The sequence below is a fragment of the Bactrocera neohumeralis genome, chromosome 4, assembly GCF_024586455.1.
Source record: "Bactrocera neohumeralis isolate Rockhampton chromosome 4, APGP_CSIRO_Bneo_wtdbg2-racon-allhic-juicebox.fasta_v2, whole genome shotgun sequence".
NCBI lineage: Eukaryota > Metazoa > Arthropoda > Insecta > Diptera > Tephritidae > Bactrocera > Bactrocera neohumeralis.
In genome coordinates this window covers 17,507,288-18,084,003 of record NC_065921.1, presented here as the reverse complement: position 1 = coordinate 18,084,003, position 576,716 = coordinate 17,507,288, and the positions used below count along the sequence as shown (strand labels likewise).

The following is a 576,716-nucleotide window of genomic DNA, read 5'->3' as shown; positions in this document are numbered from 1 at the left end:
TAAATTCCACTCACCTTGCGTTGCAACTGATAAGTCCACAGATGTAAAGCTTGTGGCCGAAAGTTCTTTATCCGAAGATTTAAGTTTCTTCCCTTTACGGAATGGACCAGCGCTTTTGCGTATACGCTTCTGTGACAGATGTTCACCCCACAAATTCGAGCCGCCATGTGTGTAAGGAATGTTTAGCAGGGCGACGCCTTGTAGGTGTGGGCCATTGGCTAAATTTAGTGAAACACCGTCGCACTGTAAAGAAATGAAGAAAAAATTCGTTATATGTATAAGTTAAGGCTATTTAAACCGAAACAATAGTCCATTGTTGGCCACTACGAAAAATGTTATTTTCCACTAGAAATCATAGTGAACAGCTGAAAATATGTTTGTTTTGTTGTAATCCTTTTTGTGTTTTGTTTTGCATTTATTTTTTTTTATATAAATATGTATATTTTTCCGCAACGCTATTTAAATTACTTTCCGTTTACGTTCTGCCTTCGTTCGTTTGTCACTGCTTGCTGGCAGTGTTTTCAAGCGGCTACCACAATTTGTAACATATTTATGCTAAAACGAGCGTGCTTTAAAAGCGCCACAAATGGTTAAGACCAACCAATATAATGGAGTCATAATTTTTGTAAAAAATTGTCATTCTGTTGTTTTGATTCTTTATTTTTTGCTCTTCTTTTGATATTTTATTTTTCTTACGTTAAAACTTCCTTCCGTTCACATTGGGGTATATTTGTTTAGGCTTTATTGGTCAACGAAATTTCCTGACGGAAATTGCTGAGGTTGCTTGTTTGCGACGTGCTGCCGTTCTGCATGTGTTAATACATATGGGTGTATTTATTAGGATGATACACATTTATGTATATTAAAACCCCTTAAGACAGTTTTGTGTAAAAAGAAAGTAAAATGCTACTAACACATCATTACGCAAATTATGCCCTTCTTGGCACTTTACACATGCAGTCGCCTTTTCTTATTTGGATCCCACATAAAAGGACATTCAAGCCATGCATATGTGGGCGTTAGCTGCTAAATGGTTATATTAGAATACAAATGCACATTAAGCACAGTTATTTAATGGATGAATGGCTCTCTGCCGCCAACCTCTTACGGATACATACATAATATATGTTTGTGTTTATAAATGTTTTCAATGTAATTTTGTGGCATACGCATTTTTTATGTAAATTCCTATTGCTTCCTTCCGTTTGATTGTCAGGTGTGCTTCTGTGTCTATATGTATACTTATACCGTGAAGAAGTTTCTGCGCTGGCTATGATTAGTCTATATATGTTTGTATATCAAGATGTTTGAGTACAAAGGTGCTGCAACTAAGCGCTTGGAAATGCCCGCTTTATTTGATGTATGTTTTGGCTGTTAATTTTATTGCCCGTAAAATGTTCACCGACAGCTGTTGCCAGTGGATCAACGTTTGGCAAGTAGTAGAGATTGAGCTGACATACATACGTGGAGAAGAATTTTGCAATTGAGCATTAAATTATACCGTTTTTATTTGATATCATTTTAATGCTCCATATACTCTGCATGTACTACCACTTTGGTCGGCACTTTAACTCAGGTTACGTAGCCATAGAAAACTATAAATACTATAATATAAATAAAAATATATGTATATACGTATGTTTCTACATTTTTTGCTTGGTATTTGCTTGAGTGTGTCTGGATTTTAGCAGCAGTTCAACGGCAGATGTACAGACATGTCTTAAGACGATCTTTAAACCTAGTGTTTGATGAGGGGAGAGTTTGAATAGTGTCAAAGTTTATGAAATATGACTCGGTACAAGGATAGGTCAATTTTATATTCTTTATTCCTTTGACATTTGTTTTAAGTATCAGGATATAGTAAGAATATGTTTGACGGCTATTTGTTTGTGATCAAGTTCAGGTTTCCTTTCTCATGGTCAGATTGTAGTTCAGTACAGAGTCTGGTAGAGTGTTTTTATAATTATTTAGGTTAGAAATTGTACGTGATCTAACTAGGAGATCACCATATATTACGTTAAGGTGAATTTTTGTCTATCCAATAAAATTATTGGCAAGAAATCATGGTCGACAGATCGTCTTTTATGGTACAATGTGTGCACACAACTTTTCAACGGTGATCACTCTAAAACGTAAAAAAAAGTATGTGTTGAAATCATCAATTCTGTCTTGAGTAAATAGCAAAACCTTCCAGTACCACTTCTGAATTAACTCAATTTATATTGGTAAGACTTTTGGGTGTTAAGGCTGCCTACTTACATATATAAATGCTGATCTTGCGTTAATCAAATGCTTTGTTGCTGTTGCCGGAAAGTAGTAAGTGCATGAATAAACCAAAAAAAAAACGTTAACTATTTATAACGCCCTTCACAGGTGTACTTTTCATAACATAAAAGTAAAAACATTCTTCTTCTTGATTCTGTTCGTTTGGTTTGTATGGCAACCATATGCGATCTGAACAATTTGTTCGAAGATCGTAGCGCTGCCTTTGATAATAATCTATGTCAAATTTCGAGACAGCAACTTATCAAATAAAAAAATGTTTTCTTATAAGGACATGATTTTCAACGATCAGTTTGAATGGCATCTATATACCTTAGTGATTCGATCTGAAAAACTTCTTCGAAATTTGTTGTGTTGTTCTCGAGAATAATCTATCTCAAATATCCTGACAGTAACTTACCAAAGAAAAGAGTTTTTCTTTCAAGAACATGATTTTCAGCGATCAGTTGTTCGATCTGAATAATTTAATCGATCATTGTTGGGTTGTGTTAGAGAATAATCTATAGCAAATTTTGAATATATCTAATCAAATAAAAAAGATTGCCATATAAGAACTAGATTTTGACTCATCAGCTATCAGCATCTAGCTATACTGATCCAATATATGTGTAAAATTTTCGATTTATAACTCAAAAACTGAGGGATTAGGATGCGTATATACAGACAGACTGCCATAGAGGCCTGACTTACTATGACTATTTTAAGCGGCTCAACTCGTCACATTGGTCATTTATGTATTATATATATATATACTTCATAGTATCTCCAATGTTTGCTTTAGGGTGTTGCAAATTCCGTGGCAAACTTAATATATTCTATTCAGGGCATAAAAAGTGGTTTTAGTGTTTGATCTCTCAAAATCACTATATTTTTAAATTTGATATCGGTGTTTCTTGAAAATTCTACAGTGGCCATACGCCTTAAACTCAATGTGACTTATAGTTTTATTTTTGCTGAATTCATCAAACTAAGTTTAAGAAGTAAAATTGACCAAAAAGTTATTCACAAATTATTTATTAGTCGTAATGGGAATCAATCAGCAATATGATACTCGCGATTTAAACTTTATAATATATTTAATGTGAAACGCACAACTTCGTCGTATAGAAATATGTACTTGTATTATACTAATTTACATTTATAGCACCGAAAGCAATTTTTCAATATATACATATATACATATATGATATATTTATCCAATTTTTCCACGACGTTAATTTAAAGAAAACCCCATTCACTCGAAACGCCTCTAAATATTGGCACTAATGAGGCGTAAGCAATGACGCTCGGTGATAAGCTCGTGTCACTACAGACTGCAAATTACCAAACTGCAAGGACACATAATTTACGGTTGAGCAAATTTTCAGCGTGTTCAATCGACATCAGCGCCAAGCTATGTGAGCACACATAAGCGAAAAGAACACACATATCAATGCTGAACTTTATGCGAAAATCTAAAACGAATGAGAAGTAGAGACGGCAAGCGAAAATGTCGAATTTCCGGCATATTTTCCGCAGCGATTTGCCACTATCGCAGCGGTAGCGGCAGCGATTAAAGTGCCGAACGTTAATGATGGATTTTTCGCGTTTTACCGGCGTTTGCACGAAACACTCACTCAGCGGGTAAAATATGCGACAACATGAAATGACATTGCGGCTGGATTGATAGCTTGATGAAAGCAGATTGCATAAGAATGAAAACCAAAAGGGGATCTTTAGTGTATCTACAAGACCAAGAGCTGGATTTTTGAAACAGACATAACTGTATATGTTGTTATGTAGTTGTGTGTCTCTGTGAATGAGTGCCACTCAAGGCAACTATTTACGGCTTACCCCGTTTTTACACGTATCCAGCTTGTGGGTTCTTGTGAAATGTGTCAGTACCGTTCTTGTTTTGCTTTACTTTCGTTCTGATATTTTTTGAAATTTTCAGGGTGATACTGGAAAAGTTTCGCCTGAAAGCTGGTAGCACTTCACACTCACTTGGCAGGTGCTTAACACTTACTTAGCTGACGCATATATGGAACAAATATAAATATACATATATACATATACTACCTTCTTATACACAAACTTTCAAGTGTAACGGTACTTTTTGCTCGTGTTACCTTTTCGTGTGGCTTTTGCAGCCAGTTAATTCATAATTTTATTTCATCTACACACACACATACAGTTTTTTCGCAGTGCGGATTTTCACCTGTCTTCTCCATGCCACTTACCACAATTTCGATATTCTCGTGCAGATTCTTGCATGACGCCGCAAATGTTTCTGAAGTAGCATATTCAAAGTACCATAGCTTGTTTTTCATGCGACTGTTGAATTTGTGCGGATTCTTCTCGCGCTCCAAGTGGAATTTAACGCAGATTGCAGCATCCTGCAAATGAATTAATTAAAAAATGTTTAAATTAAATATGATATCCACTTAATGCAACCACTTATCATTGACATTTTTCTTCAGCATGACGCTGCTTCTCTGGAGTCTTAAGAGTTATTAAGTAGATTTTTAACCAGTTTTCACGTTAATATAATAACTTAATAATGCAAATTCAATTATTTGATTTAACATAATTACAGAAAATAGCAGTAATTGTGTTATTTTTATGCCCGTGATATATTTTGTTTGCCCATGAACTATATTATATAAGTATACAGTCAGCGTGACGAGCTAGTCACACAGTTTTTGAGATATGGATCTAAAATTCGGCACACACTCTTTTCTCCCAAGGTGTTGCTCATTTGTCGGAATCATCAATAACGGATCATTATAGTACTTAGCTGCCACACAGACTGATCAGTCAATATCAAGTCTTTGTATGGCAAACTTTTTATTTGAAAAGATATCTTTACAAAATTTGGCATAGTTTATTGTCGAAATATATCATTTACATCGAAACATTATAGCTATAGGTGCCACATAAAGGGTGGTCCAGTTCCAGTTCAGTTTTAAATAAAAAACACAGAAGCCTCAAATTTAATGGGGAATGTTTATTATCATTCGAAAGAGCATTCTTTGGAATTTATTTTTTGAATATTATCTCTTTCAAATGTTGGCCGCGGCTACGTCTGAGGGGGTTCTTCCGTTAAGTATAATTTTCGATGACTCGTTCGAGCATTTTGACTGAAAACTGGCGAATGATACGCGTGATGTTTTGCTAAAAGGCCTGAATGAAATTATCGCCTCACCGAAGTATTCCCCCAATTAATCCATTGATTGATGCGATGTGTGGTAAAGGGCGCCGTCTTCTTGAAACCAAAACAATAGTCGGTTATTATGGCGCGATAACGGTCGCTATTGACGGTTACGTTCCCACCGGCATTATTTTTGAAGAAATATGGCCCGATTATTCCATCGTCCCACAAACGACACAAAAATTTTGATCTTTCTGGTTGAAATGGCTGCTCTTGAATCTCTTCAGATTGATATTCGTCCCAAATGCGGCAATTTTGCTTGTTTACATACCCATTAAGGCAGAAGTGGGTTTCATCGTTGAACAAAATTTGTCTCAAAAACGTCGGATCTTTTTGGAACTTATCAAGAGCGGCTTTAGTTCTTGCGCAAGCCGTATTTTGTACGCTTTCAATTTAAGCGTCAAGTCGTTCCAAACATCAGTTCGAGTTGCTTTACATTGTCAACTACGGCTACTATATTTTATTCACTGCGTGCTGGACGTGGTCTATTCGGTCGAATATTTTCCAATTAAGAATGCTGGGTCCCAAGATGGGTGATGGTGTTGCGAATAGTAGGCTCAGAAGACCGATTATGTTGTCATAAGTTGAACGAAGCGCGCGAAACACATTTTTCACCCAACGTCAATTTTTGTGATAAAGTTGAACAGTTTTTAAACGTTGTTCAGGCGTAAATCTTTCCATGATGAAATCCGAAACAATACTAAACAAAAATAACATGTAAGCTTGACACTACTCATGCATGAACTGTCAAAAAAGGCTATTAAAAACTTGAATCACCCGTTATAACTAGCTATATTTATAAATAGCTTAACATGCATTTCAAAGCCTGGCTATTCAACATGTTTCAGAGATTACATGAACATCTGAAACACAACAAAATAATGTTAAGCATCACACCTAGTGTGAAAGTAAAAATATACGATTTTTCTTTTTTCATATTCCGAGTGGTATCCCCATTTTAAAAATAATATACTCAAATTTTAAATCAATATCTAAATAAGTTTTTGATTTACAGCTTTCTAAAAAGTAAACGCTAAGTTCAGTCCGCTTAGTCGGTTTGTCTTTAAACGTTTTTTTTTAAACGCTAAGTTCAGTCCGCTTAGTCAGTTTGTCTTTAAACGTGTTTTTTTCGATATAACATTTTTTTAATTTGCTACAGTGAATACAGGAGACCTAAAACGACAATTGGGTAAATGCAACTTTTTTTAAAAGCGCTGCCATTTTGTCAATTTTTGCTGTTTTTGCCGACAATATCATATGAAAAATATTTTTTTTTAGTTTTCATAAAGCTGCGAAGGGCTGAACATTTTATTTGGTGTCGTCGGAGAACGTGTGTAAATTGAAAAGTATTTAATTTTTTCTTCGAAACTGTGTGTTCTTAAAATATCTTAAAATATAAATATGCTCTTAAAATTGTAAAGCAGTCCTTGTAGTTATTTTTATTTTTAATTCCTATAAATCGCTTTTATTCAGGCTGTCAGACGTGGTGTGCCCCTTTACCTTAAATTCTGTTCCTTTTTGTAACTTTTCCACTTCACTGAGTGAATTTTGCCACCTCACATTTAAGCCAAAACATAACGTAACATGGCATAACATTGCATTGTTGAATCACAAACAGAGATTCTCGTTAAAACTTATCACTTGTAAAAGTGTAATTTTGCGGTTTACAACTGACACCGAGTTTCAGCAAAAATTTGCATAAGCATTTTATAAACTACGATTTTCTCTCTCTCGTCTTTTATCGCTGCTATTTTACCATTTGGACATATGAAAACCCGAAATGGGAAAAATTAAATGTTTTCACAAACTTTGTTGTAATCACAATTTGGAAATCATAAAGCAGACGCACATCACAGGATGCAGGCACAAAAATGGGTAAGTTTGCAAACAAAGCAATAATTTCCACTTTGCAATGCGCACAAGTTTCGTACACAAGTGGCGGAAAAATTGCTGAGTAGCAGCATGAAACAATGCCAGAATCTCACAGTTCAGTTGTAAGTGCCTAAGGAGTCTAAGGAGCGCATGCATGTATGCATGCGTGTATTTGTTTGCGTGCAGCTATATAAATGATGATAAAATGAATGCATCGTACCCTTGGGCCAATTCACGCAACGAGCAAAGTGTACCGTTAACTTTTCAACTTTTACCGATTAGCAAAAAAATAGTTCATAGCAAATTGTAATGCATTTGCGTGCCCAGCTGGAAGTAGTCAGTTAGGCAAAATTTGTGTTTGAAAAAAGTTGGCTGGAGTTATGTTGCAATTGCTCATTCTAAAACTTACGAGGAACGGTGTTTATAATAAAGTTGGTAGTATCTAAGACTCTACGGTTTATCATAAGTACATGGGATGTTAAGGTGCACACCAAATGTAACAACTAAGAAAAACAATTTTTAGAAATTAAAGGAAACTACTAACAGTTTTAACATTTGGACGATATATCTACACATATTTTAAGAAAATACAGTAAAATCTTTTAGGAAAAAATTAAATATTGTTCGAATTATAAGCGATCTATGACGGCGGTAAAAAAGGTTTTCCACTGCCGCAATGGTTTCGGTCTGTTCCGCTAGAGGATATCGTTTGTAAAATGAAAGTGTTGGCGTTTTAAACAAAAGGCAAATTCTACCCAAAATTTTGGCAATTTTTGGATTGGCAAAAATTAGATTTTGGTCAGGTCAACAAACTGGTGGGTCATGGTATGGAGAGTTTATACATTGTGACAAAAAAGCACCCGCAAATTGCAATTAAATTCCCCGGGTAATTGATATTTAAAAAAAAAAAATTATTTTTCTAAGTTGGTAGGACTGTCCTTAATTACTATGCCTAATATAAGCGCGATCTGTCAACCAGTTTGTTTACAGCAAATGCTTAAGTGCTTAATGTATGGTGCTTGGAAATCGTCAGGAAATGGCAAGAGTGCTCGATATCTCTGGTGTGTCCGTTCGAATGATTTTAGAGGATATTTTGGGTATGAAACGCATTCTTACTCGACTCGTCCCGATATAGCTGAATTTTTTCCAAAAAGAATACCGTAATCAGGTTTCTTTGGACATACTCGATTGTGCGAATTCTGACCCCACATTCATGGAAAGCATTATAACTGAGGAAGAGACATGGGTTTTTGAGTTTTGATGCAAACAAATCAAGATGATGCTCACTTATTTTTTTGATATTCGTGTTTGGTGCATCATTAATTTGTTCCGGAGAGACAAACGGTCAATAAGGAGTTCTATTTGGCCGTAATGAGCCGTTTACGGGGGAACATCCGTCGAAAACGGTCGGAATTGTGGAAGAACAATTCATGGATTTTACACGATGATAATACACTATCGCATTAAGCCAATATTGTGACTGAAAGCCAGAAATGCAATGAATACCATCAATCAACCACCGTTTTCACCAAATTTGATTCCATGTGATTTTTTCTTGTTCCTCAAACTGAAATTTCCGCTCCGTAGAAAAAAAAGTGCTTGTGAAAAGTGTTTCGAGGACTGGAAAATTCGTTGGTACATATACCAAAAGTGTTTTAGATCTGGTGGGGATTACTTTGAAGGTGACAAAATAATTATTGAAGAATAATTAAATAGTTTGCGTTTTATTAACAATTTCTGGGTACTTTTTTGTCGCACAGTATATAACAATTAGTAGGTGTTGGACCCAACAACAGTTCTATGTCTATTATTTGGGAATAGAATTGTCAACTAATCATTGTATTTTATATTTGCTGCATTCTTTTGGGAAGTTTTAAGAAATACATAAAAAAATGGATTCAACGATAACACCATTTTACTTTAGCTTAAATGTAGAGTAGATAAGATGGCCAATATCGTAATAATAGCTAGGAAATAAGTTGTCTAATTCTAATTTTTCTTTTCCCATAGAATTAAATTGTGCTTTAAAATTGAGGAAGTATTATAGATAAGTTTCTTCGAACTTAAGAAAGTTTATGTTCGGAATGAAGTCTTCAAATCATATGCAGTGGTCTCAATAAATAATCTAAATGGTCAACCAACGAAAACGGCATGATGTTACAATGAAATAAAACACTCCAGAATGGGTTCCGTTTTTTTCGTTTTATGCCGTTTATGATTTCAACAAAATGTCGGCCAAGTGACCACCATGATTCCGTTTGCATATCCCCACCAGTGTACGCCAATTTTGTATAACCCGGTGCAGCATTTCAGCTGGAATTTCGGCTATAGTGCGCTGAATGCTGTCTTCTTGCTTCTCGAACATTGCTTGTTGATTGGCCTAAACCTTTGACTTAACATACCGTCAGAGAAAACAATCTAGAGGCGTTAAATCACGTAATCTTTGCGGCCATTTGACTGGGCCATTTCTCAAAATTAACGAGTCGCCAAACTTTGTACGCAATGTGTCCATGTCTAGACGTCTAGCATGAAGCGGCATACCTTCTTCTTGGAAATAGAGATTGTTCGTGTTGATTTCATTGAAATTCTACAATGAAGTTCGGCCAACGTTATGTTATATCGTTTGCTATTGACGTTAACGGTCTCATTTCGAAAAAATAAGCTCCGATGCTGCCGTCATATCAATATCCGCACCAAATGGTAAATTTTTGGGGATGCATTTGCGTTTCCTGAACAACACGAAGATTTGACTCACTCCAAAGACGACAATTTTGTTTGTTGATTCAGCCATTAAACCAGATATCTGAGAAGATAATTTTTCGAAGAATGTGAGTTTGTGATTTTTTCAGAGAACGCGAATTTGCGTAATAATCTTGGCCAATTTCCAAGCCTTGTATCATAGTGAAACGAGACATGATACAATGGCAAATATATTATTATTTGAAGTTTATCCATTGACAGATTAAGTAATGTTATGTTAGCTTGGGGTAGGTAAGGTAACTGTGGTAACTGTTCTTAGGTGTAATTTATGAAAATTTTAGTTCTCCGTTATTTTTGGATGAGCTAAAAGCTAAGTAATACAAGCATGTCTTTAGTTGCTTCAATTTCACATCGTTATGTTTAAATATTCCTAATTAGAATTGTGGTATACTAAAATTTCACAGCATCGTTCCCCATACAACTATACAGTCGAAAGTTTTAATTCTGCTAACTGTCATTCCATTGGTGATACGGTTTAATCATAGAATTTTCATTTTGTTGACCTTGAAATCTTATCCCAATGTTTGCTAAAAAACGGAAGTTAGAAGAATGCTATTTGACTAGAAACACCAGAGTGCTCATGAAGAAAGTTTCAAAATATGTTATTTGAAGTTTATCCATTGACATATTTAGTAAAGTGAGGTTAGCAATGTTAAGAAGCAGGCTCATGAAGTAAACATTTTGTATTTATTTTAATAGCATGAGAGTTTGGGAAATGCGAACTCTTCTAATGTTTATGAAAAGTGTAGGTAGGTGTCAGGTCTCAGTTAAACCTTTCGTTTGCTTCGAATACTTAGTGAAGAGTTACAACCAAAAATTGGTCCTTCCTTTTTCTTTTTAAAAAGTTTTTTAAAGAGCTTTAACAGCTTCTTGAGAGCTGATTTCGACAGCTATTACTGAGGCTAGCTAGAGGCATTTTGAGAATAATTCTAAATTGACTTTAGACTAGACCGTTCTGAGAAAACAAATTTCCTTATTATTGAAATTATCATCCATAAAATAAGTTTTCCCATATCTATACAAATATCTGTTATGTAGCGCTAAATATTATCACATCCACAATTTCCTACTGGGTATATACACATTCACTCATGTGCACGAGTATAAGATTCAGACTGCAGTAAGGTAGCTACATATTTTATGTGCACAAAGAAGGACTGCCGCATGAAATATGACAGTCTGAGGACTAAAGAACATAAGTTGACTCTTAACGAATAGGTGTAACACGCTTGAAGGACAAAAGCAAAGAAGGCAAATAAATAAAATGTTGTAAATATAAAATTTAATATATGCTCGGAAGATTTACGAGATATACAAAGAATTAAAGCAGTGATACAATGGGGCATGCGTTGCACAAAAGAAATGCGAAAATCGCTAAAAGCGACAGGGTGTAAAAGGGAGCAAGCGAATATTCACTTGGCGGAGAATGGAAGGTTTCAGCTTGACGCGTAAACTTACATGTTTGCACTTGGTTATGTGTGTATGTGCGAGCATTGACAAAATACCTTTTTATTATGCATGCGGTTGAATTGAGAAATCACTGAATAACGGTTTAACCGAGACGCATCAATAAGGCAGGCACACATAAGTAGCTTACTTATATCTTTTCATATAAATTGCATACGTACGCACACATACGCACTCGTAAATAAATCACGCCTGCCATTTTATAAAGTACTAATGAAGCCATCGATTTTGTGGCCTCACATGGCGGATTGGCGGTCTGCATTTTTCCGTCGATTGTGCCGATTGTGGTAAACTTTTCACCGCCAATCAATCGGTCATGTTGTAATACAACAAAAAAAACACATATGTGCGCATATACATATATATTTATCGTAGTCAAATTGTTGTAGTATTTGAGTGTTGTTGTGATAGTGAAACTAGATCACCAAGCAATGATTGCCTTTCGACCGCTATAAAATTGTTTTCCCCTCAATGTGTGTGTGTGTGTGCATACCCATCAAAAGCTCTACAGTTTACCGCTAGTCGATGTGTGACAACAGCACTTTGACGCAAAGCAGATGTTGTCATAATCTGGTAGTGCAATTTTATGTAAAGACTGTATATAAATGTGTATGTATATACATATGTATGTGTGTATGTTTCGCAAATATGTATGTACTATATATAGTAGGTATTGAAACAAAAATCGGATAAAAGCAAATAGCGGTTTTGTGATGGGATTCGTTTGCGCATTTTCTGTGCTCTTGTGAGTGGTTTGCCGTAAGGGATTTACAATTGAGTTGCTGTAGTGCAATGATGTAAGTGTGCTTGCAAAACTTTAAGCTATGACGCATTATTGAACTTTTATTAATATGACAACTATTTGTACCAAAAAGAAAAGGAGAACGAGTGATGTATTTGCTTGGAATATCATGGTATTAATCATAAACTAAGCTGGAAAATAACATTTTTTCACTCAATATTGTTTCAGACATGTATGCTCGTTATTGCTTTCGTGCTATTTTTATTCAATTTATAAGACTTAATCTAACAATAATATTTTTACAACTTTAGAAAATAATTTTTAACTATTTGTTTATTTTTAAAATTCATAAGTTAGGTTATACCGATCAATTATTTTTGCATGATCGTGAGAAAATTATATTATTTATTGTGTATATAGAATATAGTTCTTGCATGTATTTTTTTCAAAATTTCAACGATTATTTAATAGAAACATGTAGAAAAGTGTTATTTGTTTCATTGCCCATATGGTGGCGCATTCCATTCAATTTTAAAAATTTTGCATATTTTTGAGGTTCCGCACCTTTTCTATTGATCAATTCTGTTCTCTTCTGTTTGAGTGATTCACTTAATTTGTCTAGCTGATCACAATACATTTCACAATTCGTTCGGCAAAAGCTCAAAATAAACGAAGACAATATCGTCATTACCGTTTTTTTTTGTGACTAACGGCTTTCGAAGTGGTTGGCGATGGTTCAAAGCTTTTAAACCATGATCTCTTGCGCTTTACATTCTTGTAAATAACCCACTTTTCATCGCCTTCTACGCTTCAACAGTCGTTGCGGCGAAGCAAATTTCGTTCCATAAGGATATATGAACCGTTTCCATTGAAATTAAAACGTTTCAGTGAACTGCGCCACCCTGGGCAATTTGTGTTAACCAACGACTTTAATTTATTCACATCGGCTTCAAGAGTCATTCCAGGACGGAGTGCATCCTCAGACTCAAAATTGTCGGAACGAAAAATCGCAAAAGACCATAAATTTTCCGCAAAACCTTTTTCTTGAAAATTCGTAACGCCCTTATCAGATGTTATCATCGTCACGTAAGTCATTTGTAGAATTTGGCCTTTGTTGGTCAGCCAATGATATACATATATCTTATAGAAGATGGTACCTTCTCTATTTAGTTCTGCAGCTCGAATTATATTATCCAGCAGCAGATTGAAGAAGTCTCTCTATAGGGAGTCGCCTTGTCTGAAATCTTGTTTGGTATCGAACGGCTCGGAGTGGTCCTTCCCGATCCTGACAGAGCTTTTAGTATTGATCAACGTCAGTTTACACAGCCGTATTAGTTTTGCGGCTATACCAAATTCAGATATAGTCAGATCATGGGCTTTTTCCAAGATTTGTCACCGTAAATATCTGGTCAGTTGTTGATTTTTCCGGCCTGAAGCTACACTGTAAGACCCAATCAGTTTTTTAACGGTGGGCTGTTTTAACCCGTTTAACACGATTGTGGGATCTCTTTTTGGATTGAACAGATCACACTTAAAACATTTTATTTTTAAAGCTTTGTATTATCAGATGTTAAGATCTGAAGTTGGCCGCAAAAAAAGATTCAATTTCATCAACAAAATAACTCATGAACGACTTACATTGAGTTTAAACTTTATGATTGCCAAACTTTAATTATAAAACATATGTACCGATAATGGTTACGTTGAGTTTCACTTTATGTGCCCACTGTAATTAAAAACGCATTTACATATAAACAACCGAATACTTAAGTATTAACAAAAATCTTTTGATTAAATTTTCCTCCAAGCATTGCCGCAGGCAAAAACAACATTTTGGCTTATCCACTTGTATACTTTACGCTCTTTGTTTATTTTATGCGAATTTGATGGTGGGCCGTAAAAGTGTTGTGCTTAAACGGCAGAACAGGCATTTTCGTGACTATATATTTATATACATATATGTGTCTGTATGTATATATATGAATAGATAGAAAATATATACAGTTTTGCTTATGTGTAGTGCCAATGTGCCATTTTCAACTGTTAACTGCTGGCAAACACAACACACACACAAACACATATGTATCTGTGCACTCACACATATGTATATACAAGCATTTAGGCGCATTTGTATGCACATATCAGCCCAAATGAGATTGCTCATTTTGTAGTAGCTGTCGCTTTGATGCAAACGCACACACTCGCTCACACACACAAACGAATTCGTGTACATGTGCGAATCAGTGATTTTGCTGGCCATTTACTGCCGCGCACATTTGGCCACATAAATTCCTATTTGCCGCGAAATGTGTTGATTGTAATCTGGCGGATGGCAACGATGCCATTTTGGGTGCACAAAGGCGTTTGTGTGTGAGCGCGCCTAAAAGTATGCCACATCATTATGCGAACGTGCGTTTTTCTTCAGCTCAATGAGCGGGCGTGCGCGCTTGTGTGTGTGCCTGACAGAAACAAATGGCTTTGCTACTTCACTTTCTGCTTGCTTGATGTGAGTGTGTGCTAGTGTTTGTATGTATGGGTTATAGTGGTGGCATGTGAATTTATGCAGAAAGAGCGCGTTGTGGGGCAATGACTTCACTACACTGCTATTGCGCTCACTTTAATAGCTATTTTATTGGAGTTTATTGCAAGCGGAAATGGGAGGGAGAGAGCTTAGATATATGTATGTATGTATGTATGTATTTATCTAAGTAAGTTTGGGATTATAGCGGAATTAAAATTAAACTTAATGCTAGAATGTCAGCAATAGTTGACAGCTCGAAATGGGTTACGGTAGCTCAACGAAGTTACATACATATTATACCATATAGTATGTAAGTATATATAAGTAAAAGGTTTTCTTTGTATTTCGCTTAAATGGGATTTATTGCCAATTCGAGCAAAATGTCTCTTTAAGGAATAACCACTGCATGGTGTAAAACTTTTTGTTGACAGCATTGAAGTGGACAGGACGTAATTTCGGCAAGTAAAAAAATTAGGCTTTTTTTTTCTGACAACACTTTTTTATGTTAGCCAACAAACAAGCCACTAGAATGTATAGATATAAGAAAAGCTATTTTTTCGTTTATTTGTGTTTACACGTGTTTATTAATGCATAACGTAAGCAGAAACTTTTTCAATTTCAAATTTCAAAGGAAAACAACAAAAGCGTTAACTTCGGTTACGCCGAAGTTTTAATGCCCTTCACAAAAAAAATTTTCATACAAGATCTTGATTTTCATTGTTCAGTTTGTATGGCAGCTATATGCTATAGTGATCCGATCTGATTTCTTCGAATATTTTAGCGTTGCCTTAAAAAATACACCATGCCAAATTTCGTCTAGATATCTTGTCAAATAAAAAATTGTATATACAACAACTTGATTTTGATTGTTCAGTTTATATGGCAGCTTTAAGCAATTTTATCCGATATCGGCGATCCCCCAAAATCAACAGCTTCTTGAAGAGTAAAGAACGTGAGCAATATTTCGGAACGATATCTCAAAAACTGAGAGTCTAGTTCGGATATATACAGAGGGACATGGCTAAATCGACTAAACTCGTGCCGCTGATTATTTACATAGATACTTTATAGGTTAATCAACGTTTCCTTATGGTCGTACCGTGTATAAATATCAATGCAAATCTATTACAAAAACACTATGCGGTTTTTAAAGAACCTTCTCGCCACTCCACAATAAACTAAACGTTGAATTTGCATGCTGCGTGCTTCTCGATTTGCCGATTAATCTGATTTTGTCGTAATGAGCGGCATAACCGAAACATATTAACAACGTGTCGCCGAAAATTGAAAGCACAAGCGCGTTCAACGTTAATAAAATACTAACCTAATGGCAAGGGCAACAACAATACTGTGTTTATAATGGATATGCAAATGTATGGCAATGTTTGCGTGTGTGTGTTTGTAGGTGTTCTCGTAGGCCGCTAATACAATTTGGTCGCTCATAATATGCGCAACAAGGAAGAGCAACCGCGGCATGAATATTAAATGCGCCTAAAAGCATACTATGAAATTTATTACGACAGCATGAGGCGCACAGTGAACTTAATTTGTGATGGAGATTTTTTTAAGTTCTTATGAAGACTTCTGAAAGAAAGTAAGAAACTGAATTTATGAAAATTTTTTAATGTGTTCAGTGAAAATTTCCAAGATGCACTTAGTATCATAAGAATGCTATGAAAGTTTTATAATAAATAGGTCGTAGGACAACTTTACTTCTAAAGATTTGTTGTATCTTATTTGTTCTACAGCTGTCCAGGTTATGAAATATGGAAGCATAAATCCGATCGGATATCTGATCATATTTGGCTCGATGTGATCCATTTAAGTTGTACGCGAATCCGAATCGGTTTTTTTTTCTTGAAATGGTAGAACTTTTTTTAGTATCACAAAGCAATTAGTGAAGGTTCTGAGGTTATTCGAAACATGCTTCTTGTCATTCGTCAATCCACCTTTTTCAATTTCATAAATATAAGAAAAGTTTGCTAAGAAATCGATGTATCGGCATTAGAGAGATAGCAGAGGTTCATAAACATCTCTTACGGAACGATTCAAACGATTTTGGTAAACGTTTTAGTTATGTGTTCTAAACGTTTAGGTATATGAAGCGTGTCAATGCTGGAAACGTAGCTAATGGCGCTTCAAAAATGGCCTGAAAAAAATAATTCGTTGAAGGCACTCAACGATATTCCAGCCGGGCGGGAAAATTTTTAGAAGACTAAAATAAGCCTTGGCATTCGAAGCCTGTTATGAAAACGATTATAAAGATTTGTACCTGGAAATGTACGATTTTGGCCAGTCCGGGTCAAATTTGATCATGTTATGTATCCTATATTCGGTAGAAAACTGTGGTTATTAGCTTGTGAACATCACTCATGAATTATGAATTATGAATGAATTATGAACTATGAGTTATGGATTATGAATTATAGATTATGAATTATGGATTATGGATTATGAGTTATGAATTATGAATTATGAATTATGAATTATGAATTATGAATTAAGAATTAAAAATTAAGAATCAAGAATTGAGAATTAAGAATTATGAATTGAGAACTAAAAATTAGGAATTAGGAATTACGAATAAAGAATCAAATATCTAAGAATTAGGAATTGAGATATACTTTATCTTATCTTTCGTCTGCAACTTTTTTTTAATAAAAAATACTCATCACTCATATGACGTATGACATCAGTCATTAGCCAGATGTTTTATTAACATATTTTCCTTGTTTCGTCTCGTTATAAAAATTTTATCGTTTTTTCAATGTAGGATTTTTCAAAGCAGATTTTTTCACACTAAAGATTACCTTGAGATCGCAAATTTAATTAAATTTTTTATGAAAAAGAAGGCATTAGGGCATTTACTGCTTTATTAGAGAAAATTTATACTTTATAAAAACTTTATTTTTATTTTTCATATACTTATACTACTTTTGCCTTTTGCCTTTTGCCTTTTCATTTAATATTTATTTTTAATTAAAATTTTTTTACAACCTATTGCATTCTCAACAGTTAAAAATACTTTAAATTACAATTAGCACTCATTTTAATTTATGGATTCTAGAGCTAAAGGTAAATCTTTTTTCCATGGCAACATGCGCCACTCTTAAGTTACCGAGTACGTTCGTATTAATGTATGTATGTACTAATATATGAACGTGTTGGCATGAAGGTGTGTGGGCCATGACAAGAAGTTTAATCTAATGAAGGCATTTAATGATGCCTTCTGCTTAAAACGAAACCAACACAATTGCAAATACAAGTGAGTGTGCAACAAACCTTGTTGTTATTAAAGCGCGTCACGAAGTTGTGTGTGGCTCGTAGCCGCGTGTGTATATTTGTCTGGCTGTGTGCGCTTTGGCGCGGCGTTGGCAATCATAATTATTATATTAATAATAATCATAATCCAGCAAGTTTATTTTCTTCAATAAAAGACAATATGACTACATAAAATATGACCGAATGAGGGCAACACTAATAACAATAACAATAAAGACAATGTTAAAAGTGACGCCAAGGCAACGCTGGCGGTAACAGTGCTGCATGACAACCTTGACAATTGAGACTTACAAGCGTAATGATAACAATGCATAGTTAGAAGAAGTTGCGTACGCTTGCAACATACTTATTTGTGGCATAAATTAATTAATTTTGGTTCTAGTGCTACGAAAATCTTTAAGAAGTACCATTAATCAAGGAACGGAGTTGCGATTCATCATTTTAATATAATAATTTTTATGCCAAAAATTGGTTCAGTTTTTAATAATGGCTGTAGAGTGCTCTTGACAGCTTTAAATATGAAGATTTCAATAAATTCAAAGTTTTTGATATACATATATGTATGTATGTACGTAACTTGGTTATTTTTTTTTTCCTTGTGAGATTTCTTATATAAAAATGTTTGGCAGAATTTGGCAAAAAAGAGGAAAAGTTTTCACTCTCTCTCTAGATAGTTTTATGGTATATTAGAATGCCGCTGGCTTGGATAGTCTACAATTAGTCTTCATATACCGAATTGGATGGATGGTCTTCGTCCTTCAAATATATTCGTTTTGAAAATTTTGGTAGATATAGTGACAGTCTCTAAGTAAGTTAGTTCAGCTTATGATATTATAATTTAGTACCAAAAATGACTGTAAAAGGTCGATAATCTCAATTGACAAGAAGTACTGATGTTCGTAGGTTATTTTTTGTCGTACAGATGTTTTGCAGACATCTTACACTTTATCGGAGTATTATATCAAAATTTGAAAATCAAAAGTGCGACACATTAATAGAAAATCTCCCTCGAGGAGTCGAGCAAATTGTGTGGTACTACTCTATGAGCAAAAAATAGTAAGACTTGGTTTCTTATTTTAAAATTCTTAATTTATTCTTCATAATCTACGTCGTCCACCTCAAAGTAATCCGCCTTGGCATTCTTTTAGTATAAAGTAAGTCCCCGAAAAGGTTAAATTATTTCCTTCTGTTTTATAGATAAACTTGAAGGCTCTTAGAAAGCCATGAGAGACTTCATTATACTGCTTTTAGAAAATACTTTATAGATAATGTAAAATATGTCGCTATCGAATATCCAATTCAACTGTTTAATCTCTCGTAATTTCTATTAAAACTTTCACTTAAATCCATAACAATAATACACATCACCACTATATTCTTCCTTCTGGAAGCATTTCAAGCGAGAGGGATAACAGCACAACAGCGCGAAAAGAAACTAGCAGAAACAAATAAATCCGCTTAGTGAAAGCAAAAGTAATGGCGACGTAGAAACTCTCGCACAAAAAGTAAAAAAAAAACACGGAGCAAAAATAAAAATAAACAAACTGAAATGAAAGCAAGTAGTGGAGAAGCACTAAAAAGTCGGTGGGATTAGTGGCTTTGGCGTAAATTGTTGAGAAATAAATACGGTCGGCCTGTCGGTCGGTCGACAATTGTGTTGTCTGCTGTAAGGTTTCATAGCCTAGTGTCAGCGAGTATAAATCATGGGAAAAGGACAAGCCGTTACGGTTTATATGGTCGCAATATGCACAGCGACAAGTTGGCAATGCATGGGTGTATATTACATACATACATATGCAAAGTACTGTTATTAATATATAGGATCTATATATTATATTGTCGTACATTTGTTTGCTGGTGATAAAAAAATGTAATGTGTGCGAGAAAAATGTCACTGGAAACGAGTTGCCGGCAGACAGAAGGCATTTAATTTTACGCATAAATGCACCCTGTATAATCAAGCGGAAATTTGTAATATTTTTCCATAGTTGAGTGCGTTAAATGACTAAAAAATAGCGGATTAAAGTGTTTAAGCTGGAAAGATTTATTTGCGGTTATCATAAATACTCTTAAATGAATGGCATTGCTCAGCAATAAGAGAGTGATTTATTTACATGAATTATAAAGCAAGTCGCCGATTATAAAAGTGATGAGCTGACAGATGGAGAATAAATGAAATGTTTACATATGGAAGAGTGCAAGCTCAAAAGTGAAGACTTTGAATAGGCTGATACAGCTATCAGAAAAAATTCTTATCATTCCAAACTGTTTCCACACCAATCTATAATGTGATTGATTGCGAATAGAAACTAGTGAATTCTAACCTAAAAGTTGATAAGTGACTTAACAGTTTATATGGAGAGGGACATGGTTAGATCATGTCGTCCGTATGGATGAAAACACTCCAGCTCTGAAGGTATTCGACGTAGTACCCGCCAGGGGAAGCAGAGGAAGACCTCCACTCTATTGGAGAGATCAGCTGTTGTTAACTCGCATAAGCAGTGTCTGCGCCATTAAAGAAGGAAGGGGAGTTTTCTGCAGGGAGCTTTTAATCAACTATTCTTTCAGATTGTTGGAGGTATGCATCCACTCCCATAGTAGACTTGTTATAATGGCTGATCAAGTAGTGCATGACATCGCTATCTCCATATTAAACTTGTGGATGAATGTTCATTACAGAATCGTTGGAAATTGTACCCAAATCCCAATAAGATGAGAACAAGTCCCTTCGTTGTGCACTCCGGCGCTAGATCTATGAGCCTCGCGCGAGCTCAGCAATCGTTGGTCAGCAAACTGCACTTGTGACATTGCGAGAGACTTCTGAGCCAGCTTTCGCCAGACTAACGTAGAAGCATATATACTTTCTACGAACCCGACCAATTGGCTGGAGTAGAATTTAGCCAGCTCAATAAATTTCTGACTGGTTCTAGGCGCTTTGCAGATTTATGATGGTTCTTTTGCTCCGTACTTAAGAGTTCTGGATTACACAACAGAAAAGCGGCTCTAGTAGTTCAATTGAGATTATTCGTGGTTTTACGAATATCAGCCTACCACCTAACCTAACCTAATAGTTACCAGATTTTTTTTCGGATCTTTTGATGTCAGATATTACATGCCAGAGAGCAGAAAAGATTTTTCCAATGTACTTTGCCTGATACACTATTTATCCAAGAGGTTTTTAATGGCAACTAAATTCTTATAATTCTTTATGGGAACCCAGTAAAAATATCGTTTTAATAAAAAAGAAAATGATTGACTAATTTCTCGACTAATTGAAGATTTTTGATGCTTAACTAAATAACAAAATGTTAATTATTACTTTGTTGGTTGTCAACTCCGAACAAAAATATTTTCAAAACAGTTTCTTCGATTCTATTCAGTGGAAACGCAGTATTTTGGAATCAATTGTTATTTTATTTAACAAAGTTTTACTATTAGATTAAAAGGTGACAGCCCTATTGTAAGATATATTTTTGTTGGAGGCTCTGAGAAAATTGAAAAAAAGAATTTAGGTTTTAATTTTTTGAAAGGTGGCCACTCTATTACAAAATATTTCTAAATGAACGATTGTGATAACAATTTTTTTTATTATTTTGAAATCAATCGTCTTTTTAATTTAACTAAAGTTTTCTTATTAAATTAAAAGGTGGCAACCCTGTAAAATATATTTTTATTGAAAGCTCTGGGAACACTTCGCTGATATTTTCTTTGAAATGTATTTTCTATTAGTTTAAGTTCAAATTTTTTTGAAAGATGGCAACTCTATTCCAAAATACTTCTAAATTAATGATTGTGATTACAGTTTTTTCCATTTTAAACCCCTATAATGTATTAGTTTTTGTATTTCTCCTTAATCGTAAACGGTCCCTTGATGTTCCAAATGTAAGAGGTTCCAATGCTTAAGTTTCAAAATTAAGTGTATACATACATAAATGTGACCCAGTTAAAGGTTGGCCGTTAAATTTTCCGGAAATATTGTCCTTAATGAACACAGTCTTTGTCTGCTGTATTTCTAATACGAGTCAGATACTTAAATTCGACTGGTTTGTGACCTCGCTAATAACAGCTGATGGACTTAAGATTTTTTTCCTCTCAGTAGAAAGCGCTTTAGATCTATTACTTATAAAACAAAATGGTTCCGACCTTCCGCTTAAGCATTTCATGAGATATTTCTTGTTAACCCCTGTTCAATATAAACATTCATAATTTACAAAGATTAAACTTACCACACCGACTGAGAAGTAATTGTTGATGATATTATAGGGCACTGTGCAATCTTTTTCCGGCTGCACTTTAATCTGTTTGGGCAGAGATATGACAGTCTGACTTTTCGCTGCTGCACTGCCGGACGAAGTCAATGTGGACGGTGTTGTGGGTTCTGCATCTGCTGCTAATGTTTCCGGCTCTGGTGCGCCAACGGTGCCAGATGGTGTAGGGGAATATTTGGGCGATGCCGAAGAGATCGGTAATGGCGATGTCGGTGACAATGGCGTGTTTGGCACTGTCGAGCTGTCAGCGACAGTCGATACTTCCGCTGCTGTCACTGCTGCAGCTGCGAGCTCTACCTCGTTGCTAATGTGACTAATGGGTGCGGTGGGGGCAGTGGTGTCAGGAGTGGTGCTGATGGTTGCGGCGGTGGTCGCTTTCATCGATGCAGTGCTGAGTCCAATATTTTCCCTTTCTGTTGGTGTTGATATGCTTTTCGCGCTAGGAGGTGTCTGTAATTGTTCTGGCGCCAGCGTTGCTTCCACTTCGCTTTTCTGCTCAGTTGGCGGATTATTTGGAATGTCTGTTGCCACCGCAGGCGCGTGTATTGAATGGCGTTCGCTGCGATTCACAACACAATTGTTCGTTTTATCGTTGTCATTGTTGTTGTTGCTCTCATCATCAATTGCATCGCCATCGACGCTTTTAGCCATTTCCGGCTTTTGCGGTGTGCCAGGTGATTGCAAGTCTTCTGATTGCGTTCGTTCGCGTCGCTCCCTTTGGCGCTCCTGTTCCTCGTGCTGTTGTTGTTGCTTTTGTTGTCTAATAATTGTGCTCGTACTGCTGCAACTGCTGCTGCTATTGCTGAGTGTTGTGAGCGTGCGCTTCGTTTCGAATGTCGACATTGATATGCTTTTGGTTGCGCGACCCACGTTGCCACCTCCACTACCACCACCACCATTGCCCGCAATGCCACCTCCCGCACCGCCGACACTCGCACCTCGTATGCCACCGCCAACCGCATCGGTGGCGTATTCGGTTGCTGTGGTAATCGACGAACTCATCGATGACGTGGATGCCGTTGTGGTCATGTGCTCCTGTTTGCTGCTGCTACCGCTGCACATGTTCGTGCAAACGCTGGTGCTGCGGTGGAACTCCTCGAATTTCTCGAAAAGCGCCTTTTCGACCACAACACTCTGCGATAGCTCAATCACTTTCTGCATATTCGAGTGGAGCGTGACCTGTGTAGGAAGAAGTAAGTCGATTATATGCATGCTAAACGAGCGTTCATTGCAATGTGGTGCAGCATTGAGTGGAACTCAAAAACACATCGTGGCATGGTGTACGAGTTGTGCATAAATAAATACAGGCACGAGTGTGTTGTTATGCAATAATAAAGTAATGCAAACAAAAAGATTTTTGAAAGCCATAAATTTATATAAAATGGTTTTGCGCATATGAGGAGACTAAACTGTTTTAGATGGGATTAGACGGCTTCTTTGACTTTGAGGCTAGGATATCTTAAAAATAAGTGCATGGGAAATGCTTAAAGTAATTTTTTTTGTTTCTGGTTTTTTTTTTGTAAATTTCAATATATTTAGAATCTGTTTAATTATAATAAACTGTAACTAGATTTCATGAACACACAATGAGGATGAATTATTATATCAATTAAATGTAAAAAAACTTAAAAATAAAATAAATTAAAACAAAATGAAATAAAATAAAATAAAATAAAGTAAAATAAAAAAATAAAATAAAATTTAATTAAATTATGTAAATTAAATAAACAAAAATTATAAAATAATATAAAATAAAAAATAAAATAAAATAAAATAAAATAAAATAAAATAAAATAAAATAAAATAAAATAAAATAAAATAAAATAAAATAAAATAAAATAAAATAAAATAAAATAAAGCAAGCACGTTATTATAAATTAGTTAAAAATAATTTAATTTCATTTTTTTTAGAAATCTATTTTAGTGTATCTGAATTTTTAAGGGGTATTTTTTTGCAAAGAAATATTTTTTATTACCTTCTGTTTAATTTTTTTGAATGTAGTATGTTATATATATAAAGTAGTGTGTTATATACAAATGATCAGGATGGCGAGAAGTATTGAATTCCTAGTGCTTATCTGTCTGCCCGTCAGTTCGTCTGTGTTACCTCGATGAATTAATCGAAATTGTAGGAAGTACCATACTCCGTTTCAATACGTCATAAGGCCGTTTTTTAATGCAACAAAATTTCATTAAAAGGGGCATCTACGGTTGAAAAAAATTTAATATGTGGGCGGGGTTCTGCTTGTACTAAATAAATTAAATTTACATATCTCCTACACAACTCAAGTTGTAATAACCACATTCCCTCTTTTTGGCATCCTTAACCACCCTGAGAAAATGGGTAAATTCGATTTATAACTATGCACCCTACCAGGCTAAAAACTAATAAAAGTGCGATCTGTAATTAAATGAGTCATAGACTTATAATATTACATCCGAGCGGGTATAAGAGGCCTCGTTTTCATATAACCCAATTTTAAATTCTATCAAATTCTGTTACTTTCTAGTATACTAATCATGAACGAATCAAACAATGCAGATAAACCTTTGCATGAATAATCCCTTTTGATCAAAAATTGTCCACATCGGATCAAAATTGATTAAGTCCCCACATACCGAAAATCTGGACCCCATGTTTTTATTGCGAATTTTTTATTGAAAATAACGCTCAATATATGAGATATATTGTAGAAATGCGGAGAGAATCCTGTTCTGCTAACAGTCTGTGTGTCAAAAATGGGTTGAATCGGATTAATAATTCTCTTAGCCGCCATAGGTATATGGCAAAGAAAATTTTTTAACTATATACCGCATATATCGGTCAATATGTGAGCTATCTTAATATAACTGAAAAAACATGTTTTTAACTATAATAACCAGGTATCGTTGTGCATAAAGTATTTCCCCAGCTTTGATTCTGACAGATTTCAAGAGTATGATTAGGTTACAACCGAACTTAGCCCTTCCTTACTCATCTAATTTTCGTTTTTTTAATTAGAAAATTGAGCTTGTTTCGTTTTATTAATTTTTTATAATTCACATTTTGGTTTTGCGTTTTTGTTTTCATTATACAATATTAAAGTCGTGCCGGGCGTATAAGTAACACAATTTACTCTCTTTCTAATATTGAATTGTAATTTATGTGAAGAGTTGTTCTATTATAGGAAATATTTCAGATTAAAAAGACTGCAATTATTCATAATAAATCACTAACAAATTCTATTATCACATTTGTTGAGGTTTCAACCAAAATTCCGGTTTGAAGACCGATTAGCCTGATTAGTAATAATTTTAGCGCATATCAGTAAGTTACTTACATACAGTATTGGACAAAACTAAAGCATCCCCTACTATGGTTCAGCTCGAACTTAGCTGTTTTCAGACAATAAAAATAAATAAATCTAAAATTTTGACAATAGTTTCTTATTAATTTTTATTAAAATAAAGCTTTTCATTTTCAGTTTTCAAAATTAAATAAGTTAAAACAACAAAAAAATTTATGGTTTAAAAATGAACTGGACAAAACTAAAGCACCCCTTTCATCGCTTTGCAAATAATATCTGAAAATTAAAAAATAGTAGCAAATCCTTTATTTTGGCTGACTGAAACGCATATTTTAGGCATAGAAGAAATTAAATTATTTACTATGTTTCATGCGGTATGCCATTCAAAGCAATTTGTTCAGGTTCTACAAGCTGATTCTTCGTTTTACAGCTTTCCCTATTCGATCTCCCATATGTTCTTGATGGATTTGCCACCGAGTGATTACGCCTGCAAATCTAAAACATCAACTCTGTACATATACATAATTGATAACCTAGAATAATCGTCCATTTAGTCCTTTTATATTTTTCAAAAATTTAGACATAAAAAAACACAATAGGGGGTGCTTTAGTTTTGTCCAAAACTGTATATATTTTAATAAAGCTATAAATTTAATTATTTATCTATATGTAGAATTATAATATAACTTTTTTGCGTAATAAAATGTTATTTCAAACTTTTGTGAATTTATTTCGGGTTTTTATTTAATTTAGCTTATTATTTTTTATTTACTTAATTATAATTATTAATTTCAGTTTAATTTTTTAAATGTACTTAATTATATTTACTAATGTTGTGATTATATTATAATACTTAGTTTTTATAACCAGTGCGTATGAGTAACAAAGAACTTAGGGAACGTACCTTGCGTATGAGTGACATTTAATTGACTGCTTTTTTTGGCAAGACCATTGGCATATGAGTGATATGTAATCGAGTAATCTCTTTTACACTCATTGCCATTTAAGTAAATCGGAATTTGTCTTTTGCGAAATTGCAAAAAGATTAGCTCAATGCAATCGCTTATAATTGCTTGTGAGTTCGCAATCCATTTTAATCTATTTTCTAGTTATTTCTTCTGCTGGCAAAGGTTTGGGTCAACAGAGTGTATCATTTGTACACATGGGTAGAGCATAAATTGACTTAAAATTGCCCCAAGTTAGCTTTATGCACTAAAACGCAACGAATAAAAATATATGAAAGGAAAGGATACAAGAGAGCATTCGAATTGTACCATCGAATTGAATTTAATTTTTTCAGTTATTTTTTTTAGAGTTTTTGCGCTTTGCGTTACAAAACTTTTTACTGCAGCTTATGCTAGTTGAGCTGAAAGGGTTAAGGGGACAAACAATATTTGTAATAGCATTTAAACCGAACTTTTGAGGGGTGTAAAGCGATTACGAAAGGTGTGCGAACAAAGTGGCGAAGGTGAAGAGCGGACTGAAGAGAAAGCTAAAGTACGAAAGCAATTGAAAGCAGAGCTTACAGTTGACGCATGCCGGTCTGGGTTGCTGCTATCAAATCGCTTTCGTACTAATTGGATTTTGGCAAGTGGCAAGCAATCACTTCAGCTAAGTTCGAGCGATGTCGCAGTGAAAGTGTACACCAAAAGTCGATTGAGTCAAAGATGATTTCAATTAAAATGTCAGTAGGACATTGAAAAGTGCGAGCAAAGTGCAAAAAAGTAAAATAAATGTAAAAAGTGGGGACAAAAAAATGTTTTTAAACAGATTGCTTGTGTGTCTGCCATGGTGTATGAGATGATGATAGTTTGAGTTGCTGTTGAGAAGTGACAACCAATGGGTTGACGAAGTTGTTTTCTAATTATATTGCAATTAGAAATGTTTTTTTTTGTCTTGCACCACAGATTTGCTCCATTTTATTTCGATTTCACACACTTTTCCCCCACTCACCTTTGGTCGTAGTATTTCCGCCACAGGCGCTGCATTCGTCACCTCAATACTCCAACGATCCAACATTACAATGGACGAGCGCTTAATTTTGTCCATTAGCTTGGGTATATTTTCGCCCTCATAGCCGCCACCCCAACGCAGACAGCGCGCCAAATCGTTGCCAGTGCCAAGTGGTATGACGCCAATGGCCGGTTGTGTGGCGAGTTCAATGGAATCTAAGTGTATGGAGTAGAGGTGAGAAATTTTGCATGAAAAAAATGTGACGCAACTTTGTTTGCTTTTGTTTTGTCAAAAAGTCATTCAGTATGTAATTGTAGTGACACCATAATATCTTTATAATATTATTTAGAAAAAATTAGTATGCATATTTATATTTGTATACCCTATTACTTGTTACTATAATGAGTTCAAATTTCTCATCCCTTTTTCAATTAAAAAATTGTTTACTTACCCATCGCTTCGAGCACCCAACCAACCGTGCCGTCACCACCACAACAAATCACCTTAAAGTTCGGCATGTCTTTGAATAACGTCAAACCTAGAGAAAGAATAACGCAAAGAAAGCGATAGAGATAAAAATATATTTTATTTAATATTTTTTACTTCACTACTAAAACTTCTTGCTTACCTTCCTTTGGTCCACCTTTCGACAGATCATACACTTGCCTCGGATTGAGCATATATTGAAATTTTCGCAGTATACGATCACCTTGGCGACCGCCACTCTTTGGATTCACAAATACCAGCAACGGACAGCTGCTCTCGCTTGGCGGTGTAATTTGAAAATGTGTGGCCTGATGATTGATTTGCGATTTCTTATATTAGCAACACATTTTTTTTACAAATATTTATATATATTTATAAATAATTTTTCAAAACACAAATATTTTAATAATTTGCATATAATTAAGGACGAACACATGATAACACATTTGGTTGATTGATGTGTTAGGTGATATGCCAATTTGAGTGGTTTTATAAGCGTGATGAGTACACAGACACGTTGGCGTATGAGTAATTTTTGGAATTTGTGGTTGCCGATTAAAATTTTGCGGTGGAATGTAATTTAAAATATTGCGTGGGAAGAGGAATGGAAGAGACAAACAATGTGTATGAATTAATTTTAAATTTGGTGAGGTTTCGGTGAATACATAAATATTTGATTAACATATATTTTTTGTTAATTAATATATTATTAATAAATATTAATGAAACAAAATTGATTTCGAACGCAAAATAAAATATTTTTGGATAAGATTTCAAAATTAACTTAACTGAAGTTAACTTAACTTAACTTAGTTTAAGGGAACTTAACTTAACATTACATAATTTAAATTAAGTGTTCTTAACATAACTTAACTTAACTTCACTTATCTTAACTTAACTTAACTTAACTTAACTTAACTTAACTTAACCCAACTTAACTTAACTTAACTTGACTTAACCCAACTTAAATTAAATGGAAACAATTTGAATAAAATTAAATAAGTTTATGTTAACTTAATTTCAATTAATTTAACGGAGCTAAGTAAACTTACTTCACCTAAAAGAGTAAATACACTTAATTCAATTCCAATCAATAAAAATAAATCAATCAGGAAGAAATTAATTTAATATAACTTAATATAAATTAAATAGAAATTGTTGAAGTTTACTTATGATAATTTGACATTAATAGAAAAAATTAATTTAGTGAGATTATATTAATTAAACCTAAATAGACATAGTCTAACTTAACATAACATAACATGACTTAACTTAAGACAACTTAACTCAACATAATATAACTTATGATATAACTTAACAAGATAACATAATATGACTTAACTTAACTTAAACTCACTTTACATAACTTAACTTATCTTAACCGAACTTAACTTAAATTAAATTAATGTAACATAACACGACATATTTCAACTTAAGATAACATAATGTGATTTAACTTAACTTAACATAACTTAAATTCAATTTAATTTAGAGTAAAAAAGTTAGCTAATTAAATTAAACTAATCGAAATTTAAGTAATTAAACTGCTTTGGTCAATAAATTGTTAATGAATTTACTTTTTTTTTTCATCTTATCCAAAAATATAAAAATAACAAAGAACACACAAAAACATAAACAGAAACATAAACAAAAAATGCTTTACAACAAAACTTAACGCATAATTAACTCACTTTATTCGCTTGATTTACCGAGCGCTGGCGATCTAAGACCGCTGGACAGATGGCCGTCGGCGGTATAATTAAATCCGCATATTCGCCCAAAGTACATTCCTTTTTGACCGACGAGGCGCAGCGATTGTGTAGCTAAAAACAAATAGATTATGCAACGGCAAATTAGATAATTTCACGAATTTCAAAGCGGAGGGCGTGCAAGTGAAACGAAAATTAAATGCGTAAAATGCGAAATTGAAAAAGAAGCGACTTGAGAAAGAAAACTTTTGAGAATTTAAGGATAACAAGAGGACAAGAGAATACAGCGACGACATGTTTCTAACGACATTTTCAAATTAGCATAAGTGTCCACGCAGCTGTCGAAATGTGACACATTCGCTTAAGCAGCTGCACGAGCCAACTACAGTAGAGGGCGTCGTGCTTTTGTTTTCAACGTTCTTCTTTATGTCGCTTTTGCGTTTTTGGCGTTAAATATTGAACACGTGTCGTCTGCAACGTGAGCGTTGAATATACTTATATAGTACAATTTTACACACACGCACACAAAATGGTATTTATCTTTTAGTTAACAACTACAAAAGAATAACCACATCACTGGAGGAGGGAAGCAAGAGAATGTCACGAAGGAGCTAACTAGAGTTTCTATATGTACTAGCACAATTTTGTCATTTATCATTTATTTCTTTCTTCTGGCGCACAAAAACTAATTTAAATTACTTGAGGTCTATTGCTTTTATATTAGGCTCATAATTTCTCAGCTAATTAATTGGATTAGTAGCTCGTTAGTGTAAAATTTTCAAACACTCTACGCATCGACACTGTTTTAATTACGTTTAAATTGCAAGCTTGCTTTGAAATATATGCCTGCAAGCGGGTGTGGTTAGGCATTTTCGAGCTTAGTTGAGAAGCATCTTTTAAATTAAAATGGCATCTGCCTGGCAGTAAAATTAAGTTCAGACAAAGCGAATTTATTAAAAGAATTTTAATGTTTTTTCATCTTTTCATAATTAAGCTATTAACACTATTTATATTTATTCGTTTTTTTTCGTCAGGCATCACATTATTATTTGCTTGAATATGTGATCTATATATTATTATATGTATAAAATTGGAGGGGAATTAACCTTTACAGTTTAGCGCTACTGGTAGTCTTTGTAGGCTATAGTCCCATTGGGACTCATCCAAGACATCTTCCCATTAGCACAATGCCCTTTTTAAATACAAAAAAAATTTAAAATTTTTTCAGGAAAAGTTCGGACTTTAAGAAGATCAGTTTCAAGCATTTCAAGTTATGAACTATGCATTTCCATTTTTCGGGCAGGACCCGAATAACATTTACTCAGTTACAGTCTCCACATTATAGTTGGATGTTTGGTGGAAAAAGGAGGCGTAGCACATCTGAACTTCATCTGACCATCGGACCATCATTATATAAATCTTTGTTATTGCCTTCAAAATAGGCTCCTGAGTCCATACAAGTATGTCAACGCTCTGTACAATTTTCCATAAACTTATTAACCGCAGCTTGGCCTTACAAGCCTTCAGCGAATTATGGTTTTTTCGGTTTCGGTTAATTTTTTGAGCGTCACGGTTATACGCGGTTATAGTCGAGTTGACAACAGCGCGCCAGTCGTTTTTTATTTCCGCTATGAGGTGCCAATTGGAGATTCCAAGTGAAGCCAGGTCTTTCTCGATCTGGTTTTTCAACGAAATGGAGGTCTTCCTCTTCTCTTGGAGTTAATTATCTTGAAAAATTGTCTAGGCAAAAATGGTACGGTAGCACTAAAGTGAAAAGGCTATGGTAGTTGACGCTTTACGGATCTTTGAAGCCGTAGAAGGCAGCAGATCTATGCGAATTTGCTTTTTCATCTGCGGAAGTAAAATCGACTAATAGGGACACAGTTGAAGGGTTTTCTGAAAACCCTATTGTTTTATTTCTGAGTAGTAAGAAGGGTATTATCGAGGCCATTATCGAGACCTGCTGTACGGATTTTGAGATGTTATAGTCTGAGAATAGGGAAAATCGGACTACAGCCACGCCTACTTCCTATAAAAAACAATTTAGTTTTCATCTGATATTTTCATTTTCTATTTTGCAAATCGAGCACCAAAATTTATCGGGATAAAACTTTGTGCGAATAATGCCTCTAAAACATGTCACCTTGTAACCAAAAATTGTTCAAATCGGACCAAAATGATTCAATCCGCTTGGTACCAAATATGGGGACCCCTGTGCCTGTAGTTGACTTTTTTCCAAAAATATCTCTCAATATATGAGATATATGACTGAAATTTGGAGAGAATCCTTTCCCGATAATAGTTTGTCAAAAATAGATTGAATCAGGCCAATACTTCCATTAGCCCCGATATAGCTAATTTAAAGTTTTTCGAATTTCGGGGTGACTTTGTATCGCATATATCGGTCAATATGGGAGTTACATATATCAATGAAAATGAGAGGGCGTGTTTTACTCACACTCTTTTCCCCAGCCTCCATATAAATATTATCAGGAGTTTCGAACATCTGGCTGACCTTGCTCCATATGATTGGTGATGGTATGTGAGGTTCTTTAATGAAACCCTGGGCACATATTATTGGTGTGTGGCATATTAATAACATGTGTTATTGACAAAAAAGATAAACTCGGTTCGATACTACCTCGATCACCCATATTTGAATATAAAATTCTACTAGCATCTGAAGGAAATTCACGGACTTATGTATGTTCGGTTATATTCAAACATAGCTCTTCTTTACGTATTTTCTACTACGTAAAAGAGTAAAAATTTCCCACTTTTCGGCGTCCTGTATGGAAAATTAAAGCGCAAATCAATTAACAAGCAAAGCCACCAATGACGCCACAGGCAATTGCACAGCTTGAAATTCTAAATTTATGCCATTATGTTGTATTGTCATTCGCGTGGCATACGCTAATACCGAACACAAACCCAACAACAACAACAAAATAACATTTACTCATTTTGCCTCAGTGTTGCAATTTCGAAAATAAACAAATAACAAAAACAGCAGCAATCAAGTGACAGCAGATATAAGAGACAAGCGACAAGTGACACGACGCCGAGGGGAGCTTGAAGCGTAAGCGGAGGGGATTTGAAAATGCAAACGCATATTGCAAACTGCACAGCAAGTTAAGTGTGTTATTATTGTTGCAACATTGCATGTCAAATTAAAATTGCGAATTGCTGTCAATAAAGTTGGGGGAACACACACATTCACACATATAACTATATTTCTGAAAATGTGGTAGCGTTAACTGCGACAGCTCACCGCATAAATGCACTCACATACAAACAAACATATTTAAATCTGTGAGCGAGCGCATGAGCGCCATTATACCGTGAATAGATGCAAATTCCCGCATAAATATGTATGTAAATGCAATAAACAAATGCAAACATAAAAGAGGTGTCACAAAACGACTAACGAATTCCCAACCAAGCCAAGGCAAATGACTTTGATTGGCGGCGTGGGAACGCCGCAAGTGCTGCGCTGGCGTGAACGAAAGGCGGGAACAGAGTCTCTGCGCTTTAAGAGCAGAGCGAAGATACCGTCATTGAGTGGATTTTGCTGCAGCTAAGGTGTGCATTTGAGGCGACAAAGTACACGCACCCCAGTGCCACGCACGTGACAGGTGCTGCGTAACGACTTGAGTTGACAGCTGTGTGGCGGCTATATGTAAAAATTATGCAGACAGCACCGGTTGGTATTTGAATGGAAAATTCTCACGAAAATTGTGCATTTTATTTCCAGTTGCAATTGACGGGAGGGGCTAGATCGACAAAGTTTCCAAAGTGCGTGGCAAATAGAATAAAGCGTTTTATTTAAGTTGCGCAGCACTATCTTCTTACTAAATGTAAATGTATTCTTACCTACAGGTAGTAATATATCTTTAAGTTTTGGAAGCTTCTGGTAAATGTTTTCAGTTAACTTTATTTTCTGAGTCTGCAATTTTCTAGCTAGATATTTTATATAAATTAATATTCCAAAATATTAATATAAAATTCGGGCTTGTCTATACTACTATTAGCAAATATAGTAAGATTTTGTTTATAAGTTTTTTCAATTTCACTTTTCTTAGGCACATGTAATCCTTCAAAATGGTTTTCGAAGATCTTTTCGATATTCCAATGATACTAGTAAGAGATCTGACTGTTAATCGTCGATTCTTAAGCACAAATTCCTTTATTTTATTGACGTGTCGACCATCATAGTAGAGGATGTTGATGTGAAACACGTTTGGTTCCAACAAGAAACCGTTACATACCATATAGCCTACGAAGCATACAATTTTTTGAAGGGGGTTTTTGGTGAGTGCATTACTTCGCGTTTAGACCTCCAAGTTCATTCGATTTAACACCGCTGGACAATATTTGTTTGTTGTTTTGGGTTATATGAAGTCGTTTGTCTACGCAGATAAGCCAGACACGATTGCCACCTTGGAGGAGAATATTTGGTGCGTTATTTCTGTTATACGACCCAAAATTGCTGAAAAAAGTCGTGGAAAATTGGGTTCCTCGGCTGGAGCCAACCGCGACGATCACTTGCCTCAAAACATTTCGATATTATAAAGATAAATCCTTGGTCATAACATTAAATTTTATAAGTTTTGTTTCTTCTTGAATATCATTTGTCTAAGAAAACACCTTTATAACTATTTATTTAAATATTTATACTCTGAACAGAAAAACTGTCCGAACAAAATTAAGATAAAGATCTGATATGAGATATGCTTCGATTCTGCTGATTTCAGCTGATTGTTCAGCGCCAAATTGTCTTACTACTATTAAACGCCTTAATGTACAAAATTGCAATATTTCAAACATTATATATATCCTAATTAACTGCTCCAAACGCAATCCGCACTACTATTACTACTTCGGAAATGCACTGATTTTGATACAAATTCGTAAATGGCATACTTAATGATGGTAATTAACCTTTGTAGGCGCATAATGTTTATGTGTTGTTCACACAATTCGTACGCTAATAGGCAGACAGTGCCATAGGCGGAATTTGTTTGGGGAGGGGATAGAAGAATTTTAACTTTGTTTGTATTTTTTGTTTAAGAAAAATGATTGTACAAATAAAAAGCTTCTTGCTGTACGAGTATTCCGTTCATTTATACAAACGCGCTTTGTAATTAATTATGTGTGCCTAAAATTAGGAAGAAATTGAAGCTATATTCTACAGTTATTTGGATTTGTGTCGTGAAGGTATTTTATAGATTAAAATATGAGCCGAAGACACGAAATCGACATGACAATATAATTCAATGTAGATTAGTCGAGTTTTATTATTTATCTGCCGAAATTCTTTATTTATATTGTCTCATTATTTGATGCTTTCGATTCTCAGATATATGTAAATATAGAACAATATTGAGTCTAGAATAACTTGCTCCGATTAACACCAAACGACGCTAATTAACGTCAGTTGATTTAGAGGGTTATATTCACAAAATCGAATTACATATGTTTGAGAATATTTCGAAAATTTGAAGTTAGTCCGGCAAGCAGTTTTGGCATATTCGTAAGAATTTCCTTCACTTAGTGAAATCGGTTCCCAAAATTTTAAAGTTTTTCTTTAACTTTTTTCTGGAAACCCAGTTTTCAGGGTCGTTGAAAAAAATTTTGTCGAAATGACCTTATCGGTCGTCTTAACATTTTCACAGGATCTTCTAAGATATATTTTTTCGATTTTTAAGTCATTCTGAATTGTAAATTTTTCACAAAAACAAAAATTTTTTTCAGGCGCTGCCACTTTCTCCCATTTGACTAGCGCTTCAATTATTATCTGTAGTCGTCCTTTGAAATAATTGATATTGTGGGTTTTTGGATTTTTCTTTAAATTTACTTTATTGATTTTTATTTATCAAAAAAATGCCTGTTCAACAAAAAAAATGTTCACGAAATAATGCTCTTTTCTGACTTATAAGTGGATATAAGACCATAGCTTTATACATTTTATTAACGCGTGAGTGACAGCATTACCAAATGTCAAGACAAGATAATCATTAGTGTTTGGTATACACTTTCTTTCTGAAGTACATAACGCTCATTCGAAGATTTTTACGATGTGCGAAATTATTCAACAAAGAAATTCCATTAAAATTGTTTGTGCGGAATCAAATTTCTGGTGCAGAAATAATCAGATTGTTGGAAAAGACCTTCGGTGATAATTGTTTGTCGCGAGCAAGTGTTTGTGATTGATACAAAATATTTAAAGAGTGTCAAGGACGTGTTGACGACGAACCACGTCCAAGACGGCCATCAACATCAACTGTTGATCAACACGTCAATAAAATTAAGGAATTGGAGATTGAAAATCGACGATTAATAGTGAAAGATCTTACTGGTATTGTAGGAAGATCGGGAGGATCAGTAAAAAACATTTTGAAAGATCACTTGAACCTAAGAAAAACGAAAGTATAACTGATGCCAAAATAACTAAATTTTTTCCGAAAAAAAGTGTCGTGTTCTTCTATGAAACAATGCTTTCTCACTAACAGACTCTCATGAAGTGTATTATTTCCGACGATAAGTCTTCGCTCTATGCTTACGACCCGGATCCGACGATCAATCGATTGAAGACAATAGATATGAACCGCTCCGCGCATTGAAGACTATTCCGGAAATTGTCTTTAACAACTGTTTCGAGAATTGGCAAACACGTTGGCACAAGCGTATTGTGACCAAGGGTGTTTAGTTTGAGGGGACGACATAGATTTTGAAGAATTAATTAAGAATTTTAAAATTATGAACAAAGTCTTATTATTTTTTGCTCATAGTAGTGCTCTTATGCTATTTAAATGGACCAATTAATTTCACAGGTACTTGGACTACTTAGACATGAGTTAATATTGCATAATACAGACTGTAGAATTTTTCCTTCTCTTCCCTATATATCTGAGAAAACAGACAACTCCCGATTTCACTATGAGAGCATTGTCCATCGAAATCTGCTAAATTACCGCCCTTTGATAATACCATATGTAAATATTTTATATAAATTGAATTGTGTGTGAATATTTTTCCATGGACTAAGTTTCGTTCTGAGGAATCTTTTTTGACAAAAACAACACTCTGGAGGTGTTGAGTGACGCTGATGATTGTCTGATTTGTGGAGAGAGGGTATAACTGTCTGTCTGTACTTACAGCCCTTTTCGTTCCAAATGAGTATTCGTTGTGCAAAATGTTTCAATCAACAGCTTACTCTCAGAGAACAATATTCTTGTGTTGAATTTTGTGTTTAATTAGTAAAGAATTTCAAATCACCCGATAATATTATTTGTCGAAGAACAAATATATTAAAAAAAATTCAATTTTTTTAAGAAATGCGTTAAATTTTTTCCAGTTTTGGTAACACAAGCGAGAAATGTATAAACATATTTTTTAGACCCAGCCGACAGCAGGATTTAAAACGAACCTACATTATTTGTTTGAGCTTTACTAAGTGAATGCATACATCGCCCTTATCATGCCTCTGACTTCAAGCAGTGAACTGTACTGGAAACCGCTAAGTTTTCATTCAATCACTTCTGTTATCATGAAGGACTAGTGCAAAAGGTGCAAAATTTCTCGCAGATGCCTAATATACCCTCTTCTAAGCATTTGCACTTACAACTATGAATAATGCACCACTGAAAGTCAAGCCAAAGCCTCACTATTGCGTTTAACTGCCATGCACACATACCTACATAATTGAATTTGCAGTTCCACATGTGGAAATGTACGTTTGTGTTGCTTCACTTTCTGTGTGTTTGCCATCCGGGTGAAGCTACTTATACTTAACTGTGCATGAAATATCTACTCTTTCATACTTTCATCTTTATATGTGTGCTTGCAACTGGCTTTCCTAGTCTAATTTAAGGCTTAACACTCAGCTTCAGCAGCTTATGCGTATGTATGTGTGTGTGATTAAGTATTGCAAAATATATTTCCGAAGGGATGGGGGAACACACCTAAGAAGGTTACGGCTCGTTCAAGGAAGGCAAAGCCATAAACTACTTACAGCTCAATATATCTATGTCAATTTTGCTTCCCGCTACCTCCTCACCCACACACACATGCGTTTCAAATTGACTGTTATCAGTCACCACACAACAACAACAACGATAAATTTAATACACATGCAACATTTAGTAGGTACTACTTACCATCATGTGGCACCAGCGACACGTCAAGCCGGTGATGCCGTGATATGCCTTAATGCGTTTGCGACACTTGGAGCAGCGGCCATAGCAATTGCCATCGACCCAATGGTGCAACATGTCGCCGCCTCCCTTGGCTTTCTTTGTTTTTACATAGGTGGTGATGCAAGAGGGTGGTGCACGTTGCACGCAACGTTCGTGCACCGTATATTTGCATACTGTTGTTGTAATATATGTTATTGTTGTTGGTATTTGTTATTGTCGTTGGTCATAATCAGCAGTTGTCAGCACCGTTGACATCATCAGCACGGCGGTGAGTGCCCGTAATAATTTCGCGTTGTTGTTTTTATTTTTGTGTATTGCATTGGAAAGCGTGCGCAAAAATTTGCATTTAGCGGTGTGTGGAAGAGAAGAGAAAAATAAACACATGTCAGCAACATTTGTTAATTGCGAATTCGTGTCAACTCGTAAAGTTTTTCATTTCCACTTGGGTTTTTGCGAGTTTTCAGCTATCACTTGACGGCTGTTTGCGTGTTTGTGCTTGTGGGTGTGTGTGTGTGTGGACACCTACATGCGTTTACATAAGTACTTACGATTGACTTTAATGGCTAATTTATGCAAACGCACGCAATAGAATTTTATTGACTGGAAAATTTTCTTTACAAGTAGCTATTTACTTGTACTACTACATATGATATTATTATACCCTGAACAGGATATATTAAGTTTGCCACGAAGTTTGTAACACGCAGAAGGAAGCGTCGGAGACCCTATAAAGTATATACATATATAAATGATCAGTATGTTGAGCTGAGTCGTTTTAGCCATGTCCGTCTGTCTGTCCGTCTGTAAATATACGAACTAGTACCTCACGTTTTAAGATATCGTTTTGAATTTTTGCAAACGTCATTTTCTCTTCAAGAAGCTGCTCATTTATCAGATCTGTCGATATTGGACTACTATAAAATATAGCTGCTATACAAACTGAACGATCGAAACCAAGTTCTTGTATGGAAAGCTTTCATATTTGACAATGTATTTTCACCAAAGTTGGCGCAGGTTATTTTCTAGGGCAACAATGTAATCTCCGAAGAAATTGTTCAGATCGAATGACTGTAGCATATAGCTGCCATACAAACTGAACACATAGTTACTAAAAGAAATGCACCTGTGAAGGGTATATTAGCTTCAGTGCAGCCGAAATTAACGTTTTTTCTTGTTATACAAGGTCTGTCGCAAAAGAAAAAGAACAGAAATATAACTGTTTCTGGTGGCGCCACCTATTGGTGGGTATATGAACTAAAAAGTTTGATCTCTTGTTGACATTTCGTAAAAATTTTAAGACAATTGGTTAACTACAATCGATGTTATCGATCAAAAAGTGACAGCAGCTTTTGGTCATCGGTCGTAAAATGCAAAGAGCAAATATTAAATTTTGTTTTAAACTTGGAAAAACGTTTACTGAAACATTTAAAATGATGAAAAAAGTTTATGGTGATCAGTGCCTATCCCGCAGTAATGTGTATGAGTGGTTTAAGCGATTCCAAAAAGGTCGTGAGGACCTCTGTGACGATCAGAAGTCGGTCGTCTTTAGAAGTCAAAAATAAAGACAATGCTGATTTGTTTTTACGATTCCGAGGGTATTGTACACCTAGAGTTCGTCCCAGCTGGCCAAACGATTAATGCTGTGTTTTACCTTGGTGTTATGAAGCGTCTTTTGTCACGCATTCGTCGTGCTCGACCACAATACCGTGAGGCAGGGTCCTGGCGCCTGTTGCACGATAATGCGCCGTGTCATCGGTCGACGCTTGTCACTGATTTTTTGACAAGAAACTCCATATTAACCATTAATCACTCACCCTACTCACCTGATCTGGCACCCTGTGATTTTTACCTATTTGGAAAACTTCATTTGCCCATGAAAAGACACTGGTTTCAGGACATTTCAGCTATCGAAAAGGCGACGACCGGTATTCTCAAGAGCATTCCGAAAAATGACCTTAAACACTCTTTTGAAATGCTAATTGACCGAGCTAAACGCTGTATCGAAGCACAAGGAAACTACTTTGAATAAAGAAATATAACTTTTGAAAAATATTAATTTTTTGTTGTTTTTTTTAACAGTCCTGTTTCTTTTGCGACAGACCTTGTATATAATACTTTATGGAGATCTTCGTTTTTACTTATTTAATTTAATTTTTATTTTTTTAGATTTAATTGTTTTAAAGAAGTTTTAACAGGTCAATTGAAAGTTCCCGGCCTACCATATTAAACCCCATTTTTTTTGGCAACATTCGACTTTTTTCTTTCAATATAGTGCCCTTCAAGGCTTATATACTTATTATAGAGACCCTTCAACTTTTTGATACCATTTTCGTAGTATGATTTGTCCTTTTCTACAATATAGGCCTAGGTTCGGCGGTCAGCTCTTCATTCGAAAGAAATTCTTTCCAGCGAGTATTTTTTTGAGATTTGAGAACAGTAAATAGTCGCTGGGGGTCAGATCTGGGGAATACGGTGCATGTGGAAGCAATTAGCAGCCCAATTCGTGGATTTTTACCATTGTGTTCACTGACTTGTGACACGGTACATTGCCTTGGTGAAACAGCAGTTTATTTTTCTTCAAATACAGCTGTTTACGGAAATTTCGTCCTTCAAACGCCCCAATAACGCTGTATTATAGTCGCCGTTTCACCAGATCTTACCAGACGCCAGGGGTCGATCATATTCTCTCTAACAAAACTCTTCCGATACTCTTCTTTAATTTTGAGCAATATATTCGTATACTCGCTCCATCAACAACAAATATCCCTAAGCTGGGACGACCTGTCAGAATTGGACCGTCGGGCGCATTGAAACTTTCGCCACCTCTTGAAGAAAATAGGACAGATTGTTATCTCAAAAACTGGCAGATTAGTTTGCTTATATATAGACAGACGGTCAAGGCTAAATTGACTCAGGTCGTCACGTTTTCTTCTGGCTTTTACAAATTTAATATACTTTGGGCTGTAGTATTAAATAAATATTTCATAAGAAATTTTAAATATATGTATGGGAGGGAAATAAAATTAGTAGCTTTTATCGGTCAATAAACCGATGAAAATGCTGACTTCTTTCTAATAAATGGCTTGAGCTCTTTCTAGCGAGTTCCTCAATTTTTCTTGATAAATATATTGTACAATTTCGCTAAGATCCATAGAGTTCAGTTGCTAACTATTCGGCAATAATGGAATAATATGATTGATGCCTACAAAACATCTGCTTCGCCAAGATAAATGATGGCTTTCTCGTGCTAATGCTGCTAACTCCGAGCTGCATTAGAGTTTTGAAAAAGTTTTAAATTAAACCTCCTGTTACATTTTAGCATTTGTTAATCCGTCTATAAAGATGGCTTTGAAACATATTTTGTCCGCATTGATGTTACTGAATGCGAAAATCCTTCCCAATACTTCATTTGTCCATACTACTATCTTCTACATAGTCAAAAATGTGCGTTTAACTACTTTGTGATGATCTAAATCGCAGAAATTTAGAATTTGTGACCCGTGATTAACAAAAGTTTCCTAGCTCGATATTTTTTCCCAATTTTTTGTCTTTAAATTCTATTAAAACTTGTTTCGATCATCAAAATTTCCTGAAATATTTATTGGACTGTGCAGTAACCTCGTATCGCATGTTGGCCAGAAGGGTCTTGGGAAGCAGGGCAGCAATGGGAAGTGTTGACTGAAGCAACCAACTTCACTTCTACTGAGTGCCAGGCCACAAAGGCAACGCGGGCATAGAAATAGTGGACGAGATTGTCAAAAATGGTGTACGGCTAACACAAGAAAACGTGATTTACATTGGGAAACCCATGCATTGCCTATATGGTCTCGACAGAAGCATGGTAAAGAAAATCAAAACTCGATGGTGGAAATCTAGGTGGAAAACTGCAAAAGTCATGTGCAAAACGGTAGATCGGAAGTATACAAAATTCTTATTGGCACTCAATAGGAAAGACTGTTGGAACATGCTGAGGATACCAACTGATCACTGTTTGGTGGAAGGTTTGAGTTGACAGGTCGAGAAGGCTGCTGGAAATGTCTAGAGCAAGGCACCAGAGAAACAATGGATCATCTTTTGTGCACTTGTTTCGCATTGGCAAGACTACGCTATAAGCATCTGAGGTCCACAAGGTATGATACACTGGAAGAGAAATCGATAATGAGGCCGCATATTCTGCTGAAATTCGCGTTAAGCGCTGGCAACCTAAAGGATGACTAGTCTTCTTGGACCTATCAGCTAAACTCTATCTGGTATCGCAAAGGACCATAACTGGTTTATGCGTGACTTATTGGCCTCCCAGATTAACCTACCCTACCCTAAGCTATTGGATTGTCATATCAAGGAAACGTAAGGCTCCATTTAAGACAGTATTACTTAGTTTTCAAAGTAGCTTGTTAATTAAATTACAACGAAATTACCGTTCATTTATGATGATATGCGATGAGCACCAAGATGACTTTTGACAGACTTTGGCTAAAACTTAACTTAGTAGCCAAATAAATGATTCAATAAAACTATAAATAGTATTCAGTGTAATTTTCGGCATAGGCAAATAAACAGACTCTTAACTGAAACATTAAGATACTGTTATATTACATTTACCCTACATTTGATTTTAATTACATGTGTTTAAATGGGGAATAGTGGTATTTAAATCAAATTGTGTATGACTAACGAACTTATTTTGTTTATGCAAATTCGCTCCGATGTAAAATTCATTAGCCTAAATTTGAGTTATTTTCGCTCGCTTGTGTAGGCTTTTATGTAAATGCGTATGAAGCAATTTCTTGAAGCAATTTACGTGCCGAATGATTTCCGGCAAATGTAATGCACTCGACTGTGCAAACAAATAAGCACCAACAAACGCATGAACGCACCACACACACACACACATACGCCTACACATACACGTATGTGCTTGCAGTGGCGCATTTGGAAAATGTAAATTTAAATAAATACCCATCTATCCGTCGCTTCCCGTCAGCCAGCCAGTTGCAATTTAACTTTTCACTTACAGAGTTATTTGAATTTCCGGCGTTTAAAGTGAACTTCATCACGAACCGGAAATGCACTAAGGCACATGCAAGTGCAACACACACACACCCACTATTTTGTATATGGTATATGTTTGTGTCGAACTTGTACTTACACACACAGCAGAGACCCTTTTTGCCAAGGCCGACCAACATATTCAGGCAGAGATTACAATATGCCGGCTTGCTGAAATGTTTTAAGCGCCACACATGAATGCCATCCTCCTTCAGTGCCGTATTGTCAACGCCTGCAATGAGAGCATAAAGAAAAAAATATAGTTTTAGAGTATTGAATGTGGTAAGAGATGCACACACACATGTCTAAATGATTGAAAGCGTAAACGAGCGTAATGGCAATATGTAAGTAAAACATACAAGGGTGCGAAGCAGCGAGTGCAATCAAATTTAATTATATGTATGAGTATATTTCCGGCGGATATTTAAATTTAATTCATTTGCTGAAAAATATTTCATTTGGGACCCAGCTTAACTCCGTTCAGTCAGATTCGAGTTCTAGATGTCTTACTTGTGACTATTAAGGAAATTATACAGAAGAAACCCTTAACGAGATCTTTGAGGATCACTGTTGTGACATTTAACATTTTTTCCGCTTTACCTTAATGCACTTACATATGACTCGTGATATACACTAAGCTAAAAACAGTTTAAATATTGAACTTAAAAACAATGAATTCAGCATCGCGAAGGTAAACAGAACATATGATCAAATATTAACCGTACTAGTCTATAGCTATAAATATTTTTTTTCATTAATTGGTTGTCTTAATACGATTCAAAAAATTTGCCTATGACTTTTTGATTGAATTTTTATTCTGAAAAAAATGTTAGCTAGTTTCTTTGCAAATTTGTGTTTTCAATGGAAATACGATTACGAAATCCGTCAAAATGTTGAAGAAAAGATTTGGAGACTTCATCACGAACAAAGTATTTGAGTGGCACAAAGGATTCAGTGAAGATCGTGAAGTCATCGAAAACATACATGACTCCAGTTGTTCCTCCACTTCTGTTATTGAGTCTGCGGTCATTAAGGAGATACTAACATCTCTTATGGATCGACTCAATAAATTTTGGTTAATGTTTTGTATATGAAGCGTATCAATGTTAAACTCGTACCAAAAAACTGCATGTTTTTCAAAAATGAGTTTCAGTAAAGGTCGCGAAAGAGAGGCTTGATAACATAGCTGAGAATCCCACATTCATTAAGCTCATAATTACTAGTGACGAGACGTGGTTTTATAAATATGAAATTAATCGTAACCAATAAATCAAAATTAGCGGAAGGCTCTGAACGCCACCCGACCCGAGATTTATAACAAGAATATGGAAAATATGACGTTGGTATACTTGTATTGGCTCAGGAACATATTTTGAAGGTGATAATTGATTTGTGTTAAAAGTTTCCGTGAGAATATTTTTTTGGAAGTTCGGATCAAATGTGATTAGATCTTATTACTTGAAAATTTTGCTTCACTTATGTAAGATTTCCATTTTGATAAGATTTTCAGAGTTTAGAATACCTTATGTGCAACATGTGGCTTCTGAACAAACTAAAATATGGTTATATTTCTTCAAGAAAGGTCGTTCATATGTCTTCCAACGTAAAAGTTTTATATTGGAACGCAACGCTGTCACAAAAGTAATAAATGTAAAGTAGCGCTGGGTTTAGTGATGTGTCTGCAAAATGTGTTGCTGACTTCTTAAGAAATAAACGAATTCACCGAATTCATCACCGTTGATGACACGTTATGAATTATATTTGCCAACGAGTGCCGTACGTTTGATGATATCACAATGATTATGAAGGAACAGAAATATGCCACGCAGACAACTAATAGGTCAGGTTAGAATAGGTGAGGTTTGATGGGCTAAGGCGGTCTGCTATATGCAGTCCTTTGTGAAGCCATAGAAAAGAAAAACTTCTGTGTTCGAACTTATAAATTAACAAAGCGCTTAGGAGCCAATAAAAATTTGTACAGGCGTTTAATTTCCATTCCCGCCACTTCGGTGGGATGTCTGAAGGCACCCAAGTGTTTAAGTCTTCACCTTCCAGGGGGAAGGGAGGGAGAGGCTAACCTTACTGAGGGCAAAGAGATTACAAGATCTCTTGCAATTGATCTTGCGCCAAAAGGCTTTTTTGACAGCGTATGCACCGATGGTGGCTCAGCGCTGACCAATCTCCGGTGAAGCTCAGCTATTTGCTTTACAACTTCCTGCGATTTTGCTGTGTGTGTGTAATATGCTGTCACCCATACTAGTCTTATCACAAAGACACTCGATGCTATTGATAGCGAGGTTAGGCATTCCTTGATAAACCCTGAATGCACTGTTAATGAGTTCAAGGCTACTATCGCCGCCCTGCTATCTGAGTGAATGGTCATTTCTCTGAAGGAGGCAGCACTCCGGAACAGTAAATCTACTGCTACCTTAAAAGCTGCACCCTCGGCTTTGAAAACACTGCAATAGTTAGGAAATCTGAAGTTGGAGTTGATGGAGATCTGCTGACATTAAACCCCTCCAACAACCTTCCCCCAAGCTTTGACCGATCCGTTAAGAAGCTCGCTGCCCCTCTCTTCCAACGGCTTCTTCCCACCTACTACTTCCTCGTCGGTATGTAAGCAGAAAAAGAGCTGTAATAGATCGGTTTGTCGACTTCATGATCCAAGTGATCCCAGCATGAAGTCAAAGTAGGATTTCCAAGTGTTCGGACACTTGTTCTTTTAGGAACCCAGATTCTCTGAGTCTGATATCAGCTCACGCAGCCATATACCTTCCGACGATGTCTACGGGCACCATGTGCAAGATGACGGTAAGTGCCATGATTGGCATGAGTGGACCTTAGTGCAGCACACATGCTGATGAGTGCCGTCCGTTGGATAGTCTCGAGTGCTTTGCAAGTGGGTTTTTTCTAGAGCTCCCCACCACATAAAGACTTCATAGAATATGATGGGCTTGACTATGTTGTCGTAGAGCCAGAGGACCACTTTTGGTGATAGACCCCATCTTTTGCCAATGTCACTTCTACAGCAGTATTGGGAAATCGGTGCCTTTTTTGCTCTCTCTTCAATGCAAGCCTCCTATCCAGGATGCGCTCTAGATATTTCAATGTATCCGCTAGTTGCAGACGGATGTCTTCCAATCGGGGCAGCGGTGCCACCGGGATATTGTATCTTCTAGCAATAATAAAACCATGTCGGCTTTATTTGGGTTGATGGCGAGATCGCTTTCGACTGCCGAATTTGTTACGACGCTGAGCAACTGTTGGCAACTCTGCTCAGTGGTTAACAGCAAAGAGTATTTTCCCAAATATTTTCTTAAAAATTTGCCCTAAAATTTAAATCTTTAAAAGACATCACCAAAGTTGCATGTAATTATGTAAGGGCTCATTAAAAAATCTAGTTGATGAAAAGTTTAAATAAGGAAAATAGTTAGCAAATCAACGCGCACAATTGCCACAACGCAAAGCAAAGAAAGTTTGCTACAACTTAATTGTCGCTGTCTCAAGTTTGCTTAAAGCAAGTTAAGTAGTCATTTTACTTGAAGAAGTTGCCGGCACTTTTGTCTTTTGTTAAAGAAGAAACGGCCAAAGAACACGCCTGACACACCCTTTATAAACACACGCACTCATACATGCATGCACGCAAAGAAGATAATACTTACCCAAGAGCACGAGCAGTGGAATGGTTGTCAGGCCGCCACGCTGCCACTCTTCCAGTGAAACAGTTCCATCGGCATCATAGTCAATTTCCACCATCATATCTTGCAGAATCTGTGAAGTAAAAAGAAAGTAACAGAAAAAGATTAAGAAAGGTAATATAAGAGCAGAAAGTATGTGAGTGGAATGTGTGGGTGATAACACTTTATATGTAAATAAGTGCATATGTTTGAGTATGCGTGTGTAAATATGTATATGTGTCGTATGTATGCATGTGCACACATAGATTTACGCAAATATATATTTGCGTCTCCATATTCACTTGTATTAAAGCAGCTGAAGGCATACAGGGCGTATGAGTAACCTCGAGCCAAATATGCCCAAGCAGTTAAGCGGCGCTCGGAGTACTGTGAGTAGCAGCAATTCAAGTAACTACATATGTACGTTTCTTTAGTGTTGAATGCTGTGGGCATGATATAAGCCTGAAAAATGCTTTTTCTTCTTCTCCTTCTTATTGTTGCTCTTCTAGCGGGCTTTCGCTTTTGTTGCCACGTCGAAAAAGAGTTAATAGCGGTTGCCTGCCAGGGTTAACGCGCTTTGCTAGCGCAAATATATTAAGAATTTCCATTGAAATTTAATTCCGTATAAACCGTTCGCGGACAGGCAACAGCAAGGGAGGGTGGCGGGTCTCAAAGCCCTCGCAAAGGCATAAGGCAGGCTGTTGCAGATGAAAAGTTGATGAAAAATAGCAAAGCGGCAGCTAAGTAACTGCGATGAATTGCGATTGTGTGCGCAGTTGAACAGCTGGAAATGTAATTTTCAGCTCTATTGCGGCGCAATAAACAATATAAAAATATAATTTGTTGCATAAAAAACGCAATGATAAAAATGCTTTGATGTGCGCGAATGCGAATGCTCGGTTGGCGGAACTATATAACTTTTGTTACTTGTTTTATTACATTTCCTTGTGCTAAATTTGTTGTGAAAGAAATTGTGACGCTTTTGTAGCAAATTGGTGGTATTTCCTTGTGATGAAGTCGTATTTAAGTAAAGAGCATTTTTGACACGAACTTGTCGGAAATGATTTGTTCGGATAGTCTCTTTGAAATTTATTTACTTGGTTTTATTAAAGATAGATAGTATGCAACATGCGGTTGAATACACATATTTTAAATTATGTAGGGAATTATTTATTTTTTTGTTTTGAAAAACAGGTGATTGTAGCAACTCTGGTCTGATTTTATTATTATTCTTTGCCGTTAGATCCAATTATTAATAAATAATATTTAGCTTAGAAAGTAATTAGTTAGTTTGGGTTGCAGTTGTTTTCCTATATTCTATAGATGCTGATTTTTTTTGACACATCGTTTTCAAGAAGAAATAAATTGCATATGACCTAATGATAGGCCAAATTGTTGCAACAATTGTATCCGCATGTCAGAAATAATGCGCCAATTATTCTCTTTGAAGTCGTTAATAGTGTTGGGTTCTTTGCGTAATCAAGCAATTTCACTGTACCTCACAAAAAGTAGTTCAGCTATGTTAAATTGCACGATCTTGAAGGCCACGCTACAGGCCCACTACGCGGGATAGTGCGCTCACCAAAAGTTTCATTCAATACATTGATTGATTCGTTGTCTATATGGTATGAAGCGCGATCTTGTTCTAATTAAATTATTAAAGAACCATTCAACCGAAAGTGAGCTTCTTCGCGGAACATCGGGTTCGGTGGCTATCTCGTTTTGACATCATTCAACGAATGTACGACTCACTTGATGGCCGTTCTTCCTCAATTCTTGCACTATTTAGATTTTGTAAGCCCGCAAACCAAGATCTTTTCGTAAAATTTACTACAAAGTGGATGGGCACGAACTGTTGCTCGCGATGGCGAATGGCGGATATTTTGTAGTATGGCGTCACTGAAAATCTTCTGGAGTAAGTCCGTTCACTATGTACTGGCAAGAAAAGTATAAATCAAGTAACAACTGTAAAAAAAACCAACTCCGAAAAAAGCATTGCCTCATTGAAAACCATTCGTTAAAAAACAACCGTTATTTAGTTATTATTTGAAAGAGAAAAGGTTTGCCACGATGTTTGTAACACACCGAAGGAAACGTAGGAACCCTATAAAATATACATACAAGGTGCTTTCCAAAGTAAACAGGACTAAAACAAATGGTTTTTTCGGCAAAATCAATTTATTTTATTCAAAATGGTCTCCTTATGCTTCAATACAGCTTTTTGCATGGTCCAAAAGCATGTCGAACGAGTGTTTTAGCTCGTTGGCCGGTATGGCCGCCAGTATGCCGGTGCAAGCCTTTTGAATGGCCTCTATGTCTACATAACGCGCTTCCTTTCATGGGCAAATGCATTTTTCGAACGGTTCCATATCAGGTGAATACGGGGAGTGGTTAATGGTTAATGTGCGATTTTTGGTCAAATGATCGGTCACAAGCGTCGATCGATGAGACGGATTCTGAGCAATTTTTGGTCGTCAGTCAATTTGTGCGGAACAAACCGTGCACACACCTTTCGTAAGCCCAAATGTTCGGTCAAAATGCGATAAATCGATGTTTTGGAGATGTTCAATTCCATTTCCATGAATTTCTATGATGATTTCAGCGGATTTTTGATGAATTCATGCACAGTTTCGATGGAATTTCCGGTGATCACGGATTTTGATTGAACCACATGTTGATCGTCATTTATGTCCTCACGACCACTTTGAAAACTGCACTCTGCTACGGGATAGGTAATCATCGCCATAAACATGTTTCATCAATTCAAACGTTTCGCTAATAGTTTTACCAATTTTAAAACAAAGGTTTATGTTCGAAGCTCATTTTCGCACCTATAACACAAACACACTGACACCTAAAACGCAATAACTTCACTTCCAATCAATGAGTGTCATGAAATCACTGGACAATGGATGAAGATAGCAGATTCTAATGCACCAGTCGACATATAGAGGAACGCTAGATTCAAAAAGTCCTGTTTACTTTGGAACGCTCCTTGTATATCTAATTAATCAGCATAACGAGCTGAGACGGCTTAGGCTTGTCTGTCTGTTCATCTATCAATATATATGCGAACTAATTTTTCTGTTTTTGAGATAAAGATCTGAAAATTTATAGCTTATAGCTGTCATACAAAGTAGAAAGTTCAAGTTCAATTGAAATCAAGTTCTTTTATGAAATTTGTGTATTTGAGAAGAGTTATAATGCAACCGAAGTTAACGTTTTTTTCTTGTTTTGTTTGGAAATATTCAAAAATATGTTAATTGTTTTCCGTTTTAATTCAAACTACCATGTGGTTAATTAGGGTTGGATAACCAACTCTTAATTTTGACCGTAAGAGTTTTAAAGTAATGAAAAAAGGACTTTTTATTAGAACTCGCCTTTGAAGTTGACTTGTTTGAGTTTTTTTGGCGACATGATATATTTCTTCTCTTTCTGCTACCTTCTGCTGAGCAAATAGTGAAGATAATGCAAAGTGTAACAAATCGAGACACAAAATAGCCATCAGTTATTGGCGAATTTTTAATATAATTACAAGATTCAATCTGCACTATCTGCCACTGTAGACACAGCGTTGAATGAGTAAATAGCTCACAGCTTTAACTCAGTAAAAAAAATTACAAATTAAGCTTTATATCAAAATTAAACTCATAACCTTGAGTTTACTCAACTATTTATGTAAAAATATGCGCAAATATATTAAGTTTAAAGACATTTGCTTTAAGCTTCAATTTTTTTTTGCGTCCGCGCTCACCCGCCCACCAACATTTCAATTTATTTAATTTACTTTGATGCAGCCATATTTGCAGCCTGCGGCTGATTTCACCACAAACGATTGTTCATTATCATATCACCAAATGAGTGAAAGGGTCAAAGTGCACAAAAACACCTGTTCAAATACAAAAACAAGGAAATAGTTTGTAGCAAATCAAATAAAATAAATTAACATCCGTGTAACTAGCGAAATAATCAGCGATCAGCGTAAAAAGCGCACATTTGTATGCGTGCCTGCATGTGTGTGTGTGTGTGCGTGGCTGGGACCCTTTGCGGTGCTTTGTAAATGAGCGCGTCGAATTTTATGCTTATGTAAGCATTTGAGGCGGCAAGCAAAAGTAGCAATAATTGGAAAAGTTTTATTGAGTTTGACCGCAGGTTGCGGTTTGCGTGGGCAAAGCAATCACACCAGCTGTTGCAAGTAAATATGTGAGAGTATATGTAAATGTATCAGTAAGTGTATTTTTGTGTGTGTGTGCTTGCAACTTTTTGTTGTCGCAGCCGAGGGTGAGGGCAGAGTTGCCGAAAATGAGGTTTTTCATAGCTCTTAAAGTATTTCCGTCTGCGCCGCTTTACCATTATTAACACGTGTACCGTTATAATTTGCTTACTCAATGAAACAGTCAACAAGAAAAATCAGAAAAGTGAAACGGTATTTTAAAATACTGCTCGCAGCAGCACATTAAATGCATCTGCTCCATTTCTACTGAAAAGGACTTTTCTACTGAATGTATAACCATCCTCCCCGACAGTGACGTCCCAAAATTTACGACCGCCAAAAGTCACATTCGACTCATCGAATTTTATCGCAGTCCCCATTAACATCGTGTTTGATTTGTTATATGGTTTATATGATTATTTGACATGTATTCTCTTCAATTTGATTCTCGGTTGTGATCCGCACCAATTTTATGACGAATTAATGTGCAGAAATTTATGACAGACGCTGCTATAAAATATGCATATATGCAGTTATCTATTATGACTATGTCATATATGCACATCACGAGTAAAATTTCAGCTTTATGATAATGAGGAATCGAAAAGTTTAAACATTTTCATGTATATAATTTCCGTTAAGAATAAAGAGCTTGGTTTAAATTGATTTTTCACTTTGGAGAGTATGAAATAAAGACAGAAAAATAAAAAAAATTAAGGATTGAGTGACATTAAAAGGAACTGGTGAGCTGAGTACTACAGAATGGCGAGCTTTAGAGCATTTGAAATTAGTTACGGCTGAAATGCAGTGTAAAGTCAAGTCGATCTAACCACCGAAGATACGAATGATAGCAAGCACCCAAGCAAGGAAGCTGTTAGTCCTTATAATTCCTTCCATGTAATCATCTAAAGAACCAAAAAATTTGTCTCCAATGTGGCTAGTAAATTTTAGTGAAACAGAATTTCCGATAACTTCCGATAGGCAGTATGATCAAGTACGAGATCGCTACTATATGTAGAGCTTCATGATGCCATAAAAACAGAATTCCTGTATTCTATTTTACAAATAAGAAAAGCTCTTTATAGCAATATAAACTTGAGTTCAATTTCTATCCTCACCAGTTCGGTGGGATATCTGAAAGTGTTGAAGTCTCGATCTCGCAAACGCGGGAGAAATAGAAGAGAAATGCTGAGTTGATTCCACCTCATCTTCTTCCATACAGCTTCAGCCACTGGCCTTGGGTAAGATTCTTAACCTAACAGCATCAACGTCGATAGAGCAATGGCCAGTTAGAACTCCCGAAACTAGGGAGAAGCTCTTACAAGAGCAGAGAGCGCACTGATTCCTTTCGCTCGATCTCGGTCAAAAAAGATCTGGCGACAGCGCTTGACCACCATAAAGTTCCTGACAATAAAAAAAAATCGGGTATAAAGTCAAAGCAGGCGAAGATTTCTAAATGCTGAGACACCTGATCATTTAAAAATCTTTCGAAGCACTAGGAGAAGATGTTACGGCCGAACCTCCAGGCGTAGAAAGCATTTTTAATGCTTCATTAATAGAGCATAAGGAAGTTTGAGAGGAACTTAGTTAGCTCGTGAAAACAATTAATTACTGACGTACGACAGCAAGGAGTTGATAGTATGCGTTCATCAATATTTATGCAGAATATAGTTGGTTGAATTTAATTACACAGGCTTAACTCGATCGATATCATTGGCCATAACGACCGCGCTGTTTGTACTGATTTCTCCAGGTTGAACAAAGAAGCGAAGTAAATGGGTCTGGTTGAGCAGGAGGACCAGACGAAATATCTTGGCCGAGTACCGCAGTCGATGGAACGCTGATCTGTACGAGATATACGGCGACATTAATATAGTTCAGCGATTCTAGAGACAGCGGCTGAGAACACTCCAGCTTTGAAAGTATTCGATTCAGTACCGGCCGGTGCAAGCAGAGGAAGAGGAAGACCTCCACTCTGTTGGAAAGGTCAGATGTAGAAGGACCTAGATGCCCCTGGTATATCGAATTGGCGCCAAAATAGCGAAAAGAAGATACAACTGGAGCGCCGTTGTTAACTCCGCTATAACCGCGTAAGCGATGTCTACGCCAGTAAAGAAGGAGAAAACTTATCATGGAATTGCATATAACAATATTTTAACAATAGCATTTTAGGAAAGATGAACTCGGTTAAAGCTTTTATAAAAAAATACCGAAGAAAAATAAATTTACGACTTGTAAATATTTTTTAACTTTTACTCACGAGGAAGAGTTTTAATTTTAAACATCATAAGCTCAGACAGAAGGCAGAATCCTCCTAATCGGTTTGATAGCAAAGAAAATTTCAGATAGGGCTACTTATTATCAAATGATCTCGTTAACCCAATTGCAGGTTATTTCACCCATGAGGACTAAAGAAATGAGCTGCTTGCTTTGTTTGTGTTTTGAGCAAAGTTCATTAGCAGTCGACAATATTACAATATGCATGGAATAGATCTATTATTTATTAAGAATCAATAGAAAATGGATAGTCCAGTCATTTAAGCTTAAATTAGGTAAGAATCTCGGAATTCGATGTACCCATTTATATGTCTGTAAATACTTGTAGGTATACCCTATCATATGTAGGTTTTGAGACAACTTTAGGTTGTCAATATACAAGTATTTACAGACATATAAATGGGTATATCGAATTCCGAGGTGAACTTACTATAATGACTGGACTAGGAGTATTGTTCGGGTTGAGAAAAATAGTTATTTTGTAGAAATGTGCAATAGATATTATACGCCATCATCAGAATTTTAACTGCCCGAATATGTAGCCACACAGTGCTGTCGGCTCCACGCATTGTTTCGCCTTAATTAGTTATATGCATTCATTTGCTCCCACATGCACGTGCCGCAAAACTTTGCTCGGCTTAACAATAATAATATGTCTTACTGTATATCTTCTAATTTCTATAGGAACACAGAACGGACTGGGGGCTTTGTTAATACTTTAAGTATCTAACTAATGTCAACTGCAGAACCAAGCATTTCGCAACTCAATTCGAACACATAATTAAGTGTGTGCGTACTTGAGAAAGTCCATGCATACAAAGAGATGTGTAAGGTTTAGATATAGGGTGACGTTTTTAGGTTATACAAGTTTTTTGTTTATAATTTTTCAAACAAAATGAAGGAAATTTAAAGAAATTTGTCTAACAGAGTGAAATCCAATAATCTAGGTAGCTATTTGGTAGGTCTACTTACTAATAATGAACTGAAATTTCGGAAATCTTCTTTTCTCCCCACAAAGCCGCATATTTGTCGGTACTGCCGTTAATGGTTCACTATAGCTTATAGCTGCCATAGAAATTGAGCGCTCAATATCATGTTCTTTTATGGAAAACTTTTTTATTTGACGATATATCTTCACGAAATTTGGCAAGGATTGTTTTCTAAGGCCACGGTACAAAATCCGAAAGGATTATTCAAATCGGGTCACTATAGCAAATAGCTACCATACAAACTGATACTCTAGGAATATCTGTATAACTTAAAAAATCACCCTTTATCGATATACGAATGTCTTTGACAGCAAGAACGCACTTCATTAACTTAACCAACAATTAGTAGCTGGAACAAAATGCATAATAAAAAGGCGATTTGCTCATTTCGACAACGTCGTCATCATTAAACCGAAGACGATACGATAGTCGTAGAAGATTTAATTACATTTACTGTCTTTTTACCGTTAACTGCTATCCTTCAAAATGCCCGAAAGTAAACAGACGACCTGCAGCGTACTTACCGAGTAAAATTTACAGTGGAAAATTTTACGATTTCATTTTACGAGCATGGGGTGTCTAGTTAAAGACGCTAACGAAACGATGAAATGGGCGTAATGACAGCAATGACTTGACGACGATGACAATGATGGTGTTGAGTGGCTTAATGCATGGCAACCAGCTACGCACATAAACAAGCAAATAAAAATGCAAAATCGGAGACAAATTTATACAAAAGGCACGAAAGTACGGAATAATGTCGAGAAGATGGGTGAAGAGAGCACTCGAGAAAATATTTGGACATTTAATGGGCTGAAAAGAAGTGATTTCCAAATCAAATGATTTGTGTAGCAGTGTATTGGTGTGCTCATCTGTGTGGGTTATCTTTACTGCTAAATGAAGTCTTACTTACCGGCCGCAATTCGCTGACATCCCAGCCAAGATATTCGGCAACAGCCATCATTTGATTAACAATCGCATCCATTTCGGCCGTATCCAGGACACCATTGCCATCGGTATCGTATAGACGAAACATAACTGTGGCGGGGTAAGTGTGAGAAAACAAATAAGAAATCGTATAAAATATAGATATTAAAGTACAGTATCGAGTAAAAATATATATGATTGCCGAAAGTGTGCACAAAAGTGCAAGGAAATATGCACATTTTCATATCTTTGGGATATATGTATTGTGCATGGCAATCCTGTCTGCAAATATCTGTATTTTTTAAGGCTTTTTCGGAGCACAAAAATATGAGCAAACAACAAAAATATATCAGCTTTGATTTAAGCTCCTCTCTACTCTGTTTTACTGCAAAAAACCATATACGGCACCTTAAAATATGTTGCAATTTGCATTTTACTACCCGCTCTGCATGTCATTTAGCGTAGCATATATTCAGGCGTTCATTTAGTTTATTAGCACGTCTTTCAGCAAATTTTCTTCGCAAAGTTTTCTTTGTTATTCCATTAGGTTATAGTGAGTTGATGTGCATGCGGAATTTAAAGTTTTATTTTCCACTCGCTGTTGCAGTGAAAATTGGTTGTTTAAAGAAAGTTTGGAAATTTGCAGTCATTTTTCTTCCAAAACTATGTTGAGACATAAATAAATGTTGCATGGAAAAGATTTTTATTGGTATGCATCGGGAACTTCAATAGAATTGAATTTAATATAGAAAAGTCTAAAGAAAGTGATACCAATTTGTATTGTGACTAGAAAAATTGCAAATAAATTGATTGAATTGAATTTTTTATTAACAAGTAATACTACTAGGAATTCATCTCCGACTTTTCGTGGTTTTGGAAGAAATAAATTCGGGATCCCGAAATTTCGGGACCAGTTCGAGATTAAGTTTTTATTAAATTTTATTTAATATTTCATATATTAGGAATGTATTACTGAGTTTTCGGGATTTTCAAAAAAAAAATAATTGGGGTCTCCAAGTTCGCGATCAGTGCGGGATTTAATTATTATTAATAAAAATGAAGTAGATACATATGTATGTACATACATATGTACATACATAGTAACATATGTACATACATTAAAATTATCAAAACGTATCATTAGAAATGTATTGCCGGGATTTTGGAGTGAAAAGTTTTCGGGATCTCGATATTTCAGAACCATTTCACGATTTTTATGAATTATGATTTTATTTATATAATTCAGACCAAGTATTAATATTTTAATAAGGATGTGGTATTTATTCTCAAACGTTAGATATGTACATATGTATGTATGTACATATTCTTGAAAAAAAACCGGGATCCCGAAATTTTGGTCCACTTTGCGATTTTATTTGCTTTAAATTTTGTTTTAAAATAAATATCATATTGTCAAAACGTAGCACTAGGGGTGTATTCTCGGGGTTTGTGAAAGAAAAATTTTCGGGATCCCGAAATTTTGAGATCTAATTTAAGCGAAGTAGTAATATTCTATTATCAAATCGTACCACTGGGTTTGTATTGACAGGATTTTTGAAAGAAAAATATTCGGGATCCCGAAATTTCGGGACCAGTTCGGGATGTAATTCTAAATAATTTTTAAAATAATTGATTTAAATTAGAGAAACTCGTTATACACTTCGGTTGTATAAATATTTGTATATTCTGTATAATACTGTAATAAAATAATACTTTTTTTTATTATTTTAATTTTTTAAATATGTGCAATCTTTCTCCGAAATTCCGTCAACAAAAATCTTTCTAAAAACTTGTTAGGGTTGATATTCATATTGTAAAATTTCGTCTACTTTTTCTTAAAAAAATTTAAATAGGTGGTAACTCTGCTTAAAAACTGTTTCATTTTCTAACCTGTTAAGTTCTACGTCAGTTTGCTTAATTTTTTTTTTCAATTGACTAAAAATCTTTAAATAGATGGCAACCCTCTAAAAATATTTTTAAATGTAAACTTCCTCATTTTGATATTGTTCTTTTCAATTTAAAATAATTTTTGATTTAAAAGTTTCAAACAGGTGGCAATTTTCTAAAATTTTTTTAATAATCAGAAAGGATCTTTCACTTCAAAGATTGTTTTTGTTGCAGTATTTTCGTTATGAATATTTCCATCAATATAGAAAAGATACAGTTTCAGTCCGTTGAGAAAACTTTATATTTGTGAGTAGAGTTTAATGCCATTTTTCATTTTTCGAAAAGCTTCAGTCTTTGCATAAAGAAGAAAATTTATTAATATCCCTCCCTACCTATAATATTTTTCAGATTAAATCTCTTTATGTTACTCAAGTTAATCAATTTCAAAATTTCCCTATTTGCCATTTTCTTTCTCTTTCCATTACGTAACCACTCATTACATTGATTGATTTGGTGGTGGGTGGTGTTTATAAATCACTCTTGCTCATTGTCTCTTTTTCCTTTTTTCACTATCGTCACTACTCACATTCAAGCTTATCTTCCGGTCGTCCAGCTTCCAGCAATGACAAATAGCAGACGACATCCTTGAGCGGCACCTTCAGCGTCAACGGATCAAAGTGTGAAAGTTTGCGTGCCAAAAGTTTGATATCAGCTGCAAATGAAGAACAAAGCGTAACAATAAATATATAGTTTAGCAGAAAAAGTAAAAGAAGAAGAAGACGGAAATGCGAAAATGCCAGCGTGCTAAGTCTTAAACGCTGCGCAGTAAAATGATGTGATGAGCGCGCGTGAAACTTAAAACCAACCAAAGGATAAGCACTTTGAATGCTCCGAATGACTAGCATATTTCTTAGCTAGCTCACAGCGTTCCCTACAGTTATCCAGCAGGACGGAAGTAGTTACCCCAGCTACGCGCAGCAATCTTCAAAGTCACTTAGCTGTGTAAGAGTTGCTTTGATGAAAGGGGAATGATGCTATCATATTCCACTCTACCCACTCTCCACTATTTGGCATTAGCTTACATTTAGTACGTATATACATATGTATAATATATATTTGTATATATGAACTTTAGTATATAAGAGTTTGTAAGCTAAGCGCTGCCTTTCACTCCACACACAAAACTCATGCCATTAATTTGCTCAGTCAGTCTACTCTTTTGCCTCCCTCCACTCATTGACAAACGCACTCACTCCCAGCGCTGCAATTTCATCGTTTCATCAACGCTTCGCTTCCATATAAAATTACATTTCATTTCGCAATTTGTTAGTGTTTGCTTCAAATTGTAATTCATCATAGTCAACATTTAATTAAATTTATTTGCTTTCAAATGCCCACAAAAAGTCTATTGATACGGACGAAAAATGTTATGCGCCATTGAGCAATCGGAAAAAGTTTAGCCCTTTCATTGATTCGAAAGCGGAAAAAGTGCTTTTTCGTGCCGTAATACTCAATTAATGAACTGCTATTTTCTGAAATTTCAGTTGAGATATTTTGTTGCATGCGCTTTTGGCTAGAAAAAATATCTTCTGTGAAATTAACCAATTAATTAGCGCATAAATTATTTAAATCCTACAGAAAAAAGTATAAAGTGAAACCTTTGCCGATCAGTTGGCACACTAGTGTGGTTTCTAGTTATGAAAAAAAAAATATAATAAATTATCAAATCAAAATCATCATCAAGTTGCCATGCAGTTGAGTTTATAAACAAAACTAGTTTTTACGAATTTTTTTGAAGTATTAAATATATTACAACCAGGTCAAAAGCTATCTGTTATTCACTGCTTAATATACATCACTGAGCAAAAAATAGTAAGACTTTTTTCATAATTCTAAAATTCTTAGCTTATTTTTCTAAATCTATGTCCTCTCCCTCAAAGTAATCCTCCTTGGCCCCAATACACTTGTGCCAACGTTTTTTTCGATCTCCCAAACAGTTGTTGAAGCCAATTTCTTAGTTTCACATTTAATGTCTTCAATTGACTCAAAACGGTTTCCCCGGAGCGGTCGTTTGAATTTGCTGATTAGCCAGTAGTCACACGCAGCAAAATCAGGCGAATACGGTGGTTGTGGCACGATATTGGTTGAAAATTAGGCAGAAAACTGACTAATAATCAACGCAGTATGCGAAAGTGCATTACCGTCCTGCAGAAACCATTGGTTGTCGACCTTTTTTACAAATAACTTCGCGCAAACGATCCATAACACTCATATTGTATTCTTTGTTGACAGTCTGATCGGTCGGAAGGTGCACCACACCTCGATAATCAAAGAAAACTGTCAACATAACCCTGATTTTTGATCTGCTTTCACGTGGTTTTTCAGCTTCGGCTCTCTGACTGTTAATCGTTGATTATCAAGCACTAATTCCTTTATCTTTTGACGTGTTGATCATCAGTTGATGTTGATGGCAGTCTTAGACGTGGTTGCTTGTCAATGCGTTCTCGACACTCTTTGCAAAATTTTTACCAATCAAAAACACTTGCTCTCGAACAACAATTGTTCAAGAGCCGCCATTGGAGTTGTTCTTAAAGCTCCCATTATGCATAGCGCAGCGATCCTCTGAAGTCATGGATTTTGACACCAATCAACTTTTGGTAATTGGAAAGACTATAAGATGTACAAACTTCACGACATCATTTTGATATGTAAATATAACTTTTTCTCAATTAATTCATTTTTCAATCATCTTTATTGTGAAAAAGGCTATTTTAACTCTCTCATAAAATGTTGACTGAAAAGGCCTAAAAAGTAGCACATAGCTCCGAAAGGAGTATGTAGTAAGAATTATGATTTTAAAGAAAACTGTTTTATTAACAAAGATACATAGTGCTCTACTGGTATATAAAATCACATAAACATTTATATATGTTGTAAATAAATTCATGCTCATACTCTTAAGCACATCCTCCTAAGTAGAAAGCGCTGTTTTCCGCCACTATGCCATACTTATAGTCATATAAATACCTGCGTACATCCTTTATCGATTACGTTTGTTTTGGAAACATCCTCTTACAGGTAAATACTTCCTGTTATATTAGTAAATACATGTACTTCCTGCTTGCTTCCAAAAAACTTTGTGACTTATTTAGTGCGTGATGGCTTACATTCTTTTGAAGATGATGAGGCAACTTAAGAATAAAGTATTTTAGTGGAAGGGTCGAAGAATATGTGCTTGTGTGTTTGCTGTTAACTTTCTCTTTCTTATTCATGACTTTGTATATATTTATTGCTTAGCTTGCCTGCTGCTACGTTGGGGAAAATATACTTATTTTTCTCCCTAAAATATCGTTTTCCGATATGTTTTCCCATTATTCATTTATGCAACTTTTCTTCAAATATGTTCTTACACATGCATATAAATTTTGTTTCCAACTTAACACACATTTCTTACTTATTTATTTATTTATGTTTGTTGCTTTTATGTGCTCACACTCTCAAATAAAAATATGTTATATAAACTCTTCCATATTTATGGCGAGCATATTAACTTAATATTACTTCCGGCTGCGTATTACTGGGTTATCCTATGCGCGTATTTATTAACAGTCATCACAGAGTGAGGGTGTGGTGGCTACAAAGGTGAATGTCTAGGTGAAATGTCCGTAAGTGTATGAACTCTTTAAGTAAATGCCTGTAAGGCGTCTAAGTAAGGAGTAAGTAAACCTATTTTGACAAAGTAATTTCGTTGACTTGGCTCTCAGTCACATACATATACACATTGAGTAAATACGCACACACATTAGCAATTTTTTCATAGTGTGCTGAGGGAAAAGAGGTTTGAAAATAAATTTTGTAGGCATGAGAACTTCCTTGTGTCCATGCGTTACTAAGCTTTGAACATTCATTCTCAAATCTATGTATGCCGCTCAGACGCAAAAAAAAACCGGAGATGGGTGAAAATATTTATACCTATATCGGTATGAATATTGAAATTATGAATAGGCAACAAGGCTCATACATAAATATGTATGTATTATGATGTTCTTTACACAGTGCAGAACTAAATCGTGATTTTCTTATTAAATAGAGTAAAGTGTAATTAAAGTTTGAAGACTTCATAATGGAATATGATTAAAAAAAAACACATCTAAAGCATTGAATATATCCATGATATAAAATACCTAATTATTTAACACAATACCTGTTTGGAACACACTCATTGTTTATGCACCGAATCTTTTTCGTTTATGGTATATCTAATTGAATTTATATTGTCTAAAATTTTAGATTTAAATTTAGAAAAATATTTTCTTTATGTTATTAATATCCTAGCTCTCTAAGAATATGATTAGGTCTTTTGGTCTGTAAAGAATTTCCAGTAAAGAATAGGTTTATTATATTAACTTTGAAAAATAACTTTAGCAACGCTAAAATAAGACTTTAAGATTGAAAATGGGTATCGCTTAAGCGGATATTCTTGTATACCACGACAGAGGAACCAATTCACGAACTGTTTCCTTGAATAAATTTATTGTTTTACTGGCTCCACCGCTATTTAGTTTTAACTTAAGTTCGACCACATCAATATTCAGTAAACTCAAGCACGAAAAGTCATTAATCATAGCTCTTTAGTGTTCCTCATTGACTATAACATTGTGATCAGCACATTTTTGAAGAAATATTGAACAATGATTTTCTCTGTCTTTAAGGAATTAAATGGGTTTACGGGTTTCAAAAACTCGAAATCTTTTATTGTCTTATTAAATTCTGCAATATCTCTAGAATATTATCGTAAATTTTCCAGTTGATACGAGTAATAGTTTCAGTTTCACCTTGAGAACTTTTCCGCTCGAGGCTAGGCTAGGCTGTCTTTAAACGTGTTTTCCTCGAAACTATGTTTTTGAAGTCGGTTGGCAAGATTTCTCGAGAACTACTCAATCGATCTTTATGAAACTTTACACAGGTCTTTGAGATACATATCTTAAAGACTTGAACGGAAGATGTTTTTTCGATTACAATTATTTGAAAAAAAAAAATGTCGCGAAACTTTCACTAAAATTTTAATTTTTTTGTAAAAATGTCTGCCAAAAAACCATTTTTCAATTTTTTTCCCTATCTCTTGCTCATAGTAGTAAACACTCCAAATGTTAAATGTTTTTTTTATTATCGTATCATTCATTCAAAAGTGAACTTCCTCGGTAAACAATATTTTCTTGTCAAAATCAGGATCAGGAACTAACAACATCTAAAACATTCCGATCACGCTCTTCATCCGAACTATCTCATATTTATGACGAAATGGCTCTCCACATCTAATTAGTGTAATTTCAAGTTTATAGTTTTCCAGTAAAATTTTTCTAACAGCCCATTTCACTTTTGACCAGAAAAGAAGGGAGTGCTAACCAGAACATTCCAGAGTTTATAACAAAAAAATATACTTTACGACGCACTTGCCATATATTTTTACGCATTGTGGGTCATTAGAAACTTTGCAATGTTTTGGTGGTGTTTTTTGTTGCTAGTTCTGCTCCTACGGACATTTTGGAACGAAAATTTCGCATGCCACTTTGTGCCCACTATAATTAAAGTTGCAGCTAATTGTTGTTGCCAGTTTCGCTCCCACACGCATGAAAGGGATAATAAAATATTCAGTGGGCCAGCATCCACATGAGTTTGAGGCAACTAGTGTTTGTTATTGTTGGGCTTGGAAATTTGTGTTGCTTATTGTTTTTTTGAGGCAGTGAGTTTAAAGCGTGGAAGGGAGGCAACGAGCTAATGCGAGTTTTGTTTTGGCTAAGTTAACGCAAATTTACGATTAGCCAAATTAGAATTGCATGAAAATATACAACCACAAGTGCTGTGCTACTGTTAAGAGCGTAATGTGGGGGTCAGCACGAGTTTTAATGTAATTTTTTGGAGAATGGCAAGGTTATTCAAAACAAAATGATAATTTTTGTTTATTTTCCACAATAAATTTTTTTCGGTTCCATGCTTGAAAGCCACATTTAGTTTGATTCGAAAACTTAGCTCAGGGTTACCAATGCATATCAGTGGCTAACCCTGCTTAAAATATATTTTACAAAATGCGTTCCATTTCTTTTTCATTCATAATTACAGCTATGTACTTATTTTTAATTCCAATATTATATATTAATAAGTATTCTTCAAATATATGGCAACCCTAGACTATTTATTTTTATATTTTTTTATTTGCAATGTGATTTTCTAAATTTAGTTGTATTTACAATTTTGTGAAATTTATTTAAAACATAATTTGGCAGAAATGGCAAGGTGGCGCCAATTGGATATTCCAAGCGTAGCCAGGTCCTTCTCCACCTGGTCCTTCCAACGGAGTGGAGGTCTTCCTCTTCCTCTGCTTCCCCCGGCGGGTACTGCGTCAAATAATTTTAGAGCTGGAGCGTTTGCTTATATATCGGACGACATGATCTAGCCAACGTAGCCGCTGTCTCTTAATTCGCTGAACTATGTTAATGCCTCCGTATATCTCGTACAGCTCATCGTTCCATCGACTGCGGTATTCACCGTTGCCAATGCGCAAAGGACCATAAATCTTCCGCAGAACCTTTCTCTCGAAAACTCGTAACGCCGACTCATCAGCTGTTGTCATCGTCCATGCCGATGCATCATATAGTAGGACGGGGATGATGAGTAACTTCTAAAGATTGGACTTTCTTCGTCGAGGACCTTACTTCCTAATTGCCCAATCAGTCTGAAGTAGCACCTGTTGGCAAGAGTTATTCTGCGTTGGATTTCCAGGCTGACATTGTTAGTGGTGTCGTTTCTTCTGGTTCCAAGATAGACGAAATTATCTACGACTTCAAAGTTATGACTGTCAACAGTGACGTGAGAGCCAAGTCGTGAGTGCGACGACTGTTTGTTTGATGATAGGAGATATTTCGTCTTGGCCTCGTTCACTGCCAGACCCATTTTCTGTGCTTCCTTGCCCAGCCTGGTGAAAGCAGAACTAACCGCGCGGGTGTTGAGTCCGATGATATCAATATCATCGGCATACGCCAGCAGCTGCACACTCTTATAAAGAATTTTACCTGCGCGATTAAGTTCTGTAGCTCGAATTATTACCTCTAGTAGTAGATTGAGAAGTCGCACGATAACGACGCACGCCCATAGTACTAAATTTTTTTTTTTTTTTGTAGAAAAATTTTTGAATTTTTTTAAAATATGGCAACTTCAAGAATTTTTGCTATTAAAATTTTAGAATTTTAGCGGTTTAGAAAGCATTAGTGTTTTTTTTTGTAAATTAACTTTCTATATTTTTAATATATGGCAACCCTAAACAAGTTTTGAATTATTACTTCTATTAACACCGAACCATAGTTTGAATATCAAATTTTTTTTAAATAATTTCTTAATTTTTCAATGTAAGACAACCCTAAAACATTTAACAATTAGGAGAATATTGCTTTCGTCTGTGCAGACCTCAGTAGGAATATTTCACGTCAAAAAAAAAAAAAAATAAAGCAATATCCGCCATACCCTTTTCAAATTTAACTTAGATACTTAGATATAAGGTAATTTTTTTAATCTCCTTCATCTGCTTGGTGTGAGTTAAGTGCGTGTGGGTATAATTTTCCGAGCAGTTAACGCGAAAAGTGTAAAATTCATTAAGCACTTGCGAACTCTGTCGATCGTTTGTCAGCATAATCGCCTTCATTTGAAAATTACTTACACTTGCGCATACTTTTTCCCCAACTAATGGTAATTATTTTTTGAAACACCAACACTGCGATGCAACGCAGTGCTGTACCTTTGCTCTGATGCCCCACACATACATAACAGTTTCAAAGTTCGCACTGCGCTTTCAAACACCAGCATCAAAGTTGTCGATAAGATTTTTCCAGAATTTTTCTTTTGTAATTTTTCATTTTCCGCTCCGCACTTTCCTTGGAACTTTGCTTTTTTTACTCTTTGCCTGCTTTTTTTTCGGGTTTGCACCGGAGTTGACGTTTGCAGTTGCCTTTACCGCTTCCATTGACGGCTGCTGAGGTTGAAAAAGTGCCTGTCAACTGGCAGAAAGCGTACAGCATTACATTTATATGCGTGTGTGCGTGTGTACATCGTTGATGAATGGCATTCAAGTCAGCAGATAAGTCCTTCTTATGCGCCTCTTGACTCCAGTTTACTCTCGCGCTCGCTCGCTCGCATCACTTTGCGCTTAGTGTTTGCGTGTGAATTGGCATTAATGCGCAAGCCACACTAATTAGCTTATGGCTAAAACAATAACAACAAACAAACATCACTCACTTTTTCTGCAATTCAGCCAACTATCCGTTTTTGATACGCATAAATATACGAGCTGCGAAGGCAAACGGCCCGTGGCAATCAAGTCTCTTCAGCCCCAAAGGCAATGGCTAGTTGCCTCACTCACTCTGTTATTCACGCTGAACTAATTAATTGGCGGGATTAATTTTACGCTATATTTACCAACGCATAGCATTTCGAGTGTGGCTTATTAATGCAAAGAGCAAAAACAAAAAGTAAACGAAAACAGTGAAACACAAACCAAAATCAACTGCAACCAAAATTTATTTAAAGGCAAATAAAAGAAATATTTGCGCGGCTAGCGGTGCAAAAAGCGCAAATAATTAGCACTACTGAGCGGCTAGAGCAGCCTTGGCTTATCGGTTGGTTGCTGGGCGCAAAGGTTCATTTCGGCCGCCACTGTTAGCTGCCTTGCGTTGTTCATTAAAAATGTAGTTGAGATAGGACATTTGGCTTGCGTTTCGCTGACTTAATGTTGCCGCCGGTCGTGCTTGGCAGTAGGCTGGCTTTTAACGAATGGCTTTCTCGAGGGACAAGCAAAATAAATTGACGGCGCTGTAAATTATTCAAAGCGCGGCATGGCAAAAAATTATACGCTGATTGGCATGGCAGCGTAGTGATGAAAAGCAGATAAAAATGTTTGGTGTGTTTTGCACTCGTTTGTTCTATGAAATTTTTATGTTTTCCATCGACCTTCTTTGTTGGCTTACAGCGCTTGAAAGGCATTATTTAGCGGTGCACGGTGCTTTGTTGGTGAAACGAATATTTGTACCACGCTGAGAAATCCTATTTCTTTAATTATGGCATGTTTTTTTACAGTTTCTTTATACAGACAGTTTCAATGAGGTTTGTTCAGCTCAATATTTACTTCCGTAATTATAAATAGACGAAGCTATATAACTGCTGTCACAATGCAATGATTACTGTTTTACTCATAGGAGCTCATTAGTCTAAGCTAACTTATTCCGTCGTATATTATTTTGAATTCTTAGTTGTTTTTTGCAACCTTTCAACTGTCGAGCTTTCTTCCTAATATGCTAATACAATCTTTTCTCAGTCATATGTCATCTGTTCACTCTCATTCCGTTTATTTCGTGCCGCTCATTCGACAAATATCACCTCAAAACTTTGGTCTGGCATCTGTTAGCATTATCGATCATTATTTTCTTTCCATGTGTCAGTTCGCAGGCATCTGTCTCTGCCTATTACAGTGGGTGCTAAAAAGCGACTGTTACCGACGAAAACATCAAAAATTCCAAAAAATTATTTTAGATGATCGTAAAGTGAAGTTGTTCGAGATAGCAAGACAAGTAAGAATGGGCTAAGTTCACGTTGCAAAGGTTAAAGTGGGAGGAAGTACCTACAGGTACATAAGGCCTGTTAGTTATATTTAGTTACTGATTTATTGCACTTTTAGTAGTTTTCACCAATATCGTTTTATAAGGAGTGAGGGGAGTTATATTCTGATTTCTTCAATTTTCATACGCAAATGTTTTGAGTCAATCTATAAGAGATGCTTAGTTCATCTACTATCTCTCTGCTGCCAACAAGACGATTTTGAAGCACTACCTGTTTAACTTTTTCGATGTTATTGTTATTAACAGAGGCGGACGGGCCACTCCCATGAAGCAAATTTTCATTAACTTCACGACCTTTACTAAACGCTTTATGACAGTAAAATACTAGTGTTTGTGATAAAGTAGACTTCCCAAACCACTTCCGCAATATTTTTAACGTATCCCTAGCAGGGATTCCATTGAAAATGGAAAAAACTGCAACTAATTAATATAAGCGGACCAAACCTCACACGAACATAAAATAAGTTTGTAAGAAGTACGAAATAAATTTATATCATTTTGTTATACCTATCCAGTTTAAATGGAGCAGTCCGATTCAAATTTGATCATATGGTATATACTCCCAAATTTGATATCATATATCATTATATTCCATATAAGTAGAAAAACAGCTAAAAGCAAAAAAAACTTTATAAATAAATGTCTGAAATAAAAAGTCATAAACTTCTTTTGAATGATAATCAAAACGCGCCATTAGCGGCCAAAATCCATCCATATTTTCTTGTTCTTCACTTATTATGACAGACTAACACACAAAATTTAGCTAAAAATAGTTTCGCCAGCAAAATTAATAGAAAAATAAAACTATTTCGTTATTAATCAGTGTATATAAGTATATTTAGATTGAGCTGCGATTTATGTTGTTTGTCTACATCAGAGCTTTTAACGTTAATGCTTCAAGATTTTGACTGGCGTCAACTATCTAGCGACAGCTTCGATTTTTTGCTCACTTCAATAACTTGTCACAGCATTTATGTGACACGCCTACACGGGCAACATGCGGTACACAACGATAACGCGCTTGTATATAGCATGTACAAGTCAGATATTATGTCACAACAAAGCAGACATACATACATAAACATATGCTCACACATAAATATGCTTCAAATCGTTCATGCTTTAACGCCACTAATATTCTGAGAAGTCGCTGTGCTGGCGCCAAAGAAGTGTAGGCCGCTGCTTTTTGCCAAAAATATTATCAACCAAATATGTCTACGAAATTGAATTTCATCATAAACGTCCGTAGGAGCAAAAACATTATACAGTTATAAACAGGATTCCACTTTCTGTCTACGTGTCTCTCCAGAGAGTGCTATGCATTTGAAATTGATGTGCCGCACACACACACACGCAACACGCGTGCTACAAAGGCATCATGTCTGTGCGTGCTGCTTATCAAATTACCGCTGTTTGTCAAGCGCCTGTTTCCGTGCGTCTGGATGCGGGCATGTTGCGTACGACGTGTGTAGTGTGTCATTTTCATTTCCGCCTGACCGAGCCGACTAGGCGTATGAGTAACGCGCGCATCATATACTACCACTAGCGGCTTCATTCTCACACTATGCGCTTCAAGATATTGTGTGTTATATTATATGTACATATGATGTACTTGTACATAATATATATGTATAGAATAAATATTATAGCAAATTATTCGTATATACATACATGTTTTCATTTTTGTCTTACACCAGTACATTCGCTAGGGGCTCCATTGCTGGTCGGCGGTGTTCATTGGCAGCACGTGAATTATTTAGCCGACATTTTTATACTCTTGCAACATGTTGCTATATAGTATTATAGGTTTGTTCGCCTAACGGTTGTATGCATCACATAAAACTAAGCGAGATAGATATAGGGATATATATGACGAGATGAGTTGAAATCCAGGTGACATCGAGTAGAAATCGCAATTTAAATGCTTAACAACGTGGCTGAGGACCCTACATTCATCAAATTCTTCACTACTGGTGTGGTCCTGTGAATATGACGCTCGCTAAAGTCACTGAAAGCCATCCCAACCGAGGCTTATGACAAGTGTTGAGTGGGTTTAATCCTTGGTACGATTATATTGACTCAGAAGTGTAGTTGATAATAACTCTACATACATACATACTCCAATTAGATTTTTCTAGCTGGAGGCAAACACTGTCATAGTAATTTAGCGAATGTAATCACTATACAAATAAGCGAGTGTGCTTAGTGTGTCTCTCTAGTAAAATTACATTATAAATAAATTGCTGTGAAATAAAGTCAAGTTGAAAATCCTTGACCTTTTTTATAATGATATTCATGCCTCAAGTGAAGTTTTAATAACGTGGTGAGATATTGTAATGAGACTGCTTGATTGTCTCCGTACTTGAATATTACAAGTAAATGTCATTAAGCTGGCAAAGTAATTGGACATTACAATTCTGTAAACTCGTTTGTAATGATGTACTTACAACTCTGATGATACTACGTATAGTAAAATAAAGACTGAAAGATTAGTTTTGTCAAATGATAAATGTAATGTTGCCATTACTGTAAAATTGAATAAAAAACAACTACAGAAATTCATGCAATGATTACTAATACTTTACATTAAAAGCGTATATTTACGAAATTTTGAAATTTTGTAATTATGAGTCCTGTAAACATAATCATGAAAAAAAGTTTGTTTGAATTCTAATCCCAAAAATTTAAACTTATTAGAAATTAATATTTTAATATACAAAAGTTTTGGTAATGATTACTGCAATTGTAATCAAGAACACAAATTTAACAATTACGAAAACTGTAACTTATAATAAAAAGTTATTTTAATCTACCAAATTTTGTGGTAATTATCAAAGTAGTAATGGAAAATACGATTACAAGTACTTAAATTTTTGTCACGAAAATCAACAAGTACGAAAAATTTTAACAAATAGAAATTTTTAGTAGTAATCATTACTGTAATGGTAATTACGAGTAATGCCATTACCAGTACTTAAAATTTTGATTCAAAAAATAATAATTGCAGAGTGAAATTAAAAAATAAAAGGATATTCTTTGAAATCTTCGGCAATGTTTATAGTAATAGTAATCATGAGTAATTCCATTACGAATAACAAAAGTTTTCATTCCTAAAATTTACAATTACGTATACTGAAACATATAAAATAATGATATTTTAGTCTACGAGAATTTTGGTAATGATTACAGTAATCACAGTCATAAATATTACATTACAAGTATTTAAATCGCATACACACACATAAAGTGAAAGAAGCGCAAACTATTATAAGTATATGATGTTAATGTTAAATTATTTATTGATTACAATTGAGTAATTGAGTAATTGTAATCATTAAAATTTGAATTACCATTACTAAGATTGTGATTGTCAACAGTAATCGTTAAATTTTCAGTACAACCGAGAAATTGTGTAGATTTCTATTTAATTACAATTACAGTAAACGGTAATCATAATGTAATTATGTAATCAAGCAGTTAAAACAAAGCTTTTATGCAGTTTTCTTGTGAATTTTCCTATTTTAATAAAACTGGCATTGTTTGTCGAAAACTATTGACATACATAACAACTGAGACTCCATAAAATGACCTACACACCATAATAATGAATTTAGACTCAGTCATAATTTCACTAAAATTTGTGCAGCTTTCCAAGTCAACATTGACGGTACTTGTGGAAGTAAGTGTTAGTATGAGTAGACGAAAATTTCAAAATCAAATTTGAAATGGTGATCAATCAACCGCTCTAACTCTCATAACATCATTCAACTTACTTCTATCACTCTCACTCGTTTCTCTCTCTCTTCTTTAATCAAATAAAAACCTCATCAAATTGTATGAAATTCATTTCTCTTTATTCAACACATTCGCATAAGAAGTCGCATTACTGTTATCCAATATGGTAACACTCTCGTGCAGCGTACTACGCGGCGTCAGCCAATCGCGTGGCAATAAGCGTTGCAAGAATGGCACATAACCGCTAATTGTTGCCAAACGATTCACCCAACCGGGTATGCCCTTGCCACACAAAAATTGCGACATATAATCACAGAAGTGATTGCAATTATTGTGTATCAAATGATATGAATTGCCAGTGAATTTCTGACCCAGCTCCTCGACAATCTGATACACCTGCTCGTTGGTGAATTGTGTGCAGCCCAATTGCACCGTTTGGCGAAATTGAAAATTCGGACCCAGATCCGCATAATCACGTGGCAACATTTCAAAAATACCCGTGAACGGAAATTGATGGCCACCATAAGCGAATTCGGTGCCATACAATTCGACACCCGAATGAAAGACACCGAGGCCGATGTAAGAGGAGAGCTCATTGATTCGTAATATATCGTAGACATTCAGCTTGACCGGTTCACAAGAGAGCCCCAGTCGCGCATGATCACAATTACGTGGTTGACGCCGCCTCGATGTGCCTGTCGTGCTGGTGGCCGTTGTTGTGGTGGCCGTCGCTGTTTCGGCTCTTTCATCATGCCTACGCGTGAATGGTGATTCAAAACAGCTGCCGAAACTGAATTTGCTAAACCTCGTTTGATTCGTATGCATTTAAAATCGTCCCTTCGTTTTAGCAATATCTCATTCTATAAAATAAATGAATCAAAAATTGTGGAATGGAAATGTTGTGAAAATAAAAACTTAAGATTTTGAACTGAATTTTGAAACTTGTGACATTGTAAATAGCAGAGAGAAAGAGCTAGAAAAAAGCAAAGTTGCTCAGAGAGTATTAAATTTATTATATTTTCATTCATTTGTGGCACTCTGACTCTTGAGTTTGGGTTTCAAACGGATGGGCGAAGAGAAGAGGTGCTCTAGATAAAGCAAATAGCTTTAACTGCCGAAGAGACCACCCAAGCTTCTTGCTTCCAGTAAAGATTACATTGAATGACGGAAAATGGGGAATAGTATTTTTTTCAATTCCCGACATCTTTGCTCTTCACATTAATACCGAATGTCATAGTTCTAAAGGGTGCTTTTTTAGATATGTGATTTTCAAAAAGAAATAAAGCGCCAAAAATTTAGCATTAAGGATTTTATATTATGTTTTAAAAATTATTCTGTACATGTGACGTCCGAGGTTGGCTGAACTAAAATCCAGCCCACCACTTTTTGCAGCAATTTGGTTGTTGTTTGGTTTGAGATTTTTCATGTAGCGCTATCTTGCTTGAACCAAGTGTCAATATCCTCCAATTCAGGCACGAAAGTTTCATTACTCGTGGCTTTAAAGCGTTCCCCATGAACTGTAATATCGTGACTGGCTTAATTTTCGAAGAAATATGGACCAATGATTCCCACTGCCCATAGTAGACTACAAACAGTTACTTTTTGAGGATGCTAGAGCGTCTCAACAATGGCTTGAGAATTATACTACTCCGAAAGCGACAATTTGTTTATCAAAGTTTCCAAACAAAAGTGAGCTCAACAGAGCTTTCTTGTAAAAATTGGAATCGGTGGCCATCTCATTTTGGCCTCAGTTACTGAAGCTGTGACACCCTTGATGTCCGTTCTGCTTCAATTCATACACGAGTTGGATTTTGTAAGCCCGCAGAGCAGATCCTTCCCCAAAATATTATTTAAAATAGATTGGCTCAAATTGGATATAAAGTAAGCAACAGCTGCCAAAAAAGCGACTCCGAAAAAAGTATTACCTCTTTGAAAACTACATGTTAAAAAAATACCAGTGATATGGTCCCAGTAGAACGTGCCACAATCAAATCAATGGATCTCATGATAGTGTGATATCAGACTGTTAGAGTTTTTCCTGTGGGAATATGTAAAATCTAAAGTTTATGCGAACACTCCCGCTTCGATTCAGGTCTTTCAGCAAAACATCACGGGTGTCATTCAACAGGTAGCTGTCGAAATACTCGAACGAGTCATCGAAAATTGGACTCAACGGATAGACCATCTGAGACGTACCCGCGGCCAACATTTGAAAGAAATAATCTTTAAAACAGAGATGCCCAAGAATGTTTTTTCGAATAATAACTAAACATGGAGAATGGAGAATTAAATTTGAAGTACCTGTGTATTTTTTTTAAGTAGGTAACCTCTAAATAGATTACTCTTTAGAATAACTTATCAATGCGTTTTCCTCCTACGGACAATATTCACTAGAAGACAAATGTTCTAACTTTCATATCTGCAGAAGTATAGGCCTTTTTTAGAGCTCTCGGAGTTAGCCTGTAACTTTCTTTTATGACGTCACTCTAGGTGTACCCCCTTAATATTCTCGAAAACACACCTGAGTGAATGTGTTACACTTTTAAAAAGCCTTCACTCAATTTTATACGGTATTTCGGTCATATTTATTGCTTAAACATAACCAGTATTTCATTATTAGTTAAAGATGGTGGACGTGTAGTTTAGAATTTTCTGACCGCAGCGCCACCTATGGGACATATCTTGGTCAGAAAGCTTTCAAGGAAGATTTTTGACCAATTTCAGCTGTCAACTAACTAGATTGCGAGAATCATTTTAGATTAATGAATTGTCCAGTCACAAATGAGACACAATTTTCATAGGATCGTTGGGCCTTAATCGGATTTCAGTGGAAAAAATTATTATGCATTTTGTAAAATTGTTCAGTCAAGTTAGTTCTCTCCAACTAAATTGGTTGGGTACTCATTCAACAACATTTTAAAAAGTTAACGGTATTTATGCACATAAATTTATAACCTGTTAAGTGCATACATATGTAGATAAATATCTATACTCACTATCGATTTTGCAATTAACCGAATTGTTGCTCTTCTTTGATGAGTTACGTGACATCTGTGAATGATTCGCTTGCGAATGCGATGGACTCGAGTCGACGGAACGGCGCGCCGCAGCGCTGCTCTGGAATATGGACGGGCCACTCGCAAGCGGACTGGGCGTAACAGTTACCATCGGATGTACGCTGCCTGCAATGGCGAGAAAGTAACACCGAGAAAAAAGATTATTGAAATAAAGATGTGACAATAAGCGAAATTGAATTTCACGAAGAAAATATCATCAAAAAGTATAATATTTAAACAAAAATTGTTCATTCGTTGCAGTGACTCACCCGTCTTGCTGGGATCATGTGTCAAATGGCCGCTCAATGAGTGCAGCTTATCGGTGATGCCATGAATCTTCTCCACGAAGGTGTGACGCGCTTCGCTTGCCGCCGGCGCTGCAATTTCAGCAATACTGCTGATATTCGGTATGGAGCCTTGATTGACCAAACACAATAAAAAAAAAGAAACGGAAAGAGAGAATAGAAGAAAGCAAAAGGAATGGTATTAAATGCGGAATAGAAAATATATTTATTGCAGCCAATTTAAAGTGACACTTTTGCAATAGTCAGTGGCCATTGCTGCGCTTTCACTTTTCGTGCACACGCCTGCAGTGTGTTGCTGCCACTCCTACACTTTGACTCTGACTCACCCTTCGTGTGCGATGTGACGGCCGCACACGCCGTCGTACTGCTAATGGCTGCCATCTGATTGAGCGCCTTGCCATGCAGCTGCGACTGTGTGACGTTCGGCTTGAGGAAGGAAACGAATAGATGTTTGGCCAAGTCGACTGGTGTCTCGCAGTCGAGAAAGGCATCGAGAAAGCAGCGAAAGCCATCGTAGTCAATGTCCTGCGAAAGAAGCAAGAAAAAAAATAGCGTTATATATTGAAATGAAAACTTTGTGAAATTCAATTTAAAGTAATCAAGTTGCTTAAAAGCGTACCAAAAACCGAATTGCATTATTTTCAATTCTCGTTTCCATTTTACTTTCTGTAAGTGGGTCTTACCCGCTTATTATAGTAGATTGCGAAATTATATTTAGTGTAATTGCCCATTCGCGGGCGTTGGATTTGTAATACAGATTTGAGTGTTTCTACCGCATATTCTTTGTAGGTGTGTGCGGTTAAATTCTTTTCTCAAAGCTAATTTTTCAATGAGGAAAATATCGATAAGACAATGGAAATCATCGAGACCGAATTGCAATATGCGAATCGTTGCTCAATCGCAAGAAAATCGATCCATTGCTTAAGCGGTTGGTTACTGATGATGAAAAAGGTGTCACTTGCGACAACGTCAAGCGTAAATGATAGCGGTCAAATCGCCGTAGACCGGCCCAAACGGCAGCCAAGTCAGTGTTGATAGTCAGGAAGCTTTTGTTGTGTGCTTTGTGGGATTGGCAAGGAAACATCTAATATGAGATTCTCTTCTACAACCAAACACTTAAATTGAAATTGCGCTGAGAATTTTGAACGTCTAAAGGAGAGGAATTGGGTTGTATCAAGACAGCGCCAGATCATAGACATCGTAGCGGCTTGTCAGAAGCTTTGGGAGCTTGGCGACACGGTTCTTATAAATCCACATCTGTTATTATCATCTGATTTTGCCAAGCGTTTATAATTTAGGACTCAACAGTAGGTTGCGGAAATCGACTGTGTTAGTTTTTCTTCCAAAAATGACGAGGGTTTCTCTGAAACCTTTTCCACGATAGTCGGGTCTGCCTAACCGGAACGGAGCCTGATTTTTTTATCCAGTCAAGGGCTGTCAAGTCGGCAATAGGGTTTCTCTGAGAGTTATGAAATTTTCTCGGAAACTTAAACAATGCTAAGTAAAATGTTCCAAATATTGCAAAAACGATCGAATGGATTTCTTTTTGCTAAACTCTATTAATTTGCATTCCAGTCTCTTTATTTCGAAGATCTATTTATTCGTTTCACCTAAGTAATACTTAAAATTAGTTGTCTTTCGCCTTAATAAACCTTATAGCTTTTTAAAATGTTTTTAAAATATTGAAATGTGTATTTCTATAAAACAGGTCAATTGAAAAGTCCCCGGCCTACCATAGTAAAACAGATGTTTTGGCAATTATCTTGCGATCTGATAACAGGAAAAAGTCGATGGAGGCCAGATCTATAGAATACGGTGAGAGTGGAAGAAATCCGAAAGCCAATTTCTTAATGAAACAGCAGTTTCTTTTTCTTTAAATGCAGCCGTTTTTCGGCAGTTTCGTCCTTCGAATGGTCTAAAAATACTAAGTAATATTCAACAGATAGTGCTTTTTTAAAGGTAGTCAATAAAAATTATTCTATGGGAATCCCAAAATAGAGACACCATAAACTTTGCTGCCGACTGTTCTTTTTTTCTACGCTTTGGAGCGAGTTCATTGTATGCAGTCCACTCAAATGATTGTTGATTGGATTTCGGAGTTAAATGATGGAGCCATGTATCAGTCATTGTCACATATCGATGAAAAACTCGGGTCGTGCCGTATCCACTTTGAGCTTTCTCATATCAACTATTCGTGATGGATATGATGTACACGTTCAGTTGATATCTTTGTACTGTCTGCCACCTCGAACCACTTTAGTTTACGATCATCTAAAATTATTTTTTGGAATTTTCGTCGGTAACAATCTCTTTTGGGCATCCACTACGTTCACCGTCTACGGTGCTCATTTCAGCACGTCTAAACTTAAGATAGCAATCCTTGATGATTGATTTTCCTTGGGCAGTGACGGAAACTCATTATCAAGCCAAGTTTTTCCTTCAACCCGCAGTTATCGTAAACGAAATTATTTGTTTATGCATAATACTTTCACACGCAGATTTATAGTTTAAAAATAAAATATTTTTATGTCAAACATATCGTTATTAAGTAGTAGAGGATAAATATCTACTGATAACATTTTGTGCGGCTCTGTTTACTTTGAAAGCAGTGCACAGACTTTATTCGCTCTACAGTCAACTGCATTCTCAAAGTTTGCCTAAATATTAAAATATTTTAATTTGTATGTATGTATTCTACAATGTGAATATCAAATGAATGCCGAAATGGCCAGGTAATGGGTGATTTCAACTCAATTAACATTTCAAAGCTGCTGTAGGTTGCAACCTCTCTCACGGTTCCATACACTCAAGCGTATGCAAATGTTATCGAACAGTTTTGGCATGACAAAGGTTGCAATTATGTATATTTACCGCAATGCAGTTGCACAATTTGTGAATTTTGTGCGCAGCAATTGAGTTTTGAGTGTGGAATTTTGGCGCTTTTGTTACAACTAGATATGGAAACTATGACAATTTCATTACTATGACTCAGGTGGCAAAACAGGGAGCAGATATATACTATGCGTTTAAAATTGGAAAATAAAACTGAGGAGATATATTTACTATTTTTAAAACTTGCGGTATTTTTTAAGAGAATAAGAATGTGCTAGGGCCGCCTTGGAAAAATTTTTGACTTGACAACACATATTTCACTTAAGAAGTAAATTACCTAAATGTGCTATAACTGGAAAGAGTTCCTGATTAAATATTCATATTCGTGCTATAAGAAAGCTTTTTAATGAAGAAGCCTTTTAGACGTGGTAATAAGAGGATAGCACAAGTATATTGCCAACCGTACTTTTCTTTGCTTGTTTTGTCCTTTTTAATTCTCAGCTGGTTTATAATAAAAAGGCTATAAGGTTGCTTGAGCATTTTTATATGAAATGAATTATAATTTGTGTAACTGTAATTTAAAAACGTAAAAACATTACAGTCAAAAATATTTTGATGAAGAGTTGCCACCTGTTTCAAATTTAAATTCAAAAACTTGTGAAAGCTTTTTTAATGAAAAAACCCTTTAGACGAGTAATGAAACAATAGCACAAGTATATTGCCAACCATAGGTTTCTTTGCTTATTTTGTTATTTGCAATTCTCAGTTGGTTTATAACAAAAAAGCTATAAGGTTGCTCGAGCATTTTAATATAAAAAGAATTATAATTTGTGTAACTGTAACTTAAAAACATGAAAACGCATTACAGCGACAGATATTTTTATGAAATGTTGCCACCTGTTTAAAATTGAAATTCAAAAACTTAGTGGATTAACGATTTATTAAAACATGGTTATTAGAATAAATTGCATTTAACAACAGCTACTTATACGTATTATTTTTTAAAGAAGGGTTGCCACCTGTCTGACTAATTTCATTACAAAAATTAATAATTTAATAAATTCTATAAAAAAAATTCAAATATTGGTGTTGAGTTGGTGTGAGGAATTATAGCTAAGAGATGATCCATAAAGCAACCAAACCCTAAATACATATATACAAATAAGACGTTCTTGTAAATATGATGGATGTAGTAAGGATAATGAGGCTGCCAGGATCTTCTTATTCTTTCTTTATTGACGTAGACAGCGCTTACGCGGTTATAGCCGGGTCAAATGTAAAAAAATTGGAAGACGAGATGGCCAGAATTGAGATTCAGTATTTCTTCTCACGTCCATATCAACTTCTAATACTACTTTCAATATTTCTAAAATTCCATAAACTGAATTTAATGATTTTTTTGTGCATAAAATTTATTTGAAAACTGAGTATTTTATTTAAGATAAGAGCAAATGAAATAAGAACGGTGTCAGAAAACCAGCAAGCTCATGAGAAAATAGTTACATTGGCTTACAACACGAAATTGGCGAGCAACAATTTCAATTATTACATTATCAGGTAGCTGCCATACACGTAAATACCTTGTTAGCTTGTATGCCAATATCCACACATACACACATATATATGTACTTGCATATGTATATATTAACTCAGGTACATAAGAAATCATCAACGCTGTGGTTACGGAGTAACAAGCGAAATTATGCGAATGCTGGTTAAAGCAAAATAGAGAGAATATCACCGCCGTTAACTCTCAGCTTACAACTACAACTACAACAATAATCACACTTATACATGTGTAATTTCCATAAAGTCATTAATTAGAATATAAGCGAATGAAGTGGAAAATTCATTTTGCCACTTACCACTTTGCGACTTACTGCATATATCACTTACCACCTGCCACAGCGGTGAATACATAACGCAATCGCAGGTGGCATGTATTACTGAGAAGGTATGTACTACTTATAAATATGTAAGTAAGTGGTTGGAAACGTGCTATTATCAAATGAATGTGTGTATGAAAGTGCGGCTTAATTGCCGCTTTTTGTTTGTATGCTGGTTTGTTGCCACGTCCGAGTGTGCTGCTGCGGATGACCACAAAGATCATGACTAACAAGAAAATTTACTCACAACATTCTAACTATCGTAAGCAGTACTTAATTACTAATGTTTTTATGTTATGTGGTAAATCCCTAAATAAAGTAATACAAGTGTATGAACTTACGTAAATGTGAACTCAGGCTTAGCAAATATCATACAACCACCATCCTTTAAATAGAGTATAAAATAACGGAGTTTCTGGGAAATCATTACTCAAGCATCAGAAATCATAACTTCAGTTTCAGGTTCAGTTGTGTTCGGAAACCCAGCTCAGAAATACATAGTATTCCAACCGATTCAACCGAATTGAACTTAACGGAAATGATTTCGGATCATATCATAAAAATACGTGAATTCGTTGAAAACTGAACCACATTTAGTCTTAGTTCGAAAATTTCGGTTAAAAGAGTATTAAAATAAAGAAAACGTAACCTTTTTCTTCTTTTCGAAAATCGATTTTGACCCCTTATAGCATTCAGGAAGGAAAAATATAAAACATTCCTATAATGAGACGTAAATGGTGCCCATATTTTTTATGGCATACATGCTTTCAATAAGTTAAATTTCGAAGTTCGAAGTCAAATATTTCGAATTTGTTGGCCAACTCCGAAAAGTGGAGAAATTAATTTTTGCTTTAGTTCAAAAATTTCGGTTAGAGGAGTCTTCAATTAAAGAAAGAGTAACATTTTCCTGTTTTTCGAAGATCAATTTTGACCCCTTATAGCAGCTATTTGGACAAAAAATATATATAATAATTATATATATATTTCTAATAAATGGCATACCAAAAATTTTTTTTCAGTAAGTTCGAATACGAAGTCAAATATTTCGATTATGTTGGCTAGCTTCGAAAAATGAGGAAATTACTTTTTTTCAGTAAATGAAATACCGCAATAATGTTTTCAGTAAGTTCGAAATTCGAAGTCAAATATTTCGAATTTTTTGGCCAACTTAGAAAAACGGAGAAATTACTATTTCACTTAACTTACCTACCTACCTTACTTCGGTAGCGTTTGAAATGAATGGTTTTACCCGGTTTAGAAGCTCATAATGCAGCACACCTTTCTGAACCCACCGAACAGAACATTACAATTGAGCAATTCACAACCTGTCATAAAGCATCGTAAAATCGTAAAATTATAAAAAAACAAGTGTAAAAATTTATAATTTTACGATTTTACGATGCTTTACGAAAGGCTGTGAATTGAACAAATGACATCTTAGATATAAGTCTTTGCCGTTCATTTGGCCGATTGGACAGGTTTCATCTATGATTTCTTGCAGTTTGACATGTAAATTTTTCTTTCAATGTATATTGGTTTCCCAGCCCTTCAATGTATTCGGCTGTAAATTATTGAAATGGCTGTTTATGTGATTTCCAAGGATTCTCTGAACTCTTATTCAACGAGCTTCTGGAATCGAAATGCTTTCATATTCTTTGACATGAAAAATGATTTCAGTTCCGCAACTTCAGACGCTTTTGGTCGCTGAGAACGTTTCTCGGATTGAAGTTCGAACAATAGAGTAATAAGCAAGTTGCGCCATCTATAGATCCCATATGTTCTTCCGATAGGCAGCCTTGTTTTCGATAAAATTTACGCACTTCATGGCCAGCATCTCGTATTGCTAATACAATAATAAAAGCAACATTAAACCATTAGCAACCATTATAACATGAATTTACTCCAAACGAAAACCTCTCTATTTTCATACTTGCGGTCACTCTGGTGACGCTGAACGACAAATATTGAAACACTACAGGCTTGTAGGCATTTTCGTGTCGGACCAGCACTCGATTAAGTTTAGAGATTACGTTTGTTTTTTGTTATTTGTATTATTGAGTTATTGGAAGCATGAAACTGTTTGACAGTTGAAGAGAATGCAGTGAGCAAGTAAAGTTGAATTCAAATATGTTTTAATGAAAATCATGGTAATCGCTGATTTTTATTCAGTTCATTTAACTGGATGGAATTTTTATTGGCTTCGTAATTGGCTTAAAGTGGAGACGTGAATGAAAAGTGAATTTGTAGCTGTTGTTTTTTTTACATTTTCATTTTCAGCGAAAATATTTATCGTAAATAATGTTGAATCTTTCTTTATTTGAAAATACTTATTTTTAAAAAATTGTAGAGCTGCAAGGTGATGGTTTGTTACTTAAATTTGAGCAGAAGAATATGTGGATTTTATTAAACGTTAACGATCGGTTTTCCATAGTCTAGACCCAAACCTGCTACTACTCGAAATACAAACAGGTTTAGATTTACGATCTTTTCAGTTATAGTTGATTACTCTAGTTTCAGCTTTGGCTATAGTATAGACTCAAACACTTTATTCCTCGAAATATAATCAGCTTTGGATCTACTATCTTCAGATATATGTTATTCGTTCTCTGGTTTCAACTTTGGCTATAGCCTAGACTCAAACATCGATTGTCAGTCAAAGAAGCAAACCTAAAATTGGTTTTGTATCCCATATAAGGCTATGGAAGTAGTGAAAGTTAGTTAGTTATAACTGGCTGAAATACATGCAGAACTGAATTTACTTTTCCAAAATACCTTTCATATCTTTAGCTTATGTTTTTGCTGTAGGCTGGACTAAAACCTATTGTTAAACGATCGATCTTGCAATTATTTCAGTTCTTGCATTTTCTGCAGACCTCTTTCAAGTTCTAAATTTAAATTTAATTATTATTTTTTCAAAAATCCATCTTCCAATAAAAAAGGAGAAGACTATTAATTTCAAAAGGCTATGGCACCGTTAATCAGAGCAGATTTAATAATGAATCTATAGAAGATAATTTAGTGATATAAGTTTTTGTTGATCTTTGCAACTTGCTGAGATTTAAATTTTGTTCAAAATCAAATTAACTTCCATAATAAATTTTTATTATATTTAAAGCCGAAAAAGCTTCTTCTTACTCTGCAGTTACCGTAATTTTATTTTGTATAAAAATACGCGCTCCAGTCCTCGAATATATTTTTCTTATTCACTCAACGCTGTACTAACACAAATTCGTATCGACAGCTTTTCTAATGGATTTCGAATAATGAAAACGCCTTCTGGTTAGAATCTGTCAAGCCGAATAAAGTTACACTTCAATTACCTCCGCAGAGGGCGTAGTAGTTCGTAGATTTCACGAAAGTACGCCTGCCAGCCAAAGCTAGTACATATGCTCGTTGTGTTTGTTGTAGGTTTGTGTGAATGTACAATCTTGGACAAATATATAATATTGATTCTGCACTTTGAAGTACGCCCTTACAGTTGCCAAAGCAACACTGCTTGACACAAGAGAGATAGCAGAGTAGCGAGTGGGGCAGGTAAGTAGAGATTCTGCGAGATGCTTGCTGCTAAGGTTAAAACTAATCATTTTCGCCAATAAATCATGAAGTTTACAAATTTATGCCTCACTGCTAATCGTAAAGTTGATTGCGCAAAGCCTTTTGATTGAGCCGGTGGGCGTTGCCGGCGTTGGGTTGAGTGATGCGGCTAAAAGTGGTTGGGCGTTTATGGATCAGTTATGATTTATTGACAATAATTTTGTATTAAAGTTTCAGTTGAGTGGAGATTTGAAGTTAGCTAATTGAAAATTGTTGGTAAGAGGATTTAAATAAATTTTGAATTGTTGTGGATAGTTAGCGCAGATGATACTATGGCTGAGTCAGTGAAAGCTCAAAATTGAAGTGAGTTCTTGCTATTATAAATAACCTTTTTGACTTTTCGAATACTTCTTGCAGAATAACAGCCTTACGGAACTCAGTACAATAAATATCTATCAATTCATTTTCATTTGTCCTTTGGCGGTGAAATCGCAGAGACAAGTCCGCAGTGAAGTCTCCTAATAAATTTTATTTTGCTAAAAAATGTCTTGATTTGTACATCAATGGAAGCAATGCTCCCAAAGGACTCGAATAAAGCATCCTATGTGATTTCTAGGTACAATCTGTCTTTTATCTTGTATTACATTTTAAGATCTTGCGCAGAAATTATAGAAAATTACTAATTAGAAATCAAGAAATCATGTCACGGCCATTGTATATATCGACTAGATCAACGTCAAGACTTATTCAAGATGATCTCCACTTGAAAGCCTACCATCGGTCAACAGATCAGCTTTTGACAACGCGCTTGAAGTAACAGATGCAAACGGCTTCTTTAGTGGCAAGCGGTCAAAGGGTATGATGAAAAAATGTTCACTCTTCAAGAAATTCTTAAAAAGAAAAATCTATGCAAACACTTCCAAAGACGTTGAGAATATTATTACAAGAGTTCAACGTGGTTACCATCCAACTAGTTATTCTAATGGTTTGTTGGGGAGTCTCCTGAAACGATCTTGCACCTCATACTTCTGAGAAAAAAGCTGTTAAAACTGAAACAAGAGTTTACCAACAGGATACTTAGGAAGTTAATAGCATTGACAGACGGCAGCGTTAAACCAGATTAATTGCATTTTTCGGGATTAATTCAGGAGTTACCACAGCTAACTCCGTTGCTGAATTCAAAAATAACTCTCAAAATTTTAGGGAGTTTGTGAGATTTTCGTTGGCAACATTGTTAAAAATGGCCATTTTTCATCTATTGTGAATGAAATACAAGCAACCCTGACAGCTGTTTATCAAATTCTGTTCAATTTGGATCTGATTAAGTGCGCAGTTAATCCGGATTAACGCTGCCGTCTGTCAAGACTATAAGTTATACTATCTTCAATGGAACTCATTTGATCTGCCAATAAGATTTTGCTCCAGCACACAAGAGAAAAACCAGCCAGCAGTGTCTTAAAAACAGTATTCCTGGCTTTAAAACTACATGTGATTGACCTTCTGAAATTCCTGATTTGAATCCATTTGACTATAGTTTGCGATCTGAGTTAGAGAAAATGGCTTGTCGAATAACCCATAGATTTTTGAAGAGTATCAAAAAATCTGTAACAGAACATATGAGAGGACTAAAAGTATATGTATGTATCACGATAACATAAAAACGGTACAATAGCTCATACATGGTTTACGCAAACAGAGTCCTCAAATAACCTTCCTAATTTTTTTTATACCCTGAACAGGGTATATTACGTTTGCCACGAAGTTTGTAACACTCAAAAGGAAGCGTCGGAGACCCTATAAAGTATATATATAAATGATCAGTATGTTGAGCTGAGTCGATTTAGCCATGTCCGTCTGGCTGTCGTCCGTTTGTATATATACGAACTAGTCCCTCAGTTTTTAAGATATCGTTTTGAAACTTTGCAAACGTCATTTTCTCTTCAAGAAGCTGCTCATTTGTCGGAAATGCCAATATTGGACCACTATAACATATAGCTGCCATACAAACTGAACGATCGGAATCTAATGTTGGTATGGAAAACCTTTACATTTGACAAGATATATTCACGAATTTTGGTACAGATTATTTTCTAAGGCAACAATGTAATCTTCGAAGAAATTGTTCAGATCGGCTCACTATATCATATAGCTGCCATAAAAATCGAACGATCAGAATCAAGAGCTTGTTTGGAAAACTTTCGCATTTGACGAGGTATCTTCACTAAATTTGACATGGATGTTCAGATCAGATTGCTATAGCATATATATTCCATACAAAGTGAACACATAGTTACTAAAAGAAATGCACCTCTGAAGGGTATATTAGCTTCGCTGCAGCCAAAGTTAAATTTTTTTCTTGTTTTTTCAAAATTCCAGAAATATTAAGTTCCCTTTCTGGAGTCATAGGTTTTTGGTGAAATATGTTAGTTTTTCTAATATTCGTATGGGTTGTCACGAGTTTGTGAAGCCCATGAGGAAATCTCAGAGGTCTTCGGTGCAACCAAAGTTAGGAGGGCAATGGTCTGTTAAAAGCCCCACAACCATGGAGAGGTCAGCCTTACAGATGGTAAAGAGATCACTAGATCTCCTGCGATCGATCTTGGGCCAAAAGAAGGACCCATCAGAGTTCGGTTTGGCGACTCCATGATCCAAATGATCCGGTATAAAGTCGAAGTGTGTGAGGATATCCGAGTGTACAGATACGTGTTCTTTGAAGAATCCAAATTCTCTGACGTTGCGTGCCATGGTTGGAGTGGACTTTAGCGCACCACACATGCAGAGGAGAGCCGGCCGTTGAAAGCTCTCGATTTTCTTTGCAAGTGTGGTCATTTTAAGAGCCCTCCCCCGCGCAAAGACTACATAGAACATAATAAGCTTGACTATGGTGTCGTAGAGCCAGAGGACCACTTGCGATGAGAAACCCCACCTTTTGCCAATGGCTCCTCTACAGCGGTATAAGTCAATCGATGCCTTTTTTGCTCTCTCTTCAATATTCGGCTTCCATGAAAGCTTTCGATCCAGGACGACCCCTAGATATTTCACTGCATCCGCTGGTTGCAGACAGATGTCTCCCATTTGCGGCAGCGGTGCCACTGGGATCTTATATCTTCTATTCAATGAAACCATCTCAGTTTTACCTTGGTTGATGGCAAGACCACTTCCGACCGCACAATTTGTTATAACGCTGAGGTACCGCTGTGGCAGCTCGTACACGTTACTTAGGAACTTGTCTTTGACCATAAATGCTACATCATCTGCATAGGCACTCACCAGGCAGCCACGGTGCTCAAGTTTTGGAAGCAGCTCTTCAACAACCAGAATCCATAGAGAGCAAAGAGCATCCCACCTTGTGCGCGGGCAATGTCCCATTCCGTTTCAATCACACTATCATTATTTTCATGCAAAAAGTTGTACAACATTCATCTGGCAGATCTATTGACCATTAAATTGCTTAAATTCTCAATGAAAGTTAGTAGATACCAACACTATATTGAGAGGAAAAAGAAAATAATGTAAATTTTATTTGCTATTTTGGGAATTTCCATGCGAAAACCGCTTAGAAAATATTCCATAGAAAATTGCGGAGCAAAAAATTCCAGCTAGTTTGGAAACAAAATAGTTATACACTTGTTCACTTAACATAATCACAGTATATGTTTCGATGTATGCGTGTCCAGTTATTTATTTATCAACAGCATAGAGTTGTCTCCCAAAATCCGCTTAAAGTTTCCTTGCAAATGCTTGACGTTTCACTTCAACAAATTTCATTTAATCTCTTATTTAACACTTGTTAGCAGCGAGGGAATGTATTTTTGGCACACACTTGTTGGCTACACTCAGGCACACACATACAAATATATGTATGTATGTATATGGCACCTGCAAAGTTGTTTCATTGCCGGCAGCAGTTGAAATTGCTTGCCAAAAAGGTGTTGACTGCCGGTAACACTCACACACACACAAGTACACATACATATATATGTATGACGGTGAACTCACTTCGACATCACCACATTCACCGCAAACAACGGTACGAACATAGCAAATTGAAAAATCCTTCAACAAACTAATTTATCTTTTACGGTATTTCGTGACGAGCTTGAATCAGGTAAGCCAATATGTACGCCACATGACTGACTATATGAACATGTCAGCAGCAACAACACACACATACATACATACACGCGAGTATGTATATTGGCCTCTGTGTCAAAATTGAACTTTTGGCAAATCGATACAACATTGCAGTCAGCGCCGTAACGGCATTTTGTGTTAATGGAACGCTTCATTGGCACTCAACCTGGCACCCGTTCAGGTGGCTGTGGAGCTCTTGCCACTAGTTTTATTTTTAGTTGTGTGTATGAGTAATTGTGGCAGCTGCCCAACTTACGCTCCGTTTTCACCTTTCGCCTCATGGCTCATGGTGCTGGCCATGCTTCGCTAACCCGAACTGAAGCGCTCTAATCAAGCGTGTTAAATCTCTCAGCTCTTTTGGCTGCTAAAGTAAATAAACATATACAAGCATACCGTATATGTATATATATATATATGTGTGTACTTTAGGTATTTGTATGCATCTATGTGCGTGTGCTTATGCGTTGTGCTTTTCTCGTACAAGTTTTGTAGATTTATGCTTCGCTGCCTGACCGATTTTACTACAAGTGGTCACTTGTACTTGGGTTGTGGTCGTAAATGTGCTTTTTCTCGTAAGTGTACATGCGGTTATTTATATATACATACATAAGTAAGTATAAATGTTAAATGTATGAATGCATGTTATTATGTGCACTAATGTATCACTTTGCTTGTAGCTCGCAGAATAATTTATTAACTGAAACATGGTCAGGAATTTTGGGTTAGGTCATATGTTACAAAGTCAACATATTTTTGCAGAAAACAAGTCGGAAAAAAATTGAAAAAAAACCTAAGGCTAAATCAAGTCGAAAAATATTTGCGAGAGAAACACATAAATAAAGCAGGAATCGGTTGTAAATCAAAGCCAGGGTTGTCATTGATGGGTAAGAATGACATAAAAATATATTTCGAAATTTATCGAAATAAAAAAACGGAAACTTCAGTTGCTACAAAGCTATAATGTCTTTTGTAAATACAAAGGATTCCCTACAAGAACTTTGATCTGTCAGTTTGCATAGCAGCTATATGTAACAGTGACTCGATCTGAGCAATTTCTTTGAAGATTACATTGATATTTCACTAAAGTGGTCCGATATTCCTTTCATTGATGAATTTTTTTTACGTGGCGAGTCACAAATACTACGTACAACCTTGTGGAGGGGATGTTTCGCCTTCAAACGGATGTTTTTTGACTATCCAGAGCATAATTGGTCTCAGACCGGAGGCCGTAAAGTGCTTGAGCCATATGTAAAAGACTCGTGTGAATCCAAGTGAACGGCGCTCAGAGAACTTTCCTTACTTGCGTGAACTTCTAAATATGACTCTGTCCTCCAGCTCAAAGTGATATTCATCGTTCCGACAAATGAGCAGCTTATTAGTGAGAAATATACGGACGCAGATTTATATCTCAAAAATTGAGGGACTGGTTGGCATATATGTATGCAGACAGTTTGTCTTCAACTTGGTTAAATCAACTAAGCTCCTCACGCTTGTCATAGTATATAGTATGTATAATACAACTTGTCTCGTGATGATTCCTATAAGATTAGCTTTAGATCGGAGATCAATATTTGTGGCTTGAAAGGTTATAGGCCGAATTCGATCACTTTTAGTTGAGAGGAGCCACAATTTGAAGGCAAGGTTTCTTTCCAATATTTTCATTGCTGCTTAATTTATATATTGTAAGGTCAAAGAACCAGATATCACTCAGAAGGACTAGGCGTGGATATAGTTCGAGTTAATTTATTTTTACACTGAAGAAGTGTCACTAAATGAGTTAACTACCCTTAACTACTGTGATTCTCTTTATATATACGAGTTTACTGTAATCCATTTCCTTTTCCATAAACAGCCCAAATTTGACATCCGCATTATACAGTTATTAACTTCAAAAAGTTGATAAAATTTATTGAAAATATGTAGGTGGCAACCCTTGACTAACTTTATTTCAATTGCTTAAAATTCTTAAACCGCTTAAAATTGACTTCCATATATTAAAAGTCTTAACTTCAGAAAAATGATAAATTTATTGAACACAAGTGGCAACCCTTGGGTAAAATTTTTCCAATTGCAATAACTTCTTAAACCGTTTAAAATTGACATCGATTATTAACTTCAGAAAATTCGATATGTTTTTGATCACAGGTGGCAACGCTTGACAAATATTTTCCAATTGTAATAACTTCATAAACCGCTTAAAATTGACATCGACAAAATAAATTATTAACTTTAGAAAATTGATAAATTTTTTGAACACAGGTGGCAACGCTTGACAAAATTTTTCCAGTTGTAATAACTTCTTAAACCGCTTAAAATTGACATCGATAAATTAAAATTATTAACTTTAGAAAATTGATAAATTTTTTGAACACAGGTGGCAACGCTTGACAAAAAATTTTCCAATTGTAATAACTTCATAAACCGCTTAAATTTGGCATCTACAATATAGTAAGTTAGAATTAAAAAATTATGTTTTAAAAAAGGTGGCAACCCTGATAAAAGTATTTGCTTCAGACAACTTTTTTAAACTTTATTTGATATATATTTTATTTACCTGTATCTGCCTTGAAATCACTTCATTATAATTTTATCTTCCATACTTTCCTCTGCTGTTTTTCGCTTACTCTCATTGCCACCGAGGTCAAGTGAAATAGTAACTAAACTTCCTGTTAATCTTCGGAATATTTTCCACCCAGTTAAAGTAATTTTATTGAGCGCTTTGCTTGCTAACCATATGTTTGCTTAGTTTTATGTGCTAAACACTCGTAAAAACTGGAATCAGTGCGACGAAAAAGTATGTATGTATGTTCCATGAAGTGTAGTTTTTGTTTTAACCGTTCGCCCAAAGTGTTGCTTTTTCGGCTTAAAGTGTAACATAAACAAACAAACATAAAAACACAGGGTGATATGCATATGTGCACACACACTCATACACTGCAGTTTCAGTTAGTTTGTGTGGTTGTAAGCAGGTGAGCTTATGTAGTTTGCAGAGAAAACAAATAAACATGGGTGCCTGTGTGTGTGTGTTTGTTTATGTGCGCACCTCGTCTTTGCACCTTTCGCACAACAACTGAAAATGCGAAATAATAATTTCATGGTGCTGTTGCCTGCACGCCGGATATTTTTGATTGCACCAGCTGCAAACACACACACACATATATATGTATATACATATGTACGTATGTACTCACAGGCATGCATGCGCATACACATTCGGCTGCATATTTGAATAAATTTGCGTTTGGTGCAACATGGCGTATGATGAATGCATTCGGCAATGATGTGCATATGCTCGTTTGCTACGCTGTATAACAAAAATAACAACAACAACAACAACAACGCATAGCATTAATTCACTTAAATTTTCACAGTATTATTAGCACAATCTAGCATTTGGGTGCCGGAAGACAGATGACTGCCGTCATTGTGCGAACAATATACGCAAATTAACTTGTACACATTACTCATACGCCCCGTCATACGCGCGTGCTCTCCATACATCGCATACAGTAGTACAATGCGGCATCCACAAGTAATTGGCCAACAAGTTGAACAGCTGTAAGATGATAAGGCAGCGGGAAAATATGCGTTTGCATGAAAAATTGTCGGTTTGACATTGCAAATGAGAAATTATATGCGTTACGCATAACGGTAGAAAAGAAAAGACAGGCAACGTGGCCAAACGAAACGTGAAACGTCTAAAATTTCAACAATTCCAGTGTGCTGCATAGCTGTTTGCCGTTCGGTAGCGTGTGATTAATGGCACTGAGCGCAGCGCGACGGCTTGGCTTGCGAGCAACAGGCGCAAGGTGCAAGGCGAGCACCCGCATTGTTAGCTCGTTTGTTAAAAGTGGCGGCAAGGACTTGCGTGCCGCATGACTTGCTTCCGTTTTCACGCCAATGTGTGCAAGTGTCCGTCGCTGACGTAAAACAAAAGGAAAATGGTTGAAATAAAAATGAGCTGACAAATTTAACAAACTATGCTCCGATATCAGCTCAAATTATGTGCCGCCAGCAGCTCCAATGCCGTTTATTGTGCATTCGCGGGCGCGTGCCGCGTAAGAGTGAAACCTTGTGAGAAGCTGCTGCGCTAACTAGACGGTATGGCGTTCACAGAGATATTTTTCATTTAATTAGGCGAATACAACTACATATTTATGTGGCTTTCTTGCATTGGATGGACGTTTAAAATTGTTGTTGGTGCAATTTGCGGGTTTCCAAATTAAAAATTAAATTTAAATACTTCATTGCTTATTAGTTTGAGTTGTGTATGATAGCTGAACCAGTTAAAATAAATTGTTTAAGCAGCTGGCAGCATTGCCAAAATGTTAGACAATTTTTTGAATACATTTAATTTGAAACTGTAATATTGAACTACAGAAAATATATAAAATTTATTGAATGTATGTGGCAACCTTTGACTATTTTTTTTCAATTGTAATAACTTCTTAACCCGCTTAAATTTGACATCCACATTTTGCAGTTATTAACTACCAAAGTTTGATGAAATTTATTGAATATACATATACATACATATGTATATATGTATGTATATAGGTGGCAACCCTTGACCAAAATTTTTCCAATTGTAATAATTACTTAAACCGCTTAAATTTGACATTTATAAGTTAGAATTAATTGATTAAGTTTTAAAATAGGTGGCAACCCTTGACCAAAATTTTTCCAATTGTAATAATTTCTTAAACCTCTTAAGCTTGACATCTATTTCTAACTTATAATTAATTGATTAAATTTAAAAATAGGTGGCAACCCTTGTAAAAAGTAATTGCTTATGAAAAGTTTTCTTTTTTAAATTTATTTTGATATCCCTTTTTCAGCTTTTAAGTGTTTTACTTAACAATTTCAAATACATGGCAACCTTATCAGTGCCGAATACTTTAAAGAAAATAATGAGAGTGAATCGCAACGGTAGATGAAACAAATGATAAACTGAGGGGAGAAATAATACGATTTCTCTTATAATCGCTAAGTATCGTCTATTTATTTCAAAATTGAGTAATTAATAAAAATTTTTTAGCATCGAAAAAGATCTTGGTGGCATTTAGCAAACACATTTTTAAATAAATTTTTTCAATGTGGAGTTAACGTCACTAAACTGATATTTTCGTATGTCAAATTGTTTAATGTTTTAATGTCCATATTTTTGAAAAATATTACAGGGAAATTTTAAGTACAAAATTTCACCACTCAAAATTGTCTGTAGTTTGCTTCGAATATAAAAGTTTTTATGGTCGCTTGATGTGAGTTAACTAAATTTGAACAAATAATGTATTGCTATGAGATGATATAACAATTATATTGAAGTGTGGTATTTTGTAGAAATTTTTATGAAATTATCAACAGGCCTTGCCTTCATTTTTAAACTATGAACAACAGTTGCAATTGGTAGATCTGTCGAAAAAGTACTGCGACTTAAGAATAATCTAGATGCTAAAGGAAAGCCCCAAGAAATGCAAATGTCCAGCATTGTCAATAACCATCTGGGGCCCCACAGTATGATACAATGGTGGAGGTATCGACAGTGAGGCCACAGAGTCTGTTAAAATCCACGTCAAGCGCTGGCATCCTAAAGAATGACTACTGCTCATGAACCCAATAACTGATCTCCATCTCGTATCGTCAAGGACCAAAACTGGGTCATTGGCCTACCAGATTAATCTAACCTAACCTAAAAATAATCTGAACTTACTTAATACAAGTATTTATGACAAATTTCATCAAAAAGCTCTTAATTGCCGAAAATCAGTTTTCATGTCCCACAAAAGATTGTAATAGTGTGCTCTCTATATGAATGAGGGTATACTTCAGGAAACTACTACAATTTTTTCCCTCAAATTATTTATTTGTCTAAGCAAACTCAATGTCATCAAACCGATGTCAAATAATTGTTAGAATTAATCATTTTCAACTCACCACTGTTGCATAATTTTAGTTAAAGATTAATTACAGAGGAGCCTACAAATTTAAACAAACTCCTAAGCTTGTCTTAACTCATCAAAATATTCACATTAAACACATATTCGAAGCTTAGCAGCAAATACCTCAATCGCATCATCAATTATTCGCAACTGGCATTAGAACATTGCAGGAAATCATTGAAATACTTATGTAATGCATACATTTGAGCACCTCAACTAAGCACACTTAAGCTTCAGCGAAATATCACGCGTATTGACATAAGTGCATAGATATTTGCTGCATGATATGTTTAATCGGCATTGCTTATGCACAGAGATTTCACTCGAAACACACGTGGCAGACGGATTAAGGGATCAATGCAAAACATTACTAAGAGCATATTGTTTATTGTGTCGGTTGATGATTTGATTGCTGAAACAACTGAGTTACAAATAGCATAATCGGAGTAATACATGCGTATGTGTTGAGAAGTATTTATACGGATTTGTCGCAATTAAATGTGTATTGAATGTCACGCATGTCGAATCACGAAAGGAACATGCTTTAAATGCAGGGTGGCCCAAAAAAGAAATAAAATGTAATTTTAAAATAAGTCTCATTGAAATTTCTGAGCTTACAAAAATAATGGTTTATTTAAAAATAAAACAATGAATCTAATTTTTTTAGGGGTCAATCCAAACAAGAAATGCATTTTGAAATATGTCTGTTTGAAAGTTTAGTGGTTAAAAATAGGTTGGTTTATATAAAAATAAAATTTTGAATGAACAATTAACAATTTTATTTTTAATCCAGAAAATTTTCGGCATCCCGATTTTAAAAATCTTTCAATATTTTTGAAATTTTTGTAGCTATAAAAAAAATGGTGTTGATAAAAAAAATTATGAATAGATTTATTTCATTTCTAATCCCGAAAATTTTCGGGATCCCGAGTTCGAAAATTGTAAGTCGTTCCCAAATATATATAAAATAAATCAAACTGAAAATTGGTTATTACCTGCATTCCCGATCCCGAAATTAAATTCAAAATTTTCGGGATCCAATGAAAATTACTTGTGTTTATACTACTACTCACCCAAAATTTAAATTCAATGAAAATTCGATATACTTCATATTTCTGTTTAGTGTAGTTGCAATGCCTTTTGTTTAGAATCTTACTACCTCATCGGGATTAAGGAATAACGTAAAAAATACGTCAAGCATAAGATCATCCAATTTGCGAACAGACATGATTATATGTATTCATATTAAAACAGTACAATTTTCTACATTTCTTAATAAAATCGAGCTCGGTAATATTCCAATAAAAAAACCAAAATAAAATTTCGGAATACCGATAATGAAAATTCGAAATATCAACACATTTCTAAAAATATCAGAGTTTGATATATAGTAACAACTAATTTATAATTCTAGTAAGTTTCAGGATCCCGAAAATTTGTAATATTCTATTGTTCCACAAAAGGTCAAATAGGATTTCAAGATTGAATTTCAGAAAATCTACAAATTTTTCATTCATTCTATTTGATCTGCCATATAGTACATATGTACATATGTATATTGCAATTGTAAAGGTAAAACTACATAAAACTTGTAAAGTCGGTTCTAGAAGTGACATGAATATCAAAGGCGTGGGTTAAAATAATCAGTTAGATGCATATTTGTAACTTTTTTACAATTCTTTTACTGCTATAAATATTATTTGCATATATACCGAAATATTTCGGGATCCCGATAATTGGTCCCGATACGTAGTTCAACTAAAAAAAAATGTGTTTGAAGCTTATTTATGAAAGTTATACTCAGAATTTACTTCTATAAATATTATTTGCATAAATCCCGAAATGTTTCGGGATCCCGATATTTGAGCCAAAACGTGGTTAAACTAAGAAAATCTGTTTGAAGCTAGTTCATGAAAGTTATACTCAGATTAAAGGCATATAAATTATCACGAAGTATTTCGGTATCCCGAAAGGAAAACAAACAAATTTACTAATTTTTTTCTCTGAAAATGTTTTTAAATGCATATCGTTTCACCCTCTACCCACTTATATTTTTTTTACTATTTTTTGGCAATTTTATTTCTGAGCACGATAACATTATAATCAGTCATCTTGGCAATGTCAATGAAACGCACACAAATGTCAATTTCGGCTATAGAGAAAAATTATGGCTCTCATAGACGAAAACAAGAGCTGATATGGGTATAATTGTTCTTTCGTATGTATGTAGTTGTGTAGAAGGTTATGCGTGTACCATATACTGCAGATAACAAAATTACGAGCAACGCGTAAAGAGCGCACGTTTAAGCACTTAAGCGTCTCCGATTTGGCTCAATGCAGTAATAAAATATCACATGAGCCTTAAGCCTCGCGAGGGAGTGCCTTTGTGCCAGAAGGGGGAATGAGTGGTGACATGGAGAACATCGCTGTTTTAGTGTGAGCGTGACGTTTAGGGAATTGAAATTTAAGCATGAGCATGCTTAGGCATTTTATGCTTGGGGAATGATAAAAAAATTATTGTTTCAATATTTATTATATTAGAAAAGGGTGAGGCGATGTGTGGAAATTCAAAATAATTGAGTTGATTATTGCTAGTCGTATTCGCTGCTTTAAGAAAGTTTCAAATATTTATTTATTTATTTCATTTATCGATTGCGGACATTCAAAATCCTCATACTCATCAGTTGGGTATTTGCAACCTTCTTTTCTTCTTTCCTCCTTAGTAGAAATTGCAAAAGCTTAAACAAATAACTTCCTTGCACCATAAAATTTTCATTTTAATCAAGGCTTTTTACGCTTCATGCCTTATAAATAAGTAATTAAGCAACAAAACAAGTATCACAACTTCACTTACCCCATCGGGATTGAATTTGGGTGAGGCATGTGGTGCACAAAAATCCTGCAGCACATCCTGTAGCTTTCTCGTTGAATCTGCAAGTAAATAGGAAATAAAATACACATAATAAAATAATTCAATGTGTCAGCAAGAGTTTCAGAAAATTGTCAAAACTTGTAAATCGATTCATTTTAATCGAGTCAACCAATGTAAGCAACTGTTTATTAAGTAATTAAGCAATTACTTGTGTATGTATTTATTTGATTATTGCTTTTTGCTATTCACAACATATGTATGTATGCATGATGAATGAGCAGTCAAACCAAGTAACTAGAAATTATGGGGGAATTTCATTTTACCAGTTGTACTGCTTGTGCTTGGAAAATTTGTTTGCTTTTTGAAAGTAAATTATTGGAATATTGATGTGTAGTTTTATATGTATATGTTTTTATAAATTATTGGCGTAAACACCGCTTACCCGGTTATAGCCGAGTTTGCAACAGCGCGCCTGTCGTTCTTCCTTTTCCTTGTTTGCCGATAATTGGAGATTTCAAGGGTAGCCAGGTCTTTTTCCTCTTGATCTTTCCAACGGAGTGGAGAGTGTTCTTCTTCTGCTACCCCCGACGGGTGCTGTGGCGAATACTCTCAGAGCTGGAGTGTTCTCATCTATTCGGAGGACATGACCTGGCTTCAAGATATAATAGGTTGACTGCCTCAAAAATATAGTTTACAGCTTCTAGCTCATTTCCCTTTACATTCCTGCTAAAAACCAGCATATCTCTATTTCGTGTTATTCTCATTAACCTCCAGACCTATTTTAGCAGAATCACTCTCAATAACAACAAAAGCTTCGAAGACATCCTCCTAGACTTCTTTTCGTGACGAAGTTGAAGATGTCACAAGATATGGATTCGCCTCTGTTAGGAGAGGTCCGTATCTCCCTTTCTGGCGCTGCTATAATGCGGCATACAGATGATCCCAGAATGGCTATTGAAAGCTGGCTCTTAATCGTCGAAGAGATAGCGGTTGTCGATTTCATATTCTCGGGTCATTCAATGGTATCAACCTCTAAAAAACTGGGTATAGGGAGGGGTCCAAACAGGGTCATTCGGGATCCTCCTGTAATTGCAACTTGACCACTGCATGTCTGGACTAGGAAAAGTCGCTGCAGAAGAGGTGCAGTGAGCCATTTGCCATGCAGAAGTGGCTGTTACGTATATTACGGTAGCATTTTAGAGCAGCTACTTTAAGTGGCGGAGGTGAGCGTTCAATTCGACCGCAGAGCGGCGATATTAGCTCGTAAACTCTGCGCTTAAAGTTAGTGAAGGAGTGTATGTCCTCACTGGAGAACGATCAAGATACTTCATTACTAGACTCGATTGAGAGCCCAGTCGATGAGTTAGTAAGACGGTTCAGCCGTTCTCAATGGAACGAGTTAGATCTCCGTTATCATCTTGCGTTCTAGCACTGGACGAAACATGACTGGCGTTATAAACTATCCAAGTGGGATCCTTATTAGAATTGACCATTGAACCTAATCTAAACCAACAGATCTGTTAACAGCACCTCTTAGATTCATAGGGATTCATGACAAGCTCTCAACGACCGATTGTTGTTATCTGGAACGGAATCGGGGTTCTTAATCTTATATCACCTCTTAGTAAAAGCATCGCTTTGAAAGACCAGCCACTATTTCAAAGCTTCAATGAGGTCTAATCATCGATTTGCATCACTACTAATGGGTTGTCACATCAGTTATAGTAATTCTTATTTTCGTACAAGTTCAAAACAAACAAGAAGATGTCTTCTTTGCTTCGATAATGGAAAAAATATTTATGTATCAACACTATGGATTTCTTTCGAAACTTTGGGCAACTACTTGGAATAAGCTTACAGTCACTTTAGTTCTAATGGAAAGCAGCATTAGCGGAAATTTGCTAAATTAAAAATACACAGGCACTCATTCATCTTATACTGATAATTTAAAGGCGACTTGCCTGCATTCACCATGTAATGCAATCCAATTTATCTTGAGTACATTTTGGTGTTTAACGCTGCCCAATGAGCCATCATTTGCCAGCGCCGCCCCCCTTACACATGCAAATAAATAAGAAAAGTTTACGCCATCCACCATTTCTATTCATTTTTCATCGCATTTTATTTTATTTCTTCGCTTTTTTTACTTCTTTCACATATATTTTTCACCCTCGTTTCCCACTCATTTAAGTGGCACAGCAACATTTGCTTCCTTTTTCCATTAGTTAATTGTATCCTGTTTGTTGCAACTCAATACAGCGTTCACATACATATACATACGTACATGCATATACTACATATGTACAGCCATATTATAGTGTATAGTAGTTCATGCCTGGGTGTGTGTGTGTGTGTTGTAGGCGATTAGTTAGGTGTCGCCAGTCAGTCAGCTCGACAGCAGTCTACCAAATTGTAAGATGACCTGTGTAGACCAGAGCGGAAAATAAGTTCCTTTTTTGCCTCGCTTTCTATAAATACTTCTCAATGGCGAATGAATGAACTGTTTGTGCACAAAATTGCGAAAAATGTGTGGGCGTCAATATCCGCTTACATATACACATACATACATACGCTGTAATGTAAAGCGCGTCGAGGCGTTGGTCTATATTTCGTAAGGTATTTAAGAGAGTAGAATTTGTATATGTTTGAGACTTATTTTTATATATAAGCATATATATGTTTATCAGCATGCAAATCTACATATGTGATATCAACTCAATTATGTATGAAACCTTAGTATGTACGTGCTACATATGACACTGTTTTGTTGATAAATTTATGCATGAAAATGTCATGTGACTGCAAATGACAGGTCCAAGTATACGCAGTTGCCACCTTGACCATAATTTATGCATGCATCCGGTTTTGATGCACTCAAGGTATTTTTAGTTGAGTATTATTTAAGTAGATGTGTAGCTCTTGATAAACATAGAATAATCATGATAAATTACATTTTTTCATACTTTTGGTCCTGTGAAATTCCTTTGCTTGTAACTTCCGACAAACCTATATTAAAGACACACTAATTATATCCATTTGCTCGGTTTCCCATTCTTTTTTTGAACATCTTGGGTGGTATAGAAATGATTTAGCTAAGTATCTGATTGCTAAAGAATCTTTGCTCTTGAAATAAAGTCACAAGAAAGAAGTCAGGGTAAACCAAGTATGCACTTCTTGGTGGTTCTTCATTTTCACTGCTTTTTGACAAACTGTGAGCTTTACTGAAGAATCACCAGGTAATAAGATATTGCGCCGAAAAATTCAAGTGTTGGTTATTTAGATATGTAAGTAATAATTTCGAGAAACACTAAAAAAATCACACATACAAAAAAGTTTTAACAATTATGAGCTTTAAAACCACATCAATCCTGCATCATAATACTGTTTTTGAAATCACATGTATCTTTGTTAAAACAATTTCAGTTGCATTGTTCAGTTAGTAATTAGTTATTTCGAAGTCGAGATAACAAGCTCTCAAATCCCACATCACACTAAACCGAACTTTCGTTGAATATAAGTATCTTGTGATATCATAAGATCACATCATATTGCGTTATGTCGACTATACTCGCATTTGATTGCTCTGTTTGTAATGGAAACAAATTTTAAAGATGTCCTATGTTCTCATTTTGAGTTTATATATTGCGTTCCACAGTTATACATTTGTAGACATGGAGTTCACAGTTTAATGGTGTTTTGGGGGATGGTACTCTATCATTTCGAACGGCGGAGGAATGGTTTCGACAATTCAGAGCGGGTGAAAACGACACCATGGATAAGCCAGCCGGCGGAAGACCTGTGCTGACGAATACCGATCAAATCATGGAAAACATCGAGTTAGATCGGCATGTGGCATTTCGTGACATCGCCCAGAAGATGGGAGTTAGTCACTAAACCATTTTAAACTATCTGCAGAAGACTGGATACACAAAACAGCTTGATGTTGATATGCCGCATGATTCGACGCAAAAAACCGAATCAACGCCTGCGATATGCTGCTGAAACGGAACGAACTGGACCCATTTTTAAAGTGGATGGTGACTGGCGACGAAAAATGGATCACATACGACAATATTAAGCTAAAATGGACGTGTTCGATGGCCGGTGAATCGTTCCTAACAGTGTCCAAGCCGGGATTGACGGCCAGGAAGCCAGGAAGGTTCTGCTGTGTGTTTGGTGGGATTGGAAGGAAATCATTTACTATGAGCTGCTCCCATATTGCCAGACGCTTAATTCTACCATGTAATGCAAACAACTGGACCGCTTGAAGCAGGCGATCGACCAGAAGCATCCAGAATTGGCCAACAGGAAGGTTGTAGTGTTCCACCAGGACAACAACAAACCACACACTTCGTTGTTGACTCGTAAGAAGATACAAGAACTCGAATGGGAGGTTTTATCGCATAGCCCGGACTAAGCACCAAGTGATTACCACCTGTTCCTGTCATAGCGAATGCCCTTGTTGGTGTAAAGTTGAACTAAAAAGAGGTTTGTGAAAGTGGCTGTCCGAGTTCTTCGCAGATAAGGAGGGTGGCTTCTACGAGGGGGGTATTATGAAGTTGCCGTCCAGATGGAAACAGATTATCGAACGAAACGGCGCATATTTGAACTAAATCCGATCACTGTAACACATTTTATAAAGCATTGAATAAAGAGCAAAAAGAGCGGAAGGGAGATACGTATTTGGCAACCTACTTATTGTAGCTTATCAGTGTGGCTTCAGGCCTGGAAAATCAACAACTGACTAGATATTCACTATTCGCCAAATTTTGGAACGACACACAACACCTCTTCGTCGATTTTGAAGCTGCTTTTGACAGCACGAAGAGGAGCTGCCTTTATGTCGCAATGTCTGATTTTGGTATCCCCGAAAAACTAATGCGGCTGTGTAACTGACGTTGTTCAATACCAAAAGCTTCGTCAGGATCCGAAAGGACTACTCTGAGCCATTCAATATCAAACGAGATTTCAGACAAGGCGACTGCCTACCGTGCGGCTTCTTCAATCTACTCCTCGACAAAATAATATAAATGGTGCGATCTTCTTCAAGAGTGTACAACAGCTGGCGTACGCCGATGCAGTGATATCATTGGATTGGACCAAGAAGCGAAACAAATGGGTCTGGTAGTGAACAAGGGCAAGGCGAAACATCTCCTGTCATAAAACAAACAGTCGTTGCATTCGCGACCTGGTTCCCACGTCACTATTGACGGTCATAACTTTGAAGTCGTCGATAATTTCGTCTATCTTGGAACTAGCAACAACGTCAGCCTCGATGATCTGTACAAAATATGCGACGGCATTGACATAGTTCAGCGAATTATGAGACAGCGGCCTCACTCGCTATTTGTTTTCGAAATTCTTTAAGAAACTGATTCCATTTATTCTTTTTAATCATAGAATAGGCAAATTTAATCAAGCTACAAATATTTGCCTCTGTTTTATATTTTTTAATTTAAAATTGATTTGGTTTGTTTTCTTTTTCTTTTCAGTGTTGCAGCAAATTATCTGATATCAAACATTTTTGCCGCAAATCTTTCAATAAATGGTAAGTTTGAAATTACTATGCATTCTATAAAGTGTAAATTTGTAATACGACTTAATAATACTACATACTGTATGTAAATGGTGACTGCTTGAACCATGCAAGTCAATTTTATTCGCAATTAATAATATTAAAGCAAATGAAAATTCAAAAGTGATGAATTTATAGTTCAGAAAAACACAGTTTTTCCAACGGCTGAACTGCTGTTAGTTTGACCCATGAATTGTAAGCTTTGCTGATTAGAGCAACAAAATTTTAATAAATTAATTTAATAAAATGCTCAGCTGGGCATTAACACCGACAAATTGTGCATAAATTAATTCCATTAAAATGCCTGCCTATGAACGAATATACATATGTGTATAAAAGTATAGTATTAGAAAGTATATACCAGTATTGAGTAGATATATGTATATAAAAAATCACAGTAGTCAATGTGTATATAAAAAATCAGCATTTGCAGACAGAAGAAGAAAAGTTAAAGCTTGATATTGAAAATTCTACGAAAATCTTTTCAAGACCGGAGCATGACGGAAACTGACAAAAAGTTATGACGTTCCAAAATGTTTGCTCGAGCTATTGCTTATAGGGAGCATGCATTTCTTTTTCTTTGCCCAACGATTGTAATTTGCCCAATCCATTAACATTTGGCAACACATGTTGAAAAACACCGTCAACAAACTGAGCATTTTTCAAAACCGAGATTTAAAGTTCCTCGACACACACCACCTCTTCGTCGATTTCTTTGAAATATGTTGAAATCTTTTTCTGAACAACACGAAAAGCTCCGTCAGGATCGGGAAGGACCTCTGTTCGATAATGACGACTTCTTCAACTGGAGAAAATTTAAAATGTTAAAGACGACGATAGTATTTGACAGATGGGTCATGTTGACAGTCGAAGAGAGACTGTTGACAGTAGAGGATCTCAGCATATAATAATTCACTGGAAATCCAACGCGATTATCCACATTTCGGTTAATAAAGTCCTCTTCGACGAACAAAGCAAAACTCTATAATGAAATGAATCGAAACCGAAAAAGTTTTACAAGATTCTCTGCCATGGCACTCCGAAAAAGCCATGGACCCAGCAGTGTTTGAAGATGGTCATGTTGACATGAGAGAGATAGTAGAGGATCTCAATATTAATTACGAATCGATTCTCCACATTTCGGTTAATATTTTGGGTATGAAATGAATCGAAACCGAAAAATACAAGATTCTCTGATGGCACTAAAATCCATCCCAGCCGAGGCCTATAAGAAATGTGTGGTTACGTTGACCCGACTTTTGTAAGAGCGGCTAGTATGGAAAATTGCATTAATCCGCAGCATGCATGTATTGGCTCAAGAATATAATTGCATTTGGTTAATTTTTTTCATGTCCGGGTCAAATTTGATCATGCCTATAGTTCTACTTCTCACAAATTATCATTATCACTGACTATCTAGTAAAATCATTTGTACTTTGAATTTTTCCGAATTATTAGGAAGTCCTTACTTTTACATTCGGTGAGAGTAGTAGAGCTTTCATCAAAATCCTTAAAAGGACTGTGATCAGCCAGTAAAGCAACTACATATGTATATGCTATAGTGACTCGATCTGTACAATTTCATGGGAGTTTGCTGTCTTAGGTAATCTGGTGAAGTTTTCTAGTCAAATGCAAAAACTCTCCCTACATAGGTTCCCTTTTATATTTCGGTATTTGTCTGCAATCTGGCAACTCACAATTTTATTGTGAGGTTTGACATTTTAGTTGTTATACATACTCAGAACATTTTGACATATTAGCGGTATTTGTGTTGTTTACAGTAACTTAAAATATTCTTCTCCACCAAATATTGAATTTATATCGCAAAAACTTGTTTACTACTTTTGACTTGGATTAACTCGGCAACAATACATCGATGAACTTAATTCAACTTTTGACGATGAAGTTCTATCGGAGACCTGTGTTTATCTAAGGTATGGTGAATCCAATCGAGGCCGTAGATCAGTACAAAACAAATTTCGTAAAATTCATTCAAAATCAGTTGTTGGTCCGGAAAACAAAATTTTTGAATTTGGAACCCACACAAATTGTCAATCGCTGAAAAACAGGCTCGTATCGATTGTTCTAAAGAAAAAAAAAACGAAAACGGTGCTTAGAAACATGTCTATGGCATCATAAAATATAATGATTCGTGGATTTATGATCGTATGAGCCCGAAAGAAAATATCAGACGACTGCATGTGTGTTTCAAAATGATCCGAATCCAACAAAAAGTTGTTCGAGCACGACGCACTTCCAAGTAAATGGTTTTCTGTTTTTTTTATTTAACTGGGTTCAACGTTTTTCTTCACCTAAATAGAAGGTTGTTCAGAACGCATGTTTTGAAGATACCTCAATCAGAGTGCCAAAAGTGCTTCGATAATTGGTTCAAACGCATGCAAAAGTATTTAGATCTTAATGGAAAATATTTCAGAAAACAATAAAGCGACCTACATGCCAGCTCTTCATTCTGAACGTTGAGTTTGTATGGCAGATATATGCTATATAGTTCCGATATTGGCCGTTTCGAAAATGGAGCGGATTCTTGGTGAGAAAAGAACGGGTGCAAAATTTCAGATCGATTACTCAAAAACTGAGGGAATAGTTCGCATATACTGGTATACAGTAGGCGTACGGACCGATAGACATGGCTACATCGACTCAGCTTGTCACGCGATCAGTATATACATATATACAAATGTATTTTATAGGGTTGCTGATGTTTCCGTTTGGGTGTTACAATCTTCGTGGCAGACTTAATTTAACCCTGTTCAGGCTATAAAAATGCCTGAATAAGGCTGCCACTTATTTTTTTAGATATTTAAAGCGCTCAACAATTTAAAATATTGCATTTCAACAATTTTAAAAATACGATGCATTAATTTACATAAACAGCGTTGCCACATCGATAAATTTTAATTATGTACATGAAATTTATTAAATCATTTAAATTAATTGACGACACCAGGGACCACCGACGACTACTTGAATACCTACAACATGTAATTATGCGCATATACATATGTATGTATATATGCATATGTACATATGTATAAGTAGATGTTTATGTCGTAAATGCATATCCATTATTTAAATGGCATTAAGTGAGACCGCATTGTGGCCACAAGTGGATGCTTGGCCAATGACAAATACAAATGCCATTGACAGCGATAACGTAAAACAACAGCAATAAAAAGCATGACATGCTCAACGTCATGCACCATGAGAGTCGTCATCATTAGCATCAGCAACAGAAACATCTGCAATAACAACAACAACAACACAAGAGCAGTGGTAACAACAAATCGCCAACGTGTGACACTCAACGCTTCGACCAGCTGCCAAAAGCATGCCAAATTTGCGGGTTAAAGGAGCTGTAATAAGTACAACAGCAACAACAACAACATAACGACAATTGAAAGAAATGACAGCAGCTGCACCGGCAATGATGCTACAACAAAATGTGTGCATTGCATGCAACTGAAACATGAATGGGGACATAATGTTGAAAGTGTGAAGATGCACTCTTGCACACACACATACATATATAACAACCTGTGTATGTGTGTCTGTGCTGACCACATTTGTATGCATTTGTCGGTCATTGCGTTGTTGGTGCATTCTTCACAGAGCAATTAAAATGATCGCCAATCAACTTGAAACCACATGCAACAACAACACAACTACACTAGGAGTACAACAATAATTGTTCGTAGCTGCTTGCATTTGTGTGTGTGAGTGGGTGAGCAGTGTGTCATTCAAAAATGGTTTGTATTCGGCAACGCTTGAGGTGACGTACACGGAGAAGGGCGTTTAGGGTCCCCATTCTAAATCTGGCAGTTTCAAAAGAATCTAGCTGAAAGAAATTAGTAAGGAAGCACTAGTTTCGGGTGGAACGGAATATAAACAAAACAAGTTAACCTTTCACAGTTGCATTTTTTATAGAAAAAATGGATAATTCGTTTTCCTTGCAAATCTCATTGACATATGTACATATGCTTTTTAAATAGGTGGCTACTCTTTTAGAAACTTTTTTTTACTGTTAGTACCGTTAAACTTAATAAAATTGATACAGAAGTTGTATTTTCCCATTTTCATTTGTATTTGTTAACAGGTGGCAACACTTAAAAAAATTAGAATTCTTAAAATTTTGAATGTGGTGTTCAAATTGTAGCATATTGCGTCTTTTTGAATGCCTTTCAGTTTCATTTCGAATTCAGGTACTAATTAAAGAAGCAGGTGGCAACTTTCAACAAACTTTTTAACTTATAGCTCTCTTAAGCTTCTTCAGTTTATTTCAAAAGGAGGTGCTTCTGAGTATTATAAATTATTTTAATATAAAAATTTTTAACAGGTGGCAACACTTAAAAAAATGGTATACCTAAAATATTTATTGTAGTGCTCAAATTGTAATATGTTGAAATTTGAATAAATTTTCTTTTAAAAATTTTTAACAGGTGGCAACATTTTTAAAAGTTAGTATTCCTAAAATATTCAATATGGTGCATAAATTCTTTGGATAAGTTTCAAGAAAGATAGACAGAATAGTTTACTCGCCCGATTTTTAATATTCTGACTATTCTCCTCATCATGGAGCTCATGCTCCAAGTTACCTTTTTCCGATGATTAATTTTCAACCAAGTATCAAACCGTCGGTTATAAAAATCCTAAAACAAAGACTGTATAGCTTTGATGTCACAATGAACACCCTTGAAAGCATCCACACACTTCAGCAGTCCAACTGCTAACCGTCAGCTCTTTGGTTAAACACTCAATCATCATTCAGTCAGGGAGACGCACCGTCAACGAGTTTAACTGTCAGCTTCTCAGCCAAACACACAGCACTTTTCGTCGGACATCCAGTCATTTAGTCATTCATTTGAAACTCAGCAAACTGACAACGCTTGAGAGCACCAAACTTCCCCACCTGCTCTCTCCCTCTCACATCACCTCTAGCTAGCTAGCTAGCTGGAGATAGAGCTCCTTTTGAGCGGATTAACTTTGTCGTGTTGCTGACGTGACGATTTTGATTGAGTTTTGTTGTTCTTGCACTGTTTGCTGTTGCAGTTACGCTTAGTAGTTGTTTTTGTCGCCTTTGCCGTACCTCCAGCATAACTGTCATTGTCACTAATGTCGCCAACGCCACTTCGGTGAGCACGCTTGTCGCTATTCTTGTTTGTTTGGATGTAAGCCTTGAGTGCGGTTGGTGTTTTCAAACTTTCAGAAGTGCTTTGATTGCTTCGTTCAGTTTTGTTTAATGTTGCTTTTGTTGTCACTCTTCCTGGGCGTTAATATTGCCCTCAGGCAGGTTGTAGCACTGCGTGCTTCTCAAATGCGGGTAGCAAATTTTGAATTTGTCTGAAATGCAATTTGTACTGTGTAAGAAGGCGGTCTAATGTAGAACGACTAATTGACATTTGTTGGGTTCGAAGACCCCTGGGTATTTCGGTTGTTAGCATCGGTTTTGCGACATATGTTGAGGTAAGTTCAGTATGGAAAAGAGTAGAATTGAAATCATTTCAGGCGATTTTTTTGTTGTAGAAAAGAAAAAGAGGTTCAAGATTCTTAACGTTGGCCATACCCAAACTAATTCCCAATTCCAGTGTAAGTTAGGAAGAAACGAAGCCTTTCCAAAATATATGAGTTTAAGGAAAAATTTTAACCAGTACACCTGTGGATTATTGGCGAAGCCTTTCGTAAACAACGAGAGAAAATTGATGAAGAATCTTTAAACAGTACACGATTGGACGTAGGGTTGTTAGTCACCCAAAATATGTTTCATTGAACAAGGCTTGCTTAAAAGCTTCTAGACGATGAATCGACATACATTTGTCCCTAGATTTTAAACTCGGTTTAAAACGCAATTGAAGAAACTTTTTTTTAGACAAAGTTGAGTATTCTTGATGGGAGCTGAACTTGGTTTTTGTTCGGTTCATGTGTAATAAGTATTAGTTATGTTAGGTCAGGTTACCTTAGGTTAGGTTAAGAGATCGTTTATAGCAATGTGGTACCTAAAACTCAAATTAATTGGTCATAAGACCCTTACAAATCGACAAAGAACTTCAGCAAATTTTATTAAGACAGGTCATATGAGTTTCCGGTATTCTTCTGGTTCAACCTCAGCCTTGAAAAGGCTGAAAAATGGGAGAGAAAGTGGCTAGATGTTTCCACTTCAACTTCTTCCATATAACTTTGACAACTTGCGTCCGACATTGACAATGTCCAGTAAAAGCTACTACGATTGTGGCACGATGAACTTTGCTAGGAGCAAGACCTCGGGGTCTTGTGTTCTAATCAAGAATCTCGAAGCCCCACAGAAGCTGGTCGATGACCAACGATTGCTAACGCACGCGAGGATCAAAGGCGAGAACGCAAACAGAGAGATGTGAGCAGGGCAAGGATGCCATATCTTGCTTCCTAATCGGATTTACGGTTTCCAGCCATTCCGCATTGAACGGGCACCCAATGTGTGCACGAAGACCGTTGAGAGTCGCTTCGGCGCTCTTCGCAATGACTTATTGACATCGCTTCACTCTATGGGCTCTGAAAAAGTTCCAAGAAGATCCGACGTTTTCGTGCCAAATTTTGTCCTGCGATGAGGCTCATTTCTGGCTCAATGGGTATGCAAACGAGCAAAATTGCCTCAAAAGAGACGAAGAGACACCTAAAGAGATTCAAGGGTTGCCATGTTATCCAAAAAAAACAACGGTTTGGTGTGGTTTGTGGGCCTCTAAAATTATCGGTTCATAATTTTTCTAAAATGCCGATGACCATGATAACCGACTATTTAATGCCTATTCTAATGAAGCTCGAGATCTTGGCGACATTTGGTGTCACTTCCCATATACCGCATCAATCCATGGATTTATTAAGAGAACACTTCTGAGAGCAGATATTTCACGTTTATGGCCGGTCGATTTAAATATATTATAAAAAAAGAAAAATACGAAAATAAATGTTCTGCTTGGATCAAATTCAGTGAGTGCGCTCTATTGACCCGCCAACATGCAGACGTTCTATTTCAGTTGCGCATACTAGCTATGCTATATACTAACTATGTGGGCGTGAGTACAGGGCTTTGCAACATTTTGCACAGCACTCTTGCCAGTGAAAGTAAATTTAGAAAATATAAACAAAATAAAAAATGTATAAAAATTCCAAAAAATAAATGCATTATAGATTTTAGATACTCGAACAGTCGAAGAGTGCACTTGTAAATGCTTGTGCGTCTCTATGTGTGTGAGGTTATGCGAAAACTTTCCACCACCCAACTCAAGCGTCGAAAGATTTTTACGAGTGCAAATGCAAACAAATTGCTGTTGACATTTATGTGATGCGATTTATTTTTAGTTTTAGTTCTGATTTTGATTTTGCCGTTTTGTCATTTTGCCGCCGCGTTGCACGATGACGACAGTGATGATGCCACTGCAGCTCTGATAGTAGGCGTGTATGAGCGAGCAGACGCCTAGCAAATGAACGACTTCATCAAGTGCATTTTCCGTTGGTCGCGCATATTTAGTGCGTTAAAACGATGATTGCCATCAATGTGGCATGAGTACATCGGCCAGTGGACATCAGTGGTTTGCAAGTGACATTCGCGTTGATTTCGGCGGATTTTTCAAATGCCCCAGCGGCGCACTGATAAGTGGCAACAAAAAGTGCAATACGATTTTTTCTTTTTACTTTTCGCTAGAAGAGTGGGGTACCCTGTAGGAAAATTTTTGAAGTAAAAATTGTTGAGGAAATTTAATTACTTCGTAGCAACTCGGACTGATGTATGGAACCACTTTGAGGATTTTACGTCGAGATCTTAAATTGAAAGCGTACAAAACACAGGTTGTGCAAGAACTGAAGCCGCTTTACCTTCCCAAGCGACATCGCTTAGCTCTATGGGCTCTTGAAAAGTTCCAAGAAGATCCGACGTTGTCGAGCCAAATTTTATTCAACGATTAGGCCCATTTCTGGCTCAATGGATATGTAAACAAGCAAAATTGCCTCATTTGGGACGAAGAGCCACCTGAAAAGATTTAAGAGCTGCCATTTCATCCCGAAAGAAAAACGGTTTGGTATAGAATGGGGTCCGGTGGAGTGATTGGTCCATTCTTCTTCAAAAATTATTGGGGTGGTGTCATGATAACCGACTATTTGATGCCTGAAATTGAAGCTAGTGATCTCGGCGACATTTGGTTTCAACAAAACGGTGCCATTTCCCACACATCGCATCAATCAATTTTATTCATTAGAGAACACTTCGGTGGCCAGCATGATCGTTTAATATCACACTGTTAGAGTTTTGCTGGAGGAAAAGGGAAGTCTAAAGTCTATACGGACAATCTTGCTTGTATTCAGGGCTTGGAACAAAACATCATGCGTGTCATTTGCCAGTTAGCAGTTGAAATGCTCGAATGAAAATTGGACTCAATGAATGGACCATCTGAGACGTAGCCGTCGCCTTAAAAAAATAAATGCAAAATCATTCGAATGATAACAAACATTTGAAGTTTTTGTAGAAAGCAGAGAATCTCAAAATGAATCACCCTTTCTATTACCCATCAAAATGTGTCCTAATGATTTTCTAGAGAAAACTTTATGTTCGAAAATTAATCTAAGCCACGAATTGCAGACTTTTTCCCCTTTAGATATATTCTTCCACTACTTTCAGATTTCCTACAAGGCCCTTTTGACTTTTCGTTGCATATTCTCACTTTCACATACTCGTTATTTTGCCTTCGTCTCAGTTTGTGCGTCATAGTACTCATTCAAAATTTTGAGCTGACTAAAAATAGCATCACACAGACTCTATATATGCACATCTATATTTATGCTTTTAAAATTTTTTTCTATTTGGTAGTTTGAAAACTGCATAAACTTGTGATGAGACAGTTTGACGCTGTTGAACTGTAAATTCGATATGCGCTTGGTTGGAAAAAGTCGGCAAATTTGGTCAATAAATTTGTGGAAAATTGAATACCGAAATAAAATATTAAAAAAGTACAGCTTCAAGCGCTCTTCTGAAATACACTTTTTTGTTTCTCCTATATTCACATGAATAGTTTTTAAAAGTTTGCGATTTAGATGGAAGTTTCAAGTAATTTTGTAACATATACCATATATTCCATACATGATTTTTTTAAGTAAATAAGAATACATTTTCTACATAAAAGTATTATGATAATTTGCAAGGAGAGTATATCTGTTCAAAAGCAAACGATTCGGTAATAATACTTATAAACACATCTATGTAAGATGATTTCGAAAATAAAATTGCAAGCAATGGAGTTAATCAGGTCACTATTTTCCATATATCCACACAATTAATGTGCGAATACAACTAATTTGTATAATTAATTATTTACTTGAAAATAGTTTTTATGAAAATACTAGAAAGAAAACAATTTTTAACCGTAGTGTGAACACAAAGTCAGTTCACTATTGATTTGATTGAAATTGGAATAACATTTTCAGTAATTCCGGAAGCACTAAGCATTACATCAAACCACTAAGGAAGCGCTAAGTTCGGGTGCAACCGAACAACTTATACTCTTGCAACTTGCAGAAGTCAAAGTCAGGGAAATACCTTAAGTTGTAAAAAGTCAGCTAGAGGATCGGAATCTAAGTAATTCTATGTATACACATACTCTATTTAACTCATAGCCTAACCGACATATTTGGCATAAGGTTTTTTTAAAACAAGAAAAAAAAACGATAACTTCGGCTGCACGAAGCTGATATACGCTTCACACGTGCATTTCTTTTACTAACTATGTGTCCAGTTTGTATGGAAGCTAAATGATATAGATGGTAGTCCATGCCAAATTTCGTGAAGCCATTGATTCCGATCGTTCGGTTTGTATGCCAGCTATATGCTATAGTCGACCGACCTGAACAATTTCTTCGGAGATTACATTTTTGTCTTAGAAAATAGGCTGTATCAAATTTCGTGAATATATCTTGTCAAATGTATGGCAGCTATATGTTATAGTGGTCCGATATCGGCGGTTCCGACAATTTAACAGCTTCTTGAAGAGAAAATGACGTTTGCAAAATTTCAAACCGATATCTATTTTTCCCAATACCACCTACTATTAATATGTGCCACATAATAAAAAAATGTACCCTGTGTTTCATTAAGATACCTCACATATAATCACTAATCATATGGACCAAATTAAATCCTGATGTTCGAAAATGCTGTTATTAGTTATATGGGGATAAGTCAAGTTTTCTCAAAATTCCATTTATATAAGGCACAAAGATATACTGTTATGAGTGCAACATGTCCCGTAATTTTCATTGAGATAATTCACACATTCCCCGATATTATATTTCTGATACTCAGACACACCATTGTCAGGAAAACATTATCCTTGAATATCAATTATATGCATATGTATCTCACGCATTGACCGAAAATTGCGGTAAAAAATCAACTATAGATACTAAGGTACACATATTCGGTATCTAGGACTTGAACAGTTTTGGTTTATAATTTAGAATTGTGCTATATGGGAAGTAGGCGTGGTTATTGTCCGATTTCACCCGTTTTAATACTGTGACATAGGAAAATTAGCAGGCTGACACGTACTTAAGGGTATAAAATTATATTTAATTCTCGGCGGTTATTCTTTATGGATTATTTTTGGAGAATTGCTTTTGAGCGTTTATTTGGTAAGTGATAATATACCATCCAGCTTTTTTATACTTTTGCAATATGTTTCTGCACAGTATTATAGTGTTTTTTTGGTGGTATCTGCTAAAATTAACCGTGCTAGATATTGAGCATAGATATTTGTATATATATATATATATATATATAATCGGTCAAGATGTTGAGATAAACTCGGCCAATGCGACGCCATTTCCGGCGATCCCTCGGAAAAAAGATGCGCCCTCATTGATAGTATAACTCCTTACAGGATCATCTAAAGTGAAAAAATACAAGTTTTAGTTAAAACCTTAACTTAGAACTTGGACGGATGAAAAAAACTGAAAATTGGATTTTTGGCTGACATTTTTATAAAAAAATGAAAATTTCCATGAAAATTTTGTCTGAAATTGTTGTAATCGAAAAAAATCCTTCGTCCCAGTCTTTAAGAATTTTATCTCAAAGACTTGTGTAAAATTTCATGGAGATCGGTTCAGTAGTTCTCGAGAAATCTTGCCAACTGACTTCAGCTACACAGTTTCGAGAAAAACACGTTTAAGGACGTCGCACTTAGTCTAGCTAGCCTCAAGCGCACAAGTTTGCGAGGCTGTATTTCCGAAACTGTTACTCGGATCAAAATGAAAATTTAGGAAAATATTTTGGAGGTGTTATAGAAGTTAATAAAATAATAAACCCGTAATCCCATGTAACCTGGTCAAAAATTTGTACTATGGTTTTCGGTTTTAGAAACCCAAAATTAGCAAACAAACAAAAAAAAAACATTTCAACACCACGGTCGCAAAATAATTATACAGTAGTGTAAATGTAGAATTTTTTGTTTATGTATAACCTTTTAGCAAACTCTTAATAATGATTTTACTATTTGCTAGAACATGTGTTCCTATAAACTTTTTGACCATCCACTTTGCTATATCCAAATTTCTAATTCTAAGCAAGAACTTTAACAATTTCAACAGCCAACTTTGAAAATCAAGGCCAAAATAATTATTCTAATGTCTTAAGCGAAACAAATAAATCCTTTCTTAGAGACAAAATTAAAAAGTCACAGGAATATATTAAATCTACGCGCGCTGCAAGACTGTCAATTAAAATTTATTTGAAATCCTTTCACACCAAAGCCGTTACTCTCAGGCGCACAATTAAACGGCTGTACTAATTGATCAAAATCCATAGCCGTAGGTAAATCTCTCTGCACCATCTCCACTCAATTGATATATTTTTTACGCCGGCTTCATTGTAATTCACTGCATTTACTTCATGCGCGCACGGCAACTGCAATGACGACGCGTAAGGCAAAAAGTGTGGGATAAAATAGAATGAAAGGTGTCAATTAGTGCAACACTCGGGGTCATTCATTTGCCAGCACGGGCGCAAGAAGACAAAATGCGCCTTCTGGCACAGCAGCGATAAGCGAAAGTGCATAAAAGATGGAGAGAAACGCGCGCGATAGTTTTAACAATAGAATATTTATTTAAGTATTTCCTGCGATGGCGGCAATCGAGCGGCCACAACGACATTTAAAGCATGACCGAGTGCTTTACTCTAACACCCTGATGGTGCAAAAGCACAGAAGTTCATTTATGGGTTTGTGTGTGTGTGTTAGTGCACTGTACGCGCACTTCGAATACCTGTTGGCTTGCGCCTGTAGCATACACTAAGGCGCATTGGCGTCAGCGCGCTTTATTGGTTGGCAACAGTTAGCGGAAGTTTACCGTAGTAGCCGCAGCGGCACAACCGCACACCCGCTGCACGGCGCTGAGTCAACAAGACAGTGTTAATGCTCCTCTCACCACTGTCCTGCCACCGATTGGCGCGCATGTTGCAGGTGATGCACACTGTTGCATGAAATTTTCATTGCTTGCCTTTCTGCTTTGCGCTTTGTTTATTTATTTTCGCTTGCACTGCCACTGTTATTATTGCCAGGCGCTACTCAATGCTCCCAAGGACACTTTGGTGTACGACACATCCACTCTCTGTGTGTGTGTGTGTGTGGGTGTTATTAGGTGCGTTGTATGTCTTGCAGCGCTGCAATAACTGTCACAAACAGCTGTGCTTGTCCATTGCGCTTCGTCTACGCTTCTTCGCTCGTGTCTGACAAGGCGCTGTTTTCTTTGCGCTTTTATTTGTTTTTTTTTTTTCATTTCTCGTCATATTGGCCATTGTGATTCACTGCGGCTTGACAATGCTTAAGGCGACTACAATGTCATTGCCGGAGGTGTCTTTAAGAATACTATCATATATATAGTTGTTGTTGTTATATCGCGGATTTGCTAAATATAGCTTCTTTTAATTGGATAAATTGTTTGGCTCGTCATTTTTATATAGTATGGAGACATGAGTAATGGGCATTACAGGAAAATTAATACAAAATTTGAAAGTAAAAGATTTCTTTGTATGTGAAAAACAATAAATTTTTATTCCGGAGAAGTTCTTTGAAGGAATTTTTTCAGGACTTTAAAAGTTTTATAGTTTTTAGTTTCTTTTTTCCTTTCGTATGCTCATTTACTTGACAATAAGTTCACGGAGCTATTAATCAGGACACTTAATTGTGGTTTTCTCTAAGCTTATATGTTCCGTTCAACCTGCTATAGTAACAAAATCGTCATTGTGGTAAAGGTACTTCAATATCTCGTGAGAATTCGGACTTTAGTTTTCAAATGGTTAATGGTTTGACTTCTAGTACATCAGAGAGAGAGAAAGAGGAAGAGAGAGTCATGAAGTTGTAGATTGCTTCCATGGGAATGGTGTCTGGTGACTGTCGGTCTGTCCGTGCATCCGTCCGTCCGTCCGTCCATGCAAGCTCTAACTGGAATAAAAATTGAGATATCTTGATGAAACTTGTTGCACATGTTCCTGCGCAAAAAATGTACGAGTTCGTAGATGAGTCTAATCGGACCACTGTCACGCCCACAAATCGCCATTAACCGAAAAATTGTAAAGTGCTATAATTAAGCACTAAATTAAGATTTTAAACTCTTATTTGGCACAGAGGATCTCAGTGGCAAGGAGCACCTATCGGCAAAAAATTTTGAAAAAGTGGGAGTGACCGCGCCCTAATAATTCTACAGTTAATATCTCCACTTATAAGCCACTGAAGCCACAACAACAAATTTGCTAATGGGATGTACCTACCGAAAGTATGAAAATGGATTAAATTGAAGGATAACCCCCCTCACTCACCATACAACGATACCGTTAAAAAACTACAAAAAGCGCGAAAAATCAATAACGAAATACTCCAGAGGTATTAAATCTTACTCCCAAGATGGTATAAGAAGCTGTTAGTGGAGCCGGGATCAAAATTGCACGATGGGCGTGGCACCGCCCACTTTTAGGGGGATTCACATATCTCGAGATCCGCCCTATCGATTTCAACAAAAATTTGGTATGTGGAATTCCACTAAAATTTCTGTGTTTTAATGTGAAAATGAGTGAAATCGGTCTAGAGTCACGCCTACTTCCCATATAACACAATTTTAAATTTCATATGATTCTTTAACTTTCCGATATACAAACCAAGAATGAATTAATATAACGGGATGCAACTTTTCACGAATAACGTCTTTAGAGTATGCTACCTATGATCAAACATTTTTCAAACAAAAATGTTCAAGTCCCTTGGTACCGAATTTGTGGACCTCAATATCTATAGTTGACTTTTGACCGAAAATATCACTCAATGTATAGAGTATAAGTTAAAATTCAGAGAGACAGAGGACGCGTTTATGGTATACAGACAGACAGATGGACACTGCTCGTTACGTTTATTATTTATAAACATATACATGTTATAGGGTAAGCGATGGCTCCTTCTGGGTATTACAAACTTTGTGGCAAACTTAATATACCCTACTTAAGATATAACTATTCCAAATTCCATAATCGTACCATAGTTTTTATGTGAACATCTTTTCCCAGTAATAAAATAGCCTGATAGCCCATATAAAAGGTTGTCAAAAAAGTCTTGCGGTATTTTCGTAAGTGAATCGAACGATAATTGGCTTGAAAGAACGTAGTTCAAAGTTTTATTCGTCGCATTCGAAAAATCGGGTCATGCTATAGTTTTGGAAAGCTCAGCGCTAACACGTGTTTGATTGATTGTCGTTTCTTTTAAGTCGTTCGTGAGTTAGAAAGAGAAAATACGGCATATTTTACAGTACTACGATAAAGGCAAAAATGCATCTCAAGCCGCCAATAAAATTTGTGCAGTTTATGGACCCGATACAGTTTCTATTTCCACCGCACAACGATGGTTTCAACGTTTTCGTTCTGGTGTAGAGGTGGTCGAAGTTGCGCCATGCTCCGGAAGGCCTGTCGTCGAAAATTGCGATAAAATCGCTGACTTGGTCGAAAGAGACCGGCATAGTAACAGCCGTAGCATCGGTCAAGAGCTGGGCATGAGTCACCAAAAATTCATTTCAATTTCAATAAAAAAATTCAATAAAAATACCGCAAGACTTTGTCAAAGATAGACACCAGCAAAGTGAAAATACGTCATGTTTTAAAGTTTTTTTTTTCGATAAAACAAAACGCAACACAAGCGACTGAAAATGCGAATAATGTTTAGTGGTATGGTACTGTAAAAGCCAATCATGAGCAATTTTGATCTCATCGATTCCGTTCTGGTAATTTAATGATGCATCTATCACGCTCTGAAACGCCAATTATCGAAAATATTGAAATTGTCGTACCATTGCTCCGATTGCTCAGGAACAAAAAGTAATAAAAAAAAAACTCAAAGCTGGATTTCCATCCGCGACTGGCTGCTGAATCGCAATAGAATCAATCCAGTCCTCAAAACGATGGTTTCTTTTGATGAAAAGTGAGAAACTTACAACAACGTCAACTTAAGATGGCCGTGGTCAAATCACTGTGATCTGGCACAAATGATGGCCAAGCTCAAACTGCCGGTGAAGGTTTTGCTAGTTGTTTTCTGAGTCTTAGAGGTGATTATCGACAAAGAACTAAGACCAAACTCTTAATTTGAGCATGTACTATCTACACGTGGCCGCAATTTTATCAAAAGCACAAGCCTACGTGTGCTACAAAGACTGCAAAGACGGTCGATAGATCGTTGAAGACATGCCTCGTTCAGGACAAAGTTCGATATTAAAAAAGTGGAGGATATGCTGCTTGAAAATTGTCCGGCAAGTTTTAGAGAGAACTACATTTATTGCGAGTCTATTCGAATGATTTTGATGGATATTTTGGATACGAAACGCGTTCTTGCTCGACTTGTCCTGATAAAGCTGAGTTTTTTCTTCAAAGAGAGTAGGATTGTGATTGGATTCAAAGCCAAGAATGCATTGAATACCATTGATCAACTACCGTATTCACCAGATTTGGCTCCGTGTAAACGTTTCTTTTTTTCAATCGATCGAAAAGATACAACAAAATTTGCTGAAGGAGCTTAAGGTTATCCCAAAAAGTGCTTATTAAAAGTGGCTCAATGAAATATTGATGAATTATTAAATATTTTGCGTTTTATTTACAACTTCCGGGTACTTTTTTGTCACAATATATGTACAATATATTTGTAATAAAAGTTCAAAATGTATAGTATTAAAAGTGTTAGCAATATGTCCAATACATATGTATACCAAAGTCAACTAAATTATTCACTTACATGATGCCAATTCCTGCAGCTGTTGAAACTCGCGCGGCGACAGTTTGTCCCATTTATGTGATGTGGCGGTCATTGTGCCTGTAAATATGCAAAGAAAAAACAGAAGTTTTTTATTAGAACTAACAAGACAGCAGATACAGATGCGTAAAGACAAATGCGAGTGAGATAATTTCACTGAAAGTATTCACTGATTTATGACCAACTTATTAAAGGCCAACAAATGAAGCTGGCAAATATACAGCCAGAAGTAAAGGAAGGCGAAAGTCTACAAAATGAAAATTATACACTACACACATACATATAAACAAATGGAGACATAACAAGCAACTAACCTAGTGACAGCTGCTTGTCACATCATTTATCACGCCGCAAGTAATTGCGGCAAATTACAGTGTGTCAAAAGTGTTGAACATAGTCGAGTCGAGTTGAGTTGCGTTGAGTTGAGTGGCCAAGTAAGGCATCAGCTAAGCTGGTAATTGAAGTTTGCCTCTTGACTCTGTCACACACACACACACACACACATATACGCAAACAAATGCACAGAAAATGAAGTAAGCGAGTCGAGAATTGTGACAAATGTGAAATGTTGACGCTATTGGCGCCGCACTGTCAATAAGTGACGTTGGCAAGTGTCCCCTGCAACTACAAACACACACATGTATGTATGTGTGTGGTTTGTTAGTCAGTGACACACCGGAAGGCAAGTAGGCAGCCAGTCCGCAGCTGCAGTGTCACTCAAAACAGCCACAAAGTATGCATTGCTAATGACCAAAGGGAAATGAGACACAGCCAACACATACACACACATACACATACAGCCATCCTTACACACCCATTTTCTTATGTTCGTTTCCATTAAAGCAGCAGCAGTACACACACATGCGCTTTTACTTGTCAATTGTATTAGTGCTTGTTTACGGATGCTCCAAGGAATACCAACAACATGCTACATAGAGATGACAGCGTCATTTGTTGGCATTATGCCAGCAGCTATGCCAACACCGTTTCGCGTACTCAATTAAAATTGTCAACATTGTCATTATTGACGTTAAGCCGCCTAATGCTATGCTTTCAATTTGTGCAGTTGACTTTATGCTATAAAAACCCGTTGCCTGTGTTGGTATGCTGTACATATACATACTATACATTAGTTGTGTGTTGGTGAGTGTGGTGCAAGTGAGTGGTCGGCTAGCTTATACGAAGTACTAGTTACTGAACTGGTTACGTACTAGTTACGAACATTTTTAAAAAGTCCGTAATTAATTGTAACTAGTTAAGCAACTTGAAAAAAAGACTGCATTTTACATACTAGTTACCTAAGTGGTTAGTAAGTAGTTACGAACTAGTTACTCCAAATTATAAAAATTAGGTAATTAATTGTGTAAAACATATTTGTAACTAGGTATGCTACTTAAAAAATGCATGCTACACACTAGTTACAAAACTAGTTCCCAACTAGTTCTTTGAAATTTTACAAAGTACTTACTGAACTGTTTAAAACATATATATAATTAATAACGGCACTTGGAAAAACTGCTTGGTTACAAACTAGTTGTTAAACTAGACAAAATGTATTAAAAGCTTACTCCAATCGAAACAAAACTCCGCAAAGACCTTCAGCCTATTGATTTGAAATTTGTTTAAATTTCCATAAAATAGCGGCATTATGCTTGGAAGTTATGACATCATACGCAAAATTATTTATTTTGCTAAAGCTAACACTAGGTGGCGCTGCTTAACAATTTTGTATTTTTTGTGGCTTTTCAAAAAAAAGGAGTTGGGGTTATTAATGAGGAATAATGAAATATTTAATGATGGCAGCTCACCTTAGAGAATAATTTAGCTTTAAAATTAATAAAATTTATTAATACCATTTTTATGAACTTTTAACTATAAAATGGTGATATTTTAAAAGCTTCTTATTTCTCAAAGGCATTTTTTTATCCGAATTTACGATTATATAACCTTGTCGTGCTAGCGTAGCTCTAATCAATAAAGGACTAGTTTGTGAGCAGTACCATTAACCGATTTTTAATCCAGGTCTTTTATTATGTGCGCTTTTGTGGCTTTTTTTGCTGTTTTGTTGTCGTGACGAAGAGCAAACCTGAAGATATTCAAGAGCTGCAATTTCATTCAGAGAAAATAACGATTTGTGAGCCGGTAGAATCATCGGTTCATATTTATTCAAAAATGGTGCCCGTAAAAATGTAACTGTAAATAGCGACCGTAATCGCGCCATGATAACCAACTGTTTGATGCCTGAAATTAAGCTCTTGATCTCGGTGATTTTTGGTTTCAACAAGATGGCGCCACTTCCCAGACATCGCATCAATCAATGGATTTATTTACAGAACACTCCGGTGAGCAGATAATTTCACGTTTTGAAGCGCTCGATGGGCCTTCAAGATCATGGAATATCACACTGTTTGCCTTTTTGCTATGGGGATATGTAAAGTCTAAGGTCTATGCAGCTAATCCTGCTTAGATTCAGACCTTGGAACAAAACATCATGCGTGTCATCTGCAAGTTACCAGTTGAAATATTTGAACAAGTCACCGAAAATTGGACTCAACGAATGGGTCATCTGAGACCTAGTCGTGGCCAACATTTGAAAGAGATAGTCTTCAAAAAATAAAGCCAAATAATGTTCTTTCGAATGATAATAAACATTCGCCCATAAATTTGAAGTTTCTGTGTTTTTTCTTTAAACAAGTGGAGAGCCTCGAAAGGATCACCTTTTATAAGGCAAATGTTGTATATCTTGGTTGACATTTTTGTAGATACATAAAGATCTTGGTTTCCAGGAAACAATGAAAACACATCAAGCTTGAAGTATGAAGTTTTTGGTTTTTAATAAGTTTATGAATAGGGTCTACTAAGTTTGTCACAAAGTTTGTAACATCCCGAAGAAAACTTCTCAGACCTTATCTGTCGGCACGATTATATACGCGATCCTTCAGTTTTTGAGTTACTGGCTTAGAATGTTGCACATTTTCTTCTCCCTCCAAGAAGCTGCAGATTTGTCGGAACTTATATCGGATCACTATATGATACATAGTTGCAAACAAACTGATCGATGAAAATCAAGTCAGAATGTGGCAACCTTTTTTACTTGAGAAAATATTTTCACTAATATTAGTAAAGATTATTTTCTAAGAGAACGCTATAATCTCCGTAAAAATTTTTCTCGAAAAATATAGAAAGAATTATGGTTTCAAAGTCAAGTCCTGAAACCTTTTTTTCATTGTTTTATGAAATTTGACGTTATGCCCAAAATAAGAATGCAATAACTCTACAATCGCAAATGTTCCTGTATGTAAACTTTTTAATTTCATGATTTTGACGAAATTTCGCATGAATTATTGTTCCAGGCAACATTAACATCTGTGAATATATGATTTGGATGATTTGTTTGGAAAACTATTTTATTGGGCAGTCAAAAAAGTCTTTCCGTATTTCTAATCAAACTTCAGCTTATTTTTTTATATTTATTCTAATAAATAAATAAACAAATATGTACCATTCTTGTCGACCCCTTTTTTGACAATAATCCCAAAAATATTCCACAGTGTAATCGAAATCGAAATGAAGTTTAAGCGAAACCATTGTTTCGTCAATCTGATACAGCATAGTCTGTAAACCATAAATTTCAAGTTTGCATTCTTACTTTTTTATTGATTTCATTATTTTACTCATTTTTCTGATTTGTTCAACATACCCTGAATTGAATTTTTATTAAAGGGTTTAGTCAGATGTTTGAAAAAATGAGAATTTTCAGAATTTTTTTTGCTATTAAATTGTGTTATTTTACAAAAGTAGTAATATGACATTATTATAGAATGTGTTGACTTGAAGTCACGAAAATTTCAAAAAAAAAATTTTATTTCCCAAGTCATAGTTGTTTGAGTTGACCCAGTTCCAAGAAAAGGTATTTGCGGTGACAACCATAAGTCCTTGGAGATTCATAAATTTTATAAATAGATAAAATCGGGCCTGATCGAAGGATTTCTTTAGTAAAATATATTTCAAAAATTAACAACATGGCGGCCTTAGGAAATTTTTGTCTAAATTTTTGGGAAAAAATTGATTTTAAAAAATCGAAATTTTTGGGAAAACAAAAAATCCTTCGATCAGGCCCGAGTTTATTATGTATTCTAAAGGCTGTATGAATTTAATTAAAATCTACTGAGCGGTTTTCGAGTTACAGTTGTCATCAGTGCAAAAAACATAGTTTTGAGAAAACCGAGTTTAAAGTTTCACACTAGCACTCTCACTTTGTTATTTGACAATGTCAAAAATAATTATCGGATCCGTGGAATTTCCAGAGAATATTTTTAAGATATTATACTTAACGAAAATGCAAAAAAAAAAAATATTTTTTTTTTTTAATTCTGATTACCCCTAACCCCTTAAATGAAGCTTAAAATCTCACCCTTCCATGGTATGACACAATGGGATTGTTAGCACTGGAGATATATGACTGCAACGACATCTATTGAAAAAATACGAAAAGAGTTTTTCGACTACCCAATATTTGACATATTGTCTTGCAAAAATTCAGCATATGTTATTGTTTAAGTTAGCAATTCAATCTCTGAACATTTTGTTCAGATCGTAGCATTATATCATGTACCTGCAATATCAACAGGTCGAACAAAATGAAGATAATCTTATTTTTATACCTTTTTATGCTATAAGAAATGCCCCAGTGAAGGGTATTATGTCTTCGTTTTCTTGCTTCATGTCACGTTTCGATTAATTAATTTTAAATTAATTAATAAGTGAAACATTTCGTCTCAAACTTGACCAGACGGTTTTGAATTTTACTATCGGTGCCGATTTAATTTAACGTTTCTCTTGTTTCTTCTATACGAATAACAAATCATTATAAATTTTCATAATTATTATCAGTCACCACCCTGTATCTACCAGCTATTCACGCATTCCCGCTGACTATAAAGCATTATAAAATTACAAATTTGTACACACAAACTTTTGCGCCATTCTTTCCCACCCACTATTTGTTTACTCATACTTTATATATCTGTCACTGAAGATTTTCAGCCACCGCCCTCTTGCATATTAGTACGTCATCAGCGACTGTCATCAACAAAGTAATTACAAATGACGGATGCTGTTAGTCGTCGTCGTTCACGTTGTTGTTGTAGTCATTGTCGTCGTCCCTTTGAGTGAGTGACATGTCGAATTAGCCTATTTGTTTGACGACGATGAGTGCACCTTGGTACTTTCACTATATATGTATATGTTCACACAGGTGACATATCTGTGGACCCATGTGTGTGTGTGTGTGTGTTAATAAAATTTCTTCGTCTCTCTTTCTTCTTCTCTTGAGTTCACCTCACTCATACCACACACTGGCTTTGTTGTAATTTTTGTTGGTTGTCATTGGGGGACTGTTGTTTTTATGGACACTCCTCCACTTTGTCATTTAAAAATATATATTGATACATATAAAAATATATATTTTTTTTTTCTCCGCTCTAGTTGTCGTTGTTGTTGTTGTGTATCTCTTCACCGTTGCCCACGCATATACATATATACTATATACATATGCATGTAGTTATATGTAGATAGATATATTGGCGTTCTTTCTTGACACTCTGCCACTTTGCTGCGCTTCACTTGGAAAATTTATTATTTTCATTTTATTATATGTCGTTCTTTGTTTCTTTTTCCCCACCCTGTTCTTTGCTTATCTGCGCGAAATTTAATTTAGAAATTTCTTTTCTGATTTCATTGACGTGGCACGTTTTTTTTATATCTGCCCCTCCTCTTTAATTTATATCGTCGTTGTCTTTGCTGTTGTTGTTGTTGTTTATTTTTGTATGTGGGTTACGTGAGACGATGGCGTCCGAGTGGAATTTAAATATAGTATTTTTTACTATAAAAATCATATGATCAAAAATACTATGTGGCATGAAAATGAATATTCAAATATTTTTGTTTGTGTGAAGGTGTATGCGTGCGTTGTATGTGTGCACGTATGTGTGTATGAGTTTTTATTGAGTTTTGCTTTTTGACAGTTTTGTTTTTGCCGCAACGGTATACAAACAAAGGAATTTATGATATTAAAAGCATAATTTTTAAGTGACTTATTAACTCTCCTTAGATTTTTATATATTTTTTCAATTGTTTTTGGTTATTTTTTTTTTGAAATTTGGTCAAGTCTTAATAATTATTGTAAAATATATTTATATATTTTTTTTAATTAATCACTTTGTTCAAAAAAAAATTTTTTTGGATAAAGAAAAAATTCTAATAATATTTTCTTCAGTATTTTAAATGCTGCCGAAGCTCAAATATATCATCGAAGAGGTTACAAAAGGTATGAAGTTAGACCTAGAGCGTACCACAGATCTCTACAAAAAATATATATAAGGGTTTCATATAATCTCATAAAGTTAACTCATTTGTGTATGTAATCCAACAACAATTTTTTTAAACAAGTGTAAAAATTTACGATTTTATGATCCTATGGTCACGACGCATTATGACAGCTTGCGAGTTTCCTAATAATATTTAAGGTAGCGAATCATTCAAATAAACACGAATTTTTAAGCAATTTTATTGAATTTTAGGAACCAGATAGCCTTTATAGGCACATCACTTTAATTATTTGCACTTGTTATAGAAAAGTATAATTAAACTTCCTATTCAGGAGGTCTTGGGAAGTCTAAATAACAGTCGAAATCTCCGCAGTCCTTTTGAGAAAATTCGTTTGTTTTTATTCAATATCCCTCCCTTCAAGGGTGATGCACTGATTATACTCGTAGAGACCGTTGAACTTTTCCAAACAGTTTTCATACTCTTTCAACCTGTTGCTACAGCGTATAATAATTGTAGTACTATTCGTTCTTTGCTACAAAATAGGTCTCGTTTTCAGCGATCACCTCTTCCTTCGACGAAAATTTTTTCCCACAAAGCATTCTTTTGAAATCCAAGAACAGGAAATCTGGCACCCAGATGTGGAGAATACGGTTGCTACGGAACCAATTCAAAGCCCATTGTTTTCACTGACTTGTGACATGGTGCATTTTTTTGGTGAAACCGCACTTACTTTTCTTTCAAATGCGTCCGTTTTTCAATGATTTCGTCCTTCAAACGGCGACTTTGTATTAGTCGTTGTTGAGGACCTGCCTTTTTCAAGGTAGTCAATAAAAGTTATTCCATGCGCATCGTAAAATGCAGACGCTACGCCCTTGCCAGCGTTACATATTTAAGCAAAAACTCGGATTTGTTATGCTTGAACATCTTCAAACACTGCTGTGAGTCATCAATTCATCGCTGGTTTTGAACAAACGTAAGCTCGTGCGGCACCCACCTTGCTATAGACTACCCAAATATTTGTGAATGATACGATGAACACATTCAGTTGATATCTTTATAGTTACTGCTACATCGAACAATTTCACTTTACGGTCTTCCAAAATATTGTTTGGCCTTTCTTGATGTTTTCTTCGCTAACAACCTCTTTTGTCTTCATCTTCGTTCCTCATTTTATCAAGAATTGTTTTGATAGGTTTAAACAAAATAATTCTTGATACTTTATTTTCGAAAAACAGTCAAAACTCACCATTAAGCCTAGTTTCTGCTTCAACTGTACTTTTTTTTCTTCAAGCAGAAATATTCTATTAAAACAAAAAACTTATTTTTTTCATCATTGGGTCCAATTTTTGGTGACTCGTTCGAGCATTTCGATTGTCACGCGTGATTTTTTGCTCCAAGGATTGAATTATCTGAAATAATCTACTCACTGAAGTCTTCTCTCAATAAATCTATTAATTGATGCGGTATGTGGGAAGTGGCGCCGTGACAACTTTGCTTCTATACACACCCATTTGCGCATAAATGGGGTTCATCGTTGAACAAAATTTTGCTCGAAAACGTCGAATCTTCTTGGAACTTTTCAAAAGCCCATGGAGCGAAGCGATGTCGCTTGGGAATGTCGAGCTGTTTCAGTTCTTTCACAAGCTGTCTTTTGTATGCTTTCAATTTAAGATCTCGACGAAAAACGCTACAAGTCGTTCTATAAGTCAGTTAGAATTGATGCGAACGACGCCGAATCGACTCTCCATGGTCTTCGTGCACACTCCCAGCTAGGGTTGTTATATTTTCTTCACTGTGTGCTGGACGTTCGGACTATTTGGTCGAATATTATTTAATAATTAATGCTGGGTCTCAAGATGATGGGTGATGGTTTTGCGAATAGTACGCTCAGTAAGCCGATTATGTTGGCCATAAGTTTATCAAACCGCGCGAACTTGAAGTTTCCTAATAAAGTTGAACGATTTGTAAACCTTGCTCAGGCGTAAGTCTTTTTCATGATGGAATGCGTGAGGCCTTACACAACGATATTTACTCGTCAAGACCTGCCATCAAGTGATTACTACTTATATTGTCTAAGGTGAATGATTAGTGTCAGGAGAAGCTTATGAAAATCAACTATCCCAGTCGTTTGCCAATAGCGAACATGTTTTCTATAAGACATTGACATTATGTAACTACCTACAAAATATTAATAAGTTATCGAACAAAACGGTGAATGTTTCAAAAATGAAAGCATTCTAACTATACTAAATAAAATCCTCAATATCTTAAATATAAGAAAACGTTAATATTTAATAATAATTTTATTTTTATTTATTTTTTTTATTGGGTTATTTAATGGGGTTTTCGCCATTTGTTTTGGTTAAAATTTCTGCAATATGATTTTTAAGCAGAAATTTTCCATCAGAATATATAAATGTGTATAAAGCTCCAAGTAAACAAACACATGTATATATTTATATATTTAAGTATTCATATAAATATTTCTAGTATAAAAGATTAATGAATTAAAATGCCAGCAGACAATTTGCACCCGCTTTCATCAAGCACACATTTATATGTATGTAAGCGTGTGTAATTTCTCACTTGCCTGAGCATAATAAAATACAAATAATGAAGCTTAAATGAGCTACATTTTCGTAAAAGCATATAATTTCATTGCAATGAAGTGCGCTATATAAATTGTTGTTACTGTTATGGTTACTAAAGTCAAATATGAGACTATTTGACTGAATTGCCAACAGACAAGCGCATAACGGGATATGCATATGCGCCAGGAAACCAGGCACCAAAAACATTTATGTTGCGTAATCTCACAATTTTTCGCATAAAAATATGCTTTCAATCACTCGGACGCATTTACTAAAGCATATGCATATGTATATGTGTGTTTATATGTAGATAGTTACATACATATGTCTTTTATTGGCCATAAAAAAATTGCTTAACGTCATAACGCCAGCGTTATGGCTGTCGTCTTAAAGTGCATAACTCTGGCTTTTACGAGTCGAACAGCTGTAATTGGCGAAAATACTTTTTATCACTAAGTGCACGACTTTTTTCATAGGATTTCATACATGTGACGTACATACATGTATGTTGGTACGATATATGTGTGACATGTTTTGCTTGAAATTTACTTTTGTATCAAGCGCAGTACGGATAAAGCGTGATTAACTCATTTTTTTTACAAAATTGACAGTGAACTTTTAAGTTTAAAATTTATGGTTCATAATTGTGATTTTTTAATTTTGTATTCGATGGTATTATATTCGAGGATGGACCTTGAATGTATAGAACTACAAGGTCCGGCACTTGAATCGTATTGGAAAATTATTTTTATTCATTTTAAAGTACAAAATGTGTGAAAATAATAATAAATTCAGGACCAATTCACTTTTGCTCGATATGACCACCTTTTGCCTTAACTATGGCCTTGAGACTGTCAAAAAACGAATCGCAAGCTGCCCGAGTGTGACTTGCCGGTATTTTGGCCCACTCACAGCCAATGGCTTTCTTCAGCACTTCGAGACTGGCGTATTAGCGCTCGGAGTGCACCCCTCAAACTTTAAACGCGTTTTTCTCAAACACACACTTTTTTAAACTGGCGGACATGATTCAGGCGGAATTATTCAACCGATTTAATTTTTTTTAATGTTCAAACGCTTGGCTATCGTCCCCATTCAAATTCATAATTTTTTATAATTTATTGACAATGTTATGACACAATTTATGTAAAAAAAGACGGGGAAAAATTAGAAAAAAAACGTGAATTACTTTTTTTATTAATCAACATTTTTTCATGATTCTAGTAGGGACGATAACCATTCATGTACTTTTTAAGAATAAATTGGGTTTTTGTGTTTCAGATGATTCAAACATGAGAAATCGTGTCCGCCAGTGAAACAACACATCTCATTCACCCAGCCATTTCTCCGACAGATGTCATCAAAAAATTCCAAAAAATTTTGTTTATACACTCCACGATATACCTCATGATACTCGTATCTGAAAAAAATTTTATTGTAGAATAAAAATTTCTATAAAAAAATGTCAATAAAACAGGCCAGATTACCCTACTAACCTCTTAACGATGTTACTGCCTTCAAAATAGTCCCCATTCGATATTATGCACCTCAGCAATTTTCAGTAAAATTGAAATTTAAGTTTCTCTTTATTTTCGGAAAAAGAAAAAAAAGTGGCACGAAGCCACAAAAATTAAAATTTCTCTGAAACGAAGGCCTAAGCAGCCAGTTTCCTTAGTTTGCTAGTCTGTCTGTCAATTTATTTACAGATCATAAATAAATAAATAAAATCAAATTTTTTCCTATAATTTCAAAAACTTACAACATCGTCTATCCGTTACTTACATTATACTCAAAGATTTCTTTCCATTTCATTTTTCATTTAGTCCGTAGATCATCGCCTCGTACAAAGCGACATTTCGCAGCCGTTCAATTTTAATAAACCATAAGATTGCGTGTCAATTCATTGTTAGTGGCGCTAAAATCCATGAATTATTATTTATTGCTAATAAATGTTTATGTCGAACAAGCATAAATTACATAAGGAATTGATTGAATGGATGGCAAAATCGCATGCGCTTCAATAAATCGCACGAGTGATGAAGTGTTTGTGTGTGTGCGCATGTGTTCGTATTTAAGTCGTCACGATTAAATGTGGCCATTATATGCCAGTTGTTGCAAAATACAATTACAACAACAATTAAATAAAGCCAAGTAATAAATTGCGTGTTTATGGGTATTTATCGCAATCAAAACCTTTTGAAGAGAGAAGGGTATTTGGTCAGTGAGGGTGCTCTTGGTAGGAGTACATGTACATGTAGGTACATACCAATTTTCACATACACGGTGCTTTACAAAGTAAAATTGACTGCCGACCAAAAATTGCTCAGAATCCGTCTCATCGATCGATGCTTGTGACCGATTATTTGACCAAAAATCACATTTTAACCATTAACCACTCTCCGTATTCACCTGAATGACACCGTGCGACTTCTTCCTTTTCGGAAAAATGCATTTGCCCATGAAAGGAAAGCATTATGCAGACGTAGAGGCCATTCAAAAGGCTTGCACCGGCAAACTGGCACTCGTTTGACATGCTTTTGGACCGTGCAAAAAGCTGTATGGAAGCAGAAGGAGACTATTTTGAATAAAATAAATTGATTTTGCCGAAAAAACCATTTGTTCTGTTTTTTTTTTTTAAGTCCTGTTTACTTTGGAACGCACCTTGTACAATTGTAATCAGTAGTGATGCTTTTCCTCGCTGCTACAAGCGAACTAATAAAGAATCGTGCATATTTAGATATCCTTCCAAAAGTCGGTTTATTGGAATTTTCTACCAAGGAAAGATCCTTTTTAGCAAGACTTGTTTGTTTCTTTAAATGTAGGTTCGGCAACGTTATATACAAATCTGTAATTTAGTAAAGGCTATCGAAAAGTATGGTAAGGCATCTGTGATTTAAATCTTTTTAACGAGCGTGGCCCATCTCCATTTAACGTTATATTGAAAACCAGCAAAAATCTAATATCGTCATATATATGTGACATACTAGCGCGCAAGCTAAGTTGGTTCAAAAGGGCTTCATAGGAGTCTGACAATGCCCTCTTTATCACCTACATTAAAATGAAATCCTATATCTCAGGAATTACTCGATTAATTTGAACCAAATTTGTTACAAAACATTATTTATCATAAAGAATGGCCATAAGTCACGACTAAAAACTGTTGAAATCGAAATATAATTTTTGAAGCCGCCAGATATCGAATACGTGGACGCCAGTGCGTATGACAAACCTTTTTCCGAAACTATGGCTTGATTTGTGTGATATATTATTGAAATTCAAAGAGAATCTTTTCTTTATACAAAATTTGCATTTTTTGTCAAAAATTAGTAAAATCGGGTCAAAACTTCTCCCAGCTCCCATAAACCTCACATAGTTTTAAACTTTCTATTGGTTTAACGTAAAAATATAATAGAAATAGTATGCTGTTTTAATGCTGAAAATTTGTGAAATCGGTCCACGAATTACACCAACTCTCATATTTAATTTATATGTAATTATTTTCGTTATAACCGCAGCCAACCTCATATCTCTAATATGTATAATGACTTCAGACTATTTGGTTGACTTTTCCATTATATAAAAAGGTATGAAATCAGTCTTGAGTATGCAGTAATTAATTTTGCTATGGATTAATATTAAGATAAGATAAATAGATGGGGATTGCAACGCGACCTATTGTGCTCTTTCTGAAGTCAAAATGTCACTTAGCCCCAAAATGTTGATAATTTCCAATAAATTGCTAAGTGCTAGTAAGACAATGTGATCCCTGTTTGGAAACATGGATCCATGGGCTTTTAAAAATTAATTCTAACGTAAAAGTAAAGATATTTTACAGATTGGAAAGCAATTCTTTTGCAAGAAAATGGTTCCAAATGTACTATTGGATTGCCCAGTATTACTTTTTCCCATTCTGGCAAAATCGAATAACCAGTAAATCTAATCAACTTTATTCGAAAATCTTTCGAAGTCGGTGAATGGAACTGCTACTGAGCCAGACCTTGTGTCATCGAACAGAACAAATAATAATCGGACGGTGCAATATCTGGAGAAAGTAGTGCTTCCAGGTAGGTTTAAACGAGTTTGACTACGTGAGTCCGAGCGTTGTCATGCAGCGGAATCTCTTTTACGTGACTCTCCTGGTATTGAGGTCATAAGAAATGCAAGTTCCTTTTTTCTGAATCATTCTCAACGTATGTAGTCGCTTTGAAATGGATTGGTAGGGGATTGAAGCAAGCTCCTCTTGTATTTGACACTAAGCCTCATAGAGCAACGTCTCCAAAACTCCTTCTTTGAAGAATTTTAGCCTTCCTTAGCTGCCGTAAACTTTTTGAAATCCCGATTTGCTTCAGCCGCTGACTTATTTGACGGAAAGAAGAAACCAACACAGCAAAATGAATCTCTAAGTTTTTTTTAACATAAAATAGCCTATGTTCACTGGAGAGTAACGCTGAAAAAATTTTCCAATTCGTCAATCAAATCTTCCTCTTTGTAATATTTGTATAAATATAAATTAGTCAAACTCATACTACGCAGAAAATTGGTGTTAATTTCGTAATAAAAAGTGATGGTAGTGAAGTTTGTATAACATGATTCGGAATAAAAAGAGATTAACGAAAAAATGGAAAAATGACAGTAAATTTTTTTACAATCAGCATTGAAAATTGTCAATAAAACTCGGTATTTACATAACGGTTTAATCGAAATTTTATTCTCTTTCATGCCTCATCCCATTGGATGCAAAAAAAACTCGGTGGTATGCACCAAAATGTATTGCTGCACGCAAAAAAGTATGCAACACATTGTGTATTATTTTTAAAAGTTGTGGCATTTTTCAAAACTACTTTTATTTGAAAAAGTAATACCAATCAATTAAAATTTTTTAATTCTCATTAATTGGCGCCACACTCACACACAATCAGACCCATCACATTCTTAAATGCACAATAAAATTTCTAATGAATTAATTGCTGCCGTTCGGCAAAGTTGAAAAACAATAACGAAGCATGCTATTTCGTAGAAAATGAATTACGATAAAAATGTGGCGAAGCAAATTTGCCCAATACGCTTAAGTAGCTAAATTGCCAATTAAAATTATTTTGCAATTCAAGGTAATGCAACACTTTGATGCATCTCATCTCCTCGCCACTCTCCAACATTCATCCATCATTTGCACCGCTCGCCACTTGCCGATCCCCACTCGGCACTCGCCACTCGTCCGTTTGCCGCAATCATAACTTCGTCCTTCAGTTTTGCTTTTGTTGTTGCAATTGGCTTGCTGCTGCAACTTTGGCTATGATTTATAATACGTCTGATTTTTTACTCTATATTACTTCCTGTTTTTGTTGTTGTTTTCCATACTGTTCGAACTTTTATTGAGCGCACAAGCGCCGCAGCGCAACTTTAACTAAGAAAATTTCCAATTCTCAAGTGAAAGTATGCGGAAGTTTGCAGTAAAGCGATCGGCACAAGTGCAATATGTGTAAATAAATGCAAGTTGCGAGTGTGTGTGTTTGTTGTTCAAGCTGCCATAAGTGCAAGCATAAGTTTTTTATTGGCGAGAAGGTGTAAACTCCTGGAAAAAGCCAGACTTTGCATGAACATAAGATGCTGAGTTCCTTAGTTTTTTATCTGGTCTAATGTTTTGAAAGTGATTATTGGAGTAAATTGTTATTGTTGTTGTTAATAAATTAAATATTTATTTTGTAATACATAAACTTGTAAAGGGAAATATTTTAGATCTTTAAAAAAAAATTATATAGCAGTGTTTGTTGTAATGACAACAATAACAATAAATAACAAAACCGATTTTTTCTGGGTATTTGTATTGTCTAGCTATATTTTCCAATTGATCGATAACTAAAAAATATTTTTTTTTCGAAGATAGCCTCCAAATTCGAAATGTTTAACTTCGAATTTCGAAATTGAGAATATTTCATATCATTACTATCTAAGTTAAAATAATGTTAAATATTTCCAAATTCGAAATATTTAACTTCGAATTTCGAAGATGAGAATATTTCATATAATAAATATATATATATATTATATAAGCTAATATAATGTTAAATATTTTTTTCGAAGTTAGCCTCCAAATTTGAAATATTTAACTTCGAATTTCGAAATAGAGAATATTTCATATCATTACTAAATATATTATCTAAGTTAATATAATGTTAAATATTTTTTTCGAAGTTAGCTTCCAAATTCGAAAAATTTAATTTCGAATTTCGAAAATGAGAATATTTGATGCCATTATTAAATATAATATATAAGTTAATATAATGCAAAATTTCTACAAAAAGATGTGGAGATGTGGTATCATCTAAAAGCCTTTTATGAAGTATGTATATTCCTTTAATACTAAATTTACTGCATTAAGTTGCGAAAACAGGCAAAACTAGACTCTCAGTAAGCAACTCGGTTACTATCATCTGGATACCCAGTCATATAAGAATAAAAGAAAACAAAACAGCAGTCGTGTAGTCCCGTTGGGAACATAATTCCCCAAAGCTGCCCCAAACTAAGTTACATTGGAGTAGTGTTGAATGTGGACAGACAAGACATACATAGAATTTAGTAAGATAATACCTTTACACAATTGGAAAAGTCTTTGGGAATGCCCAGCATTCAGCCAGATTCGACGGCTCTCAATGCGCCAACTTAAAAGACATTGGCAGTAGAAGTAGAAAACGTCAAGTATTTCACCAAATCTATCGCGTTGTGGATAAGGATTAATTTGGTTACCACCCGTAAGCACAATATGACTAATAAAAGCTTAACTGCAGCCGCCTACGAACTGGCGCTTTTTTCCCCCTTTTCAACCAACCACCCAACTATATTTGATATAATCTACCTTGTCGCAAGTAGTTCCTCTATTAAAGATATTATCATCAACGTTATGAAACACGATCATCAAAAGATCAGCTCGTCAATTCTTTTCCAATTCTTTTCACGTTAAAGGTGTATAACATTCTGGAAGACCAATTGCCGAAAGCTTCAATATAATAGTGGAAATATTTGAAGTCCGACTGTCATGTTAGCAATTTTTCTATTGCCTAGGAATTAAGCATTACATAACAAATGCTTGTGGAACGAATAATAATAAATAAATAAATGAGGATTACACCGCGACCTAAGGTCTATTGTGCAACCATTCAAATAATACTCGATACAAAACGAAGCACGATGTATTGCTGCCACAAGAGCTAAAGCAAAACTTAGCTCTTGGACCGAATTTCCTCCTTTCAAAATCCAAATCGTTCCATCTTTGAGGCGGATCGCTACTCGTGATGAAAAGTAGGTCATGTACGACAATGTGAAGAAAAATTGGTGAGCCAGCGCAAACGATGGTCAAGTCATATAGGCGATCAAGAAAATTTTGCTATGCCTTTCGTGGGATTAGCTGGGAGTCATCTACTAAGAGCTGATCACCTACTACCAAACTCTTACTTTGGTCCTGTATTACCAACAATTGGACAGTCTGATGGCAGCAATTGCTCCGAAGTGGTTAGCTACGGCCAGTTGGAGAAGAACTGTGTTCCATCAGGATAACTCCACGTCACACACATAGATAGCGAGTCACCAGAAAATCAGAAAATCCGTAAGTGATTACTACCTGTCTGCCTAAGGCGAATAATTCTGCTGGTGAAAAATTCGCCTCAAGAAGGCACAACAATTTTTCAAGGTTTTTGCCAATAAAAAGGGGAGTTTCTGTAATAAGAGGAGCGGTTCATATTTTACTTCAATCGATTCATTTTAACAATGTTTAATATTACCTTCACTTTAAAGCAAAAATAATGGATTTGTGTTTACTAGATTTATATGAATATTTTCTATAAAATAAATTAATAAATTCTATAAAAGTTAACGATATAACGTGAACTGCTTCGCATGAAGCTCCACAGCGAGTCAACAGCATACCGACTTTTGTTCATCAAAAAGTTCGCGTTTTGACCTGTCAGCGCGGCAAATTCCCGAATTGTATGGCAGCAGCGGCCCAGCATAAGTCACAAACACTTTGTGAAGCTCCCATATATGTACATGTTACCAAATAGACACATACACACACTCACCCCCTCCAACGAAAATCACAAAAATTCTTTGTCATTCTTTTATTTGCTGGAATTTTCATTTCGTATGAATTTTTTCGTAACCATTTTAACCATTATTTCTGATCTGGCGCTCTGCATATTCTATGTAAATATGTAAACATGTGTATGTGTATGTAAATGTGTGTGTGTGTGTATTGCATATTTGCCACGGCTGTCAAGCAAAAATGTGTAAATTCCTATAAGGCGAAAGATTGAATGCACACATTCGCATGGAAATTGTTATTGCTGGTTCGTTGTTGTTGTTGTTTTTGGGGGTAGAGCTGAGCGCATATGTCGATGTGTTGACAACAACTGGTGTGTGATGATGTCTGCCGATGGAGTTGACGGGTATCGAAATGTTGCAAATAACTCACGGTTGACTATTGCACAGACACACTTTCATCTTTATATATGTATATATGTATATTATATAATATATATATGTATGTATATTTATATATACACATCCTCATATATACACACACATACTCATGTGTTGTAAGTAAATTTGCATTTTTGAGTGTATTTATTTAAAATTGCTTGTTTACATATTTAAGTAGTGTTTGTATGTAACTGTTCACCGCTGACAAGTTACAAATATTGGATTGAGCACACAGACACACCTACATACATATATATGTAATATATGAATATATGCTGGAATGTAGTTTGCGCGCTGGAATTGCAACAATTTTATTTCAATTCGTATTTCTGTACCCTACACAGTGTATATTAAGTCAGCCACGATGTTTCTAACACCCAGAAAAAAATGACAGAGACCTTATATAATATATAATATATGGTATATAAATTATCAGCGCTCGAACTGGGTCGATAAAGCCATATTTTTCTGTCTGTATAAACGCGAATTAGCCTGTCAGTTTTAGAAATATCAAACTGAAATTTTGCACAAGACTTTTTCTTTCTAAAAGGCTGCTCATTTATTAGAATCGCCGATATCGGCTCATTATAGAATATAAATGACATACAAAATGATCGATCAACATCAAACCCTTGTATGGAAAACGTTTTTATTTGAAAAGCTATCTTCAGATATATTGCTTGGCTCGTCCTTCTTCTTCGTCTTTACTGGCATAGATACCGCTTATCCAATTAGAGATACCAAGTGTAGCCAGTTCCTTTTCCAGGCTCTTTTCCATCTGATCTCTCCAAAAAAGTAGTGGTCTTCTTTTTCTCTGCTTCCCTCGGCGGGTACTTAATCGAAAACCTTTAAAGCTGCAGTGTTCTTATCCATCCGGACAGCATGACCTAGCGAGCACAGCAGCTGTCTCTGGATTCGCTGAACTGTGTCAATGTCGCCGTATACCTTGTACACCTCATCGCTCCGTCCACTACGGCACTCGCCGTTGCCAATGCGCAAAGAACCATAAATCTTCGGTGAAACTTTTCCCTCGAACACGCCCCAAGGTCGTTGATTAGATGATGTTATTGTAAATGCCTCCGCACCATATAGCAAATGGGATTGCAGAGTTTGGTCTTTGTTCGCCGAGAGAGGACTTTACTTTTCAATTTCATACTCAGTCCAAAGTAGCACCTGTTGGCAAAAGTGATTCTGCGTTGGATTTTAAGGTTGATATTATTGTTGGGGTTGATTATGGTTCCAATATGGACGAAATTATCTACGACTTCAAAGTTGACTGTCAACAGCGACGTGGGAGCCAAGTCGTGAGTGCCATGACTGTGTGTTTGATGACAGGCGATATCTCGTCTTGTGCTCGTTCATAACCAGACAAAAAAGCTTCGTTTAGTTATCCAGTCTGGGGAAAGCATAGCATTGTTGAGGCCATGCATGCACCTTGACAGTTATTCGTCACCTTATTTGAATAGGTCGGTCGGTAATCCAGCAGCCCCTGACGCTTTGTTCTTTTTCAGTCGGGTAATTGTTATTCGAACCTCATCATAATCGGGCAATTGGACACCTATTCCATCGTAATCCATTGGGGAATCGGGTTCGCCATCTCCAGATGTTATATTTTCACAGCCATTTAGCAAGCTGCAGAATTGTTCCCGCCATAACTTTAGTATGCTCTGAACATCAGCGACTAGATAACCACTTTGGGTCCTACAAGAGTATGCTCCGGTCTTGAAATCTTCGGTTAGTCGCCGCATCTTTTCGTAGAATTTTCGAGCTGTCGACCAGTTTCGTAAGCTCTTCATACTCATGCATTTCTGCTTCTTTCTTTGTTTGGTCTTCATTGTTCCCGCCATAACTTTAGTATGCTCTGAACATCAGCGACTAGATGATCACTTTGGTTCTACAAGAGTATGCTTCTTAAAATCTTTAGTCGCCGCATCTTTTCGCAGAATTTTCGAGCTGTCGACCAGTTTCGTAAGCTCTTCATACTCATGCATTTCTGCTTCTTTCTTTGTTTGGTCTTCATATGCGCCTTGCTTCCCTTTTCAACTCTCGGTATCAATCCAGCCATCTCGGGTTGTGGCCCACCGCAATATTGCGAGGTAGGCAGTCTGTTTTCTCTCCGCTACGACACGGCACTCCTCATCGTACCAGCTGCTTTTTTTTATCATTGGTTTCGCTTGTATGTGTAAGGAGCTTGAAATAACGTCCCACAATGCACTTATACCGAGTTGCTGTTGAGTGCTCTGAGAAAGCAGGAGTGCATGTCGAGTAGAAACCCGATTCGCTTTCGGTAGTGATAGTAGATTCTCGATGTCGCTCCTTCCCTGTGTTTGTTGACGGGAGTGCTTGGCTGTACAGAGGCGGGTGCGTGTCTCCGCTACAAGTTGGATGGGTCTACAATAGCATATAGTTGTCATGCAAACCGAACATTCTAATTTATTTCATTGCATGGAGATCTTTTTTATTAAACGAGATGACTTGACGAAATTTGAGATAAATTATTATCGAAGATAAAGTTTCAATAAGCTTTAAAAGCTTTCCTATAAACTGACCGATCAAAATCAAGTTTTTGTATGCAAAACTTTTTTATTTGACGAGATATTTTCATGAAATTTCGCATGAATTTTTGACCCTGGAAACTCTACCAACTTGTCATTTGGATTGGACCACTATAACATACATAGCTGCCATACAAACTGATCGGTCAAAATAAAATCAAAGATATTTGTTATACCTTTTATACTTTAAAAAATCCACCTGTGAAGGGTATTATAGCTTTGTTGCAGCCAAAGTTAACGTTTTTGCTTGTCTTTGTAGAATTTTTATTTGATTTGCATTTCTTATTTTGCAAATAACCCGCGCCACTGCGCAGCTTTCACCTTCGCACTTGGCTTTCAATACATTTATAGAGATGTGATTTTTTTCTCATACTCAAGTGCATTGATTATATGTGTGCACTCACTGGTATTTAATAATACTTTTTATATTATATTTTTTTTATAGTTTTTTGCAATTTTTCTTTTGTTGCTTTTTATGATTTATTCGTCAGTGTAAATACTGCCGATTTATTAAACCAAAAAAATAAAAAAATATGAAATAAAAAAATTCGAAAAAATTGCAAAAAAGTGTAAAAATAAATATAAAAATTCTGCAAATATTTCTCTTGTCATTTTCGTCTATTTTTTCAGCTGTGCGCATATAAAGCCAGCATTATTCCTTTTTTCTTTGCACATAAAATGCTCGCTTTATTGACCGTTTTAATCATATTGAGTGTTTTATTACAATATTTTTTTTGTTATTTTACGAATTTAAAATGTGTAAAAATTACTCTGAAAATTAATTGCAATTTTTATTAGCTTTATTGGAATTTATTTGGTCGAATATGATTGGGCTTATATGTCTGTGCATGTAAGAAAAAAAAACAGATAATTGTAAGTAAATGAATATGAAATACAGATGTATGAATATAAATTTTTATACTTTATTAACACATTCGAGTGAAATATTTATTACATTCGTAAAATATTTATGTGCATGCAAGGATATATATATATTTTCCGTTATTAACATACATACATACATACATGTAAAACACATTGAGCAAGTTGATTACACATGAAAACATGAGAAAAATTTTACTGCATTACTTCAGTTTCGGCAGGAAATTAAACGCATTTTTAAAAGATTTTCAATACCTTTAACTCTTAATTTATTCAATATTAAAAATGTTTTTCTCTAGTACTAATTTTAATCATATTACTATGGGCAAAAATTAGGAAGACTTTTTAATTTAAGTCCATTTGTGGAAATGTTTTTTTTCTAGGTTGGTATGACTGTCTGTATATATGTCTGTGCCAAACGTCACGTCAAAATACTCATTAGCGTTTAGTATAAGCTTATATATTTCTGAAGTACATAAATTGCTTTCGGCAATTTTTGCGATGAGTGAAATTATTCAAGAAAGAAATTGCATTAAATTTTATGTGCGAAATTAAATTTATGTTGAGTTTTTCGCCAAATTTTCAACCGAGATCATGCCGCAACTGCCGTATTCGCTTGATTTAACTCCCTGTGACTTCTGGCTATTCAGCAAACTCAAACGACGGCACCCGGAAAACGTTTTGAGTCAATTGAAAACAAAAAACGTGAATCGCTAAGTGAACTGAGTTGATTTGATTAGCTTCAGTTAGGTTCGGTTCGATTACAGATCCCCTATAGAGGCATTTAGGCTGCTGAAATATAGTGTGTGGCTCTTTAGGAAGTCTTAAAAAATACTTCAGAATCTGATGGACAAAAGTCTTTGGGACCAACACAAATCTGCTTAATTGTTTAATTCCTATCCCCACCAGCTCGATGGGGTGTCTGAAAGTGTGGACTCCTAAGTGTTTAAGCCTTGATCTCGAAAAAGCGCGCCAATGAAGAGGGAAGTTTAGAGATGAATTTACCCCATCTTCATCAAACTTCTACAGCTGAGTTTCGGTAAAACTCTCAGCCTTACAACATAGGCGCCGATAAGGCAATGACCGTCACAACTAGTACGGAGCTGATATTTCTGATTTTCTGATTTCTGAGGGCAAAAAGCTCACTTGACTTTTTTATCCTTTCTCCTTTTTTTTACAAAAATTAAAATTTTTATTTTATTCTCTTATATACTAAATCAAATTTTGAACCGCTAAATATTGCACTATTACCATTTTGTAGATAGGTTTCAAAATATTGTTGCATGTTAGGTTTATTGTGGACAATAAGAAATAGTATACCAAAAAGATTTGCAGAAGCAAGAATGAAATTCCACACAAAACTCTCTCCATATTTTTCATATATGTAGATCAGAGCCAATACTTCGAGCCTCAACACCAGCAAAAAACTATCTGTAACAAAGAACGAAAGAAGAGACACACAGCAAAAATCCTACAATACTCGTATCAACAACTAGGCCGCTTATGGCTAGTAGCGCGTTGCAGGAATCGGAATAAAGCCGAAACAAAATACAAAAAAACTGCGCCGCGTAAAACTGAATTCGAAATTTTGTATTTACTTTATTTTATAGTTTTCCTGTTTTGCTTTTTCTTACATTTGCCAATAGCGCACACTAGAGTACTAAGGCTCCTCGCATCCTTCGATTTAGTGGATCAGCTGGTAAAGCACTGAGGCACAGAGCTTCATATCCCGACCACAACAAATGCAGTGTATGCTGGCGGTTGGTGGTGGCATCAATGGACAAAGTGTTGAATAATTTGCATTTTACGTAAAACACAAAGGATTTGCGCGATTTCCTCTCATAATACAGTTGGATTCCCACTGGTGTTGGTAGCAAAACGCTGCGAGTTGTTTTTTGATGTTTTTGCAAGCGTGGCGTCGGTGTTGTTGCAAGGCTTTTATGTATTTCTTTTTGATTTGGACGGTGCGCGTATGTGTTTGTAGTGATTTTTTAGTATTTCCTCTATCTGTGACAATTATTTTTTTTGTTTGCGATACGATATTTGGTATCGTATTTATTCAGCTATAGTGGAGAGCAGGTGAGAGATAAAAAATGCAAACTTTTTTGGCATATTTCAATTCATGCATATTTGATGCGGTTACAAAGCGGCTTTTCTAGATTTCTAACAAAACCGTGTGAAGAGGATTTTTTTTTCAAATTCCTAATAATACTGGAAAGCGGATAGTTTAGATATGTATGTGTGGGTTTATAGGTTTTGATGAACCACTGAATAAATTTTTCTACGAAAAGAATGGATGGCTGGTCTATAAACGTTGCGGCTTTAGTGAAGCTTTGAAAATTCAAAATTTTATGCACAAACTGTTCTAATACCAGGAAATAGTAAAATCTAAAAATGGGTAAAAAAGCTTAAATATTTTGTTATTATAATTTATTACTCGTTTGATTCTATAATGCGATCTACTTAGTTCCTGCGTCTGAGGTAGTTTCCTATTTCTGTTATATACACATATGCTTATATATGTATAAACATATATATGTATATGTATATGTATATTTTTATATACTATACGTATGGAAGTATAGATTAGTACTTGAACACTTTGAGATCTGTACTTATAATGTATCTGTACAAAATTTGATGAAAGCAACAACATCTTACACAAACTTATTGAGTTCAAATCAATATAACTATTTCCTTCCGTTCAATCTTTATACGATTATACCAGTTTATTCAATTTATACCAGTTTTACAACTATACCAGTTAAATGGGTTAACAAAATTTTTTGGTAAGCAAAAGTTTATTAGATTTATACCAGTTTTTTGTTATACCAGTTAAGTTAGTTTAAAATTTTTTTCTGTGGTAAACATTTTTTTAGATTTATATTGTTTTTTATTTATACCAGTTTGTTTGAAAAATATGGTTTGAATTTATACCAGTTTTTATTTTTAGCATCTTATTTGAAATTAAGTTGGTTTACAAAACCATTTTATTTATAAACAAAATTTTATGAAGTTTATACCAGTTATGTTGGCTTACAGATTTTATTATTGACAAACAAAAATTTAATATATTTATACCAGTTTTTGTTACACCCTCTTGTTATTCATACCAGCTTTACAAGCACCTGTTGTTTTACTGGTTTGTCTTTCTGTATATTTTGGTGACATAAAGTCCGACATCATTAATGCTAACACAAAATATTGGGTAGTCGAAAAAGTCTTTTCGTATTCCAAATCAAACTTCAACTTATTTTTTTATTTATACCATTTTGGTCGACCATTTTTCCGCTGGAGACACTACTCCATCGGTGTTAATCGAAATTTCGAGATTTCCAGAACGGAAGCTAGCGAACCATTGTTGTGCTACGCGATTTGATACAGCGTCGTCTCCGTAAACTTCACTAATGTCATTGATGGCTGGCGTGGCATTCATCCATTTTTTATAAAAAAATTTCAAAATATAGTGAATTTCTTAATTATTTTCACTCATTATTGAAGAGCTGTAACTTTTTTTAACTTCCCCGAATTTAATTTTTTTTTGGTTAAATGAAACTTAGAATTTTACTTATCTAACACCATATGGTATGACACAATGTGATTGGTAGCACTGAAGATATACGACTGCAGCGAAATCTATTGACAAAATACGAGCAGACTTTTTCGACTACTATATAATAAGCGTTCTGAATATTCAGTTTTTTCCGCACATTTGAGAATAATATCAGCTTAAGTTTCCGAAGAACGTTCTGTATTTTTGTCATTGTTAAAATTTTAATAAAAAACACCTTTGTCACATTTTTGGTATACCAAAGAAGAGAAACAGAAATTTCTGTGACAAAAACTTTTCATTAATAATTATATACAAACAACTACAAAACAGCTTTGAAAGCAAAGCGAAGTGAAAAGAAGTGATAATAAAAATAACCACAATATAAATTTGTTGCCAGCGTGAGATCATAAAAAACGCGGTTCGACCAGGTGAACAGATTGGCAGGTGAACAGGAGGTTTTATGGGAACAAAGCAGAAGCACTGATATATACGAAATAAAAAAAATATAAAACGGCACAACGGCAATAAAATTTGTACATTTCACAGTTTGCTCGTTTTATGGAGAACAAAGTTTAAAAACAGGACCAGTAAACAAAGAGCCAAAGCGAGAATTGTGCATAAATCAAGGAATCAACACAACAAATTGAGCGAGTATAAATGGAAATAAAGTCCAGTAAACAGTAGGAAAATTAAAGCAAAACAAGAATAGAAAAACCAAACAAAAGTGTGGCTAAGTACCACTGTTGTTGTTAAAGTTATTTTGTTCAAATTAATGTGAATACACAAACATTTTCTCAACAAATTTCGTTCAAGTCATTTGCTCAGCTGGTTTTCGTTTGCTTTATGGCTATTATTTTCACCGTTAACCGTTAACAACTATCTTTAATGGTATGCAATAAAAAGTTCAACTGTTGGCTGCCAATAAATAGCTCATGCAAAGAGCGAGTGAACAACTTTTAAATGCTATCTGTTGTATTTAAAGTGGCTACCATGGCGTATACGTTACTTATAAACTGGCTTGCTATGTATCAAAAAATGGATAAGAATTTGTACAAAATCAAACTAGATATTAGTAATTTCGTCAAAGTAAAAGCATTTGTAGTTATTGCATAATTGAAGACAAAATATTTTTTGTAAAATTCGGTAGATAACTACAGTTTGGCGGCACTTGTTGTCAGCTTCTTTGTTGGAAACGCATTTATTTTTCTCAAATTAGGTGGTCAGCGACATCAGCAAGGCATTGTATGATTTTATCACTCTAAAACTTTATATGAGGAGTATGGAGGAAAGTTCATACAGAAAGGGTTTGAATTGAAATTTTTGGTTTTTTAACATTTTTTTTCTAAACTTCTATAAATTTTGTCGTGTTTTGTTGTGTAGTTTACCTAAACCTTGAAGAGCTCACATGATGGCTCTTATATCTCCCAATTTTATATAGAATTTTGCACATCGCTGACATCTTTTCTAAGTTCACTTATTTATTTTTGTTAAGTGTACATATATATTTGCAATATTCGTCTGGTTTCTCCAAAGAGTATCCCTCTTATTCTACGATTTTGAGTAAAAGAATATCCTCCTGATATTTTCCAAATTCCAAGTTAAGTGTTTCGTTTACTTAGCGACGCCTTACGATATTTTCGCTATATTTTTTAATGTGGTATATTTGTCGGCAGAAGGATATCGGTATCTATGTAAGTAACTGGCACAATCGAATTTTGTTTTAAGTTCTTGTGAGGTATTTGGGGCAAAATCATGAATATAGAAATTTCGGTTTGCGTGACATATCACGCGCTGCATCCAATACTCGGTAAATAAATAGCCTTGATTGATAACTTTTTACCGACTGAATTGAAGGATATTGATGTGGACGACCTTTGGTTTTAACAAGATGGCTATATGCCAATTAGTTCAATTTAATCAATTTACCTTAACGAACTTACTTTTGGTATAATCTATTTAAGTTAATTTAATTAAGATTAATTTAGTTTAATTTAAAAAATTTACTTTAACGAACCCAGTTTTATTATAACTTATTTAAGTTAATTTAATTAAGATTAATTTTTATTAATTTTTTAAACTTAATTTTATTTTTATTAAATTATATAGATGTGTTAATTAAACTTTGCTAAAATCTAATTTATTTAATCTAATTTAATGTGCTTTGAACAAATTTTTAGCTTAATTAAATTTAATGTGGTGTAATTGTTTTAACTTAATTTAATTACGGTTAATTCTATTTTATATAGTAAATTTAATTTAATATTATATAGTTATGCTGAATTAATCAAATTTTACCATTAACTTGCTTTCGTATAATTTATTTAAATTAATTTAATTAAGATTAATTTTATTTAATTACTTTATTTAAATTTTTATTTTATTTTAAAGCTACATATTTTAATTAAATCTTGCTTTAATATAAATTATGTAATATAATTTGGTTTGTTTGAAACAATTTTTAACTTAATTAACTTTGATTAAGTGTAATTTATTTAATTTAGTTTAAATAAGGCTAATATTATTTTATATAACTAATTTGATTAAATTTGATATAATTAAACTGAGTTAATTTAAATTTAAAGTTAATTTGCTTTCTGTTAATTAAATTTAATTAGGTTCAATGTACGATAATTTATTTGATTAATTGTAATGGAATTGTCATGAATTTAAATGATGTAGTGATTTAGTGTACTTTATACAACTTAATTAAAGTAAGGTTAGCATTTTTTATTATAAGTAATCCAATTAAATTTTATATAATTAAACTGAGTTAATTTAATATTACTGTTCATTTGCTCTTTGTGAATTAATTTTCTTTCGGGTAAATATAATATAATTTGTTCGATTTATTGTAAATAAGTAGAATTGCCATGAATTTAAATGATTAAGTGACTTGATATAATTTATTTAACTTAATTAAATTAAGAAAACCATTATTGAAACATATGCCAGTAATTCTTATTTAATGAACTCAGTTTTGTCAATTTATTTTAGTTTTTTAATTATAATTTATTTATTTTATATTTACTTCGACACGAGTTTTAATGACTTCAATGAATTGGATTTAATTCGACTCGGTTTGAATTAGATTAAGTCAGTTTAATTGAATTTAGTTAAATTAAATCAGTTTATATTTAATTTAATCTAATTATCGAATTAAATAAATTTGTTTGAATTCAATTATTTTTGTCTAATTAACTTAATTCATATTAATTTAAATGTAATTTATTTTACTTAATTTATTTTAATTTAATTTTCTTTAAATTAATTTGGCTTCATACAACTTCAAATAACTTATTTTATAATAATTTAATTTACTTTACTTTAATTTTACTTGTCACATCTTCAATTAACTTAATTTATATGAATTTATTATAATTTTTTTTAATAAATTTATTTTAATTTGATCTAATTAACTTAATTGATGTGAATTTAATATAATTTATTTTAATTTAATTTTCTTTAATTTAATTTGATTTGGCACATCTCTAATTAAATTGATTTATATAAAATTAATATAATTTATTTTACTTAATTTATTCAGTTTGATCTAATTAATTTAATTTATATGAATTTAATAATATTTTTTTTAATTTAATTTTTTTTTTTTACTAAATTTATTTTAATTTGATCTATTAGGTTAATTTAATTTACTTAAATTTAGTTTGATTTTATACATTATAAGTTTTTTTTTGTAATCCAAAAATATAAGTTTTTCTGACTGCTTCAAAAAAACTCGTAAAATCCACGTGCTAATTTCATTTCATTTAAACGCGCTTGATTTTCTCGAGAAAATTAAATTTCCTTCACAAGCACTCATATATTGGTGTAAGTCAGTATAACTGTTTGCATAAGTATTTTCATTTGCATCAAAAAGTAATCAATCACCACATCAACGCAGATGTTGAGATTTCCGAAACCGTTGCTGGAAACAACTGAAAGAAGAACAGCAGCTCCAGAAAGACAATGGAGGCAAACAAAAAATAAAATCATGAATATTCATAGTGTAGAGCGGCAGTCAAGAGATATTCCAAGAATATCTGCGGAAGACACGGTCTTTGAAAAATGACCGCCGCCAAGGCAGAAGTCGAAAGCAATTTCGAGATTTAATTTTTTACTTTTGTATACAACTTTCGAATGGCTGTACCTATGAGTGATTATGGGAATAAATACATACATACATACTTACAATTAAGATACAATGCATCGGCTGTAGCAATATGTAAACGAATCTACAATTTCGCCATTTATTACCGCACCGAAATTAAAGACAAGCATACATATACACACGCACCAGAATATTCGGAATAAACAATCGAAAAAATTCAAGCAAATGGAAGAGGCAAGCGAGGAAGTAGGGAAACTTGGGTCGGGGCACCATTAGGCGGAACAACCACCGGCCAGGAAGCCATTTGACCAGCTGGCCCATTTGATGATGTGATGCGAGACTGTCTGTGAAATAAGAAGAATTACAAACAAAGCCATACACATGCACACATATATATGCACACACACATACATATATTTACAGCTTTCAAATCCATGACCTTTCTTGTTAATTTTATTTATAAACACACGCAACACACACAGGCACACATACAGACACACTCAATGTGTTTACTTTAAACTAAAAGCCATAAACCGAATGCTTCGATTTCGACACGCCTCACCGCCAGCATAAACAAAAACAGCAATAAAACAACAGAAGTGAGTGATGTACAACACTGCGCCTACTTGTTGTTGTTGTTTGCGGTAGTAGTGTATGTGTATGAATCTCTGCTGTGTAAGGCCAACGTGCTGTTGTAAGGTTAAGGGGGTAAGCGCTTAGCCAAACACCGGCGCTACACTAGAAAGTGAAAACAACATCATCACTTCTACAAAAACAGCAAGAACAAAGCACATAGATGCACACACTCTTATATACATATACATATACATATGTATGTCGTATCTCTTCACCACTGTGTAGGCGCATGAACGTGTGCCTTTGACGTCAGAGCACGGCCAATTGTTCTTTGGGCCGTGGCAACATGCACCAAAAAAACCAAAAAAAAAAAAAGAAATTAAAAATACTAAAACAAAAACAACCAAAAATCATTTAAAACAATGAAATGCTAAATAACAATGAATTAGAAATGTTTGTGCGTGTTGTTCTTGTTAGTAATTTGGAAAATTTTATGAATCAAATTTGTTTTTGTAATTGGTTTAAAACTATAATTAGTCTTTATACTGTGATGGATTGTGAAATTTTCATGATTTTCTTTGGAATGTGTAAGATGAAGAAAAGTTGTGTATATGACTATCAAAATGTATAAAGAAATTGTGTGGTAGGTGCACAGAGTTTGTCTTTTGCATAATGCAAGGCAGACTGGAAAGTTTTTTTATGAGAAATTATTGGTACTTCTGGTGAAACGCCATTCTATTATACCACATTGAGGGTGGAATACAGTTTGCAGCAATCTTGTAGGTCTTCGATACCATATTCTAGCACTCTTTGCTTTTACTTCAATATAGGTCTAACTCTCGGTTGAATCCGCTTTACTGTCGTTAAATTTCTTTCCACCGAGAATTTTCCTCATGTATAAGAACAGAAAAGTCACTCTTAAATCTTCCTGTTGTAGATTTTCCAGTTTGGAAAAATAGATAAAAGTCAGGGAGTCGAAGGGTCTAAATCATTCGTTTACGATGAATTGCCTAGAGACCTAAAAACCAATAACCAGTATTCATATTGTTGGTTTGATGTTGAACGTATTCATGGTGAAGCACCCCACGCTAAGCAAATAAAATGATGAGCGCCTTTTGAATTTTTCCCTCCTTTGCTGTGATTTTTAATTTTTGGAGCGTCTAGATTATTGGACAATTTCTACGTTGGACAGCTTTTGCGAGTATCAATAACGGGTTTGATGAATGTAGGATCGCCAGCTACGTTGTCAAGCATCTGTTTTGTGGTCCCTATTTGACGTCATTTTTGAAAGAGACTTAAGTATTTTGGTACGAATCTAGTATTGTTACGCTTCATACAGACACAGTAACCAACATATTAACCAAAGCATAATCAACACATTAACCAAAATGTGTTGATATGATCCATAAGAGGTGTTGAGGTCCTCTGATATCTCTTTGATTTATGTGAACTTAAGAGAGGTGGTATCAATATAAGGACAATTGTCCATTCCGAACACTGTGCCTGGAAAATCATCCATCAAGGATAGGTATGCTAAGTTAAAACGTGGAAATGAGCCCAGAAGACGGTGAACACAGTGGAGGTTGTTGCCAAAGAAAACCTCAAAAATTTCAACAAAATATTCCTGGATGACCGAGAAGTTGTTCGAGATAACAGACATTAAAGATTTCAACGGGAGGTGTACATAATTTCATTCACGAATTTTTGAGTATGAAAAAGCTCTGTATAAAGTGGGTGCCGCGCGAGCTCACCTTTGACCAAAACCAACGACAAGCCGATAATTCGTAATAAACCCAAGTTTTTGCAAGAATATGTGACAATTGATGAAACGTGGCTTTACCATTTTACTTTGAAGTCCAACTGACATTCATCCGGGTGGATTGCAAATGATGAACCCGCTCCAAAACGTAGAAAAGAGTCGGTTGGTAATATTATGGCGTCTTGAAAAAAAGAACTATTAACAGGAGTGTCACTATAATCAGTGTTTCATCCTTGAAGAAAACTGTGTTGAATACAAAAAAAAAAACGATTTTTGCCAAAAGAATGTGTTGCACTATGGTAAGCCAGCGATTTCCAATTGACCTTCGAATTCTGTGTCAATTTGATTTCAAAAAATGCAATAGATGGATGCAATTCTTTCAAATTTTTATACTGATGGGATTTAGTCTATCGGAAGTCCAAAAAAAGTAACATCTTCATCATATAACCTGGTGATCTACAAGTCCCATCTTGCCATATGGCGCGGAGACCTGAATAATGACATCATCTGATGAGCCGGCCTTAGTAGTTTTGGAGAGAAAGGCCTTGCGGCAGATTTATGGCCCTTTGCGCATTGGCAGCGGTGAATACCGCAGTCGATGGACTGCGGCTCCGCTGGCTCGGTTATGTCGTCCGAATTAATGACAACACTCCAGCTCTGAAAATATTCGATTCAGAACCAGCCGATGAAGAGAGAGAGGAAGACGGAGATCAGGTGGAGAAGGACCTGGCTGCATTTGGTATCTCGAATTTGCGATTCATTCATGTATTCATACAAGCCTCACTGTCCACATATCCACATCTCCTTTGCCACGAAGTCAAAGCATCAGTTGAAGCCAATTTAAATGATGCTTTCCACTTCAAACAGCACAAAAAAATTACTGCTTTCGACATATAATTTTTTAGTTTTTTCTTTTTGATTTTCTTTTGGAAACCCCTGCAGTTTCGTCTTATTTTGTATATATGTGCGTGCAATTCCACGCAAAAAGACATTCAAGTATTTTAAATGAGAATTTATACAATAAAAAATTTTATCTTTGCTTTTTAAGCAAAATGCACAACAACAGGCAACAATTCAGTCACCAATACTAAAGCAGCGCCTGTCAAAGGGCGCGACTCTAAGAGCTCCCATTGTGATAATTTTCTCATGCTTTAGTACAAAATGAACGCAAACAAGTAGGGAAGTGTTGTGTTCGGCGGCAGCCGGAAATTATTTCTACTTAAATTTGTAAAAATTTGAGCGCGTGAGATATTTGGAATTCGGTGCAAAAAATAAGGACTTAATTTTTATAATTACTTAATTTTTATTAAGCACTTTTTTTTATAATTAATTACTTAATTATTACAGTAATTTTTTATTTACTTTAAATAAACGCTTTTAAATTTGTGACTTAATAATGCAAATAATTTCATTGTTACTTTAAATTAAATATTAAAAATAATAAATAACAGTTAATTAATTATGTACTTAATTGTAATTTCTTTTAATTAACTCCTCCGAATTTGCTTAAATAGTTATTTTGCAAGAATTTGGTAATTAATTAAATAACTTTAATTTAAATTTTAGTTTAATTAAGTATTTAAAATTAATTTTTGAATTGAATTTTTTATTTGTAAAATCTTAGTATTTAATCAAATAACATTAATTTTAGTTTTATTTAATTTTTGGTATTATAAAATTTTATTGTGACAGTAAGAAATAATTAATTAACTAATTTCAATACCTTTTTTTATTAAATTGAAATATATCAATTAGAATTTCTTTAATTAATCGGTAACTACTTTTAATTTGCTACATTTAATTAATTATTTTAAATTTATGTATTATAATTAATTAATTATATACTTAATTTTAATTTTGTATTTAATTAATAATTTCAAATTAATTTTCTGGTTGCAAAAAGAGTTGTTTTACAAGAATCGGGTAATTAAATAAATAATTTGAACTTGAATTTAATTAAATATTTAACATTAATTTTGTATTGCTTGTACTAATTTTTAGAAAAAACTTAGTATGTAATCAAGTAATTTTAATTTTGTTCGTAATTTATTGTGGAAATTATAAATTTTTTTTGTAACAATAACAAATAATTAATTAATTAATTTCAATGTATCGTTTTTTATTACGTAGAAATATATGAAATTTAGTTTATTAATTAATTAAGTAATTAATTTTACTTTGCTACATTTAATTAATTATTTAAAGTGTATGTATTACAATTAATTAATTATATACTTAATTTTAAATTTGGATTTAATTAATTAATTCAAATTTATTTTCGGATCGCATATATAATTTTGTTTAAAATTAAGTGATTCATCCAATAATTTTATTTTTTAATTTTTAATTAATTATGCAATTAATTTTTAATTAATTAAACACTTACTTTTACTTGTAGTTAAATATCTCAAATTTAACATTACATTTAATTAATTATTTTCAATTAAATTTATTTAAACACATTTTTTAATATTTTTTTTAATATTCTCGTCAACCTGATCATTGTTTAAAAATAAAACTCTATATTTAAATCGATTAGGTTTAGGTGTTACAAACAACCGTTAGGTGAAAAAATTTATAATACCCTGTGTCACATGTTGCGAGTGTATAGGAATAAAGAGCTTTAGGAAAATAAAAGTCCATGCAAAAGCACAACCGCAAACTCGACGATGACATAACAATAAATGCAGTAACTAAACAATAAACCCCAGCAAAAACAGCAAAAAATGCGCAGAAATTCGTAAAACTAAAAAATACGGAGAAGAAAGCAGAAGCAGCAGCATCTTAGGTATATTGTGTTGGCGCATGCTTTGTGAAGCGCTTTCAAGTACATAATTACCCGCAAACTCAATTTCTCCAAACGTCGCCTGCTCCACCTTCAAACCGCGCTGAATGCAGCAACTCACGCACAAATATGAAATTTGAACTCAACAACATGGAAAATGCACCGGCAATCGTGTCACTAAAGCTTTGTTGTTGTTGCCTGCTATAGCCATTTGTTTATTCACTATTTTTCTTTTACTGCTCTTGTTGTTGCTGCTGAGCACAATGTCAGCAGCGTACGAGCAAAGCTGACTGACAGACGGGATCAAAAGAGCAACGGTAAAATGCGAAAAAATGCAGAAAATAAGATTTCAAGTGAGAGTTTTTACTCAACGGTGTGTTCTTTTGTTAAGCGCATAGAGATAGTGGGTAGGGGAAGCACAGAAAATAAGGCAAATGATGGTGAAAAAAACTGTATGCTTCCAAAGGGGTTCAAATGATTTTCTTGCTAGACAATAGTTAAAAATTTGGTCGAGAGAGCCAAAAAATGCGTACAATTTTGAGTCTAACCTTACAGTTGAAGTGTAGAGTAGGAAATTGGTCTTATTATTACGGTACTTTATTGATCGATTCTTAGAAATTACCTCACAATTGATTCGAACCGCTGATAGATATTGGGCTTATAAATATGTATATAGTATTCTTGTGCTTTGCCAATATATTGTTTGAAGATAAGGTATAGAAAGCATTACTCGATGAAGATTGTTACCAAACATGAGAAGAGGTGTTGGTATTGGTATTGGTATTGATATTGGTATTGGTATTGGTACTGGTATTGGTATTGATATTGGTATTGATAATGTTATTGGTATTGGTACTGCTATTTCTATTGGTATTGGTGTTGGTATTGGTATTGTTATTGGTATTGGTGTTAGAAACGTGTTTGGTATTAGTATTGGTTAGTCTTGGTAATACATTAGTATTAGTATTGGCATCGACATTAGAATAGGTTCTGAATTTGGATTTGGTGTTGGAATTGGTTAGTATTGGTACTTTTATTGTAATTGGAATCGGATTGGGTATTGGTACTGGTATTGGTATTGGTTGGTACTGGTATTGGCATTGGTATTGGTAAAGGAATTGTTATTGGTATTTTTAATGGTATTGGTAATAGTATTGGTATTGGTAAAGGTATTGTTATTGGTATTGGTATTGCTATTGGTATTGGTATTGGTGTTGATATTGGTATTGTTATTGCTATTAGTATTGGTTAGTCTTGGTAATACATTAGTATTAGTATTGGCATTGATATTAGAATAGGTTTTGAATTTGAATTTGGTGTTGGAATTGGTTGGTATTAGTACTGTTATTATAATTGGAAATGGATTGGGTATTGGTACTGGTATTGGTATTGGTATTGGTATTGGTATTGGTATTGGTATTGGTATTGGTATTGGTAATGGTATTGGTAATGGTATTGGTATTGTTATTGGTATTGGTTGTAAGGGACTTTAATAGGATGTAAAATAATGACCCCACTCAACGAATATCGGATTTGTATAGAAGAATCAACTGATATAAGGCTTTAATTGCAATCTAGTTTTAGTTAGTTGCCATCCGTTTTTTCTTATTACCGATTTAAAATTTCATTATGCTTAGCTTATTATATGAAACTGGAACTTTAGTTGTTTGATTTGAAGTTTGGAATTCTCTTTTTTTTTGCCATTATTTTTATTAAAATTTCAGTTCCGCAGCTTTCTCTATCTACTCGCATTTCTCCGCAAACAATCAAGTCGGAAGCTAACCGTTATTATAACCAGAGGTCACACGCACAGGCACACTTCATTTTGCGCTCTTGATTGTGCGTTTCCTTTTGTCAACAAGAACTGCTCTTTATGCTGCTGCTTCTTCCTCACTCGTGCGCAGCGGCGAGACAAAGCAACTGCCAACGCAAGTGAATCTAATCTGCGGCGCTGTCGTTTGCGTGCGTTCTCCGTTGTTCTCAGCTTTGCTTCAACTCGTTTGCTTTTGTTTTTATCTTTATTATCTGCTTTTATGAGTTTAGCAGACATGGCTTGTGGTAACCGTAAACTGGTAGACCTATTTCCAAATGCAATTTGCTCCAGCTCACGTTTCGCTTTTGCTTTCTTCGTCATTTTTCTTTCACCAAATCTTTTCATTATGTTTTGAGCTGAGTATTCCCCCTGGGCACTCACAACCAAGCACCCCGCGCGCGCTGCTGACCAGCACACAGCCTTGATGGCAATTTATTTTTGAAACGTGACATTGTGTGTTTTTGTAGTTGTTGTCTTTATAAGCGTCCTTGTTTTCAAATGCGTACAATTTTCTTCACAATCTTTTTTTTCAGAATTTTTTCTATATTGTTTCACATGCTTTGCAAAACTCACGCTCGCCGCGCTTCATGTTCGTAATGCAGTTTGCTGAAACAATTGAAAGGAATTTATTGCTCATCCGCCATGGCGGCGCAATCACGAAATCCTAAGCTTGTTATAGCACGAAATGGTATGCCGCTTTTGGAACTGCTCGCTGGCCGTTACGCTGTTGCTTAACAGCTAGCGCTGTGTAGGAAGGCGTGAGTGTGTATGTGTGTGTGTAATGGTGTGGGTGCTGCGTGTCACGTTTCAATTTGACGTCACAAAGGATCAAGTACGAAGTGCAGGCTATGCGAAAAAAATCTACAAATACCCGTATATTCTGGGTGAGGGCAGTTCGTTTTCGTTAAAGTATTGGATTTATAAGAAATAGTGGAAACGTGCAGGCAACTGGCTATGGCTTACTCAAGAATATACTTGAGCTCCGTTTTTTATTTTATTTACTTTTATTTCGTGTCATGAAATTCGGCATTATATAGGCGCCAAGGCAATAAAATTAAATCATTTAAAATAAATTAAATGAATTATGTAATAATCTCGAGCGTTTCTTGTGTTTATAGCTGAAAGTGTTGGGTTATGTTATAAGTGTCTGTAGCAGGTAAGTAAAGTGCGAAACTTTACTGTACGTGTGGTATTACTAAAGCAGAGTGGAACAAGAGAAAACTTTTTTTTCTGAATGCTTCGAAAACACTGGTTGGACAAGCAGTAAAATGGGTTCCCCAGATTGAAACACGCCGCAGGAAGTCAAAAATTGCATTTTTTGTCAGAAAAATATAGAGTGCTGTGTTAAGAAAAATCCATTTATTTCATCAAAACTTATAAAATATGATTTGAATATTGATGTTGACCCATCAACTAACCGCAAAATACTTATTAAGGAAAATCTGAAGACCCGAAGCACGAGAAAAGGGCCTATGTTGTCAAAAAAGACCGTACAACAAAGGCTTAAGTTTGCTGAAGGACATGTTCTTTGGCCTAAATAACAATGACGTAACATTTTCGGGTTCGACGAAACAAAAGTCAACTTAATTAATTCTGATTGAGTATACGATAAAGACCGTTAAACATGTTGGCGGAAACATTATGGTTGGAGATCGTTTTCATACAATTGTCGGGGCTCACTACATAGGATACAGGTAACTATGAAGGCAACCGATCGTATGGCAATACTACAAGAAGAATTTATGCCACTTAGGTGGATATTTAGAACGACCCTAAAACTGAAGTGTACAAAAGATTGGTTTATTGTCAATAATGGTGTGGCCACCGCAGTCCCCAGATCAAAAATCCATTGAGAATTTGTGAAATACATTGAAAGCATCGTTAAGAGAAAAGTGCCCAAGTAATAATGAAGAGCTTTTTCAACATATTCAAAATTCATGCAATGCAACTCCAGTTTTCAGCTGCCTAAACCTAGTGGACTCTACGCCGAAGCGGTGTCAATAAGTTTTAAACAACCATGGATTTTCAACGAAACATTAAACTACTTAGAAATTGATATTATCACAATTGAACGAAAACCAGTTGCTTTTTTTTATTTAAAATGGTACTTTTTATAGTAAACTATGAAGTGTCCTTATAATATATAATATAATAAAATACGAGCATTTGCAAAATAATGGTAAAATTGAAAAAAAAACTTATTTTTAGTTTGTTCTCAATTAATTTGATTATTTAATTGCCGTTGATTCCCCCATATTTCTAGATAGACTTTTATTTCATTAACCGCATACCACTTTCCTGATTATTTTTCACATAACTGCATATATTGATATTGGTATATTATATAATATACATGATATGATCGAGGGACTTGTCAAAATTTTGAGTTTTGAGGAGATGGTGGCTTCTCAATTCATTTATAAAAAATCAAAATTGTTATCCAAATTCTTATTGCTTCCATTATTATCTGGGAAATATATTGCATGGTCTGAAAATTTCAGCCCTTTTGGAGAAGTTGTGTTGACCGTCTCTGAAAGTGATGTTCCGAGGCAAATGTGTTTCAAGTAATGGAAGCCGATTACTCTGAATACTAATATTCTTAAAAATACGCCCATAAGTCTATCTCGAAAACTATTACCGGGATTGACTTCAAATGTTCAGATCAATTGTTTAGTATTGGTTTTGGTTTAATTTTAGTATTACATATAGTATTGGTTTTCGTTTTGGAATAGGTTTGGATTTGGATTGGGTATTGGTATTGGTATATTGGTATTGGTATTGGTATTGATACTGGTTTTGATATAGGTATTGGTATTTATGTTAATATTGGTAATCTTATTGGTATTGGAATTGATATTTGTGCTGGTATTGGTTTTGGTGTTGGCATTGGTGTTGGTATTGGTTGTGGTTTTAGTACTGGTATTGGTATTGGTATTGGTATTGGTATTGATATTGGTGTTAATATTAGTAATGCTATTGGTATTGGAATTGATATTGGTTTTGGTATTGGTTGTGGTATTAGTACTGACAGTGGTTTTGGTGTTGGTATTGATATTGGTTGTGGTATTAGTACTGGTATTGGTATTGGTACTGGCATTGGTAATGGTATTGCTATTGGTTTTAGTATTGGCATTGCAGTTGGTATTGTGGTTTTAGTACTGGTATTGGCATTGGTAATGGTATTGATATTGGTTGTGGTATTAGTACTGATATTGGTATTGGTAATGGTATTGATATTGGTTTTGGAAGTTGTATTGGTATTAGTTGTGGTGTTAGTACTGTTATTGGTATTGGTATTGTTATTGGTATCGGTATTGATATTGGCATTGGTATTGATATTAGTTTTGGCCTATACCAAATGGTAATGGTATTAGTGTTGGTGTTGGTATAAGTTTTGGTATTGGAAGTGACTTTAGTTTTAATTTTGATTTTGGTTTCGGTTCTGATTTTGGATTTAGTACTTGAATTGATTTTTTTTTGGTATTGTTATAATTCTAGCTATTATAATAGTAGAATTGTGTCATGATATTGCTTCCTAAAAATTTGGAAACATAAACTTATAAGGTAATTGTATTGATAGCGTTTAAAGTGATGATCACTTTATTATTGATTGCAGTAGTAAATGAAAGAAGCTTGAAAAAATGCCTTATTGGTGGGACCGATTGCATTGATATTCAGAAAATAATTATTTTAATTTAATTTAGGGTAATGTCCCGCTTAATTAGCTGTTTATTGTAAACTGTAATTGAAATACCATGATATTGCTATGCTTCTGGCAATATTTATTACAATTTCAAATTTGAAAGAATTTGCCTATCGTAATCATATATTAATAAATTGAAAATCTTTCGATTTTCATCAATAACTACGAAATAAAATGTAATCAATTCATAATTGGTTGAATATGCAAATCCAGTGATGGTTTTTGCCGTTCATTAAGCCAGCATTTAGCAGCTGGATTAGTAGTGCTAATTCCCGTTGTAAAAGCACTTACAAACAAACAAACATATGTACATGTTCAAATTTGTACATACATATATATGCAAGTTTAGCGAGATATGCAAAGCAATTTTTTGCTAATTAATGAAATATATGCCTGTATATCAATGTGGGTACAATGTTGCACGTTCGAATGTTTACAAAACCATAAAGTCATAGTCCGAAATTATTCATTAACCAATAAATATTTACCTGCTTATTTATGCATAAAATTTTGCAATAATTGTAAATATTTATGCCATTTAAATATAGCCACGTTCGCATGATATCAAATGTCATAAGTTTTTATGGGCTTACATGTGCATGTGTGTGTATGTAGGAGTATTTTGCTGGCTCTTATGGATAAACGGTTTATGTTGTTGTTGTTGTGTTTTTACATTGGTGTATGTATATATTTACGTTTATTTATGTGTTTGCATAGAAATGCCAATTTTCATTAATTGTCGCATATTTAATAAAATATTTGCTCATTAGCCAAGTGGCGTAGGTCAATTTAAATATATGCGTAGGTCGATATATAGTATATACATATAGATATATGTTTTATGTGTATTTGTATGCATGTATAGCCAACAAAAAGTCAAATTAACTGGATTACTGCATGGCTGGCTGGCAAAATACCGCATAATGAACAAAACATATATTAGAGTGTATCGAATAACGTTACTGCTGTCGGTATATGCAGTAATTTACAATCAATAAATAATTTTTAATGAGTTTGATGAATTTTTTGATAGCCTACTGGGCAAAAATGGTTACTGTGTGGTGATAGAGCTTGAGCATTAAATTATAATTTCATATTGACCATTCGCTTTACGGTTTGGAGGGGTGAAGGTTAATGTGTTATAATTTTTATTAGCTGGCTAAGTATTAATGTTGGGTTAAAGATGGTCGTTGTAGCAGATAGGAAGGTTGAAACTATATATTTGATTAAGAATACAGACCCGTTTGTCTGTAATTGAAGGTTAGAAGAGATTCTCTTGTTGTGGTAAAAGTGGGAAAGCAAATAAAATACCTAAATCTTCCGCTGAAATGATCCTTTCTGGAAAGTGTACCATTATTACTTTTTTTTTTAAAGAACCAAACTTGAAATTTGGATTGCAGGATGGAGTCATTTCCGCATAGACATAGCCCCCCAACGGAAGAAAGGACGATGTGAAAAAGTTCTCTGAGCGCCGATTCAAAACTTGTTAAGTGGCCAAAACGATTATTTTACATGATGAACATCCCAGCTTAGGCTGAGTTCCGGTCTTTGATATATGATTATCTGTATCGAAAAGCCACCAATCAATCATCGTTTGAAAGCGAGCTAAAGTGAGAAGGCGAAACATCGACTCTACAGGGTTGTGCAACTGGGTTTGCAGCCAAGACCCGTCACAGTAAAAATATCCATCTGAACGCAAAAAGGAAACAACAGTCAACGGAATGAGACTTGCAACCTCTCTCTTTGATGACGACCAAGGCAAACGCATTAAAAATTTCAAGCACCCTACGATTAACTATTCTCTTAGTTTTCAGACAAAAGAATGCTAAAAAGATGATCTAGTGCAACGATAAAATCGACTACAACACGTGCGAGATGTAATCCCCGAAAATTCTACGAAAACATGCGGCGACTAACAGAAGGTTTCAACCTAGCTTCTGTGATTTAGTGACTGATACCCAGAGCATAATGAAATTGGAGGGTGTCTTGCTGAAATATTCTTTTGAGGTAATCTAATATAAAGTTTTGACGGTTTGAATTAGATATTTTCAGGGTGCATGTAAGAGGTGTTAATCTGTCAGCATTGACCCCTAATATTTTAGATTTTAAACAATATTTCGTGACATTTAACAGTAAAGTCTCAAATGGCAAAATATAATCCTAGTCTACGACGAATTTAGCAATCGAAAATGGTTCCAAAATGTTTTTAAAGTTCCCTAATCTGTTAATTATAACTCCGTTTGAACGACAAAAACCTCTGTTTAATATAACTAGCAAAAAATGGAATTCTTTGGATTGCGACATGGAGCTGTATTCGTCTATATAACTCTTGAAGTGAGATTCTACTTCAGGATTAAGATTTTATTGTTATATAGAAATGGTCCTTTGAACCTCTAACAAAAAATCCTAAAAATCATATATAGATATAAATTTATCAGAAAAATGGCTTAGGAATAAGCTAACTTCAATGAAATATTCACACTTTAAACATCTAACAATACATTCTAAGTCATATTCTGCATTGCATAGTTCACAAGTAACCAAAAAAATATATTTTCCAATCTTCACACTACAAAATCAAAAACAGCACATTTTCAAGGAAAAAGATTTGAGTGGTAATACAAGTACATCCGGCAGGTGCCGCCGTGCACTTGAAGGCTATCAAAAACGCAAAATGAAACTTCTGTCAGGTGTCGCATAACCAAATGGCCATCAAAATGACATTGAGACAAATGATTTGCGTGGGCAATACGTCAGGAACGACAGGACAGCACATGCACAAGGATACGTGCAGCCTTGTGCGCCTAAGCTGTCAAAGGCGTAAAGAGGAAAACGCAAAAATATTGAAACATCTGTTACGCAAATATGTGCTCGTTGTCAATGGCGCTGATTTCAACATGTGTTCATATATGTATGTATATGGACAAGCAGAAAGAGTTGTTGTGGCTGTGATTTGATGTCGAGAGAGAGTAGAAAGAAGGAAGATAAATATAAAGGTGCGATGGCGTAAACAAGGCTGGAGACTGAGAAATAATATATGATGTACTATGGGGATAAACATTTTTTGTTGTTACAGAGTGTTAATGGATTTATTAGTGATACTATGAGTGGCACTAAAAATTTTAAATGAAAATGTTTGTATATGATACTGGAAGGTCTGGTTAAGACATAGAAATGTAGATGAAGACAGATAGATGGATTAATAATATAGAAGAATCAAACAAATCTGTTTTTTGAAATTTCATTGTTTCCAATGGAATTACGACTATAAAATTGTTGAAAATCTTGCAAAAGTATTTTGTGGAGTCCAACTTTTCACAAATGCAAGCTTTTGAGCTGCTCAAAGCATTCAGCGAAGATAGTAAATTCGTCGAAAACTTTGCTCATCCGAGTCGCTCTGCTAATGAAGATAACAACAGAAAAGTTAAAGAATTGTGTTTGAAAATCGTCGTTCCGGCATCAGTGGTATACTGGATATGAATCATGTCAATGCTAGACTTTTACCAAAAGACCTGAATATTTTAAAGATCACAAAAGCGATGCTTCACAACGTAGCTGAGGACTTTAGATTCAGCTAACACATCATTACTGGTAAACAGATAGGCGAGTTGATGAATATGATGATGAAACTGTTCAATAAGTTAGCAAATAGCGCTTGAAAAACATATCCGAAACCGAAAAAAAACAAAATTAGCTGAAGATATGGAAGTCCAGCTCAGGAGAGGCTTATGAAAAGTGTATGAAAAATTGGATTGAACATTGGCATGCTTGTGCTGGCATAGGAACCTATTTGAAGGCGATAATTAAGATAGGCGAAAATTTAGTTTTTTTTTCTTTACGGGTCATGTTTGATCAGTTGGTATTTGGACAACTTAAAACTGTTTTGATATGGTAAAACTAAAAAAGAAGGGTTTTAGACGTGTTAGTTAGAGTTGGAATGTAAATGTATGCTAGACATTTCTTTGAGCCATAAACCTGCCTAGTTAACAGTGCTTGAGCGGATAAAAATTCGAATTAGATAATTATGTATCTACTGAGAAAATAGGGAAATGAAAATTTCCAGAATTCAAAAAATGAATACAATTTAGTCTTCTTTAAAAAAGATTTTTTTTTTTCAAACCTTTTGAATTTTCCTTTTTTATATTCCTTAAATCTAAATCATGAAGCAAGTCTTCTGTTTAAGCCATTATGGAACTGTCTGTTCACTTTATGCTGGCCTTCACTGCTTTGGCGTCTATCGACATTACATAACTTAATGTGCAAATAAGTTCTTGCAAACCTCTACAGGCAGAGCTTAGAGCATACAATTAACATATTTAACACAGCTACAAATATACTCATGTTCAAATACATATATATATTATATATGTATAGAAAAGGTATAACTGAATATGTAAGTTGTATATGTAAGTTTATCTTGCCTACACTAACATTTGTTGCTGACATTAAAACTGATTTTGATATACATATATGTAAATAATATTGTGGACTGAATGTCACAACAAAAGTTAACGAACCGGGCATAGCACGCAGCACCGCAGAGAATGCATGCCACCGACCGCTCCAACATAATAAATAATAAATAAATAAATAAATAAGTAAGCAAAGAAAATATGCAAAAGGTCTACAGCAAGATGGAAGCTGGCAAATGAGCAAGCAAAGTGAGGCCGCTGAGAAATAGAAAGTTGACAAATAAGAGAATGAGAGAGGAATGGTGCATAACTAAATAAAAAGAATATATAAATAAGCGAGCAAACGAACTGACAAATAACTGCGCATAACTGCACACACACATACACATGTGTACGTGTGATGTAATCTGTATGGAGTTGACTGGCAGCGGGCTAAAGACCTTCGACCATTAGGCAGTAGGCGTCAGCTTGGTGGCTGTTAGGCGCACTCAAGCATAGCAAACAGTTTATTGTAGTGTGTGTGCGAGGGTCATAATCCAGCAAAACAATGCTTAGACATACTTTTACTGGTATACGCTTACAAAGCACACGCATAATTTTATATATGCGTTTGTATGTATATTTTTGTATGTGTGCCTGTGTCCTAAAAATAGTGTATTTAAATTTTTTCTTGCAACAATGCTACAAAGCATACATAGATATGCAAAGTTTTCGTAATATTTGCAAAAAAATTCATTTTTAGCATAAAAAATATCCACTGCGGCAGCGTTGACAAACGATATGCGCCTTGTTTGCATATAATTACCGCAAAAGGCAAATACGCACACACACACATACACATACGCAGCAGCATAACGTTTCAATAAGTTTGTGCGCGCGAATCAAGCTATGAATGCCGACCAGCATATCAAAATTGTTGCGTGCTATCGCAGAAAACAAAGCGAAAGCACAGTTGGTGCCACGGGGCGTATGAGTAACGAATTTACTGTGTGTGTGCAGGCAATGCGGGATTGGCAAGTTGGACAATTGACTGTGTGAATGACGAAATCCCACAAGTTATGCTGAATGTTTTTCGACATTTACGCACACACATGCAAACATATATGTATACCCACATATATATATGTATGTATGTCTATCTTTTACATATACAAAAATTACAAACAAAAAGCGGCATATTTCAGCTCTGTTGTTGTTGTTGTATCGGCAAAGTTCTGCTTTATTCCAGCTCTCGCCGCTGCTACCTTTGCGCTATACAAATTTACAACAGTATTCATGCAAACAACTGATAAGCGCACCGCCATTGCTTCATATGGTAGCCTGTGTGTGTGTGTGTGTTCATCTGAATTTCTACGTTTTTATTGTTTGTATATCTGGGCTCGTTTTAAATGCCCGCTTTGCGGTTCAATTAGCGCACAAACGTTGAAATATTTGCGCGCAATCATGTGTGGCATATCGAAGTCGCAGCACACGCCGCCGCCCTCAACCACCCGCACCAACCGCTTAATGGCGGTGTTTGGGGGAAAAAAATTATTTTCTAGTTTTTGTAGCTTTGTTTTGGTGTGCCATTGCCATATGGTCAACAGTTTTAAAGCAATTAACCATTTGGGCGCGCATACAGTCGTTGCTAAAAGTAGACAGATCAATTATTTTAAACTTCAACACAGCAAACAGCCACTTTAGTTAACTCGTGCGCCCAAAAGTACTAAACATTAGGCCACCAATTTTTATTTTTACTTTCCCTCATATTTTTCTAAGCTTTTACATACCTTGCCTCAAGCATTTTTAACTATGTTTGTTTGCTTACTTGCCGTATGATTGATAGCTTAACTTTGTTGCGCAGGCGCGAGCATTTGTCGGCATGCATGTGCCATAATTGAGTGATGCGTTTTATCGTCTGCTGTCGCTGTTGGCATAATTATGATCTATGATGACTCATAACAATGTTTTCCTAATACATATACAAATTCATACAGCAGTGAGTGGCTGTCGTGTACACTCTTATTATTACTGGCTGAAGCCGACGGTCTGTAAATCACTCAAATGAATGTCAGGAAAACTAATTATTGACAGTTACTGATGCTATTATTTGCGTATATATTCATAACTGTACAAGAGTTAATCAATTAAAACAAGAAAAAACGTTAACTTCGGTTGCACCGAAGCCAAATACCCTTCACAGGTGCATTTCTGTTAGTAACTATGTGTTCAGTTTGTATGGAAGCTATATGCTATAGTTAAACGATCTGATCAATTTCTTCGGAGATTACATTGTTGCCTTAGAAAATAACATATATCAAGTTTCGTGAATATATTTTGTCAAATGTGAAAGTTGTCCATACAAGAACTTGATTCCGATCGTTCAGTTTGTATGGCAGCTATATGCTATAGTTAACCGATCTGAACAATTTCTTCGGAGATTACATTGTTGTCTTAGAAAATAATCTGTACCAAATTTCGTGAATATATCTTGTCAAATGTGAAAGTTTTCCATACAAGCATTTGATTCTGATCGTTCAGTTTGTATGGCAGCTATATGTTATAGTGGCCCGATATTGGCCGTTCCGAGAAATGAGCAGCTTCTTGAAAAGAAAATGACGTTTGCAAAATTTCAAAAAACGCTAAATGACTCAGATCGACATACTGATCATTTATATATATACTTTATAGGGTCTCCGACGATTTCTTCTGGGTGTTACAAACTTCGTGAATGTTCAGGGGTAAAAAGAATGAAGAGAAGAGTATTTTGGATATATTTGCTAGGAAGTTGGTATTTTAAAGAATTTTTTGTCAGTAATTTTTGTTTGTTTGGAATTCTTGCAATGTTTTTGTATATAAAATTGCTAGAAGACAAGTATAGCGTCTACCAATAGGGATGACGTGATTTTGACAGCTCGTGGTGGCCATGTTCTTTTAGCGATTTGTGTAAAATATTTCCAGTATTTTCAGTACGTTTTGCATTTTCACCATGCCACGTTTTACTTTGGTACAACGCTTGGAAATTGATGAGATTATTGAGAAAATTCACGTTAGTCGGAAAATTCACAAATTCATGTTCATCGAAAAATCATCTTATCAGTTGAGATCACCAGCTGGCTCGATGGCTTCGCCAACAAATAAAATTGTCGTTTTTGCGATGAGTCGAATTCTCGGGTGGTTCAGAAAACGCCTTTGTGCCACATTGTGGTATGACGGCATCATCGCTCCTTATCGCTTTAGAAATGAGAAAGGAAATGTCGTTACCATCAATAGTGAGCATTATGACATGATGTTGACTAACTTTTTTCCTGATAAAATCGAAAGATCTTTATTTCCAATAAGAGATTTTAACGCCTCATCTTTCACGTCTGATCAGGGACGTATTTTCTGCAAGGTTGGCCACTTGTTAATTTTGGGAAACTCTAACAGCCGCCATGATCATGCGATTTAACGCCTCTTGATTATGTTCTCTGGAGATATGTGAAGTCAAAGGCTTACGCCAATCGATCAGCAATATTCGACGAGCTCGAAGACTAAATTTAGCTACTATAGCCAAAATTGCAGCCGAAATGCTGTACCGGGTCATGGAAAATGTGCGTAGATATGCAAACAAAGTCATGGTGGCCATTTGTTCAAAATATTAAAGAAAACTATAGAAATTCTTGCTTTGTTAACCGCAATGTATTTTATTACCATTTAAAACCCTATAAAGTGATATTTTAACAAGTCAATTAAAAAGTCAACGGCCAACCCATATTAAAGCAGAGTTTTTTGGCAAAATTCGTTTCGAATATACAACAGCAAAAACAATGGAACTCTTTAAGGGAGAAACACTAATTTTAGCAACCTTCCACCTTTTGATGTCATTTTTGTAGTACGATTTGTTCTATGCTTCAAAATAGGTTTCAGTTTCGGCAATCATCTCTTCATTAGACGAAAACTTCTTCCTAACGTTCATTCTGTTGAGATCTGAGAAGAGCAAATAGTCGCTGTGAATTAGGTCTGAAGAATATGGTGGATAGATTTTTTCATCGTTTTCAATGCCTTGTCTTGGTGAAAAAGCACTTTCTTCTTCTTCACATACGGTCGTTTTTCGGTAATTTCTTCCTTCGAACGGTCCAATAACGCTATGTAGTAGTCGCTGGTGATGATCCTGCTTTTTTCAAGGTAGTCACAAAAAATTATGACATGAGTATCCCAAAATACTGACATCATTCCAAGCTTTCTGCTGCTTTTTCGAGCTTTCGAGCAGGCTCATCGTGTCCAGTCCACTAGGTTGACTGTCAATTGAACTTCGAAGTGAAATAATAAAGTCGCGTTTCATCCATTGTCACACATCTACCCACACATCGGGCTCATTACGCTAGAACATCTCCAAACACTGCTCCGAATCATCAACTCGTCATTATTTTTGGTCAAACGTGAGCTCGCGCGGCACCCACTCTGCACAGAGCTTACTTATATAAAAATACTCGTAAATGATACGTTACAAACGTTCAGTTAATATATTGAGAGTGCATGGTATCTCACTTTACGTTCATCAAAAACTGTTTTGTGAACTTTTTTAAACTTAGAATACCTATCATTGATGATTGATTTTCCTATGGCAGTGTCCGAGAACTCGTCATTAAGCCAAGTTTTTGCCTTCGAAAATAAATGTTTTATCACTACCCCAAACTCCTTTTTATTCATTGTTTGATAATGATTACTCAAAATGATATAATTAACAAACTAATTATTCAACGGCTATTTATACACGCGCCTTTTGAAGGCTAGGGCTAACTAATAACATGCATTCAATTCTAGTAGCGCCATTTATGTGTGAGACCGGGGACTTTTCAATTGATCTGTTATTGGCCCGAATGAAAAGTGTTTCACAGCCGTAAATTTTCTTATTTGTTTATAAAGACAACATAAGGTTTTTTCTGAAATCTCGTTAGTAATCCTATAGTTTTGTTGCCTTTTTGCTATTTTTCAATAAAAGAACTGTTGGAAAATTCGTATTTTCAGATTTGCGCCAAGATGTAGGCAACAGTTTTTACAGCGTTCTAAAATATCACTATTTGCCTTACATATAAATATATATTTATCAATTTTTTTTCCTTACCTTCTTCTGAATAAATCCTTTCGATTATGAAGAATTATTACGAGTTGAAATTGAAGCTCAAACTTAACACTTTAGGCACACTTAAAACTTACACTTAGAGCTTTAGTTAGTTACAGTTGCTGTTAAGATTTCTGCCATTATGGAAGGACAAATTAATAAATCTGAAAAAAAATGTAAGTTCTATTTATTTGTTTTTGTAATTATTGGGATATATTTTTAAATACGAGTATAATCATAATTCCAGCTTACAAGTTTGTTTACTTTAATTAGAGTTAGGATTTTTAGTTTATTTTGTAAATAATTTATGGCATAATTTTTTTTGTAATGACTTTGTATAGTACGCTTAAACTTTAGATAATGCGAAATAAAATTAGTAGGTTTTTAAATTTCATATTTTTTATTGTTTGCCACTGAAGCGATAAAATGGGAAAAAATTTAAAAATATCTAGAAACTTAGTATACGTCCTTCTGATACAATGGGAAAGTTGATATTCGTTGTGGATGTGTTCACAGTACCATTGAAGCTGAAAAATTTGGCATATTTCATATTTTTTTTAAATGACTGTGGACCAGCGCTCTTTTACCATATTAGCGCATATTATTTTATATATTTTTATATTTTCCCATATATTGTTAAATTTTTTTATTTGAATTACAATTATTTTTATACTTTTTAAACTTTTTCCCTAATACTGGTATAATATCAGTTGGTACCAGAAATTTATTTTTATCATTCCCCAACTCAAACATTCCAAATATTTTACTAAAAATCCGCTTGATTTTAAAGTAAATAATTCTTATGCCAAGTAAATCATATATCATACAACGTTTTCATAAAACAATTGCGCAGACTTTCCTTATTTATTTAAGCAACAAAATTACAACAACAACATATTATTCACAGCAACCACTAAGCGGCAATACTGTTACTTAATACTCGCAGTAACAGAGGCAAATACATATAACGGTGGTTCAACGAGCTGCGGCGTGTGGTATCACTGAATATTTTGTTAATGAAAATCATTCGCGGCAGATAAATCTGTTTGTTTGCTCATGATAAGATAAGCATTGGTTGTATTTGTTGTTTTATTCATATTGTAGCAATGTAACCCACACGCATCAACGCGATAATGGGTAGAAATATATGAATTTATTTTATATATTAACAATGGAGACCCTTTAAAATATATACATAAATGATCAGCAAAACAAGTTGAGGTGATATAGCCATGAAAAAGGTACCTCTTTCCATATGCCAGTATATTCCCGAACAGTTCTCTCAGTTTCAGATATCGCACGTCTTTTTCCCCCCAAGAAGCTGCTCATTTATCGTAACCATTGATATCGGACCATTATAATATATAGCATACATACAAAGTTATTGCTTGGAATCAAGTGATTGCAAAATTTCTCATTTGATGAGATATCTTCAGGAAAATTTCCACTAGTTATTGTTAAAGCCAACAGTGAATTTATCGAAAACATCAGTTCAAAATATAGCTGCTATAAAAACTGACTGATCAAAATAAAGTTCTTGTAAGAAGTTTTTTGTTCTACATATTTGTTTTAAACAAAGCTCACAGTTAACCTCTAAGATATCTGAACCAAGAAAATGAGTTCAATAAGGTAAAGGAGACTTTAACGCAATCATCAAAGGTAATTGAAGTCAACAATCCCTTGTTCCTATCCTTAACCTCGCTAAGGGTAAGAAACATTGTTCTTTTGAAAGGTTGGTGTCTTCGCTAATGTAAACGAAATGGTCATTGACGCCGTTAACGGTCGTTGATCTAGAAAATGGTTGTTGCCCTCATTAAAGGTAAACAATCGGTTCTTTGATCTAGCGAATGGTTGTTGTCAACACTATGGGTCAACAAAGCAGGAATGGTTTTTGACCTTACTTAAGGTAAACAAAAGGTAACTGACCTTACAAAACTGCATTGACCTCAGAAAGCCTACGCTAAAGGTAAACAAGAAGTACAGTGACACCATAGGTCTTGGATCTAGGGATTGGTTATTGCGACGCGCTATTGGTAAACCAAAGTGGCATTGGGCTCGATATGGGTTCTTGTGTACCATATTTTTGCTTTTTTTTCAGGTAATAATGTGCCGTTGTATCAAATTAAATGATTTTATTTGGGGAAATACTAGTACTAACAGTACTATAGTATAGTACCTATTTTTAAATTTTTTGTTGCAAAAATAAATTGTTTTCATGTACCTTATTTTTTTTTTTTTTTGATTTTTTTTTTTTCAAACAAAACCTTGACCAACACTGTCTTTTTTCTTCTTGCAGCCATGCGACATCATAGAGATAAGCACACGAGTAACCAAACAGAGTAAAAAAGTGATAGAGAAACATATCAAGAGATATGTAAAGGCCGTTTGTTGATAAAAAGTTCATAATTTTGTCTTCAAAATTTATGATGCAGGGTAAGTGTTGGCAAATAAGCGATATAATAAATTTTATATGATATAAAAAATACAAACAAATACACTTAATTTAAAATAATTAAAAGAAGGCTGAAGTATGAATAATTTTGATCATTTTGCGTCTCTGTGGAGTTGAATTGATTTCTCAGTATACCTGCATATTTAAGCCTTCAAGAGACGTAAAACAGATTGCTATTCTTTCATATATTATACTCCATATTTGTGAGGGAATATACTCAATATTTGAAATTTATTTAATTTATTTTTTGCATTTTCGAAAGTTTTGATCCGCAGGAAGTATAAAAATTATATTACAGTTTTAAACCCATATATTTTTAAAGGATTTTTTGTGCAGTGTTTTAAGGTTTATAAAAAGCTTCAAGTTTCCTTTATACTTATATTAAGAAAGTGCTTTTGCGAGAAGTTCTTCTTCGTTACTTAAATATAAAGAAAACATCATTCAAAAATCATCATATTTTGTTGGATGTTTTCTTCATATTTAAGTAGTAACATCCTCTGACTGTGCGAACGTGTCAAAACTGAGGAAACTGAGAGAAACTGAAAGCTTTACTCAATGAATACTCTGTCAAAACAAAAGAAGAGCTCCAGACTCTTAGTCACTGAAACAAGCATTTCAAAACGCTTAAAAGGGCCGGATATATTGTAAAACAAGGAAATCGGGTGTCATATATCAAAAAAGCTGCGTAAAAGCTCCACAAATAAGTCGTTTTTGTATCCGTTTTGTGGTGGCTGATTAAAAATGGATCCATTACGACAACCCTAGTGCAAAAATTATATGTGGAACTGGGCAAAGTAGTCAGCGGAAATGCAGAATATACATTTTAATGCTCTGTATTTATGGGATCAGAAGGTCGATCTATATTATGCCTTCATTATTGTCAAGAGCTAGCGGTAATCAAAGTTTATTAAATTATTAATAACTTTTTCATTTTGACATTGTACACCTCAGCCGAAAGATGAGAAGTACAGGGTGTCCCATTATATTCCAAATCTTAAATTTTTCACTAATAATATATATTCCCGTCGATCTAACAATCTACTTAAACAGTGGTAATCGAGTTATTATTTTAATAATTTTTTGGGTTTTATTGCAGCCGCAAAGATAAGTTCTTATAATATTTTTATTGACATATGTAATTAAAATGTATAGAAATTTTTGTTACGATTCTTAGTGGAAATTTTTAATGCAGCATGTAAAAATATTCAAAGTTTTATTTTACAAGTATATGATATTATAAATGTGTGGCTGAGTTCAGGATTCTCAAATAATATTAGCATACTTTCAAGCATGGAATGCCAAAGGAACATCAAGTAGGTTAGTAAGTTCAGAATTCCAAAATATTTCGTTTGTACTTTCACTTTTACTATGTTTCTTCATCATACATACTTTATGGTATGTCTTCCTCACTCTTCACACACACATAAATGCTTTACCGACACTGGCACCTGCGGCAGTTCGTTGTTAACACTACTTAGAAGGTTCTTATAAGCAAACTTATTGAATGAAAGTATTTTACGAAATATATAGCACACAAACGCAGTAAACCAAAAAGCTCCAACAAAGCCCAAATAACTGTATATAAAATAAGAATTGTTCAGTTACTAAAAACTGAATAGCTGAAATTGTTGCTGAAAGGTATGGAAAGCATGCGGAGGTATTTCTTTAAACACACATGTGCGCATTGTTATGTAATAGAAGGTAAACGGTACTATTTGGCCTCACACACTATTCCATACGCACACACACAGACATGTAGCTGAGACTAAGCAAGCAAGTGCTTTGGCGAAGGAAGGAAACTTGTTTTCGCAACGATTTCCGCTTTGGCCAGCGCACACGCACCTCTTCACACACATACATTTGTATGTATGTGTGTATCTACTTGTATACTTGTTAGCCAATGTACAAGTAGTTTACCTGCAAGGCAATTTGCTACAGCAACGGCATTAGCAGCAATTTCTCTGCGAAGGGAAAAATTTAGAAAAGCGCAACATACTTCAGAACCTAGAAAAAAACCGAACTATTTTTGAGCAACAGTAGGAACACGCAACTCAAGCAAATAAATAATGTATAACAACAACCCCGACTTTGTGTACTGAACTCTTGGAATTCCTAAGCCATTGTCGAAGTGGGAGTGGAAACAAAGAAAGAAAAAAGGAAATATTCACTCTTAAGTTGAGAGCCAACAACTTTGGTTACCTGTGCCATGTACTGTCTCCGACATTTTGTAACGAAAACCGCACCTGCCAGTGCAGGCTGGCCACTTCATGTGTTGTCATTATGTAACTATGTATGTGTGTGTGTTTACGTATGGCTATCTTGTTGCTTCAACACTTCATGTATCCGGTAGTAACTATGCGTGGCTCGTAAATGCGTTCGCGCACGTGAAGGTATGCCGGTGTTGTGAGTGTTTACAGTAATGGCCCTGTAGGAAAATTTGGAGCAAACAAAAAATTTTATAAACGGTTTTGTATACGTATACGCAATAGGTTTTGTTTGATCACTTCATAGCCATTCACTTGCTGTTTTTTTTAATAAAATTTTTTTATTAAAAATTTTAGTTTTTAATTTAAAGTTTTTTATATTTATTTTATTTTTTTTTCAAATATTTTGTTGATTCAAAATAGAAGTGAGTTCCTTTGGTTGTTGGATTTTAATTATACAATCAAAATATAATTAAAAAAAAATTAAGTGGCAACACTGTCGTATATTTTGCTATATAATTTAAAAAAACAAAAAAGGTGGCAATACTCCTTAATATTTTCATGAATATGCTCTTTTTAAGAACAAACTCTCAATAAAATTCTTTCATTGCAATGGAATAAAAAAATTATTGTTAGTAGATGGCAACCTTGTTTGATGCAATTTTCGATTTTATGTTAGAGATTTCAGTTTTATATACAACAAACAAATAGAAATTATATAAAATATTTTTAGAGGCAACTCCTCACAATTTTAGGAATTTTTTATAGTATTATTAACTCTTAGGGTATACTTTTTCTAAAATTTTCAAAACAAATTTATTTTTTTGAGCATATGTGTTAGATAAAAAAAAATTAATATCCAAAATAAATATTCCAAATTTTTATATTTAAAATAAATTATATTTATATAAAATAGAAATAGGTGGCAACGTTTATAATTTTTTGTGTGAATACGCTCATTTTAGTTCACCTAAGGTATATAATATACGCATTAACTAAATTTCAGTACAGTGAAAAATTTAAAAAAATTTTTTTTTGTGAGTAGGTGGCAACCTTGTTGTACAAAATTTTAAAAAGAATTTAAATGGTTTCAGTTTTATATTCAAAAAAAAGAAAAAATTAAAAAAATTTAAGCTGGAAACCCCACACAATTTAACAAAAACTTTAATTTGACATTCTTTTCAACTTTTTGGATTTATTTATTTCTGAAAATTTTAAGAACTAAATTAGTATGTCCTCCAGCTAACATTTAATGCGTTTTGTGCGATTAGCAACTAGCTACTCTTAACATCGAAATTGAAATTTTCGACTTCTCTTTTCTGACCAAAAAATTTCCAGCTGTTAGTTATTTTCTACTGGGCCTTAAGTGTTGCTGCTATTGTTTCTTTGTTGTTTGTTTGCTTTTGAACTCTTGTAACCAAAGCTGTTTGACATGCTCTCGCTCACATTCCTTATATGCTCACCCACACACATACACATATGCTGCCTCAAGTGTCACTGGCAGCATATTAGAAAACAGTTATTTTCATGTAAGTAAATTCTTCGCGTTAACTGTGTACCTATGCATGCCAAAGAAGTTTGCGAAATTCCCATGAAAATGCTATTACGCAGATATTCTAAAAAGTTTAGCTGTGCAGAGTGGCCATAAGCAAGAACTTTACGAAATGTTGTGTACACAGGTAGTATACATACTTATGTATGTATATATGTACATACATACATAATATAATTTAAGCGTAGAATGTAAATGATTTAATGGCAAAGACTTGAAATTTTCTCAGAAAGTACTATAAACGAAAACGTTAATTCTTAGTAGTCTCCTTATAAAAAAGTGGCAACTCTGTTTTTTTTTTAATTTCCAAGCAATAATTTATATTGAAAACTATCTAAATGCAATGCAACGGTTAGTTTAAAACTATTTTTTTTTTTGAAAATTTTGAAAAACAAAAATTTTTGTGTGGCAACACTATATTGAAAAAATGTATTACGTTTTTGTTTTTCAAAATTATTGTACAAGTTTTAAATGTACTAACAAATACCTTGAAGAATTTCATTACCCTAACATTTTAGTAATATCAATTAGATTAATATTTTAAAAATAAATGGCAACAATAAGGAAAGCTAATATTTCAAAAATCCCATAAATATAATGAGAATTAGAAAATATATGATTTTTTATTTATCGGTAAAAGTGAAAACTTTCTGGAACATTTTTATTGCGTTTGAGCATAAAATTTAAAACAAAATAATGTAGGCAACATTTTTCACCAACTCATATATGTATGTTGTTATTGAAGACACTACAATGAAAGGGTTCACTTTAGCTGATTGCTCAGCTTTTATATTAATTGAAGCACCTCTGCACATTACTTATTGTCAACTAATACCAAATGTTAAAATGAAAGTAAATTTATTAAAAATTAATTTCTGAGATTTTTTTTTTGCAAATTTGCATTTCAAAACTAGCAAGTCTTGTGTTTATTTTATTGCAATTATTTGAAATCTTTCAAACTTCTTTAATATATCTACTTCCTTTCTGTAATAATATCGCATTACTAATATACGCCTAAATATAGGCAATCTTACTTCTACTTACACACACATAAAAGCTGAGAAATTAATATATGTAAGTTACTTAAAAATACCTCAGGTGATAACTTTTCTTTACAGTGTGTAATAAAGAAAAAATGTATATAATATTTATAATGACCTTCACCTCTGGCTGCTTGGCTCTGCTGCAGTCGGGTGCCAAACACCGCTGTCAGCGCTTTATTAAAAGTTTCTGCTTTCATTAGCAGTGCTTTTGCAGCATATTTACATATATGAATATTATATATGTATATAAGAATATTTACTTAAGTAAATTGTGTGCTGATATGCTTTTATGAAACACCACTGCGTATGAGTAACAAGATTTCCGTGTATATTTCATATGCAAGCTTATTATAATATTTAGTTTCTTATTTATTTTCTAAAAAGTTTCGAACGCATTTATCAAAGGTTTCCACAACTTAAAGTTATGGAAATTTATGGAAAAATGTTTTCATTGTGATATTTGAGTTAGGAGAATCGAATGGTTTATATTAAAAAAAATTAAACAATGAGGAAGCGTGCTCTGCAGCTTTTTCAAAACTTTCCTGCTTTTCAATTTTAAAATTTTCTCAGTATAGAAAAATATTACAAACAAGCGGAAAGTTCCACAAATCAACTTTGTTTTGTAGATCTACAACTGCTTGTCTTCAGACGCTCAATTAATTTTTGCGAGCAACAAAATTTTATTTTTCTGCAAAGTCTACAACATTCTTGCAATCACTGATTGCTTGCTATTAACATTAAAAATATAATTAACGCTCCAAACAAGTCGTTGAGGCGTTTATTGAAGATAATGTATTTTATATGGGCCATACGAAATAAATGGCACAATCATTAGCTAGCAGTTTCAGGCAACTACAAGGAAATAAATAATAGAACTTTACTATTTTGAATAGATATTTGATTTTTCCAAAAAAATAAAAGGTTGTAACATTTATGCAGAAATAGAGAATATTATGAAATATATAAATTTTTCGTCGCGATAATCCCTTTATGTGTGCATACTTCAAAAGGAAGCGCTTTTAGATGTATAAAATTATATTATAAAAGCATTTGAAAAGTTATTGAATAAAGTTATAGTATAAAAATATTAGAAAAGTTGTATAAATCAAGCAAATTAACTAAAGATCTTCATACATTTTTTTTAACATTAATTTTTAACATTTCAGTTCAAGAGACTTTCAAATATTGTCATTAATGTGCCGGCCATCATCATTTACTGACAAATTTTTAAGCCTAAAAAATGTAAAAAACATTATTTATAATTGAGAAAACAATATTGAACACTAAAAAATAGTAAAACTAACTATTTCAATAAACGCATAGCTATTATTATGTATGCCTATCGATTTTTATGTGTAAGCATAAAATTACTCATACGCCATGTATTAATTGAATGGTGGAAAAATGTATGGTTTGCTATAATTTACCGGTACACTGTAGAATAGCTGATTAATAATGCAATAAGTAGATAACCAAATCAAGAATAACTGCCAATTATACAAATTAATTTTGGAAAAGGATATTAATAAAAAGTTATATGAAAAAAATTAATATTCGAAAAAATTAATATTCGAAAGAATTAATATTCGAAAAAAAAAACAAAATTAATGAAGAATATTCAAAAGTGTTTAAAATTAACGCGTGGCGTTCAAAAGTGTATAGCAGCCGTAGTCTGATACTGCCATCAAATTACACACACATAGCCAATTGACTGCCTAACTGCAAGTCATGCAGAAAAATTACGTATACGAAATGCCGCTCATATGAATTACATTTAGAGAGTTTAGGTAAAGTAACTAAATTAATTATGATTTTTTCATACATACTATAAGATTTTACAACATTTATATTCAATAAAGGATTATAAAAATATTTATATATTCAAAAAAGAAAAAAAAACAGTCAAAAAAATATTTAATTTTTTCAAAATTTTTTTTGGGGGCTAAAAGCTAATAAACTTTATAAAATAGCTTAAGCGGTTACACGGGTTTACGAGTTTCAAAATATCGTTTTTTTATTGTCTTATTAAATTCTACAACACCTCAAGAATATTGTTCTGTTCAAGTTAATCCGAATAATAGTTTCAGTCTTGAGAACTTGTGCGCTCGAGGTTTAGCTAGAATAAGTGCGCCGTATTTAAAGACGTTTTTCGTGAAACTTTGTTTTTGAAGCCGATTGCCAAGATTTCTCGAGAACTACTCAATCGATCTATATTAAATTTTACACAAGCCTGAGAGATACCATCTTTAAAGGCTTGGGCGAAGGATTTTTTTCGATTACAACTATTTAAAATAAAAAGATTGCGAAGTTTTCACTGAAATTTTCATTGTTATGTAAAAATGTCAGCGAAAAATGCAATTTTCAGTTTTTTTCCTTCGTCAAAGTTCTAAGTTAAGATTTTAACTAAAACTTGAATTTTTTCACCTTAGATCATCCTGCAGGGAGTTATCCTGAAAAACTTCAGAATTTCTTTGTTAATAGTGGAAGTTTGTAACAATAAAATATTTAATTTTTATATGAGAAAAAAATTGTTGTTGGTTTTACCCGAGGAAACCCATTTCACCCCCTAAGCTAATGTCAAAATTTAAGGCAATACTATAAATGCAATTTCAAAATATATATGCAAGCCCAGACACAAGTGAATTGTTATTTGCTTGCCGCACTCACTGGCTCCATATAAAATACAAAGAAAATTACTCATACGCCGTGTCCGCACACTTTGCATAGAAATGTTAATATTATTTAAGTTTATTTTATAAAATACATTACTGACTCTTTCAGCATCACGTATGACATTAACAATTAACAAAAAAATATTAATAACAATTTTCTTTTAAATCCAAACTGTCCACTGAAATTATTTAAATGGTCGGAGTATTCTAAAAAATTAAAAAATAAATTTAAAAAAAAATTAAAATCGGTTTAATAATACTGAAAAATCTTAAAATGTATTAAAATTTATACAAATAATTTCACATAGCTTATAAATGCTGACAGCCAACGCATACGCATTTATTAACTTATTTGAATGTCTATTAGAGCAAGTTATGCAAAAAAGTTACTCATACGCCGTGGAGCTGAGCATTAACTAGCTGCTTTATAGTTGTTACATCTTTTTTAGACTTTTTATAATAAGCTTTTTTTTTAAGTTTTCCTATGCCACAAAAAGTAATACATTTTATCAAAATATCATAAAAGTAATATACTTTTCTAAAGCTACTTTCCTAAAGCTTAATAAAAACAAATATAAAGTTTCACACAAAATCGTTACTATATACATATACATATATGAAAATGTATATGTATGTATATTACTAGATGCTAAAACGATTCACGTAATAATTTTAGCTGTTTGTACACAAATACTTTTTTATTATTTTTTTCTATTATTAGTCTCCAGTGCGTTTTGTAAATTGAAATCATAAAAAAAATAAATTTATGCAAAATTCGATTTAATGGAAATTTTTATATGCTTACATAATGATTCAGTGTATACAATGTTATTATTATAGCTTTAAAGTTACAGTAGAAAAAAACAGAGAAATGAGTTATGAGCGGACAAATCGAAAATTGATTTTAATAACAGAAGTAAAGAATTTTTTATTATTCTATACACAGATGCAGAACATTAATGTAGCAAAATATATAGAAACTAACTTAAAAAAAATTTTTTTGCGCGAATTATAGTTTACAAAATTGTTTAGTATCGTTACTCAATCATTTGATGGCACACTTTTGCATAATTTTAAATTTTCACATTATTTTAAGGTAATTGTCCCACTGTTCTTTGCAACTAAAGCTAATATGAAACAATACATTCATCAGCAGTAAATCATTACGCCTATAAATGTTGCCACCCGAAGCACACATTGTGTAAACAAATGAAAGGCAACAATTTTACACACACGGCGCGGTAAGTGTTAATAAGAACAACAAAAATGTTTGTACTGTAAGCGCCAAACTGGCGATTTGTCAGCATTTTAAAGCAAAGCTGGCAATAAAAGTTCAGAAATGCGCACGCCTGCACGCACACACACATGTACACACAAACATTCATGCGCGCAAAAGCTCACCTTGGCAGCGAGATTCGGAAATTGATTGATATTTTGCGCTGGAAGCAAATTGATCGATGACGTACAAGCGCTCGCTAATTCTAGCATACAACAAATTTAGATAGGTATGTACTGGCGGTTGCTGGCACATTTCAATTGCTGCATTATGACCGTTGAACAGCCAACGATCGTTTGTGTTACACAAATGCAGCAGCGAATGATGAAGCGGTGGCGTAATCGACTGCAAGCGAGCGAGCGCATGAATGATTGAGTGCTTGGCGCATTTTACCGCTAAACATATTTGAGTGCATATTTACGTGTACATAATCATGCATTTGCACAAATTGTAGCTTAGATGTACTACACTGCGTATACGTAACTAAATCTAAGCGCCAGCAATTGGCAGCATTATAGAGGGTTTTAATCCGAAATGCCTTGCTATTGCGACTTGACGCCATGCTGCGTTAAAATGTTAATTGTTTTTGAATGTCAATTCACCTGCGTTTCTTCTATGGCATATCACTGTTAGCCACTTATTGCTTTATTTAAGCGCCATGCAATTTCTTTTTTTTTGTTTTTTGAAATAGTTGTTTCCTATATTATGCAGACTAAAGCTTTATGTGTTCTTCAGTGCTTTAGTTTTACATAAATCATTAGCATTTAAGTTCACTGCTTTTAAAGCTGAATTTTAAAAACTTTTCTTTAATCCTTTTATAAATAAAATTCCTGGCAAAAATGAATAAGACAGCGTGCATCACACTTCTTAATAATATACGAATAATAAATATATATGAAAACAAGAAAACCCGTTAACTTAGGCGGCATCAAACCTATAACCTTGCACAGGTACACATATCATGCTATTGATGGGTATAAAGTGATTTGGATCTTGATCTTGATCTTTCAGTTTGTATGGCAGCTATATGCTATAGTGTTTTGATCTGAACAACTTTCTCGGATATTGAAGCGTTGCTTAGCGCAATTATCTGTGCTAAATATTTTGAACATACAAGTATCTTATAAAATAAAAAAGTTTTCTGTACAAGTACTTGTGTTTAGTCGGTCAGTTTGTATGGCAACTATATGCTATAGTGGTTCGATGTGCACGATTTCTTCCAAGCTTGTGGCAATATCTGGGATGGTAATGCTTGCCGAATCTCATGAAGATATTTTATCAAATAAAAAAGTTGTGCATACAAGCACCTGTAACCGATCGTTCACTCTGTATGTCAGCTGTACGCTATAGTAAGCCGATCTGAACAATTTGTTCGGAGATTACACTGTTATCTTAAAAAATAATCTATACTACATTTCGTGAATATATCTTGGCAAATGTGAAAGTTTTCCATACAAGCACCTGTAACCGATCGTTCACTTTATATGTCAGCTACATGCTATAGTGGTCCGATAGCAGCGATTTCGACAAATGAGCAGCTTCTTCGGTTGAAAAGAAGTGTTACGAAATTTCATATTGATCCCTCAAACGAAGGAACTAGTTCCCTTACAGACAGACAGCCAGTCACAGATACATGGACATAGCTGTCACGCTTATCATTTATATGCATATTGTATAAAATTATCAGTTAACAGTCAAAATACCCCAATTTTTTTACTGATTTAAGACTTCTTTTCTTGCTAAAACTAAAGTTTCATTGAACGTATTGTTCCTATGTTCTTGGTAAATTTTAATTGACTAGAAGAAGCAAACTGCTGCTAAAAGGATATAGACAACACAATACCAGTATATAGTTCTTTTTAAAGATCTCAGAAAATATGCTTTGAAAATTGGCTCCTTTAAAGTGAGCTCAAATTTCAAATTTTTTTTAAATTATTTTCGGCAATCACAAGACTGAGAAGAAATACTTTTGATGCCCTGGAAAAAACATTAAACAGCGTGTTCATTTTTACATATACACGACAACTTATTCGTTAGTAGAAAATGAAATTTTAAATGTTTTTAATATGTTTGAAAACAACATCAACTTCTGAATCCACGAAAATTCATTAAAATCTTAATCTTCTCATAGAATCTACAATGACAGTAAGCATACCAAAGCACTCAGCTAGTAAAATATTAATTTATGGTAAAATTTTCGCGGTTCCTGTTATCAAAATTTAGGCTTTCGAAACATATAATCAAGTCCGAAGGTTTGATTGCGACATACGAAGCTGGTGTTGCCAATTTTGCCGCCGTTTCGTTACAGATTGGTTAGCCAACTATAACTTCAGCACCGCACACCACACCACATCCAATGGTTTCAAGAATCTATTGGTTATTAATGGTGCCACCAAAGTGGATATAAAGGAAACTGCTAACATCAAGGAGTTCATCAAGAACACCAGCCAGTTCTTTGCTGGTGCTGCCTCTCCCCCAGCTGCTATTGCTGGCGCTGCTGTTGAAAGTAGGAAGAAGTCAAGAAGAAGGAGTCGTAGTGAGAAGAAGACGACGATATATAGTAGGTTTCGGTCTTTTAGACTAAACTGCTTAACACTAAAGTTGATCGCTTGATCGACATATTTCAATGATTCCAAAGATAAGCTCCTCTGATGAAATTTTGGTTTGACAGGAAAAGATCAATCAAAAAATGCTCGTGAAAGCATACCTAAAAGTTCTTCAACCTTAAACTCAAATCAAATTGATTTAAATCTAGTAAATAGTCTGATTGTCTAGATTTTTTATTAGAAAAATGTCATCGAATTTTGAGCAAACTATTTTCATTGTAACGAGACGTCTCAGAAAGAATAACTTAATATATAGTATATACATATGTATAGGCATATTTTTATATCAATGTACTACTCTTTTATATATTCCCTTACAGTTATTGCATATGCACATACTAGATGAACACTCACACTCTTACATATTTATATACATATATACTGCTTGTGCTTATCTGCATATTTGATTTACAAAATACATTATACGCCCACAAACATGTCTATGTACAAGCGTATATATATCTTTATCTTGCCAGCTGCATATACACATGTGCGTGTAAATTCGTTTTCTCTGTTTGTTTATCTGCTTGTGCAACGTGTGCTGGTATTCTCAGGTCAACACGTGAACACATAATTTCAATCAAAGTAGTCCGTGTCGAGTTTTTGATAAACAAACCATTATTATCAGGTAAATGTAACAATTACTCTGTTCTGTAGATGATTATACATATATGTTATTACTAGAAGATGATAACGTGATGCGGTATATGACATATATATTGTTCTGTGAATACAATAGTGTGCATATAATTGCTTGTTCAAACTAAACCAATTTTTGTGCCTTGGGCATTTGTTATGCACAAGACCATTCATACATAATCGATTTGATATTTGTACTAGAATATACGCAGAATTATATGTAAATAAAAGTTTTGTGATTAATCTTTTAGCCGTATTTATACAAAAATAAAAAGTAATAAAAAATATCGGTTAAAAAAATTTTGGACAAAATAAGTAAACAACTTCGTCACAGAACTTCTTACTGCGGAGGTGCACTCTTGTAATCCTTACCACTAATATTGTTTTTTTTTTTAGAATACGTCAGATTGAAGATATTACTGAATTTCTAACAAATTTAAATTATCAAAATCGACTAACCCCCATTTGTAACATTTTGAACCATTTAAATAATGTTGGCCATAAAAATAAGCTCGTTGTACATACAAGGTCTGTCGCAAAAGAAACAGGACTGTTAAAAAAAAAAACAAAAAATTAAAATTTTTCAAAAGTTATATTTTTTTATTCAAAGTAGTTTCCTTGTGCTTCGATACAGCCTTTAGCCCGGTCAATTAGCATTTCAAATGAGTGTTTAAGGTCATTTTTCGGAATGCTCTTGAGAATATCGTTCGTCGCCTTTTGGATAGCTGAAATGTCCTGAAACCAGTATTTTTCATGGGCAAATGAAGTTTTCCAAATAGGTAAAAATCACAGGGTGCCAGACCAGGTGAGCAGGGTGAGTGAGTAATGGTTAATATGGAGTTTGTTGTCAAAAAATCAGTGACAAGCGTCGACCGATGACACGGCGCATTATCGTGCAACAGGCGCCAGGACCATGCCTCACGGTATTGTGGTCGAGCACGACGAATGCGTGACAAAAGACGCTTCATAACACCAAGGTAAAATACAGCATTAATCGTTTGGCCAGGTGGGACGAACTCTCGGTGTACAATACCCTCGGAATCGTAGAAACAAATCAGCATTGTCTTTATTTTTGACTTCTGAAGACGACCGACTTCTGATCGTCACAGAGGTCCTCACGACCATCTTGGTATGGCTTAAACCACTCGTGCACATTACTACCGGATAGGCACTGATCACCATAAACTTTTTTCATCATTTGAAATGTTTCAGTAAACGTTTTTCCAAGTTTAAAACAAAATTTAATATTTGCTCTTTGCATTTGACGACCGATGACCAAAAGCTGCTGTCACTTTTTGATCGATAACATCGATTGTAGTTATCCAATTGTCTTAAAATTTTTACAAAATGTCAACAAGAGATCAAACTTTTTATTTCATATACCCACCAATAGGTGGCGCCACCAGAAACAGTTATATTTAAAAAGTTCTGTTTCTTTTGCGACAGACCTTGTATGAGCCAAACACGAGTTAAGGAGTCACATGGGTTTCCTTGTGTAAAAAAATTCCTTTTTTATAATTCTCTCATACAAGAAATGAATTTTATAATAATTTTCAACAATCTTTTTCTCATTTAAAAATTTAAATATTTTAGTAGAATTTTTTATTGCTACTATTAACAAAGAATTTCTGAAACTAAAAAAAAATATTTTAGACATTGCGACGCCATTTCCGGTGACCCTCAGAAAATCATCTAAAGTGAAAAAATACGTATTTTAGTAAAAACCTTAACTCATAACTTGGACGAAGAAAAAAACTGAAAATTGAATTTTTGGTTGAAATTTTTACAAAATAATTGAAATTTCAGTGAAAATTTTCCGGCATTTTTTTTTCAAATACATTATTACAACGATTGCAACGAAAAAAATTCTACGTCCAAGTCTTTAAGAATTGTATCTCAAAGAAATGTGTTTCATGAATTTCATAATCGGTTGGGTAGTTCTCGAGAAATCCGACTTCAAAAACATAGTTTCGAAAAAAACGCGTTTAAAGACGACGCACTTATAGAACGTATCTCCGAAATTCTCGGATCAAGCTGAAAATTTAAGACAATATTCTAGGATCTGTAGATTTAATAAGATAATAAAAAAACTAAATAACGTTCGAACAAAAATAAGTTCGATGTGTATATGAGTGTAACACGAGTTAATGCAAAAACAAATCTTTATAGACCGAATTCGCTGCTGGATCACAACAAAATCGATCCACTTCTAAACCGAGATAATGAAAGTGTGTTACTTACGACAACGATCATGGTTGAACCGCGATGAAACTGCGTAAACGGTGGAAAAGCCAGCATTTGCAGATTTACCTATGTGTTTTGTAAAATTGTAAGCGAAGCAGTTCGAAAGAGCTCTTCCTTTATGGTCAATCTTTTAAATTTGATCTATCAATTTGACTGTCTGATGTAAGCATTTTCCCAAAAGTACATTATATAGCGTCAGGACAACGCCATACCACGCACATCGCGAATGATTGGCTGGAATCTCCGGTAGTTCAGAAAAGTTTTTATACTCCCAACTTTTAGTCCAGACCTAACGCCAAATTACTACTAGCTGTTCCTGTCTATGAATGACTTTGCTGATGAAATTCGCCCCAAGAAAGTTTCTACTCATCAACTGTCTTATTTTTTTGGAATGAGGAATGGGTTTCTATGAGAGTAGCATTATGAAATTATCTACAAAATGACAATAATTTATCAGTTATAAAGGTGCATACTTCAGCTAAATCGGTTCATTCTGGCTACACCCCTTATTTTGATGCAAAAAAAAAAAAGTTTCCTTTTTACTATATATTCTATGTAAGTTGTGTTGTATTTATATTACATAATCGTTTTCTTAATATTTTACCACTCAAATATAACAATTTGGAACAGAACAGCAAAATATTTCCAGTTTCTTTGCAAATGATGATTCTTACTAAATTCTCACGAACTGCAAACAACATTTAATGTTATACCCTTATTAGTTCAAAATGCCACTCGATAACTGTAATTCCAACAAAGCTTCCACGAAATTTCAATTATAAACAAAATGTGACAACGAAATAACAGTTATTGAACAAGTGCTGTCACTTGAGGTGAAAATGTACCATATACTACTATAAGTATTCAATGGTAGACCATAGTGTATTCTATATGTGGAATATATGTATATATTTGTGCCCAACTTTGTGCTAGTGTCATTAGTTAAAGCGAGATTGCACGCCGATATGAGAGCTTATGAGACTTTCACGGAATCAATACCGACGCTTTTGTCGGCAGACAAAATAAAATGAGCACATGCATGAATGAATATATTTATGTACTGTATACTGTATGTATATAGATATTAGGGTGCTTCAAAAAAAATTTTTTAATTCTTTTTGTCAACTCTTACCCCCTCAAATCTTAATTGATTGACAAACCAAAAGTGGTCCCTCAAGCCAAGCGCTGTAGCTTAACTCTAAGGAGTCGCTATTTTTTTTTTTTAGATTCCCATACATTTAACATAGGAATTTTCGTTTTTTCATTCAAACTAAAATTTAACATACTAATTTTCGTTTCTCAAAAATAACCATCACATATTCATAAAGTTGGCTTTTCAAACTTTAAAAATTATGCGACAATTAGTTGGTGAAATTTTAGTTTGAATGAAAAAAACGAAAATTCCTACGAATACGTTAAATGTATGGGAATCTAAAAACAAAAAAAATAGCGGCCCCTTAGAGTTAAGCTACAGCGCCTGGCTTGAGGGAGGATTTTTGGTTTGTCAATCACTAAAATTTGCAGGGGTAAGAGTTGAAAAAAAAAATTCAACAAATTTTTTTGAAGCACCCTAATAGATATGAATATCCTCACCTAATATACAAAATAACGTAACATCACTTTTCATAGTTTACAGGCGCAGGAAAAGCGATATAAATGAAAACACTCATATTGAAACAAAATTTCAGTTTTGGTTATAGACTGGTTATATATTGGTTATCGTACACTCATATTGGTTATAAAATGGTTACATACTGGTTATCATACCTTTATGTATATTGAGATAAATTATTTTTTGGTTATAAAATGTTTATATATTGGTTATAATATCTGTTAGCGATTTTCGATTTTTTTTTGATCATACATAGTTTGCATTTTTGTGAAGATATATAGTATATTAGGGTGTTCGTTATTTCCCAATTTGACTTGTTTTTGCAAAGGCCACCTTAATTTTCAAGTTTTGTACCAAATTGAGATTTTCAATGTAAACAGTACACCATGTCGTATGAGCAACACAAAATGTATAATTCACTCGTATGGATGCTCAGTGCATTCGAAGCATAAGTTTAAATGCATGTAACTTTGAAATGAGTAGTGTTGTGGAAAAAATCATTAATACCTTTTTTGTAGAGCGGAAAATTTTGTATTTGAATACCATATCTTCAAAATTTTAAATTTTCTTAATTAATGCAAAATATCACAAAATCGTGTGATATACGGAAAAAGAAACAAATTTTAAGTTGAGAATTTAGAAGTTTTTGCGTTGGACAATTTTTTTTTACCAAAAATTGAAACTTATGGGCACGTTCGTAAAAATTAATTCAATTTCAGAAATAACGCATACCCTAATATACATAATAATGCATGTTTACAACAGCAAGATTGACATATATGTTCGTATATCTGTGTGTATTTATTATTATACGCGAATATTAAAAAAGAAAATCACACGCAAATCGCTTTATATATTAAGGTCAATCAGACTACGCTGCCGTGGTATATGTTAAACTCACACACACACTCATAAGTGTAATCCCATGTAGCGGCACTTATGACTATAAATAAAAAATAAGGGAAAATGAGCAACTGGTCGGCCATACGCGCCGCTCGTAGACAGTAATTATAATAAAAATAAAATTCAATATCCCCATATGTTCTTATGCATAAGTGTTTGTGGGGGTGTGTATGAGCGATTATTTTGTTAAAAACAATGACGACAGCACACACATACACGCTGGATATGTGGCTTTGCAGACAAAAGGGGCAAACGTGAGCGTTAGAACAGACGATTGGCAAATAGTGCGTATGAGCACAAATCACGCGCACCAAGGCAGAAATCACATACACATATATATACATAGGTATATGCTGATAGACATATACTTACAAAACCAGAGGGTTATTGTATTGTATATGCATATTGACATATTGAGATTAAGTGCAATATAAATTATAAGTTTGCTTGCGCAAAGTTGTCTACTTGCACATATATATGTGTGTGTGTGACGTTGTTTTGGCGCTGCTGAAATGCTGCTGGCGGAAGTGGATTAGAGCGAAATGCTGATTGAAATGATAAGATTTACGATTATTTTGGTTTAGTCGGAAAGGATGTGAACACACATACATATATATATGCTACCTATCACATATAAATGTATATAAACATACATATATACTAACAGACATATATATATATTTTTTTTCTTATGCATATACACATATTTAGCTAAACGTGTACATATATTTATGTATATATATTTACATGCATCATTATGCATTCGAACAAGTTTGTCAAGACATATTCTTTGTAATTGTTTGTTTTATTATTTCTACATTTACGGCAGCAATGATTTACTGTTGCCACTTTTTCTTTGCATGCATGACTTGTTGTTTTTGTAATTTTATTGTAGTTTTTTGCACTTTGTTGATTGCTTTGATTTGTCGATTTGCTTGTATTAAAGCGCTAGTGCAAGTCTTTGTTTTCCTGCCGCCAAATATTCATAGATTTTGATGTTTGCTTTGAAAATTCTGCAAATGAAGCAAATATTTGCACACATATACCCAGATTCTGATTAAAAGTAAATAAAAACTTAATTTATATTGATTGCAGTTGATAAAGAAAACAAGAAAAAATATTCATAAAAGGGTGTAAAAAGCAGTTTGTCGGCCAAATTGTATGGCAGCTATATGATACAGGGTCCGATCTGAACAATTTATTTGGAGATTGTACCATTGCTTTGGGCAATATTCCATTTTAATTTCCGTAAAGATAGCTTGGCAAATAAAAAAGTTTGCCATACTGAAACATGATTTTAGTCATTCTGTTTGTATTGCAACGATATCTTATATGTATATCCGATCTGAATAATTTCTTGGGAAATTAAAGCAATGTCTTCAGTCAAAATAAATGTCAAAATTTGTCAGGATATCTTGTCAAATAGAAAAGTTTTTCATACAGAAACTTGATTTTAATCTATCAATTTGTATGGCAGCTATGGTTTATAGCGGTCCGATCTGATTAATTGTTTGGGAAATTATAGAATTGCGACAACTAAAAATGTATGCCGAATTTCATAAAGATACCTTGTCACATAAAAAAGTTTTCCATACAAGAAATTGATTTTGATAGATCAGTTTGTATGGCAGTTACATATGTTATAGTGTTCCGTTAACCGCGGTTCCAATAAATGAGCAACTACTTTTAGAGAAAAGAATGTGTGCAAAATATATATTATATGGTCTCCCACATTTCCTTCTTGGGGTTAAAATTTTCGTACCACATTTTATTTACCTTCTTCACTGTATATATGTACAAGTATTAAATAAAAATATCTTATATTGATTGATTTGATAATGAAAATACGTGCAATGTGTACTTTGCGAATTTTGCAATAATTTTAATTCAGGGCATTAGATTGAGTGATTCTTTACTTTTCCCTTATGTATAAAAAATATTTGCTTAAAAACAGAATGCAAGAAAAAGTAAAAAAACGAAACCTCAGGGAGCATATGCGAGCCAGAAGACAATGAAGAATGCATATTTGAGTAGTTGGGAGGCAAAAATGTGCGCATTATTTATCATTTTAAGCAAGCAGACGATCAGATAAGAAAACTGTATGTAAGCAAATTCTGCTGTAAAGAGAACCGAAATGAATTTTTGAGAGCTGAACTATTGAACTTGAATAAATATTATTTTAAATTAAATTTTTCTGAGAATTTTAAAGTGTAATTTCGTTTAGCAAATATTCATGTGATTTGTTTCCTTTGATATTAATCAAATTTAGTTATACCGCATATGTCAACTCTATAAAATACATATACATATATGTTGAATATACAAGCTGTTTAATATACACAATTAATTTTCTAAAAATATTTGTTTTTAATTTTAGTGGTAACCTTTGTATGGAAAATATATATATTTAGTACCGTTATAACTAAAGCAAATTACTGATATATTATTTTCTTATTAATATTTGTATTTTTTTTTTTGTAAATTGGCAACCATATGATATTATTATATTAATATTTTTGTTTGTTATCTGCATTTTAAATATAGTTGTAAAAACTTGGCAACTCTATGTATTTTTTTCTAGAATAAAGCTTAAAATTCATATTTTGGAAAGTGAAAATTTTTTACTGCATATTATTTTTTTCAAAAATATTAGTTATAAATCATTTTTGTATAGTGAAGGCTTCTCGTTTACTTATTTGACCTTTTATTTCAACTCCTGTCATATTTTTGTCGATTTTTGTATAAACCAAACTGATGGTAACCCTATTGAATAATTTTCAGCTCTTAATTACCTACATAGTATATGATTCATATTACCTATGTTTGCAAATAATTTGTTTTATATTTCGAATGCTTTTATTTAAACATTATGAGAAATTAATTTGAATTTTTTAAAGCTTTGATCGATTTTTCAAAATTTAAAAGCCCACTTGTAATTTAAAAAATTATCTTTCTTGTGTATTTTTTGGAACTCCTTTGTAAGAGCATTTTTATTATAAATTCTAAAATAAAGATTACCATACCTTTCATTTGCGTTACCCAAATACTTGCAAATCCTATTCAAGGTTGTTCGAAAAAATATATTGTTTTTTAAATAATTGGTTAAGCTGTCTGAAAAATTACTTAATATGTTTTTTCTAAATAGCTAAAAATCACCAAGTGTTTCAAAAAATCCTTTTAAAATCTTTATTTGAAAATTGTTGGGAACTCTGTTTACAAAAAGTCGTAATTTAAAATTGTTAGCAACTCTGTCTAAAAAAGTGCAAATTGGTAAAATATTTTTTTAAATTTTTATCTGTAAATTGTTGGCAACTCTGTTTTTTACGCTTCTTAAATTTTTTCTTAGATTTCTTAAAAACTGTTTTCAAACATATGAAACAATTTTTTGTTATAATCATGAAAATTTTGAGTTTTGAATTTTTTAAATACTGTTGAATATGTTATTTTTAAAAATGATCCAAATAAGTATTTTTAAAACTTTTATTTGAAAATTGTTGGCAACTCTGTTTTATTAAAAGTCGTTAATTTAAAATTGTTGACAATTCTGTTTGCAAAAAGTGCGAAATATGAGTTTTTAAAATTTTCATTTGAAAATTGTTGGCAACTCTGTTTTATAAAAAGTCGTTAATTTAAAATCGTTGGCAATTCTGTCTGCAAAAAGTGCGAAATAGTTGTTTATCTCTCCCAACATTGTAAGTATTTTTTTAATTTTCATTTAAAAAATGTTGGCAACCCTGAATCTCGTGTTTCTTAATTAAATAATTGCTATCAAATATATAATATATGTATAAACAATTTGTATTATCTCCATGTTGAAAAAATTAAATTTTGAGTTATTAAAAAAATCTTGGCAAGTCAATCTGAAAAATTTTGAAATAAAAAATTTTTAATTTTTTAAATGAATACTTAATTATTTTTAAACTTAATTTTTAATATGAAAACTGTTGACAACTCTCTTTGATAAAGAGTTTTGATGAAAAACCGTTTGCAAATCTATCTAAGAAAACGAAATATGCTTTTTTTAAATAATTTTTTAAAATTTATATTTGAAAAAACTTGACAACTCTGTTTGATAAAAAGTTTTATGAAAAAATCTTTGGCAATCCTGTTTAAAAAATTAAAAATATACTATTTTTACATATTTTATCTTTTTAATTTTCATTTGATAAGTGTCGGCAACTCTGTTTTATAAAAAGTTTTTTTTTTTTGAAAAATCGTTGGCAATCCTGTCAAAAAATCCAAAATGTGCTATTTTTTAATAATTTTTTAAAATTTTAGATTTGAAAATCGTTGGCAATCCTTTTTAATAAGTTTTTTTGATTATATGTTGTTATAGAAAATTGTTGGCAACTCGATTTAATAAATTTTTTTTTTTTTCAAAAATTGTTGGCAATCCGAGATAAGCTAAGCCCAAATTTAGCGGTTAAGCTAATAGTTGCCACAATTTAATAACCGCATATACGAAAACCATTGCCAGCACCATTTAGCTACCTGCCACAAAATTTTACAACCAGCAAATGGCATAATATGGCATTAGCCCAGACTCATTTCAGCCACTTAAATTCGTCTGTCTGCGAAAAAGAAAATATAAATATTCCCGGCTGCGGTATCATAACTTTTAATTAGAACCTTTTAACGCCCCTAGATATTTTCCAATTACACCTCGTTAAAATTTTTATATTTGTTTGGAGTTATTTTTGTTTTTGTTTTCGCTTTCGCCTTGTTTATGTGCGCTTGTACGCCTTTCGTAGAAACCATTAAATGCTAATTTCGCTTTGTCGCGTTGCGACGCGTGTCAACCCATTTGTTTGCCTATTTATTCATATTTTTAGCGCACCTACAAGTGAGACGGTATGTAGTATGTGTGAGAATGTATGTGTTTGTGTGTGTGCTGGCTGACTCCTACATTCATTCTGTTGTTGTACGTCTGTCTACATGCCTATTGTTTTGTTGTTAGTTTGTTGGATAGACGTTCATTCGCCACTGCAGCAACAAACCGCAAGCACACACGCCCACACACACACACGCACATACATACGAGTACATAAAATGCTGATAATACAAATTGTTTCTGTCACTTGTTGTGGTTATGCCATTCGCATTAGTCGACCGGCCATTGTTTATACGCATCGGTATAGTATGCAAAAGCAAAATACACTCGAAAATTAAAAAAATAATTTGTAAATTATAAATTGCGCATGTGTGTAGGGTGTGTGTGTGTGCTCTTATGCAAATTTTTGCATTGTTCATGTGCGTATAAATTAGCATAAATAGTATTTAATGAGGCAGAAAGGGTGATGTTTTTCTTTTTTGTTTTTGCGTCAAGCAAAATGCTTTCTGGAGCGGCGCAGCCTATTTTAGCAGCTTTCAAATTTATTATATTGTCTATTTTCGTATTACTACTTGTATGAAGCTAAAGTGCTTAACAAGATAAATTTATAAAATATCAAAAAGTCGTACGAAATCGCAATATATAAATTGAGCACATATTTATACAAATTAATTATTTATTTCTCTCATTAGTAAACGAATATTCTCTTATATTACATTATATAAAAACATTTGTTGAATAATTACTTAGCTGAGATAACGTATACGCCCGGGTAGACTCACAAATAATGTATGGCTGAAAAACATTCGATTTCTTGACAATCCTTTGTTGTTTTGAACAGCTAATTTTCCATTAAAAATACTAAAATAAAATTAATTACAGATGCGTGCAACTTGTTAACAACGCTAGAAGGAAACATCCAAATCGGTTGATATTTTCATTTCCGAAAAAAGTTTTTTAACTATATGTCTTAAAGATAAATTGTGCAAATTTAGTTATTGTAAATTAGCCATTTTTTTATTATAAAAGAGCTTTTATAAAATAAAGGCATTTTATGACTGCAAAGTCAAAACTGGGTCGTGCAACTAATTAACCACGCTTTCTTTTTTTTTTTGGAAAAATTATTTTATTTCAAGTTTAAAGTTAATATTTGGTTGCAAACTCATTACTGTCAATCACGGCTTGACATCTAAGAGGCATTGACTCCACCAAACTTTGGCAAGATGTCTTTAGGAATATTATTTTATTATGGCTTAACCTTTTCATATAATTCCTGGAAATTTCCAACTTTATGGGAACGAACTCTTTTTTTCAAATGTGTCTAAAGATTTTCGATTAGAATTAAGCCCGGAATGCATGAATGTCAGTCTAATAGAGGCACCATGTTTTCGTGTATCCATTGCTTTGTACCTCGCGCAGTATGTTTCAAGTCGTTATCTTGCTGATAAATTCAAGTTACGGGCATATTGTCATCAGGATATGGTAACATTACTTTGTCCATGATTGAAACATATTTGAACTGGTCCATGAACGCATTTATTTTACAAATAGGCTCAACACCTTACCACGAAATGGCACCCCAAGTCATTATACAGTCGCCACAAGTTTTTTCAACTGAGCAAATCCTATTTGTCTCTGTTTCTTTAAAACCTCCAAGCGGCTCCTTCGATTGCCTTCAGAGAGTAATGGCTTCTTACTTGAAACTCTTCAAAAGCGTCCTGCCTCCCGGAATCGTCTTTTTACGGTATCTACCGTTAGTGCATCGGGGTTTTCTCCAAAAACCACAACTAGAATTTGATTTGCCGCCCTGTGGGGTTCCTTTTTTGACTCGCGTATAATTAACTCGTCCTCTTCAAGAGTGGATTTTCGACCTCTCTTCTTTCTTGAAATTTGTTTTGTCATTTTATTCTAGTTGAAATACCTGACTGCATTAATTAAAAGCCAGCCGCTTGGAGAAATTTAGGGTATTTGCCATGTCTCCGTAAGATTTACTATCCTTGTACATCTGGATAATAACAGCCTTAGTGTACTTATCACAAGACTTGTGCTTACTCATTTTTATTCACTAAAATGATTTAATTTCTTAATAGTAACATATTTCAATAAAAATACATTGATTTAGTTACCTGAACGCAACCAATTTCTAAGAAATCTTAAGAATTCAACACACCTTGCTAATTAAATGCACGACCATTTTACTCACTATTTCATAAAAGACCTTAAATATTTCAGAATATCGGGATTTTTTCAAAAAAAATTTACAGCTAAATCTGACCATGCTTTCATACATAGAAGAGAATTCCAAATAAAATTATATTTTTACCATTAAAAATTTTACAGAAATCGTCATTTAATTTTTAGGGACAAGTCGTTTTTAATTAGTTGCACGCATCTGTATAAGCGTATTTTTTTTGCATATCACATTTTACAAGCTTAATGAATGTTCTTTATATCTTGGCTAGCAGTAGCTTTTTAGCCTTTTTTTAGAATATATTATTGTTATTCTAATGATGAAGGGTATTTCAATAGAGGCAAAATTTGTAAATTCTTATTATAAGTGAAATTTTGTTGCTACTTGCATAAATATTTCTAAATTAAGCATGAATAATTTATTGGCGTAGGACTATATACACGAGATTTCAACGCTGTTGTTGCGGTAAATGAAATTACATACTTTGCATATTGTAACCATATGTTGGTGGAAGCTATTTAAAATTCTCGACAGTTATTCAAGCAATTATAATTTGCCTTTATTAGCAGAATAGTTACATAAATTTGTGATTGAAGAGTAATTAAAAAATGTTCCGTCATGAATTAACTACCTAATGATTACAATTATTATTTTAATTTAGGAAATAAATTGTTTTTTAATACTTAAAACGAGTAATTGCAATGTAATCATTACCAATAATTAATTATGTAATGCTTACAATTATTAGGAAATAAGAAATAAATTGTTTTTTAATACTTAAAGAAAGTAATTGCAATGTAATGATTACCCATAATTAATTATATAATGCTTACAATTATTATTTTCAATAACGAAATAAGAAATAAATTAATTTTTAGTTCTTAAAGGGAGTAATTTCATTGTAATCATTACCAATAATTAATTATAAAATGATTACAATTATTATTTTCAATTATGAAATAAAAAATAAATTAGTTTTTAGTACTTAAAGGTAGTAATTTCATTGTAATCATTACCTATAATTAATTATAAAATGATTACAATTATTTTTTGATTTACGAAAACAGAAAAAATCCGTTTTTAACAATTTTTAGTACTTAATGGGAGTAATTGTAATGTAATCATTACCAATAATTAACTATATTCATAATTTAATTCATGAAAACTGAAAAATAGATGTTAACATTTAAAGAAAGAAATTAATAATGTAGTCATTAACATTATTTCATTATATAACGATATTAATAATTTTACGGGTTTATGTAAACGGAAAAAACTCACATTTACAGCTCTAGAGTAGTAATTGTAAAGTCATCATTACAATCAATTAGTTATATAATGATTATATTTATTTTTTTTTAGCGAAGCATAGAAAAAAGTCACTTTTAATACTTAAAGATAGTAATTAGTAATGTAATCATTACCTCAAATTAGTTTTAAAATAGAAGTGAAGAATATAACTCCTAATACTTAACGACAGTATTTAATAATGTAATTATTACCATAAATTAATTAAATAATGATAATATTTACTTTTTGTTTTACGAAAGCATAAAAAATCACTTTTAATACCTAAAGATAGTAATTAGTAATGTAGTCATTACCTCAAATTAGTTTTAAAATAATTATATTTATTTTTTTATTAACGAAGTGAGAAGAAAATAACTCCTAATACTTAACGACAGTATTTAATAATGTAATTATTACCATAAATTAATTAAATAATGATTATATTTACTTTTTGTTTTACGAAAGCAGACAAAATTCACTTTTAATACTTAAAGGTAGTAAATAATAATGTCATGACTCAAATTACTTTTCGATTACATACTTCCATTACACTGTGTAGCTTTTTTAAAATAATTTTTAATAAAAATTTTGGCTATTTATATTATGGTGTTATGAGCTTTAAAGTTTTATAATTGATGAAAAGTTGTGTTTTTATAAAAGTTTGAAGATTTTGCATAAATCTTCTCTTAGTTTGTAAGGGAAAATAATTGCATTTCACTTTAAAAATTAAATTTTTATGCAGCAAACAACTCACTAGCAAAATATGTTCAATTAAATATTAAATTATCCGCCAAAGCGCCGAAACCTCTACACAAAAATATGTCTTGAGTGAAATACTCAGACTAACATACAATTCATTCATGCTGCAGGAACTCGTTAACTTGACCGTTCTTCCTAATAGATTCATAAACTTTGGTTATACAAACATTCTTTGTATTCATTCATACATTCTCAAAGTTATGACTCCAGATAACTTTGAATACCAAGAAATCTTTACAAATGCTAACTATAGAATTTTCACACATCTCCCACTAAACTTTTCGCAAATATTTCATAACATCTATTTACCAATTCGATTCGCATTCCTGTACGATATTTCATTATTTCTTGCAACAAAAATTGTTTTTGCCTAAACATGCAATCTGGCCAACCTTTGAACTTTGCAATTAACAAAATGCAATCTCTCTTAGTTATGCCAAAGGAAATGTATTTTATTCGCATAACTTTTCGCCTTTGTTATTTTAAGGAAAATGCTTGTAAAAATATCTTCAGAGCCTTCGCTTCGCGCATAAACTTTTACCACTCAAAGCTATCAAATTTGCGCTCATCAATCAAAAGCAGAAAAACAACAAAAAGAAACACTTACAAACACGGGAAATAAATAAAATGGAAAGTAAAGGAACTAGAGCGCACCTTAGATCATCAGCAGCGGGTCGCAGAGCTCAGCACACCACATCAGCAAGGCACAGCAATGCCGCGTCGCACGCCGCGCCGCCAGTGCTTACACTGCACTGCACTTTGTTCAGCCGACGGCTGTCTCCCTTTGGTGGTTTTATTTGGATGTGTGAGTGTTTGTAAACAGGCACATCGATACACACACACACGATCGCACACAGTCGCACAAATGTCAACCCACTCCAACTTCTTGTCGCAGTAAATTCTTTCGTTTGCAGTTTTTTATTGTTTTGTTTTTCGATTTTTTTGACTATTTTTATTTGTGTTTTTGTTTTCTTTTTTGTATTTCAATTTCTTTGCTATTTGTTTGTTTTCGCTTGTGTTTGTTGCGCTGCTGTGCACCGACTTCACGCTGCCACACACTTTTTAAATTTATTTGCAATTTTTTTCGCAAATATATAGATATATAAATATAGGATATATTTACAGAAATACATGCGATAAAAGCTTCGAACAAAGTCACCCACTCTTTTTTGCTTTTTGCTGCTGCTGCTCACCACTTCATTTGCCTTTTAATTTATTTCATATTTATTTTTGTATTCAAATATTTTATATTTATAAGCGCAGCAATCTTATATTTACTAGACATTTGTATTTGTATTTATAAATATTCTCAAAAATATTTTTGTTTTCTACACACTGCTATTGTGGCTGTTGTTGTTGCTGCTGCGACGGCTACTTCTTGGCTGCCACCAATACGTCAGCGTTTTTTATCACTTGCTCAAATCAGCGAAAACACAAACAAAAAATTATCTTTTCGTTTTTGTTGTTGTTATAGTGTGTTTGTGTTTTTGTTATATTCTTATTTTTTCTTATTTAAACATTATCTTATTTTATTTTATTTTATTTTATTTCGGTTTTCTTATTTATCTCGTTTTCCACGCGTTACCGCCGGCAGTTCCACTGAAACTGAGCCATTTCACGCTGTGCTGTTTGCTTTTATTCATTGTGGCCAACATTGCTGGCAGAGTTGTGTTCACCACGTCCTCCACCGCGTCCCCCACACCGGCGCGCACACCTGCTCTCTTGTTGTTTGCCTGATTTTCACAACTCACAACGTTCTACGCTCACGTGGCGTGCAAACAGAGAGTATTGCCAATTTGCTTTTGCTGTTTCAAAGCGCAGCAAGTGGTGGAAAATGTTGTTTGGCGCATTTCTCCACAGAGAGTGAGAGCGAAAATTGCGATAGTGATGGCATGTTGCCATAATTATTTTTTTTCAATTTATAGTTTTTAAGAACGCTTAAAATTTTTAATCAGAAAAACACCCAGATCAATTATTTTAGAAATAAATATTCACTCAAATTTAAGCTTGAGAATTGGGTAAACCCCTTTTTTTCTAATTACATTTAAGAAACTAAACAACGTTTTTGGAAATATAAATTATCGGGATTCTTTCTCGGGATCCCGAATTTTCAGGATTTTTATTGTATTAAAATTTAAGTTTTAAATTGTGTACACATATGAGTTTTTTTTTCAAATTACAGTTATTAATTAGAAAATGTATCTGAAATTTTATTTTTAAAAACTCTCCATTTTATTAAATATGGAAAATGTGTGTAAAAAATTGGTTGCTACATGTACATACTACATACAGTATATAATTTTGCTATATGGTACATATTTCAACTTTTCTAGAAATAAAAATTATCGGGATTATTTTTCGGGATCCCGAATTTTCGGAATTTTTTCTAAACTAAACTAAACAAAAAATAACCAGAAGAACTATTTTTAGAAATAAAAATTATCGGGATGCAATTTCGAAACCCCGAATTTTCGAGATTTTTACTAATCCTGAATTTAAGATTGAGTGCACATACACTTCTATTTTTGGAAAATTTATACTTTTTTAAATTTTTTTTATGAAATTTTGGTGTCCCGAATTTTCGGGATTTTTACGAAACTAAACTAAACAAAGAACAACCAGAAGAATCTTTTTTTTAGAAATAAAAATATAATACATATACACTTTTTTTTAGGAATTAAAAATATCGGGAAGCAATTTCGTTATCCAGAAGTTTCGAGATTTTTAATATTCCTAAATTTATGATTAAAAATGGCGTACACTTCTATTTTTAGCAAATTAATACGTAAAAGTTAAACATAAATCCCGAAAATTTTCGGATTCCCGAAGTTAAGAGTTTTAAATTTCCAGGTTTGAGTTACTATGAAAACCTATGAAACTTTCAATAATATCCATAAAAACAAAAATTAACATAAATCTTGAAAAATTTTTGAATTTATAATTAAATCTCAAAAATACTTGAATTGTCATAAATTTTAGTTTATATAGCATTTGACAACAAAGATAGCTTAATTATTTTCAGTATCCAAAAATACTTTTTTGGGACTATATTAAGATCCCGAAGTATAATTTTCGGGATGGTCAAAGTGGTGAAGGAGATAAGATCGAAAGAGATCGGATCTAGAAAATCTTGATGATGTTAAATGCTGTTTAAGTGAAAGAACTTGGAGCAATACGGCTATTTAGGCCAATGGGCCCTCCCCTTGGTCAACCGTCTTTCTTTTATTTTTGATATTTTATCTTCCTTTTCTAATGGGATTTATTCTACAGTTTATGGACCTTTGGCTATTTGTAGGTCATTTCTATACCAAAGTAATTAGCAATATGTCTGAAACAGTGAATAAAAATCACAAAACTTTATAAATCTTTAAAAGCAATTTATAGGCAACACTGCTAAAAAAGAGCAACCCACCATGCACTCTCATCTCTCACAGCAGCAACACTCTCCACACTTTCTCTTTACTTTCACTACCAAATTGACTGCCATCATGAGCTCTCTGTGGCTGCGTCTAACAAAACGTCATCACTTCAAACAAACCTACACACTTACACACCATTATGCAGAAGTGAAAAACGATGACGTCACACACGCTCTTGACACCAATGCTGCAAGCACTGCTAGTCGCTTGGCCGAGTGAAGGCTGCTGAGTTTGTACGAATGTGCATGTGTGTGTGTATGTGTGTTAGGCGGCTGCAGGAATCATTGAAACATTCGATCACTCACCGGAGTAATGCAATTTTGCACGTGCAATTTTTATGAATTACTTTTGCCTTTGCCTAGAAAGGAAAATCAATTTATATGAAATGTGAGAGGAGAGCATCTCTGCGGGCAGCAAAATTGTTTGTGAGAGTTTGTGTATCGCAGATAATCAGAAAACAGCTGAGTAATTTTCGACAATAAAGTGAGTTGGTGAACAAAAGTTCATTGTCACTAATCCTTCATTCTTCATCCGTTATCCTTCTTCAAGCTAAAAGTAGCTGCACGGTTTAAATTCCCTGACTAAAAGGAAAACAAACAGCCTCCACAAATTGAAGGTAAACATACACAGCAGTGACTCTCATTATTTTTAGATGGAGGAGTAAAACAGGGCGGCCAAACACTGTTTCGGCGTCGCGTTTCCGTGCGCGTACTTAGTCCTAGCGGCACAAGAAAAAAATTATGACGAAAATGTCAAATTCTGTTAGGAAAAAATGGAAAAAATGTACCAGAGTCGATGGTTGAGTGTTTATATTAATACCTATACATATATATGTATGTATATGGGGAATGAATTTGTTGACCGGATTGTCTAGAATCGAGCGTCAGTACCGATGATGTGGCAAATCGATTGAAATTGCTGTTGAGTTTGGTATTGTGTTGACGATAATCACGCTGATGATGCTGAGCTTCTTGCTTTTTATAATTTACCGCTCATTCAAATTCTCCTGAGTAGTTTTTGTTTTTTTAGATTTATTTATAGAAACTTTTCCTACTAAAAATTTTTTATATAAACCAAGCTCATTTTATTGAAGCTTTATAGCGAAAATTTTTAACTTGAAGCTTTGTATTTGAAGACAAATTTCTAGTTTACGAAACCTATTTTAAAATGTCAAAGATTTCATTCAAAATAAATCAACTCAGTATTATGTATCTGATTTTTTATCTACTGAAAAACTTTTAAGTAAAATTTCATGAAGATCGGTTGAGTAGTTCTCGAGAAATCTGGCCATCCGGATTCAAAAACACAGTTTCGAGCAAAACGCATTTAAAGAATACGCACTTAGCCTAGTTAGCCTAGAGCGAGCAAGTCCTCAAAGCTTTATCTCCGAAACTTAATAAGACAGTAAAAATATTGGTTTTTTTTTTTAACCCGAAACTCCATGTAACTCCTTGAGAAGAGCTCTATCAGTTTAATGGTTGAAAATATCGAAAATACGTAGAAATTGAATAGTGAATTATCAGTCACAGTCAGTTATCACAGAAGCCGCGACATCGATACAAAACATACATAAATAAAAGACTCAATTTTAGGCCCGACAGGGTTTTGTTTTCGAGCACTATCCGGATCTCTACTTCACTATCTTTTTCTCTTTACTCTTAAAAAAATATTGAATATTACATTTCTTTCTTAGCTGAAAACGGTCCCATGTGAGGTCCATTGGTCCAGTGCAAAAACCAAAGATACAAGATGTCCCTCTTGTTAGGAAAAAAGTTGCAATTCATAACAATACGTCTACGGCGATGATTCAAGCAGCTCAGGTAGCCAGAGATAAAGTCGACGGAGACCTCCATGTAGAAAAATCCATATATTTTATGAACTTCTAGCTTCGACCCATACGTAGAAAAGCTTGCTGCGCCTCTCCTCCAGCGACTTCTTCTCGTCCACATATCCTTTGTTGGTATGTAAGCTAAAAAAAAGCCAACACGAGTAGCTTCTGCGACGCAGAGTTGCAGCTGAAGGAGGAGAGAATTTCAGCGAGACTTGTTTGGACTCCTACTTATACCCAATTTCTTTCAGCTTTAGAGCCAGCAATTTTCCTACCCTTATAGCTCTTCTACATCACTATGCAATCCTTACTCTGTTCTCAATATTCCTTACTCTGTTCTCAATATTTGGATTTCATAAATGTTAAAAAAGCGTGTCACAACTCTCTAAGTGTGACTTAATTGTTCTGGTCACCAATTAAAGGTTCACTAGTCCCCATGTATTTAATATGATGATTTTATAACCTTTGATTTACCTTATGACGCATATTAGTGAATATATCTCAATGAAAGCATGTATGTATGTACCAAACGAGGATATCGTTCTATCTGAATAATTAAGGGCTTCTATCGCCATCAATATTTACATATACTAGATCTAGCAACGAGAATAACGGATCTTAAACTTGTCAAATAAATAAAATAGTCAAATTTGATCGAAAAGGAGACTTTGTTTTTTTTTTTTTAATTTTTTGTTTGTAAATAATTTCATGCCATTTACGATTCGAAGAAGATATCTGCCATATGACCATCTCGGCTCCGCTTACATATCTCCACCCATTTACGCTGACCCGGTGTTGCATTTAGGCTGTAATTTCAGCTATAGTATGCTAAATTTAGTCTTCGAGTTAGCCATTAGTATGGGCTTTTTATCCAAATTAATGAGTCCCCAAACTTTGCTGTAAATATGTTATTAGAGATGATCTTAAACGTGAAACATGAGGCGGCACACCATCTTACTTTTGTGTCGATTTCATCAATTTCCGAGAAAAAACAAGTCGGTCAACATCATGTTATAACGCTCGCTATTAATAGAAACGGCATTTTCAGCCGCATTTCGAAAGAAATAAGGCCCGTTTTGGCCCCAAATGGTGCATTTTTGGTGATGCAATTACGTTTCTTGAACCATGCGAGAACTTAACTCACCAGAATAGCGATAATTTTATTCATTGATGAAGCCATTAAGCCAGAAATTAGAAAAGATAGTTTTTCGGAGAACGAAAACAAGCGTGTTCCGTATTGGTAGATAATTTATATTTAAAAAACTTAGCCTATCCCTACTTGATCTCAATTATAAAAAATGAATATTATAAAATTTTTATAGTCTTTAAAACTTTTCCCTTCTAAAAGTATGTGTTCAAGGACAAAGGCTATACATTTTTAATTTATTTTCATTTTAAAATACATTTCTATGTTTACTTATTTTCTCACTATTTACATAATATTCTATGCCATGCCTATTTATATAACATACAATGGGCGTTTAAACTCCCTTAGCTAACAAACTGCAAACAAAAGACTCAACAAAGCAGCATAACTGTAATAAAATAACAGCATCGTCCAACAATTCCCAAACGAACGCTTTTGCTGCTTTCATTGATTTCTGCCTTGCCGTGTTGGTCCAATCGCATAAAGTTCAAATCGGCTATATTCCGCCCACTCGCGTAAACAAACCTTTGCTCCATGCGCACAGGCACTTTCACAAATACATACATACACATGATATATATACAAACTAATACTTGTATATATTTGTGCGCTATTATTGTTGTTGTTTGTTTTTTATTGTCAATATCGGCTTTTCGTCGCTTTTAATAGTATTTGTTGTATTTATAGCGTTTGTTTGCATAAAATGGCAACAAAGTGCGCGCACACAGACGCAGCAACAACCACATACATACATATTAATGCACCCTCTCACATACACCGGGCCTTACGCACGAACTCTTTCGTAACTTTTTGTCAACGAGCACTCATGCTGCCCACTTTTATCTTTCTTGTTATTGCTCAAATGTTGATTTGTGTTAATGACGTTTTCGCTTATCGTCACAAGCATGTAAACTCATGTACACACGCACACACATACGCATATAAACACACACATTTATGCACGTATTTGAGCTTAACTGAGCGGCTAAAGCCTTTCATTTTGCCCAGTTACTGGTAGCAACAATCCTTTCTCTTTTTTGTTGCGTTTTGATAACGTGATCCACCGCCCCGACATGTTTTGGTGAATTGGGGATTTGACCAAATTTATTTGTGTTATGGTGCTTTGGATGGAAATCGGTTCATTTCAGGTAATAAATATTTAAATTAACGACACTCCTCAATGGTTCAACTCACTTTTATTTATTCTATTAACCACACTTGTGTGACGTTAGCAATAAGACATACTCTTTCCAGTTGTATTTGTAAACATAGAAGCAACGAAATTTTCATCGATTGTAGGGTAAACCTCCGTTTGATACAAAATGTAAAAATTATAGCGACGTAAATAGACACCATTAAAATAGAAAGGCATTTTTCATACCTAAAAAAATACTTATCGGAAAATAGACTAGCCCAAACAAGTGGCCAAGAACATATTTAAAGCCAAAGAGTAGACTTATTGTGTTCAGATGTAGGGTCGAGTAGAAAGACATATATTTATTTTTTCAATAGATAACTTTAAAAGTCTTCTATATCGCGTTGTTTAAGTGCCATCGAGTTCCGCTAAATGGTAGAAGAAAACAAGTTTTTGTAAAAAAAAACAAAAACATTTCAAACAGTTTAGAGATTACTTGGCTTGGTATTATTTTAACAATCGTCAAAGGTTGACATCAGCAAAGGTCAAATACGCCATATTTCAAAATATTTCGTCTATTGAAATGAAAAGCAAGCCAAGCAGTTGAAAATGTGAATAATCTTTAGAGTATTGGCATTGGTAACAGCCAATCACAAGCAATTTTGGTCTAATCGATTCTGTTTTGGTAATTTCAAAGATGCCATCTGAAGCAAGCAGCCGCCCAGAAGCGTCCGCTTTGACAAATAGGAGAAAAATTGTGTTCCATCAGGACAACGATAGGTTGCACACATCAATATTGACTCGCCAGAAGCTCCGGAAGTTTTGTTAGAAGGTTTGATTGATAGGAAAGTTGACGCGTTTCACTGCGACCTGTGGTCTATTGTGCCCTCCTCCATATCACATGTGGTCACAAAGGTACAACACCCTGAACCATTCCAGCAGCCTGCTGTGCGCGAATGAAGTGATGTGATCCCTGTTCACGTAGATGGAACTTAGGGCCTTGAGCCTGCTTCTGCAAATTGCTGGGCAATCCAGAATCAGGTGTTCTAAAATTTCCTGTTCCATAACGCAGAACCGGCAGTTTGCGCAAGAGAATATGCCCATGTTGGACAAGTGCTTCTTGAGCCTGCAGTGCACTGTATAGAACGCGGCTATAAGGCGGAATTCGTCTCGAGGGTGGTTGATCATTTCTTTAAACCTTGCAAGGTTGTACTCTCCCAGAAGTAGCTTGGCATGGCGCACTCCTGTTGCCTCCTGCCAATGCTGTTCTATTTCCACTTTCTCCTCAGTGCAGAGCAGCTTCTTTATGGTGTGGGGCTCTACTGAAATGCATGGTTCTGGCCCTATCATCCTGGACGCTGCTGCAGAGCGGTCTAGTTTGTCGTTGTTGCGAGACCTGTTAAATATCTAAAGAAGAGAAAGTCTCTAAGAGGTATTCTATAATATCAACTAGTTCGAGAGTATACAAATTTTGGTTCACCTTATATAGAGGTTTATTACTGAAATATAAGTTACATGTTTCCTTTCCAACATAATATTCTTGCCTCCCGCACCTATTTCACATTTCACTCACTGTGGGTATTTGTTTCCAAAGTTCTACTTGGCAATATTTCTTTCATCCATTCAAATCAGTTTACTTTTGCATTAAATGGTGACGTCCGAGTTCTCCAATTAGAACATCTATGGTTTCTTTCTTTTTAATATTTGAGATTCTAAATTTATATGGTTTGGTAAGACACTTTATCATAATAGAAGCAATATGCATTTGTTACTCTTCTAGAGGTTTCTATGTGAAGCAGCTCGTCTCCTCTAACACACCAAATAGAGCTTTAAAAATGTTAAGTGACTAGCTAAAGTAATATCTTTCTGCGTTTACATTAGCCCAATTTTGTTTGCTCTTCTCTAGATATTAAAATTGAAGAAGTCAAAGGATATCTTCTAAATTATTTTAGTCAGCGAAATAATATATCATACATATTATCATCTTAATATTCGCCACAGCCTGTCTACATTTTATAAATAGTTTTCTTGAGGGTTCTTGAGGGCATACCTTAGGCTCCTTAAATAAAAACCAATTATTTTATTCAGCGAATTTGTTAGTTGCAAGCAATTCTCAAATGCTTAATAAAATTCAGTTATGATGAACTCATAACATTTCCTTAAGAATTAAGCTCTTAAACTATTTTTTCAAGAGCTTGTCGTACAAAAATATTATTTACAAACATAAATTCGACTACTTCACCAGAAATCTATGAATGATGAATTTATGAAACCTGCGCAGATATACAAGCTCAATTACATATGTAGCTCGGCCTGAAATTAAATCACTAACAGCATTTTTGTTAGTTGAAGAATTATGTGTGCGTACCAATTTGATACTCGAAAATACTATTGCACACAAAAGAACTTTTAAACTTATTATCGATTGCTTCCATTTGATTTACCTTAAAAGAGAAACTAAAATGAGTTTTCAGAAAATATACCTTTTCTTCCACTTTTATTTGAAGTGGAGCTTATCATATATTTATTTTCTCATTATATTTTTTATTATTGAAGCAAATACGTGTTATTGGCTCCAGTGACACTGTTGTGACAGTCCATCAAGTGTTAATAATTAAATATATTTGTAAAAACAATTGCAGAGTCTTGTAAATATGTCTTTATTAACCCGTTTATGGGCACCATTAACTCTGTAGACCAGCTTAAGGCTTTCAATAAAAATGAAATTTCAACTTCAACTACGAGGAAAGAGCAGAAAAACAATTTATATATACTTAATGAGTATTTGAGCTCAGCAGAAATTGAGCTGCTTGTGGAAATAAGTTGTGTGTTTCCATATATGGTATATATGTATACATATATATACCCATAAAGTATGTACATATGTATATAAGCGCATAAAAAACACTCTTAAATGTGCATCCTTTCGAGCTGACTTTTTAATTATAACTTTTTCATTACATTTTTATCATTTCATTTTATTTACAAACACGAGTATACATACACACACACATACATAGTTGTAGTATATAAATTTATTTTTATTTTCAGGTTTTTAATAGTATTCAGCAGGCAGTGGCGCGTGTGCTGCGGAAGCCGCTCATCATAATAACTCAAGCACATTGCAATGCATAAATTTCACTTGCTCTGCTTCTTCTTCTGCTTCTTTTTCTGCCATTGCTGCTATTGCTGCTCTTCCTGTCACTACATAAAGTCATGCTGCTGCTGCTTGCCTGTTTTGTGCAACTGTTGTGTTTATGTTTTGCATGCTACGACTTTGCTGTCTTCATAGTTGTTGTATATGCTGCCGACGCTTCTGTTGTTGTTGCTGTTGCTGTTGGTGTTGCTGGTAAGTCAAAGTTGAAATTTGCCCAACTCTTTTATGTGCCTTGTTTGTTCGACTATTTGTGCAGCTTGTTTCACTTGTGCAGTTTGGAGGCAACACAATATTTACGTGTATATTAGCATACAGTGCCAGTAACTTTTTGGGTGATGCTCTTATAAATCACAGTTTCCGCAAAACAGACTCTTCATTAAAGTTAAGATAAAAAGGGGTTACATAAAATTTAATTACGTGTGGCAATGCAGTGCAGAATGTGATATGGCGATGAAGATAACTCAAGCAGTGATTTTAAATTCAGAAAAAAATATTATTGACTCAGAAAATGTGATAGTTAATAGTAATTAAAGATGACGAAAATTCACTTTAATTTTGTTAAAATACTATGTACTTTATTTAATAATAATTTTAATAAATCCCGACTTCCAATTTTCGGGATCCCGAAATTCAAATTTTTTAAGGATTAATTATACGTACATATGTATGTATATGAAGCTGATGTTTTTTAAGTAGGTATAATTAAGAGACATTCGGGATCCCGATAATTCGTAATTTTCCTTAAGTTTATTACCACACTATGTACTTTATTTAATGATAATTGTAATAAATCCCGATTCCGATTTTCGGGATCCCGAAATTCAAATTTTTAAAAACTTAAGTTTATAAAAAGATGATAATTTTAAAATATAATTAGGAGTCATTCGGTATCCCAAATTTTAGGGATTCACTTCACATTAGTTAATGCACTATTTTATTTAACCGTGCAACCCCTAAACATTTTATACAAATAAATCACGAAATCAGATATTCGAGATTCCGAACCGCAGAATCATGTAAACTTATTCTATATATTACTAATGACTTTCTAAGCATAAGTCGATGTAAATTAATATAAATCTAGAAAAATTTCAGCTGTGTATAGTATAGTGAAGCTGCAATTCTTCTGGTTTTAAATTGAGGAGCTTAGAGAAAAAATAAATCCATTTTATGTATTATTTACTATTTATTTTTTTCTGCTATGCTTTGCGTATTATAACCAAGTTTCTGTCAACCTTTACAAGTTCGGGATCCCGAAATTTCGGTATTTTTTTTAATTTTTTATGTTTCTTGAAATACTTGCATAGCAAATAGCAATATAATTGTCTAATCAATAACACAGCGTGTTAAATCAACGTTTCGCTGGCTTCTGTCTAAAAAGGACAAGTCTACCATCGTAAAAACACCCTTCTTGGTTAATGAGAAGGATAAACTATTACTTAAGGTTGATATTAAAAGCAAAATTTCCATTAATTTAATAACAAAAGTGTCTTATAACTATCCTTAAGTATGCATGCCTTTAAAACCTCCTTAAATTGAAATCCCGAAATTTAGGGATTGAGAAAAATTCCTATTTGCACAAAATTTGAGATTTTGGAAAAAAAAGTACCGATATTTCGGGATTTTTGAACTGCCAAACTAAGTTACCAAAATTTTGGGATTGAAAAAAATCAAATTTTTGCGAATTTCGGAATTGAAACACATCCATAGTGAAATCCCGAAATTTCATGATTGAAATAGAACAAATTGCATACCGCAATACTTTCGGGATTTTAACAAACCCGAAATTCTAATATCGAAAAATTTACATACCTGCGCAACTTTCAGGAGTTTGACGCTGTAAAATTGAAATCCCGAAATTTCGGGATTAAATAATGCGTACTTGAACAATTTTCGGTGACGAAGTTTGGCAATTCAAAAATTCCAAAATTTCGGGATTGAAAAAAATTCAATTTTTGCAAGTTGCGGTGTTGAAACACAGTCAAAATCAAATCGCGAAATTTCCGAATTAAAAAAAAAAATAAACTTTTACGAAACGTCTGTGTTGATTTTGCGAAGTTTGTTATTTTTTACCATATTCAAATCTACGCAGGCAATTAATGAATTAATAAGAATAGGTGATAGGAGTATACACCCTGTCAAGAAAGTATCGGGAATTGATGATGATGATTGAAAAATTTTCGTTTTATTTATAAATTTCCGATACTATCTAGACAGGATGTATAACTAAATTAAAGATTAAGAATAGACTTTAGATTTTTTACGTACTAGATTATTTCTGAGTAAGCTAGTATTAAATGAATATTTTTTTATGTAGTAATTTTTGTGACGTTTCTAGCTCTTTTCCTTTGCTATCAGCTCATTTTATGTTTCAGTAGCACAAAGTATTGGTGAATGCTTGACATCTGGGAAGCAATATATAAATTGCTACCTACAAAAAACATCCGTACCACACTTTCCCTGAGCTTTGATCTCTCTGTGCAAAAATTCTTTCGCCCTTTTCATTTTCACTGCTATGTAATATTTATCCCTCGTAGACACGCTTTTGTTTTAAGGATTTCGCATGTCCAAAAACTGTTCCTTCTATAATCCCATTTCTTTTAAATCCAAGAATATCCATTCTTGTCAATATTTAATTCCGATTTAAATCTTTTCTTTGTTAGCATGCTGACTGCAATAGAAAAGAACTATAATTTACTAACTTACAGTATACTCATACAACTCATATATTACATATGTATGTATATATCACATTTATGTATTCACGTCTCTTTTTTATAAGCCCGAAGTTTTCTTGTCCTCTCTTCAATGTCACTCAATCTTAAAATAAATTTTTATTTTAAAAGCCGCTTACAAATTTTTTCCACGAATTTTTGAAGTTTTTATTACACACATACAAATTTATTACGCTATGACCCCAAAAAGCTGTACACAGTTTGCATTGCTTTGAGTATGATTCACCTCGTCCATTTTATTTGCTGCTAAAAGCGCAAAACAGCAAAAAAGCCACTTGCCACTGCTGCAATAATTGCTGCTTTCAACCGTAAAATGTACTCGAATTAACCAACTGATGCGCACCGCAGCATATAGTGGCATTTTGTGCAAGCAAAATGAGAAAGCACAACAAAAAATATAAAACAATTTGAATATGCGGAAGGGAGTTGTGGGAATATAAAGCTTTACACAAGCAAAGTATGCTTACTTTTTGCTTTTTCTGAGCTGCATACAAACACATGCATGCGCTTGCAGCATTTGGGTTATGGGCTTACAAGCGAACAAACGGTTTATTTTATTTCTTTGCACATTTGTAATTTTTCATGTGCAGTTATGTGCATACAAAGCTCGGGTGCAGGGTTTGGAAAACTATTTTTTATTTTTTTTCAAGTTTTTATTTTATTATTTTTTTTTTTTTTGGTTTTTTTGTCATTTTTATTTATTTTTTTTATTTTTTAAATTTTTTTTAATTTTTTCTCATTTCCTGCGCTGCCTCTGTTGACTATCCAGCGGCGAGCGCACCATGGCGTATACGCAACATGCATTTGCGGCTGCATAACATGCGAAAATTCGTGTGCAAGAAATGTAAATATGTGCAATTATATGTGTGTATGTGTGTGTTGTGTTTGTAGGAATGCAAACAAGCGTGTGTTTACGCAGCTATTTCGGGCCATATGCAGCATTCATGCCAACTTCCACTTCAATATTCACATACAATACATAATCAATGAAGCGCAAATAAATAGCAGAAAATACAAATGTAAATTCATAAATATATATTTGTACATGAGTACATTTACAAACACACTACGCTGGCATAAAAATAGCGCACCAAATAAAATGTACATTTGTGCAGCGTATGCCTGAGTGGGAAGCGTTCAAGCGTTGACCCTTGTTAAATACGAACTAAGCGCGTGTATAAAGATATTTGCGCTATTTTTACTTTTCCTGCAGCTTTTTTTCATTTTCATACTCAAACACATATCCCTAATATACGTACATACATATATATATATATATATATATACATATGTACACAAATGCGCGTTTTTTATTGCTTTGCCTGCTGTTATTAAATTAGTCTGTTTTCCAGTCTTTGTTTTACAACAAACCACACAAGTCGAAAAATAGCAAATAAAACAAATAAAAACAACAACAAACACAAATAAAGAAAAAATTCGCCAATTTACAACTCCACACAATTGAATCCCTAACTAACTAACTAACTTGGCTTGGTGAGCGTTACAGAATCACTGTGCTGAAAAAGTGTAGCATACTTTCAGGCAAAAAGGCAATCTATTTTTTAAATAGAGTTGTGTGCGCACATATAAGCATTCAAGTGGCTTTTATTTAATTGCACAAATACATTCACACACACACACACACACACGTATTCATACAACCTCCATCACCATCAATCACTCATTGTTTGGCTTGTGTAACTTTTCCGGTTTTACTTTTTCTCTTCTTTTCGTGGTGTGTTTCTATTTTTAACAGCTGTGCAAAGATGCTACTTTTTTATTGATTAAATTTCAACAACAAAAATGTCTGACCAGTAAATACAATATGTATGGAAAATAGTAAATAAATAAATAAAAAATGAGATTGAAAGAAAATCACTTCCTGTTGGCCCTAAGGGAAATTGTGTCTGCGTTATTAAATTAAAGAAAATGAAAAACAAGAAAAAATGTTAACTTAGGCTGCAGCGGAGCTATAATACCCTTCACGACTGCATTTCTTATAGTCAAGGAAGATAATTTGTCAAATAAAAAGTTTTCGATAGAAAGAGTTTATTTTGATTGGTCAACTTGTATGACAGTTATATGCTATAGTAATCCGATACATAGAACATATTCGGATATTGTCTCAGAAAATAATTTTCATAATTTTCATAAAGTTATCTTGACAAATAAAAAAGTTTTCCTTACAAAGACTTCATTGTGCTTAATCAGTTTGTATAGCAGCTTTATGCTATGGAAGTCCTATATTAATGGCTCCTACAAATGAGCAGCTTTTTGGAAGGAATTTGACGTGCGTAAAATTTAAGATCGATATCACCAAAACTGAGGTACCAGTTCGCGTATACGCAGACGGAAAGACAGACCATTAATCGCACACTCGAAAATATGAACTAATTAAATCCAAGACAATTCATATTTGCGAAATTTTCACGTTTTCAAATACCCAAAAATAATAAGTTAATATACAATTAAGCATTTTTACACATTTAAACTCAGAATTTTTTACTGTTTCGTATAAATAGTACATATAATTATGCTATTTAAAAAAATCAGTCATCTTTTTTTGTACTTTCTAATACTTCGAATAATTGAAATACAGCTTTCTCCTTTAGGCGTCTCAGTACATTTACATCGTTTTTTTTGGTATGGTTTTCTCCGGGATCTCTGAGGTGCAGTCTTCATCTGATTCGTCCTCTGGTTAAATATCGTCGTCCGCATTATCTACCTTAATATTTTCGTTCCATTCACGAATGGAACTTATATATCTTTGAGCATTTAAGCGGACAAACACAAACCTCAGGATTTGAACTGTGCAGGAGATCGATTGTGTTGCTCATCACGAAGCGAAGTTCAGCTTCCAATTTCTCTTTTAAACCGCCAACGGCATACTATCTTTGGGGTTATCATCGTTTTTTGCAAAATTAAAAATATTCATCTAGCAATTAGCTAGGGTTTCTTCACTGACACGACTACAAACACCTTCCAAAAGATTTATTGCAGTTGTTATTGTTAGCTTCTTCAATGACTGGAGAAATCCGATAAAAGGCTGTTTCGGTAGCGCAGCTTCGTGATTTTTGGCATAAACAATCCGCAAATGTTTCCATCTTTCGCTATCATTCGGCTTCATCTGTATGAGAAGGTGCGTTTACGTTTTTTCTGGCAGAACTTTCCAAAATAAACCAGACTCGTCTGCATTATATAGCTGATCCCTTACGAAGTGCAATTCGGTTATTTTAACTCTAAATCTTTCTATAAAATGATTAACTAGCTGAGGCTGTGAGGACAACTTTTTGCCTGATATTCTATCGCCAGCGTAAAAATCAGCTTCGTTTTCCTTTAATTTTGAGTACAGGATTTCTGCTTTTTTTAGCATTAAAGCACTTATTGACCAGTTCTTATTTTGCATATGGATAAACCAACCATAAAGAGCTTTTTCCAGTTTGGGCAGCTCCGAAGAATGCAGTCTATAATTATTCCTTAGACTGTTTATCAATGAACTATTTCGCAACTTAGTATACCTTAAATTGTGTAGTCAACTCGATCTGATATGCTTATTGAAGATAATCCATAGGGAACTTCAGCCAGTTAGGATTCTAATACTTAATTTTGATGAGGTTTTATTCAACGTAAAATAGTAATGTTCGTTCGAAATATTACATATCAAGATCTCATTAATTACAAGAAAATCAAATCCCAAATATATATTTTTCGAATCACCACCAGCTTTGCTTACTTTATTCGCATCTAAATCGTAAATCTCACTTATGAGTGTTAGATATTAAAGTTTATTACTTTTGGCTAAACAAATAAATAAACAAGAAAGCGTTTACAGCAACACGGAAACGACTGCATAAACTCATGACTTAACACACACACACAAACGAATGCATGTGAGTGCGCATAAATATATATTTGACCACAGTTTCCATGTTACTGTGAGGTTTTGCTGGCACGAAGCTAAGTGTCTGCACATGCAGCCAAGTGTATAAATATCTACACATGTACATATATATGCATGTGTAGACACCCTGCTAGAAAGGAAGGAAATATAGAAATTTTGCAATACCGAAAACTTAAATTTTTTTAGATAATATAAGCTCACAATAACAACACCTTGAATACAGATTTTCAAAATCCCGAAATTCACGGGATCCCAAAAACTTGATACAAATAAGTGAGTTCGATATAAACGTCGGCTTGAACACAAATTTTAATAATCCCGAAATGTTACGAGATCCCGAAAACTTCAATTTTGTAGTCCCGAAATTTCGGACCTTGTCGTTCTCAACTTCTTTTTATTATAACATAAATAAGTGCGTTCAATATAAAAATTATTGCATATTCATTTTAATAATCTAGAAGTTTTACGGCATCCCGAAATCTCAATTTTGTAGGTTAGATATTTCTTATCAAGGAATTTTCTTTTTTTTTTTACTTTTTATAATATTATAAATAAGATCAATATAAAAACTCCCTATAATACAAATTTCAATAATCCCGAAATATTACGGGATCCCGAAAACTTATTTGTGAAGTCCCGAAATTTGGGATCCTGAAATTCGCAACTTTTTTTAATATAACGTAAATAAGTGGGTTCAATATAAAAATCGGCTTCAATATAGTACGTTTTAATAGTCTTGAAATTTTACGGGATCCGACAACTTAGTTTCTTAGTACCGAAATTTCGGGTTTTGGAACTTATTTTATTTAATACATGTGACCTGGTCTACGAAAAGTGTGCTAGCGTGCGAAAACTAGTTTTCTGGGAAACAGCTGTTAAAAATATCGTCAGTTTCTCGTTATCTCATTAATTGTTCTCCTTTTTTTGACACCTAAGCCCCCTTTCCGTAGACCAGGTCACACATATAAATACATTCAATAAAAAAATCGATTTGAACAAAAATTTTAATAATCCCGAAATTTAACAGTATTCCTTACACTTAATATTGCGGTTCGGATCCGAGGATTTTATACTTTTTTGAATTAAAATTTTAATAATACCGAAATATTACGGGATCCCGATAATTTGTCCAAAATTATATACCGGTGGTAGTAATCTGATTATTGCTTTGATTATTTGGAAAATCAGTACAACTTCTTCTTGTTTCAATATTCATTGCCAAGCTAAATTTTCCCTAAAAGCATGCTACAAAGCAATCATAATTGTTGACTGTACTGGTGAAGTGAAAGCTTGAGGCGAATATACAATCTTATTAGACATGTCTTCACTCACGCATGCCACAAGCCTCTACGTACAATATTTGGTCACAAGCAAAAACATATACTCACACTTCTTGTTGTTGTAATGTTAATATGAGATTTTCTGTTACAACGCACAATGTTGGTTTTCACTGGAAAAAGTCAAAGTCGGTAAATATGTGTTTCTAAGTATGTGTGTGTGTGCTAGCACAAGGAAGCATTTTAGCTTTAGCACATCGGACCACATCAAAGCATTCAGTATATAGGAATTATCAATGTGATGTGGCAGAAGTTGATATTTCACTGTTATTGCCAAGTGGACAAGTTGTCACACTGACCGCTTGCCATGTGGTGTCATTGACCTCAGTACTGACCACATTTGTCAACAAAACACACACATAAAAAGTAGGAAATACATGACAGCAAAAATCGCTGAAAATAATAAATTCAAGTCTTTTATGGCGTTACATTTCTATGCATACTTCCAAAAGTGAAGGGAATGGAGAGTGTCTCCATCAAATCTGTATAAAAATTAGAATCAAACTTAGCTGTCACTCTTTGTTGGTATTAAATTACTTTTTTATATAGTTCACATGCATTGCTAGCTTCATAAAGAGATCCTACCAAGATTAATATATGGACTGGGATCACTTATTTTGAGCATAATATTCTGTCTGTATTTTTGTTGAGATGTGCCCCTTAGCAGCCTATATAATAAATTGGAAAAAAAGTGAGCTGAAAATAAACGAGCTCTCGTATTCGTTACCTGTTTACCCCTTTGTTTAAATTATGAGATCAGGATCATTGATGTTTGTTTACATTTTTCCAAAGTCAATGACCCCTTTGTTTCCATTTTAGGAGATCAGTTACCTTTTTGTTTATATTTAGCCAAGTCAACAACCTTTGTTTACATTTGGGGTCATTGACCCTATTGTTTACCTTTTATGGTGTCAATTATCCCTTTGTTTACATTTTGAAGTCAAAGACCTGTTTGTTTACATTTTTCTGATGTCAATGACCCATTTGTTCACATTTGAAGTCATTGCTTCATTGCTTATATTTCACGGAGTCAATGATCCTTTTGTAATTTGTTCAGATCGGACCACTATAGCTTACTACTTCTAGTTAGAAAACTTTTCTATTTCACCAGACTTCTTTATACAGTGTGATATGGGCCAAGACAATGCAACAATCTTTCAATTAATTGATCCGATTATGTTATGATAACAAGATGTCGATTTTATGTAATAATTCAATCGTCATTATTCGGCAAAATCCTGAATGGATTGTAATTGATTTGCTTTGTTTTACTTTGCGTCAGCTAAAATTATATTAAAATCATTTTCAACTAAGATATTTCTCGCATAAACTCATTCAAAGCGGCTAAATTTGATATATGTATTAAGAAGATGTGGAAAACGTCAACCACAGGATCGGTACTAACTATGTAAAGTTTCAACTCCATTCATTTTCAACTCTAAAGCATTAAAGACTTTTATAATTTCAAAGAAAACTTATCGACTTAAAGTCATGAAAATATTGTACATTTTGACCAACCTAACCGGGTTTATAACAGCTGGAAAGGGGGAAAATATTTTACAAGATATATTAGAAGCATTGCTGATTATAAATCAGACATATTTTTAAGCAACTTTATAAATAAATAACTCACATGCTACCCGAAATATATGTTCAAAGTATTCATAAGGACGAAAATCATTATACATCCTATACATATACATATATGTAGTATTAGGAAGTCGGGGTAACTATAGTATATATGAAATAGGCTCTCTATCTAACGCAATTTAATTTAATTTTGACATAAATAACATTGAATTAAGAAATGGCCGATATACTATCACAATATATAACAAATCAACTGAATTGAAAAAAAGCGGTATATCAAATGTAATATCTGTGCAAATATTGTCGGTGATATGAGCAAAAAAAGTTGGTTACCAATGATTTTTACGGCACTTGAGCTTTATTTTCGATGATTTCAAAACTATGAAAATGGGTATAATTTGTGGATTTTTTTCACGAACGCAGTTTTGTTTTCAAAATCGATTTTCTTAAAAATAAAATTCCTAAGCCCAAATTCTTTCTCAAAAAGCGAGAACTGCAAACGACCGGTCTTTGGCAATGCATGCTTCGGCGGCACTGCTTGAAATCACACGACTTTCTCAGATACTTTTGTAAATTAATGATCGAAAAAAACAGGCCATAACAAATTAAAAATGGCCGAAACGTCACTTAGAAAACAAATCAGCCCCATTGAAAAAAAAACGGTATATCAAATGTAATATCTTTGCAAATATTGTCGGTGATATGATCTTTAACTATAAATGGGCTTTTGAACGCTGTTTTCTCCTTGAAATCAGACGACTTTCTCAGATACTGTAAATTAATGATCGAAGGCAGTTGATCTTTAACAATAGCTGTCTCCTAGATCATTTCTCTCCTCTCTTGTGAAAAAATTTACTTGTGAGAGCAACAACAAAGTTATCGAGTTGAATTCGTGCGAGAGTATGCGTACACCACATTGACTTTTGTTTTGCATATTTTGAGCTCACTCTTACTATTGTTAATGGTTCAAATGACAAATGAAATTACAAATTCCTTCTTTTCTTGTATTTTTAAAACATAATACTAAAAGTTAAATATAATAATTTATAGAAAACCAAAATAAATGGTTACAGCAACGTCTTTAATGCGAAAAAAATAATTTCTCCATTAAGAAAAAATCACAACACCCTTGCGTATACGGTAAAAGACATGTTAGCACAAGGCTGCACCTCAAGTGCTGCCCGTTTGTTGGAGCTTCTGGTATAGCTTGTTCGATTCGCTCGAGAGTAATGTTTGACGAGTCAAAGACAGCTAATAATTTCAATTTTCAAGCCAATCTTTTTTCAAAAAAAATTACTTTTCTTTTTAGTCCTTCGGTTGTTATCTGTATTAATCTATGACAATAATGATTTGTTTTTTGCTCTTGGATCTCAAACAATTTTAATAGAAAAGTCTTCCTCACAGCCAGAGACTTTTTGCGCAATTCCTCCTTAGCTGATACGGAATCAAGGGAATCCAAAATTTTTCAAAACGTATCAATTATTATTGGAGTACATTGAATATTTTAAACACTACTTTTAATATAAAACAAAAAACAAAAAAAATCACCAAAACATGCGTTCTTTCTGGGTTGGAAGTGGATATATCCCCTTAATAAAACTAGTTCTAGCACCTCCAACGACTCATTGCAACCAGTTTATAAATATTTTGAGCAAATTATTATTATATACATAGATATTTTTTTTATTTGATTGCCATTGTAAGTGGTTAACATAAAAATAAACTAACGAACAACTTATTTTGCTTATTGTATACAGTCACTCGAAGTGTAACCAATTAAAAATCCATAAATTCGGTTTGGAAATTTATTTTTATTTAGTTTAAGTACAAAATGTGTGAAAATAATCATAAATTCAGAACCAATTCCCTTTTGCTCGATATTACCACCTTTTGCCTTAGCTATGGCCTTGAGACGGTCAAAAAACGCAAGCTGCCCGAATGTGACACGGACAATGGCTTTCTTCAGCATCTCAAGACTGGTGTATTTTTTACTTCGGACCTTGCTCTCCAAAATGGCTCAGAGAGAATAATCCATTGTATTCGCAGCTGGTGAATTCGAGGGCCATTGTTTGGTGGTAATGAAGTTCGGAACGTTGTTCTTCAGCCGTTCTTGGTTCACTCGCGCTTTGTGAGACGGTGCTGAGTCTTGTTGAAACGTCCATGGTTTGCGACCGAAATGTTTGTTTGCCCACGGCTTCAAAGCAGTCTCCAGAACACTTTCCCGATAATATGTCGCATTTACTTTGACGCCAGGCTCGATGAAAACAATTGGAGAGCGCCCATCTGCGGTGACAGCGGCCCAAACCTATCGTTTTGAGAGTTTACGAATTGAATTGATTGAGAAAACACAATGTTCGGAATTTTACCACTTTCGGCCAAGAGAAGCAACTGCTTCACTCTCTCAAGTCTTACTTGTTGCTGCTTCGGTGTGAGATCATGGGCCTTTTGGAACTTGTAAGGCTTGACCTTGAGCTCATTTTTCAATATGCGTCGGATGCTGCGGTCGGATATTTTCAGTTCTTTAGCCATTTGATTGGCACTTCGTCGTGAATTTCGCTCAAGTCGCTTCTTCACTTTCCGAACCATCTCACGTGACGTTGTAGTCTTTTGATGACCACCTCTATGGCGCTTTGCGATGCTACCAATATAATTGTAACGAGTGATGGTGCGATAAACAAAAACTTTATTCACATTAAGGCGTTTGAGCTCACGTACAATTGCTGGCTGTTATTTGAATTCCATCGCTGATCACTTTTTTTGCCTTCGAATGCTCCGAACTGTCATTCAGCAAATTTCTAAACAGCTGATGGTTGGTTACACTTCGAGTGCCGGATACAAAATAATAAATGGTGCTCTGCATATAAATTGCAGGAAGTCTAGCTACTGTATAAGGTGGTACGATTTTTTGCTCTTGAGCCTTTCTTTCCATTTACTTTGAGTGGCAAGAGCTTTGGTCATAAATTCTTTCTTTATGAAACTTTACAAATTTGTTAATTGAAGCGGCAACTGAATCAATTCCGAGATCGCGTTCAAGATCGTGACTGCGAACATGCTAAGGTACATTGACGGGCATATTAATTTTTTTTTTTTAATCGCTGGATTTGTACAGCAGTGCTAGGGCTTAGCGTTGTTTATGATAATTCCAAACTGGTCTGAACACCTGATCGGAAACAAGAGTTTTGTTAAATGTGGATAGGGGAAAGTTTCTACCCAGTAGCCAATACATTTTTTTGAATTTTATTTCTATTTTTTTTTTCATGTCAATAATAGAGTGTTTTTTCTTGGAAAACTAAGCTGTTTCACCGGTATCAGCTTCCTCTCTTTAGTTATTTTGCAAAGACCCACGGCAAGCAGTTTTTGCTTTGAAAGTATAGGCAGCACACATATGGGCCGATGCGAAGTAATGTCATGCGCTGACTTTCTAGTTTGATTGATAAACATTCAGATAAAAGCTGAAAGTTGTATAATTTAAGTAGCGTTATCTTATTCGTAAGTTTTTTTTTTTTACAAATTTTGTTAAGACATCTTTTGTCCGATAAATTAAATAGTAAAATTATATTCAAAATAATAAATCTTTTAGAAAAATTATATATGATTACCCACTCTCGTTCAACTGACTCCAAAAATGCATACAAAATTGCAAAAGTTACAAAATATTTCAAAACTACAAGAAGCGATGCAGCAGCACTTTTACCCCAATAACTCAGAGTAATGCAAAGCGCTAGTAAACAGAATATCGAAATATTTTGTTGTACCGTTATTCGATTCAATTTTGTTCGTTTCCTTTGATTTTGCATTTGCGTTGACGCGAAATTCGATTTTATTACACAATAAATTTGACAAACTTGAAATGATTGAGTGAGTTCAACAACTGTTTATTTTCCTCAATAGCAAATCACAACAATGCAAGTGGAAGGCTACGAAGACACTAACACACATCCGTGAGTGTCTTCGTCAGTATATGAGGAAGAAGTTTTTACAAATTCCTTTTGAAAACGCTTCATGTAATGGGAGGAAGGCGAGTGCGCTACAAATGTGATTTATAAATTTAAGTGTGTGGACCTGTAAATGTATTTCTTTATGTTTGTGTGTGGCTGTGTGTTGCCTGTAAGTGCTGTACAAATATGTTACAATGCTTATTGCTAGCACGCTTAACTGTAATACGCTTGCCATACCAGCCATATGGTCCGTATTTCGCTATCATGCCACTTTTCACTCCATATGGTAGCACCATAAATACCGCTGAGGCAGCAACATTTCGCCAGCTGTCGTGAGCAACGAACGACTCGCCGACACATATAAACATACAAATGTTTGTCTATAAATAGCGGAAATGCTCTTACAGCAGTTATCGGCAATATTTTCACGTGTGTAAGCCAAAACGCCAAAAAGTATGCAACGTTCACAAAAATTATATATTTGTGTGTAGTGTGTAGCATATATACAGGCGATTTAAGAGAACTGCGCAAAGTGAAGAGAAAACTATGTTACGCTCTTTGTTGAAATATATTGAGTGTGCGAAGTGAGTTCGCTTCCGCTTACTATTTGTCTTACATCAAATGGCTTATCATTTACAACATATGACATCACTCACTGTAAAATATCTGCAAGCTGACACGTACACAATATAACTGTATGTAGGTGAGCTAAACATGGTGAAATTTGTACATGCGCTCTCCTCAACTCAAAACTAGTTGTTTATATTTTTGACACTTGTACTTGTAGGTATGACAGTGTTATCTGTTCGGTTTAATGAAAGAAAATTGACAAGCCCAATTAAAAATTATTTCACATATTTTTTGCCTGAGGTGTTTTACTATATATATGTACATACCATATTCTTCATACTACACTCAGTGATAATCTAGGATGGTATTATTGGGTAGTCGAAAAAATCTTTTTGTATTTCTAATCAAACTTCAACTTACTTTTTATATTTATAATGAACTTTAATGAACCAAGTATGTACCACTTTGGTCGACCACTCTTTTCTATTAGTGTAAAACTTTTCAGGTTTCTCGGTGAAAAACTGCGACATGTAATTTTCACAGGCTTCTCTTGAAACCAATTTTACTGTCTTAAGGGAGTTCTGCATTGACCGAAACATATGGTAGTCCAATGGTGCAAGGTCAGGGCTATATGGTGGATGCAACAAAACTTCCTAGCCAAGCTCTCCCAGTTTTTGTGGAGTCACCAAAGATGTGTGTGGTCTAGCGTTGTCTTGATGGAAGACGAAGCCCTTTCTGTTGATCATTTCTGGCCGTTTTTTTTTTGTGATTGCTTGCTTATATGTAGAAGCAATCTTTCGACTAGGCTGGAGCAACTCATAATGGATGATTCCTTTCCAATTCCACCAAACTCTCAGCATAACCTTTCGAAGTGTTAATCCTGGCTTTGCGGGTTAGAAGGATCTTGCGGTCGCACTGGAGATAGTTGTTTACCAAGGAAGTTCAGAGAACGCAAAAAGACAAGGCAGAGCCAACTCGTTTTCCAATCCGATACTATCCGGAATTCAATTTCGAGTGATACCTCCATTGCAGACATCCAAACGAATCTACTAATAAAATTGCTTGATGCAGTCGAGAGTGAGGATACACACTCCTTGAATTGATAATAAATGATATAGGAGAGGGCACAATAGACCAAAGGCCGCAGTGAAAACCCTAAGTTATTTACTATTTCTTCACTCCTTGACTAACACACAGTAAGCGAGCTCGATGCTAGTATTGCCGCTCTGCTATCGGATTGTTCGCTCATCTTCCTAAAATGAGCTGCAGTTCGGAGCTATACATCCACAGCTACATTAATGGTACCCACCTTGCATTAAAAAACGTTTGAAAACTACCGTTATAAACTTCTCTCTAAGTTTTGACTCATCCGTGAAAGCGCTCACTGAGACTCTTCTCTAGCAATTTATGTGAGCAGAGAAAGAGCTATTAGGACTAGACTCTGCAACACAATGATTTAAGTTATCGGTGATGCAGTTGCAGTAGAAGAAAATTTGATAATGTCGCACTTTGGAGTCTTTCATGTACCAGCTTCCCTAAGTGTTACAGCGTCGAGAGCCTTATCGATGAGTTATATTTAGAGAATTACATTCAGCTTCGTTATTGCTGTTGTTCACAGCATACCAAAGATGCCAATGAGATTCAGCTTTTTAGCGAACGTCACTTTTCTGAGCGCCCTCCACCAAACGAATATTGCATAAAATATTATTGGCTTGACTACGGTTTCGTAGAGCCAAAATGTCGTCTTTGAGCTTACCTCTTCCTAATAGCTCCTCTATAACAGTATAAGACAACGGATAACTTTCTTACACTCTCCTTTATATTTGACCTTCATGAAAAACTCGATTGCTGGACCCTCTCTGCAGTAAATTGGAGAGCTCCTGATTTCTTCTAAGGCAACATGATAAATTGCGAATTTGAAAGGATTTTTTGGCACTTTCAAGCCCAGCGTCATTTATCGTAAGGAATCAGTGACAATATTTGTAAAATTTTCAACGATATAATTCGTGTTCTCGTACCGAAACTACGTTTTGAAAGTTCTTACTTCATTTAATATAAGTAAATTACAAACTTTCATAAATATATAGCATTATATTAGAAGAATAGGGCTCGGAGAGAATGATGCTTATGAAGAGAGTCCAATAATTAACCCAACTAAGGGTTCTTTCTATGGCATCCAGTTGCAGAAATACTCACATATTTTGTTAATTTAACTTATAATTTTTAAATTTCCGAAATAATTATTTTGTTTTATAAAATTCTAAAAATTTAAAGTTTGTACAAAGAATTTCTCATTTTCAAAATCTTAAAAAATATTTTTGCTATTCGTTCTACATTTTTTCTCTGCTGGGTTTGCAGACATTTTGTTCGTATTTGTTCAGATTAACTCACACACATCAAATGCAAATACTCACAAACATACGCACACTCACCTACTTACCATACACTTACTTTTATGCTGACGTCATCAAATGCCAGCAAACTGCGTAGCCTGAAGTCAACGCTGAGGTCAACGTCGCTGTTAGTAGGATTGTTTATATGTATATGTATGTGTGTATTTGCGCATTTCAGCGTTAATTGGCAGCATCGCGCTCGCTGTATTTGTTCCTGCAACGTCAACTTGTGTCCTGCCACTTAGTTCTCCCTTCGTCAGAAAATTTGTATTTGCCTTTGTGTGCCTGAAGCTGTATATGTGTGTGTGTGCATAGAAAACCCCTCTCTACAACTTTTTCTTTCCTTATTTTGGTGAAAATTTCGCGCAAGCTGTTGCTGCCTTTGCTCGCTAATGTGAGCGCGCTGGAGTGCGTTCAAGTCGGAAGCCCTGCCAATAAGGTGATGACATAATCGTCGCGACTTAAGACGTAAACTTAATTATGAACACTTGAACACATACAAACGCACCAGCAATTGTGTGGCGAGCAAGGGTGTGGGTGTGCGACGTGTGCTTTGTGGCGTGTCGCTTTCGTACAAATGCGTACATTCACTTTTATTTGGCACTCAAGAGCACAAGTATGTATGTTTGGTAGTATGTGCTTATGCACTTGAAAATGTGGATGTGTATGTGTGCGCATGCTTTTCTAAGTATATGATCCTTTCAAATAAAAAATTTAAGATAAGTGTGTGCGGCAAGGTCACTCACAAAGCATTCGCATTTTTGTTGCATACTTACCGGCGCAACGTCATCGGATATGCAAGCTAATTGACGAAGACTCCCACTTAATGCATTAAAATTTCATATTTTGCGTTATATTTAGCTGAATTTACGCAAACTTTTACTTATTTTTAAACACTTGAAGTATAAATAAAATTTCAGACGTTTATAAAACGGTTATAAATATAACGAATGTAAGGTTGTTTTATGAGAGCACTTATTTATAGGCAACTTCAGCCTTATGGTTTATTGTAATGTTTTAAAAATACGCCAGTGACGCAATAGCGTCTGGAAAATTAAAAAAAAAACAGAACATTAAAGTAGTAAAGTCCTTTTATAGGTAAAAGAAAGCCATGTAACTGCTTCTAACGGGGAGCTATTATGCCACAGAAGGTCGAAAAAAAAATATTCTCCTCTACGAAATTCATAAATTTGCTTAGAAGTGGTGCATAACTCAAAAATTTCTATTGCCAGTCTACTTTTTAACATCTTTTGATAATATGGTAGGCATTTTGCGAGAAGTTAATGCACGCAAAAAGACTCCTACATTTCATATATGAAAAATATTGTTATATATTGAAATTTTGGGAAGCTTTCCTACAACATCTACTATTGTAACAAATTTTCTTGTATTTGTAAACCATGTATCATAGGGAACACAAGCATAGGAATGTTATATACACTGACTTCAGCAAAACTTTCAATAAAGTAAATCTCACGACTCTCGTAGATAAATTTGATCTTCTGAGCTTTCAACAAAAATTTCCTAAATGTTTATCTTCTTATCTTTATAATAAATCACAATGAGTGATATTTGAAGATATTCTTTCAGATTCAATTAATATCTCTTAAGGTGTTCTGCAAGGTATCTGCAAGGTCATCTTGGCCCGATTCTGTTCTGGTTATTTATTAACAATATCTCTTCTCTCACAGAATTCTCAAATATTTTATTATATTCCAGTAAAGCTTAAATCATATACTTCAATTGATGAAAGTTGTGCGTTGCAAAGAGACTTAAGAGGGTATTCTGGTCTAGGATTTTGAAAAAATCGATTTTTTTTTTGCATATTTTGAAAGTTTAGACTTTCAAAAATTTGACCTTGGAAGAATTTTTAAAAATTCGACTTATTTTCGGAGATACAGTCGATTTTGTGACGTGGCGTCCGAGTTCACTAGAATTGTCTCCTAAACTTTAAACGCGTTTTTGTCGAACCTCCTTTTTCGAGGTGGTTGACGTGATATCTCAAGTTCTACTTAACCGATTCCTTTGAAATTTGGTACATATCTTCTTTATACAATGCTCTATCGTGTCTGCTTCGAATTTCCAAAAGCTTTGATTTGAAGTATTTTTAAAAACGGTCATACTAATTATGTCGAAAACATCGGGTCAAAAAAAAATGTTACAAATCGACGCCATTTTGGTATTTTTTTTTTTTTTTTTTTTTTGAAAATGGTCAACCCGATAACGACATTGTTACTAATGAAGAATCTTCTTGTTTTTTGTGTTTTGGATCTCTATCATTCGATGATATGGAACTCTAGTTATCAAGTACATTCAGAGATATCAGAGTCCATTCAAAAATATTTCTTACTTTAGGGAAATGATTGATGTAATATTTCTTGTAAAGCTTATGAATGAGTCAGTCGGTAGTCTATCCCTGTTATATGATATTAATTTAAAAGCTCCCGTTCGCTCAACCAGGCAGTTTAGACTTTCCGCCGTATATGTTTTAAGATCGCAACGCTTAAAGCTCTCTTGTATTTTATGACTCGTCTAATGCCGCTCGTTTGGAGATTGCGCACCTCGCGACGGTTGGGCGGGTGGAGTGTAATCGTTGGATATTATTGTTATTAACTGGTGTATGTTAAAATTCTTTGATCGAATTTTTAATAATTTTTTGGGGACTCCAAATACAGCTATAGCAAATCGTTTGTATAAGTATTTCTAATATTTTTCTTTAATGGAAATTTAGAGCTTTAGAGTTGATTATGTAAGAAGTTTAATAACACAAAGGAACCCCAAAATCTTGTATACATTGCTGCTTCCTCCTAATTATATTACCGATAAAAATACGCAATACATATATACGTATTTATTACATGCCTTTATACCATATACGTACCATGTGCATTGCAGTTTCATAGTCTTAGTTACACTTCCCATTATTTCATTACTTTTATGCAACGCCTTTATGTCAATTACTGTATTCCGTTATTTATTTCTTATATATATTTTTATTGTTGTACTTCTTTTCACTGTGACCCCATGACCCTTGTCAATGTCGTCCACGCCGAAAGCGGGCAATGAAATACTAGACATAGAAAAACAGGAAACAATTCAAAGTAAGCCGACTGATCTCTGCCGGCCACAGACAGAGACACAACCACAGCCATACCCTTCAAATGTCATTGCGGTCGTCAAAATAATAGAAATACCGAAGCGGCCAGAGCGTACAAGGCATGGAGGGTGAGCAAACTGCCTTTGTTGCCTATTTATAATTAAATTTGCCAGTGGATAACAGACGGCAGCGAAAGCGGCCAGCAAAACAGTCACCAATGCGACCGCAAGTCACTCGACTCTAACGTTTGGGTGCTCGCATAAGTTTATATGTGTGTTTTCGTGTCGGTATGTTTGGGTAGCACAGTTTTTGGCGCTAAACGGAATTTAATGATTTTTGCAGGCTTTGCATTTTGTCGCGCAATTTTATGAGCTTTTATAGCTGCGAGCATAGCGACCTCCATACTTGCGGAAGAGAATATATATATACGATACATATATATTTATGTATGTATATAATCGCTTAGGTATTTCGCTGAAAAAGATTTAGATACTATTTCTTATACACCTTATCCCTCTGATCTGTGAGTGTGGCTGGATGATTCATGTCGATTTTAGCCTTAGACTCAGCTCGGTTTCAAATTGTGTTTATATATTTCTTTATAACAACACTCGCGTTCCTTTGTTCGTAAGTTTTTATACTGAAAAGATATGTGAATACGAGTATTCAGTCTGCCACGGTGTAGATGTCTGTATATACGCGAATTACTTACTTAGTTTTCGAGATATCAGCCTGAAACTTTGTACGCGTCCTTTTCCCTCCAAGAAAATGTTCACTGGTGGGTAGCGCCGATATCACATCACTATAGGATATAGTTTTCATACAAAATGACCAATCATAATCTAGTCCTTGTATGGAAAACTTTTTTATTTGAGGAGATTTCTCCACAAAATTTTGAAAACATGTTTTCCCAAAGCAACTGTATAATCTCCGAAGAAATTGTTCAGATCAGACTACTATAGCATATAGCTGTCATACAAAGTAAAATTTAAAATTAAGTTCTTGTATGAGAAACTTTTTTATTTGACAAGTTATCTTCACGAAATTTGGCGTTTATTATTTTTAAAGACAACGCTATATTCTACGAGCATATTATGCAGATCGGTCCACTATAGCATATAGCTGTCATAGAAACTGATTGCTCGAAATCAAGAAAAAATATTTATTTTACACATGTATGCTGTAATAAATGCGCCTGTGGAGGGTATTATAGCTTTGGTGCAAAAGCAGTTAAATTGTTTTTGTTCTTTTGTTGTTGTTTCATATTTATTTCTTGCTATTTAAGGCTAACTTCTATCCTTTTCTTTGTGTTATTTAGACTTTTCATTTATTTGCTCTATTTTTTGCCGCTCTCCGGTTTATTACTTACATTTTATTTCCTATCCAAACATTTTCTCATTCCCTCTTAACACCGCATTCACAAAACTAAGCCCACAGCCGCTAGATATCCATCTGCACTCCATCTATTTCATACTTTCTGTGTCCTTGGTCGGCAATGCAATCTCAGAGCCGAGTTATTTGAAATTATATTTACTCACAAACACACACACACACACACACACAGCCAAACCTACACAATTAATATGACCTCTTTTGCTTGAACTGAAGCGCTTTCTCGAATTGAGTTATTTTTGCTTGCGGCCTCTTCTCGCCATCAAGTCAATGCCCCGCAGCACGCAGTGCTGCCCCTTCACCTTGCTACATATCTACAGCTTGCCACAAAATGTCCAGCTGCCTGTTGTGCTACTGTTGTTGCTTTGGGTGTTTTTGTTGTTGCCACCGCTGTGGCGAACAAATTTATGCAAAAATAATGGTGTCCACAGGCGGCCAAGTAAACGCAATACAATTTACTCGGCGCAAAATTATAATAATAATAACCGAATGAAAACAATAACAATCATACAACAACACTAGCAACAACTGCTGTAAGCCGGTCATTAATTTTATTTACAACACATGCATTTGTTTATGATGCGACATTAAATTGTTGACCAACAGTGTAATTATGGAAATTAATGTCATAAATGCATTGCATACTTATAGGCTACAATTTATAAACACACACATTTATAACCGAAATGAACAGCATGATCTATTTTTATACCGCACAAACACACACGCTGTGGTGGTTTGGTGTGCCTTCGTGCTTTTTCTAGCAAATGCGGCATTATTTATGTGCTTTCTAATTGAATGGAATTTACGGTATATTTATGGAGCGAATTTAATAGCGACGGATATTTTTGGAAATTTACTCGCAATTACGCTTGCTTCATATGCATATTTAATGCATGTTAAGCCAATTAGATCAATTTTGTCTGCCCAAAACGAAATTTTTGTCGTTAAATTCAGGATTAAAAGTGAAATTTAGAGAAAGTAAGAAAGCGTAACAGAATTTGGATTATGCGCGCAGATCATACACCTCAGCCTTGGATAACTCACCTAAGTTTGCACGAAATTGGTAACACCCACAAGAAAACATTGGATACCCTTTAAATTATGGTACATATTTGTATATACATAAAGCATCAAGCTGAGTTGTGTTAGCTATACACGCCTTTCTGTCTGTCTTTCTGTATATATGTATGTGAACTTGTCCCTGATTTTTTGAGACAACTGACCGTTTAACGTCAAGACCTTGTATGGAAATTTGTTTCTTTGACAAAATATATTAACGTAACTTGACTCAGATTACTATCCCAGACAATACGATAATTGTTTAGATTAGATTAATATCTTACCAGTCTTATCACAAAGAGACTTGATGCTATTGATAACGAGGTTAGGCACTCTTTGCCCAAACCTGAACGCACTGTTAATTAATTTAAGCCTAGTGTCGCCGCCCTACTATCTGAATGGATGGTCACTGCTCTGAAGGAGGCTACACTCCGGAGCAGTAAATCTACTGCTACCTTAATGGTTGCAACCTTGGCGTGGACAACACTGCAATAGGCAGGAAGTCTGGAGCTGGAGTTGGTAGAGAGCACCTTACAGTAAACCCTCCACTAATCTTTCCTCCAAGCTTTGACCCGGCAAGAAGCTCACTGGCCCTCTCATCCAAAAGCAATAGTCCAATATCCCAAAAAATTTTTCAGATCGAATTATTATAGCATATTATATTATATTATATATATAGCACCATACAAACTGAATGTTTAGAATCAAATTCTTGTAAGCAGCCTTTTGTATTTGAGAAAGGTATTATAGCTACGGCAAAGGCGCATAAACGGGTTTTCTTGTGTTTTCTTTACTTTGTATGTATTTTTCCGTATAACAATGCTCCACTTTACGATTCTGCACACAATGTAGTTTTAACGAGCTAAAAATATTTTTGTAGCAAAATTCGAATTTTTTTCAAAGTCTGGCATTTTGTTAAGTTTAACTTTTTTACAATCTGTGTGTACAATAATTTTATTAATTTTTTCAACCTTTTTCCATCATTGTTACAGTTTAGGGTCATGTTTTAGTTAGCAACTTAGAAAATACTAAATGACACTTTAAAAATAAAATTTTACTTTTTAAAGTTCTGTGTGTGTATGTGTTTTCACTAATTGAGTACAAAGATATCTTCAAAATTTCAAAACTTTTCTTGTTTTAGTATACTGTAATTGGGAGGGTTGCCAAACCAATTTTGCTTATTTCAAAACCTGTTCTTATTCAGTTTAATTTAAGTAATGTGATCGAAGCTCTGTCCTTCGCCGAGGAAAATAAGACGATAAGTCGCTGAACGAAGTGTCAACATTAATATTTGTGAAGTTGTAAACTTTTGCACAGCAGTAAAAGATTCACCTCACTCTTTAAACCACGCACTGATAAATGCCTTTCACCATGCATCTTAATTACCAAAAGACGGCCTCAAAATCAAAAAAAAGTCGTTTGCATAATTTAAAAGTGGTCATTTTGGCTTAGAAGACAAAAACCATTCCGATGACCAAGAAATTGTTAAGATGAGGGGCTGAAAGCAATACTTGATTCAGAATGTTGACAAGCAGAAAAGAAGTTATCTGAACGCTACAAAAGTCGGTTTTATACCGGATTGTGTCTGTTGGTAAAAACTGAATCCTTTATGAACGAACCAACGCCGATTATCCATGACTTGAAGCTCTGTATTTAGTGGGACCAGAAGAGCGTGGCATAGCATTGTGTGAGCTTTTAAAACCGGGTGAAACCATTAATGAGTTTCGCTACCGACAACAGCCTATCAGCGCTAGAAAGCTTTGCCACTTGGTCATTCTGACTATCTTTTTTTCCGGTCGACAATCCGGCGCAACTCTTTTGAGATGAAATTCACAAGTTGCTAGAAATAAGTGAAAATTTTATAGCTCCAGCTGACAATTTGTTGTCTTCCATAGCCCGACAAAAATTTGACATGCAGCGCCGACTTGTTGGAACCAAAAATCGTCCAAACCAACTTATTCCATTTTCGTGCCTGAAAGTCACTAATCCCAGCTCTATAGCGTTTCCCAGTGGCTGTAACATTGTAGCCGGTTTAATTTTTGAAGATATATGAACCAATGATACCCACTGCCTATAGATCACACCAAGCAGAGGTTTTTAGGACGTAACGGCGTTTTAATAATGGCTTAAGGGTTATCAGCACTTAGCAATTTCTTTGTAAGCTTCATCGCAGGACAAAATTTTCTCCTGACAATTGGGTTCGGTGGCCAACTTGTTTTGGGCTCAATGAAACTGATCTATGGTTACTCGAATTACGAGCTCTTCTGGGCGATTCTGTCGACCGAATATTGGACACAGCGCGCGATAAGTCACGCGAACCGGCGAATTATTTTCGTAATACTTGTAAATTCGCATCATTTTCAAACGTTGTCTCGGCGTTAGTCTGTTCATTATGAAATCGCAAAGCAAACTTAGTACCAATAACAGCTGTCAAAAATAATAACTTGGTATATTGGCTGTGACAACTGTGCCGAATGTCACATCAAAATAATTATTAGTGTTTAGTATACGCCTGGCTTTCTGTAATACGTAAAGTACAATCGGCGATTTTTACGATGAGTGAAATTATTCCACAACGATGTTCCATTAAATTTTGTTTTGGAAAAAGTCTTCAATGACAAGTTTTTGTGGCGAGCAAGTGTTTGTCATTGGTACAAATTATTCAAAGAGGGTCGATAACGCGTTGATAACGAATCACGTCTAGAACCGGCACTAACACCACGAACGTACGTACGATTGGTTCCAAAATTTTGAATTTCTTCGAAGAATAGTGTCTCGTTAACGTCTGTGAAACAATACTTTCCGCCTACCAGGATATAATAAAACGTATTATTACTGGCGATGATTGATGATGAATTTGGACCTAAGCTTACGACCCAGAAACAGACGATCGTTCGGTCGAATGACGTGGCAAAAGTTTGCCGAAGCCGAAGAAACGACGTCAAGACTGGTCAAAAACCATGATTATGCTGACAATTTTCTTCAATTATCGAGTTGTGGTGAACTCCAAATTCCTTCCAACCGGCCTAATCGTCAACATGGAATACTATAATATTTGAGTGTTATACGTCGTTTACGCGAAGCTAATCGAAAAAAGAGACCGGAATTGTGGGCCAACAACTCTTAGTTTTTGTACTACGATAATTCACCAACCAACTCCGCAAAAAGTCTTGCTTCATTGAAAGCCACAGACATAAAAAAAATTGCATTGAGATCTCTTCATTTTAAAAACACCGAAAAATTTGACTGCAATAAGGCTACAACTACACAAATTAGAACAAAATCAAACCGAATTTTCAGTTCTTTTCGGTCGAACGAAGCACAACTCAGAACTTCAGAAGTTCAAGCTTTAAATATTAATTATTAAATATAGTGTTTGCCTCAAGGTCCAGGGATAAACTTCCCTTATCTCGTTCAACACACCTTTGGGCTTTGCTAGGAGAAGAGCGTTATACATAGTACAAGTCCCCAAATGTGCGGTTGCGTTTGAAAGCATAACTTCCTTACTTGTCAATAATAGGTATAGTATACCTGGTATACACAGGTAGACTGTAGTGATCATTTAATTCTAATGTTACAATGCCAATTTAATACATAATTCAAACCTCATCATTCTTCTAACTGCTCTTTATAACAACCGCTTCCAATTAAACTGTATGTTTGCCATATATGTACATATATACAATATGTATGTATGTATACGTACCTATGTACCCATGACTTGCACACAAACCGGCAAAATTTCCTAGAATACCTGATCCATATATTCAAAGTGTTCAAATATAATTTCAACAAACAAATTTTGCCGAGTAATAACCTATAATTTGGTTATGCTCCAACTTTTCCGCTCAACGCCAAAATGCTAAGCTCCAATGCGAATTGCGCTACAACAAAACGACAATTAACAAATAGCATCAGCTACCAATAACAACAACAACAATATGCCAACAAAAGCACTATTATTATCACCTACAAGAGGTGAACTAAGAAGTTGGAACCAATGGGAAACTAAGAGCAAACAAACAAAAAATCCAACAACAATAACAATATATGAGTGTCGATAAACCGCCCGGTAATGCTTCCGTAAAAATTTCTATCAACTGCACAACAACAAAAAAGACGCTAAAAAAGTATGTGTAAACAAAGAAGTGTTAAGTGTGAGATGATGAAGGAAGTCAAGGTCGTCAAGGCAGATCGCACCGCGCGAGTGAAGACCGCAAATATTGCAGAGTCAGCGTGACGTGTGAAAATACAAAAACAACAGCAACAAATGTTGGAAAAACACTGTTATGCAAAGTGACAATTTGTGTGCAGACAAAAAGTTTGTGAAACACTGGCGCTTTGGCCGACAAACGCAACATGTTCGGACAACAACAACAGCAACACAATCAAAGGTAGTAAGGCAGGTGTGTACACTCAGCTGTTTAACTCGCTTTCGCTTGGCGCTCAACACCTTCACAACGCGCTTCAAACACAACCGAAATGTTGTTGGTTAAAGCACAACAACAGCAATAACAAACGAGGCTTACAGCTGAGCAAGCGCGCGAGTTTGTGAACGCACACAACAACAACAATAATGGCAAACAACAAAATCGGCCAGGTTGGAGCTTCTTTTATTTTTCCACATTTGGCGGTGGTGCTCGGCCGATCTTCGTCATCGTCATCGCCATCGCCATCGTCGTGGCAGCGAAGCTGAGCAGCGTTGTCAGGCGATCGCTGTGAGTTTAGTTCTTTTTCAGTGTTCGTGTCGATCGGGTCGACGAACGCGGATCCGGCAGTACAACTCCGCTTAACGTCTGTGTGAACGGGCTGCGCGCTAAGTCTCCAACGGCAGCGCCAAACTACTTGGAGCCGAGCGCTGAGGTAAATTTCAGCAATTTCGTGTGCTTTTCTTAAGGCAAATTATTTTTTTTCGTTTTATGTATTTTTCAATAAATAATATTCGATAAAGCAGAAAATAATAAAGCGTGTCAGAAACGAATTTAAAATCAATAAAACGAAGTGAGAGAAACGAATAAATGTTTTTTTTTGGTTTTGGTGCGTTGAAGCAAATAAGGTTAAGGAAATATTTCCACGATAAAACGAAGCGAATAAAGAAGATGATAAACGTTATGCGCTTGTGAACGAAATCGAAAGTGCGAACTTGTGTGTTGCAAATAAGGCAAAAAAGCGCAAGAAAAACACCACAATCAAAGCGAGCGACGAACAAAAGAAAAAACGCTGTAAACAAACACAACAAAAACAAATACAAAATTACATATAAAAAACGAATGGCAAAAACTCTCCGAAAGCCCAAAAAAATCAAAAAACAACAATAAATAAACAAAACAAAAACAGCAACATATGAAAAAAATAAAACAAAAACAACAATTTACCAAGTGTTTAAATGCATTTTCGTTGAAGATGCGCTCGAAAAGTGCAGAGTGCAAAGTGAAGTGTACGACGCTAAAGCGCAGCGCATAAGGGAAGAGGCAAATTGCCATTTTTTGGTTGTTGACATGTAGGAAATGCAAGCGAATTCGTCGTTGATTGCTGGGTGAAAAGCAAAGAAATAAGTAAAAATACAAAATGCAAACACTTTTCTCAGCTGTTTGTCAGCAAAGAGTAATTTGGTGGTGTTAAATATTTGCTGAAAGTAGAAAATTCATTGGAATTGCGTTTGTTTGTGATTTATGGTTTGCCTTTTGATTGCGCTTAGCAGAACTCTTGCTTTTAATTGACTGGTTTATTAAGTTGCGCATGCGTGTTGAAGGTTTTGTGATAAAAAGTTAATTCAAATTAGTTTTTGAAGATTTGTATTATGTGCTTATTCAAAATTATAATAACTGTTTTTTACTCTTTTTGGGAAAATTTTGGTAAATAAAAAAATCTAAATATTAAGCAATTTAATTTTTTCTTTTGTTTTTGGTGTTGAGACCTTAAAAACTTTTTTTATTAATACCAAAAAATTGAAAATTTAAAAAATTAAACAAAGAAAAATAATTTATATACATACTTTTTACTAATTAAATGTTTTTAATTTTTAAAACGAAAAAAGTTTAGACCTCATTTTCGAAAACAAATGAAATTGACATTTAACACAAAAATAATATGCAAGTGTGTGAATACAAAACACACTATTTTGCAGCATTCGAAAAAAAATAAATGAATGTAAAAAACAAAAACAATAAATTAAAATTAAATATATAAAATAAAAAACGCAAACTTTAAATATTTAAAATTTTTTTTTTTTGAATTTTTGGCACTATTTTTTTTTGTCATATTTTCATATATAAAATATTTAATACATAAAATAAAAAAATCAATATTTAAAAGTTTACAACTTTTTATTTCACTTTTTTGCAAAATATTTGCATTTTGTGCCAAATTTTTAAATATTTTAATGGCAATAATTGAAATTGAAGATATCTTAATGCAATAATTTCAGTGCAAAACATTTTTGAAATTCATTATAACATAAAAAAACAACTATTTCCATTCGCCTAGAAAAATTAAAAAAAAAAAAAAAATTTTATAAAAAAATGTTTTATAGAAATAGTGAAAACAACAACAAAATTTTTACAATCGTAACGAAACTCAAACACTTTAAAAATTTTTCTCGTGAAATATTGTGTAAAAACTAAATTCTTTCAAAACTCCTAACAAAATTTTATTACGTAAATATAATTTTTTTTATTTTAATACGCAAATTAAATTAAATAAAAAACTTGCTCTCGTTTTGTATTGTGTTTATTTATTTAAAATAAAATAATACACTTCCAAAAAACACAAAATAAAACAATGAAAATTTTTTTATTTACAAAATAATATTTGCATAATTTTTATAAACAAAAAAAATATATCTGAGTAATAAAAAAAAGAATATTATAAAAAAAATTTAAAAAGGTTTAAAATTATTTTTGAAACATTTTGAAATAAAAAAACAAACTTAAAATAAAAATACCCTGTTCAGGTATAATTGACTTAATAATTACAAACTTTTTTTTCGAGGCGTTTAAAATTTAATATTAATTTTTGTTTTAATATGACATTTAGATTAATATAAAAATCTTTACCAATGAAAAAATAGAAAGCCATTAAATAAAAAAAGTAAAATAAAAAATTAATATTTTATTAATTTTTCGAACTGCTTAATTTTTTCTATCTTAAAATAAAAAAATAAATCAATAATTATATTCCTTATTACTTTTATTAAAATATTTTTTTTTTTTAAGAATCTTAAATTTTTTTTTTATTATAATATTATCTTATTTATATTTAATTTTTGATTTAATATGGCATTTAAATTAATGAAAAAATCTTTACTGATGAAATAAAATAAAAAAGCTATTAAATAAACACAAGAAATAATTTAATAAACATTTTTTTTTAATATTTATTTTTTTAAGAATTTAAATTAATTACCTGTAAAAACAAATCAGTTACCTCTGGAAAAATTAACTACAATGTTCAAAAAATTTATATATTTTGGTTGAAATGTGGAGTTACTATAATAAATTAAATCTTAATTTGAATAATTGGCTTACTTAGTAAAAAAAATATATATAAATACACACTTTAATATCCAATTAAAATCTAAAAAAGTATTGTTATATTACAAAAAATATATACATAACAGAGTGCTCTAACAAAAAAAAATAAATAATAATTATATAAGCAAAACAAATTAATGCAATACAAAAAATAAAAAATATAATAATAAGATAAAATAAAAATATAAAAATGGAAAGAAAAATTATTAATTCATTAATATTTGCAACAATCTGCTTTTAATTTTTTTTTTTTTATAATTTTTTATTCAAAATTTTGCCAGTAATGCTGGGTACTAGTAGCAAAAAACATTTCTTTATTCCGTTTCACTTATTTTCAATTGCAATTTTTTTTTAATTTTCTCAATTGCTTTCAAGCCCAACAAGCAGAAAAAAGCAACTTAAGGCAATTAAATATCATTTATATATATATTTTTTTTTTCTTTTCACTTTTCACAAAACACTAAAAAATTTCCAATTTTCACCACAAATTGCATTTAAATTTCTTTTAGCATAATTAAGTGTTTCGTAAACAACAACTGCACAGCACAAATTGAACTTGAATTTGGGCATTTAATCGTGTTTTCCCCAAATGCACCATTTTTCTTTCATTCATTTTATTTTCTCATCTCATTTTCCACTGCTGCAAGCGCTTTTCACTTTGGCGAGTGAGTGGCGCTTGCGCATGCGCACGCGAATCTTGGTCAGCGGAGCACAGCGCCACAAAGCAGCCAAGCGACTTTTTACAAACATGCCTTTTAGTGGAAGCGAATGCGCAGACGGAAATCGCGCAACAATTAAGAGAGCATAGAAAATTGTGAAAATTTCTGCAAATAAACAGTGGTAAAAGCAATGAAACCGCAAAAATCAAAAACAAAAGAAAATCATCATTTTTTACCGCAAAATCGAAATGCACTTTGCAAAAATATCGGCGACCGCTTGCTAAGCTAGCCATGCACAAAGCAAACTCATAAACGCATAAAAAATATGAAAAAGCGACTTGACGCATGCGCCAACAGTTTGTGGAGGCAATGAGCAAAGAAGAGCTCGCAAAAAGAATTGCATAAGATCAGCCGCAGCCGACAGCAGTGGCAGCGGCGACGCCGTGCTCACTGATAAACGCCACTGAAGCGGTCAGCGCAACAAAACAACAACACGGCAAAAGCTTGCGAGCCATTTGTTGTTGTTTTCATTGCTGTAGTTGTTATTTTTCTTGCTGCCGCCGGCTCAGTTGTCCATCGCAGTCACGGCCGTCTGGCTACCGTTTTTGTTGCTTGCCTTAATATTTTTGACGTTATTGTTGTTGCTGTTGTTTTGCATTATTGAATATGCTCGTCTTCTGCCTTTGGCGTATGAATTTTATTTACTTACTTTTCTGCTTTGCTCCTAGTTATCGCATGCGTGTTCGTTGCATTTTTCGAAGTTTTCGAATTTTTTACTGTTTGCTTTTCATCACTTTTCAGCGTGTTTGTTGTTATGTTTGCTTCTGCGATTCATATTTTCGTAAAGAGCAGCAGCTATTCATTAGTTTTGGAGTTTTTGATTTTGTTGTTGTTGTAATTAAATAAAATAATTGTATAAACTTCTCAAAATTTCAGGTTTTTGAAAAACAACCGTTATGAAAAATTCAAAAAAAAAATATTTATAAATATTTAAGGGAATATATAGATACTCCAATAAACCGTTTTAATCGAAATTCCGAAAAAAATAATTCTTAAAGGATTTGCTTCAAGCCAAAAACCAAAAAATTTAATTAAAATGAAAAAATATTTTTGGTTTTATAAAAACTGAATATTTTCGGATTTTTCTTTATATTTGTGCATGCCTTTTTGTAGTTCATATAATTATTTTTTTACTTCAAACAATTTAACACCATTTCCTTAATTTCTTTTCTTTCTCTTAAAGGAACGGAAAGAATTCTGTGTGTGTGTGTGCCTCAACCTTCAATTACATAAGTGCAAAGTAAAATAAAAGAAAAAAACTTATTTTCAATCAGATTACGATTCTGTTTCAGTGTTAAAAAAAATAATAATATTTGTGTGCAACGATAAATAAATAATAACATTATATAAGCAGTTAACTTCCGGAAAACGGCGAATTAAGAAAGGAGAAAAAGGTAAGTGTTTTTGAATGACCATTAAAAATATAAATATTTGTTATATATGTATATATATATATATATAAAAATATATGGATGTATTATAAATAATTATCCACCAAATATCATTTAATAAGTGAATAGTTAGTATTCCTTTCTACTATGATCTATGTAGTGTTCAATAGTTTTGCGTACTAAAACTCAAACCTGAGTAACGTAATGTTAATCTTCATACCAGCATTGACTTGTCAATACTTGGATGAGCTGTTTATGTTATTTCAGCACTTTTTATTCTGTTCATCGAGTCCTGGACTACGTCAAAGTAACATTAAGTACTCGAAAATACAAAATAACTATAGTAACATTATGAGCAAAAAATAAACAAAAAATCTTAATTTAGTATTCTAAACCTATGTCATCCCCTTATCCATCTTAGCATCAATTTACTTGTGCCACGTTTTTTTACCCGTCGAAACAGTTGTTAAGGTCAATTTTCGAAATAGCATTTAATTTGTGAAACGATTCACGTCATTAATTGAGTCAAAACCAAGAGTTGTCGGCCCATAATTCCCGCCTCTCTTTATGAATAACTTCGCACAAAAGACGGATAACACTCAAATAGTATTACTTGTTGACGGTCGGAAGGCATTTGGATTGTACCAAATCTCGATAATTGAAGAAAACTGTCAACATAATTTTGACTTTTGACCTGCTTTGACTTGGTTTTTCAGCTTCGCCTCACTTTTGGCACGTTATTCGGCCGATTTATCGTCTGCTTTCGGGTTGTAAGCATATATTCAATACACATCGCCAGTAATAATACGTTTCATGACATCTTGAAAGTCGGAAAGCATTGTTTCACGGATTTTACGCCACGTTGTTTTTCGACAAAATTTAGTGATTTTGAAATCAATCGTGCCTTCATTTTTCTTGTGCTCGAAAGTTCTTTCAAAATGGTTTTGACTGTTCCTTTCGATATTCGAACAATGTCAGTAAGATCCCTGACTGTTAATTATCAGGCACCAATTTCTTTATTTTATTGACGTGTTGATCATTAGTTCTCGACCCTCTTTGAATAATTTGTACCAAACCAAAACACTTGTGTCTTTAAGTCCTTACGATTATTTTGATGTGACATTTGATAGTCATACAAAACTTGAAAAAAAAAATATTTTGGCGAATAGATTTTCGTTCGAAATTTAAATTAATAAGCCTTACTATTTTTTGGCCCACAGTAGGATATTATCTATACGGATTATAAATAAATCATCTACTATGTGCTAATTCTCAAAATCAATACTGCAATGAGTTAGAAAATTCATGCGTTCCTATATAGAAACAACTACACTCGTATCCTCAAAAAAAAATCCGATGAAAACGATCTAATGAAAAATTTTATATATTATAATTTGACAGATATGGCAGTTAACCTCGTGCACAGTTATTTAAGCGGCACACTTAGTAATAAATTTAATATTATTTTTTAATTCGATAGATTATACTTTTAAAAATAACATTCGTGCATTTTAAATCGAGATTTCGAATGTATTTTGAGTTACAGTCATTTCAATTGTATCCTCAAAACTAATTTTTTCAAATTTGCTTGGGTGACTACTCTGAAACAAACAATAGGTTGGGTTAGATGGCTCATCTAGAGAGATCGTACGTGGACTGCTATATGTATACCTCTGTGAAGCCATGGAAAAGAGAAACTCCTGTCCTGTCGAAGTTATAAATTACCAAAACGATAAGTGGCCAATACAAGTTTCCACAGACGTTTAATTTCTATTCGTGCCAGTTCGGTGGGATGTCTGGAAGGATGCGCTCCAAAATGTTTAAGTCTTGATCACCCAAACGCGGGACAGTCAAGGAAGAAGTTTTGAATTGTTTCCATTTAATCTGACAAGCAATCCGAACACTTATTTTGTACATGTTCTGTGTAGTTCTCCATGCAATGACCTAAAAGTTTTTTGATCTGATCAAAAATCGAATTTAGTGTCTTAAAAATTTTAATGAGAAAAGTTATAATTAAACGGAACCGATTGTACTAGATAATGGATAAAGAACGCTCGTCTGGGACTAAGTAGCTTTAACTGTGAAAAATTATCTTCTACTACTGGTAGTAGTAAACTTTCATAAAAAGCTGTACCATTCAAGTTCAGGAATAAGAAGTGGATCTCAAACTTCTTATTCCTGATGCTGAAACGATTGTTCCTTCTAAACAGACTTGTATTCATAATTTTTATTGATTATATTAGGCTAACTATTACTAATTTTAGCTTCAAATACCGATTTTTGCTCCCTCAACCTAAAAAAAAAGTGTTGGTTTGTTAAAAAGAGTGACGCAGAAGCAGTATACTTCATCATTAGGCCCATTGTGCTCTCGAGTGTTAACCAATTCAGCCTTATTTAGCAACTGCGTGGATTTGTAAAATACTTTCCTAAAAGTACTCGTAGAAAGGTTTTAGTCAATACTTCATCAACACTATCCTAAGATATTACCAGTGTTCCAAAAACTGAGTTCTTCCATCTAGAGTACATTGCTTCAAGAAACCCTTTAAGTTGCTAAATAGTCCAAGGTAGTTTAGAGGAATTATGCTTTTTCGATGCCTTCCATTCCAATATGACTGGGTACCCAGTTGAAATTTACTTAGTATATGTGCTTTAGATCAGCTTACAATGAGATAAAAAGTCAGCAGTTCATCCCACAGCTTATTATAATATTTACCATAGGTAACAAAAGACATCTCCGTTTCCCCAGTACCACTTTTCATGTGAATGAAACCACAAAGTAGACGCAGTAGCAATCAATTCAAGAGTATATATGAGTCTATGTGATTTATAACAGCAATATGTTCTATTCGCCATTATCGCGGTTTGGCGAACTGCAGACAGCTAAAATTATCAATATTTATTTATATTAAATTCGCCATGAAACTTCCGTCTTACCTGCTCAAAAAGCACTTGCCTCAACACATAAAATTTATTATGATGCCATTGTAATACACCCACATTTCTTATATGAAAAACCTGAAATTATTTCAAAATATAATGTGTGCCGCTATCTTTGATATCTGCGGCTCATATAAGCCCTGCAAATTTAGTAACCAATATTTTTTTTTTATTTATAAAAGCTGTATCCAGCCATATTTCATTCATAAAAAGATGTACGCTTGTATATACACATGTATGTATGTATGTGTGTATGTATGAAATTACGAAATCATGTTGACACAATTTGTATTATTTTTTTTTTTTAATATTTCTGCTTGCTCTAACAAAATGTAAATAAATTAAAAGGGAATATAAAAGAAATTATACAAAAGTAATAACAAAAGTTGAATTTCTTTGTAAATATAAAGAAGAAGAAGCGCATATGATGTTAAATTCACAAACTAACACCACCGGCGAAAAGCACAACAACAACAAAAAACTCCCACAATTGTTGGCAGGCAAGTATAAACAATTACATATACTCACATATATACATATGTATGTATGTATACGTGTGTATGAGTATCAAACTTATGCTTTATTGTTGTGCGCAGTCGCAGCCACCGACGCATTGAGACGTCACCTAAACTGGTGTCAGTCACAAAGAAATGCTGCGAATTGTAACTAAATACAAACGTACATGAATATAGCGTTTTTTGAGCGCTGATGCGCCGCTTGCTGAGTTAGACATTGCGGTGCGCGTTATCTAATCGACAGGTTGCTTGCGTTTTTATTGTAAAAAACATGTGTTTACACACATACAAATGCACAAAAACATATGCTTACATTAAATTGCAAGTGTGTGCGTGTATAAAGTTGTAGATATGTATTATTCATGCTTATGTTATGTAGGTGACACTATTTTTTAGCGCAGTTCAGCTGCTTGGCGACAATATGGGCTAACAGTGCGTCTGGTGTGTCTTCTTTTTTCAGCTTTTTCTGCTGCTTCTGTTCACCGCGGCATCTTACCAGCATGTGAATCTCATTATATTTGATTATTTCTGATTTTTCGGTCATTACTTTTTATTTTTTATTTGTTTTTTAATTTTGTTATTTTTAGACAATAACTTTTTTACATTACTTGAAGAAATACAATTGGAGATCTGTTTTTACGAAAAAAAATTTAACTTAAATCCAAAGAAATGGACAAAACACAAAAGAGTATAAAAATATTAAAATCATAACCAAATTAAAAAATAATAATAACTATAAAAAAATAATTAAAACTTTTTTTATTTTTTATATAACTAATATATTTATTTGCTTTTATAATGAATTGTTTTGCGTGTTTTTTATTACATTTTTTTTGGTTTTTGAAGAAATACAATTTGATATCAGTTTTTATTATAAAAAACATAAAAAAATCAAACTAAAAGCCAAAATGAAATGAACAGAAAAAAAATTTAAAAAATATAACTAAATTAAAATTATAATAAAAATAAGGAATAAAAATTAAAAAAATAATTAGAATCGAAATAATAAACTTTTTATTGAATATATTATTTATGTTTAAAATATTATTTATATTTTTTTATACTTTTTATATAATTAATATTTCTAAATAAATTCTTTATTAATTTCTTTATTTAATTAATTTATTTTTTGGTGTTGTTTGTATTTGAATTTTTGTTTTTTGAAGAAATACAATTGAAGATCTGTTTTTCTTATACAAAAACCTCGAAAATGAAAGTCAATAAACAAAACAAAATCATAAAAAAATATATGTATAACTAAAATTAAAATAATAAAAAAAATGAAAAAACAATTAAAATTTAAATAATAAAATAATTTAACTGAAAATATTATTTGCGTTTTAATCTACCAAAAAAATTACAAAAAATTTGATTAAAATTAAAATATTTAAAAAAGTTAAAGAAATGAAAAAATAATTAAAAGTAAAATATTAAAATAATTTAATCAAATATTTTATTTATGATTTGATTTTCTATTTATTAATTTTTTTACATTTTTTAAATAATTTCTTTATTTATTTTTGCTTCCTTAATAAGTATTAAGTATATGTTTTTTTCACTTCAGATCTCCTGTTTCATTCAAATTGAGCAATTTAATGAAAAAAAATCAAATGAAAAGAAAAAATAAAAAATTAGCATAAAAAATAAAAAAAATATTAAAAAAAATATTAAAAAAATTATTTATTTATTTTTTCTTATTTAATTTGGTTTTTTATTTATTTTTTATTTCAATTCTGTTTTTTTTTTGTGTTTATATTGACCTCATTTTCACTTCTGATCTCCTTTCTATTCAAATAGAGTATGAAAATTAAAAAAAAAAAACTAAAATTAAAAAATTAGCATAAAAAATAATAAATGTAATTAAATTTATTTTCCTTTCCTAATACTTTCTAAAATTTATTTGTTTACTATATATTATGTGTTATTTATTAATGTGATAACTTAATATACAAAAATATATTTTACATTTTTTTGTTTTAATTTTTTTATAATTTTATTTCATTATTTTCTGTTTATTTCAATTCAATTTTTTTATTGTACTATCAGCTCTAATTTACTACGGTATCTCTTCCTCATTTCAAAAAGAGCAATAGCATGAATTAAAAATGATTTAACAGTAAAGCGAAGACATGGGAAAAGCACTTAATTTTGTAGCATAAATTATAAAAAATAAAAGCAAATATTATAAAACTATATCAAACACCCACACACATACTACATACGTATGTGTATACGCTCAAAAAAGTCATAATCCAAATAATAACAATAAAAAGTAGCCAAAATCTAAGCTAAACTTGAACAGAAACGATCAAATGCTTGATTCACAAATTAGCACAAAGCAGTAGAGAAATAAAAAATGATACATAAAGCGAGCAAAAATTAACTTGAAAACGAAAAAAACACGAATAAAGCAGAGCAAACACGGATTTGCGAGTTAAACAAACCAGAAGTTGGTTGAGCAAAAAATAACAAAATATCAGTTCGTAAGAAATATATGGGATATATTAAAAAAGGAACACAAAAATTAAAAATTAAAATAAAAAAAAAAAAACAAAAAAAAGCAAAAAAAATTAATAAAAATACAAAATTATAAAAATTATGATAAAAATAAACAAACTTATTTAAACTCTGTGCTTAACCTGTAGCAGGCCACTCATACACATTTGCATATATTTATACACATTTACAAACATATCATGTACACACATATATGTATGTATGTGTCCATATTTGGTATAGAGAATTAATGCACAAGCCGCTAACGAAAATAAACCAGCTAATAGACAATTTATTTGATAGCCAAGCGTTCAAGCAAAAATTCATTTAAATTCACCCAAAAAAATATAAAATAAAAACTCACACATACACATAAATTTACAAGCATATGCAGATATACTTACATAAATATATTAGAAAAAAGTCAAAGCAGCGCTGTTTGTATAACAACTTGTAGCGACTTCTTAACGTATCTAGCTATATGCCAGTATGCATACATTCGCATGTACATACGAGGGCGGGTTGATAAATTTGTTACTTAAGTTATTAACTGCACAAATAAATATAAAATATGTCACCTTTACGGTAAATTAAAATATGACGTTACCGACTTTGTTAAATTACTAACGATCCCTAGAAGGAAAGTCGCAATTAATAATATTAAATAAAATGTTGATAAAAAAAAATAAAAATATTAAAATTAAATTTTGAGTATTTCAAGTGGAATCATACATATTTTATAAATTTCAGTTTCTTCAACTTTTTTTTTTATCAAATCTGAAAATAATGAAAAAGAGAAGCTGAAATGTTACAGCCTCAAAGTTTTTATTTTTAAATAATGCTCATGTAGTTATTTATGGCCACAGGTATACAGGTTTGACAATGACTTTATTAAATTAATTAAAAAATATACGGCAACCCTGCTTAAGTATGTAAACATAAATAATACATTTAAAATTGCACATTTATCTTTAATATAAAGTTAGTTATTAAAAACTAAATTTATTTAAAATATATGGCAACTCTCTTTTATTAAATTAAATAAAAAATATGTGGCAACCCTGCTTAAGTATGTAAATATAAATAATGAATTTAAAATTCAAATTTATATTTAATTTAAAGTCAAATTACATGGCAACCCTATTTAAGTATATAAACACAAATAATACATTTAAAATTGCACATTTATATTTAATATAAAGTCGAAGCGGAAAATCACCCGTTTATAAATATTATTTATATTCAATTTTTTTTAGTAAATGGCAGCCCTTGCGAAAAATAATTATTTATCCTCACTCACATTTATGTATGTATGTATGCATATGCAGCTTTTCAAAACTTCTTATTACTGCTCAAAGCGGACATAACTCACACTTTTTTGATTTGCTTCACATTATTTTAAATATCGTAAACATGTGGCAACTCCACTACGCAATTTTTTTTTTGCGATTTTAAAAATATTTGTAAAGATATATTTTAATGAATTTCAAGCCAAACTATGTTTAAAAAATTTTTTAAATATTATTTATTCACACATTTGGCAACCCTGGCTACAAATACGACAGCTTAGGTTTGACATTTGACCTAAAATGTTTAAAATGTACAGATTCGTCGTAATCAATAATTTAAAAAAGCATGATTTAAGTATTTTAACATTTTTGAGCTACATGGCAACGCTGCCTACTAGCAATACTGATTTGAATACCTTCAAATATACGAGTATTATACTGGATTTTTTTAATTTTTTTTTTTTTATTTTTTTTTTTATTTATTAAAATTGAAAAAGGTAATTAATTACAATTACAATTTATATATATATAGCACTAGCGGTTAAGCCATCAGCTTATATACTGGATTATAATATTCATGTTGCATTCGTTAGTAGGTATCTAAACTATAAATTATAATTATAATAATATGTAGGCGACAGTTCTGCATATTAGTATTAGTGTGTGTGTCATTGTCCACTTCTAAAGAAACAAACTTTAATTCAGATTTATTATCTACCCAGAACATAATCTCTTTGTCACGCCTCGCCAAGCCCTTATCGGTCATTAGCTCATTTCATATCAATTGCTAAACTTCAACCCACTGTTGAGAACCGGATGCCTACTGAATTCCTTTCTGAATGTCAGATGACTGGCGAGGTCATAAATATCAAACAAATTATGTTTTTTTGTTTCAATATGCAAATTCAAACATAAAATCCTGTTTGTTTGTTGTAGGGGATTTTACCATTTTTAGCAAAGTTTAATTCAGAGCATTGATGATTAGCTTTAGAATATTCCTATTATATTAGTATGTGCAAAGAAATTTGAAGTATGTGGGCCAGAAAGATATGTGTTATAAAAAGATGCATGGAAGCTGAGTTGAGACAGAGAGAATTATAATTATTCCTATATTATATCAAAGAGAGTCGATAGGATTGGTGCTAACGAAATCGACTCGTTTTATGGAAGTTATAGTAGTGGAATCATGGAATTCACAGCAGTAATGATAAATGGCATGCAAAATTCTTATATTAGTCACTTAGTGATAAAGTCGTATAAATACGCTCCATATACATACATATGACCCGGGAGTTGTTATATTACCAGAGTCTAAATTATTACAGTTCTTATACCTACTATATTAATTACTTGGGGTGATATACCTACTAACTAATAACCAGTTCTCATTATGTAAAATTCAAGAGACTTGAGGGACTCTTAATAACATTTCACATTAAATTTAAATATTTTTCCGCTATTGGACAATAAGTAAATTAGAAAGATGTTCCATAATTTTTTGTAAAAGAAACCAGAAAAAAAGTTAACTTTGGCTGCCCACTCTTCACCGATGCATTTTTAATAACATAAAAGAGTATAGAAATAGTTATCTTAATCAGTCAGTTTCAATATACATATACATATGTATATGCTACAGTGGTCCGATCAAAACAATATTTTCGGAAATTGTAGCAATATCTATGCCAAAACTCTTAAAGAGATCTTCCCAAATAAAAGACTTTTCATACAACTGGACGTGTACAAAATCACAGACTAATATCTTAAAGAGTAAGGATCTATTTAATATGCATATACAAAGTTAGAGAAATGCACCTAGCTAAGTCGACACAAAACGTCATGCTAATCATTTGAATATATACTTTATATTATCTTCATTGATTCCCCCAAACCTCGTGGCAAATATTATACGCCTTTCTCTGCGTATAATAAATTAATATATTTGAAGTTGAATTATGACATTGGAAACAATCAGCAACGACATTAATCTGACGGCAGTAATGACGGAATTACGCCACGTCAAATGCGAAAAATCTTATTAAAGCTGGAGCTTCTTGATTTATTATTGTAATTATATTTTCATTGTTCAAGATACACATGTCTTTGAAATCTATATAGGAGAATAGGTATTACTTGTGTACTGAAAATGCTTAAAGATGCTTTATTCAATCTTAAAAAGGATAGAAAAAAATCGGAAACATCGGAAGACTATCAAAAATTTCAAAACTTTTACCACACCGTCATCTAGCGGAACTTCTTTGTAAAAATGTGCGATGCGACAGACAACTATTATACACAGCTTCGGTCCAGTCACATGAGAAAGTTTGAAACAACAAATTTCTTATTTCATTTAGCAAGTACTAAATATGAGCATAAAACATTATTAAAATCTGATAGAAAATATTTATCAGTAATACCTGGATTGTGTTGGATTATTCAATCATTTATTGAAAAAATCGTTCAATGAAGATTGCAAGAAAGGCAAAAATTGCACATAGCGTTATCTATGGAAGCTTTTTATTTACAAAAATAAACATTCAAACGTATTTCTAGACTTATTTTTAAGTTATTGCCTTATTTTATATGAAAAAGTGTGAAAAATGCGCACTAACCTAAAAAGTAACCAATTCAATCGTTCGATGAAGATTACAAAAAGGACAAAAATTGCACATAGCCATCTATCGGGGCTTTTTGCCTATAAAAATGAACTTTCAAACTTGGTTCTTGACTAAAAATAACAAAATATTACAAATCTGCATTGATTTTATTCGAGTTTATCGCACTTTTTCCCATAAACTAAGTTACTAACTTAAAAAGTAACCGATTCGATGGGCTAAAAAAATTTTTGGCAGGTATGATTTACTTTTAGAAGCAAAAACAAATTTATTTTGGAAGAGAAGGTGAATAGGTTCATTGAAGGAAACTTAAAAGTAATAAAAAACTAAATTCGATGGGTTATTGAAAGCAAATTATTAATACTTTCTTATTTAAGGAAAATTTAGTGTATTATATTTAATTCTTTTGGTTAAATACAACCACAATAAAATATAAAAATATTTTCTTTTGGTAAAAGTTATAATATTTTTTTTAAGTAAAATAATTTTGTATACATTTTCAAACAATTAATCTCACACAACAACCACGAGCGAGCGTTACAACTCTATCGTCAGCTTATCTGATTGAAAATAACTTAATCCGCATACATAATTTAAAAATTCTTGAGCGTAGACATTTATTTCTTAGTAATTTTTTTCAGTCTAAAAGCTAAGCAATTACAACGCTGATCGCAAGCAATTACAAATACCGCTATTAATAATCAATAAATCATTATTCATTAACCCTCTGTCATTTAATAAGCAAAATGATCATCCCTACACAGGCACACACACACCAACAAATACATATATATACGAACAGCTAGCGCCGATCACTCACTTAGAATGCTAAACAGATGTGATTTTAATTTAATATTTTATTATTTTTTCGAATGCAATTCTATTGTAATTATTTTTCAATTAAAAATTTCTTTACACATTCAGTTGTATGTGTGTTGGTGTGTGTGCAACGAGTTGACAGCGCCGACGTATATACTTTATATGGCGATAATTCTATGGAATTTTAATGCAACAAAATTAATTAAGATAATCAATTTATGAGCGACTGCTAGTCAAGAGCAGCAATCAAATGCAGGTAGATCGTATGTACGTATGTGTATTTTTATGTGTGTGCAACCGACACCTACTTGAAATCGTACTGATCAGCGGCGCATTCGCCTTTTTTGCCTGCGCCGATCGTGACAGCTCAGCTGTGCGGTAATTGCATCTGTTATTCTATATGATTATTAGTGCTAATGTTTTTATTGTTTTTGTGTTTTTTTTACTTAATATTCGCAATCCTATTAAGCTGCAATCCATTGCTGTCCATCACGCCAACTCGCGTCACTATCGCTGTCATTATTTATGACTCTGATTTGATTGGTTATTTGTTATTTAATCGCCTTCTAATTTTGTTGGCTTCCTTTTGACTGCTGCTTCTTTTGTCTGGCTTCTTTTTGCCTTAAGGAAATGGTCAAACGTCGTTCTATACTGTAACTGCTTTTCGAATATTTTTCAAATTTATTTTTGGCATTTTCAAAAAACATAACCAGCTGTTGATCGCTTCCAATTGTCTGCAGTCGCTGTCATATCTTTGCGATTTATTTCTTTTTTTGTCTGCGTTTTTTATTTTTACTTTTTTTTCAAATACATTCTATTCTTCTGCAAAATTGATTGTTACGCTCATTTATCAACCCAAACAATGTCTGTCTTTCTGTCAAATATTTTAATATTCCAACAATTTATATAATTTTAAAAACAAACCACAACAAAAGCATAATCAGCTTCGCAGTCTTTCTGTCTATCATTATCATCCGCACATCCGCAAATTTGCTCATCTTTCAATTTTTTCGACTTCAAATAGGTTTCCTTTCATTCAATATTAATCTGGTGTATTTTCCGTTTAGCATTTTTGAAAGTTCTTTGCATCAGCGATTTATTTAGTTACCTTCCATTCACTGCCCACAAATCTCTGCTCAATTTTTGTTGTTGCTTTATAGCTAAAATTTGTTTGTCAATAAACAAATAATCAATATAATTGAAAGGCTGTATAAATTACCTAATTCAAATTGTATGGAATTACGTTTAGAATACAACAACCATAAACTGGCTTAAGCACTCCATATTCGCCCAAATCCGGTATATTAAATCGGCATTTCAGTTATAAATTTCATTTCACAAATTGTAAATTTGTAAAGCCAAATTAGCGCTGTCCACATTAATTTAAAGCTCTTAGTATTGACAAATAGAAATATTTGTAGCTGCTAAATTGATGGTTAGAAGCCTGTGGAGACCTAGCTTTTGGTACAAATATGCGACTGTTTTGACTTTATGTTCAATTTATGACAATAATAACACATGAAAGTATTGTTATATAAAATATTCTTTTATATATTTAGAATAATTTACTATAGCCATATATATAGCGAATTCAGAAGTACCATATATAGAACTTTATTCTGTTATACATTTTTATACATAATTTTTTTTAGGTTTTAAGTACTGTTGCTTTCAGTAAGCTCATCTACATATATTTAGAAATATTTTTTAGCATTTTGTATGCCATTAAATTTTTAGTCAACTTTCTTCTATTAACATGGTTTTCTAATGTTAACTACAACTATGTAGTTAAAAACACATTATAAAGTTGAGGAGATGAGAATTCTGTATAAAGTTATAACGAAATATTGGGTAGTCAAAAAAGTCTTTTCGTATTTCTAATCAAACTTCAAATTATTTTTTTATATTTATAATAATACCTATGTAAATAAACAAATATGTACCATTCGGGTGGACCGCTTTTTGCCATGGGTGTAAATCGAAATTGCTAAACGAACTGATACAGCATCGTTTCTGTAAGCTTCACAAATTTCATTGGTGGTTTGCGTAGCATTACTCCCGTTTTATACCCTGAACAGGGTATATATGTAAGTTTCTCACGAAGTTTGTAACACCGAGGAAGGCACATAAAGTTATATGTAAACGATCAGTATGTTGAGCTAAGTCGATTCATTATTTTCACTCATTTTTCCGTCCGTCCTGTCCGTCCGTTTCTGTCCGTCTGTCCGTCTGTATATACGAACTAGTCCCTCAGTTTTTAAGATATCGTATTGACATTTTGCAAACGTCATTTTCTCTTCAAGAAGCTGCTCATTTGTCGAAACGGCCGATATTGAACCACTATAACATATAGCTGCATACAAACTGAACGATCGGAATCAAGTTCTTGTATGGAAAGCTTTCACATTTGACAATGTATCTTCACAAAAGTTGGCACAGGTTATTTTCTAAGGCAACAATGTAATCTCTAAAAAACTTGTTTAGAACGGATTACTATAGCATATAGCTTCCATACAAACTGAACACATAGTTACTCACAGAAATGCACCTGTGAAGGGTATTTAGCTTCGGTGCAACCGAAGTTAACGTTTTTTCTTGTTTATACAAAAATTTCAAAATATATCGAATTTTTTCATTATTTTCACTCATTTTTCATTTTGTTTTTGGTTAAATGAATCCTAAAATCTCACCTTTCTAATACTTAATGGTAAAACACAATGTGATTGGTAGCACTGGAGATATACGACCTTTATTAACAAAATACGAAAAGACTTTTTCGACTACCAATATATTTAATCTGATTAGATTCATAAGTCGCAGGTTATCAGTATAATTTCATATAAATTTTTCGATTTGCAACTACCTAATAAAAGCGAATCGAACACACAAATGGCATAGAATTACAAACTTCCTTTGTTTTTGTACTTAAAATAGTTGTCGTTTCATTGATTTAGAGAGAAACGAAAATTTGTATATTGTATTTCTTGCTGAATCATTGAAAAGAATTTAGTCAATTTACATACTGTGATCAAATTGAAAGGTGAATTTTTAATTTATGCTTTTTTTTTGTAAGCTTGTACTACTGACATGTATGCTAAATTTCACGTCAAAATATTCATTGGTATTTGAGAAACGCGTCGTTTTGTGAGGCTCTAAAAGTGAATTCTTCGAATATTACTATGCCTGAATTTATTGAACAAAGAAGTGAGATAATGCACCATCTCATACTGTATTGGTTATTCGTGATCATTTGCCACATTTTCAACTAATATCTGCAACCATGCATTCTGATTTACCTTGTGTAACTTCTGTCTATTCAGCAAATCCACATGACCACTCCGAAGACATCGTTTTGACTCAATTGCAGATATAAAAGGTGAATCGAAGAAGGCTCTGATGGCCATCACGACGGAGGATTTTTCCAAGTGCTATGATGACTGGAAAATTAGTTGGCATATTTAAATGTATCGCAGAAGGAGGTGATTACTTTGAAGCAGATAAAATGGACGAAATTCACCTTTCAACTTGGTCACAGTAGTAAAACTCCATCATATACTTTACATTCAACCTCTGGACATTTATGTATTTACGGTAGTCCAACATATGAAATTTGTCTTTTTTATTTCAAAATTAGAAAACAACAACAGATATTAATAATCGAAAATCGCTTTATTGTTTTTTACAATATTTTCCATTAAGATCTTTTGAATGCGTTGGAACCAATACTCAAAGCACTTTTGTCACTCTGTTTGAAATATCTGTAAATCATGCGTTTTGAATGCATCAACATCTTATTCAGGTGTCGAAAAGCGTTGACCGGGAATAAAAAGAACTTATTCTGTGCCAATTCAGGACTATACGGCAAATGACTCTTTAAGTCGATGTTCTGAATGCTCAAAAATGTAGTTGACGATGTATGGAAGGTCGCATTGTTGTGATGAAAAGTGATTCGTCTTCATTGATTGCTGAAACACAACTGGCCAAGTACCAATCAGAATTTAATGCTCTGCGTTCTTTAGTTGTTTCAGACAATGCGACATGTCGTAATGAGAAGTAATCCGACCACCAAAGTTTTTCATGATTTCTTGAAAGATAACAAGCAAAAAACTGGCCGAGTACAACTCAGAACTTACTGTTCTGCGTTGTTCCAGTGCTATAGTTGCGATATATCCCAAAAAAAAACAGTCAATCTTTTGCTTGGTAGTGCTATGCTACCCATACAGTCGACTGTTCTTTACTTCATTTAATTTCCTTCAAGAAATTTGTCTTTGAGTGATCTACGAACTCGATTGAATTCGACATACCATCGATAAACACTGGTGCCCGGGCTTCCTCGTCGGGTTTCATCGTCAAAAATTCAGCTAAGTTCATCGGTGCACTGTTGCTGACTTAATCCACGTTCAAAATTGTAAAAAATAATCGCGAAAATGTTCCATTTTTTGGCCAAGATGAATATCTTAAACTAATGTAAACAACACAAATAGTGCGTATAATATAGTATGTTAAAATGTTCTGTGTGGTTATAACATCATTGACATGGAATAGTTTGATATTTCTTTTTATATTCCCGTTAGTAAAAAATTCCAGCAAAATTTTAATTATATTCTGCCTAGGTATATGATATTGGGAACATCCCACCAACGCCACAAATTTGTATACATGAGTCCGTCAATGAGAAAAAAATGTTGAAACCGATTTAACACCCTAATATTATGTTTAGAAATATATCTATGAATGTGTGTGTGTGTATATGTATATGTGAATATTGCTAAAAAATCTAAGCACCAAACACCGCTAAGCCAATAATAGTTAGTCCAATTAGCGAAATAGAACAGCACAATGAACTCGGCGAGGCGCCGAAATATGCGTGTTGTTAACTATTTTTCGTGTGATTTGAGATTTTTTGGCTTTTGACGTTTTTTAATTGTTATTTTTCATTTATTTTCGTGCTCGGATTAAATTTATAGATTAGCAGCGTGAATTCTCACACTTCCGCGAGTTTAGCTGGTGTGCTAATTAATGTACTAACTGTTGTTTTCATATTTCTTTTTTTTTGTGGTTTCAAAAAGCATAAACAATTTTTTATATTTTTTTGATTTCGTTTTGACTGTTGCGAAGACCGTTAATTGGTATCGGCAATTGTTGAAACAAAAAAATTTGTTGGACCAATATTTATTGCTAATTTTAGAAAATATAAAATTTAGTAGTCCAAGAAATCAAAAATTAATGAAAATATCACAATTATTTTGCTTCCAAAAAAGTATTTATTTAATTTTACAATGAGTATTTTCCTTTATCTTCCATACTTATCACACACTGCTGAAAACTAGTCGTCAAAAAAAAGAACAAAATATCAACTAACCAAGCTAAAGATAAAAAAACACAAATCGTAAGCTGCGCCCTACTCTTCTGGTGGTCCAACACTACGCCCGATCGTCCGAGTATTCATGGGAGCGTTCATTTGCTAGCACTCGATCAGCTGGCAAGCGATCAGTTACGCTTCATTATGAAAAACGAAATTTGCATAACACCGTGTGTGGCCACAATACAAAAACAAAATAAAAATTTGCACATAAATTCGATAAAATCCACATTTGACATGATCGATGATCTTTCACACTGAATGCCCACACCAGCACAGCAACACACCAACCAACAAAAACAACGGCATGCAACAGTCTAGAGGTCGCGCACCAAAATTGCAACGCTGCATGCAATTCGTTCGCAATTTCATTTGGGATTTCATTTCAGCTTGCACAGTTGTTATTGTTATTTTTTTATTGTTATATTTATTATATATTTTTTGTGTGTTATGCAATTCAAATGCTAATTTTGAAGCCTGCATCTACTCAAGTGCAACTAAAATAAATTACCTACAATAGGTGATTCGCATGTTCGTAAACGGTCGACTAATGTCTATAAAATATCGATTATTTGCTAGACAAAAAAGAAAACAAAACTTCAAATTGGCAACTCGTTATTGGCCGGGGAATTGCCATGCGCTGTAAATGGTGGCGCGCACTTGAGCTGTTGTTGTTGTTGCTGCATCGTGTATAGCGTGTTTGTGTGTGCGCGTGATCATGTCACGTCGTGTGGGCGTCAGTCAGTCAGTTGGTCAGCAGGTTGACTTGTTTGGCTTAATAGATTAATCGTTCGCTGTCGTGACACTCCCAAAAATGAATCCAATGAATTAATAAAATGGTGTAAATGTATATTGAAAATCAATTAAAGTGTTGTTAAATGTGTGTATATAAATACAAGCAAATTTAAATAATTAAAGATATTATTATATTTCAAAAATTTTAAAAGCTAATTTAAGTAAAATAGTTTACATAAAAAATTTAAATATAATATTAAAAAATTTAAAAAATAAAATACGTTTTATTAATTAAGATATAATTTTTAGAAAAAAAGCCAAACAAAAATTTATGTAATTCTTAAAAATAAATAAAAATTAATAATTTTAAATTAATTAATTAAAAAACTTTAGAATTTCTTAAAAACACTAAAAATTAATTATTTTTAAAAATTAAAAAATTAATTATGTTTAATTAATTAAGATAAATATTAGAAAAAACCAAAATAATAAAATTAAAAAAAACTTAAAATTTATAAATATATTAAAAATATATTTTTTTGATTGAAAATGAAATATTTTTTAAAAATTAAAAAAAAAATTAAAAGATAATTTAAGTAAAATAATTTACATAAAATAATCTAAAAGTAATTTTATAAAATTTAAAAAATAAAATATTTTTATTAATTAAGATATAATTTTTAGAAAAAAAGGCAAAAAAAATTTACGAAATTCTTAAAAAAAATAAAAATTAATAAATTTAAATTAATTAATTAAAAATATTTAAATTTTCTAAAAAAAACTAAAAATCAATTATTTTTAAAAATTAAAAAATTGATTTTATTTAATTAATTAAAATAAATATTAGATAAAACCCAAAATAATACTTAAAGAACTTAAAAGTATTTTAATTAATAAAAATAGATTTATTAATAATTGAAAAATTAAATATTTTTCAAAATTAAAAAAAAAAATTGTAAAAAATAATATAAGTAAAATAATTTACATAAAATAATTCAAAAGTAATTTTATAAAATTTAAGTAATAAAATATTTTTTATTAATTTAGATATAATTAATAGAAAAAAGAAAAAAAATGAAATTTTTGAAAAAAAATTTATAATTTTAAATTAATTAATTAAAAATATTAGAATTTCTTAAAAAAAATTAAAAGTTAATTTCTTTTAAAAATTAAAAAAATTGAATATTTTTAATTAAATAAGATAAATATTAGAAAAAATCCAAAATAATATTTAAAAATCCTTAAAGAACTTAAAAAATATTTTTAATTAATAAAAATATATTTATTAAAAATTGAAAAATTAAATATTTTGAAAAATTAAAAAAAAAGAATTTAAAAGATAATTTACATAAAATAAATTAAATGTAATTTTATAAAATTTAAAAAATAAAATATTTTTTATCAATTTAGATATAATTATAAGAAAAAGCCCAAAAAAAAATTTAAATAATTTTTAATTATTTTGTTGTTGTAGCTTCAGTAAACATTTCTGAAATAATTTTGAAGAATGCAGCCGAGTTGACAGTCATTAGCCGGAGAAAATCCGGGTCCATTGTGATTACATAGACCCAACTGCCTAAGGAAAAGAGAGAGAAACACTGATCAATAGATCTCGACTTAGCCATTAACCAACTTTCATGGGTCCGTTACGGCACATTGACTCCTTTTTTAATACATTCAAAGACCTGCAACTCATCTTTTGAATATTAACGCCCTTTTATTACGAATCTTGGTCGGTGGCTGCAAATTCGAGCTAAGTATTTGCTCATATATAAGCGATTTTATTATTAATATTTTTTTATTACAAATCTCTAGAAATGTTACGAAAGTATTCGCTCCTTTATAAGCGATTTTATTATTAATATTATTTTATTGAAATTTAGAAAAAAATAGTTTTGTTATTATTTCTTTTTTTTCTAAAAAGTGCGTTGAGTGCGCATGCATTCCCTCTTCGCCTAATATTTGTGCCATTTACTGCCTATTAAGCATGTCCAAGGCACATATTCACATTCATCTACATACATATATATAATCGTCAGTATGTGCAATGTGCACTGTCATTTAGTCACACCTCGCCTTCACCTTAACGTCACGCTTTTGCTCATTCTCCCACCGTGCTCAAAGCCATAAATTTGTCATTTTGTCACCGCCACTATATAAATTACTAAGTGCCTTACAATTACTACAATTGCAACATTTTGTACCGAAGTAATTGCTCCCGCGGCTAGTAAGTACCTGTAAACATGTTCATTTCAATCGCTTTTGATTCACTTTTTTCTTGTTTTGCATTTTGCTTTTGCGAATTGTTTTATTTCTGCACAGCCTTTAAGCGCATTTGTTTTACCCGCCTTTGTTGCTTAGTTTTGTATAAAATTAATCGATTATCCACACAAGCTGATTGCCGATATTCGACGAAATGTGACAGTTAGTTTTTGTGCAGTGACCGAGTGTTCCCTCGGGCTTCGAGCTCACTTATGAGGCATGAATAGTGTGAAAGCGCGAAAAAGAAAAATTAAAAAGCGTGAATTTTACTATTTATTTTTCTTTTTTTTAATTTTTTCTCTTTTTAATATTATAAGCGTTCACCTGTTGTCGTTGTTATTGAAATTTATAAACTCGTACATTGGTATTTCAAGTTCCCTCGACAATTTACATCTTATTTAGGCAGTAATCTCATTTCACTTTTCATTTCATTATCCGAATGTTGAGCTTGGCATATATACTGTGGAAAGTCAACTTGAAATAACAGCTCAATTGTGTTAAAAAGCTGGAAGCAAATTTTGTTGTTTTTTTTTTCAATTCATAGAAATTTCTGTATTTTTATAACTCTCAATGTTTGCGAGCAAAAAAAAGTAAAAAAAACTGTTTATAGCGAAATGAAAGTTAACAAATAAATTGAGCAAAAAATTTACGTAATGCAGATATTCAAACAATTAGTCATAAGTCTGTTTGTATAGTGCTTATTAAATATATATTTTTTATATTTTTAGTTTTATTTTCATTGTACGATTTCTGATTTAAGCACAAATAATATTTTTTTTATTTTTTTTTTTAAATAACCCTTAATCTTAAATATGAAAATAAAAATGATTTTTTTGTATGTCCGCGCATTACGCCCAAACCACAGCACGGAAAGAAGTGAAAATTTGCACGGGTGTTCCTTTAGTCCTGGGGAAAGTCCTAACAGCGGCCGTTTTTTGTAAAATCAACCTCGATTTCGCAATTTATGTCTATATTTATAACACAAGAACGGCTGAACCGATTTGCCTGAAAATTGGTGATGAGATAGCTTGGAACTTTTGGACGTGCATAGGCTATCGTTTTATGTTGAAAATCAGAACAATTCATAAATAAAAAAATTACATTTCAAAACATAAGCCTGTGTTCAAAATTCATGTATGGATAATTTGAATATTTTTTTCTTCAAAAATGCAAATTAAAACAAGAAAAAACGTTAACTTCGGATGCACCGAGGCTAATCGTATATCCTACACAAGTGTATTTTTTTGAGTAACTATGTGTCCAGTTTGTATGGAAGCTATATGCTATAGTAATCCGATCTGAGCAATTTTTTCGGAGATTACATTGTTGCTTTAGAAAATAACCTGTGTTAACTTTTGTGAAGTTACATTGTAAAATGCGAAAGTTTTCCATACAAGAACTTGATTCCGAACATTCAGTTTGTATGACAGCCATATGCTATAGTGAGCCGATCTGAACAATTTCTTTCTATATTACATTATTTCTATGAACAATGAGTCATACCAAATTTCGTGAAGATATATCGTCAAATCAGGAAGTTTCGATGCAAGCATTTGATTATCATTCAGTTTGTTGGAAAATAGTTAACCGATCTGAAATTTCTTCGTAAATTATTGACTTAGGAAATAACCTGTGCAAAATTTTATAAAGATACATTGTCAAATGTGAAAGTTTTCCATACAAGAACTTAATTCCGATCGTTCAGTTTGTATGGCAGCTATATGTTAGTAGTCCGATATCGGCAGTTCCGACAAATGTGCAGCTTCTTAAAGAGAAAATGACTTCAGCAAAATTTCAAAACGATGTCTTAAAAACTGAGTTCGTATATATACAGACAGAGAGACGGCCAGACGGACAGACAGACGGAAATGGCTAAATCGACTAAGCTCAACATACTGATCATTTATATATATACTTCATAGGGTCTCCGACGGTTCCTTCTGGGTGTTACAAACTTCGTGACAAACTTAATATACCCTGTTCAGGGTATAAATATCTTAATAGTTTTTCTATTTTTTTAGCTCAATTTATTTACCCAATATTCGAACCGATTTGCCGAAAACTTTCGAACCTAAACATATACATAAATGGTTACAATTTCTTCTTATAACGGTACAAAAAAGTGTTAAAATCTATCGCAAAAAATCGCGCTCTATAAATTCACTATCCTTTTTTAAAACAATGCCTACTGTTTTCTTAGAAAATTTTCAAATAATTTGAATCTAAATGAGAAGTACATCAAGTACATTCGCAGATTTTTACGATGAGTGAAATTATTCAACAAAGAAGTTCCATTAAATTTTAAGATAACGGTCAGAGATCTTACTGACATCTTTGGAATATCGGAAGAATCGGTGGAAACCATTTTGAAACATCATTTGGGTCAAAAAAAGTAAAAGCACGGTTGATTCCAAAATCGCTCAATTTTTTCAAACAACAGCGGCGACTTAACGTCTGTGAATTAATACTTTCCTACTACCAGGATGTCATGGCACGTATTACTACTGGCGATGAGTCTTGGATCTATGCATAAGACGCGGAAACAAGTGAATATCGGCCGAATATTATGAACAAAGTCATTCTATTTTTTCTCATAGTAGTAATTAGAGAAAACTTCAGTACACTGGGACAAAATATTTTTTTGCAACAAAATTATTTAGCAGAACTTGTAATTTTTTAAATTTCATAATTTTCAGAACGATTTTAGGTCTTTCTGATATCGCACAGTTTTGTTGCACAGTATAATCACTTTATTCCATATTCTTTAAGATTTTATTTCTTTTTAGCTAAATCTTTATTTGCACTAAACGGAAATACAACTTAGACAAACTCATTTCAGTTTCTATTCAAATATAAAAAATTCCTTGTTTCATAATTCGTCTAACTTTAATTTATCTTATTGCAAAAAACCGGTTATTTTAAACTCATTGAGTCTGGGAGTAAGTTTCTTAAATAATTTGCTTAATTATTGCAAAAGAAATGAAGTGTTACGAGAAATGTATGCATTTGAATACCAACAAATTATCTAAGAACCATTAGGTAACTCTTTAACTAGCTTATGTATTCTAGAAAGTTTCGATGAAGCAACAAGAAATGTAGACACTTTCATGTCTACAATTCTTTTTTGAATTTTTTTCTGTCATTGTTAATAAAAAATACTCAAAATATCACTTTAGACAAGTTGGCTAGACAATATACTTTCAATGTAGCAATATTTTTTAAGGTAGACACATAGCTGGGCCAAGCTTAATTCACTACTACACTGCTTTCTCTTTTTTCTTTCTGCTGCTCCTAATGCAAATTTGCTGAATTCTGCTTTATAACAGCGCCAAGACGGATATGAGCTTGAACTTAGTTCAGTACTTTAATATGATTAGGAACACAATATGAATTTTTCATTATTTTTTTTTCATATTATGCATCAATTGGCACATCAAGTGCTAATTGAGCCCGATAGGGCTGCACTCCTACCTACCTACATCCTTAGCCTTACTCAAGTTCACAATAAATTCTGATTTATTTACTATTTTTTTTTAATTTTATGCTTTTCGGGCCACTTTGTACACAACCTTAGTCATTTCCCTAATATTTACTGAAAAGAAGATGTTACCGTTTTTCTGCTTCTTGCTACTCTGGCATGACATATTTTTGTATATCTTAACTTCTTTTGCTCTTCACCTATGTGCACCTCCTTAGTCGGTTTGTTCAAAAAGTCTGTAGGTTAAGAAAACATAAATTCGAATTTTAGAAAGCAACTCTGATTTTTTCGGAAACTTGAATGATTCTACTGGAGGAAGAATAAGATTATTTGCACTAAGTTTAGGCGAAGTTAAAAATAATAATAATAACAAAAGCATCATAGTAAATGAAACGAAAAGCAAGTCTGTCGAAAAGGTGTTCAACTTCTTCATTTGCATAAGAGCTCATAAAGAAACCGCCGCGGATGCAATGATGAAAGGAAGTAATTCATTCGGCACATTACTATAGAAAGAAGTATAACAGTTTGCTTGTATGTATGTACATATATAGGTAAAGTCACACTTTTTGTGGTTATAAAATGTAGTTTCGGGTAGCTAGTAGTACCAAGGTCGTTTCTTGAACTCTCTTAGATAGAAGTAAAAGAAGTAGGAAAAATATATTAAAAAAGTATTTAAAACTATGTATTTATTGGAAAAACCATTAACAGTTTTAGCAGTTATTACTTGAAAAATAATATACTAAATTCAAAATTATATTTTTATTGTAAAATGTTTGTATACATAATAATTTAAAGTAAAATACTAAAAAACACTCTGTACATATTTGGGCAATATTTATTAAGAAAAATTGGGAATGTTAGTTAGTAAAAAACTTTTCTAATAACAAATGTTTTACTTCCTTAAAAGTTAAATAAACATTTAAAAACACAAAGAAAAATTATTTATAATTTTTTTGTAGAATTATTTTTATCTTTTGTATTTGTTTTTTTTTATAATTTATTTTTAAAAATATTTTATTACTTTTTTGTAATTTTTTATCTCTATAAAATTCCTTTCCTATCAGCTTTCCGTAAAGTCACATAAGGCTTCATGCACATTGAGCACATTCCACTACCCCGAATCAACTAGCACATACATACTGTTTATTTACATATATATGTACATAGTATATGCTAATACATTATGCCAGTATTTCCGTAAAATGCAAGCCAAAAATGTGAAATTTCGAATGCCATTTGACCAGTTTTGAAGCAGCTGCAAAAGCGCATGCGCATGCGCATATGTATACTTTTTATATATCCTGCTCTAATTATATTCAGCTAAACTCACAAAAATGCTAGATTTAATCGACTTTTTGACTCTTTAACTAGTTAGCTTAAATCGCATGCTAATGCATAAGTGTGATACTTTTTTATGACCAAAAATGTGTGGAAAGAACACCCACTACCAAAATTATAATTTCTAATTTTTAATGGATTTGGTTTGGTTTTGTCTTTTGTCTGTTTAACGGTTTCTTTTTTTTTAATTTTGCTTTTGAGCGAATGCACGCTGCAGACAAACGTCCTTAGCGCTCGAGATAGCCTTGTGGGCGTTCGAAAAATTTCAAGTGGTCATAAAAAAGTCAAAACGTGCACGACTTAAAAGACAAACAAAAGTGACAAAATAAATGTGAGTAAATAAAATAAATACAGACTAAGGTTAAATTACTACTATGAGCAAAAAATAGTAGGACTTTGTTCACATTTTAAAATTCTTTATTAATTCTTCAAAATCTTCCACAATCTAGGAACACTGTCAACATAATCATGACTTTTAACCTGCTCTGATGTGTTTGTTTCGTGTTCGGCTCACCCCTGCCACGATCTTCGGACGACTGTTCGTCTGTTTCCGTGTCGAAAGCATATATCCAAGACTCATCGTCAGTAATGATACATATGTTTCATGACTTCTTGCTACTCGGAAAACAAAGATTTCACTAACGTTAACGCGATGCTGCTTTTCGGAAAAATGTAGTGATTTTGGAACCAATCGTGCTTCCATTTTTCTTAGGTCAAAATGGTTTTCACTGATCCTTCCGATATTCCAACGATGACAGTATGATCTTTGACTCTTAATCGTCGATTCTCAAGCACCAATTCCTTTACTTTATTGACGTGTTGATCATCAGTTGATGTTGATGGCCGTCCGTTCGTGCGACGTGGTTCGTCGTCAACGCGATCTCGGCCATCTTTGTAGAATTTATGCCACTCAAAAACAAAAAATTTAAATTAAAAAGTCTTTCTAGTTTTTTCCCATAGTATAATAGGAAAATCAAAAATTGTTCAGTAATTTTATTTGTTGTTAAAAATGATAAGTCTCTTTGACTGCCTTCAAGTTATTTAGGACATATCTTGTTACTCCGAAAATCAATTTTATGTGTCGCTCTTAAATCTATCCTCTAGATAACGCTTTTCCAGCACTAACTGCTAATTTCAAGAAGCGTTTTAATCAATTTACCAAGAACTTTTAGTCGTGTCATACGTAAGGAGATATTTCATTTTCTTGTACCTAGAGTTTTTTGAGAAAAAATAGGAAGATTTTTATGAAATTATAATCCTCACTACTTCTGTAAGTACAACAACGAGCATTTGATTTTTACATCCTGAATAGGGTATATTTATTTCCCCACGAAGTTTGTAACACGCAGAAAGAAACGTAGAAGATCCTATATATCTACATATATATCTGTATATGTGTCTATAAAAATAGCATTACTAGCCAAATCGATTTATAAATGTCCGCCTTTCAGTCTGTATATAGACAAACTAGTTCCTCAGTTTTGAGAAGTCGATCTGAAATTTTTCACTGGTTCATTTCCTTCCAAGAAGCTTTTCATTTATTACTAGAAGCGCCGCTGTCAAACCACTACCATACAAACTGACCGACTAATGCCTAGCCCTTGTATGAAAAAATTGTTTCTTTGACGAAATATCTTAAGGGGGTATTCTGGTTTAGAAGCCAGAATTTTAGGTATTTTTTTGACGCGATAAAAAAAAATCAAAAATTATTTTGACTATCCATTTTTTACATGCTTTTTATTGATATTCTAAGAATACAAAACATAAATAATATAAGAAAAAAATTAAATTTAAAAAAACTGCAGGTCGGCGAAGTAGAGACTGATGAAACAATGGCTTGTCCTGGTGTGCAGGATATAAATCCTTTCCGTGACCTAAAATGAAAATTTATGCAAAATCCGTGAAGAGGAAAAGTGTAGTAAAAAAAAAAAAATTTTGCAAAATGGTGGAGGTTTGAAAAAAAGTTTCGTATTTTCCCTGTCTTTTTGTGGTTCGGAATTTTTTAAAAACAAGAAAAAAAATTCTTTCGAAAGCTCTTCGTAGTGCGATACTATAATATATAAGAAAGCTCTGTGTAAAATTTCATGTGAATCGGTTGAGTAGAACTTGAGATATCATGCACACCGTTTCTAGAAAAGTAGTTATGAGAAAAACGTGAGTTTAAAGTTTGAGAACTAGTCGCGCGCAGTCGGAGTCGGAGTCACAAAATGAGCTGTAACTCGGAAAATAATTTGAATTTCGAAAAATTCTCTTAGGGACATTTTCTTGAAGGGTTATACTATAAAAATATGCAAAAAAATCGATTTTTTCAAATTTCTAAACCAGTGTACCCCCTTAACGTAATTTGGCAGAGATTACTGTCCCAGACAATACTATTATTTCCGTATATATTTCTTAAATTATATCAATATTTTATATAGCTGTCATACAAATTCGCTGATCAAGGTCAAGTTCATGTATGGTAAACTGTTTTCGAATTTCGGCACAGATTATGGTGAAAAGCAAATGTCCAATTTCCCAATAAATAACTTAGATCGATTCACTATAGCATACAGCTGCCATACAAACTGCCCATTCAAAGTTCCTTAAAAAATATTTTGTATTTTAAAGGATATTATAGCTGCGGTACCCTAGGAATTAATGTTTTTCTTGTTTTTGTTCAATATTAATCGAATAAAATGTTTACAAAAACAAGTCTATCAAAAACAGTTTTACAAATAAGACATTTGAGTTACTTATCGCTTCATTAAGTCCACATCATGGTGTTTATTTTGCATTTTTCTTTTTTTTAATTTTCTCTGTATTTCGCTTTGTTTGGTTAATTGCACGACTTTATTTCTTCCGAATAGAAGTTCAAGCCATCAGTCATGCGAAGCGCATTAAAACACCATCAACGGTAGTTATCACCAAAGTTAACACCTTGCAATGGCCAAATGCGCAATGGAGCGTGAAGTGCATGCCTGCCTACATACGCATCGGTACAACTAAATATACATGTGCAGATGTAAATATACTTACATGTGTGTGTGTGCACATTTGCTGTATATGCATACATATGTTTGGCTGCTTCAATGGCAATGTGTACGTGTGGCTGTAGCCGGCTACGCTATGAGTGCTGTTGCTGCTATACTTGTATATTTAGTTTCTGTTGTTATTTTTGTTGTTGCTTTCCCGCTAAACACTAACTGCTCACAAGCACACTCACAAAATGCTGTTTTGCCACGAACTGCTAATTAATGTTTCGAAAACGTAGCAAAGCAGACTACCATATGAAATGCAAATATACACCAAAAAACAACAATAGTAACAAAAACAACAACAAAATCGACATGCAAATGAAATAGAGAAATAAATTACGCAAAAAAAGGCATTCAAATTCAAAAGCTTGCCTCATTTCGCAAATATAACTACACATTTGCATGCACGTATGTATGTATGTTTACTTGTGTGTTTGTTGTCATGTATATACATACTACATACATATGGCGTTAAGTGTGTCTAGCGAACATTTCTCTAAACTGGCTGCTTTGCTGCGCCTGCGCAATACCCAAACAGCTAATAGTCAAACAGCGGCTGACACATTTTTGTAACAGCTTTATTTGTTGTGCTTGTTATAGGCGTTTTTGTTTGCTTTTGTTGTTGTGGTGGCATTCACGTGTGCCATAGCCGGTTGCACACGTGCATGCGCCGCACTGCCACTGTCACTAGCGTTAATTAATAAACAAAATATTTAAATAGTTTAGCGATAAAGCTGTGGCAAAGCAACAACAACAACTACAACAACAAATTGCATTCCCATTCACCCGCAATAGTCATAAAAATTCGTTTAACTATTCTAAATGCGGCAGCTGGTGATCTTATATTTGCTGTCAATCAGCACAGCTGGAGAGCAAACACACACCCACACACACATGCACATGCATATACACATGCACACACAGGTGCCAATGCGTTGTATAATGCACTTTTGTGGCGGAAAAGCCGCTAACAAATGCAAATAATGCGAAATGTAACAAATTTGTAGCTTGTAATGCAGCAACGTCGGTCAGTGGCAGCGCAGTCAGTGCATGGAATTTGGTTACGTATACCACCTGTACGCCCTAACGACAGCCACCGGCAGCTGGCACGTTTTACACGTGTGTGAATTGGGACTGAAATGCAGCGCGTTGGCAGTTGTAACAGACTTCGAGCACCTGACAGTTGTTGTTGTTGTTTTTGTGCTAACTGCCGTCTAAGTTTGCTAAAGGGTTGCCAATAACAAAAATCGCCAAAATCTGCAATAGGCCTGGACGCTGGCTCAATTTTAGCAGCGTTGGTCAACAGTACGCCGAATATACTCACACATATACTTATACATACACACATACATCCATACACGCTTATAATTGTAGCGTTATTTGAGAAATTCAAATTCTCGCGCTGACACCTGGTGGTACGCCAGGCAATCGGCAAGCGGTTCTCGACACACTTGTAGATTTCCAGCAGCCCAAAACAGTTGCAAAGCAAACAAGCGAACGCCCATAAGCAGTTATATGTGTGTCTTTGTATGTATGTATGTATATCTAAAGCAAGCTAAGTATTAAATATGAAAGGCTGCCAGCTCAAGTGCTAACTATATATATACAGACATACATACATATCTTCGTATATACATTTAAATATACATATATGCATATATTTATGTGTGAGTTTTTATATGTATATGTATATGCATATGTCTGCTTGTGTCTCAGCGTCGACGTTCAGCAGCAGCTAGCGCAACAACGCTTGACGACCACACGTTCCGCAAAGTGAAAGGGCTGTCGAACCGGAATAATCTGTTCTTTAAACCAAGCGAGCAAAAAAAAAAAAAACAACAACAAAAAACACCAAAATAAAGCAAAATACAAGCATTCAAGCGACACATAAAAAATATAGAAGCAATTTCAAAAACAAGAAGATCAATTCGAAACAGAGCAGTTCATAGCGCAAATCGTCACAGCGTCTACATGTATTTGCATATACATACATACATATGTGTATGTTTACAACTGGACAACACGCTATACCACTTGAGTTGAAAAGCAAAAACAAAAACTGAAACACTCGCTATATTTTTGCATATCTACACATATATATGTATGTAGTGTTTAATGTATCTTTGGCGTTGTTTGTTAGTTTGCGAACTAGTTTGAGTTCACTGCAATTTTTCTGCCATTAAACATACATATTTTTTGTCAAATCATTCTTTGTATGATATATATGTGTTTAAGTGAATTGCTGCTACTAAACTGCAACAACAATCAGCTAATGTTGATGACGACAAGCAACATTAAATTGTGATTGCAGCAAATTGGAGGTTTTACTTGTTAGCGCGTTGCAATATAGCGCAAGATAAGCTCGATTACTCAGGGAGTAAAAATGCATAGGTATGGACAACTATAGGGACTTAAGAGTTGGTTCGTATTGGAGTTCTAGAAATGAAATTCAGTTATTTTGCGATTTTAATACTTAAATGATATTTTAGCTGATGAAACTTGTCCGAAAATATTTGAGATTAAAAAAGTTATACTTTATATGTACTTAAATTCTGCGAAAATTTGTAAATGCCACGTGCGGCATAGAAATTTACATCGTGATCTTCACATAAAAATGGTTCGGAAAGTCATACGCGAAACTGCATCGAAACACGCCACAAGTTTACAAAGTCATGTAAACGCTGAAGTCCGACAACGAGGAGAGACTTGAATTATCGCGGAAATATTCTTTTTTATTATTTCTCTTTACTAAAAAGTGTTTCAAAGTTATTTTGACTGATGGCCATAGTCTCAACCTCAATACTAATCGTATAAAAGGAAATACACTGATTAGTGTTTAGGTATCACTCAAATATTTTCATAACATTATGAAAAGATTTTATACTTTTTCTACAAACATTAAAGCTATGAGCTTTTAACATAAATTACTTAAGAACAACTTAATAAATTATTAAAAGAGTGTGTGGCAAATTTTGGATTCAATGGTTTAGTCTATCAACCCCATAAAAAAATATTGATTGGGTAGTCGAAAAAGTCTTTTCGTATTTTGTCAATAGATGTCGTTGAAGGTTGAATATCTCTAGTGCTACCAATCACATTGTGTTATACCACATATTGTGGGAAAGGTAGATTTTAAGCTTCATTTAAACAAAAAAAATTATATTCGAAAAAGTTGGAAAAACGTTACAGCTGTTCGAAAATGAGTTAAAATAATGAAGAAATTCGATATATTTTGAAAATTTTCAATAAAAAAGGGAAGAATGCCACGCAAGCCACCATTGAAATTTGTGAAGTTTACAGAAACGATGCTGTACCAGTTCGTCTAGCAGCGCTATGAGGGAGGTGAAGTAAAACTGCCCAGCTGCTGTCTTCTGAACAATTTTTAACCCGTCATATAACATAAAGCCACTCTTTATTGTAATGAAAAATTATGTTCTCGTGCCTATTCGAAATTCCCGTCATATCACAGCAATCGCTCGCTTGCCGACATCTTTTTAAATTGCATTAACAAATGTCATTCTTTCACAAAAATGTCGTTTAATTGACTTTCAAAGCATTATTCGAGTGGTGGTTCTATAAAATTTTTAACTATGCTGATCGATTCACTTAAAAATCTCATTTCTCTCGGCAATCGCTAGTCTCAATTTGTTAAGTTATTCTCGTTAGCATTCACCAGTAATGGTTCCGCCCGGCTTTAGAAGTTGATAATATAGCATACGCATCTGATACCAGCAAATACAGGTTGCCGTTGATTTGGCTTGTTAGCCAGATTACACATAAGATTTGTTGAGTTTAGGGTTGTTGTAATGGATTAATTTTTCATCACCAGTCACAATCCGATGCAAAAACGTTTTATTTTGCATTCAAGCCGCATTTTTAGTATTCAAAATTATATATTGTGTTCAAAATGATTTTTCAGCGTCTCTTCAATTCAAATGATGACCGACTTTATTGCTTTTCGATACATTCACTTGCTTATCTTTAAGTCTCATCTTCAAATCTTTTTAGCGTGTTATGAAATATAGGCATAAGGGATGTAGCTTTCTAGCGCGTATTAGGAATATTTGAATAATAATAATCAACTTCGGTAAACTTTGGTAAACCGCACGTTATGGTTACAAACCCAATATATTATACAATATTATTACTGAAAGTTTGCCAGTGATTTCATATCTGATGCTTTGCTCGTTTTTTGACTTTTACGCTATTGGTTCTTGGCAAGATAAAAGTTATTGTCTAGAGTCCTTAATCAAATAAAATAACATAAGCATAAATTGATCAAAAATAAGTCCTATAAATATAGCATTCGCAACAACTTTCCCTGATTATTAACTCTGGTGTGAACGCTAGTTTTATTATGATGTAATTTAGTTAAAAGGTAAAAAAGATTGCTTATAAAAAGAACAACACTAGAACATTAATCTTGACAAAATTCTGAATAGATTGCCACCCACATTCTGTTTTAGTTAAATAATTTCGTGGTTTGAATAAAAAGAACTACTGGAAATTGATTGTTGTTTTGAACTGTTATTTCATATGTTTTTCTAATTAGCTAGAATGTTTATTTTCCTATGATATATCACCTTCATTTAGGCAATCGAATATAATTTATAGTATTTGCATAAGCATAATCGTATGCAAAATGCTTCTCGCCTTGCTAATTATTATAAATAATACTCTAATACTCGACTATCATCTATACTAATACTCTCATACTCTACTACCATCATTCTTCAAGTCGCTTTGTTATTCGGCGTTTTAATTATCCACTAATACACTCTGATTTTGCTTAATTATCAACTAGCGCCATTAGAGACCCAAATAGTGAAGGGATCAAACGCTAAGAATACCACGAATTTAGCAATAACCATATTGTTGTGGTTCTGTGGATATAGGTTTAAACATATGTAGAGGAATATAAATATATGTATGTACACCTAGAAGCTCACTTAATTTCACTTACTTGTGGTTGTATAATATGCAAATCCAGCAGCGTAAAATTTCGCGATTAACGTTTCATGCTTTCGAAGGATAAGTTTTTGCTTATAATTCTGCCAGAAAAAAGTCGGAAACTAACCTGTTTTGCTACTGGTTTTGTTGACACTCTTCTTAATCGTAATTAATTGCTTGCCATTGTTGAAAATAATGAAGAGCTCAGTTGTAGGCGCGTGGTAGGTTTTTATCTCTTATAACATTTATATTTATTTGTGCTTATTATTGTTGTTATTATAACACTTAATTGCCATTCATTTCATATAATTAAATAATTTAAATAAATAATAATTTAATAAAAAATATAAATAGTTTGCTATAAATATTTATTACCTTGCAAAGATTTTATAATTTTTTCTTTCAATTTTTACTAAGTTTTTAAAAGTTTTAAAAAGAATTTTTAAATAAAATTTATTACAAATTAAACAACATGTATGTATTTGGTACTAATTTAACACAATTTCCTCTCGTAACAAAAAAATATAATATTAAAAATTGTTTAGCCATTTTTTTATAATTTTTGAAAATATAAATACTTTATGGCAAAAAGCAATCTCCCCAAGAAAACAAAGAAAAACATCAAAAAATATCGTCTGCTTTATTTATAAAACAATGCGGATGTAAATGTATGACAAAAACCGATATTTTTAAACAAATATAACAAAATAAATTTACATGCCAATTTGCGAAAATACAAAAGGCTTAGCTTAATTATGAGTTACAGTATTGAGTAGCGCTTTTATGTAAATATATTGACTGGAGATAAAGACTAACGTATGTCATTGAAAATAAACGGTTCAAGGTAGACAGAAAAGCGCCATAATATGTGTTTTTAGCATATATGCTATATATACATACATATATGAACTTGTAACTTCGAAACAGAAAAATATTTAGGTTACCTTTCAGAAGATCGAAATTTAATTTTACTTCCAGAGCATATGAGTGGCGTTTTCAGCGAATTTCAAATTGAGCTTGTCTTTAGATAAGAAAAAAATTACATTTTATCAACAACATCTCAGTCTTAAATATTTCCAAAGTGAGTTTTTTATTTTGCTTTATATTTTCAATCCCGAAATTTCGGGATATTAAAAGGACAGTTTCGATATTTGATAAATTACATTTTATCAACAACGCCTCAGTCTTAAATATTTCTAAAGTCAGCTTTTTTAGGTTGCTTTATATTTTCAATCCCGAAATTTCGGGACTTTGAAACCACACTTTCGGGGTCCCGAACTATATTCTCAAATACTTTAGTGATTTAAAAAAAAATTAAATTAATTTATTAAATTGACACTTGAGTCACTTTCACAGGAATATTTGAGTGGTCGTTCATCAAATTTTTAACCAAACTTATATTTCGCTTAAAAAATATATGTTATCTCACTTTAATTTGTTTTTAAAGTAATCTTTTTATTTTTATCATATTTGCAATTCCGAAATTTCGGGATTGTCATTCAACAAGCGAATCGCTAAAAAATTACGGTATTCTCTTCCCGGCTTTGGATGCTTCCCCCTACTATAAATACAAAAAAATGTTGGTAATCAAGCATATTTCTTTATTTTTTTCAATTTTGTTGCTTTTAGATTTTTTTCTTTTATTTCTAGCAAACATTTTGTAAAATCCCGAAACTTTCGGGATCCCGTAAATTTAATGACGTTTATTTTTGTGTTTGTCTTTAGAATTATTTTTCTTACTTTTTACACATATTTTCTAAATTTTCGGGATCCCGTAAATTTATTAATTTATATTTTTGTTAACTTTATTCTTTCTAGAATTTTATTTCTTACCTTTTCTATGCATATATTGTAAAAATCCCGAAATCTTTGATATCCCGTATATTCCATCACTTCATTTATGTTATAGAAAAAACAGGCTTCAGGATAACTGTAAGCTTTTTCTTAAAAGAAAAAGTATATAAAATATAACAGCAAATTTACTTCAGTACTTCCCTTTCATTCGAGCGGAAAATTCATACGAGTAGTTATAAGCTATATACCTCATGTATGTATGCGTAAATAAATAAGTGTTTGTGTATGTATGTATGTCAAAATGCGCTCTTTGCTCAATAAAAAAACGGGCACCGGACCATCTTTTTCTGACGTAAATATTTAATGACTTCGCAAAAATGTCGGCGTTTCAATGCTGAATCCGGGATGCTACAGAAGCACTCAGCGTGCTCCACATAGAATATAAAAAGAAAAGATATATTAGTGTCTGTAAAATATACTTATATAATGTATGCATATACCATATGTAAACTGTTGGACGTATTTACAGATATTTCTATATTTAAAAATTAAAAGAATTTTGTCGCTTCTTTCACTTGCTAAGAATTAATTTGTTAGAGTTATTTTGAGATGTGAAAGCCTATGACGTAAGTAAGTGTCTGGGATGGTACTTAAATCTTGAATTCTTGATTGACTGGAGGATAGTTCTGTGTAGAAATAAATATATATATATATTATTGTATATACATATATATAAATAAAGTTGCCTTGTACATCTGAGGCATACTTGAATAAATTTTGAAGGAAGTTGTTGTAAAGAGTGCCTTGAAACGCTTACATTTGAAGGTTTCGTCAATGCTATTGCATTACAAGCATTTTTGTAATAATAATAGGAATTCAAAATAATTACAACAACTTCTGTAAATAAATAGCTGCATTAATGCCCAATTACATTGATATGCATAACCATCAAATGAGTAAACAAAGGTGCTCAAGTGGTTATACTTACAAAGAAACAATATACATAAATTCCTTATGCAGAAATAGAATTATTCATATGAATAACAAAAAAACACACACACACATACTCACACTCACTCATACACACAGCTATTTATAGACTCATCAATCAAACAATAAGTGCTGAACAAATAAATGAAATGGACTGGAAGTTGAATTAAACTTTTATTTGTATAATCGTGCACGTCTACACATACACATACTTACAATTGCATATTATATACTAAGTGTGTATGTATGTATTGCACGTGTATGTAATTATACACCACGCAAGTTGGCTTTGGCAATGAAACCCTATAAGGGACCAAAACCACAAGCCTTAGTACATATTTGTAAGCCATTGAATTTAATTCGAGCACTTGTAACGAAATGATAGCCATTCATACATATGTTTGTATGTGTATATAGCCATGTAGATGCAAGTATATTTGCTTTTGTGTAGGGTGAGAACAAAACTTGCATACATCGCTTGCGTACAAACGAAGCGCTGCAAGGTGGTGATGTAGCTTAAAGGCCGAAAAGCTAGCGCTCCCATAGCGGTAAGCGGTAAGCGGCCTTTATGTCTGTTCGTATAACTGCATAAGGGTATCGAATGCTCACAAGTACTTTACACACTTGTGGGAGCGCATATATAATACATATGTACACACATAGATACAAACATACATACATACAAATGTGCGGCGGAATGCATGGGTAGCCAAAGCAAATGCCGGTACATTTTTGTGGTAAAGTCCTTCATCAATCAGACATTCTATATACATATGTTAAGTAGGAGCGCGTAGAAAAATACAGTATTTTTCATATGTATATATTAAAGCTATATGTACATTAGGGTGTTCATTAGCTGTCAAGTCATTTTTTTTCAATCTCCCCTAAATTTTTGGTATTTATCTTAAAAAAAGAGAGTTCTAACGCCAATGCATTTTATTTAAACCGTTTCAACAACAATAAATAAACCTACCTACAAAAATCAAGTTGCAAAATAACAGACACCCTAATGTTCATATTTGTCTTAAGAAATTGTTTCCTCTATGAACCAATTAAAGGAGTAATTAATTCAAATTAACAACTAACATTTTACCGCCAACATTTATCTAACATTGATTAACATTAATAATTATTAACATAACGTGACGTACACTAACATAACGAAAAAAAAACATAAACTACCATGACATAACATAACGTAAACGTATCTTAATTTAGGGTAACACGAAGTAACATTAACATTAACAAACATAATTTAACTTGACTTAACTTAACTTAACCCCACTTAACTTAACTTTACCTAACTTAACTTAACTAAACTTAACTTAACTTAACTTGACTTAACTTAACGTAACTTAACGTAACTTAACTTAACCCCACTTAACTTAACTTAACCTAACTTAACTTAACTTAACTAAACTTAACGTAACTTAACGTAAGTTAACTTAACGTAACTTGACTTGACTTAGCTTAACTTAACTTAACTTAACTTAACTTAACTTAACTTGACTTGACTTGACTAGACTTAGTTTAACTTCAATTAACTGAACTTAAGTTAACTTAACATTACATTACTTATGGTGGCAATAATCGTCCTTAACTTACTTAACTTAACTTTACTTAACTTGATTTGACTTAGCTTAACTTCAATTAACTTAACTTAATTAACTTAACATTGCATATGGTCGTAATAATCGTCCACTTATGCTCGCTATTCCTCAAAATGTTGAAAATTTCGAGCGTGCATTTTCTTTACATAATTTTCAAGTACCAATAAGACCGCTCGAAGTAATGAAAATATTGCTGCCGTTCAGGAAAGTGTTGCTGAAGACCGCAATTTGTCAAATTCAAGAATTTCCCAAGAATTGGGACTATATCCAATCAAAACCTGGCGAGATTTCAGAGTACAATTGGGTTTGCATCCATATAAAATTGTTCTCACTCAGGAACTGAGGTCTTTGAACCACCGTAAACGTCATGAATTTGCTGATCTTGCCTTGAAACAACTTGAAAACGATAACGATTGTTTTAAGAAAATCATCTTCTCCGATAAGGCTCACTTTCATCTGAGTGGTGCAGTAAATAAACAAAACTTTTGATTCTGGTGGGGAAAATATCAACAAATTATTTATACAGAACCATTACATTCACCCAAATTGACTGTTTGATGTGGTTTTTGGTCTGGTGGAATCATCGGTCTGCACTTCTTTCGAAATGTTGAGATCGATGATAACGAACTTTTTATGACCGCTATTGAAAGAAGTTCTTCTTAACAACATCTGGTTCCAAAAAGACGGGGCTCCGTGCCACACAGCACGTCCAAAAAACGAAATATTGCAAGAAAAGTTTTGAGATTCGATTATTTAAAAAAATGGTGACATTGAATGGCCTACAAGAACTTGTGATTGAACAACATGAGACTACTTCTAGTGGGTTTATTTGAAGTCATTGAACTTTAGTAAGAAAACAGACTTGTTCAAGCTTTAGAAGTCAATATTGAACGTGCTATTCAAGACTTACGACTTCATTTAGTGGAAAAAGTACTCGGAAAATTGAGTTCGTCGAATTCGTTCCTGCAAAAGAATTCGTGGAGGCCATTTAAATGATGTTATATTCCACTACATTTTATTGATTGTACTTCACATTAAGTAAAAAAAATTGAGTTTCCTTAACAATTTGTTTCTTTTCAAAGAAATCATAACAATCTTATTGAAAATCCCGGTATAATACACAAAATCTTTCACTGGTTAACCCAAAAAATTGTCTATCTTTCTAGACCTTGTCAAATCAATAATAGCTCTCACGTTTGGTGAAATATTTTGCAATAACTTGAATAGAAAATCGGGGTCCATCAAATAAATGAACGAAAACTAAAAACTAAGATGAGCTAAACCCATAAGTAGCAAATCAAGCATAAATATGAACATTAATCGTTATGGTGATAACTAATAATAATAATAGCGATGGTGTCAATCGAAACCTTTGCAAGGTCAACGTCAATGTTAAATCACTTTACGAATTCAAATCATGTCTGCGGCGTTGCCATTTTATTTTTCAACAAAAAAACTATTTTTAACAAATTTTGTATACAACAACAAAAACCATAAGCTCATGCGACTTGTAAAGTTGTTATAAGCAACCAAAGAAAATGGGTTTCTGACGCAACGGAAAGCTGAATAAAAATGGCATGGCATATGAACAAGAAAACCAAAACAAAAACAATACCAAAAACAATGCAAAATTAACAGCGCCTTGTGTATTGATGTCGTGAAGCGTGCCGCTCATAATTGAAAATGACAACAAAACGCAAGAATAACAAAAATATTAATGGCGCGATGTTGAAAGAAATATTGCGGCAGCGGCGGCGTCAATTTGTTGTCGCTGACAATGTTTGAGCGTGTGTTAGCACTGTTGATTTTATGTAAATTGTCCAAGCAGCATTGACATATTTGAGGCATATTTTGACAAAACGACGACAAAATGAGTGAATCACGCACACACATGCATATAAGCAGGCACAATAATTGCAGTTTTGTGTGATTGTTGTTGTAGGTGTATGTGTGCTTGTTGCAGCCGCTGCACTTTTATTGCAATGTTGTTGTAATTTCGTAATAATTGCTTACGTAATATTCTCCACTGGTTAGTTTTCTCTTCATTTTTTTTTTTTTTTTTCTTTTTTCATCACCACATTTTCCCGCTTTGCACCGCTCATACGGTTCACTGCACCGCGTGTGTCAATCACAGGCCCTCATCCAACCGCCAACACACACACGAGTCCGCTGCCGCTTTAAAGGCCATCACCGTGGCCGCCACCGCGTTGTTAATTAAGCAACAATTCACTGTAATAATTGGCCATCGTTTAAGGTTTTCTTCAGCCTCGACTGCTGCTTCTTCTTCTTCGTCGTCTTCTTTAGTTGTTGGTATTTGACTTTTCCTCTTATAATCACTATAATTAAATGCCAGCTGTAGATTTAATTGCTCTCGGTATTTAATGCCTCGCTGCTTGGGCAGCTGTGCTCGCCGTCCTCGTCTTCGTCGCTGTCGTTAGAAATCATTTTTCACCAACGCCGACTTTTGTGGTTACGCTTTTCTTATTATTTGTTTGGTTACATAATAATATAACTTTTTGTAAGTATAAATATATTTCTTCTGTGGCTGTGTGAAAATTGGCTCACACGACCCGCCAATTAAAGTCTCAAAGTCAGCCAGTCAGTCAGTGCTTGGTGCTGAGATAATTATAATAATTATTATAATGCGCTTTTTATGGGTGACACCAAGCCACCCAGTCAATGCGAAGAAATAAACAAAGCATTTAAAATTTCAAAAAAGATAATGAATTTATAAAAATGTGATATGCAAATGCAGTGGTGTGGCTTGCAAAGGTAAAAAGATGTTTAAATGAAAACCGAAAAAAATATAATTTTATTTTTTGAAAACTCATTCTTTGTGAAAAACTCAAAAGAAGATAGTGTATGCTGAAAATAAGGTCTACAAGTAGTTCACAATAGAAAAGTATTGGCTTACTTTTTTACACTTATGTACATACATACATTCAGTAGGCACATAAGTCTTCATTAAACAAAAGACTTAAGCAACGAACTTGTTTTCCTATATTAAGTAGATCGATTTAAGTAAATATATAGATTTATTAATATTAAAAATGAATGTTAAGAGTTTGGATTATTAAAAAAATATTAAAATATATTTAATTATAATGAAAACTTACCTTTGACAAAAATTACTCATTTGTATGTATTATATTTATACATTAGTTAGTTATTATATCAATTTCTATGATTCTCTGATTTTTTTTTAATATTTTTCTTTTTTCAGGTAAATGTTCAATCAATATTAATTTATAAATTAATCACATAAAATAGACGATTAATGGCTATGTAAGTAAAAAATATGATTTAAAAATATTATATTGTAAGAAATACAGAGATACATACATATATAGTAAAAGGATAAAGATAGAGATAGGGATTGATAGAGATAGACGGAAATAGAAATATTGATAGAGATAAAAATAAAGATAAAGATGAAGATAAAGATGAAAATAAAGATAAAGATAAACACAAAGATAAAGATAAAGATAAAGATAAAGATAAAGATAAAGATAAAGATAAAGATAAAGATAAAGATAAAGATAAAGATAAAGATAAAGATAAAGATAAAGATAAAGATAAAGATAAAGATAAAGATAAAGATAAAGATAAAGATAAAGATAAAGACAAAGATAAAGATAAAGATAAAGATAAAGATAAAGATAAAGATAAATATAAAGATAAAGATAAAGATAAAGATAAAGATAAAGATAAAGATAAAGATAAAGATAAAGATAAAGATAAAGATAAAGATAAAGATAAAGATAAAGATAAAGATAAAGATAAAGATAAAGATAAAGATAAAGATAAAGATAAAGATAAAGATAAAGATAAAGATAAAGATAAAGATAAAGATAAAGATAAAGATAAAGATAAAGATAAAGATAAAGATAAAGATAAAGATAAAGATAAAGATAAAGATAAAGATAAAGATAAAGATAAAGATAAAGATAAAGATAAAGAAAAAGATAAAGATATACAACTTACCAAAGAAATATATAATAAATTGCGGAAAAAATACAGTATGAGCCAAAAAGTGTGTCCTAAAAATAACCGAACTTTATATTTAACTGATACAAAATCTATAACAATTTGCTACATTAAAGGGTTACAAAGGTTTACGGGTTCCACAAAATCGATTTTTTTTATTGTCTTATTAAATTCAACAACACCCCTAAAATATTGTCCTAAATTTTCAATTTGATCCGAGTAATAGTTTCGGAGATACAGTGGAGAACTAGAGCGCTCAAAGCTAGCTAGGCTAAGTGTGCCGTCTTTAAACACGTTTTTCTCGAAACTGTGTCTTTGAAGTCGGTTGGCAAGAATTCTCGAGAACTACTCAACCGAGCTTCAAGAAATTTTACACAAGTCTTTGAGATACAATTCTGCAACACTTGAAAAAAGGATTTTTTTTCGATTATCAACTATTTTGAAAAAAAAATGTCGCAAAATTTCACTGAAATTTTAATTTTTTTGTAAAAATGTCTGCCGAAAATCCAATTTTTAGTTTTTTTTTCCTTCGTCCAAGTTCTAAGCAAAAGTTTTGGCTAAAATACGTATTTTTTCACTTTAGATGATCCTGTAAAGACTTATGCTGCCAACGCGGGCGCATTTTTTCCGAGGAGTGACCGGAAATGGCGTTGCAATGGCCGAGTTTAAAATATTTTTTTTCCAAAATATTTAAAATTTCTTTGCTAATAGTGTATGTTTGTAACAATAAAAAATTCTAATATAAAATTCCATTTTTTATATGAGAAAAAAATTGTTGAAAAAGTTTGTTTTTTAACAGAGGAAACCCATGTAACCTTGGATTTCTCTCATCAACCACCCTTCATGTTCGGCCGATCTATCACCATGTGACTTTTTTCTTTTTCCTCAACTGATATTCATGATGATATTTCAGACATACACGCAGCCGTAACTGAAGTGCTAAAGAACATTCCTATACATAATATAAAAAACTCTGCATACGCTTGTTGATACTTATGTTGTGTTGAGTCTATTAGAACCTAAGTACTATGTATATATTTAAAAGATAACATATGTGAATTTCATTCCATATTCATTATATATTTTTGGTTTTTTTAGAATACATTTTGTATTCACACCTTCTGCTAAAAATTAGATATAAAGCATTGTTTAAACAATTAGATTTAAAAACGAAGTTAATGAGTTTATAGAACTCATAACCTAACATTAGTTGGTCACTATATATATTTTTTCATCAAAAGTACAGCATAGGATTACATGTTCACTGTTAGTTGTATTTTTAATCTTTTATTTATAATTTAAATTTGGTATTATGTTAATCTTCCAGTATTTTTAAGATAATATCCATATAGCTTCCATATATATAGAACCTCGAATTTTTTAAATTTTTACAACACCGCTCATAAACCACAAATTAGCACATATCTTCTAGATATTAAAGCGCCTTAGCTTTAACCAATAATTAATTATATGTGAACTTGTAGGCAAGCCGAACGTAACATGTTGCAAAACGGATCTTGAAATGAATTAGCACCTAAAATTAAAAGCTTTAAACCATAAATACACGCTTAATAATTCGCTATCGTCAAATGACCTTCAGCTATTAGCACTTTCTGAAGTATATGGATCAAGTGCAATCAAGAGTCCGAATTTAACCTCGAATTATGTGCTTAAAATAAATGGAAATGAGTGTAAGAGCAACCAATATTGCGGCAACATATATTGCAAAAAATTCTTAAATTCTGCAAGCCTGAAGAAACTTTTTGTTTTAAAAGTTATGTTAATCACATTATTTATCTTATTTTAATATATTTCTGTGCATATAAAATACGAAATCAAAAATAATGTTGGTTTGTGTCTTGGATACAATTAATGCAAATGAAATACTAAATCGAAACTAATATTGGTGTGTGTCTTAGATTGATTATTTTCATTCACCGGTCACAATTAGACATAACTCGCGCATATTTAGTCTGAAGTTCAGCAGAGAAAGGGTTCTTTCATTAAAATTTTAGTATAAAAACGATGTAAATATGCAGGTGGACAAAACATTAGACTGCTCTCATAATTAAAAATGTGAGGTCAAGGAAGATTTATTTTTTGAGTTCATACATTTATAAGTAAATCAAGTGGTGGAAAATAGCTCAAATTATAATTTCGTCAGGTGTTCGTGATTCGAGCGAAAATATATGTATCTGTAAACCAGAGTGACATAAAATTACTCCAAAGCACTCAAGCACCACTGTAAAGAAATACGCATTACTTGGAAATTTTTTTTGTTGAGCTTCAAGAGAATGGTGTTGATAAAAATTATAAAAAAAACATAATTTGGAAGTTTTAACTGATTTTTAATTCATTTTTTTGTTTTTGAGAAAGCATTTTTATGAAAAAGTATTATAAATCTTGTTAACCATTCATCGTTGCCTACATTATGGCGCATTGGTCAAAAAAATATGGAAAATATTTTAGGAACAAAGTTATGACGTTTTTGTTTCAATCTTATGAGAAGCTAGATTTTTATTTTTTTGATTTTTTTTATTTCTATTTTTATTTATGAAAAAAAAAATTATAAATCTTGTTAAGCATTAATCGTTGCTCACATTTTGGCGCATTATTAAAATATATTAAATATTAGGTTGTCAAGAATTTGGAAAAAAAAGTCTTGCGGTATTTTCGCTAGTTGGCGCTGAAAGCGCGTAGTTCTAGTTTAATTCGTCGCATCGGGTCAAGCTATATCTTTTTGGAAAGCTCATTTCATGCGCTAACACGTTTCTTTAAAGTCGTTCGTGAGTTACAGCGTCGCAAACATGGAGCAAAATAAAGAGAAAATACGGCATATTTTACAGTACTACTACGATAAAGGCAAAAATGCATCTCAAGCCGCCAATAAAATTTGTGCAGTTTATGGTTTCAACGTTTTCGTTCTGGTGTAGAGGTGATCGAAGATGCGCCACGCTCTATCTCTGAAAGGCCTGTCATCGAAAATTGCGACAAAATCGCAAATTGGTCGAAAGAGACCGGCATAGTAGCAGCCGTAGCATCGGTCAAGAGCTGGGCATGAGTCATCAAAATTTCATTTTAATTTCAATAAAAAAAAAATCAATAAAAATACCGCCAGACGACAACCCACGATTTTTTTATATATATTAGGAACAAAAAAGAAGATTTCATTGTTTCAATAGTATGAGGTTTTTAGGGTTTTCCAAATTTTGCGCTTTAACCGACTGAGCGATTACTTATTATTAGATAATGTCTGTATTTTACTCGGGCTTAAGTCTATGAGTTTTCTATCTATAAACTCCTCCATTTGTAATGAATTTCTCTTTAACATAACCAACTGGTATTTCTCAATCGATAGAATGCATTCGTCGTAATTCAAGAAAACAATGAGCATCGAGTAAAATCATTTGATCTCTTGGTATGAGTTTAGTGACTCAGCTTTTTATGCTAAAAAATCTAACTACCATCGATTGAGTGGATTCACAAGAGCTCCTTAGTGTGTCTCCTATTTCTGAATATGAACAGGGTATTATTATCGAGCAGCACATTCTTTACTTTTATAAAATATTCATCGTTATTCGAGTGAACTCGCTTGAGGAAAGTTTTCTATTGCCCACTAAAGGATATGCTTCAACCGACGTATGTATGTATTATAATTAAAAAAATATAATTTATTGTTTATACACGTGAAGAAAATAATTTTTTCCGAATTTCGGCAAATGAACGGCTCTTCAAGTATGCAAATTTTAAATCATCTTCTCTGCTTCTACTTAAGCCGCTCACATGCCGCTTATCATGCGCTCAGCTGAGGAGAGCACACAAGAAATAATTGAAATGACATGTGAGTCAGTTGCAACACCTTGTATACTTGGGGGAATTCCTCGACTATCCTAAGTGTTACACATGCATAATGAGATGAAGTAATACCTCCACAAATCTCATATCTAACTATAATAACAAATATTTGTAAATAACATGCATACATATATACATATGTACATACAAATTAGCACATATGGCGCAAATGAGAATGCCATCACTTGCCTATTTGCATACATAATTCAAATGCCAACGACTCCATACGCAGTTGTGCAACTTATACATACATACATATATACACAGTATGTAAACATCATTTCAATATGTTGTGCGCCTATAGAGATAAATTTAAAATTTTAATTGCGCGCAAGTATGCAACTAATCAGCTGGCATCTCTGGCTGGTTTACGACGCTTTCTGTGAATTTGCTTATGAAAATTAAAAATCACTTGAAATCCATCAGCAATCAATGGTGATAATAAAAAACGCCCGGTTAACCGGTTTTACGCGCATAATCGGTGATAAAAGATGAAAACCGAAAATAAAAAACAACAGCAACAACAAGTTATGCAGTATTTGCCGGCCTCTCTAGAGTGCTTTAGTGCGATATCACATAACAATCGGCATCAATCAGCAACTCATGTGGCATACATATCAGTCTTATGAATATATGTATATATATGTATGTATTTTTGTACATATATAATAAGTAATGAATATATATAGTATATATTGACAACATATAAGCCGCCAAGCAGTATCGCTAGAGCCGCTGCTAATTTCGGCGAAATTTTATTGTTGCCTTCGAGCTGTTGGTGGCTTAGTGGGAGAGATTTGATGTCAGCCTCTGCGCATGTGTGGTATATGAGTGTGTTTGCGGTTGAGCGGCCGAGTGTTGGAAGTTTTGCGCTTACGCACTCAAAAAACGCACACACACTCATACAAATTTTGTATAAATGTAAACATCTAATGGATTTTGCGGCATTTCGCCAATGGATTGTTGATTTATCATTAATTCTGTTTGGCCGCTTTTGCAATTTCGCAACTTTCGCTTTCGTTTGACCGCAAAATGCATTGCGTTCGAGCTCGCGCCTTGAGTGCTATTTTTGTCTGACACTTAATATTTTTGTGTTTAGCCGATTTAGTGGCCGTTAAGCTGTGTGCATAGCTTAGCTTTGAGTGCGCTTAAATATTTTTGTTATATACTTGTGTATATAAGAAATTATCTTGTGTTGTTGTATTTCATTTCTTCTCGTTTTTCTTGTGGCTTTTTACACCCTCCAACCACTCAAGTGCCTGGATAATAGCGTGTGCGTGCAATGGCTCATCAACACTTGTGGCAAAACGAAGCAAACAATGCAGGCGCTTAATAAAGCCGGGAATATGTAGACTGTGTAGTGTGTATGTGTGTGTGTAACTTGCTGTGGTGCGAACAAACAAATTTTGTTGACATTCCCACTATTTATAAACACTTGGTTTTTGAGCGCTTAACAAATGAGCAGATATTTATGAAGTGCGTAAGAAAATTTATTAAATAATTGGTGGCGAAAAAAGAAAAAAATTTAGAAAAAAAGAAATGAAGGGTAAATGATAAAATGGAATAAGAAAATTTAAGTAAAAAATATGAGTAATATATATTAGGTTACATTGACACTATAATATCTTCACAAATACAAAATATTGCATACAAGAACTTGATTTATATCAGTCAGTTTTTACGACAGCTACATATATGTTGTATGTAGTAGTCCGATCTGAACACTTTTCTCGCATTTTCTATCATTATCTTAGACAATATTTAATGCCAAATTTCATGAAGATATCTCGTCAAATAAAAAAATTTTCCATACAAGTACTCCATTTTGATCGATCAGTCTATAAGGCAGCTATATTCTGTAGTGGTCCGATCTGAACAATTTCTTCAGTAATTATAGCGTTAGCTTTGGCAATAACTCATGTTAAATTTTGTGAAGATATCTCGTCAAATAAAAATGTTATCCATACGAGTACAGGACTTTGATTGTTCAGTTTGTATGGCAGCTATATCCTATAGTGAACCGATACGCAAATTTTTTTCAGAGTTAAAAACAATATCTTGGTTTATTATTTACACAAAAATTTCGTAAAGATGTCTTGTCAAATAAAAAAGTTTTCCATACAAGTACTGGATTTCGATCGTTCAGTTTGTATGGCAGCTATATGCTATAGTGATCCAATATGGATATTTTTTTCAGGGATTGCGGCACTATCTCAGTTTATTATTTATATAAAATTTCGAAAAGATATCTCTGCAAATGAAATTTTTCATACAATGTCTGGATTTTGGTCGCTCACTTTGTAAGTCTATATGGTATAGTGGACAGATCCACATCTCATAAATTGAAGAACTAGTTTGTGTACATACAGACAGACTTTAATGGCAAAATCGTATGAGTTCGTCACTGTTATCATTTATAGATATCTATAGTCACTAGCTCGGTATAAAAATAATATATTGTCACCTGAAATACAAAACAACGTATCATCAAAAAAGTTTAAATTTAGTTTTTATTGCTTACGATTCACTACATCATGTAGCATAAAATTTTCAGCTACCGCTGTTAGAAATAACCAGTGTACAACCACTTTATAACCAATATATAACCACTTTATAACCAATATATAACCCTTTTATAACCAATATGTAACCACTTTATAACCAAAACTCAAATTTTGTTTCAATATGAGTAGTTTCCATTATATCGTTTGTCTTTCGCCTGTCAACTTATGAAAAGTGATGTCACGTTATTTTGCATTTTAGGTGACGATATAAAAATAATAATAATCCTCAACTAAAAAGCAACGTATCATCAAAAAAACGAAATTGAGTTTTCTATTGCTTCCCATTCACTACATCATTTTACATATGTATATGTATGTATGTATGTAGCACAAAATTTTCAGCTATCGCTGTCAGAAATAACCGTTTTATAACCAATATATAACCACTTTATAACCGAAACTCAAATTTTGTCTCAATATGACTGGTTTCTGCTATATCATTTTCCCTTCGCCTGTAAACTTATGAAAAGTCATGTCACGTTATTTCGCATTTCAGGTGACGATATGTAAATAAAAGTTTATATTGCACCACAAAGTCGAGTTCAAGTGTGATTTTTGTGTTTGGTACTGATTACTACCCGAAACCTTTAAGCAAGTATTTGTAGCTCAAAAACTGAACTTTTTTATGAACTTGTTGATGATGATTGGCATGCTTTTATTTATCTTTCTCTAATTTACAATATTTTTTTGTAATTTTTCGCACTTTCTTTGGTTTTTTTTACTTCTCACTTTTACCAAAAACAATAACTTATTACATAAATAATTATGCTAAGCAACTAAATCTTTTAAGCCATATAACGCGTTACTTTTCCTAATTATCTCTCACTTGCCGCTGCCCCTTCCACACCTACCCTTCACTTTTAGCTTTCTTTACATAAAGAAAAAATGCCAAAAGCAAACAGAAAACGTAAATATGTCTAAAACTCGAGCTTTGCGTCGCTATCAGCGACTAAAAGTCTAAAATATGTTTGTTAATTTGAAAAGTTTCGCACTTAAAAATGTGTTAAGCTCCATTTCGTTTCGTTTCGCCGAGCCAAACACACGCGGTTCATTGTTGCAACATGCAATTATTATGTATATGTGTGTTTGTGTGTATGTTTAAACAATTTTAGTTTAGTACTATTATATGTTATAGACAGTTTTCAAATAACTATCGTAAAAAACTATTTTATTTATTTTTTTTTTGCTATTTTCTTTTCACTTTATTATTTTTACTTTTTTTTGCTTTTTATGTTTTCAAATATATTTTGCGGTGTTAAAAATTTAAGTTGCATTTTATGTACTTCACAACGCAGTTTATGGATTTTCCAACAACAATAAAAAAATAAAAAAATGTAAGTTTGTTTTTTGCATAAGCATCCGGACAGACAAACGGCGACGTAATGTGTTAAATGATATATAACGATTACTTGCCCGCTTACTAACCTCCTATACACATATACATACTATGTAAATATATACTTGTATGTATGTGGGTCTGCACTTACTGACACAATTAAAAATCATAAAGAAATTAACAGAAAAGTGTGAGTACAAACAAACATTACACTTTAGCCTATTTGCGAAAGCGAAAACTCTTTTAAATCCGCCATTGCATTATAGGGATTTCAGAAAAATATTATTATTATTTTTTTTTTGTAATTTTTAATTTTACTCATCTTGCCATCCAAGGTTAACGGTTGTGCATTGCAACTGTTAGCATTTTTTATGGAATTTTTGTTCGCACGTATCTGAGCTTTAATAAAAACCCGCGCTTACATTAAGATTTACCGAAAATGCCACAATAATATTTGCCTAAAATCGCTTGCGAACTTTTGATGGGTTTTTTTTGGTAGAAACTTTCGCACGTATTTGCCATTAAATTGCCACTTTTATGATATTATATAATTTTTTAACAAATACTCCTGTAATTATATATGTTGCCATTATTCAATGACAGCTTCATACAGAGTTTTGGAGTTTTGTTATAATTGACAGTAAAACACTGACATTTTAATGACAGTTATTATTTACGGCAATACATATTTGTATATATGCATATGTTAAGTCTAAACTTATATTCGTCTGCTTCCCCATATACAAGTACAATACTGTATGGTATTTTGTGCCCTAAATTTTAGAATTTCAATTAAAGCTCTTCAGGAATCTATTTTGGTGTCCAAACTAACAAAGGGTCATTTCGAGGTTCCCTATTTTTTTTAAGGAAAAAACACAACTTCAAACTTCAAATATCTCTTTTAAATGTTGGCTGCAGCTACGTCTCAGATGGTCCATTCGTTGAGCCCACTTTTTGATGACTCGTTCGAGCATTTCGACTGGTAACTGGCGGGTGCTGTTTTGCTTCAAAGCCTAATTCGAAGCGTGATTGTCTGCATAGACTTTAGACTTTACAGATCCCCACAGTAAAAATTCTAACGGTGTGATATCACACGATCTTGGTGACCAATCGACCGGCCTGAAACGTGAAATTGCCTGCTCACCGAAGTGTTCTCTTAATAAATCCATCATGATCCAGATCATGAGTTTCAATTTCAGACATAAAATAGTCGGTTATCATGGCGCGACAACGGTCGCCATTGACGGTTACGTTCTCATCGGCATCATTTTTTAAGAAATATGAACCGATGATTTCACAGACCCACAAACCAGAACAAGCCGTTGTTTTTTCTGGATGTAATGGCAGCTCTTGAATTTCTTCAGGTTGCTCTTCGCCCCAAATGTGGCAATTTTGTTGTTTACATACACATTGAGTCAGAAATGGGACTCAACGCTGAACAAAATTTGACTCGAAAACGTCGGATCTTCTTGGAACTTCTCAAGAGCCTTTCGAGCGGCTTCAATTCTTGTACAAGCCGTCGCAAATCATTCCATATGTCAGTCCGAGTTACTGTGAACGGCGCCGAATCGACTCTCCACGATATACGTGTACACTCTTAGCTACGGCTACTATATTTTCTTTACTGTGTGCTGGAAGTGGTCTGCTCCATCGAATATTTTCCAATAATGAATGCTGAGTCTCAAAACAGATGTTGGTGTTGCGAATAGTACGCTTAGTAGGCTGATTATGTAAACCATAAGTTGAGCAAAGCGCGTAAACACATTCTTTAGGGAACGTGAATTTTCGTAATAAAGTTGAACGATTTGTAAACGTTGTTCAGGCGTAAGGCTTTTCATGATGAAATGCCAAACAATGCTGAACAAAAATAACTTGAAAGCTTGACACGACTCACGCCTGATCTGGCAAGGAAAAACTTCAGTAGCTTGAAATATGTAAATATCGACAGATGGCGCTGGAGTTCGCAGCTTTTAGGTAGCATTTAAAATCGAAACCCCGTGAAAATATAATTGAAAGGAAAATTAATTTTCTTTATTGTCTTCCTTTCCTTCAAACTCATCTACTGAGCTTCGATTTACTATGCCATTTATTCTTTTTTACAATAATATTTACTGTCCGCATGTAAGCCACAGGAAAGCCATTCCGCCACGATTCCATGACAATTTATGATTTTCGAATAAAACCTGCAAAGTTACAAACATAAGTACTTACATGTGCATTGTAATAAATTTATTTATGTTGCAAACTTCATAATTATTAATTTTACTATTGTCATTGCATATTATTTATTGCTCATAGATTGTGCAAAATAAAAGTTAAATGAAAACACGAAGGAAATTACTTAACACACTATATTTATAGAAATATATGTGTATGTCAGTAATATTTGCACGATGCCAGTAGGGTAAGTTACAGCATAAATCGCTGTGTTAATTTGTAGGTAAATATGTTTATAAAAAATATATACTATATATATTTATGTATGTACGCTTATATATGCAGAGCCTACGCAAATTGCATTTATTTTTGTTGTACATGTTTTCTTCACGCATTCATCCGGCAATTAGCACAATCACGGCAAAGTGTGAAAATTGCCGCAATTAAACAATTAAATATTACACAAATGCAATGAAGCATGCACTAACATACTTACATATATTAAAATAGTACAAATTACGCAATGCCTATATAACATAATTTGCAATATTTCTTTAAGTGTATGTGTGTGTGTGTGTGAACCACTTCTGCTGTCCATTGCACTTCGGTTGCATAACACTAAGTATGAATGCATCAAAATGTGTCACAGTCGATGTTGACGTGCTCGGCAAAGTGAGAAATTAAAACAGTTGTTGTTTGCGTAATAATAGGGAATTTCAATATGTTGCATATTTATTTATGAATGTGTGTATTTGATATTAGTTTAAGTGTTTGCTTGAGCGGATTTCCCGCTGCAGACACTGTTAAGAGGTTATAACCACTGGCAGGTCAGAAAAAAACACGATTTTTGGGATATAACCAATATATGTATAACCAATATATAACCATTTTATAACCAAACTCAAATTTTGTTTCAATATCAGTGGTTTCTATTATAACGATTTTCCTTCATCTATAAACTAATGAAAAGTGGTGTTACGTTATTTTGCATTATAGGAGATGATATATATGCGAAACAAAAAATCGATTTCAGTACTATACTATATATAATATAAGATATAACTTCTCAAGTGTACAATGCTTTATGAAAAAAATATAAACTGTAACAAATATATTTTAGAAACTGTATTCATTTGCATAACTCTACATTGAATAGTATGTGGCCTATATGCTTGTATGTGTAAGCCTCTTCAAGCATAAGTCTCCTTTACATCATGTAACCGCTTGCTTACGCCGTTTACTTAGTAGTAATTTCACTATTTGCTCTGCTATGCGCCTGTTGGGCACCGATTTCATTGCTACAATACAGCACTATTATATATGCACATATATACATAAGGGTGGAACAAAAAAACATTTTTTGGGATATTGTTTTGTGAAACACTTACAAAAAATTAAAAAAAAAAAAAAATTATCAAAAAAATTAAAAATTATTTTTTATATGACCATACATATATAAATTAGGATGAACCAAAAATATATTAATTTTGAGATATTGCTTTGTGAAAAATTAAAAAAAAATTAAAAATTACAGTTTAAAAAGAAATTTAAAAATTTTTTTACAATTTTAGGTTGGGCATATTATATATTCATTAGGGTGGACCAAAAAAAAATTAAATTTAAGGTATTGTTTTGTGGAAAAAATTTAAAAAAGCTAAAAATTATTTTTTTATAATTTAAGGTTGACCATACATAATTTAGAAAGAACCGAAAAAAATTAATTTGGAGATATTGTTTTGTGAAAAAAATTTTAATTATTTTTGACAATTTAAGGTTGTGCTTTGATCTCGAATAATTTTTTAACTTAGTCGACTTAGCAACAAATAATTTCGAAACTTTTTTGAGTATTATTAAATTCCCTACATGAAGAAGTTTTCACTTTTACTGTACAATAAATTGTTCAAATGCCTTTAAATAAGAAAATAATTCTTTATTATTTGTATTTTTCCAAAAAATCAAAGCGCCACCTATTAATATTACGATCTCAAACTTTAGCAGAACTCTATTTTCGTCATCTAAGAATCTCTTTTTCAGAGTACCAAGCAAAAACCAAAATTTTTTTGGTTTTACGCACCATCCTAATGCATATAAATATATATATGTACTAAATTTGCTTGTTGCACCTGCTTTGCCCTCTTGTGATTAGCTTGTGGCTGAGCGTTGATTTGATTACTTACCTTAGCTTAAGCCCAGTAGCAGTATAACAGTATACAAATACATATTTACAAATATACAAATATGTATACATACAAACATCTGCATATTTAAGTTGCATCGTTAGCTATTCACGCATCAACAACGGCATTTATTCATCCATCACTTAGCCAGCAACTTCAGACAGATTTACATGTGTGCCAAATTAAAGCTACAATCATATTAATAAATGCATACAAACAACGTGAGATGCTTTACAAAATCAGCAAAAGCAAATTGCAGTGAATTGCTAAGAGAATGCAAGGCTTGAGGATACATATGTATGCATGTATGTATAAGTGAATTGCTGCGTGTTCGAAATTAAGCTCGGCTGCTGCAGAACACATACACATATGTATATATAAATGACATATTCGTTTTTATCAAAATAGATGCAGATACATTTTGTTATGTGGCAACCAGGAAGAGTCTCTGCACGTCACTCAAATATTAACATAAAAATTTTACAAAAACATAAAAATATGTTATAAAATATAAAGCAATAATGCTGCCGCTGAAAACTTCCATCAACACTTTGTCAGCTACAATACTTGAGATTTTCATAAGCAATAATATTTTTGTTTTTGTTTTATTTTTCATGTTAATTTAACGCTGTTAATGTACATTTGTAAAGCTGTTGGCATTTAAAAGGCGTTAAAATACATTTAATTTACATGCTGTTACATGGCTTTGCAACAGACATACATGTATAAATATAATTATAAACATATACATAGATATCTATATTAAAATATACATATATACACATTTTATATATTATATTGTGTAAACTACTGCATATTCATAACCGCTTCAGCTCATCAACGGATTTGTTGGCAGCTGGTGGGAACTGATTTGTAATTATCGACCAACTGCTGAATTACATTGCCGATTACATAAAAACACATATATCACACATAACACATCTGTCATTGTGTTTTGCATTTTAGGCTATAAAATGCAATAATACAACAATAGGAAAAGTAACTAAATTTTAAGCAAAATTGTTATTTTAAAAATGATTTTATGCAATTAATTTTATTTATTTTTCCTTCAAATTGTTAAAAACAAAAATTTTTGTTAAAAAACAATATCATTAGTTTTTAAATACATGCTTTTTTATACAAAACAGAAAATGTTGCATTAAAATAATTTAAAAAAATGAAAATTGAAAAACAAAATTATAATTATACAAAACAAAAAAATATTAAAATAATAAAAAAAAATTGTTTGGTTAAAAAAAAAGTGTTTTTAAATATAAAACTAATGTTATTTTATATTTAAAAAATTATGAAATAATAATTAAAAAAATATTTTTTTATACTAAACACAAAAATGTAATATATAACTAATAATTAAAAAAATATTTTTTTAATATAAAAATAATAATTAAATTAAAATTTAATTAAAAAAATAATAATTAAAAAAATTTAAAAAAAAAACTAAATATGTAATATTAAAATAATAAAAAAAAATTTTAATAAACAATTAAAAAATCACATTTCTTAAGCAAAAAAAATATATGATATTAAAATAAGTAAAAAGGAAAATATTTTTAATTTAATTCTAAGCTTACTAAATAGTTGTTACTACAACAAAAATGTTTTGCGTTTTCCTTTAAAAAATTAAATAAATTTAATTAATATTAAAATAAAAAAATAATATATATATATATGTATATAAAAATTCAATATATGTACATATATTTACATGTTTTCATGTTTTTTGAAATTTATTTCTTTAAAATTTTCACAGAGCTGCTAAAAACTTCAGCATTTTGCTATAAAAGTACATATTTTTTCTTTAAACATAATATATGTACATTTAAAAAATATTTTAATTCACAAAAACTGTTATACATATATGTACATATTTGTTAATTATATTTCGTTATTAATTTAACTTAAATTTTTTTTTTAATAAAATAATTTCAAATTTTAAACTTCAACTTTCGATTTCATGCCGCCACTAACTCAGTAGCCTTAAACAAAACTCATAAATTGCAATGTATGTATATCTAACAATATTTATCTGTAAGTATAACTGTTTACTAACGTTACCGCTCCTTATGCCCTAACAGATTCTTTTTCACCTCCACGCTACCTAATTTGCTACCTAATTCGCTATCCGTTATTAAAAAATCGGCTAATGCAAGGTTAATTAAAATGAAATCGATGCTGACGACAAAGCAAAGTCACTGGCTTCACCAGCAACCAAAAATCGCCACCAACAGCGGCAGCGATAGCGACAGCACACCCGAGGCTTATTGCCTACCGCCGAGCTGACAGCGAAGAGCGGGCAATTACGATAGACGACGGCCACCACCGTTCATCAACGGTTCATCGAATCGGTTAATCAGTTAGTAAGACATTCGAAAACAATAACAAACACCGAAATAAAACAGAAAAGCGCCTTTAGCTTTAACAACAACAAAGGAGTATAACCCCGCCAACGACATTTTTGATGGTCGCACAAATTAAAATCATATCAGGCGCAGTTTTTCAACGTTACTTTGCATACCGCTTCTGTTTTTGCTTTACTTTGGAATGTCTCTTACGTAGATAATGTTTGCATGTGTATGTGTATGTGTGCTTGCTCTTCAATTTACATTTGTTTCTATTTCTACTGAAATTTATGCGTTTCGCATTTTGCTCGCTTGTTTTATTTAATTTTTGTTTGTTGTTGCTTTTAATATTTAATTTTTACAACCGGTCACCCAAATAGCTTGGCCTTAACTCTGCTATTGACGGCAAACGACGACACGGTCAGTGTTCATTAGACTGCTTAGCAGCGGTATTTTTTTTCCAAAGCGTTGTGTTTTTCGTACCGTCTAACGTCTAATTTTTTCCATTTTTTATATTTTTTCTTTTTATTTTGTAGACTCTTAATTTTAATTTTTAATTGCTTTTTATTAATTTTTTTATATTTAATTTTATTTATTAGCGCTTTTTAATAATATTTTTGTTATTATTGTTTTTTAATGTTTCCTTAAGCTGCGCTTCACTTGATTTACTCTGCTTTACGCACCTTTATTATTTTATTCACACTTATTATGCACAGGTGTCGTCCGTCTTTGTGCGCGCTTAATCGATTCGTTCTTGCATTCGCTGTGGCATTGAATTAATTTTAATGCATTTTGTTTGGCATTACATTCCATTGAATTCTAAATCGCATGTACTTAGCAGTCCAAGCATCAAGTCGCACTTTATGCTCGTTTATACTCGTTTAAATGCAGCTAAGGCAGCTGAAGCAATAAAGGCACGTCATAAATTTATGGGTTCTGGTGGTGGGTTTTACTTCACATCGATCTGTAGTTACTTTCTGGGTGGAAGGCGTATTTTTAATGAAATTTACAACCTTTAACTATTTGCATACGTAAGGCTGAGCAAATACTACAGTAAAGCCTAAAGCAACTTGAAGTTGGAACTTGTTCGTTGGAAGCCCTTAATATGAAATCAAACATCCTTTGATATTTATTTTAAATTTTTTATACCCTGAACAGGCTATATTAAGTTTGTCACGAAGTTTGTAACATCCAGAAGGAAGCATCGAAGACTCTATAAAATATGTATGTAAATGATCAGTATGTTGAGCTGAGTCGATTTAGCCATGTCCGTCTGTCTGTCTATCTGTCTGTCTGTATATATATGAACTAGTCCCTCAGTTTTTAAGATATCGTTTTGAAAATTTGAAAACGTCATTTTCTCGTCATGAAGCTGTTCATTTGTCGGAACTGCTGATTGGGACCACTATGTATAACATATAGCTGCCATACAAACTGAACGATCAGAATCAAGTTCTTGTATTAAAACTTTCGCATTTGACGTGGTATCTTCACGAAATTCGACATGGATTACTTAAGGTAATATTATAAACTCCGAAAAAATTGTTCAGATCGGATTACTATAGCATATAGCTGCCATACAAACTGAACGGTAGGAATCTAATGCTGGTATGAAAAACTTTCGCATTTGACCTGGTATATTCACGAAATTTAACACGAAATATTGCTTAAGGTAATAATATAATCTCCGAAAAAATTTATCAAGTTGGATTACAATAGCATATAGCTTCCATACAAACTGAACTAAATAAATAATAAAAGAAATGTTTCTGTAAAGGCTATATTAGCTTCGGCGCAGCTTGTTTTAATATTTTTTTATATATTTTTTACTGGATCTCCAACCCTAATTAATACTTAAACTATTCCAAATGTGCCAAAGTACTCTAGTTTATCAACTGAAACTCTGATTTTTAAAAGGTACAGCCGTTACAAAGACTAGATCAATCTTGCACTTTTAAATGCGATATTTAAAGATTGAGTCATCTCTTACATCTAAAATATTTGGTTCCATAACAAGGAATTGAAGTTAACATCGCTTGCTATCATCATATATTTCAGTAAATTTAATAATTTCAAGATTCTAATTATACTTGATCGTATTTTAGTTTTATTTTTCATAATAAAAAAAGGTTCTGGAGCTTTTTCTAGGCTGGTTTATACCTAATGAAAACATTGAGATGATAGCACTTACGAACTTTGAGGGTTCAATACCACCTGTTAGGTTGTAAATAAGGATATTCTTTTTTTGTATTGGCATTGTTAAATTATTGGTTTTTATTTCGATAAATATAATCTATACCGACCAAAGTTAAGTGGAAGCTATTCGAATACCATTCGTCTTCTTCTTCTTTATTACCATTCACACCGCTAACGCGGTTATAGCCGAGTTTACCACAGCGCGGCAGTCGTTCTTCCTTTTTGCTATTTGACACCAATTCGATATTCCAAGTATAGCGAGATCCTTCTCCACCTGGTATTTTCAACGGAATGGAGATCTTCGTCTTCCTCTGCTTCCCCCGAGCAGTTCTGCGTCGAATACTTTCAGAGCTTGAGTGTTTTCGTCCATTCAGACGACATGACCTAGCCAGCGTAGCCCCTCTCTTTTAATTTGCTGAACTATGTCTATGTCGTCGTATCTCTCGTACAGCTCATCGTTCCATTGACTGGCGTATTTGCAGAACCTTTCTGTCGAAAACTCGTAACGCCGACGCATCAGATGTTGTTATCGTCCATGATATTTGTGAAAGAATCATTAAATATGTATAAACTTGTTCAGTTTGTGTGTACTTAATCCTGCCATACAAGTTTACTAAACATATGCATAGTAATATATGAGAACAATTTAAAAAAAAGTGCCGTTATTATTTATTATAATTTGTATGCAGTGTCTACACATATTGTCAAAGCGTCTTGTGGTCAATACAAATTTTCGTAGATGTTTAATTTGAGATATCTTCATCTCGCCTTCTTTCGCACAACTTATGCAGCTGGCATTCGATAAGATTAATGGAGCCGTTCTCATTTTTCTGATAGGGTGCCCTTCTTTGGTTGCTCGTCAACTCTTCAGTTACCTGTGGTTCCGCTGTAGCTTTGCGCTTATATAGAAATCTCCTTAGAAAACAGAAAAAGTCAAGGGAAATGCATATATCGACCAGATTAACGTCAAGACTTTTTCGAAACGATCTCCATATGCAAACCTACCGTCGGGTATCTTCTGACAACGCGCTAAAAGCACATTAGGCTCAACAGACACAAGCGGCGTCTATCCTTTTTACAGGTGAAAAAATTACTGTCGAAGATGTTCTCAGTACAAAAACGACAAAAATTACTCCAAAAAATTTCCAAGAAAAGCATTAGATCTTCCAACAAGATTCTCCTTCAGCATACAAGGCAAAAACTACCCAAGCAGTGGCCTAAAAGACGTATTTCTGGTTTCACAGCAAGAGATGTTTAGCCGTCTGAAAGTCCAGTTTTCAATCTATTGGAATGCACCTTCACAAAAAAGCAATATTTTTGTTCGTTAACACTTAAGCTAAGTAGAATATTAATAGGAAATATTGAAGGCTTGTTTATTTGCATTAATTTCAGAATTATTCAGCAAAGCGTAAAAAAAGTTAATTAATTTAATTACGACTTCAAGCCTAGAAAAATCTCAGCACATACAAATTTTTAAAGGTTTTTTATTAAATATTTTCCATCAATCTTTCTAATCGTTACTACAAGCATAAGCTCCTTTGTATTCTATTATATGTACTAACGCCCTTCTATGCTTAGACACTTTATTTGAGGCTAAAAAAATATATGTTTACATAACACTAGCGTAGAAAATACATCAAATTTATTAACATACAAGTCATCGTAAAAAAACTCCAACAATGTTGCTTCCAAGGGCAAGGTTCTTGTTATATAACCAACAAACATGTGCCAGCCTATCAAAGTAACAACGAAGCAGCCCACTTGCAATAAAGAAAATACTATAATACATGCCTACAACATTGTACACATGTAAATGAGGCTGTTAGGCAAACAGCTGATGGTTAAAAAACCAAAACATGAAAATAATTACAGTTACAAAGCGACGATGTTAGCATTCAAATATGCTTCCGCTATGAAAATTATTTAAAATTAAATAAATAGATAATAATATTTTGTTTTTCATTTTTAAATTTATTTTTCAATTAATATTTTTTTTTATTAAAAAAATTAGTTAATTAATTAAAACATAATAATTAATTTAATTTAAAAGAAAAATTTATAAATTTAAAAAAAATTTATTAATAATTTATTTATTTTAATTTAATTATTTAATTAAAAAATTTTAAAAATTAATTAATAATTTAATATAATTAAATAATTGAGTAATTGAAAAAATAATTAATAATTTAACACGATTAATAATTAATTTAATTTAAAAAAAAATTTAATTAATTTAATTAAAAAAAATTAAATAAATGAAAACAATAATTAAAAAAAGAAATATTATTATTTATTTAACATTTTTTAATCATTTTCATAGCAGAAGTTTATTTGAAATTAAAATTAAAATTATATTAAATTTTTCTTCAATTTCTTCCTTTAAACTTCTTTTTATTATTTTTTTGTATTTAGTTACGCTTTTTCAGTGCACAGGGAGTCTAACTATGTATGTGTGTCTGTTGACTAGTTAATTACATACTTTACAAATCGTTAATAGTTATTAGTTAACGATTCTTGTGATACTTAAAATGATTAGTTTACTGCACAAGCGTTTTCATATACAATACATTTTTACTTCATTCATTTTGTTGTTGCTGCTGATGAAGCACTTATTTACATAATTGATTTCACTTGGTGTGCCATTGATTAAGCTTATTGTGCGCCAACGGCTGCATACTCATACACATATACACAAACATACATATATACACACAATATAATATGTATATGTATGCACCGCTATTTGCTATATTTCAGTAGCAAAATGTTTATATGTACATATGTGTATAACTATGTATGAAATTCTCAATTCTACAATTCTTCTAACAACTACCGTTGATTATCCGTTCGTTTTTCCATAATTTTGCTTTGTGTTCGCCACTTTTGCGTTAAAAATTAAAAATGCAAACTAATATTTAAATGTGCTATTCATTATGTTGTTGAAGCTGTCGGTTAGCCCGTAATAACTGGTGCTGGCGTTAATTCAGCTGTTTTAAATTTAATTATAGAATGCAAACAGTTGAGTTATCAATCATTTTAATGCATAATTTTTAACGAAATTCCTACTGACATACAAAATCAATCGAGTTTTAAAAATTTTAATATTCAAAACTAGTTATTATTATTTTTTGTTAATAAAATAAGGCAAGCAAGGGTTCGATTTCAAAAGTTTGTTGATGCTCAAAAAGCTTTCGGAAAAGAACGCATTGAATTTTAGAATTATGAGAGGGAAATTATACCTAGATTATACCTGGTTTATAACTAAATTATATCTAGTCTGTACCTATATTATACCCAAAACCTACCTAAAAGTCTCATATAAAAAGAAGACTTTGAGCTGACATTTAAAATAAATAATAAGTATTTTGAAACTTTCAAAAGTAATTTTGTTGGCCACGATACTCAAAAATATAGAATTATTATAGGTTACTGTACACTTAATTCTAAAAGAGTCAGATATAGGGTTATATATATGAAAAACTCATTTGGTGACGATGGTTTTAGAGTTTTATGTCTGTCTGGTCCGTATCCTTATTTTTCTGTGCAAAATCCGCATCCAATTAATTAATTTAGCTGGCATGAAAAGAATTCGCAATCCAATCCAGTTTTTAAACTTTTAATAAGCATTTTTTCACAACGGGTTTGGTTTTCAATAGATACTTTAAATGAATTGGTGTCAAATCATTTGAAAAGTGGTTAAAAACAAGAAAAAACGTTAACTTCAGCTGCACCGAAGCTATAAATCCCTCCACAGGCACATTTTTCAAAATAATAATCCTTGACTAATAATCTCTGCCAAATTTTTTTGAACATACCTCGTCAAATGAAATAGTTTTTCCTATAAGCATGTTTTTGCGATCGTTCAGTTTTTATGACAGCTTTATGCTATAGTTGTCCATTATCGGCGGTTCCGATAAATGAACAGCTTCTTGCTGGGAAAGGACGTTTGTTAAGTTCCAGACCAATATTCTTACACTGAGAGATTGGTACACGTATATACAGAAGAACGTACAAACAGATGAACATGGCTAAATTGACTTAGCTTGTCGCGCTGATTATTTATATACTATATTTACTTTATAGGGTCTCCGACGTTTTCTTCTGGGTGTTACAGATATCGTAGTAAACTTAATACAAGGTGCGTCCCAAAGTAAACAGGAATCTAGCGCCCCCTAGTGGCGCCATCTATATGTCGACTAGAGCGTTAGAATTTGCTGTTCTTATCGATTGACCAGTGAGAATTTCATTACATTTCATTGATGAGGAAGTGAAGTTATTGCGTTTTAGGTGTCAGTATGTTTGTGTTATTATTGCGAAAATGAGCTTCGAACAAAGAGCCAACATTAAATTTTGTTTTAGAATTGGTAAAGCTTTAATCGAAACTTTTCAATTGATGAAACAAGTTTATGGCCATGATTTCCTATCCCGTAGCAGAGTACAAGAGTGGTTTCAACGTTTTTAAAGTGGTCATGAGGACAAAAATGACGATCAACATGTGAGCCAATCAAAATCCGTAACCACCGGAAATTCCATCGAAACTGTTTGTGAATTCAACAAAAATCAGCCGAAATCATCATTGAAATTCATTGAAATGGAATTGAACATCTCCAAAACATCGATTTATTGCATTTTGATCGAACATTTGGGCTTACGAAAGGTGTGTGCATGGTTTGTTCCGCACAAATTGACTGACGACCAAAAATTGCTCAGAATCCAACATTCGAAGGACATCTTGTGACCGATTATTTGACCAAAAATCACATTTTAACCATTAACCACTTCCCGTATTCACCTGATAAGGCACCGTGCGACTTCTTCCTTTTCGCAAAAATGCATTTGCCCATGAAAGGAAAACGTTATGCAGACGTAGAGGCCATTCAAAAGGCTTGCACCGGCATACTGGCGGCCACACCGGCCAACGAGCTAAAACACTCGTTCGACATGCTTTTGGACCGTGCAAAAAGCTGTATTGAAGCAGAAGGAGACTATTTTGAATAAAATAAATTGATTTTGCCGAAAAAACCATTTGTTCTGTTTTTTTAGTCCTGTTTACTTTGGAACGCACCTTGTATACCCTGTAAAAAAAAGTACCCAGGTCTTCGCAAAGAAAATACCAAAATCATGCCGTGAAAGGCTTGTTCGTTAAAAGCGAATTTCATAATATTTTTTACGCCGCTTGCTAAATTTAAGCTCTGCTGTTAGGCGAGGCAACTAATCTTATAGAAAATGGATGATGAGAATATACTGTCCAGAGTGTGGTATAAAGCAGCCTTTTAAGTCGCCGACCACTGCAGTATATTTCAGAGGTCTTTGCTACTGCGAAAGCCGCCGAGCTGGCCTCTAATGCACCAATATCTACATAGATAGTAATCAAGGCTGTAATCTCTTATCGCATATCGGCCGGAAGTGTTTTGAAAAGCAGGGTAGCAGTGAAAAGTGTTGCCAGAAGTAAGCAACTTCACTTATACTGGGCGTCAGGCCACAAAGGACATCGAGGACAATGAAATAGTGAACGAGTATTAACATGATGAAAGCCGTACATTGTCTATGCGACGATCTGAACAGAAGCATGGTAAAGAAAATCAAAACCCGCTGGAATGAGCTAACTGGATGCAAAAACTGCTAAAGTCACGTGCAAAATGTTAAATCGGTAGTGCACGAAATTCCTGTTGACACTCTATAGAAGAGACTGTAGGAACATGATCGGAATACTAACTGGTCACTGTCTGGTAGCAAAACACGCAGGATGGAGCTGGATGATCAAGAAGTCTGCAGGAATGTCTAGAGCAAGGCACATGGAAAACAATGGAGCTTCTCTTGTACACTTGTCTCGCATTGGCAAGACAACGCTGTAAGCAATTGGCTGACTACTTCTCATGGACCTAGAAACTGATCTTGCTTGAATATAATTATTTTATTATATTTTTTGCTTTTTATCTTTTCCGACACGTGAACTACATTTAGGATCATTGGCACGCCCAGATAATAAAAAGGTTAATTGTCATTCTAATGCATTTATTCATTTAACAATCTAAACCCATTAAACTATATTTGTGTTTATGCAAATAATTTTAATTATTGACAATTATTAAACGCTCAATATAAACTAATTCCCTCTCTCTTTTCTCCACCTTACAGAGATTTGCAGCTTTCGCAGCGAGCAGATGTTACAAGTAAGTTGAAATCAAACGCCTTACTCGCATAGAATTCTAAACTAGTAATAAAAAATATAAAGTCATTAAACATAGTAAAGACAAATAGCGCAAAACCGTAGTTTGAGTAATTAAGTGGTACTTAAGCGACACACAGAAGCTTGCATTTACATACGTACATACATGTGCTGCATTAATTTACTTATTCATTTATCTTATGATATTTGAAAATCATTGCATTGATATATACTCACTTACAGATGTACAAAGTATGTATTTGCACATAAATTTGCTTATTTGAAAGACACTTTGATTTTAAGTACGCGCTTGCATAAGCCAAACTGCCGGCAGCTGTCAAAGCGGCACATGTTCGCGCTTGTGAAAAAAATATTTGAAATTCCTCGCCATGCTCTAAGCGTTTACGTGTCGCGCCACGTGAGCCACTTGTCATAAATGATTGTTCATTCTTTAGTTTTTATTACTGTGAATTTTGTATTGTCGACAGTTATTAGTAGAAGCAAGTCATTTGGCTAACTTTTGAAATGATTTAATATCTAGCAATGCGCTCGTAATAAAAATGATGTTATATATTGAAAAGTATTATTTTAGTGGGCGCTTCCTATTGCTCTTTTATGAGAACAGTTTCCATAAAAGAAATTATTTTGCAAAAGTTGACTGATTTATTGTTAATTTGCGAAGCACAAAATGCATTGTCATGTTAAAGTCAGACTTATTAAATGTTGAATAGAAATTTGTTCAATATTTCTTACGTGACTCGAGGTTTCGACGACTTAAATGTTGCTTATTAAGCTAAAAAATGTTTTAAAAAAATTGCATTACCTAAAAAATGCATTTCTAATGGTTAAAAAGTTACATGGGAATCCTCGTGTAAAAACAGCCTTTTTCCAACAATTTTCTCTCATATAAAAAATGAAATATTTTATTAGTATTTTTTATTGTTGCAAACATGCACTATTAGTAAAGAAATTCTGATATATTTGGACAAAAAAATATTTTAAACTCAACCATTGCGACGCCATTTCCGGTGACCCCTCGGAAAAAAGATGCGCCCGCGTTGGCAGGATAACTCCTTACAGTATCATCTAAAATGAAAAACACGTGTTTTAGTAGAAACAGTAATTAAGAACTTGGAAAAGGGAAAAAATTGAAAATTGGATTTTTGGCAGACATTTTTACAGAAAAATTAAAATTTCGCGAATTTTTTTTTGAAGCAGTATTTTCATTCTTTTTCCACACAAGCTGCTGGCATTTTTATAGCACTGCATCCAACGAGTTGTCAACTAATAGATTTTGGTCAGACGTATACCAATACTACGCTAGTTTAAGGGATTAAACATTCAATAGTTGAATTATGAATCAAAACCTTCAGTCTTACTTGTATGAAACTTCAGAAATTCCAGCTAAAGGAAAGAAAGAAAGTATCCAATATCTAAATAAAAACAATCGCAATCAAGTACAATGCTATATAAAATATTAGAATATATAGAACAGCCTCAGATAAATAAATTCATTCCAATCAAATTCATCAAAAATCGATTTGCTGTTAGTAAAAATCTGCACCCTCTAGTTATTTCTTAGTCAAGAATATTAAATTCTAACTTTGTTAGTTTCTTAGTCAAGAATATTAAATTCTAAGCAGTTATAATTTCTGACCATTTCGACATTGAATTTGAATGATTTTATAGGCATAACTTAAACAACTCTCAAAAACGTACTCATGTAGCTTGATGATCAGTAGCTTTCAGAGTGCCTCTTGAGATACATTAACATTTGCGATGAGGAAACTGCATAGTTTGGGGTGAAAAATCTTAAGTATTGACACCTGCTGTTACACTTAACTGTCAAATAATAAAAATTAAAGATTTTTTTATTCCATTTGACTGATAGATTTTATAACAAAAGGTTCTTAAAAAACATTTCATACTTAAAATTTTATAGGAGTTGTTATGCCGTGACAACAAGTTCATTTTTAGTCCATTTTATTCTGAGCCTATTCAAGATCCACTTGTGAGAGACTGACAGCAACAAAATTTTATGTAGAAATATCAAGTTTAGGATTGGTATGTAAATATAATAATAGTATAAATTTTTTTTTTCGAACAATTTTATACACTTTTAAAGGCATAGGGAAGAAAACTTATATCGAACACAAAGCAGAATTTGTAAGACTTTCTTATATTACTAAAAATCATGACTATATCTTGCTTTTGATCAATTTGTGAAGCAAAATATTTTGGAAGAATATTTTTTAATCAGAAAAGTTGAAGAAATAGTGTTTTGAAATCGACAGGTTTCCATCAAAAAGCAGAGGGTCTCGACATCTCTTATGAATCGACTCAACACATTTTAGTTAATGTTTAGTGTATGAAGTTTGTCAATGATAGACTCATACCAAAAGACCTGAATCTTTTGCAAAAATGACATCTAGTAGAAAAAAAGCGATGCTTGACAAGGTAGCTGAGGGCTCATTCATCAAATATATCATTACACGTGATAAGACGTGGTTTTATGAATATTACGAGGAAACTGTCCAACAAGCTAACATATATCACTCCAAAAATTACCCGAAACCAAAAAAAAATTGGTTGAAAGTACTGAAGTCTTGCCCAGCCGAGTCTTATGTATAACAAAGTTTATGGTTTATATGTATATTACCTAAAGTGTACAATATCTAAAGTGAGGTTATGGTACTTTTTCATAAAAGGTGTTTTATAAGCTGCAGAAAAATATTTCCTACAGTAACACTATCAATTCAATATTGTAGTTCAAACAAAGTGTTTAAGCGTTCAGCGGAATATTACCAGATTTTTTCTCCTACTTCTTATTCGTATTCTTCTTTTTTTTATGCGTATTCTTCTCCTTCTATTCGTCTTTTTCCGCTTCTTAAGTATTTTCGGTCCGTTGTCCATATATTTTTGTTTGTTTATAAGGCTCAACCGCCTCAAGAACGATATATTTTAATTGATACACTAATAAATAATAAACGATTTTTAAATAAACTCTCAACTCATTAGAATTAGCCCCTCAAAAATTTTCCATGCTCTATATATTATAAATACTTATATGTCTACTAATGGTTAGCTATATGAAGCGAAACAAATCGACATTTTTACGCTCAAACTGAAGTGATTTGTTTACCTTAACGCTTTTAAGCTTCTGCATATCATGTTCTATTCAGCCACTGTCTTGAGACGCTCGCACTTGGCGCCGAAATTCTATATATTTCAAACAATAACAAACACCAGTCTATATTTTTTGTCAAACTTGAAACAAACTGGAAATCGTGGCAGATAGTTCTGAAACTGGTCAAAGCACTGCAAGGTTTAGACATACAGACACGAATACATATTACCTCCACCACAAAAAATTAAAGGTAGACTGAGATGTGAATATGAGCAATTGTTTATTTACTTAAAAATCGTAGACATTATTTGGTTTGCTGCTGTAAATTGCTGTTTCACTCGCAGTCTGCGCATAATGAGAGAAGCCATCACTAATTGCCAGCTAATGTCCAAAGTTCTTGACGCGCCACAGTGCTTGTGTGTCTCAGTGTGTTTACATAAACTCACACACATACACATAGTTGCTTATGAGTGTTGTATAACTCCTTTATTAAATTTATAAGTACAACATTAAGATTTTTTTTGCATTAATCATTATAAGCATTTTAACAATAGTTGTGAGTTTTCCATGGCCTTGCCGTGGCCCAGTTTCATGTGTGCTATGCTATGTGCTGTTGTGTTATGTCGTGTTATGTACAACCCCGGAAGGTGTTAGTTTTTGCCGTTTGATTGCCATTGTTTTATTCTAAGCGCATTTCTTAACATATTCAAATTTAGCCTTTGTCGAATACTTTTTTTTCAATTTATAAAAAATTTTTTTTTTGTTTCTTATAATATTTTTTATATTTTTCTCATATTTATTTTTGCCTAATTTTTTCATAAAAAACACATTTTCTTACATATAAAATATAACCAAAAATCTGGCACAAAGCATTTTTCGTTTTTTTTTTTTTGTTTCTGGTTTTTATTTGTTTTTGTTTTTATTGTTTGTTTTGTTTATACTTAATGTAATTTAAATTTAGTGTGTCATAAACTACAAGGTAAATGACATAGGAAGCGTTCTAGCTGCGCGCCATTCGTCTCTAGTTGTTTTCTTGTACTTGAAATTGTTGTTGCTGTTGGTTTTTTAACGCTTGATAGCGTTTCGGCAAAAGTTGTATTTAAAAATGTTTGTTGTTTCGCTTAATTGCATAAGGAATTTGCTTGTTTTGCCCGAAACTGGGTTAATGTGCGCACACCTATACACACATACATACAGCTAAACTTATCAGTCAACTAAATTTATGTTGCGTTTTTTAATTTTCTTTTTGTTGTTTTCAATTATAGTGCAATTAAAATGTGAAATCAGGCTTGTTTAGCGCAGACGCGCAATACCAACTCAAGTGCACTAAATTCAATTACAAAGCTGCATATGTTTGTATGTCTCTATGACAATGTTTTGTAGCAAATTATAATTTAAATCTAATTAAAGACATTTAAATAGCGGTGTGACTGTTTTTAATTAGATTTGAGATGCCAAAATTTTGATTTAGGCCAATGCCGAGATGTTTTAACGAAATAGCGGCCTTAATTTCCGGCGGAAGTAAACTTTTTATATACCGTAAAATATTTACAAAGCTAAATGAAGAAGAATTAAAATTTTAGTAATTTTTGGCAATTTTGAATGAATTTAAAGCCTTATTATTTGCTAGCTAGGGCTTACGCTCATTATAAGCGCTTTAGTACTCATAGGAACTTTATATTTTGCTATAAGTACCAAAGCGCTTATAATGCGCCTAAACTCTCACTAGTGTGAAAACATTTCATATTTTTACCATCAATTCAAAACTGACTCAGACTGGTCCATATGAACTGCGCTCCTGAACCAAATCGATTAAGAAATTACCGATTTTTAGTACAACCATTTTCAGCTTCCTGCGAAGTATGATCTCCATATGTCAATTAGTATTTGTTTGGCAGCTCTTTGTTTACGACGCGAAACGTTAGTCTGGAAATTTTATAAAAAAAAAAAATTGTTAATATTGGGTAGTCGAAAAAGTCTTTTCATATTTCTAATCAAATTTCAACTTATTTTTTTATATTTATACTAATAAATAAATAAACAAATATGTACCATTTTGGTCGACCACTTTTTGCCATTTTTCCGCTAGAGACATTATTCCATTAGTGTAAAACTTTCATTAGTGTAAATCGAAATTTCGAAATTTCCAAAACGGAAGAGAGCGAACCATTGCTATGCCACACGAACTGATACAGCATCGTCTAAGTAAATTTCACAAGTTTTATTGATGGATTGCATGGCATTCTTCCCTTATACAAAAATTTCAAAATATAGCGAATTTCTTCATTATTTTCACTCATTTTTGAACAGCTGTAACTTTTTTTCAACTTCCCCGAATTTGATTCTTTTACAGTTCAATGCAGCTTTGCAACACTACATGGTATGACACAATATGATTGGTAGCACTGGAGATATACGACTGCAACGACATCTCTTGACAAAATACGAAAAGACTTTTTCGACTACCAAATAGTTTGCTTAAAAATATGTGTGTTCCAATGTAATCACGGCTACAAAATCGTTGAAAATGTTGCGCAACTTTTTTGCTGATTATATTTTACCACGAACACAAACAAGTATTTAAGTGACACAAAGCATTCATTGAATAGCGTGAAGACATCGAAAACTTGTCTCATGCGAGTAACCCTTTCTCTGCTGTTAATGGCGATAACGTCGAAAAAGTTAGAGAATCAGTGCTGAAATCAGCAAGCGGATCTAAACATCTCTTATAGGTCAACTCAAGATATTTTTGGTTAATGTTTTGGGTATGCAGCGAGTCAAAGCTGGACTCGACACGATTTTTAGGTCGAGTTCGCAAAAGAGATGCTTGACAAGATAGCTGAGCACCCTAAGTTCAAAAAACGTATCATTACAGGCAATCTGGTATGGGTTTATGGATATGACGTCGATAAGTAGAAGTCGGTCAACGTTTTCTTTGCTTACCATGGTGTGGCTCACCGTGTTAAACGAGCAATAAGGATTACTACTTGAACATTTCAAGGCGTCTACATGAAGCAATTCATCGTAAATGGCCATTGCAGAATATTCATGGATTTTTCACCACTATATTGCACCGTCATATTCGAGTAAGATTGTGACTGACTTCTTGTCCAAATGAAATCCTCGCTCAGTCACAGTGTTCATCAGATTTTACTGCCAGTGATTTTTTTCTGTTTTTGAAACTGAAAAATGCACAATGAGTTCATTAAAGCCATTCAAAATACCGTGAAAATGTTCTTTTTTATTTTTTGTTGCCAATCCTTGTCAAATTTGACCGGCTGGTATGAACTGTAATAACTATATCAAATTTAATGATGCACGTTGTCCTATTAACGATATTCTTGAACAAAAATGCCAATTTAGTGGATATCCAAATTATACTATGGTTTGCAAAGAGGTGGCCAGTGTCATGAGGAAACTCATTGTACGCAGGACATACAAGTATATTAGGGGTCTGTTCAGGATAAGTAGGAGTTTATGGGGATATACCAGTGTGACGCATGAAAAATTAGGCGATTTTCGTGAATTTTTATAAGAGAAAGTAAGCGATTGAATATTTCGAACTTCTTTGAACGTAATGAGGTATATTTTCAACTATATTTTAAGACTTTTTTTTTACAAAAATGTTGAAAAATAACGGAGTAATGGGCTGTCTTCGGAGGTGCCAAAAAAAAGTGCCACAATTGCTGGCAAGATTCCGGCCAAATGAGTAGCTGAAACAGAAAAAATTGAAAATTTTATTAAACTTAAAGGTATTTCCTATACAATCACCTGCGATCTTTGAAAAATATCAATAATTAACAAAATGGCGTCACTTTGAAAAAAAAATCGTTTTCTTAGATAAAAAATCATCGTTTTTTTAATGCCAAATTGACTATTTTCAACCAATCAAAAGGATCGTAGGTCATTGTATAGTAAATGTACTGAAAAATACGCAGTTTTAATTTGAAGTCGATCAGTCAATTTTTCATAAGTTTCACTTATATATGTTTGCACCTCCGAGCGGTCGCTCTTTAGAACGCTGCCATCCAAAAACTATTCAAGATACGACCTTCCCGATTTCACAGGATATTTATCGAAAAAGCAAATAATTTTTTTTTTTATGAAAGTGTCACACTGGTATAGCCCCTTAAGCTGCTACATCACCAGCTATATTTACATAATCTAAGGCGAAGATAATAAGTTCTTCACCAAAGCAAATGTGGCTCTGTTAAATAGGTCGAAAACAACCATAATCAAGCGAGGTCTCCGACTTTCGAAGTACTGGTTGCTTAAGTATGTTAGAACCAGCAAGTAACTGCCATTATCAGACTTCTTTGAGAAAAAATTACTTCTCTCCGTCGGCGCGTGTACTCCGCTCCCTCCGCATATAAAGGTAAAAAACGCTCGTATGTTATTATGTGGCTAATTTGCAAGGTTATTGGAACACACTACAGCAAATTAAATCAGTTAGCCATTCTGCTCTGGCAAATATTTACATAATTCAGTATAGTTCTCAGACTCAGACTCAGACAAAATTAACTGAAAATAAAAAGCATAAAAAATAATAAAAGCTAACAAACCTTTTAATAAATAAAAACATGTCGCTAAAATCTAGGTGGAGACAATATTTATGGTGTTAAATTGTTAAATACACTCCAAAGCATAACAAAGTCATACATACATACATACAAACATAATAATCTGCTATTTATGTGCTCAAAGACCTCACAAATGTATGATTTAACGCTATTAAGTATCGGACACACCTTTCAAAGAGCAGTCAATACCTATAATAACTCAAGCAAACACATTAATATAAGACAAAAGCAACAACAAAAGAATTATGTCGCTTCAAATTAAACGCTTTCAACATGCGCATTAATTACTTTTCGTTGGGAGAAAAAAAAAATATTAATAATAATAATTAAAATAAGAAAGAGCGATAAAAATAGCGAAGAGTGTAGAGTTGCCACACGCAGCTCGGCTTTCGTTAATGACACTCACACATGCGTGTTTGCTATCCTGTTAGCAATATGCCGATATGCAAATTTTCTGATGGAAATAATATATATATTATATGCATATATGTTTACTAGTATATATGTATATAAAATTCTTATTTAGCTTCTGCTCATACTTTTTCTTCTTGGCTCTGCCTTTAGTACCCAGCACTTATAACAGCTGAGCTCATCGCTTAGAATGTACGAGAGGCATTCGTTTGGCGTCAATAGTTTATTCACCTTCAGTAGAACTATTTTCCACTACTAAAAGAAAGATGCAAACACACATACTTATACACAGCATATAGCATATAATTAACTAAATCGATACCGATAAAGAATTGAAAAATAAATACAAAGCTTCTGCATTCTTTGGCTTAGAAATTTGAACGCTTCGACGTTCTGCTTGACTACATGTTTATATGTTTATTTAAATACTGTATTTCATACATAGACAAATAGGTTGTTTTAGATTGTAGAAGTGAAGGTAGTCGATAAAATAAACTTCAACAATCAAATTTGCATAAAACAAACTTACTTACTTATATACATACATACTTTATACACAGAGTATATTTTTCGTTTCTTTGCCTTTCTATTAACGCGTGATATCTGCAAGCCACACGCTTCATCTCGATTGTTTTCTTAGTTTTATTATTGTGTCTCTTGTGCGATTGACTTAAATGATATTGAAATATACGAAGAGGAGAGCCTTAGTAATATATCACACCTATGCGAACACACCAACACATCTAAATATAGGCAAATGAGACATTTAGGGTTCAAAGTTGTTAAAAATATATTTGCAGCTAAAGTAGTTGCCATATGTTTAAAGATATGAAGACACAAAGAAAGACAAGAAAACAAAAACTCTACTCAAAGAGTAGTAGTACAAAGACTTATATAGTTGACAATACCAAATACTTTTGGAAAGGCTTGGTACCTGTTAAAATATTTGATTTCAATAGCTAAGGCTAAATCAAGAAGTTATATTTCATCGCTTATTTTAATTAAAACAAAAAATATAGCAAATAATGCAACAAAAGCTTTAAGCTTGTAACTATTTTTGAGATGGGTTGCCACCTGTTCGAAAAATGTTTATTCAAAATTTAAAAAATTATCAAATATATTACTTTTATGAAAGTTTTCGCTAAAAATTTTTTTCAATGGTTGCCACCTGTTCGAAAATTTTTAAGTCAAAAAACATTTGGAATGTAAAAAATAATCAAAGAGATTACTTTTATGAAATTTTTCGCTAAAACTATTTTTCAAGGGTTGCCACCTGCACGAAAATCTTTAAAGAAAAAAAAATTTGGAGTATGAAAAATTTTAATCAAACAGATTAATTTTACGAAAATTTTCGCTAAAAATATTTTTCAAGTGTTGCCACATGTTGAAAATTTGCGTAAACGAAATTGACCTAAAAAGTGAAATATTAAAATAAGAGCATTGAAACAAGTATTTCTAAACCGAATTTCTGCAGGCGCTGTGGTTAAGGAAAGTTGCCGTATATTTCAGAAATGTTAAATGCTTTTATTTGCTTTTTTGGAATTTTAAAAAACAAAAAAGCGTGGATGTTCATACAGATATGTATATTTTAATATGATCAGCAGCTTATTATTATTATAATTGATTATTAAAAGATATAAAGTAAAAATATTCAAAATGACTGACATTTTCAATTCAATACTACGCATGATTACATATACTTCTCTTTGAACTAGACTACAACTAGTTACATTTAATTATATGCTTAAACCCTTATTTTGTTATAGTCACAATTTAAATATTAAGGAGGACAACAATTACATGATATTATAATGAGCTTTGCCTAGAGTAATCTGAAATTGGTGACTGATGCCACATAAATTCATTAAAAAATCATAAAAATAAAGAAGCCTTTTGAAGCACACTCTCTCCAGAACATAAAGTTTGATTGATTTCCGAGTTAGTTGAAACTAGTTCAAAACGAACTAGACTGAAACTAACCATATTGAAATTAATAACAAAATAAACTTTATCCATTAAGATTTGTTGTTACGAAGTGCACATATGAAATAATATCAACACTAAATATATTTAAAGGGAGTAGTTACTAACTAGTAACAAAGTAATGAGTGACCAAAAAATAACTGAAAAATTTTCAACCGGAATCATATGTATAGCTGAAATAGCAACTGAAGTGGAGTAGTTACAAACTAGTGACAATGTAATGGGTTACGAAACAAGTTTTAAACTCCGAAAAGTTTTCAAATCGAATCACTATACTGCTATACACTAGCTATATGCTGCTATAGCAACTGAACTATCGAAATCGAGTTCCTGTATGAAACTTTGTATTTTGAAGGGTTCAACCGGTACGGATTTTTTCTTAATATCAATTTAATTTTTCTTCTTTCTTCTATTTATTTCATTTTATTTTAATAAAAGAAAGTTAAAAATACATTTTACAATACTTAATAAAATAATTAAATACGGGGCAGCAAACCCCTTAAAACTCACCAACAATTTATTAGTTTCCCACGAGCAAAAGTTTAATTCAGGCGCTTCTACCCTTGTATACTTAATACTAACAATTTATCGCAGCTTTCGCTGCCCAAAGTTATCTCATACTTATTTTACAAACAAAAATCTTCAACTACAATAACAACAAAACACGATTATTTATGCAATTTGCAACGCAAGTAATAATTTATATATCTGTGGTGACTTAACACGACATTTGATTTCTATTAATACCACTCATTTTTCTCATTTTAATCTTTTAACTTAAAACCGACACTCTACTATCTAAATAATTTGCAAAATGGCAATGAATAACAATAAAAGGTTTATATTTGCATGTCGCGCCATTCGCTAAGCTAAATCGTTTATAAAGTTGTTGCTTTTCAAACTGCAATTTTTGTTGTTACTAGTTCATTTGCTGTTTTTGTTGGCGGCTTACCTCTTCCTTCTTTGCACGCTCATTCATGTACACGCTTTGCGTTGCTGCACTTGATTACAACAACAACATTGGCGACTTGATTTTGCTCCAAAGCGAATTTGCTCGTCTTCAGCTGAAGCTGCCAGCTACCACTATCACTATTTGTGTTATTTCTTTAAGTATTTTCTTTCCACCATGTACTATATAAAAACAAACAAGCGATTTGCTGCCGGTTTGGTGAAATACCAGAAATCAAATGCGGTGAACCGCAGCCAATGTGTTAAGAGTCGTGCTCCCAGTTTGCCTTTATTTGTGATTAGTTGACTTCTCTGGTACTTTTCGGCTTTTATGCACTTCAATCAAAAGGCTTGGTAGCATGTTTTTGCCAGAAATTTCCTTAACTTAGCGTAAGCTGTTTACTGTTTTATGGTTCGTGACTTTCTAGTAGACTTTTTGGTATAAATTTGTTGGCGCATTTTATCTGCTGCTCATAAAATTAATTTCACCTAAGCACTCAGCAGCAATTTTATAACTATTTACTTATGTGAATCAATATAAAATGCGCTAAGTAATGATATCCGCGCATTAAAAAGCATTACTGGCCACGCATTACACTTAACGAACGAAAATACGAAAGACTTAAGCGACAAACTTGTTTTCTAGCTGAGCATATTAATGCTGATTAAACATGTTTAAATGAAGATTTCGCACACAAATGACGCACAAAGTAAAATAAAACAAATATTTGAGGTGTTTTCTACTATTTATTTACTATTTCATTAATTTTTAATTTTTTTTTATTTTTATGTTTTCTTTTTTTTTAATTTTACTTTTCGTTTTCTTCAATTAATGCTGATTAAAAACAAATGAACGAAAATAAAATAAATATTTGGTGTTTTCTACTTTATTTTATGTTTTTTTTTTATTTACTTTTTACCTAACCAACTACAAATGGGTGTGGGCACGTGCATGCGCTTTGTTGCACCATCGTCTGTTTTTTTCTTCGTCTTTCGCATAACCCTTATATTATCGCCAACCTGTAGCATAGCTGTGTCATGAGTTCATGTGTTACCATAACTGTGCGCCAAGACAAAGCGCAGACAAATTTGTGGTGTAAAATTTGAACGCCCACAAATTGCTGCTTGTCATTAGATGCAAGTTGCGATAAATTTTATTGTTGTTGTTATTGCTACGGTATCTTTGACAGCATGTCTATGGGATACATGAGTGTCGGTTATGCGAATTTTTAATTTTCGGCAAAAAATTAAGTTATTAAAGGAAATATTAAAGTTGTGATTTGATAGCAAGTTATGTCATGATATAAAAATGAGGATAGTTAATAGCAAGAGAGTTTTAAAAATTTAATAAATTAACACAATATTATTATAAAATATATTTTTTGACTTTACACGTATTTTCTGCTTAATCTAGTATGAGAAGTCGTAATCTTTAATGGATATATACATCTGTCATATATCGCAAATAACTAAAAAAAATATCCCCTTTAAGAATTATCCATGCATTTACAAGGATTTTTTGTTTGCCTGCAACAACAACTACGTTACACAATTTTACAGTGACAAGTCTTATGCAAGCAAAATTTTAGCATAAAGCAAAGTCCATGCTGCAATATGTGCAAAGCAATAGTCAATTTGTAATGCATGCTTTTTAAGTTATCTCAACTGAGTTTTCTTTAAAAGAAAATCATGTTTAGTAGCTGCAAATTGTCGTACATGACTGTAAAACGTTGTTATGTAACTGCACTGAGGCCACAAGTATTTGGTAATGGTTATAAAGGTTCGTGTTATCGATGAAGACTGCATTGCTTGAAGTCTCTCAAAGACGTGTTTGAATAGATAACACGACAGTAAGTTGAAAATTCCTTTTGTTATGAAGGAAAATAAATTTGTTTAAAAGCCAGGGATAAACTATGTGAAGGCTTTAATACTGGCATTTTGTTGATAATAAGTACCAAATTCACTATTTTAAGACCAGTTACGAAGAATTAAAATTAATTGCTTTAAATAGCTACGGTTACTTCAAATGCTTACAATTGAAGTAGTTATAAAGTGGTCTGCCAATACTTGCTTTTTACTAACTTTTTATGCATATTTCAAAATTATTGTTAACCTTTATTATATCAAGGGAGATTCATTTCGAGATTCCCTACTTTTTTAAAGAAAAAACAACGAAACTTCAAATTTAATGGGGAATGTTTGTTATCATTCAAGAATGTCCTTCTTTGGCATTTATTTTTTGAAAAGTATCTCTTTCATGGCCGCATCTACCTCTCAGATGGTCCATACGTTAAGTTCAATTTTCAACGACTCGTTTGAGCATTTCGACTGGTAACTTACGAATGACACGCGGGATCTTTTCTCCAAGGCCTGAATCAAAACGGAATTGTCCGCATAGACTTTAGGCTTTACATATCCTCACAGGAAAATATCTATCGATGCGATATCGTACGATCATGGTGGTCAATCGACCTGTACAAAACAAGAAATTATCTGCTTACTGAAGTGTTTTCTCCATAAATCCATTGATTGATGCGATTTATGAGAAGTGGCGCCATCATGTTGAAACCAAATGTCGCCGAAGCTCGCTTCAATTTCAGGCATCAAATATTCGGTTATCATGGCGCGATAACGGTTGTCATTGACGGTTACATTCTCACCGTCATCAGTTTTGAAGAAATATGTACCGATGATTCCACTGGCCCACAAACCACACCAAAACTTTGTTTTTTCTGGATGGACTGGCTTCTCTTGAATCTCTTGAGATTGCTCTTCGTCCCAAATGCGGCAATTTTGCTTGTTTACATACCCATTAAGCCAGAAGTGGGTTTCACTCTTCACTCCACTTGCACATATGCTTGATGATCCTGCATGTCTTTAATGCTTTCCATCTCATACCGATTAGTCTGTAGTCGTTTCTATAGTTTTTAGTGACATATACAATACCATTATTCAGAAGCTAGACGGATGACATGTTTATTGTATATAGATATATGGATTTGTATTATATATATGTTAGATATATTATATACATTTTAAGGCTTATTGAACAAATATTTTCTGGCCATATTCAAACTGGTTTCAAACAAAGCAGTTCCCGACTAGGTTCTACAAAAAGCTTTAAAGCAATTTTTCAAAATTATAAAATATGTAACTTAAAAAAATCCATCAGGCATTCATCCATTTTTATGCATTTAGGAGATAATGCACTTAATACACACCTCAAATGTAAAAACACGTCAATGGAAACTCTAAAATTGTTTTACTAAATTATTTTCACCTAATAACTACTAAAAATTTAACAAAAAATTTAAATCTGTTTATCAATAAAAAAAACTGAAAGACACACCTGCATTTGACTGCAATCAAGCATATAAATAATTATTGTGAAACTCTGTGAAAATATTATTTCCCAACAGTTTTTCACAACATTTTCGTTTCATTTTCAATATATTTTCAATTTAATTAACCGAATTCCGCAAGAAATGCGCGCGAGTAAAGCGATTTTCGAGTGGTTGCTAAGATTTTTCGCAAACACAAGCGTTAGCAGGCATTTACACATACAAATATACACGCACACACACACGCAGGCATTTATGTGCATAGCTTGCGCCATTGACAGCAAATAAACAAAACCATATATGTGTGTTTGCACATACCTATGCGTATGTATATAACTCATTCACTTGCATTTTTTGTGCGCTTATGGCATGTCTTCGCAGCGACTTCACGACGCACGCGTGCAGTCATTCACGTGCATCAATCTTAAGACCGCACCATACACACCAGCCAGCCAACAGCCGCACGTTGCAAGCTTCAATACAATGCAACCGAGCAACACAAATCATGCAGTTGCTGCCACTCGGCGGTCGCTCGTCGCAAGCCGTTGCCGTCGCCAGTTTTGCCAACGTCGTGTCGGTCGTGTCGTCTTCGCCAACTATTTAGGTCTGTGGGCCAACTGCACGCCAAGTGACATAATTAATACAAATGCTGCCTGTTGACGGACGGCCGCCGCTAACGCTTGCTAGGGTTTGGTGGTTTTCGTTTTTGTTGTTGCTTGTTGCTTGTTTCTAAGCATCACATTCATCATTTATTAAACAATCTAGCCTTTAATTAAAGCGCACACAACACTTTGCACACACATTGCCGCATGAAAAGTCAGCAATTTTGTTAAACAAAGTCATGCTTTTTGGCGCGCATGCGCATGTGCAACTATTTAAATGCCATTCATGGCGCTGTCGCTATTTCTGTTGTTGTTGTTGCCGTTTGGGCACACGCTTTAGCGGCGTAAACGTATTATTAAATTCTGATTTATGATTGCCGCAACCATCTATTAAGTGCTCGCTGCGGATGTGCACACACACACGCATACTCGCATGTGTGGAAGTAATGTGTGTGCGTGTGCATTTATTTAGCCATGCACTGTTAATTATAAGGAAAGCGAAATGCTGTATTATTTCTACATTTTCTCACAATTTTCTCAATCACAATACGTGCAAGATATTTCCGAGTGGAAATTGTGTGAATGTTTCTTTGTAATGTACTATCACTTTTAAACTAGAATACTCTAAGAAAATTTAGTTAAAAAAATAAAAATATACAGTCGAGTAAAAATTTTACATAAATTAAATGATTTTTTTTTAATAATACATTTGAATTTATTATTCCAAACAGGTGGCAACCCTTCCGGAAATATTTTCCGCTGTCAGCCTTTTTTAAAATGTTATAATACTTATGTAATAAATTTGATTGAATTAAAAGTAAAAAGTATAATTTTTTAACAAGTGGCATCTTTCATTCAAATATTTTCTACTGTTAGCTTTCTTAAAACTTTACTAGATCAATAGTTTATAGTAAAAAATTTTTCCTCAAAATTTTAAATTCAACAATGCTCACAGATGGCAACCTTTTTCAAAATTATCTTCTGCAGTTTACCTTCTTAAAACTTTATTAGCTCAATATATTATAAAAAATCTTTAGCTTATCAATTTCATTAAATACAAAATATTTAAGGGGTGGCAACTCTTCTCATAAATATTTTTTTCCTTTAAGTCTTCATAAAACTGTAAAATACTCATATTGTAAAAATATTTTCATTTATGAATTTTTAAATACAAAATTTTTGACATATGGCAACCCTTCCCGCAAATATTTTCTGCTGTTCGCCTCTTCAAACTGTATGGTTCCCATTGTAATAAATTTATCTTATTAATTTTATGTAATTCAACACTTTTAACAGATGGCAACACTTTCGAAAATATTTTATGCTGTTATGTTAGCTTACTTAAACTCATATTGTATTAACGCGTTTTGTAATAAGTTTTATTAAATTGAAAAATTTTAACAGTTGGCAGCCTTCCTCGCAAATAATTTCTCCTGTAAGCCTTTATAAAACTATAGAATATTCAAATTGTAATAATACTCTTACTTTTAATTTTTAATTTCAACATTTTAAACATGCGGCAACACTTCTCGCAAATAATTTAATCTTTTAGCCTTCTTAAAAATGTGTAGTTCTCATATTGCAATATATACATATATACTATATATTGTATATATCTTGTAAAAATTTTATGGAATCAAAAAAATTTTACCAGGTGGCAACCCTGCTTCTGCTATAAGTCTTCATAAAACTATAAAATATTCATATTGCAATAATATTTAAATTTGTGATTTTTTCAAAATTTTGAACATATGGCAACCCTTCTCGCTAATATTTTCTTCTGTGAGCCTTTTTAAAAATTGTGTAGCTCTTATTTTGCAATATTTATACATTATCTTGTATCAATCTTATACAATCAAAGAAAAAAATTACCAGGTGGCAACCCTTTTCGGATATATTTTGCTTTTGGCCTTCTAAAATCTCTTTAATTTAATATTTATTAAACTTTTTGTGGCTAAGCCATCAATGAATAATTAATGTTTTTAACAGTAAACGATTACGAGTAGACAATTTTATGGTTAAAGTTAATTTAAAAGTTTCGAATATAAATTTTACGACACTTGTAAAAGTATAATTTTTCATGTTTTTTCGAGTTTTGTTATATAAATTTAAAAAGAAAATTGTGGTGGTCCTAAAAAGCCTAAATTTTGCAATATATTCTGGGTATAGGAAAAAGGAATCGAATTTCTCTTCTTCATACTTTTTTAATTGGTCTTGAGTATACAAAAAATTATGTTGATATATATTATACATATAGTATATTGACGAAATGGCTGCTACTGAGGCGAGCTTCGGGATCATACTTTTTAAGCGGAGCTCTAAGAGCATCGTGCTCTCTGAGAGAAAATCAAAAAGTTTCGAGAACACCCTTTTAAAGATTTAGATACTTTGACTAAAGAGAATGGAAAAGAAAAGAAAAAAGTTCCTTTAAAATATAATACTATTATTTGAATTAAGACTTTAGGACCCCAAAGAGTTCTTTAAGCCAAAATGAAGTATAATCCTTTTTTTTTTACTCTTGGCTGACCTAATATCCCTACATACACCGGTGACATTTTCAACAATTTTCAGTTTTCTGTTGTTTTCCTTGAGAAAAATTGTTAAATAAAGTGAGTTTTCGAGGCATAGAGAGGTAGAATTCTTTGTTTTTGTTATCGTTTTTCATACTCTGACAGGATGCACTAAGTTTGCCACGAAGTTTATACACCCAGAAGGAAACTTCGAAAACCCTATAAAAAAAATATACAGATAATGGTGTCAATTTCGAGGTTCTCTACTTTTTTAAAATAAAAAGCACAAACACTTCAAAATTAATGGGGAATGTTTATTATCATTCGAAAGAAGATTCTTTGGCATTTAATTTTAGAAGATTATCTCATTCACATCGATCCATCGGTTGACTCCAATTTTCGATGACTCGTTCGAGCATTTCGACTTCTAACTGACAAATGACATTCCTGATGTTTTGCTCAAGGGCCTGAATGGAAGCGAGATTGCCCGCATAGACTTTAGACTTTACATACCCCCACATGAAAAAGTCTAACGGTATGATACCACACGTTCTTGGCGGCCGAATCGACCGGCCCAAAACGAGAAATTATCTGCTCACCGAAGCGTTCTCTCAATAAATCCATTGATTGATGCGATGTGTGGAAAATGACTCCATCTTGTTGAAACCAAATGTCGCCGAGATCATGAACCAATTTCAGGGATCAAATAGTCGGTTATCACGTTCGCTATTGGCGGTTGATGATTCCATTGTCAAACAATACTGAGCAAAAATTACATGACAGCTTGATACAACTTACGCGTGATCTGTAAAAAAAGGCTTTTTAAAAAAAATACTACTTGGGTGACCCGTTTTATATAAATTATCAATATGGCGTGGTAAATAGATTTAGCTTTCGTTTTGAGATATCAATCTGAAATTTTGCACACGTGTTTTTTTCTCAAGAAACCACTCATTTGTAAGAACCATCGATATTGGACCACTAAAGCGAGTAACTGCCAAATAAACTGAGAGAAAAAAATTGAGATATCAAACTTTTTATACCCTTTTATGTTATAAGAAATGTACCTGAGAAGGGTATTATAGCTTCTATGCAGCCGAAATTAACATTTTTTCTTATTTTTATTTTCTTATCGTAAATTTCTGAACACTCCACACATAACTGCGTAACAATTTCCACACCGACGAAAAAGTGGGTCAAGTTGAAGTTTTCGTTACTTTTATTTTCAGCGCCGTTGTCTTCCTACTTTTACTTACCTGTATGACATACACACACACACACCAAAACAATGTTTATCTCTTTTCGGTTGTTTTTGTTTTTTTGTCACAGTTTCGCATTATGCATTCTGGTGAAATTAGCCGCGCGCCAGACGTCAGCTGCCAGACGGCGAGCGTCAACATGCTTGCACATCGGCAATTCCACCAGTTACATAAGCGCGTGCGAGTCAGCGAATAGTTTCTTTTTATTTCGGACGTTAATACACACCATTGTGTTGTTGTTGTCGCTGTGAAGCTGCGCGCTAATTTTAAGTCATAGCGCTGTTGTTGTTAGCACTTTTTCACGAAATCACGGCTTGCCAAAACAATTGTAAAACAAAAACAGCAACAGCAAAGAAAATAAGCAAACAAATAAATTCATTACAAAATGTCACGCCGCAACACCTACAACAAACATGCTGGCAAGCACACACATAGATTTAGTAGGCATCTATCAGGTGTCTTTATTAGTGTGTTGCCGAGCGTTTGTTGCAGCCAAAAAGTAGGCGCAACCCATCAAAATGAAATGTATCTTCATTGAAGTGCGCATTTAATGCCAGAGCAGCGGCCGTTTTGCGGTTTAAGCTTAGCTTGTGTTGCAACTTGCGCGTAAAGCCGATTTGGCGCGTCGCAGGGTACACACAAACACACATATGTGCTTATGACGCCACTGATTGATTGATCAAAGCGAGACCGGCGTACGAAAGCCGCTTTTTTGTTCGCTAATTTTTCACAACTCATCATTCCTTTTTGCATTTTATGTGCCGTATTTTTTTGTTTGGGTAAAAAAAATAAATTGATCGGCGGAGGGTTTCGCACAGCTTAAAACCTCTTAAGACAATTTCTCTTTTCCTTGCCTCCATCTGTAACCCATAGGCTGCACCATTACATACAATGACTCAACTTTGGCAAATCTGAAGCCTGCTTGATTGACTGACTGATTTATTTGTTGGCCTATAGCTACTAGTTCATACCCTGTAGGAAATTTCAATCATTTCAAAGTAATTCCCTCTCAAGAAATATGGTTTATACACTTTAAAGAATTTCTATATCCAACGTCTTCCTCGAACTTCAAGTATATTGAAGCAACTTTACACGAGTACTTTTTAGAAATATTTTTTTGACTTGTTTATATTCAACTTCAAACTAATTTGTATTGAGTCAATTTTTTTTACAACTGTCACTTAGTTTAAGAGTAATCATAAAGAGACCAGTTATTATTTTCAAAAGCCATCATTTCTTTTATTCGCAACCAGTTATTTTAAAGTATACCTTAAAAACTAACTTTTGTAAGTTTAGTTGCATCTGTATATTTTATTTTCCCTTGATAAGTACATTCGCAACTAGTTACTTTAGAATCAGTTAGTATACCCTAAAACTAACTGGGCTGGTTCGACTCCACAAAAACAAACTTTTTTTGCTTCAAAATTTATTCATTCCAAATTACTTCCAAACCAGCTTCAGTATAGCCTAAACAGAACAAGAGAATAATTGGCAGGAACTAAGGTGTTATTTTCTTCTTCTTCTTAATTGGCGTAGACATCGCTTACGCGATTATAGCCGAGTTAACGAGGCGCGCCAGTCGTTTCTTCTTTTCGCTACGTGGCGCCAGTTGGATATTCCAAGCGAAGCCAGGTCCTTCTCCACTTGGTCCTTCTCCACTTGATCCTTCCAACGGAGTGGAGGTCTTCCTCTTCCTCTGCTTTCCCCGGCGGGTACTGCGTCGAATACTTTCAGAGCTGGAGTGTTTTCGTCCATTCGGACAACATGACCTAGCCAGCGTAGCCGCTGTCTTTTAATTCGCTGAGCTATGTCGATGTCGTCGTATATCTCGTACAGCTCATCGTTCCATCGAATGCGGTATTCGCCGTGGCTGACGCGCAAAGGACCATAAATAAGGTGTTATTTTACTTCACTGATTTCTCCGCTTAACCCAGTAGTTATCGTAGACATCAAAGTGTGGTATGTTATTTTTCCCAAGCATTTGCAACTAGTCCAAAATTCATAACTGGCCCTTATTAGCAACACTGATATTTATATAAATTCTTTTTGTTTTACATACCATTTTTTTGCCTTTCATGAATAAAAACATATTTAATTGGCCTCTGTTAAAAAAGCATAATATTTTTGGATTTAGCTACTCTTGCTAGACTTTTAACTAGTTAAAAGAGAGTCACTCCGTTACTAGTTCACGGACCCAACATTTTTTTCTACTGCAAGGCTTGATTTCTACAAATTCCTACAATTTGTTTAATTTGAAACTAGTCCAAATGTGGTCCAAATCGTACTAGTCAATGTTTAACTGCTTTGCGACCAGTACAAAAAAATTTACTTTGTTTTCAACTTTAATTTTACAAACATATGCCACACACCTTGCTTTGCAAATATGCCAGCTTATTTTTTCGCACACTGACCGCGTTATCGACAAGCAAATCCAACAACAGTGTATGTACATATGTATGTATGTACTTACATATATAGATATCGTATGTATACTTGTATTTAACATTGCAGGAAGGCGCGCAATTACCGATTGCAATTGAGCGCCGCAAAGCAACATTTGCTAACAATATTTCACACATACATACCTATACATACATATATACATATATACGATATATACCCACCTATGTACCTACATATTGTTTTGTATGATTATTCACACCTACCAGCACACATACATATATACCATACATACTACCATGTACCTGACTGCAGCTATTTTGTAATTTGTTGTTGTGACTTTATCTTTTATGTTATTTTTGGCCGTCTAGAAATATTTTTTTCTTTACATTATTACTTAATTCCAACACACAAACATATAACATAAACCATTGAATGATTTTCGCACCCTCATACAGATTTTTGTTGTTACTGCTTTTTTCTACATTTTCTATATAAAAACCGCTATTCGCATGCATGCATGTCTTTATTACTCGCATAACATATCGCTTTATTATTATTTCATTATTTTTTGCCAACATAATACATTTAATTGCTAGCAATTGTAGTATTGTTGTCGTTATATTAAGGCATTAGCTGATTACAAAAACAAAAAAGAAAACAAAAATCATTCGGCTCAGACACATTTCTCACGATTACAATGACCCAATGCCCTCATAATTGTATATGCGAGTACGAGTACATGGACGTATACATATACTTGTGAGATATGTGAAGCCAGTGGTGATATATGTATGTATATAAATGGGAAGACAACACGAAGAAATCATAAACAATTAGTAAAAAAAAGTTATCAAGCTCTAAAAAAAATCACCCGATATATAAATAATATTAGTTTTTGTTGAGAAATGCACACCTTCACTTACTAAAAATCTCGCACATTTAGTGTAAAAAGATAGAAAACTTCCATTTTCCCATCGTGTTTATAAATAAGTAGATATGTAAGTATGTATACATATATGTATATCCAAATGTCCACGGTCGGCTTGTGGCCAATATCCCCTTCCGTTATATGACCCACAATTTATCTTACCCCACAACTTTCGGATCACATTAAAAGAATTTGAATTTCTTACAGAGCACTTTTAGCCATATCCTCTATTATAGAGTACTTGCGTGAGGTCTTAAAGTTGAAATCTAACTAAAATGTGCTTGGTATTTGCATATGTCTATATATATCTAAGAAATATTGGTTTCAAGTAAGATAATACTTCCAGTTATTTAGTGAGTATTCCCAACATGTAGTTTCTGTCTTAAGTTTCTGAGCTATTTATTGATATCCAATTTATTTTTTGCCCATCTACATTCTTTCTAAGCAGTTTTATATAGTATACCGTTACGAATCAAGTATTTTCCCTCCATTTGTCGTAACTTCTTTCAACCATAATTTCTACTTTATCTCTAAGCTTACAACTTTTTCAACAACTCTCCCGATATTTGCAAATCTTAAGCTATGTTAGTGTTTTTCCACAACCTCTCTACTGCCTATAATCTAACTTCCGCGTCATATTTTCTGTTACAATTTAACCTCGAAGTTAAGTGATATATTCTAAAATCCGAAATTTTTTCCTCTGAGTTTTCTCTTCTACTTTTCTTTGAGTCGAAACTTTTATGAAATATGTTTATGCATAAACATTTATAGATTCCCCCTACTCTAAACACTCTCTTTCCTAAATCTTTTCCGCTAAAATGTATGTATATATACGAGGCGTGTTTATAAAATAAAGGGAAAAATATTTAATCATCCAATTAAATAAAAAAAAAACGTTTTGGGATATCAATGCAATTCTTTATTCCTGTGAATGTACATTCGATGCCATTGTGTATGGAAAACTGGCCACCACCACCACGCTTGTAGAAGTCTAAACACTGAGCCCAATTTTCGACGGTTTTCAAGCATAAATCGGCTAATACTGCTGCAATCTCACATTCGATATTCGTCGAAGTTCATCAATCGTCGCTGGCTTGTTAGCATAGACCATAGACTTCACGACCGACAGCAAAGTCAATTGGCCATTTCGTGAGATAACACGTTCAAAAACTTAGTTTTCAATAAATCGATTGTGATATTCTCTGTGTGGCTTTTGGCGCTATCCTGTTAGAACCACATATTGTCCAAGTCCACATCATCCAATTCTGGCCAAAAATATTCGGTTATTATTGAGCGGTCGAGATTACCAATGACAGTAACGTGCCGGTCTTGATCATCACAGAAGAAGTATGGCCCAGTGACGCCGCCGGCCCATAAATCGCACCAAACCGTAATTTTTTCGGGATGCAATACGTCCTGTGACCAATAACGCATATTTTGCTTATTGATGAAGCCAATCAGTCAGAAATGAGCCTCATCGCTGAAGATAATTTTTCACGAACATATGTACAATGATTCTGGTGGCCAAGATCTTCTCGCAAAATTCGCCACAACGACGTCACTGAGATGCCCAACGCTTGAGAACGGCATGCGAGCGACTGATTGGGGTCTTCCTCTTTTGATGCGCTAGCGGTGGCAATTATTCTCAACACTACGGGCACTTCTTTGTCTCATTGCCACGGGAACATTTTGTATTGTGCCTGTGGATTCCAATTTTTCCGCTGGACGCTCAATTATTGATCTGACAGGACGTTATGACGGCCATATATTGGTCGTAGTGCTCTTTAAGTTGATGCCACTGACTCCGAATTTAGGTAATAAATTTTAATAATTTCAACATGTTCTTGGATTGTATATCTTTCCATGAGGAAACGGCAAACTTTACTGAGGAGAAAAGTCGAAAAAACGGGGAAAAGTATGGCGTCCTATGTTGTCCCTATTGGTCTACTTTTGCAGCATCATTTTGAAATAACCCTTTATTTAGCTTTGAAAACGCTACTAGAATATATTTTCCTAATGAAACTTTAGATAATCGAATATGACGAATTCATCATGACACTTAAGCTCGATTTGGGAATACCCATTTTATTAGATATTTCTAGATTATAGGTTAAAGGTGAGTGGTAGGTGAATAGTAAAAGAAAGAAGATTTTATTATGACAAAAGCATATACAAACTTTCGCAAATACATTTTTCCAACGAGAAATGCCAACACCTAAAATCTTACGTAATATTTAGAAAAATCAAAGCAGAAATAAATCAAACTGAAAATTGGCTGCTGATATTACTTTATGCTTTTGGCTGAATTGCAACACATTTCACACGGCGACGTAGCGGCAGACACGCAAGCTGATATGGCAGACCGCAAATATTCCCAGCAGCTAAAATGCATATGCACGCACACCCACACACACACACAGACACATGCAAATACAAATGCAACACTCGACACTTCTTATACAAAAGTGCAAGTCGCAGACATCTTAAAGCTTTTCGCGGCTGCGGCGGCAACTTTGATTGTATACATCTATAAATGTAAATGAGTGTGTGTGTGTAGTTGCGCGTCTGTCTGCGGCGCTTTTGGCGCTGCGCATGTGTGTCACGGTCGTTCCAATGGGCAATTGCTGTGCATTTGCAGGCACTTTTTTCCACTCTTTTTCTTCTATTTGAGTTATTATTATTATAGTTACCGTTGTTGTTGCCGTTGCAAGTGCTCGCTAGATAACTTATTATTAAAAGTACTCACATATACATACATATATTTATATGCATGTGTAACTGTGTGTGTTTGTGTGGCTGCACTGCAGGCAGCGAAAAAACCACCTGAAGCGGTAGCCAGCAAAGCTGCGAGCGAGAACGTCAACGTCAAGGAAAAAAAGCAACAATAGCAAATCAAAAGTAGTGACAGGCTGCAACTGCAACGCCAACAAAAACAATAACAACAAACTGTGGTTTACTGTGTCTCTCTGCGTTTGGCCGTTGATGTCTGCAATTACTGGCGCTGCAGCAACAACTTTACCTTCTTGTTGTTTTTATTGGCACAGCACTCTAAGTAGATTTTCCCATTTGTTACGGTTTTTAAGTTGCATTTATTTGTTTATTTATGAGTATTTGCCAAGTCTCAATTTAGTTTGAGTATTTTTCCTACAATAATTTTTCTATTACCAAATGCACACACACACACGCGCGCAGACACATATCCAACCCATTCATACAAATGACAACAAATCACAATCGCACGAAATGCAGCCAATATGGAATGGAAATATTAAAACAGAATGCATTTTTCACGGTGTTAAATTATCGATAATAATTGCCCAGCAACATGCAACATGCAACCCATTTTCGGCAGCAACTTTGTTGCAGAAAATCATTTCGGCTTTAGCGTAGCTATCAAGTGATTGCATAATTGATTTTGTTCGTGCGCAAACACTTTTAAAAGCAAATTTTTGAAATTCAATTATTCATTATAAATTCATTTTAATTATTATCTTTTGATTTTCAAGCAAATTATTTTTTTTTTTTTAATCAGAAATTAAGTTACTTAATTTTTTTAATTAATTAATTAATTAATTTTTTAATTAATTAATTAATTAATGTAATTAATTTTTTTAATTAATTAATTAAATTAATTTTTTTTAATTAATTAAAAATTAATTTTTTAAATTATAATTCTTTGAAAAGCATTTCTAAATTTTTCATAATTTGTAATATCTTAAAACTAAGCAATTTAAAAGAAAATTTTTTATTGAATTTATTTTTAATGTAACTTTTTTTATTTACTATTTCAAACAAATATTAAAAAAAAATTATATCAACTTTCTATTCAGCAAGTCATGTAGCAAATCGAACTATAGTTGTTTGTTGTAGTTAAGTTGATTGATATTTAATGCAAAAAGCTGGCGGTTATACAAACTACTTGTTCTCTCGTTTTGAATCAAACTTTCCTGTTGCTTTCACATACAAATTTTTAACCAAGAGGTTTGCTCTCAGAGATCAGAACTACCAAAAGAGCAGACTCACAATACAAGTACAGAAAAATGTTACTTAATTTCCGAGCACAAAATATGCTTAAAATACTTGTGTTGTGACGCAAGTCAAATACTTGACGGAATGTGCCTTAATCCACACTTGGCGACTGTGAAGGAGCGGCTGCAGACAACCGTAGGTTTTGAAGTGATTGGAGACCCCAAAACGTGGCTTGTTTGTGGCCTGTGCCACTTATGGAGCCACTGTATTATGCGAAGCAGCCACGACAGTCTTGGGGTCCCAAAAAGCGTTGTGGGGTTTTTGCTTAGAGGGCAGGACCCTCTGAATGCATTTTTGCATCAAAGGCACCTGTTTGATAGGCCGGGTTGTTTTTGTGGAGCGGCGGTATAGGAAAATACAGAATGTTCGATGTACTCGGGATCTAGGTGGTCTGGAGATTAGCTGGACTGATGGACGTTCAGATTTTAGCGGTGTGATCTCCACTAGTTGGAATGCCGAACAGTTAAGGTCATTTGAGCGTGAATTGTTTAGGTGGCGAACACGTTTAACTGAGAATTAGAGTTAGCTACTTGTGTGAATGTTGTGTGCGTGAAATAGTACGAGTATTAGGTCCAACCCCTGGTCACCAGTCCAGAGCAGTGTGTAATCTCAACTGTTAGTAGTTTCGGCAACGAAGTCAGCTTGAGTACTTAATTCTGGTACCACGGGGAGCAGTAGCCCTGGAGTTCGCTCCAACCTACTCATGAGGGAGTATCGTGGTGGTTGTGGTCGTGGTTAAAATCCGAATGCGAGAAGAACTGACACTTTGTCAGTTGAATGTGGAGTGTCATTGTAACCGGGTGCCAGACCCAAAGGACGGCAGAAGTTTTAGATGGGCCTCGAACCCTACCAAGGTGGTTAGTGTGTCCATTCCACACTGTCAATTGGCACTTAAAATGCCTGGCATCACGTTAACTATTCATCTTTAACAAATGTAGTCTAACCAGAACCATTTTTTAATCTACAGTAGTCAAGTTCCACAAAAGCTTTTCAACAGATTATTGCAGCATGTGGTCTTCTATGTATAACGTTTAGCTTCACTTCGGTGGTCAAATATTGTGATTGTCACGAATTCAAAAACTCAACCGAGCAATTTTCAATGTACCTCTAATGATAACAGCTTGCGAAAATTGCATTCTTCGATTTCTGAATAAATTAAAAATATGATATACATATATAAGGCTTGGTATCAAAAGCTGGAAAAAAAGCTATAATTTTTCCGTCAGCTGACGTAAAAAAACTAATAATTAAATAAAAATCAAAATTAGGTTTGAACTTTCGATAAACTCTCTCTAATACTTAAATATTTTCTTCAAATATTTATTGGAACGCCATAAAGCCAATGACGTCTAGTCTATAAATAAATATTTTTCAATAATTTGCCTATATATTTGAGCCCTTAACCTGTGACAATGAACGATTTATCTCGTTAAGCGTATTTCCCCACCGCAAATGTCGATTACCTCTCACTTTCAGCGCATATTTTACTAATGCGAATTCATTAAACTTTTTCACCGACAGCGCCACAGAAGCTGCTGTTTCCTTGACTTTTAAAATTCAATAAGACCATGTATGTACATGTGTGGCTTAAGTATTGCCTTTTATGCTTAACTAACGAAAGCGCGCACAAAAAACACCAGCTGTTCGCCAGCGACAGCTGAGAAATCTAGCCAAAAGCAACTTTGCTATGGTGCGAATTTGAAAGGAAATTGGGTCAAATAGTATTAAAAGCTTTCAAGTAACAACGAATTGCTAATTTCATTAAGAAAACAAACGGTTCTACTAAATTCATAATTATAGGGTTCCCCTACGAAATGTCTTAACTAGTTGAAGACGGTGCCATTATTACTATGCATATTATTATATAAATATGTATGTCTATGCGCTTGGTAGCAAACCACGTGATTAAGCGCTTAAACTGTATCTGCTTTGGCGCAGAAGTGTGCCGCTGGAATAGCAACAAAAAATGCCAATCACAAAGAATTTAATAACTTTTACTCATCTGCTGCGCGTCATCACACGAGTGATGCTAAATATATACCTATGTATGCATTTACGTATGTATAATAGTATGCTCGTATTGTTGTTATGCCGATATAGTGTGGGTTTTTACATGTGTCGATACAAATCACCGGTGGTACCAACTGGTGCCGGTTTGGCTGTAAACTTCAACATTTCTCTATTCATTATTAATTCATTTATTTCGATATGTGTATGTATGTATGTTTGTATTTATTTATGTACGTACGTATGTAAAATACCCAGATTCGCCGAAAACTATTAAGAAATGAAGCGTTCAATGATTTGCGAGGAAAAAGTTCTGCCGTGCGTCGTCAGTTCACTTCTGATCGTGTAACTGTGTAGACGAGGCCGAAATACGTGTGGTGACAGAAATAACTGTCGGGCGTGAGAATCTCAGTAGAATCGCGTAATTTCATTTGGTAGCACAAAGTGCTTGTGATAGACGCGGGATTTGGCTTCAATCTAATTTGAAATTGATTTGTGCCGGCGTGTGAATTTTATTGTCTATTTTAATACGTATGTATATATGTATGTTCTAATACGTATTTAGTACATATGTTTGTACATACACAAAAGTATATACGTACATAAGTGTGTTTGACACTTTTAATTGCGATTTCTGCACGTGCGGTTAAGAAACTAATAGAAAATTAAGTGATCAGCCAGCATAATTAATTATAAACAAGGTGAGAATTTCACTGGAATTTTATGAAAACCAACGTGAATTATCGTCAATATATGTGCGTCTATGTGTCGTCGTAGATTTATAATGAAAGAAACTAATTTTTTTTTTTTTTTATTGTTATGAATAACAATTTAGTTTATTGCTAGGAATTTCATACGAAGTTTTCAATTCAATGGATAAGTCGTATATTCCAATATTCGGAGACCTAAATGAAAAGCTCAAATATCCTATTACCATGTTTGATCAACCGGATAAGACGATTTATCTCGATTTTCCATGAATAACTTACATGTATATTCGGTCATAAGAATATTTGAGTAATATTTTACCGAAAATAAAACATAAATAAAATATTGTTGGCCTTAGATCACTTTAACTTCTGTTAAATAAATATATATATGTAACACCTGAAAATAATAGAGACAGTTATTGGGTCATACATATGACTATGTCTGTTTGTCCTTCGGTATGTTTGTGCAAACGATAGCTTGAGAAAATTCTGATTTATATTGATAAGTACGGCGCCACTCCTTATACCTTGCTTTCGCTGGTCATCAACCCCAAAAAAAGAACTTCTTTTGGCAGGCGGACTACTAGCAGCAACACTTTTGGCATGTATTTCTCGTCGTATTCTAGTCAAATTTTGGCTACAGGGTTTGGTTCCGGATGCTGCTGGTGTTGTTGCCTTCCTGGAGCTAGGCATAGCTTCAGATCCAAAGCCTATGCACCTAGACTAAGCTTAGCTGCTGTCTTTGTGTTGGCTATTTTCAAGCTCGTTACAAATGCTGGCCTCTTCGCAAAACAACTAGTTCCCTACGATTTTTTTTCAGTAGAGCTGGACTCCTTTAATCATTTAATATTGTTATTGTTCTGGTTCATAATCTAGATTCACGCGTGTAGGGGAAAGTAGGTCCGCTATCGCACAGCCCTTGTTAAGCCAGTGAGGCTATCTTATTACAGAGGGTGGCAGGGATCCGCAAACTCCGAGCTTTTAAGGGATACATTGCGAACCAACCAACCAGGGTGATCTTTGGCAGAGATCGCATGACACCTTGATCGAGGTATTCGTAAGGGTTCCAGTACAAACCAACCAACCAGCTTGATCTTCGGTACAGGTCACATGACACCTTGATCTAGTCCTTATTGTGTCCCCAACCTTCCATTTGAATGCTGTGTTATTGAGGAGCAACGTATGCCCACATACACAGACAGACCTTAGCTAAATACCTCCCTGCCATCATCGTGATACTGCAGTATCTAGTACCAGTCGGCACCGTCGGGGAGGTTTCAGCTGGGATTTTTGCCAACCAAATTTCATAGAAATAAAACAAATTTACATGTGGAACGTTTAGCGTTCAAGCTACCTTTTTGAAATTAAGAGCAACTAAAACCACGCCCACTTCAAATATTATATACCACCATTTTTAACAGCAAGAAACTTATGTTTTAAGATATCTGAGCCGTCAACAGAGATATCGACATGAAATTTGGTAGTGATCAACATATGAGGCTCTTAATAAACTGGTAATATTTCAAACGCTTTCTAATACTTATAAATTTCGTGAGTATATAATATTTGCCTGCACCTTAACATAGGAAATTTGTTTAACTAAGTTTTGATTGAATTTTGGTATACGCTATAAACTCCATGAACGATCATAAGCTTCTTTGCTCCCTCTTCTATTTTTCCATGACTATTAAAAAATATACTTGTTTACAACTTTGAATCGTATACTATTTGGCATAGAATTCCCCAAATTTTGTTCATATACTCGGAGTCCCTCGGACACATGATCCTCACCCGGATACAAATATATTAATAACTCACAGCAAAAAATGTTTGATTCATACTTATGTAAACAATAACAGAAATTCTATGAGAAAAATTTTGATGTGGTATATTTGGTTTTCCCAACCGGATTTTTCTGCGGATTCTCTACTTTTGTGGAAATGATTCACTGTTTAGTAGGCAGACCCAATTTCTTTCCTACTATATTACCAGTTGCATACTTTTTATCGTGGCACATTTGACTATTTTAATTATTTTAATAAAAGAGGCACGTGGAACCTAAGAAAAAATATTTTTCCTAATAAATAAATAATAATTTCAACTTTTTACCGTTTAAAAAAAAAATAAGCGTGTGCTCATTAAAAACTTTTTATTTCAGAAAATAGTTAATATCAAAAAAACGCAAAAAATTAAAAGATCTATCTTAGAAATCCTCACATATAAAAAACTGTTAAATTTAATACCAAAGAAATCGTTTTTCTTCAACACTACAAATTAATGATTTTTTTTGTAATATTGTAGGTATTAATGTCCATAAGTTAACATCCATTCAGCCATTCATAAAACATTTGACACGCTTAATTTTTAGCACACACGCAAATTATTTCTCAATTATTCAAATTTCAACATTGTCTAGAAGAAGTCGCGTGCCGACAATGCTCCGAGCTAAAGCAAAATACGCGCACACTTAGAGACACTTGGCTGACAGATCGCTTCCTCTGTTGACAGCGCAAGAATTCTCAATAACACTGCCTAGCTACAACAAGCACCATCGCCCTGTAACAGCACCAGCACCATCTTCTCCTTCTTCTTCCTCTTTTTATTGTTCTTTTGCTGCTTAGTTTCTTAATTCTACTGTCCCATCAAATAACCACTATATCTGCATATATTAGCGTTTTTTGCTTACCTTTTAATATTTTCCTTGTAAATTTATATTTATCTTTCTATTTTGCGCCACATCATTAGTCAAAGCAGTCAGCAGAACAGTCAGGCGAGCAAATCAGTGAATGACCTATCAAGTAGGTAGCCCTGACGTGTATGTTGACTTACTTGCTCACAACACTTTGTAGCCCGAGGGCCCTTACGCTTTGTCTGGCACTGTCTTTCGCGTCAAATCAAGCAAATTGTGTGAGGCAATTCAATACTGTCAGTGTCGTGGAGACAATTGAAGCTCACCAACATTTGCATTGTGACAATAATTTGGTAAAATTAACATTTAAATGAATGAGGTGAATGAATGCAACCTCTGTTCTTGCGCATATGGATGTCCCGCCTTGAAATTCGTTTGGATTTGAAATTAGTGGAGAGTTTTATTTGTTCTTAAAAATATGCATACATATGTATATAAATTCTCAAAATATAGAAAATGAAATTGAGAACTCATTTATATTCAACTAAATGGCAAAGCTGAAAACTCTACAACAATTTTAGAAAACTCTACACAAAAATTTTATTTAAAATTGTGTGTTAATATTAAAAATAGTTGAAAAACATAAATTATTTTTCGTGTTAAGTATGTACCTGTTCTTTTCTAAGAATGTACAAACTAACTCTACACAGAAATTTCCAATAATTAGAATTTCAATACTCAAATATATTTTACAAAATATCGGTTATTCTAGGTTGAAATACCTATGTGTTAGTATAATACAGAAAGTCTACAAAATTTTGAAGGCAATTTTGTAGAATATTACAAAAAAAAATATTAAAAAAAAAACAATATAATCCTTACAAATTGTGTTAATTTTGAAATTTCACAACACTCTAAATTGATAATTTTTCTAATTATTCTTATAAACTAGCAATATATTAAAAGCCAAAGGTATACACGGAACTCTCCACTTTTCCTATTACATACAGTTTATGTTTTACAAACGTTACGTAATTACAGAACCTGCAAAAATATTGAATTTAATCGATTCTCAATAAAAACAAAGATCTCTACAAAAATATTCAAACTATGTGCTAAACTAAGTGCGCTTAAAAAATAACTATTTTTTTTTTAAGTAATTTTGTTAAAAAATTTGACGAATTTTCCAATTTTTCATAAAAACTAACAATAAATTCATAGCCAAAAGTCTACACAGAATTCTCCAATTTTCAACTTCCATACAGTTTATGTTTTACAATCGCTGTGCAATTATGGAACCTCCAAAAATATTGAATTTAATCCCTTCTCCGTAAAAAAAATCTCTACAAAAATTTTCAAACTATGAAGAGCGCTCAAATGAAATAACGTTTTTTAAGTAATTTTGCAAAAAAAAACCTGTACTGGTTTGCTTTGCAAAATTTTTCAGTATTGAAATTCTCCAAGGAATTTAAGTAATTGCTTTCAAAAGAATGTAAGCCGCTAAGTAGATTTATAAAATATAGAATTCCGATTTTCTTGGGCCAAGACTATCACAAACTGATTTTTTTATTTTATTTTATTTTATTTATGAGATATTTGAAAAGTCTCCAAGACGCAAACTTATTACAAAATGAATATTAACTGTATGTTATATGTATATTATAATTAATTTAGCATATTTAGGCACAAAATGGGCTAAAAACAAATTCTCCAAGAAACTCTCCAAAAATTTTTTCTAAGTAGTATTATTAAAAAAATTATTTCTGTGATGTTTCTATATGTTAGAACATTAATAAAACGAAATTCTCCAAATTTGTTTCTAAGTAGTATTATTAAATATATTATTATTGTCATGATTGTAAATGTTAGAACCTTAGTTTTCCAAAAAAAAAATTGTTTGAATAGATAAATATGAATTTCTGCAAATACTCATTTATTGCCTCATTTATTTTTTAACAACGAAGATGTTGCTCTTGCAACATCAATTTTGCGCAACCGTAAAGGGCTCTTCCTCTTCTTTTGCCATCTCAAATTCATCATTATAGTATTTCTTGTGCACGTATATTTCTGCCAAACATATATTTAACTACTAACATCTTCGCAATTTTTGCCGCTTGTGCGCTTCTTCGCGATTTCGTGCAACTTATGTATGTTGCAGACTCTTACCAACCAAGCACTGTTATTGCTATTGCTTTTGTTGTTTTTGTTTTCATTCGAAGAATGCCAGCGCGCAGCACCGACGCTCGCACAGCACTCGTTTGAAGCATTTGATTGTCGGTTCGACTGCAATGATGCGGTAATTTCCGTTTACAGTAGCAACAGCAACTGCAACAACACAAACAACAACAACAATTGTACGTAGCCAAACCATGGCTAACAACAGTCAAGCTGCCACAGCGCAGTCGCACATAATTACAGTAGCGCTTGTGGTGGCAGCCAGCAGTATAACAACAACAACAACAAACAAAAACAAATCATACAGCAGCATAACAATCATTGCGCGCAACCTCGACACAGCTTTTGATTGTTGCCACTTTTTGCTGTCGCTTTTGCCTGCCACATCAATTGTTGTGCTCTTTGTTTTTGCCACAATTTTTTTCTGTTGTTTATTTTTGTTTTTGTTGGCGTTGTTTAGCTTTGGCTTTTGTGTTGCCGCAATAGCTGAGACCTTTTTCACGTTTCGTTTCGCTTCTTTGTTTAGTCAAGAGTTGCATTGCTGCACACGCCTTTTAACATTTTGCTTGGTGCATTTTGTTGTTGCTCTTGTTGTTGTTGTTGCTGCTTAGTGTTTAGTTTTGCCTATTGCTACAGCATTATTTTTATTGTTGTGCCGTGTTGGCTTTTTGTACGATGCATTTTTTGTGTTTGTTGTTGTTGTGTTTTTCTACTCTAATGGTGTTTATTTTGTTAATTTTCTTAAAGTTTTGTCGTCAATTTCATATATTTTGTTTTTTATTCAAGCTTATTACATGCAATGACAATTTTGTTCCACTGCGTTACAATTTCCTTAAATCACCAACCATTAATCATTATTTTGCATTCCACTTGTTGTTGTTATCGTTTTTTTGCTGTGCAATGGAAATTAGTTGCAAATTAGATGCATCATTGCAGTAGTCATCAATATTTCTTCGTCCATTGCAGTTGTTTTGATTTAATTGAGTGCGCGCAATGATATTTTGTAAGGCGGTTTTTTTCAGTGTAAACATTTGTGTCATAGCTGTACTTAGTTGCAGTGATAAAGCATTGTCATTTCGTTGAGACAATTCCAGTAATAAAGCATTATTTGTTGTGTAACGCAGTTTTTGTGATTACTTGTTGACATTTTCAAGGTAATTTCATAATATCACACTCGTAGAAACCCTCGTCTTTATGACAAGAGAACTGAAAAGCAGCAAAAGCTACTCCTAAAGCTATTTTTCACCAGCAAAATAATTTGCCATAAACAAGAACTTGTAGTAAGCACTTGCTGTCAGGTCCAAACTATATAATGCTCGCATGAGAACATACCAACCAAGCTTCTGGCGAGTCATTATCGATGTATGGCCTGGCGTTATCCTTATGAACATTTCTTCCGATGATCTAATTGTGATAGTTCTGAATTAATTGTAACTTCGTAGAGCAACAGCTCATAGTAAATTATTCTATGTAAATCTCACCAAACACATAGCAAACCCTTCCTCATCATCAATACTGGCATGACCATTTGCGCCAACACTCTATGTCTCGATCGCAACCATTTTCAGTTGACGTTATCGCAAGTGAGCGACTTTTCATCACCAAAAACCATCCGCTTTACAAATGGATCGATTTTATTTCGATTCGACAGCAACTTGAAGATGGAAATTCGATCTACGATGATGTCATTCTTCGAGCTTATTTTTGTGTTCAGTCTGATTTAAACGATTCCAAACGGTTTTTTTGTACAACTTTTAACACCACCGATATCCACGAAAGCAAAATATCGCAAATTCGTTTCCATCTTGGCGTACTCTAATAATACTGCGTCACACAATCGAAAACTGTACAAAATGTGTTGTTAGTAACGCCATAAAAAATCATAATCCGATCTCAATTCTACGATGTGAGACGCAGATTACCTAAGCCTTCCATTGGAGAAATAATTTACTCCTTTTTACTGGTTTTAATATTTTCGAAAATAGTTTTTATCCTATCCTATCTTCTAAAGGTCGATCCACTTCGAGGTTCCCTATTGGTAATGTTTATTGTCATTCGAAGGAACATTCTTCGACATTTATTTTTTTAAGATTATCTCTTCAAATGTTGGGCACGGCTACATCTCAGATGGTCTATCCGTTGAGTCCAATTTTCGTTGACTCGTTCTAGCATTTCGACTGGTAACTCGCTATTGACACGCGTGATGTGTGATGCTTGCTCCAAGGCTTGAATCGAGGCGGGATTGATGGCGTAGACTTTAGGTTTTACATATCCCTACAGGAAAAAAATCTAACGTTGTGATATAAGACGATCTTGGTAGCCTATCGACTGGCTTAGAACATAAAATTATCTGCTGACCGAAGTGTTCTTTTATTAAAACCATTGATTGATGCGATGTGTTGCAAATAGTAGCTTCTTATTAGAACCAAATGTCGCCGAGATCACGAGCTTCAGTTTCTAGCATAAAATTGTCGGTTATCATGGCGCGTTAACGGTCGTAATTGACGGTTACGTTCTCACCAGTATCATTTTTGAAGAAATAGGGAACGATGGGCTAAAATAACACCAAAACGTTTTTTTCTGCATTAAATGGCAGCTCTTTAGACTCTAGCTCAAGAAAAAGTAATTTACACTAACCTAATGCTGTGCGTTATGCCAGTAGCACCCGGGACGAGAGAAAGAAATTTAGCTATTCCTCTAAAAAGTTTAAATCACTATTACCACTAAATCCATTCTATCTACTTGTAAAATACAACCATTCTGAAAGAGCAGTTTCAATTACATTAAAGTAAAGTAATCAAGCATACCTGAAAAAATAGTTGTTTCATTAATGAAGCATGTGAACAGTTTTTATGAAGAAAAAATGTTAAAAAACACACCCACTTTCCTCTCTACCCAGAAATGTTCTGCAAATCCGCTTGAGAGATGTAAATACCCTAACATTAATCAAAGCGCAGAAAAAAGTGCCCAAGCAAAATCAAATACCGCTTGCAGCATTTGCAACTTTCCCAGGATCTGACGTAAAATTTGTTGCATAATAAAATAATTTACGTCACCATACAAGTTTGCTGTTTCATTGAAAAGCAATTGTGATCATATCTTAGGTATAATTCATTCTTGAACCGGACATTAGGTTGGCCACATGTGTACTATATACCCTATATGTGTATGTTTGTAGGTAAAAAATGCCCGTTTGAGCCTGAAAAGTTGTCCACTTCATAACAACCAGTTTGCATTTGCTTGTTACTTTTGTTGTTTGTGTTATTTGTTATGCGTTTTTTCGTATTTGTTTGGCTTAATTTTTTTCTAATCAACAACAGCTTAGCACAGCTTAGAGCTGTGTATGCCTTGCGACAATTATTGTTGTGTTAATGCTAGAAAGTGCAATTAAAATGCTAATGGCATGCAAAAAATGTCAACGACTGACTCCGGCCGCCATAAAAGTTATTAATCAAATCGGATATAAGTCTTATAAAATCGTAAAAATTATCAATTAGTAAAGCTCTTTAAAGCTGTTTGAGCATAGGAGAGTTTTTTGTTTATTGATTGTTTGTGATTCTTAATTGTTTGTAATTAAAATATATGTATTCGTAATGAATAATAACAAAACATAAGTAGTGTTATTAATGTTATTTTTAGGATGTAGAGAGAGATTAAAAAGTGGAAAGATAATTTGCAGAAAGTGTAAAAAGTGAACCATTTCTATCTTGGTATGATTTAACACATTTTCCGAGGCTGAGCTCAGGCTACTACCGGGGTTAAGTAGGTTAGCTGCGAATAGTAATACGCAGCCCCTGACCAAGAGCTGCAGGAGAGAAAAGCTTGACTCAAAACGCCTCACGCGCACAATGAACCTCCCGCGAAAAAACGAGAAGATGCCGCCTTTAAATAAGCGTCCACAACACCCACCGGGGTTCCTCCGCAGGAGAACCTACCCACGAGAGGTAGGCAACAAAGCGACGAAGGAACAATACAGCGACTAGAGCCAAATGTGCGCAGACGACGACGAAAATCTCTGGGCAAATGTCCATTAGAATTGAGGCCAGTAAGATTCTGATTATGGCGTACTGAAAAACCGAAACGAATCAGATTGACAAAGAGCTGGTGAGGGTAGTATTCTGTCACCTCAGTAGATAAGATCTCACCGAAATGGCTGGCAGACTAATACTGCTCTCACCTCCGTCTCGTTAAAACCACGCCACGTCTTCAAGTACATTCAATGCACGTCGCCATAATTTCTTTGGCCGTACGGGTTTAGTTGAGAGGAGCTCCTGTTTCGTGTTCTAACCTGGCTCTGAACATAAGCTACCATAAAGACTTGTGTCAACCCTCGCGTAGCCTCCCTGCTTGCATAGATAACTACGCGGTTCAGAAAGGACAAATGCTACAACGTGCGGAAATAGCGGCTTGAATCGGAGACACACTAGAAAAAATTAATACACCGCAACAGCAACAAAAACCCTAACAGAAGGAACAACAAAACAAAGATGACCAAGACGAGGAATACGGGACGGTCTTCCGTAGCAGCAGAAGGATGCTAAGATACCACTTACTCACCGCCACACCAAAATAACCAGACAAAACTGGAGAAAAGACCGCCTCAAGGGAGAATCCGGCCGCACAAGCAGCACCGACAAAACAAGGAGAAGGCAAGAGCACCCTAGCTGCCAATAAAGAAGAAACTCAGAGCTCACCGAAACAAGAATACATTACCCAAATGAGACGAGCAGAAAAGGAATGAGTCGTGTCAAGCTGTCATGTTTTTTTTGTTCGGTATTGTTTAACATTTCAGCGTGGAAATACTACGGCTGAACAACGTTTACAAATCGTTCAACTTTATTACGAAAATTGACGTTCTACAAAGAATGTGTTTCGCGCACTTCGCTCAAATTTTGGTCAACATAATCGGCCTACTGAGCGTACTATTCGTAACATCATCACCAATCTTGAGACCCAGGTTCATTATTGGATGTAATTCGACCGAATAAACCACCTCCAGTACGAAGTAAAGAAAATATTACAGCCGGCTTAGCCAAGAGTGTACACGAAGACCGTGAAGAGTCGATTCGGCGCCGCTCGCAGCATCTCGGACTGACGTATGGAACGACTTGGCGCATTTTGCGTCGAAATCTTAAAATGAAAGCGCACAAAATACAGCTTGTGAATAAACTAAAGCCGCTCGACCTTCCCAAGCGACATCGTTGCTCTATGATGTCTTGAAAACTTTCAAAAAGATCCCATGAGCCAAATTTTGTTCGAGCCAAATATTGCTCAGCGATGAGGCCCATTTCTGGCTCAATGGATATGTAAGCAAGCAAAATTTCCGCATTTTTGACGAAGAGCAATCTGAAGAGATTCAAGAGCTGCCATTTCATCCAGAAAAACAAGGTTTGCTGTGGTTTATCCATATTTCATCAAATGATGGTATTTGATGGCTGAAATTGAAGCTCGTGATCTCGGTGCATTAATCAATGGATGTATTGAGAGAACACTTCGGTGAGCAGATAATTTCACGTTTTGAGCACCGATAGACTTTTTCCTGTGGAGATATGTAAAGTCTAAAGTCTATGTGGGTAATCAAACATCAGTCGAAATGCTCGAAGGTGTCATCAAAAATTGAACTCTTCAAAAAACTAAATGCCAAATAATGCACTTTCGAATGATAATAATTATCCCCCTTTAAAGGAGAAGCCTGCTTTAGAAGCTTCAAAAATTCGATTTTCTGTTTTTTTTTTTTTGCTTAAATCACTTTAAAAATTATATAAGAATATGTTATGTTATGAAGTTATAGATAGGTATTCGAAATATTGTCAAAGCAAGAATGGAAATATTGACCGAGCATCTGGGAGAAAGCGAAAACATTGAAGCGTGATTTCTCGGTTTTACATTTTTACGATTTTTCTTAATTGGCGGGAAGGATAGAAAAAACACTAAGCGTGGAATGGAATTGGGACAAAGTTTATTATCTTTGGCATTAAATTATCTTCTATTTAAACTAAAAAAAACTAAGAAAAGTCAAGTTAAAACATATTTTTAAACAACATAAAGTAAATTTTTTCTTGTCAAATACCACTTTTTTCAATTTTTAAAAAATTTGTAAAATTTTAAACTTTTTTTGGAATTTTCTTAGTTGAACTAGAAGATAAATTATTAAAAAATATGAATCTCTTTGAATTTTTTGTTTCCGATAGAAATTGTGACCTGCATCCTGCCTGCCGTCCGACAAATGCACATGCGAGATGCTTCGGGCAATTGCTTCCCCAAGGCAGAATATCAAACATTTCGTAACCAAAAAATTTTCCGATGATGTTTAGATATCTAACTATAAACTCCAGAAATTTCGTTTAAATCAATTACTTCTTTCCCTCCCAAAAAAAAATCCTCAAAAAATCGATTTTTTTAAGCCTCTAAAGCAGGCTCCCCCCTTTAAATTTGAAGTTTCCGTATTTTTTCTTTAAAAAATGTAGGTTACCCCGAAATGAATCACCCTTTGTATCAACTGTTTTATCATTTTGCAAAAGTGTCCGCTTTGCTGTTTTTGGAAAGTATTATTTTAAATACCGAAGCTCTTGCTAAGCGTCTTGTTTGTTTTCCCTTAAATAAAAATAATTTGATTTACTCAATAAATTTCTAATTAATTTTCGTTTTTTTTAATTGTTTTCTATCAGCAAACCTGATATATTCTATTTAACATTTTTTTTATATATTAAAAACAAAAATTATTGCTATTGCAATTAATTTCCATGAGTACAGAATCTTTGCATTACACATTTATTAGTGAAAGCCAAATAAATTTCGAAATTGCAAGTAAAGCAGTTAAAAAATAGACAAAACTCTTTGTATGCCTTACAACAGAGCCCACAGTATTTTATGTGAAATGGAGAGAAAAAACAAAAGAATAATTTCAAAAACGAACAACAAAGAATTCTGCATGCAAACAACTGCGCCAAATAGCAAAAGCGAACGCATAAATTACAAAATCCCAACGTCTATGGGAAGTTAACCATATCCGTTTTACTGGCAGTGCACACGCTCGCTGAAAAGTAAAAAGCGCAAAAAATCAATTAAACTGTAAAGAAATAGCACAGTGAGTTACTTATAGGAATGTATGTATGTATGTGCGCATGCGCTTACTCATTTCACTAGCCGCTGGCAACTGTGCACATTCTGGGCCTACAATCCATTTCGGGCGCAACCTGAAACCAGTTCAGAAGCGCTTGCTGAAATCCGCACAAAAACTGACTCAACGGCAGGCGGATGTTTGCGCGCCAAACGGGATTTTGTAGCCAGCAGCATTAGCGGGCGAGCGCTCGCCTGCCAAACAGCTTGGAGCACGCTAATGCTGCAATAAAAACGCACACACGCTAAGCCGCTTGGCCACAAACGTAAAGCGCCGTCGCGCAGCTGGCCAATTAAGTGAAATTATTCGCGAAGTAAATGAAATGAATGAAAGGAATTAGCAACAAAAAAAGTAATTTTCAATGATAAAACGCAAATTTGGAAAAAATTATTATTATTCACTTACTTTATGCAATATAAAAAAAAAATCATGACGCGCTGCCGTCACGCGACTAATTAAAATTTTCCGAAAATAAACTTGCAAAATATTTTTTAATATCCACATTTTTACTCTCTCAACCATTTAATTGCAGTTAAACGCGCAAGCCACACTGTGTGCCAATAGCTGTAGCAACAACAAACACCTTAACAAAATTTCCACCAGTTCTGTGTTCCTGACGCGCGCACGACGCACTCACAGCCAACGGCACGCCAACAAAGCAGGCGCCGCCGCCGCCAAAATCATAGCCAGAGTCAACGTGTCACATAGCAGCTGAGGGTACGCCCCCGTGCGCCAAAACGCCTAGCAACAACAACAACACTGCCATCGCCAACAGCGCCACCGCCACTGCCAACAAAATGCCCATTTGCAACAAGCCCGCGCAGGCGACAAAAAACGTCGCCGAGTTCGATGACTACGCCTCAGAGGCTGCCAAAATGAAGCGCACACGCGAGCAGGCCTACTTCAACTCGTACAATTTCGACGCAATCCATCCGTACGACAAGGACGATATCGAAGCCATGGAGGCGCAAGGTGTCCACAAAGTAGTCGGTGTTTCAGCTGCTGCTGTTGCAACACACGCAAGCGCAATCACTGCCACAAAAGTGCCGCCCGTTGTTGGTGGCAGCAATAGTCAGAATCAACAACAACAACAATTACAAAAGCCACACAATACGCTTAAGACGATTTATCGCGGCGCCTCGTCCATCGCCTCGTCGACGCCGAGCACACGCAGCAGCTTTCAACATAGCAGCAGTAGCGGACGCAGCAGCGGTTGCGGCAGTCAACACAGCCTACGCAGCAGCATTGCTGACGATGTGGATAATATTGATGCCGTTGGCTATATGCGTCGCCCGCAACCTGCCGGCGAACTGACCTACACATATATGCAACGCTTCGGTGTGCGTTTGGTGCGTTCGCGCAATGCGTCGCCCTCGGCGGATGTGGAGCGCACCAGCCCAGAGGGTGGCAGTGGAGGAGGTGCCATCGCGCCAGCCGAAGAACTAGCGCCGGTGCATGCGACGAAGGGTAGCGCAGCCGAGGTGTCGGAGAATGGCAGTTTTCTGCTGCCACGCGCCATGCTGAAGTACCAAAGGTAGGTCATTGCCACCAATTTGATTTTTATTTATTTAACTTTTTTTGTATTAATTCACACGATGCAGTTTTTTTTAAATAAATATTGCATATAACGGGTTTATTTTTCGACACAAATTGATTTCCCAAATACCGTACGTTGAACGGGTTTTACGCTGATGTTTACAGTGGGTTTGTTGCAAGCGAGCTTTGGTCAAAAAATATATTGATTCAAGCAGATTATTCTTACAAAAAGTTAATAAATTTTAATTAAAATTTTATTCAAGAAATTTTCGGTAATTACTAGTGTTTTTTGTGCTTTAGAGAGCCTTTACCCTTAATTGTTTTTTGTTGATTACAATTTTCATAACTTTAAAAAAAATCTTTCTCCGTCTTATTATTCTTAAATATTATTATTTCTAAGCATTTTACGCAATTTTTCCTTTTGACAAAGCGTATTTTATAACGTTTTCTACAAATTACTATATTCTTCTTCTTCTTTGTCCCTACAACCGTGGATCTGGGCCGAAAACGCAAAACTTCGCTTGCCTCTATTCTATGCGAGGTCACGTCAATTGTACATCTCCAGTGCAGACAGGTCGCTTTGCATTCGGTTTTTCCATTGCATGCATTAGGTCTCGAGTCGAAGTAGCATTCCGCTGGAGCATCATCTTCCATGCGACGTGCGGAATTTTTATGCTTTTAGCTATATCCATGTTCATACAGTTCGTGTTTTCATCTTCTTTGACATTCATCGATTACGCTGACGTCTCCAAAGATCTTGCGGAGATGAGTTCTCTTGAATGCTCCAAGTGCATTCTCATTTCTGTTCTTCAAGGTCCATATTTCTGCGCTGTAAAATAGGGCTGGAATAATGCATGCCTTATAGAGCGTAATATTTGTCTATCTAGAGAGGGATCTACTTTTCAATTGCCTACTGATCCCAAAGTAGAACCTGTTTGCAAGATTTATTCTGCATTTGATATCTACACTTATATTCCGAGGTTTTCGTCTTCCTTTCATTACAACTACATTTTTATGTCGCGGGTCACAAGCCAAGTGGCCCAACCCTAGCTGAATAGACAGTTTCGTAGATCACGTTTCTATAGCGACACGCTTGCTCCAAGACATATGTCCGGCTTAAGCCACACCTCCTGATGGACAGACACTGCAACCTTCTTGAGCCCTCGTAAACGAGTTGGTTACTGAAGTTGCTCACGTTGTCTAGGGTGCTTGATGCGGGTGCGGTTAAATAGCCTCTGAATCCCAGACTACCACATCACTCTTTTAATCATAACTTTCACTGCACTTATTTAAGTAATCTCTCAACACATTTATTTAAGTCATATCAGATGACACTTCCAAATATGACAGGGTAGCTTAGAATTGAATTGACATTTCAGCCCTACTTGTATCACTTTAATAAATACAAAAAAATTATAAAGAATGAATTTCTGAACAAAAAATTTATCAAATTTCGTTCACCAACGTTTTCTCTGCAATTCTCCACATGTTAATAAAATATTTATTATATAAGCTAAGTGCCTAAAAACCTGCTATACTTTTACATTTTAAAATAGAAATAGAATTTTGCCGCTACAAACCCCTCAAAAGAGCAAATGTGCAAAACACTTAGAAGCAATTTATGAAAAACCATTTAATACAATTTTTATAAAAGAACTTTCGCGAACAAACTGACTTAATATGTATGTAGATACATTTGGATCTATGTGCAAATATGTATGCCTAACTTAAGCAATAAATTTACTAAAAATATTTTAATTGAAAAAGCGCTTGAATACAAATACTCTGCTTTTTATATAGTAAGTATACCCACCCGCAATCGCAACTTCATGCCACATTCGAAATATTCTCAACACTCAACAATCTCTAGCGAATCGTAGAGTGAATTATTTATTAATTATTATGCTTAATGCCAAAAGTGGCAAGAAATCATAAAATGATTGCCCGCCAAGTCAAAAGTGTTAACTCAATTTGCATTAATCCGCTTAAGTGCAGCCCGAAATGTAGCAAACTTTTAAAGCAGCTCAACGCCGAATACGGCACAACTCTCGAGCTCCATAGACCCACAACGCGCCAGCGCCATAATGCGCGCCGACTATCTCATACATTTGTATTTATGTATGTACAAGTGTGTAGTAGCAAAAGCTGCTCCTTTTCATACACAACGGTAACCTTCTGAAGCACTTGCCAGCCGACAAGCTGGTGCCGCGTACGAGTGGGTACACGCGAGTACACCAAAGCAATTGGGAACTGAATTGAATTTTTATGAAGTGCGCTTTATTTGGCATGCAAAAAACACTCGCACACACTCACACACACATACTATATACGTTTGTATGTACATATGTATGTATATAACAGTTCTTCCTCTTCTGCTCACTTGCTTCTGTTTTATCACAGTTTTTCATTTGCCCTGCGGATATTTGGCAACAAAAAGTTTAAGTTAAAATATGGCGAACTACAGACGAGTAAATAACAAAACTAAATGTAATTTTGAAGTTAAGCAACAACAACAACAACAATGGGTGTATAACAACAATTTTGTATGCGAAGTATAAATTTTGGTCTGACGATAACATAAGGAAAAGACAATGAAATGAATGAAGTAAAATAATTCTTACTCATAATCATAAACAAGTCAATCGTGAGGACGCGCACGCAGCAGTGCAATACGGTAGCGTGTAGTGGCGATGACGTTTGATGACAGTGGGTCATTTTTGTTTTTTTTTGGTCACTTTTTGAATATGAAATATCTTATTTAATTTTTAATGATTTTGTTAACAACGATGAAGTTAAGATTAAACTTATGCTACCACACTTAAGCTTGAACTGAAATTTAAAAACTTAAACTTAAACTTAAACCTAAACTTAAACTTAAACTTAAACTTAAACTTAAACTTAAACTTAAACTTAAACTTAAACTTAAACTTAAACTTAAACTTAAACTTAAACTTAAACTTAAACTTAAACTTAAACTTAAACTTAAACTTAAACTTAAACTTAAACTTAAACTTAAACTTAAACTTAAAAACTTAAACTTAAACTTAAACTTAAACTTAAACTTAAACTTAAACTTAAACTTAAACTTAAACTTAAACTTAAACTTAAACTTAAACTTAAACTTAAACTTAAACTTAAACTTAAACTTAAATTTAAACTTAAAATTGAAAAGAAAGTTGAAATCAAAAATACAACTAAAATTAAAATTCAGTATTAGAATTAAATTTGAAACTGAAATTAAAATTTAAATAAAAAAATGTAAATCAAAATTAAGAGTTAAAATTAAAATCAAAATAAATAAAATTAAAATTAAAATCTAAAAATTTAAAATTAAATTAAGAGTTAAAATTAAAATGAAAAGTTAAGAGTAAAATTCAAATAATAATTAAAATTAAAATTAGTTAAAATTGAAATCAAAATTAAAATAAAATTATAATTAAATTATTTATATAATTAAAATTATTAAAACTAAAATTTATTGAAAATTAATTGAAATTAAATTTACAAAAAAAAAAAAATAAAATTAATAGATAAAACTCTAAATTAAGGTTACAAGTATTAATCAAGGGAAAGATAAAGTTTAACAGAATACACAAAAAGGCCATACATTTCTTCTCACTTCCTAAGAAACCCTACATTTTTTATACAGTAAGAATATAAGAGATATAGCAAAAATGGGACAGAAAAGAAGGAAAAGGATTCGGAAAGTCAACATTTTCTATTTACACACTTAGCACAGTCACAAATTCACTTACATACATAAGTACACACATAAATAACAACAACAATAAAATAAGTCTCGTCATTAAATTTTCGATTTATACTCCTCACCCAAGACATATTTAAAGTATGCCGTATTGAGTTGCTCCAAAATAATGAAAATCAAAATAGTTGTGGGCACAACGCGTAAAACATAAGGGGTATAACCACGCCACAGCGCCAGAAAGCCTTCTTTCCTACTAATCTTTAGCAGCACATCCAGTATACCCTTGTACTCCGGCTTGCCATCGATCATTTTCATATTCTGTATACGCGTCTTGGCAATATCCACCGGCAATGATGCGGTCGCCGTCAACAGACCCGAACCAATACTCGCCACTAAATGCAAATTAAAACCGTCACTCATGCCGAGCTGCGACTTCGCCAAAAGCCGGAATTGCGTGTAAGACGCCAGTTGCGCAACGCTAACGACAATAGCACGGCCCACAGTCGGCACAGCGCCACGCCAAAGCGCCAGAACACCCTCCTCTTTGGTAATACGTGAGAGCGCATTAAAAACACTCGTATAATTACGCCGATCTGCTGGCGACAGACGGGCATCGGTCAACATACGCACTAAGCCCACATCAGCCGGTGTGCCAACATAGGCACCAACTGCGCCCGCGAAGGCTGCCATCAATACGGTGGCATTCACTGTTGGCGCTGTTTTATACAACTCGCGATAATACTCCGTTAGACTTGTGTAGACGCCGATACGTGTGGTGGAGTACACCGACTGCCGTAGTACCGAAGCGCTGAGTCCCTTGTACAAGCCAGTGATGCCATCGTTTTTAACCGCCGCTTTCAGCAGTTCAATTGGGTTGGACGATTTGGCGCCGCCGCTAGAAGCAACTTGCATGCGTGTTTTTACCAAATCCAAAGGATGCATCACGCAAGCCGCAGTCACTGCTGCCGTCCCACCAAATACGTATTTCAGTGGTGTGGGTATCTTCTTCTCAGCATCTTGCTTCTGTTCTGACATTTGCGGTGGCTAACCAAAGTCACGTCGTAGCTTCTTTCGTGCAGTCGAATCCTTAAATATTCAAAATTTTTCACTTTTTGAACGAGTTTTTGAAGTTTTGTCTCCGAATGTATTACATAACTTTTTTTCAAAGCTTTCATTTTGACTTTTATTTGTCAACTATTTTGTGAGTTTCCAAGTTTTTTCTTTCGTTATAAATTTTGAATGGCGAGTAATCGTATATTCTGTCCGATACCTAACCCTCCAAGTTTTACTAAATTGTTTTAGTATAAATTTATGTTTGTCCCAATATTTTCGTTCTTCGTTTCACTGTTTGTATATCCAATGAAGACGTGCTGTGTAGTCGTTGTCGTTGACGGCACATCCAGTATTGAGTATTCTTTATTACGTAATAGTATGCAACGGAGGTTAGTGACTTATTTGGCAAAGTTTTTAGTTCGATTGTAGTCACTGGTTATATAAGTTTCTACAAAAATATATTATTATATAATATATACACAAATTCCAATTGCCACGCGTAAATCTTTATTTTATTCAAAGTTTTAGATACAAACGGTTCTCTGCATGAAACTGTGAAAGTGAGAATCTTGCGTGTAAGTGAGTTTAAAAAGTGGGAAACCCTTTAAAGAATAGTAAACAATAGATCCCAAAGATCTCTTGCTTTAATCCGAAAACCTTACCACTTCTGCTAGTTCCAGAGTTTCGAAAACAGGTAATATTGAAATAGGTCAGCCTAGAGAAATTTGCTAAAACTATTTTAGATCTCTAAGTTTCTGGTATCTATATCCAAAAGAAGTTCAGAACATGCAGATGTTTCATAAAATTTCACTGATTTGGAACAGAAAAATATATATCAAACCCGATTGGTGTGGAAAATTGGTTTTGAGCGATTATATTCATATAAAATATATAGAGTTAAAGCTTATGGCAAATTTTTATATAAACGAATTTATGATTATACTGTATATTATCTAAAGACTTCAAACTTGCTTAGTCTATTATTTTAAAACACCATAAATATTTAAGAAATTAATCTTTATAGCTGTTTTGGAACTTCAGGAACTGAAAAAGTGGGGTTCGATTTCTCTCGTGCCCGAAGGGCTCAGAGCGGCAGTATAGCTTGTTCCTAGAGCATTCCAAAGCAAACAAAATTAAAATGTTACGAATTCAAATGTGAAACTTTGAATTAGCAATATTTCAGAATATAGCTGCTAACGAGTAAAAAAATAAAACTGGTGTCCGAACATACATACATACATATGTATGTATATATACATATATTATATATAACATTCCGGAAAGTTTTTATTGTAAAAAAATATATAATAAAATATTCCGATTAGCTTTAAATTAATAAAATTTTGAAAAGAGTTGCCAAAGAAATTAGACAATAAAACACGGAGTTGTATAGTATATAAAATTATAACGAAGATCTTTAATTAAAACATATTTTGAAGAAGAGTTGCCACGTAAAGAAAACCAAAACTTAAACTTAAACTTAAACTTAAACTTAAACTTAAACTTAAACTTAAACTTAAACCTAAACTTAAACTTAAACTTAAACTTAAACTTAAACTTAAACTTAAACTTAAACTTAAACTTAAACTTAAACTTAAACTTAAACTTAAACTTAAACTTAAACTTAAACTTAAACTTAAACTTGAACTTGAACTTGAACTTAAACTTAACTTGAACTTAAACTTAAACTTAAACTTAAACTTAAACTTAAGCTTAAACTTAAACTTAAACTTAAACTGAAACTAAAAATTTGAATTTAAAAAAAAAAACAGAAACAAAATAAAACAAAATAAAAAATAAAATTAAAATGAAATTAGTAAGAATGTAAAATTAGATTAAAATTAACAGTTCAAAGTAAATAAATTAAAAAAACGCCTCGAGAATGTATTTTTAAAGACTTCCATTTAAAAATATTTTGTAATGGAGTTACCACAGATACGACAAACATTATTAAATATATTAAAAATTTGTTAAATATTACTATTTAATATACTACTTATTATTAATATATAAATATATTGTTTTTTCGAAATTTTTTTTTTAAATTTCTTCTATGTGCTATATATACATATATAGCATATTTTAAAATAGAGTTGCCACCCCCACCCCCCTAAAAAAAGTTAAACTGGAAACAAAATTGGTCTTACTTCTCTGCCATGAATTTATGACCTATACCAATTAACAACAACAAAAATCAACATTTCACTCAAATCTCTAAAACACAACTTAAACTTTGAGAAAACAAAATGAAATAAAATTTTTTTAAATACACCATTCCGTATGCAAGCCGTTGCCGCTCACCTAATGTGACAAACATCGCCAAAAATTGTCCTCATTTCCGAAAAATATTCAAATGCTCGCGCAAAAGCAAAAAATGGAAACAAATTGCAATTGGAAATCATAAATTTGGCGACAACAAATTGCGGCGGACAACCTCAAAAGCGGCAATTGAAGATCATTACCAAATCGACATGAATGAACTGCCAAATGAAAGCGAAATGAATTCCATGCCATTATACGCAATAGCAACAGCAACAGTAACAGCAACAACAATAATAATAACAGTAAAGGCAACAGCAGCGACTATGTGGACAAAGCAGCAATAAATAAGCACTTGACAATAAATAAATCTCACAGTACATGCATGTGTGTGTAAGTGTATTTTACGCTGTGTGTTTATATGAGTAAATATATGCATGTAGGAGTGTGTGTCTAAACGCATTTTGTGCGCAATGCGATAAGAATTGTCGCTGCCAACATCTTTGGTGGATCTTCCCGCACCAAGCTACACACTTTGCTATATATATATGTACATACACACATATAAACACTCACATTTGTATGAAGCACTGCAGCATTGTGACGCTGCCAATTGCTGTCGAATGCCAATTGTCTATTGTTGTCACAATTGTGGAGACTTCCAAGCTGTTGCGCACTGTTATTTTGTATATTTTTGCATGCACTGTTGTTGTTGTTACAGCTACGATTGTCGCATGTCAACGGATGTGCGCGGAGGATACTTGAACTGCTTGGTGTCATTTGTTGTCATTGCTTCTTTCGATTTTTTTTGTTGTTGTTTTGTTGTAGTTTCCACTTGTAATTGCCAAGTGAAAATGCTAAGCACGAACAGTGTCAATACCACGAGTAATAGCAGCAGCTACAACAACAACTAACACATCAGTAATATTCACGGCAATGTGGCTGCTGATAAAATAAAGCCAACAACAAAAAGCAAAATGATTTAAGCAACCAATAAATATTGAAAATCTGTGCGCAAATAAGTACAAGTTAATATGTGTACTTACACAAGCACTTATCATATTTACATATTGTACTACTATATACTTGTATGTATGTATGCATGTGCTGTAGCTGAAATGGCGAGTGTGCAATTAGCATAAAAACACACATTGCGTTTGCACAAAAAATAAAAATCGAAATAAATTCTGAAGGCTCTAAAACAATAAAACAAAATAAACAACAACAAATGCGATTATGTAATATGTACGTTCGACCAAGTGATGTTAATTTGCAGACTGCAGCTGAAAGAAATCGAAACATCTAAAATAAAACTGAAATTTGTATTCCTTAAGTTCCCTCACGAAAATCCTAAATTTTGCAATACCGAAACTTTAATACAATTTCATTTTTTACTTTTTTTTCATTTCACATACTATTCTAATTTTCCCACATCGGGATCCCGAAATTTCGGGATTCGCATTTTAAATTTTTAATTTATTTTTTTCCATTTCGCGTATGTTATAAATTTTCTGTAACGGGATCCCGAAATTTCGGGATTTACATTTTGTAATCTCAAAATTGTATCTATCTTTAATTTTTTACTTTTCTTCATTTTTTCATATTGAAATCCCGAAATTTCGGGATTCGCATTTTGTAATTCTGAAACTTTAACTCTACTTAACTTTTTCCCTTTCGCGTAGTGCTCTGAATTTGCCATACTGGTATCCCGAAATATTAGAATTTTCATTTTTAATCCCGAAATTTTAACATTCTTTAATTTTTTACTTTCTCCTTTTCGTGAAGTTTAATATTTTATAATTTGGTGTTTAAAATTAAATGGTTTGGGCTCATATTAAAAAGATTTTCAATATTTTTTATGCCACACTAATCACTGATTTTTCAGTGTCTGCTATTGTTTTGTTTTAGATTTGGCAATTATAAAAAATTTTAATGTTTAGCAGCATATTATTTAAAAAGAAAAAAAATCGAAATTGGTTGAATGTATGTCGAAAGATGGGGAAAGATACATATGTATATATTTTAAAATATGGAAAATTATTTTGATTGTTATGTCAGACTAATACATCTGATCAAATTTGACCCGGACTGACAAAATGCGACAATTAATACAAGCATTGGCTACACTTAATCTAATTTTCCGTACACTTGTTATGAACCACGACTGGGATAGTCTTCCAGATATTTTGATTTTTTTCGGTTTCTGCTAATTTTTGAATCACTATTCCCTAGAGTGTTGGATAGAATGGATATCATATTCATACACTCACTTTCCAACCACTACACCACATGCCAGGTTTACAAAATATTCAGCTGTTTTACCTACATACCATAAAACATTAACCAAAACATACCTAAAACATTAACCAAAACATACCTAAAACATTAACCAAAACATACCTAAAACATTAACCAAAACATACCTAAAACTTTAACCGAAATGTATTGATTTGATCCGTAAGAGCAAAAATGACGATTTTCAAGCCCTTGTTTCTTCAGCTTTTTCGATGATATTAACAGAGGTGGTTGGACGTTTGGTAAGAGGCAGGTTTTCGATGACTTCGCAGCCTTCACTAAATGCTTCGTCCTACAAAAATACTTGGCTTCGCAATAAAGTTGATTTTCCAAAACATTTCTGCAACATTTTCAACGATTCCGCATCCATTATCCCATAGGAAACACAAATCGCTCAAACTCCTTCACACATCACCTTTCGAAAGACACGAATCCATTGCATACTTCTCAGCGCTCACGAGCGTCAGCATTGCTTGATGTTCTAAAGTACACCTTTAATGTTTTCACTAAGCTTATTAGTGGTTAAAAATTGTATATTTCTCTGTTTATTGTTTTTTTTTTTATTGTACAATATTTTCTTATTTATTTTTTACACAAGCTGGTTGTTGTTATTGCACAAGTGTACTCACAAACATGCATACCTGCCGCTTAGACATCGCCTTGAGCTTATTGGTCACATTGCGTCAACGCCGTTCAACTCCATCTGTTGCATGTTTGCGGCCATAATAGCTTACCATGTAATTGCCGCACACACACACACACATACACAAACACACGCGCAACCAACATGCCACAACATTTTCACTGCAATTTTTTTTATTATCGCAATTTATTTTATTTTTATTATTTTTCCTTACACACATTTATGCATTGTTTGCATACACTGCGCGCTGAAGTTCAAGACGCGCATCATTGTGGCAGCAACGCTCTGTTTGCCACAAACAGCGCTCATCTGTCACTGCTGGCCGGTCGGTGGTCTGACGATTGTGGCGCCTGTCGGCAACCTTCACCTCTTTATGTGTGTGTATACCTATTAGCTACGTCATGGCTGCAACGACGTCGCGTTAATGACTACAAACAACAACAACCATCTTAACAACAACAATAATCTTAACAGCAGCAGCAATAACAGCACCAACATCAGTGGCAAGTACACAAGTGACACCACGCGGTGGCGCAAACAAATGTGCAAAAAATATAAAACAACAACAAAAACAAGGAATTCAAGCATATGCATGCATAAATGCCGCAGCAACAATTAAGCACTTGACTGCCACCTGCCGCCGTAGCAGGCAAGCCATGATGCGCTTGGCAGCTGCTGTCGTTGATGCTGCAACTGCAATTACCGCATGCTCCAGCCGTGCGTTGTTCTTTATTAATCCGCGTTGCTGTTGTTTTTCTTCAGTTGTTGTTGCTGTTGGTGTGCTCGTCTCATGCATGCCACGGTTATTTATGTTGCTGCCACAAAACTTGTATGCTTCAAGTGTGAATTTTTATTCTTCATTTGCATTTTTTACACTTACACTTCTTCTTCTTAATCAGTCAATGCGTTTTTGCGGTTGTTGTCGTGTTATTGTTGCTGTTCTAGCTGCGCATTTTTCCCGCTTCATTCGTTTAATCGCAAATTTACTGCCTTTTATCGCGCCAATTAAATGTAAAGCATCCGTGGCGAGTTGTAGCAATACCGCATTGCGGATTGTATTTATGTGTGAATGTGTGTGTGTGTGTGTAATGTGGCACAGACGTCAGTTATATTTTTTTCGTATTGTTGTTCTTGTAGTTGTTTGCCCCTGTATTGCCAGTGACCCCGTGACCGATTGATTATTTCATTGCTATTACCAACTTGCGTGTAGTTGGCTTTATTGTTTTGTTATTGTTATTGTTGTCACTGCTGCTGTTGTTGTTGCCATCTTTGCCATTTACAGTTTAAAGCTGTTGTTGGTTGATTTAAGCAAAATTTGCTATTTTCATTAATTTCGATGTTGCATAATACGCCGGTTAGCATAATCTTTCGCTTGACAGTCGTCTCGGCATAATTGCGCAACTAATATTCGAAATTGTTTAGATTTGGCAACCCTTTAAGAAATTATTGAAAAATTACACGGCAGTGTTAGTATTAGTTGATAACTTTACTCAATCTTATTTTGCTTTGGACAAAGTTTCTTACATTTCGAAAATGGTGGCAACTCTCTAAAATAAAATTTTCAACACAAAATTATGATATATATCTTTCTTAAAATTCAATTATTTACTTAAAACAAAAATTATAAAATGCGCTTAACACGAATTTTAACAGACTCTGCGGCCTCACACCGATACCTCCTCCAGTGTATCATACCTTGGGGAACGTTGATGCTTACAAAATTGTCTTGCCAATGCGGAACAAGAGCACAAGAGATGATCCATTGTTTCTCTGGTGCTTTGCTCTAGACATTTCCTGCAGTTTTCTTGACCTGCCAACCCCATTCTGCGGGCGTTTGTTACCACTAGACAGACAGACCAGTTAGTAATCTGATTATATTCTTTTCTATCTATCGAGCGCCAATAGGAATTTTGTGTACTGTGTTTTGTGGTCTAACGTTTTGCACATGATTTTTGCAGTTTTGCTCCCAAGTACCTCGTTCCATCAGGCTTAAATTTTCTTTACCATGTTTCTGTCCAGATCGTCGTATAAACCTGGCCTGGCATCCAGTAGAAGTGAACTTGCTTCTGGCAACACTTTCCACTTCTGCTCTGCTTCTCAAGACATTTCAGACCGAGGTAACTGCCTTTATTGCTGCTTGGCTGTCTACGTAGATGTTGACTCTGGAATTGCCTGTAGGTGCAGCTCCGCGGCTTTCGCAATAGAAAAGACCTCAGCTTGAAATATACTGCAGTGGTCTATCAACTTAAAAGGCTGCCTTATATCTAACTCTGGACATTACATTGCCGCACCAACTCCATCGTCCTTTTTCGAGTCATCCGTATAGATTTCTAGAGTGTTGCGCGCAGCTAACATAACTTTGCGGCAGCCATGATTTTCTATGTTTACTTTGAACCTTCTTTCCCAGTTGAAAAGTGAGTTAATGTAATCGGTATTTGCCCAACCGCCATTACAATCGTCCCACCGATTTTTCTGCGCAGTTTTCAGTGAAGAGGTCTATAGGTGGCAGGTTTAGTACCAGTTCAGGAGCCGCCGTTGGAGTTGTTCTTAAAGCTCCCGTTATGCATAGCACAGCGAGCCTCTGAATGCTTTCCATCGGCTTCCGGTAAGTGGATTTCCGTACGCCTGTCCACCATACTACTGCAGAATAGAATTACTTTTTCTGTATTGAGAGTGGTGGTCATAATACTATTAATGATCCTCAGACATCTACCCGTTGTTAAGATGACAATGTTGTCCGCATATGCCGCTATCTTAAGGGCTTTGCCATCCAAGTTCCTTGGCAGTTTATTCACCACTAATGTCCATAGAAGCGCAGATGGCACTATACCTTGTGGTGTACCTCGACAGACAAAAATGTCTAAGAATGCTCCAAGAGCGTATTCCTTATATTCAAGAGCCCTTTCGATATTAAATACCAGTATATGAAGTGCAGTTTCTAGTGATCTGCCCTTTGTATGTGCGAGCTGCGCCTTGGATAAGCTTCTGGAGGCCCTAATGTGCGCATCCAAGATTTTCGCTCCAACGTTTTTAGCAGGAAAGAAGTTAGTTAGTAGATTTAAGAGTATTAAGTATATTTTCCAGAGTGCCATAATTACGCTAATTTATTGAAAATTAAGTTACAATTGCCAATTAGCTAAAAGATTCATTGTGAAGATTATTTTATTCTTCATTCTATTAATTAAACCATTTGAATAAACTGAACTGAGTTCCATAATTAATATAAAATGTTTCAAATTACGTATTAATTGCCAATTAACTAATAGTATCAATTGGCTAATTGCTTCATTATGACAAAATTTTTTACAATTAAGCGTTATATCGACTAAATGTTCTTCTTCTTCTTAATTGGCGTAGACACCGCTTACGCGATTATTGCCGATATCAATATCATCGGCGTACGACAGCAGCTGTACACTCTTATAGAAGATGGTACCTCCTCTTTTCAGATCTGCAGCTCGTATTATTTTCTCCTAGAGTAGATGGAAGAAGTCGCTCGTAGGGAGTCGCCTTGTATGAAATCTCGTTTGGTATCGAACGGCTTGGGAGGTCCTTCCCGATCCTGACGGAACTTTTGGTGTTGCTCAACGTCAGTTTACACAGCCGTATTAATTTTACGGGAATACCAAATTCTAACACAGCGGCATACAAAGGAGCTCCTCTTCATGCTATCAAAAGCAGCGTTAAAATCGACGAAGAGATGGTGTGTGTCGATTTTCTTTTCAAGAGTCTTTTCCAAGATTTGGTGCATGGTGAAAATCTGGTCGATAGTACATTTTCCAGGCCTAAAGCCATACTGATAAGGTCTAATCAGTTTGTTGACGGTGGGCTTTAATCTTTCACACAATACGCTCGATAGAACCTTATTTGCGATGTTGAGGAGGCTTATCTCACGCAGATTGTCTCCCTTTTTGTGGATTAGGCAGAGCACACTTAAATTCCAATCGTTGGGCACGCTTTCGTCCGACCATATTTTACAAAGAAGCTGATGCATGCTCCTTATCAGCTCTTCGCCGCCGACTAAATGTTCACAAAGTTGCTTTTCCACACACAGTATTATCATATTTTTATAATTTCCCTTGCTAAAAAATTCAAAATAGCAAGGTTTTACTGTACTTAAATCAATATGCAATAAATGCAATAAACTTAAAACTGCCAATTTAAAAACAAATCCAAGTTCTGCTGCAACTACAGCGTACCGAAATGAGTATTTTGACTATTTATGACCCCACAATAAGTAAACAATTATTTTGCCTGGTCACCTTGCCGCACGCACAGCAGCAACTTACATGCATATGGGCAACCACGAGCACCGTTGCAATGACGACAGCAAATGCAATCTCGCGCCAACCATCAACTTGCCACTTGCCACTTGTAATTTGCAGCTTATCATTAATGACCTGATGTTGTTGTCGCTTTTGTTTTTATTGTTGCTGTATTTTTTTGTTGTTGTTACTGTTGTTGTAATTATTGTTGCTGTTGTTGTTTTTATTGTTGTTGTTTTTACTGTTGTCGATGTTGCTGTTACTGTTGCTGTTGTTACTTTTGGTGTTGTTGTTACTGCTGTTTTTGCTGTTGTTGTTGTTGATGCGCATTGCCGTGTCTGCTGCGGCCGATTCTCTTGTTGGCATTCTTTTTGGTTAATACGGCGTAAAATATTCCATTTGATATGACATTCAGCGTCCCCATGATGGAATGCAAGGTCATCGCTGTTGGAATTTTGTTTACAATTTTTTTCGCATGCTTGCAAGCCGAACTTAAAAACAATTTTGTTTGTCTTTTTGCTTATTTTCGCTATTTGTCTGCTTCATTTTTGGTTTGTATGCTTTTGGCATAATTTATACATACATACATACATACAGGCATACACGTGTGCTTATGCTTTGTTTTAGCCATCTTCAATGGCTCTAGCCCTGTCCGTGGCGCAGCGTTGCTTTTATGCTCAAGCGTGCAAATTTGCATTAACTTTGCGCCTACTTGGCAGCACTTACGGTCAAATATACTGTATATGTACAACGAAAATGAACCTTCAACTTCCTTATTTTCAGCATGACTTTTGAAAACAATAAGCAGGCGACTCTTCACGTTGCATTCGAAGCCATGCCTAATACGCCTAATGACTTTAACGTCGAATTTGTCAGGCGTGAAGCCAATTGTAACATTAGCGCTATTATTTTATAAATTTATGTCTCACATGTATTTATGATAAGTAGACATACATACTTACATACATATATATACTCATATACATACATATATATGCTTTAAATAAGCTCATATTTGTATCTGTTTATGCCCCACTGCGAAGTGTAGACAAATTAATGTTTCTCCGTGCTCATAAACATCTTTATTTTCCGTTTTCTCTGCGGGCGTTATATTATAATTAGTCATAATAATTTGTTTAACCATCAGACATTTATTTACCTGAAATACATATGCACAAATTTAGTTCACAGCCTCGAAAAGCAGCTTAGCAGCTGAACCTCTCCTTGGTTTGCTTCAAATTACCAGGTCAAATGTAATTTGCTATGCATTTAACAACAACAATTGTATACCTATATTGCTTTAGATTTATTTTTTGTATTCTATACGTGAGCAGAATACTCTTTAAGTGTATTTTGGGCAGTGATTCACTCGAACTAACAAGCCAGCAAATTTATATTCTACTAATTTTGACCTTACTGAGCAGCGACAGTTTCTTACACCGATCATTTTCGGTTCATAAAGTAGCCAGAATCTTATAATAGAATAGTTAGTGCCTTTAATTCTGTTTTCGAGAAACTAAAAGTCACGTTTTTGAGTCTTTTCAAGGGACTGTCTAAATAATAAGCTATCTGAACGTCTTGATTGCCTTGTGCTTTCACAACTGTTGGTCTGAGTATTTAGCGGAATTCATGAAAACCCTTTTACGACAGCTTCCAGATGGTTTTAATAAACTACATCTAGCTTCTCCGTCATCCACTTATGAGGATCCTCTAGCTCCCTATCCCTTTATATATCCCCTTAGATATCTAAATTAAATTACATTATACACTAGTTTCTTTATTCATGCGTCATTTACATAGCAGTATATTCCGGCTATGACGCCTATAAAGAAGAAGATATTGTCGCTCTCTCCTGAAAATATAGTTCTAATTTCAGTTAGTTTGGATAAACAGGAATTTTAAGAACGCTGCTTTCCTTTCTTTCCACTCGTTAAAACTCAATAACAGAGCTTTTTTGTATATATTATTTGTAATTCTACTCTTATAATCTTATAATCCAAGAAAATATCTTTTCTACCGATTTGCTAGATTTGCTTCTTGGAGTAATTCCTGGAAATAATAAAAATCCTTCCTTTAATGAACTTTTTTCCTTTTAACATTAAAACAGTTAACGCTTGCTTCTTTTTTAGCCTCTATCTTTAGCTGTTCCACGAAATCCTGTGTATTTCTTTCCTCAGTTCCACTTCTTTTTCACTTCCTCTCGAACCGCATACAAAGCTAACTCTTCTCGAGATCTCTTCCTCTGTTCGTTCTAAATCTATACCTTTATATAAGATAGGCCTATGAAATTAACCCCTGTTGTCATACCTTCTGCTAAATAAACAATCGAAAATCACTTTTGATTATTTTCAATATAAAGAGATCTTCATCGCAGTACCAGAGTATACCAAATAATTTATAACTTTCAATTAAAGTGAGTTACTTCAAAAACCCCCTAAAAAACTACCTCATTTATCATAAACTTAGTGACATTTCATGATTTTTCTTAAGTAATAAACCTAATATGCATTCAATTAGTATATAATATAGTGTGATATTATTCCACTATAGTGAATATATTACAATTTTTTAAATATTTAAAAATATTATAAATTACTCAAAAATAAAGTAAAATTTATTGCAACTAACAATTTCACATAAAGAGTGATCCATTTTGATGTTCACTATCTCTTTCAAATGTTGGCCACGACTACGTCTCAGATAGTCCATTCATTGAGTCCAATTTTCGATGGCTCGTGTGACACACGTGACTTTTTGCTTCAAGGAATCGGAATTGTCCGCATATACTTTAGACTTTACTCATCCCCACAGGAAAAAATCTAACGTTGTGATATAAGACGATCTTGGTAGCCAATCGGCCGGCCCAAAACGTGAAATTATCTGCTCACCGAAGTTTTCTCTCATTAAATCCATTAATTGCTGCGATGTGTGAGAAGTAGCGCCGTCTTGTTGAAACCAAATGTCGCCGAAATCACGAGCATCAATTTCAGGCATCAAATAGTCGGTTATCATGGCGCGATAACGGTCGTCATTGACGGTTACATTCTCATCGGCATCATTTCTGAAGAACTGATGACTTCAGTGGCCCACACCAAACCGTTGTTTTTTCTGGATAAAATGGCAGCTCTGGAATCTCTTCAGGTTGTTCTTTGTCCCATTGAGCCGGAAAAGAGCCTCATCTTCTTGGAACTTTTTAAAAGCCAATAGAGCGAAGCGATATCGCTTGGGTAGGTCGATCAGCTTCAGTTCTAGCACATTTTGTATGCTTTCAATTTAAGATCTCGACGTGAAATACGCCAAGTTGTTCCATACATCACTCCAATTTACATCGAGCGGCGCCGAATCGGCAATACTAAGCAAGAATTACATGGTAGATTGATACTGGCATGAGTCGTCTGTCGAGAAAAAGCTATTGAAAAAGTACCTCCACTGTGATCACCCGTTATAAAGCATTTTCCATCGCTTTGACAACCTTCAACATCTACTTTGAAATAATAAATTGTGCAGTTAAAATTCCGCTGATCATCAACACCAAAAAAATTGTAGCTAATAAGTGCATGGCAACACTTCAAATTGGCGCTAACAAACATGAATCATGTGAAACATATATTATAATACAATCTCATATATTAAACACTAGTTGAATAACAAAGAATATGCCAACTATGTGCCATTGGTATGTGTACGCAAATCCACGTATGTGCCGTTATGCTGCATACAAAATAGAAGACATTTTCAAATAAAATAAAATAAATAAAAACCAATTTGTTCTCACTGCATCTGAAATTCAATGCACGCATGCGCTGTAGACACACATACATGCATACACACATGCATGTAGAAATTTATGTATTTCACTTAACAAGCGCTGACCTTTTGCAGCAACATGCCAGCACTTCAAGCCAAGTATTCGAGCATAAAAATTTATGTATTAACGAGCGCCACAAAATTAAACAAACAATTCTTGAAGCAATCATTCTAACAGCCAAAGAAAATTAGTAGCTTCAATGCTGCGCGAAAATGAAAATAAATTACATTGATTAAATAAAAACTAACGAATTTGTAGCAATTACTGGAATTTAGCCTCCAGCGGCCAACAAAAACAAAAAAATACAATACACACTTAGTTAAACAAGTACACATGTGTGTTGGTATGCATGTACCTGTACTTCTGCTAAGCAACTACACTAAGCAAGTGCACATTAGTAAAACTTTGTAAATTCATATAAATTTGTTTGCAGAAGGTTACACCTTGGTTTGGCTAATTTTCATTAAATATTTCATGGTGGACGCGCCGCCAAGCGATTAGATCGCACAATTTGATAGCTCACTTGCTGTTTGAGTTACAAGCAGCTATGTATGTAGATAATTTCAAGTATCTATATGTACATACATATTTCTAATAAAACGTCATTGCTGTTAGTCCCAATTAATGTTGTGTGAAACTACTTTTTGTATGTGTGAATGTGCGTATGCTTCTGTGTTTGCGCATGCGCTCATCCACCCACTCCGCTCAATGGCGAATTTGCGCAATTTGGCCACTGACAAATTCGGTTTTAATTCATTGCCTAATCAAAGAACTAGCATGCGTCTAGATGGCGGCAAAAAGCGCTGACTGACACGACGCACTAGATTTGACTGACCTCCTTTTTTCGGCTGAAGGCCAACTGCCAATTTTTAAATAATAAATTTGTGAGTACACCTAACATACAATTACGGTATGTATGTATGCAATTATAAGCAAATAATAGCAGAAAATAAGTTTAGTAAGTTTCACTAGATTCTTATTAAATTATAGTGCGTATTTCCTTTGCAATAAATTTGCGGATTTTTTCTATTTTTACAATCTTTTTACTGGTGTTTTAATATTTATTTTCTATCTTATTTCCGTCGATTGATCACGCTTGATCGCTTGAGTTGAGACCTTGCACCAATTTTGGTAAATTTATTGAAGGAAAAATAATAATTTATTTGAAATTGCAAATTAATAAATTGATCATTGTAATTAAACAAAACAACTTTATTTATTAATCTTACAAGATTAAAAAGGAAATCATTAAAAATCATAAAAGCTTAAAAAAAGCTTTAAAAAAGCTTAAAAAAAGCTTTAAAAAAGCTTTAAAAAAAGTTTAACGAAAGCTCAGAAAAAGCTTAGCAAGTGGTAAAATGCTTATGTTAGAAAAATACTTACAGAAGGACGAAATATTAATAGTTTTGGCACTCTTTATAAGGCAGAAGTAGTTAGTTATGTGAAACAGCAACAAAATCTACATATGCCCCTGCGAATTACCTTTTCTAAGTTTCAAAAGCTACCACTTAAAATACTACACAAAGAACATCGCTAGAATAAATGGGCAGAATACAAAAAAAATCACGGTGACTGTATGCGTATCTTTACCGTTAATTTGGGAAAACTCATTATCTCTATACTCTACTCTCGTTCTCTAGCTGCCTGACTCTGGTAGTATCTCCCAACATATACTATATACCTTGGATATTTCTTTAACTATCTAAAAGGTGATCCATTTCGATGATCTCTCCTATTTTAAAGCAAGAACTCAGAAACTTCAAATTTAATAGGGAATGTTTATTATCATTTGAAACAAAATTCTTTGTCATTTATTTTTTGAAGATTATCTCTTTCAAATGGATAGACCATTGTGTCCAATTTTCGATGGTTCGCCCGAGCATTTCGACTGGTAACTGATGAATAACACGCGTGATATTTTGCTCCAAGGTCTGAATCGAAGAAGTTTGTCCACATAGACTTTAGACTTTACATATCCTTACAGGAAAAAGTCTAACAGTGTGATATCACACGATCTTGGTGGCCAATCGACCGGCCCAAAACATGAAATTATCTGCTCAAGGAAGTGTTCTCTCAAAAAATATATTGATTGATGCGATGTGTGGAAAGTAGCGTCGTATTGTTGAAACCAAATGTCGCCGAGATCACGAGTTTCATTTTCAGTCATCAAATAGTCGATTATCATGGCGCGATAACGGTCGTCATTCACACCAAATCATTGTTTTTTTCTAGATGAAATGGCAGCTATTGAATTCCCAACGTCCCAAAGGCGGCAATTTTTCTTGTTTACATACCCTTTTTCATGATGAAAAGCCAAATAATACTGAACAAAAATAATATGACTCGACTCACACGTAATCTGAAAAAAAAGTACCTCTACTTAGATCACCTGTTAGACTAACCTAGAAAATCATGTGTAAAACAAACTAGATAGGTCAAATAGAGCGAAATAGTTCCAGGCACTATCTCACCATATTCGACATATCCATTGGCGATTTGAATAAGTGGTGGATTCTCAAAAAAAAAAAAAAAAAAAAAAAAAAATCGAAAAATAATAATTTTCGAGCACTACTTGAGTCCACTTTTTTCAAAACATAAAATACGTTAGTTCAAAAAGAAGAGGTAGAAACAACAAGGGGTTTTGACGATTATTATCCACTAATACGAGTATAAATACTTTTCATTCTGTTTACTCTAAATGTTCCAGATGAAAGCTTTCTTGCTAGCTATTTTCCGGCTTAATTATAGTACTATACACCTACTCATTTGAAAAAAGTTTCCTTAAACGCAAATTTTTCCTTAATTATCTCATAAACTCATATATTTGCATATAAATTCCATTTTTTAATTGATTAAATCTTAAAAACTGTTAAGCTGCCTTGGGCGCTGTTAGTAGTACTCCTACCCAAAGTTGGCAAGCGTTGAAAAATTAATTGCATAATAAATAGTTAACCTTGCGGTTGGATCAGTTAACAAATTACGGTCTTAACCGCTGTTGACGATAGGCAGACACAACGGTGCTTGTTTACTGTTTGACGCATGGCAGGCGGACACCCCTCCTTTAGCGCTTCGGTGAGCAGCATGAAAAAGAAGTAATTGAAAGTGACTTAATATATATGCATTACATACATCTTAGTTATATATGTATATATGTGTGTATGTATGTTTGTACCTAACTATCATATAGTGGGCCAGTTGTCGTTGTTTGTCAGTTGCTGACAAGAAGTGCGTGACGCACAATTGAGGTTTGACAGTGTGGCAAGTTGTGAGAAATTTTTTTGTATCAATTGATATTATTTTAATTATGATTACTTTTTCGTTTAGTTACCAGATGTTTTATTTTGTTCATTTTACTGTATTAAATTTGTTAGTAACATTTTTTGATTAATTAATTTCTTCCATTACTTTCAATTGGAATTTAGTTTTATTGCTTTATGTTTTTTAAGAATAAAACATATTTCTAGATCATTTTTAATATTGCTTTGTCTCGGTAAAATATTTATATAAAAATGTTTCTTTATTTTAATTTTATTATTGCTTTTTTTATTAAATTAATTATTTGATTTCACTTAATTTTGATATTTGAATTTTTTTATTAATTTTTCTTATTAGTCGTATATTAACAAGCTTTTAATTTCACATAATTGTTATATTTGAAATTTTTACTCATTTCTCTTGTCAAGTCGCCTATTTAAAGGCTTAAAATTTCATATAATTGAAAACGTAGCCTACATTTGGGCGCATCACTATAGTTTTCATATTTGATATTTTTAGTAATTTCTCTCATCAAAACATCTATTTGCAGGCTTTATTTTTACATGTCAAATTGTATTTAATTAAAAAAGATGCCTACATTTAGGCGCATGAGTCAATTTAATATTTTATGTTATGATTTCAAATCTTAAGTATATTGCAACGACATACTTATACCTTTGAAAAATAATACCTTCCTATGAAAATCTCATTGGAAAGTACTCATTACCAGTACTAACTACTAATTAACTGAACCTATGGAAATACAGCAAAGTAGATTATTGTAAGCATTACGTTGTACTAAAGTAATGTTTTCAATTTTATTGTACAATATTTTTTTTTTAATATTTTGTAAACAGGTGGCAACTTTAAATGAAAAAATTATTTTTAAAAATATTTAGTTTCCTAACCGCATTTTATAATATGTTCATTTATTAGTTTTGCTTAAGTTAATTTTGAAACAGGTGGCAACTCACAAAATATTATAACATAAGAAATATTTTCAACTCTAAGCTTTACTTAAACTTCTTTGGAGACATTTTGAGATATTAGAATGCTAATGGCAAAAATCAAACTCATCATTTATATACATACATATCTATGAAATGATAATTCAAATATTCGAAAACGTTATTTTCTAAATCTTTTATATAAAAGTCATGTGTTTCATATTAAAAAACATTTCAAAATTTTTGTCAAGTATTTTTTAACATTTTTCTTCAATGTCATTATATCTTTCAAAATCCGCCTATTTGCTTTATAAATGCGCCAAAATGTAGGCAACGATTGCCTAATTTTTAACTATTTAAATAATTTTTAAGAATTAAAACATATTATAACAAATAAATTAATTTCTCAATTTTTGGGACAGGTTTTTGGTCAATATGCCGTAATTATGATCTTTCAAAATCCAAGCCTATTATTGTATAAATGTGCCAAAATGTAGGCAATAGTTGCTTAATATTTAAATATTAAAAAAAATTTCAATATTAAAACACATTATAAAAGAAATGAATGTCACAAGCTTTTGGAACAGGTTATTTTGTCAATGCGCCAGAATGTAGGCAACAGAACTGTTGAAAATTGTCTGTATGGTCATAATTTAACTTTTTGAAAGACGTTTAAGGTAGCTACTATAATTGAATAAACATTTATATTAAAAAAGTATCTTTCGTTAACAGTTTTGGCACTTAATAAAAAATATCACCACAAAATCTTCAAATTTATTGCACGTAAGGTAGTTATCATTAGCACAACTAAGATTTCTCCATAATAATTTATTTGAAAATATTTCATTTAATAACTGACCGCCTTTGACGCGACCCTGAGTCATGCATACATGTCTATATTTACTTCCACAGAAATCGAGTTCAGTTAGCTCAGCCTTGCCGCCAGCAAGCACATGCTAATTAGCTAATCTGCCAATACAGAACACGGGGGTGCAAGGCAAATGCTGAAGAGCATAACGAAATAACGTCGAATAAGCCTATATTGGCGGTCGCTGGGGATGCGCTCGAATGCACACCTATGCCATTTCGACTAAATAACACCAGACTTTTGCATGCATGGGTAGTAAATAAAATTAGAAAACAACAACAAACGTAAATATCAGTTACAACATTTTTATTATTACTTTGTAATAATTTTATTGCTTCTATCAATGTTATTTGTGTTAGCAATTTGCGCAATGCTAATATTCTTGCAACACAGCGTCACATGAGAGTGCACGCGCTTGCGCTACATGCAAAAGAAGCAACACAACCACCAACTCAATGACAAGCGAGGGGCGTGGTATGTATGACTTAAGTGGTGCTACTATACATTCATACATATATACAAAAGTGGATGGAAAAACCATAATTGCATAGAAGACCACATTTCCTCGGCAACAAACCATTCTGGCTGCATACTATATTTACACGTGTGTATTCTACAGCTAGCCGGTGCTGCCGCACGGATGTGGCATGACCAAATGCCAAAGCCATAAGAAGGCATGTCAAACCACTTTCATTGCTGACAGCAAACGTTGCCTCCGCCGCTGCTGACGTCGCTGCGTCGCAATTTGACGTGCCGCGCCGGTGCACGCGCTGTTTTTGTTGTTATTTTCGCATTAGATTTTCTTGACGCTCTTTTTTTGTATTTGAGGCAAACTTGCGCGGCCGGCCGGGCACGCGGCGGCCTAACGCTGGCCGCTGGCCACTTAGCGCACAGACCAGTCAAGAGTCGTAGACTAATTGTGGCATTTGCCTCTTGACTTACTTACATACTTGTGCTAACTATGGCGCGCGGTTACTTAAGTTTTCATACCAAAAACCGTTATTTACGCCACAATCCTGTTTGACTTAGAACGAGTTTAGTGCGAATGTCGCAATCGAATGCAGTTAACTTCTGTTACTATTTTTTTGTATCTGCTTTATTAGCGCTTTTGGTTTTGGGACTATAAGTGTGTGTGTTTGTATGTGTTTCAACGATTAACGGAATTTTCTCAAAGGTTCCAAAACGCTCATTCGTTCGCGCATAAATCGTGCATGGCGCAGGCGCAGCGCTGCTATTTACTTGTTACTTTTTAAGTGCATTTCCGAAATTCTCTGTTTTGCAATTTTCAATTTTTGTTGTTGTTGTTTGTTGTGGATGGCACGCTCTTGCCGCTACGGTCGACGCTTGCGCGCTTAAGATGATGCAAAAGCAAAAGCGAAAGTGAAACTTTGCTACGTTGTATGTCTCGAGGTTGTGTGTTGTGCAGAGTTTAAGCGTGTTTGAAAACGATTTTTCTTGAAAAAAAATTTAAAAACGATTTGGAATAAAAAAAACAGGTAACCTTTTGTTACTTAGTATTAAATATAATATTTAAAAACTTTTAATATTTTTTTTTTAATACTGATGTTTAATGTGAGACATTTTTAAGAGTTACCCAAAATCACCAGTTACCCAAAACCAATACTCACCAGACCAAAAAACCTAAGATTTGGTAATCATAACCCAACTTTGTTATTATCAAATTCTGGGAATTATATAACCACATCAATATCATCTTGCGTTTCTACTCGCTTGCTACGGCCAGCTTAAAATATATTAAACATCCCAGTATCTGTTAATCAGACGCCAACTTTGTTGTTATCAAATTTTATTAGCTTGCCAATATACACTTCTTATTTCAAATATTTTCAAGAGAGCCTTTTAAAACCCATAATCCTCTAATTATGATCTATGTCTAGTGTCTTGTGTTTAGTGTCTACGATGTGTCTGAAGAGCAATTGTTTTTCGCAGTAAACTGTTTATCTAGTGTACCTTTCCATCAAAATGATATACCATATATATAAAAAAAGACCTCTACTCTTTGCAGTATACGATTCTTCAAACCTGAAAACAGCGTTCCTTCTCAGTAGTCTAAATGAACAGTATTTTGTTTCCCTTTTCGACGATTTCTCATATTTTGAACGCTTCGAGTTCCTATAATTCTTATATATATTTTTCTTTATTCTTCTAAATGAAGCAGCATTTCGACTCATGACAAGTAATCTTACCGTTTTAGGTTAATCATATATGTAAGCGGTAAGCTCTGGCAGCTAGTGCTTCTTACTCTGTACATAAAGCAATAATTGTATTATTATTTTTCATTTAATAAATAAATAAATAAATAAAGTTAACCATACATATAAGACACTTTCTGAAAGCAATTGACCCATCCAACATCAATTTCTAACCTAAAACTCCTACACTGAGATAAAGTAGTTAGAAGGGAAGAGTGGCTGTCTGACGACGCACCTTAGTCAGTGATACAATATTCCATCGCTCTTTTGTCTCCTCTCTGGCCCACCCCACCCCAGTACGTAAAGCTTTATTTGTGCAACTTATGAAAAGGTATTCAGAAACCCTCAACCGTTAGTTGAGTTTTATTTTCTGCATAGAACCTTAAATTCGCATAGAAGATGTTTTACAATCTCGTCAGCTTCTACCTTCTTCTAAAATAGTCATTGTATGGTACACCTTATCAGCTGGCAAGTCTACCAATTATACTATGACCTGTTAACACTCCTACCAGAGTTCTTATCTCATTCCTTTTGAATTTTATTAGTCGGCATATTCCAATCATGCACCGTTTTCCTGCTTGTTGAGCAGCTCAGGGACTGACTGCACCGGGATTCAGCAAAATTTATCATATTTATGTCGATTATGTATCTAAAAGTCTAATTGTAGGATTTTGCCTGCTTTGGCTAGTTCATCTCTTTCCCAGTTACCGTGATATCCCAGGAAACCAATGCAGGTTTATCTTGAAAAGAGGGTCAACTCAGTGATCAAGGCATTCTTTACTATCTTTAACAAAACTTTAAGAGACTTCAGTGATCGTGGAAAAGTATGTTAGGTTCACTAAGAGATCGAGGCATTTTTTAACTAACTTTTACGAAATCCTAAGAAACTTCAGTGCTTTCAAAATGCTTGGATATCCGTATATATAAATATATTCCTTGTTGTCAGCACACACCTTGTCATAACAAAATGACTTTCTTTAATTTGTCTCCGTCTGGAAAGCACTGCAGTTATCTGGTAAGTTCAAATGTAGAACATTTTCTTTACAGACAAGGATTGCATGACACTTGGTTTCAAGCTCATTTTCTAAGCTATGTTTCACGAGTATAATAGTATTGGGGAAGTTGCAAATTATTTCCTAGTACTTAATAACCTGTTAACGTTGCTTATAAAGTCTACCAATCTCGTAATGCTCCGAGTATATGGTTCTCATATAGTCAACAACAATTTTAAGTTAGAAGTGAAGACTTTTAGAGGTAATTGAAATTCATGGGAGGTAAAGTAGTATTCTTTCTTTACTTGGCCCCTAAGAAACAATGGCTGAGAGTTTAGATGACTCGTTTGTGGGGAGTACTATCATTTGCTGATTCTTCAGGCATTTCAAAATATTGCTTTAAAAAAGATATGACTAGTGGGCCTGTGGAAACTAAAGCCAAACCTAGCATCACTATATCAGCAGCAATAGGTGCAGATTGATGGAAAAATTACTCAAAATTACCTTAATTGCAAAACAGCGTACGATCAAAAAAATCGAAATTTAGTTTTTAATTGCTTACGATTCACTACATCATATTATATATGTAATATCGTAAAATTTCAAGCTTCCACTCTTAGATATTATCAACATATAACCATTTTATAACCAAAAATCCAAATTTTCTTTCAATATGAGTGCTTACATTATATCGTTTTTCTTCGCCTGTAAATCTATGAAAAGTGATGTTACGTTATTTTGCATTTTAAGGGACGATATATTATAATACAACAACGATATGTAATTATTTTTAATTATTTTTCCCAAAGAATAATGACCAACCAGGGCATCCTTTGTGGCTATTACTTACATTAAATGCGCATGAAGACCACAGTGAAGGTGAAAATAAAATCAAAACCATATTTGTTGCAAACTTAATGAGCTCTCACTTGTGTTTTTGCTGGCGCTAAAACTTATTTTCTCTCAAAAAACTTATCAATCGCCAATGTTTTTTAGTCAATATTACAAATGGCCAACACCAAATGCCTGTCACTTTCTATTTTTATCCAGTGGGCAAACGAGGCAGTTTCAATGGCAATGGAGCAGACGGCTAAATGCAGCCAGAATGTCCATTTGACAGCCTCGAAGACACATGTGGTTTGGCCCACTTTTCATGTTGCCACACAGCTATTGCCACATGCGGTGTGAATTTAGTAGCCAACTCGATAGCGTGTGTTTTTGTAAGCAGATAAAAAAAATTGCAAGTGTGTGCGTGTGTGAATCGAAATTGAAAATAGTCAAGCGCACACACACAATTGTGAGCTACTAACTTGGCTAAAATAAATTTCCCTTTTCAACATTTTCACTTCATTTTACGTTTGTTTTTTTCTTGTTTTTCATTTATTTGTTGTTGTTTATTTTCCAGTGTTGGCAATGCGAATTCAATGCCATTGGCAGTCAACAGCAGTGGACGCGCGGACAAATTACTGCAAAATGGCCATAACCACCAACAGCTGAGCGGCAACAACGAAAGCGGCTATAATAATAATAATAATAACAGCAACAACAACAACAACAACAACAGTGCCAACTACAATAAATACAATAATAGCAACAACAGCAGCAGCAGTAAGACAGTGATGATGACCACCAATGCCATTAGCAACAAACACAGTAACAGCAACAACAATAATAGTAACAACCACAGCAACAGCAGTAATAGTCTTTGCAGTAACAAAAGTAACGCTACTGCGAACATAGCCAACACCAAGCCGATAAATAACAGCAATAGCAAAAGCAACAACAACAACAACACCACCACCAATAGCCATATAGCTACTAAAAACGGACTAAACTATGCGAACAGCAATGATGGTTACGCCAGTTTACTAGTCGCCAGCGACGTTACTAGCACAGCGCCTTTCAGAGTGGTAACGGCCGCGAAGACGCCAACAGCTGCAACAGCAAAGGCTAAGCCGACAACAGCCGTGCCAAAAGCAACCGCCACGGCACCGGGTGCAGCCGTGCGCGTCAAGAAACAGTCTACCAGTTCAACAATTACAACAACAACAACCTCGTCCAGTATAAGCGCTGCCGAACACAACGAAACGACCACGCCGGCGACGACTGCGACGGCAGCAGTGGCGACGTCGACACGGGGCAACGGCAACGGCAAAGTCAGCCAAACGTCAAAAAGTGGCGATACCAAGTCGGCACAGAGTGGTAGCGTCGAGCGTCGCGGACGCACCAGTTCACATCAGTCGCACTATTCGACGGACAAAAGCGGCTCGTCCGGTTACTACAGTTCGAACGTTTGCTCTACATATTCACTAGACGAGCATATCTACTGCGAACCGGTTATAGATATCCTAGACGTGAGTCGCACGAATACTGGTGCTAACGGGGGCGCTGGTAAGGCTAGTAAAAGTGCACGCTCCGAGTGTACGAATACAAAAGCCAACGTCAATAGTGGTGATAATAGCAAAAGTAATCAAACAACAACAGAAATGAGCAGTAAAGGTGGTGGCGCAACAAAACGTTGTTACGGACGACGCAACGCGACAGCGGTGGCAAGTCGCAATGGCGAAAGTGGTATTGCGGGTTGTAGTGAGCTGGACGGTGAGGATGATTGTGATGGCGATGCAGAGGATGAGTCTGCGGCGGCCGTGGTGGCGCGGCGTGGCAACAGCAAGGCTGGACGCAAGAACCAAGCAGTCGCAGAGACCGCCTTCGGCGCGGATAAAATACCCGCTAGCTTACAGTTCTTATTACAACGACAGACCTCCGATGAGTATGCCAACTCACAGCACTTCAGCGAGAATCTGCGCATACTTGAGACGAGCATAGAGAATCTCGATCGTCATTTAAAGAATTTTCCAAGTCTGAGTTCCCACGAACACATCGCTGCATTTGTACAGGCACATCATCATCACCATCATCATCATCTTGCGTACCTGCAAACGCCAACGTCCGTAGACACGGGCGAGAAGTTGGCTACGCGCGTGCCACCGCATGTGACGCAACATCAATTGCCCACCATTATGGAAGGTTACGATCCCGCCAATCAACCACGTCGTTCATGGCCCGATGACATGGTGGATGATTCGCTGCTCGACATTGACCTCGACTCATTTCTGCTAGTCAACGAACGTAAAGCCGGCGGTATTGGCAAGACGACACGTAAGTTGTCGCTGCATGCTGTTGGCGGCATCGATAATCCCACTTTTCTCACCGAGGAGCAGGAAGAGGAGAATAATTATAAGTGTGCGAAATACATCAATTCCTGCCCGGATGATGCGTATCATGTCGAAAGTGATATAGTTGCTGGTACTGGCACCGTCTCGGAGAAGTCCGTCTCGGTGGCCGACCACTATATGAAACGTTACGAGGATCAGCTGCACTTTCAGAGCACACGTGAACTGCTCGAAGATGTGCGCGATAAAATACGTTTACTCTCGCAGGCGAGCGGCAACACCAGCCGCAGTGGTAGCGCCAAAACGCATAGTCCTGAAATGTCATTGAGTGTGACCACACCCACCGAGCAATTGCCGCGCGAATTGGAGGGCATGATCAAGACGCTGAAAACCGAACTAGAAAACTATTTAGATCGCATGAATCAGCATAGTGAATTGGAGATACGTCAACTGTGTAGCGGTCTTGTGCGCAATCACAATATCGTCAAAATGACGAAGGCCTTCGAACGTCGTCGCTCAACGCACAGTCTCGGTACAATTGAATCGGATTACGGTTATGTCGGTGGTAACTACGAAGCAATTCGCGATGGCGTGCCATCAAGTATACGCGAACAAATCGTTTCCATACGCTGCGCGAGTGATCCGAATTTCAAAATGAAACGCAAATCGCTTACCGAAGTCTTTCCCGTCGCCGATTGTTATGCAGAGTCGGAAAAGTTGCAAACGCCCACGACTCAGATAGCACAACAGCAACTACGTCCTTCGTTACCACGTCGCGATCGTGTGGAGCAACGACAACGCGAGCTGGATCAAAACGTGATCACTTTACATGTGCCTACCACACAATTGCAGCGTAATTTGTCCTTCCAACAGCCGGTACTGAACAAATTAGATGCGAAGTCATTGCAAACTCCGCCGACCGACGCCGAAATCAGCGGTAAGGGTGGCAACGCGAATGGCGCCGGTGCTGCGAACGGTAACGGTAACGGTAGTGGCGCTGAATCCGGCGAATCGGGTGATAAGGACTCCATTCTGGAATGGCATCGAAAGAAGCCGAGTATTTGGGAAATGTACTACGGCACGAATCGCATGAATCAATCGTTGCTGGGCAAGCGCAACGGCATGGTCACAAACAACAACAATCAGGTTCCGATGTCCTATGTAAGTAATTGACTTTTTGTTCACTTAATAATTTTATATATCCTTTGAATTCGTAGTAAATTCGACACATGTTTTCATATATTTTAAATTGACAATTGTGGCAACCCTTGAAAATTTTTTATTATGGAAAGTAGCTTTTATCATGGAAATTACTTCGAAAAATTTTAAAAATTAAGTTTTTTTTTAATTAAGTACGTTGTCATGAGACTGATGGTAACCCTGTTCAAAAATATTTTTTTTTTATCTAAAATATGCTATAAGGCTGATTTTTCCTTATGTAACATTTAACAGATGTTTTGTTCTTAAAATAACTTAAAATGTTGAGTTATTTGGCAACCCTATTGCAGATAAAAGGTCAACTATGTTTATTTCCATGAAAAATCTTCATACCTTATTTTTTCATCATACTTTCCAGATGTTACTTCTTTCCGATAGTTATTCTCAAAAAAATGTTTTCTTAACTTTTTCCATGTTCTGAGATTAAAAGCTTAAAATCTTTGTCTTTTGATACCAGAGGGAGGTCAAAAATATGTCTTAGGTTATAGACGAAATGATATGCTTGTATGTACTTGTTACATAGATAGATGATATTATTTGAATGAATGCTGCCGAGTTGACAGTTCTTGACCGGAAAAAATCTGAGACCATTCCGGTTAAGTAAGCCCGAATATTAAGGGAACGCACAAAACCAGTCAAGAGCTGAATTTGAAAAAGGTTTTGTTGCGAGGTCCGACCGGTGCTGCTATCACGGTGAGCAGTAAGCTTATTTGATTCGCGACTTTTATGATGGCTGTGGTTTAAACATGAATCCGATAAGAGCTGGAACTTATCTCAGTTAAACGGGGAGTCGCACTGCAGCTGCTTGCTAGACCCAAAGCAAGACAAAGGTTTTATATAGGCATCGAACCCTTTCAGGGTGTAGAAGGTGTTCATTACAACTTAACAGTTCGTAATAAACAAGCTTTGCATTTTTTGGGACCATTATTCTAATCCGCTGGTATTCATGGTTCTGAGCACCGTTGGGTTAGGCTTCAACATAAAAATATGGTTCTGATTAATACTGTCTTACTTCAATCCGTTGCGACAGTTGACAAAAAGCTTTTGTAGCGTCTTTTTGAAAGTTGAATGGGTTGTGAAAATCTACTGCAATTGAGGTATTCAAAATATTTAGGCAATTTCGAAGACTATTCGAAATCAATCACAACCCAAACCCACCAAAAATCAAAAACCAGTCATCCTATCTTCCGGGAATGAATTAAAGTCTTCCGCTAAATCTTAACTTGCTTGTAGTATACGCTTTCCTTTGTGTACTGTGACTAAACATTTAGTTGACGGATGCACGCATTGAGTGATCGCCTCATTATTCAAATATTAATTAATGTAAATAACCAAGGCTTGTCAAAATCACTGTTATAATAACAAAATTAAAAATATTTGCACACCAAGAATGCAAAAACTTCCTGTACTCAAAATCGTTTTCGCCGAAAAACGCCACGGCATTTGTAAAATGACAGTGTGTTTACAACAAAATCGCCCAGTTGCAACATAATAATTTCATAATTAATGACATTGCGTATATTTCGCTACACACGCGCATTTATCACTTCGCACTCGCAGAGTGTTATTTGTGTAAGTACTTAATATAATATAATAGAAGCAATTAATTCTTATGAATTTGTCAGCTGAATAATGCTAAAGCGCCTGAGGGGCAAAAAATGCGACTGACGCGTGGATTTACTAATTGAATGCTGTAGTAAATTAACAACAATGCAACAAATTTATATACGATTATATATGTATAACATTAAGGTGCGGTGATGCTACTCATATGAATTTTGCAAAAAAAAAATGTTTTTATTAAACAATTTTTTTTTAATTTTTTTATTATTTAAAAATTTCAATAATTGAAAAAATTTAAAGAAAAAATATTTTTTATTTATTCTTACATTAAAAACCTTTTATTTTTAATATTTCTTATTTTTAAGTTTGAAAAAACTTTCTTATAATTTTGAGTAGAATTTTAAATTTCCAAAAAAAAACTTTTTAAAAAAAAAAAAAATGCTATTTTTTAAATTATTTTTATTATTTTTATTTTTTTATTTATTTTTTATTTTATTTATTTATTTTTTTTAAATTATTTATTTTTCATTTTTTAATAATTTTTTAAATATAAAAACTTTTTTCAAAAAAAAAACTTGAGAACCACAAATTTTAAAAATTGTTTTTAATTCATTTTATTTTTTGTTGTGTTTTCTCAATTTTTTTATTTTGTTTATTTTTTTATTTCAAAAAAAATTTAAAACAACTATCATTTTTTAATATTTTTTTTCCAAATGAAATTGAGAATATTTTTCAAAAATTATTTTTATTATTTTTTTGTTATGTTTTTAGATTTTTTTATTTCATTTATTTTTATTTATTTTTTTTAATATAAAAAAGCTTTTAAAAAAAAACATTAATTATTTTTCCTTTCTTAATCATTTTATAAATAAAAAAACAAAAAAAATAGAAAACCAAAATTTTTTAAAAATTATTTTCATCATTTTATTTTTTTGTTGTTTTTACAATTTTTTTTATTTTTTTTTTAATTTCAAAAAAATTTTAATTTTCAAAATAATTTAAAAAAAACTATTTTTCATTTTTCAATATTTTTCAAATTTCAAAAAAAAAAAGTTTATTTCAAAAAAAAATTAAAACAGATATTTTTCAAAATTTATTTTTTTCTAAATATTTTTGTGCATTTTTATACCACTTACATTTTAATACTTTATAAATCATAAAAAAACTTTAACAACTCAATTTAGTTGTCACATTCAAGCATTTGCAGCATGTCAATAGTCTCATAAGCCAAGTCAATTTGCATAGTTTTAGTTTATATGCAATTTATTATGCCAAATGACTCACTTGCATTGCTTTTGTTGTAGTTTTAAATTTTCCGTTTTTTTTTTATTTTTTTTGCATTCGACCCAAAGTCATACAAATAATTGTCAAATAGCAATATGTAATTACTTTAGGCATTTGTAATTTTTGTAATTGATATCTGAATTGGCAGGCCGCACTTACACACACACGTACACACGCGCATGTAGTAGATCATAAATACAGCAATTTGTTTGTTTGTATGTATAACTTCAATGTTTGTCGCTGTTTTCTGGAAAGGTAATGACTTCAATTATTTTAATTCGTTTACAGTTAGTTGTTCTTAACAAGCAAACGATCACACACACATACACATGCAGACTCATAAATACTTACAATTACTTGCTGTGCAGTTTGAATTGGTCGGTTATTGCAGTAATTAAAATTTGAGTTAGAAAATTGCATTGGGTCAGGGGCGCCTATTTTCAACTCCACCCTCTTACCCGCGCACACATACAAACATACAGTAGTGGTAGACAGAGGTATACACATACATATATTTCTGCGGCTGCTTGGCAACCGATAATACAGTCAAATTATTCAAAATAGTGAATAATAATAATAAAATAACAACAACTACAACAACAATAAATTCAGCGGTACAGCAAACCAACACTTACACTTTTACATATGCAATTCACTAATACACTCTTATATTTGCATTTGCCTACATCAACAACTGCATCGCGTGGGATTTCACCAAAAACCAAAATTACAACAAAAACTTAATAAAGAAAAGAAAAAATAAAAACCGTTAACTTTGGCTGCTACGAAATTTTAATACCCTTCATAGACGCTTTTCTTTTAGCATAAAAGGGTATAAAAAGATATGTCTTAATTTTTATCGGTCACTTTGTATGACAGCTATATGCTATAGTGTTCCGATCCAACACTTTCTGAAGAGATTGTGGTCCTGCCTCGGATAAAACCCGATGCCAGATTTCAGGAAGAATTCTTGTCAAACAAAAAAGTTTTTCATACTACAACTTGCTTTATATCGGTCAGTTTGTATGCCAGCTACAAGCTGTAGTGATCCAATCCGAACAATTTCTGCAGAGTTTGCATTTTTATCTCAGACAATAAAGTATACTAAATTTCGTGAAGATATCTTGTCAAATATAAAAGTTCTTCATACAAGGAAGTTATTTTGATCAATCACTTTATATGACAGTTTTATGGTGTAATAATCCGTGTAGACGGTTTCTACAAAAGAAACGCTTCTTAGAAAAAAAAGCACGTTTGAAAATGTCAGATCAATATCTCAAAATCTAAGAGACTTCAGGTATATATATTTATATAAGTATGTACATATTTTAAACAGTCTTCAAGGCAACCTTAATACACCTTGTTCAGGGCATAAACACATTCTAAACACTTAATTTTACCGTCTAAAAACCAAATATGTTGTGCTGTCTAAAAATATAGAAGTGCAAGCAAATTATTTTTGAAGCCTATTATGAAAATATTTTAATTACAAGCAACTACAAGCTAACGTACACGCTCGCACTCAAACTGGTACCCACACCAACCGATAATATTCACTTATCTATTGTAGGCACGTCATTCGCAAATTGCTTGTTTGTGCTTTGGAGGTAAACGATTTTCCGAAATTTGCCAAACTTGTTTAAAATGAGCGAACAATTTTGTTCATTAAAATATCAACAAACGTAAAAAATCTCAAAAATGAAAAATTAATGCAAAATAATGTTGAAAATCTTTGCGAATTCATTAAAGGCGCCAGCTTTTGTAGAGCAAGTTTTTGGTGGCGATTTTTGGCTTGTACTTGTATAGATTGTATTAGATTGGTTTTAGATATATTTTATGTGAGTTTTCAAAGACCAGACATCATTACTTATTAATACTCTGAGGTGCAGAAATTTCCTTCTGATCTTTTCCTATGGTTTTACTGCTCTGTCTTCTCTGTAAACTCTATTAAGCGGACCTTCGAACGAAAATATTCCTCTTCCTTTTAAAACCAAGAATATTCCCTTTAACACCTTAATGAACAGGTCGATATCTTAATCTCGTTGGAATAAATAAATAAATGAGGATTACACCGTGATTTAAGGTCTATTGTGCATTCTCCTAATTCACAACGCCTGATAAATTTCAATATACTGCTAGGTGCTATTGAGGCGATGTGATTCCTATTCGTCTTTTGATGCAGTGTGTGTTTGACTACCTGACCGATTACTAGGTGAAGAGGTGTGACTTCTTGCATGAGTTCAAGTGCTGCCGTCGGGCTTGTACGCATGTCACCCGACACGCAGTTGCAGGCGAGTCGTTGTAGCTTCGATAGTTGAAGTCCTACCGCGGTCTGCGATGCTTTCGATACCCATGTCAACGCTCCATTTGTGAGTTGTTAGTCGCACGATCATGGTGTACAACCATCTGACAATCCTTGGCTTGCAGCACCTGGATTTACCAGCTAGTCGATTGCACAGGATTAGTGCTTTAGCAGCTTTAATAATGGTCAGGTCAACATGCTGCTTCCACCGCAGAGTTGAATCCAGCCTGCGACCAAGGTATTTGACCATATTAATCATTTTAATCTCCCTGCCCCAAGGGTTAGGTTCCTGGGGTCGGACAGGGACCTACGTCTCGTAAACGGCACGCTGGTCGTCTTCGAGGGTTGATGTTCGAACGATCTCCTTTGAACGATATCGCAGAGAGTGTCCTCGAAATTTCCTCTAGCTATAATTAGAATAATACTTTCTGTCATCGAACAACAGATGGTGATAATGTCGATCCATTTTCCCTCTCTACACAACCTAACTAAAAGCTAGTTGCAATACCAGAACTATTTAGTCCTCTACATTCATTTAAATTATGGGCTGTTTTAGGTTCTAGCATATGTTTAACATATTATAGTGGATAGGATCATTGTTTTCTATGTGAAAACTACCATCTGACCTACTTTATATAGATACAACAAGTTATTCCAATATCGACTCGTAAAAACTACCCAAAAGCATATATGGAGGAAATTTTTAAAGCAATTAATATACCCAATAACGACCTGAGAAGCCTTAAATCGGGAACTCACAAAGTTTAGCTCGGATTCCATTTTACGGATTTACATCAAAATCTTATAAATATCAACAAATTTTTCATGAGAACGTAATATGAGGTTTTGGTGGATACACTATCACCTAAATTCAGTACAATTTGAGGTATTTTATACATAATATATGCATTTACTTATAAATAGGAATTTAACCAACACAAAATTAAATATTTTACACTGTATTCAACTTCAATTCTTTGACAGTGTAATAAATTCAAAACTGTTGGCATATTTTCAACTAAACTAACAACTTTATTGATGAGTCGAAATTTTGTCAGCTTAAGGCTAACAACCTTATTGGCGCCAACTTACTAATCACTAGAACTTTTAAAAACAAATAAATGCCCATAGCTGAAATATGATTTCACAAATACAATATATTTTTATATACATAAATGCCATGACAGCTTAGTTTAGTCATAAAAAATTGCTGGAAAATTATACCAATCACTATTCATTACTACCGCAGCTACTATTCAGCACCATGCCACTAAGCCACTTGATAATGCACAAAAGCTAATCAGCAGCTATCTAATTAGCATAGATTAAATTCAACATCAAGTATAATATAAATATATCAACGGAGGCATATGACAAGTGTGGTGACCACTTCCGTTTTATGCTAATTGCCTAGCGTCTTCATGCCGAACCTGTTTTCAAACATTCTCGTTTCTTTGTTAACGTAATATTTTTAAATATGTATAATCATATAACACATTTAATAGGCGTTTAACTGCAGATAACCACATTGTTGACGTTAGTTGGTATGTAAGAGCTGACCTTGATGAGGGTAACAACCACTTAAGGTTGCTTTAGTGACACAGAATTTTTAGTGGAATTAAAGAATTTTTTTTATTTATTTATTATTATTATTATTTTTTTTGATAACTAAATTCCATACATTTGTAAATTTAATATGCATTACATTTTAGAATATTTCTCTTTATAATTTATACAAAATTATAACCTTCATGTACAACATTTATATAGTTTAATATCTAGCTACATTAAAAAAATTTTAATAAAAGCCTAAGTTTTGAGCTTAAGTAATACAGTTGTATCATGAGCAGTGTATATTACGGCTTTAGCACGAATTTTATAGATCAGATACCTTATAAAGATTTGAGACTCCATATGATATAGATGATCAGCGTGACGAGATGAGTATTGACATGGAGTATTGTCCAGGACAGGGTTACAATCCACGAACAAATTGTTTCCTTCGGACCATATAACTGATATACAAACTGAGCGATCAAAATCAAATCTTTGTATGGAAAACTTTTTTATTTGACGATATATTTTTACCAAATTTGGCAAAGATTACTTTTCAAGGCAGCGCTATGATATCCGATGCAATTTTTCGGACAACGATATCGGGTGATTTTTTAACAATGATAAACTTTTTTTTTTAAAAAAAAAACGCATAAAATTAGCAAAATCTCATCGGTTCTTTATTTGAAACGTTAGATTGGTTTTATTTGACAATATATCGTCATTCGGAAAGTCCAATTTTGGGCAAATTTTCGAGCATTTCGGCCGGAATAGCCCCAATTTCTTCGGAAATGTTGTCTTCCAAAGCTGGCATAGTTGCTGGCTAATTTCTGTAGACTTTAGACTTGACGTAGCCCCACAAAAAATAGTCTAAAGGCGTTAAATCGCATGATCTTGGTGGCCAACTGCCCATGCATCCCGAAAAATGCACTGTTTGGTGTGGTTTGTGCGCTGGTGGAATCATTGGACCGTATTTTTCAAAGATGCTGTTGGACGCAACGTTACGGTGAATGGCGATCGCTATCGTTCGATGCTAACAAACTTTTTGTTGCCAAAAATGGAAGAACTGAACTTGGTTGACATGTGGTTTCAACAAGATGGCGCTACATGCCACACAGCTCGCGATTCTATGGCCATTTTGAGGGAAAATTTCGGAGAACAATTCATCTCAAGAAATGGACCCGTAAGTTTGCCACCAAGATCATGCGATTTAACGCCTTTTATTTTTTATTGGGGCTACGACAAGTCTACAGAAATAAGCCAGCAACTATTCCAGCTTTGGAAGACAACATTTCCGAAGAAATTCGGGCTATTCCGGCCGAAATGCTCGAAAAAGTTGCCCAAAATTGGACTTTCCGAATGGACCACCTAAGACGCAGCCGCGGTCAACATTTAAAGTTCAAAAAGTAAATGTCATGAATTTCAAATAAAGAACCGATGAGATTTTGCAAATTTTATGCGTTTTTTTTTTAAAAAAAGTTATCAAGCTCTTAAAAATCACCCGATATAACACATATGTAGCTGCCATACAAACTAGTCGATCGATCGATCAAAATCAAAATTTCAACTCAACACAAAGCTGTCATACAAACTATTTTATCGATCGATCAAAATCAAAATTTTATATGGCAACTTTTTTATTCATGAAGGGTATTTTAGCTTCGAAGCAACCGAAGTAAATACTTTTTCTTTTTTTATGCTCTGGGAATACCAAATTTAACACAATAAAATCAGAACATTCTCATGACTCACGTATTATGTTTCATGAGTACTGTTATTTCTTTGTATAAGCTTTTATACGTGCATTAATGAAGTGAATTGACTGAAATGAATCACAATGGAACATAATAATGAAACAAAATAAAAATAAGGAAATACGAAAACAAAGCAAAAACTACAATAAGAAACGCACGATCTTGAAAGAATCAAGAATTAAATAATAGAAACTGAAAAAATAAAGAAGAGACTTACAAAAATCGCACAATGTCAGCTGAGCTTTAAAGAAAATCACACAAAACGATTCGTAATAAAATTGAAGTATGCATGTAGTAGTGCAAACGAGTCTTGACTGTAAAGAACAGCGGCTTCGCATTGACAAAATCACAGTCAATGTCCGTCAAATGCAAATGTCGCAACACTAAAATGACAATGCTGCATGCATATATTATAAAATAGCAACAACAATGTTTACGCATATATTTCAAAACATCTGGATCCAACACAAACAAAAACATACACATGCGAAGTACACTTAGCTGGCCAACTCAGTTGGTTGATTTGCTCATCAGTCAAGTGCAGTAGCGCAATAATAAATTATAAACACCAATTACACACACACATGTGCATCTGCAATTAAACATACAAACCGACATGTAAGAAAAACTGCAAATACAACAAAAGCAGCGAGCAGTAAAAACAGGCTGTGCAAAATAATGATTGGCAATCGTCACTGCATACTAAATGTCTGTAAGGGGTCAAAATATAAAAAAAACTAAAAAAAAAAATAAAAACAAAAAACAAATTAAAATAAAAAAATTAAAAATAAATAAAAAAAATATTAAAACCCATAAAAATACAAAAAATGGGGTACAAAACAATTAAAAAATACCGAAAAACTGCATTAAAAATTGCAACCGTATTTACACCATTAACAACAATAAAAACATAAATTTATGCGCAAAAGTCGCACGTTCCGACAATCAGTAACTGTGGCAGCACTTGGCATTGTTCGAGCGTATGCAAACGCTTGTATGCAAATACAAATGCGTATTTTTTGCGAAACACACACACATATGTAAAATGTATGCAGTTATTTTATTTTGTTGAAGTTGCATTTGCGCACGCGCACAGCTGGTGGGTGGGTGTTAAAAACAACGTCAGAATGCCGCATGACGCCACACGTTGGGCTGCTCCTGCACATACATATATGTATTGGTTGTAGTTCACTGTTTACAGTATTGCACAAAAGTGTGGGGACAATGATATAATTCAAAATTAAAACAATTTTTTCTTCATTTGTATTTTTTTTAGATGTAATAAATTAGAGACTTTTTTAACTACACATGTCATAGAATGTAAAGCAAATGTTGACTTCGACTGCACCGCAGCTATAACACCATTCAACAAACTAAAACATTATTATAACATAAAAGGGTATAAAAAGCTCTTTACTTTGATTTCGATGGGTTAGTTTGTATGGCAGCTATATGCTATAGTGATCCGATCTGAATAACTTCTCCAGAGATTGTGGTGCTGCCTTGAACAAAACGCTGTGCCGCACTTCAGGAGGATTTCTTGTAAATTAAAAAAGTTTTCCTTACAAGAGCTTGATTTTAAGTGGTCACTTTGTATGGCAGCATGATCTGATCTTAACTACAATGTATTCGAATATTGTAGAGTTGTTTCTAATAATAATCTGCGCCGTGCTTCTAGAAGATATTTTATAAAACAAAAAAGTTTTCCATACAAGAACTTATTTTTGCCACTTCAGTTCATATTACAACTATGTGCTATTGTAGTCCAATATCCGCGATTTTCAGAAATAAGCAGCTTCTTGGTAAAAAAAAAAGACATGTGCAAAAGCGGTATTTCAAAAACTGTAATGATTTCATTTAAAATTTAAAATATAGTTTTATAAAAAAAAATTTAAGTATCCATACATTTTTTTCTACTCAAATTAATTCTTAAAGGGTAGGTTTACTCTTATAGGAGAAAAAGATCTTGATTTACGATTTCACGATAAATTAAATCTCTTTCTTAAGCGTTCTTTACTTTTGTGCAGCACTGTAGACTCATACATTTCCTATACAAAACATCTGCTTACGATTGCACTTATGTACATACATATGTATGTATACTATATATTTTGCAAATAAAACTACTACTCCATTGGTGACGACTAAAATCGTTCACAAACGCGGCCAAGGATGTCACACGATATTGAAATACGCACACAAACCTATTTATATACTATTGACTTCCAATTTGCATGCACAATGAATCGGTCGAGTACGACACAGGCAATTACATTTACAACGCAAATTTTACTGCAAAAAATTAAAAAAAAAAAACCATGTTAAAAATTTTAGTAAACAAAAGCAAGCGAAAATAAAAAAAAAAAATAAGTAAGGAAGGGTTAAGTTAGGGTGCAACCGAACATATCATACTATTGTAAATTGCAAGAATCAAAGCCCGGGAAATACCTTAAGGTTCAAAACGTCAACCAGATCAAATCATACGATGTCGTGTGTAAATAAAAATTTAATGTCTCTGGCGTATTTAGTTGTGACTTATCGCGCTTTTAGTAGTTTTTAACCGTACCGTCATATGGAGAGATAATGAAAATAAATTAATTTTCAATCACACTTAATATTAAAATAATTTTTAAAACTGTTAGTCCCGAAAAATTTTCGGGATCGAACTTTAATTAAAATGAATAGATTTTTTAAATTAAAATTTTCAATCAAATTAATTTTTTAAAAATTTAAGTCCCGAAAATTTTTCGGGATCCCGATATGGACATTTGAAAACCAATTCATTTTCATTCCATCTTTATATTAGAATAATTTTTTAAAACTGTCAGTACCGAAATTTTTTCGGGATTGAACTTTAAAATAAATTGGTTTCTTTTTCAAATTTTCAATCAAGTTAATTTTTTTTAAATTTTAGTACCGAAAATTTTTCGGGATCCCGACCCAGACATTCGAAAATCCCGACATTTACAAAAATAACAAATCTTGATATTCATGGAATTATAGTTTATTGGGCTAACATACTTTTGTCACACAAATTTTGAAAATAAAATAAAGAATCTAAACTAAAGAGTTCAATTACCTGTTAACCCACCATTATTCAAGCATTATTGTGACTCAGTTCCTTAATTACTTCTCAAGTAACGAAATTGTCATTGCATGCAAAAGTATTGAACTTCAATTGGAGCACTAACCCAAAAAATCGTTCAACTCTATTTCCCTTGACTGATAATGGCGTATGAATTTCAAAAGCAAAAACAAAAACTTTGTTTATTGTGGACAAAGAAAATTAGCGAAAAATTGTTGAACCGACGAAAAGTGCAAATGTTTTAATAATATTAGCAAAAATAATAAATAATGCGAACGAGTGGCTGGCAAACAAGTATTTCGATATTTTGCCTTTTCATTCGTTAATACTACAACAAAGTGCAAACGAAACTTCAAGCAAGCAAGCATACACTTATGAATATATGAGATATGCGCTTCTACGTAGGCGCTAGTGGGTGCATAACTTCCTTGACCGACTGCGGTCAGTCAACCATTTGACGCTGAGTTGACTGCGGCTACAAAAACAAATGCGAAAATCAAATAGAAAATAAAATAGAAACGAAAAGCAAACAAACGCAAAATAGCTGTACAGCAGCAGGTGCATGCATATTCTTGCTAAATGCTGTTAACTAACAGAGGTGACAACCTGTCAACATTTCACTTTTCCATAAAGTGACTTGTAATTAAGATGCGATCGCAGGGTGAAAAGTAAACGCTAAAGTTAACTGCAAAATGCAAAATTGTGTGTAACAGTTGTAAGTTGTGTGTATGTAAGTGCGTTAATCTTAAAAGCAAATAGTCAAAAAGTAAAAAAATAAATAGAAATAGTAAAAAAGCGCCAAGCGAAATACTCATAAAAATAGCATAAGAGATAGCAGTGTTGTGCTTGCCTATTAGCGAATACACGATTAAGGCATGTACATATATAATAATATATTACAACTCATATATTACTTAACATCTGTTAATTAACTGCCTATTATGTTAAAAATGATGCGCACATTTTCTCTTTAACGAGCGTCAAACTTTAAAAGCAAAACAGACTTGCCTTTACAGCTTTCCACACATAAGCTGGCATATAGACAAAAGCTAACAATCAATATATGGGCCTACCGATGACACATGCATTTGTGTCGTGTACTTTGACTTTTTTTCTGAGTGTCTTATAAGTTTGAATCCAACATCGAGTCGGTGATGGTCATAATAATGTGGCAGGAATATGCTGTAGGACTTGCCACTTCTTTTTCTTCTTTATTGCGTAGAACAACCAATATTATTTCATTAGTCTAGATTCGAACCCTGATAATAGACATTTCACATATAAAGTATTTAGGCATTGAAAATGGAATTCACTTATTTTTTCGATTATCATAATCTTGGAAATACATACACATGTTTGAATTAATGTAACTGTGTATAATAGATATTTCGCAGAAATATCTTCATTGAAAATCGGTGTTGAACACGGTAATACATATTTTGAAATATTTCAATAATTTCTGCTGTTAAATTGTTTATTTCTTGAATTATATGAAATTATTTTTTTATAACAGATGGCAACGCTTTTTCAAAAATTTTCGCAATATTTCAATAATTTCACTACTTTAATTTTTTACTTTTTGAATTAAATGAAATTATTTTTTGTTATAACAGGTGGCAACGCTTTTTCAAAAATATTTCCAACTTTAATAATTAAACCTCATTAGTTCACTTAAATTTAATAATTTTATTTTAATACACTTTTCAAAGTAATATTTTTATACATATGGCAACTCTTTTCCAAAAATATAATGCCTTTTATTCTTATCTTTAATAATAAAACCTCTTTAGTTTACTTAAATTTTATAATTTTATTTTAATACACTTTTCAAAGTAATATTTTTATTCATATGGCAACTCTTTTCCAAAAATATTTTCAACAAAATTTTTTGGAAAATATTTCTCAGTTTACTGCCTATGCTGTAATACCTTTTATTTTTAATTATATTCATTAATTTCATAAGTTAAATTATTATTTCTATAACAGGTGGCAACTTTTTTCGAAATATATTTTCTCAACTTTATTATTAAATCTTCTTTAGTTTTTTTTAATTTAATAATTTTTTTTAAAACACTTTTTTAAATAATGTTTCTACACAAATGGCCACTCTTTTCCAAAAATTTGTTCAGCTACACACATATATTTTTTCTTAAATATTTCTCAGTTTAGTACCCATGCTGCAATGCTTTTTATTTTTAATTTTATTGATTAATTTTATAATTAATTTTTTCGACTACAAATTTTGAAACAGCTGGCAACTCCCACAATTTTTTATAGTTTTATTTATGTCATTAAGTCCATCATTTTCTAAATTTCCTACTATTAAAAATATACACATATTCGTCAAAGTTGAAAATTTATGAACTAGTGAATATTCGACTACTTTTGGACTAGTAATTTTTTCACCTTTCGATATATTAAATGTAAAAGGTGTGTAAAAGGTTTTCTCAAAAACACTAGTTTGTCTGTTTGATATCAGCAAATATGCTTTCATAGTATTTTTATTGGTGGTACACCAAATTACTCGATCACGATTGGCCATTTAAAGATATTGCATGTAGTAGGCATGAACAATTTAGTGTCAGACAAAATTAATGGTAGGCAATCAATGAAATATACGCTAAACAAAACTAAATTAAATAAAATAAAAATGAAATAAGATGGAATAAAAAAATATATTAAAATTAAATTAAATTTCATTAAATTAAATTAAATTAATTAAATTATTTATATTAAATTAAATTAATTAAATTAAATTAAAATAAATTAAATTAAATTAAATTAAATTAAATTGAATTAAATTAAAATAAAATATAATGCATAAAATTACTTGAAATTAAAAGATCAAAGTAAATTATATTTAATAAAAAATGTTCCAGAGGGAGATGCAGGTAATGTTGATATTTAATAAAAGAAATTAAATAAAAATTAATTGGAAATAAATATTATTGGCTATGTAATCTTAAATCAATGAAACGAAAAACTAAATAAAAAAACATGTTTGGCAATAAAATACAAAAACTTATTGCTTTAGACACTTCCAAAGTAATTACTATAAAATAGCTGTCCATTACGTATACGCCTCACCACACCTGGCCATTAAGTAGGCTTCAATCCCATTATAAATTTTCATATTTTCCACATGATTAGCGGTATCATAAACATTTAATTAATGGGCACTCCAAAAACTTTTCGAATACGAGCTTTTGTTTCCTTTTTGCAACATCACGTACCGGTACTCGGTTGCATAAATGTGCCAAATTGTTGACTTCCGCGACTTTTGGCACACAAGAAAACACTCGTAGGCATAGTTCACAGCACACAACCCGCTTAAGCTTGCACCATGCAGGCATATGTATATGTACATATGTATATACTTGTACATCTCTATAGATGTGAGTAAGCGTGCTAATACACACTTGCGCCTGAGCAATGACGTAAATTTGCTTGATCGCATGTAGCTATTTATTGTAGAGTGCAAAAGTCTTGCGAAGATTTGCTCACAAAATTTTTGAAATTTTCACTTGATGCGGTAAAAAGTTATTGTGCAACTTTATTGCTTCATTGGAGTGTTGTATAGTTTACAGTTAATACGAGTTCGACACGAATAAAATAAAAGGATTCAAGGTAATGATAGTTGCCGTTATCTGGCAATTTTTTATTGACTGAACAACGTTGTGCAGTTACATGCACATAAAACAAAAACAATGAAAAATGTAATGGTTTGGGTTTATTTTTATCTTAAATTCAAATAAAAAATATATAAAAATTTGTTTATGCTCTAAACATTTATTTTCTTTTAACTTATGCAATAAGTTATAATGTTAAAAACAAATTATTAGAAAAAAATATTAAATGTATCTTAATAATTTTTCAACCCATTGTTATTTATTTTTATATAGTATTATATTTTATATTTATTTATTTTAGTTTTATTATTGGTTTAACAGAACATTTTTATTTTATTTTTTTTTTATTTTTTTAATGTTAGACTTTCTGGAATATTATTTTGGCAGAACATACTTAAACTTTTTTATTTAATTTTTTTTTGTTTTTTTTTTTATTTAATTTAAAAGATAAAAAATTAATTTGTGAAAACATTTTATTTTATCATTTACTTACTTTCATTTAATATAAACTTAATCTTATTTTATATATATATTTTTTTTTAATTAATAGATACATTACTTTTTTAGAAACATTATTAAAAATCTTCTTATTAATTTGCGACTTTATTTTAATTTATTTTTCTTTAATTACATGTTGTCATAATTTATTTATTTTAATTTATATATTTATTTTTTTTTATGCAAAATTAATTCTTGTTTCAATTTTTTTATTTTATTTCAATTTGCAATAAACTTACTCTTATGTTAAATATTTAAATTTCGCAATAAATTTAACAGTTTAATAAAACTATTAAATCCATTACTTTTTTTTTAATTATTAAAAATCTTCTTATTAATTTTGTGTCGTTATTTTAATTTTCTTTACTTTAGTTAAATTTTTTCATTTTTATTTATAACGCAATATTAATTTTTTTTTTTAATTTTTTGTCGTTTTAAAAATTACACTTAATAATATAAATTCAATCTTAGATAAATTGGAACAAATGCCACTGTTAACTACTGTTGGTTTTATTACATTTTTTTCTAAAAAAAATTTAATTTTTTTGTTTATTTCATATTTTATTTATTGTCTTCATTAAAATGAAATTTATTTTATTTTACTACATTATATTTTATTTTTCTATTTTTTTTTATTTTATTTTATTTTATTTTGTTTTTTTTTTTTTGTTTCATGTTATATTTATTTTACATTAAACTTTAATTTTCCAAAAATTTAATTTTAACGTTATTTTATTATTCAATTTATTTTTCAGATTTTCAATATTTTTGGAAATATATTTTATTAAATATTTTATGAAAAAAATTATTTTTTTATTTATTTCATATTTTATTTATTGTTTTATTTTATTTTATTTTATTTGTATTATTATTTTTTATTTTATTTTATTTTTTTTTTATTTTTATTTTTTTTTTTTTTTTTTTTATTTTTTTTTATTTTATATTAAAATTTAATTTTCCAACATTTTTTTTTACGTTATTTCTAAATTTACCATTTTTCCCAATTTTTCAATATTTTTTACTTGGATATACATACATTTCTTTAATCTCAAAATTTTCATCCATATTTATTTATCTTTTTTTCCACATATAAATAAGTATATTAAACTTATTTAATTTTTTTCCAAATTTTAAATTTTTTTACTTATAAAAAAATATTTTTAAATCAAAAATTTTTTTCTACATTTAAATTTGTATTCGGACCACACAAATCCAGGCAAATGCTTTACTGCTTTCAAAAATTTATTTCACTGCATTGTTCTACCCGAAATTAGACTTTCCAGGTAAACCGCACCCAACTGCCTAACACTTTAAATGAACATTCTACAACTCCAATGCAAACTTATGCAATCCATTTGTGAGTTAAAGCACTAAGCTTTTTTTTGTTGTTATTTTTTTATGATTTTTGGAAACGCTGGGCTCGCCTCAATTTAAAGCTGCCTAAAAATGTTTTTGTTTTTTTGCAACAGCACAATTCATAAACATGCCAAAGCAACAAAAGGCCAGTCAAATACTCACACACATACAAACGTTCATACAATTGTTATTATAAATGTATTTCTGTGTGCATACAAAAATAGGCGTAGTGACCCACAATATGAATAATAGAAAAAATATGCGCAAAAATAATCGAAATCAAATATGAAAATCCGCTGTACGCGCCCGTGGCAGCAAAAATACATAAATCCATATGCATAAAATGCAGCGCAAATAAAATAAAATTTCAAAAAAATATAAAAAATTTGATTTTCTGATTACCACGTATAACTAACGGTTATTGGCCACTCTTTCAGCTATGATTGCACTAATATTTAATTGCCAATTTATTGACCCCTATTGACCAATTTATTTCTGGCAGCGCCTAACTGCAAGCACGACAATGAATATTTAACAAATCACCTCCGCGGGCGGTGAAATACGCAGTTTTGTTGTAAACTTTGAAAGTTCTGCGAATTGTTGAATTTTATTAGACTAATTGGGTGCATATTTCGTGGCATAAATTAATTACAACTAAAGTTACAACAAAAGAAAGAAAATGTGGTTGAAATAATGGCATATACAAATGCAAAAAATATATGTATGTATATAAATGAAGTTAGAAACATCTTTAAAATTGCCTTTTTATAAATTACACTTAATAATTATATTATTTACTTACATATATACAAATTTTTTCTTTCTCAAATCGTCCCATCTGCGTCACGCTTCCATATTGGGCAACAACATCCGCCGGCACCGAAAATTATTTGTCTAAGTGGCCGATCTCGCTCCATAGAACGGCTTCTTGAATTTGCATGTCAGCACCTTAAAGCGTTTTTTATTATTTTTCTGTTTTCTGCTTTTTGTTACTTGTTTCTTCAAATAATATCCTAATCAAAATTCAATTATTAGCACGTTACCGTCATGCAAATGCTGCGTAACACCCGCGCGCCTGCCACATGCCACTTAGCGCCGCTACCGAAAACTGACTTGCGTAGCAAATGAAATGATTGTTACAAAGAGCCAACAACAACAACAACTGAAAAACAAAATGCTTGAAATGCGCGCGCTCGCCACTTTTTTGTAGCGATCGCCCCCGAATCGCGGCGCTAATCCGATTTTTGATCTCGATTGTTTGCGGTTAGACCGCCCGCGTTTCATTCTGGTACCGCCGAAAGCAAGCAACAAACCATATAAAAAATTATGAGTTGTGTTTTTTTTCTCTTTTTATTTTGACATATTCTGAATTAATCTTCGTTTATTCGGTTGTTGAAAACAACGTTGATATGATCAACGCAAGTTCTCGCCTTTAAATATTATTTTCTATTATGTCTTCATTTGTCACGCACGTTGTTTTTTGCGTTATTTTATAGTGGATTGCGTGAGAAATACAAATAGGTGTTATCAAAAGTGTGCCATTTACAATTTAATTTTTATTTTCTATTAATATTATTATTTTTTGGTTCTTAAAAAGATCGTATGTACAATTAGTGCCAAAAATTTGTAAACTGACCGTAAAACCTTAAAGAAATTATTAGACTTCGTGTTTCAAACTACCAAATTTTCAAATTTTACAAAGTAGTAATGCTGTACAGTAAAGCTGGAGGTTCAATTTAATTTAAGCTGAAGTATTTGTCATATAAGAAGACTTTTTGCAAACCTTAAGAGCCATTTGATATCTTATTTTAAGTAACTTGAACTTTAAAGGACCTAGATTTCTATGAGGAAGAAGAGTTCTAGATAATGCTGAATAAAGGCATGGAAAGCATAGGTGGTGTTCAAGCGGCTTTCTGATGCCTACTTGCCTGCACTTTTTGCGTGCATCGTCGTTACTTATGCCCATTTGGCTCGCATATGATGCCAATAGGTTTTAACCTATCATTGGACTAACAACCGTGCTGCAGTCCTGCCGAGGCCATGTGATTAGAAAACATGTGTGTTTTTCTTCGGAACTTTTTATATGATCTTGGCGATTCTGCATGTTCTTAAGTCATTCCCTCTTACCTTGTTCCATCTCTCAGATGACACTTTTGGCAATCTCATCAGCTATTTCTTTTCCCGGAACTCCTTTTTGGTCTGGAACCTACATGCAGCTGCGTTCCGGAAGCATATACAATAGATTACGGCTCCCATTCCATTAGCCATTTTTTATCCGTTTGTAAAAATATTATAAGTACCACTGGCGAGTCGCATTCTCCTAGTTCTAGCAAGCAAAATTCATTATTTTTCCAAAACATGACTTTAGTAATCTATATCTCGCGTTGTAAAAAAAAAAAACTTGTAAGATCGTTTTGTGATTGATCAGCTAAGTATTTCAAATATGGACACCAGAAAGAAGAGAACAAGCCAAATTTTATATTTTTCTTCTAAAAAAGACTGTGAATGTGAAAGTGTTTACGTGAATAGTCGCACAGAAGCGGCCAACTTTAGCCGATACTAAAGGTATTGTGTTCCATTAGTTAGGAGTTCTTACGCATCCGCTTTATATTCGAGACTTCGCATGAAGTAACTGCAACTGCTCCAGTATACTGCGAATATTTTGTAATAATTTTCAGAAGAAGCTTAGGAAATGTCCGAAATTTCGCCAATAAGGACGGGAGTTGCTATAAAAGTGGAATTACCTTCAAAATGCCAAGAATTTATCGATTAAAACGATACACATTTTATCTAAATCTGATCATTTTAACTAAGTTAAATAAAACCTTCAGTTTATTGCAAAAATAGTGGATTTCTTTTTATCATACCTTTTATACTAAAGGATGATCCATTTTGAGATTCTCTACTTTTTTAAAGAAGAAACACAAAAACTTCAAATTTAAGGGGGATGTTAATAATAATTCGAAAGATCATTCCTTGGCAATTATTTTTTGAAAATTATCTCTTTCAAATGTTGGTCGCGGCTACGTTTCAGATGGTCCATCCATTGAGTCCAATTTTCGATGACTCGTTCGAGCATTTCGACCGGTAACTGGCAAACCACAAGCGTGATGTTTTGCTCCAAGGCCTGAATTGAAGTGGAATTGTCCGCATAGACTTTAGATTTTATATATCCTCACAGAAGAAAGTCTAACGGTGTGATATCAAACGAGCTTAGGGGCCAATCCACCGGCCCACAACGTGAAATTATCTGCTCACCGAAGTGTTCTCTCAATAATTCCATTGATTGATGCAATGTGTGGAAGTGACGCCGTCTTGTTGAAACCAAATGTCACCGAGATCACGAGCTTTAATTTCAGGCATCAAATAGTCAGTTATCATGGCTGGGTCGGCAACGGTCGCCCTTGACGGTTACGTTCTCACCGGCATCATTTTCGAAGAAATGTGGACCGATAATTCCACTGGCCCACAAATCATACCAAACCATTGTTTTTTCTGGATGAAATGGCAGCTCTTTAAATCTCTTCAGGCTGCTCTTCGTTCAAAATGCGGCAAGTTTACTTGTTCACATACCCATTGAGCCAAAAATGGGCTCCATCGCTGAACAAAATTTGGCATGAAAAGGTCGGATCTTCTTGAACCTTTTCAAGTGCCCATAGAGCGAAACGATGTCGCTTGAGAATTCGAGCGACTACAGTTCTTGCACAAGCTCTATTTTGTACGCTTTCAACTTAAGATCTCGACGTGAAATGATCCTGAAAAAGTTCCACTACTTGGATCACCCGTTTTGGCATTACTGTTAATTTGCATTTCATTATCTTTGAAGTGTTCGCTTCTTCTCTCGTCAATAAAAACAAGAATAAGCTTCTGATTACGCTTAAATAAGTTAAAAAATAAATGAGTTTCTTTAACATTTTAATTTCTATGCTTGATTAGACGCATTGTACAGTTTTAAAATTGAATTTATTTCCTCTATTACTGAACGTTTTCGACTTAATACTAAGACTATTTTGGCTGCGAAGAGTTCTTTGGCTCTTTAATTTGCACAGACTAAATAGCAGATCTAATTAGAGTCACTAACTTTTAATGTGTTTTCATTTATTTATTGAGCTTGGTCAGTAACCTCCACTTAATGTCCAAGGAATTTGTTGTTGTGCTGGTGTTTTTATGACTTGCATAGCGGATGATCTTCCGCAATTAATTTTAAACGCTCACTAAACACTGAAGCGCAGCAGACACACACTCGTGTCCTCAGCTACAATTCGGAAACGTTTGCAGTTTATAACTAAGTTAGTGTTGGTTGCAATTGATATAAATAATTAGTAGTTTTTATTTTGTCCAATTTGTTGTTACTTTAGTCTAAAGCAAAAAAACAACAAGAAATAATTACATAAGAAGACCTTGTTGGCGTGTCTTGGCGTAAGTTAATTGTAAACACTTTTAATGAGGCTTTAATTTTCCCAAACTACTTAATCACAGCATAAACCCTCAAACACACACACACACACAAATTTTTGTTAAGAAAATTCAGCGCCTACTTGTAATGAACGCTGGCGCTGTGACCTTCTTGCGTGTCAAGCGCAATTAATTTTCGAATGCACAGGTCATTTACGGGCATACACACACGCACGCGTACAAAGCTTTTTTTAGCGCGGGGTCAAGACTACATTACAAGCGTAGCAAATCAGGCGTCTAAACGTATTGACCGTAAGAAAGAGAGCATTTAAATTCAATTTCATTTCGAAAAAAAATGTAATGTGGAAAAGTGCCGCAGCGCAATTACAACTACAATTGCTGGCCAACCTGTTTTCGTACAAGTGGACTGTTGGCTGCGCCTGCGCAATGCACGAATGCGTTGCACTTACACACAAATGTATGCCGTGTATTTATGTGTGAGTGTGTTACCGATAACAATCAGGTCAATCAGTTAGTTGGTCAATTGGTCAAAGACATAGCCTATTGCACGTTGTGCGTTGAACAATTGTACACCGGCGCAACAACAACAATGGTTACAAGCACCACTTAGTGGTGTTGTGCTTCTTAATTTGGTTGCAATTGTTTTTAGTTCGGTTCAGCAATTTTATTATTTAATTTTCATTGAATTTCATCAGCCGGTGGTAAGGCAATTTTCTGCGCTGATTGCAGCAAATGCAATTACAAGCTTGACAGCAGCGAAAATTTATGACACCTGCCCAAAAATTAGTTTTTGTCTCCAACTGTTGCGCGCTGTTGGTGTTGACCTACTCTTTGAAAACCTTTTCCAGCGCACAAAAAAATTAAAAAAATGAAGGCAAAGCAATTTTGACACCAAAACTCATAGAATTTAATTAAATTTTAATTAAAATTTGTGTATTACCGACAGAAGGTTGCAAGTCTTTATGAAACTTATATAATTTTAATTTTTTTTTAGTTTTTTATGTATGTACATATGTATATTAATTTATTTTTATAATAAAAAAAAACTTTTAAAAATTTGAATTATAAAAGTTTTAAGTATAACAAATATTTTTCAACATTTGGCATAAAAAATTTTTAAAATAAGAAATTTTAAGAGAATACCTCTGTAAATTATTTTTAAATCATTTTAAAAATATTTTTTTATATTTATTAGAAACCGTACTGAAGACTCCCCGTGTTATAAATATTTTATTTAACAACAAGAGAAATAATATTGGGTAATTCCCATTTTCAATTAGTAGCATTTACTCATTATTTACGATTATTACGTTATTTGAGTTAAATTTTTCACATTACATGTGGCAACCCTCTTCAATTATAACTCTGTGAAAATATTTTTAAAACCTGTGTAACTTGATAGCGGTATTGAAACAATTCGTTCATGCTATCAATTTTATTGTAAAATATTTTTTTTAATGTTTTGTAAACAGGTGGCAACTCTTAATTGAAAAACAATTAAAAGCCTTCTTTTTAAATATATTTAGTTTCCTAATCGCATTTTTAATCAGTTAATTTATCAGTTTTGCTGAAATAAATTTTTAAACAGGTGGCAACTCTCAACATATTATAATATAAAAACTATTTTCAATTGGATAATTTCAGATTTCAATTTGTTAGACATCAATAGAAATTACTCATTATTTACGATTATCACGTTTATTTGAGTTAAATTTTTCAAACATATGGCAGCCCTATTCAATTAATAATATTTTTAAAACCCGTGTAATTTGATAACGGTATTCAAATATTTCGTTCGTGTTGTCAATTTTATTGTACAATATATACTCTTTTTCAATTCTTCATAGATTTGTTTCTTAATCGCATTTTTGAGCAGTTAATTTATCCGTTTTGCTTCAATAAATTTTAGTCAGGTGGCAACTCTTAAAATATTAAAATATAAGAAATATTTTCAACAGTAAGCTTTACTTAAACCTCTTCTATTCATTTCCCACATTTTTGTGTTTCTTGCTGCTTGTTATACTTTAATTTGAAAGTTGTTGGCAAGCCGCTATTTTTTTTTTTTTTGGATTGAACCGGAAAATAAAATCTCTTAGAAATGCATTCAATTCAATTATATTGATAAGATTGGTTAGTAATCCCGAAAAATATTATTGAAAACATATTTGTAGACATTTTGAGATATTAAAATGCTAATGGCAAAATCATAAAAAACTTTTTCCTAATTGGGTTAGATCACGCTTTCGCGGTTAAAGTAGAGTTGATAGCAGCGCGCCATTCGTTCTTTCTTTTCGCTGTTTGGCGCCAATTGAAGATTCCAAGTGTATCCAGCACTTTCTCCACCTGGTCTTTTCAACGGAGTGAAAGTCTTCCTAAGTCGAAATTAGATGGAGCCATGTATAGAAGTTCATGCAAGTGAGGAAAGTTCTCTGAGCGCCATTCACTTGGGAGTGGCAAAAACTTTTACATATGTCTCAAGCAGCTCACGACTTCTGGTCTTAGACCGAGTTTCCTCTAGGTAGGCGAAAAAAACATCCGTTTGAAGGCGAGCTTAAGTGAGAAGGCGAATCATCTCTCCCCAGGTTTGTGCACCGGACTTGGGACCCGCCACGTAAAAAACACTCTTAATGAAAATACAAGAACGGCCTCACAATACACTTGAACATGGCTAAATCCACTCAACTCATCATGATTATCTTTTATATTATATGTATATATATTTTATAAGGCCACCGTCGTTTTCTTCTGGATGTTAGAAACTTTTTAAACCCTTTTATGATATAAGAGTTGCACCTGTGAAAGATATTCCAGCTTCAGTTAAGCCAATTCTTTTTTGTTTTTTTTTGATAGTTTTTAGATTTAACTATACTAAATCACACTTCTCATACGCTAAACTTCAACCTTACGATATAATATTACGTTATTTCCTGAATTTTGCGACGTTCTTATAATATCTATTCTTACAAAAAATTAAAAATTAGAAAAAGCACTTTTATTTCAAATTTCTATGCAGATATTAAAAGTAAAAGTATTTTAATTTTATAAAAAGTTGCATTTATATTTTAAAACAAATAACAGACTTCAAAATTTTTAATTTTCACCAAAATATTGCCGAACTAACTATTTGTAAAAACTTGTTGTTGTTTAATATTTCTTGTCATAAATTCTTGAGCTTATATTTCAACATCTTCTCAACACTCAACTTATCAAAAAGTATTTTTTCTTGCGAATTCTTTTAAGAATCGCAAGATTCTTTGATTTCTGCATAAAGCCGCCAATTAAAGAACAGCTTGACTCACGATTACTGCCACAATGAGCTGCCAACGTTCTAAAAAAAAATATTTTGCAATGCAGCGCATTAAATTCTCTTTAATTAGTTACAGAGAACTTTCAAACTTAAACGCTAGGCAATCACCATAAATAACATTAACTGGAAAAGGCGCACAAACGCAGCCACCAGCAAGCGCTTCAACTTGCCTACCCGCATATGAGCCGCAAAGATGAGACTTTGGCAATCATAAATGCATATTATACATACATACATACAAACATATATACATACATAATTACTTATAAACCACATATAAGTTGCAACAATGGCACAAAGACTCCGTAGATTACCATATATAAATATGAAAGAAAAACGATACCAAAGCAGCTGAAATAATGTAAAGAACAAAGAATCTGTGAGCTTAATACCACTCTGCATTCTAGTACGCACACAGTGGCAGCCGCAGCAGTGCTTAAGGAAGCAAATAACGCCAAAACAAAGAATAAGAGGCAGAAATAAATGCGCTGAATTGGTTTGAGAAGCCAATCAAGATGTGGCGTAAAAGGAAGAGGTAAACAACACGTTGACCTTTAAATTCCGTTACCACAGTAAGTTAAGAAGAAACAAGTCGCACACACACACAACGGCACATATGCGAGCCTAGAATTATGTATGCGGTAACGAAAGCGAATCATAACTGCATTGCGGTGTGGAGCCAACACGAAAAAACGACAACAACAATAACAATAAAAAACGACAACAACAACAAAAATTACAAAAACAAATCAAACTGCAACAGCGCACGCAAGAATGCAACAAAACCATCAAATCATCGCAGCAACCAGTTGTTGTGGTTGCTGCTGTTGGCAATCTGCACTTAATGCCTACACAACGAAGCTGCTACACCTTCTTCCTCAACCGCTGCTACTTGCACTCTTCAATCTTCGGCATGCTAAGCAATCACTATAATTTTTTCTTCACTTAAGAGTTGTTATTGTTGTTGTTATTTTATAAGACTTGCCTTCAAAGGAGGAACAACAATTTTGCTCTTTATGCTCGCTTTTGGCGTACCAGTGAATAGTGCAACTTGAAGAGTATCGCAAGAAAAAATTCAAAATATACAACAACAAAAATAATAATGCACTACAACAGCGTGTCTTTGCCCTTCTCAGTCAGCCCACGCTGCGTTGCACTTCGCGCGCTTTATGCCAAAATGCCGTACAACAACAATAAAATAGCAACAAAATGCAGATGGTGTTGGCGATAAGAATGCAAAGTGCTGCCATCACGATGCGATTGTGCAGCGCCACTCACTGGCAGGCGGCAGCCACAGTGCAGCGGCATTTACAACAACAACAGAAGTGATTTATATATAATTTAATTTTTTTTTGTGCATACATATACATATATGCCATTTAGTCACACTGACTTGGGTAAATTCCATTCTTTTCCACACGCCAACAACAACAACGCGACTGTTGCAAGTAGCTCAGGCGCTTTATTGCAGCATAGTAAGCGCTTATGTAGTATGAAAACCGGTGTGACGTGCTGCGCCCACATACAAACATACATATACATATAGCCAGATATTGCCTGCCACACTCACAGCCCAGTTTGCTGTTGAAATGACCTTTAAGGACGTTCGATTACATTGCAAATATTTGTGCGTAAATTGTTGGCGAACTCGTTCATGTTGTGTGTAAAAGTAGGAGTCTAAGCAGCAGCACTGACGACCAGTGCAACCGCATTGTGGCCAACTTCATATGTTAATATCTACTTATATACATACATATATATATATATCTATATATATATATATATATATATATATATATGTATATATAAATTGTTGCTCATCGGCGCATTCCGCACACATATGTAAGACTGTGTATGCGTGCCTCAAACAGGTCTTCCCAAAATATTAGCACTATAACTGCTATGGCAACGGGATAAATAATCGCCACATGAAAGTGCCACTGCAAAAGCACGCCAGTTTGAACGACCTTAACCAACGTGCCGCCGACTAGTTTCAAGTCGAACGCAACGAAAATGAAATTTCTCACCCATACTTGCGAGCATAGTGGTAAAAATATAGTAACCAGTAGGAAAAATTTGAGAACTACGCCGTTTTAAAACAACAATAAAATTAGGTCTTAACAAAAGGGGTCCCAAACCCAGCGCACAACTCTGGGGAGGGATAGTTCGCTTCCTCACTTTAGCTCGACTTCAAACGGATGTTCTTTGGCTACCCAGAGGATACTTGGTCTAGGACCGGAAGTCATGATCTGCTTGAGCCGTATGTAAAAGAATCGTTTCTGGTCACTCTCAAGTGAATGGCAATCAGAGAACTTTCCTCACTTGCGTGAACTTCTACACATGACTCCATCCTCTTTTAGTACTTAAAAAATAAGGGAGGGTATAACCAAACACTTTTCACTCTCGAAAATTTCGAAGCTCAAGGTCGTGGCCATACTTTGGGTTGTTTCGGTAGTCAACCGCAACTCTCTGAATTTCACTAATTTATACCACAGATTGAGCGACATTTTCAGTATAAAGTCAAACATAAGCACTGCGGTCCACATAATCTGTATATGAGGCATGAACATTTTTTGGTCTGATTATGACTATTTTTGGATAAGAGATGGCATACATACGAGTACCTTGAAAGCAATTTTTAGTTCAAAGATTCGTTCCGATGTTTTCATAGGTGCTTGATTTATATATTGTAAAATGAAAGAAGTCAGATGAAATGAAAATTGTGGCATAGGTACTCATAAGTATGTAGACGTGTTTGATGGAATAGTTTCTGAGATTTTAAATGTAAACAAGAGTGGGTGATGCCAAGCCCATTGTCTAATTTTTAAACTGATGCTTATACCGACCTTTCATACAATCTTGGTTGTGAAATTATCTAATTATTAAGTTATCTTCCCATTTCATCCATTTTCACAAAATATGAGGAAATTCTGGAAGAACTTGTTCCTAGCAACTTTGGTCAATTTAGCTTAAGTGGTTTGTGAGATATTTTAATATATAGTATATGTTTGTGTTCTGAACGTCATTTTCATCCTTTCATATCTGTGCAAAATATGCCTAAATGTAGGCAATACATATCACATAAAAACTGTTGCCTGCATTTAGGATCACTTTGAACTAGTTTAAAGGTAGAAGTACAAAAGTTTGGACTTTTAGTGCTTAAAATAAACTGCTAAGAATTTATATTCACTTTCAAATTATTTTTAAAATTCAAATAGAAAAGTCTAGACAGCTCTTGAACTCTTTAGGCAGTGGAAATGGTGATATTTTCTCAAATCAATACCTTATACCGTTTCACAGAATATGAGGAAATGCTGAAAGGACTTGTGCTGAGCAAATTTGGTCGATTGAGCTTAGTACAAAAGGTCAGACTTTTAGTGCTCCAATCTCAATAAAATGCTTGTAACATTGAATGAATAAACTACTGAGATATATATATTTTAAAATTCAAGTTAATAAGTCCAGACAGCTCTTCAACTCTTTAGGCAGTAGAAATGGTTATGTTTTCTCACCTTTCTAAAATTATGCTGAATTGTTTTCTAACCACTACGCTATTAAGTTCTGCCTAAGGCAGTTTTAAATACATGTCTATGTATATGAGTATATTAATATATAATGATTTTAAAACAGAAGAAGCAAAGAACTTTCAAAAACAATTTTTTTTTAATATTTAAATTATATAGAGATTTCCCTATTAAGACGATGATACGAGAATGAAATGATATAACTTTACAATTTAATTTATATAATTAAAATGAGTTTAATAAGTACCAAAAAAATGTCATAAAATAATTATAAAGAATGAATACAGTCAACTCAGCCAAAATATATGTATCTCACCTAGTTGCCACTTTCCTGTTGGTTACATAGAAATATAAATATAAATTTATTTTAAGATATTACGTGCGTGTGCATTGGCACTTTGCAGAGATGCTTATTTTCAAATGTCAGCAGCATGCCAAAAAGAAGCAGAGCAGCCTGTGCCAATAACAAATATTTGATTTTTGAGCATTTTTTTGCTCCAAAAGTGGTTATCAGCTGCAACGATTGGTATAACTCGTTGTTTGCTTTGGTATTTCGCACTTGCCAAACACACTGACCGCTGTGCCGTAGTTGCCACTGTTCAGTTCACTTTGGCGCTGCTTCGTGCAAAATAAACTTCGATTTTATGTAGTAAAAATAAATAGTTGGAATAAAATCAAAATCGATGAACAAAAATAGCTTATTAAATAATTGAACCGGTTCATTAGCCATATCATCGGAATACTGTTCATGGTGACAATAAAAATAACTCTAATCAGAGTACAAAGGTTTATTAACTTTGAATTTAAATAAAACGGGAAAATTCACAAGAATCAGTAAATGTTTGGCCATAAAAATATTTTGTATTTGTTAGTTGGGTTTGGAGGTGGGTGATGAACGTGATTTTGTCCCCAGTTATCAAGCAATATAATTTACAAAAATGAAAAAAATAACATCACTTTTAATAAGTTTACAACAAAAAATTTTTATTATATAACTTATAATATGAAACAAAAAATTTTGGTATATATATGGTTATAATTATATCTAACAACGATTTTCAATTTCTTTTATTGATCGTTGTTTTGCATTTTAGGTGACGATATACCCACTTTTTATACTCTGAACAGGATATGTTATGTTTACCATAAAGGAAACTTTGGAGACCCCATAGAATATGTATATATTAGTATATAGCCATGTTTTCCTATCCGCCTGTCTGTATATATAGTACGTGAACTAATCACTTTATAATTCAGATATCGATCTGAATTTTTGCATACGTCTTATCTCCCAAAGAAGCTGTTCATTTGTACCGGTGATATCGGGCGACTATAGCATGTAGCTTCCAAACAAACAGAACAATCAAAATCAATTCTTTGTACAGAAAACTTTTTTACTTGACGAGATATCTTCCTGAAATTTGGCACTGATTGTCCAAGTCAACGGAAGAATCTCTAAAGAAATAATTCAAATCGGACGAATATAGCATATAACTGCCATACAGACAGGCCAATCAAAATCAAGATAAGAATCTTTTTAAAGCCTTTTATGCTATAAGAAATTCACCTGTGAAGGGTATATGCAGTCGAAGTCTAACTTATGTCTGATTTTTATAATATCATATTACCTTTCTTCAGAAGTTCTTTCAACTACCCCTTAGTCCTCTGCCAACTACCAGTACACTTTTATGGTATTATAAAAATTCCACTTCAGTATCGAATTGCCAAAAATCAAAACTAGGTTGCATTGTGGCTAAGACCGTTACAGCTACATACATTTGTCTGGCCTAGCGTCTATGCGCACTGCTGTGCCGTTAGTTTAGCTTTAGTTGGCATTACTGCTATTTATGACGTGGCATTGCAACTCCAGCAGCCGCATTTATCGGTCAAAGCTTGCAATGCCGTGCAAAGCAGTGCAAATATTAGTAACCGCAGCTGCAGTGAATATACATACATATGTATATATATACAACCGTTTCACCATCAAATGATCATATTTAGTTGCTAAGCGAATACTGAAACCTACACAGCCGCACGTGTAAATGTATGCTTGGAGGCATTGAGTCACATTATGAGTAGGACAAATAAAGGCAACTCATTCTTCGGCGCACCAGTATTGATTTATTTGTATATGCAAGTATGTGTGTGGGTGTGTAGATAAGTGCTACTGGAAAATTTCTTAGTTGCGATAACTAAAAGTGGCTTTGAGAACTTGCTGAAACTATTTGCCTTCTCTGCACTTGTGTTTGTATGTGTATGCGTTTGCATATGAAATTTATTTTGAATTAATTTAGTTGCTTATAATTAAAACATAATTAGAATTAAGTAAAATTACCTTAATTGCCTCAAAGTAACTCGAAATTAATTAAATTTTAACTAGTATGTCACTAGTTATTTTCGGACTAGTTTAGAATTTTTTTGCGCAATCGGAATTTAAGTCAAGTTACCTTAATAGCAACAAAGTAAACCAAAATTAATTAAAGTTTAACTATTATGTCACTAGTTATTTTCAGACGGACTAGTTTCGAATTTTTTGCATCAAAAATTAAACCCACATCAAGTTTCACAAACTCAAGTTTACCCTATAAAGATACCACAAATGTACCCATGTACGCATACGTTAGTGTGCTTATTAAGCTACCCGCTGGTTACACTGTTTCGCCGTAACGTTACGGTCGTAATTTGCAAATATTTGCCAAATGATCTTCAAGCTCGCTGCTGCTGATTACTAAGCTGTACAGTTTGGTGCTGACGCTCAATGCTTTGGCTTTCGGTCAGCCAATTTGCGTTGACAATCTACACTACATACACTCGTACATATGCATATATACAAAGCTATAGATATGTAGAGCTTTGCCATAAGCAAAATATTGCAATTGCAGCTGCTGCAGTGTCTTACCACGGCAGCTTGTTCGCAATTCAGTGATGCATTACAAATCAGGCTTTGGGCTATCTGTGTCTTACAGCCCTCCTCCCTTGCTTCACTTGACGCTGGCAACATGGATTATTCATGCATTGCATTGGCGCATAACTTGATTTGTGTTCTACCCGAAATGGATATTTATAATATGGTAATTTAATACGTACTTCGGTTGGCATTTTCAACCGATTTGTAATAAAATGCGAACATTTTGGCCAAATATGGCATTTCCATAACGATCACACGAGTTAGTCATTTAGGCAAATGGGAAGTACGCATAAAATAATTTTGACTAAATAAACTATATATGTATGTGTAGATATATTAAGCTGCAGGCGTGGGCTTAGACGACTATAGCGTTTAATGTATTTTTGAATAATTACAATTTAAACTTTTAAGGGGTTGCATGGGTTTTCTCTGGTAAAGAACAGCCTTTTTCACAGAAAAAATTAAATATCTCACTAGATTTTTTTATATTAATAAACATACAAAAATTCTGAAATTTTACAAAAAATATTTTAAACTCGGCCATTGCGACGCCATTTCCGTTGACGTCTCGGAAAAAAGATGCGCCCGCGTTGGCAGGATAACTCCTTTCAAGATGATCTAAAGTGAAACAAGAAAAAACGTTAACTTCGGCTACACCGAAGCTAATATACCCTTCACAAGTGCATTTCTTTTAGTAACTATGTATTCAGTTTATATGGAAGCTATATGCTATAGTAATCCGATCTGAACAATTTTTTCGGAGATTACATTATTACCTTAAGCAGTAATCCATGTAAAATTTCGTGAAGATACCACGTCAAATGCAAAAGTTTTCCATACAAGAACTTGATTCCGATCGTTCAGTTTGTATGGCAGCTATATGTTATAGTGGTCCGATATCGGCAGTTCCGACAAATGAGCAACTTATTGAAGAGAAAATGGCGTTTGCAAAATTTCAAAACGATATCCTTAAAACTGAGGGACTGGTTCGTATATATACAGACAGACAGTCAGACGGACATGGCTAAATCGACTCAGCTCAACATACTGATCATTTATATACATACTTATAGTGTCTCCGACGCTTCCTTCTGGGTATTACAAACTTCGTGGCAAATTTAATATACCCTGTTCAGGGTATAAAAATACCTGTTTTAATTAAACCATAAACTTAGAACTTGGATGAAGGAAAAAAAACTGATAGTTGGATTTTTGGCAGACATTTTTACAAAAAATTAAAATTTCAGTGAAAATTTCGCGATATTTTTTTTTCAAATCGTTGTAATCGAAAAAAAATCCTTCGTCTTTAAGAATTGTATCTCAAAAGCCTGTGTAAAATTTCATGAAGATCGGTTGAGTAGCTCTCGAGAAATCTTGTCAACCGACTTCAAAAACACAGTTTCGAAAAAAACGTGTTTAAAGACAGCGCACTTAGCCTAGCTAACCTCGAGCACACAAGTTCTCCAAGGTTGTATCTCCGAAAGTATTACTCGGATGAACTTGAAAATTTAGGACAATATTTTAGAATTTAATAAGACAATAAAAAAATCGATTTCTTGAAATCCGTAAACCCATGTAACCCCTATATTTCTGCATCTGGAAAAGTGATTAGATCAAAATTGACCCGGACTGAACAAATTTTCACGTATTTTAATACAAATCTTTACTCGACGCCCTTTTTGCAAAAGAATCAGTTTCTTTGGTCTATTTGAACATAAATATACCTTATTTTTAATTCAAATATTTTACTTATTGTTATAATTGATGTAATAATAATATGGTAATGATAATAATAATAATAGTATTTAAAAGTGGTATCTCCTTATTACAAAAATATCAGATATGATTCAATATATATTACATAACACATTTATTTATGCCAACAAACTAATTGCCGACAACTTCTATATATGCCTACATACATTTGTGTATAACAAATTGCCGTAACAGGAAGCTAACTAAAATTACCCAGTAATTACCCGATTCTTAAGAATCAATTGAGACGTGCAAACGGAAGTTCCAGCGCAAAGCTAAGTACACGGCTTGTAGAAAACAGCACATATCTCTGCGTAACGCGCACAATTTGCTTTAAATTATTTAACACAGTACTGTAAGTAGGCGAAGGGCAATGTCATTGTCACAGGCAAATACTCACATGCATAAAAACCAACTTTTATTAGCATAGCTTCTAAATTAGTAATAATAACAACAAACACGCTAGTGAATGTGGGTAATACCTTACATTGTTGCTAAAAATAAAAAATATAAAAATATAAATATATACAACAACAAGCACATTCATAATTATGTGCTGACAGCCGGCCAGTCAGCCAAGCTCCTTGTAGCTCAACAATGTACGCGTGCGCGTCTTGCATACGAAAAAATCAGCGTCTGATGGCGTCATCGACAACAGCTAGCAACTAATAGCCAATAGCTACTGGTATTTCAGTGCTGATGACGCGCTGGAATTTCTACCAACTTACCAAGTGCCGCCGTGAGTGCTTATGTGTGGATGTACATATGTACTCATAGCAAGTAATCAAAATAATAAATAACAGAAAAAGTTGATGAAAAGCGATAAACATAAACATTTCAGTTAAACATCGACAGTGTGAACTTCAAATTTTAAACAATTTGATTATTTTATGGCTTAGCGCGATTGAAGACAATGTGAATTCGCCATAAAAATGCCAATGTCAGCTTTTGTACGATTATGCAAGAATGGCTAGCTGCCTGTTAGCGGTCATAGAAAATGTTTGTTGTTGTGCTGTCTTTCTATTTTTTTGTGTTAACATTTATTTTTGTCACACATTTTTTTTGTTTGCCTTCGCCAAACCGCATTGCTGCGAAAAGTGCGACGCCTGTCGAGACTGCGATGATTACTTGACTTCTACGCCTCTTAACACCTCCTTACAACATTTTTCAAATAAATTTTGCCACCAACAAACATCGTGAGAGCAAATAAATAAATGGCAATATGAATATTTGTTTGTACACATGTATGTATGAGTATGTGTGTGTGTGGGACGGCTGCCAAGCTTGTGCACTTGCGCACAGTAGCTATTTTATGTTTGCACTTGCACGCCTACAAATACACAAACGTACATATATATATAATACATACAAGCATATATACATATGTACATAATAATACATACATACATACATATGTACATAATAATACATGCATACATATATTTATATGCACATTTTTTCGCACATCCAATGAAGGTCAAAAATAGAGGTTGCTTGTCGTTGTTATCGGCCAGCGTTGGCTTTTACCCATACTCACATACATACTGGTCATATATCGCTATAAATAGTTATTTGCATTTAATTGGCCACTTTGTTGTTGCAGTTGCTGTCGTTGAACGCATGCTAATCGCTTTTAATTTCCATCAGTTAGCTAGCTATGTGGCTGCACTTGTCAATACGTGAGTGACCACAATAACCACAATGACGGCTGTTGAACTTTATTGCTATTTGTTGTTCTTAGTGTTGTTATGAATCTATTATCACAAGTACACCGTGCGAGAAAAATAAAAGCTAACATTTTTTTATATAATTTCTTTATTTTTGTTTAATATAAAAGCTTAGAGCTTTTTGTGAAAAAAGCTTAAATGTAGTGAAGTAGTTTTAGATTAGTTTTTTTTTAGATTATTTCATATTACATATATTCCACTTAAATAGCTTTTAACGTTTATTTGGCTAAACCGGTTTTTTTTCTTCTTTGAAAATTATATGTTTTACTTCTGGTCTATTACTATTAAAAATCTTTTTACTTACATATACTTTTACTGTTAAATAAATATTGTACCTGATCTTAGCACCAGTTCAAATTAATATTAAAAAAACTAGTCCAAAATCAGTGTCAAAGTAAGTAGTTTAAAACCAGTTATAAATTTTTTAATTCAACATTTTTTAATTCAACAAGATAAATTAAAATTTATAAAAAAATAAAAGAAAAGTTACAAAAATTATTTTATTATTTTAAATTGAAAAATATTTCCAAATTATGAATAGAAAAATTATTTCATAATTTAAAAAAAAAAAATAAAAATATAGTTTATAAAATATTAAAAACTTATTATTAAAAAAATAAAATAATATTAAAAAAATTATTCACAATAAATAATTATTTAAAAATATTAAAAAAATATATAAAAGATAATTTTATAAAAATTTTAGAAATAATTTATATAAAAATTATTTTATTATTTGAAACATATAAAAAATATAATTCATTACATATTTAAGACGTATTAATAAAAAATTATTTCATGACTTAAAATATAAAATAATAACAAAAAATTAAAAATATTTAATAATATTCAAAAAAAAATGATTTTACTATATACATACATATGTACACAAAATACTATATATCAGTTTATAAAATTATTTAAAAAAATTAAATTACAAATTGTTTTATTATAAAAATATCTAAACACAATTAAAAAAGGTTTCATAAATTTTTTGAATAATTATTTTATAAATTAAAATTGAAAAATATTTCAAAATTATTAATACAAAAACTATTTTATGTTTAAAATATATAAAAAAATAAAAATATAATATATAAAAATATTCAAAAGTTATTAATAAAAGATTATTTCAGCATTTAGAATATAAAATTGAAAAAATTAAATTCATAAAAATATTTCAAAATTTTAATAATAAATTGTTTTGTTATAAAAATATCTAAAAAAAAATTAAAAATAGTTAATATAAAAATTATTTAAATAAAAATTAATTACTATATAAAAAAATTAAAATAAAATTAATAAAAACATTTGAGAATTCTTTTTCCAGAATTATTTGAAATCCAAATTATGAATTATAAAAAATTAACACTGACAAATCATGTTAGCAATCATTCCTACAGGGTTGGCTTATGTCGATATGTCACACACGGCGTATACGTAACAAATTTCCATTAAACTCTTAAACGGTCACTCTTTGTAGCATTTGTTAATTGCTTTTAATTGCAGTATTTAAGCAATTTGTTGTATATTATTGCTGCTACTTTGCATTATAAATTAATTAGTAGATATATATTTTTTTTTGCATTTCCGTTTCTATGTTTATAACAGCGCACTGATAGTGTTAATTGTTTAAGTGGTTTTACTGATTTGTGCGATGACTTTTAATAGACAGGGTAACAATAACTAAAAATTAATTAAAAAAATTAAAATTTATTAAAAAAGCAAGAAAAAACGTTCACAAATAAAGAAGTTTCCATACAAGAATTTCATTTTGATCGTTCAGTTTGTATGACAGCTATATGCTAGAGTCGTTCGATATTGTCCATGTCGACAAATGAGTAGCTTCTTGAGGAAGAAACGATGTGTGCAAAATTTCATAATCAATTCGCATATATATACATATATACAGATAGACGTCCACACGAACCGTTCCCACAACAGTCGGTTCTAATTAATACAAACGGACCCGTATTTTTATTCTGCAAAGGTCTGTCAACTCGGCACCATTTCCCGAAATTACTTCAGAAACGTTTTCTACCCCTACAACAACAGCAACAATCAATCGGAAATGGCTAAATCAACTCAGCTCATATATATTTTAGCATTAAGCTATATACATTATAGACTTTAGTCACAGAAACATCATTCAAATTGTTGAGATTTGAAAGAAATTGATAAAATCACTTTGCTACTCACATTAAACATACTTACATGTATGTAAATATATATGACAATTTCATAAAACAACCAAAAGTTAGTCTACCGGCGACTAATCAGCACAAAATCACTTCATTCAACGCGTGCGCGCGAACACAGTTAACCTTACGCAAGCGTCAGTCAATCAGCGCGGCTCCAAGCTCCAAGCCCACATTTACATATGTATGTACATATGTGTAACTATTTATGCATGCATACAAACATATATGCGAATATATGAGCAAAAGAGCGTGTCGTCCCAGTTTGCGAATATTTTTTTCTTTTTTTGTGGGTTTAATAATGTCTTGTGATCAAAGGGTGCGTATTAGGCGACATTTATTGCATGAAAACTGGTTTCATATAGGTTTAAGTATCAGCATATTACTCTTTTGATTTAATATGAATTAATAATCATATTTCTGACTTTTTTTGTAAATTTTGATTGTTTTTGTAATTCACTAAAATTTGCAACGTTTTTTGGTTATATTAAAATTCAAGTTGAAATGCGGAAAATCCAAAAAATAACACTAATGCTGCAGCGCAAAACAAAATTATAACAAATATGTGCACAATTTTGTATTTGTTGTAATAAGTAAATAAACTATATTTCAGTTAATACGAAATTTATTATTAATCACTGTTACTGATACTGTCACTCCTACTGCTACTCTTGCTGTTGCTGTGGCTGTTACTGCTACACTTGCTGTTACTGTTGCTGTTACGGTTACTGTTACTGCTTCACTTGCTGTTGCTGTTGCTGTTACTGCTAGTGTTACTGTGACTGATACTGTCACTACTACTGTTACTCCTGCTGTAAATGTTTGTAAACAAACACTCGGCTTTATAACGGTTTTAGTAACAAATAATGATAAACAACATCAAAGCATTAGCATTTTTGGTTGAAAAAACTAGTAATTTTATTAATTAATTATCAATCCACTGAATTTAAACATTTTTGGGGGTTAGGGCCAGTACTGTGTCTCTTATTCCTTACACCCTAAGCACTGAACATTTTATTAATTTCAAATATTTCTTCTCACATCATTACAGCCATCATCACGTCCTGAGTCCGACTTCACTTTGGACCTGCCACGTGCCGAGCAGCTACGCATCAAAATGGAAAAGGAAAAGAAATTCCGCCAAAGATGTCGCTACATCACAACATTTCTGAGTCTGGTCTTCTTCTTGCTCACCGTTATGGTGGTCAGTTTGGTGTTGACGCGCGGCAAGCGCATGTTTGGCAGCATGATTTAAAGCAAAAGTGAAGAAAAATAAGAAATTACAGAAAAATACAAAATTTAGCTTATTGTAAGAAAAGGAATAGAAATAGAGAGAGCTAAATGGGAGACAAAATAAAAAGCGCGAAGTAAGCGAAACTGAAATAAAATTCAAAATTGCATAGACTTCAGCATAACATTATATAAAAGCAGTTTGCATATGACATTTGAGCATTTTTTATTAATTTTTGTTTTCGAAATTTTGTTTATGCGAACTTTTATTAGATCTGGTGATTATGGTACATGAGTTTCATTATTATTAGTTAGCATTTTTATTTGAAATTTTTATTGAAACCAGTTTCGATTTTGAGCTTGATTTCAAATTGTTTATTAGAAAAATATTTTTAATTAATTTTGGTTTTGGAATAGTGTTTTTTGTGTGTTTAAAAAAAATCGTTCTAAATATGAAAAGCACGCTGAAATTATATACGAAAGAGTCAAAGAACGCTGGAAATTGTGAAAAATATGTGTTTTGTAAGTCTGTTAACCTTGTAATAATTATGTAAATATTTGTAGCTTTCCTATTTAAATATTTCTATGCTTGACTTAATTTAATTTTTTTTTTTGCATTCCTTGTTATTTCATATTTTTTTTGACTTTTCTTTTGCTATATTCTTAATAATTTTTTTTTTAATTTTTCTTTTGCTATATCCTTCATAAAAATTATATATAAACACGAAAATATGTTTAATACAAATAATTAAAAATCGAGAAATATATTTTTAGTTAATTATATATAATGTAAGCAATTTAATGTAATGTTATGGAGTACAACGAAAGCTTAAAAATAATTAAATAAAAAACAAAAACATTAAATATAAAATATGAAATAATAATAAAATTATGCTTATGAAAAATATCGAATAAGTTAATTATATAGAAAACATAAAAAATAAATAAATAATAAAAAAAAAATATTTGTTATGTTTAATGGGCATTAACACAACGTCAGAAAAGAAAATATGCATATGTATATAATTTTTTGCAAAAACAGTTATACATATGTACATAAAGCCGAAATCCAGTTTAATAATATATGCATACATATGTATGTACATAAATGAAAATCAACGATTTTTGAATTAATGTTTTAAACTAAAAAAAAAAATTAAAAATAAATGAAACAAAATTATTGCAAATATGCCAACGCATGTAAAAATCGTTTTTACATGCAGCTAAATCACAGATATTTTAATTTAGTGAAAAATATATTACGTATAATATAATATATATAAGTATGTACATATTATACAAATATATGTACATATATTCAATAGTTATGTTTTAGCATTAAAAACACACATACATACATGCATATATACCACAAATATGAAATTAATTAAAAATTGAAAATACAAATCGATCAAAATGTTAACAAACATACTTACATGAAACCTCTATATATGTTTGTAAATAAAATTTTATGAATTTTCGCTATTTTCTTAAACGAAATGCATGTATGGCAACAGTATTGTTAATAAATTATTCTCTATGTGATGCTAGTTGTTAGGCTGTACAATAGTCGCATTTTTGTTTGCCTTGTACGCTCTTAAGTAAACGTTTACACACGCGGTATACATATGTATGTGGTAAGCTCGTTTCAATAATAAAATATTTTTAATATAATTCCCACATGTACATAAATACATATACATACATGCATAAATATAAATAAATAACAATATATACATACATGTACATAAAAACTAATGAATATTCTTACGAATAATATTGCTATTATATACTAGTAAACAAGTGTATATGTACACACGTATGTATATTAGTTGTCGTTCTTTTGGCAAGTCGCAAGAGACATGCAAATATATAAATGTGCACGCATTATAAACATTTAATTTCCATATATGTATAATATTTAGTTAAAAAGTCTAGACCATACATAATTAAACAATATAAAATTTAATAATCTACAATTAAACACGGTGTTTTATTTCAAATAATGGTATTTTAAATTTGCTAAGGTGAGTTTGAGGACAATACGGAAAATTATTGGTATTTTTAAAGGCGCTCAGAAAATGCTTTACATAATATATTTCTTTTAAAATATATTTATTATTAAAAAATATTATCTTCAATTGAAATATTTGTTTTAACCTTTAAAAAAAATCCAACTAGAAGCACATATATTTTAAATAAAATCCACCACAGTGTAACTGGTAAATATATGCGTACTTCCAAAACAATTACCACAAAACAATTGCATACACTACGGCGCTAGTAAATGTAAACAAGAGTCAGCTGTTCGGTGTAGCCAGTCACTGCGATGAAAATAATTATGGAATATAACTCAAGTTAATAAACGCAAAAAAATACAAAATCTTTAAAAAATTAAGATGCATCAACAATTTTAAAAATAACAGAAAAAAACAGCTTAAGCTATAAAAAAAGGCAACTACATTGTATACTGTCAAGCTTGACAAATTCATCAAATGCACATAGGCATACAACATCTGGCCACACTGCTTTAGGCTTAAAAACATACAATTCACTACAGGCGAGTATGTTGTGTGAACTGTGCAATTTTGTTGGGTAAATAAACAATCAATTAAATATTTCTCAAATGAAGCAAATAAAACTCAACTTTTTACAGAAGCATAGAATGGCTAAACTGAAATTAATGGATTGCTTTACACTACTGATTATGTGCTTATATTTGCTAACAGTAAACGTCTCTGCCGGGAATCAAACATTGAAAAAAGATTTGCATGATGATAAGATACCTGTGGATGAAGTAATAAAACTTCCCGAGAATGAATTGCATCATGTTGTCCCCGATAAGAACGCTAAAGAAGAACCGGCAGCAGCACATGAACAAATAACAACAATTAAAAATGACCAACAAAGTTTCGCGGTAGAAAAACAACAAAAACTGTCACCTGTACCACAGGAACCAACGATATCACCTAAAGAGCGTTTTAGTCACGTAGTTGAAGAAACGAAATACAAAACCAAAGATGCAAATCTCGATTATGAAGATGATGATTTGCCCGGTTCGTATATAACCGGGTTCTATATATTTATTGGCCTTAGTATGTGCGCAATGCTCTTTATTGTTGTACGGGTTTATAGGTAAGTGCTTTTTTGCTTTATAACAAACCACCCGCCAGCACACGTGTGTGAAATTGTCTTTTATTCTACCGAAGATTGCGTTTGTCGAGAGCTGAACGCAGGTACGGTGTACAAGGTGATCGCAGTACGCATGAGCTGGTACCTCTACCCGTTTCTATTGAGGATGATAATAGTGAGGATGAAGATCATACTTTATTCGAAGTGAATCGCCAACAAATTCGAATATTATGAGTATGAATTGCATTGAAATATTACTTACATAATGGAACAGAAAAATCGTTTGGATACAATCCTATAACTTTCTATGTTCTGTTTTTGAATTGTATTTATTTATGTTTTTGAGATCCATTTATAATAAGTTAGATTTGGGGAGCATACAGTACTCTCCATTTTCCGTGGTATATTATAACTCTCTACTCGAAACAAATTTGTGATACTAATAAAATATTTATGAATGTACATATGTACTTGAATAAGATCCAACTATAAGTGGGCTTAAATATAAATACGTTTTTAATTTAAAAGTTTCAAGCTTATATATATGTAGATATTTTTTATTTGTCTACAATCATTATTGGAAGTATTAAGTTGTAAACAATATATAAATCTGATATTTTTTTTTGAAACAACAATAGTAACGGCTTTTTGACAACCAACGTTAAAAAATGTTAAATAATAAATATTAAATTTACCCATAACACCCTTTTTTTGACGAAACTCTTAAGATACAATATAATTAAGCAACATTGGTAACAACGTATAGTCTTGCCAAATCATATTTGATTATAAATATTTTATGAATAATCTGCATTTTTGGATAAATATTGTTTCTTTAAATTCTATTAAAATTTAAAATATATTTCAATTCTTGTGGATCATATGTTAAAACTAAATTATTTACTAATAACAACTTCAATTATTGCTACGAAAAGTAAAAGTATGGCAACTCACAAAAGCATTCCAGTGCTTGGAAGCAACTTGGTGCTGTCCCATCCAAGAAAAGCTAAACATTAAATAATGATAATTTCTATTAGTTAAAGTTGCTAGAAGTGAGCTGTTGTATTTTTAATAACATACACAATTTAACATTGTTTTGCAAGTGTAAGTGATTTATAGGAAGTAAATAAATGAGAAATAGCTATCATGTTGTTTCATGTAATGAATATGCCCTAAACAATAATTCACTGTATTTTGATTTCGATGATCGTGTGTCATCGTGTTTTGAGATAGTCATTTAATTTTTGTATACAAAGAGAATTATGCGTGAATTATTAACAATAGAAATTTTTAAAATATTGGAAATAAATTAACGAAACTAAATTAATAGTGTTAAAGGTAACAAATAAACACGGAAAACATAAATTAAAGAAATATATAATAAGCGTGCAATGTGAGATTACTACAGAAAAAAATTTTTTTGTTGGTGCCTGTTTGTGCATGTAAGCAGCTCGTGTGTATGTATGTACATACTTATCTGGCTTTGGCTCATGATTTTCAGTAAATTTCATTGGATTGGCATAAATCATGAAGTAAGCATAAGGTTTAGAGGAGAAAATGTGATATTGAGCAATGACGAAGCCAAGCAACTGCACCGAGGTCACAAAATTGTTGACCCCAGCAAAAGTTGCGAACCTTTTATAAATTAAATAGGAAAAAAATTAATACCAATTTGATGCGAAGAGTGCTGTTGAAAAATCATTTTGTTTCTCTTTCTTATCATATTACTTCCTCATTCCATACGGAGTTATTTGATATACATATGTGAGTGCAAGTGAGGAAACTATACTTGTATCAAGTAGCATTAATTGAATTGGAAAGTTGGAAGGCTGTTGCCATATGTTTTTGTGTACACCACAAAGAAGGAAAATCAATCTTTTTCTGCAATAATAAAACAGTTTCTAAATGTGTAATAACTTGTGGAGCTAGTAAATATAACAAAACATTAATTTGGTATCAATATTTCAAGACAACCCTAAAAAATAATGGTAACAGTTAGAAAGGTGTATTCCACGCATATATATTTAATTTTACGTGCTACGGTATTTTGTTTCAATACATTTTATTTATAAATGCCTGAAACAACACAATTGGTTGCATTTTGCGTTTAAAATGTTATCCCATTTCAGTTAGAACGGTTTAAGCTCACAAGTTTATCCTGGTTTCATGCACAAAAAACACACAAATTTAAACAAAGAATATTTAATTGGAAAAATTGGGAAAGCGACTTTTCAGTGACCTTAAAAAACGAACACTAGTTCAAATAAACTATTTTTTTTTTATTTAATATTTAATTTTTTTTCATATATTTTATAATGCAGAGATTTTCCATCATAAATCCATTAAAAATAAAGCGTAATAGAGCCTCAAAAAGACAAGTGCACGAGCAGCAACTAGCAACGTTAACGTCTCAAACTGCGACTTCTCCACGCAACGCTTCTTGCGCATTTGCACCCGTAGCCAAGAAAATGCAGCGTCCCAATGCGGTAGTGAAGCCAACAAGTCTCGATGATATCTGGAATGAATTGGAAGATGGCATTAAACAAGTGTTTCAACCAGAAAAGTCTAATCTATCGACTGATCGTTATATGCACCTGTACACATTTGTATATAACTATTGTACAAGTGTGAATACTGTGCAACGTTCCATGGTCCGTGCAGGTGGCGCACAACTCGTTGGCAAAAAATTATATGACCGTCTAAAGGAGTTCCTTAAAAATTATTTAACTAGATTACAGAAAGCCTTTGAATATATTCAGGGTGAAGAAATTAGGCTGACGCACTACACCAAGCAATGGGAATCATATCAATTCTCAAGTAAAGTGCTCAACGGTATATGCAGTTATTTAAATCGGCATTGGGTGAAGCGAGAATGCGAGGAGGGTCAAAAGGGTATATATGACGTATATCGACTTGCATTGGTTACGTGGAAAGAAAATTTATTTGAAAATCTAAATGAATCCGTTACAAATGCAGTACTGCGCTCCATTGAAGAGGAACGTAATTCTCAAACTATAAATCGTCACCTCATTAAGAGTGTCATAAATTCTTATGTGGAATTAGGCTTTAATGAAGAAGATACAGATTCGGATAATTCCAAAAAATTATCTGTATATAGAGATCACTTTGAGAATAAGTTTATACTGAAAACTGCTGAGTTTTATAAAAAGGAATCGGAAGTATATCTGAATAACTCTTCAGTGTCTGATTATTTAAAGCACGTTGAAGATCGCCTTGACGAAGAAAGCAAACGAGTGAATCGTGACGAGTTTTCATATTTACATGAGAGTACACATAATATATTGATCAAGACGTGTGAACAGGTATTATTTAATCTATCATTATTTGTATTGTATTCATTAAAAACAAGCGAAATTTGTTTATATCTTCCTACAGGCTTTGATTGAGAAGCATTTAGTTAGATTGCGCGCTGAATTTCAAAAATTTCTTAATGATGATAAGAATGATGACTTGAAACGCATGTACAGTTTAGTAGCACGTAATCCCGAAAATTTAACCGATCTAAAGCTACTACTTGGCGAGCACATATTAGAGCAAGGTACTGAGGCCATAAAGAAAGCCGGCGCTGAAGCAGCAAACGATCCGAAATTGTATGTGCAAACCATATTAGAAGTACATAAGAAATATCATGGTCTCGTGGTCATGGCCTTCAACAATGATAACGGTTTTGTGGCTGCACTTGACAAAGCATGTGAGAAATTCATCAACTTGAATGAAGTGACACAGGTGAATAGCGCTAATAAGTCGCCAGAATTGCTTGCCAAATACTGCGATTTATTGCTGAAGAAATCTTCCAAGAATCCCGAAGATAAAGAGCTCGAGGACAATTTGAACCAAGTTATGGTTGTCTTTAAATATATTGAAGACAAGGACGTTTTCCAAAAGTTCTACTCAAAAATGCTTGCCAAACGTTTAGTGTATCATACATCGGCTTCAGATGATGCGGAGGCGATAATGATTTCGAAATTGAAGCAAACTTGTGGTTACGAATACACAATCAAATTGCAAAGGATGTTCCAAGATATTGGTCTTTCCAAGGATTTGAATGCTAGCTTCAAGCAGCACTTAGTGAACGCAAGAATACCACAAGAAATTGATTTTAGCATTGAAGTATTGTCATCCGGTTCATGGCCATTTAATCAGAGTACCACATTTTTGCTGCCCTCCGAATTGGAACGTTCCGTACAGCAGTTCAATGAATTCTATGCAAATCGGCATTCAGGCCGCAAACTGAATTGGTTATATAATCTGTGCAAAGGTGATTTGGTGACCAATTGTTTCCGCAATCGGTATACATTGCAAGCAAGCACGTTTCAAATGGCTGTGCTGCTGCAGTTCAACGATCAAACTAAATTCACTTTACAACAATTGCAGGAAAATACGCAAATTAGCTTAGAAAATCTAAAACAGGTAATATTTTCATATTTCATTTATCCCAGACATCAAATTACAATATTTACATACTTTTAAACAGGTGCTGCAGATTTTGATGAAAGCCAAACTGCTTGTGTGTGCGGACGATGAGAATTCACTCAATCCCAATTCTGTGATGGAGCTATTCTTGGATTATAAAAACAAGAAACTTCGCATTAACATCAATCAACCGCTTAAGACTGAGCTCAAAGTGGAGCAAGAAGCCGTACATAAACATATTGAAGAGGATCGCAAACTGCTCATACAGGCCGCCATTGTGCGCATTATGAAGATGCGTAAGAAGCTCAATCACACCCAGCTTATTACCGAAGTACTCAATCAGTTGGCGTCTCGCTTCAAACCTAAGGTGCAAGTGATCAAAAAATGCATTGATATTCTAATCGAAAAGGAGTATCTAGAGCGTATGGAAGGACAAAAGGATACTTATAGTTATTTGGCTTAAATGTTTTACTCAAATCACTGAAATCAGTGCGTACACTCAATCAGCAGTTGCACATAAACAACTCGTGCAGGGGCGTTGAGAATTATTTCATATTTTTAATATTTTTTTTTTTGTTAAATTAGCATTTTAACCAATTTCAAACTTCACGCAACGCATGTTACATTCAAAAATAATAACGAATAAGTTAACTAATTGAACGCATGACATTTGCAATTATTGGAAAACAATAATTCTATTTTGACTTTTCAATAATATTCCAAACAAACAAAAATCATGTCATTCAGTTTATTTCGAAGCATCATTTCTTTTGGGCTTACTATTTGTTTTTAATCATAAAATCCATTGGATATGTAATGCAAATAATAAAATATAAAAAATTAGCAATTTTACATTCATTTTTATTGTGTAGTAGGGTGCCTAGAACTTTCAATCACTTCGGTCGGCGTCGCTTTCGGTTTTTCGCTGCTTTGTAATCCGAGTTCTGCACACCAGGCGAACATAAATGCAATGTAAGGGTCCGCATATGTACGTCTGGAAATTACTTCCAATGAATAGTTGAATTATTGTTGTTAAACGCCTGACTAGGGAATATTCGACACCTTCCTACTTTTCATGATCGCCTGTACGCAGTTGAGAGAACCACAAAGCAACGCAATCAATCAACTCGGCAGCGCCCGCTGTTTGTACGAGAAACGGTAGAAAAATGTATTCTGATTACCAGGCGAACATAAATGCACAGCGAGTAACGAAAAATTGCCCGATATGCACTTCCAGGAATTTATTTCCAACATGCGATCATGAGGCGAAGCAGAATAAGGATAAAAACAATGGGAATCAGTGTTGGTAAACGCTTAATCGATTCAGTTATATTAAAAAGCCATTAATCGAAACTGTTGATCAATTTCTCAAAATTTTAAATAAATTGTAATAAAATTGATTACGATTTCCAAATATTACCTGCGACAACATGAATATTATAATATACGTAGACATCAATTACAGCTCCAAGTCTGAGCACAGTATTTTATTTTATTTTTTTTTTTTTGTGTGTTTTTATTTTACAATATTATTTTATATATACTTATATATATATAATACATATGTATTCTTCTCGAACCAAACACAAGTTTAGTTGTGAGTATTAATTTATTAGAAATACACAACCTAATGTCTTTTTTTGTATGCAAAATTTATATATAAAAATGTTTAAACTGAATAGTTAGGAGGATAACGACACTCTTCGTTTGAGCAAATCTCTTGCAATTTTTTTGCTGGGAAAAAAACTCAGAGATGTAGAAGCCATAATCCATGGCGGCCGAGCACCTTGAATTTCTTTATCGGGCAGGATTCTATGCGTAGCCTTAGAACACCATCAATTCAGTACATACTTATGTGTACTACTCTTAATAGCTAAATAAACCAAACATATGGTTATGATACAATTTGACAGTCCTTTTGCTTCAATATAGGCTCATAAGAATAATTACAAAAAAAAATTGTCAATTGGTGTTTGTATGTTTTACTCAATCAATTAATGATTTGAGAAGGACCCTTAATAATATATGATTTTGTTTGACCAAATAGTCGTTCTAAGCTAGGTAAGAATTTTAAATGATAAGAAATATAAATTTGTTTTGGCTTTCATTAAATAAACAAATGGTCACAAGAATTAAGTAACATTACATAAATTTTAAACATAGTCGTTATATACACACACATTTAGACGCACTGTATGTACATAATACTAATGTTCACATCTGGAGCTGTTTTTTTTTTTGTTTTGTTTTGTCACATCATGTGATTCCTGCTTGAAAGTCTTAAATTTAAATATACATTTGTTAAAACATATATATTTTTATTAAATCTAAATACAACTTTTAAACAATAACTCGTACAAAATTCACAGAGTCCAAAAAATCAAAAAAGTGTATGTTATTTAATATTAGAAAATATAAAATATTGCTCAAAATGGAAAATTTTGTATGGCCATCGATTGCGAAAAGTAATGCCAAGACTAGACTATGTGAACATCCTTTTAAAAATAAATTATATTTTGCCCGCAATTGCAGATTTGTTTAACAAATGGAATAAAATAAAAGAAAATTGACATTTACATATAAACGTAAAATTAATTAGTGTTAATTTTAGTGCTACAAATCTCTAACCATTATGGATAAATGTCAGCAGTTTCATATAGCATTACAAACAAACACAAAATATATTAATATTATATGAAGGAGCTCGATTAATGTAAAGGCTTTTGTAGTATTTACAGCATTTTTCACCGTTACAGATGCGGCTTTGTTAAAACTGCTGTCATTTTTACTAATCCAATCGAGGTGACGTCAGTCGAATGTCATAGCAAATCATTCCTTATGCATATAGGTATAAAAAAATAAATAATCAAAGTAATGTTAAATAAAATAAAAATCTAACTTGAGACTAGTCCTCATCATCTAGCTTTATAGTTTTCGTTTGAAAACGCATCCTTTTGGTATTTTTGATTATGCCATTGGTTAGCAGATTCTTACCTTCCTTTTCACATGGTATGTCATTCCAAAGTTTTTTGAGGCGCACCACTGCTATGGCATTAAAATCTAGATTTTTGCTGCTAGCACTATCTATTTTCGTTAATATAATTTTCGGCACTTTGGCAAAACACGCATTGGTGGCGGGGTCTTCTGGCACAGCAAGTGAGGTGCAACCACGCTTTTGTTTGGAATCCTTAGCTTTTGACGTTGAACTTTGTGACGCTACCGACTCCATTGATTCAGACTGTCTTCTGCATATAGTAAGAATAGGTTACATTTATTAAAATAAAAATATAAATTGCAAAAACTTCTTACCTCTTAGAATAGTAATATTTATTGATTGTGGGTGGTGGTGCAGCGCAAATTTTCCCAGGTTCTTCTGGATGACAACCATAGTCGATACCTTTTAGCCAGTTTTCGTAACGTTCTGGCTGGAATCGCTGCACAAATGTTTCCATTGATATTTTCACCATATCCTTCCGACAATTACAAATGCTGGCACGCTTGCCATACTCAATCCATCGCTTAGAACCGAAATTAGTTGACTCTGCGCCATTAAAACCATGATTGAAACCAGCATGGTAGCCAAAAGGAAATGTTATCATAATTTCTCCAGCTTCTTGTGTTACTTTATTGAACGGTATTTTATTCTGTCGCAATACTTGTGGGCTTATCAGTGTCATTTTGTGACGCAGAAATGCGTTACAATTTTGATAGTTTTCATAGAAAAGTCTATTCGCCAACTTTTCTAATCTCCGACCATATGCGGGTGGTATTGCATACCAAGTCTTTGGTGCACCAAAATGGAGGTAGTTTATTGAATATAAATCCATATCTTCTGTATGCCAAGCAAAAGAGCTCTTCCACATACCAAAATACAGATAAGCCGTATTTACGCCGTCAATTTCAATACCGTAATCCTTGTTCACGTAATTCAGTATTGTGTCTAAACAATTTATATTCCAAATTCGCAAATCCGGATCACTTAAGGAACCTTTTACATCAGCCGCATAAAATGGTGCTATATATGTTACATTTTTCCAATATTTTCGTTCCAAATCATCGTAGTCAAAATGTCGTGGCGTTTGATAACGTTCCGACTCAGCCATTTCTTTAAATTGTCGCAAAGTCATAGAACGTTTCTGCACATTGATTTGCTGATATTCACCTTGTTTACCTGTAAAATTAAGGTATGCGAAAATGAAAAACAAAAGGTGCAAATTTGTGGTTGCATTTTGTTTACCTGATACTACTTGACAAATTGGTGCGGGTATTGTCATATTTATATTGTCTATATTATAACCGGATTTCCGTGGCACCCATTCTGGTGGTGGTATAATCTTTGCTAGTCCGGCTAAGTTTGCACCACGACTTTCCATGTATTCGACATAACTTGAGAAATTCTTGAATTCCTCGTAGCTGGGACGGAACGTCATGATCCTTGGTATCTTATTACGCTCATTTTCAGTGCAGCCCGAATTAAGGGACATTTTATGACAACACAATCAAATTTTCTTCTTTCAAATTTTATAATTATGATATTTGAAAAATTTTATTATTATGTACAACAAGTAATAGATGTATATTTATAGATGAGCTTAATGTTTTCACTAGTTTTTCTGAAAATTATCAATGCAGAATATGCAATGCCAGCTGTTATACACAGAGTCGCATTTAGTGTTGCTCAATAAACTTTGTGAAAATATACTATCTTTATAGCAAATTATTAATTACTTACTAATGGTTTAAATAAAAGCCATTTATTTAGTTTTTGTTTTATAAATATAACTTATATTTGTTATAGGTCTTAAATTTAAATCTAAATTAGTAAAATAATTAAAAGTATCGCATTCATACCATGTATATTTGAAAAAAGTAACATCTCTGGTATAGCTTTATAACTCAATTTGAGTAAGATACTAATTTAGTCGACTCGACTGAGAAACTTTTAAGCCATCTTCGAACGTCTGAAAATTTTTCAACCCCCGAAATGGTAAAATTTTCTCGAATATTTTTTATTGAACTCCCATTATATCGTTCGTTTTGTTATAGCATCTACGAAAATTCCTCTTAATACGCTAATTTACAGTAATTTTGCGACTGTAATGTTAGAGGGATTTTCTTGCTAATTTTGGTTTGCTAAATAATAATAAATATTAAAAAGATAGTATCCCACAGTCCTCTTGGCACATCAGTGGCAATTTTTTCCTTCATTTTTGTTGAGTAGTGTAATTATTTTTAAAAAGGAAGTCGGTATTTAATTAATTTTAAATTAGTGAGTAGAGAATAACTGTTATATGGAGAGTACAATATCCACACTTCTTCTATCGATTTCACCCATTTTCATATATACATACTTATACATATATGTATGTATGTTTATGGGGGTACATCAATATTTACTCCTTAGCAAGTTTGGTCCATATATGTAGCTTATATGGATTGTGAGAAATGTACACTTTTTAAAATGTTTCAACTCGTAGATGTCATTCACTGATCATCGTTTGTACTAAATTACAGTGTTGTGTCCTAATACTTATGTACATACTTATGTTGCTTAGTTATAGCCCATTTGAAATACCAACCTCTATTGGGTGGCAAGGAGCACGTAAACCTAGTTTCATCAAGATATCTCAATTTGTACTCAAGTTTATGCTTGTACGGATGGACGGACGGACATACAGACAGTCACCCGGATTTCAACTCGTCTCATCATTCTGATTGTGTCGAAAATCGGCCATAGTTAAGCACTTATGAACTACTTGGTTCGTACAGACTGAGATGCTAAATCTTTTCTTTGACAAATTTTTACTTTCTTCAATATTTTTATCAGTAGAATATACGGACTGACTGTTTATCCCATTTGGCATTTTCAGCTTTATTATAAGACTTAATTTCATTTTAATCGTTAAATTGAACGTAAAATAATTTGATCCAAACACAAGTAGAGCTGGCAAAATCTTTAGGATTCTCAGACACCCAAGTTGTCATTTTAAAACGTTGAAAAGCAGGCGAATATAATTGGGCGCCATATAAATTGAAGCCAAGAAGTGTTGAAAGATGATTTTGAAGACAGTGTACAGCTATGAGTATCAAGAAGAAAAAACGTTAACTTCGGCTGCACCGAAGCTAATATACAGGTGCATTTCTTTTAGTAACTATGTGTTCAGTTTGTACGTAAGCTATATGCTATAGTAATCCGATCTGAACAATTTTTGTCGGAGATTATATTGTTGCCTTAGAAAATAATATATACCAAATTTGGTGAAGATACATTGTCAAATGTGAAAGTTTTCCATACAAGAACTTGATTCCGATCGTTTAGTTTGTATGGTAGCTATATGCTATAGTTGACCGATCTGATCAATTTCTTCGGAGATTACATTGTTGCCTTAGAAAATAATATATACCAAATTTGGTGAAGATACATTGTCAAATGTGAAAGTTTTCCATACAAAAACTTGATTCCGATCGTTCAGTTTGTATGGTAGCTATATGCTATAGTTAACCGATCTGACCAATTTCTTCGGAGATTACATTGTTGCCTTAGAAAATAATATATACCAAATTTGGTGAAAATACATTGTCAAATGTGAAAGTTTTCCATACAAGAACTTGATTCCGAAAAATTAGCTCGATTCATTATTGGTCGTCAAAACGGTGGAAGAAATTCTTACTTTGCTTGAAGGATTGAAAAATGTTATAGTTTTAGAAGGACAATAATTTTCATGAAAACAGTTATAGATCCAATACATAGATATCATGACTTACATTGGAATGTTACACGAAATATTTTAAATTAGAATCCACATGCACCACGAAATTCAAAAAACACCTTACTTTTTGAACACACCTAGTAAGTTAAACCTCCGACCAAATTGAGGGTGAGGCGGCTTACATGTACTAAAATTGATCTTCCATTTGGAAGAAGCAGGCCTCTAACCTTCTAAGGGCAGAAGTGTCAATTATGTATTCATACATCATTTTTTTAGCTGAATATGCACATCCGAAATATGTGAGAGTCAACGCAATCTGGCTGTACTATGATTGCAACGATCCCCTATAAAATATGACAAAGTTATAACTTAATCGCTATGTTTTGATATGCCTAAGATAAACAAACGAGTATAAGTACTAAATGCATGTACACATGTATGTACCGATCTAACTACAGACCTGTTATCGTTATAAATTAAGTCAAGTGCACGGTTAGGGTTTTAGTCGCTCAGTGACGCCCTCCAAAGATGTGGTGAGTTTGAAATTTGCTCCCGAAGTATTATACTCGTACATATAGTATATAAAGTGCGGTTGAATAACTGTGATCTCAACTGCCAGTCGCGTCGAAGTTTGTTTTAGCGTGAGATTGAAGTATTTAAAGCCACGGTGATAAAACACAATTAAGCAATAAAATTTTATATAGTGGCAAATATAGACAGTGTGTGTATTACCAGCATAAAAGAGACTAACGTGAAGATAATGGGCTTTAAAAAATCCATGAATGTGCAGGGATCCCTGGCTGAGAATGAAAAACGTAAGAATTTTACTTACACATCTACTAACATACCATACATACATACTTATGTATGTATATAATAATAAAAAAATACATACTAAATGCTTAGCAGATATACAAAGCCATAATTAAAAAATGTGCAAATACGAGTTTTTATGAGAATTTAAATATACCATATATAAAGTGTTCATTAGAAAATTTTATGGAAATGCGTGATAGCCATTAAAATTCTTCAACTAGATAAAGTGGTTATTTTCTTTTAGAGAGCTTTTTATTGGCCACGGAGAGGGAGAAAACATTAAAAATATTAGAAGAATACAACAAATCTTTGCTAAGTAAAAGAAAACAAGAAAAAACGTTAACTTTAACTACAAAAAAATGCCTTACAAGAACTTTTTTTATCTGTCTGTTTGTATAGCAGCTATATGCTATAGTGAATCGATCTGAAAATTTTTTTCCGGAAATTTCACCGTTGTTTTAAGCAATAAAACATGCCAAAGATATCTCGTCAAATGAAAAAGTTTTCCATACAAGCGCTTGATTCCGATTGTTCAGTTTTTATAACAGCTATATGCTATAGTGTTTCGATATCGTCGGTTCCGACAAATGAGCAACTACTTGAGAGAAAGGAACACTTGGAAAATTTCAGATCGATATCTCAAAAGCTGTGTTTGTGTACAAGTATGTACAGACAGACGGTCATGGCTAAATCGACTCAGCTCGTCGTTTTGGTCAATTATTTATAAAGGGCTTGTCAATATAAGCGCTCCTCTTTTTTTGTATAAAACAAAAACGGCTTAGGACATCTATGAAGTTCTTTATTCTTGGGAAAGTACATTTGATGCCATTATGTATGGAACTCGACTTCTTTTGCATGACCATCACGGGAACGCTTACAGAAGTCCAGTTGCTGAACACAATTTTCAACGGTTTTCAAGCACCAATCGGCCGATAATACAGCTGCAATTTCACATTCGATAATCGTACAAAGTTCGTCAATCGTTGCTGGCTTGTTGGCATAGACCATAGCCTTCACATAGCCCCACAGGAAATAGTCTAACGGCGTCAAATCGCACGACCGAGGCGGCCAATTGATTGGGCCATTTCGTGAGATAACACAAAATGTCAAAGTGCATTTATTCCAATTTGGGTCAAAAATATTCGGTTATCATTGAGCGGTAGCGATTCCGATTGCCAGTAACGCGCCGGTCTTGATCATCACAGAAGAAGTACACCCAATGACGCCGCCGGCCCATAAACCGCACCAAATCGTAATTTTTTCGGGATGCAATGGTGACACATGGAGCATGTGTGGATTGCTGCCTGACCAATAACGCATATTTTGCTTGTTGATGAAGCCATTTAGCCAGAAATGAGCCTCATCGCTGAAGATAATTTTTCGATGAAAATCCTGATCATTTTCAGTCCAATTCACGAACATACGATGATTCTGTTAATCAAGCGGCTTAAGTTCTTGCGTCAGTTTGATCTTGTAAGGATGTAGGCCAGATTGTTGACGCAAAACTCGCCACAACGTCATAGAGTTGCCCAACGCTGGAGAATGACGTGTGAGAGAATGATTTGGGTTTTCCTCAATTGATGCGCTAGCTGCAGCAATATTCTCGACACTACGGGCACTTCTTTGCCTCACTGGCATGGGAACATTTTGTGCTGTGCCTGTGGATTCAAAATTTTCCACTAGACACTCAATTATTGATCTGACAGGACGATTATGACGTCCATAAATTGGACGTAGCGCCCTTAAAGTTGAGGCCACTGACGCCGAGTTTCGGTAGTAAATTTTTATAATTTCAACTCGTTGTTGGATCGTATATCTTTCCATGATAAAATGGCAAACCTTACAAAGAAAAATGTCAAAAGAGCGGGAAAAAATATAGCGTCGTTTGCTGTTCATATCGGTCTAATTTTGTAGCATCCCTATTGAAAAACTCGTGACCATATGTAGATTTGATCGATTTCTGGCGTTAACGAGGTGCCACTGAACCTAACATAACCTGCTTATCAGTCTCTTGAACGATATCAATTATCAATCGTGAATTTACTCAAAGACTTTGGTAAAGTAAACAGTTGTAAAACTAAGTAGAGGGCAGTAGAAAAAAAAGATCAATAAAATTCCGAAAAAACTATATAGAATTTTTTTCAAAACTATAGAACTTGTTTCGAGATAGAAAAATTCCGCATTAACTGCTTGTATTCGACTGAATACCCAGACAATAAACAAATAGTTTTAAGTGTATTATAAGTGCAATTTTAATATCTTAATTAGATAGAGAAGTAGTAAAAAGCGTGACATACTGATGCTATGGCGACTAGCGCGTTCGATGATAATAGAAATAAGAATGAATTGTGTTTAATATTTATATTCTAAATCGATTATTCACAAGTACTCATTTACAAGTATGCAAATTAATTATATAAGTATGTGCGTTTTAATTTAATTTATTATATATATAAGTGCATATAAGTATGTGAGAGCAAATATATTGGCCAACTAGAGATTCTTATCTTATTCAACAAACAAATTTTGGTTTCAAGTAAAGACGCGCGCGTGTACTTTGATTGCCACTTATTACCTTGATTATGGAAGTGTGAGTCTAATCAAAATTAATTGTTGTGCTTTCATAAAAAAATAATTTTTTTTTTTTTTAATTTTTTCTTTAATTTCACAATATTTTATCAGAAGCTTAACAATCGTGGTAATGTCTTTTATTAACTTCAAAAAAATCAGAATTACCTAGTTATACTTTAAACCTTAACAATAAAATAAAAAGCATGACCGATTTGCATTTTGATAATTCTCATCAAAATATTCCCAACCTTATCGTTTGCGATAATAAAATTTAAAAATTCAGTTATAATGTTTACGCCGTTTTAAACATTAGATAGTGCTGTACGTAATTGACTTTTAATTTATAATTTTATTTATATGTACTTCAATTTGGATTTGCTGCATATCATGCAGCAATGTTCGGCTTTTAATGAAGAGTTCATGAAACGGCGGTTACTCATACGCCACGTAAGACCGCTGAAAAATTTTTTATCTAATAGTTTTGGCAAAACATTAAATATTTCAGACAGGTAAATGGTTCCCCATACATTGGATGTGGGCAAGCATTACACACTTTAGCAATTTGTATAAGAATAGTTCACGGCATCGGCCAAACTCTGACCGATTTATTCATAAAATAACCAACGAAGGGCACAAAAAACAAAGTATTATTAAATATATAGTGTCTGCCAGAATAAGTGAAGGGATTTCATCCGCTTTAGGTATCAAATCAAAGTACTATCATCAATATATCTGGTAGTATAACCTAAAAGTACCTTATACATATATGTTATTCTTTTAGAGAAATGTTAACCAATAAATTTATTATATGAGATCTAGAGGAAGATATGTGCATATAGACATAGGGCTTTTCAATAGGTAGCGACAAAAGTAGACTGATAGGGAGAGCAAACGAAGCCATATTTTTCCCGCTCTTTTGACATTTCTCTTCAGTAAGTTTTCCATTTCATCATGGAAAGATATACGATCCAAGAACGAGTAGAAAATATTAAAAGTTACAACCGAAATTCGGAGTCAAGTGTCTTAACATTAAGACCGTTACGTCCAATTTATGGTCGTCATAATCGTCCTGTCAGATCAACATTGAGCGTCTAGTGGAAAAATTTGAATCCACAGGCTCAATACAAAATGTTAACGTGGCAGTGAGACAAAGAAGTGCCCATAATGTTAAGAATATGGTTGCCGCTAGAGCATCAATTGAGGAAACCCCAAATTAGTCTCTCACACGTCGTTCTCATGCGTTGGGTATCTCTGTGACGTCGTTGTGGCGAATTTTGCGAAAAGATCTTGGCCTACATCCATTGCATCCCGAAAAACTTACGGTTTGGTGCGGTTTATGGGCCGGTGGCGTCATTGGGCCCTGCTTCTTCCGTGCTAATCAAGACCGGCACGTTATTGTCAATGGGAATCGCTACCGCTCAATGATAACCGAATATTTTTGGCCCGAATTGGATGATCTAGATTTGGACAATATGTGGTTTCAACAGGACCAAGTTTCGTGAATGCGTTATCTCAATTCCCAGTCAATTGGTCGCAAAAGAAATTGAGTTCAATAGGAATAAAAACTGATGGCATTCAAAGCACAGTTATATTGGAAGTGGGCATGGTCGAGGTACGTTATTACCGGGTTTCGAACAATATCAAAAGTAACTGAAAGTGCTATAAGTTAGATAACGTGAAATATTAAAAACTTGTTCCCACTAATTCTTATTGACATAGCTTTTGTGGTTTGTACGCTACTTTACATTTCACCTGTAAAAGGGTAAGGTACAAAGGCCTTACAAATTATATACATACTGACCCTAACATCTAAAATATGTCTCATCGTCTACTGAATTAAGAAGAAGAAGTCTACTGAGATATCTAAATTAATGATATTGCTAATAGAGTGAATTAGATGATTATCAGGACTTTAAAAACTTTGCTTAGAGTGTCTCAATGTGGTAGGTCAGGTATTTTTTTTAAGTGAGCGCTCTAATGGGTTTATATATGTACCTCATAAGCGATTAGAGTTTTGTAGCAATAATGAAGATAAGAAAAATGGAAGAATAATCACACCACATTCGCATAAAGTAAAATTGCTTTAAACTATCGAAAGTGAAACTGCCTAAGTTAAAACGGCAGAAACGTAAAATTACCGTAAAGTTATGAAGATAATTTTCCAGTCATAAACATGGGAGCATTGTAATATGAGCGTCGCTAACTAGTTGAATTATTTAGAGTAAATTTAAACCATTACATTCCAACGATGCCTTCTTTATAGGGTTTGAAAATGGACAAAATATAGAAGTAGCTCCCCTACTCCACGCATAATTCCATTTTATGTCTTTAAAATGGTTAACACAAATTTTAGTAGGCGTGACATGCGGTGTCTGTCGTCCAAAAATACCAAAAATCTAATGATACCTTTTTCTGGCCCCTTAACTGTGGTTGATGACTCGAGCAAACATTGTCTCCAGACAAAGAATTTAATCAAAACTGTAACAATTATATAAAAGCATGAAAGAATAATTTCAGGTCCCTCAATATAGTATATGAATTGCCTTTGGTGAGTAGGCACACGTGTACGTTCACACACACAGATTTGTTAATTGACGTAATACTATACAATCATATATAGAAATGAGGCAATGTGCAATGAGTCTGCGATGAGTAAAGTTATAAAACTTACAAACACCTAGCGTGTCTGCTGAGCTGAAGCCACAGATGAGTGATGCGCCAATGTCATTGACCTTGATAGTATTTAATAAAAAAAGAATTATGGCAGTTTCGAGTTTACACTTACTAATGAAGTAATCACTGTTATCAATTGAGACATAATTAAGGACATGTTACTTGGGTAATCTACAATCTCAGCTATAAAATACTGCACTAACAAATAGTATAAGCGTGCAGTTAAACAAACATAACAAAGATATGGACATATAGATTCACATTATATATAACAAGTAAGGAAGGCTATATTCGGGTGCAACCAAACATTTTATACACTTGCAACTTGCAAGAATCAAAGCCAGGGAAATACCTTAAGGTACAAAGCGCACAATAAAATATGCCATGAGATTCATTAAGGTACCTCACATACCATCACCACTCATATGGAGTAAAGTCACCCGGATGTTATATGGTGGCTAGGTCAAGTTTTCGCCCAATTTTATCCATTTTAGGCACAAAGATATACTGTTATCAGTAAAACACGCTATCTCATTTTCATTGAGATAACTCACATGTTCACCCAGAAGTTCGAGAATCTTTATATTGAGTATATGAGGGCTCATGGAAATATTAACCCGATTCAACCTATTTTTGACTTACGGACATATCATTATAAGGGAAGGATTATCTCTGTATTTCTATTATATAATATATCTCACACTTGGACCGATATTTGCGGTAAAAAGACAACTATGTTCGGTACCTAGGGGCTTGATTCCATACTTTAAAGACCTTATTCGTATAAAGTTTTATTCCGCTGCATTAATTGCTTTTTGATTTCTGCACTGAAAAGGAAAGAGTCAGATGGAATTTAGGAACATTGTGACATAAGAATGTTACGTACCAATCTTGGTTGAAATCCGTCGGGTAGGTCTCGAGATATGTGATTTTACCTAAAAGTGCCACGCTCATCGTCCAATTTTTATACCGGCTCGTATAAAGCCTTCTCATACCATCTCTGGCGTATTTAGTTATCGTGCTTTTAGTAGAGTAGGCGAGGTTATCATCCGATTTTATCCACTCTCAGTAATAGTTCTTATAGGAAATATCCTAAACGAATTCGGCTATTGTAGCTTTGGTGGTCTAAGAGATGTGTACATTAAACCTATTAGAAGGCGGGGCGACGCCCACTTTTTCACGGACGGACAGACAGACAGACAGTCACGGATTTCAACTCGTTTCATCACCCTTATCATTTATAAATATATAACACCATACATATTTCGCTTAGTTTTAGGTGATACATACTTGTACAATCGTTAGGTGAACAAAACTATCATACTCTGTAGCAGCATGTTCCAAGAGTATAAAAACACATACATATGTTGCAAGTAACTATATGAGTCAATTAGCGATAATTTAACAATTAATATTTTATTGTCGCAGTGCAGTATATACCCACAGTATATGAACATATATTATATATACATATGTAGTACAGTGGTTGAAAACTCCGCTGATCCACTAGAGTTTCATGGGAGAGTTTAGCAATTAACTAGAACAAACAACGAGCGCTACTTTGAAAGTTTAGATTCAGCCGGGTTTTCATGAAAACTATTTATTAAATTAGTGTAAAAGTATATTCAAACGGTATGTATGTGGTATTCTTCATGTACTCAAATACCGCAAAGGATGAAAAATTCATATCGTTTCTAAGAGGAGGCTCCATTGAAGTGTGATGCGTACCTTGATATAGGAAATTTACCCGGACTATATTCTCTGGACTTGTACTTCACAACCTTCAGTGAATACTCTATTACACTCAAATAGTTGTGTTCATGACGCCCCAAAACAATACAGCAACATTTTCAACGATTTAATAGCCGTGAACATAAAAAGGTTGTACCAATCTTCGAAAACAAAACTTATCGGATCGGTTTGCACAGTTTAAATGGACCAGGCCAGAGTTAATAAGATGATACTTCTGATAAGATATCTACTACAAAACTTAAACCGCCTCCAAAATTCTGAAGTACTTGGAGACGACCGTCGTTGATAATTTTTTTTCTATTACGACATTCCGGGCAGTACAAAGCCAGTTAGCCTATAAAAAACAAAATTTTTGGCAAAATGCTCAAGATAGTTTCATTTCAGATTAATACACTATAATCTCTGATACACCACTTCTTTAACCCGTCACAAAATTACGTTATAGGTTGATTCTAAAGTAAGTACCAGGCCAAACCTAGAGAATATGGTAGAGTCGGCAACAACTCTTAGACTTCTTCTTCTTTATTGGCGTAGACACCGCGGTTATAGCCGAGTTTACAACAGCGCGCCAGTCATTCCTCCTTTTCGCTGCTTTTCGCCAATTGAAGACTCCAAGCGAAGCCAGGTCATTCTCTACTTGGTTTTTCCAAAGGAGTGGAGGTGGGAGAATGAAATCATGTGTAGAAGTGCACGCAAGTCAGGAAAGCCAGTAGCGATTCTTTTACATTTGGCTCAAGCAGCTCAACGACTTCCGGTCTTAGACCAAGTATGTTCTGTGTGAGAAGGCGAACCATCCCTCCCCAGGGTTGTGCGCTCGGTTTGGGACCCGCCGCGTAAAAAACACATCAATGAAAAGAAACAAAAACCTCGAACAACTCCAACTTCAGCCAATTTGACCGTAGCGATATCGACGGTACAAGCTGGTGCTTAGTTATAGTGGAAAATCACTTTTTTTTGCCAAACACTGTTACTGGTTTCTATGATTCGGCGTTTATTCGGTTTAATAACTAGGCTTAGTAGTCCTGTGACCCTTCTCCAGGGCATGGGTACATGCTTTGAACCCCATATAACAGTGCCCATGATATGCGGTATAGAGTAGTTCATCGAAAACCGGCGTGATCGCTTTCAACGGCAAGAGTCACCGTAAATAGCATCCAATCCATCCTTGGCTTCACAGCGCAATTCTTCTTTCAAAAACAAGTAATTTACCGATATTATTTATTCTCCATTTTTCTAAGATTCGCTTCCCCAATCAGTCAATGAGTAAACGAGAACCGGATTTTGACTGTAATCGTAATAAAGAAAGGAAAGTAATTTTTTTCTTGCGATAATGACGCTGAGGCTAAGTACTTATCGAGAAGTAATGCTATATTGTTTGGTAATCAAACAATGTCTTTCATTCTGGGGGACGATGCTATAACTCATCGGTTGTTTAACAAGTTTTCCTTGAAAAGGCTATCCATCATTATCGAACAGTTGAAACCTACATTAACCGCATGAGATGTTTTTTGCAATATTTATAACCTTTTGTGTATTACTGAAGGTGAAAACGATGGCGGGGTGGAAGAGTAAACATATTCTGGCAGGGATCAGATGGTAAAAAATGTTAATTTAATTATTATTGTCACAATTTTCATACTAACTTCGAGTAGAACTCAAATAGTGCCTCACTTAAGTTGAAACAACTGTTGCTATATGCATAGGTGCAGCGTGTACCCTACGGAATGTACTTAATCTTTAGTATTTTCAATTCCATGAAATTGAAAACAAACTATTTAGCACATAAACATATTAATTAACGCACATTATCTCTAATATATGTACGATTAATTCTGTAAAATTGAAAGTAGAAACCTTGTGACATCAATAAAAACTGAAAATGAATTTGAACAACGTCAGATCACAGACGGTAGCAGGATCGAGCTCAGCTGCGATCGTTAATAAATAGAAATTATTGTGCTTTTATACATCCAACAAACATACATATATACACAAACGATCTTGCGAATAAACAACCGAGTGTCATTGAATTTCATTTGCCGCGAGGACAATGGTTTATATCCTCGTCACGGAGCGCACACCGTTGCTACTCAAAAACGGTTTTGTGCGCTTAAAGGGGAATATAAAGCTTCGCCGAAAGAAAGATTGTTAGCAAATCGATATTTTAAGTTATTTCTTAAATTTAACGCTTAAAACTAAAAAAAAAAATATTTTTTTACTTGCAGCAAATGCATTCGGCGTTCGCCATGTACAGGCGTTACTAATGTTCTTCGGCATGGCGTTCGGCTACTTTCTGCGTGTTAATATTTCTGCTGCCATTGTTCCAATGACGAAGCCTCGAACCACAGGCGACGATTACTATGACTGGGATTCCTCGACAAAATCGTTAATACTGAGCAGCTTTTTTTGGGGTTATGTGGTGGCACAAGTACCTGCTGGTTTACTGGCCAAACGTTTCGGTGGCAAACTAGTACTTGGCAGTGCCACTGTGCTGGCTTCGATTATAACAATGTTACACCCTTGGGCAGCATCTGGCGGCAGTTGGCAAGTAATATGCTTTCTGCGTGTATTAATTGGACTGACGCAAGGCGTTCTTTATCCATCGGTGCATACGTTGTTGGCCAAATGGGCGCCACGTACGGAGCGTAGCTTTTTGGCTACTTCGGTGTATTCGGGTGCACAATTTGGCACGGTGATTATTTTGGCTACAAGCGGTTTCATTTTCGACTCCAGCATGGGTTGGCCGGGTATTTTTTATATTTCCGGTGCTGTGGCGTTGGCTTGGTCGATTTTGTTTTTAGTTTTTGGTGCGGATTCGCCAAAGGACTCAAAGGTGATATCCAAACAGGAACGTGAATATATTGAGCATCTTACAGGCAGCGGTTCGGAGAGTACGGTAAGTTAGAGAGTTTGATTGATTTCTAGTGTGCTAAGCCTTTTTGAGAGGTGGTTTTAATACAAGATATATTCTGAAAGATTACCTAACTCCGTTATGGAGTATTATGCATGTTGGTTTCTTCTCCAATAAAAAAATTAATATTGAACAAGTAAGGAAATGCTAAGTTCGGATGCAACCGAACATTTTATATTCAACTTGCAAGAATCAAAGCCAGAGAGACCTTAAGTTGTAAAACGTCAACCAGAGGATCAAAATCCAAGAAATTTTATACTATATACTATATATCGCATACATTGACCGACATATTCGACATAAGGTTTGTTAGAAAAACGAAAATCATACTACATATAATAGGAATTTGGGTAGTATTAAATACATAAAAAATTTTCCCTGGATTTCATTAAGGGATCGTCTCAGTGTGACCGGCCGAAAAATCTGGAACAACATGTTGTAAAAGTATAAAAATAATGAAGGACTAAGATTAGCTACCTTGTAGTGCATTTTCGTAGATGACTACCACCACAATTTCAATCAAAACGGATTTTCCGCGTCTTAAAATGATAGTGTCTTCGCAGTGAAAAATAAGCAATACCAGTGGGGAATTCGATATTGGTTTTGGAAGGTTTGGAAATAGTGCAGTGAAATCAAAGCGCGCTGGGATGCTGAATTTGGTGATATTTCTTCTTCAACAGTGACAATCAAAATTGATTTACATATTTTCAATCTGAACAAACCACGGTCGGTCGGTTGATGACGCCCAGGTCCGAAACGAAACGAATAACACAAAGGATCGTATTGGCAAACTACCTATTGAAGCTGTGAAAGATAGCTATGACAGATATCATGAAATAGCGCTTGGGCTATATCTTGCGTGAGATATTAGAAATGAGAAAGCAAACAATGAGATGGTAGCTCCCATTTATCTAATTTTTTTTTGAGACTTGGGTAGTAGGGACGGGGCTAAGTCTGGAAAATATGGCAGCAGATCCTAGAGTAACTCGATCGTGGTGATGGTGGAGACGTGAGTCGGTTCTTTCATGATAAAAGAACACTTTTTTCTTCTTCACATGGGCCTAATATTTCTAAATTCGTCTGACCGTTTTGCCTTCCGATGTAGATCTCACTTGCACAAACGTGATACTACGTTTAAACTTGTTAAGCCAACTTTCGTCGTCAAAGCAGCCGAAAACTGCTTTATCAGATGGAAAGGTTGTCTACATTGTCATAATGGAGGAGAGAAAAACGGTTAAAGTGCTGTACTACGTCGAATTATTGAACCCACTCGACGTCAAATTACTGAAGAAATTGTTTTTTTTTTTTTTTTAATTGACAATGCGCCGGTTCGCACCCTCCCGTTCCCACAGCTAAATCGGTCGACCAATCATATTCTCCAGATTTCGGCCCGTGTGACTTCTTTTTGTTTCCAAACATGAAAAAGTAACTTATCAGTCAGAACCTCCAGAAAACGCTTTTTACAGACGAGTTGAACTAATTGAAACATCGCTGAGCCCAGAGAATAGAGCAAAAAGCAATCAATGAGTCAAAATTTTTAAAACAAAAAATATATTTTTTTAAGCTAAGTACGTTTTTTGTAAATATATGTAAAATTTTTAATTGTCATCTTTTATTTTTCATTTGTCTAGTCTTTGCCCGTACCGTGGAAGTCCTTATTCACATCACCTCCATTTTATGGTCTTATCGCAGCTCAAACGGGTTTCACTTGGGGCTTTTACACACTCCTCACCGAAATACCAACCTATATGGATTCGGTACTGAAGTTAAATGTCGCTTCGAATGCGCTTTTATCGGCTTTGCCATACTTCGTAATGTGGCTGTTATGCCTGATCGTTAGCCCGATATCCGATATGCTTATCAATAGAAATATACTGAGTACCACAGTTGGGAGAAAGCTATTCAACACCATTGGTCAATGGATACCTATGGCTTGCCTAATTGGTATGAGCTATATGACGAGTGAAGAGAGTGTAGCGGCTATAACGTTGCTTACGATCGGTGTGGGTTTCAATGCGGCTGCGTTTTGTGGATATTTAGTCAATCACATGGATCTTTCGCCGAATTTCGCTGGACCAATGATGTCCATTTCGAATGGTTTTGGCAATTTGTTGTCATTATTTGCGCCATTAGTTGTTGGCGCTGTCGTAGTAAATGAGGTTAGTATAGATAAGTATTCTCGGAGTCTTCTTTTTCTTTCTATTAATAATATTTTCTTTAAAATTTCTTGTCACAGGAGGAACCCAGCGAGTGGCGGATCGTTTTCTATATAACCGCTGGCGTTTATTTAGTGTGTAACGCTTTATTCATCATATTTGGTCAGGCAACAATACAACCATGGAATGATCCAACGAATTTGCCCACAAGCACAAAGCCGCAGTCAATTGAAAGGATAGGGGAAGTTACAGAGGCTACGGTTACTAAATTCGAGTAAATTGGGATTCGATAACTTTAAAGCAACATTATTAAGAACTGATAGCATATAAGAAATATATAATAAATAGATTACATAAATCCTATGGTATATATGTATGCCTTAATATCTCTAAAGAACAAGAAAAAACGTTAACTTCGGTGCAACCCTTCACAAATAAACAAGTTTCCATACAAAGTTTTGATTGGTCTAGAACAGGCCTGTCCAACATACGGCCCCCGGGCCACCATCCGGCCCGCCATCTCTTATAGTCTTTGGGCATCCCAGTTGTAATAAACAGGGCTTAACCAGGCTTTTCTGGCTGATGTCGGTTTCCATACAAAGTTTTGATTGACTTAAAGATTTTTCTTGTCAACAAAGACCAAGAAAACCTGATCTGGCTTTCCTGGTTGAGATCTACAACATAAACTCTCACAGCTTTCACAAAAAAGCTTTTATTGTTGGAAAAGCAGCTGGAACAAAAGCAGTTGATTCATTGGGAGACCTTATCTCATTTTGACAAGTACGTGTTGATGTTACTAAGGAACGAGTTTGAAAATGCTCGATGAAAGTGTTTCAAAATCCAAATCGCTCTCATCTAAAAACAGCATATAATAATGGTGAAATTTAACAAATCAAAAACCAGATCATCTTTATTAGGTAGCCATCTTAAAGGCATTTTGCGCATAGCCACTTTTCCGCTTTGTTTAAACGAAAACATTTCAGACATCTCATTAATTAGATTTTAAGAATAAGAATATCTTTATATGCTAAGGCCATAGTTACATTAATAATAATATATTAAGATTTATATGATGTTGCTTTTTATAAATAAATAAATATACCAAAACTGAAGGTCATTTTATTTTTTTTTTTGCCCGCTACGGTTATGAAAATGCTAAACCTGGCCCTTCACAAAATTATGTTGGACGGGCCTGGTCTAGAACCTAGGTGAGATCTACAACATAAACTCTCACAGACAACGAACTGGTTGCATCTCATAAATTGCTAAAAATGCTCGATAGTAACAAATCGGCATTAATGGTGTTGCGTCGGAGCTCTGCAGCTGCCCCTAAAGACTCTCAGTACTCAGTTCAAAGGTACGTAAGCTCTTCAAAGAATGGGACTTAAGAGGAGCGACCTAACTGCGTACAATAAGGAAATTAGGTCTGCAAAGCAGGTAAATTTTAGAAACTTCTATGAAAACGTCTCCACAATACCAGACGCAGCAAGACTGTACAGGACTTTGGCTAAGGGCAACACTGACACAGTACTAGCCATTAAAAGATGTGACGGAACTTATACGACCAGTGCGGAGGAGAGAGTTACGGCCCTCCTGCGTGCGCTTTTCGCGGAGATAATTAAGGATGACAAATAAGGGGACACCTGTCGACGAACATAAGCCATCTCGCCTAGATTGGGTAGCCGCAAGACAACTGTTTACTGCAGACTCAGTCAGGTGGGCTACAGCTTCGTTCTCAAAATTCAAGGACGGCATCTTCCCAGCACTTCTGCAAAAGGAAGAGCGACATTGTTATCATAGCCAGAGGAAAATTAGAGGACGCTCTCTGCGATGTCGTGCAAAAGGGGACTAAGCCCAGAACACCTCCTAATTGACTGCACATCAGTCTGTAGGCGCAGGATAAAGGCCCTGGATCTATGTTTCCAAATAGCGATTACTGCACTTCAATAGCACCTAGCAGTATATTGGAATTTATCAATTTGCTGGGGCTAGTTGAGTCATTGTGATTTAGGAGACGGAACAATAGACCCCAGGTAGCGGTGCAATCCTCATTTACTTATCTAATATAATCTATTAAAATAAAGTCCTTAAAAGGAAAACTTTTTAATTTAACAAAATATATTCGCGAAATCTGTAATACAAACTGACAGATAAAGATCTTTTTTCCTTATTAAGTAACCTTAAGGGGCTATACCAGTGTGACACTTTCAAAAAAAATTTTATTTTTTTTTTGCTTTTTCGATAGCTTATATATTCAGAAATATCCTGTGAAATCGGCAAGGTCGTATCTTCAATAGTTTTTGAATAGCAGCGTTCTAAATAGCGACCGCTCAGAGGTGCAAACATACATATATAAGTGAAACTTTAAACGCGTTTTTCTCGAAACGACATTTTTCAAAATTGCTGACATCATAACTCAACGAGAAATTGGCCGATCGACTTCAAATTAAAACTGGATATAGTTGAATACATTTGTTATACAATAGACTACGATCTTTTTGATTGGTTGAAAATTGTCAATTTGGCATTAAAAAAAAACCATCATTTTTTCGTAAAAAAACGATTTTTTTTCAAAATTACGCCATTTTCTTAATTTTTGATATTTTTCAAAGATCGTAGTTCATTGTATAGAAAGTATATTTAAGTTTAATAAACATTTTGCATTTTTTTGATTCAGCTACTCATTCGATCGAAATCATGCCAGCAGTTGAGGCACTTTTTTTTCGGCACCTCCGCAGACAGCACATAACTCCGTTATTTTTCAATATTTTTGTAAAAAACAATTTTTTTCATATAGCTAAAAATATACTTTATTACGTCCATACAACGTTGAAACATTCAATCTAGTACTTTCTTTTAAAAAAATTCACGAAAATCGCCTCATTTTTCATGCGTCACACTGGTATAGCCCCTTAATTCGACTTAAAGGTTGTTTATATCAAAACGTTTTGCGTTGAATCTAAACAGTTGGTCAGTTTTGTTTTCAGATTATATATTTAGTTCCTATTATAGAATCACTTGTTAAGCTTTAATGCAGCCGAAATAAACATTTTGTACAAGAGGTGCTTCTTTTGAAAAAGTAAATTAGAAAATTGAGAAGCAAAGTCTTGTCCCGACAACAACAGCCATATTCGGACTATGCATTGGACGGAGACATGATTCAGAAAAAAAATGATTTTGTGTTAATTAATATGTAATGGTTTATTGTTTATTACTATTAGTTATCTTTGACTTGTAGATAAACTTATTATTAAATATATGTAATTGAAAAGCTTTGGAAAATTTTTTCAGAATGCTGTGCTGAAATTTAAAATACAATAATACTTAACATACATATAACTGGTATATCATTGTTACTTCATTTTGTTTTGCAAAATTCGTTGTTCTTCTAATTTATAGTTAATGCGTCGAGGTATAGCATGTGTGCGAAACACTGTATATAACGATATAATCCAACTTATAATTATTGTAGCATATAAAATAGGAGGGAAAGCCTTTTCATTTCCTATAGGTATGTCAGCTCGTAAATCCGTTTTAAGTTGGAAATGAACGTCAACTAAATACCAGTCACAATTTTCGTATACAGCAAGATTTGATTTTGGAGATGAATTACTATTATTTTCATTAATTTTGGTTTCAAAACTTATGCTACGTTCATTTAGGCAATAATTATATTTAGATGCTGTCTCCAAAAATTCTTCAATAGAGTTGTCTTCAAGCGTTTTGCACTGTATATACAATTTCGGAATGGGTATCTCAACAGTGGCGAATTTACTAAAAAATAGTACTACTTTTAAGATAAGAAATTAAAAATAAATACTTGCATTTTCGTACTTTTGTTTTTTACTCGGAGCGTGGTAGCGATAATGTATGGGCAATTTAATGGCATCCGTTGATTGTGGCACACCGTTTAACATGATAGTAAAAGATTTAGATTTCTCTGTTGGCGCTTCAATATCAACGAATTCCGGAAAAATACCATTTATCTATTGAATACAAATATGTTGAAAATAATATTAATACGGACTTTATTTCAATTTAATATTTACCTTCTGTAATCGTTTTAAATCACCAATTTGATCAACACTAATGTAGACACCAGCAGGAAGGAGCTGCTCAAGAATGTATTCACAGCTTTTGTCATATAACGCATTAGTAAACTGAACAGTGTATATAAGATCGCTATAATCGTAAATAATGAATGAAAAGTAAAATACAAGTGTAATTATCCTTATTACCGATGCATTCCAGTATCGCTTAATTGCAAACCCACAATAGGTTTGGTAGGCGATTGGCTGCAACTGTGACCTTTAGGCAACAGAAGCAGTAATGAGAAAGTGTATATCGCAACAGGTATCATATCTTTATATTAAATATATTTATATTTATAAAATTCGACAAAAACCACAATCTCTACATACCGGCAAAATAGACTTAAAATTAGAACTAATCAGCTGGTCCATTTTATGTTAGTCACAAAGTTATCGATAATTTTTCGATAGAATATTTCTTAATCCATGGTGAAATAAATAAAACAACTATTGGAAGATTTATTTTTTAATCCACATGTTAATTTAAATACATTATTTATCACGCAATATTTGAAACATCGTCATATAAAAAAAACCCCATTGCCAAAGATGTTTTCTATGCAATCATTTAAAACATGAAATTTTATCATTATTCTTCAACCAAAATTTTAATTAGTTTACTAATTTACTAACAACTACTCCTTTCGGTTATTCATACGTTTGTACGTGTCAGATCCTTCCCTTGCCAATTTATCCGCCATTTCATTCCCAACAATACGATGATGTCCTTTTACATAGTTCTAAAAGAAAAAAATAAATAAATTTAGCAAACACATTTATATACTTATTATCAAGTTTTGCTCACCCATTTCACCTGAATACTGTTGTCAGCAAGCAACTTATCTAGTTCCTTAAAATCAATAGAATTTTTTACCGGTTCCCCGTTTTGCTTTCGCCAATTTTTTTGTTTCCAGCCTTTGATCCAAATTGTTATCGAATTAATAAGAAACTGAGAATCCGTACTAACGCAGAGTTTTTCGATACCAAATGATTTTGCTGTATTAATAGCATGAATAGCCGCTTGAATTTCTCCTACATTGTTAGTAACACGGCCCGTGACTGGCTTCGAGGCATTTCTAAAACAAAATTAAAATAATATTTATATATAAATAATGAAAAAAAAAACGATTAAAATATTTACAATGGATGGTTTTCTCCGAAATATACACCAAAGCCCGCACAGGCATCAGGGCCACCATTGTTTATACATGAGCCATCAGTGTAGACAATTATGTATCCCTCGGAATCAATTTCAAAGGAATGTTCCTTAAATATCATTTTACCGACTGGTTTCCAAAAGTTCGAAACATGCTCAGGGTATTTTTTCTTTTTTGTCCCAAGTTCATCAGGCGCATCTCTCTTTCTTTTATTACTAGATTCCAGAGCACTAGCAGCAGCAAGCTAAGTAAATTTTTTAAATTAATTTAGTTTATACCATCATTTCATTTGACATTTAAAAGTTACCAGCTCTGAATCTTCCAGTGAATTTAACTCAAAAGTTTCATCATCAGGCCAAAAGTCTTTCGGCGTAGGACTTGTTATATTTGTAGCAACCAACCCGTTCAAATTTTTAACAAAATCTTCCGCTTCAGATTTTGACTTGAATTTCTTATACTTGGCACCTTTAAAGCCTCTTACCTGCTCCTCACACTTCGCCCTGATAAAGGAAATATGCCACTTCTGTATTAATTTTTAAAACATATCTTTCAAGATATACCAGCTGTCATATATCCCTACATTGTGACCACGGGCCACGGCGTAAAAAGACATAAATATGCCTTTTCCTGAATTTTGTAAAGTTTTAACTAAAAATTGCATCTAACATTAAAAAAAACTTCTTTTGTTTCAATGGCAGCAATTGTTTTGAGATCTTGAAGCAAAATTTTAAACTGAAACATCAGCTGCTTGCAGGTATTTTGGGCGTAGGGTTGTTTTTATGTGTATCATGTTACAAAATTATTATATTATACGATATAATACGGTATACGACAGAGAACGTTTAATATTAATATTAATTCAAGTATTAAACGTTAAATATTAATATTAAACGTTCTCTGTAAATACCCTTCTATAGTGTAAGAAGCTTTTATATGTTTAAAAGAGCTATATATATTAAGTACTCTAATAATCTGCATAAATAAAATATTTTCCTCCTTCCATGCTTCATTGCACTCGCACTTTAGAATTATAGATGTTGTACAATTAAAATTTAAATCAGATATTCCTACTTTCAATATTTTATAAAGTGCGCAGCAATCCTTTTTATTTTATGTATGTATGTTTCTTATTTTAATACATATCTGTATATACATTTATAGTTGTCATAAGCTCTTGAGCTGGGTAATTTTTTGACGTTCCTATTCAGAATGCCAAAATTTCACTTTCACTTAGCAATTAAAGCAAAACTTGGCGCGTGATTTAAAATTTTCATAATAATGCCCTTTTACGCAGTAGCCAAAGGACGAAAGGAGGGTATATACACTACCTGGGCAGAATGTGAACAGCAAGTAAAAAAATTTAGTGGAGCAATTTTCAAAAAATTTCCCTCACTCTCTGAAGCTACTGATTTTTTAATCAAACATGAAGCAAATAATTTGCGTAGTGAATTGGAAAATAAAACCTGTGGAAAAGGATTTCAGCAGCTTTGCGTTTTGCAAAATACTTTAGCAAACACTGTTAAGCAGGAAAATCCTGTTTCGTCAGAATCTCCAATAACGCAAAATATAAAAGAAGAACCATTGTCTGGAAGTTTGTTGTTTAATGATAATGATGGAGATAAGGAATTGGTAAGATCCTTATATTCATATACTCTTGCTATTTATTTTAAACAAATGGTTTCTTAAGTTAACAGTACTACGCCAATTGGAAGAAGGCCAAGATGTTAACACAAGGATTCGAAAAGCAGATACAAAAGTAATGAAATTGGGTCTAACTGCTAACACGAAGCCCCTTAAAATCGGACATTACACTTTTGATGCGAGTGACGACGGTTATATAAATGTATATATTGGTGGGCATAGTGAAAATATTGGTAATTGGAACTGTATGGCGGGTTATGGTATATATTTTGGAGAAGGTCATCCTCTGTAAAGTTAAAAATATTGAATTGTAATATTAGTTATATATTTACTAATTTTTTAGCAATGTGTCTGAAGCAGCAACTGGTCGCATGACACGAAATGTTGGTGACATTGAAGCGGCTATCGAAGCTATTGAAATTGCTGTACGGGTTGGTATACCCAAGTTATGCTTGCACACTAAATCTGAGTTCTTACTAAATGCCGTAGCGTTTTGGATGAATATTTGGAAGCGTCACGAATGGCGTAATAAGGCTGGTAAAGTTGTGCAAAACCGAAAGCAATTTGAGAAATTGTACGCTCTTATCAATGAGAGTAATATCCATATTAATTGGGTAAGGCTTATTAAAATCATATTTTATATTGTTCTATTTTCCATGTATTGAAAAATTAAAATAGGCTGATGGTCGTAATGATTCGGGTATTTCGAATTGGAAGCAAGTGGAAAAACTAGCTGAATTTGGAACGGAAGATTATCTTGACCGTCATCCCAGTAAGGAAGACAGCGCCTCGATGGAATACTTTGACGACTTTGCGTATTAAGTTTTGCTCGAATATTTTACACATACTTTGCCAATATTTATAAAAGAAATTCGCAATGTTTGACCATTTCCGTGTATGTTCGAAAGTATTTGCATACTTTTCAAATATTGGCTATGTAAACATTTTTTTAAAGCAACTGTTTTATCAGCGAAGAAACCCGAAAAAACATTTCTTGAAAATAAATAAACAATTTTATGGTTATATAAAGACGAAGATTCGACGGTATTCATGTAGTCATTATCAAAATGAGGTTTTATCTAGTTTCATTTTGCCTTCTAATTGTTGGCGTATGCTTCGTTAAATACTCGAACGCTCAAAACACGACAACGTCACTTAGTAACTCAACATCTCCTAGTAGTACTTCCTTAACCACACCTACACAAACTGGTAGCCGAAAGAGGGTACGCATATCTAATTTGAAGTTTACCGTTGTCCGCCACATAAGGCGCACTAAAAATAAGAATGGACGTAAAACCGTTAACAACAGCCGTACAAAGAGGCGAAGACGAAATGGAACAAATAATACGCGCAATAAGAACAGAAGACGCAATGGAAACACAAATCGTAATCGTGTTTCGGCAAATCGAAATAGACGCAGTAATAGAGTAAAAAATCGTAATCTCAGAAGGCGGGGATAATTTAATATAAAAAATTATAAATTTATATGTACATACATACATACATATATACTTCTTTGGTTTAACGAAATAATAATAATTATAATACAATGTTCTCTTTGACTTCAATTTTTCATAATTATAGCATGAAAACAATTGAAAAAATAAGGTTGGTTTTTATATCACTGTTGTTGTTGTACCGGTTATGCAGACATTATTTGGGTAGCAAGGCGCAAGTTAATTGCCATCAAAATTGTTTAGCGGAATTCTGAGAAACCCTGCTGTTTCAACGGGGTCGGACACAGGGAAAAAGGTGTTGGATCACAGTCTGGTTAGAGTTATTCGCAGCTCATTACATGCAAAACGTAGATTTGGTATATTGTGGTCGATTTTGGTTAAGTTAGAGTTCAACTGCACTCAGCTAGAGGATCCAGAAGGATATTGGGCAAGATTTACTCTAGATTCGCTAGATAACTCTAGCTCCTCTGCTATGGGTGGGTGTTTGAGTCTAAGTATCTAAGTAGAGCACAGTTACGACTCCTTGCAGAAAAGAAACGAGTAACGTTAGCGAGATAGTCGGTTCCCTTTATTCCTTTATCCGACGTCAATATCATCAGTGATGATGATTTCGAGATATTAAAATTAAACAGTATCATGTAGAGGACAGCCTTAGCGTTGCGTGGTTAAACATATTAAAAGTTTTTGACTAGTTCAAAGTAGACGAACCCTCCCTCATAAAATGATGTTTAGTTATGCAATGAATTATCTAGGCCTTTATGATGTTAAAATCTTTGGTGGTGCTGTGCACTTTAAAGCAAGTGGAAAAACTGGCTGAATTTGGAACGGAGGATTATCTTGACCGCCATCTCAGTAAAGAAGACGGCTCCTCGGTGGAATATTTTGACCATTTTGCGTTTTAAGTTTTAGGAGAATATTTTACATATACATACTTTGCAAATATTTATAAAAAAAATTCGCAATGTTTGCTCATTTCCTTATATGTATGTTCTGTTGCATACTTTGCAAATATTGGCTATGGAAACATTTTTTTAAAACAACTTTCATCAGGGCTAAACCCGTAAAATATTTCTTGAAAATAAGTAAACAGTTTTATGGTTATACGAGTATAAAGGCGAAGATTCGACGGTATTCATGTAGTCATTATCAAAATGAGGTTTTATCTAGTTTCATTTTGCCTTCTAATTGTTGGCGTATGTGTCGTTAATTACTCGAACGCTCAAAACACAACCACATCAGCCAGTAACTCTACAACTCCTACTAGTACTTCCGTAACCACACCTGTGAGGCAAACTGGTAGCCGAAAGAGGGTACGAGGGTACGCATATCTAATTTGAAGTTCTCCGTTGTCCGCCATATAAGGCGCACTAAAAATAAGAAAGGACGTAAAACCGTTAACAGCAGAGCTGGGACAAAATAATACCCGCAATTAGGACAGAAGACGTAATGGAAACACAAATCGTAATCGTGTTTTGGCAAATCGAAACAGGCGCAGTATTTGAGTAAGAAATCGTAATCTCAAAAGGCAGGGATATAATGTGCTGTTTAACTGCAATTTATCATAATAATAGCGTGAAAACAATTGAAAAATTAAGGTGTGTTTTTATATCGCTGTTGTTGTTGTAACGGTTATGCAGTCATTGTTTGGGTGGCAAGGTGCAAGTTAATTGCCATCAAAATTGTGTAATGGTATTCCCAAGAACGGGGTCGGACATATGGGAAAGGGTGTTAGATTAGGGTCTGGTTGGAGGTAGGTTACATACAAAACACAGATTTGGTATATTGTGGTGGATTCTGGATAAGTTAAAGTTCAACCTGTTTTAGGATCCAGAGGGACATTGGGCAAAATTTACTATATATTCGCTAGGCAACTCTCGCTGTCCTGCTATCAGTATGTTTGAATCTAAGGATCCAAGTAGAGCAGAATGTACGATTCCGTGCATAAAAGAAGCGAGTAACGTTGGCGAGATAGTCGGTTCCATTTCCATTATCCGACGTCAATATCATCAGCGTCATCAATTCCCTTCGATGGTTAGAGGAATTCCAAGATATTAAAACTAAACAGTATCATGTAGAGGACACCATCAGCGTTGCGTGGTTGACTGTATCAAAATTTTTTGACAATTTTCAAATTTAGTTAATGCCACGAGTTATCTGGGTGTTTACAATGCTAAATTCTGTGGTGGTGCTGTGCTCTTTTCTGAAGCCATGTTGATGGTCTGCTAAGCTCAGATGGCGAGTGAATAACAAAGCCTGAAGTGCCTTCAATACTAGGGAAAGGGTATAATCGGACGATAAGATAACCTTGGTAAGATATTTTACTTCCGTCGAACATAGGTGCTTTGACTTCAACATGTTTAAGCCGCCTTGCCTAATAGATTTGAACGATTTGAAAGTAAGTGCCGCGCACTTTTCTAGTATTTGCGCAATTGTCTGATAACATGTCTTTTAGCAGTGGTCACTGCGCTCAATAGTGCTGGCATTGAGTCCAACTTCCGACCACAGCAGCTACCGGTCGCTTCATCCCGGCTGGAAGAATCGCGGAACTCCGAAAAAGACTGCGCACCACTTATTTTCATTGATGAGGAGGTTCAGAGTGTCATCAATAAGTCGAAATAGTTGGAATCAACATGCCTCTCCCCGCTATGATTTAACTCCCACAACCACCAGAGGAAGTTTCTAACACATCGTACCCTGATGATTGCACTTAATTGACGTTGAGCAATGGCATGTGTTTAAAAGTAAACAAAGAAAGAAACGTTGTCTTCTTACAAGGCAATCGGCCGGTCGGTCCTTAACTACGCCGCCGCCATATGGTCGCCTGTATGCTCCAAACTTGTCAGAACATGATGTCTCATATTGAACACCTACATAGTGAGGCCCATACGCTCCCAGTTAAGGAGCATAAGGGACTCATCTCCAAGCAGTTCCTGCTGGTGTGCTTTCAGTGAATGGCGTACTTGGAGTCGAAACACCACCCATTGCAGACGAAGAGCTTGAGTTGCCGCGAGAAACGAGAGTGACCCTTGCGCAGTTTCGTTCTGAATACTGTTGCAGGTTAAACTCCTATTTCTTCAGAATAGACCCCATCATATTTAGTATACATACATATGTCCTGCCTGCAATGAGTCTCTGGCCACCTCTTTGCATACCTGACCCATCCCACTCATCTGACACCCCTTTGGCCCGAGCCCGCCGAAACATCACGTTTTTTGGGCCTACAGTTGGTTGACGCCGACAACTTAGCTAATCCTTACCATACAAGCGGGGATTAGGTACCCGTTACAACAACAGCAAAAACCTTCATCCCAGTAAAAAACACGGCTCCTCGGTGGAATATTTTGACGACTTTGCGTATTAAGTTTTGCTGGAGTATTTTACGCATATGTATTTACTTTGCGAATATTTATAAAAGAAATTCGCAATGTTTGATCATTTCCGTGTATGTACGAAAGTATTTGCATATTTTTCAAATATTGGCTATGTAAACATTTTTTTAAAGCAACTGTTTTATCAGCGCAAACCCCGAAAAACATTTCTTGAAAATAAGTAAACAATTTTTTGGTTATATAAAGGCGAAGATTCGACGGTATTCATGTAGTCATTATCAAAATGAGGTTTTATCTAGTTTCATTTTGCCTTCTAATTGTTGGCGTATGCTTCGTTAAATTCTCGAACGCTCAAAACACGACAACGTCACTTAGTAACTCAACATCTCCTACTAGTACTTTCTTAACCACACCTACACAAACTGGTAGCCGAAAGAGGGTACGCATATCTAATTTGAAGTTTACCGTTGTCCGCCACATAAGGCGCACTAAAAATAAGAATGGACGTAAAACCGTTAACAGCAGCCGTACAAATAGGCGAAGACGAAATGGAACAAATAATACCCGCAATAAGAACAGAAGACGCAATGGAAACACAAATCGTAATCGTGTTTCGGCAAATCGAAATAGACGCAGTAATCGAGTAAAAAATCGTTATCTCAAAAGGCGGGGATAACTTAATATAAAAAATTATAAATTTATATGTACATACATATATACTTCTTTGGTTTAACATAATAATAATAATAATAATATAATGTCTGTTTGACTTCAATTTATCATAATTATAGCATGAAAACAATAGAAACAAGAAAAAAACGTTAACTTCGGCTGCACCGAAGCTAATATACCCTTCACAGGTGCATTTCTTTTAGTAACTACATATGTGTTCAGTTTGTATGGAAGCTATATGCTATAGTAATCCGATCTGAACATTTTTGTCGGAGATTACATTGTTGCCTTAGAAAATAATATATACCAAATTTGGTGAAGATACATTGTGAAATGTGAAAGTTTTCCATACAAGAACTTGATTCCGATCGTTCAGTTTGTACGGTAGTTATATGGTATAGTTAACCGATCTGATCAATTTTTTCGCATATCATATTGTTGCCTTAGAAAATAATATATACCAAATTTGGTGAAGATACATTGTCAAATGTGAAAGTTTTCAATACAAGAATCGATTGATTCCGATCGTTCAGTTTATATGGCAGCCATATGTTATAGTGGTCTTGAAGAGAAAATGACGTTTGCAAAATTTCAAAAGGATATCTTAAAAACTGAGGGACTAGTTCATATATATACAGACGGACGGACGGACAGACAGACAGGCGGACATGGTTAAATCGACTCAGCTCAACATACTGATAGTTTATATATATATTTTATAGGGTCTCCGACGCTTCTTTCTTGGTGTTACAAACATCGTGACAAACTTAATATACCCTGTTCAGGGTATAAAAATAAGGTTCGTTTTCATATCACTTTTGTTGTTGTACCGGTTGTGCAGACATTATTTGGGTAGGACGGCGCAAGTTAATTGCCATCAAAATTGTTTAGCGGAATTCTGAGGAATCCTGCTGTTTCAACGGGGTCGGACAAAGGGAAAAGGGTGTTAGACCAGAGTTTGATTAGAGTTATTCGCAGCTCATTACCTGCAAAACATAGATTTGGTATATTGTGGTCGATTTTGGTTAAGTTAGAGTTCAACTGCACTCAGCTAAAGGATCCGGAAGGATATTGGGCAAGGGTGGTGTTTCGAGTCTAAGGATCTAAGTAAAGCAGAGTGTACGACTCCTTGCAGAAAAGAAACGATTAACGTTGGTGAGATAGTCGGTTCCATTTATTCCTTTTTCCGACGTCAATATCAGGGAGCGTCATCAGTTCCCTTCGGTGGGGGGAAATTTCGAGATATTAAAATTAAACAGTATCATGTAGAGGACACCACCCTCAGCGTTGCGTGGTTGAATGTAACAAAAGTTTTTGACTAGTTCAAAGCAAACGGACTCTCCCTCATAAAATGATTTTGAATTAATGCCATGAGTTATCTGGACTTTTATGACGTTAAAAGCTTTGGTAGTACTGTGCACTTTGCTAAAGCCATGTTGATGGCCTGCTAAGCTCAGATGGTGAGTGAGTAACAAAGCCTCAAGTGTCTTCAATACTGCGGAAAGAGTTTAATCGGACGATAAAAGAACCTTCTGGAGATATTTTACTTCCGTCGAACATAAATAGGTGCTTTGACTTCAACATGTCAAACTAGATCCGCCTTGCCCAATAGGTTTGAACGATTTGAAAGTACCGCAAATTCTTCTAGTATATGTGTAATCGTTTGATAATATGTCTTTTAGCCTTGTTTTTCGAAGAGTGCAAAGTGAATTGCCGACTAAAATAACACGCTCACTTCTACGCGTCCGAGGCGGCATGTTGATGTAACCCAGTTTGGATCAGTTGATATTATATAATCTATTGGTTGCCTCCTGTACCTCGTTTTTTAATTTGTCAGTTAGAAACAAGTCATATTTGATAGCTATAAATGTACATTATATGTCTAAATTAGCGAGCAAAATATTAACAGCCGGTTAAATTATATAGGCGTTGTAGGTTTGTTTAGAAAGCAGCCTTTAACTGCAAATTTAAGAAAATAATTATAACTGAGTTTGCTTTTCAAACGTACGGTGTGGGCTGATGAATGTATGAAAATGAAATGTTTCAGAATTAGGCTTTTATTACTGGTTTTGGTATCTGCGGAAGTTTCTTCTCGATTCAGTCTTCTTGTTTTACGTTCATTCTTCCGCCTAAGATAATTCTTGAGTAGATCCTCTCCCTTTTTATCCGGTCTGATGGGTTGCATGGAATACAAATATTTGAAAATTTAGTGGATACAAACAGCTTTTTTTTTTAAATAAAACAATTAAATTTGCAACATATTATTCACACTTCTACAGAGTTTTTGAGAAAAATGTAGCATTGGGAAAACTTCCTTTATTGTACAATTATTATTAACAATACAATAGTTTTAGTGGCATCACTGCGTCATAAGTCATATTGCCAAGTTCACATAATTTTTAAATACCTACACACACAATCTTTTAACGCCAAACCTCACCAACACAATCATGTTAAAATCTCACACAGATGCACACATATGCTCTAACACTACTAAAAGTCACCACCACAGCTCACACATATAGTGTGCTGCGCACCATTTTCAATTTTCCACTGTCAAATTTACTACGGAACGAAAGAGAAACGACGACGACGATGAATACGATGTAGAAAAACGCAAGAAATTGAAATTGTGAAGCGCGTACGAGCGAAAATTTGTGAAAAAATTGTGGAAAAGACGTATTTTTACGGTTAAAAAATGTATAAAATTATGAGAGTTATTGTGAAGTTTTGATAAGTTATAATAATTTGTAGTTAGTGAGTTAATTTATAGCCACGATTAAAAAGTTTGATTTTTGTTCGCTGCCGTCGTCGATGTCGCAGTCGCTGTTGCGCTCGAAGCCGCAGCGAGGACGTCGCGCCCGTCATCAACGTTGCTATACCTAGTGCGACCCGAGACGAGAAGAAGCCGCCGCTGCTTCTATTTGTATTGTGTAGCCGACGTATTTGCGGCGCGAATGGACGAATGTTGTGTGAATGAGTGCGTGTGCCACAGAAGTGGCAGTGGCAAAACGCGCAGAAATATAAAAGAAATAAATTGATTAAATATACACAGGCAATTAATAGAATTGAATCGTAGTTCTGGTTCGATTGTGTAAATAATATCTAATTGAAATGTGCTCTAAAATTGATTTAAAGATGAATGTAGTGGAATTATACTGAAAATTTTTAGTGGATGTGGAAGGAGCAAAAGTAAAAAAAAGTGTAAAACAAAGATAAGAGGTTAAGCAGAAGAAGTAACATTTTTTCTGTTTCTATTGGGATATCAATGTCATGTGTGCGAAAGAGAGCAATACTGGATCTAGTTTGACAGCAACAAACCAATATAAATCATAAAAAAGGAAATGGTGTAATGAAGAAACGCGAACAAAGTGTATGATAAAAAGGAGATTCAAAAGAGGAGTGCAGTGAAGTGTGTGAGTGGGAGAAGTGGAACAAACGGAATTGGGAAAGAAAACATAAAAATAACTATTCCAAATGCAGGAAGCATCAACAAAATGGATAATAAAACAATACAATTGGATTTCAAATTACTGGTAATTAAGATTGTATTCAAAGAAACAATGAATTTAATTAAACGTCTATTTAATATAAAAGGGTATATTAATATGCACATAGTTAAAACAATGTATGTACATATATATTATACACAGATCACTGTAGCGCGCTAGTAATCATTGAGAGCGAAATAATTAAGCTTTTATAAAAGACTTTTATGATATTTCTTTTAGGAAAGAATAGGATTAATTCATGTATATCAAGGCGAATATCTATATTATTTCTTTTTTGGGAAACAGTTAAAATCTCTCATTAACCTATGGTTCATTATCGTAGAACATTTAAAGAAAATTATCTTAAATTTTCATTGAGAAATATTAAAAAATACGGCAATGGCTGGGAAAAGTTGAATTGCGGTGTCCTTCATAACTTGAAGCTAAATCAAGTCAAATCAAAAATTTAAATTATGTCGTTATATAATCGCTTTTCCCAGGTAACGCTTGGGTGTTTTTATGGTGACACCGGCTTCAAAAATGTAAGTTGTGGAGAAAAACTATTCAAAGTTTGGAAATCTCATTAAAAATGTTCATGAAACTGATACAAAAATGTCAATTATTATTATCAACAATATTTACTTCAATAATAATTGCTATACTTCGACATCTTACACAAACCATAAAATCACTTTAATTTAATTTAAAATTATAAAATCTTGCATGAGCAGAACATTTTCGCCCCAATGCATCATTATAAGAGTATTGATGCTTCGCCTGTGCAATTGATATTATATTTTTATAATAATTCAAAATATATAATAATTTGTATACATTTTATACCAAAAATTTCTGTTGTTTTACATTGTACTGGCATGGCAGGCACTGTTCCCTGTTAACTGCTCGGTGCAATGTCTGCTGACGTTATTTCCTTGTCTTTACTGCGCTATCGTCCCACTTTAACCCCATTCATTCATCCTGATTGCATTAAGCTCACAACTGCATGCTGGCCGCCTCTGTTGTTGTTCTGTTATTTTTCGATAACGTGTACTTAAAAATATATACGAAGTTGTTTTAACTCTCATTATTAATGTTGGGGCTGACTAAGAGTGTGGCAGAATTCAAATTCTCAGATCGAACAGAATAACCAAATAAATTGGCATCCATATTAGATAGCAGTCTCCCTGATCGCCGCTTCGCTGGTCGCTCGTTATGTTGTATATTTGCCCACTTCTCAACTAGTTTGCTATATTTTCAGAAAATGTGTATGTACATGTATATTTTTATAGCTGTATTTCGCCGATATTGTTTATCATTTCGCTGTTTTCACCTTCCTGTTATGATATTCAAATATACATACATACATATATATATGAACCGACCTACCAACATACCTGTATTGTTTTAAAAAAATAAGAAAACAAACATTATTTCGAAATATAATTAGTATATACCATCCCTATTTACGATAATAGATAACCCTATATGTTTACAGTTTATTGCTCAACAGTATAGTATCTACATGATATGGATACATCATGTTAATATAATAGGCTTGTACTTTAATTTTTAGGGTACTCATAAAAAATAAAAATATGGTAAAGAACGTAAATAAAGCGTATTTAAAGAACGTTCCGCATCAGAAAAATTTAAAATATTTTGAGATATTACGAATAACTTCGTTTTATCGAAATATTTTCCCAAGCTGTCAGATAACAGTATTTTGAAAATTAGTTTGTGTACCATCCATATTCCTTTAATTATGTAAAAACACAATTTTATTGTATATCGACAATACAACTAGAACTAGAATTGGCTTTATGATTACCGATTTTTTCTAACAATATTTGTTGAAAACAAAAGACTCAAGCGACAAACTATTCTTTATGGTGAATTTTATATCGTAGTATCAAGTTTATTTATAAAAAATAATTGCCAAATAATTTTTTTATCCCATATACATACATATGTACATAGTTAGTTTTTTTCAGACCGATTTATATACAGTGTTGCGAATTATTTTATACTAAAATTTTGGATTAAAAATTAGATTTTTGTGTTTCGATTCTAATTTTGAGGCTTAAATTATATGTTCAATTTTTAATTCTGATTTTGGGATTTTTATTAGTAAATTGAAAGGTATTAAACAAATAAAAAAAATGTGTTTAAAATTAAAAACTGAAATAAAAGAGGATTTTAAAATACGAGGTACGCAAGCGCGAAAATATGTACATAAATTCTAAAACCATTTCTTTTTTTAATTTTTAATTGTAAGCTTAGGAGTTTTTTTTCAATCGAATATTTTAGATTAAAAGTTAAAAATATATTTTATATATTTAAATACGATTTTGAGACAACATTTTTTTTTATTTTTCATTCCGGTATTTGGGATTAAATTATTTTTTTAGTTTTCAATCTGGTAGCATTGTATTTTTTTGCCAGAGAAACAATTTTTGACAAAAGTATAATACATCAGGCCTTGAATCTTTCGGGAACTTTTTCTTTATCAACAGTGAGTTGCTTTCTACAAATACCAATAAAAGATCAGTCAAATATGTATGTACATCAGCATCACCGTCAGCTATATAAACATACTTATATACATACACACATATGTAGAAAATAATACAAAATAATTTTTATCTTTTTCACAATAAAATTAAATTGCAAAAAAAAAGTTCCTCACATATTAAAATGTGGAGCTTTCTCCACTGGCATTACTTTTAATTCAATATTTACATTTATAGCAACCATAGACATATGTACATACATACGTACATATACATACGTATACGGTTACAAAAACTATTTTGTTAATATGTAAGCTTACAGTCTAAACTTGTATTTATATTTATTTTTAAGTGAAGGTGGCGTAAAGTATGTACATAAGTACATATATACAGATAAATGTTTATGTACTCAAATACATTCTACAAATTAAACACAAGCATAGTATGTACATATTTAAATTGCATATTTAGACTTGTAGATAGATGCCACAACTGCGGCTATTTCTCTCTAAAACAGCAATAAAAAGCATGAACAACTACATACAAAATCCAAAACAACCACGCGGCACGACAGCTGAGATGACGAGGCTGCTGCCAGCACCAACGATAGCGTCAGCGTTAACGTTGCAGTCAGCTTGAACGCAGCTTTAACGTTAGCGCCGATATGATATCGTCGTCTATTACGAAAATTCACCGAAGTGGTGAAGGAGGCAGAACAGAACTAAACTTTTGCTGCCGCTGCGCTGACAGTGGCAGTGGCAGCAATTCGACCAGGCTAGTGAACCAGCTACAAAATATACAAAATATTTACATACAAAATAAATATACATCTGTACATACATACATATAAGTGGCGGAAGGTGGTAGCAGTGTAGTGGTGACGTTGACTTTAGCAGCGAGTGAATACAAATTTCAGAATGAGAATAGAGTAGAGCAAAGTAGTAGAAAGAATAAACCGAATATTCTTGCATACATAAATATGTATATATTTATATATAGCACACATAAATATATTTATATACTTTTGTTAATAAATATGTATGTACATTTGTATAAGCAAATGCTAAAACATTCATACTAAATTTCTGGTATCTACATATGTATGTACTACATATGTATGTGTATATGTGCAATACATTAAAAATAATAAGAGAAGAGAAACCGAAATAGCATAGAAGAGGATATGAATGGAGCAAAAAGTAGAGTGAGGTGGAGCACATAGCCTGAATCCATGTAAACATTTACATACTTATATATGTGTATACATACATACATACAAACCAAACATATAGTGAATGCAATTAAAGTGTTGTTATTATTTTGTTGTTGTTATTCTTTTTTATACATGTTTCTTTAGCTTTTCTCCACGCCGTTTTTGTTTCTTCTTGACTTAATTAAATCCCCTTTTAAGTTTCACAATTTAAATTTTTATCACTTCTAATTGAATTTATGTGTTTCGGGGTAGGCAAGAGTCAGACAAAACGAAAATTCATATTTGAGCTTGGAAGCATGGATGAGAATTCGCAACTTAAATGAGAATTTATGTACATGCCGTCTAGATATGTATAAATGTTTGTAGAAATATTCATGATTCAGATTGAAAAGGGTTATTAGTTTTGTGTTTTTAAAAGTATTGATTATTATACCCAAACTACAACCTATCGTTACATATGTCTCGCTAAAAAGGACCCATCCATATGTTCAAGAGACATGTCAGGCAATATGGGCAAGATAATATCTTCCCGAACGGTCAGACGAAGGCTTTAACGAGTTAATTTACCTAGCGGGATAGCGAGAAAAATACCTTTGATTCGTAAGATTATAAAACGCGGAAAATCATGGTGAAATGTCCGGCCCAAGTGACGGGGAAAAACTGCCGCAAGCGATGAAACAAAAAGTAATTTGTTCGGGAATGATGCCAGACGCAATGTTTACCCACCGATAGTATAATCTAATATTTACCGATCCAATCGAGATTAGTTCTCCGAAAGTACAGCCCTTGGCCGTAACCGGCTGTTGTGAAAATTGAACATAAGACCATATGCCTACCAGACTTCGGACGCAACTAACTTTAGACATGCACTGAACGACCACCATTCACAGTGGGACCATAAACACCTTTACCAACTCCCTCTAACTGAATGCGTTTGAGTGCACCGCCCATTTTTTAATTATCTACAGAAATTCAAATTCCTATTTCAATTTTTGCTATCACTATCTTTATTTCTTTTATTTAAATGATAAAAAAATGAATGTAATAGTCTTTCCCTCCAAATATGAAAGTGAATTTATTAGTTTATACTCTTTCTCGAAAGCCACACGCGTGTTTGAACTTATTATTTTTATTATATGTGTATTTATATAAATGATCAGCCTGACGTGCTGAGATTATTTAGCCATGCCTGTCTGTATATACGCGAACGAGTTACTCGAGTTTTGAAATATCAGACTTTATAGGACATAGCTGCCGGTTAAACCGACCGAACAAACTAAAGTCCTTATATGGAAAACTTTTTTATTTGGCAAAGTATCTCCACAAAATTTGGCATAGATTATTATCGAATCTCCGTACTTATTGTTGCTTGATAAAATCAAGTCCTTGTTTGCCTGTATGTTGCTCTTTATCCTCCTGATCCCTGCTGGCATTGAGTCTAACCTAGGCCCGAAGCAATTTTTCTGCTATGTTCAATCAGAAATCTTCATCCAAATTCCACCTAGATGCATTGATGGAGCCACCTTAAGATTAATTGTTTTCATGCCAATCAGGTCTACGAAACCCGGATGGGGCGGGATTATTATCTAACCAAAAACTGTCAATTCGACAGTATTCGATTAATTTATGAAGCTTCTATAACATCATAACAGCCGGAACTACCTATGTATGTATGTATATAAATAGTACGGATATGGACTGTTAAGATGAATTGAATATAAAGTCACATCATATCTTATGAGAAAGATTTTTGAGATGAACAATTATACTATTGAACCCTTCTTAAGTAATTTCGGTCGGTAACTGGTACAAATGGATGTGTAACCTGTCCAGAATTTAAGTATAAGTATGTATATACATATTATGTAACCTTTTCAGAATTTAAGTATATGTATATACATATGTACATATGTATGTATATTTTCTTCGAAATTACATATGTACATACATACATTCATACGAATCGGGTCATTTTGTACGGATGTTTTGCTACTAATACTACAACAACACAATAATAACTTGTCATTTAAGTCTGTAATATTCTAGAGACATCTGTACCCCGTTATAAGTGTGTTAAATTAATTATTATCTCCATTACAAATAAAACTCATTAATTTTAACTTTTAAAAATTATACATATGTACAGAATGTTTGCAAGTACATATGTATGATTATTGGCATCACCGAAATGCTGTGTGCCAATTTAACGATGCACTTGTTAAAAATATCCTCATTTTTGTTATTTGTCGAAAAGACTTGCGAAACACTTGTTCATCTATGTATATTTCTACAACTGGCTTGCTATCTGTTAGTAAGTACATATGTAGTTGTTAGATTGGTTAGCGCGCTGCGTTAAAGTAGTATGACCGCTTCTAAAAATGCACTGCCCCACTTCCCACTCAAATGAATAATAAACGAATAAAGCGAGATAAAATAACAACAAGAAGCTAGAACTAGAATAAACGAAAATCTTCAACTGCACAAATGCCACAACAGCTATCAGTGCATTGCTACATACATATGTACACACATACACTTACATAAATATTTATTTAGAATGCACTCAGTGAGAATACATAAATAAATATGTATATGTATGTATGTATGTGCATATGTGATACCGGTTAATTACGTAGATATATCAATGTTTTTATTAGGTGACCGTTCTTAGAATTTAACTGCAGTTAAGTATATTATTACTCTTCTCTTGGGATGAGAATGCATCCATAAATTTTGTTATTAATTTCTGGATCATATTTATTTAATTTTTAACTTTTCTTCATTCAAATAATATGAAACAAATTTCGAACCAATAATAATTCCAATTCGAAAAAATATTTTTTATACCATCTATATTTCCCTCCGTTTCTGTATATTTTGGACCAGTATACATATGTATACACTTTATAATATTTCTCATCAGTTTAAATATTTTCAGCCTAAACAATATTTTTTTTAAAGTGATTATACCCGTTTCGAAAAAAAAAAAATGATTTAATGCTATAAGACAGTTATTTTGACCCAAGCGCCAACTATCGAAATACATACATATGTATGTGCGTGTTCGGATAATAAATATATTTACTCGACTACAGCCTAACTTATTAGTAGTTAACCCGTAACTGGTATCGTGGAGTCTAAATGGACCCCAACACCTAAAAATATTGCTCTCATATCAAGCCAAAGACTGAAAGTAAAAAATAAATATGGAATGAAGTATTTATAATTAAATGAATAAAAGTTTGATTTGTCAAAAGAATTTATCAAAAAAAACACTATTTAAGCGTTTTTTCTCAATTGGGGTCCAAATGGTCCCACAACATCAACAATATAATTTGAAATATCGATACCAATTAAGGATTAATAGTTTTTTGACAAAATATAAATTTTCCTCCTCCCACTGAAGTCGCGGGAATATTTCCGTTATGAAAAGTTTTTTAACATGCTTGTTAAATTGTCATACATACATACATACTTACATAAGTAGATAGATAAGAGGGCGGTTCGATATTATTTTCGCCTATCCACCCGTTACTACCGAAAGCGAAATTTACTGTCAGGTATAACATTCTCGTATACGATTACTGTCGTCGTGATGTTGTTTGGATCGCTTGCCGAAAAATCAAAAAATAATCGAAAAATCAAAAAATATCGATATCTTGTGTTTTTTAGAAGGGAAATTTCGCAGTGACATCAACAGCTTGGATACTAGTTAATAGTGAATTTTCTCTGGTATACACTACAAACCAAGAAAGAGTATATACAGTTGACATTACTCGCTACATCGATTAGCTAGAGAAAGGCAAAATGGTCATAGCCTCATTTGGGAAGAAGAAAAAAAGTTCTACTACTACGCCTATTCAAACAGCGTTAGACCGCCGATCTACTCTTGACCATATAAAACCATGGTCAATTACAGTAATTAAGAATCGACTGTTGAGAAAATTGGAAAGAAAAGTGCTGTTGTTCTTGTTGTGGCGGTAGAATTTTGCTGACTTGACAGTCCTTGGACGGAAAATAAACGTTTCCCTTACGGTTACATACACCCGACTGTCGTGGAAACCGAAAAAAGTGCTCTTCCACCATGACAACATGTCGGAACACACCTCCGCCGTTATCACGGCAAAATTGTTCGTACTATTATCCATTGTATTCTCACGATTTGTCTCCATACGACTGATATATGACTGATTTTTTTTCACTCAGCGGTCAGAAATTTGATTTGAATTAGGCAGTTATCGCTCCTATGCACTTTAAAGACTTTAAGAAAACGTATTTTTCAGATAGTGAAAACAAGGTTGGAGTATTGAACTAAAAAGGCACTACGCTGAGAAGATAAATATAGAGAAATATATTTGCAGTTTTCCAAAATTTTGGTGTTCTTTTGTAAGCTAAATATTTATTGGACCACCCTCAAATTTATGTTCATATGTATATGAAAGCTCGCTTCAAAATTTGTTGAATAAAAATACAAAACAAATACTAAATTATTCTTATATACATAGACATGTTCATACATACGTACATATGTATATGCAAATTTGTATTTATACTATATATTGTATGCACTTGTATTTATTATTGCATCCATACATATGTTTATTTGTATTTGAGTGCATAGCTCGTAAATTCTTTACATAAGTACCATATTTAAATACGATTTCTTATGGCAACACATCATGTGAGAGTCGCTCGTAAAAATAAATACAATTTATATTTATGCATACAGTCGTATGCATTCATACATATTTATTTATGTATGTACAAATGACTATTTACATGCTTAGTTATATATTTCTGCTGCAAATAAAACATGAGCTCAGACAAAAGTGCGTGCATACATGCATAATAAAATACACATACATACATGCGTTATTACTCATTCATTAATTTTATTATAAAAAAAATTGTCGTTATTATTTTTGGAAATTTTTAAAATATAAATATGTAGGGTGTATACTTTAATCGCCAACAAAAATAAATATATGTTCTTCAGCATTAAATATTCAAATACTTAATTAAACAAGTAAGGAAAGGCTACGTTCGGGTGCAACCGAACATTTTTTAATCTTGCAACTTGCAAAAATCATAGCCGAAGAAATACCTTAAGGTGTAAAATGTCAACCAGACATTTGGTACAAGTGCCACCAACATATGAACGAGAATCTTCCAAAATTCTTGCACATCTCGATTCTCATGATGAAATGGTTTGCAAAACAACAAGCAAAGAACTTACTTATCACGACTGATATGCTCAAGGTAAAGGCCAAATTTTTCCATGCAAAAATACAGGAAATACAGGTGACTTTCGTGCTAGCAATGGGTGGATCACAAATTTCAAAAACAGATATGAAATACGATCACTAAAAGTATGTGGCAAAAAACTTTCGAATTATACTCATTCAGTTAACCTATTTTTGCAAAACTTAAACAAAAAAATTACTGATTTTTCTTTCTCTCTTTTGGAAGCTTTTGCCTGATAGACCTCTTGTGCGCTCAAAAGAAACCTCGGCTCCGGGACATAAAATCAGTAAAGAAAGAATAACTTTTCTTGTTTGTAAGAATGCTTCTGGTAATCATAGAGCAAAATAAATGGTTATTGCGAAAGCATTGAATCCACGATCACTTAAAAATTTTAGGGATTTGCGGTTGTCTACAAAGGAAATAAAAGTGCTTGGATGACCTTGCCTTTATTTGAAGAATTGTTTCACAAAACATTTGTTGTGTGTAGATGTTTTGCTTTAAAAAATGTATCTTAACAATTTAAAATTTCTTAAAACTGCAGGTAAAAGAGCTTCTCCGTGGCGAAAATTTTCCCGAAAAGGCTAAATAATAATAGATAATGCTCCCTGTCACCCCAAAGAAGGAGAGTTAAAGAGTACTGATGGTCAAATATTGGTAATTCCTCCGAATCGTACTGCTGTTATACAGCCCATGGACCAGAATGTCATAAGATTTCGAAAATGAACTACAAAACAAGCCTTTTAGGTCACATCGTTCGACGAGGAAAATCAGTAGACGAAGCTCTGAAAAGCATCAGCTTGAAAAACGCAATATGTTTTTTATCTAATCCATGGAATGCTGTTAATGTGTCTTCCTTTCGGTCATCTTTTCAAAAATTGTTTGACATAACAACCGCATGACATCCCTCTTTCAGAGTTACGTTTACATTTCAAGTTTGCTTCAAGAAGTAGAACCATTGCAGAAAATATCCAATTCTGAAATTGAGCAATGGATTGTTGAACATACTTTGGAGTCTTTCGTACAAAATGAAGTTCACTGTGCCGATGATGATAACTCTACTGAAGGTGAAGAAACTAACGACGTGATCCTCGATACAAAGAAAGTTACGTCGGCGGAGACAATATCAGCATTCAATATTTACCTAGAATGGGCGGAGCAAAACAACGCTTCCTTTAACGATGCTACGAGTATAACGCTTCAAAGGCTCAGAAGCAACTTGGTACTGAACAAGCGAGCTTGTACCAAACAATTAAAAATTTAAAATATTTTTAATTCCACATGCATGCATGTACGCATGTATCTATATTTATGTAAATATACTAACATATTTAACTTAAAAATTTTTGAATTGAAATACATACATACATATAAAAAATATAAAATATATATTTTAAACAAAAGCATATACAGTCTTCCACAAAACTGAAGGTACAGTGAATTTGGATTTGCGAATTGTATTGCTTTGCAGGTGTTTTTCATTCAAACGCCAAATAACGAAAATGTTATTAAGACTAGTAATAGCACTTTTTAATTTTTATAAAATTAACCAATTCGGCAACCTTGATCAGCGAGGAGATTAGGTTTTCGTTGGCAACTCTTTACTGACGTTCCACAAAAGTCTTGGTACAGCTGATGCAAACGCGCTTTTATTAGTAAAAAGGGGAATCCCACAATTCAATATTATTGCTGTGAATTAAAAGCTGCAGTCTGGTACTTTTAATATTGTATTCGTGTTCGTTGAGTGTTATTTGTTATAAAAATCAAATAAAAATAAAAGAAGTTATGGGCCGAAAAGAATTAACAATTAGAGAACGGGAAATCATAATTGATCTACATGTTAGGCAAGGTAAATCTTATTCACAAATATCTGAGCTTGTATCGCGTAATCAGTCCAAAAAGTGGTTAACCGATATAATAAGGAAAACAGAGTTGAAAATGCACCCAAGACTGGCCGCCCGCCCAAACTGAATGATACTGACAAGAGGAAAATTTTGCGTATAGTAAAAGAAAACCCATTTGTAAGCTGCAGAAAAATTAGTGATGACCTTGCTGTTTACGACAACAAACAGGTTAGTGCAGAAACTGTGCGAAGAGCTGTCGTAGAGAATGGATTTTCATCTAGAACGCCCAGGAAGAAGCCGCTTGTGAGTGCTATAAACAAAGAAAAGCGTATAACATTCGCAAAGACATATTGTGACAAGCCTGTGGAGTTTTGGGACAAAATTTTATTCTCAGATGAGTCTAAGTTTTGCATATTTGACGTAAATGGGCATCTTCTGGCGAGAGCAGGAGAAGTTTTCCATATCCAAAGAATACGGTTAAAACCATTAAACATGGAGGAGGTGGCGTTATGGTGTGGGGGTGCATGGCAGCTGCGGAGGTAGGAAACCTGGTTTTTGTCGAAAATAATATGGGCAAGAATACATATTATTCTAAAATTATGAAGCAAAGTGCTCTTAGGCTAGGTATACAAGAAGACTTCTTGTTTCAACATGACAATGACCCTAAGCACACTGCTCACAAAGTACGAATGTGGTTGTTGTACAATGCTCGTATGTTTCCTACCCCACCTCAAAGCCCTGATTTAAACCCCATTGAGCATCTTTGGTATTAGAAAAAAAAAATTCAAGCAAGGCGCAGCAAGGAGGTTATGTTAGAGATGGAACAACATTAGCAGCGAGCTCACCAAAAAATTAGTGCATTCAATGCCTAAAAGGTTGAAATCAGTAATAAAAACTAAAGGATATCCTACAAAATACTGAAAAAGGTGAGGTTTGAATAGAAAGCTATGCCATAACTACAATTTATATATATTTTCTTTAGGTGTACCTTGACTTTTGTGGACTCAATATAATGGCTTATCACCATATTGGCATCATTTTCTTTTCTTATATACTGAATTTTGGTTTTGTTTTTACATGGATTCAAAATTTGTTATTGTTGAAAATACGTTAAGAAAATTTTACTTTTATTTTATTAATAAAAGCAGATCACACTGTTTTCAAAAATTTACTTGCTGCACCTTCACTTCTGTGGAAGACTGTATGTAAGATTCGTTTATTTTATATTAAAAAAGATACTCTGTACTTGCAACATCCTCAATACTTACACCGAGGTCGGTGTAATACGTGCGAGAATCGAGGTGCTACTGTGAATGAAAGAATGTTCATTCGAATGATAAATAACATTTCCCATTAAATATGCAGTTTTTTCTTTAAAAAAAGGAGAGAACCTCGAAATGTATAACCCTTTAATATGTAGCGATAAATCTTACATTTAAAATAACAGCAGATTACATATTATATTAGAAGACTGAAAACAAGAAAAAACTGACATCGGCTGCACCGAAGCTATAATACCCGCCACAAATTCATTTCTTATAGCAACTACTTGTATTAGCAAACGCAACCGGCCAACGGCTTGCATTTAACAGAATTTGTTTAGGAATATCTTTATTTTTATTGACATGTGTCATGAACTGAAAAATTTCTTCGGAGATTGTACAGTTGCCTTGGACATTAATCTATGTCATATTCCGTGAAGATATCTTCTCAAAAAACAAAAAGTTTTCCATATAAGTACTTGATTGAGAAGGCTCAGTTTGTGTGGAAGCTATATCCTATAGTGATCCGACCTGAATTTCTGTGCAGATTGTAAAATTGCCTTGAACATTAATAACAAATTTCGTTAAGATATGTTTAAAAAAAGTTCTCTTGACTTGATTTTGATCGACCAGTTTGTACGATAGCTATTCCTGTAGTGCTCCAATATCGATCTGAAAATTTCGAATCCCAGTTTGTTCGCTAATTGGCCAAGCTGAGGTCCATTGAGGCACAAGCAAATCCGAATAATTGCATCACTCAATTTTCCACAGCTAACTAATGCATTTTAAAACCAAGTAAGATAACGGATATTTACTAAATAAATGAATAAAATATATGTATGTATGTATGTAATAAATTCTCCAGCGCATTTTATGCATTTTCTATGAACCGTGTGCACCATAGGTATCTATAAAAAAGTTAGGAAAAAACGTAAACATTTCATGAAGTAGGCGGATGGGTAGGTGGTGGTGGCAATATAATATGTATGTATGTATGTGTATAGGCAATACAGAGGAGGTAAGCGAGAAGGGTGGAAAACATGTTAGCTAGAAAGCTTGGCGCAAGTTATACCTATGTATGTATGTATATATGTTTAAGCAGAAGTTGTAGACAAACTAACTACATACATATCTCCGGTATATGAGAGCTGCCGAAAGAGGCGCAGAGTAAATGCGGATAGAACTTGATTATCGTGCTTTTCATTCATTTACTCAACTTTAGTATTTACGTATGTATATATGTATTTATATAAACATGCGCGGGTATGTACATATACTCTTATGTAGTAAATATATGTACGTGTATTTATATTTTAATTTCGTGATGGCGCTTTATTTACAACTTGGTCTGGCATTCACACACACTCGTACATTTGTTTGGATCGATGTATTTACGTAGCTCTTTATGTTCGCATAGTATCCAAGTATTTCGTATATACAAGCTCTTTTTATTTTGACTGTTTTTCGCATAATAAATTGATTACATTTGCAAAATTAATTTGTTTTAGCTAGCTGTACTCTCAAAATCGATTTAGGTACCATCAAATAATGGATTTTACTTTAGATTTAAATAAGTTTGTTGTCCTAAATTTGCGATATGGCGTGAGATGGAATTCTTTGAGAACATGCAGGATCCTAAAGATCATGTGCCAGAGCCACGAAGAACATTAAGTCCATTTTTTGCTCACATTGCTTCGAAAAAACGGCAGCGCATTTTTTGGCCTAATGACAGGTCAAACACAGGCCACTGGCATCATATGCGAGTCAAATAGGTATTAGACGCCACATGCAGAAACTGCAGAGAAGTACACATGAGAGAGACGCTGGAATATCACCTCTGTTTCTGTTTAGTCTTATCTAACGATCATTATAGATAGTTCAAGGGACTAGATGAAGTATCAAAATTAGATATCAAGTCCTTCTTAAGCTTCCCAAAAAGTGTTGACGTCTTGCACGATGAATACTTCAACCAGAATTAAACTGAACTTAAGTCTGGCATTACTAAAGCATAGGAGGTCTATGTATGACGACAGGCCAATACGAGTATAACCTAACCTAATTCTGGTTCCAGACATATGCTAGTTTCATAGCTAATTTTAGGAAGTTATGCATCTCTAAAAGTCTCCTATATGTATATATATGTACATACATACATATGTGCTATATTTTGGATTAATTTTTAATTGTTTCTACCATGGGAGGGCTAAACTTACAGGTAAATTCTAAGGAGGACTACCTCTTCTCCCAATAGCTCTCAAAGTAGTGAAGTCAATTTTAAAAAATTAATATTATATTTAGAAAGATTTTTTTTGTCACTCTTCAGTATCCTTTTGGACTGGAATATTTGCAGCATGGTAGAGAGATTTTATCTATTTTTCGAACTTCTCAGCGTAATTATAATCTAATTTATTAATTTTATTTTTCTTCTATTACAGGTTGGGCAGTCGCTAAATCTGCTCGATAGTCTTGACGCTGTATCACAATGCGATGCGCTTCATTATCTGCTAAGAACGCTGAAATGTAAATATCCCGAAGCTTGTGAACGGGTGACAAGGGCTCTTTTCCCCCATATCACCGATGAGTTTGCTAGTTCCACAAAAACCGCAAACAAAAAACAATTGCAGCTTCAATTGTTGCTCACTGCCAAAAAGGAAGAGATTAAAACAGAAGATGAAGGCTCAACAGATCTTAATCAGAACTTTGAGAAGATCCTTTGCAAGGAGGAGATCATGTGTCTCGACGAGGACGACGACGACATGGTTGGTGGCATGGACCTGCATGCCAATGTAGAAAATTCTTCTTCCAATAATAGACACTTGCATTATAACAGCACACATGCTCTAAAACAAGATCCGCTCGATTTGATACCCTCGTCTATTATAAATACGAGACACCTGACAAAAGCGAATTCTAGTGCCACCTTTGAGCATGCAATTGTGGGTAATAGTGTTGGCGCCATTACACGTTTAGCTGGCGATGACAGTTATAACAGTTGGGCTGAACTGGCGTCTTGTGATCAGGAGAAAAACATGACACGTCATAACACCAAAAACAATAAACACAATAATTATCCTAGATTGCTTAGTGAAAAACTCGTGCTCAGTATTGATGAGCGATGTAATCCAACTACGAAAGCGAAAGATGACTATTACTTCTATCCAGATAATGAATGGACCATACACTATCATCACAGTACGGGCGAATTTAATGTCCGAGCCTACAAACAGCTATTTCGATTTCGTCTACAAAAAGCGTTAAGCGAAGAACATAAACCCTTCTTGAAAAAATTCTACAAGAATTTCATTCTATCTGGACAGCTATTGGGCACGCGACCGCCATTACATGTCCTTCAAAAAGTGCGGGAACAGCGTTTGGAAGAATGGCAACAGTTACGTCTGCGCAAATTGGCAGCAGTTGCAGCGGCTGCAGCGTATACGCAGCAACGGCAAATTTTACCTGCGATCACATTTGATTCGGAACTGGAGTCCGAATCTGAGTCGCAAATGTCTACGTCGGTAGCCGCACCTGAAATGTTGAAATTCGAGGAGATTACCGAAGAAGATGCGGGCGCTGGCCGTCTGGTACATGGCATGAAAATGGAGCCGGATATCGAAGACGTGTTAGGCGGTGGTAGTAGCGCAAGCGGTAGTGGCCATAGCAATAGTAGTAATGGCGGTGCCACTACAGATTTGCAAACATTGGTTGCCACGACGCCAGAAAGTGTGTCGACGATGACGACAACGGTAAACAATACTAACACTGCTTCATTAGCGGGAGGTGAGAGCACGACCAGCGGTAGTTTGAGCAGCAATAGCAAACCTTTACTACATAATCAGCAGCAACAACAAGGGTAATATATTTATGCAATACAACTATTGCTGTATATCTGAAAAATAATAATATTTATTTCTACTTAACATTACAGAAACAGCAACCTTGTGATAAATGGCCTTACAGCAAGCAATAATATAAATAATCTTAGCTACAATAATCAGCAATTACCAAATATTGTTGGTGATCTTCCAAGTGTAGCTCCCAAGGAGCAGAATCAGAATCCACAATCTCTGCAGGGCATTAGTACGCAAATCGAGCGACAAAATAGACTGTTGGAACAACGACAGACGAATTTCTCCAATCAATATCTACAAGAACGAAATGAACAGCCGTTGAATTCTTTACATTTTCCGACGCTAAACGATGTCGCGCGAGAGAATGTTTTAGACAGCGCTACGCTGGATAATGGCAGTAACAGCAATATCAATATTAATAAAATCGAATCGATGCTCTTGCCAGGACTGAATAATTGTAGTAATAGTAGTGGTAGCGGTAGTGCTAACGGTCCTGGTAGCGATTCTACGGCGATGAAAAAAATGCCTGAAAGTCTACATAACAATGTGCTCAATGCAAACCAGTCACATTTTCTGGGACTTCAGCAGCAGCAGCAACAACAACAACAACAGCAGCAAGAGCAACAGAGGCTAATAAAACAAAATCAAAAACAAGATACCCCGCAACTGCTGCAACAGCACCGAAACGTTAATGCAAACCTGCAGCATCCACAAACGCACCCGCTAACATTATTGGGTGGCATGGCTGAAAGTGCGCAGCATCAATTGCAACAGCAACAGCAGGAACAACTTCAGCTGCAACAACAGCGCATGCAGCAACAGAGCACAAATACAGCTGCGTTCATCAACAGCATTGACAATATACTCAATAACGGTAGTTTGCCCGCTGTGATGCAACAGAAGCATCCACAACAGCATTTTAGTGCAGAGCTGTTGGCGCAATCGCCAACACTACAACAGCAAGGTGCGCAGCAATCCCCACTATCCGCACATGCGCAAATGCAGCAGCAGCAACAACCACAACAACAAATGCAACACACGATACCAATGTTGCATATGCATCAGCAACATGTGGACACGCTACAACAACAACAACAGCAGCATTTGCTTTTGCAGCAGCAGCAACAACAACTCGCTGGCACGTCTTCCGCTTCCACCGCACCAACATCAGGAGCTTCTTCGTCAATGTCAAGCGCACTCTCAACGACGCCTAGCAACATTTTGTCCGGCATTTCTGCATCAGCATCAACTTCCGGTTCGATTTCGTCAGCTTCGTTGAACGTATCGTTAGGACTGGATGATAATGATTTATCGCACGATGAGGATGATGACATGGATGAACATGATTTGGACGACATGGAACCGAAGCAACAGCTTATTGATGGCGGTAGCAGCAGTAGCACTTCACTGCAAGCACCGCCAGGTAGTACCGGAGCCCAAGGCGCAGCCGGCACTGGTGCGAAGAAAGCAAAACCCAGTTATCAATGTTTGCAGTGTCCAAAGTCGTATCGAAAACGAAAATCATTATTGGATCACTATAAAATACATCCAGGTTTTTGTCATGATTGTGGGCAACCAAATGGAACATCTTTGGAGGTATGTATAATGGAATTTAAATCGTTAGATCAGTTTTATTTTTATATTGAAATTGTATTTTTTTGTCCTTCTAGGAAATAATTCATCACAATCGAACAGTGCATGCCAAGGAGTTTCCATTCGTTTGTGACACGTGTGGCGAATCCTACTCGCGTCGTCAACAATTTCATGCCCATGTTGAATCTCACAGCAAGAAAGAATTCAAAAGTGAGTGTGAGTGCCTGAAAATTGTCGAAATACTAACACAAACATGAGTATAGAGTGTACCTTAAGCGTAAATGAAGTGTAAATTTCTATAATTCATGTATATTTATACCATGTGTACATGGTCATCGACCTTTTGTGGCTTTATTTAACTTCAAATCGGTTTTCACGCTGTATTTTTTATACACTGCACTTTGTTTTTTATATTTACTTTTGTTTTTTATACCTTGCACAGGGTATATTTAGTTTGCCACAAAGTTTTTAACGCTCAGAAGGAAACGTTGTAGGCAAATCGATTTAGCTATGTCCGTCTGTGCGTCCGTTTGTCTGTATATACGCAAACTAGTACTTTAGTTTTTAACATTGTAATCTGAAATTTCGCACACGTCTTTTTCTCTCCAAGAAGCTGCCGGAACATCCGATATCGGACCACTATAGCATATAGGTATCATACAAACTGATCGATCAAAATCAAGTCTTTATATGAAAAACTTGTTTATGTGACAAGATATTTTCACGAGATTTGTCATGGATAATTTCCTAAGACAATGTTTCTATCTGCGAAAATAATGATCAGATCGGACCACTATACCGTAAAGCTTCACTTGTATAGAAATTTTTTTTATTTGCTAATATATCTTTACGAAAATTAGCATATATTATTGGCCCAGGACAACGCTACAACTTACAAACCAATTTTTCAGATCGGGCTACTATAGCATGTATTTGTCATCCGATCACAACTTAGTCCACGTATGGAAAACTTTTTTATTTGACAAGATATCTGCATGAATTAGCATAGATGATTGTCTAAGGCAACTTTACAATCTACGAACAAATTGTTTAGATCGAACACTATAGCTTATAGCGGCCATTCCAACTAACCAATCTAATGAAGATAAAGATTTTCATAGAGTATCTTTTTTTTCCTTATTAAGTAAACTGAATTCCAATCGCAGTTGGAAAGAACTAGCAAAACGCTTGCTGCAAGAAATTTACCTGTGAAGGGTATTATAGTTTCGGTGCATCCGAACTTAACGTTTTCCCTTGTTTTTATGCATTTTTTACTAATCAAACACAATTGCATATTTTTATTTGTTAAAATTTTAATTTGTTTCGTTTTCTTTTCCTTAGCTTATTCGTGTATAGAATGCGGGCAAAAGTTTCCACACAAGAAACTGCATCAACAGCACTTAGACACGACGGGTCACAAGGCTGACGGTGCTATTTGCGAGGTGTGCGGTGCAGATTTCCCCTCAAAAAATGCACTTTATCAGCACATCATTCGTGTCCACAAAAAAGACAACTTTTTCGAGTGCCACATTTGTCAGAATCGTTTTACTTTGAAAGCGAATTTGGAACGCCATGTACAGCTGCATACGGAAGTGAAGCGAACATATGTTTGTGATATTTGTGGTTCATCGTATTTTACATATCCGGCACTGAAGGATCATTATAGCAATGCGCATACTGATGCATCGGAATGTAAGTGCACTTTGTGTGGCAAGCGATTTGGCTCAGTAAAATCACTGCAACGGCATCTGCCATCACACTCGGAAGAGCGACCACATTGCTGCTGTTATTGTGATCAGGTAAGTTAAAAATTCTATTTTCAACTATGACAAACTCATCTTTTTCATTTATATTTTTATTTTGAATTATTTGTTTCATGTAATTAGACCTTCAAGTGGAAAACTCATATGGTACGTCACAAGCAAACCGTACACGGCAATCAGCCATCACCGAAGAAAGTCAAACGTTTTGCCAAGGATGAAGGTTAGTAGTAAAGTGAATGCAAATACAAGGTGTGTTCCAAAGTAAACAGGACTTAAAAAAACAGAACAAATGGTTTTTTTGGCAAAATCAATTTATTTTATTCAAAATAGTCTCCTTCTGCTTCAATACAGCTTTTTGCACGGTCCAAAAGCATGTCGAACGTGTGTTTTAGCTCGTTGGCCGGTATGGCCACCAGTATGCCGGTGCAAGCTTTTTGAATGGCCTCTACGTCTGCATAACGCTTTCCTTTCATGGGCAAATGTATTTTTCCGAAAAGGAAGAAGTCGCACAGTGCCATATCAGATGAAAACGGGGAGTGGTTAATGGTTAAAATGTGATTTTTTAGTCAAATAATCGGTTACAAGCGTCCCTTGAATGTTGGATTCTGAGTAATCATCGCCATAAACTTGTTTCATCAATTGAGACGTTTCGGTAAAAGCTGTACCAGTTTTAAAACAAAATTTAATGTTGGCTCTTTGTTCGAAGCTCATTTTCGCACCGATAACACAGACATACTGACGCTTAAAACGCAATAACTTCACTTCCAATCGATGAAATGTTGTGAAATTCCCACTGGACAATCGAAAGTCCTGTTTACTTCGGAAGGCACCTTGTATATATATATTTTCAGAAATAAATTTTGTATTTTGTGTATTTTTTACACCCAGAAATGGTTCCCACGCCAGATATGCCGGGCCCTCCTCCCGCGAAAGTTGCGAAGAAGTCCACTACGAGTAAACCAAAGCAGCAGGCGCAGCAACAGAATCCGCAACAACAGCAGCTGCAGAGAGGGGTGAGCAATGTATCTACACCACCGCCACTCTCCACCACACCCGGTACATCTCAGCAGGATCCTTTTAATGCATCAATGATTAGCAACAGCAGCTCCCAATCATCCACTGCGTCAGCATCGGCGTCACAGCATTCACTGTCAACCAATGAATCCCAACAGAATTCCATGTATACTCAGAGTTTTAATGCTGAAAAATTGATTGGTCATCAGGCACAACAGCAACCGCAGCCGCAGCAACAGCAACAGCAACAACAACCACAACAGCACCAGCAACAACCACAATCGCAACAACAAACAGTGGCACAAGTCCCGCCACAACATTGCAACCCGGCAGCGGTGGCATCGGTACATCACACACAACAACAACAACTTCAACAGCCACAATTACAGCAACAACGGCCAACACCGCCACCCGCACAACAGCAACAACATCGTCGAACACCCAACACTCCGGATGGCAGCGTGAACAGTGGCCCCGCTGTACTAGGCGTGGTTGGTGGTAATGCCAATGTATCGGGCAATAATCTTATGTCACGGCTAAATAATTTCGGTGCTTCTGCGACTGGAGGTGTCGCCAATATAACTGGTGTGTCAGAATTCCACTTCGACCCTAATCATGGTGCGTCTGCAGGACAAAGTAATGCCAGTGCATATCAGCAACATCAGTTAATCAATCAATACCAACAGCAGCACCATCAACAACAACAAGCTGCATCATCAGCGACCGTGGTACAACAGCAGCAACATCTGCGTAGCCATACACCGCAAAGTCCGCACCAACCACATCCTCAACAACAACAACAACCACAGCAACAACATTTCACTTCACCGCATCATATGCCTGCGACACAGCAACAATTACATCATCAGCAAATGCTGCATCATCACCAACAAATGCAGCAGCAGCACCAACAACAACAACAACAGCATCGTCACAATCAACAACGTTCACCGTTGCATCATGCTACACCCGCTCAACAGTTGCAGCAGCAACATCATCAGCCATCACACTCGCCTCAACGGGGACGTTTGCAGTCGCCACAACCACAGCAATCGCCGCTTCAGCACCAACAGCAACAGCAACAACAACAGCAGCAGCAGCAGCAATTGCAACAACAACAACAGCAGTACGCGCTGCAGCAACAAGCAAATGAAGCGCCTTGGGCTAATATTGGATTTGGCGCCAGTGCGGTAAGTGGTGTTAGTGCTCAACAACCTCAACCCCAGCAGCAGCAACAACCGCCCACTCAGCAACAACAGCAACAGGGTGTCGTTTCTGCCAGTGGCGAGCTGAAAGACAATCCCGCCAAATTTTATATTGTTGACACGCCTGATTTTCTTGGGCTTCCCATGAATGTCGGTTCAAATGGTGGTCCTTCCGGCACAACCACACCGAATTCACATACTCAACAACAACAACACCAGCAGCAGCAGCAACAACAACAGTCGACAGTTGGTCCAAGTGGTAGTGTGAGTAACAAGCAGCAAGAATCACAGATTGGAGGCGAACTTATGAGTTTTCAGGTATGTTGTGGAAATTACTGTTAGTTTAGGTTAAAATTTTTAACTAATTTCCCTTTTTTCTATGCAGAGTATGTGGCCATCCGCTGGATCTGCTGCCTCGCAAATGATGTTCAGTGGAGGAGCACAGCAGCAACAGCAACAACAACAACAACAGCAACAAGCACAACAACAAGCGCAAAGTAATGCACCAAGCGGACAAGCTGGTGCCGGAAATGTTGGCGCGGCTGACCCGCACAATTACAACAATATTGGCAGTATCCTAACGAATCTCATTGACACTGCTCCAACTTCAATGGAGTATAATTTTGACATAATGCAACCAGGTGGCGGGCAAATGGGCGTTTCACAATCTCAAGCGCAGGCGCAGCAACAGCATCCACAAAATTCACTTACTGCCCACCAGCAGCAACAGCAACAGCAGCAACAACAACAATCGCAACCACAACATCCGCACTCTGCTCACCACCACCAGCCGCATTCACTTCAACAACAACACCATAGCGCCGCTGCTGCAGCTATTGGGAACTACGGCACAGCCGGATTGATGCGTCACACCAGCTTATATGGCTCTCCGAGTGGAGCTTCGCTGTATGACACTAGCGCTGCGGCGGCTGCAGCTGCACACCACCACCATCATTTGCCTTCCCATCATCCCGGTTTAGGGGATTTAACGGAACAACAAAAGAACAGTTTTCAACCCTATCATCCACATGCGGCATCACATTCACTTGGTGGTCATCATCCACTTGCGCCAACCGCACATCATCCACTCGCACCACATCTATTGCCGCCACCACCGCATGCAAGTATCTACGATCGCAGCGTAGGCAGTGGTTATCCTACAATGCTAATGGGTGGCGGTGGCGATGAGCAGAAAACTGTGCTGCCGCCAATCAGTGATTACATGCATCACATACAACAACAGCAACTGCAGTCACAACACCCGCAACAATCGGACCTAGTCTACTATCCAGTGAAAAATGATTGACACCTAAAATAGGGCGGGGCGTTGGGTGGGAGAGCAATGACAGGTGAACAACAGTGTTTAAGCGGCAATAGTAGCGGCATAAGCACTTATGGTGCACCAAATCGGTTGATGGCAGAACAATTGAAAGTAAGCATGAATAATCACACGCAGCATCAACAGCTGCAAACATTCAGACATTATCACAATCATAAAGCCGGAGATGCACATGCGCATGCGCAACTACCACTACATCACCATCTTCAAAACTATGCTTCTGCACATCATCAGTCACCGCACGCATGGTGGCATACAATGACAGCGCTTGGCGCCACGCCGCCCGCAATAACCGCACAAGCTGCAACAGCCACAGTTGCTGCGGGCGGTGTAGAAGGTGTATTGGGAGACGATGTTAGTGCAGCAACAGCTATATATGCATCAAACGCAACTAAGAGAGGCGAACATTTCTTGTAAGCATAAGTTAGATTTATAAGCTACAACAAACATAATATATAAATAAAACTATATTAAAAAAACTTTAACTATATATGTATATACATACATATAAAAATATTAAGTAGTTAGGGTTACGCAGGCTGCGATTTGATGCGTCAGAATATGAGCATATACATACATATATTCTTATGTATAGACCTTAAAACGCTAAAACGGACACTATTTAAAAACAACGCGAGCTCGCTATATAATTTCCAGCAAAAGCAAGTCACTTTCGCTTTCAACATTTCACATCACTTCTTTGTAATAAAGTCATAAGTCCTACTTCCAACTGCAATAACGTTCAGCTCAATACATATGAGTACAAAAATAATTTATATTTGTCATAATTGAAATTAAAAGTTTCCGAAAAAATCATTCGTGCTTAACAGTGTTGTGGAACGTAAGCGCCGTTCTTACAGTATGTAGCAGTGTGTATAACATATGAAATTATAGTGTATGCTTGCTTATGTAAACATACATATTGCAAGAGTAAAGCTTAGAATATTACATATTATCAATACAATATCACAAATTTTAGTTTAAACAAATATGTAAATACTTTTAAATACATCTAGAGTTAAAATACTTTATACATATGTACATACGTATGTATATACACGCGCCCACAGCTACAATAGAGAGGAAATATCTTATATATATGTATATATTTGAACCGATCAGCTACACAACAGGACATGCGTATAGACGATATATGCGCTAATTGTTGGCATTAATATGTATATAAATTTATACAAAGGAAGGTATGAGAAAAATAACAACAACAATAGTGGTATATACATACGCTTAGCATGTAAGTGGAAATATTTGACTACGCGCACATAAGAGACAGTTAAATATGTTTTACATACGTATATATTTACATTTAGAGTTCTATTGTACGTATATGTATATGGACATATAATTTTACTCATATACATATAATACAATATATTAATATGTATACATGGTTTATATTATTGATTGTACATACAAAGTTTATATACTATATGAAATCTCATAGAGCTACGAAAGAGGTCTTCATTCACACGCCCATAAACACATATTGCACATTATTGATTAATTTATCTGGTAACTCAATATCTCGAACAAAAGTTATCTAGCACATTAAAATTTTTATTTTCAAGTATTCTTTATTTTTTGTAAATCTAGCATTAATTTGCGCTGGCTCAACGTTATCTGTAAATTCATACTTTGTATGCGTTAAAGTATACAATTCCCTATCTATCATCCACATACAGCTGTCCTTGCAACTATTTATTATCCATTTGTCTTTAAGTCCTTATAGTAGTTGAAATTCAATTTTTTACTCTCAAAAATCCGATTTTTCTTATACAAAAATTGTATATATTGTACAATGAAATATATGTATAAAGAGATTTTCAGTATAAACATGTAGTCACCTAATGCATATTGATTGGCAAGTTTGGCGACAACAATATGCCTTGAATTAATATAATATATTAATTATATGTTTATATTGGATTTTTTTTTTTATAAAAATAGGTTCATAAATAACCAACTAATCATTCATCTCCATTTATAAACAAGCTCATGCAATTTCAAAAAATAAACTTGAAAATAAGAGAGTTTTAGAACTGCACGATTGAAAGTTTTTTCAACAAACAAAAATTCACAAGTGTTTTGTAAACTACAACACAAATACAGTATTTGAAATCTCAGTTGAACAGCCTAACCATCTCATTATGATTGTTAAATATTTGTATGAATTTATCATATTTCATAGCTTACATCTTAGAGCGCCATTTAACCTAACCTCCATCCCATTTTCTTGAAATTTAAATACAACAAAAATTATAAACCAGCTTACAGTCGATAACTTATACTTTTAGATGTTTATGAAGCCATTAATAAATTTGAAAAAAAGCATTAATTGTCTTAAATTGAGTTTATCAATCAATCGTCCAGCACTAAAACTTTTTATACGCAGAAAATATGGTGTTAAAAACCCCTATCAATACATATGTATGTATAAAATAAATCAAAGAATTATTTGTCTTGTTTATGTAGTTTCTAGAACACAGTTAACTTCTCTGGACTTATTTTCTTGCAAAAACATTCATAACCACTTTTCTGTCAGTCATAATTTCCTCTTCATTCGTTAGTAGCAATTTGGTACTGAATTTTCGTAGACAAAAACGATGAAATTGTAAAATTTTTAAATAAATATTTTAATTAAATATTAATTGAATTGTTCCAAACGCCACACTTGAATTCATATATGAAGCGAATTTCAGTATCAAATTGTTAATTAACAAATTATTTATTTATTCCCGCCCCATATGTTATTTTCACTAGGAAAAAATCTCAAACGTATACATATCCAAACTTACTAATACAAAATTATCCATTTCATTCCCGACACAAACAAAAAAGTAACAAAAAAAATTATGTAATTTGTATGTATTTACAAAAGTACGAGTGCCTAATTTTATTGGCACACACTTTTCTTATTCTTGTTTAATTATATACGATACTTGTTTTTAATTAAACAATTTATTATATGTATATACGTATGTGTATATATGTATTTATGTCAACGCTGTTAACATTTCTTAAAGAAACGACGGCAATACGATTTTCGTAGTAAAGAAACTAGAAATCTCCATTTTCCTATTTACCTACTATTCGTACTCTGTTTACAACATTATTAGCCCATTAGTCTAGCCTGTACGTAGTTTAAGCTAATCTCAAACAAATTTAAAACGAAAAACAAATCCATATGAATCTAATAATATTTAAAGCACTTAGTTGTGGAGTTCTGCTCTCATAGTCTTTTTTTGTTTTACACTTATCTCAGCTATTCCATCATCCGCTCACCACTCAACCTTCTGCTGCTATTTTTGTGTGTACTCATTTGCATATGACTTTAAAGTTATTTGAAAAAGAGTATACTTTACGCTCGAAATAAATAATCATTGTTCTTGTTAATATATAAAAATTTAAAATAGACAACCCATAAATTATGTATACATACTTACTATAATTAAAAATTGTTTTTTTTTTATTATTAATTTTTCTTGTAACTTATAAGCAATTTTATATACATAAAACATAAAGAACAAACACAAAAGAGATGTTTTTTTTTATTGAGAAATCAATAATATTCTACAAAATAACCATATGTTAATTTAAAGTACGTACGTAAATAGTAAAGCAAGATTAGTTTTATGATGAAAACAAAAGCAGATAAAAAATTATGAAAGAAAATACAAAAAATAATATTTTAAATAAAATTGTAGTACTTGTAAGAAGCAACAACACAAACTTACAAATTAAGTAAAAAAGAAAAAAAATAATAACATCGTTAGAAATGGTAAAAAATGGTTGAATAGAAATGAGACGATTGAAGATTTGTATTGCATTACAAACAGCATATTTGTATATTTAATAAAAATCATAGTGAAATAAATGCGAACTTCGTTTTAAATGATTTGATTGTTATATTCTTTTATACCTGGTATGATTTATTCATTTAGTTATGAAGGTTGAGCAATCTACGCGAGCTAGTACCTCAGTTTTGGAGATAAAGGTCTGCACACGTTCCTTAATACCAAATAAGTTGGTCGTTAATATACAAACTGAACGATCAAAATCAAATTCTTGTAGAGAAATGTTAACTCGACTAGACATCTTCCTTCCAAAAAAAAAAAAAAAAAACACGTGGATTACTACCCAAGACAATAGTATAATCACTGCACAAATATTTCAGATCGGACCAATATAGCTTATGACTGTCATACAAACTGACCGATCAAAAGTAATTTAAAGATTTTTATACTCTTTATGCTATAAAAAAAAGAACCTGTAAAGGGTATTATAGCTTCGTTGCAGCGAAGTTAACGTTTTATTTTAATATTATTTATGCCATAAGAGAATTTTGTCACACAAAACCCTGCCTGACATTCAAATCAATCAAAACACCGAAAAAATTTACACTAAATTATTTTGTAAAAAAAGAAACATTTTGGTTTATCAAAGAAATTTATAATACAAATTTTAGCTTATAAAAAATAATCCGTCATGAGTGAAGATGCGCCAGAGACTGAAATAATACATGTACCAAAGGTTGCGCCTAAACAGCCTACAACAGTAGTTGATCCGGAACGACTACAAGAGCTTAAAGATATAGCGAATCGTTTGCGTTTACATGCAATTAGGTCAACACAGGCTTCCAAATCAGGGTATATGCAGAGGAAAATTCTGACAAAGAAAAAATGGACTATTGCTTATTATTAATCTTTACAGTCATCCGACTTCCTGCTCATCGATAGCCGATATACTTGCTGTGCTGTTTTTTAATGTAATGCGTTTAGACATGAAAGAACCACGCAATCCGGCTAGTGATCGACTGGTGCTATCGAAAGGGCATGCTGCACCCATACTCTATGCAGCATGGGCGGAGGCTGGACTCTTTCCTACCGATGAACTTCTAAATTTGCGTAAAATTGATTCGGATCTTGAAGGGCATCCCACACCTCGTTTAAATTTTATTGATGTTGGCACCGGATCTTTGGGTCAAGGTGTAGCAGTAGCGTCTGGTATGGCTTATATTGGAAAGAATATTGATAAAAGCGATTATAGGTATGTATATTGTGTGTATAAAATAGCTGTTTGGTTGCAATAATGATATATTATATTAGGACATACTGTATCGTTGGTGATGGTGAATCGGCAGAGGGTTCAATATGGGAGTCTTTAAATTTTGCCAGTTTTTATAATTTAGATAACCTTTGCGTAATATTTGACGTCAATCGTTTGGGACAATCTGATCCGACACAGCTGCAGCATAACATGGATGTGTATGAAAAACGTTTGGATGCATTCGGTTTCAATGCAATTGTTGTGGATGGTCACAATATTGAAGAACTGATGAATGCATTTGACAACGCAGCCAGTATGAAGGGCAAACCGACAGCCGTCATTGCGAAAACATTCAAAGGCAAAGGATTTCCCGGAATTGAGAATGAAGAAAATTGGCATGGTAAGCCTTTGGGTGATAAGGCATGCGAAGCTATAAGAAAATTAGAATATGCGATTGTCAATCGATCACCATGTCCAGTGGCGTTGACACCAAAATCGAATGATGGGATGACTGTACCTGAGGTCAATATAGAAAACGTTAAACTATCCACCCCACCATCGTACAAACTAGGGGAACAAGTGGCAACACGTGTCGCTTATGGCAAAGCGCTGGCCAAAATGGCAGAAGGATGTGATCGTGTTATAGCTCTTGATGGCGATACAAAGAACTCCACCTATTCTGAGAAACTGAAGCAACAATTTCCTGAACGTTTTATCGAATGTTACATTGCCGAACAGAATTTGGTTGGAGTAACCATTGGTGCCATGTGCCGTAATCGCACAATCGCTTTTGCCTCGACCTTTGCTGCTTTTCTAACACGTGCTTTCGATCAAGTTCGCATGGGTGCTATCTCTCAGACGAATGCCAATTTCTGCGGTTCACACTGTGGCATAAGTATCGGTGAGGATGGTCCCTCACAAATGGCTCTTGAGGATATTGCCATGTTTCGCGCAATACCAGGCAGCACTGTCTTCTATCCATCGGATGCTGTAAGCTGTGAACGTGCCGTAGAATTGGCAGCAAATACACCAGGTATATGCTTCATACGCACATCCAGGCCGAGCACAGCTGTGATTTACAAAAACGAGGAGGTATTCCAAGTGGGCATTGGTAAAGTGATAAAACAATCGCGCAAGGATAAAGTGCTTTTGGTAGGCGCAGGTATAACGTTATATGAATGTCTGTCGGCTGCCGCAGATCTGGAGAAAATTGGTATAAAAGTCCGTGTCGTTGATCCTTTCACAATCAAACCATTGGATGCCGGTCTGATTATGGCAAACGCCCGTGCATGTGGTGGTCGCATCATTGTGGTTGAGGATCACTACCAAGAAGGTGGTTTAGGGGAAGCTGTACTGAGTGCGCTTGCTTTGGAACGCGATGTGGAGGTGAAACATTTACATGTACCGCATGTACCACGCTCTGGACCGCCAACGGTACTCATAGATAAATTTGGCATATCAGCACGACATATTATAGAGGCTGTTTCCAATTATATGGAATGCAGGTGCACATCCAATCTTGAGGATTAGATTTTTTTTTACAAAAAGTTCGAATTTATTAATTTAAAATAATATATTTAATTAAGTTTGCAGCCTTAAATTAATAGAATACACAAATAAAAATGTAACTAAAAATTGAAAAACAAAAACTTCTTCGTAATTTTAACATTTTAAATTAAAAGTAAAAAACCCGTTAGCTTTGGTTGTACCGAAGCTATAAAACCGTTAATTTTGTCTGTACCGAAGTAACACAAATACAAAGGACTGCATATAGATCGATCACTTTGTATGGAAGCTATGCTATACTGGTCCGATATCGGTTCCGACGAATGAGCAGTTTATTGAGGAGAAAATTAAATTAATATGCCCCGTTCAGGGTATAATTAACGGAATTCTTAGTAATATTAATCGATATTTCTTATCGATAAAATATATTTCCAACTAGAAGCAGCTGAAAAGTAGCAGTTGTCATTTTTCGGCTATTTGTTGACGCGTCACAAACGCTCGTACGCGTTGAACGAATGACATTTTGTACTTAACCAATAAGAAAGAAGCAGAATTATTATTCAGCCAATTTTTAGTAGAAAGTATTTTAATTAAAAATTTAGATTTACAGAATATAATTAAAAGAACAATGGCGGTAAGTCCCAGGTTAGATATAATTAACCAATATAATATATTAATACATAATTTTCGAAACCAAATTCTGGTTATTTAGCCACAACAAAAGGGTAAACAAGGCACAAAAGGAGCAAAGCAGATTGTGGAGGAAAATAAGGCCACACTGAAGTTCTACAGAAACATGGCTCTTGGTAGTACCGCAGCCATGGTGTTGTTAAACTTGGTATTTTTTGGACTCAGTAAAGTAACAGTGGTATGCATGTACTCACATTACATGCATATGTATATCATAAATTAACTTTTTCTCCATTGAATTCTGTTGAAGCTTATGGGCATCATAGCCGTACTAATCTTAGCGGGTGCCGTTCAATTCATGGTTTTCATGTCAAGACCAAAATACTCTGAAAATGGTAGCATTCTTGATTCTGGAAATGACTTGAATATGGAGGGCGGTATAGCTGAGTAAGTGTGTTTCAAATAAAATAATTTTATAGTACTTGTGAACTAATGTGATAAATTTATTCGCAGAAATGTAAAAGATCTGATAATATTAACATCTGGAACAATTCTCTTGTCCTTATTATCTAATTACTTTTGGTACCTTTTACTCTTGGCGCCGCTGCGTGGTCTTTGGATGTTGTGGGGCAGCGTTATACAGCCCTGGCTATCGCAGCGTAATGCCGCTGACCAAGAACCCGAATTAGATGAGAAAAAACAACGTAAACTTGAACGTAAAATGCGTCGTATGAGATGAAGACGCTAAAGTCGACTAAAATGGACATTATTTACACAATGCCCATAGAGGCTCTCAAAGTCAAAATTATAATGTATGCAATTGCTGCGCAAACGGTTGTGCCCCAAGTGAGCCGTTTTTTACGATGGATAAAACGCTGTTACAACTTACAATAAGTCATTTTTTTGTGTTCTGGAATTAGTAGTTTAATTTACGTATGGAGTTAAAGTAATTGTGTTTTGTATTCTTGGCATTACCAATTAAATTTTTGCTCGTTACTTTTCGATTGTAGGTATTTGTAAGACATATGCATATACATTTTGTATACAATTAAGAAATAATAAAGAAACACAAAATATAAAACTATATGGTGTTTATATACTTCGTGGTTATAGTCAACTATCAACGATTTAAAGAGCACATCTGTTTATATTAAGGTGAATTATATTGAATAGTTGCGATACAAATGTAAAAAGTTTATGCAACCTAAAAGGTAATTCAAATAGTGATTGCTGTTGTGTTGACGAACCTGGAGCGGATCTTACTTACTTATTTTACCATTAAACAAAGAGGATATCAATAGAAGTAAAACGAGAACAATTTGTTATAAATACGATCGATATTATTAATTACGTATATTTACGCCCAAATCTCCATATTTATTTCTAAATGAATTTTTATATATTAGCTTCCATTCATTTTGAATAGCAATATTTTCTTTTATTAAAAAACCACGTGCATAAATTCAGTGCAAAGGAACCAATTTTGTTTACACCCGCGAGCGTTGCTGCAATACCACATCGAAATAACGTTATACGTTCCTCTTTTGACTAATTATTTGACCTTCGTATTGCAGCTGTCGCCAATCTGGATAAATTTCATCTCATAACATTTAATGAGAATACAAAAATACATAACTTTAACAAGTGCATGGTGCATTCAATACATACATACATTCAATAGTTCGTATAACATATGTATTTTATGATATACAACAGTTGGTTCAATAAATACCACTTTGGATATAATAATTCAATAAGCATATTTAATTAATTTACAATAAGTCATTTTCATTGCTTTTATTTAACCTAAACAAATTATTTATTTATTTATTATTTTGTGGTTTACACAATTTCATTTCTTGTTTATAAAATTATTTTATAATCTGAAACAATGATACCAAAAGTTCCAAACAAATTTACATGTCACACATCTATGGTGTTATACCGATACTTCTTCATATATGAACCTAATTATAAGTATATTAATTATAAAAAAGGGTTATAACCAGGTGTGGAAAGTATTTTTAATCAAGTCACAAATTAATGAAGAAAACGTAGAAAAAATGCACTTGAAAGATGCTAAACCTAAAACAGTTTCAATATGGATTGTAAATTTTTTTTTGCCTTTACTAATCTTCATTAAATGTTAACAACTTTAAGTTAAACTTAGTGGAGTGTGTATGTGTGTTTATAAATGAGATTATAATTGCAATGCATATTCCCACCACGCATGTGTTGTTGATATAACTATATACATATTTTTAAGTATGTACATACACATGTACGAAATATGCTTTTATACATATTAAGGTACTTAAGCTTTCTTTTAATGTGGGATAATTATAATTTAAGTTCACAATTATAAAGCGATTACTTTTGAATATGTGTTATAGATCATTCAACTAAATCTCAAACGACTAAGTGATTTAATTGAATTGCTCGGGCATAACGTAAGAGATATCATCCCAAGGATGACGATATAGACCCTGCTTCAGACGCTTCTGGTCCATGTAGTGACCGATGAAGCCGATACTGCGACCGAGCACGAATAGAGAGTTAATTGCACCGATGTTGATGTATTCCTGCGCTTCCTCACTGCAAACAGAGAAGAAAAAAATATCAATATGTAAATAATAATTTAAGTATAAAATTTTATTGTTCAAAAAATGCTAATGGTTACATTGGCGTTTAAATTCAACAGATACCGTATCATCATAATTAATTAAAACTATTTTTTGAAGCTTGCTTAAACCAGTTCCTACACATTTTGCTAACTTACTAATCAACTCACCTCGTAAACGAACCACAATTGCGCAACATATCCACAAAACTGGTGGCAATAACACCATCCACATTCAAAATCAAGTTTGGCTTCTTGTTTGTGGTAATTTTCTCAACTTCCAGCGCATATCGCAGTAGTGGTGCTGATGGGAAATTCTCCAAAACAAATTCTTTGATGATTTTAACACGCACATCGGGATTGTTTATGGATTTGACACGATGACCAATACCCATAATCAGTTTTCCATCTTTACGCATTTGATTGACAAATTCTATGGGATGTAAATTCGAGTCATAAGCCTCAGAAAATTGTCGTGCAGAGCCATCAAGAGCTCCACCGAAACGATCACCCTACCAAATACAGAAACAAACAGTTAGTAATATAAATAATTCCTTTGGATTTCTCCCGGTTAACGGCGTAAACTCACAATTGTTAACAAGCCACTGACTACTGAAGATACCAAGTCTTTGCCAGCACGTGCGCAAACAATAGTGTTGTGCGCACCCGAAACAGCGGGTCCATGATCAGCAGTCACCATTAGGCACATTTCGAAGAATTTACAAACGTATGGTGGTAGACAACGTTGGAACCACAATAGCGATACAACACCTCCGATACCCACGTCCTTATTGAGCACTTCACTAATGGGCATGCCGGCGTATAACAATTCTTGGCCACGTTCATCGCAGATGGATGTCATAAAGGAGGCAGGCTTACGAATTAATCCCAATTCACGTGCCCACGAGTAATCCATTGGCACTGTTGGTGGTGGTACTTCCTCTTTAGGAACGATACGTCCCGATTTCACCAATTCGGCGTATACTTGCTGAATCAGATCACCCAACGAGTCGAAAGAGTCGGGCACATAGGCACCAGCCTCACGCAATGCCTTGTTTTTAGCGGATGCAGTCTCGCGATCTGAGTTTGCACATGAACCTGCATGACCAAATTGTACCTCAGAAGTGAACATACTAGCACAAGTGCCGATACACCATGCAACCAGAGGTTTGTTTATGCGTCCGTCCTTGAGCGCAGCGCACACCTCATACTCCTCGGTGCCGCCCACCTCACCCAACAACACGATCAGCTTAGCCTCTGGATCGGCCTGATAGCGTAAGATGTGATCCATAAATGTGGAGCCCGGGTAGCGATCGCCACCAATTGCAATGCCTTCGAGCACACCATCGGTGGCTTTCGAAACAATATTGTTCAATTCGTTGGACATACCGCCGGAACGAGACACATACGCCACACTGCCGGGACGGTAGAGTTTTGAGTGCAAAATGTTGTCCAACATACCACCGGTGTTGCCGATTTTGAAGCAACCAGGCTTAACACCACCCACAGTAGCGGGTCCAATAATGGAAACGCCTTTCTTGTCGGCAGCCACAATTAATTTACGTGTCATATTTTCTGGTATACCCTCAGCAATGATGGCTACGGTACGTATTTGTGGGAATTCCAACACCTCCAATGTGGAGTCATAAGCCGAACGCAATGAGGCGAAATTCACCATTACGTCAACATCTTTGTGATTCTTAACAGCATCGGACATTTTCTTATAAACTGGAATAAGAATCTCTTTGTGGCCCCAGTAGTACTTTTGCTTATGATCACCTGTAAAGGGATATACCATAGCGACAACGGACGGTTCATCACGTCTAGAAGTGTACGTAAAAGGAAATTAGTGTTGACAATTCATTAGTTGTTCTTTACTTTTACTCACCTGCAAATGAAGTCGAAATCGAGCATCGATTGCACAGCGCGTTGCTGCATACCCCAGACGATAGCTTTCGTTTTGTCGCTGAAAAATCTGCGCGTATGCGCATTTACAGCATTGTTTGGCACAGAATCATTTGCGAAAGAGTCATCTGCCGAAATAGGTGGTAGTTTAATCGATTGTGGTGATGAACCTATACCTTAAATGTGTTCCCAAATGATTTTCGATTTTGGTTTTGATTTCGATAACAACGAATGTATTTTATTGCAGTTGATTTCGAGCAGGATATAGAACGTATCAGGACGTTTTTTGGATTGTTTTTTTTTTTAGATATGAACGTGAGGCGAACGGGATAGATGCACAAGAACAGGCAAACATACACGAGCACAAACACATAGCATTGGATACGTTACATAATACCATATAACGGTTATGTCATTTACGTTTATGTTTCCAGCCACGTTTAAATAAATTTCGTGACATTTCATATAAAGAAACAACAACAATAGATATAATCATATGTTGTTTAATTGTTGACGTCAATATAATATTCAAAATACGTGAAATATATTTTTGGCCCAAATAACATATAATGTTTTTCAATCAAGGTATATTTTTTGGCATTAATGGTGGTGGTGGATTCGGAAATTGTGGTGGTGGTGATGTTGAGCAGGATAACCAATTACATACAAACATGAGGACGGACGTAGAGGATACATACAAAAATATAGAAAATATATTAGTTGGTAGGTTTACTTCTTACAGTTAGATAAAGGATAAATTGTATATGGTTAAAAATTGTTGGAAAAAATATAAAAATTTTTTTGATATAATACTAAATAAAATTTGTTGAAACAAAACTAAAAATAAAATGATTAAATAAAAAAACAAAATAAAACAAAATAACAATAAACAAAATATTTTTTTTAATAAAAAAAAACAATTTTGTTAAAATAAAACTAAAAGAAAAAATTTTTGGAACCAAATTAAAAAAAAATAATTGAAATGAAATTAAAAAAAACTTTTTTACTGACTAAATAATATTTTTAATAAAACTAAATAATAATATTCAACTTTCGTCCGCTTTACAGTGAATTACACATAAACATATGTGTTTTTAGATAAAGTAACAGGTCGGCTGAAAAGCTCGTATGTTGATACATAGTTGACACTACTAGTATTAAATTCATATGCTTTTTGGTCAGCCCTAACCATCAAAGGATACGCGTTTAATTTACAAAAAACCGAATAAAAAGGAAATTCGTGTGTTAATAAAACATTAATTAAAACAAATTCGAATCGTTGTATCGCCCTCGAAGGTAACTATACTGTCTTGTATATATATGTATACTATGCAGTATATTGAATAATAAAATCAAATATATCAAAACATTTTTCTTTCCTATGTTAACTAACGAATTTCTCAGTCCACCGGTTATTTATTTTTATTTATTTTGAGTGTTAACAAATTTAATAATAAATAAAATGTCTCAATGGTATAAATCCATTTTAATGAAAAATATCATGGTCGGTGTTTTTAATGCAACAAAGAAATTAACTGGTATAATTTAAATGATTAGATCATGCCAAAAATAATATTTTTATGAAACAAAGTAAACAGAAAACATCAATGTCATTTTTTGAACCATGCAAAATCTTCCAAACGCACTTATTCACCCTCGAGTAATGCATTTTGAAAGATTTTTGTTCATTGAAGATGTTTAAAAATGAAAAGTTAACTTACCGCCATTATTGCTCACTGCAGTCTCTGACGTCTTCAACTCCGCTTGTGCTTGCTGACCGCCGGGTAGTAGAAAATTGGCCGTGGAGAATTCCGCTGCGGTAGTTTGTGGAATGGGTCGTTTACCCAACGCCATACCACAAATCGCCGTCATATGTGTCTCTGGACCAAACACATGCAATGGAATGCCAAGTGTGGAGCCGAATTCGCGCATCTTGCGCAAGCCTTCTTGATAATTGGGGCCGGCACGACGCACGAAAATCGACACATTGTGTTCGACCAGCTTAGGTTGGAATTCTCGCAGGGCCGTTATTATACCACGGAAGGTTGCAGCAACATTTGTAAAATTGGCAATACCACCACCAGTGATCAGCACTTTGCCTTCGGGATGTTTGGGTGATGATGTCATAAGTGTCAAGATTGTCTTGGCATATTCATATGTTTGTTGCTCAGAAGGTGCACCACTGTATTCACCATAGTTGGCCAACTCAGAAGCGCCGCCCAAATCACAAATTGTATCTGAGTAAATAACACTGGCGCCACCACCTGCTACCATAGTCCAAATACGACCATTACGATTCAATATTGTCAGCTGTTCAAATAAGAATTCATGTAAACACAATAATCTTATTTATATGATATACAAAAATGCTTGCCTTCAATGAAGCGCCACTCTTGGCATCCAAATCGGATATATATGCCTCTTCGGGATAAGCATCACGTCCGAATGGTGGTGGATACTCAACATCACCCCATTTTGGGCGGCATATGAAATCGGCCGTTGAGTCTAATTTGGCGGCCAAATCCAAAATGTACATACTGGTTTTAGTCACGACCAAAGGATTGATTTCCAAATAGGTAAAGTAAAGATCAACATAAGCTCTGTACAGTGCGTATATAAAAGTAGCGATACGTTTCTTTGTGGCCACGTCAGCGACGTGAACCAACAATTTTGTGGTGATTTCCTCAACGGACGTTTCTTTGTTAACCAACACATCCAGTTTCAGGGCTTTCGCGTCAACATCACCGATATCAACACCACCTTGATGGTAGAAGAGAATAGTGTCAGCGCTGCGGTGCGAATAAATGCAGACATACATCTCTTCGGACTGTAGTAAGAAATTTAAAATTTAATATTTTATAATCATTTTAACTTTGTGATTTTTCTTACCTCATCGTGCGGCAGAAAAGGTTCAATTATGAAGTTACGTAGTTTGCCCACAGCATTACCAATTTTTTGATCCTTATTAATACGTTCACCAATCCATTCTTTGACTTGCTCGTAATTTTTCTTAACACCGATTAAACCCAATTTGCCACGGCGCTTTATCAATTGATCCGGTTTCACAACTAGTGGCTGCAATAAAAATTATATATGTAAGTTTAACATACATATATGGTATATGTAGTATACATATATATGCAAATGTGTACTACAAGTTAGCATGAGCATACTACACGTGCCCTTCCAATAACGGAAGGCAACATAGTAGAGAAATACATATGTACATAAGAGAAAGTGAATGAAAGTATTGTCGTTTGTGAATGTGAAGTATTGAATGCATATGTAAGCATGTATGTACAAAAGTGTCGTGTTGTATAGTATGTAAAAGCTTATGTCCAATGGGAAACAAAGGTTACTTACTGTAAAGCAATTCAAATATTTACTCGAATGGCCTTTGAACTTGTTTAAACATTTAAAATGAGAAGCACAGATGGAGGAATTACTTGCTGAAATGCAAATGTGACAAGCCGCATATTCATATTCATAAGGAAGTGAAAAAATATTCCATCCAAAATATCATATTTGATTTTATAAGCAGTTCAAATTGCTGTGAACTTATAGAAGCTATTTTTTATAAAAAATAATATATATTTTATAATAAAAAAAGTGTATTGCAGAAGTGGTTTGGAATTTTCTTAAAAATGAAGGACGGCATTTTATTTACATATGTGTGTAAAAAAAAAACAATAAATAAAATTGACCAAAAGGCTACATTTCCAAGGAATAAGGAGTCTGCAAAACAACCTTCTACTTGTCCAGAATGGAGCTTTACATACAAAGCTTATGTCCTACAAGCATTGAGTCCTTGAGGGACCCTAACCAAATTTTTGCATACCCCATTAGACCAAGCTAAACCTTACACGCCTCTTCCTTTTGTACGACCCCATCGAAATAGCTCGGATGCACTTGAAGTTAGGTAACTTCGATGACAGTTAATGATACCCTTTTCCCCCAAACGGGATGAGATAGGATATTCCGCTACAACAACAACAACATAACAGTCACCACCGTTTTGGATAGATTTTTAATAATTTTGAAGTCACCAATTAAAATAATTTTTGTTTTTAAATAAAATATAATCATAATGGGGATTTGACAAACTAATTCCCAAAACTAAACCAAAAAAATAACAATAAATCCCTTCAGGATAACTGTAAATACTTTTCATCATTTAGCGGGAAGCCGGTTTCGCGCACTCAATTGTGAATACAATCGATTCTTTACTTGTTGTGCTATTCACCTGACGTCACAAGTAAACAACATCAGGCCACCTCGACGCACACAAACTAAAATAAAAAATAATAAAAATGTATAATTCATATACATATGTGACATATGTATGTATGTACTAACGCTAGCAACCTTATCCCTATGCAGTTATTGTTCAGCATAAAAACGTGAAAATATTAAATTAATACAGAGAAAGAGAACTTTGAAGTCATTACGCGCACGTTAAAGTAAATATAAACAAAAACGAAAACCTTTACATTGCATGATGAGTGACGTATGCATATATACTATATACATATGTAAATACCTACAAGCAAATATGTACATTTAACAGTTTATTCTATTAATTTGTGTACACCAATAACACACAAACTATATTGAGTAATTAGTGGGAGCGCTGTCATCGAATCGCCCCAAAGCGTTAACTTGCCGCCTTATCGTCAGTACTTATATATCTAAAAATATATTATGAAAAAAGTAGGAAAACGAAAATAGGCCACTCAAAATTTATTATTTATTTTAATTAACGGAAATGTTGAATAAAGTCCTAACGCATTAAGTTTTAATAGCGTTGATTAAGTGCAAAATCATCGCGCGATTTCTAAAAATTATTTAAAATTTCAAATCTATGACTAAGAGGTGCACATACGATAACAGTTTGCTTATAATAATATAATTGTTTTCGCGTCGTACATAAATGCTCAACAATCAAGTGTGTCAATCGTGCTGCTATCAACAGTACGAACATATGTATGTCACCTCCAAAAATATTAACAGTTATATTGATAGCAGATAATGAAAGGACCATTAATAAAAAACAAAAAATCGTAGTACAGTACTGCTGTTTGTACACGTAGTGGTCATTATCAACAGATCAGCCAATTAAAAACCTCTTAATCAGTGCAGTAACAAGTTTCAATAAAAATCTAATTCTCTCTTACTATCAATTATCTTATCAGTATAACGGTAGCACAATATTTTTTCCACGCAACCATGTGATGCGATGAACATGTTCTCACATATATATGTATATAGAAACAGTTCTCTATGATTATTTTAAGTTAGAATTGGTTAATGCCTATTGCGAATAGATGACACATTAACATTTTAGCCGGTAGAGTTCAAGTTCAAAAACGAATATGTGTATAATAAAAAAAATGTATATGTGACGTTTAATGAATATGTTTATCAGATTTTCGCCCATTTTTTTTAAGTATATGTATGTAGTTCGATGAAAGTGCTATGAAAAATAAGCAGTGTTATTAATTTAGCAATAAATAGTAGATCAATACTAATTTAATGGAGTACTTACAGTATCCAAAAGCCAAGGATTTTTTACGGTCAACTGTGACCAATCCGTTTCTGTGTTGACTGTTGCGAAACGACATTGTGCTGCTCCAGATGCTCCATTCACGTTCAAAAAACGATTCAATATATCTTTGCCAGTGGCTTCGGAAATGGCTTTGGCTGACATATTTGTGACTTTGTTATCAGGAAAGTTTTCTTTTTAATATACAATACTTTCGTTGGCTAGAATATGAAAAAAAAATATTTGAAATTAAAGGTATTATTTGTTATTTATAGACATATGTTGGTGTGGAAGCAGCGACATTTTGTAGATAATCGCATTTACGGCAATTTTTATAAACGGAATGAGATAGGTCAGTGTTTCAGTTCGATTATAATACATGCATGTGTTATGTTTACTTTGAAACACATATCAACAACTTCTTTAAATTTCTTAATTTATAATGTATATTTCTTATTATTTTGGAATACACAAATTTTTGGTTTTAGAACATAATTATTAAAAAAAATACTGTTTTCTTTTGAAATATTTTTATTTATAAAAAGTTAATGTGCTTTTAAAGATTATTACAGACAAAAATTACCTTTTCTTTTAGAAAATTATTGCTTTTAACAAATTATTATTAATAAAAATAAAAAATAGGAATATGCTTTTGAAGATTATTACGGACAAAAAATTACATTTTCTTTTGGAAAATTATTGTTTTTTTTTTAATTATAATTAATAATATTAACTACTATATACTACTATACTGAAAATACAGCTATTTTAAGAAGATTATTATTTATTAAAAATTACTGTTATAAAATTTAAAGTCTTTTTAAATAACTTTTGTTTCAAAAATAGTAATAATTTTTAAATAGAAATTATATGAAAAACTCGTAGTTATTTAATTAAATAAATATGTATATTTAAAAATATCCTTGCGTCTACTAAACATTCACGTGTACTGCGATCATTGAAAAAAATATACCAGTTTATTTAAAATATTAAATGGTCAAGAACAAAAGCGCCATTAACATCGCGCCACATACTTTGCTTATAATTTAGTGTTTTTATATTAATATTGAAGAACGAAGCCGGTGCCGTTTTATAGCAATGACAACTAGCTCACTATGGCACAATAGAATCACAAATATGTATGTGTATATTTTGCTAAAGCCAGCAATCAACCGTTTCACGAGCGCGTCAGGCGAGAACTAAAATCAACTGAAAGTAACAGGTACAATGAAGACAACTGTTGCTGCTGTTACTACGGTTTTGAGAGCGAATGTCCACGAAATAGCTGTCCGCACGCCGTCGTAATGATCGCCGCTGATCATTCTGATCGCATTGTGCATTGATACTAGTCTACATACATACATACGTGTTTGTTTGTAAGCATATAAACTGTATATATGTATGTATGTGAATATATACGTTCACAGATTTAATTCCAATTTGATTAGATCGCATCGAATAGCAATATATGTATGTATATCGACAGTTTATTACACATTTATATACATATGTACACATAATAATGCCATAGACGCTTGTCATTTTATTGTTAATTGGCTCAGCTTATAAAATTGTGTTTTAAATTATTCACAAATATACATATGTATGTATGTACATAGACTCTCGCATGTTATTAGCAATATGAATTCTCAAAACGTGTACATGCATATGGCGTGATATTTTTTGTCAAAGATGCTGGCGCGCTCTTAAATAGCGAAATATCTGAGCCGGCGTATATGAGTATGAAGTTATGTTCAAGTCACAAGTGATGGCGTGGTGCCAAACTTAAATGTTTTTTAGTTTATGAGCAAGCGCTTAGCAAAAGTGTGATCGATTTGCCCTCATGAACTTCCCAACCGGCTCTATACCGGCAGCAATCTGATATGACAATCAAAGTACTTCCAGTTTATCTGTCAAGTATTTTCTTAGAAATTTACGAAATTTATTACTTTTATAGAAATTTTTCTATAAAGACCCATTATTCTAAAAGTTTTAAGGGTGTTAAGCTGATTCCGAAAGAATTAAAATTGGTTTTACATTTTATTTTCTTGACAATACATTTTCTTTTTTACTCTACTACTACTACTACTACTACTGTAGATAATATTTGAAGGTCATCATAATGCTTTGTTTGATACAAAATGTATTCGCAAGACACTTGTGAAAGCTGAAGAAGGTTAACATGCACTATACAATGTTAAGGGGCTTGACACCTGGTTGAACAATCTCAGAATCTAAGTCTATTTTTATTTCCCTATGCATATTTGCACAAAATATATGTACATAAATATGTATAATATACAAGTATATAAGTAGAGCAGTAGGAATAGAACGTATAACAAGGAAAAATGTTAGGTCCGGTTGCACCAAAGCTATAATACCCTTCAAATACAAAAAAGTTTGTATACAAGCTATAGTGCTCCGATCTGAAATATTTGTTCGGTGATTCTAGCGTTGGCTTCGTGAAGATATCTCGTGAAATAAAAAAGTTTCCGCACAAGAACTTGATTATGATCGTTGTAAACATATAAACAGCTTCTTTAAGATAAAAACTCTTCTCTCAAAAACTGAAGTATTGGTTTGCGAATTTGACTCATCAGTGTCTCCACCGTTTCCTTCTTGGTGTTACAAATTTTGTGTGTTAAACTTAATATACCCCATTTAGGGTATAAAAATATGTTCAACTATACATTCTTTGGACAACCTTCAAATGTTCCAGGTTCGCATTGCGCTACGTTATCAACACCTTGTTGTTTGTATACATGTGTGCGTATTTAAATTTCCATAAAAATGCTTATAGAAGATTGCAAACATTGCTTATTTTTTAAATACACATTCAAAATATATTCTTAAAATTGATTTACTCTCGGCTATTAAGAAAAGTTGAAATATTTCAAATACAACAACAATTTGTAAAGGGTGAATAGAGGAGATATGTATGAAATACGAAATACAAGCTATAAACTTAACACCAAACTATTTCCGAAACAAAATTGCAGTAAGAGTGTTGTCAATTTTAATGTATAGATAATGAGACCCAATTATACTAATAAAGTACTGAGAGAATTAAGACAGATTTTAAATGCGAAACGAATTTATTTCAGATTTTCCCTTAAGTTGGAAAATAAAAATAACTATATACACTTTTTATTTGCAGATTTATATTTAATAACATGTTACCTGATGCTATATACATACATTTAGAAAATATTAGTACCTGCAGTTTCTAATCAACTCCTTGAATATTTAATTTTCACATCTTATTGCAGAAAAATTGTTGATTCACTTTCAATCGTAAGTGAAACATTATAATTAAAAGTACTATGAATATATTTCCTTATTTTTTAATTTTATTTAGTTTTAAATTTTATTTATTGTGTCATTTTTTATTTTTTTTTTCATTTAATTTCTATAGAAGTTTTGTAACAATATTCTTGGCAGAAGATATTATAAATTCAATAAGGTTTTTACTTGTATAAAAAAGGTTCAGATCTTTTGAAAGAACTCTGGCTTAAAACAACAAACACCGTCCATTAATATAAAATTATAGTATATTTTACTGATAGTAAAACAATGATAAATAAAACAAGTAAGGAAGTGCTAAGTTCGGGTGTAACGGAACATTAACTACAACTACAAAAGGCCTGAAGATATTTACCTGGCTTCACTCTATGCAAGTTGCAAGTGTATAAAACTTGCAGAGTGAAGCCAGGTAAATATCTTCAGGCCTTTTGTAGTTATATGGGATGTAGGGCGGGTGAAAACCCGGTTTTATACATTCTAAGCATAAATATGCACCGTTATAAGAAAAACATGCTTTCTTAATTTTATTAAGGTAACTCACTTAATGATCGACATATGCGATATTAGGTCACCCGGAAGTTCGAAAATCTTATTAGTTATATAGGGGCTAGGGTAGTGCACAAACATACTATCACTAGGAAAGTATTCTCTGAATTTGAAATATTTCCAGATTTATATTAACCAATATTTTCGGTAAAAAGTCAATTGTACGTACTGGGGTCGAAGTATTCGGTACTTATTGGCTTGAACAGTTTTTGTTGGATTTGGATAATTTTTAGCCACAACGTGACATACCCTAACGAAAATACCCTAACGGAATTATTCGCCATAGTATGGGCATTAAAAACATTAAATTATCTTTATGAAGTAAAGGATTTGGAAATACATGCAGATCATCAGCCATTGGCATTCGCAATGTCTGAAAAAAATCCAAACGTAAAAATTGAAAGATGGGGAGCTTTCATTGAAGAATTTTCACCAAAAATAATTTATAAACCGGGAGCAACGAATGTGGTTGCTGACGCATTGTCAAGGCAATTTTTAAATAATTTAACAGATTCAGGCGAAGTAAGTCACTCAGACAATTCTATAATAGAAACCCAACATTCTCAGAAAGCAGCGATGAATACCAAATTCACGAAACAAAAAAGTCTTTAAATCATTTCAAGCAACAAATAGTTTAGAAGAAAAAAAATCCATTAAAAGACGGTACTATAATAATTTCCGGAAAACATATTGTGAATAATCATACAACAGACGGAGTATATTTGCTAACTTTTGAAGATAATGTAATAATTGAAGATATAAAATATGAAAATCCCACTGGACATTTTTTTAAATATTAGAAGAAGGTAAATATAAGCCATTTTTGTAAAATAATATATTAAGGGGGTATTCTGGTCTAGAATTTTTTTTTATATTTTCAAAGTTTAACTATTCAAGAATATGTGTACAAGAGGATTTTTCAAAATTCAAATTATTTTCGGAGATATAGGTATTTTTCTGACCCGGCATCCAAACTGATTCGGCCGGAACTAATCGAACAAAAGACTTTACGCGAAACTTTAAACGCGTTTTTCTCAAAACTGACTTTTTCGGAACAATACCCACGATTTCTCAGGTTCTACTGGACCGATTTACTTGAAATTTTTATAGAGTCTTCTTTATAGGCTTGTCTATGGTTGGAACTAGCCCCATCCCCAAATTTTTATTTTTATTATTTTTTTTCAGGCAGTCGCCATTCAGATAACTAGGAGGGTTGAAATCATGGGTATGGTCACGTGGAAAGTTTTAGAGACCTCCCACTTCGTCAGCTCATAATTTTTGAAATTTTTTACTTTTTTTGTTTTTAATTTTTTTCTGTATTCTTCTAAAATTAACAAATAACTAATCAAAAAGTGGATAGTAAAAATATTAATTGCCTATTTTTACGACACTTACACGACAAAAATTACCTGAAATTCATGCTTCTAGACCAGAATACCCCCTTAAAACTACAAATATTGATTTCAGATTGACATGTTAAATAATAAACATACTAATTGTACTAAGATATTTGCGTAAAGAAACCAGGTGCACCTAATTTGGGTGCCAGGTCACAAAGGAATAGCTGGTAAAGAACTGGCAGATGAGCTCGCCCGCTCCGCAGCCTCCACCAAAATGGTAGGTCCTGAACCCTTTACAGGGGTGGGTCCCCATACCATAAAGGAGCAACTCCGCAAAGAAGAGGTAGTGGGCAGAAAAGAGCATTGGCAACGAACTCACGGCATGCGGCATGCCAAGTTGCTAATGGGAGGGTATAACATGAGCAGGTTCAAAATTGTAATCAACCTCCCCAGGAATAAACTGAGGCTACTGGTCGCATTTTATACTGGCCACTGCAAGCTAAATAGGCATTTGTATAATATGGGCCTATCTTCTTGCACTAACTGCCGGTTCTGCGACATGGAGCCTGAGACACCGGAACACCTGCTGATCGACTGCACAGCAGTCTGTAGACGCAGGATTAAGGCCCTCGGATCCATGTTTCCGGACAGGGATTGCATCGACTCACTAGCACCCGGTAGAATATTGGACTTCGTCAATGTGCTGGGGCTAAGTGAGTCCATGTGATTTAGGAGAGGGCCCAATAGACCTAAGGTCGCGGTGCATTCCTCATCAATAAATCTAATCTAATCTAAGAAATTTTTGTAAAAGAATATATTAAAACAACAAATATTGATTTAAGATTGGCAATAAATATTGATTTAAGATCGGCATGTTAAATAATAAACATACTAATTGTACTAAGATAAATGAAGCAAAAAAAGTAATAAATATTGTAAAAGACGGAGGTATAATAATTTCCGGAAAGCATAATCATACAATAAACGGAATATATTTGATAATTGATAAAATAAAATATGAAAATCCCCCTTGGAAAATTTTTAAATATTTAAAAGAAGGAAAATTTAAGCCATTTTGTAAAAGAATATATTGAAACAACAAATATTGATTTAAGATTGGAAAACTTTAACATGTTAACACCAATAAAACAAGAAATAAAAAGAAATTCTATTTGGTGGACATTTGATACTTTATTATTGATAATTATAATTATTAGGTTATTTTATTATAAAAGAAATAAGAAAAAAAGAGAAAATTTTAACTATCGACTCAAATTAACAACTTACAGAATATATATTCGAAGACGGGACGATTCGATTTAGATGTGGGGGAGTTAACGCCACCAATAGCTAACGGCACTTATATCTAAAATAAACAATAATCATATAAATTCTTTCTTAAACGAATGTGTCAAATATGTCATTTACACATCGCCAAATAGGTATCGATCATCAATTATAACTTATGGCACGCTTTAAGTAGAATTAGACAGCACAAAATCTAACACCTAAGCTGTGCATTTCTTAGAATGTAAAATGAAATTTTCTATCTAGACTTAAGAACATTTCAGTTTAGGATGTTAAATAAACTCAATAGATTCACTTCATTAGTGATCTTTTAAAAAAAATCCCACGTTCGCGCAAAACATAATTTATACGCCGTAGTGAGCTTGATAAATTATAAGGTTATATTTAAATTATTTCGAGTTTTTCGAATACCAAACCCTGTGAGCTGTACAGCAATATTGAGTATATTATTTGTCTTTATCTATGCATTCAGATTGCAGGCCAAGGATTAACAATAGTTGCAGTCACACGTTACATTAATAAATGTTTATATAGGTATATGTATGTATGCCAGTACAACATATGCACAAAAGTTTGTATACTAGTTTACATATGTATATTGGTATAGTACCTGTTTATGAAGTAATAAATGCAAAACATTGTCGAAGTATAAAAAAATTTCTCTTAATTTGCTTTGGAGCCAATAACGGTTTGTGGCACTGCACTGGAGAAGAGAAAGTGGGTAAAATCAATAACAAAAGCAGCTGCAAAGCGAGTTTTGGTTAAAGCGTAATGTAACGCAACTATGTCGTAATCGTTACATATCAAAATATTAATGAGCGGTTCGGTTGAAATCGAAAGTGATCTTAAATTCCCGTTGGAAGGGTGTCACCATAAACATTTATATTTTTATAAATTTCGGAGTCATTGTAATCATAACGATAACGTAAATCTAGTAGATCAATTTTATATTTTTTTGAAATTTTTTATATGTATATTGTTAATTCCACTGTATTCTTCGACGCAATGTATTTATATCATTTGGTGCACCCGTTCAACCAACTTTAATGAATTAGGCATTAGTTAACTGAACTTTGTTTTTTGTTGCTGACCATTTTAACATTGCCTAATTTCATGATGATATTACTTTGACTTTTCACTTCGAAAGCACTCGCCATACCAACAATATTAAGCAAAATTTATCGCACTCACGAGAGACACCTTTGCTAAACGGCAATTTTATAAATCCTCCTCCCCTTTGCAATCATCAACCTAATACCTTATATCTACGTCATACAAATTGTCCCCCGGCAAACTATTTCATCTAACTTTATGCAATTATTTCAATCCACCATTATTAGGTATTTACTTTCTTTAAAAAAATATGCACTTACTGCTTGAATTTCAGTAAAGAAGTAATCTCCAGTGCAAATTGATTTCTATTATTTTATTTTATAAATGTAATCCACTGAAATAATACAGATTTTATTGAAAACACGTCTGCGTTAAATGAACGCAAGCGAATACGAATATCGAATTAAAATGATTTTATTCGTTTGCCAGCCTGTCCCATACAATAGAGTTACCAACTGTATTGCCACTAAGAAATGATCAATATTATTAACTTATAGATCTGTTAATGTTGCATTAACAAATTTTTGCTTACCCACGGTAGTCATTATTATTAATAAGTGAGATATATGGAATTTAGGAATAACAAATTTGATAATATTTTCTAATACTTTCTCTCAAATTGAATTAATCATTTTTTAGTGGCAATGCTTTTTAGGGCTACTAATAGTTTGTCAGCACTGCATGATAATAAAATCCACAACCAACAATTTTCTTGTTTACTTTCTTACAACGATTTCTTATCGCCGCTTTCAATGTCTTATCAGAATCCGTCGGAATCATTATAGAACAAATAAAGTAGACAAAGAAATATGTCTCTATATAAAGATCTTCCAGAGGTATTTTTAAACTTTATTGTATTCACTAAACACAATTCTCACTGTCTTGTTATAGGAGCATCCTAGAAAACTAATACCAGAATTATGTCGGCAATTTTATCATCTTGGGTAAGGATTAAATATAAATTTTTAAAAATATTAACTTACAAGTATTGTTAATTATAGTTGGGTAACTGGCACAGGTGGAGGCATGAGTATTAAATTTAAGTAAGTAAGAATAATAAATTAAAGAGTTTTCAGTTAAAAAAAAAATGTGCATAGCAACGAAATTTATATAGCCCCATCGGGAGTACAAAAGGAACGTATGCAACCAGATGATTTATTCGTACAGGATGAGGAAGGAAAAGATATTATGTTACCACCAGATTACAAAAAGTAATGTTTTGTAAAATATGTAAAGTTATGTATGTAACATTTGTAATTTGTTTTTTAATTAGACTAACGAAAAGTCAATGTACACCTTTATTTATGCTCGCTTATCGCCATAGAGGAGCGGAAGCTGTGATACACACACATTCGCAACATGCAGTAATGACAACTTTATTATGGCCTGGGGAAGTCTTCCGCTGCACACATTTGGAGATGATTAAAGTGCGCACTAAAATTATATTATTATTATTATATTAATTATGTTTCGTTCTCTACAGGGCGTTTACGATGACGACTTAAAACGTTATCTGCGATACGATGAGGAGCTGGTCGTACCAATTATTGAGAACACTCCATTTGAACGAGATTTAGCAGATAGCATGTATGCTGCTATGCTTAAGTATCCCGGTTGTAGTGCGGTGCTAGTTCGACGTCATGGCGTATATGTTTGGGGTAAAAGTTGGGAAAAAGCTAAAACAATGTAAGAGTATTTGTTTAAACATTTATTTATGTATTGTTGATTGTGTAATTTATGATGATTTTAGGTCTGAGTGTTATGATTATCTCTTTTCCATATGCGTGGAGATGAAGAAGAGTGGGTTAAATCCTGAAATGTTCACCTAATAATACAGTTGAAACAAGAAAAGTGTGCATTTTATTATTTCTAAAAGTGAATAAACAAAGAAATAATAAATTTTAAGTCTTGCCTTTTATAGGCTAACGATAAGGACGTTTTATATTAATACCTTAAATTTTTTTATCAGAAATAAAAATTAATTATTCTTTTCATTATTGAAGGTTAAACCACATTGCATTCGTTTAAAGTAATATAGAGAAAGTTATAACTAACCGAAATCGATAGGTCCGGATATTAGTTAAAACTTTGGAAAAAATAATATTTCATCACCGCATATGTTACAGTGTATTCAAACACATAGATCCCACAAATGTGAAGGGCATCACTTTTTATGGTTTTTGTTTTCGTATGACATTCGCGTATGTGTCAGAAAAATTTTCGAACCGCCCCTGTGGATTATCTTTGACTTGTTTCCCCTACTTTATTTGCTGTCATTCTCGTTTATGCTTTTGCCAACGAAATACCAATTCGAACACGCTTACCCCTGGTTGTCTTTAATTAGAAACGCAAAAAACAAATTGGAATTAAGTACAATTTTTGTATCCGCAATAATTTTGTGTTAATCGAATAAATACGGTGTCAGTGATATAAAACGTGCGATCTTTTGAAATATATCAGGAAAACTATTTCATAGAGTTGGTAATGTGCTACGCTCCACTTGTGAAAAACGCGAGTCTACCGAAATTAGTGTTGTGCGGGGCATATGAATACAAAATGAAATACTTTATTCCTAATTACGTCAACAAAAAAAGCAAATATACAAATACATACCTACAAATATAAATAAACATAAATGTGCAAAAAAAATATTTGAAAAGAAATATAAAACTAACGGTGCCAAAAAAACATCCAATACAGTAAAAAAAAGTTATTGAGTTAAATGTATACATGTACAACAAGAAAAATAAGAAAAATAAAAAAACAGTTTAATATTTTGCATACCTCAGTACAGTCTTGTACGGTATTTGTTAGCTTCATTTGACATCGAACATTAGAGAATGGTCTCTGAATGTAGCAGACGCTTCCCATATTGCTAAAATATATTCTTGTTTAGATTGAGTTTTTAAGTTACAAAAATAATTCTTAGCAGCTGGAATTTGTGTTAAAATTTAAAATTAAGCCTGACAATTTCCGCAGGCAAGGTATAACAAGTGACGGTGGATGAAGCAAAGGAAAAGTGTGGAGTTAAAATGGCAAAAGAGTCGGGTTTAAAAGTTAAAGTGGGCATTGTTGAATCGGATTTGGTTGATTTGCTGTCGGTTTTCTCAAAAAAAGCATTCGATGCTTCTACAACTGAGCCTGGATCATTAGTGAGTCTACTTTTATTTACCATAGTTTAACATTGATTTATCGAATTGTAGGTTATAATACTACCTAATTAGAATTAAAATATGTTTACCCATAGTTATAATGTTATTTGTAAATACGTGTTAAAGTTATGTTTTTAAATCTTTTATGTGCGATTATTACATGAGATGCGTTTATCTACCGTGTGGCATGGCGGCAATTGTTAAGAAATCATAAAGAACAGCGTGGCACGCTTTTAGGCGTAAAAGCCACATACTTGCATAAGTACCACGAATACGTCATTCAAGAGTCACGTTTTTGCGTTCTTACACACGATTTCATCGTTTCATGCTCGGCTACCGGCATATCACACATCGTATACGGTCGTGTTGGCGCCGCTATGTCGCAAACGTCATAAATGCCGCCTAAACAACCCACTTTTGCCAATCACATACATTTGCACTTATTTACAGTATGTATGCATGTGCGGCTATATATGTATGTACATAGTATGAATTGATGAGCATGTGCAATGCAGTTAAAGTGTGTTCTAAGAAATCAGACATGAATATTTTGAAAAATGTGTGCTAATGGTTCTAGACCAGCAAATGTACATTAATTTCTTAAAATAATACAAAATAAAGTTATGTTCGTTTAGAACCAATACTCCAAAGATTCCGCTATTATATTTACATTAAATTAATTTGTAGGGTCTACTCGGAGCACATATGTATGTATGTATATCTTGTATAAACTAATGCTTTACTGATTAGTTCGATTTCCAACATTTTCAACGATTTTTAGATCTAGTTGTAATACCTATGGGGTTGTCTAGTGTCGGTTATTCACATGCACTTGTGCATACAGATGCACACAGTATGTAATAAACACATACTTATGTATGTATGTATGCGTGCGGTGAACACTTGTTTAAAATGTATTGTAGATAAGCGAATTAAATCTTGCGGTACAACAGTTATCATTTTTTATTTTTTTTATTTTATACTGAAAAATAACAGATGTAAAATTTCACGTTATGGCGCCTACTAACTGTTTCATCATTTGCTGTCGTCATGCAAAAGCCAATAAAAACAAAAAACCTTAAAAAGCAAATACACAACAAGTGTAAATATGTATGTATGTAAAAGTTTCATATACTAGATATGTACATATGTATGAATAATGTGCGGGAATATGAAATTGCATATTTATATAGGTATTTAGCAACAACTCACGCGGTGAAATGCCAACAGTAACTTTTGAGCGAATGGGCAGAAGGTTATCAGCGGCGCTTATTGTGTTAAGCAGGCATTAAATTTGAATACTTAAATACATATGTTGCTAATTAAAATTAATTACATTAACTGTTGTATATACTGTACATACATATGTATGTATGTATGTATGCGAATAACTTATGCATAATGCAAAATGAATGCGGTAATTTTGCTTGAGGTCGTTATAAATTTTGTAAGTTTTAAGCTTTTGATATTATGAAAAAAGTTTTAATCAAATTTTTCACCTTGTCTACATTTCTGAGGTAAATACGTCAGATGAAGTACATACAAGGTGCGTTCCAAAGTAAAAAGGACTTAAAAAAAAACAGAACAAATGGGTTTTTCGGCAAACCCACTTTTTTTTTTAGTCAACATAGTCTCCTTCTGCTTCAATACAGCTTTTTGCGCGGTCCAAGAGCATGTAGAAAGAGTGTTTTAGCTCGTTGGCCGGTATGGTCGCCAATATGCCGGTGCAAGCCTTTTGAATAGCCTCTACGTCTGCATAACGCTTTCCTTTCATGGGCAAATGCATTTTTCCGAAAAGGAAGAAGTCGCACGGTGCCATATCCGGTGAATACGGAGAGTGGTTAATGGTTAAAATCTGATTTTTGGTCAAATAATCGGTCACAAGCGTCGATCGATGAGACGGCGCATTATCGTCATCAGTCAATGTGTGCACACACCTTTCGTAAGCCCAAATGTTTGGTCAAAATGCGATAAATCGATGTTTTGGAGATATTCAATCCCATTTCCATGAATTTCAATTATGATTTCGGCTGATTTTCGATGAATTCACGCACAGTTTCGATCACCGGTGATCACGGATTTTGTTTGGTACACATGTTGATCGTAATTTGTGTCCTCACGACCACTTTGAAAACGTTGAAACTACTCGCGCACTCTGCTCCGGGATAGGATGCCATCGCCATAAACTTGTTTCATCAATTGAAACGTTTCAGTAAAAGTTTTACCAATTTTAAAACACAATTTAATTTTGGCTCTTTGTTCGAAGCTCATTTTCGCACCGATAAAACAAACATACTGAAACTTAAAACGCAATAACTTCATTTCCAAACGATGAAATGTCATGAAGATAGCATATTCTAAGCTAGATTCAAAAAGTCTTGTTTACTTTGGAATGCACCTTGTAGTACAAGAAAAGTGTGTCTATCTGATAATATTTTACTCGGACTGACAAAAAACAACATTATCTATATTATAATACAAATCTTTTTTATAAATAGGCGCCTAATATTCTATTAGTTCCATACCCTTGTTAAAAGCCTATTCATAAACCCTCGACTTCACAAAACATTCCAGCAACATTTTCAACGATTCCGCGGCTGTAATTCAATTGGAAACACAAAATTTCATGCAAACTCATTGTTAAATTCTTTTCTTTAACAAAAATTGGTAAACAAACTCTTTGCGTCGGAAACAAACAGCTGTCAAACATAATTGAAATATTTGGATCAAACTTCACACGAACGTAATGAAGGTGACAATCTTAAAAGAAAAATTATCGAAATTATTTTACACACGCAGTTTAAAGGCATCAGTCGGTGTCAAATTTAATCTAATGTTATTCTAATTTTTATTTTATTTTCGTAATTTTTGAATTTACATAAGATCTTAATAAATAAAATTCAAGCAATAATTATCGTTGCTATTTCATTTTTTTGGTAATAAATACATTTTTGAAAAAAAAAAAAATGATTTCAGAAATACATATTTGAAAATGTTTTATAACATTGCAATATATAACTGCGCTATATTGGCTTATTTTATTAAACAATGCAAAATGCGTATTTTACCAACAATAAAATTGACAAAGCTTAACTTATCGCATTCCAAAGCACGTGTGTGCATATGTATGCAGGTATTTTTATCGCTACCACTTTCACTATTCAAGGGCAGCTGTTTCACAATCAAATAAAAAAAATATACACAAATATTTAAATGCATGTATTACATTTAGTCGCAAAAGTAAAGGTTTCGTTTTTTAAAAAATAATCAAAAATTAATTTATGCGTATGCAAAGTTTAGAACGATAAACATATTTAGGTAATATAATTCTTGATCAGATTAGGTGATCTTACTTTCATATATTAGAGGTATGATGGCATTTTAGCTAATCGTTCCAATACTTTAATGTTTTGGTGTAGCTACACATGTATGTATGTATATATACTTGCACATGCTCATATAGTATGCATTGCTATTTATAAATATATACAGTATTGTGTAAAACAAATGCAGCTTTTCTATTTTTAAATGTTTTTCGTGGGATTTCGAGGCTATGTCTGCTTTTAAATGTGACCTCGTGCGTACGTTGCATATGATTTCCACAAGACAGTACCCCTGCGCTGTACGAAGGCAGAAGTCCGCTAGGCGGGCGAGTCCTATCTGGTCGCTAACAGAGTTATAAATAGGTGGCAGCAAAAGACCATATATTCGCAAAGCTCTGCGGTTGGCTGGTGATGTGGTTAGTACGTTGTTGATGCGGCGGGCTGGTTCGTTTAATTGTTGATAAAATTTCAAAAATCACAAAGCAATTGCACAAATTCAAAATACATGTACTTATGTGTATGTATGTACATACTATATATGTATATGATATAAGTACTTGTGATTTGTGACTACATATACTCATACACACATATTCACGAGTATATCAATTAAAATTTTTATCTTGCCTATAGTATTTTCTTCAACCTGGTTCACTTGATATTTACAAAGAAGTGAAAATAAAAAAAAAATTGTATATGCACATATATATGTATGTACATATGTACACAGATATCTCTATTCTAGCGGAAATCACTCAACACCCAATAAAACTTGCATACATATATATATAAGGACGTAAATTTCACTTTCAATTTGTTCGAGTCCACCTGTTTGAGCGAATGCATCGAATATCGGTTACGTGGCTGCCAGAATACGTGACATGCCGCTGTGGACGTTAATACAATTTCCCTACGCTTTCAATATACATATTTATACTATTCTGTCATTTCTAGTATTGAATGCCACGTTTCTGGGTTACATTGTAAACATATTTATGTTCTTATTTATGTATATTTTTCGGATTTGAGCTAGCTGATGCACGAACGTTTGACATTTTCTAATTTTCAAATTTTCGGATTTTTTACCTTTTAACCTCTGATTGCGAATGTGTTTAACAATTACACTAGTTAACAGCCATTTTGCGACTGTGATGTTAGTAGATGTTTCTTGCTAATTTTGGGTTGCTGAAACCAGAAATGATAGTTAAAATTTCTTAACAAATTTTTAACCACCACACTTTTACAAAAATGACATAAAATTGGTGAACGTGATGGCAAATTTTTGAATTCAAATTCGTAATCAGGACACTTCAAATACCTCGCAACCCTCTTAGCACATCAGTCGCAAAATTTTTCTTTTTGTTTGGGATTTTCTGTAACTACAACAACAACGTAGAATATAATAGTTTTTGAATTATTTTGCAATAAAAATTAGCAATTTGAAAATTTTTCTACGAAAGATTAATTTTGTGCCTTTTTATACCATGAACAGGGTTATACAGTTTGTAACACCTTGAAGAAGGCATCGGAGACCCTATAATATATATATACTATATATACGCGAACTAGTTCCTCCGTTTTTGAGATATCAATCTGGAGTATTGCACACGTCATTCTCCCCTTGAAGCTGTTTATTTGTCGGAACCACCAATATCGGACCACTATAGCATATTGCTAAAATTATTCAATATATTTTCGGTTTGGCCATTCGATATAATAAAGTTGCCCTATAGGCGATAAAGGCAGTATATATTATATACACAAAGATATGTTTGTATGTACAGATACCGCGTACAACTATCTGTAGTCAACAACATTGCGTTCCACTTTCTTTATCAATTTATGTGGGCTTAATAAATATAAATACATCATATGTGTGTATGCATGTAATAACATTTACATAAAGGTATTTATTTACAAGCATTTCTGGGCCACTTCTTGATTGCATTATGTTGAGAACTTGTGTTTGAAGACATTATGCCCCTTATTTACATATACACATTGTGTATGTATGTATATATGTACATACATATGTTTTTTTTGTTTTTAATTTCTTACATGCTAACGTGTACGTGCGTTCACGCACGTATTCGGAAAATTAATTTCAATGAATTTTTCACTACACATTCCAATTAATTTGGATGCCCTAATTGATAACTATTGCAATCCAACCAAAAATCAGATAAAATTAACCTTTTAACTATAATTTGGGCTTGGCGGTATTGAGTGAATATTTACTTCAATCCTATTCAATGGAAGCGTTAAGTCATTCAATATCTAGAACGGCACAGCGGCGGTTATTTACGTTGAACAAATTTTACTCATGTGACAAGGTGCTTTTGGGTGTGTAGAGATGAATAGGAAGGAAATGCACCGCGACAATAAGACCACTGTGCTCTCTAAATCTTTCACATTATTTCATTCAACCCTAAAGTTCTAAGAAAATTTAGGATCTTTGAGAGATTGAAGGATTTGATATGACCTTGCTTCGACTGCATGAGTCCTAGTTGCGTCAGCCTTCTTCTAGTCACCCCATTCCTTTCCAACAATATGTGCGCCGGCGTTTCGGGCTTTAGCTCAGAGAACCGACAAGTTTCCTTAGAACTCAGCCCTATTTTGGGCATATGTTTACTCAGTCTGCGGTGTCCTGTAAAAAAATCACAAGCTTGACTGCTATCTCGTTTCCTTCAATACCTGTATGTCTCGGAACCCAAAGTAGCCGAACTCTTTTCCGTACGCCTACGACACTTAGTTTCTTGACACATTCCCATACCATCTGCAATTTGATGTGCATGATGATATTGCCTTCAGTGCCGTCTGGCGAACGCCGTAAATTACTATATGTTGATTAATAGGTATTTTCCTAAGTATGATGGCGAATACTTCTATTTGAAAATTGCTGGAGTATTTGCCCATGGGCATTGCCAGCTTTGTTCTTGGGCTCATAATCCCCATGCCGATTCTGTGGTATTGAGTCAGGTGTCTATATAAACATCACATAAGTGTTGAATGAATAGAGAATACCACGACAAGATTAACTCGGTTTATTCTAGTTGAGATCTTCAAGTTGTGCATATTTCTCTTTGCATCAGGAACTTTCGCCAGTTTTATTAAATATTTTATTCATATTTGCTTTAGGCTAGGAATGTGACCCATGACGGCTGGGTCTTCGGACCTGGATATTTATGCGCCCAAGGTCAGTTGACTCGGCAACATTTCTCTAAATGAAATCAAGGATGTTCTACCTACCTACCTGTTCCATAATACCTACGACAGCCGGATCTCCGTTACCTGATTTGACCCGGAGTTCATCTGGCCAAGAACTACAACAACTACGAATATGACATCAAAATTTTGTGAGATCTGTTGAACAAAATTTGATTGAAGTATTTGTTTTTAAAATTATAACTATCCAAATCACTAACCAACCGCTTGAATGCATTCCACGTCAGTGCATCGACCTCTGCAGGCTAAAAAATACTTTTTTAATTAAATCTTTTTTTACGGTCAAACCAGAGTTTTAGCAACTGTTCGCTTAAACTTTATTTGCTTTATTGCAAGTATGTGCATGTCTACTATATTTATTTAAATTTTTGATTGTTGTAATTAATCGTCTAAAAATTAGCACATTTACAGTGGCACTGCCTTAAGTGCAGCAAATACAAATACTCGCATTAAACCGGTTTTTTGCATAACAAATTTGGCCATCAATAGCTTTGCTTGTACTCTTACTCACGATACACATACCGACTGATTTGTCTTTCATTCATGGCTACCAAGAGTGAGGAAACAAAAATAAAACCGACCGACAATGACTTCAAATTCACCGCATTGTTGCATAGTATTTTTCTCAAAAAGTGTGTCGCCATTCAACTCCGACAAACTCTCAACGCCAAAGAAATGAATTAAACTCAGCAACTAGACAACACGCTTTGCAGTGCGACTGTGAACGGCATCACAGTCGCAAATAGTAGCTCCATTGTAGCAGCTAGTAGCTGCAGCTTCAAATAACGCCTTGTAAACGAGACACATAGAGTACCGAGATGGCGGCTGGCCGGGTGGGTGTAGGTCGCACAGTCAATGGCATTTAGCCATAATAGCTGGCAAGCTGGCAGTTACGAGCCCAAACAAAACGCGAAGTTTTAGCAAAGCTACATACAACGCTGGCCAACCCAGTCTTGTGTGTTGTGGTAGCGAGCGCATGCGTCTGCTGCTGCTGTTTACCCAGCAGTTGAAAAGTCTTTAAAATCCGGGTTTCGCGCAACTCACGACTTGCCGTAACCGATGCGGCTACGCCTCGAACTGATTTTTGATTACACATACCTATATGTATGTACATATATATTTTGTATAGTTTATTCCACGTTTTACTACATTGCATTTCTGTTGCTGTGTCGATGAACGCCGGCTGTCGGTAACCGCGGCATGGTATTTATGTCACAAAAAGAGGCACGAAGAACTCGAGCGATAATCGGGCAAATAGTCAGCTAGCGCAGCCACCGACCTGCGTTCGCAAAACTATTGAAACTACTTGCACTCGTCGGCAGCAGCAGCAGTAGTAGTGCAGTGCTGTGAGGCGACCATACACCCATGGCAAAGTAGTGCGCGAACATTGCTGCAGACTATCGCTGAAACGCAGTAACAGGCACACAGAAGCGTTTGTAGTTTGCCCGTTGCGATTGGAGCGTGGCACTGCTGCATTAAATGGCAATACACGAGAACGACAACAGCGATTGCATTGTTGTTCACTTAAGGCGAGGCAATGCAGCTAAACACTCACTCATTCGTGCCTTTGCATAATGCATATACTCTTAAACAGTTGTCTTGGCTGTTTTGCATTGAGCGTACATAAACAAGCTTGTGCTGGGCATCAGTCGGCTTATTAGTGGTTTGTTGATGCTTTTCATTTGCTTTTGTGCTTTTGCAGCGTTGTGGTTTTCTGTCACTGATGACGTGTCAGTGTATGACGTTTATAAACTTTGGTTGCCCACAATGTGTTTCGCATATACATATGTATGTAGTATGTATAAAGACGCCAGCACATTCAGTTTTATTAGGTAGTGTTATTAAACGGCATACACAAAGAGCACAGTGGGCTCAGTTATATCCAAACAATAAAATATCATTGAATATATCTCAAAAACAAAAAAATATTTCATGTAACAATGATCATCGAGGATCACTGCCAAGTGGTTCTATTTTGCTGTTAAATTTTTTTTTTATGACGATCTATTATTCATTCAACATTATACATTCAACTTTAATGTTGAGCTGTTTTGTCGAACCGAAACCCATATCGTCGTCTTCTTCTGACTGCTGCTTTGTCGATCCAATGTATGAACAGTTGTTTCAGGTTACGAAAATCGTGGACCACTTAGTTTGTTCTTGGTGTAAAGGAATCTGGTCTAATTAGGATCTACCTGATTTGGCTTGTGATTGATTGATTTGCTTTTGTGTTTACCATCTGATTCGATCCCGATTCCTGAACCAATACCAGCATACCAACATTTAATTAAATTTTCCATACACTGGTTTTATAAACCCCGGCTGGGATGGCCTTATTGGATCATTATTGGAGCCACATTCACTAGAATGGACTGTTTCGACGTCAACTCCCGCATCTAAATGTGTTGAGTCGATTCATAGTCCATAAGAGATGTCTCTGCTATCTCTCATCTAACATGACGATTTTCAACTAAAAGATTTTAGCTTTTTCGAAGTTACCGCCATTACCAGAGTTGGCTGGATGACTCACTTGCGGCAAATTTTCGATGACTTCAGGGCCTACATTGAATGATTTGTGCCACTCAAATACTTGTAAATAATGTGGATATCCCAAAATATTTAGCCGTGATTCCAAATACTTGTAGATAATGTAGACTCCCTGAAATATATAGCCGTGATTCCAATGGAAGCATAAAATTTCAAGCAATCGTTAAATTTGTTTTCCTTGGGTAAAAATCGGTGCCAAACACATACATACTTATTTACTTATGAAGTTAAAACTTTACACGAAAAGGAAAAAATCAAGGAAACCAATATTTAATGAGGTTTGAGGGTATCTAATGCACCAGTCCGGTTCAAATTTGTTCAGATTTTTATATACAGTGAACAACAAAGGACTGTTGTCTGTACCACTGTCTCGTGGGCTTGCTCGCACTGCCAAATGCATTCGACTATTTTCTTCACGTGCTTTTAATGCATTCTTTTTAATTTTGTTTATTTCGTTTTAATTCGTGTTTTTTTTTTATTGCATTACTTTTCGCACATTTAACGTTGCGCCAGCGGCGGCGTCATTTAGTCGTTGTCGTGCTACACAAAAAATAAAAACGAACAGAAAATTGCCACCACACTTTCGAACTGGTTGCCGCAGCCAACCTCGTCAACCAAGGGTTTTGCGCTGTTGCTGACTTATCAACAAAGTTGTTTGTTGTTCGCTAAACGAGTGTACGGCAGAGTTCATCGTGTGATGGCTATCATTGCATTTGTGTACTTGTATAAGTGAGCACGAGTCGATCGGTATATCACACTTTTGTTATTTTTAGCCTTTTAGACTTGAGACAGCGGCCTTAATAATGCAACAACACCAACAACAACAAGTGCATCCAAATACATGCACTATGTATGCAAGCCACAGGGCAGGGTGTGGCATTGATTACTGTTGTGATTTTTGTTGCATTCGATGGGCGTATGTACATATGTATGCAGCGAATAGTTCTTTTTGATTGTAGTCGTCTGGTAGTTTTCGTTGTTTTTTCTTAGCTTTTAGTAGAACATTGTTGTAAAAGCACTGTAATTGCAAATTGTTAAAATGTCTACTCTTCTTTTTATCGAATAATGCAACACGTGTCAGCCGCTGTCATTGTTCGCCGGTGTCTGCCTGCCTCGTACTTTTGACGATTTTTACGTTCACTGCGTACGGCAGCTGACAGCTATAAATGTACATATGTATGTACATATGTATCTACATACAAAAATGCACATATAACAATGTAATAAAACCGGTTAATCCGGAATTTTGCCGGCGCTATAGTGATTTATCTCTATAGACCTACAAATATAACTATATATAAATTACGAAAGTACAGTTTTACGTGCATTAAATTAAACTGTATGTATATTTTATACAAAATGTGTACGAAATGTGTGCAAAATGCGAATTCGCAAATCTTTTAGTTGTTGGCGTTTTATATAGTGCGGCTTTCAAGCACAGAAGGCTCGCCGAATGCTTTCAAAGCAACTGTACTTAAAAAAACATAATAAATGCGCGTTGACTCTGACACCAAGAAAATAAGTATGACTATGTATTCGCAAAATCTTTTCCTGTTTTATAAAAATGAATTTGTTTATTATTATTAGAGCTTGTTTCCTTATTTCGTCTAGTATTCCAAGAAATATGCAAGCTGATTTGCCAAGCGTTTTATTAATAAGCGCTTGTAATTGTAAAATATGCAACCCAACACGCTTCAGACTTTCTGATTTTAATGCGTTATGTACCTTTTTATACTCCGGAATGTTGTCGCATCTCAAAGTCAACAACATTTCATTGACCTCGTGGATAGCGTTGTAGTATTTCTGGTTTATATATGATATCGGTTGTTGTTCCTAATATGCATATGGATGCACAAACGCACATACATACATACATATATACATGCATATATAGATATGTGGGATAATGTACTTTGCGTATTATGGCTGATTTGTTAAATATATTGCGTGTGTATTTCAGACTACTTGCCTCTTGGCGCAAATGCAAAATTTGAACCTTTGCTTAGTCCTACAAGGTTTGTTCCAAAGTAAAAAGGACTTAAAACAAAACAGAGCAAATGGCTTTTTCGGCAAAATCAACTTATTTTATTCAAAATAGTCTCCTTCTGCTTCAATATAGCTTTTTGCACGGTCCAAAAGCATGTCGAACGAGTGTTTTAGCTCGTTGGCCGGTATGGCCACCAGTATGTCGGTGCAAGCCTTTTGAATGGCCTCTACGTCTGTATAACGCTTTTCTTTTATGGGCAAATGCATTTTTCCGAAAAGGAAGAAGTCGCACGGTGCCATATCAGATGAAAACGGGGAGTGGTTAATGGTTAAAATGTGATTTCTAGTCAAATAATCGGTCACAAGCGTCTTTTGAGTGTTGGATTCTGAGCAATTGGTCGTCAGTCAATTTGTGCAGAACAAACCGTGCACACACCTTTTGGAAGCCCAAATGTTCGGCCAAAATGCGATAAATCGATGTTTTGGAGATGTTCAATTCCATTTCCATGAATTTCGGCTGATTTTTGATGAATTCACGCACAGTTTCGATGGAATTTCCGGTGATCACGGATTTTGATTGGTCCACATGTTGATCGTCATACCCATTGTCCTGTTGGAACCACATATTGTTCAAGTCCATATCATCCAATTAAGGCCAAAAATATTCGGTTATTATTGAGCGGTAGCGATTGTCATTTACAGTAACATGACGGTTTTGATCATCATGGAAGAAGTACAGCCCAATGACGCCGCCGGCCCATTAACCACACCATATCGTAATTTTTTCGGGTTTCAATGGTGCCTCATATGTACGTGTGACTTGCTGCCTGACCAATAACGCATATTTTGCTAATTGACGAAGCCATTCAGCCAGAAATGAGCGTCATTGCTAAAGATTTAAATCCGGATAATTTTCAAGTTGTTGCTCAGCTCAATTCACGAACATACGACGATTCTGGTGGTCAAGTGGCTTGAGTTCTTGCGTCAGTTTGATCTTGTAAAGATGTAGGCCAAGATCTTATCGCAAAATTCACCACAACGACGTCACAGAGATGCCCAACGCTGTAGAACGACGTGTGAGAGACTGATATGGGTTTTCCTCAATTGATGCGCTAGGGACAGCAATATTCTCGACACTATGTCCACTTCTTTGTCTCACTGGCACGAGAACATTTTGTACTGTGCCTGTGGATTAAAATTTTTCCACTTTACGCTCAACTGTTGATCTGACAGACTATTATTAGTCCAATCATTATAGTAAGTTCACCTCGGATTTCGATATACCCATTTATATGTCAATATACAAGTATTTACAGACATATGTATAAATGGGTATATCGAATTCCGAGATTCTTACCTAATTTAAGCTTAAATGACTGGACTATATGACGATCACAAATTGGACGTAGCGCTCTTAAAGTTGAGGCCACTGATTCCGAATTTCGGTTGTAAATTTTAATAATTTCGACTTGTTTTATCGCACATCTTTCCATGATGAAATGGAAAACTTACTGAAGAGAAATGTCAAAACAGCGGGAAAAATATGGCATCGTTTACTGTCGCTATTGGTATACTTTTATAGCGTCGTTTTGAAAAAACACTTTATTTTATATATGTTATGTAAATACATACATACACACAGTATTTCTGAAATGGGAAAGTTTATAGAAATATATCCAACAAAAGAACAGTAAATGAAGTTTCGAGTACAATGGTTCTGAGTATTTTATTTAAGATTGAATTGAAGATAAGAAAGGTTAAGCTAATGCAATTATCTTACGCTTATTAAATGATAGGCCCATTCAACACTTTTTTAATTATATAGAAATAAAAATATCTGGCAAAAATAACCATACATATCTATACATATGTACATTCTTTTCTTCCGTAGGACGAGCTTATCCTACATAATTGCGAGTATCTGATGAGCCTTGACTACAATACATTTCAAATAGATAATACTGGTGGCGTACTTACTGACTGCTACCCGCCAACCATTTTTGTGCCCGAATCTGAACATGACCACGTGGCAACAGCCGTGGATAGTACGCCGAACACCACGAGTAATTCAAACGGCGCAAACGGTTTCGAAAGTCCTAATGGCAGTGACTGCAATGCTAAAAGTCGAAAACCCTACCGTCATTCCAATGGAAGCATCCCGCGCAGCATTACTCCGACACTTGAAAATGATAATAGCAATGGTTGTGATAACTCCACAGGGAATGGGAGTGATAGCGATAGCAGTATTCACTCGTTTGTTACCGTCTCACGACCACAACGTCCGCCAAAACAGCGTACCATCTATGAAGAAATGTATGATGCCAATAGAATACGTGACCTTATAATTCGTGCCAGATATGCACGATGTCGTCAACGCTTCGTTGCGCCTGTTATATATTTTCGTGGCCAGTACATTTGTCGATCAGCTACAGTATCTGTGGTGCAGGAAACTTATTCTCGTTACGCTTATGATTACATAACATCGGGTACTACCAACGAAACACAACAACGAACGCATCCCGAAGAAAATCCTGATTCTTCGGATGATTCATTAGTAAATGATTCGCCATCACCATTTTCCTACAGCGAATCGATCAGAAGTGACATTGCCCTACTAAATACGCTCAATATCAAAACTATCGCCGATTTGATGGTTGAACAAAGGAAGATCAAATTCTTTGTAACGTAAGTATTTCAGTTGTAGGTATTCATAGAATTATAGCAAATGTTATATGTATTGATATGAGAGGTCTTTATGGGAGCCGTGGTAAAAATTGCGCGATGGGCGTGGCACCGCCCGACTGATTACAACCACATTTGGTACATAACATTCCTATCACATTCACAGTGCGGAAATGACAGAATCGGACTAACCACACCAACTTCACATATAACTCAATTTTAAATTCCTTTCAACTATTTCACTTTCCCGTGTACAAATCAAGAAGCAATTAATAGAAACGGGATGAAACTATGCACGAATAATTCCTATCAATGTGTGAGCTATATAATTGAAATTCAGAAATAATCATTTCCTTACAATGGTATGTCTGTGTGTCAAAAATTGGTTGAATCGGGTCAAACCATCCTCCATTCACCATATAACTAATATAAGGATTTTCGAACGTCCGGGTGGCTTTATACCGAAAATGAAAATGAGAGAACGTGTTTTACCAATAACAGTGTATCTTTGTGGTCGAAAACTTGACTTAGCCCCCATATAACTAATAAAAAACATTTTATTAATATGTGGCAAGTTAATAGTATGTGGTTTTGGAAAAATAGATAAAATCGGAATCTAATTTCTTGTGCCGAAACGTTTAGAATATTGGAAAAGAACTTCGGTGGTAATTGTTTATCGCGAGCAAGTGTTTTTGATTGGTAGAAATTATTCAAAAGGGGTCGCGTTGACGACGAACCACGTCCAGGACGGCCATCGACATCAACTGATGATAAACACGCCAATAAAATAAAGGAATTGGTGCTTGAGAATCGAAGCTTAGCAGTCATAGATCTTACTAGCATCGTTGAAATATCGGAAGGATCAGTAAAAACCATTTTGAAAAATCATTTAGGTCTAAGAAAAAGCTCGATTGGTTCCAGAATCACTTAATTTTTTTCCAAAAACTGCGACGTTAACGTCTGTGAAACAATACTTTCCGACTATCAGGATGTCTTGAAACCATGTTACCACCTGGACACAGACAACTTCTATTGAACATAGTAAGCGAAATGCACTGAAAACGGTGTTGTCTTGTTGAAAAGAGAAAGCGGGTGACTGTGGCTGGGTAGTAAATTTGCCTTTAATACTTCCTGGTATACGGAACTATTCATTCGCAAGAAGGGAATTGGAAGAGTACTGTCCAGAACTTGATAATGCGCCCATTATCATAAGTGATTCACTTTTATACTAATGAAACACCGTTTTCAGTGCATTCCCGCAAAAGTACCGTTAAAAAAACAGGACAAATATTTTCGCGCGTTGTGTTTCTGTGAGTGGTGCAAGCCGAAAATGCAGCGGTCGTTAGAACATAGACTCAAACGAAGAGTCAATCGGGTCCGACAAGACATCGCAGCCGATTGGAAGTTGCACCACGACAACCCTCACATCGCCTTTCTTGTGAACAGATACCTAACCAAGGCCGGCATCCCAACGCTTCCTCAGATGTGGCCCACGGACTTTTCCTTGTTTCCTTGCCTGAAAGCAGCATGCACCTCGGCTCTCAAGGCTTTTCCGGAGAATGCTTTCTGTGACGCCTTCAATGCGTGAAAATCGCGTTGGCAGGGCTGCATCGACGCAGAAGGAGTCTATTTTGAAAGTTTTTATAAAATTGTACAATTGGTTCAATATTTTTTTTAAATCGACTCAGTCCTATTAATTTTCGGACAAACTTAACTGTATAACTTAATAAAATACCAAATTTGATTGAACACTATTTCGTCGAATAATAAATGTTTAATTCTGTCACAGCTTTTTTTTTATATAAAGTTTGGCAACACATATAAGTATTTCGCCGGCTTTGATCCTTGCAAGTTGCAAGAGTATGAAATGTTCGGTTACACTCGAACTTAGCACTAACTTACTTCTTAAGAGTTAATGTTGGGGGTTATCGAATCTATTTTTTGTCCTAATAAGTATGTATATACATATGTATTTTTAACAATATTTTTTTAATTGTAGCATATCCTCATCGGAGAAAGCCGATCCTGAGCATAACTATAAAAATTTCAATTTACTCGCCCTGCCATATCCCGGTTGTGAGTTCTTTAAGACATTTCGTGAATATGATTATACTGCACCTAATTTGCATTACAATTGGAAAAGTTCATTTAACAATGCCGACATAAGTATACCGAAAATCGGACCCGCAATGGATCTTGACATAAACTGGGAAGAATACCGCAATTGGGATGTGGTGGTGATCACACAAAATTATCTTAAGGCAATGCTTAAATATGTGCAGGAAGAGAATAGTGGCCTTTTGGTACATTGTATAAGCGGTTGGGATCGCACTCCACTGTTCATCTCTTTGATACGCTTATCGCTTTGGGCGGACGGTCTTATACATCAATCACTAGATATTACACAGATTACTTACTTCACATTGGCCTACGATTGGTATTTATTTGGTCATCAACTTCCAAGTCGCGAGAAACGTGGCGAAGATATTATAGTCTTTTGTTTTCACATGCTGAAATATATCGCCAGCGAAGAATTCAGTTTAGGCGAGCACAGGTAAGTTGGATTATTTGAGAATTTTTTTCCTACTACCTAGTAACTAAATAAAAAACAGGTTAAATAGAATATTATACATTAGAATATCAACAGCCCATCCAGAAAGAAACGTCGGAGACCCTATAATATACATATATGTATGTACTAGTATGTATGCAAATAAATGATCAGCAGGACCAGCTTAGTCGAGTACGGATATGGCTACCGTTTATATGTCCAGTTGTTTGTATATACATATCGTCACCTGAAATGCAAAATAACGTAACAACATTTTCGGAAATTTAGAGAGGAAAGAAGTGAAGAGTGAAACAAAATTTAAATATTGGTTAAAACAGGGTTTATATGCCCAGTTGTTTGTATATACATATACTCTAACTAGTCCATAAGTTTAATAGATATCGATCTGAAATGTTGCACACGTCATTATCCCTAATTGCTTATTTGTCGGAACCGCCGATATGGAACCACTATAGTTGCCACACAAACTGAACGATGAAATAAATGGCTATCTCTCCGACTTTTCTCATTTCTTCTCTGCAAGGAACCTAACACTCCCCCACTAAATCCACAGCGACCATATAGACAGAGACTATACCTTAACTTTGCAGTCTATGATGTTAAAATTCCGATTCTTAATAAGTCAAGATTTTTTGCGTAACGCTAGACAGCCTGGGGAAAATACAAAGAAAAGTTGTTGGCAACTATGTACATTGCAATCGGTCGGCCGTTCATAAACTTCGCAGCACCGATATGGTCCGGATGCAGTGAAACGCAGACGAAGAAGCTTCAGCCATGCAGAACACTGCACTCCGGATTATAGGCTTGCTGATGTCTCCGGTCGAATATTTACATACGATGCCCATATGTTTCCGGTTAAGAAACATAACGAACTCCTCTTCAAGCAGTTTTGACATTTTCATTTGACATGACTTCTTAACGAATTTCGTCGTGAATTATTTTCCAAAGCAACGGTACAATCTCCGAAGAAGTTGTTTAATTCGTATCACCTTAGCATATAGCTGTCATACAAACTGACCTATCAAAATCAAGTTCGTGTATGGAATCTTTTGTATTTTTGAGAAATATTATAGCTTCGGTATAACTGAAGTTACCTTCTTTCTTTTCTTTTTTTATTTTTGTTTAGTAATTTAACCATTTTCTTAATGTTTTTTTTCGTTTCTTGTTTCATAGAAAACGTACAAAAACAACCAGCAGTAGTGGTAGTTGTGGGCTCGGACTAAAAATGGAAGATGATGCCGCTTTAAGAGAGTAAAATGCATATTAAAACAGACCTAGTTTTTCTCTATTTTAATTTTGTTCACTTCTTTTCAGAGAACTATTTTTAGCCGCCTGCGATCATGATAGTAATGATAGTTTTTCAAATATTTCCAACTGTGATTTGCAAGTAACTGATACATTAAACGCTATGACAATACCCAACACATCGCCACAAGCAACAACGACCAATAATACTACAATTCCTAATCGTTCGCCTAATTCTAAACGGTATGTTCAACTATATCTACAAATTTGTGTAAACATCTTTTAGTTCGTAATATATGATCTTACCAATATAGTACACGCACAAGTCCTATGCCGGTGCCAGGTGCAAATTCGGCGCGTCAACGGCAAGAATCCGTATCATCCAACAGCAGTTGGCACTTAGTGACAGAAACTGGCTCCATAGATTCCGTTGCAGCTGGTAGTTATATGCGTAATCATGCTGCCACACGTTCAGAGAGCGGTTCAGTGAATTCAAACAGCAGTACTCAATCTAGTAGACGCTCCAATGGCAGCACTACAAAGAATAGTGGGAGCGATACCGTAGATAGCAGTCCAAGTGCTTATAATCCAAGCGGTGACAGCAATATAAGTGGCACTAGTTTTAGTAGTGCTGCAAGCAGTCATGGTTCTGACACAAGTAATACTACACTGCCAACTACAATGAAAGACACCGCGACTGCTAGTAATGGCGAACAAGAGAAATCATTGACACCGAAACCAACTGAACATCGATACAAGACTGAGTAAGTTAAATCTTATAATATTTATATTTAATAAAAGGGAATCTTAATCTATTTTTATAATAGACGCGAAAAACGTTTAAATCTTGTTCGTGCCCTCTTCGTTCGTTGTTATGGTAAAGGTGTGGGCCTCAAATTGAGGGAAGGTTACAGCGGAAATATTGGAGCAGTCATTTCAACTCTATTCTGAAGTGCTGGATACAACATAACTTAAATGAGCGACGTAAACTAAGTGAACACAAACATACATACATACACACATGGAAACACATTTTTAATTTTACCAAATCTGTTTTTAAATTAATTTAGTTTCTCGTTTTTGTCAAGTTTTAATAATTTTAAGGAAATGTGAAAGTAAATGTCTGCCATAATCGGTTGTATCAGGCTATTATGTCCTTCTTGCTGTTTGTTAGAAAAATTTACATACATTGTACCCTAATTAAAATTCAAAAAACGGTTGTCGTACGAAAAATTGTATTATTTGTCAAAAACAAATTTTATATATACAAAATCAGGCATGCATGCACATTAATGAAGTCGATAAATAATATTTAGTTTTAATTTTTCCATAGTGCACCGTTAAGTATTTCATACAAAAACAATTATTACCCCCTTTATGCTTATGGCGTACGATAACTGTGGAATTAAAAAAAAACATTTTGATTATTAATTAAGTTTTCTTTACAACAAAAGCTAGAATAAAGATATGATGCGTTTCATTCAGAGTTCTTAATTTAGCATTGCCTTTAGACTGGTCATTGCTTTAATTGTTTTACATTTTATGTACATGCATACAAAGAAACATATGTATGTATAGCATATATTCAAATGGAAAACAACTCTAACTTGCTATTTTTCGCATTTCACATTTAAATTTCATACATTACACAAGTTCTGTTTTTGTGTACAAAGAATGTGTAACTTTATGAACTATAAATACATATATATATTTTTCTCTGGGCTATATGTGTTCCCCAAAGATGTATGTATATTGAACGGTACGCATTTTAATTTACTGCTTACGTATTTTTTGTTTTCAATGAGAAATCGCTGCCGCCACACTCTTTTGTAATTTTGATATGAAATTTTGATATTAAAAAGTGTACTTGTGTGTGCATTTTCTTCCTTTTTAATTTTTCTCTTTATATATATAAGCCTTACTAAAAAGATAATTCACTAATTTAATATTAAGCAAACGTAATTTCAAAAAATCGAATGAAAATAAAGAAAAATTCAAAAGACGATACAAAAAATTAAATTTATTTATCAGATGTAAGTATATAATTGTAATTACTGTTATTATAAATAATTTACGTTTTCCTTAAATTAACTTATTACGCTTATATAACTATATGAGACTAAGTGCTTTTGCGTTGTCGTTTTATGCGTGACAGTGGTATGTAGTCTTCCATATTTGTTCGTTTTAATCTTATAATGCAACGTCTAACATGTTTGGAAGCATCCTTTAACGGAACACATTGAAACTTTGTAGCAGTATCAGTTTTAGTCATTTCTTTTTTAACTTGACAAGAAGGTTTATATATTTGGGAGCCACTTCCCATTTCAGCTTCGAAATCTATGATGTTCAATGATTCATATTTCGTATCTGAGCTGCTATCGCTACCTATACAAATTTCGGACGTTCCATTCGACGTTGTACTAGTTACAATTTGCTCCTGTGAGCTATCAGTTTTTTCGTTTAAGAGAATTGTATCTGTGGATTTTAAAACGATTATTTCTTTAAGATTCATCAAATTGAGTAATTCCTCATATTCATCTTCAATAGTTTTTAAATGCGTGTATGTTAATTTAACGGTAGCTTTTGATTCCAGTTCGGCGTTTAATATCAGGTCCATCATTTCAGCTTCCAACTGCAGACGTCTATTTAATGGTAACTGCGATACCATTTTCATATTGTCATATATGACTTGTTGAGCACTGGACAAGTTATTCACGCGCACATCTGTCACTTGATCTTCAAGTTGTATGCTTATTTTCACTATAATTTGACGTAATGGCTCCGGAATAGCTGTTAGATCCAACATTTTCGCCATTTTCTTTATAATAGGTTGTAATTTGTTCCAGCGCCGTTTTAAGTCATCCTTGGTAAAATATACTGCTGGCAGGAATCCCGTATAGTTCACATTAAATGCATTCGTAATGCGATTCCATGCCCAATCGTCATAGTCCGGATCTTGAAATGGTCGCACTCGTGGGTTGTATAAAAACGGATACAATTGTATTAATTCCAAAAGTTTTTCATCATTTAACACTACACCTCCGCCGGAGTCAACATTATTAACATTAAGCACTTCAACATTTGAATATCCCTTGGAATCCGTAGGATAACATAAAATTGTACTTGATGGTTGCTCTGACTCCATAGTAATTTGTTTATATTAAACCTTGCTAATTACTTCCATATACAAATAAATTTATTAAAACACAAACAATATGAAAATTCGGTACACGATTATTTCTTTCACTTTCGATAGGGGCTGTTTAATCGATGCCATGTAAATGACATTACTATCAAAGGCAATTTAAATTAGGACGATTTAAAATTGCTAAAAATCTGGATTGCTGGCAATATTGCCAATGGAACTGCACATTGCTAATGTTTAGCAATTAATTTTCTAAAAAAATTCATGCTTTTATTGCTACGAATGTGCTGTAATTTTGCCTGTTTGACCTGGGAACATAAAACAATGTTCTCCGATCAAATGTCCACACAAGAACATTGCCAACCTCATGGCAATTATTCGCCAGATTGCTGGCAATGTACATGCCTAGTCGAGATGCTCCGACATAATTCACTTTTGAAGCAGCATTCACAATAAACATTTGTTGTCAATTAAATGAGAACAGCTGAAATGTAAATAAGTAAATAATTGATAAGTGGATAAATATGGAATGTGCAGATCGGGAAGCAGACAGCCTTGTCAAGGACATTTTTACCCCGGTTGATAAATGCCTTACCGATGAAGAAAAAAGTCGTTTGAAGGCACAAGACAATCGTCTGGTGCCGGAATTTAAAGCAAAGAAACTTGAAGAACAAGCTCAACGCCATTGGGATATATTTTACAAAAGAAATGAGACTCACTTTTTTAAAGACCGCCGTTGGACAACACGTGAATTTGAGGAATTGTTGGGGTTTGAAGGCGAAACCCGTAATGAAAAAATTGGATGCAGTAATAAGCAGCGACGTTTGTTTGAAGTCGGTTGTGGGGTAGGGAATTTAATATTTCCATTAATAGAGGAACAACTAGAGAAAAAGCAGGAAGGAAAGAGTTCCTGGTTTTATTATGCTTGTGACTTTTCGCCTCGTGCTATTGATTTTGTGCGTTCAAATCCACTGTACGATGAGCAGCGTATACACGCTTTTCAATGTGACATTACCACTGAACAAATATACGCACATATCCCGGAGAGCTCCTTGGATATTGTTACAATGATATTTGTATTATCTGCAATACATCCGAATAAATTTGGTATTGTTATAGAAAATATTTACCGCTTACTGAAACCTGGTGGTATTGTGCTTTTTAGAGATTATGGACGTTACGATATGGCACAATTGCGTTTCAAACCAGGCAACAAAATTGCAGAGAATTTTTACATGCGACAAGATGGAACAAGAAGTTACTTTTTTGCAGAGGATGAATTGGCATCATTATTTACAGACTCTGAAAGGTTTGAAGCTGTTGAAAATTCTTATGTTCACAGACGTACGTTAAATATTAAAGAAGGTATAGATGTGCCTCGCATTTTCTTACAATCCAAGTTTCGTAAGAGATAATTGTATATACTACATTACCATGGATATTTGTTTCAATCATTGGGAGTCATTTATTAGTTGTATTATTTTAATTTAATATTAGATAACACCTTTTTGATAACATGGAATAAATACATTTAAATGTAATATATATATAATTGCTTTTTTTGTGAATCAAAAGGAATAATTCTAATAAGATTACAATTTTTTGCAAGTGGCTTACTGACTAGTTCATTCTATTAACAGAAACTTTCAAAGAAAATAGTGGTATATGTTATTTACATTGGAAGTAAATTGAGCTAATGTTTGTATTCAACTAACTAAAGGAAGTAACAAGATAAAATAAAATATTTTAATAACATAACTTTACATTTTATTCGTTTAGCAAATCAATTTACAATTGGTGATGTATAGTCCCTGTGCTTATAACCATTTTCCACCCATTATAATTTATATTGTATATCAATCGATTCTTTTATTGTACTATACAAATCGGTGTTGTGTAATAAATTTCAAAAATACTAATTTTACTGCGAATATATTAAATAAATTAAAATTCGATTGTTTGTCATATTGTTTCTACACTATAACAATGCTAGATAATACAAAATTCACACATATGGATATTACATTCATGCATTTTCATTTCGTTATTGATAGTTTTTATTAAATGTAAGCAATTCCCAAACCGTATGTATGCTATTTAGACTAAAAGCAGTTTTTTAAAGAAAAAATGAACAAATGTGTAATTTGCAATGAATTTCCCCCAACTGATTTTAAGTACACATTTACTGAAGTACACAATAATACCATAATTTTTGCTTTTCCGTTCCATGTGTATTTTAAATGTTCGTGCACAAAATAATATAACTATGAATGTGTGGTAATAATTTCGATTTTCGTGGTAAATTACTAAATTCTATTAAATTTGTGTTTGTTTTGCCTTAGCCCTATTAACACCGAATCACCAGTATTCATTCATTCTATTTATACCTAGCAACAATTATTTATATATATATATGTATTAATTATTCTTACGTTAAAATTGAAGTGGTATTGAAATAGGTATTGTAATATTTAACAGTTTTAAGCATAATTGTCGCTCAATAAAATTAAATGTTGGAAGCTTTCCCCAACATTTGGCACACACGCAACAATCGTTTGATTGCTTTCAAACACAACTTCAATTCCTGGAAGCATTATAGCACTAATCTATACCCACATCACCCACTTTAGTGCTGCTTCCAACACCGGCAGGGCCCACAAGTTGTGGCATTTCAATGCTTGAATCAAAACTTTTTGTTATCAAGTCGCTGCTCGTGATTGAATTAGTATTGCTAGCTACGCTACTGTTGTTCAACATATTGCTGCTTCCACCGCCCCCATTTATTTCACTGTCAATACTAAAGCTACCACTGCCATTTTCATTAGCAAGTAGCGTTTGCATGGGTAACATTTCCGTAGTATCAATTGAGTCGTAGGGTTTTCCTTTCACGCCCATTGAAGACGGACTTTTCTCGAAATCAGTTAACGCTATATTATTGCCCTCAGCTTGTAGTTGTAGCAAAGAGTTTCGCTGAGTGTGTTTTTCAAATTTCCGAAGCGGCGGCTTTGGGGGCTCGCCCGCCGCTCCAGCTCCAATTATTTTTCCATCCTTTTCCTTCTCTTTCTCTTTGTCTTTATCCTTTTCTTTGTCTTTAGACTTTTTGAAACCAGCAATTAACGCTTTATGTGCCTGAGCTTTTATGCCTTCCATGCTAGGGCGAATGATAGAATTTCGCGATGACGTATTTTGTGTTTGTTGCTGGTCTTTAGGATCGACTTCTTCAGTAACACTAGCCAACATCGGAGGAGCTTGTGGCATTGTGAGATCCTGTACTTGTATAGGGATATCATCAGGTAACTTTTTAGTACGGAATGACGCATTCGTGATCATCGATTTGGAAATGGCTGTGGTCACAGTATTCGTGGCAGGTGTAAGGGCTACGCTAAGTCCCATCGGTCCATCACTTGGCTGGCCGGAGGGGTTTGCGTGTAATGAATTTCTCACAGCACTTGTCACAAGTATAAGCTCCGTGTACATTTCAAAACATGCACGATGATGAATATCGTCCAATGTTTGTATCGCCACTGTTCCAAAACCATTAAACATTGCAAAGTATATAGCGTGTACCAACTCTACCAGGAATGATGAGGAAAGAGGAATGCGCGGTGTTATTGACTTTGGGACAAGTGCGCCACTCGAATCAGAACTTAGGAAATTCATATTAGCGTTATAAAAACATGTCAAATTAGGAGTGTTTCATATACTTACCCATAAGAGATTCGATGTGCATGTTGTTTTGAAAACCCTTGATTAACTAGCTGCGATGCCACACGACAAAGATGTATCAAAGCGGATTTTTGCGTAAGGCTAACTTGCTGATTATAACAAAACATTAGTGCAGTCATAATACGTAACCTATTCTGAGCGGTAATCGCTTCAATCTGAGTATGTGGACCCCACTTAATTTCTCGATTACAGTTTTCTTCCCAACGCCGCAAATCTGTCATTGGTAAATTTTTTTCTTCATGGTATACTGACGCTTGTGCTAATATCGGCATACGGAAAGTGACTACATGTTGACCGCCGTCTTCAGTGGATATCTCCGCATTGTAAATGCATATTAGTAATGTCTCTACACTACGGGCACCTTTTTTGTCACCAGCTGCGACGGCATGCAGATAAGTATAGATCAATACTGGAATGAACTGTAAAGGAAATTTTCGGAGCGAATCTTCAGAAGCACGATAAAATGACAGAAACTGCTGACAAATTTCATGAACTAAAGTTTCGTGTCGTTGTCGTTCACTGAATATGGTATAAATGGCTTCAGCGATTTCAGGGTCGGTTTCATGCTCCACAGCGAAGGTTGTCACTTCAGCTGGCTGGCCTTGTATACGGCGGTAATCTGCCAGCCAGTCTTGTACAATTGATTCCGCCATAGTATTTTTCACAGAATGGTTTAATTCCTACCACAATTCCCTTCAGATTAATAGATTTTTCCACGTTACATACACTTTTAGTTTTTTTTAGATTTTAATAAGATTAATTAATGAATAAATGAAAACTTATTTTTGACGTAACTTTTTACTGAATCAATTTATCAATTCGTCATACAGGTGCTTCTTCACAACGTACTTACTAGTACACAATAAGAGTTTCAAGGTGAAGTTAAAAGTCGATGATGACAAATTAATAAATATGCTAAAAAACTATTTATGAAATTCGCTGCAAATACAAGTATGGCCTTTTGCAAATTCCTTTTAACAAAAATACAAATTATTGGAAAAAGATGTAATTTTAGAAGTATACAAGAATTACACATTAGGAAACATAAAATAATGGCATCCCTTAGTTTATCAACAACCGTTATTACAGCTGATCTGACGCCAGAAATTTAAGTAATTTAGTAATGCATAACAATAAATAAAAACAAATCGGACGAAGTTATACAAAAATTTAACTTGCAAATGAAAAATGATTGCTGACGACATTGCAGATAACGAAGAAGAAACAATTGTTATTCAAGAAAAGTTTATCAGAACAAAAGGGAAATGTAGTATGTATTTATACTTGTGTCTACTAAACGATTGTATTTTAATCACACTAATTTATACTTGCAGAAACACATTTACGTCCGAATGACATATACCTTGAATTAAAATTAAGAGATCGTGCCGGTAAATGTAGGGGAGCAGGACGGTTGGAGTGGAGACCTGAAAGTGTTATGGAACGAAGCGACAATGATAAACCACAAATGAGTTACAACATAGTACATGGCGATATATGGTACCATATTGCGGATCATATTCCTCCTGAATACGTTCAAACCTTTGCTTTAATATGCCGTCAAACGGCAGCACTTGTTAATACACAAAGATTTTGGAAAAAAATTTACAGAAGTTATTGCCAGAAATCAAGTGCTGAAACTAATTGGATACTTACACTGCCTGAATACTTGCAGTCGCATAACGTACTTAACTGCGAGTTGGCCACAATGCGTGCGCGTGTAGTGGAATCACTATTCCAAACCTATTCACCATTGTCAGATCGTATGGCGAAAGGGTATTCTTTAGATAAGTTAATTGGATATTCTTATGTATCTTCATGGCATGAACAAGAGGAGTGTGTATGGATAGCATGCTATAAGTTTTGCAACAAACAGCAAAACAAAACAGAAGTGAAAAAAGGACGTGATTTAAATGAATTCCTGTCAAATGGTTGCGAAACCGACGACTGGGAGACATTGGCGGAAGACAATAAATTGTGTATGAAATCAAAATATATTCCTGCTAAAAACCACACAAATGAAGGTGTGTGTTTGCTAGTAATACGCTGTGACCGTTTTATACCTTTTCCCACTCATCTGTTTTACGATAGTGGAAGATCGCGCGTATTGTTGTTAGGGACGCGACAAATGCTTGCTAAAGACATGCGCGCCATAAACTTAGAATTAGATTTTGGAGACTCTTCTAGTAAAATTATTACTACTGTGAAATATCCCAAAGTTGCAAGCGTTAAAGCTTTTCCTTGGTGGCACCCCGATTTCCGAAAATATAGTATATGGTAAATCTTGTTTAATTGATTGAGTAAAGTGTACCAGTATGCATGGCAGTTATGATTTTTTTTAATAAAAATGGTATCTTTATTTTTTCATAGAAACGCACAAGGCCTTAATAAATTTTATTTATGTGTTAAATATTGTTAATATTATTATTGTTTCAAATACTTACATACATGTGACGAGAAATCAAAAATATATAATTTTTGCATAAGAAATAACTTTGAAGTTTATTGATTTATAAATATCGATAACCAGATTTTCGATAATAAACAAATTATTTTGACTGAATGAATGAAAGAAGCAGAGCAGAAAATATTTTGTTTGCGTGGACAAGTACAATAAAATATTTTTGTTTGATACATTAAACTAATTAAAATGAATGTAAGTTAACTTGTTAGTTATTTTGTTTGCATTGATATTTTACTTATTACAAATGATGTAGGAAGCAGATATTCCGATTGACATCCACACTCTGAAGCTGCAGGATTGGTTGGTAAGCAGAAGGATTGTGCCCAAAACTATTCAAAAGAATATCAAAGAGATACGCACAAAGATTTCAAATGCTCTTCAAGATATGCCAGCCAATGATCAACTGATTAAATTATTGTCAGGGACCAGTAAGTGAAATAAATAACAAATTGCTATACTGGAAACCATTAAAATTATTTATTTTTTCTCTTTTTGGTTACAGACATAAACTACTATCACTGTAAAGAAATTGTTGAGATTCTGAAACAAACGGAAAAGGAAACAAAAAGCGTATTTGGAACGTATGGAAGTCAGAGAATGAAGGACTGGCAGGAAATACTACGTCTGTACGAAAAAGATAACGTCTATCTTGCAGAGTCCGCCCAAATATATGTGCGCAATGTGAATTATGAAGTGCCTGGTATTCGAAAGCAAATGACAAAATTAGAGCAGCAAAGCGATGAATGTTTAAAAAGGGTTCAAGATCTTGGCAAACCAGAATCACAATTACTGGCCGAACATGCTTCACTTTTGCAACAATTGGGGGTTAAAGGTGAAAATTTGCGAGAAGAATTCCTACAAGTTTTGTCTAAGTTACCAGACATGTATGCCAATTCAATAGGTGATATTGGCAAATTAGAAGAAGCAATTAACTTATTCTCTGAAGGAAGTAACAAACAAATTTTACCCATACTACGCCACCTTATCGAATTTGGCAACACAACCGTTTATCAATATGTGCACAAAGAAGAACCTTTAACTATTGAAGAACCCACAATTAAATTAAATTTAAATGATGACACTTTGACTGGTAGTGCAGATGATAATGAAATCGATTTTGGTGGCGATGATAATGGAGGCACCTCATCTACAATATCGGCAGAAATTATTGATTTCGGAGAACTCAATTTAGATAGTAACAACTGCGCTATAGATTCGGATGGAAATGGTGGTGACATTGATTGGGGCATTGAAAGTGGTCCGAGTGAGGCTGTAGAGATAAATTTTGACATTCCTATTGAAGAATACGGTATAGTTATTGAGGGGACTGGCATGGATGGTGGCATTGCTAAAGGTGAAATAAATTTTATTTTATTTTTATTAATATATATTAATATATTTCGTCTTTTAATACAGGAGAACAAGCTTACTCAATTCTTGATTCACCCAGTTATCGGGATAGATTTCTCGATGAAATTTACGAACTTGATGCATTTTTACGTATGCGACTTTATGAACTTAACCAATTGGAAGCTTCTAGCAATATTATGTTTTCGCTGATGGATAGCATTTCCACATATGATGCAGAGAGTATACGAAAAATGTTAAAGAATATTGATCAAATTTTGGGTGAGGTATGTAACGAGCAAACTCGCCACCTTTTCCAATTAAAACATTCGCCTAAATATGCTGATTTGTTGGCAAATAAGTTGCGACAAATGACAAAGGCCGTTGATAAAATACGTGAGACGAAAGAAGTTCTTAAAAAACGTTCTTTGGAGTTAAAACAACAGCGCGTAGATTTGAACCCAATTTTAGCGGAGCTAATATCACAAACGAAGAAGCTCCAAATACATATTGAGAATGATATTTCCAAACGTTACAAAAATCGTGTAGTAAACCTGATGGGAGGAGTAAACTAATGGTTTGTTGGAAAATTTAGGTGATTTTGTTATGTAATAATATGCAATTATTAAAATTATGTAAAACATGTACTGTGTTTGATGATGTTCTAATATTTGATAATATTAATAATAATAATTATTATAAAAACATCGGAAAATAAAGAATTCAGCATTTTCACAAAATACAATTTTAATGTTGCTCTTTTGTTATTAAGAAAAACTTGAATTTAAGTTTCAAGCTAAAACAATCTCTTGTGTAAGCCCGTTGTAAGGCATGCTGCCATATACTCGTGCAATTATTTAAAATGCAGATAATATTTTATGGTAAAGAGTAAGATTTAGTTAGTAGAATTTCTCGTAAAATTTCTGTTTTTTGCAGTAAAGAGATAGGTAAATAAATTTTAAATGCCGGCTATGTCAGTTATATTAACCCATTTTTTCCAATAACTTTACTTACGTTTGTAGAAAGTGGCAGCTCTATTGTAGACTACCAAAAGAAAATAACATAAAACAGTTGTCAGATATTTTTCGTTCATTCATTCAGTCTTTGTTTTTCATTGCATCTCGCTAAATATAAAAATCTAATAATTCCGATCAAAAGGAAACTAAATTTTTCTAGTAACAAGTAAAGGAGAAAAAAGCCAAATCGACGCGAATTTTAATTCTATGCAAATAATTAAATAATCTCATTCATCCAAGTTGTGTTCGTGCTGAAAATTGAAGTTCACAAAAAATCCAGAAACCAAAATACATACTTATAAAAACCAAAATTGTCTAGCAATTGCTCAAAAGTATAGATAAACTGAACAGGAAAAAGCTAATTAACAAAAAATAAATATATTTTATAAAATATCAAAAACGGAGGAACTGAAGTTACGGCAGCAAGCCGAAAGAAATAGCAACGGCGGCGTAGAAAACTTTAACGTTTAGCTAAGTTTGCACATTTTTGGCAGCGCCGCCAGCGTCAAGTTGAAGGATAAAAATTATTTCAATATATCTACAATTATAATACAAATTAGTTAATAACAATATAAGGCGTTGAACACGACAACCACAAAGTTGAAAGGATGACCTCTAATTTGCGTCAAATCCCATTGACCTGCAGTGGTCATACCCGTCCCGTAGTGCATTTGGATTTTAGTGACGTTTGCGAGAGCGGTTACTTTCTCATTTCAGCGTGCAAAGGTAATTATAATTTTACACAACTAAATTTTGTAGGGATTTATTATTTGAAGCTGCAATATATTTCTTCGATACCTCTACAGAGATACAAATATTTAATTGAAATTTTTTTTTCGTCGGTTGTGTGGGATCTTTTAGAAAGTGATGTAGTTTACCAAACATAAAAAATATTCGATAAATCGTACGTATATAATTTAAGTAAGAAATCATACTAGCAGAAAATTATATACATTTTCGGTAAATGCTACATAATTCGTAACTTATGTAGATATATACAATACCTTCATGCGTATAGTACTTCTACAAGTACACTTTTTCGTCGATTTCATTGCCCAAGGCAAGCCTTGACCTACATTCTCTGATGACGTTTCAAGTGATCACCACGGATCACGAAAATAGTATGCAAAATTAGTTGAGGCGAATGTGTACTGCTCCAAACGAAACCAGTTTTACACCTTTGTTCTATCCTATCTGTGCTAATTGCTTGTGTTCACCCAGCCGGTAGTTGATTGGTGAGCAGTTGTTTAAAATTGAGTTCTACGCGTTGTAAAACAAACAAATAAATTGAAAAATATCTCGCTGTTCGTGGCCTCCGACGATCCTCTGACTTCCCTAGTTTGCAAAGTACATATTTTACGAAATTGTTTCCATTGCTCGCTGTATAAGCTTTGCTGCACAGCATTACGCTGCAACTTGTTTCGTTTGCCGTTGATAGTTGGTGTATTTCGCCGCTAGCTGTGTGTTTTGCTCATACGGGAAGCACCTTGAAGCTGTCGCATGCGTTTTTACTTTGCCTTTTTTGTTGCTATTCACTTGTTTGTTTTGTGCAATTTTTTCTTTTTTATTTTATATGTAATCAATTATATTATTGTTGGAGCATACTACTTTGTCTACGCTTTGTTTTTCCATTTATTTGTTTAAATTGATAAAGACACTCTATGCGTTATTATAAAAAAAATAAAGAAAACATATTTATTTAGGAAGTTTGTTGGTGAATAAGAAAAGCTACTAGAGGTGGACAAATATTTAATATTATTAATATTACATAAATCACAACCTTAGAATGCAATCGACATACATATGTGTATTTTTACTATGTAGAACAATAAATTTAAACGCATTTCTATTTCTAATCTGAAGTTAATTCCAAATTAGTTTTCTGTTTGCATTTCCTATTGTGTTTATCATGATTTGTGCGTGTAATCTATAAAACTTGTTCCTTTGTTATGCGTAACAGTTATGCTCTCTATGCAGCAGCTAAATGCATATAATATTGCAATTAAATAGCCGACAATCAAGCAGCTAGTCACATCAATAAATAAAGATAATTTATTATAAAAACGCCTGTTCACCTTGATTTAGAATGTCTACACGATTAACAAAGTGCGCGAAATTTTCAGTGCGACTGCCAACGGCACTCTATTAAAATAACAACAAATGACGAATGCGCAGCTGCAAAAACTTTTTCAAAGGCAATTGCTTTTATATAAAACACGAAAATACGAAAGTATAGCAATGAACCATGGGGCGTGTAAACAGGGCGTTTATTTATTTCTTGCACATATGTATGTATTTATTAAACATTACGATTATTAATTATCATATATTGTTTTGTTCAACATTTAACAGATCTTACTGTAACAAAACCATTTCACTTATATTTGCAAGAGTTAAAAAAAAACTGCATTTATTATGAAAAAATGTTTCTGCCTACTCTGAAGAAGCGTTTCGAGAGAACGTATTTAAAGTTTTCGAAGCCGATTACTAAGTCCAAAAATTCTTACAAATATGCTGTTATCTCTGGAAGTCAATTTCAAATATTCGATGCACATATACGCAAAACAAAGAATCGATGTATGGAAATTGATAAATATATGTATATGAAATATGTCATGCAGATTCTGTTCAACGTAACGTACTAATTATTCTATGACAGCATCAGCATTAAAAAACATTGTTTTTTCTTGTATGAACAACAACAGTTCCGCTTTTTAAAGTTTACCTTTCACTGACGTAGCCCACATTCTTCATACCTTCAATTAATTTAATTTATTATTTTTTTCTAAAAAATATGTACATATATATTTGTACTTTCATAAAGTGCATATTTCCGAAGTCGACATGGTAAGTGATTACATTAGGAACTCCAGTCGAGAAAGGCAGTTGCGTTTGCAATTTTACATAGTCTGCCTACACTCCACATGCATACATATCCATACATACATATGTACATATATGAATGTACAAATGCATGTTTGGCATAACAGTCGTGTAATCGACTCACTAGCCAGTGAGTCGCACACAGGTCGTTGGCATTGATGTAGTCATTGAGTCAAGGTTGCTTCCGCTTTTTTTGTTTTTGCTTGTCGTCGCTTGTTTGTTGTACATTTTGCTGTAGTTTACATTGTCTGCTGCTTTGCGGCTTGCTGCATTTTATTTGTATATTACCACTTTTGCAATGCAGCATATGTATTTATAAATTGCAAATATGTATGTAGATAAGTGTGCACAAACATACACGCATATTTATACTTTTCGTAATATTTATATTAACATTTTTTGTGACGTGTTTTGCTGGACAGGATTTCAACGATATGGTTGGCCTTGCTGCGTTTTCCTTTGTAGATTATAAAGAGAGCAATGTTCAAGGTGTTTCGTCGGATATTCTTTATATTTTGGTATAGAGAAATTTGTAGTATTTAAAATTTTAGTTTATTTATTTTTTATTCTAAAAATTACAACGTTAAGAGTAGCACTTTATTGCAAATTTTAATAGCAGTAATTAATTTTTCTACATAAGTTAATAAAACACCTTTAATGAAATATAATTTTTTAAATATAATTTTAATTCCTGCAGATGGGAGCCCAATGTTGCGGCAAGGAGACACCGGTGATTGGGTGGGCACATTCGAAGGTCACAAAGGTGCCGTCTGGGGTGTGGCGTTGAATAAGAATGCCACATTGGCCGCTTCTGGTGCTGCTGATTTTACTGGAAAAGTTTGGAATGCCGTTACGGGCGGTGAAATTCACAGTTTCCAACATAAGCATATTGTGAAATCAGTTGCATTCGATACAAACTCAGAGAATATTGTCACCGGTAGCAATGAGAAATTGGTGCGTGTATTCAATTTGGAGCAACCGAATGCCGAACCAGAACTATACGCTGGTCATGCAGGTGCTTTGAAACGTGCACTCTTTTGTCGTGACGATAAATGTATACTGTCTGCAGCTGAAGATAAAACCGTACGCTTGTGGGATCGCTTAACTGGCAATGAGATACAACGACTGCAGTTTCCCCACAACCCAAATAGCTTAGAAATATCGGCTGATAATCACATTCTAACCATAACACATGGTTCGACCATCAGCTTCTGGGAAGTGGACACGTTGAAAAAGCTGAAAGAGGTGAAAGTGCCGACTAATGTGTCGTCGGCTAGTTTACATCCCGACAAACATGTGTTTGTATGTGGTGGTGAAGATTTTAAGATGTACAAATTTGATTATATAACCGGTAATGAAATTGGTGAGTACTTATTGCAAAAATGTGCACAAAATTAATAAATATCTAGTTTTTATGCGCCTTTTCTGCCTTCACAGAATCCTTTAAAGGTCATTTTGGTCCAGTGCATTCTGTGAAGTTTAGCCCGGATGGTGAGCTGTATGCCAGTGGCTCTGAAGATGGTACATTGCGACTCTGGCAGACAACTGTGGGTAAAACTTATGGACTCTGGAAGTGTACCGAACCGGGGGAATTGAATAATTCTATGAATTCACCACGCGAAGTACATGCCAATTAGAGAGACGTATTCGTTCGTTGATGTGTAAAGATGAATGTAGGTGAAATTCTAAACAAAAAAATCGAAGCCCTTTTCGGCATCAGGAGTGAAATGATTTTAATGCTGTTTAAAATTTATTTTCTTCAATTTTTGAACTACAAATATTTTGCAAACCTATTATACGAATTTGAGAGTAAATGATTTGTAATAAATTTGGACATTTTTAAGAACTTGAAATTTTTTGAAGAACGTAAGAACTTATAATAGCATTTACTTCACGGAATTATTAAATAGCTGGCAAAGAACTGAATTTTATTCCAAATTGCTTTTTACTTAAGAAAGAATAATGAACAGAAATGATGATTGAGCATATTTTAGTATGTAATACATTAAGTGATTTCAAATAAATACGTACACTTTTTCCTACTTAGTTTTTTCATATACTATTATATGTTGTTATTGTTATTCACGGGGGAAAATAAATAGTTCGTTAACATGACGTGTGGGAGATTTACATATGTGTGCCTTTCGCCCAACCATGCAAGTAAATTGTGGTGAAGTTGAGCACTTGACCGCCTTGACGTATTTCTGGTCTCTGTTGCAGATGGTCAAACCAGCGGGAGAGATTTAAATAATTTTCTTTTTCGACCGGTGAAAGAGATTTCTGCAAAATTAAATATTAAAACAAATTGTATACTATGTTTATTTGAAAACTAGCAAGGGATATTTTTAAAACTTTAATAAGATTGGAATATCTCGGTTAAAAACAAAAAAACTTACCACTAAATTGTAGATGGCATAAAATATAGCTAAGTCCGCTAATGTAATGAAATATCCTACTAAGTAGGATTTAGTAGCGAATAGTTTATTAAAATCACGTAGTAGTTGATGCGATATATGTTTGTCTTTGGAACCAGGTGCCACATACAATACAGCAAATTCAATCCATTGGTAGACGTCCGCGGCAATTTCCCTGGTCGCTGTACTGTTGCGGGCAATCTCTGATTTAGATTCTTGTGCAAGTGCGTTAAGAATTGTGGCAAAACCAGATACTGTGTTGTTGTTGTTCGTGCGAGTAATGATCTAAAAATTATTATTTTTGTATAGAATTTCATTTCATTGCAAAATAGACGCCTGAAGTTGTATACCTTCTCAGAATTGAGCTTCACTTCGCCAGCTGGAACACCAAGAGTTTTGGCGATTTTTGTAATAGTTTCGACTTCACACATTCTTAACTAATTTCTTTTTTAAGTGTATTTATTTGGTTTATTTATACAATATTAATTATTTGCAAGATAATTATCCACGTGAAATACTTTTTGTTAAATTGCAATGTTTATTAAACAGCTGATTAAGTGTTGCCAGATCATCAATTTACTATTATCAAGAATATGCTTCGGACAATTTATTAATTAGAAAGTTATCGCGAATATATTTTCGTTCGTTACGTTCGCTTGTCTTCAGCGAACGAACAATTGTTCTTTATTACATTCGTTCAAACTTTGGTCTAGGGACTCCCCGAGTTATGTGTTAACTTAAGCGCCTCGTAAGTTATGTCATATTGCAGTAAAAATATAAATACGGTGGACATGGCTGTTAAAAGCTACATTAAAAAAATTATTGTCTATTACATATGTATGTATGTATGTAAGGTAAATATTCTTGTCTTAAATGAGATTCTTACTGTTGTAATAAATTTGAGATTCAATTCTGCAACTCCACAGACAACATTTGTTCGGGTGTTTATAATTAATTGCAATACAAAATGGGTGACCTGCAAATAAAAAGAAGACAACAAAAATATACATATTTAGAAAAGAAATAAATAAGAAAAACAAACTGTATCCTCCATTTCCGTGTTTTGGCCACCAATTTCGTTCATTATAAAGATTGTATTGCTGTTCTGAAAAAAATAAAGAAATATAATTAAAATCTCGTTTTTAATATCAAGAAAAGATTTCCGGTAAATAGTCTAATTAAGTCTAAATTGGACATATGAATTGAAGCTCACAGACGTTGAAATTCAATATAGCTTGTCAGAAATGATGCTTGAACACTACAAAAAGAAATATTTTTTTGTCCAGATTGTGAAAAAAAAAATCATATCTGAAACCTGGCCAACCAGCCGAATGCTCTTTGTTTGATGGAGTCATAAGAGCGTGAGCTTTTAAAACCGGTTGAAACTGTTAATGGGTAATGCTACCAACAATAACTTCTGATATCCACACGAATATAGTCATAAATAGAGGCAGTAGTTCTAAATTCTTTCGCTTCTCTTTTCGATTTTACTTTATCTATGTTCGTGTATATGCTAAGTCTTGCTACTACGACATCTAGCGGAAGCGAGTTTTATCAATTTTTGGTCCGAAGAAAAGGAAGAGCAGGCAACTATCAAATGTTATGCGGCGGAAACTGAAGCAATGAAAGCCAGTGAGGCGGACTTTGTATTTTAAATTGAAACCTGTCGGCGTAAATAGAGAAAATAGCCGAACTGTTTATTCATGACAGCATCTTAAAGACATCGCCGAATTTCATCCGAGGAACGAAGGGGGTGGCTATTAATTCGTTCATCCCGATTTACTTCAAGAAACTAACTTGATGTAACTATCGTAACCTATATTTTTAACACTTCTGGTATTATTTTGTAATGGATGATATCTTTCTTATCACATATAATCAAAGTGAAAGCGTTTTCTATTTATTACCTTAAAACTTAAACTCCATTTATATTTTTACCTGATTCTGGATGCTCTGATTATAGTAAAGTATCAGAAGCATCTTAGCAATGTGCATGATTGTCCAAACCAACGAGTAGAAAACCGCCGGCAGTGCTGACGTATTCCACTCGTCCACATATTTGTAGATCAAAAAAATATTCACCGCCAAATTTGTGAAGGATCCAATGTATACCAAGACCACCGAAAATGCAAAACTATTATTCACATCCTTCGTAAATACTTGTAAAGCTGAATAGAGCAGTCGGATGCGTTGTAGTCTTTCATTTAAAAATCCTGGACTATTCTTTTGCGAAAGCTTTGCGAGTAGTATTTCGTTTAAACGTCTCGAGCGTTGGGCGATAGCATACAACAGCGTGTAGTATTGTATGAGTGAGATGGACAATATTAAGTTCGGCAACAGATAGACGACGAGACTTCGTATGTAGTTAAGGAAAATGCCATTACTGTAAAAGTAATTGAGGCTGGCAGTCCAAAAGACAAAGAAAATTACCAAAGCCACATGAGCTTTCAAAAAGTACGTTAAACGTTCGTAGTTCGGTAGTCTCTCAAAATTAACTAAAGTGTAATCGAATTCAGCGATGTTATGTAAAAGTCGACGACATTTGTGACGGCTCCAATAACTGCTTGTTATAATCAGGAATATATGCAATATGTATATTAGATATTCGCCAAAATATAACGGCTTATGTATTGTCGGCAAGTAGATGTTGATCTTCGTGAACTCGCTGTATATGGCCACGATGAGACTGGCATAAATAATAATGCACCAAACGATGTGCAATATAAGCCATATACTATGCTTATTATTGTTGTCGGTCGGTATATGTTGATGTGCGTCATATGGTAGGCTTACAAAAATCTCAGAAAGCAATAAAAAATATTGAACTGCGCGATATAACTGCGTTTCCAAATCATCGACACTGGTCTGCTTAGCAGCCGGTGAGAATTGTGAACGGTGCTGTAATTTTCTTTTGTTTGAACTTCCGTGTACTATCGTCGGCAACATTCCGCGAACAATACACAACTAACTAACTCGAAACGCACTCGTCGCAGGAGCTATAACGAAGCAGCTCGAAGTGTCTGCGTTAAATGTTTTCAATTAATCGTGTAGAACACCGTTTGATTAATGAATACATATGTACATGTCGCTAATTTCATTACGGTATTTAACTTATCAGCTTTATATTTATATAGGTCATAGAAGGGTTGTACTTAACCTCAATGTCTGACGAGCGAATAAGTCATTATCGGTAGGTTATAAAATTCAAGAATATGAATAAATGCTTCTGGCAACTACCCAACTTAGTTCCAAACTATCCATATATTTCTTGTTTATTCTAAATTGATGTGCTTGACTTTTCCAGTTTTACAGAATTTTTTTATCCATTTTGGTTTTTGTAGAAGACTGGTCGTTCATGGTTGGATTTACATATACGCTCGACTGGGAACGAAAAGTTACGTTTATTAGCTCTAAAAACACTGCAAGGACTGCAGAACTGATTTGGAGGACTTTAAATTAACGGCATTACTATTTACTCACTGACACGTCAACCATCAAATTTGACCCGGATTCATTCATTTGTTAAGAGCCTCGGCTGGGATGGCCTAGTTTTTCGTTTTTGTAAAAGATTTAGGTATTTCGATGCGAGTTTAGCATTCTCACGTTTCATACCCAAAACATTGACCAAAATGTGTTGAGTCGATTTATGAAATATATTGAGATCCTCTGCAATCTCCCTGATACCAATACGTCGGCTTTATCGCGAACATAAAGTACGATATGGTTCTACTAATTTAGAATTTTTTTTTTCAATTCGGTTGTGTGCGAAGTTTAAACGAACTATTTCGAGTAGAATTCGATAAGATGGTAGGTTACACTCAATTTACAAATGATGTAATTCTTGATTTCAATCGGAATGAGTTCTACATGGTTTAAACCATCGTTAAATATTTGGTAGTTTTTTAACAAACTTTTCCGTAATAGAGGCACACTTGAAGATTTGCAACGGGATTTTCAATAAGGACGCTAAAAAAATAGAGCGATAGGGACGGCAAATGACGCCATACCGAAATTCGGAGTCAGTGGCCAAAGAAGCGCCCGTAGTTTCGAGAATATTGCTGCCGCTAGCGCATCAATTGAGGAAGTCTCTCACACGTCGTTCTCAAGCGTTGGCCATCTCTGCGACGTCGTTGTGGCGAATTTTGCGAAAAGATCTTGGCCTACATCCTTACAAGATCAAACTGACGCAAGAACTCAAGCCGTTTGACCACCAGAATCGTCGTATGTTCGTGAATTGGGCTGAACAACAACTTAAAAATGATCCTGATTTTCATCGAAAAATCATCTTCAGTGATGAGGCTAATTTCTGACTGAATGGTTTCGTCAATAAGCAAAATATACGTTATTGGTCAGGCAGCAATCCACACGTACTCCATGAGTCAACATTGCATCTCGAAAAAAATTACGGTTTGGTGCGGTTTATGGGCCGTTGGCGTCATTGGGCCCTACTTCTTCCGTGATGATTAAGACTGGCACGTTACTGTGAATGCTAATCGCTACCGCTCAATGATAACCGAATATTGTTGGCCCAAATTGGATGACATGTACTTGGACGATTTGTGGCCCAACAGAACGGTGCCAAAAGCCTAACGGCGAATGTCACAATCGATTTATTGAAAACCAAGTTTGGTGAACGTTTGACCTCACGAAATCTCCTTTCTGTGTCTATTTCCTGTGGAGCTACGTCAAGTCTATGGGTTATGCCAACAAGCCAGCGACAATTGATGAACTTCGTACGAATATCGAACGAGAAATTGCAACAGTATTGGCTGATTTATGCTTGAAAACCGTCAAAAATTGGGTTCAGCGTCTGTACTTCTGCAAGCGTTCCCGTGGTGGCCAAACCGTTTTTGTTTCATTTGCAGCGCTATTTTTGCAAAACCCGTTATATTTGCCGAAAAAGTGGAATCCAATGATTGAATATATGTAACAAGGATAACAAGGATATAGTTATAAAAAACAAGTTGGTCTTGATTTTTTCTGCTAATGTAATGTAATGGAAAGAGCCATATAAAAAGCTTATAACTTGCCAACTTTAACCTTGATATATCAAAACAACATTCACTTCGAATATACATATATTTGAAAGCATCCGAAAAGCGATCAATATGTAGATACCATAAATAGTTTTTTAGGTTATTGTGTTTAATACACTTTAATATAGTACTATATAAGTATTATGCACTTAGATGCTATTAACCGTAAGCAGTATAAAAATTATAATTCCCACTACAGTGTCCATGAAAACTTCAAATTATTATGCAATAAAAACATTACCTTTTCATATTAACTGTATATTCAGTTCTTCAATACTGTAAGATTATAGCACAGTAACGCATCTGAGGTGACGTGAGTATCACGCTTTTAAAAGTTTCGGTACTCCATTAAAAAATTGATGAAATATTAAATCGGTGAGTCCGATTTTTTTTTAAAGAAGCACAAGTTTAACTAAGAGGTGTTTTTTTGTTTTTGTTAATAAAGTCCAGTGAAGTGATGGGCCGATTATTATAACTGTCTACTTAAGGGATTTGAAGTAAAAAACAAACGCCCAGAAACCCTATATTAAACGATGAAGTTTTAGTTATGCGCCTGTAATATAATCTGGCTAGTAAAATTGTCAAATAATGAAGCTGTGGTTGTTCCCAAATTTTTCCAGCAGCTTCATTTTCAATTTATAGTTCTTAAAATGGGAAGGTGTTGGACTGAAAGGCTTCCACGACTTGACGTTTTCATATTAACTACAAACTGAGGTTCTAAAAAACATATTTTAGTCGATGGGGCTAAGAAATTAAAAACAATTTACAAGTAGTATGAAGAACCCAGTTTGGGAATACACAGTACACAATTATTGTTGTTAATCAACGTAGAGGCAGGTCTTATTTGGGTAAGAACAGAAAAGAATTTGGTTTTTCTTAGTGTTGCCCGCTGAAAAGAGCCTCTGGAAAGACGTAACGCTTTGACTGGAGTCTGGAACACAAAATGGTTGGTAGTTATTAGAAGAGAAAGGAATAGTAGGAGATCAAGACTCGCACGATACGAATACGAATACTTATCCAATGATTCGATTTAATAAAACCTATCCGAGGCTGTTTGCATTATTTAACATTATTTTATGCATATTGTTATCTTCTATATTCTTTGCAGCTTTGTGATAATTCCCACAAAAAAATCTCTAGAAAGTTTCAAACGCCACCTCAAAATGCTTACGCTTACTTTGGAGCGCTTAATACGCGCTCTCACTGTGACCTGCCAGCTATTCTGCATAGCACCGATACCAAAAACGAGACAACGAAAATTGAATCGACTACGCCACCTCCATTACGTCCACGCTTCAATTATACTAATATACGTTTACGTTTTCAGCTGGAAATTTATTGCAAACATTGACCCATCGCATATAACACTTCATACAATATTTCGCTCGAGCGAAATCGTCGTGGATAATCTCATATGTACATTTTGTGTGTTCAACACCTTTTATTCGGCATCTAGTTATCGTGAGATAATCCAAAAGTTTTTACAAATCTTCAAGGATTTAAAAGCGCTTGAACTGCCGCAGCAGCCTCCTAAGTATAATATTTTGTCAGTGCTTTACAAGGAATTGTGCCTTTTCACTGCGGTTATTTCAGTTCTGATCATAATCCCTCCAGGTTATATTTTCGTTAAAATGGATTATAAACTAAATATATTTTTGCGCTTCTTTGGTTCTTACCATCTACCGAATATCTTAGTATTCCTTAAATTGGGTCAATATTGGTTAGCTCTACGTTTCACATATCTACTTTATAAACGTATAAACGAAACGCTCCTACAACGCATAAATCATCTAGATTTGCATAGCTCACCGGGAAGGCATGAAGTCATCATGAATGCCGGATCGTATTCTTGGTATAAGCGCGAGTTTCCTAGAACACATTGGGATAATTGTGAGATTTTGGAGCGGCTACGTCGGTTATACTCAGATTTGGATAAGCTTTTGGTGCAAGTGGTAAATTTTTTTGATGCAATTCTGTTGCTCAACTTTCTAGGATCGGTGTTTGGGTTTACAATGAATTTATTTGAACTATATAAAAACCTTGAAGCACCACAATGGGACAGACTGCTATGGCATTTTCTCTATGTCGTACGGGTGCTCATCATTCTGTTGGTAAATAATGCGGTTACAAATGAGGTAGTTCGTGTGAAATTCATTACATGGAAACTTGCAAGTTTTTTCCCTTTTCACATAGAAATCTCGTACAGCATTTGTGCTTAATGGGCTCTATATTACATCGAAAGAGATGGAGCATGCGGTAAAACGTTTTCTTCTACATCTGATGATACGTAAGCCCGTAGAAAAAGTCTGTGGAATAGTTGAATTGAACTTAATGCTATTTACAGGGGTAAGTAGTCGTAGTCGTAAAAATAATATGCCTTATAGAATCTGATGAAATTCGGCCTGGACTGACAACAAAGTGCATATTTTCATACAATTCTTTATAATCGCCTTCAAAAATGATTTCTTTTGTGCCAATACGAGTATAGAAATTAATTAAATTTTCCGTATACAGCCTATAATACTCGGCTGGGGTGGCCTTCAGTGCCTTCGCGAATTTTAGTGCTTTCGGTTTCGCCTAGTTTTTGGAGTGCCATTCGTTAGATTGTTGGACAGCTTTGAAGGTTGTACCAATCATGGAAAATTCTTTTTATCGATTCGGTTTGCGCGCAGTTTAAATTGTTCAGCCCGACATATTTGATCGGCTGGTAAATCAGGAATATAGGAAATGCTTTCTCAAAGTAAGTTCTTCTTCTTCTTTATTGGCGTAGATACAGCTTGCGCGGTTATAGCCGAGTTTACAACAGCACGCCTTCCTTCATTTTCGCTGTTTGGCGCCAATTTAGATTCCAAGTGTAGCCAGGTCCTTTTCCACCTGGTCTTTCCAACGGATTGGAGATCTTCCTCTTCCTCTACTTCTCCCGGGGAGTTTTGCATCAAATACTTTCAGAGCTGGATTGTTTTCGTTCATTCGGACGACATGACCAGCGTAGCCGCCGTCTCTTAATTCGCTGAACTATGTCAATGTCGTCGTATATCTCATACAGCTCATCGTACTATAAATCATTCGCAGAACTTTTCTCTCGAAAACTCGTAACGCCGACTCATCAGATGTTGCCATCGTCCATGCCTTTGCACCATACATATAGCAGGACGGGGATGATGAGTGACTTGTAGAGTTAGGTCGAGAAAGGTCTTTACTTTTCAATTGCCTACTCAGTACGAAGTGGCCCCTGTGGGCAAGAGTTATTCTTTGTTAAATTTCAAGGCTGACATTGTTTTTGGTGTTAATGCTGGTTCAAAGATAGACGAAACTATTTACGACTTCGAAGTTATGACTATTAACAGTGATGTGGGAGCCAAGATGCCAACACGACCACTGTTTGTTTGATGACAGAAGTTGTTTAGTCTTGCCCTCGTTCACTACCAGACCCATTTGCTTCACTTCCTTCTCCAGTCTGGAGAGAGCAGGACTGAGGCTAACTTAAGCTATGGCACTCTTTCACCACATAAACAATAATATATTTTATTTTTACGATGACCTGGCAGCTTTTAGGTAGAAAAAGTATTTTTGTTTTAATCTAGAATAGTGTAGTCCTTTGAAGAAAGCAGATGACTGTCGCCAGCCATGATTCGCTCTATTGATTTAAAATTACTCATACCACACGTATTACGCTATATTGGTGTTCAAGTATAACACGTATTTTATTACTTTATATTAAATAAAGCCGAATATATATGTGCATATATAATTACATAAAAAACTGAAATCTTACATTTATTTCAGATTTTAAACATCGTAAGCCAATATATTACATTTCTCATACAAATTGATTTGAGCAAGGATCCATCGAAGTTACAAAAGATGATCGGCAACAAGAATTAAAATAAATATTTTACCAATCCAAAAAATATTTATGAATACTTCAGTATAATTAAATACAATTGAGTAGCTAATTGCCCAACATTTAATTATACATTACCGCTTCTAATTAGCAATTTTCTGAATATACTATATAAGTGCTTTTGTATGTGCGCACATCTGTATTAAAATTAATGTGTTTTGCTCGAAAGTGCTTGGCGTACTACATTTACTAGTAAATCATTTTGCCTTAAGTCGTCCTCAAAGGTATTTAATTGGCTATCAACAGCCAAGCGTCACGGTTCAACAGTAAACTATAGAAGTGATTAAAAAAATTGTAAAGAAAACGTAGTCAGTGTCAAAAAATTTTCAAGTGCTTATGTTAGGTACTAAATTTTTTTCAAATATTTCTATAATATATAAATAGTGGACACGTTATTAATATTCCTGTCGGGGATCAACGACTTTTTCCGAACTCAACTTTTATACAATTTTTCACATTTTCACTATACAGAGTAGTTTCTTCATCCATCGACTACATGTAACTTCAAAACTAAGAGAGGTATTTCTATATAAAAAGTTAAAACCATAGTGATAGTTCTGCCGGTGTACAACGACTTATACTCGAGCATACATTGTACTTTTTAAATTCTTCAATATACAAAGTAGTTTTTTCATCCAACGCTTACCAGTAAAACAAAGAGATATATTAAGTGTGTTATACGAAGCTGGTCCGATAAGTACTTAGCCCCACCATTCTCACAGTCAAAAAATCCAACCGGACCGCGGTTTTTTCTGACAGCACGGATTTTAGGAAAAAATAAGAGCTATGCCGATAGGCGATTCGATACTTCTTACTTAGAAAGGAAAGAGCGCTTAGATGCTGTATTCGTTGACTCTTCTTTTTCTATGCTTAACAGCGACCAAGAGAAGGCGAAGACTGCCTTAGAGTTTGGAAATATGTTGGCCATCGCTTTCTACATCGAATAGCTGGAGAAGTACAAATCGGTTATAGAAATTGCAGAAAAAATAGTAGCATTTTGCGAAGAATAAAGTTTGTTTTCATGATAACGCAGCGCACATTCGCCGTCACCGTGGTCAAATAAGTTTCAAAGTTCTACACAATCTCCCGTGTTCTTCAGAGTTGGTGACTTCTTTTTCTTTCTAAACATGTAACAGTTTGAAGGCCTCCATAAAAAGTAGTTTTCAAACGACTTTAAGAAATTAGAGCATTGATGGGTTAAGTGAGTTGGGATAAAACGAAACTAAGTTGAGAAAAAAATCGACGTTTTTCCAAAATTTTCATTATTTAACGGACTTTTCAATAAGGGCGCTACAAAACAAAACGGTCTGGGATATCAGTAAAATTCTTTACTCCTGTACTGAGCCATTTCGTGGGATAACACGTTCTCCAAACTTGGTTATCAATAAAACGGTTGTGACATTCGCTTTGTCGCTTGTGGCGCCGTCCTGTTGGAACCACATAACATCCAAGTCCAAATCATTCCCATTCACAGTAACATGCCGGTCTTAATCATCACGGAAGAAGTACGGCCCAATGACGCCGCCGGCCCATAAACCGCACTAAACGGTAATTTTTTCGGGATGCAATGGTGACGCATGGAGTTCGTGTGGATAGCTGTCTGACCAATAACGCATATTTTGCTTATTGACGAAGCCATTCAGCCAGATATGAGGCTCATCGCTGAATATGATTTTTCGATGAAAACTCGGATCATTTTCAAGTTGTTGCTCAAGTTGTGGTTGGGTCAAGCGGCTTCAGTTCTTGCATCAATTTGATCTTATATTATTATTTCGCAGAATTTGCCACAACGACGACACAGAGATGCCCAACGTTTGAGAACGATTTTGGTCTTCCTCAATTGATGCGCTAGCGACAGCTATATTCTCGACACTACGGGCACTTCTTTATCGCTCTGGCGAGTGAACATTTTGTACTTTGCCTGTGGATTCATATTTTTCAATTAGACGCTCAATTGTTGTTCTGACTGGACGATTACTAAAGATAAATGTCAAAAGAGCGGGAAAAATATGACGTCGTTTGCTGTCCCTATCGGTCTACTTTTATAGCGTTTCTATCGAAAAATCCGTTATTTGTAGGCTAAGTACTTATTGAAACACTGCCTTTAATGGTTTGTGTAACAAATTCTCCTCGTATTATACCCTCTTATTCTCTTTAGCGTCATGTCAACAACAGTTGGTTTGAAGAAACGCCTAATTAAACAGCACAACGGGCTCTTAACCTGCTTCGAGGAGCCATTTTTTGGTCTCATCTCTAAACTCTACATTCTTTGTCAATTATTTGCTGCAGCACCGATATTGGATACTCCACACCGTAACCGTCGTGCATTACGTTGCGTACATTACGTTTGGTGTTCCATTGTCTTACTTTACATTTCTGTGGTGAATTTTCACTTTATAAATCGGATACATGAACCATTGGTTACCATCGTTAAAATATTTTTCTCAACTGAACTCATTAACAATCCATTAATCGTTGCCTCAATCGTATTGAGTATGTATTATAACAGCGAAGAATACCGTAACATACCATATGAGCTGCTCCGAATATTTAAGGTCTACAGAAACTTGCAACCGAAGCTAAGCACTAGAAGCGCAATTTTTCGTGTGCTCCATAAGGAACTGCTGATAATGGTGGGTGCTGTAAGCAGTGTTATATTATTTTGCTTCCTAGTGGATTACCTACGCTCGGAACCGTTTTTAATTGAATACATACTCATTGCAAGCGTATTCAGTTTACCTAATATACTCATCACTTTCAATATCACGCAATTTTGGTTGGCACTTCGTGTTGTATACCAACTCTATCGGGGTTTCAATGAGATTATAGAGCAACGCCTAAAACGTTTTAGTTTTATAAATACAGAAACATGTGAGCTAAACAGTAAAGAGGTCTATTATGTCTATACCACTGAGATCTTATGGTATCAGCGTGAATTTCTAAGCTTACGCAAGGAAGCAGTAAACGGTTATGAAATTTTAGATACGATACGTAGTATATACTTCGATTTGGACACCATAATGACACGATTGACTAAAGTATTTGGAATTACGATGTTGCTGAATTTTTTCGGCTCATTGCTGAGTCTTTCCGTCCAATCCTTTGCTGTGTTTAAGTTTTTTGATACGGAAAATTTTTTGGGAGATATTTTAGTAGAGGTACAGAATCGAGTGCTGTGGTTTTTCATACATCTTGCGCGCATACTGCTGATTTTAGTAACTAATAATGCCATCATAGAAGAGGTGAGACCATATTTTGTGTATTATTTAGTCTAAATGTCTTTGTTTTAATAGAAGTGTCGTACGTCATTTGTACTAAATCAACTACATATAACCTCGAAAGAAATGGAACGTGCAATCAATCGCTTTTTACTGAAGCTAATGGTTCATCAGTCTCCGGCGCTACTCTGTGGAATTGTGGAACTTGATTTATTGGTGCTTTGTGGTGTAAGTATATATGTATATAGTAATTACTATATGTTAAAATATTACCATAACTTGAAAGAAACTATAGTAATACAAATCGTCTTCAAAATAGACACTTTTTGAGTCTTTATTTTATCTATTTTTTGATTCAGTTGTTATAGGCTTCGGCAGGGATGAACTTCGGTGCCTTTAGCAAAAGATTTTTAATGGCTTTGAGGACACATTACGTGTTCCTTGACACGGTTTTTTTTTAGTTGCGAAAACAGAAAAAAAGTCACAGGGAGCCTAATAAGGCAAACACGGTGGTTGAGCGATGACTCCCACTTCGTGTTTTGTTAAAAAGTTCGTCCCATTCATGCTAGAATGTGTGGATTTTGAGCGATGGATTTTTCGGCTAATTTTAGGATCTTACATATAAAGTGACTTATCAAGCATCTCTTTTGCGACCTTTTCTTCTTCTTTACTGGCGTAGACACTACTTACGCGGTTACAGCGAGTTAACCATAACGCGACAGTCGTTTCTAATTTTCGCAATTTGGCACCAATTCGAGATACCAAGTGCAGCCAGAACCTTCTCCACCTGATCTCACCAACGGAGTGGAGTTTTCCTCTTCCTCTGCTCCCCCTGGCGGGTACTGCGTACTTACTTTCAGAGCTGGAGTGTTTTCATTAAATCGGACGACATGACGAAGCCAGTGTAACCGCGGACCATAAATGGGACCATAAATCTTCCGCAAAATCTTTCTCTCGAAAACTCGTAACGCCGACACATCAGATGTTGTCATCGTCCACGCTTCTGCACCAAATAGCAGGATGGGAATAATGAGTGACTTATAGAGTTTGGCCTTTGTTCGTCGAAGTAGGACTTTACTTCTCAATTGCCTACTTAGCCCGAAATAGCATCTGTTGGCAAGAGCTATTCTGCGTTGAGTTTTGAGGCTGACGTTGTTGTTAATATCTACGCTCGGGCTGGTCCTTCTCGATCCCGACGAAGCTTTTGGTCTCTACTCAACGTAATTTGTGAACCTAAAACATTAATCAAAATGTATTGAGCCGCTATCTTTCTAACGATTTCTCGATCTGAATACTTTGTGCCACTCAAATTCTTGTATTCCTGATAAAGTTGGCTTTGCTCCAACATTGGTTGGATCCATCTATTTTCCAATCATATACTATGCTTCCGATCTGTTTAAATAAGCAATCCGACCACAGCCCAGCTTTTTAACAGACGCTGTTGTGCATATTTTTTATGGTTAGCGACATAAACATTTTGTTTCAAAAAAGTGGTCAATATCTCTATATAAAACTTATGCGTTTTTGTAAATTTGGTAGACTTTCTTTTCTACTTCTCTGCATGCATTGGTAAAAATATTAAATATCTTAATAATATCATGTGGTAGTATTACATTCTGCAAAAGGAGATATAACTGAGAAGTCCGAAACCTCAATTAAGGCGAGGGATCAGAGTAATTCAAAGTTTACTTCCGGTTTACTGGTTTCCACCCGAATTCCTCTAATTTCTCTTTACTAATATTACGTTAATAAATAAAATTGATGTATAAAAAAATTTAATCTTGATCTTATTATCTCAATTTTGAACAGATTGTTGGCGCTGTGACCAACTACTTCATATTTCTCGTACAAATTGATTTGGGCACTACAACAATATCGGATCTCAATATCACAGATACACCAAAAAACAGTATATAAATCATAATATTTAATGCAAATAAAAAAATAATATATATAATATATTTTATGCTCTTGTATATAAAATGTATATAGTATCTAAGTATAACATTAAAAATAATGCCTTCACCAGACTATCTTAATGTAATCTAAATGTAAAAGCTTTCATTACACAAAGAGATTTCAATTACATTGTAATGGAAGGCTTTGCAAAACAAAGGAAAAAATATATGTGAGTGGTCCGCATACTATTTGTATAAATACGACATGAGCTCATTCTCGCTTAGTTGGTGGACTCCAACGAATAAACGTAGCATTTATAGTTCTGCGGTCATTCATTACATATCATGTTGCGCCGTTGCACATTGTCACGTAAATCTGTTTACCAAATATTAAAGTTTTCCTTTGTAAAGTGCTGGCATGGATTGGTTAACTGCTATTTGTATTCGCGCAAAGCAGGTGCCTGTATCGCAGAGAGGATGCACGATTTCGGCACCGATCTCGGTGAAGAAACCGGTATACTGGCTATAAGTTTGATAGCAAATCGTAGACTACATGCACTTGAGCGGTAAGTAATTAATGCTCGAATCGTAACTCCTGATTATATTCGGTACTATAGAGCTTTTCTGCAGTTTTCTCTGGGTTGCCATAGTGCTCGCATCCATATTCGCCGCCTTACGTTTAAGTGGCGTTCAAGTGAGACGTTACTTACATTCGCCGACTGTCATCTCAGTGGATCGAGATTATCGCGGTTGGCATGGTCCATTGCCAGCGGTAACGCTTTGCTATTACGATCATATAGATTCATTCAAAGCGAATGAGTATATACAGGATAACTGGAATATTTCCATTGTGGATAATGATTATTTCTACTTCATGGATTTTCTCTATGCAGTGGTTAATGCGACGGCTAGCAATTATGCTGATCTAGCGCGTTTCGCCGAAGACGAACGTTTCGATAATGTGGATCTGGCGGAGGTGGTGCATGCGATCGATAAACCTTTCGAACAAACTTTGACTAGCTTTGATAAGAAGAATTCAACAATACAAATACGACCAGTTATGACAGAGCGTGGTTACTGTTATGCAATAAACTCACCTATGTCGGAAATCTTAGCTGGGAGGTAAGCTACAATTAAAGTTAAAAAATGTTTTAATTCGTAAATTATTTGTTCGCAAATTTAGAAATATTGAGTATAAAGACGTTGTACAACCGCTTACCTGTGAGTATGGCAAGCAGTCGTGCTTCATCAAAATGGACTTGTACGAAAGTACGGGCACGGTATGTACTCGTATAACATATAGCTTTGTTCATTTGAAGCCTTGATTTTTTTGTTTTCTTTGTACAAGGTCGATATCCATTCACCTTTTGAGGTTTCCGCAAGCGATGCGAACATCATAGCCTTACACAAATCGGATGAGATTACCGCTTCCTTCAAAGTGCTAGAAACGGTGTAAGTAAACTGTACCAAATTTTCGAAAAGTTGACTTAAACTCTGCTTGTAGCGCATCGAATAATTTGCGTGATCTACAAGTGGATCAAAGAAAGTGTGTGTTTTACGACGAAGAGACATCGCAACTAAAGGTGATCTTATAAATAGATTTTAGACTACATACGTTCAGATATCACTTCAATTTTTGGGCTTAAAACAATATTTACAGGTTTACAGCAAAACTCTATGTTTAGTGCGTTGTCGCGCTGTTATGGCTCTGGAAATGTGTAACTGTGTACCGTTCTTCTATGCTTTTGTGGGTATGTTATATATTATAAAGATATATCGCGGACGTGGCTGTGGATGAGGGGTGGGTGCAGTTGATTGTGTGAACACAATGTGTTTTAAAATGATCTAGCTTTTGCAATCCCTATCAAATTAATCTATATAAAGAGAATGTTTAAAACTCGAAGTATTAAAGATGTAAAGCCCAACCATTCTTATTAATATATTCGCAATAGAGTATCCGTGTAAAATTATATATTATATAATTATATATATACATAACTACACTCCGGACTACATCACTGCCTGTTGAGGTCTCCCATCGAACACCTGTATAGTTAGACCCGTATGCTCCCAGTTAAGGAGCATAATGAACACCTCTCCAAGCAATTTCTGCTGGGGTGCTTTCGCAGAAATTATCGCTACAGTCACCTGCTTGTAGCGAAACTATGTCCTAGGAGCATCAAGTGGTCTTTCCTCAATTACGTTGACGACATAAAACTATACGCAGGCCAGACTTCGGACGCAACAAACTTCAGACATGCACTGACCACCATTCACAGCGGAGCACCTTAACACTTTCACCGACTCCCTCTCAGTAAATGACGTACTTGGAGTCAAACCACCATTCATTGAAGACGAAGAGCTTGAGTTGCCGCGAGAACCGAGAGTGACCCTTGCGCAACTTCATTCTGGATACTGTAGCAGGTTAAACTCCTACTTATCCAGGATCGACCCTGACATATCAAACATATGCCCAGCGTGTAACGAGTCCCCGCATGACACTAACCACCTCTTTACATGCCCTGCTAACCCATCACATTTGACACCCCTCTCCCTATGATCGGACCTCGACGGAACAACAAGTTTCCTGGGCCTACCATTGGATGACCTCGATGATAATTTATCTAATCCTTACCATCCTAACGAAAATTAGGTAACCTTTACAACAACAACAGCAAAATTATATATTATTAACAAACCAATAGGTTTTACATCTCTTAGGAGCGGGAATTTCACTCGACCAACCAGTCCAGAAATTTTGTGTCTATAAGAGTCAAAATTCGAGATGATTGTATATTTCTATGCAGTTTCCAATTATGTCTTTAGTCTTCGGAATTGACCTTTTGTGACATTCGAGCATATGTAGCCGAGGAGATTGGTTGCTTCGTAGTCATTATATCAGTTCTGTGATCTGTTTGAAAGAGTGCAACTTTATAATGTGTCAATAGCGTATTTACGAAAAAAAGATTTAATAAGTTATACATATATTCTATTTTCTAGAGGGTCCCAGTTGTAATCCTGCCGGCTTCGAGTGTCTGCTCGATTTCAAATGGCCCATTTGGGCTTTGCATATTTGCAAGTGTCCAAGTACATGTACAGAAATCGAATACACTGTGCAGACAGTGAAAAAGAGCTATTGGTAAGTCTAAAATATAGTAAGTGTTCTTATAAATCTTGTAGATTTTTAAAACCTATTTACAACTATATACATAAAGGGGCGTTAAAATGAATGATGAAATCGCCACTACAGATGTGGCTACATCCAGCTTCCGTTGGGATGTGATACCACCGAAAGTGCGTATGAGGCGTGATGTCGTCTTTAGTTTTGAAGACTTACTAGGTGCGTGTGAATTAATATTTTTCATAAAAATTAAATATGAATATTTTATTTATAATTTTTTAGTCTCATTTGGCGGCACTTTGGCGCTGTTCTTCGGTTTTAGTCAAATATCTGTCGTTCGTATTGGCTATGTGCTCACCTATCACGTGATTTTGGCAATTGTGGAGTTATTACGTAGCTTAAAAAATGTCTGTGGAAAGAGTTTACACAATATTAAACGGAAGCGAAATGGAAATCAAATTTTACTGGTACAGGAAAAGTCAAAGCCTTCTTTTCGTCTTTTTAAAAAGCATCCGCAGTTGATCGCGATGCATGAGACCTTGTCAAAAGATGATAATGCTAGTGATTATAATGGCCCAACTGATGTTAGTATTGATAAACCCGAATTCGAGTATGTAAACTGAGAGGATATGAAAAGTTGGAGCTCGTTCTCGAAGGAAGTTCTTTTGCTTTCGGCGTTGTTATCAAATTCTTGTTATCTTAATTTGTAGTGTTTGTTGCTTCAAGGGCTTTTGAAATTTATGTAACAAATTTTTTACACATAATTGTAGCATCTACGTTATATTTACGTCACAATACTTATTAATAATGGATTATATTTCATTTATTCAGTTCAAAACCACAAATATGTTAAGGCTGCAAATACACTGTGTTTAGCTGCTTTGCTCGCAAATGATACTTATCTATGGTACATTATCTACAAGTATATACTATATTATTTATACACTGATTGAAATATTAAACAATTTCATCATAGTTTCTCGATATTTGTTTGTCAATTAAGGCAGGGATACACCAGTTTACTCCCATTTTGATTCTGAGAAGTACATCTGCTTTCACCTTCATGACTGCCATTTCTGCTTGAAGGACACAATAGCGATGTGGCTGTCTGAGGCAAGAGTTGATTGAGAGCCTCGGACAGAAAACTCTCCCTCCAACCTACCCCTTGAACTTCGATCCATCCTTGAAAAAAGCTTACTGTGTCCGGTTTCTCGCAGTTTGTTAGCTATCTTCGCAGCAATGTCCACAGGTGCTCTATGTAGAATGCTGTTAAGTACTATAGTTGGAGTTGTACGTAGTACATTACTGATGCTAAAGGGAGCACGTTCTAGCTGTTTAGCGACTATGGGTTTATCAAGTGCCTTTCACTAGACAAATGCATCATAGAACAATATTAGCTTAACCACGGTTTCGTAAAGCGAAACTTTCGATTGCATAGACTCGATTATCTTATGGATGGTCCCATTGACCGGCTGTTTTATGTTCTAGAAACATTAGGAGATTATTTTATCTGTTAATTTGATCACAATAATTAACAAATAATATCTACTCTTCCACTTTTAAGAAAATATAATTAAATTTGACTTCAACAACTAAAATAAAGTGAAAATACTCTCCATATCAAAGTTAGAACTTAACTGATTGTTGTCACTTAAAAGCTCATTTGGTGGTATACCGAAAATTTTTCTTTATAATATTTTGAAGAGTGACATTAAAACCTCTTTTTTCTAATATACATATATTGAGCTAAATAGATAGTACTAAGTCGTCTATATTTCCAGTGAAGTGAACGTTTCTGGCTTCATTTAGAGGCACCTTGGCAAATCAAGTATATATAAATAACTGTGAAATGAATTTGATTAATAAGATCTGTAGCTTAGATATGGAAAGTTAGTGGTTTCCCACTGGTTACTAAGGCTCCTGATTTCCTTGTCAGAAATAAGAAAGAAACTTTAACTTTGCACGCTGAAAACTCAAATCATCAACCACTCAATACTTGACTCCCACTCAACGCATTCGTCGCCAGCCGCTTTAATTAAGACACCCACTAACAGCTGACTACCGGCACTAACTTACCAACATTGTGGGCTTGCATAGGTTAGCAGCTAAATCTAAATATTCTGTTAGCACTTACTCATAGATTATAACCTAGATACATTTTCATACGCCACTCACAACCTCATTCCTGCTGACAATCAGTTGTTGGCTGACGTTCGCGGCAAGAAGTCGCAATTAAGTTTACGGCGCGCATCCAAAACTTCACATTTGATAAAATTAAATATTTAAATAGCTTTAATTACAGTGCTTCATATAAAACAATAGTAGTCCTAAAAGTCATCTACAAGTACAAATAACTTCATAGCACTCTTGTGATATTTACATCAAAAGAAAAAACACTTTTCACATCCATCAAAATCCATTCAAGTTGTTAGGCAATCTGTGATGCTGCAGGTGTGAGCTAAGCTGTCCAAAGTGTCTGCAGTCTTTTGTGGAGACTTCTAAATTGAGTTCAAAGATAAGAAAGTGCAGCTGATAAGCAACTGTTTTGATATAAGTTTAGTCTTTAGTGAGACAAATTCTTTAGATAAATAAGTTGTTTATGCAAGCATATGTAAATATTTGAAAAGTGAGCATCGTAGACTAAAACACGTTTCTTCCATAAAGTGTCGAACGCTTTGAGTTAAATATATATTTTTGATTGTGTAACAAAGAAGAAGGTGCTTGAACTTCTAGAATGTATGAAATTCCAAGTAATTTGTGTTTGGAGTGGAAAAATCTTAATTATCATGTGCCATCGAATGAACAAAGCAATTATACATTTTGGCAAGAGTGCCGGAAGGTTAAGGAACTGCGCATACTCAAAGACGGTGAGTTGAAAGTAAATAGTATGTATATTAATATCTTAAATTTATATTCTATCTAACAAAGTGTTTTGTAAAATATATAAAGCAGTAGCAATCTCAAATTTGTATATATTTTTTTAATACAGGCTCAAGTGCTTAAGTACCCAAAAGCTTTATGCAAAGTATTAAATAATCCAGTAATCTATTTATGGAATTAAAATTATAATCACTTCTTTTGTACACTGCCCAACATTTTTTTCAGAAAATTGTATTGTTATCAAAATATTATACACATACTTGAATTCAGGTGATGTTTTATCAAATGGTAGCATTTTTGTAGCATACATTTAGGGCTGCAAGTTTTGGGTTAGAATTCATAGTATCAGGTATAGGCCAGTTGGCTTAGCAGAAGTGTAAAGTGCCCACAATGTTGAATTATTGACTTATAGAAAATAGCTTATGGCGTTTCTTGGGTTTCCTCGGATAAAAACTAGCCCTTTTTCAATAAATTTTTTCTCATGTAAAAAAAAAATAAATATTTTATTAGAATTTTTTATTGCTACAACCAAAAATTTTGAAATTTTCGGCAAAAATATTTTTAACTCGGCCATTGCGACGCCATTTCCTGTAACCGCTCGGAAAAAAGATGCGCCCGCCTTGGCAGGATAACTCCTTAAAGGATCATCTAAAGTGAAAAAATACGTGTTTTAGTTAAAACTTTAACTTAGAACTTAGACGAAAGAAAAAAAAATGAAAAGCGGATTTTTGGCAGACTTTTTCAGAAAAAAATGAAAATTTCAGTGAAAATTTCGCGACAATTTTTTATTTTTTCAAATAGTTATAATCGAAAAAAATCATTCTTCGAAGTCTTTAGGAATTGTATTTCAAAGCCCTGTGTAAAATTTCATGTAGATCGGTTGAGTTGTTCTCGAGAAATCTTGCCAACCGACTTCAAAAACAAAGTTTCGAAAAAACGCGTTTAAAGACGTCGCACTTAGCCTAGCTAGCCTCAAGCGCGCAAGTTCTCAAGCTCAAGTATTTGTGAAACCATTTTTCCGGTTTAATAACTGTATTGAATTATGTATATAAACAATTTTTATTTAAGAGTATAAAATTCAATAATATTTACGAAACTCAGTGCTAATTTATTTAACTGTTTACATTATCTCAATATAGTCAGTGGCCATATGAAAACTGGCAATTTAGTTGCCATATTGGGTTGCAGCGGTGCCGGCAAGACCACACTACTTGCCGCCATATCGCAACGTTTGCGAGGTAATTTAACCGGTGAAGTCGTATTGAATGGCGTGGCCATGGGGCGAGATGAAATGACGCGCATATCGAGCTTTTTACCGCAATTCGAAATCAATGTGAAAACATTTACGGCCTACGAGCATTTATATTTTATGGTAAGCACCTGGGGGTGAAACTGTACACATACATATGTATGTACATACCATACACCTCTATAGTTGGTGAAAAGCTCACCGCATACTAATTGGATTGTGAATACCTGTTGCTATTGTTCTCTCACACAAACATGCTCTCTCCACCCCTACAGTCGCACTTCAAAATGCATCGTAAAACGACGAAAGCGCAGAAACGTCAGCGTGTCAACGACCTATTACTCGCTTGTGGCCTACGAGATGCGACCCATACGCGTATACAATCGCTGTCGGGTGGCGAACGCAAACGGTTGAGTCTGGCCGAAGAGGTACGCATACTATTTACATAGACAGCTTACGAATCAGAGATGAAGTACAAAAATAAACAATAATATTTACGCACTTGTAGCTTATCACCGATCCACCATTCATATTCTGTGATGAACCCACCACCGGTTTGGATAGCTACAGCGCTTACACGGTGATTAAAACGCTACGTCATCTATGTACACGTCATCGCGTTACGAAACATTCACTCACGTCGGTCTATGGCGAGGACTCGTTTATTACGCCGCCCAGCAGCAGTGAGCAAAGCACGAGTAATTCCATTGAAATGGAAGTGCTGCAATCGGATGAGAATATTTTCGACTCGATTAAGGAGATACCCACACTAGGTGTGCTCAACAATAGTCCCAATGGGCGACACAAGAAAGCTATCATCTGTTCCATACACCAGCCGAGTTCGGCTGTCTTTGAACTCTTCACACACATTATACTAATGGATGCGGGACGCGTTGTATATCAAGGTAGCACTGATCGTGCTTTTCAGTTTTTTACCAAGTAAGTGAGCATTTGTGGCGGGGATAGCTTGACAATTTGAATGTCAAAACTAATATTTTTTGTATGTGTTCTTCGTTTCTCAGTTTAGGTTACGTGTTACCGCAAAATTGCAATCCAGCCGATTTTTATTTGAAAACAATCTCCGATGCGCACACACAAGGCAAGGACGGTGAATTGATCAAAACGAAATATGAGAATGAGACATGGGGTCGTTATTCGGGAAGTTGGTTGTTGGCGCGCTCCTACAGTGGCGATTATTTGTACAACATTAAAAATTTGTGAGTATGACAGTTGATTTAAAAATACAACGACAATTTAATGTTTCTAATTGAGAGGTTACATGAGTTTCCTTAGGTAAGAGCATCCTTTTTTCAACAATTTTTGTCTCATACGACAAATGATATACATATGTTATTAGGATTTTTTAGTATTACAAACATACAGCAAAGAAATTTTTGGAAAAAAATATTTGAAACTCAGCCATTGCGACGCCATTACCGATGACCTATTGGGAAAAGGGTGCCTCCGCGTAGTTCAAGCATCTCCAAAGTGACCTGTTTACGGAACTCTTTTTGAAAAAAAAATTAGCTTATCGGGACGAGTCGAGCAAGAACGCGTTCATACCCAAAATATCTACCAAAATCATTTCAACGGAATCGCGAGAGATGTCGAGTTCTCTTGCCATCTCTCTAACACTTGCCTGACGGTTTTTGAAGCACCATATCCTTCACTTTTTTAATATTTTCAGAGAAGAGAGAGAGAAAAGAAAATTATTTTAAGCATGTAAATGTACGGTTTAGACAAAGGAAGTTAAGCATGGCTTGGGAAATCATAAATTTATTTGTCGTTACTTGAGACACTATCCCTAACCACAATACTGATCTAAAGAAAATATAGGTCTTAATGATCGGCAGATGACTGTCGAAATTTTCATGCGAAGTCAATTTTTATCTCTACATATATGAAAAAGAACTTGGTTTTCGAGATCTCTACATATATTTCAGTCCTTTCGAGTACAATAAATGATTAGAAATTAAATTTGATGGACTTGGTATAATTTCTTTATTTTCTCTTTGTTCGAATCTTTTAAAACTTTTCCGGACCTTCCATATATTTTAAAATTAATATATCTACTTATATAGTACAACTTTTGCTTTGTCATCGCATTACTTAATATTTTGTTTAAATTCCAGCAAAAAGATTCGTTGGATCTACCAAGTTTACTTGCTACTAATTCGATTCATAACAGATGATAGTCGAAATATAAAGCGCGGCTTTATTTCACTGGGACTCTTCATGGTATTTCAAAATATATAGTACTTTGCTTTACAAAAAGTTCTGTATTAATCAAATCTCTTTTTAGATAACCTCAGTGACTTTGGCCATCATGTACTCCGGCGTGAGTGGTCTGACTCAGACATCAGTGCAAGATATTGGTGGCTCCATATTTATGTTGTCCAGCGAAATGATATTCACTTTCTCGTATGGCGTGACCTATGTCTTTCCCAGCGCACTGCCGATTATGCGACGTGAAGTGGGCGAAGGCACCTACAGCCTTTCCGCTTACTATGTGGCAGTCGTATTGTCCTTCATACCAATGGCTTTCTTTAAAGGTTATGTTTTCTTCTCGGTTATTTATGGCACCGTGTACTATGCAAGAGGATTTATGTTATTCTTGACAATGGGGCTGGTGTTGGGTCTCTCCGCTGTTACGGCTACCGCGTATGGTCTTTTTCTGTCGAGCTTCTTTGAGACCGATACCATGGCTACGGAGTGTGCCGCACCTTTTGATTTGATATTCCTAATTTTTGGTGGCGCTTACTACAATGTGGATTCCATACCATATCTAAAATATTTTTCGTTATTTTTCTATTCCAATGAAGCCTTAATGTACAACTTTTGGATAAATGTGGATGAGATTGGTATGTAAATTATATTTGTAATACAGTGTGAGTTGGAGCTCAAAATTTATCTTTCTTTTTCAGTTTGTCCAGAAAATCTGGATCATCCTTGCGTACAAAATGGTGTTGAAGTCTTAAAGCGTGGTTCTTTCAAAACGGCCGAGTACACTTACTGGGTGGATTGCTTGGGTCTTCTGGGTTTGGCTGTCGCCTTCAATGTAGTGGCTTATTATTTTATAAGAAAGTATGTAAAGAGAAGTGGTTACTATTAGAAAAAGTAGTAAATTTTATAGAGACATTTGTTGGACAATAATTTTGTAATATAAGTAAATGTATTTCATTTGCAACCCTATTATTTTTGTATGATTGTAATGAGATTTGAGATATCTTAAAAATTCAATAGATTATGTTTTACGATATTGTTGTTCAATTAAGAAAAACACAATTTAATTATTCAAAATACACTTTATTATTCAGTATAATCTCCCTGAACATTAATACACTTGCTCCTCCAATCTCTGAGAATCCGGAAGGTCTGCAAAATACGCTTCAACAGCCGTTATGACCTCTTCATTTCATGAAAAACGCATGCCACGCATAAATTTTAGTTAGGTAACGGATGGCGAAACCGAATTGATTTTTGAAAAATACTTATGCTAGGCCAAATAGCATGCTATCACAATTGACATCTTATCAAGAAGTACAACATAAGAAGGTCGCGAGAGCTGTAGTAGCTCTCTAAAGAGATGTCAGTTTCTACTTTTATATTGCAGTGCGTTCTAAACAATCCTAATTTGACCTAGATTCTGGGTCAATCTAGTGGGAATATTAAAAAAACTTACCATACAAAATGGGGTTTAAGGGTTTATTATTTAGAAAACTGTAAGGCTTTCATTGGAGAGTTTAAAAACCTATTAGCTTTTCTATCTTTAATTCGAGTAATCAAATTTCTCAACAGTGAAGCTAAATTTCGTTACGAAACATGGTTTTATGTCTATAAATAAAAATGGATCGAGTTTAAGCGCATTTAACGAAATTTTTGAGTACGGAAGACCCTTCGTATACAGGTATGAGTAGGATTTATTGAAAAGGATACATCTTTGGCCGTGACAACGTTATGTTGGGTTTCTACGCTTCTTTCTATATTTGGTATATTAATTCTTTACACATACATATGTATATGTTTGTCGCTCATATATGTATGTTTGAATTCGCTAATTTTTTTGAGGTTAAGGGCTATTGCCCTAAAGTGAGTAAAGTCATTGTTCTTACCATCGTATACTTCACCACTAAACTTCATTATCCACAAACTTCTGGAAACTAAAATGCTCGCTGCTACAAGGAGCAAAATTTAATTCGATTGCCACTCCTCAGCTCCGCAACTATTCATCTGTCTCGAAACTAGGGGTCGTGGTGCAAGCTGAACTTTCAGTTCAACTCAAATAAGTGTTTGAGTTGCAACAGTGTGACTAACTAAGTTTTTAGTGGAGCTGTATGATTGCGTCTATGAAGAATAGTTAGTTGATGAAAAAAGTATACAAAAAAGAAAATTCATATTTCTAATGAATGTTGTTAGTGTTGTTATTACCCATTTGCAGAGAGCTGAAAAGTCAGCGTGAACAAAGTTTGCAGACGTTATCGATTCTTTGTGCGTCTGAATGAAAACAAACGAAACAATGAAACGCTTTAGAATACGAAAATTGCATAAATTTCTAGCTCAGCAAGTAGCATTGAATTCTTAATATACCTAAGTATATATGGATGTAACTAAAGAATAGGATGCACCATGTAGGGAAAATCTACAGTTTGTGTACCATGAGTTAGTCATTCAATAACCTTAGAGTTGACGAATCCTTGTTCGAAGATGCAGAGTAGATCCTTGATTATCATATTTCTTAGAAAAGAATTAATCTAGATCTAAGTTTTTTTGTTTTAGTATAGTTGGTACTGCTTTTGGAACCAATACCCCAAGATTCTAAAAATTTAATAGTTGAGAACAAAGTGTCTAGATGATTCCAACTCGATTTTCATACTACTTTGGTAATTTGCGTTCGACAAGATATATATAACCCCTTGCGCTCCACTTTCGGCCAGCAGGGCCTTGTAGCCACAGAAGTTTTGATTTTTGACCAGCCCTTGTCAAGCTCGGAGGTCGAAATACCCACTCGTTGCCAATTTGATGAAATTGGGGTAAGAGTCGCCTTTTTAAGAAGCTAACCGTTTCAGAGATTCCGCTGTTACCGCGCTGTTTTGGGGGTGATAGTTTTTATTCATCAACTATTGTTAACTTCATATCTAAGCCGTCTCCATTTCAATGTTCGTTATGTTTGAGCTTTATCCCCTTTTCAATAAACTTACATCCGAAAACAATCACAAAACTTTAGAAATATTCCCTTGTTCCTCTAGCTGATCACCAGGATAACCTCAGAAGACAGGTTGTCCAGACGCTGAGCCCAATTTCCTGCTGGAAACCCGAAAAGCAACCCATGTACGTAAATATAATAGAATACATTTATTACTTATGCTCTTACATTTACATATGTATATATGCATGTACTCACTTTAGTTTCCAAATACATATACATACTTAGCACAATATGCTTTCACCAATAAAAGTACAAATGCAAGCGACTAAACTTTTCCTTGTGTCAATGAGCAATCCAACTGCTGCCATTCGAATTCAAACTAACATAACTCAAAGAGTGTCTCTATGCTAAGGAGCATACTGCCATCGAGAAGAAATCATCTTAACCAAGAAGCTGCAACTAAAAATTACTAATACCAGTGAGCTCACAGCATCATCGACAGCGCACAGCAATACGAGTAGCCTTGGAACGTAAGGATAACAAACTGGGTGGCAAAATGCTTCGTTTACATGGCTGAGTCGCTTAGAGAATCGAAATCTGCACAAAAAGTCCTTCAACCGTACATATGCTCATATATAATATATAGAGAATAAATGAACTTTCGTCTGTATGATTGTTATTGTGCGAAAAGTTTGTGACCTCTCCGACGCCTTGCTAGTGCTTGTTAGGCAACTAGTAGTGAAGACTAGCAGAATATAAGCAGAAATATGTATCGGTTTCGTAGATACATTAGACTGGTGGGGAAATAAATAAAATTTCCAATGTTTTAGAATTTAATAAGATAATATATTCGAGTTTCTAGGAAGCTGAAGGTCATTTGTGCAGGATAAGAATGAAGCTCAAAAAATTTTTTGCTCTGAAACTCTAATATTGATCTCAGTATTAAATTGAGACAATAAAGATAAATTCTTGAATAAAGATTCCAAACAATATCAATAGCAAATGTGAAAAAAAATAGTTTAAGAAGGTTATAAACAAAAAAGGAAAACATATTTATTGTGAATTTGGCAGTTTGGATCACTTTGGAGATATTGTTTTATAGTGAGCTTATTTGGATGGCCGGTCATAGGTGAATCGCTGGTAACTGCAAAAAATATCAGCTAATCAGAGGGCACACCCTTGGGAATCAGTTGGGTTTCCATTGGCATCTCACCTTCTAGCTCCGAATCAATCGACCTCATGGGTCGATTATTCGCTCCTGTGCGACTGCAAGATTCTTTTGCACTAGACTAGAACGCAAGAGATCTACTTTAAGTAAAGTTCTTCTTGCCACAATCGTAGGAACTCTTACATTGCCCAATAGGCATTCTTATTGCATGAAAATGAAAATATTGTCGTTAGCAAGTTGTTCAAGTTGTATGGAGGAGGATGAGTTGGAAACATTCAGGCACTTTCTTCTCCATTGTCTAGTCTTTGCCAGACTTGGGTTGAAACATCTCGGCATTATTACCTTCGGCGAATCCGGAGACATAGCCCAAACTGACATTAGCCGTCTAAACAAATTTTCGATAAGCTCAAAGCGCTTTGTCGACTTGTGAGGGTCTTGATTTGAGGGATTTGTGTACCACAACGAATCGGCGTCCTAAGCTGTTCAAGTGAGATTCCTGTTAAGATAGACTACTTATCCTAACCTGACTTTCGATAGTCCCATTTTCCTAATACTTTGTAATATTTTAATTGTTTTATTTTTGAAATTTTATAAAATTTATTAAATAAATAGTATTTGTTTTCTGGTCCCAAAAATGTGGTTAAATAATAGTGTATCACTAGAAATTTAAAATTGACGAGCATCTTAAGGAGTATTTTTCGACCAGCCTAATATCACATAGTTATAAATGTGGAATCTTATAAGTTTGTATGTATATATGTAAGTATATAAGTGTGTTCATCAACAAATAAAGATAAATGAAATACGAATATTTCGAATTGTTCTGTTCACATTCTGTGTTGTTTTGAAACTGAACTCAGTTTTTCAATTATAACTTTGATCGAAAAAGGACAAAAGTACATACTACAAGTATAGTATAGTGGTGATTCTTATGCAATGTGACTACACATAGTAGCACATGTTAGTCAAACGAATAACTGCTTACCATACTTACTTGATTTAATGTTTAAGAGGCTGGATGGTCGAGGTGTGTAATTGTTGTAGTAAGCTGTGAAAGTTATTTTTCATATTTTGTTGAATTTTGTGTAATTATTTCATAAATTTTGTAATAAATTAGTAGATCGGAAGAATTATTCAAATAGAGTGGCTAGTTGGGTGAATAATGTGGCAAATTGTGAGCTTATGAGATAATACATTTAAAAATAAGAAGTAGCCTGAGGTTATATCCGTATGATATGCTGATATCAATATTTTGATGTAGAATTATAGATTATCGTGAAATACTCAATAGAATGGACGACTTAGTAATGAGTATTTTTGATATGGACATTTCTAATAAAACCTTCAGATTTTTCCATGACTTGAAATGCTTCATTTTACTAAATTTTCGAAGATATCTACGATTGTCCACCATATTTTAACAACCTTATTCACAAAAATCGATGACGATGGAGCGGACGTTCCAATGCTCGACCATGAAGAAGTTCGAATAGCAATTACCCGTCTAAAGAACAACAAAGCGGCGAGGTCGATGGATTGCAGGCCGAGCTATTCAAACACGGCGGCGAAGATATGATAAGGAGCATGCATCAGCTTCTTTGTAAAATATGCCCAACGATTGGAATTTAAGTGTGCTCTGCCCATTCCACAAAAAGGGAGACTGCATAATTTGCGCCAACTACCGTGGGATAAGCCTCCTCAACATCGCATATAAGGTTCTATCGAGCGCATTATGTGTAAGATTAAAGCCCACAGGCAAAAAACTGATTAGACCTTATCAGTGCGGCTTTAGGCCTGGAAAATCTACTATCGACCAGATTTTCACGATGCACCAAATCTTGGAAAAGACCCTTGAAAAGAGAATCGACACACACCATCTCTTCGTCGATTTTAACGCTGCTTTTGATAGCATGAAGAGGAGCTGCCTTTATGTCGCTATGTTTGAATTTGGTAATACCGTAAAATTAATAAGGCTGTGTAAACTGACGTTGAGCAACACCAAAAGTTCCGTCAGGAACGGAAAGGACCTCTCCAAGCCGTTCGATACCAAAAGAGGTTTCATACAAGGCGACTCCCTACGAGCGACTTCTTCCATCTACTCCTGGAGAAAATAATACGAGGAGGTACCATCTTCTATAAGAGTGTACAGCTGCTGTCGTACGCCGATGATATTGATATCATTGGCCTCACGACTACGCTCTCTCGTCGCTGTTGACAGTCATAACTTCGAAGTCGTTGATAATTTCCTCTATCTTGGAACTAGCATTAGCAGCAACAACAATGTCAGCCTCGAAATCCTACGCAGAATAACTCTTGCGAAGTAAAGTCTTCTCTCGACGAACAAAGACCCCGCCCTGCTACATGATGCAGAGGTATAGACGATGACAACATATATGTAGTTCAGCGAATTAAGAGACTGCGGCTAAGCTAGCTAAGTCATGTCGTCCGAATGGATGAAAACACTCCAGCTCTGAGAGTATTAGACGCAGTACCCGCCGGGGGAAGCAGTGGAAGATGAAGGTCTCCACTTCATTGGAAAGACTAGGTGGAAAAGGACAGCGAAAAGGAAGAACGATATCACAAAAAGTGCTAACAATATGAAATATCTGCTAGTACCTTGGATAGTGCTACGGCTTTAAGGTCTAAAGGAGAAAGCACGGCCAAAGTTGAACTGAGAAACCGAATCGGTAAAATCAAGAGAGACAAAATCTTCGAATTTCAAGAGAAACTTGCAGTTAGAGATGTCGAAAGTTTTTCTTTGAGATACCCAATCAATAAACTCGAAGAAGGATAAATCTTCGGACTTTAAGGAAATTCTTAGGTTTGAGCTTTCGAAAGTTGTTTAATGAAATCACAAATTAGTAAACTTGCATTTTAGGGAAATCTTGAGTTTTGAGTTTCAAAAACTTCTCTGTAAAATATATATTAAATCAGTAAAATCGGAAGAATACCAACTTAGGACTTTGAGAGAATTTCATGTGCAGAGCTTTCAAAGAATCCTCCCACTCTAGACAATCTCATGATATAATGTCAAGTGGGCGAACTTTAAGCGAAAATTGTTTTGCCATACATTTTGTTCTTTTTTTGCCTTGTCATAAAAGTATAAAGTGGGGAAGTCGAACTAGGTTAGAAAATATCAATTCGGAGTCCGCTAAATTAGATTATAGGAGCTTCACATAAGTTAAATTAGATCGGGCGGGCTTACATTAATTCGAAACATGGATCAATTTTTCTTAAAAAATTTTTCAAATCAAAGCTCAGTAATCAAGCTTTCATAGCACCTTCATTCAAGCGATCAGTATAATATAAAATATTGGCAGATTTGCACATTAGCATTCATTCTCTTGTCATACCTTTGACAAACGAGCACGACCTACAATCCACATACATACTTACATACGAACATACATATATACATGCGTACATATTTACACAGTTGCTACAATTCCATTTTGTGCATTGTGTGGTAGACAGAATGTTGCTAGTTTACAGCTGCATAAATTGCCAGCAACATGCCGTGCAACAAATGCAACAAAAATATGTAGGCTAACAAATGCACATACAAACATGTGTACATACTATATACGTATGTATATAGTTCAAATGCATTGAAGCATACATACATATGTCAGTAATAACATTGAACACGTGCTGCTGCTCCAATCGCGAACGATGTTGTTCTTGCTGTTGTTGTTGGTCAAATCGCGTTCAGCGCATTCGTAAGAATTTCGGAATTTCGTCTAGTTGATTATTGTTATGTCATGTTTTTGTTTTTGCATTTGCTCCCATGTCTGCCGGTGGGCCTCTATATTGTTGGAACCAGTTTGTTGTTGCGCCTGCACTGTTGGGGCATGCATGCGCTGACGGTGTGTGGGTGTGCGTGCCGCTGAGTCATTGTCGCGTTGCGAATTTTTCAATTCGTTGATTTTTATTTTGCCGGTCTTTTGGTTATATAATATATTTGTGTGTTTGTACGTCTATTTGTAATTGTTCGTATGTATTTGGTGCAAAATGCGTTTTTTGACTTCTTTCGCATTTTCAATGTTCTTCCAGGTAGTATACATAGAGAATATGTTATGTGTATTATGAAAGGGAAAATGCTAATTTTACTTTATATAAAATATTAGTTTCTTTTTTCGGGAATAAGTATTTGCGTCTCCCTATAAAGTAATCTCAGTTAGTATCAATACTTATAGATGAAAATACCAATCAAGAAACTAAATAGGCAGAGAAGAATTGGTGGTTTTTTGGGAAAAGAAAATTTATTATACATTTCCGTATTCAGATCCATGGAATAACCATCTGTGCAGATTGCAGAAACAGGTATTTGTAGGTAATAATTTTTAACTAAATTGATTATACGCTTTCGTAAATGGTTTTGGTTTTTTCCTCATAATCCATTATGATTTCCATAACCTTTTTTGGCCTTACATTGTAACTTAGACAACAGAAATGATCATTTACATATACCAACCCGAATTCGGTAGAGGGCGTTCCTGTCTAACGAACGAGCAGCTGGTCAGTTGTCTCCGAGCACCTGGAGAGTCAGGACAAACATTTTCGCGCGAAGTGTTTCTGTGAGTGGTGCAAGCCGAAAATGCAGCGTATGTTTGACCAGAGGTACGCGAATACATTCTGCGGGAAACTCGGTAAATATGCGACAGAGTCGTTTGATATGAGCAAGCAGGATTACCCAGATGTTGCTTTAGCAAGAAGTGGTGTGTTTCGGTGGCGCCAGGCCTTTTTGAAGAGCCAGAGATCTGCGACTTCGACAAACACCGACAATGTGACTCTTGTGCGCAAAGTTTTGAATTCAGACCGTCGACTAAGTATTTGTTTAATTGCCCATGTGTAAAATTTATCAAAATCTGTGGTTCATGTCATCAAACGAAGGGTTAATCGGGTCCAACAAGACATGGCAGCCGATTGGAAGTTGCACAACGGCAACGCCACTGCTTACACCATCTTTCTTGTGAACAGCTACCTAACCAAGGCCGGAATCCCAACGCTTTTGTAGCCGCCCTACTGCTAAGATGTGAGCCCCCGGACTATTTAAAGTTTCCTTGCCTGAAAAGGCCGATTAAAGGGGATTCAAGCAGCATGCACCGAGGCTCTCAAGGCTATTCCGGAGAATGCCTTCCGTGACGCCTTCAATGCTTGGAAATCGCGCTGGCAGCATAGACGCAGAAGGAGCATATTTTGAAAGTTTTTAAAGAATTGTAAGGATTGGTTTAATAAATTTTTTCAAATCGACTCAATCCTATTGCTTTCCGTGAAAAACCCTGTATATGCTGTATATATAGATATTCTATCGTCTCGATGTTATTACAATCGATTTGTTTGTCAAACAGTTAGATAACTTCATGAAGCTATGAAATCGAATAATATTTGACGGGCAGTGATTTATAAACCTATAACAAATTGTGTTTCGACAGATTTTTCGTGAGTTGTAGTTTGATACCATAAATGAAGATACGTAGGTCCAACATCCAGCACGTAGTGTAGAATATATAGCAGCCGTAGTTGAGAGTGTACACCAAGACCATGGAGACTCGATTCGGCGCCGTACGCAGCAATTCAGGCTAAAACATATGTTGAAAACAGTTTCTCTAAGAACTGAAGCTACTCGACCTTTCTAAGCGGCATCGCTTCGTTCTAGGGGCTCTTGAAAAGATTCAAGAAGATCCGACGTTTTCGAGCCAAATTTTTTCGCTGATGAGTCCCATTTCTTGCTCAATGGGTATGCAAACAAGAAAAATGTCCACATACGGGACGAAAATCAACCTGAATAAATTTAAGGGCTTCCATTTCATTCAGAAAAAACATAGGTTTAGTGTGGTTTGTGGGCCTGTGTTACATCGGCCCATATTTTTTCAAAACTGATGTCGGTGAGAACGTAAACGTCAATGGCGACCATTATCGCGCCATGATAACCTCACATACCATCCTTCCCACACATCGCATCATTCAATGGATTTATTGAGAGAATACTTCGGATAATAGTATGCAGATAATTTCATGTTTTGGTCCGGTCAATTGACCACCAAGATCATGTGATATCTCACCGCTAGACTTTTTCCTGTGAGGATATGCGAAGTCTAAAAGTCTATGCTGATAATCTCGCTTTTACTCTGGCTTACCAGTAGAAATGCTCGAACGAGTTATCAAAAATTGGACTCAATGGATGGATCATCTGAGAAGTAGCCACGGCCAACATTTGAAAGAGATTATTAAAAAATAAATGCGGAACATACTACAGTGATCAAATTGAAAAGTGAATTTTTAATTTATACTTCGCGTGTTTTTCGAATCCGTGATGTTTTTTCTGTAAGTTGGTAGTACTGTTAGTGATATCTATGCTAAATTTCACGTCCAAATATTCATTAGTATTTGAGATGGGCGTCGTTTTGTGAGGCTCTGAAAGTGAATTATTCGATTTTATTGAACAAAGAAGTGCGATAATGCACCATCTCATACTGCATTGGTTACTCGTGATCATTTCGCCACATTTTCAACTAATATCGTGCCGTAAAATTCGCCTGATTTAGTAACTTCTGGCTATTCATAACTCCGAGGACACCCGGACTCAATTGGGTATATCTGAATTACTGGCATGATGGATTATTGTTCCAAGTGCTATGATGTCTGGAAGATTCGTTGGGATAAGTGTATTGCAGCGGGAGGGAACTACTTTGAAGGAAATGAAATAGACAAAATTCACCTTTCAATTTGATCACAGTAGTATGTCGAAAATATCGATAAAATAATCGAAATCGTCGTACTCGATCATCATGAATGTTTCGATTGCTAAAGAGCTAAACGGTGCTTAAAAAATCGTTTGGAAACAAATAAGGCTGGATTCAAAAAAAGATCGGTGTATGGGTGCCACACGAGTCAACACAAAAAGCCCCACGGGCAGCTGAGTTGCAAGAATATTAATTTAAGGCTGATGATTACAGGTAATGAAAAGTGGGTCTTTTACGGCAATGTCAAGCAATAACGGTGATCAAAAGTTCAACCGTCAGAAGGAAGCAATCGCCCACAAGAAACCAGCTTTGGTCAATACGAGAAGAATTATGTTCTATCAATGCCAGGCCACACACATCAATAGTGACTTGCCAGAAGTTTCGGGAGCTGATTTAGAAGGTGTATCGGCCTTAAAGTCCGGACCTCACACCAAGTGATTGTGTTCCTGTCTATGATGAATGATTTTGAGGTTAAAAAAATGCTTCTCTAGTGCGGACCGAACGTCCCAGTTTATAGCCAATAGAGACGAGGGTATCTAAGAGAGTGGTATTATGAAATTCCTTTCAAAATGGTAACAAGCTATCGGAGATCATATTATTCTAACTATTCCAAATAAAATCTACTACCTCCTCTAAAAATTAGGTATAAGTATATGGTAATAATATTGCAAAAATAAATAAAAGAAAATTTTGAGTTCAAAACTATTTTTTATAATTTCGAACTAGAACCTTGATCAACAACTACTTTTGGTGACGCACTACAATTATTTATTGAAACTCTAATATGTGCATTCTGCTTCGTAATATCTAGCAAATGTGCAGTGCTATGCTAAATTAAATAAGTTTTTCCTTTTAATTTGCTGCCACTCGTTTCGTATGACTCAAGTTACGCCTTTTTTCACAGTCAACCAATTTGATCGCCAGAGCTAATTACTCACTTTAATAATAAACTGCCATAACAAAAAATACAATAAAGCAACAATAAAACAAAACGAAGAAGTAGTAAGAGAGAAAACTAAACAAAGTAAGTAAGTGAATAGTAAGAACGGCTTCAAACAGCAAAGCAAAAGTCTCAAGTTGCAATGCCGCAGCGCGATTGAGTAAGGAGAAAAATTAGTTATAAAAAAAGTTGTTGCTTATTTATTGTTGTTGGAAAGCTATTAGTCCATATTTAGCATGCCTAGTCGTAAGTTTACTTGCGAATATACGTACAAGTATTCGCTAAGATATATGTGTGTCGGTACATGCAATCTGTTATTGCTAGTACTGGCTGATTGGACCAAGTATGGGCGGCTTGTAATGCAATCATATGGCGTTGGCACCGTTATTTTCACATTACTGCCATTATTCAGCGATCAAAATATACTTACAAATGCTGAAAAGCTCTCAATTTTTCATCCATAAGTATTCTACAAGGGTTGGTATATGTTAAAAAGGGTGATCCATTTCGAGGTTTCATTCTTTGGCATTTATTTTTTGAAAATTATGTATCTCTTTTAAATGTTGACCGCGGCTACGTCTCAGATAGTCCATCCGTTGAGTCCAATTTTCGATGACTCGATCCAGCATTTCGGCTGGTAACTGGCGAATGACACGGGCGATGTTTTGTTTTAAGGTCTGAATCGAAGCCGGATTGTCCGCATAGACTTTAGACTTTACATATCCTCACAATAAAAGGTTTAATGGTGTGATATCACACGATCTTGGTGGCAAATCGACCCGCCCAAATCGTATTATTATTATGCTCATCGAAGTGTTCTTTCAATAAATCCATTGATTGATGCGATGTGTGGGAAGTGGCGCAGTCTTGTTGAAACCAAATGTCGCCGAGATCACGAGCTTCTATTTCAGACATCAAATAGTCGGTTATCATTGTGCGATAACGGTCGCCATTGACGGTTACGTTCTCACCGGTATCATTTTTGAAGATATAAAAGTATGGATCAATGTTTCCACCGGCCTATAAACCATGCCAAACCGTCGTTTTTTTGGATGAAATGGCAGCTCTTGAATTTCTTCAGTTTGCTCTTCGTCCCCAATGCAGCAATTTTGCTTGTTTACTAACCCTTTGAGCCAGAAACGGTACTCATCGTTGAACAAAATTTGGCTCGAAAACGTCGTATCTTGTTGGAACTCATTGAGCGAAGCAATGTCGATTTGGAAGGTTCAGTTCTTCGACAAGCTGTATTTTGTACGCTTTTAATTTAACCTGTAAAGGACTACCACAAAATTGAGGTAAATTAACCGCATGATTTGATTTATGATGAGCTTAAGATTTTTTATTGATAAATGAGAGACTTGATCCATCCATCAGAGTTTTGGTGGTATCGGTACCAATATACCAAACCGAATCGATAAATAACAAGATTTGCTCCTATGAAATTTGACCTCCATATTTGAATTAGTGTGTGCGGGGGAGCTCTTTATTTACGACGCGAAAAGTTCGTTTGGCGGGTTTTTCCTCGGGAAAGAAATAGAAGCAGATTTAATTAAATTATGTTTCCAATAAAATCACGGCTACGGATTCGCTTAATAAATATCTATACTAAAATACGAACAAATGCAGTTTTTAGTGTCAGTAAGGGTCAAATCTGATCAGAAGTAAAACCATTCCAGTGTAATTGCTGAGAGAAAAAAAGAGAGAGAGAGAGAGCGAAAGAGAAAGGTGACAAGTGTCAGATGGAGGAAATTCCAATCATTTAGTTCCAGTAGGATTAATCATTTTGAAGGCATGAACTTTAATTTTCTATATTTAAATACATATGTATATATATGTATGACTAAGTAAATCAACATAAGTACGTGCAAAATGGATAAATAATGTAAATTTACACAGTAAAAAATCTTTTCCATTTTTCCCCTTTACTATATTTTATTTTATATATGTACATATGTATAAATTCGTCACTTGTTTGCAAATTGTAATTAGATCTTTTGCCGTTAAACCGACTTTAGCGCTGCCATAACTGCAAATCGACACCAACCGTCGGCGAATTGACGCCCTAGTAATAGTGATTAGTGTTGGAATTCGTGGGTGCGGCAGTCGGTGATCGCTGTTTACACTAAAGCTACTAAGTGTTAATGAGGATGTGTTCACGCCTACAAGTGCACCGACATTCATATTATAAATACATATATACATATAAGAGTGTATAGAAACTTGTCGGTATTTACTTAGTGTCAAGTTCGTCTTAATTTAAGCCACTTAGATATCGGCTTGTTTACCTAATACAAACGTACATTCTTTACACGTAAACACATTTCATTCTATATGAAATTCTAGTCATAGCTTTTCTGTGGCTACTCACAAAGCAATTGATCTCGAGTGTGAAGTTTGTATTTATTATCGTAGCTACTATAAGGTATACTATACTATATGTATTTGACAAGACTTTATACATTTCCATACTAAACAATAATATTGTAATGTCTAAATAAAAATATATATGAATATTAGGTATTGATGTCTAAGATACATTAGTGAAATCAAAGTAGCAGAGTGCAATAATGTGTGAGTCAAGATTTCCAATGGAATTTCTTCCCAAACTTTGAAATTATATCTCTTTGGAACCCTATTTTAATTTTTTTGATACCCTAAATATTTTATTTTCTTAGTTAGAGGAGTAAAAGTTCTGGGTTCTGAGGCATTTCACTAAACAACTTGAAACATTCCTACAAATTACCTGGTTAAGCCTAAAAAATTGGTAGACATACGATAGC

General features: G+C 34.1%; 29 protein-coding genes across 45 annotated transcripts in view; 18 read left to right on the top strand and 11 right to left on the bottom strand.

Annotated features, from left to right (window-relative positions):
- LOC126756798 (diacylglycerol kinase 1) overlaps positions 1 to 195,355 on the bottom strand; it is a 197,720-nt gene extending 2,365 nt beyond the window's left edge. The window contains exons 1-19 of the mRNA XM_050470188.1: positions 194,425 to 195,355; positions 165,500 to 165,660; positions 116,860 to 116,937; positions 94,975 to 95,051; positions 74,122 to 74,320; positions 73,760 to 73,906; positions 73,431 to 73,616; positions 57,624 to 57,749; positions 55,137 to 55,261; positions 46,730 to 46,838; positions 43,168 to 43,299; positions 37,980 to 38,191; positions 29,803 to 29,934; positions 28,254 to 28,419; positions 28,077 to 28,163; positions 27,626 to 27,840; positions 22,344 to 23,564; positions 4,503 to 4,658; positions 15 to 243 (exon numbers count right to left, since the gene is read on the bottom strand). Of these exons, the coding sequence (XP_050326145.1) occupies positions 15 to 243; positions 4,503 to 4,658; positions 22,344 to 23,564; positions 27,626 to 27,840; positions 28,077 to 28,163; positions 28,254 to 28,419; positions 29,803 to 29,934; positions 37,980 to 38,191; positions 43,168 to 43,299; positions 46,730 to 46,838; positions 55,137 to 55,261; positions 57,624 to 57,749; positions 73,431 to 73,616; positions 73,760 to 73,906; positions 74,122 to 74,320; positions 94,975 to 95,051; positions 116,860 to 116,932 (3,592 nt within the window). The 5' untranslated portion in view covers positions 116,933 to 116,937; positions 165,500 to 165,660; positions 194,425 to 195,355. The remainder of the gene's footprint in view (positions 1 to 14; positions 244 to 4,502; positions 4,659 to 22,343; positions 23,565 to 27,625; positions 27,841 to 28,076; positions 28,164 to 28,253; positions 28,420 to 29,802; positions 29,935 to 37,979; positions 38,192 to 43,167; positions 43,300 to 46,729; positions 46,839 to 55,136; positions 55,262 to 57,623; positions 57,750 to 73,430; positions 73,617 to 73,759; positions 73,907 to 74,121; positions 74,321 to 94,974; positions 95,052 to 116,859; positions 116,938 to 165,499; positions 165,661 to 194,424) is intronic.
- Positions 70,543 to 71,362, bottom strand: LOC126756837 (deubiquitinase DESI2-like). The gene has a single exon (XM_050470248.1). It carries the CDS (start codon positions 71,257 to 71,259, stop codon positions 70,543 to 70,545), a length of 717 nt encoding a protein of 238 aa, XP_050326205.1. The 5' UTR covers positions 71,260 to 71,362.
- Positions 195,356 to 204,402: 9,047 nt separating the features above from the next.
- On the top strand, positions 204,403 to 412,185 carry LOC126756797 (serine-rich adhesin for platelets). Of its 3 annotated transcripts, none has more exons than XM_050470186.1 (6): positions 204,403 to 204,648; positions 235,906 to 236,116; positions 299,088 to 299,122; positions 340,413 to 341,414; positions 369,126 to 372,054; positions 410,023 to 412,185. In XM_050470186.1, the coding sequence occupies exons 4-6, from the start codon at positions 340,678 to 340,680 to the stop codon at positions 410,224 to 410,226; spliced, it is 3,870 nt and encodes a 1,289-aa protein (XP_050326143.1). In that variant the 5' UTR covers positions 204,403 to 204,648; positions 235,906 to 236,116; positions 299,088 to 299,122; positions 340,413 to 340,677; the 3' UTR covers positions 410,227 to 412,185. The 3 variants fall into 3 exon arrangements, with proteins under 3 accessions (XP_050326143.1, XP_050326142.1, XP_050326144.1); XM_050470185.1 differs by lacking the exon at positions 204,403 to 204,648 and adding an exon at positions 231,223 to 231,334; XM_050470187.1 differs by lacking the exons at positions 204,403 to 204,648; positions 299,088 to 299,122 and adding an exon at positions 231,223 to 231,334.
- LOC126756827 (mitochondrial 2-oxoglutarate/malate carrier protein-like) lies at positions 345,222 to 346,157 on the bottom strand. The gene has a single exon (XM_050470235.1). The coding sequence runs from the start codon at positions 346,155 to 346,157 to the stop codon at positions 345,222 to 345,224; it is 936 nt and encodes a 311-aa protein (XP_050326192.1).
- A 524-nt stretch (positions 412,186 to 412,709) lies between the features above and the next one.
- Positions 412,710 to 413,842, top strand: LOC126756841 (uncharacterized). Of its 2 annotated transcripts, none has more exons than XM_050470257.1 (3): positions 412,710 to 412,796; positions 412,858 to 413,336; positions 413,411 to 413,842. In XM_050470257.1, exons 2-3 carry the CDS (start codon positions 412,867 to 412,869, stop codon positions 413,565 to 413,567), a joined length of 627 nt encoding a protein of 208 aa, XP_050326214.1. In that variant the 5' UTR covers positions 412,710 to 412,796; positions 412,858 to 412,866; the 3' UTR covers positions 413,568 to 413,842. The 2 variants fall into 2 exon arrangements, with proteins under 2 accessions (XP_050326214.1, XP_050326215.1); XM_050470258.1 differs by having other exon boundaries at positions 412,738 to 412,796; positions 412,861 to 413,336.
- Positions 413,843 to 414,210: 368 nt separating this feature from the next.
- On the top strand, positions 414,211 to 418,619 carry LOC126756802 (cullin homolog 1). 5 transcript variants are annotated; one of them, XM_050470199.1, is made up of 4 exons: positions 414,211 to 414,437; positions 415,655 to 416,656; positions 416,730 to 417,764; positions 417,829 to 418,619. In XM_050470199.1, the coding sequence occupies exons 2-4, from the start codon at positions 415,802 to 415,804 to the stop codon at positions 418,228 to 418,230; spliced, it is 2,292 nt and encodes a 763-aa protein (XP_050326156.1). In that variant the 5' UTR covers positions 414,211 to 414,437; positions 415,655 to 415,801; the 3' UTR covers positions 418,231 to 418,619. The 5 variants fall into 5 exon arrangements, with proteins under 5 accessions (XP_050326156.1, XP_050326157.1, XP_050326152.1 ...); XM_050470200.1 differs by lacking the exon at positions 414,211 to 414,437 and adding an exon at positions 414,559 to 414,671; XM_050470195.1 differs by lacking the exon at positions 414,211 to 414,437 and adding an exon at positions 414,809 to 414,865.
- A 635-nt stretch (positions 418,620 to 419,254) lies between these two features.
- LOC126756815 (probable lysine-specific demethylase 4A) lies at positions 419,255 to 422,489 on the bottom strand. Of its 2 annotated transcripts, XM_050470221.1 has the most exons (4): positions 422,005 to 422,489; positions 421,077 to 421,938; positions 420,762 to 421,012; positions 419,255 to 420,602 (listed from the first exon to the last, which is right to left on the bottom strand). In XM_050470221.1, the coding sequence occupies exons 1-4, from the start codon at positions 422,249 to 422,251 to the stop codon at positions 420,556 to 420,558; spliced, it is 1,407 nt and encodes a 468-aa protein (XP_050326178.1). In that variant the 5' UTR covers positions 422,252 to 422,489; the 3' UTR covers positions 419,255 to 420,555. The 2 variants fall into 2 exon arrangements, with proteins under 2 accessions (XP_050326178.1, XP_050326177.1); XM_050470220.1 differs by having other exon boundaries at positions 419,255 to 421,012; positions 422,005 to 422,486.
- Positions 422,490 to 424,973: 2,484 nt separating this feature from the next.
- Positions 424,974 to 437,724, top strand: LOC126756814 (putative inorganic phosphate cotransporter). The gene is made up of 4 exons (XM_050470218.1): positions 424,974 to 425,292; positions 434,515 to 435,185; positions 436,832 to 437,359; positions 437,437 to 437,724. The coding sequence occupies exons 1-4, from the start codon at positions 425,238 to 425,240 to the stop codon at positions 437,632 to 437,634; spliced, it is 1,452 nt and encodes a 483-aa protein (XP_050326175.1). The 5' UTR covers positions 424,974 to 425,237; the 3' UTR covers positions 437,635 to 437,724.
- Positions 437,725 to 440,531: 2,807 nt separating this feature from the next.
- On the bottom strand, positions 440,532 to 441,800 carry LOC126756833 (uncharacterized). Its single transcript, XM_050470244.1, has 4 exons — positions 441,595 to 441,800; positions 441,406 to 441,538; positions 441,191 to 441,342; positions 440,532 to 441,130 (listed from the first exon to the last, which is right to left on the bottom strand). Exons 1-4 carry the CDS (start codon positions 441,714 to 441,716, stop codon positions 440,710 to 440,712), a joined length of 828 nt encoding a protein of 275 aa, XP_050326201.1. The 5' UTR covers positions 441,717 to 441,800; the 3' UTR covers positions 440,532 to 440,709.
- Positions 441,801 to 441,895: 95 nt separating this feature from the next.
- LOC126756828 (ribonuclease H1) lies at positions 441,896 to 452,279 on the bottom strand. Of its 2 annotated transcripts, none has more exons than XM_050470237.1 (5): positions 452,115 to 452,279; positions 442,912 to 443,104; positions 442,589 to 442,848; positions 442,253 to 442,523; positions 441,896 to 442,187 (listed from the first exon to the last, which is right to left on the bottom strand). In XM_050470237.1, exons 1-5 carry the CDS (start codon positions 452,153 to 452,155, stop codon positions 442,083 to 442,085), a joined length of 870 nt encoding a protein of 289 aa, XP_050326194.1. In that variant the 5' UTR covers positions 452,156 to 452,279; the 3' UTR covers positions 441,896 to 442,082. The 2 variants fall into 2 exon arrangements, with proteins under 2 accessions (XP_050326194.1, XP_050326193.1); XM_050470236.1 differs by lacking the exon at positions 452,115 to 452,279 and adding an exon at positions 443,165 to 443,347.
- On the top strand, positions 443,794 to 445,280 carry LOC126756825 (ribonuclease H1-like). The gene is made up of 4 exons (XM_050470233.1): positions 443,794 to 444,233; positions 444,292 to 444,533; positions 444,589 to 444,859; positions 444,924 to 445,280. The coding sequence occupies exons 1-4, from the start codon at positions 443,883 to 443,885 to the stop codon at positions 445,065 to 445,067; spliced, it is 1,008 nt and encodes a 335-aa protein (XP_050326190.1). The 5' UTR covers positions 443,794 to 443,882; the 3' UTR covers positions 445,068 to 445,280.
- Positions 452,280 to 452,817: 538 nt separating the features above from the next.
- LOC126756795 (uncharacterized) lies at positions 452,818 to 479,939 on the top strand. 2 transcript variants are annotated; one of them, XM_050470181.1, is made up of 8 exons: positions 452,818 to 453,239; positions 467,700 to 469,114; positions 469,190 to 470,708; positions 470,783 to 470,915; positions 472,047 to 472,504; positions 472,592 to 472,688; positions 473,357 to 475,005; positions 475,073 to 479,939. In XM_050470181.1, exons 1-8 carry the CDS (start codon positions 453,201 to 453,203, stop codon positions 475,991 to 475,993), a joined length of 6,231 nt encoding a protein of 2,076 aa, XP_050326138.1. In that variant the 5' UTR covers positions 452,818 to 453,200; the 3' UTR covers positions 475,994 to 479,939. The 2 variants fall into 2 exon arrangements, with proteins under 2 accessions (XP_050326138.1, XP_050326137.1); XM_050470180.1 differs by having other exon boundaries at positions 470,783 to 470,921.
- Positions 479,940 to 480,478: 539 nt separating this feature from the next.
- On the top strand, positions 480,479 to 482,733 carry LOC126756805 (transketolase-like protein 2). Its single transcript, XM_050470203.1, has 3 exons — positions 480,479 to 480,690; positions 480,755 to 481,090; positions 481,150 to 482,733. Exons 1-3 carry the CDS (start codon positions 480,530 to 480,532, stop codon positions 482,618 to 482,620), a joined length of 1,968 nt encoding a protein of 655 aa, XP_050326160.1. The 5' UTR covers positions 480,479 to 480,529; the 3' UTR covers positions 482,621 to 482,733.
- A 340-nt stretch (positions 482,734 to 483,073) lies between these two features.
- LOC126756845 (transmembrane protein 208) lies at positions 483,074 to 484,307 on the top strand. The gene is made up of 4 exons (XM_050470261.1): positions 483,074 to 483,230; positions 483,309 to 483,464; positions 483,537 to 483,673; positions 483,740 to 484,307. The coding sequence occupies exons 1-4, from the start codon at positions 483,225 to 483,227 to the stop codon at positions 483,963 to 483,965; spliced, it is 525 nt and encodes a 174-aa protein (XP_050326218.1). The 5' UTR covers positions 483,074 to 483,224; the 3' UTR covers positions 483,966 to 484,307.
- Positions 484,308 to 484,544: 237 nt separating this feature from the next.
- On the bottom strand, positions 484,545 to 501,296 carry LOC126756800 (ATP-citrate synthase). 6 transcript variants are annotated; one of them, XM_050470191.1, is made up of 10 exons: positions 501,164 to 501,296; positions 499,770 to 499,848; positions 493,297 to 493,514; positions 490,641 to 490,826; positions 490,126 to 490,578; positions 489,473 to 490,061; positions 487,735 to 487,927; positions 486,436 to 487,669; positions 486,018 to 486,358; positions 484,545 to 485,821 (listed from the first exon to the last, which is right to left on the bottom strand). In XM_050470191.1, exons 3-10 carry the CDS (start codon positions 493,456 to 493,458, stop codon positions 485,653 to 485,655), a joined length of 3,327 nt encoding a protein of 1,108 aa, XP_050326148.1. In that variant the 5' UTR covers positions 493,459 to 493,514; positions 499,770 to 499,848; positions 501,164 to 501,296; the 3' UTR covers positions 484,545 to 485,652. The 6 variants fall into 6 exon arrangements, with proteins under 6 accessions (XP_050326148.1, XP_050326146.1, XP_050326150.1 ...); XM_050470189.1 differs by lacking the exon at positions 499,770 to 499,848; XM_050470193.1 differs by lacking the exon at positions 499,770 to 499,848 and having other exon boundaries at positions 487,735 to 487,921.
- Positions 501,297 to 501,609: 313 nt separating this feature from the next.
- On the top strand, positions 501,610 to 502,835 carry LOC126756839 (probable methylthioribulose-1-phosphate dehydratase). The gene is made up of 7 exons (XM_050470255.1): positions 501,610 to 501,739; positions 501,795 to 501,847; positions 501,905 to 501,946; positions 502,001 to 502,114; positions 502,177 to 502,330; positions 502,387 to 502,589; positions 502,654 to 502,835. Exons 1-7 carry the CDS (start codon positions 501,713 to 501,715, stop codon positions 502,730 to 502,732), a joined length of 672 nt encoding a protein of 223 aa, XP_050326212.1. The 5' UTR covers positions 501,610 to 501,712; the 3' UTR covers positions 502,733 to 502,835.
- Positions 502,836 to 503,210: 375 nt separating this feature from the next.
- Positions 503,211 to 523,115, top strand: LOC126756803 (myotubularin-related protein 14). Its single transcript, XM_050470201.1, has 7 exons — positions 503,211 to 504,055; positions 517,028 to 517,821; positions 519,818 to 520,372; positions 521,564 to 521,641; positions 521,705 to 521,878; positions 521,950 to 522,399; positions 522,463 to 523,115. Exons 1-7 carry the CDS (start codon positions 503,936 to 503,938, stop codon positions 522,584 to 522,586), a joined length of 2,295 nt encoding a protein of 764 aa, XP_050326158.1. The 5' UTR covers positions 503,211 to 503,935; the 3' UTR covers positions 522,587 to 523,115.
- A 520-nt stretch (positions 523,116 to 523,635) lies between these two features.
- On the bottom strand, positions 523,636 to 524,915 carry LOC126756824 (uncharacterized). The gene has a single exon (XM_050470230.1). It carries the CDS (start codon positions 524,778 to 524,780, stop codon positions 523,755 to 523,757), a length of 1,026 nt encoding a protein of 341 aa, XP_050326187.1. The 5' UTR covers positions 524,781 to 524,915; the 3' UTR covers positions 523,636 to 523,754.
- A 374-nt stretch (positions 524,916 to 525,289) lies between these two features.
- On the top strand, positions 525,290 to 526,538 carry LOC126756829 (tRNA N(3)-methylcytidine methyltransferase METTL6). Its single transcript, XM_050470238.1, has one exon. It carries the CDS (start codon positions 525,305 to 525,307, stop codon positions 526,193 to 526,195), a length of 891 nt encoding a protein of 296 aa, XP_050326195.1. The 5' UTR covers positions 525,290 to 525,304; the 3' UTR covers positions 526,196 to 526,538.
- Positions 526,518 to 529,303, bottom strand: LOC126756806 (hyccin). The gene is made up of 2 exons (XM_050470204.1): positions 528,489 to 529,303; positions 526,518 to 528,426 (listed from the first exon to the last, which is right to left on the bottom strand). The coding sequence occupies exons 1-2, from the start codon at positions 529,157 to 529,159 to the stop codon at positions 527,382 to 527,384; spliced, it is 1,716 nt and encodes a 571-aa protein (XP_050326161.1). The 5' UTR covers positions 529,160 to 529,303; the 3' UTR covers positions 526,518 to 527,381.
- Positions 529,304 to 529,540: 237 nt separating this feature from the next.
- LOC126756823 (transmembrane protein 183) lies at positions 529,541 to 530,886 on the top strand. The gene is made up of 2 exons (XM_050470229.1): positions 529,541 to 529,776; positions 529,841 to 530,886. The coding sequence occupies exons 1-2, from the start codon at positions 529,695 to 529,697 to the stop codon at positions 530,785 to 530,787; spliced, it is 1,029 nt and encodes a 342-aa protein (XP_050326186.1). The 5' UTR covers positions 529,541 to 529,694; the 3' UTR covers positions 530,788 to 530,886.
- Positions 530,887 to 531,056: 170 nt separating this feature from the next.
- LOC126756810 (CDK5RAP3-like protein) lies at positions 531,057 to 533,062 on the top strand. Its single transcript, XM_050470210.1, has 4 exons — positions 531,057 to 531,162; positions 531,224 to 531,398; positions 531,473 to 532,324; positions 532,387 to 533,062. Exons 1-4 carry the CDS (start codon positions 531,157 to 531,159, stop codon positions 532,890 to 532,892), a joined length of 1,539 nt encoding a protein of 512 aa, XP_050326167.1. The 5' UTR covers positions 531,057 to 531,156; the 3' UTR covers positions 532,893 to 533,062.
- Positions 533,063 to 533,397: 335 nt separating this feature from the next.
- On the top strand, positions 533,398 to 538,258 carry LOC126756826 (serine-threonine kinase receptor-associated protein). The gene is made up of 3 exons (XM_050470234.1): positions 533,398 to 534,059; positions 536,914 to 537,579; positions 537,654 to 538,258. Exons 1-3 carry the CDS (start codon positions 533,942 to 533,944, stop codon positions 537,851 to 537,853), a joined length of 984 nt encoding a protein of 327 aa, XP_050326191.1. The 5' UTR covers positions 533,398 to 533,941; the 3' UTR covers positions 537,854 to 538,258.
- Positions 538,193 to 539,134, bottom strand: LOC126756843 (eukaryotic translation elongation factor 1 epsilon-1). Its single transcript, XM_050470260.1, has 3 exons — positions 538,981 to 539,134; positions 538,613 to 538,915; positions 538,193 to 538,496 (listed from the first exon to the last, which is right to left on the bottom strand). Exons 1-3 carry the CDS (start codon positions 539,059 to 539,061, stop codon positions 538,344 to 538,346), a joined length of 537 nt encoding a protein of 178 aa, XP_050326217.1. The 5' UTR covers positions 539,062 to 539,134; the 3' UTR covers positions 538,193 to 538,343.
- Positions 539,135 to 539,279: 145 nt separating this feature from the next.
- Positions 539,280 to 541,580, bottom strand: LOC126756819 (putative gustatory receptor 59f). The gene is made up of 4 exons (XM_050470226.1): positions 540,569 to 541,580; positions 539,673 to 539,735; positions 539,517 to 539,606; positions 539,280 to 539,435 (listed from the first exon to the last, which is right to left on the bottom strand). The coding sequence occupies exons 1-4, from the start codon at positions 541,574 to 541,576 to the stop codon at positions 539,340 to 539,342; spliced, it is 1,257 nt and encodes a 418-aa protein (XP_050326183.1). The 5' UTR covers positions 541,577 to 541,580; the 3' UTR covers positions 539,280 to 539,339.
- Positions 541,581 to 541,791: 211 nt separating this feature from the next.
- Positions 541,792 to 547,637, top strand: LOC126754404 (putative gustatory receptor 59e). Its single transcript, XM_050466331.1, has 4 exons — positions 541,792 to 541,820; positions 544,994 to 545,801; positions 545,860 to 546,012; positions 547,453 to 547,637. Exons 1-4 carry the CDS (start codon positions 541,792 to 541,794, stop codon positions 547,549 to 547,551), a joined length of 1,089 nt encoding a protein of 362 aa, XP_050322288.1. The 3' UTR covers positions 547,552 to 547,637.
- A 2,095-nt stretch (positions 547,638 to 549,732) lies between these two features.
- Positions 549,733 to 552,810, top strand: LOC126756818 (putative gustatory receptor 59e). The gene is made up of 3 exons (XM_050470225.1): positions 549,733 to 550,812; positions 550,864 to 551,016; positions 552,598 to 552,810. The coding sequence occupies exons 1-3, from the start codon at positions 549,733 to 549,735 to the stop codon at positions 552,703 to 552,705; spliced, it is 1,341 nt and encodes a 446-aa protein (XP_050326182.1). The 3' UTR covers positions 552,706 to 552,810.
- A 121-nt stretch (positions 552,811 to 552,931) lies between these two features.
- On the top strand, positions 552,932 to 556,782 carry LOC126756807 (uncharacterized). Of its 2 annotated transcripts, none has more exons than XM_050470205.1 (9): positions 552,932 to 553,252; positions 553,317 to 553,808; positions 553,870 to 553,966; positions 554,035 to 554,138; positions 554,191 to 554,269; positions 554,347 to 554,437; positions 555,687 to 555,825; positions 555,902 to 556,026; positions 556,090 to 556,782. In XM_050470205.1, the coding sequence occupies exons 1-9, from the start codon at positions 553,032 to 553,034 to the stop codon at positions 556,428 to 556,430; spliced, it is 1,689 nt and encodes a 562-aa protein (XP_050326162.1). In that variant the 5' UTR covers positions 552,932 to 553,031; the 3' UTR covers positions 556,431 to 556,782. The 2 variants fall into 2 exon arrangements, with proteins under 2 accessions (XP_050326162.1, XP_050326164.1); XM_050470207.1 differs by having other exon boundaries at positions 553,004 to 553,252; positions 553,304 to 553,808.
- A 1,184-nt stretch (positions 556,783 to 557,966) lies between these two features.
- On the top strand, positions 557,967 to 563,128 carry LOC126756804 (protein brown). The gene is made up of 8 exons (XM_050470202.1): positions 557,967 to 558,674; positions 559,827 to 560,059; positions 560,212 to 560,364; positions 560,445 to 560,875; positions 560,959 to 561,153; positions 562,069 to 562,174; positions 562,239 to 562,797; positions 562,861 to 563,128. Exons 1-8 carry the CDS (start codon positions 558,542 to 558,544, stop codon positions 563,046 to 563,048), a joined length of 1,998 nt encoding a protein of 665 aa, XP_050326159.1. The 5' UTR covers positions 557,967 to 558,541; the 3' UTR covers positions 563,049 to 563,128.
- The last annotated feature ends 13,588 nt before the right edge of the window (positions 563,129 to 576,716 follow it).

Coding starts and splice junctions, on each gene's coding strand:
- LOC126756797 (XM_050470186.1), top strand. CDS start 340,678: ATGCCCATTTGCAACAAGCCCGCGCAGGCGACAAAAAACGTCGCCGAG. Junction 341,415..369,125: donor GCCATGCTGAAGTACCAAAG/GTAGGTCATTGC, acceptor TTTATTTTCCAG/TGTTGGCAATGCGAATTCAA. Junction 372,055..410,022: donor ATCAGGTTCCGATGTCCTAT/GTAAGTAATTGA, acceptor ACATCATTACAG/CCATCATCACGTCCTGAGTC.
- LOC126756839 (XM_050470255.1), top strand. CDS start 501,713: ATGTCTCTATATAAAGATCTTCCAGAG. Junction 501,740..501,794: donor TATATAAAGATCTTCCAGAG/GTATTTTTAAAC, acceptor GTCTTGTTATAG/GAGCATCCTAGAAAACTAAT. Junction 501,848..501,904: donor CGGCAATTTTATCATCTTGG/GTAAGGATTAAA, acceptor TGTTAATTATAG/TTGGGTAACTGGCACAGGTG.
- LOC126756819 (XM_050470226.1), bottom strand. CDS start 541,576: ATGTTGCCGACGATAGTACACGGAAGTTCAAACAAAAGAAAATTACAG. Junction 539,607..539,672: donor ACACGGAAATGGAGGATACA/GTTTGTTTTTCT, acceptor TTTTATTTGCAG/GTCACCCATTTTGTATTGCA. Junction 539,436..539,516: donor ATCTCAAATTTATTACAACA/GTAAGAATCTCA, acceptor TTTTTAATGTAG/CTTTTAACAGCCATGTCCAC.
- LOC126756806 (XM_050470204.1), bottom strand. CDS start 529,159: ATGGCGGAATCAATTGTACAAGACTGGCTGGCAGATTACCGCCGTATA. Junction 528,427..528,488: donor GCACATCGAATCTCTTATGG/GTAAGTATATGA, acceptor GAATTTCCTAAG/TTCTGATTCGAGTGGCGCAC.
- LOC126756828 (XM_050470236.1), bottom strand. CDS start 443,265: ATGCAATTTTTAGTTAAAACTTTACAAAATTCAGGAAAAGGCATATTT. Junction 442,524..442,588: donor TTCGGAGAAAACCATCCATT/GTAAATATTTTA, acceptor ATTTTGTTTTAG/AAATGCCTCGAAGCCAGTCA. Junction 442,188..442,252: donor ACAGTATTCAGGTGAAATGG/GTGAGCAAAACT, acceptor TTTTTCTTTTAG/AACTATGTAAAAGGACATCA.
- LOC126756802 (XM_050470196.1), top strand. CDS start 415,319: ATGGTAACAGTTAGAAAGGTGTATTCCACGCATATATATTTAATTTTA. Junction 416,657..416,729: donor TGATCAAGACGTGTGAACAG/GTATTATTTAAT, acceptor ATCTTCCTACAG/GCTTTGATTGAGAAGCATTT. Junction 417,765..417,828: donor GCTTAGAAAATCTAAAACAG/GTAATATTTTCA, acceptor ACTTTTAAACAG/GTGCTGCAGATTTTGATGAA.
- LOC126754404 (XM_050466331.1), top strand. CDS start 541,792: ATGTCTGACGAGCGAATAAGTCATTATCG. Junction 541,821..544,993: donor GAGCGAATAAGTCATTATCG/GTAGGTTATAAA, acceptor TTACGTTTTCAG/CTGGAAATTTATTGCAAACA. Junction 546,013..547,452: donor ACTTAATGCTATTTACAGGG/GTAAGTAGTCGT, acceptor CATTTATTTCAG/ATTTTAAACATCGTAAGCCA.
- LOC126756843 (XM_050470260.1), bottom strand. CDS start 539,061: ATGTGTGAAGTCGAAACTATTACAAAAATCGCCAAAACTCTTGGTGTT. Junction 538,916..538,980: donor TGAAGCTCAATTCTGAGAAG/GTATACAACTTC, acceptor AATAATTTTTAG/ATCATTACTCGCACGAACAA. Junction 538,497..538,612: donor ATGCCATCTACAATTTAGTG/GTAAGTTTTTTT, acceptor TTAATTTTGCAG/AAATCTCTTTCACCGGTCGA.
- LOC126756824 (XM_050470230.1), bottom strand. CDS start 524,780: ATGGAGTCAGAGCAACCATCAAGTACAATTTTATGTTATCCTACGGAT.
- LOC126756823 (XM_050470229.1), top strand. CDS start 529,695: ATGATTGCTGACGACATTGCAGATAACGAAGAAGAAACAATTGTTATT. Junction 529,777..529,840: donor CAGAACAAAAGGGAAATGTA/GTATGTATTTAT, acceptor TTATACTTGCAG/AAACACATTTACGTCCGAAT.
- LOC126756825 (XM_050470233.1), top strand. CDS start 443,883: ATGCCCTTTTACGCAGTAGCCAAAGGACGAAAGGAGGGTATATACACT. Junction 444,534..444,588: donor TTTGGAGAAGGTCATCCTCT/GTAAAGTTAAAA, acceptor CTAATTTTTTAG/CAATGTGTCTGAAGCAGCAA. Junction 444,860..444,923: donor GTAATATCCATATTAATTGG/GTAAGGCTTATT, acceptor AAATTAAAATAG/GCTGATGGTCGTAATGATTC.
- LOC126756845 (XM_050470261.1), top strand. Junction 483,465..483,536: donor GACTCAGTAAAGTAACAGTG/GTATGCATGTAC, acceptor ATTCTGTTGAAG/CTTATGGGCATCATAGCCGT. Junction 483,674..483,739: donor ATGGAGGGCGGTATAGCTGA/GTAAGTGTGTTT, acceptor ATTTATTCGCAG/AAATGTAAAAGATCTGATAA.
- LOC126756804 (XM_050470202.1), top strand. CDS start 558,542: ATGTATGAAATTCCAAGTAATTTGTGTTTGGAGTGGAAAAATCTTAAT. Junction 560,365..560,444: donor GGTTGAGTCTGGCCGAAGAG/GTACGCATACTA, acceptor ACGCACTTGTAG/CTTATCACCGATCCACCATT. Junction 560,876..560,958: donor GCTTTTCAGTTTTTTACCAA/GTAAGTGAGCAT, acceptor TTCGTTTCTCAG/TTTAGGTTACGTGTTACCGC.
- LOC126756827 (XM_050470235.1), bottom strand. CDS start 346,157: ATGTCAGAACAGAAGCAAGATGCTGAGAAGAAGATACCCACACCACTG.
- LOC126756805 (XM_050470203.1), top strand. CDS start 480,530: ATGAGTGAAGATGCGCCAGAGACTGAAATAATACATGTACCAAAGGTT. Junction 480,691..480,754: donor ACACAGGCTTCCAAATCAGG/GTATATGCAGAG, acceptor TAATCTTTACAG/TCATCCGACTTCCTGCTCAT. Junction 481,091..481,149: donor ATTGATAAAAGCGATTATAG/GTATGTATATTG, acceptor ATATTATATTAG/GACATACTGTATCGTTGGTG.
- LOC126756818 (XM_050470225.1), top strand. CDS start 549,733: ATGTCAACAACAGTTGGTTTGAAGAAACGCCTAATTAAACAGCACAAC. Junction 550,813..550,863: donor ATAATGCCATCATAGAAGAG/GTGAGACCATAT, acceptor TTGTTTTAATAG/AAGTGTCGTACGTCATTTGT. Junction 551,017..552,597: donor ATTTATTGGTGCTTTGTGGT/GTAAGTATATAT, acceptor AATTTTGAACAG/ATTGTTGGCGCTGTGACCAA.
- LOC126756841 (XM_050470257.1), top strand. CDS start 412,867: ATGGCTAAACTGAAATTAATGGATTGCTTTACACTACTGATTATGTGC. Junction 413,337..413,410: donor ATTGTTGTACGGGTTTATAG/GTAAGTGCTTTT, acceptor ATTCTACCGAAG/ATTGCGTTTGTCGAGAGCTG.
- LOC126756800 (XM_050470191.1), bottom strand. CDS start 493,458: ATGTCAGCCAAAGCCATTTCCGAAGCCACTGGCAAAGATATATTGAAT. Junction 490,062..490,125: donor AGAGTGGCGCTTCATTGAAG/GCAAGCATTTTT, acceptor TTATTTGAACAG/CTGACAATATTGAATCGTAA. Junction 486,359..486,435: donor TCAGTGGCTTGTTAACAATT/GTGAGTTTACGC, acceptor TGTATTTGGTAG/GGTGATCGTTTCGGTGGAGC.
- LOC126756807 (XM_050470205.1), top strand. CDS start 553,032: ATGTTGCGCCGTTGCACATTGTCACGTAAATCTGTTTACCAAATATTA. Junction 553,253..553,316: donor AGACTACATGCACTTGAGCG/GTAAGTAATTAA, acceptor GCTTTTCTGCAG/TTTTCTCTGGGTTGCCATAG. Junction 553,809..553,869: donor TCGGAAATCTTAGCTGGGAG/GTAAGCTACAAT, acceptor TCGCAAATTTAG/AAATATTGAGTATAAAGACG.
- LOC126756814 (XM_050470218.1), top strand. CDS start 425,238: ATGGGCTTTAAAAAATCCATGAATGTGCAGGGATCCCTGGCTGAGAAT. Junction 435,186..436,831: donor GCAGCGGTTCGGAGAGTACG/GTAAGTTAGAGA, acceptor TCATTTGTCTAG/TCTTTGCCCGTACCGTGGAA. Junction 437,360..437,436: donor GCGCTGTCGTAGTAAATGAG/GTTAGTATAGAT, acceptor TTCTTGTCACAG/GAGGAACCCAGCGAGTGGCG.
- LOC126756826 (XM_050470234.1), top strand. CDS start 533,942: ATGACCTCTAATTTGCGTCAAATCCCATTGACCTGCAGTGGTCATACC. Junction 534,060..536,913: donor TCTCATTTCAGCGTGCAAAG/GTAATTATAATT, acceptor TAATTCCTGCAG/ATGGGAGCCCAATGTTGCGG. Junction 537,580..537,653: donor TATAACCGGTAATGAAATTG/GTGAGTACTTAT, acceptor CTGCCTTCACAG/AATCCTTTAAAGGTCATTTT.
- LOC126756829 (XM_050470238.1), top strand. CDS start 525,305: ATGGAATGTGCAGATCGGGAAGCAGACAGCCTTGTCAAGGACATTTTT.
- LOC126756795 (XM_050470180.1), top strand. CDS start 453,201: ATGGATAATAAAACAATACAATTGGATTTCAAATTACTG. Junction 472,689..473,356: donor ACGTTTTGCCAAGGATGAAG/GTTAGTAGTAAA, acceptor TTTTACACCCAG/AAATGGTTCCCACGCCAGAT. Junction 475,006..475,072: donor GCGAACTTATGAGTTTTCAG/GTATGTTGTGGA, acceptor TTTTCTATGCAG/AGTATGTGGCCATCCGCTGG.
- LOC126756837 (XM_050470248.1), bottom strand. CDS start 71,259: ATGCATACGAATCAAACGAGGTTTAGCAAATTCAGTTTCGGCAGCTGT.
- LOC126756833 (XM_050470244.1), bottom strand. CDS start 441,716: ATGATACCTGTTGCGATATACACTTTCTCATTACTGCTTCTGTTGCCT. Junction 441,539..441,594: donor AGCGATACTGGAATGCATCG/GTAATAAGGATA, acceptor TTACGATTATAG/CGATCTTATATACACTGTTC. Junction 441,343..441,405: donor ATTTAAAACGATTACAGAAG/GTAAATATTAAA, acceptor TGTATTCAATAG/ATAAATGGTATTTTTCCGGA.
- LOC126756803 (XM_050470201.1), top strand. CDS start 503,936: ATGGCAAAAGAGTCGGGTTTAAAAGTTAAAGTGGGCATTGTTGAATCG. Junction 520,373..521,563: donor TTCAGTTTAGGCGAGCACAG/GTAAGTTGGATT, acceptor CTTGTTTCATAG/AAAACGTACAAAAACAACCA. Junction 521,642..521,704: donor GATGATGCCGCTTTAAGAGA/GTAAAATGCATA, acceptor ACTTCTTTTCAG/AGAACTATTTTTAGCCGCCT.
- LOC126756810 (XM_050470210.1), top strand. Junction 531,399..531,472: donor TAAATTATTGTCAGGGACCA/GTAAGTGAAATA, acceptor TTTTGGTTACAG/ACATAAACTACTATCACTGT. Junction 532,325..532,386: donor GGATGGTGGCATTGCTAAAG/GTGAAATAAATT, acceptor CTTTTAATACAG/GAGAACAAGCTTACTCAATT.
- LOC126756815 (XM_050470220.1), bottom strand. CDS start 422,251: ATGTCCCTTAATTCGGGCTGCACTGAAAATGAGCGTAATAAGATACCA. Junction 421,939..422,004: donor AATTTGTCAAGTAGTATCAG/GTAAACAAAATG, acceptor TTAATTTTACAG/GTAAACAAGGTGAATATCAG. Junction 421,013..421,076: donor AAATATTACTATTCTAAGAG/GTAAGAAGTTTT, acceptor TACTATATGCAG/AAGACAGTCTGAATCAATGG.